Source organism: Pelobates fuscus, chromosome 8 (assembly GCF_036172605.1).
Source record: "Pelobates fuscus isolate aPelFus1 chromosome 8, aPelFus1.pri, whole genome shotgun sequence".
Classification (NCBI taxonomy): Eukaryota; Metazoa; Chordata; class Amphibia; order Anura; family Pelobatidae; genus Pelobates; species Pelobates fuscus.
In genome coordinates, this window is record NC_086324.1 from 161,556,469 (window position 1) to 162,133,184 (window position 576,716).

Below are 576,716 nucleotides of genomic sequence, written 5' to 3' on the forward strand. Positions count from 1 at the left end.
TAGCTTCCATTGCTTTAGCGTGTGTGTGAATCTTGTTGTAAGCATTTAGACTGTATTATGGTTTGTTATTGAACATGCAATGTACAGTGTGCATGTTAGTATGTGATGTGAACCTTCCTTATTTTTCTGTAATTTCAACAATAAATGTGTAGATTAAATTATCAGTGGCTAGTATCCATCTCTGTGGTTTAAGTTTTCATGTCTGGTAGTGTTAAAAAGCATCGATGTATGTTTCAGTTTTTTTAAAACTAAAATTGTATCTTTATTTTTGTAAGTAGTTTGACTTATACAAAGTGTATATAGAATTATTTGCTCCATAAATGGCTACTATGTCATTTATGAGTGCAAGGCCTATTTTCAAATGGTGTGCACTGTTTTCTTTTCTCTTGTTGCATTTAAGTATATCATATGCATAGTGTCTATTTTGTGTATTTTCACATACTTTAAGTATTGGACTACCTTTAGTGATACTTTTGCATATAACAGGACTGTTTGGAATCATTTTATCTCAACTGAATGCACTTTAAAAAAAAAAATAGCCTTTATTAAAGGGCCAGATGGTAAAATAATTTTGTGAACAATGTTTGGATTGAATAATCAGGATGCCACATAATTATTGAGAAAGCTAATGGATGATTTCCAAAGATGGGCAAAATTGATCATTGATACTAGTAAGATGGAATGGGAACTTTGATTTTACTCATTTGGGTCTAGATTCTCTTATTCCTTAAACCTTTATGCAGTAAGCATTTATGGGATAATAGTTTATCCTCCCTCAGCAGTTATACCAATCACATAGGCATACAGCGTGTACCATTATTTTACACTCAGCCCAGTTCACTATTTAATGAACTGGGCCATGTACAGTTACCAGTAAAGCCATGGACTCTGCTCTTTTGAACAAAATAAACATACACAGTCTCTAATAGAGAGTTCTGGCTGCCTAATTAACATGTCTGAGTAGTTGTCTTGCAGATGAATTAATTGTACAGCGAGAGAATTAGTGTTGGGCACTCTGATCACCCGATAATGAACACGCCAAGCTTCATAACCACTATAGCACATTGTTGAGTACATGGTGTGGCGAAAGCGACCTCGCCACTGGTTTTTGGAGGGGACTGATTGCCAGCCTCATTCCTTGGGACTATGGCCCCTGGGAGATTGGACACTATAAAAACCGTATTGGGACTTATGGACTTCTTTTGGATTGTGTATGACCCTTTAAGAACTGTATTTGGGCTTATGAGACTTATTGGAACAATTCCCCTTTAAAACGGTGTCCCCAGGGTCCCCAAACTTTTAATGTACTTTGTGCATGGCTTCCCCCCTACTTGGTTCAGTAAATGGAGCTTACTGAACCAAGTATTGCATAGGCAGACCACACAGAAGTGTGCCGTCAATTTACCTCCCAGGCTGGGAGGCTGCTGTAGGTAAATTACCGACCGCTGGGTGGCCGCCGTTCATACAAACGAACACGTAACGCCATCTTTATTCATTCGAACGCAGTCAGCGGTGTGTGCAACCAAATCTATGGAACTGTTTTCAGCTACCCAATTGCACGAACACCGCTGACCCTTACCTTCTCCTCCACTTAGTTTTCAGCCGCAGTGTCTAAGTCCCGCTCATTCGAATGGGACTTGGTTACTTTTCTGCATAGAATTGACCGACCGCACAGCTCAAATCTATGGAACTGTTTTGGGCAGGAAAATGTGCTTGCGGTCGGTCACAAAGGACTTCCGCCTAACTTTTTATCTACTGGAGGGATTTGTATGATTTTTGAGAGTGTTCATATTTGACGTATGCTGAGTAAGAATATGTGAATTTTATGAAGATTGGATGTAGAGTTTTAAAGTTACAGTACATGTGTAAAAAGTATATTTTTCCTGCTGTATACAACAGCTGTCCATGAGTGGTTTACTGGCTTTGCTCCTCTTGCTGAGTTTTGTTTCATTGCTGTTGTATACAGCAGACACATATTCCAAGGAATCCATGTATAAAGTGGAATTATGAGGCAAAAATTCGGTTCTTTGTTGAGATCATTTGCATACGCCTACCCAGAATCCCTTGCAGTAGTGAGAGCACTGTTAAAGTGAGGTTTCTGTGGGAAAAGCAAGTCTTGTGGCTTGACTGGTGTTTGTGTTTAGCAATGTATTAACTATCCACTTACTTCAGGTGGAAGGGGTTTTCACCCACACTTTTTTCCCCATCACAACTCTGGTTGGTGTAGTCGTGGTAGCAGACAACTGTTACACTCCAGCTAACCATTCTTAAATAGTTTGACTACTAACTGTGCTGTAGGCTGGGGCATGTCTGGCACCATAACAAGTACAGCAGGCCTCAGTGGTTATGGTGCTTGTGTGTTCTTTTAAAGGATCACTATAGGGTCAGGAACACAAACATGTATTTCTGACCCTATAGGGTTAAAACCACAATCTACCCCCCCTGGGCCCCTCATGCCTCCATAAATATAGCAAAATCTTACTGTATTAAAGCCTGAAGCTTTAACTCTGCATGCTGTTTGCCTAAAACAAACAAACAAACAAGCAGTCTGCTGACATCATCAGAAGTGGTAGCCTGATGCAATCACAATGCTTCCCTATAGGATTGGCTGAGACTGACAAAGAGGCAGATCAGGGGCAGAGCCAGCATGATTCAAACACAGCCCTGGCCAATCAGCATCTCCTCATAGAGGTACATTGAATCAATGAATCTCTATGAGGAAAGTTCAGTGTCTGAACTTAGACCGCCTTAAGGCGAACATGCCCTCACTTTAATTCAATTTAAAAGTTTAGCAGTCCTCAGCCCTTCCTTGCATGAACTGCGTTAACTGGGATCGGGTAAAAACAAAAATAAACATTGCTGGTATATCATTTTGTCACCTGTGGGCTGCGCCTAACAGGTTAAAGTACTGCTAACGGTTAGTGCCTTATACTGTAAATATTCTTGCTGCACAGCCTCTTTTTTTTTTTTTTCTCCCTCCCTTTTCCTTCCAGTTAAACAGTGTTCCCCCTTTCCCCCCTGCTTTCCCCCTCTAAATAAAATAAAATTGTTCCCTTGCATGTGTTCATCAGTCCCTTTGGATGGCGGTCCTTCAGCTGTTCACCTCAGGCTAATTCTGGCCCTCCAGCGGGCGTTCCGTGGCACCGTGGGCACTCAGAGTCCAGTCCGCCTGACCCCCCACCAAGAGTCCGTGCACCGTCTGTCTCCTGCACCTCCCCAGCATCACTCATGCTGCCATGAAGCACCGAGCCCATGCTGTTTGGACATGTCAGTCCCGTCTGTAGCAGGTCTTACAGCTGTGCCCCCTGCGTAGGGTAACATCAGTTGGAGCTGTGAGACATCCGAGGTGCGCTTGTTAGTTGTGGGGCATATATTGCCGCTAATGCCCCCATGGTGCCCGGTCCCAGACCGGTCCCCCAGATCTGCTCAGGCCGTCCCCGCAAGCATCGCGGCTCAGTGGGCACTCGGGGACAGCCTGTGGTCTTGCGGCCACCCCCCCCTAAAGTCCTCTGACCTAGTGTCTCCTGCACCTCCCCTGAGCCTCTGAAACCACGGTGAGTACCTTAGGTGCTCCGAATGCCTCACCCAGCGCCGGCCACATTCTCTGGATAGAGGACACGTTGCTCCTCAGCCACCGGTCCGCTGGAGGCAAGTAGCCCTCAGCCCTGCCGGGCTCACAGCAGTGGGGACAGTTCCCTCCGGGCCTCCTCCATACCCGGAAGTTGAGCTACCATATCGTCGGCCCGTAGACAGTCCGGGTTATCCGATCTCGGCCCAGGTCATCCAGGGCGTTCAAAATGCGGGTCCAGGTGCCCCACTGTGAAGGAATGTCCCTATGGTCTGGTTTACTGGCGGGTCACAGCTTGACGACCTTTGCCAGCTTTAGGGGATCAGCGTGGTCCCTGAGCGGAGATGTCCGCCTCGGCGTGTGCCGTCCCCATGTGGCTGGGATCACCCCCACCGGCTGGGGTGGGGAGCGGGGCCGTTCCCTGAGTCAGCGTGGGGATAGATGCCTCCGAAGTGCATCTCCCGTCTGAATGGGCCTCCAGCCACTGAGTCATTCTCCCCTCCGAGATCAGGCTTATGAGGGAAGGTAGGCCGAGTTTATCTGTGTCGGTGTTCCTGATGTTCTGTTGGCCCTTTACAGGTGTCTTTTTAAAGCGGGGGTGTTTCTCCTCCTCAGCATGCTCGAATATCCGACTTTAAGGTGATTTTTGTGGAGTTTTAAAGCCATTGTTTCGGGCTCGGAGCCATGCTTGTCTGCTTCCAGTTGGCTCGGCGGCCTGGCCCCGCCCCCGACACTAAATGTTTGGATGCATTTTAGGCAGCCATGACCCAAGAAGGATCTCTAACAGCCATCTGAGGAGTGGCCAGTGAAGTTATTACTAGGCTGTAATGTAAACACTGCATTTTCTCTGAAAGGACAGTGTTTACAGCAAAAAGCCTGAAGGTAATGATTCTACTCACCAGAACAAATTCAATAAGCTGTAGTTGTTCTGGTGACTATAGTACCCCTTTAACCCCTTAAGGACCAAACTTCTGGAATAAAAGGGAATCATGACATGTCATACATGTCATGTGTCCTTAAGGGGTTAAAGGAAAGCTGTTTTTTAAAATGTTTTATTATAAAAAAAAAAAAAATTATCACATGTTACTCTTTCTGTCTATATTATTTTGTAGTGGACTCATATAAATAAATGTATTTTCCTTCTCAGCTACCTCTGCTTGAGAGGGTGACCATCTTTAATAATTCTTTGTCAGTAACACCACCTAGGGAACCTGGGACCGAACAGGTTATTCAGAGCTAGTATACTTTTCTAAATCAAGACATCTCAAAAAAGTGCTTTGGGCTAGTTTTAGCTGTACTAAATGTGTATGGTCTTTGGGCATAGATTGAGCAAAAAGTGAAATTAAAATGTGTGCACTCATGGAGTAACGGTAAGTCAGGGATACACTTAAAATGGAATTTGTGTGCATACATTAAAAATAATACGATTCTTATACCTGTTATCTATTCCTAAAAGTAAAGTAAATTGGAGTGTTCTTTTAAAGGAAAACTGTGTTTTTTTGAAATTATTCTTTTTAAAAAAAATTATGAAATGTTTTTCTATCTCTAAGACTAAAAACAGGGGACAATAGTGCCTAGAGACTGACACTTTGGGGCTCCTAAGGGTTTCAATTTTTTTTTAGATATACCTCTTTACAGAACAGTAGTGTGATGCTCATAACCTACTACAGGGCTTGACACATTTGCTTGAAATCTAGGAGCCAGGGTTTTCAAAGTAAAATATGAAATTCTTAAAGGGACGCTATAGTCACCAGAACCACTACAGCTTAATGTATAGTATACAGCTTAATGTAGTTGTTGTTGTGTCTATAACCTGTCCCTGCACACTTTTCAATGTAAACCCTGCCTTTTTACAGAAAAGGCAGTATTTACATTGTTGCTTAGTAACACTTCTCGTGACAGTCACTCAGACAGCCTCTAGAGGGTGATCATATATCTCTGCCTGCCGGACTCCCAACCCATGTAAGCCCTGACAATATTCAGGCTCCCGGCATCCCTAGAGGGTGTGTGAGGGAGCAGTGCAGGGAGGTTACAGCTCCCTTGCGTGCCTGCCCTTTTGGCTCAATCTTCCAGGAGCCTTCCGACTGTGCGCACGCCCTCAGCTGGCTGGCCGACCGCCCGCACAGCAATGCTCTCCCTCAGCAGGCCAACAGACTGCATGCCCATGCTCTTCCTGAGCTGACCGGCCGACCGCACGTAAGCCCATGCTCTTAATGAGCTGGCCGGCCGCCTGCACTTATAGGCAGCCGACCACCTCAGGGGCTAAATGGGCCAGCACATCCCAGAACAAAAATCCTAGTAGCCATTGCAACCTGGCGCCTAGGATTTGTCGAGCCCTGACCTACTACAATGGTCTGCAGTGCTTATGGTGCATTATGCTTAGGGTGCAGTGTAAATTGCCATTTAAAGTGTATAATCAGTTCACTGTTTAAAAATATAACACATTTTGTATTTACACTTTTGTTACAAATGAAATATTTGTTACAGCAGGATTGTTCTTTCTACCAATTTTTGGTGACAGAAAATGTGTTGTGTTGTGCTCTGGCTGGTTGCCAGTGCATTTCTAATCGTTATATCTATTCCTAAAAGTAAAGTAAAATGGTCACATGTTAAAATGTGAATTGCTGGATAGAAGTCCTGCTACTGTACTTCAGTGAAGGCTGAATCGTGCGCATTGTGTTTTTAGTTTTTTATTTATAAATTGTTGCTTACATTTTTTTCTCTTCAGACTATAATGCATACAATCTTTTATTTCCATGGCTTCATAGTTATAATCAATACAAAAAATAGCTGGTCAGTGTCAAGAGACCTCTATACTTATTGGTTAAGGTTGTTACAGGAACAGATATCCTTGGGGTCACTATAAAAGTAAATGCAACTGACCTAAAATGGATTGAGAATTGGCAGCTTGGAGACAGACGGTAAGCAGAGCCAGTAAGCCATTAGATCAGTACCTTGGAGGCAATTAATTATCTTAATTAGAGCATCCAGTGACTATCTGGAGATTTCACAAAGTAATGGGAATTTGTTTTTGTGATATTCTTAGACAACAGTATGCTTTCACGCACATCTAAGAGATGTGCTACTGAACTGTAGCACTATAGCAATTTGGTACACTCACACCCTGGTAAAGCATGACCATAATTTCTTTTATTTTGAAGACATCTGAAATCTATAGTGATATATATATAAATGGTACAGTGCTTAAAGATGGAGAATATGCTTTTTGTGTCTATAGTGATTGCTCTGATTTAGCACAGAATTGATTCAGTGTGCCTTAAAGATGCAATCTGTCCATTACCATTACGGTTGTGGTTGTGGTAGTGGTGTTGGTAGGCTGCAGGTGCCCTTCTCTAGCTCTGCATTCAATTTTTTTTATATTTTAGGCTAAAACCAGAGTTCACTAGAGCCTGGTGACTTACACTTTGGTGCTCCTAGCGTTTTTTAGACATACCACTTAACAGAACAGTAGTGCGATGCTCATAACCTACTATCATAACCACAACAATGGTATGCAGTGCTTATGGTGCCTTATGTTTCTGGTGCAGTGTAAACTGCCTCTTTAAAGTGTATGGTCAGTGCACTGTTTAAGAATATAACACATTTTGTTTTTACATTTTTGTTACAAATAACATTTTTGTTACAGAAGGATTGTTCTTTCTGGCAATTTTCGTTGACGGAAATAACAAATGTTTTGTGCTATGGCTGGTTGTCAGTGTATTTCTAATTAAGTGTTCTTGCATAGCAAAACCACGTAATATTATCTCACATATATATTATTCTTATTATAGCCACATTTACCACCCTAACTCCTCCCACATTTTTTACACTACATAGACAGTAATATACTGAAACGTGCGGATTGTTCCAGATTGGTGTGCTATTACTTTGTGGAACGTTTCGCCGAATGGTTCACGAAATATCGTCGTTTCTGTGACGAAATTGGTCCCATAGGAATGAATGGCGAAATGTTCAAAACTAGAGTGGGAGCTGACAAAAGCTGAAAAATCAGGACATGATTTCTAAACTGCCACCACTCCCTCATTTTCAAGCCCACCTACACAAACCTTATAGCAAAACGTTCAGCTATCCCTGCTGCCACTAAACACGGCTAAGCCATAGTCCTGATAGTTTTCACAATATGACCATTTGTTTGCAACTCACGCCGTCCATTGACATACATTGAAACTCCACTCTAGCCAGCTCAAATTTGAAGGGCAATATCTAAACTGCGACTGTGCCTTCATTTTTTAATATTTCAGAGACATACTATGCATGTAGGTAAAATGTAGGTCTGGGTCTTGTGATTCTCACAATATAAAGCTCTTTGCTGTAGGATTTATAGTTTTTAAAATACGACCGTTTGAAGATGGCAACCGCCAGTGAAGTGAGCAATTTGTAGCAGTTTGTTTGTAACCACTCTTCTCTGCCCTATTTGAAATCTATTAGTTCCTGTTGGCAGTTGGTGGAATGTTCGAGGAATTTGAAAGATTTGTTGTTGTTGTAGAGTGAGTGAACCACACTCCAACCTTCCCACAGTTACTCCAGCCACTCCAACCACACAACAGTTACTCAAGCCACTCCACCCAGTTACTCCAGCCACTCCAGTTGTAGACTACTGGTGGAGGCAAGAACACTTCACACAATTTCCCCAGAAATTGTAGCTTTTCTAGTTATTATTATTATTATTATTATTATTATTATTATTATCTATTCCTAAAAGCAAAGTAAAATGGTCACATGTAAAAGTAGGAATTGCTGGATAGAAGTCCTGCTACTGTACATCAGTGAAGGCTGAATAGTTTTAAACTTTAAGAATGTGCGTTTTGGGTTTTTATAAATTACTGTTTACATTTCTTCTTTTTTTTGTAATTTAAGCAGAATATCTAGCATATTATCCTTTAACCTCATGGAGCAGCACCTCTTTTACATTGACCTATAAATGCTTTGAAATTATATGGATTCTGCTGCTTTTTAATACATTGTAGATTTAACCAGTCTATAGAATGGGGCACTTAACTACATATCAGCATTACAGTGAATGTAACCATACATTTTACATGATTTTCAAGTAACTGTACTGTTGTATTCAGTGAATTTTTACACAAGTACAGCATTTCTGACAACATCCCTAAATGGAAGTTCTATCCTTTCTCTTTGGTTTTCATGATTTAAAGATACTTAGGTAAACGATCTAACCAATTGTATTTTCTTTTTCTTTTGTGTATACCTTTGAAACCTAGTTGCAGCTTTCAATAACCTCTTTACATGGGCAAAAGGGTATAGATTTGACATATCTTAAAGAACACTCCAAGCACCATAACCAATATAATGCACATGAAAACACAATGACGATGGAGTAGATGAGGGAGAATGTCCGGTAAGTATATCTAAGTATATCTTTCCCTCGGTACAAGTAGACAAGTCACCTTAGGGAGTCTTTGCAAAAATGAGCAAGTTTCATTAACGTAGGTAACTAGATGAACCCCAAGCTATTGTAGAAATCCAACTTCCTTGATGCTTTGCCAGCCTTACGAAGTCTGCCTCTTTAGCCATACCTAGTGTAAGGTGCTATTGTGCTGGCACACAGTCTTTGCTGCAGTATCAATGCTGGTTTTTAATGGAATTTAATTAAGGATAATTTTATTTTACTTATTCTGAATCTCACGCTTGATTTACCACATTGCGGATGTCTTGTTGTGAATGCCAGGTTCTTGTTGGACAGCCTTAAAGTTAACCCCTGCTTAGCTAGAGCTGTCCTTTCTTTGTTTAATTCTAAAATGACCTTCACTTTCATGATTTTTTCAGTCCTTCACTGACGATATAGTGACAATATCCTCACATACAATAACTGTTTGGAATATCTCCTTTACTTTCTTCATTAAGCTTAAAGTTGCTCTTTTATGCTTTCTTTCTTTCAATTTTTCTTTTTTTTTTTTTATATCTCTTGTATCTTTGACTATACTCCCCTCTTTGACACTTGCCTTTATTTATATTTTTTATCTTTTCTTCCTTGGACTGGATCTTAATACCAGGGCGCCTCCATTTTGTTCCCCTCTGTCAATGATTTCTGCAGTTTGCCCTTCTGTGATTTTCATTTGATTGATGGATTGTGCGTAAATTATCTTTGCAACAAAAGAAATTGCCAAACATCACGCCCCACATGAGAAAAAGCATTCCCTACTTTATCTTATTTATAAATATAAAAACTAAGGGAAATTTAAAAACATAAAACCAAGGAGAAATAGAATATTCTCTAAAAAGCAAACCCTGCGAAATGATAGAGCCGTTTTAATATTGAAATTAAACAGCCAGGTCCATAAATATTGGGACATTGACACAATTCTAATCTTTATGAAATGAAACAAACAAGATGTGCTTTAACTGCAGACTTTCAGCTTTAATTTGAGGGTATTTACATCCAAATCAGGTGAACGGTGTAGGAATTACAACAGTTTGTATATGTGCCTCCCACTTTTTTTGTCAATGTCCGAACATTTATGGACCTGACTGTATATGCTGAAGAAGAGGGTTCATAGGAGAAGCATGTGGCTTCCAGGCTTCCAGGCTGCATGGACGTGCTGAAACAGAGCTCCTGAGCATAATGGCACGATTCGGGGCAAAAACCCCAATAAAACTGCACGCACAGCACCTGGAGGGTGACAGCATAGTCGGGGACACCCGGGCAAACCGATTGATACCAGTCATTAACCCGCTACTTACCGGGAACTGGCACCAGCACCAAGAGGCCTACCCGAGACCCTGTAGGGGAGAGGCAGCCGCTCTCCTCGCGGGTGACCCTGCAGATAGAACCTCCACGCTACTCACCTTCTACCCCCCCCTCCCCCCTCTGGACCGGCGGGGGTCATCCCGGTCCGCACTGTGTGTTCGGAGCCACCAGCTACACGAAGACGCGAAAAAAAGATAAAGCAGTGCTGGAGCCCACACGGCTCTCCAAAGATGGCGGCCGTCACTGCATCAGCTACAGCAAACGATGATCCTACAAGACACCACACAGCGCCTGAACGCAATATTCAGCCGCTTCTGGGCGCAACTCAGAGACCGTATGAGAGCAGCACAAATCACACAGAAACCTGCACGGACGGCAGATAAGAGAGGCAGCGGGCGGCGGGGACAGGGAAGTGTACCCTTGGGCACAGCGACAGGCGACCCACACACCCCCAAACCACAGAGCCCACCCGGGCTGAAGGCCAAAAGGGCGAAGACCCGGACGCATCGCCCACACGCAAGGAAGCTTTATTGCCGCAAGCGGCCAAAGCCCATCAGGCCCTCCATTGCCCCCGTCAGGGGAAGAAACTCAGGCTTCAGTAGTTGCAGAGTTTGTGGTGCCGAGATGCAGGCCTACATAACAGCCTGGGGCACTGCCCACCGCTGCTGCAGCCTTCAACACCACACCAACCAATGCTCGCTGCTTCACAAGAGACGGCATGGGCTGATAGAGACTCTCTACACAAAGCCTCCAGACAGGTCAGCGCCAGGCCCATCATCACTCAGTTTAAGCCTGTTAAACTAGGTGTCCAGGACTGACAACCATGGAGAGCAGAAAGCATAAACACTCACAACTCCGGGCCACAGTGCCTTACAAGCAAACAGTAATGCTTAATGACGAGCAAATGTTATATTTTCTTTTTTCTTTTATGTCTACTGTTCTGATGCAACATACACATACCTTAAGCGTAAACAAAGCATGTTAACCACATAATTTCTCACTATGTCTATGAGTATGTATAGCTAAGTACCTCTCTTTTAATCGTTAATTTAGAACCTTAACGACAGCGCTGCTTTTATGTTTTGCTCTATGTCTCTAAGCTACCCAAATCTTAAAGATAGCGTAACAAGCAACCATTTCATCACTGCATAGGCAGACAAGTGAGATGTAACACTATCAAGTCAATTATTAGAATACTCTTATATGTACATTCTCTGCACAAGCCATGTTTTCCTCCTTTGTCTCTCCTCTAACTATTTCTCCATGACATGTGCATTATGCTAACATATTGAAAACTAAACGTAAACCTAAACTACTGTAATATTATAAAAATGTGCCTATATAACTAATGCCATGACATGTAATACCAATGTTTACCTATTCTACTGGATGTCGCTGTTGTGGCGCATACCGGCTATTTGTTTGTTCTGTGCACACCCAAAATAAAGAATTAAAAAAAAAAAAAAACATTACAAAAGGTTAATGCCAGCGCTGTATGGCATTTGTGTTCTATTAATTGCAGTCATCAAAATGTGCCAAACTAGAAATTTATATTTTAGATGACACCGTTGCACGTTTCCATAAAAGCCAGTATTAGAATTGATCATGCAAAGGAAGGAGAGAGCAGGAAAGAGGAGAAGCAGAGGCTTCTGCGAGTTCTGCCCCTCTAAATTGTGGGAGAGGCATTTATATTCCTAACACTAATGGCTATTCAGACATGAGGAAGTAATTTGGTCGGGTAACTCACGTAGAGGATCTCAATGAGTGTCAAGTCTGAAACAATTGATTTTTATGGACTATATATTGTAGTCCTTAGCACTTACCTGTGAAAGTATGTAAACCGTTACATTTCAGACAGACTTTCACCTTTGTACTGCTGTATAGTAGGAATCGACCAATATAATTTTTCAAGGGCCAATGCCGATACTGTTTATCTGTCGCCTTTTGGGCCGATTGCTGATAACTGATGCTGATATTCTCTACATATAAAGTAAAAGTAACACAATTTCTACACGAATATGGCATTAACTGAAAATGCTCCTCGAAATCACACTCAGGCAACCAGTACATGCTGGTATCAGCAAGATTCCCAGCACGTACAGTGCTTTTGCTGATAGGAGTTGGATTGCTGTCAGCAGTAACACTGAAATCATTGTTTCAGCCAGCCCCGTACATTGCATTAGAGATTAGATTATATATGGTCTCATCTCCCAGCCTTCAGCTGAGCTCCGCATGCGGGGACTCACAGAAAGAGGTGACGTGAGGTCACAATGTGGCGCTTCATTGGCTCATGGCTAGAGTTTCCAGATACAGAAGACAGTGTGTGTGGTAACTGGGAGAGGAGAGTAATTTATGAGTAATATCAGTAAATTACATGGCCGATTCCAATTATTGGTAAAACGCACAATATCGGCTCTAATAATCGGCGGAACCAATAATTGGTCTATCCCTAATATATATAGGATGTGTTGACTTAACCCCTTAAGGACACATGACGTGTGTGACACGTCACGATTCCCTTTTATTCCAGAAGTTTGGTCCTTAAGGGGTTAAAGGACAACGTTTAACTTGAATGGTTAGTTTAGCGCTTTTGCTGCCAGGAGCCGATATCACTGAGTACAGCAGAGGTCTATAGAGGATCCTGAGAGACGGTGGTAACTCCACCCAGTGTCAAGAAGTGTGTTTCGGGGGAAATCTATAGAAACAAAGTAGTCCCTGCTTTGTCTCAGTATATCTTTTGACTGCGTTGGAAATTCAGTGAAATTCCAACACAGTCAATATGAGTAAATATTCTATCTCGTAAAGATTATACCTCATTTTGCAGGGGGGACCAGGAGCTTTAATTTGCACATGCATTTTTATTTTTGTGATGATTATATTTCTTCATGTATACTTGGTTCATAAATCTTAAGAAAACCTATGCCTAGGCTGCCATTTTTACATTTATTGAACTGTTGGACTATGGAGGAGTTGGGTTGAATTTGCACTCTACTGTATCCTTGTATACCAAAGATAAATGTGCGGAGTCACACTTTTTTTCCCGTTCAACTTGTGTCTATAATCCTATGCTATATAGCCTTAAACATGAATCGTTTGTCTTTTCCTGATCTCTCTGGTTACTATAGTAAATTTGGTATAGTTATTTCACAAAATAATAAAATATGTGTCTACTTTCTACGGTGTGCCCCCTAAAACGGCACTCTCGCATCATAACCACCACAATTCAGTATATTGGGTTATGGAACTATAAGTTTCTGGGTGCCAATCTTAAATTTATTTTGTGAAACTGTTTTGTAATGATTTGACAAAAAAAAAAAAATCTTCCCCTGGCACACCTATATCCTGCAGCCTTGCCAGCACCACTGGTAATGCATAGACCACACTTCCTCATTATAAAGTCTGAATCTGTACAACCTAAACAGCAGTGATGAAGTAAGAGTGCTATGTGTTGCTAAGGAGTGGTTTTCCTCTGGGGTGCGGGGAGATCATACATTTTTATTTCCACAGTGGTTTATAAAAAAATAAACAAACCCCCAAAAAAGGAGGATGGCACCCAGAGACTTATAGCACCATAACCACTATACACAGCTGTAAGTGGTTGTAGTGCGTAGGCTCCCTCTAATCACACTAACTATTTAGTGCACAAATGGGTTTAAAATATGTTTTCATAATCCATTGTTATTAAAAGCACAATCTACAATGTAACAAGAATTATTTTACAAATATATATATATATTATATATTATATTTCAAAGCCACCATATTTTCTTTTAAAAAACAAGGAGTCTCTTAACCTTTTTCTGTCTGAAGACTTGGACATTACTGCAGCACAATATGTTTCAGGTGATGATTGCGCTAAGCTTGCTTGCATAAATGTGACAACAAGGCCGCATTTGAGAAAACAAAAATAAGATGAAGAGATCAATATATAAGGCATTGTGAGCATTATTTTAGACTGACTTCTTATGTGTCATCTAAAATATTAGGTTGGGAACAAGATAGTGTTGGGGAGAGGTGGAGGAGTAAAGTGAAAGATTTGAAGGAGCAGCGAAGGGAAAAAAGGGGGGTGGGTGGGTGAAGGGATTTGAAAAGGGAAGGAGGGGCAAGGATGGAGAGAGACACACACAAGCAAAAAAGCAAAGATTGTCTATAAAAGAAGGGGGGACCTTGCACACGGTGACTGACAGAGAGGTGATCCGGACGATCCTCGCTCGTTAAGCGTTCCTGTGAGAATCAGACAGAGCGAGAGACAGAAGGCAGCGGCTGCTAGAATGAGACTGCGGGAATGATGCTGATGCTTCCATGGTATCCTTTGAGAGAGAATTACGAGATTGTAGGAGACACTAGAAGAGGGAGGGATAGCCAGTGAGGGTTCAGTGGGTAAATTATGGGAAGAGTCTAAAAAATATCTCCTGTAGACATAAGACTGATTCAGGTAGAGGTGATACAGACCCCTCCCCTCCTTTATCAGGTTATTATTACACCATAGGACTCTTCACTGACTGCATCTCATAGCCAGTTTACAGGTTCATTAGATGATATAAAGGGCATCATTAAATAGCTAAACATTACCATTGCTATGTTAACCCATTAACTGACAGTAGGGCCTGCAGTTTTAGCTAAAATGGTAAAAAGCATTTCTTTTTTTCAATTATAGGTTCAATATTCCCAATTCCTTTCTTACCTATGTCAGTTTTATTCTTGTAACTCCATGATGGGTAATCATTATGCCACCTAAACTCTGCATCTGCACCCTACTTTACCAGATTACTCACAGACTTGAGCATCTGCTAAACCTGCTTGCAGATATGTTGTTTTCTTTTTGGAAGCAGGCATAACTGATACATTTCAGAACTGTCTGAGAGTCTGCCTCACTTTACTGTAGCTTGCACACCCTGTCCCCCAACAGAACGCAATGTATACCTACGGAAGTGACCTCCACACAGGAGTGCAGACATTTCCTGGAGCGATACAATGCTTTGCGTCAACAGAGTGCTCATCTTGTGGTTAAAATTCACTGAGTGTCTCGGTGACCTCATAGCTATTAAAGATGTCGCTAATTTTCCTTAGTGAGAGGTGAGGATTGTGTCTTAGTGCCTCCATATGAGATCAATTTTGCTAATACAAGTTTATTTGGATGAGGTAAGAGATGTGTTTTCTAAGGTATGTATATTAGGAAGCATTGCTATGTATCCAGACTGAGTGGTAAGCTTTAATTTTGCCTGATTTCATTGTATCAGGAGAGATGCTAGATAATGGAGATATTTTCTGTCAATCTATGTCTGGAAAATATAAGGGGTGAAAGATGAGTCCCACCTGTCTGCATACTTCTCAGTATTATAGGTTTTAGAAGCTTCACTCCAGGATTTAAATATGTACATGTAAAAGGGTACTGTTTCTACCTGGACCACTGTCATTCCCATATTCACACTGGAGTTGCCTGGCAGCCTGCTAATCCTGTATAGTTTATGAAGGCATTCTCACACACTCAGAGCACTGCAAATATTCTTATACGACCAGATATAAGATGCTCATTTCAGCAGTTACAGAGAATTGGGACAAAGTGCTTGTATGTGAATACAACTCTCCCACAACCTGGGAAGTTTGGGTTTGAATGTGTCTGTGAATTAGAAGGAAGTGTGAGGGATGTGTCCCGGTGTCTGTGTATTAGGAGGAAGTGAGAGGGATGTGTCCTGGTGTCTGTGTATTAGGAGGAAGTGAGAGGGATGTGTCCCGGTGTCTGTGTATTAGGAGGTGAGAGGGATGTGTCCCGGTATCTGTGTGTTAGAAGGAGATGAGAGGGATGTGTCTCGGTTTCGGTGTATTAGGAGGAGGTGAGACGAATGTGTACTGGTGTCTGTGTATTAGTAGGAGGTGAGAGGGATGTGTCCCGGTGTTTGTGTGTTAGATGTATTAGGATGGGTGGAAAGGACTGTACTCAATGACTGTGTATAAGGATTAGTGGTAAGGGCTTTGTCTGTGTATTAGTAAGTATGTGGAGAACTGTGTCTCTATCCTTGTATTAGGATAAGTGGAAAGGGCTGTGTCTTACTATCTGTGTATTAGCAGAGGAGAAACATATGTTTGAAAAAGTAGTGATCAACCTCCATCTGTTCAAATGCAAATCGTGCAAAAAACAGGATGAGCCTTTCGTTTGATATTTTCTGCACTAGGCTGGCTCAGTGTACTGTAAGCAGCGTTTTCCTCACACATCACTCTTTACTGCCCTTTTTCTAGTTCATACACATTTTCCTGCTCACCTAAGTGCTAATAGACTTTGTGTGTATGTTATAATTTTGCATATAATATTTCTGTAAGTTTGCTACATGCAGTAAGACCACCTAAAATAAATGGTAATATTGTTACAGTAAATTTCCAAATAAAAAGCAAAGCAATATAGAAACATTGTTTAATTGTGTCCCTTGCATGAAGCTGTTAAACAAAAGTCAGTCCAAAATGGCTATCAAAGCCAGGGGTTCCCAATTATTTTTTCCTGTGGAACCCTTTGACGTAGGGTATCAACATCATGGATCGTGGACAAGGTGTATGTATCTGTGTGTCAAAGTGTGTGTATCTGTGTTTCTCTGTGTCACACACACACACACACACACACACACAGGCACATAGTAGCACACAGATACACACATTGGCACACAGATGCATACACCTTGTGTATCTGTGTGTGTCTGTGTGTGCATGTATCTGTGTGACAAGGTATATGTATCTATGTGTCAAAGTGTGTTTATCTGTGTTTGTATGTGCCGGTGTGTGTATCTGTGTTTGTATGTGCCGGTGTGTGTATCTGTGTTTGTATGTGCCAGTGTGTGTATCTGTGTGTGTGTGTATGTATCTGACACACAGAAACACACACACTGGCACATAGTGGCACCCAGATACACACGCGCGCGCACACACACCTTAACACACAGATACACACACTCAGATACACATACATACACACACACATCTTGACTCAAAAATACACACACACAGATACACACAGTGACATATGCACACACTGGCACACACACACACATAGGCACATACAAACGCACTGATATACACTGGCACACACACACCACACTGACACACACACACTGAGATACAGAGTGACACACAAACCTTGACACACTGAGACACACATACTCTTTGACAGACACACATACAAACACATATACACTCGCTGACAAGCACACACACACACATACAAACTCCTTAACAGACACACACACAATTTTTTTTTTTTTTTGAATTTCACTCCACCATCCTCCCTACCTTTGGGGGTGCTGGCATGGAGTCTCTATTTCCCTGGGGTCCAGTGGAGATGCTGGGCTGAGCAGCTCGAGTGCCGTACCCGGTGTCCAATGGGGCTGCTGAGCTGAGTGGCTGGCGTGCAGACCTTGGGGTCCAGTGTGGTTGCTTGCCTGAGCGGCTGGTGTGTGGGTGGCGAGGGAGCAGTGATCTTCCTGCTCAGCTCCCTTGCGCGCCTCTTAGTGATGTCGGAGTGACGTCATATTCCGACTCCGGAATTACTTCTGTGTGCGCTGCGATAATGGCCGCAGTGATAATTGAGGTGGGTGACGAGGGAGCACTCTCCCCTGCTCAGCTCCCTCCCGCCCACTTCAATTATCGAAGCGCCCATTTTGTTTCCCGAAATTCGCACGGAACCCTAATTGAGAAACGCTGATCTAAGCTATCTTGCCAAGCTACTGGGAGACATAAAACCTGTAGCCACATTGAGCACATTTTGCTTGTGAAATAAAGATTGTGTCGGAATTTTTCAAAGCATTATACAGATTTTTTTTTTCTTTAAATACCGAATTGGAGCGAATTGAAACCCTAATTATAAATTTTATGGGTAAACTAGTCAAACTGTGATTATAGTGAAGAAGATTTTTATTTTTTTTAATCAGCACTTTTTATATAACGTTTACCGTTTGGATTTCAGTTTACCACAATAATAATTTAAACATGTAAAGGTTTCCCCCATTCATTCATAACTATACTATAAGCACCAAAACAACTTAAGCTTAATGGTCATTTCTCTACCACTTAAGAGGTAATCACTTTGTTTATTCAGTCCTAACCACACCTCCTCGCATGTGACCTACACGGTCTCCTTACACACTTTCTGTAAAGAGATCTAATGTGAAACTCCTTTTTTGCACAGCCTATTTAATAAAGTGTTTATCTTGCTTTGTTAATAGGCTGCTAGAGTCTGCAGTATCCTTAAGCGTGTGATTAAAGTTCAATTAAACAAGAGATAAAAACTTCTAAAGTAAACACAGTGGTGTAGTAAAATATGATTGAAATGCAGATAATTGAGCAGTGAGACTGTGTGTCTGTCAATATCAGTGTGTATCTGTCAGTGAGTGTGTTTGTCTGAGTATGTGTGTGTCTGTCAGTGATTGTGTCTGTTTAGGTTATTGGTCCCCCTCGATCGCACGGGAAAGGTGTTTTTACTCACCTATTTTGCCACAACATGCTGGTCTTGCCGTGGATGGTCCTGCCTCCATGACTGAGCTCATCAACCTTGATAATCTCAGCCAAGCCAATGAACCAATCAGCATCTTCTCAGAGAGATGCAGTGAATCAATGCATCTTTATGGGGAACATTCAGTGCCTCCATGCAGAGTGCAGAGACGGTGAATATAGGTACTAGGGATCACTTCTAGTGGCCATTTGAGTGACTGTCAGTAGGTGTTATTAGACAGCACTTGTGTCTGGAATCGGTCAACTGTTTTGAACAAAAGTATGATCCAGGCACTCAGGATTCAATTCAACAGCTGATTTATTGAAAACAAGTGAGAAAGATCCCTTGTGGGATCAAAACGTTGCACTTGTTTCCAATAAATTTGCTGTTGAATTGAATCCTGAGTGCCTGGATCATACTTTTTGTTCAAAACAGTTGCAGTGGGGACACCCAACCCCAGGTCTGGCAGTGACTGGATCTCAACAAGAGTGCGGTATTCCTCCTCTTTTTCCGATATATTGGAATCGGTCAACTAACATTATCCTTTTTGAGTTCCTTTCTTGTAATTACTTTTTCTGTTTTCCATTGTGTTTCCCTCTTTGACTTCCGCTTCAGATTTGGATTATGTTTCCCACACTGTAATTCTAACAAATAAAAGGTTGCTGAAAACACCAGCTCTGGACCTTGTCCCCCCAGGGGATGCTGGGTGTGTTGGTTTCACACCTGCCTGAGCTCCGTGGGAAGAGGGTCAGGTCCTTCCCGCCACGTGACTCAGAAAGGCAGCAGCATGTCGTCTTTTGGAAAACTAACAGAGTATTTCAGTCTAAGAAAGTCGCGGGAAGATATCCGGCCAGGACGCAGCACTGGAAAAAGAAGTGGGAGTTATTGCTGCACAGTCACGCAGTCCAGGTATCTCCAATAATTGATGATTGGTTTAATTTTGAAAAGGAAGGGATAAAAAGAAATGATGTGTTTAATGCTTATTTTAGCAATGTTCCAGGTTTAATTAGGCCTTTTAACACTCTGAAAGTGGTATTTTTTTATGTTGGAACGAACTGTTCAGAATGTATTTTGGTCCAAGGCAGTGAGTCTGGAGATGGCTAGTGCCTTATCCTTCTGTGTGCATGGCTTGTTTCAAAGTTCTTCCCATCCCCAATTTGTCTGCACTTCCTCAGACAAACAGCTAAGCATGCAAAGTCATTTAATATTTTACTAGTGGCTACTAGTTACCACTGTCATTGTGCTTATGTTGGGGATTTGTTCTTTTTAGGTGAGTTAATGAAATGTATTTGTTTGTGTTATATCTACATAACATCTATCTTCCTGGTCTGTATTTCTTCCCTTGTTGACTTAAAAATCATGTTCACTTGCCAAATAAGTGAAGACTGGATTGTTTGCATTTTTGTTTTCTAACTGTTTATACTCCTGTTTTAGTGGCAAAATTCAGCCTCAATCCTGTGTTATCTACTGACTAGGACACTCCTTTAATAGAAGTCGAAACTATAAACCCTGAAGAGCAGAGATACCTGACTTTTATTTTGCTTGTTCAATATTAATGACTGGACTTGAGCTGACTGAACAGCTGTCAGGGTACCTGTGGTCTCTACCTCCAAAAGAGGTAGAGACTTAGCTGTTCCACCATTCAGACGGTCTGATGACTCCCTTCCCCGCAGTCTATCCGGTCATGCAAGGCCGGCCGCGAGGGAGTGACTGCCTTTTACACCATCTAGGCAGGAAGTCATCATCAGGACACTCCCCCGGATCGACCTGTCAGTCAATTGCTGCAGGACCAATCAGGACGTCTCGGAGGTGTGGTTACTGCTCTGAACAGGGTATTTAACAGAGCTTCCTTCATTAGCTCATTGCCCTGTCGTGGTTCTAGCTTGTTCTAGTCACTCAGTGCTTGTGTATTCTATTATCCCTTTTGGTTTTGACTCGGCTTGTTTACCTTACTCTGCTTATCTCTGTTACCCTTGATTCGGCTTGTCTCTCGCTTACCTGTCTTCTGTTACCCTCGACCTCGGCTTGTCTTTGACCATTCTATACGGTACTACTTACGTTAGTCCGGCCATTCTAAGGTCCGGTATACGTATCTGGCTACTGTTTGTACTCTGCGTGTTGGATCCCTGTCCCGATCCTGACATTACGACAGGGCCAATGGATCCTGCAAGTACAAACAGTCAGCTGGCTTCTCCTGATCCTAGGTTTGAAGCCATGGATCACAGAATGGATCAGATGGCGCTTGCGCTACAGGCTCTATTATCTCATGCCAATAACCCACCAGAGGAGATACGTAATACCCCTGTTTCTCCTGTCGGTTCAGGTCTAGAGGTAGCCACAGTGGGTGCTTCTTCTCACATTACCCCCCCAGTACGCTATGGTGGGGCTCCTGAGAAGTGTCGTGGTTTTTTAAACCAAATTAGTATCCACTTTGAATTACAACCCTGCTCTTATCCTACAGATAGGGCAAAGGTAGGATTTATTATCACCCTACTTATTGAGAAAGCTCTGAGATGGGCCAACCCACTATGGGAGAACGATAACCCATTAGTGTATAACTATAACGCATTTGTAGCTGCTTTTAGAAGAACATTTGATCCTCCAGGTAGAAAGGTTAATGCAGCCAGATTACTGTTGCGCCTGAGACAGGAGAACCGAACACTGGTGGATTATGCACTAGAGTTCAGGTCTCTGGCGTCAGAAGTCAAGTGGAATGAGCAGGCGTATACGGATGTATTTTTGAATGGCCTATCTGAAGTAATCCTTGATGAGGTTGCTACCAGAGAACTCCCTGAGAATTTAGAAGATTTAATTTCGTTCATCTCTCGTATAGATGAACGTTTAAGAGAGAGACAGAACACTCGAGAGAGGAACCGGAGACCTTCTTTTAGGTTAGCCCCCGCTTTTCCAAGTCCTGACTCCACGGTATCTTTGCTTCCTGAACCTATGCAGATAGGTTATACCCGCCTCTCTGAGGAGGAAAGACAGTACAGGAGAAGAGAGGGTTTGTGTATGTATTGTGGAGCCAAGGGTCATTTACTCTCGAACTGTCCTAACCGTCCGGGAAACGCTCGCACCTAAGTCTCTCTAGAGGACAAGCCTTGGGTGTTTCTATTTTGTCCTCTACTCCTAATTATAAAGATCACAGGCTTCTGCTACCAGTTTCCTTAACTTGGGAGAAGGAAGTAGTAAGGGCTATGGCATTGATAGATTCCGGTGCTGCTGAGAATTTTATCGACCAAGCCTTTGCTATTAAGAACAATTTCCCATCCCAGCTAAGGGAGACACCCTTGGCCGTTGAGGCCATAGATGGTAGACCACTACTAGACCCTGTTATCTTTCGTGAAACCATACCCATTAGTTTAAATGTTGGTATCCTACACGTGGAGAATTTATCTCTTTTGCTCATTTCATCCCCTTCCGTTCCCATAGTTCTGGGGTACCCATGGTTGAAGAAACATAACCCTATTATCGATTGGGAGTTAGGGGAGATACTCTCGTGGGGCCAGGGTTGCCAGGATAGGTGTTTATGCAAGGTTTCTCCATTAGCTAATGTTAACATACCTGAGACTCCTATTCAGTCCACAGAAAAACAGATACCAGACCTTTACCTAGACTTAAAGGCAGTATTTGACAAGAAGAATGCAGATTCTTTGCCGCCACACAGGCCATTTGATTGTAAAATTAAGCTCCTACCTGGGACTATGCCTCCGAGGGGCCATGTATATCCTTTGTCTGTTCAGGAGAACTTGGTTCTAGAGGAGTATATTCGGGAGAACTTAGAAAAGGGATTCATTAGGAGGTCTTCTTCCCCGGCCGGGGCTGGGTTCTTTTTCGTTAAGAAAAAGGATGGCTCGCTGAGACCTTGTATCGATTACCGAGGCTTGAATAAAATAACTGTCAGAAATGCCTATCCTATTCCACTTATTACCGAGTTATTTGATCGTCTTAAGGGCTCCAAAATCTTCACCAAGTTAGATCTCAGAGGGGCATATAATTTGGTGAGAGTCCAGCAGGGACACGAGTGGATGACGGCGTTCAATACTCGGTACGGTCACTATGAATACACAGTTATGCCGTTTGGACTTTGCAATGCTCCTGCAGTATTTCAGGATCTGATTAATGAGGTACTTAGGGAGTTTCAACATGATTGTGTCATTGTCTACCTAGACGACATACTGATACACTCTAGGGAGATTGAAACTCACCATAGACAGGTCAGAGCGGTATTACAGAAACTTCTGCAACATGGTCTATACTGTAAATTGGAAAAATGCAGCTTTGATCAGTCTCAGATAGATTTTCTTGGTTACGTGATTTCTGGGGAAGGTTTTAAGATGGACCCTGACAAACTCCAGTCTATTTTAGATTGGCCATTACCTAAGGGACTTAAGGCTATTCAGAGGTTTATTGGTTTCTCCAATTATTATAGGCGCTTCATTAAGGGTTACTCGTCTATTATTGCGCCCATTACCAATATGACCAAACAGGGGGCAGAAACTAAGACGTGGTCTCCTGAAGCTCTTGCTGCTTTCAAGAGGCTCAAAGAACTTTTTGCTTCTGCTCCAATATTAGTCCATCCTGATACGACTTTGCCGTTTCTGCTCGAGGTCGATGCCTCTGAGACAGGAGTAGGTGCGGTTCTGTCACAAAGATTAGCGGTAGATAAACCATTACACCCGTGTGGTTTTTTTTCCAGGAAACTTTCTGGGGCTGAGAGCAGATATGACATCGGAGACAGGGAACTGTTAGCAGTCATTAAAGCCTTAAAGGAGTGGAGACATTTGTTGGAGGGGACCCTACACCCTATTACGATTTTGACAGACCACAAAAACTTGTCATATATTGGGGAGGCTAAGCGCTTATCCTCTAGACAAGCTCGTTGGTCCTTATTCCTGACTCACTTCAATTATGTACTGACTTACAGACCTGGTTCTAAAAACTCTAAAGCCGATGCATTATCTCGCCAATATGAACCTTCTACTGTACCTGAACCAGTTCTTTCTTCTATAGTTCCGAAGTGCAATATCATTGCTAATACGAATCTCAGGATTCATTCTCCATTACTGGCCGAGATCATTAAGTTGCAACATCTCGCACCTAAACAGACCCCTGCGGGTCGTCATTTCGTTCCTCCTGCTTTTCAACTGGAACTTTTACAGTGTTTACATAATAGCAAGATGGCGGGACATCCTGGTATTCGCAAAACTTACGCCTTGATCTCTAAGGACTTCTGGTGGTCTACTTTACGGAGGGATGTTGAGGAGTTCATCGCTGCATGTGAAGTTTGTACTAAAACCAAACAACCACATACGCTTCCATGTGGACTCCTGCAACCCTTGGAGGTTCCAGAGAAACCATGGTCCTGTTTGGCCATGGACTTTATTGTCGATCTACCTATCTCTAAAAGACAGACTGTTATCCTCACCCTGGTTGACAGGTTTACTAGGATGGCACACTTCATTCCCCTGCCTAAACTTCCGTCTTCTCCCGAATTGGCAGAGATATTCGCCAAGGAGATTTTTCGCCTACATGGGATACCCTCTCAAATTGTATCGGACAGAGGCTCCCAATTTGTTTCCCACTTTTGGAGGTCCTTCTGCTCTCAACTTGGTATTAAATTAAACTTTTCTTCTGCCTATCATCCTCAGTCTAATGGAGCTGCTGAACGTACCAACCAGAAAATTGAACAATATTTACGATGCTTTGTTTCTGAACACCAGGATGATTGGGTCGGTTTGATTCCTTGGGCGGAGTTTGCACACAACAATCTCGTTTGCGATTCTACTCATTCAAGCCCCTTCTTCATGAATTATGGTTTTCATCCGTCTATTCTTCCTTCGGATTCTCCTTCCCAGGGGGTGCCGTCGGTTGATGTTCATGTTGCCAATTTGAGGAAGTTGTGGGATCAAACTCGACAAATCCTTGTGCACAACTCTATGTTGGTCAAGAAACACGCTGATAAACGTAGGAGGGCGGCTCCGGTCTTTGTTCCAGGTGATAGGGTATGGTTGAGCACGAGGAACATCCGTTTAAAAGTGCCCTCCATGAAGTTCGCTCCTCGGTATATTGGACCCTACAGGGTGCTGACCCGTATCAATCCGGTTGCGTATCGTTTAGCTCTTCCTAATACCTTACGCATTCCGAACTCGTTTCACGTTTCTTTGCTGAAACCACTCATATGTAACAGATTTTCCTCCACAATAGCCCCTCCTCGCTCCGTTCAGGTGGAGGGTCAGGAGGAGTATGAGGTCAACTCTATTATTGATTCTCGAATCTCCCGGGGGAGAGTACAATATCTGGTTGATTGGAAGGGATATGGTCCTGAGGAGAGGAGTTGGGTACCTCAGGAGGATGTTCATGCTCCCCGTCTCCGCAGGGCGTATCACTCTCGCTTCCCATCTCGTCCCGGTTCATTCCGCCCGGTGGGCGTATCTGAGAGGGGGGGTACTGTCAGGGTACCTGTGGTCTCTACCTCCAAAAGTCACGCAGTCCAGGTATCTCCAATAATTGATGATTGGTTTAATTTTGAAAAGGAAGGGATAAAAAGAAATGATGTGTTTAATGCTTATTTTAGCAATGTTCCAGGTTTAATTAGGCCTTTTAACACTCTGAAAGTGGTATTTTTTTATGTTGGAACGAACTGTTCAGAATGTATTTTGGTCCAAGGCAGTGAGTCTGGAGATGGCTAGTGCCTTATCCTTCTGTGTGCATGGCTTGTTTCAAAGTTCTTCCCATCCCCAATTTGTCTGCACTTCCTCAGACAAACAGCTAAGCATGCAAAGTCATTTAATATTTTACTAGTGGCTACTAGTTACCACTGTCATTGTGCTTATGTTGGGGATTTGTTCTTTTTAGGTGAGTTAATGAAATGTATTTGTTTGTGTTATATCTACATAACATCTATCTTCCTGGTCTGTATTTCTTCCCTTGTTGACTTAAAAATCATGTTCACTTGCCAAATAAGTGAAGACTGGATTGTTTGCATTTTTGTTTTCTAACTGTTTATACTCCTGTTTTAGTGGCAAAATTCAGCCTCAATCCTGTGTTATCTACTGACTAGGACACTCCTTTAATAGAAGTCGAAACTATAAACCCTGAAGAGCAGAGATACCTGACTTTTATTTTGCTTGTTCAATATTAATGACTGGACTTGAGCTGACTGAACAGCTGTCAGGGTACCTGTGGTCTCTACCTCCAAAAGAGGTAGAGACTTAGCTGTTCCACCATTCAGACGGTCTGATGACTCCCTTCCCCGCAGTCTATCCGGTCATGCAAGGCCGGCCGCGAGGGAGTGACTGCCTTTTACACCATCTAGGCAGGAAGTCATCATCAGGACACTCCCCCGGATCGACCTGTCAGTCAATTGCTGCAGGACCAATCAGGACGTCTCGGAGGTGTGGTTACTGCTCTGAACAGGGTATTTAACAGAGCTTCCTTCATTAGCTCATTGCCCTGTCGTGGTTCTAGCTTGTTCTAGTCACTCAGTGCTTGTGTATTCTATTATCCCTTTTGGTTTTGACTCGGCTTGTTTACCTTACTCTGCTTATCTCTGTTACCCTTGATTCGGCTTGTCTCTCGCTTACCTGTCTTCTGTTACCCTCGACCTCGGCTTGTCTTTGACCATTCTATACGGTACTACTTACGTTAGTCCGGCCATTCTAAGGTCCGGTATACGTATCTGGCTACTGTTTGTACTCTGCGTGTTGGATCCCTGTCCCGATCCTGACAACAGCTAACCAAGATACCTACCAGAACTTTGCCACTCAATATAGACCAGTGTAAAGGATTGTTATAAGTTGATTTTGTTTGCGGACTTATTGAACACTTATTGAAACATATGTACTATTTTTTGAAAACGAACAAAATCCATTGTGTTGAATAGAGAGACTATGCATTGTTTGCTTTATGTTGAATAGTGAGACTATGCATTGATTGAATTAGGCTTTGTAAAAATATGTGTTTAGATGTGTAGTAGCTCCATCTGGCCAACAAACCTTTTTCCTGATCCACTGTATAGGTCAGAACTGTGTTCGCCCTAATGCTGCAGATAAAGTTTCTAACCACAGTGTAGCAGATAAAGACTTGAAAAGTCTAGAGGGAAGTAACTGATGTAGGCACCGAATAAACAGAAAATCCCAATTGGGGATATAATGGCTTTGTCAGTCTTTAGAAACTTGTAGAATATTTTGTGACATGAACAACCACATTATAGAGGCATAGTAACATCATGATGACTGCTAGGGTGACATCCATTGAGACCCATGAAAGGTGTGATGCAAATTTTATGGAACTCTTAACTCTGCACCATTAGGTGCAAGGTAAATATGAGTTGCTACATTTAAAATAGCTAGAATGAAGCCCTAGGTTCACCAACCTGTTGAGTGATGTTGGCAGCTAGGAGTTGCTATTCATCCAGAGCTGCTGTATACCATGGACAGTTCTGAGCAAGAATAGGACCAAAGAAGCCAACATCGAGACTTCCGGAGTTCAGAGGACAATGTAGCAGGACACTGTGTTATTGTCTACTGGTAAGGGTACATCAACACATATAAAAAAATGTTTAGCTGCATCAAAGACACAACTTGGCCGTTGGGCAAAGATTTTTTAACCCCAGAAAAAGCAACTCATAGCCATTGGCACTTGTGTCTTCATCCATGAGGACAACTGTGGTTTCTGCCAGATGCTCTTCAAGTATTTCGGAAGAGAAACATAGAATGTCATGGCAGATGAGAAGCATTTGGCCCATCTAGTCTGCCCAATTTTCTAAATACTTTCATTAGTCCCTGGCCTTATCTTATAGCTAGGATAGCCTTATGCCTATCCCACACATGCTTAAACTTCCTTACTGTGTTAACCTCTACCATTTTAGCTGGAAGGCTATTCCATGCATCCACTACCCTCTCAGTAAAGTAATACTTCCTGATAGCAAGAGCAGGTAAACACGCCTAATTTACTGACAGGTTTGCAATGTTCCAGAATTATCACATGAACTTGGGAACTTCAGGTGACCACCATGAAAAAGTTAAATAAGGACAGGAGTATGGCAAGGAATTAAGAATGTCATGAATCAAATGCCTGTAATGATACAAAGTGACTGGTTTGACCAATATTTTTAAACTGAAAAGTTAGTTTAAAAGTAAATGTAAGGCTGGAGTCACAAGTGATCCCAATGAATGGGGCTTAAATAGTTTAGGTAAGGGTTGTTCCATTGACCTGAAGGGGCCGCTCCAATGGAGGGTTACATTTCAATGGAGCAATGATAGTAAGATCAGATTAGGAAAGAGAACTTTTCAGGAAGTAGGCAGTCGTGTTATATACAGAAAAACAACAATTAGTGGCACAATCCATGCATCCCAGGAAGCTGGGCTTGAAAAGCTGTAAAACTGCATAAACACGTGGCATTATAATTGGCAGGCCAAGGCATGTGTTGTTGCATTATAGGTAAAAGGTATCTGAGCACTCACTTGCGCCATGCATCATGAGAAAATGCTACCTCTTGAGCTGCTGAGGTAAATGTGTTTTACTCTTATCTCCTCTACACACCTCATCTCAGTAAACCCTGTGGAAGGAGTAATTATGAAAACAACCGATACCATCTAAAAGGTGACCTTTCCTGTGTTATTATGGACTGATGTTGGCTAGAGATTATGTAATATGCCGTTGTTTTCTTGCAATGTCGCATACTGTTATGATTGCTTTGTGCTTTTCTATCTCTTGCATGTTTATTCAGGTTAGGTTAAGAAGCAGTAGCTTGCCCTCTGGGGATCTAGTGACAGAATGCAGTCTAATACCTGTAAACTCAAAAGAGCAAGAGCTCTGATTGCTACTTTTCAGGCAGGAGGAACATAACGTAAATTAAATGTAATTAAAGTATAATTCAATTTCCAAATATAAAAATAAAGTACACTTATTTATTGCCTCACCTAAAGAATCTATGTTTGCGAATCAAACTTTAAATTTTCTCATTGCCGTGAATAGATGCATCAACAAATCTTCTCCACTAGGCGGCAATGTTCATTAAATGGAACAGAATGTATTCTATAGCTATGTAAAAATAAAATTTATTAATTATTCTGTTAAAAAGCATAATTAATGGAAAATACAACTTTAATAAATACGTGTTGTGTAGAATGTCTAATTAAATGGACATTAGAGTTGGCCCATTTTATTTTTTGCATCGTATACTTGATTAAAATGTATTCATACCAACTGCATAATTGTAGCAAAAATAGAAACCCTTTAGGATTGGGATATAGGAGCAGGAAGGATATGCTTACCAAAAATGTAAAACGACAACCAATTTATTTAAAAAATAAAAATCAACTTTGCGTAACCTAACATATAAACTGTACCAAACATAGGTGGGAGCCTGGACAATCTGTTTAAAGGAAAACTAAAAGCAGTATAGCCACTAAAGCGCCAAGTATATCCTAGCATTGCTCCAGTGTAAATAGTCAAACCATTTGCTAGTAGTTTGACAACTTCCTTGGGATCTGCCATGCGCCAGTCGCCTCCTCCATGAAAGCTGGACGCTCTCAGCTTTGAACAAAGGTAGATGGTGCAGGGCATAGCTCATTGGCTGAGGGTAAGGCTCTACATTTCTCAGGTCTGTCACAGTGGCATGGATTTGTCACCAAATTTCTGCTTTCTGCTTATCTCTCTCAGATCTGGAAAAAGACCTGTTGGAAAAAACACACACACAAGACCTGTTGGAAAAAACGCAATGTATTTCAATCAAGCCTTTTATTTTTCCTTCATAGCAAAGGGAATATATAGATTTTTAGTCTTGGGTGTTACATTTTATTCAGCCAGTCGCAGATCGGTATGGCAGGGCTCGACAAATCACAGGCGCCAGGTCGCCATGGCGACTAAAATTTTTGCCAGGGCGCATGGGATTTGTCAACTTTTTTTCTAAAACACCTGGCTGGGCAAATAATGGAGCCGGACGTCCACCCGCAGGAACATGTTGACGGCCGGCTAAGTGAGTGTTGTAGCCGGCCGCCCTAAGCTTCATTGAGACGGCCGGCTAAGGGAGCATTGTAACCGGCTGCCTGGAGCTAAATGGAGGCAGCCGGCTGAGTGAGCATTGCAACTGGCCGCCTGGAGTTTCATGGAGGCGACCACCTGAGTGAGCGTTGCAGCCAGCCTCCCTGGGCTTCATGGAGGCAGCCGGCTGGGGCAGCGTGCGAGGGAGCAGTGATCTTCCAGCGGCTCCTCTCTGCTCCCTCGCGCTGTTTAATTATGCCGAGAGCCGGAATATGACGTCATTCTGGCCCCCGGCATCACAGGGAGTAGAGAGGAGCTGCATGGTAGATTACTGCTCCCTCTGACACAGGAAGAGACAGCAGTCCCACTAGACCCCAGGGAACGTCCACTCTGCACTCCTAAAAGGTAGGGAAGCTGGGTGGATAAAAATAAATAAATGTAAATTTATGTTTGAGAAAGTGTGTGTGTGTGTATGTCAATGTGTGTGAGTGTGTGTGCCTATGCCTCTGTCAGTGTGTGTGTGTGCCTATGCCTCTGTCAGTGTGTGTGTGTATGCCCCTGTCAGCGTGCCTATGCCTGTCAGTGTGTGTATGCCTCTGTGTGTGTGTGTGTGTGTGTGTGCGCCCCTGTCAGTGTGTGTGTATGTCTGTCAGAGTGTGTCTGTTTAGGTACCTGCGATCACGATTGGTGTTTTTAGTCACCCTTTTTTATTTAGGTTGTGCATGGATTAACAGACATGATCACACCGCCACAACAGCTGGTGCCAACAATAGACAGTAATAAACAACAGTGTGGCTTGTTATGCAGTGCACATTTTTTTTTTTTTTTTTTTTTTAATAGTCCAATGTTAACCAGTAGGCTAGAGGTACAGGTCTAGGCTGAGTATGTCCTGCATTTTCACACAGGCACAATTTCAAGATATAAGCAAGTGTAATTACCGTAAGTGTAATTACTAAGGTCGTTTATTAAGCTATTCAGTCTATTTTAACTGCTATCAGTCGAGACCTGAGCTAACACATTAGATTTAGCTAACGAGATACACTTTTAATATACTTGACTAGTTAATGAAGAGTACATTAGTGGTAGTTTGAATGAGTGTTCTACGAGTGAGACCCCCTGGGATCCCCTACATGTGCAAACTAGTCACCCTTTTTTCCCCACGCTGTGCAGGTTTTGCCGTGGCTTGTCCCGCCTCCATTGCCGAGTTCATCAGTCTTTTTGATCTCAGCTAAGCCAATGCTACTGCGCATGTTCTGTATGGGTAACATTCAGCGCGTCCATGCAGAGCACTGACACAGGCCTCTAGTGGCCCTCTGAGTGACAGCCACTAGAGGTCTTAGTAGGCAGCAATGTAAGCACTCTGAAAATGCAGCGTTAACATTGAAAAGGCTACAGGGACAGGCTATAGGCACCAGAACCACTACATTAAGCTGTTGTGGTTCTGGTGACTATAGTGCCCCTTTACAAAACAAAAAAAGAAACTGGCTCCTAACTTTTTTAGCTGGCTCCTAGATTCGAAGCAAATTTGTCAAGCCCCGCGGTATGGTATTCAAACCAAGCAGTTCTGACATCACGTACAATTCTGTATGTTAGGAGTAGGTAGATAAGCGAGCCTGTGCAGCATAACTCAGCATGTGGTGTAATACATGCTCTGCAGGCAGGGAAGAGGCCCCATCTAAGCATTTTTAAATATTTCACTTTGACAGATAAAAAGTTTTTAATAAATATATATAATTTGATACATCAAATTCCCAGCTGATGCTGAGGAAGTGACCAGCACCTGGCAGACCCTGAGTAAACTGTCAAACGGTTAGCAAACTGGTTTTACTTACATTTTAGCAAGAGGAAAAATAATAATTTTGTTCAGATTCAGTCCCGGTGTTGAGACTTTTCCACTTCATGCTCCAAAACAAAATCCATACTTTCTGGATGCCAGAGCAGTTTATATTAAAGTATGTCTTATTCTCCTTCTCACTTTTTGTGGAGGGTAATGGAGAGTTGTAGAATTCTTCAATCTTTCAGGGTGGCTCCATATCTTTATCTGCCCTCCAAAGCCTTTCTTTGGGGAGTATCTTTATAATTCAATTCTGTTCCACCTGGTGTTGCCTTTAACAGTAAAGATAAAATATTGTATACCTGCTCACTTATACCATACCATCTCCTCCTTACTTTTCTCTAGCATACAGTGGATCAAGCAGCCCAGCGATGGGATTTAGGTCCCCTGATGGGACATACCAAAGCCTTTTATTTAAATTCATAGCAGGAAGCAATATGCACCAGCTTCAAATAATTGGTGTATAATGGGTATTGCACCTTAATATCAAGCTTAAAAGAACACTACAAACACCTAAAACACATACCGTAAGTGTTTAGGTCTGCAGCATTTACAAGCTGTTTTTGTATGCACACCAACAAAATAAATGCATAATGAAGTGCATGCATGTTTTCATTGGGGAGTATATCTACTAAATAGTGATTTATTGATTGTATTTGGGCAGTGGGTTATTTATTTAATATTATGCTGTTGACAACTTTTTTAGTAAATAGGTAACATGCTATTTACTACCACAGATGTTGTAATACATGGAGTTTAAATTAAAGAGTAATGCCCCTGCTTAATTTCCCCCCCCGGGTGCTGTATAATCTGCACGCATCTGAGTGGCACCCACTTCTGCGTGGCTTGAGCATTTCCAGCCTGTGGAGCCATTTGTACCCATAATAGGGCCATGGACTACATCAGAAGTAGACAAAAAGAAGCCCTCCACAGGTTATGTAGAAGTACAAAACCAAATCTAATAATGCTTTATCATCCTGAAGGCCGGCATCTTGAGAGTTAAAATATAACCATATTGGGGAGATATCTTCCATTTAGCCAACTCTGAGCCACATTAAAAATAAATACATTGTCCTGAAATTAAGGCTTCTGGTTTTCAACTTAACTTTCATGCCATAATTTAAGTGATTTATTATTTTAACATCTTTTGTTAGACCGTCACAGATAAATGCAGACCGAGGCATATATTTTGGCGAATTTTTAAACTGATTAGACAGCACGGGGTGAGATTCTATTTTAAATCGTCTGTAATATGTTTACTCCTTCAGAGCGCAGTGTATAGAAAGCTGTAAAACTGTCACCTGCTCACCATTAATGTGTCATGTCTTAATTTGCCAACTTACTGTGAAAGTAAACTTCAATCAGCTAGTCATTTCACAAGAGTCCACCAGATGCACTAAAATAATTCATTAAATGTTCAGCAGTGAAAGAACTACTTAGCAGTTTTTTTGCTAGGTATATGTATCCTGCAAACATTTTCACTTAACTGTATAGCAATATTGCTCTCCTCCCTGTTCACACCGAGCTTCTTTCTGCAATGGCATTGAAAGGGTGATGTCTCACTAGGATTTGCTGCTTTGGTTAGAAGATCGTGAACAAAAGCCTTCAGGTTGTGTAGGACATTTTGTGAAAATCAGGCATCAACAGATATTTAGAGGCTGCAAATGGAGATTACAGTTGCAACACTATTTTCTTTGTGGTTGAAAATATCTGACTATTTGTAGTTATGAGCTATGGCATATAGTAAATCGTGTTTGTGGTAAAAAAAATAAACCACTTTATTTTGTGGCACTCTCAAGGTACTGATGCTTAAATTGCACCCACAAATCAAGAACCCATGGGGTTAAAAGCAATAGCTTGCCCTGGGATGTTTTAATATTATCATGACCTATATCACCAAGAATGATACAAACCAGGATATGCTCTAAACATTCATTCTCTTTATATTCATGCTCACAAAATGTAGTTCAGATGATTGGATGAAAAGGAAAACAAAACAAAACACACAGTCAAGATTTACTTTAATTGTGAATTTGGCCATAACTCCAAGGATCCCTTTATCTACTTCTTTTCTTTTAGAATTCAACCTGATGTTCTTACTTATATTTCTCTTCTTTGCAGGTCACTGGATAGAAAGCTGCAGAGACCTGTTTTGGGGAAGTCCCTGACCCTTCCCAGCATTCCTCAGTCCCCAGTCCTGACCAGGGTACCACAGCTCCAGGAGAGCCTCCCTCGACTTCCTCAGACATGCTCCTCCTCTTCAGACAACGTAATATCTTGCAAACTGCCCCCTGCTGGTATGTTGCTCAGATCACAATTTGGTGGGTTAAGAATGAATTGGAATAACTAATGGATGACTGTATAATGTTTTCCTATATATTTTTTATGCTTATGTGGGGTGGCCAGGTGTATGTTAGATTATGTACATTCGTTTTTTTATTTTTTCTAAACAATGTACATATGCATTCATCAAACATTCACACACGGTTATTCACAAAAGTGTGAATTCAAGTTAATAACTTAATAATGTTTAGTTCATTATCTCAGCCACTGTATTCTAGTTATGCATATACATTTCTGTTTGTGATCATTACCTGTTATAATATCTTACGTAGATCATTTTCGTTTAATAATTAACATAATATTTTTCAAAATAGAAAAACATTTGAAAGAATTTCAAGTTTAAGGTCAAAATAGCAAACCAGAAACATTCTCCAAGTCAGATATGCTAAAGTGAATTCTCACTTTAGTAAATAACCCTGACAGGTTCTTTATTTTATTGTAATTGAAGATGTGTTGACATAGGAATAATTTAATACATTTTATTTATATATATCTGTAGTGGACTCATGTCAGCCAGGAGATCGACGACTAACTACAGGTGGATTGACCCAGAGGCCTATATCCTCTCCGGAAGAACCTCGCCTCACACATCAGCGCTCTTTCAACATGAGAAAAAGCATCTCTGTAGACAACCACCTCAGTACCTGTCACTACCCACTGCACCCGCCGGATCCTCAGGGTCAGAGAGTCAAGAGCAAGCTCAGGAGACAGTTTGTAAGTAGATAACTCATGGGTTGTGTATGTTGTGACTGAGCTGTATTAAAACAAAATCATTGCTTGCGAGCATACCTGGAAAATCTGGGTTCAATTTTATCTTACTGTGCTTTAGATAGATCATCAAAATTATTGGCTTTTTTGTGTTTTTTAACCCTTTAAGTCCGGAGGGCGTACTATTACGTCCTTTTAAAAGCGGCTCTAAACGCCGCCGGACGTAATAGTACGCCCTCCGGTTTTTAGTAACTTACCCGGTCGCTGGCGGTCCCACGCCGGCGATCGCGGTTCGGGGGACTCCCAGGGAGCCCCCCCGCGGCACATCTTCCTCCTCCGGTGCCTCCCGGCCATGTGAGAGTGAGGTCCTTGCGAGGACCTCACAATCACATGGCCGGTATAGCTGCCTGCTGCATTGCCAGCAGGGGGACCAACTGTAATGACAGTTGGTCCCCCTGCTGGCTGAAAATAAAATAATAAAATGTTAAAACAGTGTAAAAAAAAAAAATTATATACTTAGATCATATATATATATTATATATATATGATCTAAGTATATATATACACATATACATACACACACATACACCGTCTAGGTGTATTTTAATATTAATATATATATAATTATATATATATATTAATATCAAATTACACGTAGACTGATACTGATTAAATATATATATAATTATTGTTATATATATATTTATAAATAATATAAAAAAAATTAATATGTAAATACGTAAAACAATTAAATAAAAAAAATAATTAAAAATAAAATATTAAAAAATATATAGATGTGTTTTATTTCGTTCTAACTGTATTCTGATATTAATATATATATATTTATATCAAAATACACTTATAACGAAATAATATATATATCTATATACATAAATATATACGTATATATCACTATATATATACCTATATATAAATAAAAATATTAAAAAAATATATATATATATATACGTATATATATACGTATGTATATATATATACATATATTAATTCTACACATATATTTATGTAATAATTTTACATAATTAGGTATCCTAATTAATTACAATTAGCGGGACCTGCCTGACCACCCATGCCGAAAGTATAGGGAATTTAATTTGCTAGCACTATATTTAACCCTATAACTTTCCAAGACACCATAAAACCTGTACATGGGGGGTACTGTTTTACTCGGGAGACTTCGCTGAACACAAATATTAGTGTTTCAAAACAGTAAAATGTATTACAACCATGATATCGCCAGTAAAAGTGACGTTTTTTGCATTTTTCACGCACAAACAGCACTTACAGGGACGATATTATTGCTGCAATACTTTTTACTGTTTTGAAACACAAATATTTGTGTTCAGCGAAGTCTCCTGAGTACAACAGTACCCCTCATGTACAGGTTTTATGGTGGTTTCAAAAATTACAGCGTCAAATATAAGGCTTGTGTTTAATTTTTTTCACATTAAAATTCGCCAGATTGCTTACGTTGCCTTTATGACCCTATGGTAGCCCAAGAATGAAAATTACCCCTATGATGGCATACCATTTGCAATAGTAGACAACCAAAGGTATTGCAAATGGGGTATGTCCAGTCTTTTTTAGTAGCCACTTAGTCACAAACACTGGCCAAAATTGGCGTTTTTTGCATTTTTCACACACAAACAAATACAAACGCTAACTTTGGCCAGTGTTTGTGACCAAATGGCTACTAAAAAAGACTGGACATCGCTTATTTGCAATACCTTGGGTCGTCTACTATTGCAAATGGTATGCCATTATGGGTGTAAATTTATTTCCTGGGCTACTATACAGTCTCAAAGGCAACGTAACCAATCTGGCGAATTTCAATTTCAAATGTAACACGCTATATTTGACCCTGTAACTTCCCAAAACACCATAAAACCTGTACATAGGGGGTACTGTTTTACACGTGAGACTTTGCTGAATACAAATATGTGTATTTTATTGCAGTAAAAGCAAACAGTATTATGACATTGACAGTTAAAATGTCATGAAGAACGAAAAAAATCAAAAAAAATCTTATTTTCTCCCATTTTTTTCATATTAAATTATGTTTCATAGCTAAATATTTGATATTAAATGAAAGCCCTGTTTCCCCTGAATAAAATGATATATAATAAGGGGGGGTGCATTTAATATGAAAGAGGTGAATTACGGTTGGACAGACATATAGCGCAAATGCCAGGTTTTGTTTACGTTTTGTTTCGTTCACAACTTGTACATTTGGCTGCGGTGTTAAGGGGTTAAAAAGTAATTTCTCACAGAGTTATAATTTGCTACACACATGCCCTATCACTACTACTCTTTGTAGGCAACAACTAAAACATCTGTAGTTGGGATTCTGAAGGTTGGCTGGTCCCAACCCGAGTAGCTGCAATTGGAAATGCCTGCTCAGTGCTGTTGATGACCTCAGTGGGAAAGACTCAGAAAAGCTCTTACACAGTGATCTTATGCCTCCTTTTTTACAGAGCACTGTTATTTTATTAGGGTCAGTCCCAACGTTGAGGCTGTATAGTTAAATTTATGTAAAGAGAGTATCCTTCCTGCCACTCAATATTAATATTGTACAAATGCAAGTGTTAAATCATGTATAAAGGAATTGATGAGAAGGGTGTACCTGACAATCAAAACCATGGTTTGGATTGTCAACTTGACCCCGGACATCTGTTGGCACCATGGTGTGCAGGTGGCAGTGTTTTTCCAAGCATGTCTGATGTTATAATCACAGTTTGTAAGTTACAAAAAGGCCTGCAATGACTGTAGTTCATCACCAGAGAATCATGTCCGATCTACCAGTGGTGTATAGACACTTCTTATAGTGAATGAAAGTACTGTTCACAGGTCACATACTGCGGGACTGTGTTTAGTTTGACTCTTCCGGTCATAGGAATAGGATTGTTTTGTTCTTTTTTTACCACCATGGAAACAAAGTTACCATAGCAACAACTATTTTGAAAAAAAATAAAAAATCTGCTTGGCGTTCCAGGCCAATTTTCTGGCCATTGTGACATTTCTAATAGCACATTACTAATGCTGTTCTCTTGTATTCTCTTGTATTCGTTTATACTTCTGTGCTCACTCTCCCAACGTTTAGACATATTATTTTTTTATATGCTTCTTTTTTGTGGTTCAAAGAATTTAGAGAAAACAGACAAAATAGATGTAAGAATGAATTCCACTACCCGTTTACATCACGTAGACATGGTGAATGCATCTAGTTGAAATTCTGTGTCTTATGAAACTCCGTCACTGCCACATACATTTTATCAGTATCCTACATGAAACTCAGCAGATTTCTCCCATTGATGTATTATGCTGAGTTCAAATTCTTTAAGTACTGTAATACCCCCAGAGTGTGATGGAATTTTAACCTTGACAGTAACCATGAACCAACTTTCTATGGTTAACTTTTTATGTCATCAACTTATGCTCAGTATACTTAGACCAATTGGCAGTGTTGTATCCTAAGAGTGGCCCATCCAGTTACGTAGCCTTTTCCTTTAATAAAAGTTTAGCTAAATATGTACCTGGGAAATGCTGAGATCTATTCTCTGATTACCATCATGTTTATATATAGATAATCTAGCGATCAGGTGGTCAGTAGAGGTTTATGTATCCTGGTCATTTTTGAGACAAGGCACAGTACAAAAGAAAAAGTGTGTGTGCCGGTTGCTTGTGTAGCATTGGGTGACAAGTGAATTTTAAATCTGCTATTGTATGAACCATCCGGAGGCTCTTTAAAGTTTAATGTTGCTCCCTTGTGTGGCGTTTTCTACTTGTAACATAAGATGGATATTGATACTGTCCTATCATTTTGTTCTCGTGCCTCATTATCAGAGATGGGATGTAATGAGGGGCTCAAGTTTCTGTTTATGGAAAGCAAACCTGTAACATTACTTAGATGTTTCAAAACTCTGTCAAACTGAGCAGTGTTTTGGATTACATCAATGAACTCTCCTTCTGTGCGAATCCAAATATTCCCCATAGACCCAATTCATCACTGGTACCCGTACTTCATTCTTCACCGAAAACCAGGGCTTTATCGGTCTCCAAAATCTCTCGAGTAGTCTTGAGAATTATTGCACAGGACAGTTGAAAGCAGATTCCTCGAGCCTTTTCTAAAACTGGAGCTGTATGCTGTGTTACTCCCCCCCCACCCCCCACAATTGTGAGCTTTCCAGCTGACAGACCTTGAAGATTTTCTGGGTAGCTCAATACACTGATCTGTATCAAAACATTCTGATGGACACTTCTACTGATGCATCTTGGCAGAAGTCATGACAATTCTATAGATTTTATTTCACAAGAGGTAAAGGTTTTTAAAGGGAGTTTTTCAAAAACATGTACATGTGCAAAACACATGCTGGTTTAAATCAATAATGTTGTTTTTAAACCATTCAAATTAACAGACAATTTTAAAGACTGTGTTAGCTTGATGCAGAAACCGAAACATAGAAACCCTGATGTGTTTTCTTTCAAAGACTGAGAAGAGAAATGTTTAGAAAAGGGAACCTCTGTTTTGGGGTAAGAATGCTTACAGCTTGCTGAATTGTTTAAAACACCTTTTACCCCTATACTAAGTGCTTATAGTGAATATAGACTTATCTTGGAGGGATAAATAACTTCATGGAGTATCTGAGGTCACTTTGTATGTGCCTGTATATGTTTAAATTAAGTTTTTGATTTCTTCTTCCTTCTACATATTCCCTTCTATTTTGTTACCAGACATATTTAAGAAAATCAATATTGAATATGTTTTGAATATATATATATATATATATATATATTTTTTTTTTAAACAAATAAAATGCACATTATTAAAGGTAATAGCAAATGGAGACAAAGCAACAATCTTTATATAGATTTCTAAAAAGAGTAATTTCAAGTGCGCACATTATTACTTGCATAATATCTGTTGGTTTGCAATTATTCTAATATTTTAAGAGCATACTTTAAAGGCGAAATATCAAACAATACTATTCCCTAAACTTCCAGTTGTAGCAAATTAAAATTCTAATGGAAAATTAGGGTGAGATAGCCAAGTTGTGTCTATAGAGAATTTGGAGGATTTCTTTAAATCAGCTATGTTTACCTTCATTTTGCTGTTAGGATTTCAGTTCAAACTTAGTTAGTAATCCTGAATGTCTTTGTAAAGGATTTTCTGGCTTGCTTTTGGTTATTTAGATTTTCGATATTCCAGCAGAATGTAAATATCAGTCTATAGGGTTAATGTAAATGTAAACAGTAAACGTGTTAGGATTCCTGTGGCCGCATGCAGCACAACTCTCTATACTTGTGTCATTCTGGCAGTGTTTCTGCGGCAGTACGCTGCCATACCACATCTGTTTATTCAAGTGTATCTGTGCATCATAATTTTGACACAGACAACCACGGGTCATTCCAATAACTACTCACTCCTATGTTCTGGGTGTGGGGGAATGATGCAAAGCAGGCGTCAGTAACTATATAACCCCCTAATGCTCTAAAACACATTGCCATGTTGTGGTTTCCTTGTGATCCCAATAGTGTGTTTATATTCTCTAGGATTTTCTCTGGTTATTGACCCGGCTTGATCTTGGCTTCTTGTATTTGTGTATCTCTGTAATCCTTTGACCATCGGCTTGTTTTCTGACTAATCGTTTTGCCTTAGGATCAGTCATTCCAAGGACTGAAAATTGGCCACTATCCTTTATCTTGTCCTTTTTCATAGCCTTGGTTCAAGCTCTGTGTGATGGCTATATGCCAAGTGTAGACAATATTTGGCACTCCAGATACAGTGGAATACATTCCCCCTGATGTTTTGCCTGCATTATAAATGTAACAACTTTATGGGAGATGTAGTCCACAGCATGACTAGTGCTGAAGGTTGCCTACCCCTGGATATGCTTTACCTTGTTAAATGAAGTTAACCTGGTCACACTTCATTGTGGGTAAACTGTCAATTCTCACTTTGATAGCTAAATCTAGAATGCTTAAATTTATGATTTTTACATTATTTCATTCCATTTGAAATAGCGATAAGAGCTGTATCTATGGCACTGCAGTGGTATACTTCCAGATTGCTGTGTGAATAGAAAATGGTGGCAGATGCACAGTGTAACTTGCCAGCAGAAATGTTTGAGGCAAATAAGCAAATATTGTTAAGAAGTAGACAACATTTTTCCAGTGATGCGTAGCCATCTAAAAGAAGGTCTTAACATCATAGTAATACATTAAAATGTATTGCACAACAACCGTGGTGTCAACAGTTAGCTGTCACTGCTGTAGGGAAGTGTAATATTGCTTGGGGTCGGCATAAAGCAATCCTATGCATGTAAATAGGTCATGTCTGTCTAAACTATATAGAAAATAGTATGTGCAGAGTAGATGTATTCTCCTTATATTAAAAAATAAAATATCTGCACAGACACACCGTGAAACACGCACCAATATTGCGGACTGCTTTTTTTCTTTTTTTTGCTATCTTCCTCATGCAGTTCATATGCACTAAATGGAAAAATAACCTTAAAGGAAAAAGAAATAATCTACAACTAGAACTAGGTTTATTATTAATATTATTATTATTTATTTTATTGAGCTTAAACATTGCTTACAGCATCTTACAAAGGGAAAACTGAGTCTGCCATCTGCAAATGACAGTTTTGCTTTGAATGTGGAAAAAAAAGGCTTTATCAAATTGCAGTGCTAACCAAATTATAAGATCAAAAGGCATTTTGAGCTAAGATATTCTTGTGTGCTGTGTATCATGACATTTAAAAACAAAGCATTATGGGATGTGCACATTCCACGCTATGTGCCCTGCTTATTCACTTGTCAGCCTACTCATTCCTATAATCTCTAATGGACTATCCCTATCACCCACCTCTTTTACCTGGACTCTTTCTCTTCACCTACCTATGTTCGCAATTCTCTTCCTCCAGTGTCACCTGGTATCTACTATTCTCCCTAACTCTGCCTTTGTAGTTCCTTTCCAACACCTGTCATCTTCTTTTCCCTGCTATGACAACTAGTGGGTGATGGTGGAGGTCAGTTGAGGTATTTGGATATCCCCCTACAGACAGTAGAGCAACAAAATGGATCATTTACGTAAATTGGCTCATAGCCAGCGAGAGACTTATTCTATGAATTGATATACTTGTGTAATGTATAGTAGAATAGGAGATACTCCTTCTATCTGTGGATTAGAACAGGAGAGATCTTAATTTCTTAATTTCTGTATTAAAGTTAAAGACTGCTCATCTGTCTATACATTAAACCTAACACTACTAAAGCAACAGTACTTACCTGAAAATCGCTTCTTTCCCCACCGTCATTGCCTTGGGATGGCTGCAAATGACATCTCGGCTTGCAACTGCATTGTAGGAATTGTGAAATGTAGCATGTTAATTTAGAAGGTGGGGTGTTTGCATGCTTTTTATCCTGAATAAGTAATTGGTCATTGGCACACATGACACAAAAGCGTTTGTGCGTATAAACCATAACACTGGTGCAGGAGATGATCAATTTCTACTCATAAAATATCAGCCTCTGTACAGGAAAAAGCTACCACGAGAAAAAGTGAAATCATGCTTTTTTTTATTCTGTTCTTCTGTCTGGGCGCTGAAGCGAGAGCGGCTGGTTCTATCTGTATAACGAAGTGAGAGAGATGGGCTGTATATAATAGACAAGAGCATTTGTCTTTGCATGAAATTAGAAAACTTCTGTCAGGATATTAGAGCTGACAGACCTGTTCTACCTGTGCACTAGCTCAACAGATATAAGAGCGTTGTGCTGTGTCCTCAATATTAGAACATTCTGATTTCTGTTTGTGTAGAGAATTTGATATTTATGTAGCAGCGCACTAGCAGTCAACCTGTGCATAAACCATTTTTATATGTGTATTAGAGCATTTTAATATTGTTATATAGCATTCTGTGTGTAAAAAGGCTTTCTGTCTGTAACATTTTAGCTCTGCATCAGAGCATTCTGTATGAGATATTTCTGTCTGTGTACAGAGGCCACGTAGTAGAGTGTTCTGCCTGTGTAAAAGAGTGTTATGTGTACAGGAGGAGGTAACTTTCGTGAAGCCATTTATTTTTTACACAAACCAACAGCTGTTTCCCATGGCAACACACTGCAGTATTATAAAGACTTAGCACATTTTACCCGTCATTAAAATGACTGGTGAATACAGATTTTCAAATGCTTATTTTTTTGTGTCTAATAATTTGCAATTGATTATTGTTAGATTTCTTTGTAAACAATCTTCTTGAATGATTGTGAATTGTTTCACAAATACCTTAGTGAATTGTTTGTGGATGTGATTCCTTAAATGTAAGGCAACATATATGTAATATATATAATAGTGGTATGTTTGTGATTGGATACAGTATTATCTGGAATACAGAATGGGACAGAACCTAAAGGCTATAATTAGACCTTTTCATAGGTTTATCTATTTTTGTTTTGTTTTCAACACCTTTATTGATGTCTTCTATGTGAGATTTTGTGTGTATCGTGTTTGTCATTATAGTGCATTTATTGCATTAAGTGTACATGTTTTGCTGTATGTGCAGCATATGTACATGTGTTAGTGTGTATAATATTTGTGTGAAACTGTATTTATAGAACATTTGCGGCATTATATGAGTTATGATGTGTGTAATGTTTGTGTGATACAGAGTATAATTTATAGGTATTTGTTTTTTCATTCCACCACCTTTTTGCTGTATACATTGTGAGTGACAGTGTACATAATGTGCAAGTATGACTGTATGGTGTTTATGTGACACTATAGAGTTTATTTAGTAAACATCAAGCTGAAATGCTTTAAAATGTGAATCGCAAAAAAAAAAAAAGGTTTAAAAAGAATTAAAAATCTCTAACTCTATCTCTTTCTTTTGATCATGTCTATTTTATCATAAAGTTTACCATTTGATTTTTAACTTACTACATGTAACAGTCCTTAGCAGGTGCTCTTGGTGATCTGCGCTGCAACAATATAAATGGCTGCTACCCCATCCCCCGAACATTCCAAAAATGATGCGTGCATCGTTGAGTCATCAATGCGCATGCATGTTTTCATGGCACATGATCAGTTCTGACCAATCATCACCTTCCTTGGGTTATTTAAACTCAAAAGTGACTTATTCTGTACCCCTGACCTCGGCTTGTTCTTGACCATTCTATTTATACATTAAGTCCAGCCGCTCAAAGGCCTTGTAATACGTATTTTTATTAGTGTTTATGATATTGTCTTGTTTACTTAAATGCCAAAGGCATTAAGCACTGTGGCATATATGTATGTTGGCAATGAAGGAATAAAACTGCTTTTGATATAAAGATTAAATTCACATGAAGTTTATGAACCCCTGAAGTTGTTGGGCAGAGTGAGACGGGTAGCTGGGCAGAAATGGTGACAAGGCTGTTGCTGGGGAACAAGAGTTGGCTGTGGATTGGATGCAGGCCGCAAGCCAGAAATGTGCGTGAAGCCGGGTAAGAATAAATGTAGGCAGTGTGTGCGCAACTCCTGTCTGCTTTCCAGGGGAGGAGCAGCCTGCACAGGCCCCTGTCCTGCTACCCATTTTTCTTAAGTTATTTCTATATATTTATTGTTGTGGTGTTATAAAGTGCTGGAGCAAAAGTCATCTCTAGGGTCAAGTTCTGAAGAAGGATATAGTGGTAAATGATTTGATTAAAAATGTATGTAAATATGTTTATCGTTATGGTATTAAGCTTTAAAATAAACACTACAGCCTAGCCCATAGAAGTATAATAGATTGCGATTATTTATTCATGTAAATATTGCCTACCATACATATAAACACTGCGTGTTGGGCCGTACATTATCCTGACACTACAGAACTGAGTAAAGTCCATTTATATAACTGTGTGCATATGGGATATTGTATATTTAGATTGAATGCTCTTAATTAATTAATTAAACTGGCATCTTATCACTCTCATTGTTTAATCCAATTTCAAATATTGGCTTATTCACTGATCTCTGAATTTTAGCAAACTGAAATCCAAATGGCAAAATGTGTAGCCAGACTGCAGTTATAGCTGAGTTTCAGAATGTCTCCTAATCTTACATTTTCATTTAAATTGAACAATTAGGATTAGAGTTGATGTTTAGTGAATAACCCTGAATGTGTTTGCAACAGAGAGAATGTAAGACAGTGTATGTAAGGTTTGTGTGCAATTACAATTTACATTCAAAATAATTTCTCCGCAGTAAAAAAAATGATTGTGGCATGAGTGGCACTATAATTGCACTGTATTCATATGTGGTCTGTGTCATTTTAGCTCTATTTGTAGCGACACAAGCAAACTGTGATACAGTGGTGCAAACCTCACTCTGTCTAACCCTTGCAGACATTAGAAATGTTATAGACATTAGCTGACATTGCTCTTCACTTGAAGAGAACAAATGATGTTACAATCTTCTCCATCTTAAGGGCACCCCCCCCCCCCACCCCCCTAAACTCACATAGATAGCACCCAAAGTCTGGAATCATTAAAAACTCTGCCAGCATAAGCAGTTGGTGAATTCTTCATTACAGCATCAGTAAAACTATGTTTATGCTGATTGGGCATCACGACAGCAAAGGTTCTAGTGGATAAATGTACATACGGTCTACGGTAAAGAAATAATTTTTAATTTTAACCCCCATGCTGTGATACCTGGGTTAGAAACTGTACAGAAATTATTTTCATAAATTACAGATCTGATTTTAAGGTGGCATGGATTGTAAAAAAAAATATGTATTGCCATAGACTCTGTTAGTTTGAAATAAACACATCTAAAAAAGGGGCCATGAATGCTAGCTTCTTTATTTGTAAGTCATAATCCTGCTGTAACTTGCTTTGCTTTCATTGTTGTATCTCTGCAAAACACAAGACCTCCCCCTTTATCCAGCAGATTGAATGCCACTGGCGTGTTCATTGGGAGAGGTTAAATGCATCTAATAGTTTTTTTTTTTTTTATTCTTTATTTTGTGCCCTTCTCACAAGCTAGCATTGTCAGAAAACAAAGTGAGCAATCATTGCAGTACATACGTTTCGTTCGAGATACAATGCTATCTGTCGTGAGTGTGCATTGCTTTAGAGGAAGGGGCTTGTGGCTTGGTCTGTGTCAGGTACTTATAGTTGGTGTCTGGTCCGCGGTGGGCTGTCGTGTGGTATTCATGCGTTATGTGAAGCCCTTCGGCTAAAATAGTGATAGCTCTTTGTTGGGGTCACAGCTTGGTCCCTTTCTATGTAGGTCTTGTGTGTGGTTTGCGTCGGTTGTGATCCCTATGCCCTTGTCGTGGCTGCATATGTAGCCTGGTGTGGTCTGGGCGATATAGTTGATGTTGCATTTAAGTGCACCTCCAGGATTTCTTTGCGTCTAGGGATTATTATCTATTCTCGTCTTGGAGGAGAGGGGGGGAAGGAGGGGTATCCCTTAGTTTCAGTGGGGCTTAGTCTGTCGTGTATGAGGTCATAAGGTATGGTAATAGATATATGATCAAACATAATCGTCAGAGTAGAAAACATAGAAAACAAAAAGAGTCTCTTCCTCTTGGCGTGGAGACAAGTGCTGTTTCGAACCCTAGGCATGCACTTAGTGAAAGAGGCGTTGAATGTGTGGCCTAGAGTCTCGTAATACGAGGTGCTGCATGTTGACGTTGAGTTCCAGTGTAGTCCGAGGCAAGGTAAGAGCAGGTTAAAGTCTAGTGTGTGACTTGGAAAGCGGTCACCAACAGAGAAAAATAAAAGTGCATTCAACTTAGAACCGCAAGTGGTTTAGCGTCCTTCTTGGGAGGGTGTTAATGCAGAGGTCCATCGTTCAAGTGGTAGCAGCTGCAGACGTGTTATTACCCTCTTCGCTGGGTGCCACCGTGGTTTCGCCTTGGGCGGTTCAGAGTTTGTAGATGTCAGTATCCTCTCTGTTGGTAGTCCCAGTGGACGCAGCAGAGCGGTGGCTTCATGAAGGTCCGATATTGAGTGAACTGTATTGTTATGTGTGATTTGTAGTGCTTGCGGTGAGCGCCAGCGATACTGAATGTGGTTACTTCTCAGCAGTGTGGTAAAAGGTTGTAGAGACCTTCGCCATTGCATGGTATCGCCTGATAGGTCTGCATGAAAGGACAATGCCATATTTTCAAAACGGTAGTTGTCGGCCCCTTTGAGGACCGTGAAAACCGCCATCTTGTCTGCCGCGTTCTTGAACCGTACCACTAGATCTCGGGGGGCCTTCTCCGGCACTCTCCGGGGTTTGGACTGGGCAGCCAAGGGGGACATATTAATGAAAATCATCTGCTTTTATTTCAGGGCTTGACAAATCCCAGGCACCAGGTCGCCACTGCACCTAGGAATTTTGCCTGGGGGATTCTGGAGGCAGGCTGCATACTGGGTGGTCGTGGAGGCGGACGGCAAGTTGTGCGAATAGTAGGCGGGCGGTGAGGGAGCTGTGATGCTGAAGACTTACGTCTATTTTCTGTCCGTACTCCCACCTCTGATGCTCGCCTTCAAGACTTCTCGAGGGCTGCACCGTTCCTGTGGAACTCACTTCCCTCCTCCGTTAGATGCTCATCCAGTATCCACTCCTTCAAAAAAATCATTAAAAACCTCCTTCTTCATAAAAGCGTATCAATTAAACTATTAATAGCTCCCAACTGATTCCTCTCTTGCAACTGTCATTAGTCTAATACTATCCTTACCTTTTGTGTCACTTTACCCTATTCCCTCTAGCATGTAAGCTCATTGAGCAGGGCCCTCAACGCCTCTGTTCCTGTGTGTCCAACTTGTTTGGTTACAACTACATGTTTGTTCGTCCACCCACTGTAAAGCGCTGTGGAATTTGTTGGTGCTATATAAATTATAACATAATAATAATAATGTGTCTGTCATGGTATGCGTGTGTGTGTGTGTCTGTCATGGTGTGTGAGTCTATTTGTCATGGTATATATATGTGCCTGCTACACCAATCAGCATCTCCTCATAGAGATGCATTGAATCAATGCATCTCCATGGAGAGCGTTCAGCACCTCCATGCAGAGCGTGGAGACGCTGAATGTAGGTGCTGCACACTGTGCAGCACTGACACAGGGAGCACCAATAATGCCTGTCTGAGTGACGGTCACTAGAGGGGTCACTAGGAAGCAATGTAAACACGGCCTTTTCTCTGAAAAGGCCGTGTTTACATTGAAAAGTCTACATGGACAGGCTATAGACACCAGAACCACTACATTAAGCTGTAGTGGTCCTGGTGACTATAATGTCCCTTTAAGAATTGTATATTGTGTAGTTGAATATAAAGCTTTGTAAGTTTAAAAAAAATCTGTCTCCTAACTATTTTCGCTGGCTCCTAGATTCAAAACAAATTTGTCAAGCCCTGTTTTATTTAACTACTGCACAATGTAACTACAAGGCACTGAGTCCTTTGTACTGAAGACCATGAGTGAGTATAAAATGTTGGTTTGTGAATCTTCCATAGACATCTTGCACATGTACAGTAAAATGTTTGTCCTCATAAGGTGTTGCGAATGACTGGTGATGGAAAAAAAGGTGCATATCACAAGTGAAAAGCTGAATAAAGCTTCATTTTTAGTGATACATCCTTATGCACATATGACAGTGCAGTCCCTACCTTATTAATATATTTTGAACAATTTTCAGGAGTATTTCAAATGTAATTGAATTTCTAACAAAATCAAAAGATGTCATAGGACAGAGTAGGGACTACTTTCTTTGTCTCATGGCAAAATTTCAAGTTGGAGCTTCTACCATCACCTTTTGTCAATTCTGTCTCTAGCAAAGACTGTGGGAAAGAGACATGATCTTACGCATTGTACAAGTTGGTCTTTGGAGGATCCTGCTGTGTTACAGGATCTTTAGTAGTCCTTTCTGTTGTGTTTTCATAGGCACACATATTTGACATAATTGTGGAAGGAGTTGTTATTAAAGGTTCAATATTATACATTTTTTTTATATTTTATATGCTGTTACTAAGCATGTAACATTTCAAAATACTTGACACAGTGCTCACAGTCATTCTTCTCCATTTCCACTAGGTGGCAGTCTATTACTTCTTACTGCATACTACAACTTTATCATGTAATCATATTTATTTATGTATAAAATATTTTACCAGGAAGTATACATTGAGATTTCTCTCATTTTCAAATATGTCCTGGGACCATAAACAACGCATTGTTACCATAGGTTACAGCATACTATTAAAAATACAAATTAATATTAAAATACACAATATGATATTAAAAATACAAAGCAATATTTAAATACACTTAACACAAAACAGGTAACAAATATCAGGAACCATGATTACAGGTGAATTCTGTACTGAGATATCTTGACAGGGATCTCTTAAAAGACCACTATTGTGCCAGGAAAACATACTCGTTTTCCTGGCACTATAGTGCCCTGAGGGTGCCCCCACCCTCAGGGTCCCCCTCCCGCCGGGCTCTAGGGGGTAGAAGGGGTTAAACTTATACCTCTTTCTCCAGCACCGGGCGGGGAGCTCTCCTCCTCCTCGGCTGAATGCGCGGCATGATTTGCGCGCTCATTCAGCCAGTCTCATAGGAAAGCATTCTCAATGCTTTCCTATGGATGCTGGCGTCTTCTCACTGTGATTTTCACAGTGAGAAGCGCGGAAGCCCTCTAGCGGCTGTCAATGAGACAGTCACAAGAGGCTGGATTAACCCATTTATAAACATAGCAGTTTTCTCTGAAACTGCTATGTTTATAGAAAAAAGGGTTAAACCTAGCTGGACCAGGCACCCAGACCACTTCATTAAGCTGAAGTGGTCTGGGTACCTATAGTGGTCCTTTAAAGAATATTAATGTGGAGACAGATTTAATTGTGTCTGGGAGGTTGTTGCATCCTTGCGGTGCTCTGTAGGAAAATGAGGATGGAGCTACTTTCTTTTCGTAATGCGGTAGACTAAATAAAGTTCTGGTACGGTATCTGAGATTATAGGAAGTGGGAACAGCTGGGAAGAGCATTCAATTTAGATAGGGTGGGACCTTCACAGAAAAGCTATTAAACTCAAGGCTGAAAAGATGGAAGGTGCATCTGGATTCCAGCGACAGCCGGGTTAGCTTAATTTACATGTCACAATGGTGGGTCATGTAATTACATTGTAGCACAAAGCGGTAGAACGAATTATACAGTGTATTGCGTTTATGTAGGTGGGTTTGTGGCGCAGGGGCATACACTACATCCCCATATTCACTGACTGGCATTATGCTACCTAAGATATTGTAGTTCCCATTTGATCTGCAAGTTCTTGCATGGGATGATAATATATAGTATGTACATTCAATGATTCTTCTAAATGCCTCAAGCTCTCTCATAGCGTTTTTTGAGAGTTGATAAGCAAGTGCATGTACAATGTGTCATGCAGGGCAATCTTTGAAGAGTTTCATAAATAAAAAGCACGTTTAAATCAACTCATGCAAACACATATAAGATGAATATCACAAATTACACTTCTTGGGTAAATCTGCCGTGTTATTTACTCCTCTCAACAGAAAGCTTTGAGAGCTGATTGATTTTTTTTTTGCACAAAGCTCGTTTTGGAAGCAGTGAGTAGACCATGCATAGGAGAGAAATCCCACCCATATTCTAGTCTTTGCATACCTTTGGAATTTTCAGTAAAATGGAAATGTTTCTAAATGTTCATTTTATTTATTTGATCTTATTTTAATACTTTCAGGACTGTCCACTAATTGAAGGGAATTCAAAATGAATTTTAAATGTAAAGTCATAGTAGCCAAATTGAAAAAACAATATTTACATGCAGATTTCTTTTCCATATTGGCTTGAGTTTTACATTTTTTGTTAGAATTTTCTTTGAATTTCTGGCAATTCTCACTTTACGCTGCTTACTGGATAGCAATTCCTCTATTGAAGTCTATAAGAAAATTGCCATCCAGTAAGCCCTTACTCTGCTTAGAGAATCCTGCTCAAAGATTTTATACTGCTCTGAGGAAAACTGAATACAGGTATTTTCAGATATTCTCAAATAATCGGCTAAAAACGGATACATATGTGTGTGTGTGTGTGTGTGTGTGTGTGTGTGTGTGTGTGTGTGTATATATATATCTGTATATGTATATGTATATGTGTGTGTGTATGTGTGTGTGTGTGTGTGTGTGTATATATATATATATATATATGTGTGTGTGTGTGTGTGTGTGTGTATATATATATATTTCTTTTTGACGACTAGTGCAAAAGAGTTGGCCTGATTTATTCTTGAAATTGTTTACTATGATCAGTATTCCACCCTTCTTCTCAGCAAATGTATTAACCACAAAGCATATCCCTTGTTGTGACTTCTATGTTTCTCTTCCTCAAGGTTCTGGGGGGTGATTTCTTTCTTTTTTCATCCGCCTTGCATACCTGTTTAGGGCTCCCTGTACATTTTGATGTACGTCATTATGCAGATTTTGCACTTTTTTGGTGGAACTTCTTTGACATTTCTTTAAACATACATGAAAACCAGAGTAATCTGAATGTGCCTTTTCTGGTTAAATACGTTGTTGTTATTATTATTGTTGTTATTATTATGTATTCATGAAAATAAGTGAGAACTCTTCCTCAAACACTCATTGGCAGTGAATGCACAATGAACACAGGGAGTTTGTCTCTTAGACCTGTCTGTGCTCTGTTTTAGTTCCCATAACAGCTGCTGTTAATAACTCTGTATCCTTATAAATAGGAATCTCGCCAGTAAGTAGGGTGATCTGAAGCCCCATCCTTTTGCTTCCGGGGCAACACGAGCCCAAAATACTTTCTGCCAAGTTTTACTCTTACCGGAATATTATTTAAGTAGCCGCAGCATGGTTTCATCTCTTTGGAGTCATCCAAAGGTGAATATCCGTAACATCGTATGTTAGGCAACATTTACATTTTCTATAAGAATATCCATGCAATACTGAGCTTTTTAGGTAGTATCCCAAATGCCATGCTTTTTATAAGGAAATCTGACAGAATTAGCATTGAATTAAGCAATCCCCCTAGAGCCACATTTTCAGTTAAACAGAATACAAATTCTGAACTTTGACATTATTATTATTATTATTATTATTATTATAGCACCAACAAATTATTTATCTAGCACCAGCAAATTCTGCAGCGCTTTACAGTGGGTGGACGAACAAACATGTAGTTGTAACCAAACAAGTTGGACACACAGGAACAAAGGGGTTGAGGGCCCTGCTCAATGAGCTTACATGCTAGAGGGAGTGGGGTAAAGTGACACAAAAGGTAAGGATAGGATTAGACTAATGCCAGTTGCAAGAGAGCAATCCGTCGGGAGCTATTAACAGTTTAATTGATACGCTTTTATGAAGAAGTGGGGTTTTAATGATTTTTTGAAGGAGTGGAGACTGGGTGAGCATCTAACGGATGAGGGAAGTGAGTTCCACAGGAACGGTGCAGCCCTCGAAGTCTTGAAGGCGAGCATCAGAGGTGGGAGTAGGTACAGAAGATAGACGTAAGTCTTCAGCAGAGAGTAAAGGCATAGACGAGACATACTTGTGTATTAGGGAGAATAGATCGGTGGGAGCCCTATATCTTACAGGAAGCAAATGTAGGAACTGACAGAAGGGTGAGGCATGGGAGGTGCGGGCGGACAGGGAGATGAACCGCCTCATTCATTATGGACTGTAACGGCACAAGTTGGGAGCACGTAAGACCACTGAGAAGCGGATTAGTCAAGGCGAGAAAGGACAGTGGAATGGACCAACGCCGTAGTCGCATCTGGCGTTAAGTAGGGTCGGATGCGTGCAATGTTTTAGAGATGGAAGCGGCAGGATTTGTCGACAGACTGAACGAGGTGTGATGGAGAAGTCAAAGAGAACACCTAGGCAGCGAGTTGGCGTGGTGGAGCTGATGGTAGCACCATTGACTTGGAAGGAGACAGACACAGGCGTAGCAACACTTGAGAGCGGAAAGACCAGAATTTCAGTTTTGGTCAAGTTGAGTTTAAGGAAGTGGTCAGCCATCCAGCTAGAAATAGCAGAGAGGCAGTCAGAGACACTAGTCAAGAGGGACGGGGAGAGATCAGAAGAGGACAGATTAGTGTGTCATCCACATATAAATGATATTGGAAGCCAACGGAGGTAATGAGTTTACCAAGGGAGGCAGTATAGCTAGAGAACAGTAGGGGACCAATGACTGAACCTTGGGGTTCAACAGAGAGGAGTTTGGGAGAAGAAGCAGAGCCAGAGATAGAAAAACTGAAAGAGCACTGGGAGAGGTAGGAGGAGCACCAGGAGAGAGAAATATCTTGTAGACTGATATTGCGGAGGATGAGAAGAAGCTTTTGATGATTAACAGTGTCAAAAGCCGCAGAAAGGTCAAGGAGAATTAGGATTGAGTAGTGACCACGAGATTTTGCAGCGAGTAGATCATTGGATACTTTGATCAGTGCTGTTTCCACTTAGTGCTTAGCATGAAAACCAGACTGAAGCGGGTCTAGGAGAGTTGGACTCGAGGAAGTCTCAATCTCGCATACTCAACTCTTTCAAGGCTCTTGGATACGAAAGGCAGTAGCGAGATAGGACGGTAGTTGGACGGGGAGTTAGGGTCAAGGTTGGGCTTCTCTAGAATTGGGGTTACAGTTGCGTGTTTGAAGGGCGATGGAAATATTCCAGAGGAGAGAGAGAGATTGAGAATTTTAGTGAGAGGTTGAGAAAGAGAAGAAGACCGTACGGATGAGATGCAAAGGAATGGGATCTAGGGAGCAGGTGGTGGGGCACGAGGACTGGAGCAGAGCAGAAACCTCTTCCACCTTAGCGAGTGCGAATGAACATAGAAAAACAGAGGGAGTGAAGTTAGGGGAGGTTTTGCAAGGGGAAGAAGAAAGACGAGCGATCTCTTCCCTGATTGTAGAGATTTTGTCAGTGAAGTGAGTTGCAAAGTATGAGTCGGTCAAGTTAGTAGGTGGAGGAAGAACAATAGGGCATAGAAGAGAGTTAAATGTGTGAAATAGTCGTTTGGGTTCGCGGGAGAGTGTGGTTATGAGTGTATAGAAGTAATTTACTTTTGCAGAGGAAAGAGCCAAGCTGTATGAGCGCAGCATACATTTATAGTGGAGAAAGTTAGATGCTCAGTGAGACTTTCTCCAACAGCGTTCAGCTGTTCTGGAGCATTTTTGGAGGTATCAAGTCAGCTTGGTGTGCCAAGGTTGTTGTTGGGGGCACTTGCTGTGTTTAAATGTAGGAGGTGCCATGATGTCTAGTTGAGAGGAGAGGGTGGAATTGTAGAAGGAGGTGCAGAGCTAGGACAGGTTTGAGATAGGTAAGAATTTGGAGATTAGTGGAGAAATGCTCTAGGTCAAGACATTGGAGGTTTTTGTGAGATTGAGGCAGATTGGGCAGGGTAGATGATTTGGCAGGGTAGATGATAGCAATTCTTAAAGGAGTGGGTTTAAATAATTATTATGTTATTATTTATTTAGCGCCAACAAATTCTGCAGCACTTTACAGTGGGTGGAGGAACAAACATGTAGTTGTAACCAAACAAGTTGGACACACATGAACAGAGGCGTTGAGGGCCCTGCTCAATGAGCTTACATGCTAGAGGGAATAGGGTAAAGTGACACAAAAGGTAAGGATAGTATTAGACTAATGACAGTTGCAAGAGAGGAATCAGTTGGGAGCTATTAATAGTTTAATTGATACGCTTTTATGAAGAAGGAGGTTTTTAATGATTTTTTGAAGGAGTGGAGACTGGATGAGCATCTAACGGAGGAGGGAATTGAGTTCCACAGGAACGGTGCAGCCCTCGAGAAGTCTTGAAGGCGAGCATCAGAGGTGGGAGTACGGACAGAAAATAGACGTAAGTCTTCAGCATCACAGCTCCCTCACCGCCCGCCTACTATTCGCACAACTAGCCGTCCGCCTCCACGACCACCCAGTATGCAGCCTGCCTCCAGCATCCCCCAGGCAAAATTCCTAGGTGCGGTGGCGACCTGGTGCCTGGGATTTGTCAAGCCCTGAAATAAAAGCAGATGATTTTCATTAATATGGCTTGGCTGCCCAGTCCAAACCCCGGAGAGTGCCAGAGAAGGCCCCCCGAGATCTAGTGGTACGGTTCAAGAACGCGGCAGACAAGATGGCGGTTTTCACGGTCCTCAAAGGGGCTGACAACTACCGTTTTGAAAATATGGCATTGTCCTTTTATGCAGACCTATCAGGCGATACCATGCAAAGGCGAAGGTCTCTACAACCTTTTACCACACTGCTGAGAAGTAACCACATTCAGTATCGCTGGCGCTCACCGCAAGCACTACAAATCGCACATAACAATACAGTTCACTCAATATCGGACCTTCATGAAGCCACCGCTCTGCTGCGTCCAATGGGACTACCAACAGAGAGGATACTGACATCTACAAACTCTGAACCGCCCAAGGCGAAACCACGGTGGCACCCAGCGAAGATAGTTCCCTTCATTCCACCATAAGCAGGAAATAACACGTCTGCAGCTGCTACCACTTGAACGATGGACCTCTGCATTAACACCCTCCCAAGAAGGACGCTAAACCACTTGCGGTTCTAAGTTGAATGCACTTTTATTTTTCTCTGTTGGTGACCGCTTTCCAAGTCACACACTAGACTTTAACCTGCTCTTACCTTGCCTCGCACAGTTGCAGATTTCTGTTTACGATACTTTCTGCTTCTTATTAATGTATTGGTGAAGTATCTCGCTCAGATATATTTTGGAAGCTCTATGCCTCTGTTTAACAGGTAGAGAAATCCTCTGTGCCTGAAAGGGTGAACATTTCTTCCAAGTTACGATTATACAGTTTGTGACCCCCCTCCCCTCCAAGCTATGCCTCATGCTGTCATCATTTCACGATAGTAGCCTCTTTCTGTCCCTACATATCTTTCTATAAATACTCTGATTAAAGACCAGTTACTGTAAGATGAATAACCTCGTTCAACAAATAAAGGGCTAAGTAGGGTTTAGATTAAAAGATATTCGTGAGCTAGGATGGCTTTAGCTGCACCTGTTTTTATGGATGTACAAAGTGTTACAACTACATATAGTTTGGGGTCAGAGAGAGTACTAATTACACCTGCCACTAGATGGCACTTTTTTTGGACAAGAAGAAACACTCTAGTTTAGTTTGTACATCAGTCCTCTAACTTCCAAGCTGGATCTGTTTATAATTGAAACACTGTGGTGGTGCACGAACTTCAGCATATTCTCCTTTTGGCCAGAAAGACGTGTAGTCTGGTACTCACCATCTTGACCGTCAAGCTAGATGCTTAGTGGTTTCTTTCAGGTTCTTCTAAATGCTATCTTACCAGGGGTCAAGTCCTGGGGAATAAAGTGTGGGAACTCACTCGAGTTCCACCCCCACCCCACCACCAAAAAAAAACTAAAAAAAAAAAACTTGTATGCATATATAAACATGTACACACACACACACACACTCAGGTGCACACATACACTTACAGACACACACGTACACTCACAGACACAAAAAGACACACACACACACACACACACACACACACACACACAAATTCACAGATAGACACACATACTCTCACACACACATACACATACACTCACAGACACACACACACTCACAGACACACACACAGACACCAACACACACACATAGATACACTCACAGACACACACACTCACTCCCAGACACACACTCACAGACACACACTCACTCCCAGACACACACCTACAGACATACACACACACTCACACACACACTCCCAGACACATACACACACATACATTCACTCCCAGACACAGACTCCCAGACACACACTCCCAGACACATACACATACACACACCAACACACACTCACTCACAGACACACAACACACACACATATACACAAAAAATATTTGTATATATTTTTTTAAATTAAAAATGTCCACCCAGCCTCCCTACCTGGAGAGCTGGCGTGGACCTGTCCCTGGGGTTCAGTGCGGCAGGCGTCTGTCTCGCTGTGAGACACGGCGAGGGAGCTGTGTTCTCTCTGCTCCTACTCGCCGCGCGGGTTGTCTGCCGATGCCGGGAGCCGGAAATGACGTCATATTCCGGCTCCCGGCATCAGCAAACGACGCGCAGCGAGAAGGAGCAGAGAGAACACAGCTCCCTTGCCGCGTCTGACAGCGAGACAAGAGCCGGCCGGGGGGGGGGGGGGGGGGGGATCCATCAGGTGGCCATTAGGCCACCTCTTGGGCCCCCCATAACAGGGGGAACACGGGGGCATTTTGGGGCGGCATTTTTTGCCACCCCCTGAGTGCCTGCAGGACCACAAACAGGAACGGCGTTTCTGCTCTAAAAAAAGTGCAGGAACGCCGTTCCCACGCGTTCCTGCAGGACTCGAGCCCTGTATCTTACTATACAATGGACATTTCCTGGATTTCCCCCGTTTAACTAAATTTAAACATTGTGCACAGATAATGTCACACCTCCACTTTAACCAGCCACAACACAACACCCTACCTGAGAATAGTAAAAGTTATTGTTTACATAGGTGTCGTTGGTGTGGTTCATTTTGATGCCTCTAAATGCTAAGCTGCATAAATCATGCCCTGGAGCTGGTGGGCATTAAATGATACCCACACAGATAGAAATTAAGTAAGTGTGTTTGAAAACATCTAGTGTATAGTGACTTTATCACCCTTTAATCTTTTGTTGAAAGATGCACGTTCCAGAAGAGAGGCTTTAATCTCTTTGCGTTGCATTACATATTCCATTACAAAAACTTACAGACATCATAAGCCTGTTCTTGTATAATTTACATGCATAAAAGCTGTTTTTTTATTTGTTTACCTCTTTATTATATGCTTGATGTTACAGGTGAGTGGGCATATTTCAAGCCCAGTATATCTTTAGTCATGCTAAAGTAACAGAAATTAAGGAGGTTTCATTAAAGCAGTACTTCCAGCTTTCCCACTAAACTTCCCATGAGGCAATCTTAGCACTTAAATGGTTAAGTCACTGTCTGGAAGGCCTCTGAGAACTTGGTCAGGGGGTTAGTGACAAAGCCCCCACTCTTGCCAAGGCTGTCTACATCTGTTAATTCTTCTTGCTGCTCCCTAAAGCTACAGGTTTTAGGATGTATTTATATGAGGAGCAGCTGCTGGCGGTTTTATATTGCAAACATCTCTTGTCTCTTATTCATGGAGGTCTCTTTGATTCCCCTCTGTAGGAAGTGCTTATCAACACTGTTATCACAGCCATGAGCCCCCCCCCCCCCCCTCCACCCCTGTGTCTCCCCCTGCGGCCTATCGCTTCTTGTCCATATTGGTCCAACTTTGTCCATCACTGAGGTGCCTCATCCTTGTCTGTCAATTTTCCTGGACTTTCTCTTCCTGGCATCCTAACATTGGCCGTATTTACCATGAAGAGGCTGTTTATGAAAACACCTCTTTGAGCCAGAAGACACATTGCCATTGATGACTGAAAGGACACCTAAGCCACTTTAGCCCACCCAGTCTTTTTTTTTTTTTTTACCTGCTGTAAAGACTTGATAACTGATGATAACTGATCTTTGGCTTTCTGTTATAAACACGATAACCTTATGCCTTTTCCAAGTATTACTGAATCCTGTCACTGCATTAGTGCCTAATGTCTTCTTGGAAGCTAAAATGTGGCCCCTTTCATTGAACAAGGATTTTCTCTTTTTGCTTCCCGGTGAAGTTGGGAGTTTGATGAAATGCTGAAGTGTAGCTTTTCACACAATTTTAAGAACTCGTAATGCTCTCTGCTTCAGCACAGGTGTGAAATTTGTAATTACTTAGTTGGTGATTCCAACACCTGCATAAAAAAATAAATAAATATTTAACCAATAAAATTAACACTATAACTCCTTAAGGATGGAGGCAATTGTGTAAGTTCTGATTTAAACAAAATCTGGGGTCTGTTCAACCATAATTTTCCTCTTTCCTATTAAGTGCACCCAGACTTATTATTATTAATGTATTAGAAACATAGAATGTGACGACAGATAAGAACCATTCGGCCCATCTAGTCTGCCCAATTTTCTAAATACTTTCATTAGTCCCTGGCATTATCTTATAGTTAGGATAGCCTTATGCCTATCCCACGCATGCTTAAACTCCTTTACTGTGTTAACCTCTACCACTTCAGCTGGAAGGCTATTCCATGCATCCACTACCATCTCAGTAAAGTAATACTTCCGGATATTATTGTTAAACCTTTGCCCTTCTAATTAAAAACTATGTCCTCTTGTTGTGGTAGTTTTTCTTCTTTTAAATATAGTCTTCTCCTTTACTGTGTTGATTCCCTTTATGTATTTAAATGTTTCTATCATATCCCCCCTGTCTTGTCTTTCCTCCAAGCTATACATGTTAAGTTCCTTTAACCTTTCCTTGTAAATTTTATCCTGCAATCCATGAACCAGTTTAGTAGCCCTTCTCTGAACTCTCTCTAAAGTATCAATATTATGCTGGAGATACGGTCTCCAGTACTGCGTACAATACTCCAAGTGAGGTCTCAACAGTGTTCTTAAAAACTACCATGTTTTACATTGCAGGATTAAAATGATACAGCTACTAAACCCAGACCACTTCATTTACTTTTTTTGAAAGTTGTTTTGCTAGCCTAACTTTATCACTATTTGTAATTGGTTATTTTTGTTGTCTTTTATTTATACTTCCCTCTTTCTACTGCTTATACCCCTCCCTATACAACCAAGCATTGTGCTAGCATTTCCTGCTGCTCTATTACATTGTCTGCCTACCTTTAAGTCATCAGAAATAATCACCCCTAAATCCCTTTTCTCAGATGTTGAGGTTAGGACTCTATCAAATATTCTGTACTCTGCCCTTGGGTTTTTACGTCCAAGATGCATTATCTTGCACTTATCCACATTAAATGTCAGTTGCCACAACTCTGACCATTTTTCTAGTTTAGCTAAATCATTTGCCATTTGACTTATCCCTCCTGTAACATCAACCCAGTTACATATTTTTGTATCATCAGCAAAAAGACATACCTTACCATCAAGACCTTCTGCAATATCACTAATAAAAATATTAAAGAGAATTGGTCCAAGTACAGATGCCTGAGGTACTCCACTGGTGACAAGCCCATGCTTCGAATATACTCCATTGACTACAACCCTCTGTTGCCTGTCACTCAGCCACTGCCTTACCCATTCAACAATATTGGAACCCAAACTTAAAGATTGCAGTTTTTGATAAGCCTTCTATGTGCAACAGTGTCAAAAGCCTTACTGAAATCTAGGTAAGCAATGTCTACTGCACCACCCTGATCTATTATTTTAGTTACCCAATCAAAAAAATCAATACGACTAGTTTGGCATGATCTCCCTGAAGTAAACCCATGTTGTCTCTGATCTTGAAATCCATATGATTTTAGATGTTCAACAATCCTATCCTTTAGCATGGTTTCCATTACTTTCCCCACTACTGAAGTAAGGCTTACTGGCCTATATTTGTCCGACTCCTCCCTACTACCTTTCTTATGCATGGGCACCACATTCGCTAACTTCCAATGATCTGGGACTACTCCTGTTAACAATCTCTTAATGGTTTTGCTAGTACACCACTAAGCTCTTTTAATAACGTTGGGTGTATTCCATCCGGTCCCATTGACTTATTTGTTATTAACCCTCACTTTACCCAAGCACTAACCTTACACAATCCCTAACCCTACTATAAACCTAACCTTATCTCTAACCCTAAGGAAACCCTCTGTCAATATCAATAAATGTGGCCCCAGCTGGCATAGAGAAGCCTCAGGTATTGGTTGATACCTGGGTCTCCTGGAACAAGCACAGATTTAACCCTGCTTACATCGTATTGCAGTCAGTGTAGATTTAAATTACCATGTAAAGGGCTCTATATTGCACTAACTTTGAACACTGCATAGAAAGCGTATGCCAGTCTGGGGCCACTAAAAATAATCCCAGCTGACTGAGGGGAGCCCCAGATATAGATTTATACTTGAAACTCCCTGTCTCTGTGAGCAGGGTTAAATAATGTTAGGATGTGTCAGTACGTCCTAACTGCATTGAAGCACAGTATAGTTAAGACATAATGACATGTCCTAAGGTTGTGAAGTGGTTAAAGGGACACTATAGTCACCTGAGCAACTTTAGCTTAATGAAGCAGTTTTGGTGTATAGAACATGCCCCTGCAGCCCCACTCCTCAATCCTCTGCCTATTTAGGAGTTAAATCCCTTTGTTTATGAACCCTAGTCACACCTCCCTGCATGTGACTTGCACAGCCTTCCATAAACACTTCCTGTAAAGAGAGCCCTATTTAGGCTTTCTTTATTGCAAGTTCTGTTTAATTAAGATTTTCTTATCCCCTGTTATGTTAATAGCTTGCAAGACCCTGCAAGAGCCTCCTGTATGTGTTCAATTTAGAGATTGAGATACAATTATTTAAGGTAAATTACATCTTTTTGAAAGTGAAACCAGTTTTTTTTTTTCTTTTTCATGCAGGCTCTGTCAATCATAGCCAGGGGAGGTGTGGCTAGGGCTGCATAAACAGAAACAAAGTGATTTAACTCCTAAATGACAGTGAATTGAGCAGTGAAATTGCAGGGGAATGATCTATACACTAAAACTGCTTTATTTAGCTAAAGTAATTTAGGTGACTATAGTGTTCCTTTAAGGACAAGTGCATAAAAAATACTTGATTTTTGTTACTAGTTTATAAGTGTAGACACTGTCCAGCTGGAGACCAATAAACTGAGTCTGTGTTTACAGCAGTCACCAGCGTGCTTGAAATTGTTTTTCTCGTATTAAATCATTTTAAGTCATTGATAGTATGACAGTCCTGGCAAGACATCTGTGAATGAGGAATTTAAAAGGGCTTGGCAAGCTTTTTAGTCCTAAAATATATTTAAATCGTACAAGGTTAAAGTGAGAATTATTCCAGCATTTATTGCTGTTTGTCACAAAGAATTGAGGAAGACTGATGCAAGATAGTGGGGTCAAAGGAATCCCAGAGAGTGATAGTGGATTTTGTGGTATCTCATGCATGCCTACAGTTGCAGTTTCCCCTTTAGGTAAATTGTAGAGACACATCTTGCTTGAAAAATCCAAAGGTTTCTATAGCATTATGGTAGAGCTTACATTTTCAAGTTTTTAGATACTAACTAGGTCCATAAATGTGACTGCAGGGGTGTATTGTTGAGAAGGATCACTGTGCGTGAGTGCAGGAGTTTATTTGCATTGAGGTTGAGTGTGTGTGAATGCCGAGTATTTGCTGAAAATGTTTGTGGGGTCAGTGTATGGAAATGCAGTAGTATATTGTGTTGGTTAGTGTATGGCGATGCAGTAGTGTAATGTAATATGTGGGATTGCAGTAGTATATTGTGTTGGTCAGTTTATGAGAATGCAGTGTTTGTGTGGGTTAGTGTGTGGAAATGCTGTTTTTCTAATGTGTATGTTATTGTGTTGGTATGCAATTGTATAATGTATGGGTCAGTGGATGTGGATGCAGTTGTATAATGTGTGGGTCTGTGTGTCTGGATGCAGTAGTGTATTGTGTAGGAATGCAGTTGTATGTGTGGCTCAGTGTGTTCCCCCCGTTTTCTCCTCCCCATATATTTAGATCAACATCTCCTCATATCATGTGTAAAAACAAGCATATGGCTTGTTTTATGCTATTAATTAATGAATTAATCAAATACCGTATTTATCGGCGTATAACACGCACCGGCGTATAACACGCACCTCATTTTTAGAAAGAAATTCCAGGAAATTTCCCCCCTCATCCCATAGTGTTCCCCCCTCATCCCATAGTGTCCCCCCCTTTCCATAGTATTCCCCCCCTCCCCTCCCATAGTATTCCCCCCCTCCCCTCCCATAGTATTCTCCCCCCCTCCCCTCCCATAGTATTCTCCCCCCCCTCCCCTCCCATAGTATTCTCCCCCCCCTCCCCTCCCATAGTATTCTCCCCCTCCCCTCCCATAGTATTCTCCCCCTCCCATAGTATTCTCCCCCTCCCATAGTATTCCCCCCCTCCCCTCCCATAGTATTCTCCCCCCCCATAGTATTCTCCCCCCCTCCCCTCCCATAGTATTCTCCCCCCTCCCCTCCCATAGTATTCTCCCCCCTCCCCTCCCATAGTATTCTCCCCCTCCCCTCCCATAGTATTCTCCCCCTCCCATAGTATTCTCCCCCTCCCATAGTATTCCCCCCCCTCCCCTCCCATAGTATTCTCCCCCCCTCCCCTCCCATAGTATTCTCCCCCCTCCCCTCCCATAGTATTCTCCCCCCTCCCCTCCCATAGTATTCTCCCCCCTCCCCTCCCCTAGTATTCTCCCCCCCCCCCTCCCCTAGTATTCTCCCCCCTCCCCTCCCATAGTATTCTCCCCCTCCCCTCCCATAGTATTCTCCCCCTCCCCTCCCATAGTATTCTCCCCCACCCCTCCCATAGTGTACTTCCCCCCCTCCCCTCCCATAGTGTACTTCCCCCCTCCCCTCCCATAGTGTACTTCCCCCCCCTCCCCTCCCATAGTGTACTTCCCCCCCTCCCCTCCCCTCCCATAGTGTACTTTCCCTCCCATAATTACTTACCTGTCCTGAAGCGTGGGCCGGCTTCACAGCTTGCACCGCGGTACAGGAACTTTAATTTCATGTTCCGGTTTCCGGCGGGACTGAAAGGAAGTGTGCACACTATTGTGCACACTTCCTTTCAGTCCCGCCGGAAACCGGAACATGAAATTAAAGTTCCTGTACCGCGGTGCAAGCTGTGAAGCCGGCCCACGCTTCAGGACAGGTAAGTAATTATGGGATATCGGCGTATAACACGCACCCACGATTTTCCCCCTATTTTCAGGGGAAAAAAAGTGCGTGTTATACGCCGATAAATACGGTAATTATTACATGAATATGCTTCTGAATTCTAAGGCCTGCCATGTGACAAAAAACAAAACAAAACTTTTTTTAAAAAAAAATTTTTTATTCATACTCTACATTTAAACTCAAGTGTCCAGGGTGGTAGGATGTTAAATTTGAATTCACATTTATTATTTATATTTATGTTTGAAAGTTAGAGGTGGATCCTGATCTAAATTTAAGGAAATTAGAATTATGTTGACAGGAAATTTGTCCAGGGTTCCCAATATTTTTCGTATTTTCCCCCTGTATCATTTATTATAAAGAAACTCCGTTCCATTTTATATTGGTATGAAATTTGCTCGCTTACTTCTATCCAATTTAAATTTGTCGTTTTCCAAGTACGGGCTAATACTATTTTTGTTGCAAATAGAATAAGTGTAACTAAGTATTCTTGTGCCTTATTCAATGTGGAAAATCCATATTCCATAAAAAAACATTTTTGGGGTAAATTTGTTATTGTTAAATATTTTTTGTAAATTTTTTTTATTTTAGACTCCATATTTGCTATTTCAGTGCATTCCCACCACATGTGAGCTATGGTACCTTTTTCTTGGTAGCATCTCCAACATCTGCCTGAGTTAATTCTGGAAATTTTATTGAGACGTCCTGGAGTAAGATACCACCTATATATTAACTTGTAATGCAGTTCTATTGTAGAACTGCATTGGATCATATGTGTAACTCGAGAAATGCCTTTTAACCAGGCCTCAGTGGGAAAAACCATGTGTAATTCATACTCCCATATAGAAATTGGTATAGGTTTTATTTTTCCCCAATGTCCGGCAATTGGAACTTAAAATAGTTAATATTTTGGATAGGATTTTTTTTCTTAATAAGAGTATGACACATTATTGCCCACTTGTGATGCAGAAGAAAATTAATGTTCTAATAGTGTATTCATTATGCTTTTTTAACACTATATATTAAATCATATTTCCCTGTGACTGTAGAATATTGCTAATATAGGGCCTACATAATAAAAATTTTGGACACATGAGAATCCAATTTATTTGACCATACAGAAGAAATTACCCATTACCATAAAATGAAAATACCCAATTGACACATAACTGCTTGGATTTACAAAAATTGCAAGCAATTAGATGTGACACTTTGGGTTGTCACCAAGCTAGTGCCCTCATGATAATGTATTTCAACCTTACAAGACACATTTATTAATCTAATAATCAAAGATCACCAGTAGTCCAGAATTTATACACACATTTTTTGTATTAAAGGACCACTCTAGTGCCAGGAAAACATACTCGTTTTCCTGGCACTAGAGTACCCTGAGGGTGCCCCCACCCTCAGGGACCCGCTCCCGCCGGGCTCTGGAGAGAGGAAGGGGTTAAACTTACCTCTTTTTCCAGCGCCGGGCGGGGAGCTTTCCTCCTCCTCTCCATCTTGATCGCGACGTCATCGGCTGAATGCGCATGCGCGGCAGGAGCCGCGCTCGCATTCAGCCGGTCGCATAGGAAAGCATTTACAATGCTTTCCTATGGACGCTTGCGTGCTCTCACTGTGATTTTCACAGTGAGAAGCACGCAAGCGCCTCTAGCGGCTGTCAATGAGACAGCCACTAGAGGATTTGGAGGCTGGATTAACCCTCATTATAAACATAGCAGTTTCTCTGAAACTGCTATGTTTATAAAAAAAAGGGTTAATCCTAGAGGTACCTGGCACCCAGACCACTTCATTAAGCTGAAGTCGTCTGGGTGCCTAGAGTGGTCCTTTAAATTGGTCATTCTTGAGGACTTGTTTGAGTATCTTTTGTCCATAGCAGTGATAGCATATATTGGTACCTCACGTGTTTCTGAACTGTTTCCCATCATGCAAAGCTAGGTTTCAGTGCTTTTCAAGTGCATTTAAAATACATCTGTCATTAATAAGGATCCAGAATAATTGGACAAAGAGGATTAATCATTTTTAAGGCACAGTACAGGAATATCATGTTTGGATGGGAAACAGAATAATTCTGTATGACTGTCGCAAGTGCATACAATGTTTTAGAGGCAAAATAACTTTGAGGAGTAGCATATAATGGCCAGAAGATGAAGGGTAATTTTTAAAACCAATTATCTTATGCTCCAACCACAAATGAAGTTATTCATCAACCATTTGCAAGCTCTGTTTAATCCAGGATAAAATATATTGTGGACATGAGGAGGGTGCAAATGAAGCGATGCTTAATCTGTCATATCCCAAAGGTTTGGATGCCCTTAGTTAATCTCAAAATGTGCACATGTGGAGGTTTGTATTTATTTTTTTAATATACAGTTGTTAAACGTTTTCTAAGATTGAGAATCATTGTAGGAGTCAAAATTTCTGCCAAAATGGTAAATCTTTCTCATGATCTTGGGTGAATGCCTGCATGGTATATTCCTTTGAATACATTTTTTTTAAATTTTTTTAGCTTTTTTTTTTGTATATATTTATAAACCACGGACTAATGCCCCGATACAATTTTGCACTGTTTAAGTGTTGAGTTTTACAACCCAGGCCGTTAAATTATATTTTTGGATAAGTTTTTCAAGTCCTTTTATAATTTTTAAAGTATAAAAACTAAATGCCTTTTCCCCTTCCAAAATATCACACATATATATATATACCGTATATATATATATATAATCTAAAAATATTAAATAATTTGAAAAGCTTATCAGAAAATATTAAATCAAGGCCCTAGTTTGACCTCCCACTATAGATTGTTCTTCTTGTTGCTAACTAAATATACAATAGATGCACACCAAATTAAAGTATAAATAAATGACAACAAAAATAACCAATTACAAATAGTGATAAAGTTAGGCTAGCGGGGGGGGGGGCGGAGCTAGCGGCGCAACACAGCGGTCGCCATTTACAACGGCTCCGATAAATCAGCGCAACAAACAAGCAATATACCTGCACTTACAGCCCATCGACTAAAAATAACTGCATGTGCACACTCCGGACACCCGGCGGATCCCGTAGATGCCTTTTTTTCCAAACACCGGGCACGAAACGCCGCACCAAGGGACCTGGGGCCTACCGCACACGCGACCAACACCTAACCAGGGAGCTGACATCATGGCTCGGGGTGAGCTCACAATACGCAGAAGCTAACTTCTACACCCCAGAAGAAATGGGGCGGAGATCCCACAAACCAAACCTGAGCGCTCCCAAACCGCAACAGGACATAGGCAGCATGCTGCAATCCCCTCTGCCTGCACGGACCCAAGCCGCCGAGGTGGTCTCACCCGAGAACATGCTGGCTGGTCTTCAACGGAATTTACAGCACATGTAGCAGGCTGACCTGAAGGGGCTGGCGGTAGAGGTACAGACAGTATCGGCCCGAACCCAGGCCGCGGAACAAGAGGTGAGAGACATTCGCCAAGACCTCACCTCTCTTAAAGACACAGTCACCCAAATGCAAACCGCACAAGCAAACAGCATTAGACAAGTCGCCATACTAGACGACAGGGGCAGGAGAAAGAACAGCAAAATCAGGGGAGTATCAGAGGCGGTACTACTGGACAAATTGCCCCACTTTATAAGGCGCCTAGTGGCCGCACTCCTCCCCAACACAGGCGAAACACTCGTGTTTGACGGCGTATACCGCATTGCCAAACCACAGCAGGCACCAAAGGCAGCCCCACGCGACATCATCTTAAGATGCCAATCCCTAACGGATAAGATAGCCCTGATGACGGCCATTAAAGAGAAAACACTGAACGACTTTGAAACACACCGAATCACCTTCTTCCAGTACCTGAGTAGAGACACTCTCCTATGGCGCAAGAGCATGCAGCCCATCACGACCACCCTGCAAGCAGCGGACCTCATGTACAAATGGGCAACCCCCAGGACATTATGGGTGACTAAAGGCGACCAACACTACAAGATCTCCAACTTGGGAGAAGGTCCGGCCCTGCTGACCAGCCTGGGACTGTCCAACAACACCATGGCACCAGCCACCACGCTCCCGGGTCCCGCATCCTGAATCCTGCATTGGCCACATTGCTAGCCTATTGTTACTGTTATTTTGTTTTGTGTGTTTTATTCGCTGTTTGTTTCGCTGTTTTTTTTTGTTTTGTTTTTTTGATGACAAGCTAAGTCACTCACAACCTGTTATCACTGACCCCAACCTCACCGGTTAGAACTAACTACACAGCCCTGTGACGGTAAGGCGGTTGCCCAGCGCCCAAACCAGGGTCCCTCTCCTCCCCCCCCCCTCCACCTAAATGCCCGGGGTTATAGGGCACAGTCAACCTTGGAGCCCCCATGCAGAAACACCGGCCTAGCTGGGAAAAAACAAAAACAAAAGAGGTCATATGACTCCTGTACGCTGCCACGACAGGCCAAGCCCTGCGAAGACACAAACACCCGAGCTCCAACACTCACTGCACTCTCACATAGACGAGACGCAAATGCTTAGACCTTGCTCCGCTACCTAACCTGGCACATCTCGAACCACGCAAGTAACTAAGCAACCACTAAGGCCATACCCTGTGCCAGCGCCCCAACACTGCCTCAGAGTCACACTGGGACGACACTAGACATACATATCACACTCACCACTGGCACAGTCAGTTCCCCGCTAAAACTACATAGCCCTTGCTATTATAAAATGTGCACAGCTCAACTCGGCCCAACCTATGAGACAAACTAAATGTGACTGTACCTCATGAATATGCTGTTGTGGCACCCTTACCTATGTCTGTACTGCTGAAACTGCACCAAAAATAAAGAATAAAAAAAAAAAAAAAGTTAGGCTAGCAAAACAAGTTTCAAAAAAAGAAACAAGTAAATTAAGTGGTCTGGGTTTAGTATCTGTATCATTTTAATCCTGCAATGTAAAACATAGTAGTAGTTTTTAGAGAAACCGCAATGTTAGTATTGCAGGGTTAAGTCCACTTCTTAGTAAAACTCGGTAACCTGATGTGGAAACCTATTGGAAAACATTGAATACAATCCTTTCCGGTGGGGAAGCTTGATTGCACTTGCTAATAATGCACATTAGGTCCTCAGACTCCTGATGAGGTCCTGATGAGCTTTGGATTGGATCATTGTAAAGTTGGCCATGCCTTCTCAATCACGTTGTTCGAGGTGGAGAGGTGAGCAGTGCCTTAATACAATTAGTGACAGGAGCACGTTGGTGTCAGGAATACAGGTATGTAGTCTTAATGCGATAGCGTTCCTTTAAATTGATATATAAGCCATACTCTGCTGGTTGTTCTCATAATCTTTGCCTACTTTGTTTCTAATTAATCATCTGATAATGACTTCCAAGTCTATTTCATGATTTCCGTAGTTATTTCAAAAATTACATTAATGGTATGATCTACTTTTAAAAGTTTCTGCTCCAAATACATTCATTTCAAGTAATTGCAGTTGTGCATTTTACACATTAATCAGTTTCTTGGACACTTGCCCCAGATCCAAGTCCACATTAGGAATGCATACCTTTTTAAACTATATATATATATATATATTTTTTTTTTTTTCTGTCAGGGCAAGTGCACTTGGGAATGTAGGTTACTATGCTTGAGCCCACAGGAGGGACTGCATAGCAAACTTTCATTGAACATTTCTTATTGATCTGTTTTGCTGTGATTTTTGTAATAATGAATATGAGTTAACCCCTTAAGGACCCATGACGTGTGACATGCCATGATTCCCTTTTATTCCAGAAGTTTGGTCCTTAAGGGGTTAAAGGATATAACTTAGTAGTTATAGTTCGTAGTGTTTTTTTGTTTTTTTTTGTAACTTGGTGGTTAATTTTAAAAGGGCCCTTTAAACACCATAACCACCAATGTTCTCTGTAGTGCTTATGGTGCAAGCACCCCCATGTCTCTTTCTCCAGTGCGATGTCAGTACATTTGTGAGTAGCTTGACACAAACTGGGAAGTCACACCTCTGCATTAGCAAGAACAAATTCCTTGGCACGTGTTTCATGGAACATACAGTTCTTCTGGTAATAAGATGGTTAAATATATCTGAAGAAGAGCAGTAATCTAAAGATCGTTACAACTTCCACCCACCTGGGGGCAGTAGAGTCATATCTTATGTGACCAACATTGCTGTAGTGGGTACTTTTCTCCATTCTCACCAGCAAGGAGTTGTTCTCAGAGTTTCATGTTGCAATACAGATATGCAGGTTTTTTTTGTTCATTTGTTGAATTTTTTTTAACTATTATTTTCACATAATATAATAAAACATACAACATGGTATCTCCAGAACACTTCACAGAGTTCCTGAGATATTTTCTGTTTAGCTAAAATAGTAAATATATGATTCTACTCCTATATTGATTATATCTCATATTTGCGTAAGAAACAATTATTTTATAGAATAGGACATGTGAACATGTGGGTACACATTTCCTTCTCATTTAGAACGCCACTTCTGAAAAATATGTAAATTATTCTGCATACCACTTTGGTTGCTAAAGAGAATGTAACAGAGCCTGGCATCAAAGTTTCAAATATCTGACATAGACCTTGATGTAATCCCAAATGATTTAGTACTGTTAGGAAAACTTTCCAAATGTATCTACAGAAGTCACCATTAATAGGTTACTTCAACCTTTTGAGGGGTGTGGGCACAGTTTTCTATTTAAAATGCCCTGTTGGGCTCTATTAATTAGCCCCCCCTCCATAGAGAGAGACAGTTTATGGACAATTTTGCTCCCCTCAGAGTGTATGCATGCAATATGGTGAGGAAGATCGTGAGGGTGACTGGGGAAAAGGGCCTTAAAATTTTAAAATAAAAATAGAGTGGATAGGGAGGCGAGAGTGCTCAATTTGGTGAAGAAAGGAGGCAGGGGACATGCAATCTTCCCCTTTGGAGAAGCTTAATATGTTCATTGTTAACGTGCAATGTGTGCTGATCACACACCTATTTTATGCACAGAATTTACATTAGGCTGCCTGGAACATAGTGTGCTGGCGATGTAACTAGCCCCCAGCACAAAAGCGCAGCTTACTCTATATGTGCAGTGTTTGAAGCAAAATGCTGCACATACATTTCCTACCACCATGACCACTTCAAATCACTGAAGCAGTCATGAAGGGTGGAGTAACTCTTCAAAGTTTATCTGAATTTTTGTAGGTAGAATATTTAGACGCTTTTCTAACATGGAATCATCCTATGAATAAAGGCCATAATCTCTTGTAATTATATTCTCTTAAATAAATGCATTGTAGATGCATATTCTTCCCCTGCGATGTCCCCCTCATTCTATTCTTCACGAGCTATCAGTTTCATGCATAGCCTATCAATTGAGGAAGTTTGGTTCTAATTATTTGAAAGTACACGAGTTTCTACCTGGATTCAGTGTTTGTTTAATGGGAACGGGGAACATGTATAATAGACCACCAACTGTTACTTTTAGTGCAATCAAAGTCATTTTTTTAAACTTTATTCATTTGTGAGATAATGGAACATGGGGAAAGAGGTCACAAATCATAAAACACAAAGACTCTTCTTGTTTGACCAGATGCAATATTTGTAACTTTAATATACAAAGGGTCTTGGATTAGGAGTAAGCACAATGTAGTGGCACAAGAAAGCCGTAAACGGATGCAGCTTTATTGTTCTATGATGGAGGAACATTGAGGAAGAATGTGTCAAGAGGGACAAGGAAACCATGTTTAAAGCAAAGATCTTTAAAATACTTAATTTGGAGTGGGACTTCATGCTATAACTTTAACCCTTTAACTGCAGTATCCTTGTCATAGTTCTAGCACTCAAAACATTATCTTATTTACTTTGAAAAGTCCAGGAAGTGCTCAGACATCTGGGTATGTGATTAAAGGATGAGACTGTTGTGATGGTAGACAGAATAAGTTACAGATCATGAGGTAGGCACAAGACATCATAGGGAGGTGATTCAAATCTGGGCACACACATTTTAGTAGAAGGTGATGTCATTCTAATTTCCCAGGGTGGGGGGAAGGTAGATCTAATCACCATGACGATATCCCATAGTTTCCTCGTCACAACAGGGCATACCAAAGGCATAGTTTCACCCATTCCCGGGCAACAGATGTTTCACACGTGCTATGTAGCCAAGTCAACAAAGATTCCAGAAATAGAGTTGTGTGGCCGGGTGAGCTCATGGGGTGTGAGCCAGCTCATTGGACCCCCTCCCAAAAGACTCTTGTAAAACTCTACTGGCCACATAGATCAGATGGCCGCAGGGGTGACATCATCGTGTCTTTGGCCAGAGCAGGCTTTTCGCTCTTGCTGTGAATACCAGGGTACAGGGTGTTCATTTCTGAATTCTGACTTCAGCCTTTCACATTCTACCAGGGTGTATATGTTAATTATTGATGTTTTTGAGGATTGGATCTCCACAAGACATGAATGATTATAGGACACCTGTGCAAAAGTAAAAACCCCCTCACCCCCAAAAAGTTATTTTTTTATTTTTTTATTGTGTTTACTGCACCAGTTTACTGCATAAACAAGTCATGAAATGTAGTGATCACTGCACAGTATAGTGTTGACAAATGGGAAGTAACATTTTGTGGGTAACTGACATCTTCAAATAGCATGTATATTTGTTGGGTTGAATTCAGTATTTGTATTGTGTTAATGAAATCAACAAAAGTGGTATTTATTGAATGCTTGAAATACCTAAAATTATTCTTCCCATAAGCTGAATATACACCTGTGCGTGTTCCTCGAAGTTTGATTCAGTTGAACAGTTGCTTCTCTGTGAGCATGCCCATTTTTAGTTTGTACCTGTATGGATAAATGAGAATATTTAGAAAAATCTCTTATACCAGCTAGTGGATGTTATTTCAAACCTAAATTTACTGTCTCATATAAAGGTATGAAATTGAAAACATTGAAAAAGACCCGTCTGCTGTTTCAGCATATAAAAGTGGAGAAGGTCTCATCATAACCAACTGAAGACAGTCTCATCATAGAAAACTGTATAGTCTCATTGTAGAACATTGTAGACAATCTTATTGTAGAAAATTGTTGAAGCCCTCATCATATACATTTTAAAACATTCCATTGTTGAAAACTGATAAAACTGGAAAAATTCCTGTCTTCTCTCTCTTCGGTTTAAACTCAAGAACATCCCATTAATATTTAATTGTATAAAACCATTTTACTGTCTCGTCCTATAAGCAAAATAATACTTTGTTTTGTTAAAGGAGAACTGTTACTTCTCAAGATGTTTAATATTATGTATTTTACCAATATTTAACAAACATTTACTTGCAACATGTAAAAATTCCCTCTTTTTTACCCTGCTACTGGGGGCCTCCATCTTAGCTCCTGGACAATCGTTGTCATAAGCTCTGTCCTTCGCACCTGGCAGTCAGCCTAGAGAAAGCATATAGAGAAGAGGAGAAATGAAACAATATTTCTGTTTCTCCTCATTTGCATTGTATGCCATGGTTATGCCTTGCCTGAACTAGTTCATGGTCTCATTAAAAAGAGTAACATTAGTTATTTTTTAAAAAAAAATTTATTCAGTGGTGTAATTTTGAGAGAATTGACAGTTACCCATAATTAAAAAAAAAATAAAAAATTCTCAAAGTTTCTACTCTTTAAAGAGGACATTGCGGAAAGGGTTTTATAACTATGTTAGTTTCGCCCGTGACTGCCATGATCTAGTTTCCAACTTGCCATGATGAACTAGAATTGCTGTAGCGATCATCCTCAACTGGTCGATTCTTCTGTATTTTTCCATTATTATATACATAATTGCAGCCTACCTAGGGTTAGAAAAGGGTGGATGGAAGTATGAGAAGGGGAAGTATTTTTTCCTGTACACATCATGGCTTTGGGTAACTGCTTTAGGGGGGCTTAGTGTTCACTTGTACAGGATCCCAGGTCAAATTTACAGGCTACTCCTATTTTATTTCAATCCAATGATCCAGAGTATCCGCAGGGCGCAGAAGTGTTGGATATCTGACACATTTCAGGTGGCTGCAAGTAATCTTTGGTGATTAGATGTCTGCTGCCTCACAGCTGCTGGGTGCCTACTGCATTTAACTCTGTGTCCTAACTGAAGTCAATGGAAAATCCATCAGGCAGGGCTTTGGCCCACTATGTAAATTGTGTATTCACCACATCCACCCCAAGTTTTCATTTCTATATTTTCTTTTTTTAATATACATTTTTTTTTTTAAACTCCGTAGACAATTTTCTGAGTTCATTAAATAGATTTTACAGGCCCAGTAATATGTTATCACTCCTCGGAATAATATTGTGTGTCTGGAAAGCTGTATGAAGCATCTTGCTGACTGCTCATTAAACGATATATCTATGGAAAAACATACTATATTTTTGTTTATTTTATTCCATTTCTTTTCCTCTGGCAGTTCCTCCTGCAGCTCGTCCTCCCACTCAATCATTATTTTAAGTTTCCCTCTACGTGATGCGAGTAGTCTGTAAAAATAGGACAATCTTATGGCTCTCATGGCAGAAACTGGAGCACTGATTTTCTTAAATTGAGCATATTTATCTTCTAATATGACCTATAGATTTTGTCACATATAATCTTACATTAGCTTGCAGCTGATAAATTAATTCCTGCTGTTTTAGTAGCTAGCACGCTCCTTTAGTTTAGCTAGTTTAATTTAATATTTCTCTGCATCCTAATGGAAAACAGGCTAGTATGATTATTTTATTATTATATGATTTAGTTTTTTGATGTGCAATGATAAATTCACAGATACTGGGACATTGTCAGACGACAATACAATGGAATAGCTTCCAATGCAAGAAAAACATAATGATGAAGTGTCAAGTGATATACATGTCCAAGGAAAAGCACATTTTTAGATTGTTGTAAACTCGTCTATCGATAACGTGTAAACTAGGCCTATGCTACAGATGTGACATATTCAATCTAGATAATAAAGCAATGCTGCATTTGGCCTTGCTAGCAATTCACCGGGAAGACCTAACATCAGCTTTAACAATTACTGAATTTGCATTATCAGACTAATTGTAGAAAAACAAAATATAAGACAAACAAAAGATTACAATATCTAAAAATATTATGACAACTAAAAAGCTTCTGTCACATCCAGTATGTTGTAGATTCAATCTTAAAGGGGGACTCTCCAGTGCCAGGAAAACAATCAATTTTCCTGGCACTGCAGGTCCCCTCTCCCTCCCACCTCCCAATCCCTGGTTGCTGAAGGAGTGAAAACCCCTTCAGTGACTTACCAGAGGCAGCGACATGTCCCACGTTGCTGCTTCTTCCTCCGCTGCCGCTCCTCCTCTTCATTACGTTGGCCGGTGGGCGAGACTGATCCCGCCCGCCGGCCGGGGAGACCTAATGCGCATGCGAACATAACCCGCATCCAGCCCTCTCTTACACAAGATGCTACCAAGCAGCTTGTCCATGCTCTAGTAATTTCCTGCATGGATTATTGTAACCCTCTCCTGATTGGTCTTCCTAAAAGCCGTATTGCCTCTCTACAGTTTGTAATGAATGCTGCCACCAGACTGATTTTCCTCTCTAGTCAGACCTCTCACACCTCACCCCTCTGTCAGTCCTTACATTGGCTCCCTGTATCCTTTAGGAGTCAATTCAAGGTACTAATTCACACCTATAAATCACTGAATAATTCTAGCCCCACATATCTCATCACAGATCCATAGGTATGCCCCTTGTCGGTCTCTCCGCTCTGCCCGTGGCCTTCTCCTGTCCGCTGCTCGCACCCGTACGTCCAACTCGTGCTTGCAGGACTTCTTGCGGGCGGCTCCCTTCCTATGGAATAGCCTGCCTACTGCCATCAGACTCTCCCCTAGTCTTCAATCATTTAAGAAGTGCCTTAAAACTCATCTCTTTAGGAAAGCGTATGGCCTCCCAGACTAACCTCTACCTCACATACCTGTTTCTTGCTCTCTCCTAAAGGGCAGCACTCTACTCTATCCTCCAGCTCTGCTTCACTCCCACCTTATTTGATTGCTATTTCCTGTTCTAAAGTGTTTTATACCCCACCTCCTATATACTGTAAGCTGATTTGAGCAGGGCCCTCTTCAACCTATCGTTCCTGTAAGTTTTCTTGTAATTGTCCTATTTATAGTTAAATCCTCCCTCTAATAATATTGTCAAACAGAATCTGTTGGTGCTATATCTAGTTATTGGGTAGGTGAAGGTGGTTTGGTAGCAGCAGAAAATTTGACAGACATGGCTGAGACTAGTAATGCTGGCAAGTTTGCACCCTCATCCCCCACATTCCCAGCCCCAAGCATAGTCAGGAGCCAAAATGCCACGTCCAATTACCCCTCCATTCCATATGTGCAGGGCAAAGTCCTAGACAGTCCCTTATTCAGAGCCTGTCCATTTTGTGGTCTGCATTCAGGGGTATCTCCTCCTCTGACTGCTTGCTCAAGGACGTGTAGGACTGAGGTACTGTGAGTAGCTGGCTCAGTATCAGGTAAGGTGAGCTTTAGTGCCTTCTGCTCAAGATTCCTCCAAAAACAAGCACATAACACTTCGTATGCCTAAAGAAAGGTCTATTCCCACCTTGGGTCAGTGGCTGTAGTGAGGCATAAAGAGCTACCGTCTTGAGTAGCTCCGATTATTGCTGGTCTGCAGCTTGTTGTATGCCCAGAGTAGAAAGAACAGTAGATAACTTACAGGTGGTGAATGGTATAATTCTCATCGGTCCAAAGGGGGGAGAACACGGCGCTATGCTGTGTGATCTGATGGAGAGTGGGTAATTGACTGCGTCCCCCACTTTGAGTTAAAGAGCAGGCCTCAGTCGCACAGTCTGTGGGACACCCATAGCAATAACACAAATCTGCTGTCCAAATCAAATAAAAAGTGTCCCAAGAGCAATAAAGATAACACGACCTCAGTAGACCGTGATATGGGTATAGTTTTAGCATAATCCATGAATTTCATCAAGGAGCTCTTGTAGTATGTGTTCTGCTCAGTCGACAGTCAGGTTATTTTATTAAATTACCGCTACCGGCTTTTAGAAGAAAAAATTGATGATGAACAGATATTGTAATGTAGGTAGCTACATGTATGTAGGTCAGGATGAAAGACAAAGATAGTAAGGGGGTTGCAAAGTAATATCTTAAGGTAGAAAACAGGTGAGAGTGTTGGTAATTTTAGGTACCTGTATGATAAATCGGAAGAGGAGATAATGGCAGACAATTTAAAGCTGTGCATGAGTGGGAGATTCAGAGGATAAATGCAGCATGGGAGATGTCCTGGAGAATAGAATGTAAAGAATGAAAGAGAGTTGCAGGTCCTGGAAAGGTTGATATTATTAAAGAGCAGATACATAGATATTGTATTACTAGTATTTTGTAGCAAAGATCATGACTTTTATCATGACTTACTTTTACTTTTACTAGAACTGATAGAGAAACAGAGGTGCGTCTGATTGAATGAGATGCAGTTGAGGAACGGTGAGTGGGATGGGTACATACAGTGAAGAAGGTTAGGTAGTAGTAGGGCAGATCTGATAGGATTTAGATGCAGCAATACTGATGGGATATCAGTAGCAAGTGGATTAGCAATTTGGCTGTTTACTGTGTTAACAAGTGACCGATTGTGGGGATGTTTTTAAGTAAAAGTGGTAGGATTCAGCAAGTGATTTGATACTTATTTTTGCAGTGGGACATCAATTTCTGAATGAATTTATTTGAGTGGGGTGTAAGTCCACCTGCATCCCACACAGCCCCAGAGACTATGATTGTCCTCTTCCTTTTTGGTCTGCTCACATCCATTTTCCAAGCTAATGCCTATTTCCCTTTCTGTCTAACATAGAAAGAATCAGGCAATCAAAATGGCAAAACAAAAAAAAAAACAGCAGCGACTTTAATCCAAACTTCTAAAAGACATTTTGGCTAAATATTAACCTTTGTCAAAATATATTCCCTTTTATGTAACCTGTTCTCATCTTCAGCTCAGAACCAGTTGATTCAATTGTGCCTTTTTCCGTGTGGTTGCATGCAAATGCATACATGCCCCCATATCATCCATATATTAATAGTTGTATGACTAAATTTAGTATTAAGATAAAAAAACAGTAAGATAATTTTAGGGCCAAAAATATTTTTGGGAGTTAATGATTAAATGGATACTCTAAGCACCAAAGTTAATTCCCTTTTGCTTCTGCTATTGCATCTCTAGCCACACCTCCTTGGCTGTGATTTACACAGCCTGCATTAAAAAAAAGGTTTTATTTTCAATCAGTATAGTGTATTTACTTTAGACATTTTCATCTCCTGCTCTATTAACTGGAACACAGGAGGCTCCTGCAAGGTCTAGCAGGCTATTAACATAAAGAATATAATAAATTTCAAAAGAAACTGTGCAATAAAAGAAGTTTAAACAGTAGATCTCTCTTTACAGGAAATATGCATGAAGACTGTGTGAGTCACAAGCAGAGGAGGTGTGGCTAGGGCTGTATAAACAAAGTGATTTACTAAATGTCGGAATTGAGCAGTTAGACTACAGGGGCATGATCTTTACAGAAAAACTGCTTCATTAAGGGAATGTTGTTTTAGTGCTTATATTGTCACTTTCACTTGAATTAATAGCAACCATTAGTTGTTTTAAAAAAAAAATCAAAAAAATATGTAAATGCATAGGTTCTGCTGTCAAAATTAGACCTTACATTTTGGGTCACGCTTCTGAATTTCAGCTGTCTCTGTTTTATGTGTTCACTCCTTCAATCACCCATTCGAAAGCATGTTATGAATTCTAAATAGAATCATTCTTGTTTTTTTGGTTCAGTTTTCTTTGTTTCCTAATGTAATCTTTCTTTCTCAGTCCCAGGGAATTGTTGTTTTCCTGGGAGAAAAAAAATCTAACTGGTTAATTCCTTCTTTCTCAACTCCCTCCCACCCTTCTCTCTACTCTCACTGATCTCTCTTACCTTCCCTCCAAATTATTTTCCCACGACCCACTCTTTCACATTTACCCACTCCTCCTTACACATTCGGAAGAAATCACATGCGTGCTGACACTTTGCAGTTTCATCATACTTGCGTTACTTCTGCGTGACGCACATGAGAGAGTGTATGTATATCTAGGGCTGGTAGAATTTCGGATTGTCCCTGGAGAGCAATAGAAAGTACATTTTGCAGAGGGCTAAACCAGTGCCCCCCACCCCATCCTGTCTCTGCCATTGAGATGAGGCACTGTTTAAACATGATCTGTGTTTGTGCACTAGGCTGTTGTGTTGTTGGTAACATAGCAACAAGCGACCATCACACGTTTATATCAGCAGCTCATATTTAGTGCCCTCCTGCCCTATGCATGTGACCACGCTAAAACATTAATTGCTTGTAGAGCATGACTGCTATAAAACCATAAAATCATATATACTGTATTGTCCTGCGGCTTTGATTCAGTCGCATGTTTATACTTTTTTTTTTTCTTTTGCATTTTCATTGAGAAAAATAGGTTTAATTTGTAGAGTGCAAACATGAAAGGAAATGGAAACAATGAAATATACTGCATTGATTATTTAAAATCCAAAACAAAGCTATGACTTCTGTTGAATGGTAGTTTTAATTGACATTTAAATGACATTTGAACCTTTTTTTTCAAGTTCAGCTGTTTTGGTCTAGAATTTGTAGCTCTTTTCTCATCTCAGCGGTTTCGATTAGGTGAATAAACCCCTGTGAGTTACCATAAGATGGACTTTTAAAGTTGGGTGCTGATTTAGAATAAAATACTCTGTGACATAAATGGATTGTGGGGAGAGGGTAGGGACGGGACCTATTAACCATATAGTGCCAGGAAACAGCTTTGTTTTTCTGGCACTATAGCATCCCTTTAACTTCCTCTTATTATAATCGGCATTTATAGAGCGCCAGCTTATTCTGCAGCGCTTAATATTATTATAAAGGTAGAAATTTAACAATAAATGAGACAATTACAAAATGTTACAAGAAGAATGGGTTGACCTTTTCTTAAAACGAGATTACAATCTCCTGAACATTTTAAAACAGCCCTCTTGACCAGTGATGGGCAACCTTGCAATCTAAAAATGCTTAGAAACTATGTTTGCCATTGTGCAGACATAAATCTGGCTATGCATTATGGGAGTTGTCGCTTAGACTGTAAACTTTCGTAAGCAGGGCCCTTATTACCGTCTGTTCCAGCTTGTCCTGTTATGAATATTTGTTTACTTATTGTACTCTACTGCAAATATGTTGGTGCTGTTTCATTAAAAATGAGAATAGTAATGTAGATTCTTGACCTTCTGTATTACTTTAGTTTCTTCATAACTATGGGATGTTTTAGATCAATTTATACACTTTCAAGGGAAACATTTTAGATTATTATTATTATGATTGTTTTTACACATTTAAGGGTTATTTTTAGATTTGTAAACATCGTCAAAATGAATGCCAACAGACCTGTTATAGGTTTTCTTCTTATTCACATGTAGTGAGGTTAGCCTGACCACGCCATGCAAATAATCATCTGTAGTATCCTAAGTCAATGTATAGGGTTAACCAGTGAGGGTGGGATTGACAGTGGGGCTGGAGGGGTTTGAAACTGAGCCCCATTATGGAGGAAAACGTGCAGTGAATTCCTGCAGGGTGGAATCATGGGAGGGAATTAGAGAGCTGTGAAATTAGTCTGTGGTAGGATGTAGTCTCATTTTGTCTCTTTCTCCCATTATCCCCTCTAAATTTCACCCCTCCCTCCTCGATTATTCACCAGTTGTGTTTTTTTGTATTTTTTTTTTTTTTAATACGCATTCCAGTCTTAAAGAGACGATCCGGTTTCCTCAGTGATAAAGCAGAGTAATAGCACTAAAAGTCTAAGCAAAGTTAGCAATGAGGTGCCTTCCCACCATTTGCAAATATGTCTGCTTACACTGTTAGTGTGTGTGTATATATATATGTATGTATGTATGTATGTATGTATGTATGTATGTATGTATGTATGTATGTATGTATGTATGTATGTATGTATGTATGTATGTATGTATGTATGTATGTATGTATGTATGTATGTATGTATGTATGTATGTATGTATGTATGTATGTATGTATGTATGTATGTATGTATGTATGTATGTATGTATGTATGTATGTATGTATATATATATATATATATATATATATATATGTATATGTATATGTATGGGACTCTTTTCCGAATAAACTTAACTTGTATTAGTCGGTATGTTCAAGTATTTTAAAAAAAAAAAAAAAAAAAAAAAGTGTATATATATGTACCATATTTATATATGTGTGTGTGTATGTGTATATGTCAGTACAATCAGCTGACTATGACACTGTCTCTCCATTTAAATTACATATTTGCTGTCCATGGTACTCATATCAACTTTCCTTGGTCACACCTGAGGTGTGAGCACCTCCATGTTATTTCATCTGTTCTCCACTGAAAATTATCAACTTTTCAATAAATCCATTCCTTTATACTTAACGAATAGACTGTAGATAATAACTACATACTGTAGATACTTCCTATCAATCTCTTGGCAGCACTATCATAAAGTAATCAATTGTCTCCCTTACACGATAAGATCTATGTATTGAAAATAAAAATCACATCGTGCAGGCTGTGTTTATGATAATGTGGTAATTTTTTTTTTATCATGTTCCTGAGGCTTACTGGTATTCCCACCAAACTGCAGAAGGGGGAGTGGGTTATAAGTTTGCTTAGGCTGACAATTGGCATTTGGGGGGCTGTACATGTATAGATTCTCACTATTGTGAGGATGGACGAACATTGTGCACATATAATTGTTGCTAGTAAAATGTGATTATAAATACTATATGACTTATCAAAACCAGTCCGGCAAGTATGAACTGTACCTATTTTTGTAAATAATTCCCCTGTCCCGTAAGTATGTCCAGTCTTAAACAGTTAAGCTGTTTATTTCATGTACTGTAATACTTAGTCACGTTTGCTGTCACTTGAATTGCCATCTATTATTATCTCTACAGCCATACATTTAAGCTTATTGTATGAGAAAATATAGCTGTGTGTAGCTTCCTAGTTGATACTGAAATGCCAGCTGTCATGATCCTATGGCAGTGTTTAGATGGGTGCAACCTGCCTAAGGAGTCTATGAGTTTGTATTCAGTATAAGCTACTCATGAGATTAAAAAGGAAAACGAGGAGGGAAATATCAGGCACTATGCGATTTTTTTTTTTTTATTTATTTTTTTTTTTTTTCATTTAAAAGGTTTATTTTAAAAGTATTCCACTAAATATCATATTAAACATTGCTTTTTTTTTTTGTTTTTCAAACACTGATTGATAATAGATACCATGTTTAGCAGAAACATACTTAACACAACACAGGTGAGAGAGTGTTAAATGATTAGCACATCTGTGTAGAGTGAACAGTTGTAATTGAATAATAACACCATTAGAATTTTTTTTTTTCAACTTTGTACTGCTGACCTGTAGCCTCAGCTCTGTTTGACATAGTAGTTGTAGGACGGCGGTTACCAGAAGTGTGCTGGATTAGCAACATCCAGAATCAGTGCAATGGCCTTGAATAATACAAAGGGTCACAGTTCCACCTCTGGGTCCTCCATTACATTAACCAATAAGTACTCTGTAAATACAAACACTGATAACATATGGCTATCAAGGACTGACCTGGCAAGGTTCTAACCCCAATATAAGTTTGTAATAAGCTTTTAAACTTAGGGAAATGTAGTTGATTTTGATAAATTTTCCAACTCCGTTATTGTTACAGCTATTTCAACATTAAATTTGCAGTTTGGATTTTATTAAATAATATGTTATAAGTGTGTATGTAAAGGCATCTGACACATAACCAAAGGAAGTGGGGGGCATTCTCATGTGGAATGTAGGGGATTCAGTTTAATAATCCTGACATTTGTTAATTACGTATTAGCAGTATTCATATAAAATGTGTAATATAACCCAGGATTCAAAATGTCTACTAACCATAGGTGAGTAACACTATGCGATTTTTGAATTGTGTCATAACACAATACAATAAAGACAACATACATATTGTTATCAAGGATGTCACTGGGAGATCTACAAAACTGTTTCATGAATGAGCTACAGATAGGGTACGATAAGTAAATACAAAGGCTAGGAGAAAGCTCTGCTGTTGTTGTCCACCCAGCAATATAAAGATCAATCCTAAAATTTACAGCAGTAGTCCAATATCCACCCATACGGAGAGAAAATCTCCCCAATATCTTCAAGACATAAGGCAGAAAATAGTAACCTTTATTGCAAAATTCCAAAATAAACATAAAAACCATTAAGGCAAACTTGGAGAGCCCATCACCATGCATCACCAGCCAAACACAGAGGAGAGCTAGCTGCCTTATGTGTTTCATACCACAAGGGTACTTGCTCATAGAGTAAGTATCTTAGTGGTATAAACACATTATGTAGCTCTCCCCTTAGTGTGGTGGGGTGCTCTCCAAGTTTGCTGTGTCAGTTTTGTGTGGGTAATTTGAAATTTTGCAATAAACACTACTATTTTATGCCTTTCTTCTTGGAGATTATTGGGTGGGTTTTCCCACAGTACGAGTCGAAGTCCAACTACTGATGTAAATTGCTATTTAGAGAGTGAGAGTATTCTCAACCCAGATCAAGAGATCCCCATGAATAATGTTGAATAACTTTCTGCTTTATTTGTATTCAAGTTTTCCACTCATTCCTTAAAATTGTCCATCCAGCAGTATGATGGTCCATCCTGATATTGTCTATCCAGCAATATGATGGCCCATCCTGATATTGTCTATCCAGCAGTACGATGGCCCATCCTGATATTGTCCATCCAATAGTATGATGGTCCATACTGATATTGTCTATCCAGCAGTATGCTGGTCCATCCTAATATTGTCCGTCCAATAGTATGATGGTCCATCCTGATATTGTCTATCCAGCAGTATGATGGTCCATCCTGATGTTGTCCATCCAATAGTATGATAGTTCATCCTGATATTGTCTATCCAATAGTATGATGGTCCATCCTGATATTGTCTATCCAGTAGTATGATGGCCCATCCTGATATTGTCTATCTCGCAGTATGATGGCCCATCCTGATATTGTCCATCCAATAGTATGATGGTTCATCCTGATATTGTTCATTCAGCAATTTGATGGTTCATCCTGATCTTGTCCATTTAGCAGTATGGTGGCCCATCCTGATATTATCCATCCAGTAGTATGATGGCCCATCCTGATATTGCCCCTCAGCAGTAAGATTGCCGACCCTGCACTGTGAAGGTCCTGATATTGCACCCTCACCTTAAATACATTATAGATTATAGAATAATAACTATTACATTTAAAACTTGCAAGTGAAGCTTGAACTTATTCGTTTTACTCATAGGCGTTATACCTTGAGATGTTGAACAGGTGATGGTACAAAGAAAGTTGCTTAAAGTTTAAAGACATACAGGAATTAAGTTTGACTTAATGGTTGTTTAACTCTATATATTTTAACTGCAGTATCTAACCACTAGAACTATATGACAAATATTTATATATTTGGTTTTTTTTTTGATGTACCTTTTTCTCTCGCGCTCTCCTCCAGGATATCAAAGTGAGCATACCAGTGTATGGACATCTGAAGTGCCAAACCCACAATCCCCTAGTTGTATGTTATTGCTCTATAATCAGACAACAAGATGGCAGGTCATACAGGAGGCAGAAATATCTACCTGTACGATACCTTCAGTTATAGATGTTTTTTTTTCAACCCCAGAATTAAAATTTCTAAAAAAAGTAATAAAGAAATCAAATTTTGACAATGGAAATAGATAAAAGACAAGTGAAAAAAGTCTTAGGACATTTATTGTCTAGATTCAACACTAACATTGTCTTAACGCTAATATAAAAAAGGCCTGTTCAGTATGCTCCACATTTAGGTAAAGGTTCATAATATTACTTTACATTAGTTTTTAAATTCACTGTTTACTGACCAGATGCTCTTCTTGAATTCTTCACAGATGATGCATGATTAGATTTAATGGGAACTCATCTGCAGAGTGGAGCTTTGGGGAAACTCCATTCCTGTAGGAAAATACATTCTTGAGGTAAACAACTTGGGGCAACTGATAATGCAATCGAAGATGCTAAAGGAAAGTTTCTAGAGGATTTGATGACATGTCCATAGCAGTAATAACTGACATATAAGCTATCCTGACCATTTCAACCCCCAATATGGCACAAATCCAAGCTACATCCTCTAAAGAAAGCCATCGTGGCTCACAGTGGCACATTCCAATAAACTCACAGTGCGTCTGGCTGATGTCCTGTATCAGGAGCACAGCAGCTGTACCTAGTCACTGTCTGCAGCAACAGGTGGAATCAGGCATGGAATTCTGGGCAGGAAGTCCCATTAAACTACTAGAGAAAGGCACTGAGTGATTTACTTAATAAGTGCCCTTTAGATAAAAAAATAAATAATGTATTTTTTTTTTTTTTGCTGTATGAGTTAAGTAATATTTATTTTATTAGTGGGCAAATTAAATGTTTATACACAGGGCAGGACACATGGAGTGAATATTTAATCACAAAAATATACAGTGGAGCACTACATTTCATGTAAATGGACAATAAATAAAATAGTAAATAAACAGTGATTTCCTCCTAAAATATGTCACTTTCAAATTCATATACAGAGCTGCTTGTAGAGGAGGTTGTTATCTGGCATATATACAGAGCTGTATGGGGGTGGGACGGAGTGCAGATTTCAGGTGTATATAGAGAGCTGTGTGTATAAGGGCCATATTCCAGGTGTATATACAGACCTGTGTGTATAGGGGACAGATTCCAGGTGTATATACAGAGCTGTGTGTATAGGGGACAGATCCCAGGTGTATATACAGAGCTGTGTGTATAGGGGACAGATTCCAGGTGTATATACAGAGCTGTGTGTATAAGGGACATATTCCAGGTGTATTTATAGATCTGTGCGTGTAGGGGACAGATTCCAGGTGTATATACAGAGCTGTGTGTATAAGGGACAGATTCCAGGTGTATATACAGAGCTGTGTGTATAAGGGACATATTCCAGGTGTATATACAGAGCTGTGTGTATAGGGGACAGATTCCAGATGTATATACAGAGCTGTGTGTGTAGGGGACAGATTCCAGGTGTATATACAGAGCTGTGTGTATCAGGGACATATTCCAGGTGTATATACAGAGCTGTGTGTATAGGGGACAGATTCCAGGTGTATATACAGAGGTGTGTGTGTGTAGGGGACAGATACCAGGTGTATATAAAGAGCTGTGTGTATAAGCGACAGATTCCAGGTATATATACAGAGCTGTGTGTATAAGGGACAGATTCCAGGTGTATATACAGAGCTGTGTGTATAGGGGACAGATTCCAGGTGTATATACAGAGCATTGTGTATAAGGGACAGATTCCAGGTGTATTTACAGATCTGTGCGTGTAGGGGACAGATTTCAGGTGTATATACAGAGCTGTGTGTGTAGGGGACAGATTCCAGGTGTATATACAGAGCTGTGTGTGTAGGGGACAGATTCCAGGTGTATATACATAGCTGTGCGTATAAGGGACAGATTCAAGGTGTATATACAGAGCTGTGTGTGTAGGGGACAGATACCAGGTGTATATAAAGAGCTGTGTGTATAAGCGACAGATTCCAGGTGTATATACAGAGCTGTGTGTATAAGGGACAGATTCCAGGTGTATATACAGAGCTGTGTGTATATGGGACATATTCAAGGTGTATATACAGAGCTGTGTGTGTAGGGGACAGATACCAGGTGTATATAAAGAGCTGTGTGTATAAGGGACAGATTCCAGGTGTATATACAGAGCTGTGTGTATATGGGACATATTCCAGGTGTATTTACAGAGCTGTGTGTGTAGGGGACAGATTCCAGGTGTATATACAGAGCTGTGTGTGTAGGGGACAGATTCCAGGTGTATTTACAGAGCTGTGTGTGTAGGGGACAGATTCCAGGTGTATTTACAGAGCTGTGTGTGTAGGGGACAGATTCCAGGTGTATATACAAAGCTGTGTGTGGCATGATCATAATTTATGTATGTTTTTATGCCTGCCGGTGAAGCTTATTTTTGGGTGCATTTCAATCAGTTCTTGCCTTTCAGGTTTATTTCACAGTTGTTGGTAATCCTGAGTAATTCTCCCAAAGGATCTATTCTAGTTACGGAACAGATAATTTTATAGCTTGTGTGTGTGGCAGCTCAACACCCCACACAAATGAACATATTACCCTCCCTTAGTGCCCAGTAGTTTAACCATATAACGGCTTTGCTTGCAAATGGCATCATTGCAGGACTAGTTTACGATAAAACCTCCTAAAATATAGCAGATATATAAAAGTGCCTGGGTCTGGAGCTGAATACAAGTAACATATACAGAAACAAACAGTGGTAGGCCCATGTTTAATTTATAGGCAGTTTTCAGTTTCATAGTCCCACGTGATTATAAATTATGATTTTGTAGAATAATTTATTGAAAAACTGCAGGAATTGGAATTGCTGTTAATGGACTCATAACAGAACAGGGAAACATACTGCATTTATTGCATAGCATTACAACAATTAGAATGGCTTAAAATATAATTACACTTTCATTTTTAATGCATCCTTTTTATTTGTTCTTTGTAAAAATATAGGTTTCCATGTTCACTCTTAGCCATTTATTATATATAGGTTTAAAGTATGATTCTTGTAAATGTCCCCGATTAAAACCGCAATGAAAACTTGAGGCAAAATAATTGAATTTAAAAAATATAGTTGCATCTCATAGCTATGATGACCATTTTTCACTTTTTTGTGGGAAGGATGATGGAAAATGTATACTACATGACATGACAAATAAGTATCCCTAATTAAAGAGCATGCATGGACTCCATACTATAACAATGTAGATTTCCTGTGGCTCGTTAGATGAGCAGGGGCAATGGTAAGTCCCTCTTTCTTGATACAAACCGAGATGTAAGTCATCATAACCTGTTTTGAAGGAAGATCTACATGTTTAAGGGAAGCCAGTGTTGTAAACCTGCATTGCTGGTAGTGCTTGAGAACAGATATTGAGAAACAGCTGTTGCCTTCATCTGTTTCCACTGCTCATTTGTGGGAAAAATCCAGGATATCTCTTCTTAAAGGGGTACTCCAACCACAATTACCACTTCAGTGATTTGATGAATGGTCATGGTGTTAGGAGTCATTATAGTCATTACGTGCAGTGTTTCAGCGTGAAACACTGCACATGCTGAGTTATTGTTAATTGTGTGCCGGGGGCTAGTTGCAACTCAGTTCTTCGCTGCTAATGTCAATTCTGTGTATATTTTGTCTGTCGTCAGCACGTACTGCACTGCAAACAGACGTAGACATCTTCTTCCTTGCAGGCTCAGCGCCTGATGATCACCTGCAGCTATGCCTGGCGCTGGGCTCCAGGTGAGTAAAGTTTTTACTTTTACTTAGGTTTTACTGAAAAGAGAGCGGGGACCTTCTCCATAGTGCTCAATGGGGTATTATACACTGAAAATGGGTTGGAGCAACCCTTTAACATGATCCTCTCATATAAACATTTTTCATGTATTTCAGAAGATCACCTTAATTTTCCTTTTAAAACACTGTCACATATATTCGTCCTTTAAAAATAGAAGCAAGCATATTATGTTTGATCTCAAAAAGTTATGATAAACTTGGTTGCAATGATCACTTGCAGCTATTGTAGGGTATTTCAAAGCATCACTGAAAGCTGCTGATAAGAAAAGAAAACAAGGTGCAGAGTTCTCAGTGCCATTAGCCAATCTGTGGTTCGTAGAGGAGCTTGCTGCATTTCACTGTGCAAAAAATGCTAGAAATGCTCATTTGTTCTTTCATGTAATGTGTGCCCAATATGCCAAAGGAAATGCATATGTTGGCTAATTAGGTTGCATTCTATTTTCGTAAAAACTACTGAGCATATTTAAAAATGATCAAGTCAGTATACAGACATTTTAAAATGGCTCGGTCACAAAAAACATTAAACACATACAATTTCATAAAGATAAAATCTTTATGGAGTGCTCGTAAAGACTGTGCAGGAATTTCACTGAAATACCAGACCAGACCAAGTAGGGACTACTTTTACTGGAGCTTCCATCGTCCAGTTTTTTCACTTCCCACGGCTATCACTAGCTATGGGTGTGGGAATTAGACATTGTCTTGCTCATCTTGAGATATAATTATTTAAGCTCCAGTGGTCTCGCAGGATTCTCTAAGATATCAGTGTTGTACTCTTGCACATTTGTAAGTGTACAAAACTGATCTAGGCTCCTGTAGGATGCAGCGCCAGGAGCTGGTGGAGGGATAGCATCAGGTGAGTATAACTCACTAGAGCTGCCCCTGGGGCCACAGGACCCCAATCAGCGATGTTGCTATCGGGGAGTCTTTACAAAATATGCAAATGCCCGGAAGGCGACCAAACCGCTTTAAATACTACATGATTTTGAAAAGGAGATTTCCAGTGACCGTGCCACTTTAAACCTTTTTACAGTTTATAATATATACACGCAAATCCAGGTTTTCCAACTCTTCATTTATTTTATCTGTTTGCTGTCCTAGTTATGACATTTCCTGGTCTTTGTGAAGCACTTCCTCAGTGTTTTTTTAATTTTTATTATTATATTTTATTTGTGCATAACGATAATGACAAACATGCTCAAGGAGCCCCGATAGCAGTCCTCAAGCTCATTTTCAAGCTTAACAATTGGAGCATTCAGAAAGTCAGCACATTTTTTTTGTTTTATATAGTTGCATTTAACATGTTAAAGACAGATTAGAAGCAGATGAATAGCCTCAGACAAGTGAGCAGGGTATTTTGCATGTTCTCGTTGCCCTGGGTGGTGCGTTAGTGTCAAATGATAGAAACAAAGAAGTTAGCAATAAACTATAAGCAGGGGAGAACATATTGGGGGCATGATAAAAAGCATATTGGAGACCTTATACAAGCAAATTGGAGACATTTTAAATGCATATTGGAGACATTATAAGAAGGCATGTCCCTGGTTAATGACTGATGCAGAGGTGTTTTTAATTCAGCTGCTTCCCTGCAAGTCTAGTCCCTGCAGGGAGTAGTCGGCAGGTCGAGGTGTCGTACGCCGCGTGTCGCTGGGAGTCTTCTGACTTTGTGGATGATGCGGGGTGCGTATGCCCCTAGTGGCTCTCCGCTTGGGAAGGCGAGCGGTAGATCTCGTGGGTGTCGTCGCTGCAGTGCTGCCTTGGGTAGGTCCCTTCACAGGCTGTCGCTTGGGTCTCCCAGCTTCTGTGCGCCTGCTTGCCTCGGTGGCTTGGACGCGGTGTTGTAATTTGAGCCAGAACCGTTGAAGTATGGCGTCCAGCCTCCTCATTGAATCTGCCATGTGGTCGCGGGTGGTCGCCTGCTTTGGATCCCCGCCGTTGCCTGCGAGGGAGCTGCATCCGCCATCTTGCCACGGCTAGGTTCTTGCTCAGCGATCTTGCCTGAGTGGTTGATGCGAGGTCTGTCGTTCTGGTCAGCTTTAAGTCAGAATGTCGCTTGCCCGGGGTCCCCTGACCATCAGTGTGTTGGATGCTGTACGTGGAAGCCTCATAATCGGGCAAAATACCCCAAAATCAGGCAAGTTTCAGGAGTTCAGGCTTTCCACGTCTACTCGGCTAAGAGGTCAGGCTCCGCCTCCCCCCCCCCCCCCCCCCCACCATGAAGCAATTTTGTGTTGATTACATCACACAACCTTGTGTCCAGTTCACTGTTAATTACAGGTTTGTGGACACCCGCATGCAAAGTGCCACACACCTTTGCTGGTCTGTGGACATTTTTATTTGAGGAAGAACAATTTCAATCTCTGTGATTGTCCATAGACTAACTCTCAAGGCAAGGTGCAGTGGTCAAACAATGAAACCACAGCAGTTGTAGAACCTTAAGAATGGCAAAGATTAAAGGGAATTGGAGTTTTTCAACAATTGGGACACCCTTGACATTTCATATGGCTTTCCAACAATTCTTACAGCTTTGCCAGAAAGCAGCACCTACAGTTGTAAACAAAATGATTCAACCTCCACTGATGATCAGATTTATTGTCAAAATTTACAGACTTTCAGCTGTTTGCAATTAAGTCACTATAAGTTGCATTTTCAGTTGAATTTGAGGAAACCACTTGAAGCACTTGTTGTGTTGAGCTATGTCAAATGCTTTTGTCTGATTTGTTCATTGCAAACTCTGAAAGTCTGTACATTTTAACAATACACCTAATTTTCAATGGAGTTGAATAATTTTGAATACGACTGTATACACGTCACAGTCATACATGTCACAGTCAAAGGTCAGAGCCTAGTTTAAAAATGTCTAGTCCTGGGCGTTCTAGAACAGAGAGTCAAAAAAAAACCTGCACTCAAACATACTATTCTGCACCCACAAATTCATCACTATTGGGTGTACAGAATTTTTCTTCCTCTAATGTGCGTCCACTGACGGTGTCCTGTCTGTTTCTGTGTGTGCTGGCACTGGCTGCAGCATGCCCTGATGACTGGGTATTGTGTTACTCAGTTGCTGTGTTTGTGCACCAAGGAAAAATGAAACCACAGAGGTCTTATTCACATCTTCATGGTCTGAGTGTACATCCTCAGGACTGACTCAGTATCATTAACAGACCACTATGATATCAACTGGCCTGCACTGACCATGCATTCAGTTTGCATGCGTCAAGAGGTCACATCCCGAGAGCACTAAACTGAACTAATGGCAAAAACATGTTTCAATATCTTATAGAGCAGACGTTAAAGCCAGACTGCAAAAATTGTGCATTTATTTTATTATTATATGCTATAAATAATACAGGGGAACTAAAATACTCTTTTCATTCATTGCTACCCTATCAAACGAGATCTAGCAGTGTATTAGCTGATTCAGTCAACCTACTTGGTTTGTTATTAATATAATATATATACAAAGATGATTAAAGTGCACTTGTCAATGAAAACTGATATGGTGAAACTTTCAGGGTTATTTAGGGAAATGTTGCTCCCATTCACTGGGCTGTGTGACGCTTCATAAAAGGGTTAGCGTGCAGGGGCATGCATGCTAAGTGTTTTTAAAAATGTCTCTTAAAAGTTTTAGGAGTGACACGCATGCAGTTCTAGAGGAGAAAGCATATCTTTCAATTTACACATTTTGGTGCAGATTTTGTGTTACATTACTGAGGCTCAGCTTATTACCCACACCAAGGAATGTTTCCTAAGACAACCTTGTTAGAGCAGGTCTGTCATTTCTGAGTATTTTATGAAAATTTAACTTTCATGAAATACTCATACTGACTGTGTTGGAATATTTTTTGATTTTCTATGCAAAGCAGAGAAAAAGATAAAGCCTGAGGTTCCAACTTTCCGACGCCAACTTTTGTTCAATCCCAGCAGCTGTCACAAGTGACGGCTATGGAATTCAGGTTTAATTTTGCTTGTTGCGAGAAGTGAACATTGGTGGCTTCAGTGGTCCTGTGGGATTCTCCATAGACCTTAGTGTTGTACTCTCACGTATCCCCAAGAGCATCCCCAACAGCACTAACGTGGTCCCCAGCAATAAAGTACCAAGAGCTGAAGAGGGCACCCCAGGAATTAGTGGCAGCATCCAAGAGGGCACCATCAGGTAAATATACCTACCTTCCTCTGCACCCCATGGTCACCTTCGGGATCTTTGCAAACACGTGACAGATCCTTTTTAAAAAGTGGTGACGTGTGAGTGGTAGGGTGCAGGCATTGCCACTGTCACGGTTATTTACTAATAAGTGAATTGTTGGGAATTCAAAGTGAATATAACATTTCAGGTCAAACTAAACATTTTCTACATCAGCAATATTGGTTCAGCTATTTTGGCCTAAAATTTGAATCTGCATTGAATAACGAACTACTCATACTAATTGAAAAAAAAAAAAAAAGCATTTTAATATGCCCATTCAGCTAACTGCTTTCTCCCCTTTGTATGTATCTAACTATTCCATTAAAGGGACTCTATAGTCACCATATAAAAGCAAGAAAGACAGGTCCCCCAGCCTTCCTTCTTGCTTTTATATGAACTTTCATTCATTAAAAAAAAAAAATCGGTGTTTTTATATTAAAAACTTACCTCCGTTCCAGCGCCGAGCTCCCCGCTCGGCCGCGCCCCCTTTTTCGTCAAAATGACGAAATCGCGGGGCCCAATGGGACGGCTTCGCGCTGCACCAATCGCGTTCTTCATAGAGCGGCATTGAATGCCGCCCTATGAAGAACCTGAGCGCTTTACCGCGCATGTGCGCGGAATGCGCGTTCGCGAGCTGAGCTGTCTGACTGACAGCTCAGCTCGCTTTCTAAAATTATCAATAAGGGGGGGGGGACAGTAGGTCCCCCCTTATTGATAATTTTAGGGCCCCCACCCCTGTGCGGCGGGTGGGGGCCCTAAAATTATCAATGAGGGGGGGGACCTACTGTCCCCCCCGGCCCCCACTGCTGAGCGGCGGGTGGGGGCCCTACAATTATCAATAAGGGGGGGACCTACTGTCCCCCCCCGGCCCCCACCCCTGTGCGGCGGGTGGGGGCCCTAAAATTATCAATGAGGGGGGGGACTTACTGCCCCCCCCCGGCCCCCACCCCTGAGCGGCGAGGGGGGGACCTACTGTGTCCCCCCCGGCCCCCACCCCTGAGTGGCGGGTGGGGGCCCTACAATTATCAATAAGGGGGGGACCTACTGTCCCCCCCGGCCCCCACCCCTGTGCGGCGGGTGGGGGCCCTAAAATTATCAATGAGGGGGGGGACTTACTGCCCCCCCCCGGCCCCCACCCCTGAGCGGCGGGTGGGGGCCCTAAAATGATCAATGAGGGGGGGACCTACTGTCCCCCCCGGCCCCCACCCCTGAGCGGCGGGTGGGGGCCCCTACAATTATCAATAAGGGGGGGACCTACTGTCCCCCCTGGCCCCCACCCCTGTGCGGCGGGTGGGGGCCCTAAAATTATCAATGAGGGGGGGGGACTTACTGTCCCCCGCCCCGGCCCCCACCCCTGAGCGGCGGGTGGGGGCCCTAAAATTATCAATAAGGGGGGGGACCTACTGTCCCCCCCCCGGCCCCCACCCCTGTGCGGCGGGTGGGGGCCCTAAAATTATCAATAAGGGGGGGGACCTACTGTCCCCCCCCGGCCCCCACCCCTGTGCGGCGGGTGGGGGCCCTAAAATTATCAATGAGGGGGGGACCTACTGTCCCCCCCGGCCCCCACTGCTGAGCGGCGGGTGGGGGCCCTACAATTATCAATAAGGGGGGGACCTACTGTCCCCCCCGGCCCCCACCCCTGTGCGGCGGGTGGGGGCCCTAAAATTATCAATGAGGGGGGGGACTTACTGCCCCCCCGGCCCCCACCCCTGAGCGGCGGGTGGGGGCCCTAAAATGATCAATGAGGGGGGACCTACTGTCCCCCCCCGGCCCCCACCCCTGAGTGGCGGGTGGGGGCCCTACAATTATCAATAAGGGGGGGACCTACTGTCCCCCCCGGCCCACACCCCTGTGCGGCGGGTGGGGGCCCTAAAATTATCAATGAGGGGGGGGACTTACTGCCCCCCCCGGCCCCCACCCCTGAGCGGCGGGTGGGGGCCCTAAAATGATCAATGAGGGGGGGACCTACTGTCCCCCCCGGCCCCCACCCCTGAGCGGCGGGTGGGGGCCCTACAATTATCAATAAGGGGGGGACCTACTGTCCCCCCCGGCCCCCACCCCTGTGCGGCGGGTGGGGGCCCTAAAATTATCAATGAGGGGGGGGACTTACTGTCCCCCGCCCCGGCCCCCACCCCTGAGCGGCGGGTGGGGGCCCTAAAATTATCAATAAGGGGGGGGACCTACTGTCCCCCCCCGGCCCCCACCCCTGAGCGGCGGGTGGGGGCCCTAAAATTATCAATAAGGGGGGACCTACTGTCCCCCCCGGCCCCCACCCCTGAGCGGTGGGTGGGGGCCCTAAATACAAAGGGGGGGGACCCTAGTTAACCCTCCCCCCCCCCAAAAAAAAATATCTCCCTACCTACCCCCCTCACCCTAAAAATAATGAGGGGGGACCATTAACTAAAAACCTGTAAAAAAGAAAAAATGAGATAAAATCAACTTACCATTCGATGTTTTCTTTCTTCTAAAATCTTCTTTCTTCAGCCCCAAAAAAGGCCAAATAAAAATCCATAATAACCGACGCAATTAAAAAAAAAAAAAAAAACGAGCGCAAAAAAAAATAATCCATCTTCACCCATGGAGGGCTCCGCGCAGACTGAGCTCCGCAGGGCGGGGGAAGGCTTATAAAGCCTTGCCCCGCCCTGCAATTATGCTAAGAACACTCTGATTGGTGGGTTTAAGCCAATCAGAGTGCTCTTTGTCATTTTACAAGCGTGGGAAAGTTCTTTGGAATTTTCCCACGTTTGTAAAATGACACAGAGCACTGTGATTGGATGGATTTCAAGCCATCCAATCACAGTGCTCTGTGTCATTTTACAAGCGTGGGAAAGTTCTTTGGAATTTTCCCACGCTTGTAAAATGACAAAGAGCACTGTGATTGGATGGCTTGAAATCCATCCAATCACAGTGCTCTGTGTCATTTTACAAGCGTGGGAAAATTCCAAAGAACTTTCCCACGCTTGTAAAATGACACAGAGCACTGTGATTGGTTTAAACCCACCAATCAGAGTGTTCTTAGCCTAATTGCAGGGCGGGGCAAGGCTTTATAAGCCTTCCCCACCCTGCGGAGCTCAGTCTGCGCGGAGCCCTCCATGGGTGAAGACGGATTATTTTTTTTGCGCTCGTTTTTTTTTTTTTTTTTTTTTTTTAATTGCGTCGGTTATTATGGATTTTTATTTGGCCTTTTTTGGGCTGAAGAAAGAAGATTTTAGAAGAAAGAAAACATCGAATGGTAAGTTTTTTTTTTTTTTTTTTTTTTACAGGTTTTTAGTTAATGTTCCCCCCCTCATTATTTTTAGGGTGAGGGGGTAGGTAGGGAGATAATTTTTTTTTGGGGGGCCGGGGGGGGGGGGGGGGACAGTAGGTCCCCCCCCCTTATCGATAATTTTAGGGCCCCCACCCACCGCTCAGGGGTGGGGGCCGGGGGGGGGACAATAGGTCCCCCCCTTATTGATAATTTTAGGGCCCCCACCCGCCGCACAGGGGGGGGGACAGTAGGTCCCCCCCCCTTATCGATAATTTTAGGGCCCCCACCCACCGCTCAGGGGTGGGGGCCGGGGGGGGGACAATAGGTCCCCCCCCTTATTGATAATTTTAGGGCCCCCACCCGCCGCACAGGGGTGGGGGCCGGGGGGGGACAGTAGGTCCCCCCCTTATTGATAATTTTAGGGCCCCCACCCGCCGCACAGGGGTGGGGGCCGGGGGGGGGGACAGTAGGTCCCCCCCCTTATCGATAATTTTAGGGCCCCCACCCACCGCTCAGGGGTGGGGGCCGGGGGGGGACAATAGGTCCCCCCCTTATTGATAATTTTAGGGCCCCCACCCGCCGCACAGGGGTGGGGGCCGGGGGGGGGGGGACAGTAGGTCCTCCCCTTATCGATAATTTTAGGGCCCCCACCCACCGCTCAGGGGTGGGGGCCGGGGGGGGACAGTAGGTCCCCCCCTTATCGATAATTTTAGGGCCCCCACCCACCGCTCAGGGGTGGGGGCCGGGGGGGGGACAATAGGTCCCCCCCTTATTGATAATTTTAGGGCCCCCACCCGCCGCACAGGGGTGGGGGCCGGGGGGGGACAGTAGGTCCCCCCCTTATTGATAATTTTAGGGCCCCCACCCGCCGCACAGGGGTGGGGGCCGGGGGGGGGACAGTAGGTCCCCCCCTTATCGATAATTTTAGGGCCCCCACCCACCGCTCAGGGGTGGGGGCCGGGGGGGGACAATAGGTCCCCCCCTTATTGATAATTGTAGGGCCCCCACCCGCCGCACAGCGGTGGGGGCCGGGGGGGGGGAGGAGAGTAGGTCTCCCCCCCCCCCCCTTCAACCACTATTGTGGACCGTAAGCGTCCCTGTGGGTTCGGGCTTCAGCTGTCAGCTGAAGCTGTCAGCTGAAGCCACGCCCACAGCAGTGCTGACAGGCTATCAGCACACAAAGCGCGTTCACAGTGCTTTGTGTGCTGATAGCCCGTCTGATGCATTCACCCAGAATGCATCGGACGAGAGGCCTTTTTAGGGCCTCTGAACTCGGAAGTCCCTCTGGTGGCCGTCTGATTGACTGCAACAAGAGGTGTTCCAAGCTTCCAATGTAAACACTGCATTTTCTCAGAAAATACAGTGCTTACAAGAAAAAGGCTCCGGGTAGCTGTAGCACTCACCTGAACAACCTCATTAAGCTGAAGTTGTTCAGGTGACTATAGTGTCCCTTTAAAGTTGCCACATTGCCTTTGCATTAGGATTCTTTGTATATACAAATTGTTCCTTGTATGTATGCAAACATTGAGCTATACTTTCTAATAGAAAATGTACTATCAAAATGTACTTTGTACTTTCCACCTAGCAAACTTTCTCAGACGGCAATTGGTATATGACAGGTCCACTTTAAGGTAAAGGGGTCAAACATACATGCACCCCCTCAACAACGTATTGCCAGCAGAGTCAGATTCTGTGGGAGTTGAAGGGATTCTGAGAATAGAAGCCAGTGTGGGTGCTAGAAGGGTGACTCACTGCTGATGCAAACCATGGCATTAATTTAACCTCCCATCCTCCGTCAGGGGACAGTGCAGCACCGTTCCAGTCTCATTGTAGCATGAGTTGAAGGGGTAATTTGTACCACAGTAACAAAGAAATTAAAAAAAAAAAAAAAAAAAAAAAATCCAAATGATTGCAGCTGCAGTCTGTCGTCTGATGTCAGATATGCAGGTTTTTTTTTACTTCCGAAAGCTGTTTGTGTGTAATTGGCCCTGGCTAAAGCATTGCTTTGTTTTTTTTTTTTCCTTTCCTTTATTTGGTTACTGCACAGCCTTATTCCTTTGGTTTAAAAATTGTTCTTTTTAATAATATATTGGGGTGCCCATTCTGATACCTCTGTACAGTGGGTTTGTTGGTAATTGCCTTTTCTGCCTTTGCAAAGACATCTTTGTACTCTGTGCAATTGAATAACCCCAGAAATAAATCTAAAGTAAATCGTGAAGATCAATGCACGTTTCACCTGTTCTTCATAATTCTTGGTGGTTATTGCTCCATATTGCACATCATTTGTTAACCCCTGGCTGACCATTACCCTATCTTTTGCAATTAATTGGTGGTGGCACTTTCTGAGCTAAGATCAGTTATTAGTATATTACACAGCACTACACCGTGTCAACATACATTGCATTCTTGGCCACTGTTCCTCCTACAGTTATTTGTTTAGCAGTGTGTTTTTATATTGCCAGATATGACGAGGAAAGGGGGTGAGCCTACAAGCTTCCCCATAGGAAAGTATTGCATTGAATGCTTTCCTAAGGGCTCTTGCGATGGAACACGTTTCAGGAATAAACATGGCCATGAAAGCAGGACAGTATACTGGAAGGTGGCCTTCTCATCTGTGTAAAAAAAACAAAAAACAAGCATGCTTTTCATAGTACATTCAGGTTCATTCTCTAAAGTGATAGTTCAAAGTGAATTTCAAATTTAGGGCTAAAGTAGCTGAACTAGAAGCAGAGAATTTTTAAATCACTTTCAAGTATTACCGTATATACTCGAGTATAAGCCGACCCGAATATAAGCCGAGGCCCCTAATTTTACCCAAAAAAACTGGGAAAACTTATTGACTCGAGTATAAGACTAGGGTGAGAAATGCAGCAGCTACTGGTAAATCTCTAAATAAAATTAGATCCTAAAACAATTATATTAATTGAATATTTATTTACAGTGTGTGTGTATGAGTGCAGTGTGTGTGTATGAGTGCAGTTTGTGTGTGTGTATGAGTGCAGTGTGTGTGTGTGTGTGTGTGTGTGTATGAGTGCAGTGTGTGTATGAGTGCAGTGTGTGTGTGTGTGTGTGTGTGTGTGTATGAGTGCAGTGTGTGTGTGTGTGTATGAGTACAGTGTGTGTGTGAGTACAGTGTGTGTGTGTGATGCGGTGTGTATGAATGCAGTGTGTGTGTATGAGTGCAGTGTGTATGAATGCAGTGTTGAGTGTGTGATTCAGAGCCTTGGTGGGGGTGGGCAGTTTTATTATTTTTTTATTATTTTATTTTAATAGTTTTTTTGTTATATTAATTTGTTTAATTGTTCTTATTTTATTATTTATTTATTTTATTATTATTATTATTATTATTAATATTTTTATTTATTTTTTCGTCCCCCCCCTCCCTGCTTGATACATGGCAGGGAGGGGGGCTCTCACTCCCTAGTGGTCCAGTGGCATTGGCAGTTCAGTGGGGGGGAAGGGGGTTGTCAGAGAGCGCTTACCTCTCCTGCAGCTCCTGTCAGCTCCCTCCACCTCCGCGCCGGTCCGTGCAGCTCTTCTGTCAGCTCACAGTGTAAGTCTTGCGAGAGGCGCACTATGACCCCGCGGCTCTCGCGAGACTTACACTGGGAGCTGGCAGAGGTGCTGAACAGACCAGCGCGGAGGTGGAGGGAGCTGACAGGAGCTGCAGGAGAGGTAAGCGCTCGCTGCCAGCCCCCTGTCTGTATTATGGCAATGTAAATTGCCATAATACAGACACTGACTCGAGTATAAGCCGAGTTGGGTTTTTCAGCTTATACTCGGGTATATACTTTAGTGAATAACACTGAATGAGTAAACTAGTAACTTTTGCTGATGGCATGTCAAATTTAGATTTTTTTCTTTTTCTTTTTTTTTTGGCCTGACTATTAAAAAAAAATAAAAATTAAACTCTAATTTATACACATTATGTAAATTAAACTGTCAACAATTAGAGATCCTTGATTATTTTACATGGAAACACAGCGTATTCTGGATTTAACAGGCCAAAGCATTAGAATTCGCACTTACTCAAACTTGCAGAAAATATTCGGCAAAGTTCTGGTGCTTTATACCCAACCACCGGGAAAATAAACAGAAAACACAGGCAAAAGCAGCTTTCATGTCAAATACAGTGTGTCTTTGTTTATACGATTTCTGTAACCAATGGCTGCTTTTACACCTTGGCCGTTTACTGTCACAGATAATAAAAAATGTTTCAGCAGAAATGGAGCTAAATTGTCAGGGTGATACCAGGAAAGAGAAAAAGAATTAAAGAATTCTCTTTAAATTGTAGGTTGTCATTTTCAAGTATGCAGTTTTGCAGCCAAGTTATACAACTATAATCAACGTTTTGGACGCATAAAAAAAACGTAAACAATATTACTGCCTCTTGCGTTTTCTGTGAAAATCGATTTTACGAAGTCTTGCTCCCATGAATTATTCCATCACTATTTTATTGAGTGACATAGAGAGTTCAAGGGCTCTGGCGCGAAGACCAATTAAGACTAAATATATAAAGTGTTTCTTTTTATAGAGATATATTATATTTGAAAGTAGTGGGGGTGGGGTTCTTTTTGTGTTATTTGTTAATTGTAACCACAAATTTCTACTTTTGTTCTGTCAAAATTCAGTGTATGTGTTAAGACAGATGCTTGATATTTTCTGTGTGTAATTATTCAAAAATATATATATGATACAGTCAATGACTTGTTAAGAAAGTAAACAGAAAGTAGGAAAATTCAAAGAAAATGAAATTCATAAGTAATTGTGTTGTTTGGGGAAATCTAGCAAACATCTGAACTAAAAAAATATAATTACAAATAACAGTATCAAATGTGTTTTTAGGTAATCACCACTTCTTCTTTAGTCCTGGTACACTGTGAGCTTTCCTGTGCAAATTGCTGCAATTGGAGATTTTCATGATTAAAATTTGTATTATTATATTGAGGAAACCAGGCAAACTTGTATTTGTCTAATTTGTATTTAACGGATAAAAGAACAGTCCAAGCACTAGAACCACAACAGAGCACTGTAGTAGTTTTGGTGTACTCTGTCCCCCCATTCCCCCCACCCTAGTGTATGTTGTAAAACCATTTTAGAACAATTTGATGTCTGTGGTCTGCCATGCGCCACTATCCACCTCCACTACTTCCAAGAGCCAGAAGCTTCTAAGCAGGCACTTTGCTTAGCTCTCCTCACATAAGCCCTCTAGTGCTGAGCCAGCTCTTTGTCTGAGAGGATCAGGTGGTTGCTCTCAGGCAATGAGCTAAGCCCTGCATTGCCGGTGGAGGCGCGGAGTGGTGACCAGAGGACCACAGGTAAGAACTCTCTTGTGTTGTCCAACTTTAGCTTAATGAAGCTGTTTGTGTGTATAGGTCATTCGTCTGAAGTGTCACTGCTCGATTCTCTGCCTTATAGGAGTTAAATCACTTGTGTTTTTGTTTATGCTGCCCCAGCCACACCTCCCTTGGCTGTGACTGACACAGCCTGCATGCTAAAGTTGTTTTGGTGCCTATAGTGTCCCTTTAAGAACCACTAGTGGTCTTTAATATTTGTTAACACATATAAAGGGTAATTTAACAATGTAATGTGGAGATAATACTTCTTGTTTTTTTTTTACTTTACAACTACAATCTAGGAATGTCAAATATTTTTCTTTTAAATCCGAATTTTCCTTTTTTTTGCCATGGAAAAAAAGCAAATAACCTCAAGGTATCTTTGAAAAACAATACTTGGCTTCAAATAGCTATCACAAAAGATTGATCTTTTAACTCTCATGAACACCCTGGAGCTAGAAAATAGCTATCTGTCTGTGAGTAAAATTAGCAAACAGGTTCAACCTTTCCTGTCATGTTCAGGATAATAAAGAAATAAGAAACGCTGGCAACTTTTCCCTACTCAAGATGGCTGTGACAAAAGCATGCTTAATCTGAGATTGCAATGCTCTGCTGGCTCCTCTTGTAGCTGGGAAGGGCAGTGGGCTGTGGAATGGGGTAATGTGTTTGTGTGTAAAGGGGGGGAGGTGAAAGGAAGCAAATAATGTAAGCGTCTTTCCCCTATTGATTAGCATTTAGTCCTGTCCTTTCTCACTGTTGCAAGAGTAAGTCTTTAGTTTATTGCCAGGCAACCAGATTGTAAAGTACAACATTCAGTTCAAGGGAAAGCATGCACCCAGCACTTTGTGACTCTCACTGGTTGCTCCATAGGAGCTACTTGCAAGATCCTACATTTATCTGGGCTGCCTTTCTTGGCAGAGGAGATAGGGGTGAGAGGGTACCAAACAGCCAAGTACCCAAAGAGGCAGAAAAGGTGTTGTCTAAATTTTGGGTGCGGATCCGACGGAGGAATGAGAGCAGGCTAAAAAGAGGAAGAGGAGGAATACTACTGCAGTGTGCTAAATCTGATGCAGCATTTAAGGTTTGCACCTTTATATTAGTTCCACCTTCCCGTGAAAACTCATTACCAGTTGCCTGTATGTGAAATCCCTAGTGTGATTTATGATTTATCTTATACATACATCAGTTTATTTGATAAAGTTGTATTCTTTATACTTGCCTTATTGTTTTGCTACAAAACAGCACTTCTTAGAATATATGCTGGGCCTGATTGTTTTATCCTTCATCTTACATTGCTGCTTTTGTAACCAGTGATTTCTTGGCCTAGTTCAACACAGAGCAAAACATTTTATGTGTTGCCTCATTACAATTTTAACTGATACATGTGACCTAGTACCCCTAATATCTGTGCCCAATCCCATCCCAGACCATAGCAGCATATCCCTTAATTATCAACTCCCTTTACTTGTAGAACCTCATGCCATATGCTTTCAGTATAATTTCAGTATCTCGGACCCTGGACCGCATCACTATATTTTCCATAGCTACTACCATAACAGCTCCCCATCTTTTCATTGTGGGCCTCTCGCCAGCACTCTCTTCTTTCTGGCCAGTCTGTGATAAGTTGGTTGTAGCTGCTGCCACCCATGAGTTTTATGCAAGTACAGTATAGTTTAGCTCAGTCCATAAGGAGGCATGGATCCAGGAAATGGTAAGACAGGTATAGTGTGTGATAGCAGCATGGGGCAGAAGGTTGTCTGATTATTGAGGAACTTTGTACTGATGTTAATCTTTCATTATCTGTCAGGTTGTAGACTAGTTAATGTGCCCCATCATGACCTAATGCTAGACAAGGAAAAGAATCTGTCTCTTATATTTGTACATTCTTGTAGACTACATTGGCACAAATAAAAAAAAATAATAATTAAAAGAATAATTCATGTGGTGTTTTAGAAATACTTTTCCATCTAATTACACCTTCTGTGCATTCTGACACTAACTTTTTTTCAGCCATAGTAGCCTCTGCACTTAGATGTTATCAACAATCTACTATTATTAATGCCAATATGACCTGTTTTATCCCTGTATATCCTAATTTGCTAAAATGGTGTTCAGACCTGTTTTAAATACACACATTATATTTGATAACGTGAATTATTATTATCATCCTAGCAGTCAAGAGCATTTTCACTACTCTAGTCAAATTCTAATTTTTCTTTAAAGGACCACTATACGCACCCAGACCACTATAGGCACCCAGACCACTTCAGCTCAATTAAGTGGTCTGGGTGCCAGGTCCCTCTAGTTTTAACCCTGCAGCTGATAACATAGCTTCACTCAGGGTTAATCCAGCCTCTAGTGGCTGTCTCACTGACAGCCGCTAGAGGCGCTTCCGCGCTTCTCACTGTGAAAATCACAGTGAGAAGACGCTGGACGCCCATAGGAAAGCATTGAGTAATGCTTTCCTATGGGCGGTTTGAATGCGCGCGCGGTTCTTGCCACGCATGTGCATTCGGATCTGATGTCGGCAGGGGGTGGAGGGTTTTAACCCCTTCAGCCCAGCGGGAGGGGGGCCCTGAGGGTGGGAGGGGACCTAATGACCCTATAGTGCCAGGAAAACAAGTTTGTTTTCCTGGAACTATAGTGCTCCTTTAAGGCTGTCTGTTGCACGACTCTGTTAAAGGACCACTATAGTCACCCAGACCACTTCTGCTCAATGAAGTCGTCTGGGTGCCAGGTCCCCCAGGTTTGAGCCCTGCAGCTGTAAACATAGCAGTTTCGATGAGATGAAGTGGTCTGGGTGCTTATAGTGTGCCTTTAAATAAAAATAAATTTAAAAAAAGTGTTTTACTCACCTGTTTTCCAGCACGGAGATTCACTCTGTGAAGCTGCCCGCTCTACCTCTAGTGACATTATCCCGCAGGCGGTCTCCACTTTGTCTTCCTGTTCAATTCAGTGGTTCTCAAAGAGAGGCATTGTGGAAGAGAAATGCATGCATGGTGAGCGCTGCTACCATCCAACCAAATGCTTCTCATAGGGAAGCATTGAACACAGTGCTGCCCTATAATAGGAATTAGAGGAAGTTTGACAACCTCAGGCAATGCGCGAGGACTTCAAATGTCTGACTCGGTTACAGTAACGGAAGAACCCTCTAGTTGCTGCCACTATAGGTTATGTTAACCCTGCAATGTAAACACAGCGTATCTACAAAATAGCAATACTTTACATTGCAGGACTGAAAGGACAGGGCCACCACCAAGACTATTTCATTGAGATAAAGTGCTTTGGGTCCCTATAGTGGACTTTTAAAGCGGCACTGTCACCCACCCTGCACAATGAGTATTTCATAATGATAATATCTTCATGAAAAACTTATATTGGTTGTGTTGAAATTTTATTGAAATTCCAACACAATCAAAAAAATATATACTTTGTCTTAGGTGTTTTCCTACGCCTGACATTTCTAAACACTGGGAAAAGCTACCACCATCTTGAATTGTCAATCCCTCAGCCATCACCAGTGACAGCTGTAGGGAATTGGCTCTGTTTTTGGAGGATCCCACGGTCTTGCAGTACCCTCTATAGACCTCATTGCTGTACTCTCTCGGGCATGTGTGAAAGTACTGCAGTAACGTTTGCAGCAGAAGAGGGCCGGGCATTAAGAAGATGGGGGCGCTAGTAAGAGACAGGTTCAGGTAAGTTAAACTCACTTTTGCCCGGACTTCTTCTCAACCATTATTATAAGCTCTGTCCTTTGCAACTGGCAGTCAGCATAGAAAAAGCATACAGAGTGTAACTGATCGACGGGCACCCCGACTGGGTACCTCCGTTGAAGGATGCTCCTAACGCTTCCTGAGGACTCCAAGCACTGCAGCAGGCACCACAACCACTGAACCGAAGAAGCATACGAATGCTCTCAAGCATATGAATGCTGTAAACAGCTGAACAGGAAAAGCATACAATCCAATTCCCCCAAAAACGAGACGACATTTCGTTTTGAGGTCAAGCAGAACTGACTGTACTGGCACATACAGCCTCTTTTATTTACAATCCACAAACATAGTACTGCCCACAGGGTTTTGAAATACAACAATCAATCCGTACAATACACACAGACACTCCCACAAAAAAATCCCCCCCCACTGCCTGTGATATGATTACTGAACACAATGGGTAATATAATTATCACAGGCAGAGAAATACAGTTTTTTTTTTTTACAAAATATTAATAACTTCCAAAATATACATGCCATTCACATAAAACATACATTTTCAGAATCCGCATGCTTGAAATATACACATACTCAAAAGTCAGGGCAATCGGTTCAGGGGTTAAAAAGTTAAGGGAAAGTCCTATTTGATCGTTCTATTTCCCATGTTAAAGTCAGTTCAAACAGACGAATGACAACCATTCGAATTGTCGAACTGTCGAATGAACTGTAGAAAGGCGTTCGAACTGTCGAATGCATTGAAGTCTGGAGAAGGTAAAACTTCAGCTGAATTAAAGATGGCCACCGCCACGTGTTCGTTTGCGCTAACGGCGGCCCCCCAGCGGTTGGCAATTTACCTACAGCAGGCTCCCAGCCTGGGAGGTAAATTGCCTGCACACTTCCACTTCTGGGTGGTCCGCCTGTGTGGTACCTGGTTCAGTAAGCCCCGTTTACTGAACCAAGTGGGAGAAAGCCAGGAACACAGTATATTAACAGTCTGGGGGCACTGGGGACAAAGTCTTATAGGAGCATTGTCCCAAATAGGTCTGGGGACACTGGGGACACCGTCTTAAAGGGACATTGTTCCCAAAAGTCACAGTATGTCCCCAGATGGTTCTTAAAGGGCCAGCAGCAGCATAATAAAATACAATATGCCCGAATACCGTATTTAAAGGGCCAAATCTCCCAGGGGCCATAGTCAGCAGGCAGGAGGCGGGCAAACAGGCTTCTCCAATGCCCAGTGGTGAGGTTGGTTTCGCCACATTAAGTGGAGAAATTACGGTAAACAAAAGCACTGCGGAATCTGTTGGCGCTTTATAAATACCAGTAATAAAGAAATAAAAGGCTACTCCAAGTAAAAGTTGATTTTCAATGTTGCATTCAATGTTGTAAATTCCAGAGAAGTGACAGTTACCCTTTAACATAGTAAATATATTAATAGAAATCACAAACAAGTATCTTATCAGTATTTTCACTATCCAGATGAAGTTTCGAGTTAAAAGAGGAATTTATGTGTCTGGTCAGTGTGCTGTGTGTGGAAGAAGAACGGTGTTTTCTTCCCCCTTTGATTTGTTTGCCATATATATTTTCTCGTCACACACACACACACAACTTCCCATGACAGTTAAAGCGCCTCCGGCACCTTCATTTTATTTTTTTTCCGGCTAACAGCTATTTAGGTTTGCAGATTTTTTCAAAACCAAAAACAAATAAACAAGGCTGAAGTAGCATATAGGTCAAATGTTAAATATGACAATTAACTTTATAGCCAGAAGGTAACTGAAATGTTATATTACAGCATTTACAAAACAAATCAAATTCATCCCCTTCCCAGGCAGCCAGCCTTTTTGTATGTTCAAAGGCTGCAACTTTGTCTACATGATTGCTTGTGTCTAAGACCTTATACCAAACACTTAGTCATTTATACTGTGATTACTCTCTTTCCCTGGCCTGAGGTGTGAAAAGCCATTGATGATAAAGTGGCAACTAATGTTCAATTAGTTCGCCTTTTGTTTGGCCACAACCAGTAATCTGTTGAATTTCCTGTAGCTCCACAGGTGTATAATAAAGGCTGACAAATTTGGAATACTTTAAGGTCACTTTACCTAACCCCTTGAGATTTGTACTGACAACATTGCTGCAGGGTTACTCACTGTGACCCCTGACCTCACTGCTCGTAGGAGAGGGATGCTGTATAACACATTTTGAAATAAAGATCTTAAAACAACAATACTTTTGTTGTGCTGTTTGTGCTGTACTTCACCACATAAAATAATAGACTATATGTATTTTATTTTATTTATAAAACATTTTATGAAATATACCCCTTACTGGTCAGTAAAGGACCACTATGGTGCCAGGAAAACAAACTTGTTTTCGTGGCACTATAGTGTTAATAGGTCCCTTCCCCACCCGCATGGCCCCCTCCTGCCGGGCTCTAGGGGGAGGAAGGGGTTAAAGGCTTACCTAAAGGCTCTCCTCCCTCTTCCACCGAATGCGCATGCACGGCAAGAGCCGCGCGCGCATTCAGTCGCTGGTGTCTTCTCACTGTGAATGAGACAGCCGCTAGAGGCTGAATTAACCCTAATTAAACTGCTATGTTTACAGCAGGCATGGTTAACCCTAGATGGACCTGGCATCCAGACCACTTCATTAAGCTGAAGTGGTCTGGGTGCCTATAGTGGTCCTTTAATTAAACAGAATGCTTTGGCTCAGGCATTTGCGTGAGTACTGTAGTGTAAAAATTTCAAATTTATACAGACTCAGGTATAATTAGGATACTTAGCTTTCTGTTTGCTTATAATATATGTTATATATATTATGTTATTTACTAATTAATTCAAAATAAAATTAGTGTTATCACACTGATTAAAAAAATAAGGATGAAAAATATTTTGTGGGGAAAAAAAATATGCATCCACTCAAATAAGTCATTAAAGGACTAAAATAATATGTTATAACCCTTTTATTAAAAAACAAACAAAAAACAAGTAATAAAGTACTGAAATATCGCTTGTATGTTAACATTCATAGTTTCTACATATACCTAGAATTTGAACAAAAAGCAGAACTTAAAACGGGCAGTTACAGTTCTGCATTACCTACAACATATAGTTTTACTAATTTAAAAAAACAAAAACTAAAAGAGTGACTAATTACCTGTTTAGTAAATCAGTGCCATCCAAACACAAATTAAATGGATATTCTTATTCGAAAGTGCATCTTTCACATTTGCAGTTGTTAAGCAATGGGACAGGCTGAAAGTTTCTTCAGCTTTAAAACAGTTTGACAAAACCTCTAGACAGTATTCGCACTCTAATGGCTCCATAGCCACTAACATGTAGTGATTTCAGTGCCTCTACTGCCCCTTTCATTTTTGTGTGGGTAATTAGGGATATATTCACTGGGGTAACTCATTACTCTCAAAGTCCATCACATTACAGAGTGAATTTTGGTGTCATGATGAATATACTCATTTTTGTTAAATGAAAGCAATCTGTTTTTTGCTATAAGTGGAGCTAAAAGATACCGTGTCTGAGTATTTGTGTTTGAAGAAGAGCTGACCCCTTAAACATGTCTATATTACAACACTTTGACCCGCGGCCCTGTTATAATAAGGACAAGGTGGTTTTCTGAAGCTTTAATAATTAGGATCCGTTGGAATTGGAATTGTTTCTCTAAGTCGTAATGTGAAATGCAATCGCTGGAATCTCCTCCTTATCTCTACTAGAAACCAATTCTAAAGGATCTTTCTTTTCTTACAGAGTTTGGGGTCAGCGGACCGGAAAGAATTTCAAACACCGAGGTAAGCCATGCTTCCCAATGAAATATTGATGTAATTTGTATGTACGCTTGTGTTAGCGTATCGATCTAAGATCTTTTTCAATGCAACTTTTTTGGCCATGTTTTGTAAACATTAATAAAATAATATATCATAATAAAATAGTTGGATATACACTGATCAGCCATAGCATTAAAACCACCTGCCTAGTATCATTCTGCCAAAACAGCATCAAGGCATGGATTCCACCAGACCTCTGAACGTGTCCTGTGGTGTCTGGCACTAATACATTAGCAGCAGATCTTTCAAGTCCTTCAACTTACAAGGTGGAGCCTCCATGGATCAGATTTGTTGTTCCAGCACATCCTTACATATGCCCAATTGGATTGAAATCTGGGGCATCAACGTGAACTCTTTGTCATGTTACTAAAACCATTCTTGGAAAAATTCTTGCAGTTTGGCAGGGTGCATTATCCTGCTGAAGGAGGCCACTGCCATTGCCCTGAAGGAGTGTAGATTGTCCGCAACAATCTCTAGTTAGGTGACACTTGTCAAAGTAACATCCGCATGGATGCCAGGACCTAGGTTTCCCAGCAGAGGATTGCCCAGTGCATAACACTGCCTGCCTGCTTTCTTCCTATAGTGAAACCTGCTGCCATCTCTGTCCCAGGTAAACTATGCACACACACCTGGCTATCCATCTGATCTAAAAGAAAACATGATTCAGACATTTCTCCATGGTCCAGTTGTGCCACTCACGTTGTCATATGCAGCAACTACGATGCAAGGTGTATTTTAAAACCTTTTGTATTATAGCCAGCAATAGGTTTTTCAACTACCGGTATTTTAGCTATAGTAGCTATTTTGTGTGATTGGACCAGAGGGGCTAGCCTTTGCTCCCCACGTGCATCAGTGAACCTTGTGCGCCCATGACCCTGACACTGGTTCACCGGCTGTCCATCTTTGCACCACGTTTGATAGGCTCTAACCTCTGCATACTGGGAACACCCTGCAAGACTTGCATTTTTGGAGATGCTCTAACCCAATAGTATAGCCATCACTATCAAAGTGACTTGAAATTCAACAACTGACTGTACACTTGCTGCCTAATAAATCCCACTGCTTGACTGGTGCCTTTGTAACAATATAAGCAATGTTATTTACTTTATTACTTTACCTGTAAGTGCTTTTTATGGTGTGGCTGATCTGAGCACTTGTGTGTATATATGTATCTTTGAAGTTTCTTCATAATTTTTGGCTACACTATTTAAAGATAAAACTCTTCCTTTATCTGTAGTGTAATCAAACACATTTATAGCACAGAAAATACATAGAACTACAAATATAGCAAAAAATAGAAATGTGTACATACATAACCCCTGACGCTTTTTGTGTTATACAAGCGCTTATTTAAAGGAGATATATATATATATATATATATATATATATATATATATATATATATACACAAAAATAGGAAAAAATTCTTGCACTCCAACAAAACGAATAAATTGGTACCTGGTGCTCTGGCAGCAAAAGTTATACATCCAAGTAAATACCGGCACTCCAGGAATTTTTCAATAACACAAGTTTCTTTATTCAATTCAGAACGTCAACGTTTCAGCTCCTCATGGAGCTTTCATCAGTCCTGATGAAAGCTCCATGAGGAGCTGAAACATTGACGTTCTGAATTGAATAAAGAAACTTGTGTTATTGAAAAATTCCTGGAGTGCCGGTATTTACTTGGATATATATATATATATATATATATATATATATATATATATATATATATTGCTATATAATTATATAATTTCTTTTTTCTTTGGTGCATTTTTCTCTGTGCTGTAGATTTTATTACTCCCCAAGAAAGTATAGCGTTTTAGCTTTGAAATGTTGCCGTAATGGTACTGTTTTGAGAAGGGGCCTGGTAGGTGAGCACGGCTAACCTTTTTTCATTCTGATCCTGTATAAAGTGCAGTGTAGTACGTGTAAAGTTAGACTATCTTTTTATGCAGTGTCACTGTGTTTCATATAGGAAAGAACTGTAAAAGCAGGTGTACATGCACTTGAATACCTAGAATACCTAGAAAAAAATACCAGTAAAGGCAATACAAGTAATGTGACATGGCTTTCGAAATCGTATTTGTTCTAACAGCCAGACCACACTACCTTTAAAATCCTTCACATATTTCTGGCTATATTACCATCATTTCCTCTGTCTGTTGGATCAGGTGAATGCACAACTGTCTTCCGTTGCTCTATTCTATTCCTTCCTAGTAAAGAAAATTGTCTGTGACTACAGTATTTAGTTTGATAGGCTGTTCGTGGTAGCAAAATACTGAATTTGTCTATGCGTAAATGGATGCAATGATATCATGCAGCAATGTTTTATAAGAAATGCCTCTGAATACGAGTCAGGCTATATTCTTCTTGACCTTGTCTCTTGCTCTGAAAGTAAAGGAGACCTGAGCATTAACTTGTATCTTGTTGTGTTCTCCTCATTTATTCCTTCATGCTCATCGCTGACTCTTCACCACTACCCTTTTCCTTTCCTCTTTATCTCCTTTTTGTTCTTCCCTTCCTCCTTCTTTTCCTTCCTTCCGGTTTCCATCTTTCCTTCCACTCCTTTTCCGATGCTATTTTACTGTCATTTGCGTCTCTTCGCCTTCACAAATCTCGTCAAGGTCCACTGTCCTCCTCCTATACCTGTTGCATTCAGTCACTTAGCTCTTTTCTTTCTTTGCACATTCTGCCAGCTCCCCCTCCCCTTTTAAAACTCTTGACAGCTTCATATAGTTACAACTTTTTCAATGTCTAATGTTTTTTTACTCCGTGACACTAATATTCCCTTCTCTGTTCACCATTCCAAACCTCCAGAAACGTGGACTCTCTCAAGTTCTATAAAAAACAGAATATGGGTGAAGCGCTATATACGTGGGTAACAAAAGTGGATATCTAGTAATGGAGATCAAAAGTCCAGAAATGATACCTTAGTACCTATATTCACACTCTATTCTTTGGGGATTTTCTTTTGTGTATAAATTCTCAAGAATTCTTTTTAGAGTTTCCTAGAATTACAAACAGAAAATCCAAACATAGTGCAAACTGAAATACAGAAATAAATGAAAACAGGAGGTAGTAAAGTTCCCACTCACACTTTCTGGAGCTATGGAAATATAGCTCAATGTAAACGTTTTCAGAGTCCGTAAAGGCGACTCTTATCCCTTCTTTCAATCTCTTCCTCTCTTGATTTCTGGAATGTATAAGGGAAATACCTCTGGTGCAATAACGTAAGTATATATATAGTGAAGAGTAAGGTAAATAGGGTACTTACAAACCCAGAGCCTTGGCTCTGATCAAATCGCATATGTGGATTAAGGACCACACTCCTTCTTTGTAAATAGCAGGAAAGATGCCAGTAGTGTATTAAAAATATACATAAACTTTATTATTCTATATATAATAAATATAAAAATACAATAAAAATAAATATAAAATACACTATAAAGGCATAAAAAGTCCAGTGTTCCAAAAAGTATTTTTCTGCTCACAATGTTCCCACTTTTGTTACCCACGTATATAGCGCTTCACCCATATTCTGTTTTTTTCAACTATGTGCTAATAAGATAAGATTGGGTTGATATAGCAGCTGAATCGAAGTGGGAATTTTCACATATTGATTTACTATATATTTTGTATTTCACATATCAGCGCTGGTACCTTTACTTTTTACTACTTTTCTCTCAAGTTCTATATTTGCAACTGAAGCTTCATAGAGCTTCCCAATTCATTGTGATATGCTAAATGCCTCCCAGACTGTGTTTTCACAGTACCATTGTGAGACACCTAGGTTCACTCTGCTGTCGGTCAGTGTCCAGTTTACCCTCCTTGTTTGTTCTTGTGTTCTTTTCCAGCCGCCTCCAATATGAGCTGAGTAATTCTCGCTTGCGAGGCAGATCATCGTCTCCTAGCAGCAGGAAAAGCAATTCAAGGGTTTTTGCCATCAATAAAAGCAGTAAAAGAAGGGGGCGGGGGATTTGTGTATATTGGAATATTCATCATTACACCTATATTGCAAGGAATAATGTTTATACTCATGCAGCACGTACAGGGCAGTAGATATCTGACACTGTGTGGTATGCTGGAAATGGCACATTTTTTTTACCAGTCAAAAACAAATGGAGTTTGGTGCAAATGTACTGTATGTAGGGACTGATGTAAAAAGTACAGTTTGTGTAAACGTGCCAATTTACATTTTATTGTGTTTATTTATAAAATCTGTTGCTTGTAGCTACCTGAAACATCTTATGAATTATGTATTGTTCTCTTCAAAATGTTTATTTTTAAAGCACATTGGTGACAAATTATTTTACTTAGAACTAATTTGTGTAATTCCTCAATGCCAGAAGCACAATATTAAACTTTAGTCACTTTCCTGAAACTTTCCTGAGTTCAACTCTGAAATTTTCAGCAGGAATTACGAATCGGTGTAATAGTTTTTTAAGCTGTGGAGGAAAGATGTGCAGCAATTTAGCGCAAGATGTGTTGTCAATCCAACAGTTGCCAGGTTGGATTGACAACAGGTACTATATGATACTTGTATTGTGGAATTAAACATCATAGTATGTTTCCTACATAAGGGGTAAATGTTCTGAGGCTCTACTATATTGTATAATGTTTTTGGAATTTTTTTTTGGTTAGGGGGTGATTTTCCTTACAAACTTGTCTGAATTACTTTTATCCCTGTTGATAATGGAGTACCTGTCACAATAGTATCTAAATGAACATAGGAAGATATGGAGCAGGCCCCTTTTCAAGAATCCTGTTTTATTCCCGGCACTGCCCAAACTCTGTTTGGGGCTCAGCCAGGCCTCTGACAGGGAAGCATATTCATGTTTGAACCCACAGAAATGTTTGATGTCTACAGGCTGGGTTGGGACAAAATGTTAGCTGTTGTGCCAAATGCCCATAATTTCTAGTGCTGTGTTAAAGAGATTTCAACATCATTGATACTGTGATCTCACCTGCCCCTTTAAATTTGTTTGCCCTAGTGTCAACAGAAAATAGATTTAAGCGCATAAAACTTTTTTGACTTTGATTATGCTCTGCCTCCACTATCTCAATATTTCTATTGGCCAAAGAGAGAATATTCCCAGCTTACTGATGCCTGTGATGTCTAGCTATGAGCTTACTGCCATTTACGGATTTGCTGCCTGTGTATCTATATTCTCAGGTTCTGACGTATATCACTTAAAAATTATGTTTGTGTTTTTAACCAATGAATCTTATTCTTAGGATAAGAATTGACTGTGACAAGTCATAGTTTTAACCTGCTGTGACCTATTGTGTACACATCATGTGGTCTGCTGCTGTTATGATTAATACTGTCAACAGCTAACTGAATGTCATGTAAATTGTGAAAACATTACAATGGGCTGTATATCTTAAAAGAACAAGCTAGTTATTTCATTTACTTCAAATGGAATAAAATCAACTAAAAGATTCTGACTTAAATTTTCTTAAAGGTAGAAACTGAACATGTACAGTATTGCGGTGGATGCTCCCACAGAATTTGGATGCTCCCACAGAAATATAGGCCTCATAGAATCACCTATTGGTCTCAATGTGGGGTTAATTATGTCTATCAAATCCCTGCTGAGTTACCTCAGAAAGCCAGCTTTAACACTTCAGTGATTCATACTTTTTATTTGAGCTGCTTTATCTGAGATGTTAAGATGGAAGCCCTGGTAACTATTGTCTTTAGTGAGTAAGGGACTTCTTATTGTATCCGTGACATATTCCTGTGGATAATTTACTTCTTGCTGAGCACAATGTTTGTAAAATCTTAGTTTATCATTCTCTAAACTTTCAGGAACAGGTTGGCGGGTCTTCCAGAGATTAAACTATTTAGGGAATGCCAATGTTCTCCTGGTTGATTGAAAGTCTTGGGTGAATTAACAGAGTGGTGGTTAATTAAGTGATCTTCTGCTCATCATATTCTTGTCTCACAATACAACAAACCCTCATCCAATTCAGCAGCCATATCATGGGAATAACACATATAGCAACAGTGACATCCTGATCACATTAAACATCAAACGTTAAAAAAAGTTAAAATCATCTTGCGCTATACTGGTGATAGCAGAGCCCAGAGCTTGGTTGTTTAAGGTAGCAAGATCAATAGTGCATGAGAGAAGTTAATCTGTCAATTAAAGGGACACTAGTCACCAGAACAACTACAGGTTAATGGAGTTGTTCTGCCGAGTATAGTATTTATCTGCAGGCATTTTACTGTAAACACTGCAGAGAATAGGCAGTGCTTACCTTGCTGTCTATGGACACTTCTAGTGGCAGTCTCTCAGACGGTCACAAGAGGTGCTTCCCGGGTCAAGATTCAGCACTGACGTCCAGCGTCTCCACGCGGTGCATAATTTAATGCATCTTTATGTGGAGACGCTGATAGGCGAGCGCAAAGTGTTGCAGTGCATGCACGATAGTCTTCTAATGCTTTCCAATGGGAAAGCATTGAATTGGCTGAGATCGACAATTCTGTTGATTTTAGCAAAGAAGGTGGATTTGAGACAGAGCCACGTCCCGCTCAGTGCTGAAATAAAGGTGAATAAACTCACCTTTTACATTAGAGACGGGGGGCTGAGGGGCTAGATAATAATATTACAACTATAGTGACAAGAATACATGTTTGTATTTCTTTCACTATAGTGCTCCTTTAAATTACCGAGAAGGTGTTTAAAACCTCTAAAGCGAGTTAACATCTGATGCAGGATAAGTGAGTCACAGCCTGTGGAGGTGTGGCTAGGGCTGCATAAACAGAAACAAAAGTGATTTAGCTACTAAATAAATAAATGGCAGATAATTGTGCACTGAGACTGCCATGACATGATATATGCAATAAAACTGCTTCATTGACCTCTTAACGCTGTTATGGCATTCCATGCCATCCTAAATAAAGTTAGGGTTAAAGCCTGTAAGGCAGCATAGAACACCTTTCATATTTGCTGTGTGCAGGGATACCTGTGACTCTCCTTAATGTGCTTGGGCCAATTAGTAGCCCTAGATTTTTTTAATGAGATGCTTGCAGCTCTGGAAGTAAGCACTCCAAGTGGCTCTTTAAACAGGCATTTAGATAGTTAGATTACAGTGTGAAGGTTAAATCACTGCTCTAGATATCAATGGATGACTAGGACTCCTGTAAGTGAGGGTGGGACGTTTTTAGTGGCCCCAGGCTTACTGATGAGCTCTGTGCTGGTATGGAAGTCAGCGCGGCACAGATCCCTTTAACTCTTTCATAAAAAAGCACAGCTGAACGATTGCGCTCAGCCGCAGTTTTTATGGGGTGCAGACAGCTTTCGGGGTCTGAATAGACCTTGGCTGGATCTCCCAGCTTGTCCCTAGCTGATGTGGACCAGTGCTGGGCTTTGTCAGTTTCCCAGCCCCGATCTCTGTATATTTAGCTGGAAAACTGTCTCATTCAGAATTACTTAGTGTATTTCTGAAAACGGCCAGTAGATGGTGGCAACATACCAACATCTACTGTTAGAAATGCAGGAAAAACTATTTCTAATTTTAGAATTGATGTTAACTGTGGGTTACTTTAGGACTAGGGTTAGGGTTATGGTAGGGTTAGGGTTAGATATAAGGGTAAGGGTAGGAAGACACTTAGTGTTGTGGTAGGGTTAGGGTAGGGTTAGGATAAGGTAGGGTTGTGTTAGGTATACATATAAGATGTTAAATATTTTTACAAAAATTACATATAATATGTATGGTGCACTTGAAGAGAATATTTTATGTTACTGTGGAACAAACCTATAGCTCAAATTCAAGGTTTTGCTTTGGTTCAGACCATGAACAATTGCCTTCTTCCTTAAGGGGTTAAGGTAAAGTTGTGGATACTTGTAGTTGTGATGAACTGAAGATTTGGGAGTTCATGCAAGTAAAGTTTCTGTGGGTAATGGCCTCAAAACCCGGCGCATTTTTTGTTTAACGCACGTCCAGGTACCCAATTTTATTCCTGCTATGCTTAAAGAGCTCGTTTCTATGCTCCACAAAACCTTGATTACCTGGAGTACACCTAGGCCGTTATATGCTAACCAGTGAATACAGTTTTGCTCAGAATTAGCTTTTTACCCCCCAATTCCACTATTTCTGTAATTTGGTAATGGATTTGCTAGAAATGATTGAGTGAGCAAAACTTGTGATTGATTTAGTGTTGGTGGGTAAGAGTATTGATATTCAAACTCACCTATGCACAGGTGTGATGTTTTAAGCTCGTAATAACTTAACCTACCAGGTCTTTGTTAGAGATCTAAATGTAATTATCACTCCAGTCTGGGATGAACAGCTCTCCCCTTTGACCTGCAATTCAAGACCACTTTATTCAAGTTAAATGTTGGGCAGCACTTTCAGAAGAGTGGGTTACTTTGTTTCTTATTGTATGTTTTTTTCAATTTTTATGGGACTCTAATGGAAGCAGTACCCAAGGTTCATCAGTGATTTAAAAACTGGCTCCAACAACAATAAAAAAGGTGAGATGCTGAAAAATTCCAGGAAGAGGTTTTTTTTTTTTTTTTTTTTTTTTATTCTTATTGGTTACCGGTATATATTTTTAACCTCTTCAGGTCAAGAAAGCCTTTGATATCATGACAGTCTAGGCACAGGATCTGCCATGAAGAGGTTAATTTAGAAGATCATTAAAATCAGTATCTAGGGCTCATGAGTGTATTTAGAGGCTTTGTGATTGTAATAGTTGTAGAACAAGGTTGTTTTTGTTTTTTTTTAAACCTTAAACCTAAAAAAGAAATGTTCACAAATCATCCAAACATTTTGTGTTTTTTGTGAGAATAGATCACAAGTAGATCGAAGTGACCTGTCCGCATGCCTTCTGGTACTACTGAGAGACCAAAACCTGTTGGCAATAGCAGGATTTCTGTTCCACCCTGAGGTTCAGTATATTGCATGTTACATTCTGCATTAAATTTTGTTGCTTGTTAATTTAATAGGCAAACATTACTTATCTTGTGTCTTCAAGAACCGATCATATTCCAGCACTGGCTCTGACATCACAACCTTACAAATTCTACTTCATGCATATTATTAGCATATGGTATTAGTCACAAATGTCTGAATTGGCTCTACACAAACACCACGCAGGACAGTTTGTGGGTACAAAGCTTGTAACACACAAGGTCGAAGCTGAAGCGATTAGAATGCACAGCAGATGGGGGGAATTCTATTCTCACAGTTCTGTGAGTGCAAGGAGGTCCCAGAGTGTTCATATTGTGTTCAAGCAATGCCACTAAATGCCAGCCCTGTTTCTTTTCCTTGATCTGTGGTTTAACCACAGGAATGAAAAATGTATTCTGCCACAGTGACTCCCACAGACCTCCCTCGTCGTGCGTTCTATTGCTGTTGCTACCCTACAAAATTTGTCCCAACAACCACTCAGCTTGGTATGACCGCATCTAAATTTTTAACTCTTTGTATGTTAGAGGCTTAACAAATTCTGGCTTAATTTGCTCTGCTTGTCACAGAGAAATATATATATATATATATATACACAAACCAACTACAATTCTAGAGTATTATGCAGAGAATTGCAATTTTAAAGCTACTACAGCAAGTTATACCCGTTCAGTTATTTTGGCCTAAAACTTCCTTCTCGTGTGTGTGTACACACATCCACATCTCTCTCTCTCTCTCTCTCTCTCTCTCTCTCTCTCAACCTCTTCACTACCTAGGATAAAATGAAAAAGGTACGACAAATGCACTTTTTCCTTTTAGTGTCCTTGAACAGCTGTCTATAAATATTAATTGTATTCATGTCGTGATTTCACAAGCTTGTTAGGGCACCTATAGTTGTCAGACTTTTATATTGCTTTCTTTTTAATCTTGTAATATTTTTCTGAATTCTCAGTTTTTCAGTAAACCTAGATTTATTTCTAAATTATGATATGACCACAAACTTTCAAATGCATCTGTTTGTTTGTAATTTGCAATTTGCTTGTCAACACTCTCCAAATCACAGTATGACAATTTGATGAATAAATCCCTAAGCACCGAACTATTATCATTATTTTCATTGCATTCTTGTTTTGTGTGAGTACTTGTGAGAAACATAGGATCAAAATCTACAACAGAAAGCAGTGTAGCACTAATTCACACAAGCCTGTTTTAGCACTATTAAAAGTACATGGTGTTTTCTGTATGTTATCATATGTAAGATGCCTTGTAAACACAGTACTATATACAAACCCTTGCCTGTTTCACACATATCTCCCCCCTACACTTGTTTTTAATGCGCACCTATTCAGCTAATCCTCAACATACACAGGAGTCTATGACCATTCTATTACCCAGAATCCTTAGCACTTTATGTTGTGGAATTATTTGGTAAGGCAGTTTCTTGGAGCTGTCTGTAAATTGCTCATAAGTGCTCTTTATCGCTAATGTAAAAATGAGAATAGAGACCTCTATTCATATACCCAGCCAAGAAAAAGGGCACTTCTCCTGCAGTTATTTACAACCACCCCGTATAGAACACACTTTATCCCCTTTTGAAGGACATATGAGGTAGACTTGACCCCTAGGGCTGGATTTCTAACCTGAGCTGATGGAAAAATAATATGTTAATCACAGGGAAAATGGCCTTTTCAAATTTTATTTTTTGAAACGGTCCTTGGCGTGGATTGGTGATAAATGTCAGGACTCAGATGCTAGCCCTGGCACAGGAAGACTTTCTCCATAATTGTAAGCTTTTCTAATGCCAGCATTTTGACATAAGAAACTGTATATTTACCACATTGAAAAGCGCTGTTCTCCCTAGCGATGCCCATGTAATTCTATTTTAAGCAAACCTGGCACCGATTTCTTTCTTCTTCTTCTTTTTTTTTTTTTTTTTTTTTTTGGATATGGCTAGCACCTGAATTTCACAAGGCCCAAATCCTTCAATGGAGTTTCCCCACTACAAGTGGCTTTATGTTGAGACCAGTGGTAGCAACACTGTTGTACAGGAAGATTGCGAAACCGTATACATTCTATCACTCAAAACCCAGTTAATATTGTGTGAAGTTTGGATCAAGCATTGTTAAATAGATTATTGTCACGTTCCCTGGTTCGCCACGAGTTGGGAACCGTTCCGCCAGATCCTCCTGGCCGCCTATATGGCCGCAATATGGTTCCGACCAGGTGGTCGCGGCCATATATGGACCCGCCCCCAGGCTCGGGTGACCATGCGTGTGACGTCAGTTTTGCTGTTTTGCCTAGAGTTTGTATGCCGGTAGCCTGTTTGCCACAAGTCACTGCTAAGTAGACTTTGGATTTGTTATAATTTGGGCCGGTTGGAATAGTGCAATGGCCACACATGCTAGTTTCTGCTGGTATTCAGAGTAACGCCTATGGCGCCCCCCCAAAAAAAGAAAGATATTTGATGGGGAAAAATATGATTTATGGATGGAGACAGCCACTAAATGTTGGTTTTTATTTTCAGATTACATGAGAAGTGACCAATAGGGGGAAACATGAGGAGCATTAAAAATATTTATATATTAAATATTTACTAAATATAAATTATATAAATATAGTTTTTTTCCCCTTTCCCCTACTTTTCCTTTTTTTCCTCCATTGATTATTTTTTTCACTTGATCTGTGAGCCAAATGGTTCTGAAAAATATTGACATACTATCTACACCGATTGGCCCATTTTCTGGTCCTTTTTGGATTGTCAGAATATTTCCTTAAATATGTTTCCATGGATGATATTCAACCGAATGGTCTCATGAACGAGCTTTGGACACCCCAAACAAAATTTTTGTTTCAGGAAAAAATATTCTTATGAACTGAACTTTCCTGACACAAGCCTACTGTACAGTGAACAGAACCCACCATTTTAAGGACCTTGTAGAGAAAATTAGGGTGTAACACAAATGGTGAGTTAAAGAAAGACTAAATTAGAAAAAAAAATTGATCTCTGACTCACCTATTTTTCCAGCTTGACTATTTTGGCTTAAATTTTGCATTCCTCTTGTCAGTCCTCCACAATTTCCAGTTTAGTGAATAAAACCCTCAAGAGTGTGTGATAATATTGTAGAACAAATTTATTTGGCAGAGTCACTGAATACATGCTGCAGTGTGACATGAGCTGGAGGCATGAGAGGTGCTTCGTTCATCTCTGTCCCAGTCACTGGCAGTCCCCTTTCTCATTATTTGCTTTTTATTTTATTCCTGCAATGAGCCTAACATGTCATTTTGGAGTCTTGCTGCACTGGTTTCCATAGGAACAGTATAATTCTTTCTGTCGACTCGTTTTAATTGTGCTGACTGCGGTGTCATTAAACCTTTCCTTCGAACTAGCCAGATATTACCTGTCACGCTGCTGGCTGCGCAGTGGGGAAATGCAACATCGCTGGTAGACGAGCTGCGCATATTTCGGGGACAGCAGTTATTTAAGGTTGAAAGTATTGCTTTGTGGCAGGAACTTTGCCTCCGGTGCGTTTCACAGTATCCGGTGACTTATGTCAAGTTACCTTATCTCAGCGACACAATTAAGCCGTGCATGATAAAATATACTTTTTTTTTTTTTTTTTACCTGAATGGAAATCAGTTCTTCTGGCTGCTATGGGAATGAGGAAGTTCTGTTAATTTATGAGGAATTAATCACAGTTTAACATTTGAACGCTTTATTGGGAAGAGGGCTTTTGTGCCTGAGTCTTAAAGTGGACAGCATTTTGTAGATCATAACTGGAGAAAATGTAGATCCTCACCTGTCCTTAATACTGTCATGGGAGTACTTCCTTTTTGACCACCCATGTTTTAGGTCATTAAAGGAACACGTCAAAGTTAAAAATAAATATACTATATTTATATTGTTAGTAATGTAATCCAGATCCGCTATACTGTCTAAGAAAAGGCGCCGCATAGAGGCACTAAAATGACTACATTAAAATGTTGTTGGCTTGGTGTTTATAGAGTGTCTCTTAATAAACTGTGTATACAGTAGGTTGTGTTGATAGTGACTTTGACTTATCACAACTAGCAGATTGATGTTTCTTCATGTCTCATAGCCTTTTGTCTTCACTTTTAGTTGGAGGTCAGTTTGCTTAAAATAATTGTAGGATGCGTTTAAAAAAAGCAAATTTTAAAGTCTAATGTAAAAAAATAGTAGTTTATTCAATTAAGCTTGTTTAGACAATACATATTTAACCCCTTTGTGATGTCCTACAAAAGGAGGGCTTTAATGCCATTGTGAGTGGCCCTAACCAACTGGCCAACCCTCCGGCAGGGTGTAGAATATGCAGAATTAGAAAATATCAAAATTTCTTAATTTTGGCACACTTTTTTAGATTTTATTCATATAAAATTATGTTTCATATATTAGTATTTAATGTGGAATTTTTCTCCTGAACAAAATTATATAAAATAAATGGGAGTGCCCTTAATATGAAAGAGGTAAATTATGGTTGAACAAACACATAGCTAAAATTCTAGGTTTTCATTTGGTTCAGAACTTGGACAATTGTCTCCATCCTTAAGGGGGTTAAAGACTACTTTTACTACAACATAAAAAAAAAAGTGTTTGATTGTTCATGTGGGCTATTTCTTTAAATTCTTGTTGTCTTAGCAGTGGTTTGTTTAAACCGGGCCAAGGTGAAGTGGCATTTTGTAAATATCAAATGTCACTTTGCATTTGAAAAATAACGATATGAACCAATGGTATTTTTATTGTAGCCAGGCTGGCTGTTGTGTTGAGGTCGCCATGGAAACAATTGTAAAGCTATTAGAAGGCAAATAACATTGTGAAACGTGTCATCCTAAACGGCTTCTGTAAATTGTGTTGAATTGTCTGATTTGTTGGCTGTGCGAGAACTTACGAAAGAAAACACAGAAAGCTGTTTAGCTGGCAGATTAAAATGACTACTTAGGTGTAATGATTTTGTTGAAGGATTGTTTAAAATTCAGTATTGTTTCCTGTCCATTTATGGCAAAGCAACTATTCAGGGCATCAATAAAGATTAATTCTGGGGCAAAGTTCAAGAAATGGAGTAATCACCATGGAAACGGATAGAAGATTCCTTCTGATTGTTCCAATATTGCCACTCTTACTCTTTATACATCCCTAAGTTCATGTTGGAAAACAAAATGGCTGTAGACATTGAAAATATCCTATGGATTTCAGTGCTGAGTTAACTCTCACACTGGAAGTGTGTCCCATCATGCATGAACCCACTTATGTACACACAGACAAAGTAAAGCAGTTTTCCTTTGTCACTGAGTCTAACAGGTCCTCTACGGAGTATCACAAAGGAGCCCAGATAGCACTGTTATCCCACAAATCAACAAAATAATAATTTCTCTACTAAAACTGGAGGGAAAAAATGACTATAAAACAGATCTATTCCTGATTGGATTGTTTTGATTTATTTTGCTGCATTATGTAGATATGTCCAGGCCTGAAAAGCTGCTTTGCAGGTTTACCTGCCAACACAGCATTGATATGTTCCTGGCTGAAACCCCAATATTTGTGCTACACTTCCAGTCCTGCTTGCATACCTGTCATTGATCAGAGGTGTGAGTTGCCCTGCAGGGCTCATTTAAGAGTCTTTTAAGAATCTGCTTTCTTGGTGGTCCAGTTTTTATCTATACAGGGTACTACCAAATGTATAGATTTTTATTTTTTTTATATTTTTAATTTTAGTAGTGCCTAAAGATGTAACAAAGCGTATGTGGTACCCCAACGGCATTCCACATGCTTTTCAATGGCAGATATAACATTGGGGAACATGGCAATTCTTGCACAATTTTATATTAATATGAGAGGTCAGTTCTATTTCGAGTAGCTTATGTGTAGATTTAATAACTGAAACACGCAAAAGTTAGTTAAAGTCATGCCTATAGATTTATCAATCAATATTTCCCTGAGACATGTGTAAGATTGTAACTGCAATTTTAAGTAATGTGGGAATTAGCAGGGTTAACATTTCAGGCATGTGATGTAAACAAGACATACTGTGAAGCTCTTGCATGTATATTCATCACTATGGGTTAAAGGTACAATAAATGTTTCTACCTAGTGTGGAACAGGCTTAGGTACCGTTGTGCTGTGTGAAGCTACCTGGTAGTTTGAATAGAGGTTGCGATTGCAAACATTTATCGCATGTAAAGACAGGCTATAGGATTTCAGTAGCTCGTGGTAGACATACTAAGCTAGATGTTCAATATCTTTATATCCACGTAGGTTGTGTTTAAGCTTATGGTATACTAGGAGGAGTACTCCCTGAGTCTGGCGACATTGTTGTGGGTTTTTACGCCTCACTATGGTAAGGGTACACGTGTGTGGCGTTTGTATGTTGGGTTCAGGGGGATTAGTTACTACGATCCATGGACCGCTTGGCTATGGGTGTGTGGAGTGGTTGTATCTGCATTTAATGTGAGCAAAACAGTTGAAACTAATAAAACCAGTGAAACGTTTAAACATCTGGTTGTCTTGTCTCAGGTAGTCCCTGGAACGTTGTGAGTGTCCCTGGTTCTGCGTGGGACGAAGGGAGTCACCCCTTCTGGGTTCCATTGGTGGGTCGATTTGCTTGGTCCCGGGGTCTCGGTGGTATGGAGGGGGCAGCACTGCGGCAGTCCCAGAGTTGACAGCAAGGTTTCAGCTTCACGTAGGTCTCAGACGTTATGCTTGTTGCCTCCTTGTACGACTCGCAGTGTTCGGGCCTGGAGCCATCTGTATCATAGTCCATTTTTCTGTAGGAGTGTAGTAAAAGGCCTAAGGGACCGTCGCCAGGCTAGCGTGCCTCCAGTGAGGTCGGCAAAAAAGGACAGCTCCATTGATTCGAAGGGAAATGGGGAACAATCCCTGGTCGCTGCGATCACTGCTGCTTTGCCTGCTTGCTATTGGAAATGCAGGATGAGGTCCCGGGGCGCAGAGGTTGGTGCTTTTGCCGGTTTTGGGGCCCTGAAGAAGCCGTCCAGGTGGATGTTTCCAGCTGTCTTGAGTGTCAGCAGGGCCACTAGGAGTCGTCTCAGCAAGTGTGGCATCTCTGCCACTGGTATGTTTTCCCGGGATGCCCTGGATTTTTAGGTTGTTGGCCCGGAGTGCGTCCTCCAGGGCCGCAAAGCTGCGGTTGTGCGCCTCATTCTGTCGTTGGAGGTCCTTGACCTCCTGCGGCAGTGCTGTGAGTTGGGCCGTGCAGGCACTAGACGCCATCTCCAGGGCTCCCATTCGGCCCATCAGGCTGTGGATGTCGGCCCTTAGTGTTGCGACACCTGCTTGTATCGTCTTCTGCAGATCCGCGAGTAACGCTTTTAGGAATGCTGTTGTCATGGGTGAGTTGTCCATGATTTGTGCTCCCTGGGTCGGTCTCCGTGCCGGAGGCAGGGCGGCCTTGTCTTCTCCCGAGGAGAAGTCGTCTGAGATCTCTGAGTAGGTTTCGTGGTAGTCAGCCAGTTTGGGCCTGGTGGCTTTGCGGGTCTGCCGCAGAAGTTCGGCTATGTTGGGCCCTTTGCTCGGCTTATCTGGCTTCAGTTTTTTGGTTTTGTGCCCCATCTCGTCCTCCTGTCGGTTGCAGTGCCAGGTATGTTTCTAAATATCTGTTTTGTCGGTCCCACTTGGTAGTTTTGGGCCCATAAATGCAGGAGCTCATGTGCCATGCGACTGCTCTGTTTAGTTGCTAAACTCCGCCCCAGTCCAAATGTATATATTTTTAAATATACTTACCAGTACAATCATATGCCCAGTAACTGAAGAATTAAAACTACAAAGACTGTCACAATGTCGCCAATTAACAGCCCACACATTCTTGGATTTCACATCTCCTTGCAATGGCAACCTGGTAGGTATTCTTATGTTTTATTAGTAAGCATTCTGATCCAAGCACAAACTTTCTGCATCTGTTGCAGTGGCCTTCTTTGAGGAGTAAGATCTTCAGGTCCAAATAAATCAGTCCTTTTTGGCAGACTATCATTGCTAGCAAATGTATTATAGCTACATGTGCTACATTTTGATAGAAATGTTTGCACTGACTTTAAATTACACCATCAATACAACACAATCAACAGATGACGGATATATTCCGTCATGATTCCCTTTTATTCCAGAAGTTGTGTCCTTAAGGGGTTAAAGTCCTCTGTGCATGTGTGATTTCTAAACTGTATAAATGGGGTTTAAAGTGGACATTGTGGCAATTTCACAAAGTTTAAGGCTAAAATACCTAAATAACCTTTCGCTTATATATGCTGTATTTTCTGTTCCCCACAAAATCCAATTTAAAGAATTTACCACTTTGGAAATGAATATGTTTAATCTATCCATTTTTGTTTGTAAAATATTTTTCTCTCTTTTTTTGCAATTTGGAGTCACACCCATTCTTGAAACCCTGTATTAATCACCTCATGTTTTAGAATACTCATTAATTCCTGTAAATTAGGAATTTTTAAAAGCTTATGCAGGCAATATGGGTTGCTTACAGCAGGCAGAAATAGCTGTGTAGTTATGAGGTTGTCTACAAAAATGGTGTATATTCACTAAACATGGAATTGCAGTGAAATACATTTTGCAATAAATGGTTCACTTCACTACAGTAAAAGTCCACAGGCCCCCGGCTGCACTCCGATACGTGTTTCTTTGTGATTAACGGAGGTAAGCGGGGTGTCTGAGGATTTTTTTGTGATTTTATTTTTTAAAGTTTTATTGTACAGCCAAGTGGCTTTTTATATAAGTAATAAAGTTATCTTACACACATATTGATCTGGCTGGCTGCAGTTGGCTGCTGTGTTCCTGGTTGCAAGTGGGGGTGGTGCTATCCCTATATAGAAAATTGCCATTTAATCAGTCTTAAGACAATAAAAAAAGTTTGAAGAATTAAAGCCCTATAGAAGAATATAATAAACACAGAATAAAGTAGTCAGTCACAGTCATTAGCAACAATAGAAGGATTTGGCCTGTAACACATATATAATATATATACTCACACACCCACACACACAAATATATATACTTATATTTGCCAATATACACATTTCTATGCTTAGCTGTTTCTGTGTCCTGATTGTGAAACAGAGGCACAATATTGCTAATCCTTCAAATTCCATGGCTGTAATTCCTGCCATATCCTGGCCCCACCATATTTAATATGTCAACGTGTTGCTATTTATCTTCTCTAATGCAAGTACACATGATGGTGAAGAACAGCCCGTGTCCTGTGCTCTCTTCGCCCCGAGCTAAGATCGTTCTGTATAAAATTAGCCCTCCAAAAAAGAAGCCGAAATTAAAAGCATAAATATTTGTGAGTAAAGTCCGAGCTGTAGCCCTAGCATTCTCCCAGCCAAACATTAGAGGTGTCACATGTGATTACAGTAGGACAGAGAGAGGCCTTTTCAGCCACAGACACTACTCCTTTAATGCCAGAAGACGCGGCAGGCGGCTGGGGACCCACAGCGATCGAGCTCTCATCAATCAGCCCTCGCTCCGGCTCTGAAAGGGCCAGTTTGTTAAACAAACACACTTAGTGTAAAAAGTTTATTCCAGGTAATTAGGGCTTCACTGCAATGGAAACAAATTATTCTAGCTGCTTGTGCCAAGTCAAATAGGAGCAGGGGAGAGGCTGGGGAGAGGGGAGAGCCTCATACAGAGCAACTGAATTATTATCAGAAGCAAGAGAAAAGGTGACAGGAGCTCACTTCTATCTGTCTGTTTGCATATCTTCCCATCCTTCTATATATCGTTAGTCTTGAGGGTTTTTCTGTCTATTGATCCACCAATGAATCTATATTGACTGTTTATCTTATCAATCGCTCTATATATATCATCCATCCATCCATCCGTCTTGTCTGTCTATATCTTTCAAACTACCATTTCTCTGTCATACTATATCTATCTACCATGTCTGTCTATCATTTGTCAATTTATATATGCCTTCAATCACTCTTAACTATTCATACGTATTTCATTCTGTCTTTCAAAGCCTTCTATGTATATTTTCAATTGCTGTAGACAAGTCAATCAAAGAACATCCACGCAAACTATAGATATTTTTAAAGGTGCTTTAAACATGTATGTCATATTGAATTAATAATTGAAAGCTCTATTGTGTGCTAGCTCCTGTGTGTGTTGTAAGTAATCTTAGGTCATTTCAGCTGTATACCTTTAAAAAAATAAAAAAATAAAAATACTGAATGTGTCCCTGTTATGTATCTTTGTTGTCATTCTACGTCTTTCTATATACAAAAAGGTTATACATAGAAAAATGCATTTATAAGTGCATATTTTACACTCAAGTTTACACCTTCCATTTTAATAGAACTACACAGAATGACATGTATTCTAACTGCAAAATGATCATAATTTGTATATCATCACTCAGCTTTTATTGACATATACCTTAATTGGTAATGAATAAAGAAAAAAAAATTACATTGCTTTAACCCCTCCATAATAACCGTTAATGACGACAGTTTGATTGTAACTGTCCTGGCTTATTTATTCTACAGAGGTTAGTAGAGTTGAGCAGTTTTTCATTTCTCCAGGGAGAAATTACCCAGTTCATATGCCATGGCTTTTAATTGTTAATTGCTGTGTTTAGTTCAAAGCAGAATATATACTATTGTATCAAGGCCTTTTAGTTTGAATTGATCTGTCAAATATATTGATTTTGTGTCCACTTAGCAAACTCTCTGGACATTTAAAGCCATGTGTTGTATCATTACCATGATGGTTCACTTTCAAACATTCATTCAGCAGTTGGGAGTTGGACATTTCTTTTTCTATCCTGCCCACTACAGCCATGGTGTTATGAAGAACTGGAGCCAAGAAGGAATTGTTTTAGCCATTGGGTGCAAAAAGAAATATACCATGATCATATTCATTATACAGGTCAAATCACACCCTTTTATTCATGTTGTCACTTCCTTTGAATCATATATACTCACTTGAATAATTTCTTCAGTAATTGCTTTCTCACCGTCTTCATCATGTTTTTTTTTTCCTTTTCAGTCACTTTACTCTAGTGAAACTGGACTAATAAAGGTCTCCAGAGACTCAAGTGGCCAGATACATACTAGTCCTCTTGGACTTTTTTCCTTACTTTAATACTCTCAATAACCTACTTCTAGACCTGCTCTATTCTCCTGGTATCCATTATTCAGCTCTCTCTCCTGACTCATGTCATACCTATCCAGTTGCTCCTTCGCTGTCTCTAGGAAATTGTCTCAAGCGATTCATAATCTTTCCTTCAACATTCCATTGGTGACCTCTTTGTTTATCTTCTCCTGGCAATGTTATAGCATGATTCCTTTTCCAGTGCAGCCTTGATTCTTATGATTCCCAGTTACTGCTTTTGATTGTTCACCCTGTCTCATATCACATTACAAACTGCCTTTCCTCCTGGGTGAACCAACAAAACCTGAACGTAACTTCTTCAAAACTGAACAAGCTGTCTGCCCCTATTCTTTCTCCCCATTACTCACTCTCCTTTACTACTGATGACATAACAATATTTTATTTATTTATTTATAAAATATTTTACCAGGAAAGATACATTGAGATTTCTCTAGTTTTCAAGTATGTCCTGGGTCCACAAAACATTGCATTGATACAATAAGAGTGCAATAAAATACAAAAACAATATTAATACACAATATATACAAAATTTGACATAGAACAGGTAGGAAATATATAATCAACCATGACAGGTGCATTCTGTTTTGAGGTATGTAGAGAGGAATCTCTTAAAGGACTTAAGGCTTGGGGAAGATTTGAAAAGGTGCGGGAGGTTGTTCCATAATTGCGGTGCTCAGGTAGGGTGGGAGCTTCCCAGAAAAGCTCTTAAACACAAGGCTGAAAAGATGAAGGGTGCGTCTGGATTCCAGCGACAGACAGTTTAGTTCTTTTAGCATGTCACAATGGTGGGTCCTGTAATTACATTGTAGCACAAATCGGCAGAACACGTTATACAATGTATTAAGTTTATTAAGGTGGGTTTGCGGTGCAGGTGCATATACATCATCCCCATAATCAATGATCACCATCAGCATTTGCTGTACAATCTTTTCCTTTTCTGTAGGGCTTCGGCAGGATTTGTTTCTGTACAGGGCACCTAGTTTTGGATAAAGTTTAGATGCAAGTTTTTCTATGTGGAGGCCAAAAGATAGATTGGGGTCTGACAACATACCCAAGTATTTGAAAGAGTGGACTGTGGTCAGTGTGATATTTGATTTTGTTTAGATGGATAGGTGGGAATTGTGTAATTTAGGTACTGTTCCAAAGATCATTGTGACAGTTTTGTCAGTGTTTAGGAAGTTTGTTTTTTGCAATCCACTTTGTAAACTGGTCTTGGAGCACAGCCTCAAGCTGCGGTAGATTGAATTTGCTTGCGTAGAATACTGTATCGTCTGCATACATATGTACATTTGAGGATTTGCAGACATTAGGCAGATCATTTATAAATAAAGTGAATAGTAGGGGGCCAAGAATAGAACCTTGGTAAAAACCACACGTGACTAGGAGAGGGAGGGAGTCGCTGTCAGAGATGGATACATATTGTGAGCGATTTGGTACAAATTATCTAAACCAGGTTAGCGGACAATCACCAATACCTGATTTTTTTTATAGTTTGTGCAGTAGAATGTCATGGTCTACTGTGTCAAAGGCCTTTGCAAAAGTAAGGAAAATATCCCCAGTTAGGTCTCCTTGTTCCATGCCAGTTTGGATGCCATTGCAAACTTTTAAGAGGGCAGTTGTAGTGGAGTGATTCGGGCGAAAATCCGATTGATCAGGGGTCATATAGTTAGATTGTTGGTAATATTCACACAGTTGCATATGGACGCATTTTTCTAAGATTTTTGACAATACTGAAAGCAACGATATTGGGCGATAGTTAAAAAGTATTGTCACCACTTTTATGGATAGGCACTACTTTTGCAGTCTTTCAAAGTTTGGGTATGTATCCAGACACCCAAATTAGGGTTGTGACAAGTTTAGCAATTGCCGGCGCACTGAGCTTCAACAGCATTGCCGGGATTTGATCAGGTCTATACTGGTTTGTCATTTTTAGATTATTAAGGTGTTTCTGAATGACTAATAGGTACAGGTCTAACATTTTACTTGTCTGTATTGGGTCTTTGCAAATTTAGTGGGGCCTGATCCACATTTGTAGTTTCTGGATGTGTCATTTATTAACTTGGCAATCAGGGCAGTGGAGCATCTGACAAAATAATTGTTAAAGGCATTTGCTACATCTAAGGGAAGTTGCAGGGTTTGGTTATCCACTTTGAAAGTGGAGGATTGGGAGTGGATTGGGGGAGTTTGTAATTTATTTATGAATTTCCAAAAGTTTCTAGGGTTTGATATGTTATTGTTCAGATTTTCATAGAAATATTGAGCCTTGGCAAATTTTGTTTGTTTTGTGCATATATTTCGCCATTGTCTATATGCACAGTGATCGTTCATAGATTCATAGAGTCAGTACGCTTGAACTTTGACCACAATGAATCTCGAAACTGGTACATTTGGAGGAGGTCAGCTGTGATCCAATTCATATATCCCAATTAACCAAGCACAAAGGTTGTGTATCACAACTAAAAAACGATACATACTTGTCAGCTAGAGACCTAATACCATTACACTTTATGTTGTAATTTAGTAAAACTGGTATTACTGAATACAGATACTTTTGTTCTCTTCATATCTCTCTTGTAATCCTTATCCTCCAAATCCTTAAAGGAAATAACAATACTTTTATTTTAAAATGACTGGCTGATAACCATTTTTTTTTTAAATAAAGTATGAAATACCTCAACATTTGTCATTGTGTAATTTTCTCAGTGCAACATTGTGTTGTTAATGAATGAATGTACAGAAATGTACTTTATTAACTTGGAATTCTTTAGCGAATAGCCTGTGATGGTGGAGATTTGCCCTTGGTATCTCTGGAGAGGTTCTTTAACTGGTTGGTCTAGCGGCAGCTAAGGATGGCCTCACCGAGATCCACTCTGATGCTTGAAGGTGTGTTAAATTACTCTGGAGCTTCTCTTCACTGACTGTGATTCCTTTAATCTACGTACATTATGTAAGTATCTATTGTGCATCTTGGCACAGTGAATGGAGAGAGGTTTAGAGTGCCCGATGCTTCGTTCAGACATCAGATCATTTATTGCTGGAGGTACAATGCCAGCTATTTGTTGCTGTATATCCGTGACTGACGCTCCTTGTTTCCTTTCAGAAAAAAAAATAATGAATAATTGTTTTAGACACTTGTTTAGTTCCTTTCCCCTCTTTTTTGTATGCTGTTTCACTGGAGTGGACAGTTCTTGTTGGAGATCACTGCTGGAACTGGGCCCTAGATCTGAAATAGTACATATCGATATCTATTTAATACATTGTATTAGGAAGGCAACATTCAACAAAGTTTAGTGAGCTAATGGCGTGAGAAGGCGTTACCTGAAAGGTTGGGTCTTTTTCCAGGTAATTCTGTGTACTAATACCACTGAGTGCAGAGCCTTTTCCATTATATAACTTAGGGCAAATGTCTGAAAATCTCTTGGTGTGATAAACTGACAGGTCCTGAAGCGTATACGGTAGATAGGTTTGACGTTAGAAGAGATTTTCAAGTCTGCTTGATAAAATCTAGGCCTCAACCTGTTATATTGGAGCAGCAAATCAGATAATGACTTGAGGGGTTGCAGATACAAACGCTCATCCAATCTTATTGATGATATGAAGTCTCTAGAGAAGTGTTGTAAAATATTCCAATTACTGTGTCAGCTGTCTATATTTTACTTGCTGCACATCTTTTGTTTTAAAGTTCCCATTTGTATGGAAAATCACTTAAAAACATTGAATTCCTGAAAAAACAACATGACAATGAAAATGTATTTCTTGTAATTATGCATGTTTCAGTATCAACCATCCATTTAACCAATTTAATCTGTTTTTTTTTTTTTTTTAACGTGGCGTAGTCTGCCTTTTAAATCACTTTTTTTGTAATCACAATTTGAGTAAATAACTTTAGATACTGGTCTTCATTTATTGGGACCCAGACTTCCAGACCTGTGATCAGATCGGATATATTTTATACAGTTTGCTTTTTCCAATTTACTTTGTCTATATTCACTTTTTTTCTCTTTTTTTGGCCTGTGTAGATACACAATTTGAATCTCTAATGTTCTTCCTCCATGGCTGTCTAATCAGACATCTAGTAAAATACAAAGAGCTTCACTCTGCAGAGTTATATGAATGTGACTGGTAGCAGCAAACCATATGTATTTATTTACCTGGTACAAATAGGTTTTTAAGAAGGTTCAGTGTGTGATTGAATGCAAGAATGTGTAGATATGGAAAGTCTATGTAAGTGTGTGAAGGCAGAGGTGTTTGTGTAGTCTGTCCATTTGTGTGTAAATGGAGTGATGTGTTTACATAGGTTTCAGTTGTGTATAAATGCAGGGGTGTGTTTGGATTGTCAGTGAGTGTAAATATGTGTATGTCACTTCCCTTCCCGTGTCACATGCTCCACTGCCCCTACAACCCTTTTTAATATTCTTAATTGTCTCTCCTTTCCCTTTTTAACAGTATTCAGTTCCCTCCCCTTATCAACGACCAGATCTCTACCATTACCATTATAGTTTTTAAAAGACCATTAGGAGATTGTCTGAATGTTCAGTAAATCTAAATCTAATCAGTATCACTGCATCACCGTATACATACATCTAGTGCTTCTAGATCAGCACTCCTCCACAGTCCATAGATATTTATGTCACGTATTCTCAGAACCAATATCCCTTTCAAGTTAGATTAAGACATGTGATGCTTTAGTAGCTTGGCAACATTGTGTCATCTATGCTAACGTTTCCAAGGCAAGTTTTGGATTAGCTTGTTATATTCCAATTGGGACATCCATATCAGCTACCAGTGGTGGTCCTGGAGAACAGATGTATGCTTTGTAAAAAAACGGTTGAGCACATGGCTGATTGTAGCTTCAGTCCACCAACACTGTAACAGCATTTTTACAAAACTGTGTTAGAATTCTAACTACCTGATGCAAAATAATAACCCTGACAAAACATGCTATGACCAGTTATCTTCAAGAAAAATATACGCAGAAAATCACAATCAGCATGTAACCTTGACAGAAAACTTCCTGCACTAAGTATTCTGTATTTTAATGAATAGATCCTATTGACAGGTTACCCAACAGATTTGGGTTCTGGGTAATGATAGTGAGTTGGCAATTGATACCTTTTTTTTTCTTGTTTGATACATTACTGTCATTATAATATGCTGCTGAGGTCCTGGACTCTGTTTTGAATACATTTTGTTTCTTTAGGCTGTCTCCTAAGCTCCAGTGTCAGTCGGCAAACTGATTTATTTTATTTTATTTATATAAAGTTTGTTTAGCTTTGCACGGCCTTGCCTCTCTCTTTTTTGGCTCTTAAGTATATTTCTGCCACAAAAATGTAAGTCTGAGATATTAAGGCATTCCCCTCTAAGTAGACACTGGTAATTATATTTTATTTATTTTTGCATTTATTTTAGCCAGCTGTATACTGCATCACTAAATGGAGTTTTGCAAAGGACGAGAGAGGCTTTATATAGGTGGCTGTATTTACTCATTCCTTTTAGGGTGCCTGAGGTCAAGAGCTCTAGGTCTTGTTTCCAGGGAGGATATCGAGTATACCCCTCAGAGTTTTGTGGTGAAGTGAGCTGTGTGTTTGTGTTTTGTGGCAACTTGGTCTGCGTGTGTTTTGTGGTTAGGTTGCATGTACACATTTATGAGGGATGGGAAGGTGCAAATAGGATGGAATTCTCAATTGATTCCTAGGAGCTGATTTATTTAATACATCCCGCAGATCAGTCTAGATTTGCCAAAGTGTATAATATTTAAATATCTATCTAAAAAGCCTCTACAATCACATTGCGATCATTGAGTAACAATACAATCAGCTGGAGGGATTTGATATTTAGAAGAAATTAGATAAGTTGGAACATTTCTTCATTTCTTTCTATTTTTTCAGCTCAACTAATTTGGTATAGGTTGTGTGAATATACTTCTCAGAAATTCTCCCTCTTCATGTCACCAAGTTCCTTTCCTCAGCTTTTGACAAATGGAGAGATTAGGAGCTACAACATCCTTGTAAACTTGCACATGGGGTAAATCATCCCTCATAAATCTTCTCGCTTAGAGAGGGGCGGAGCTTGCCACCAACTGGGTCGGACGCCATCTCGGCCAGCTCCGAGCAAATAGCCCACATTATACCCCAAAATCTAGGGCATCCTGCCCCATCTAGCATCCCAACCAGACTGACCTGCCTCACGGAGCGATCCGGCACCCGCCGATGCCGTTTTTTCCGCCGCCCAAGCAGCCTAAGGGAAAACGCAGGACTGGGGCCTACCGCGCACCACAAGCCTACAGCCTGGACGATCTCCTGGCTATCCGAAACGCAGGAATCAGCCTGTGCGGGTCAGACACCTCGCCCCTGCGACAAACCCTGATGCCAGCAATGGGACGTCGGTCCCAAAAACCAAATACGGCGGCTGAGGGCAGAGACATCAGCTCCATGCTGCAAAGGCCGGCACAGGCCAAAACTCCCACGGACGCACAGCAGCCCTCACACCTGGAGGCCACAGGGACAAGCAACGAGGTAGGGGCCACACGGGACCCTCATAAAGGTCAGGCTTCACCCCCAGAGCCCTATGATGGCACTGCCCCCACCACCAAAGCAGATTTAAAAGCACTGCTGGCAGACATCCACAAGGTCTGGGCTGCAGACCTCCAGCAACTCAGATCAGACATACAGGCAGTCACAGGCCGAGTAACACAAATAGAAACTAACATCAGCAACATCAACTCTGAACTGACCACAATTAAAGACACAGTCACCCAACTACAGGTCCATCAATCAGCCCTGTCCCTCAGGATGACGGCATTCGAAGACAGACAACGCCGCAACCACATCAAGATAAGGGGCGTCCCTGCCAACATCAAAGCAGACGAGCTACCACACTACACCAGGCGACTGCTGGCGACCATTCTACCCCACCCAATGGCCAGGAAAATATCCATTGAAGGAGCACACAGAATACCAGGCTCGCCCACGGCAAAACCTGGCCAAATACGGGACGTCATACTCCGCTGCTCCACCTCGCAAGATAAAGCCCACATTATGCTGGCCCTAAAGGATAAAACACTGCTGTCCTTTGAAGGCGCCTCTCTAACCTTTTACCAGGACTTAACAAGAGCAACACTGCTATGGCGCAAATCACTAGCACCGGTCACCTCCCAACTCAGGTCCGCAGGGGTGGCATACAGATGGGGCCCCCCTGGAACTCTGCTAGCTACACACAATGGAACTGTTCGCACGCTATAATCTGGAGCAGACATACCCACCTTCCTTACATCATTAGGCATAGAAGGCCTCGAGACAAGGCACCCATCACATGGGACCCAACGACCACAACCACGTTCACACCAAGAGCCACCACATCCGGGGAATCTGAACCCTGGCAGGACTGAGCATAATTCACCCTGAAACGACTAGACAAGGTGGCTGAAAACCCGCGCAGAGCTCAACGCATCATAATCTGGTTTAGAATGTGTTTAAAGTTTAATATTTTCAGTTCATGTATATGTTTTTAAGGCGCACAACAGCTAGCTATGAACGTCCCAAAACTGGGCTAAATATATAAAGAACCGAGATGGCACCCACCCCCCACTAACACCCCTCTCAGATGAGGGGGATCTACTCCGAGGGGCCCAAGCACCCACACTCCCCCCACCCCTCCCTCTGACACAGCAGGGTCTATGCTAGCCGACAGGTACGGGAATTACTAACCCACCTGCCACACAATAAGATACCCTACTATCGCAATCCCTAACAGTTGGCTGCGTATGAGCCTGTTCAGCCAAATGTACGTAGCGCTCCACACATAGCAAATCTATACGCACAACTCCTCCAAACCCCTAAGGAATTGCGCTTGTGGAAGCTGTTGTGGCTATGCAAGCACTGCTGTAAATCCCATGCACAATAAAAAATAAAGAATTTAAAAAAATAAATAAAAATCTTCTCGCTTAGCTCGATCAGAGCTCTCTCTTGTTTCATATTTCTTTCAAACAATTCTTAGTATATAAGACAAAATAATGAGGGACCTCTTGTCGCTTATCACCTCTACTTTGTACGTGAATACTTCCTGTTTTATATCCCTAATGTCTTATCATAAAGCTCTGTGGAATAGTTTGAAGCTATATAAATGATGATAATAATATCTTTTCATTGCAAGAGTTTTTGGTGATATTGCTGCTTTATGGAATACTTTCTTCTTATGCTTCAGGAGATGTCCAGGGAGCAATCTCTTCAACATATTCTTTATATATGATTGGGTGCTTACAGCAGTGGTTTGAATCTCCCACGGTATCCACTGAGTTCAGTGGCCATTCCATTTTAGAATGTGTTCTTTGTAGCTCTGTGAATGTTCCTCTTTTCCTCTTCCCTGGCTCCTAAAATAATAATAGGAACGTGAAAACACTCAGGATAGTGTCCAATGATATCTGTACACATTTAGAAACCCTTAGTGTACAGTCACTAAATCATCAGGACTTTGAACCAGCTATGATGATTGCAAGGAGGTGTTGAATTTGTGTAGAGGTTCCAAGTATGGCTTTCCATCCACTTTAGGGTATTCCAGTTTCTTGCAGTTTTGCTGGTGATATCACCCCCTTTGCGTGTGATTACCCTTTTCCTGAACCAGAAGTGAAAGATCCCTGGTTGAACCATGTGTTTTGAGTTCTCTTTGAAGTGGGAATTGTCAAGACCCATTTTTATTCATGTTGCTGGTGATCTTTGGATAATGTGGCAATTTTAATCCATCTGGATCTCTTCTCTTCGTAGAAAACGGGGATCAGTGACGGAGCAGTGCTGTTTTAAAGCAAGTCTGTCTTTCAGTTTGGTGAAATAAGCCTTATATCTTTAAATATTCCACTGCCCACATGACATTATTAGATTGAGATGTAATACAACATGCCCCATGTGCCCTGCATTGATACAGGTTAACAACATTCTGTATGTGGTTGACATCAAAGATTAGTAAAACACACAATTACAAATTGTACATTTTACTTGAGCTCTTTTTGTGTGTTCACACAGGCAAACTGCACAAGCTCGTTTTCCAGTACTTCAGCTACACCATCATCTTCCTATTTTGTACTTGCAATTACCCCCACTTTACTAACTATTATGGGAACGTGAACTATATGATAGAATTGCTATATATGGCTCTTCCAGTCTACCAGAATACTGACTAACATGCAAAGCACAAGTAGACATTGTGTTATTTAAGTTTACCTCATTCTGTCTGTGAGTTGATGGCATGTGAGCCCATTGGAGCCTCTGTGTTAGAGACTGCTGACTCCACTGGTAACAAAGGCTCACTTTGATTTCTCTCTTTTTACTACTCAGCACCAAGTGTTTCCTAATCTAGAATATTCATCCTGACAAGTTCCAAAACGTGTTGTCTCCCGAAACCCTTACTGATGAGGCTGGAGGCTACGCTGAGATTGCACACCCACTTAGTAGAGCTATATACTGACTAGGGACCGAATACCCAGCTGAGATTTGCATTTGCATTGAAGCAATCTTTTTATTTTATTAATAAACTTAAGTATTTAGTTTGTGAAGCTTGGGTCATGGAGAGTCTCAGTAAAAATGAATGAGATGTAATAAATATGTGGTTTTCTGGGTTTTGTGTATTAGAAGCCTGTCATAGGTGTGCAAAGTGATGTATGTGTATTAGGAGAAGGTGAGAGGGATGTGTCCCGGTGTCTGTATATTCGGGGCAGGTGAAAGGGATGTGTCCCGGTGTCTGTGTATTAGGAGGTAAGAGGGATGTGTCCCGATGTCTGTGTATTGGGAGGAGGTGAGAGAGATGTTTCCTGGTGTCTCTGTATTAGGACGTAAGAGGGATGTGTCCTGATGTCTGTGTATTGGGAGGAGGTGAGTGAGATGTGTCCCGGTGTCTGTGTATTAGGAGGTAAAAGGGTTGTGTCCCGGTGTCTGTGTATTAGGAGGTAAGAGGGATGTGTCCCGGTGTCTGTGTATTAGGAGGAGGTGAGAGGGATGTGTCCTGGTGTCTGTGTATTAGGAGGAGGTGAGTGGGATGTGTCCCGGTGTCTGTGTATTAGGAGGAGGTGAGTGGGATGTGTCCCGGTGTCTCTGTATTAGGAGGTAAGAGGGATGTGTCCTGATGTCTGTGTATTGGGAGGAGGTGAGTGGGATGTGTCCCGGTGTCTGTGTATTAGGAGGTAAAAGGGTTGTGTCCCGGTGTCTGTGTATTAGGAGGTAACACAGTGTCTGTGTATTAGGAGGAGGTGAGAGGGATGTGTCCCGGTGTCTGTGTATTAGGAGGAGGTGAGAGGGATGTGTCCCGATGTCTGTGTATTAGGAGGTGAGAGGGATGTGTCACGATGTCTGTGTTTTAGGAGGAGGTGAGAGGGATGTGTCCCGGTGTCTGTGTATTAGGAGGAGGTGAAGAAGATATGTCCCGGTGTCTGTGTATTAGGAGGAGGTGAGAGGGATGTGTCCCGATGTCTGTGTATTAGGAGGAGGGGAGAGGGATGTGCACCAGTGTATGTGTATTAGGAGGAGGTGAGAAGGACGTGTCCTGATATCAGTGTATTAGGAGATTAGAGGGATATGTCCCGGTGTTTGTGTATTAGGAGGAGGATGTCTCTATTTCACTTAAAAACTATTTCACTTTATCCTTAATAAATTGCATGGAAATGACACACTGCCAAAATGATGCAATGCCATCCCCGCAATAGACAGCAATACACTTGTCACCTTTTCACGCTGTGCTCCCGCAAGGCAACGTATAATACGCCTTCTGGTAATCTGTATTGTTTTGATTCCAAATGTTCTTGGAAGAGGTGATCACTTAAATGCACATTGAGCTCTTTAAAGCCCTGTCCTAAACTGGATATTTCGGTTGATTGCAATTTTGCATTTGCATATTCATCGTATTATTTTGTATGTTTAATTTTTTTTTCTTCCAGTTGTCATACTATAAAAGTGTTCTTTCTTTCTGAAAATCACAAAACGGGCTGTAGCTATTGCTACACAGTATTAGCAGGAGCCTCTATCAGGAAAAACTCCATGTAAAATATTTAGACAGCACTTCATGTCTTGCCACCCCCCTTTCCCGGACCAATTTGCAGCCCAGCTCACCTCTCCCCCTGTCTGCCCTGAGCTCCTTTCAGGCTGTGTGGTCGGTATCAGGGGAAGGTTCACATTGCTCCATAAAAAAAAAAAAAATTCATGAAGCCTTCAGTTGCCAACCCTATGTAACCACATCTCGGCATGGCTTCCCCCGTCATCACTGTCTGGGCTCCTTCAAGTAATCAGCTTTCCCAGGGTTGAGAAAAGGCTTGCTTTCAACCCTGGCATGAGTTGAATTGTTCATATATATAAGGTTGTATTATGTTTGGGTGGCGTATTAAAAGGCTGCAATGTAGTGCTTGGAGAATCAGAATTCAGTAATGTGTACTTGTTAAATGTACAATTATTAGGTTATTTGATCCTTAGTTAATAGTGATCAAACATCACTCGCTTGCAACGCAAAAGGAAAATTATATAACAACTCCCTCCCACAAAACTCCCCCCCCAAAAAAACTAAACCCCCAAACATTTAATATGGTTTGAAAATGTGTTTGCTTTCTGTAAAATGTACAATAAATAAAGCTCAGCAGGATAGTCGACTCATGTTCAATTTAACCATTTGAAGGCAATTAACAAGTACCCCAATTTTTCGCTGCATTCTAATGGTATTTGAAGCTTACACCTGCAGGATAAATACCAACTCTGTGAATATGTGCAGAGAATGCGAGCCCAGCAGCAAAGCTTGCCTGTGGAATTTCGCTTAACTCTGTATGTTCCATTATCTTTCTAGGGACTCAACATTTCAGTCCCTGAGGACTTGAGAATTGAAATTAATTAAAGGGTTACACCAACCCATTTCTAGAAACATTTTCAAAAATCTTTTTTGTTTTCATGTAGTGGCCTATTGGGGACTTGTTAGTGTTTGATTGGACCAATCTCACCTCTCTGTGAAAATATACTTCATATGAGGGAGTAGGTAGATGAATGAGAGAGGGGATTACAAAAAAAAAAAAAAAAAAATATATATATATATATAATGGAAAAATATTAACAAATGTGGGGAAAGACTACAGCAGGGTGGGGACGTTAAAGCTTCCCCTTGCTGGCATATTTCCAGCACTGCTCGCAAGGGTAGAAGTTTATTACATCTGTCGCCAGCGTGCAGCACGTTCTGAGAACACACATTATTTTTTTCACAGAATTAACATTAGGTATCCAAGAATATAGTTCCAGAGGTTGTATCATGGAGGTTGCAGTAACTGTTTAAGTGACTGAGTCCCCTTTACCTGTAGGGAAACCAGGACTTTGAGGTGTTTGTGATAGTGCCACATGCTCTGTGCATACATAATGGCATTATTAATTCATTAAGTTTATAATTTATTGTTCACATTCTAGTTTTGTCAATTCAATTTTTTTTTTTTAACACTTTTCATTTGTTTCAGTCTAAAATCGTAATTTTCATTGTCATTTCCCAGGTTTAGTGAATAAAGAAATCCACTGTTTGTAAGTACCCGAGGTTTATATTTTATATTCCCATCTCAACCTCATTGCGAAGATGCCTTTACTGTGTGCCAGCAAATGCTGCAGGGCACAAATGAAGAAACCTCTCTCAACAGCTCGTCACGTTTGCCTGGGACATCAAAATCAACCAAGTGTTTTGCAAACAGTGCGCGATATTGTTCTACAATTTACGGCCTCGGGCCTAGAACTTTTAAACCTTGTGAGAGATACAATTAGAGCAGCAGCAGCAGCCACTGCTGCCTTGTAGTTGATCTGAGCATGTTACTGAGGAGTGCAGCAACACTCTCCTTGTAATTTCCTTATTGTCGTTGAACTCCTCCTGTACTCATCATATATAGTGCTTCAATGTTTTGAGTGTTCTTAGTGCCCCTTTCAGTGCTACATTGGTCCAAGAACCTGTATCTTCATTGTATTTAATAGAACATTTAGGAAAACTGCATCAAAGTATTTTTCAATGTTCTGGTAGAAAATTAGGTTCAGAATATTGTTGCACGCACAATCATTTTGGCTTTATATTTTTTATTTAAAACACATGTCAATCATATTTCTTTCCTGCTACCAGGAGAACCTCTAATTGTTTGCTAGCCAGGTATCTGTTTGCTGCAAATATTCATTTGGATTCCAGCTATTGACAATGCATGTGTTTTTTTTAGTGTGTGGTACAGGAGTGTGACCTGTAAAGATCCGAGCACTTTTTATGTTTTGCTCGAGTAACGTACTCAAATGCCGTCTGTATTTGAGGTAAGTTACTTCTAGGAGCATATTGTCATTTATAGCATAGTAAGTCTGTTTAATAGAGCGCTTCCTTTTGGTCCAGCAGGTTTAAGTCGCACATGAGGGTCACTCACTTAAAGGGGCCGCCGTCTACACACAATAACCACTACATGGTGATTTAGTGGCTATGGTGCAATTGGTTTGTGGGCACTTTCCTGAAACCAAAAACAGGGGGTCTCGAAGTACCCTGTTCACATATTGCAAATTCATATGTTTCATTTCTATTAGATTTATTGCTTTCATTCATTTCTGGACAGCATTGTTTGGCTGAGTAAGTCAGTAAGTCAGCTCGCTAGCACCATAACCACTGCAACAACATGCTATGATTATAATTCTTAGACTGTCTGTTTAAGTATAAATTGTTGTGAATTGAAAGTGCATTTCAGATTTTATGTCAAAATAGTCTAACAGAAAACATGATAATTTCTCCACCTTGGATATTATGGCATAAAATTTGAAATACATGTCTAATTCCATACACAAATGGAGATAACTGTGTGTGACTTGTATGTCTTGGAGAGGCAATCCCATGCACTAAAAGGTATCACTCTTTATCCCACAATGCAATGTGCCAATTTACAGTTCATAAACATTTGCATGCGGAATTAAATATGAACAATAAAATTTGTTTATTATGCTTAGCCAAATGTAAAGGTGAAACATTCAGTCCTTTGAATTGCTCCCATATTATTATTCTTCACTTTCTCCATAGTCACCAGCAATGTGAGAGGAGGCCTTTCTTTATGTGTTCACTCACACAAGCCTCCGCATTGCAGCCCTCAGTAATCATACGTTATAGAAAGCCCATCTATCCTAGGCATGTGCTTGATTTTCCAATGAGTACAACTAACTATAAAAATAAAAAAATCCTAGCAAACAAAAATGTGATTTTTTTCCCCCCCATAGTTATATTGAGAGGAAGCTGTTTCCTTGAATAAAATATGAGTGTTAATGATTAAATTCAACAATCTTTTCTGTTTCTCCAACACCTTTACTACACTAATTATTTTAGGTCATAATTGCCACAGACCTCCTCTTAACCATCTCCTATATTTTAAACCCTCCTATTCGTTATCTTTATATATCTCACTCTGTCTCATGTCCCCCATCCCAAGGGAAATCTCTGCCCTGCGTGCAATGTAATTTTACATTGCCCTGCACTCCTTATATTCTCTGGTCACTATAAATTCTTGCTTTCTGTCTCCCAATCGTTTTTCTCTGTTATTCTTCCGCTTATTCTCTCTGACTGCAAGACAGAAAATTTCAGTCATTTGATTATCTTCTCCCTCTTTCTATATTTTGTTTCTTTATTTCTCATATCCCAGTATTGTAATTTTCACACCAGATGTTGTGGACTGTGCTTCTTATGAATCTCAGCCAGCAAGCAGTTTTACAACTATTATCCTACATGTTTGTCCTACACCTTGTCTGCCCAGGTGTTCCTGAAGAGTCCATGTTGCCAAAGTGAAACTGCTCGAGGGATTATAGCAGCCTGTGCAAGGAAGAAAAGTAACAGGGTTATTCACGAAGTGAGAATTGTTGAGAATTCAAAGTTAATTTAACATTTTAGATGGAAATAGCGAACTGGAAGCATAACTGACTTTTTCAATTCTGCTGCTTTGACATTAAATTTTAAATTCACTTGATTTCCCGTCAATTATCACTTTAGTACATAACCCGGTAAGTCTTCCTGCATGGATCCCACATACAAGGAAGAGGCCAAGTGGCAGAACAAGACATTTATACTGTGTGGCTTTTGGAGCTGGGGAATATGCTAGATAGGGAAATGGGAAATAGACCAGACACAGACTTCCAGTGTATGTACTGAGCCTCTAATGCTGTATACATGGAGGGGAGCTGGAAGGCATATTTTCCTTTGACACAAATAGTCTTCTACCATGGTATCCAGCTTCAAAGAGACTGAAAACATATATTACATATCAAAACAATACAGTATGAATATCAGCTGGCCATCATACATTCTACCTGAAATCACCTAATATTATCTCATTTTGAAAGTTACACTGGCAAGGGCTTAGTAGTACTAGTGAGACCTCCTACTACTAATTACTGCAATCTGCAGCTGCACAATTACCCGTAGTCAGGGATTTTATCATGAACACCAACTATTTGGACATCAGTAGCTATCTAATGTTACTATACATCCACATTTCAATTATATGTGTAATTTACATTTTGATGTTTAGAATAAAGCTATGGATGTACTATTACATATTGTTTTGTTTGTGATATATATATATATATATATATATATATATATAGTGAAGGCTGTACTTCCTCTGTTGTTTTCGTTGAATTTGCTAATGGTGAGGGATCTTTGATTCTGCAGCTGCTGCCAAGGGGAACCTGTCTGCACATCTTCAGATGTTTGATCGATCTTTATCAATTAAAAATAGCATACCTGTGGTTTGAAGGAAACACTTGAAGCTCCATAACCACTACAGCCCATAGCAGTGGTTGTGGCGCCAAGAGTTCCATGGCACTTTCCCAGAGTAAGTAGCCAAACCGCTTTAGAATGGTTTGACTACTTGGCTATTTCCATCTAGGCAGCCACCAATTCCTTCCCTGCTTTCAGTACAGCTAAAGAGTACAGGGCTACACTCATTGGCTATGAGTGCTCAGCTGACACTCTCAATGAGTGTTGCTCTGCATGGCAGGGCCTAGCTTAGTGGAGCTAACTGCAGGTGAGGCAACAGGTACATGGCTGGACCCAGGTAAGTTGTCTAAGATGGCATCATTGCACTCTTGCTACCATAACTACTACACTGGGCTGTCGCAGTTATGATGCTTGAAGTGTTTTTTTAAAGACACATTGTTTTTCATTGTGGAGTCCATTGACTTAATCGCTATCATAATTATTATTAATAATGCAATTTTTAAAGAATCAATCTGTTCTGAAACTCTGTAAATATCTTACAGATAAAACAGTCTGAGCTTCTAAACATGGAAGGTATGGCATTAACTAAGAATTAAAAGTTCCTTGATTGGTTACAACTATAATTTATGTCAGTACTTATCATAACTATCTCATTCTTTTCTAATGGGTTAAAAATGTTTCTGTGTTTAGGACCGAAATGAGTGATAATACTCAAATAACAGCGTTTGTGTTTGACCACAATTAAAGGATCACTATACATGTATTCCTGAACCTACATTTAGGTTTAGTTTACCTGTTCAATCATGGGGTACCATAATAGATGTGTGACACCTATAGGATTTAGAGTCAGGTGAATGCATTATTTTTATTATTAGAGACTTCAGTGCATTTCACTTTTGGGAATATTGTTGCCAAGTACCTGGATTTTATAGGGTTAACCAAGGAGAAACACTAACTAATGCTTTTATATTTCATACTTTAAACTGAAAGGGATCCCTCAGGGTGCCTCTAGGGAACAGAGGAAAATCTGCATAGCTTTCTATATTTTGTTAGCAATTTGACAAGCACAGAAAGAAGCAGAATGTGGTTGAATGAAGGGGTGACCTCAATTCTTATAATAATCTTACGCCAATTACACCCATAGGCCTTGGGTCCAGTCACTAGCTCAGGAACGTTGTAAAATGTTGTTTGCTTGAAACGTGTGCTAAAAATTTTGAGAACTTTTGCTGTAACAATGTTTCCTTTTCCCATTCTTGGGGGGTTTATTGAGTAAACCCTGAATTTTCCCCTATCGGTGCATGTTATCTGCATGTATTATGCTACAAATAACACTGTATTTAATGGAGTTGCTGATAACCTTCTACTTCTAGACTTTCTGATAATGTTCTTATGATCTGTGCCTTACTGTCTAGGACCTTTAATGATATAAGCCGCATTGTAGCTCTACAGAAGTAGAGACCGGAGAGGGAAGGTGCATACTGCCTACCTCCTTTTTGCTGGCCTAACCAGCCCAGCTGAGCCACCCGACCACTATGGAATCCAGTGTTCCCCCTCCCTGACTACAGATATCCACCCACATCATGATCATGAAGATTGCAGCTAAGATGGCCAGTCGCACATTTTAAGAGCTCCTGCAACAACGGACCAAAAAAATGAAGCTACCGACTGACATAATAGCACAAGCGGCAAATGGTGACCGGGAGCAGACGCAGAACAGCATCATGCATACAGTGATACATATCCGGCACCGATGCGCCGTGGAAACACTTCAACCGACCATGCGGCCTAATTCCTGAGGCCCGGGGGAGACAGACGATCTCCCGGCACGGGACGCGCTTCTACGCAGCAGCCCATCGCAGCCCTGCAGCCTCTCCCCCCCCCCCCCTGCCCCAACCCTCTATGGACCCGTGGGGGACATTCTGGTCCTCGCTGGGGACGATTACCCCCACACTCACACCTGAACAAGCGGCAAAATCGGCAACCAAACACATCGGCAACGAAACTTGCAAGGCCCAGCCAAGATGGCGGCGCGGCCTAAGACCATGCACCCACGCATCGAACCACCCAATCACACAAGGGACTTTATAGACTTGCTATGCACTTATCTCTGGGCAAAGTTTAAAGCCCAGCGACAACCCTACCAATTGGCGATGAGAGAGGTGGCAGCGTGGATCCGCCAGACCACCCGGCGCACCCTGCAATGGACTCCCCCTCACAACTCCGGAGTGGCCTCCACACTGAATCGGAGCCGAAGCTCAAACAGGCGCTGAAACTTACGATCCCGCACCACAGAAGAAGACCCGATCTACTCCTCACTCAGCGGTCCCAGGAACCAATGATCGGCAAAGCTCAAACCTGCACACTGCTTCCCACAAAGCCCGCAGCGACGCTGATCGAGATGCAAAGAGGCTAACGAAACAGGCAAAGGGAACGAAACAGGCAAAGAGCCCATCCGCGGCCCACCGGGGAGGGGACCCAGAAGGGAATCTTACTCAACCGCACAAGCAAGGCTGCCAGAACGGGCATAGGGTGAAGCAACTCGGACTCATGCAGCTACATCATAAGCCTTTACCTAAATTGCATAATTCCTCCTCTGGTGGGGGACAACCCAGCGGTTTTATTGTTTTACTATTGCATCAATCATTATTTGTTAGTATTTTATTTAATTTCATCCTGCAGTGAACTCAAAAGTATAATGTCTCTCTCTGTCATGTCTCACTGTTGCTTTCTTATTAGACCAACATGTCACAGCACACAACACTGTCCCCAAACAGGATATCTCACTAGATTTTCTTTGCATAGCTATCAAGGTTGGTGAATTAATGTTGCATTAACTCATGGTTCACCACGGTGAGCGGGGTCCGGGCCAGTTGTCTTTCATCTTGCACATTTCCATTAACCCACTATTGACTGGCTCTGAGCTACAAGACGGCACTGCATTATTACTATCAATATTTGTGCTGTCCCTGCCTCATCTAAATGCCCAGTGGCAACTGACCATTTGTATTTACCAACATGTCACACACAACATGTCGTCTAGCTGACACACCCACACTGTTTATGCCTGCAGCCAACCTACATCAGGCTTTTTGCTTTTGTGCCACTTAACTCCCTTGACACACTCTCCTGTTCCACACATGGCACAGGGCAACTGACACATCCACCGTAGCACCGCTTGTACTACTACTCAGCCCTTGGGGAAACACCATACTCGCAGGCTTAAACTATGCTTTCTCTTTAAAAGCTCCTGATACTACTCGAAACGTCTATTTTGCTTTTCGTAGCTACCAGCCTGGATGAAACTAATGTCATAGACAGTCCTACCTAACCTGACTTCTCTTGTTAAAAAAAAAAAAAAAAAAAAAAATGTGCTGTTAATGATTGCCATGTTATTGATAATCTTGTTTTACTCCTTCGGCTTGTCTTTGCTGTCGTGGCAATATAAGCGTGTTTGTTATTCTAAGCACAATAAAAATAACGAATTTAAAAAAAAATAGCATTGTAGAGGGGATTTTCTTATATATGTTATGTGTCTTATAACTATTTAGGTTCAAACATTTGTACCCCATTGTACATGGTTTCTTTTAGCGATATGTATGTACACATTGTACATGGTTTCTTGGAATTATATTTATATTGATATGTACTCCATTGTACTGGGGTTATAGTGCCATTTACCAACTGTTCAAAAGTTCTGCAGAAATGCCTATGTTGTTAAGGACTAGAAGTACTAAGACAGTCCTTCCGATACTTGAGAATTCAGCTGACCTCTGACCCGACACGTTTAGGCCACAGTAGCTATAACTCCATTGGTGTTCCAAGCCCATTTCTTGGATGGGCAGGATACACACCATTAAAATAAATGTATCGCCTTCTATTGTATAGTTTTCTATTTACAAGCCCTTCCTGTTTTACTCTCAAAGAGAGACCTGTCAGGTCTGCAGACAGCAGTCACTGAGTTTGTGTGTGGGGGGGGAAGAGACACAGAATTTCAAAACCTGCCATTTGTGGCCCACAATCACTAGGGCATCAACTTTGATTTTAAATATAAATAAAAAGTAGGGATGCACCGAAATGTAAATTCTGGTCCGAAACCGAAAATTCAGGATGCCCTTGGCCGAAAACCTAAACCTACAATGTTTTTTCCCCAAATGATTTTTACAAAGTTTTTTTTTACCGATAATTTTATTAATATTAGATTTTTTATGAATTTAATTAATCTAATATGAAAAACTTCCCTTCTCTTTTAGTGGTCCCCCCCCCACTTAATGTTCCTCTCTCTCCCCCCTCTATTGTTCCTCTCCCCTCCCTTTTTTTTAGTGTCCCCCCGTCCCATAGTGTTCTTTTCTCCCCCCTCCCCTGTCCCATAGTGTTCTTTTCTCCTATCCCCTGTCACAGTGTTCTTGCCCTCCATCCCCTGTCCCATAGTGTTCTCCCCCCTCCCCTGTCCCATAGTGTTCTTCCCCCCTCCCCTGTCCCATAGTGTTCTTTTCTCCCCTCCCTGTCCCAGTGTTCTTTCCACTGTCCCATAGTGTTTTCTCCCTGTCCCATAGTGTTCTTTTCTCCTATCCCCTGTCAGTGTTCTTGCCCTCCATCCCCTGTCCCATAGTGTTCTCCCCCCTCCCCTGTCCCATAGTGTTCTTCCCCCCTCCCCTGTCCCATAGTGTTCTTTTCTACCCTCCCCTGTCCCAGTGTTCTTTCCCCCTCCCCTGTCCCATAGTGTTCTTTTCTCCCCTCCCTGTCCCCTGTCCAATAGTGTTCTCCCCCCGTCCCATAGTATTCTTCCCACTTCCCCTGTCCCATAGTGTTCTCCACTCCCCTGTCCCACAGTGTTCTCCCCCCTCCCCTGTCCGAAAGTGTTCTCCCCCACTGCCCTGTCCCATAGTGTTCACCCCCCCCCCCCTCCTGACCCAAGTGCAGTATTCTTGACTTTTCATGTAAAAAAATATAAAAATAAATACATACCATTTTTTCCCCCCAATATATATTTCGGCACATTTGACCCGATTTCGGACGAAACGGGATAGACCCATTTTTGGCCCAAAATTTCGGCAGCCGTCACCGGGATAAATCACTATCAAAATATAAAACTGTGTCTATGCTTTTGTATGCTTCTGTATAATGAAGGACCTTGTACTTTGAGTGTCATTCCTGAAACCATGTCCTGTTATTTTGGCTGTCCACAAATAAAGATTTTTTTTCAAAAGGAGAGAAATGCCCATGTTGTACAGTGGTTTTTATGAAGTTTACACCCAGGTTCTTATCCTATGCATTTCATTATACAAGTGTTCTTGTCTTATGTACCCCATTTTGAAAGGAATGTAATGACATAGATTCTTTGTAAAAGGATGCTGATATGTTCCCCACTATATAGAGGTGCATGCTATGGCATGCCTTTTGTCTTATATATTAGTGATGTCACCGTACATGCACCTCTTTCTTTCATGCTACACTGTGTCCAGTAGTGGTGATAATTTATCACAAATCTAAAGCCGGTGGAAACCGATTTCAGCTAAACTTTCCTTTTATAAATCTGCCAATACCATGCAGTAATTGGCAGAGCAAGGTATCCAACTGTGCCAGTCCTATTTTGCTATCTTTGTATTCGCTGCTTTTAGCTTTAGTTTGTGGCTTTGATTTGGATCCTTCGCTGCCTGCCTTCAACTAATGCTTTGCTATCTGTTTTTTTTTTTCCCTTATTGATCTGGGCCTGTCTTGACCTCAGCCTATGACAGAGAGTGCTCTTTAAGATGCAGCATCAGGACCCAGAGCTTTTCATTTACAATCTATTTAAAGATCTCTTCTCAGTGGTTCTGGTGTATGTCCTTCTCGGCAGTGTGCTTCACATTCACTGAGCTTTCTATGGAATTGAACATATTTTAGACTTTAGATTATGTTTTATTATTTTATGAAATGAAAATATGAATGAAAGACCGCCACACATATTTGCCTTTTTCAGTGCACCTTTACCAGACTCTTATAATTCATGAAGAGAAAAGCCTGGTAAATTTAGAAGTTTGTTTTCATTAGCTTTCGTAGGTAAGTAAAGTATTTTTCAAGCAAAAGTAAAAAAAACATGTTTTTTTTAATTTTCACCATATTTTATTTTATTTTTTTTAAAGCAAATTATATGACATGATACAAATAATGGTATGTAAAGAAAGCCCTTTTTGTCCTGAAAAAAATATATATAACTTGTATGGGATCAGTAAATGAGAGAGAGGAAAATTACAGCTAAACACAAACACCACAAAAGTGTTAAAAGAGCCCTGGTCCTTAACGTACAACATAGACGGTCCTGAAGGGGTTAAAGATACAGTGGTGATGCCATAGCTATTGCAGTATTTATACCCAGAAGACTCGATAACAGGGCATACCCTGGTACTGTATTGTAAGAAGATGATAAAAGGATCTGGCGATGTGACATTGCTTAGCCCATTAATGTGTGGGCTATGAGGAATTCTGTAGTCCACATTATGTCCTTACCTTCTATACAACAGCACAATAGATAGTAGAAGAGCTAGGGGTTACTTGCTGTGTGCCTACCTGTGTCGTTTATGCCCACTTTACTCATGATTTGGATGTGTGGAGACTATTTATCAAGCCTTTTCTGTTTAAGATTTTTTTCTACCGAGATTTGAGCAATTTGATCACAGTGGTAAACTTTTTTAATGGGTGGGATTGGATTGCTCACTTGTTGGTAATTTAATTGTTGAGTCTTTTTGTTTGACCAGAAAATGCATTGATTGACTCAGCTGGCTTCCACAAAGCCCTAGGTGCGTTCTAACCAGTGATCTATATTGTAGCTCAACAACTGATAGCAATACAATTTAGCTTCTTGCATGATTGCCACGCTGCTTTGTAACACTGCACGACTACCTTTAAGGTTTCAAAACTAATAGACTTTAAGTCCTTTTGAGATGTAGTTCCCCATTGTATTTTCTCTGTGTGGTGCTATTGTTCACCTTCCTCACTTTTTCTACTTAACCCTTTTCTCAGAAATGAGGCCACACAATAATCAAACTCACAAAGCACAAGTATCTGTGAGAACACAGTGTACAAGTATTGAATTTTCTAGGTAATGAATAAAAATAGACAAAATCCCAGTTTGAGTGGCAGTCCCCTGCCTGTCAGTGATTCACAGATCGGCACGGTATTCTAATTAGTGGCTGCAAACATATGTTATCATTCCATTGGTTATTACATTGCAAGTGTGACATGATTACATATGTGTGCACCCAAGCATGGGTCCATCATTAGTGTATACTCCTTGCATTCTACACAGTAACTCCATTATGTGCTGTAACATTGCTGTGTGTGCCTTGACCGTTTTTTTTTTTTTTTTTGTAAATCTGTTTATTGAAATAGTATAATCAACATAGGTGGCTCGCAGGCCAGACAAAAACGTAAAATTTCCAAAATAAGATAAAGCCAGCATAGAATATTTTAGTATCAGAGCAGTTTGAGTAAAACAATTAAAGTACAGTTAAACATCACAAAATCAGATAGACAGATTATGGACCTCGTTTGACAAATTCTGTGATTATTTCCCTTTATTTGTGGAAGCAGGGGGCAGGGACCAGTAGTAAGTGCCTTCATGTAGCATTTGTGTGTACATGAGTATTTACCCATGGCCCGATGCACTTCTGGCTAGACATGGGTCACAGATGACGCTAGCCTGTGGTGGACAGGGGATGGATATGTCACATAGGCAGTTATTACCTCAGATAGTCGAGGTTAGTTCAGGGTGTAATACAGTGTCAGGGCGGAGAGATCAGTGAGTCTCGAGTTTAGTGCCATCCAGGGTCGAGACCGCAAAGGCCGAAAGATAGCGTATGGGCAATGAGACCAGCAGGCCTTCCACATACGTGGGATCATTGGTGATAGGGTCCCAGGTGCAATCCGGGGCACCTCCGGGGGAGAGGTATAATCTGATCAGTGATGGTGAAGTACCTCCTGTTGGGTAAGGTATGTGAGAGACCTATCTCACTGAATCTCCATGACCCAGTACCCCCATCTAAAGTGGCCTAATGCTCAAAATAAAAGGTAGAAAACTAAGATGCGAGTGCTGATCCCTCCCGCACGATACCCGTCCCAGGCGGAGCCTAAAACATGTTCACCGGGCACCTCTGCCTCAATAGTGTAGAGTCACCGGATGGTTCGAAGGGTCCCTGATCCCTCCCGTCATGGGCGGTGTTCATTGGTGTGTGTGCACGTGTAGGAGTCCTGTCGGTCCATATGTCAGAATGCTAGGGAATTGAGTCATAGCGTAGTCAGATTCTGGAGTGTCCAGTACATTAAATGTCACTGAGGACGATGTCTGCCCCTAGAGTCTTCTGTCCAATGTCAAGTCCTAACTCGTAGGTATCTAGTCAATGGTTTCCTATTCTGTCCGTTGTCATGAAGCATTACCTATCTGCATAAGTATAGTCTGTCCAGTGTCTGTCTCAGGTCCCTTGAGACCCTGCGATCGGAAGGAGGAGAAGAAAGGAAAGGGAATTAGGAGGGGGGGAGCATTGGTGCCTGTGCCGTGCGACTCTGATTGTCTCCATCACGTCGATACTGAGCAATATAGTTAAACCAGGGCATCCACATGTCGGTGTGTCTGGCTCTCCGACCAGTGATGGTGGCGTGTGCCTCCTCCGCCCCCTGAATATCTTCGACCCGGTGAATCCATTCGTGTTTAGTCGGTACCGTAGTTGTTTTCCAATGTGCTGGAATGTTGGCCTTAGCGGCGTTGAGCAAGTGCCGCAGTAACGACTTTTTATACACTGGTATGGGCTGTGTAGAGGCGTGTAGCAGGGCCAGCTCCGCCGTCCATTCGGGTATGTCTCTCAGGATGAGCGTCACCTCGGCCCTGACCATGGTCCAATATGGGGTAATGAATTTGCATTCCCACCAGATGTGCAGTACAGTGCCGCGTTCCACCTGGCATCTCCAGCACACTGGTGGGATTGATGGGAAGATTCGGTGAAGTAGTGCCGGTGTCCGGTACCACAGGGATATCAGCTTGTAATTCATTTCTTGGTAATAAGAACTCATCGAGCTCTTATGTTGCCAGAGCAACGCGGATTCCCAATGTTGGGTGGTAAGTTCCTTCCCCAGTTGTCCTTCCCATTGCCTCTTAAACGCCAACGGTGCGGGGGTGCCTCCCACTAATAGGTTTTGATATAGTGTCGAGATTGCGTGGGCCAGATCTAGTCCTTGGTCGCAGATTCTTTCGAACCATGTGAGGTCCCTGTGCAACCGTACGTTGTGTGGTATGGAGGCAATGAAGTGTTTCAGTTGCATGTAACGGAACTGGGAGAGAAGGGTCCAGGGTCTGTCTCCAAGCAGCGATGGGAGATCCCGAAGTTTCCCATCAGCGAGGATTGTATGTATGGGTATATACGTACGTTCACTCTCGATGGGCCATGCTCTCGCTGGGAGTCCACCTCCTACCTCTACATTATATGTGATCGGTAGCATTGGGCTAGGCGTAGGGGAGATGTGTTCTAGTTTTCTCAGTGTTCGCCAACCAATCAAGGTCTGAGAGACCAGACCCTCAGTGCGAGTCGGGGTGATGAGTCTTCCGGGGTTCCCCCACACTTGAGCTTCCAGTGTCGGGCCTATGAGTCCCCTATCCAGTGTAACCCATTGTTTGGGTGCCGAAGTTACATGCCAGTCTAAAACACGTTGCATTACCGCAGCCTGATAATATTTTTTAAAGTCAGGGAGCGCTAGACCACCTTGTGCCCTGGGTCGGCACAGGATATCATGCCGAAGTCGAGGTCGGCTGCCTCGCCAGACATATTGAAGCACTCCCGATTTCAGGGTCGAGAAGAAAGACTCCGGGATGGCAACAGGTGTTGTTTGCAGGAGATAGAGGATCCTCGGTAGGACATTCATTTTAAGTACGGCAACTCTGCCGTGCCACGTAATATGCGGGTAGGACCAGTTGGAGAGGTCCATCAGGACTTTCCTGAGGAGGGGTGTGAAGTTGCAGTTATACATATCCTCCGGGTCTGTAGTCACCCAGACGCCTAGGTACTTCATTTTGTTGGAGCACCAGCGGAACTCAAATTGCGATTCCAGGGAACGGGCCTCCTCTGTGGGGAGTGAGATGTTTAGTGCTTCACATTTAGGGATGTTGAGTTTAAATCCAGATAGGCGTCCGAATCTGTCAAGTTCTGTGAGGAGGCAAGGTAACGTCGTTCGGGGGTTGCGGACAAAAAAGAGGAGGTCATCGGCGTAGGCTGCCACTTTATGGTGCACTCCTTCCCACTCATAGCCCTTGATGTCCGGGCTCTGCCTGATAGCCTGTAGGAGGGGTTCCAGGTATAGTGCGAACAACAGTGGGGAGAGCGGGCATCCCTGCCTGGTTCCATTACGGATCGCGAAGTCTGACGTCGTAGCCCCATTGATTCGCACAGTTGCTCGAGGGTCCAGATATAGTGCAGAGATCCAGGAGAGGAGCCTGTCATCGCACCCCTGCCATCTCAGCATCTCCATAAGGTATGACCAGTTGACCCGATCAAACGCCTTCTCCGCGTCCGTGGAGAGAAGCATCAAACGGGTCCCATGTCTCCTAGCATGACGCTGGATGGCGAATACTCTCATGGTGCTGTCTCTGGCTTCCCTACCCGGAATGAACCCTGTCTGGTCCTCGTGAATTAGCTCGGGTAGGAGGCATTTGAGACGGGTAGCCAGAACTTTTGTGAACAGTTTGGAATCCACATTAAGTAATGAGATTGGGCGGTAACTGCCGCAGTGTAACGGATCCTTCCCAGGCTTCAGGAGTACGGAGATGGTGGCAGCTACGGACTCCCTCCCCAAATGTCCCCCCTCCCCAACTGCGTTGAGGGCATCAGTGAGTCGTGGTAAAAGTATGTCGGAGAAGTTTTTATAGTACCCCACAGAGAAGCCGTCTGGTCCTGGTGCCTTACCGGTCTTAGAGGATTTCAAGGCCGCAGCTATTTCTGCAACATCAATTGGAGCTCCCAAGAGTGCCGCAGAGTCCTGCTCCAGTCTGCGAATGCCCATTTCAGACAGGTATTCCTGGATCATCGAGCGGTGCATCTCAGTCTCCGCTACCCCTTTAGGTGGATATAGATTATATAGTTTTTCATAAAACCGCCTGAATTCCTCCGCAATCTTTTCCGGGAAGGGAGATATCTCCCCGGAGGTCAAGCGGACTTGTCGAATTTGTCTAAGGGGCATGGGGCCTTTTAAGAGTCGTGCAAGGTACTTGCCACCTTTGTTGGCATGGGCGTAGTAGAAGCCCTTAGAGCGTTGTACAGACCTGAGGTGTCTCTTCAAGAGGAGGGCTTTAAGTTGTCGTCGATGTTCCATCAGCTCTCCATAGACCGCATTCAATTGGGATCTCTTATGACTGCGCTCCAATACCGAGATGTTGCGGTGTAGCTCAGTCAGCTCGGACAGGAAAGCCTTCCGTTTTTGCGAGGCAATACGTATGAAGGTCCCGCGGATCACGCTCTTGTGTGCCTCCCAGAGCGAGATCGGGGAGACATCCGTCGTGTCATTTTCCCTAAAATACTGCTCTAGTGCTTGGTGTAGTTGGTCCTTCGTATCCATATCCAGTAAGAGGGCCTCATTGAGTCTCCAAGTCCATCTTGTTGGTTTGTAGAGTGGGGAGGCCAATTCCATGGTAACAGATCCATGGTCCGACCAGGTGGCAGGGGTGATGTCAGTTCCAAGCAAGCAGGATAATCCCTCTTGGGTAAGGAAAAGATAATCGATACGTGAGTATCGGTTATGAAGCGCCGAGAAGTAGGTGTAATCCTTCACCGAGGGGTGCAATGTCCTCCAGCAGTCCACTAATCTGAGTGCCTCTAGCGATTGTCTAATGGACCTAATATGGCGCTGCGATATGCAACTGTGACCCGTGGAAGAATCCAACGTTGGGTCCAGTGGGGCGTTAAAATCGCCTCCCACTATTAGGATGCCATCGGAGAAGTCCTCCAGCTGTTGGAGAGCGTTGCGGAGGAAAGGAGCTTGCCTCTTATTAGGTACGTAAATGGAGGCTATGGTATAAATTTTGTCCGCGATGACCCCTTTAAGGAAGAGGTACCTCCCCATTGAGTCCTGTACACGGTCGAGTTCTTCAAATCCCAGGTTGGTCGCCAGTAGAATGGCTACACCGGTCTTGTGCGATGTGGGATGATTGCAAAAGTAGTTGGTAGCATAGTGTCGGTTGCGTAATCTGGGTTGTGACCCTTCCTTAAAATGTGTTTCTTGTAACAGGGCGATTGACACCCGCTTTCGTTGTAGTTCCCTCAGCAAGTGTGTCCTGCGTTCGGGGATGTTCAGTCCCCTACAGTTCTGCGTGACAACCTTCAGGGGTGCTGTGCGGTAGGCCATAGTGCCCAGCGTCGACGGGGATGTGGGTCAGTGAGAAGCAACCAGTCCACACGCCAGGCAATCCAATGCAGGAGGGAAGGGGGGGAGGGAAGAGGAGAGGAAAGAGGGAGAAAGGAGAGAAGGGGGTGGTATGAGGGACGAAGAGGAGGGAGAGAGAAGATCAGAGACAGGTAAAGTGATCGTAGGAGCAGGTTCGTTCAGGGGCCTGAGGTACAGGTACAGTCGTCTGTAAGGAAATTAAAAGGAGGTAAGTATCCCTATTGTCGATACCCTCACAGAATCTGGGATCTATCCCAAATCTATACCCCCCACCAAGGTGGAGGAGGGTAGTCTCGTGCAGCAACCGACGTCAATGGGTCTTCACCCCGGTACCAGCCCAGGAGATTAAAGTACCCGTTGCGCGGCCACACCACCTTTAGCACGAGTGTATTTATGTGGAAGCACGGTTCAGGCTCCGCTCAAAGGAGTACCCACGAGAGGATAGTCAGCACCCGCCTCAACCTATCCCCCGTATGGAGAGTTAGTGGGCAGTGTGAATGGCCAATTGGGCGAGCGATGAAGGAGCCCACGGACAATAATCGTTAACCAGGTTAGGCAATAAATACAAGAGTCCAGGCTAATCAGGAAGTTCCAAAGCTATCCCGTATCCCCAAGTACAGCCCCAGCATAGAGGCCCTCCTTCTGGTCCCCCCACCTATCCCATTGGTCCGCCCCTTGCGGGACTGCTAACGATCAGATTGTGGGCTGATAAACATTTTACATATGTCAGATCCCCGGGCTCTGAGGGGGGATGAGTCTATGGAAGGCAACACCAAAAAATAACCACGTGCTCATGTAGTGACCCACGTAACACTTAATACAGCAAAACAATTCTAACAAACCTTAAAACAGTGTTAACATTTTTAAGTACGCTTCCTCACCACGGTTCCCCTCCCCCAGCTCGTCCCGCGTCAGAGAGAGAGGGGGGGCAAGCGGGGGGGTGGGAATGCACACGCATGAGAATGGGCGCTCCCGGGTAGGGGCTAACGGGCAAATACACCCCAGGGCGAACAAATGGGTCCGATACACCTGTAAAACCATGTGCTTGTCCGGGCGGGGGGGGGGATTGGGGGCCGCCGCACGCACCCGGATAGGGAGCCGGGGGAGCGGGGGGGGGGGGGGGGGGAAGGGCAGGCGGAAAGGGGAAGGAGGGGGGGGGGAGGAGGGGGGTGGGGGGGGAAAGGAGCGAGGCAGGGGCCGCAAGCCGGTCCCCCACAAATGAGTTATGGGTATGTATGTCCCAGGAGTAGGGTGCGAGTGCGGAGCAGGCCATCTAGTTTGACACTTGTACATATTAAACCCTGCGGTAATATACAGTTAATTACAACAACAGTCGACCCTCTATGGAAAACGGCAAACAGTGCATAAAATACATCCCACAACCCCCCCACCCCAAATCCACACCCACCCCATAGACCGGGTAAGAGCCAGTGTCCCACAAGTCCGTAAGCCCGTGTTGGTCATAGAGGACTTTCAGGAGGCGCAGTCCGCATCACCCCCCCTCCCCCCCCAATCCCCCCACCCAAAGGTTCAACATGCATGTATGCAGGTAGCGGCACAAATCATGGGGCCAGAGATGCCATAGCATAAGGCAATGAATTACGGGGATCACAGCGGTAGAGGACCCAGTCCAGAACCCATATGTCCCATTAACCCCCCTCCCAAGATGTCAGGGAAAAGAGGGAGCCCCACTGTACCTCAAAATCTGTCGTGTGAAACTCACTCATCCAGAGATAACCAGGTCGGAAACCGTCGTCATCGTCCAGCAGCAGGGCTTCATCACTTAGAGTAGTGGGTGTTGTACTATGGGAGGTTCAGAGGAGCGTGATTATTCCTCCGGGGACGTTGGATCTCTATGTCTGTCAGTCCGGGGGGCATAGGAAGCTCCGGCCGATCGCTGTCTGGGTTGTCTGGGTTCTCTCTGTGGTCTCGGTGGCGGCCCCAGCGGACCCAAAATCCAGTTGGTGACTGGCTGAGGCGGAAGGCCCAATTCCTCCAGAAAACGCGGGACTTCCTCAGGCCATCTCAAAGTGAACCACCGGTTCTGATGTCGTGCCATCAGGGCGAAGGGGAAGCCCCATTTGTAAGTCACGTTGTGCTCCCGCAGTGTCGTTGTAATAGGTCGGAGTGCTCGCCTGGCCTCCAGGGTGATAGGAGACAGGTCGTTAAAGAGCGCAACTTGGGCTCCTCTGAAGGGCCAAAAAGCTCGTTCCCGGGCTTTAAGCATGATGGCGTTCTTCACCGGGAAAGAGCTCACACAGCAAATGAGGTCCCTCGGGCCGTCCTCTGCGTTCCTGGGGCGCAGCGCCCTGTGCGCTCTTTCAAAGAGGATTGGTGGTGGTGGGGTAACTTGCATAATGGAGTGGAAGAGCTCCCTGAGAGTGTCTGCAGCCTCCTCCGTCCCCTCCGCTTCTGGTACACCGCGCACGCGGATGTTACATCGCCTACCTCGGTTATCCACGTCTTCGAGGTGGCGGCGCATAGATAGAATCATCTCGCCTTGCCTAGCGAGCGCGGTGTCCGTGGATGATATACGGGCCGTCATAGCCACATCTGCTTCTTCCAGTGCGGTAATGCGGCCTGCCTGCGTCGTGAGTTCGGCGCGGAGCCCAGCCACCTCCGTCCGCAAGGCTTCCTGCAGATTAGTGGCCACCGCTTGTAGGTCGGTTTTAGTGACCATGGCAGCAGTTAGCTCCCGGAGGGTATTTTCGATCCTCTCCAGGGCAGCATGTGTTGGGCCTTGTGCAGGGGCCGACGCCATCTTGGGTGTTGCAGGGTCGCCGCTCGCCCCGGGCTGTGGCTGTAAGAAACCGTCCAGGGGGCCTTGCTGGGGGTTCCCTGGGGTCTGGGGATGCTCAGGGCGTTTAGTGCGCCCCATGAAAGCTGAGTTGCCGCTATAAATCGCTATATCGGGGGTGTAGGTGAGCGGAGCTCTTCTCTCACGCGGCCATCCTAGACGGAGCCGAAACCACGCCCCCCGCCTTGACCGTTTCTGATATTTTGTTTTCCTTCCTACTCTGCAATGCCATTTACTAAATAGTATCCCAAACATTAGATACTCTTTAATATGCCAATGTCATGGTGGCAATTTGTAAACAATATAATGCAATCTATGCGTTGTGGTCATCAACCTAGCACACATATGAATTTATTTATGTTAAAAGTTTAAATTTAAGAATTAGCTCTGTTTTTTCATTTTTGATTTACTTTTCTGCTACCCCATAAGGAAGCCAAGGCAATAACTTTGCTGCATCTATAAATATTCCAGAGCTCCATATGCCAGCGCCCCAAGATGTGGGAGGAGTTTTATAGAACATGACAGACAGGAATGCTGTTATGGAGGATGTATGAGTATAGCAGCCCTAGCTTATTGAGAATTGTCAGATCATTTTCTTTCAAGTCTTATGAATTCCACTATTATCATTAACCTAAGATCAATACAACTAAACCAATACAACATTAAACCTGCCACTCCCTTCAACTCCTAGTTAAATAGTTATATCTGAGCGGACCGGAAAAATAAGTCTAAACAATCATTGGATTTGGATATTTATATTAAAATATACGTCACCTTGAAGATCCTCAGTCCATAAGCTAACGGAGATCATTATTATTATTAGTATGTGTAAAGTAGAAACATTCTGCAGAGCTGCATCATAAATGCAAAAACAAACAAGTAGTTGGCTGCAACGAGATAATTTGGATGTATTTCATGTTGGCACCTTCTACTACGACAGGTGGGTGGTGGTGGGAGGAGAACCATAAAGGCCTATATTCAAGTGTTATGGTGTGTCTACCATGCCTAGCCTTTTGGATGTCTCCAATATGGGTTCAGATAGAGTGCAATAGTGCAAGGGCATAGGCACCATATATTTAAAGGGACACTCCAGATCCCTAAAGCGCTTTAGCTTGCTGAAAGAAGCAGCAATCGCCCAGAGCACCTTACAACGACTATTTATTGAGCTGCATTGGGAAGTCTGTGATTGGACAGCCACATAAACTCTGGACTGAAGAAGAAAGGGTGGGCTTGCAAATGCTACAGACAAGAGAACTGCAGCTTTTGCAAAATGTGTTTAAATATACCCCCAATAAAAAATACATTGTCAAATGCATGCATGTTTTCATATGGGCTATATCTACGAAACAGTTTCTTGTTTGTTTTGTATGTAAGCACTGAGGTGCCCCTTTGCATTTGTGGCGGCTAGGGTAGGATCTTTTAAACATACATTCATTTTCAAGAAAGCTTCATTATTCCACCTACCAGATGTAAATTATGCCATCAATGAGGAATAGCTCTTCCCAAAGCGAATAGATCTCAGAAAAAACAATGTTTGGGAGATCAGCAAACTGCAGTTCAACTGATGTAGATGGAGATGAAAGGAGTGGGAATATCCAAGGACTCCCAAGTAGTAGGTAAAACAGGACAAAGCATGCAAGTTCAAGGTGACTTACCAATAGAAAGACAGTTCTGCCACTGCTGAATTGGACACATGGACATATAGAAAAGAGACTGTGTAGTGAGAATTGTGCCTCTGTATAATCTCAAAATTAAAGTTCCAGAGCTTTGGTAGAAATAAGACTGTTGATTGCACCATAGAAGTCTGAATGATGTCTTGCTTCTGTTCAAGCTGAAGGAGACTACAGATTACGTCCTGAAGTAGCATTTAAAGTCAATAACCATTTTATGGTCAGTGATGTCCATGTCACATCCCTCATTCTGTTTACTTTGCAAACTATATCCATGCCATGCCTTAATACATAGATTGTAACACAAGGATTCACATACATTTCACTTACTGTTTCTTGCTAAATGTCTGACATATAATATGACTATGATTAATACATTTTCCCTGCAGCTGCCTGAGCTTGAAACATGCAAAATGTCCCAGGGTTCCGCAAAAACGGACAGACACCTAATTAGCGAACTGACACGAAGTCACTGAAAGCTAATTATAAACACAATTAAAAGCAATATTTTGTACAATTGAATTAGGCGGGAGAATGGCCTTGAGTGGCACATATACAATGTTTTACCTATATATTCGTGAAATACTCAACTTCTTAAAGCGGCACTGTCATGGCCGCATCCATTTTATTTATTTTTTTTTAAATCTAATTTCCCCCTTAGTCACCACCAAATGCCCCTAGGCCCCCCATAATACCCTTTAAAAATATTTTTGTGCCCGGACCTAGGTCCTGGGTGCCGCCATCTTTGTGTGGGTAGATGAAGGCCCTGTGGGACACGTCATCTGCCCACACTAGAGAGTGCTGGGAAATTCCCGCGCATGCCCAGTTAAACACTGGGGCATTCGCTATTGTCCAAAATTCGGACGGGAATTTCGTCTATTCATTCAGTTTTTTTTTTTTTACAAGGAGGGAGCTATGGATTTGCAGCTCCCTCATTGTAATATGTAAAAATAGAAGCATCAGGGAGCGTCTGCTCCCTGCCTCTTCCTAAGTAAGCCCCCCATTTCCTCCCTCACTCTTTGGGGGTCAATATGACTCTCATATTAGACCCGAATGCCCCTACTAGCTCTGCTTCTAAGGCGGGTGGGGGGGGGAAATAGGTTTAGGTGTCGTCGTCGTCGTCCCATTGTCTCTAGGTCCCCATCCGTGCTAGTTAATAGATGCATTGGGGGTGCTTATAATTTTTTTTAACAGTGACAACTGTTTAGTAGACATGCCCCTACTTGCAGCATAGTGAGTAGGGGCAGATTATTTACTAATACTAAGTAATCTTTACCTAGTATTAGTAAAGTTGGCTAAAAGACCAAATATACTGTGGAAATTAGTGAGCTATCTACTAAGATACGATGCAGCCGCGGATCAGATCAGAATTTCATTTATTCGAATGAAATTTTGAAACGACCTAAAAGTACCGAATGTTGTCCTAACATGAATAAACAATTTGTTCTCATTCTGTTAGGACAAAATTTGTTAGTTTCTGTCTAAATGACAGGACATTCGGGAATACTGAAAGCAGGCATCGCAAGATCACGAAGCAATGGGTGAGTATTGTGGGAACATTTCTCTGACCCACAGAGACTCTGTAGGTCAGAGCTGGTAGGTCAGAGTTGGTCAGGCGTAGGAAATGTACATAAGACAAAGTAGTCCCTACATTGTCTTATGTTTTAAAGAAAACTAGTTTAGATAGGAAGAAAAGAAGAACAGATCCCGAGATAGGGAGAGAAGATGAAGCAATTGGGGAAAGGTAAGTTCGGCATGACAGTGCCGCTTTAAAGTAATTTTAAACTTTTACAGTCAGTAATATTCAAACTAACACTGCCTCTATTGCACTGCAGTATTTGTTTGACTTTGACAAAGTGATTCATTTTGTATTATGTTTGTTTTATCCTGTTGATTAAACATAACCTTCCATTGATTGGTGGAGACTCTTCAGAGTCTGACTGAAGCTTCAGTCAGCTAATCTGAGCTGTGCAGTTTCACATTTTTGGAAAGTTCACTACCTATATAATGTAAAATAGATGACCATTTTACCACATTGTTCACTAAGATTAGCCTCACCTGTTGGAATTTAGTGATCTCACTACAATGGGATCCGTGTGAATCGTTTGCAGACCGTAGCTTTTCAAATGTAGTGAATTAAGCAGCTGACGTTTAGCAGCAAATGCTCGCTAGAAAGTAACTGACTAACAGACTACTGAGGCATACTTTTATGGATGAACAGCAAACTGAACATGTGTGTCCCCCACAGGCCTCCTGTGCATCTGTGACATACCGTCTATAGATTCAGACTTGGTTATATAGAAAACATGCCTCTTTTACTTAGCTTTGTTTTAATTACCGTATGTGTAGCACACTAATATTTAAAGCTGCCACGCAGAATAGAATTTAACTATTGTGTTTTATCGCTTTTGAAATATAAAAAAAAAGAACTAAAAATAAAATTAAAAGATACCTGCGTTTGAAATTGCTGCATATTCTAAGATTTATGACTAGCATATGTGCAGCCAACCAGGATGTGTAAGTGGTAATTTTATTCCAGATACCTACGCACAGCAGAGGTTTCTGAAGTTCAAATTTATACATTAAAATAACAGCTAAATTATGTAGCACCTAATCCAGTGCTGTGCTTCTTGAGCAGTGCAGTCAGTAACCAACAAGACGATATACAAAACACATGGTGAAAAGATAATGAACAGACACTGGTGCTACAATCACCTTACAAGACGTTGTGGGACACATGAGGTCACATGAGGTCGGAGGCAAATTACTATCGGTGATGCCCACTCCCAGTACTATCACGCTCATTAAGATAGCTTGTCCTACAGTACATCTAGGGCCCAGGTCTACTTCAGCCACTGAGTGGCAGTGATTCCAGTTTGCATGTTATCATGTGCAATTTGATAGTAAGTTATGGAAATACTATAACCATCTACTTCACTGTTAATGTTTAACTATCTTAGCAGGTTCTCGGTTACTTCATCTAAAATGAAAAGAAAAACTAGTGAGGGTACATTTATATATTACCTATTTGTTTTATTTTTTGGTTTTGTTTATATTCATTGTGTTTTCCTTACAAACTTTTTTGTAAATGCACAGGCACACAGGCATATACCATGACAGACACACACACACATACCATGATAGACACACACGATGACAGACAGACCCATACACTGACTGACACACACACACACACACACACACACACACACACACACACACACACACACACACACACACACACACACACACACACATGACAGCAGGGCTGCACTGGGATAAAAATTCGGCCTGGGCATTTTATGGCAGAGCAGCCCAATAGGAAGGGGCATGTGTCATAATTGACACACAATCACCTCAAAGTGGGCTGTCAGGTCAATTCCCCTCTAGGACAGCCCATTTGCAGAGCCCTGCTGAAGAACTCACATGGGCAAAAATGTCCTGTGTTTAACACAGTGCAAGCTATTCCAATGATACGCTTTATCTGTGTTTGCTGGTGACGTGTCTCTGGTTTCCCCATAAGTGGGACACAAACCAGAGAGCACAAGAGGGACAGGGTTAAAAGAGGGTATACTGTCAGGGCCAGCGCCACCTGTAAGGCGACCTAGGCAGCCGCCTAGGGCGCAACTTAGCAGGGGGCGCCGGATCCCTGCACCCGGTCATCACCGGTGCGTCTCCTCATGCTGCGCCGCCTGAGCGCTTTAACAAGCCCCAGGCGGCTCAGCACTGCTGTGTGGGGGCAGCCGGATTTGAGTGACCGGCAGGAGGGAAGCGCAGAGCACTCCCTCCTGCCGGTCTCTCAAGGTAGCGTGGCCGGGCGGCGCGGAATGCGGGACAGGTACCTCTGTTTCGTGTACCCGGCCGCCGGCGGACTGACAGGAAGTGCTCACTTCCTTTCAGTCCGCCGGCGGACGGGTACAGGAAACAGAGGTTCTTGTCCCGCGTTCCGCGCCTCCCGGCCACGCTACATTGGCAGGAGGGTAAGGACCACTGGGGGAGGAGGGAGGGGGGACACTTAGGACCACTGGGGGGGGAGGAGGAGGGGTGGGGAACTAAGCTTAGGACCACAAGGGGGGTGGAGGGGACTAAGGACTACAAGGGGGGGGAGGGGGAGGGGACACTAAGGATCACTGGGGGAGGAGGGGGGGACTAAGGATCACTGGGGGAGGAGGGGGGGACTAAGGATCACTGGGGGAGGAGGGGGGGACTAAGGATCACTGGGGGAGGAGGGGGGGACTAAGGATCACTGGGGGAGGAGGGGGGGACTAAGGATCACTGGGGGAGGAGGGGGGACTAAGGATCACTGGGGGAGGAGGGGGGACTAAGGATCACTGGGGGAGGAGGGTGGGACTAAGGACCACTGGGGGGGAGGAGGGAGGGGGACACTAAGGACCACTGGGGGAGGAGGAAGGGGGACACTAAGGACCACTGGGGGAGGAGGAGGGGGGGGACTAAGGACCACTGGGGGAGGAGGAGGGGGGGGACAAAGGACCACTGGGGGAGGAGGGACACTAAGGACCACTGGGGGAGGAGGAGGGGGGGGGACAAAGGACCACTGGGGGAGGAGGGACACTAAGGACCACTGGGGGAGGAGGGGTGGGGGAAAGGACCACTGGGGGAGGAGGGGGGGAACTAAGGACCACTGGGGGAGGAGGAGGGGGGACTAAGGACCACTGGGGGAGGAGGAGGGGGGACTAAGGACCACTGGGGGAAAAGGGGGGGGGGACTAAGGACCACTGGGGGAGGAGGGGGGGACTAAGGACCACAAGGGGGGTGGAGGGGACTAAGGACCACTGGGGTAGGAGGGGGATGGGACAGTAAGGATCTCTGAGGGATGAGTGGGGACGACTAAGGACCACTGGGGGAGAAGGGGGGACGACTAAGGACCACTGGGGAAGAGGGGGGGGACTAAGGACCACTAATGGGGGGAGGGGTCTAAGGACCACTGGGGGAGGAGGGGACACTAAGGATCACTGGCGAGGAGGGGGGGACACAAAGGGACACTGGGGAAGAGGGGGGGGAGTAAGGACCACTGAGGGAGGAGGGGGGAAGGTCCACTAGGGGTTTGCCAGAGGGAGGACCACTAAGGGGGGGGAGAGGGGAATTACCACCAAAGGGGGGAGGGAGGACCACTAAGAGGGGGAGGGGGAGTGAGAACCACTAAGAGGGGGAGTGGGGAGTGATAAGACCACCAAGGGGGGACTGCAGAGGGACAGGGGGCCAAGGGAGAACACTGAGGGACAGGAGGGGAGGGGAAATCACTAATTGACAGGAGGGGAGAGCACTATGACATTTTTTTTTTAAAAAAAATAAAGAGCTGCTCCCCTCTCAGTCCCTATCCTACCCCACAAACCCTCTCTTTTACACTACACACATACACAATTCATCCTCACACACACACACAGAAACATACAATGCATCCTTACACACAGACACACCTGAAACACACAATGCATCCCTTACGCTCACACAAACACTCATTCTCTTACACACAGAAACAAAATAAATTTCTTACACACTCAATGCACCCCTTACAGACACACACTGCATTCAATTACATACACAGAAACACACCTTGCATCCCTTACACACACACACACCCAGAAACATACAATGCATTCCTTACACGCAAACACACACTGCATCCACTATACACACACTACATCCCTTACACAAATTGGTATCCCTATACACTACATTCTATAAGAACACACGCATTACATCCTCTACAATAACACATAAAACATCCCCTACACACACACATACACTCCACTACCTGTGAGAGAACTCATGGGTGGGCCATGTAGGTGGATTTATGTGTGGGCATTGTAGGCATACTCACGGTCAAGCCCTGGGGGCCCAGACCTTGAGCTGTGTAAGGGGCCCCCAAAAATGGCGCTGCTTCCTGTTCTACACTAGACCTGTGGAGCCAGACTGAGCCCATCATCAGCCTATTGGGGGGTTCTTGTTTGTTCCTATTTGCCAAGTCACAGTAGAATCATCCTTATAGATCCTTTTGTGTGGACTGTTAGTGAACATGCTTAATAACAGTTACAAATTATGATAGAATAAAAGTGTATGGAAATTTGGAACTGGAACTCATGTACTGGTGTACTTGTTGACACTGGGTCTTACTTCTAAGCAGTTATGCTTGCTGTTCTAGTGTGAATGTACGTAATCCTTCTTAGTATCTTTGAGTATCTTCAGGGAAACCAGTTGATACCAATGGTCTATCGTGATCCTCCAATCAGAAGCAGGTTTATTTTATATATACGATGCCCCTCTACCCCTCCAGACAGTGCCCCGAATTTCTAAATTATAACAGCCACAGCAAGACAGCGCTCCATAGTCAATCCGTCAAAGGGACCTCATACCCCCCAAATCAATCCAACGCTTGACAGACAATGCCCTCAAACCCAGAAAATCTAATCATCCACAGTTAGACAGTGCCCTCTTATCCCCAAACAAACCAACCCCAGTCACTGCCTATTCACTCTTTCTCTAAACCCCCTCTGTAACAACTGGAGCAACACGGAGGAGCAGAAGCTGGATGTATTTCGTAAAATGCAAAAACACAACATGTACACACTGAGCAACTGACCAGAGCTTTATAAAGGCCCCACTGAGCTGCCCTTCAATTTGGTCACCTATTTGACCTAATGTTAAGGCTGACACTATATGCATTCAGAAACTCAAGATGTTATGTGAAAGAGCCAGGCATGTAAAAATGTTCTATGGAACAGTTTCACACAGTCAATTTGTGCCTGGCCTTAGCAGATAATCTGTGTATTCAAAACATGAAGTACTGAAGATGGCTGCCCCATCCATAAATGGTAAGCCAGGAAAATTTTAACAAATTTTATTATTAGCTTATATTCATTCAAAACAATGGAATAATCAAACAAGGCTTTATTGCGTATAATAATCTTTCATTTTTAGTTATTAAAAAATGATGTCCGTTTCCTTTTAAGAAGTTTGCCAATAAGAAGTATGATTACTCAGTAGCCAGTGCCACTAACTATAAAATATATTGCAATGAAAACACTGTTTCAGTTTTCATAATATAATTAACTGTACACCATGATTAGGAGATACATTGGATGTGATACAAAGAATTACTCATTACTCAAGAACAAAATTAACCAAAAACGTCATTATTCAATATATAAACAGACTATATTTTTTATTTTTAATTAATTAATTAATTCTTACTTGATATTTTGCACAGAAATCTATTGAACTACAGAATGCATGCAATCTCATTTAGAATTATGAAGTTGGTGTAATCATACTAAACCATATAGACTCTGATGAGTATACATGTATTTAAGCTTGCTGGGATGCTCTCGACAATTTATGTCTGCTTGGTAGCTTTTCCAGGGGTTTGAAAGGGTTATGAATCCAAGTTAAAAGAATGGTTCTACTGACAATAATAGTAGAGACAACAGGAACATAGGAGCCATTGTCCTACTACAAGTTGGCAGAGAAACACAAAAATTGGGTGTAATAAGTTGGCAAAAGACCTTGGAGTTGTCTTGTAGTTGTACAGCCAGAACCCACATGTTTGGGCATGGACATTGGACATTTGTGTTCATGTGAGTGTGGGTCTGCAGAAACCTGTACACAGGAAGACCTACCAGTAATAATCCATTAATCTGATCTTGGGTGGGACCGATGGCTAAAGTGATGCAGACTCACAGTGCTTGTTTTGTATTTATTAACAGCTTTGTGTTTGGGAATATACTCAGAGTTTGACTAAGCTGCAAATCACGCATGTGTGCAGCTCTGGCTTGGAAAGTTGAACAATACAAATATTAGTACAGTCAGAAGAGGCAGTGTAGCATTCACTTCTGACGTACGAGAAAAAAGGGTCAGGCTTACAGCCGTATTTTATTTAAATTGCTGAAGTTACTGTGCAACTGTGTGTAAGGAGAACCTTCTTGTACTGTAACCTATACACTTGGCAAAAGCAGTGCTGTCACAACCATGCAATGTCTGATTATTTCATAAAGATAAAAGTCTTTATTGAATACTCATATTGGCTGCATTACAAGACACATATGCAATATGGCCAAGCCTGAATTTGACAAAACATGACAAAAGGAGGGCCTTCCACAATCATGTTTTTTTTTTTCAATTTATATAGCCCTCACTGGTGAAAGTTGTGGGAAACATGCATGCATCTTCTTGCACATGACACATTTTGGTCTCTGGAGAGTTTTGTGGGTTCTTCCATAGATCTTTGTGCTTTGCTCTTGGTTGTTCATGAGAGTTTCTTGGAGGACAAAGTGTCAGTAGTTGAAAAATGAAGGTAGTGGTGCTTGCAAGTGCTACAGGTAAGTGTAACAACATTTGGCTTCTTCCCTTGGCTGCTACACGCCTTCAAAGGTCTGCAAAATATGTAAATGCCACCCCCCCCAAATAAAAGCATTTGAGTGGGTATATCACAAGTCCCTCTAAATCCTTTTCTTCGTCACACATGCAAAGTTTACTGTGTGAATAAAGTACTGCACCATGTACTATCAAACCTCTGGGTAATGCAAAGAAATAATGGTCTTTTATATAACCTTTTGTGTTGTCTTCGACTTATTGTTGTCTTCAGTACTTATTCCCCTAAATAATAATTCATTTTCAGCAACAACATTAAAACCACCTGCCTAATATCGTATTGGTTCCCCTCATGCTGTCAAAACAGCTCTGATGCGTCAAGGCATGGACTCCGCAAGACCTCTGGACGTGTCCTGTGGTATCTGGCACCAAGACATTAGCAGTAGATCCTTTAAGTCCTGCAAGTTGCCAGTTAGGGCCTCCTTGGATTGCTTCTGTACATCCCACAGATGCTCAATTGGATTGAGATCTGGGGAATTTTGGAGGCCATGTCAACACTCTTTGTTCCTCAAACCATTCCTGTACCATTTTTGCAGTGTGCATTATCCTGCTAAAAGAATACCAGGACCCAAGGTTTCCCATCGGAACATTGCCCGGAGCATAACACTGCCTCCGCCAGCCTGCCTTCTTCCCATGGTGCATTCTGCTGCCATCTCTTCCCCAGGTAACATGCACCTGGCCAACCATCTGCTCTAAAAGAAAACATCATTAATCAGACCAGGCAACCTTACTCCATTGCTTCATGGTCCAGTTCTGCTGCTCACGTCCCTGTTGAAGGCACTATAGGCGGTGGACAGGGGTCATCATGGGAACTGATATGCGGCAAACACTGTGTGTTCTGACACCGCTTTATCATGGCCAGCATTAAAGGGATCCTATAGTGCCAGGAAAACAAACCTGTGTTCCTGGCACTATAGGTTTAATAGTCCCCCCCCCCTCCTCGCTGGCTCATGCTCCGCCCAAGCTCCTCCCCAGCCGTCATCCACTTGTGGGTTAGACCCAATGCGCATGCCCGGCAATGGCCCTGCGCGCATTAGACCCCCCCCATTGTTTTCCTATGGGGAAAATCTGACGCTGGAGGTCCGTGAGGACGTCCAGTGTCAGATAACGGACCAAAAGTCAGATTGGATTGCGGAAACTCCCCCAGTGGCTGTCTGACAGCACTAAGTGCAATAGGGACACTGCACCCAACCTACTTCAATTAGCTGAAGTTTTTCCAGCAAATTGAGCTACAGTAACTCTTCTGTGACCAGATGGGCTAGACTTCGCTCCCTACCTGCATCATTGAGCCTTGGGTGCCCATGACTCTCACACTGATTCACTAAACCCTTTTTTTTTTAAAAAAAATGTATTCTTTATTTAGAGTTTATCAATAATAAGAAAAGACAAAAGGGGAAAAAAACATATAGTTGCAAAAACCCCATTCACCACTTTTGGTAGATAATGAACCACTGCATCCCAGGAATATCCCACAAGACTTGATGTTTTGGAGAAGCTCTGACCCAACCTTTTAGATCTTTTCGTTTGCCCATTTTTCCTGCTTCCAACATATCAAAATTTAAGAACTGACTGTTCACTTGCTGTCTAATACAGTTGCAAGAAAAAGTATGTGAACCCTTTGGAATGATATGGATTTCTGCACAAATTGGTCATAAAATGTGATCTGATCATCATCTAAGTCACACCAATAGACAATCACAGTCTGCTTAAACTAATAACACACAAAGAATGAAATGTTGCCATGTTTTTATTGAACACACCATGTAAACATTCACAGTGCAAGTGGAAAAAGTATGTTAACCCTTGGATTTAATAACTGGTCGAACCTCCTTTGGCAGCAATAACTTCAACCAAACGTTTCCTGTAGATCAGACGTGCACAATGGTCAGGAGTAATTATTGACCATTCCTCTCTAAAGAACTGTTTCAGTTCAGCAATATTCTTGGGATGTCTGGTGTGAATCGCTTTTTTGAGGTCATGCCACAGCATCTCAATCGGGTTGAGGTCAGGACTCTGACTGGCAGGGCTGCCATCAGAAATTTTAGGGCCCCTGACACAGCTCAAGATCTGGGCCCCCGGGGCCAGCCCCGAGTCCGCCCACAAGGATGAAGTGTGTGTGTGTGTGTGTATAGTGGATGCGGTATGTGTGTCATGGATGCAGTGTGTATAGTGGATGTAGAATGTGTATAGTGGATGCGGTATGTGTGTCATGGATACAGTGTGTATAGTGGATGCAGTATGTGTGTCATGGATGCAGTGTATATAGTGGATGCAGATTGTACGTTTTGTGTAATGTATGTAATGTTTGTATGCATGCATTAGATGCAGAGTGTGTGTGTAGTGAATGCAGGTGTGTGTATAGTGAATGCAGAGTGTGTGTTTTTGTAGTGGATGTAGGGTGTTTGTAGTGAATGTAGTGTGTTTGTAGTGAGTGAAACGTGTGTATAGTGAATGTAGTGTGTGTGTGTGTGTGTGTAGTGCAAAGTGTGTTTAGTGAATGTAGTGTGTGTGTAGTGCAGAGTGTGTGTTTAGTGAATGTAGTGCGTGTGTAGTGCAGAGTGTGTTTAGTGAATGTAGTGTTTGTAGTGAGAGCAGAGTGTATAGTGAATGTAGTGCAGAGTGTTTAGTGAATGTAGTGTGTGTGTAGTGCAAAATGTGTATAGTGAATGTAGTGTGTGTGTGTATAGAGCAAAATGTGTATAGTGAATGTAGTGTGTGTCTGTAGCGCAAAGTGTGTTTAGTGAATGTAGTGTGTGTAGTGCAGAGTGTGTTTAGTAAATGTAGTGTTTGTAGTGAGTGCAGAGTGTTTTAGTGAATGTAGTGTATGTGTAGTGCAGAGTGTGTTTAGTGAATGTAGTGCAGAGTGTGTTAGTGAATGTAGTGTGTGTAGTGCAGAGTGTGTTTAGTGAATGTAGTGTGTGTGTAGTGCAGAGTGTGTTAGTGAATGTAGTGTGTGTGTAGTGCAGAGTGTGTTAGTGAATGTAGTGTGTGTAGTGCAGAGTGTATTAGTGAATGTAGTGTGTGTGTAGTGCAGAGTGTGTTAGTGAATGTAGTGTGTGTAGTGCAGAGTGTATTAGTGAATGTAGTGTGTGTGTAGTGCAGAGTGTGTTGAGTGAATGTAGTGTGTGTGTGTGTAATGCAAAATGTGCTTGTAAGGATTCAGTGTGTGTGTAAAATAGGGGGGGAAGGGGAGTATTATTTTATTTATTTATTTGTGTATATTTAAATTTTATTCCCCCCTCCCTTACCGTGCCATTGAAGAGGGGGCCCAGCAGCACACATTGTCTTCCTTTCCAGCTCCTCTCTGACTAAATCTCACGACACAGGCCTGCGTGCTGTGCGGAGCGTTGCCATAGTAACCCGTGGCAACGCTCTGGCAGCCGCAGAGTGCAGGAAAGTTAGACAGAGAGCATCTGGAAAGGAGGACAGAGTTTGCTGCTGGGCCCCCTCTTCGTCGTACAGGTAGCAGGGGGCCCTCTGTGCACATATATATATATATATATATATGTATGTGCTTCTCTATGACAAGCGTTCAGCGTCGACATGCAGAGCATGGAGATGTTGAATGTCAGTGCTGCACATTTTGCAACACTGACACAGTAAGCGCCTAGGTGTTCCTAGGCAGCAATGTAAACACTGCATTTTCTCTGAAAAGGCAGTCTTTGCAGCAAAAACCCTGCAGTGGTAGACTATACTCACCAGAACAACTACATTAAGCTGTATAATATAAATTAAGCTGTAGTTGTTCTGGTAACTATAGTGTCCCTTTATGTTTGTGCGTGCAAAGGGGTAGGGACTGCAGAGGGTGCCGAAAGGAAGGGGCTGTAAAGGGTGTGAGTGGAAGGGGCTGCAGAGGGTACAGGGGGGGAATAGAGGCTGTAGTGGGTGCAATGGGTAATAGGAGCTGCAGTGGGAGCAGTTGGGTAGCCCACTAGCCACTACCAAAAGCGAAACCCTACCATTGCGCACAGTGCAGGGGGCAGGAGCTGCAGGGGGGTAGGGGATGCAGTGGGAGCAGGGGGTAGGGGATGCAGTGGGAGCAGGGGGGAAGGGGATGCAGTGGGAGCATGGGGGTAGGGGTGATAGGGGATGCAGTGGGAGCAGGGGGGTAGGGGGTGCAGTGGGAGCAGGGGGTAGGGGATGCAGTAGGAGCAAGGGGGGGGTAGGGGATGCAGTGGGAGCAAGGGGGGTAGGGGATGCAGTGGGAGCAAGGGGGGGTAGGGGATGCAGTGGGAGCAGGGGGGTAGGGGATGCAGTGGGAGCGGGGGGGTAGGGGATGCAGTGGGAGCAGGGGGGTAGGGGATGCAGTGAGAGCAGGGGGGTTGGGGATGCAGGGGGGTAGGGGGCATAGGGGATGCAGTGGGAGCAGGGGGTAGGGGATGCAGTGGGAGCAGGGGGGGTAGGGGATGCAGTGGGAGCAAGGGGGTAGGGGATGCAGTGGGAGCAGGGGGTAGGGGATGCAGTGGGAGCAGGGGGGTAGGGGATGCAGTGAGAGCAGGGGGGTTGGAGATGCAGGGGGGATGCAGTGGGAGCAGGGGGGTAGGGGGTGCAGTGGGAACAGGGGGGGTAGGGGATGCAGTGGGAGCAAGGGGGGTAGGGGATGCAGTGGGAGCAAGGGGGGGTAGGGGATGCAGTGGGAGCAAGTGGGGTAGGGGATGCAGTGGGAGCAAGGGGGGGTAGGAGATGCAGTGGGAGCAGGGGGGTAGGGGGGATAGGGGATGCAGTGGGAGCAGGGGGGTAGGGGATGCAGTGGGAGCAGGGGGGTAGGGGATGCAGTGGGAGCAGGGGTTAGGGGATGCAGTGGGAGCAAGGGGGGGTAGGGGATGCAGTGGGAGCAAGGGGATGCAGTGGGAGCAAGGGGGGGTAGGGGATGCAGTGGTAGCAAGGGGATGCAGTGGGAGCAAGGGGGGTAGGGGATGCAGTGGGAGCAAGGGGGGGTAGGAGATGCAGTGGGAGCAGGGGGGTAGGGGGGATAGGGGATGCAGTGGGAGCAGGGGGGGTAGGGGATACAGTGGGAGCAAGGGGGGGGGTAGGGGATGCAGTGGGAGCAAGGGGATGCAGTGGGAGCAAGGGGATGCAGTGGGAGCAAGGGGGGGTAGGGGATGCAGTGGGAGCAAGGGGGGGTAGGGGATGCAGTGGGAGCAAGGGGGGTAGGGGCTCCCAAAACCCTCCCAAACCTTACCTCTCTGGTGGTCCTCTTCTGAAGGAACCTCACAATGCTGACACGCTGCCTGTAAGTCTGCTCAGGGCAGCTCCGCACAGCTCACTCTGCACTGTGACTGGTGATGTCACTTCCTGCAGAACCAGCCGCAGGGAGCTGCCCTGAGCAGTTACAGGCAGCTCAGTGAGGCTGTGTTTGGAGACAGGCACACTGAGGGGCAGCCTAGTGGGGTCTTTGGAAGGCCCCTATAGCTGTCCCTCAGTGTGCCCTGCACGGAGGAGATGATTAGTAGCAGCAGGGGCCCACGGACGGCTATGCGGGCCCCTTGCTGAGTGCAGGCTGGCTGGGGAGATTGTTTAACTCCCCAGCTCAGCCATTACTTACTGAAGCAGTATGTGGGGCTCAGGGCCCCCCAGGACCACCGGGCCCATGACAACTGTTATGGTTGTCATGCCCTGATGGCGGCCCTGCTGACTGGACCACTTCAAAAGGCGTATTTTCTTCTGTTTAAGCCATTCTGTTGTTGATTTACTTCTATGCTTTGGGTCATTGTCCTGTTGCAACACCCATCTTCTGTTGAGCTTCAGCTGGTAGACAGATGGCCTTAAGTTCTCCTGCAAAATGTCTCGATAAACTTGGGAATTCATTTTTCCTTCGATGATAGCAATCCGTCCAGGCCCTGACACAGCAAAGCAGCCTCAAAGCATGATGCCCCCACCACATGATGTTGGTGTGCTGTGCCTCTTTTTTGCCACACATAGTGTTGTGTGTTTCTTCCAAACAACTCAACTTTGGTTTCATCTGTCCACAGAATATTTTGTCAGTACTGCTGTGGAACATCCAGGTGCTCTTGTGCAAACTGTAAACGTGCAGCAATATTTTGTTTGGACAGCAGTGGCTTCCTCTGTGGTATCCTCCCATGAAATCCATTCTTGTTTAGTGTTTTACGTATTGTAGATTCGCTAACAGGGATGTTAGCATTTGCCAGTGACTTTTGCAAGTCTTTAGCTGACACTCTAGGATTCTTCTTCACCTCCTTGATAGTCTGCGCTGTGCTCTTGCAGTCATCTTTACAGGACGGCCACTCCTAGTAGCAGCAGTGCTGAACTTTCTCCATTTATAGACAATTTGTCTTACCGTGGACTGATGAACAGCAAGGCTTTTGGAGATACTTTTATAACCCTTTCCAGCTTTATGCAAGTCAACAATTCTTAATCTAGGTCTTCTGAGAGCTCTATTGAGCGAGGCATCATTCACATCAGGCAATGCTTCTTGTGAAAAGCAAACCCAGAACTGGTGTGTGTTTTTTATAGGGCAGGGCAGCTGTAAGCAACACCTCCAATCTCATCTCATTGATTGGACTCCAGTTGGCTGACATCTCACTCCAATTAGCTCTTGGAGATGTCATTAGTCTAGGGGTTCACATACTTCTTCCACCTGCACCTGCACTGTGAATGTTTACATGGTGTGTTCAATAAAAACATGACAACATTTCATTCTTTGTGTGTTATTAGTTTAAGCAGACTGTGATTGTCTATTGTTGTGACTTAGATGATGATCAAATCACATTTTATAACCAATTTGTGCAGAAATCCATATCATTCCAAAGGGTTCACATACTTTTTCTTGCAACTGTATATCCCACACCTTGACAGCTGCCATTGTAACAATATAATCAATGTTACTCACTTCACCTGTCAGTATTTAATGTTGTGGCTGATCAGTGTATGGTGCACAGACCAGACCATTCTTAATACTTAACAAAAAATACTTCAGTACTGTTTAAGTGAGTCCCTTTAATGAGATTTTTGATCTTAGTGTATGTGTCTTTACTTTATAATAGAGTGCAAGTTGCCTAGCTACTAACTCTAGCCCTTTATGTTGTCAGCCACAAAATGACACATCTCCTGAGTCACAGTCTATTAGTAACATCTAATCAATTTGTGTATTTATATATATATATATATATACACTCACACTTATATGTACGTCCATATTTTATTGTATATCTGTCACCTATCATAAAATGCTTAAAGGGATACTATAGTGCTAGGATTACAAAGTTGGAGGGGGCTAAAGAGCATATGTGGTGCACGCCACAAGCGCATTAGACCCTCCTTATAGGCAAGCATTGCTGTCATGCTTTCCTATGTGGTTTTGCTTGACGCTGGGTGTTCTCATGCAGAGCGTGAGGACATTTAGCGTCAAGTGGCCAAAAGCCTCCTAACCACCAGGAAGTGCCTCTGATTGACAGCCACTATAAGCAGTGTTAACCGTGCAATATAATCAAAAATTACAATTGCATGGGTAAGGGGACAGGGACATTGCACCCAGACCACTTCAATTAGCTGAGGTGGTCTGGGTGCCCATAGTGTCCCTTTAACCTGCTAATTCAATCGAAGTGTGTCTAAAATTCCATTGCCCACCTGATCAAGTGATTTATGTTTGAGAGATCGCTAATTTTAAAATAATACTGACTGCAGTGACCCATTGTATCTTGTATTGAATTGTTGCCCATTTGTTATTTAAACTTATTTAAATTAGGAATCAACCGATTATCGGTTTTACCAATATTATCAGCCGATATTCGTTATTTTCGGCAATATCGGTATCGGCCAATAGAGATACCGATATTGCCGATAATACATACCAGGACCGCCGGGCCCATAATGAGAAGCCCTGCGGTCCTGGAGGGACCCGCAGCAAGCTGTTACTTCCCTTCCCAATCAGCTCCTTCAGCTCCTTGTGTAAATCTCGCAAGTCCCGCGGCTGTCAGAGTAGTGCCATGAGTTACCATGGCAACGCTCTGCGCGGCACAAGGGCCACGAGATTTACACAGGGAGCTTAAGGAGCTGCTGGGAAGGTAAGTAACAGCTTGCTGAACCCCCACTGCTCAGTTCATGCCACTGGACCACCAGGGAATGCTATATAAAATTATTTTAATTTAATTTTTAATATTTATATATTATATTATATTAATATTTATATATTATATTATATTAATATTGATATATTATATTATATTATATTATATTACCTGCTTGTTAACTGGCCAGGGAGGGGGGACTAAAAAAAAATAATAATATATACATATTAAAAATAAAATTAAAATCATTTTACACAAATTACATCCCTTCAGAAACACACACACACACTGCATTATACACACACACACACACACACTAGACAAACACATACACACTGCAGTATACACACACAGTACACAAACGCCCACACACACTGCATTACACACACACACACTACATTATACACACACACTACACAAAGACACACATACTGCATTATACACACACACTACATAAACACACACACACTGCATTATATACACACACTACACAAACACACACACACACTGCATAATATACACACACTACACAAACACACACACTTTGCATTCATTATATACACAACTATACAAACACACACACACTACTTTCTTATACACAAACACACACACTTGGCATTCACTATACACACTACACAAACACTCACTGCATTCACTATACACACTACACAAACACACCCTGCATTAATTATATACACACTACACAAACACACACAACTCCCCTGTCTACATGTGGCATTTATATTTTGTGCATTTACCTTAAGAAATAGTTTATTTTTTCAAAATGGTAAATGTACAGAATATCGGCAAGTTATCGGCTATCGGCCAAAAGTTCACAGATTATCGGTATCGGCTCTAAAATATCAATATCGGTCAATCCCTAATTTAAATGGTTACTACAACCATCATGGTCACGTCTGCTTTTAGAATGTGCAGCATTTCTGCTTCAAAAACTGTGTATACAGAAATATTTGCACTAGGTGCATGCCTGGCCCATGTAACTTAGGCAGCCTGGAACTCTGTCAATTCTGTGCAAAGATTAGGTCTGTCGTCACTGTGCACAGTTGGGAAGCTTCAGCGTCCTCTCCCTCCATCCTTTCCGTACTAGAGCCCTCCCTCACTCTCTACATTTATTTTCTTAATTTTTCTTATTAATCCCCTCTCTCGTTCACCAGCCATTGCCTCCCGTACCTGGCTCAGAGCGTGCGCATGTGCTCTTAGCCGGGCAGAGGGGTTCAGTCAAATACCTCTGTATGAGAAGCATCTAATTGGACCACAGAGAGCGGAGGAGTGATGATGGACAGGGCTTCCTTCATTGGATTGCAGTTAAGTTGTTACTAGAGATGCACCGAAATTTTCGGCCGAAAATGGGCCTATCCCGTTTTGGCCGAAAATGGGTCAAATTTGCAGACATTTTTTTACATTTTTTTTTCTTGCATTAACAATTCAGATGATTATATATCACAATGAAAGATAGTAATGATAACATGAAAAGTCAAGAATACTGCACTTGGGACGGGGGGGAGGAAGGGGGAAAGGGGGGAGAACACTATGGGACGGGGGGGAAGAACACTATGGGGCAGGGGATGGGGAGAAAAGAACACTATGGGACAGGGGAGGGGAGAAAAGAACACTATGGGACAGGGGAGGTGGGGGGAACACTGGGACTGGGGAGGAGGGGGGAAAGAAAACTAAAAAAGAGGGAGGGAGAGGAACATTAAGCGGGGGGGGGGGGGGACCACTAAAAGAGAAGGGAGAAGGGAAGTTTTTCATATTAGATTAATTCAATTCATTAAAAAGTCTAATATTAAAACAATTATAGGAAAATAACTTTTTTTTAAATCATTTTTTTAAATCAAGGGCATCCTGAATTTTCGGTTTCGGCCCAGAATTTTCATTTCAGTGCATCTCTAGTTGTTACTTAATTTACAGGTGTGAATTAGTTACAAATTAGTAAAAACATGGATATAATAACCCTTTAAACACTTGATTAGTCTCCTTATCTATGAATCAATAAATTAAATCATGTTACTACTGCTCACTACAAGTACAGTTATTTCATTATACCTCTCAAGCTTACAAACTAATCCCCTCAGCCACGCTCCAACACATGATATCTCTGCTGTACCCTTATCCTTACCACACCAGCAACCCCAAGTGGCAATCACTTCTTATTAACGAATGCGTCTGGATCATTAACCCCCACTTCCCTTTGGATTGTAAGTTCTAACAAACTGAGCTTTTCTGTTAACTGCTTAAATGTGTCACAAAGGTGTTTGAACTCTTCAAAACCTTTACTAATAAATGGTGATACCAGGAATGTCTTGCTGTAAGTACTCCTTACTTCCTATATACGTATACTCTGTATTGATTACGTTACTTATTTTTCATTTGTATTTTATGTATACTATGTATCCTGCTTTAATTTTTACTGGGGTTTTGGTAACATAGTTCTGATTATGATAAAATGAAATTCAAGTATTTCAACATCTTGATTTTTCTTTTCTGCTTTTGTTTTCCTTATGATCACAGTTGATTGTGTTTGGAGGATAATAATGATAGTACATCCTTACTTTTAGTTATTGCTAGAAAAGTCCATATTTGGATTCCAGTTTCTAAGGGTAAACAAAAATCACAGTCTTTATGTCGGCACAAGTGCAGTTTCTTCTTGAGGTGAATGTGCGAGGTGAATGTGCTTACACGCACGCTCTATATCAAAAGCAATTTTCCTCAACTAATAGCAGAATGGTGTATCTCCTTTATTCAGATCTGAAAAGAAAGAAGAAATCTTATTTGAATACTCATTTAATTGCTTGCCTGCAAGGGAGAAGAATATTAAAATGAAACGGAGGGATCTGTTTACTCAGAAACTGTACAAAATACATAATTCTTGTTAATTAAATAATTTCATTTATTTGAGATGTACAGATATAAAAATGAGCATATTCATATGTAACACATGAGTCATATACGTGTACCCTGTTGTGTCCTTTCACTTTATTACAGAAATCTGGTGCTCAGAATGCATGGAAATCAGGGTTGACACATGGACAATATATTATATATGTGTTTATATGTACCTATATTCTATAGATAAACGTGCTATAGAGTACAGGAAGTTGTATGCGGCTGTGATTGTGGGAAAAAGTTCTGAAAGTTGAGTTTTCACAGTTGAAACCATATAATATTTTTGGTGCTTGCGCTACTCTTTATAGAACTTTGTCGCAGAATTTTTATTTTTCACGCTATTCCCTTGTTTTATTGTGTATGTCATATAAAATGAAAACAAAGTTACTGAAAATAATTGAACAAAATCAATTGACAGAAGGTGCAAGGTGAATTTAACTTGCCCTTACAGGTAACATGGACATCACAGGTTTATGGGAGCAAATGCAGCTCATGAGAAATGTGTTTTTCATATGCCCCCTCTCTCAAACTCTACGTGGTACTTTGTAACAGTATACTCTGTTTTTTATACTCCATCATGTGACCACTTTATAAAGATTCCACTTGACTCTCATTTGTCAGGATAGCTTCCTTAAGATTTAATCTGACCTTTAATTGCTATCTCACATGTTGCTTTAGATATTTGTCCAAAACAGAATGTATCATTGTCTACAACACTCCAACTATTTCTTTGTAAGGTTCACATTTTATCTAGTAACCTTTTTTGACTGTAACTCTTAGTACCATGCACAACAAACACTATATAGACAACCCATCTAAGCCAAAGTTACAGTGTTGCAAATCCACAATCATTGTCTGTACAATTGCTCGTACTGCGGAATTCAGTGACTATCAAAGTGGAACCATCCAGGGATGCTACCTTTCCAGGAAGTTTACTTGTCGAGAGTACTAAACACATTTTAGAAGAACTGGAATTCTGACTGCAAACAAGCAATCAGTACACCTCATTAGTTGTCGTGTCATGAAAGTAATGTGGCTGGTTAAGTGGAGTAGGAATGGGACTGGAAAGCAAACATGCATCACTCTGGAGGAAATAGCAAAGATTTCACTAAACAGTAGGAAACAAGCATTAAGTAGAACAAAATAAGCGTAAATTAAAAAATTGAGATGAGTACATCTTCATCTGACCATTTGTATTACTATTCCTCTATAAAGGCCACTATCACTCACATGCTTTTGTTCAAGGAGCCGGTTTGGATACCTGTGTGTCCGTACATTGCATCTTGATACTGAATGAGCTTAGAAAGTACTGGGGTGTGCACTGTAAATCCTGTCCTGATAAATCAAGTCACTAAGATTTTCTAATAGTGTGGCTGTTGATGCTTAAGCTTTTATGGTTGAACTCTAAACCTTATTCTATGTAGTATGTAAGATTTGTGTTCTTGGGATGTTCCAAGCCTTGTTTGAACTTTCTGAATCATACTAGCCTTTCTGGACCCATTCTATTAACATTGAAAGCATTCTTATCTTCTTCGTTCATGCTATTTGGGTACCATTAACAATAGCTTGTTGTTATGTAAAAGAAAAAAAAAAACATTATCCAATGAAACTGGGGGGGAAAGGAGTGAGAGATTTTCTAGTGTTGGAATCTTAGTCACATGGGGCTTTTATAGTCCCCCCTCCCTTCTCCCAGCTAATCTTGTTTCTATAGAAACAAGATTGGTTAAAAAAAAAAAAAAAAGACAGAAGGAGAGAGGAGTAGAAAACAGTGAGAACGAGAGAAAGAGAAATAAAGAGGTGAGCAGCATTAGACAGAAGACGCTGTTATGTTGTAGATTTGAGGGATATTGAAGACAGAGTTGACATGCAGATGGACAGCAGAACAGGTTGGTTCTTGCACACGAGGGAGCCTCACTTTGTGCCGTTAACGTGAAAGCCAGGCATAGTGCGGAGCTCAGACTAATGCCAGGTAAGTGTGCACTGCTGCTTGCTGAGAAGGGAAAAATGCCGGGCAATTATTTCAAGTGTCACATTTGCATGCAATTCAGAGACAGGGGTTTTGAAGAGCTGGACTACATATATGCAGCCAGATAGAATTAAAGATTACTGTAGTGGACTATTAACTCTTTGGGTAGCAGAGGGTGGTCTAGGTAAGACCTTTCCCTCCTGGTACTTACAAGGTTAAAAGCTAATAACACAAGCACTGGGTGAATAAGTAGTTGATACAGCAGTAATAAAGATAGGTAGAAATATAATGCTCCCAAGATTAACACCCAACAGGTGCTTTTTCTCCCAATCGTGTCCCCTTAATTTTCTTCCCCGAAATTGGAGCACATAATACTCTGGTCAAGAGCCTCCTCTCTCCTTCTCCATATGTTCTTCTCATTTACGGCAGACTCCAGTCTGTCATTGCATTTGATTATTTATTTATTTTCACCATTTGGTTCTGCTACAGAAGATGTTCACAGGATGGAGTTACACAGCGGCTTATGTTATGCTGCAATAACTCTTCTAGAGCTTTTGGATGGTAACCCCTATTACCTTTCTTGGCCCGTCCACTTAACGACGAGAACATACATTTATGCACAGCCAGCAGGCATGGTAATCATACTTCAGGAGATTTTGTGGTGCTCATTTTTAATTGATTGCTTAGAGCAGTGGTTCCCAATCCAGTCCTTAAGTACCCCCTACCAGTCCAGGATTTAGGGATTACCATGTTGTGTCCAAAGTGTTTTTTTTCTTTCTAATACACCTTAGACACAACTAGGTAATCCCTAAATCCTGGACTGTTTGTGGGTACTTGAGGACTGGGTTGTGAACTGCTGGCTTATCTTTAACTTTCGTTTAACACTTCATAATTATCGAGCATATTATTTACTGCACTGAATTCTATAATTTTCCAAATGTATATTTCTTACTACATATTAACCTCCTGTTCCCCATATTAGTGTTCCACCTACATCACTATTTCATTTTTCCTCCACCTGCTGTTTTATCTCTAGCAGACCCTTTCCCCTCTCCTGTGAGATTTTTTTTGCTCCATTCTTTATAACATTGATGACCCTAATGTCTCTGCACACACCATGACCAATTTTCATTGTTATGCTTGTTTTATGGTACTGTAGAAGCACCAATACAATTTGATAATGAGGCTTTGTGCATGGCACAGTTATTATTATTATTATTATTATTATTATTATTATTATTGCCATTTATATAGCGCCAACAGATTCCGTAGCGCTTTACAATATTATGAGAGGGGGATGTAACTATAAATAGGACAATTACAAGAAAACTTACAGGAACGATAGGTTGAAGAGGACCCTGATCAAACGAGCTTACAGTCTATAGGATTATACAGTAATTTGCTTAGATCCAAGTTCTTGTATCTAGTTGGTTTCTTTTTGTGACCTGTGAGTCTGACATGTTTTCAGTGGGAGCCTTGGTCTCGATGCCAGTCTACACGGTACTGAGCACCACTGCAAACACTAGCAGTGTTAATCAAACAAGGCTACACCTAACACAGACATAACCCCACCCAATGCCACACATATAAAGACAGCACGAAAGCCAAGCACTACTGTAGGCGGTTATTGACTTTTAGTATTAGATATAATATGTACATATCAGAAGAGAATCATTTTGCACCCACATATCTCAAATTGAGACAAATATATTATTAGATTATCTAACAAGAAAGTATACACTTTGGTATGACTAGTAATGTATGCCTGGGGTTATAGTATGTTACTGTTCTTATTAGCAAATTTCACCCTGCTGGGCATCATACTTATGATCATGATGTTTGAACAGGTAGTAGAGAAATTGCACCTGCAGCACCGACCACTAAGCCATTCATGGTAACATCCTGTTTTGCTAAAGCACTGTATCAAAGAACCCCAATCTACATGATGTGGGGAACAGGTAAAGGTGAGAATAATTTTGTGAACCTGTGCCTTGCGGGTGCCTTTATCTCCTCCAGCAGGAGCTCTTTAGCAGCGCCAGGAACCGACATCTCTGCTGAACTCTCACTGGTGACGGCTGGGGTGATTAACACTTTTAAACGGCGGCAGCTCTGCCCAATATCTGGAAGTGTCAGGGGTCCCTACTTTGTCTCATTTTATCTCTTAACTGGGTTGGAATTTCAGTCAAAAATTTTTTTTTTAATGGGAGGGGAAATGGGGTGGCATTGCAGCTTTAAATTCTTTATTCTTGAAGTGTATAGAAAATAAGATTATTATTGCATAGATAACTTGACCAATTGATGATCGGTAGAGATATACAAAACATTTTGAGAATGCTGCACATTTTAAAGTGTTTATCACAAGCAATACACTAGAGATATATACTAGGCATATATCTGTATGAGAGGTAATTTATTACAATCAGGTGGCCTGTATTATTACTGTAAGTGTCAACTAGATGATTGTGTCTACTTAAGAAGAAAAAATACAAGATAATAAACAACCGTGAACCACTAGGACCAGCTTCATCTGAAGTAAAAACTGGCTATAGCAAGGGAAGCCTTAGTTCAGGGCCTTTGACGTAGACTGATAAATATGTAATGGAGGGATAGTCACCCATTCTTAAGTTGGGCAATATTTGTATGTACTTGCTGTGTAATTTTAAAATATCAGCATGGTGCAGCCAGGAACCTCTCTCTCTCTCGCTTCTGTCTTGTATATGGGCAAATAGCTACATTTTTCAGGCCTCAGTGCCAGACACCTTACCGTTGGTACAATTGTACTTGGACCTAGAGGTTTGTTTAGCAGAGTGTCTTCTTTTGTGTCCAGTGGCCCTCCGCCTGTGAGGGCAGTGTGTTGGGTATAAATTCTGAAGGACTCTCAGCCCGGGTGAGTAGAATAGATTGGAGGCAAAGTATTTTAGTCCGCAGAAGAGGAACTGAGCACAAACCGCAGCCAATGCAGATTCTAGACGGGAGCTTTGTCGTTTCTCCTGCTCTGGGTTAAGTAGCAGATCGCTGTATTCCTGGCACTACCGCTCCCCCTGCCTCTCCCCTCCCTTGCAAATAAAGGGTTAAAAAGCCATTATTTACTTACCTGATCCCAGCGCCGATGTCCCGCGGCACTGGGTCCAAGCTCTTATGTCCTGAGACGAGCGGGCTCTAATGTGCATGCGTGGGAAATGCAGCGCGTGCATTAGACATCCCCATAGAAAAGCATTGAAATAATGCTTTCCTATGGGGAAAAACCTGACACTGAATTTCCTCATGCAGAGCGTGAGGATGTCAAGCGCCAGATACCGGACCAGAGGTCTGTTTCATACCAGAAAGCCCTCAGGTGACTGTCTGGCAGACGGCCACTAGAAGCTGACTTAGTGTTGCAATATAAACATTGCAGAACTAAGGGCAATAGGGACACTGTACCCAGGCCACTTCAATGAGCTGAAGTTATCTGGGTGCCCACAGTGTCCCTTTAATAATAAAGTTATGCTGAGGAGCTCCTTCAGCCTGCATGCTGCTTGCTCAGCGGTTAGGCTCCGCCTCCTAATACTAAATAACAGATGATGATGAAGGCATAATTATCATTAGGCACATGTGGTCCCCTGCAAAAAAAAAATGCACCTAGACTAGTACTCGTATTCTTAATGTTCATTATGCGTCTATCTTCCAGCCATGTACTTCCTAGCTCTAAAAATAGGGGTGCAATTTGAGTCAAAAAGATCAATTCAAGCTAGTGTTCCTGACTCTAAACCAGACCCTGTATTTGGCTATAAGACGATGAAAGTATAATCAATCTCTTTACTCTGCATGAGACAGAGAAAGAAAATGCTACCACTTTTTCAACAGAGAAAGAGAGAAACAAATTTGTAAACAAATCCTTAAAACATTGACATGACCACAAACAAAAATAAATTGTAAAGAAATAAAAACTCTTAAAACTTGTATTAAAACTAAACATATTGTACAAGTCATAATAATTAATCACAATATGTTCCCTTGAATAACCACACTATGAAAAATTAGGCAGGCAGAGTATAATGGGAGCAAAGATAAAAGAATGAGACAGCGCTGGTTAACTTATAGGCAGCAACCCTTTAAAAGGGGATCCCTCAGACCCTTTAAAACAAGACAAATATAAACAATAAAAAAGGCTGCGCCACAATCAATAATATAGGATAAAAGTATGTAAAAAGTCCAATTTAAAAAGAAAGTCCAACTCTTATATCCTTACGAATGGTCTTTGATGCAATGGTGAGGTCTTCTAATACTGTAGTGTCTCCACTTTATATAGAAGATAAATGTGGGCGTAAAAGAAATAGTGGTATAAAACTCACATTTGCCAGAGCTTATATCCAGCTCTAGAATGAAGCGCATACAGCGGTTTAATCCCCGCAGATGGCGGCCTTATAAATAATAAGAAGAGGGGAGCAAACACCAAAATAAAATAATAACATAGCTCCAATTAAAATGTAAATATATGAAAAAAGATCATAATGAGAGAAATGAGTATGAAATACATAAAATAATATTTGTTATAAAAAGAAACAAATAAAAAAACAAAAAAAAAAAAGAGAGAGAGACAGTACAAAAGGGAAGAAGGGGAAACCTTAATAACAGATGGATACTTTAGGGCAGTGTTTCCCAACCCAGTCCTCAAGGCACACCTACCGGTCCAGGATTTAAGGATTACCCAGTTTTGTCTAAGGTGTTTTTAGAATAAAAAGAAAAAACACCTTAGACAACTGAGTAATCCTTAAATCCTGGACTGGTAGGTGTGCCTTGAGGACTGGGTTGGGAAACACTGCTTTAGGATATATATAAGAAAAACATATAAATGTCACTCACTAAAAGACTTATGTAAAAAATTAAAAAATTACATGTCTTACAAATAACAATAAAAACATGGTTATTTAAAGGTACAGGCATCATTTTTCATTATAATAAAAAATTATTATGAAAAATTATGTAAATCAAAATCTGCATTAATACCATGGGGTGGGGTATAAGGGTCTGAAGTTTATACACCCATTCCATCTCTGTTTTTCCAAGCAGCTTTTATATATATCCTCCACGCCAGGAGGTAGAGCATTTTTCTATACCAGTACATTTTAATAGGCGTGGGTCTTTATTGTGCCTAATAAAATGTTTGGATACTGTATGATTTAAGTATCCATTTTTGATATTTCTGCAATGTTCGCTCAGTCTTATCTTTAAGCACCTTGTGGTCATCCCCACATATTGGAGGCCACATGGGCACTCAAGCAGAAAAATAAAATTTTTCGTATTGCAACATATAAAATCATAAATATTATAAATTTTTTTGGTCCTTTTGGACATGAATTGTGTGACTTTAGATTGAATAGAAGGATCTGTAGTGTTACACACAATACATTGTTTGCATTTGTAAAAACCTTTCGTCTGAGGAAAGAAAGAGACATTTTTTGGTAGGAGATTTCTTAGTAAAATTTGTAGTTGGAATAGATTTAAAATTGGGTGCTCCTCTAAAAACAATATTTGGATGGGTAGGTATAATTGGATTGAGTATCTCATGTGAAATATCAAAAATGGATACTTAAATCATACAGTAGCCAAACATTTTATTATGACCCACGCCTATTAAAATGTACTGGTATAGAAAAATGCTCTACCTCCTGGCGTGGAGGAGATATAAAAAAGCTGCTTGGAAAAACAGAGATGGAATGGGTGTATAAACTTCAGACCCTTATACCCCATGGTATTAATGCAGATTTTGATTTACATAATTTTTCATAATAATTTTTTATAATAATGAAAAATGATGCATGTACCTTTAAATAACCATGTTTTTATTGTTATTTGTAGACATGTAATTTTTAAAAATGTTTTACATAAGTCTTTTAGTGAGTGGCATTTATATGTTTTTCTTATATATATCCTTAAGTATCCATCTGTTATTAAGGTTTCCCCTTCTTCCCTTTTGTACTGTGCCTCTCTTTTTTTTTTGCTTCTTTTTATAACAAATATTATTTTATGTATTTCATACTCATTTCTCTCATTATGATCTTTTTTCATATATTTATATTTTAATTGGAGCTATGTTATTATTTTATTTTGGAGTTTGCTCCCCTCTTCTTATTATTTATACGGACGCCATCTGCGGCCAATAAAACTACATTTCCCATGCGGCATTGCGGCTAAACTTCTGAAACGCGGAAGTGCCGAAAGTCAGGTGACCATTTTTTTAATTGTCTAAATTTACTTTTTCCCACCCTCGTTTTAGATTTAAATACATCATAACCATGCTATAGTATTACAAACTATCTAATTATTGATTTATTCCTCTTGTTATTTACACGGCCACCATCTGCGGCCAACAAAACTACATTTCCCATGCTACATTGCGGCTAAACTTCAGAAACGCGGAAGTGCCGAAAGTCACGTGGCTATTTTTAAATCGTCTAAATGTACACCTTCCCACCCTCGTTTTAGATTTAAACACATCAGAATTATGTTATAGTATTACAAACTATCTATTTATTGAACTATTTATGTACTTTAATCTGACAAATATGTTTTTTTATTCTGATTGGATGGACCAATTGTGGCGCCAATATTTCAATTAGTTATGTTCCTTTATAACACCTATGAGCCAGGCATTACATGTTATTCCATTTGATAAAGTCTTTTTTGACTAAACGCGTTATGGAAATTTAAATATTGTGTTTTTCTTATATATATTAAAGTATTTTGGTCATTTGTTTGTGCCAATTACCTTTTTTATAGACACATAACCTTTTTTACCCTGGCTTTTTATTATTATTTTATTTATCTTTTATCTAAATTGGTTTTATAAAAACCCTGGAAGTTTCCTGTACTTAAAGAAATCCTAGGTGGGGATTAATCCACCCAAGCTGTCATCACAGAGCAGTCGGTCTGCTCTTTATTTGTAAGTACATTCTTTAATTATTTTAATAATATTGCTATACAGTGAGCACTATCGGCTGTCTCTTTTATCCCGAGAACTGGACACCAGTGACGGAGAGGGACCCATTATATATCCCATAAGCGGGGATTAAACCGCTGTATGCGCTTCATTCTAGAGCTGGATATAAGCTCTGGTAAATGTGAGTTTTATACCACTATTTCTTTTACGTCCACATTTGAATTTTACATACTGCACCATTGGTTGTCCCTCTCTCTTTTTTATCTTCTATATAAAGTGGAACAACTACAGTATTAGAAGACCTCACCATTGCATCAAAGACCATTCGTAAGGATATAAGAGTTGGACTTTCTTTTTAAATTTGACTTTTTACATACTTTTATCCTATATTATTGATTGTGGCGCAGCCTTTTTTATTGTTAAGAGTATAATGGGAGTTGAAGCTTTTTAACGGCTAAAGAAAGACTGCTTACTCCTGGAACTAATAGTATGGAACAGAAGGAATAACACATTCTGCAGAATTCCATCAGAAACAGAATGTTCATGAAGGGGGAGGTGTAGTTCAGTAATCGGTGACTTTGCCACCCCACATTTGTAAACAATTACCACTACTGGTTTTCTTCAATATTTTGAGTGTTTTACTTGGGAGACTGGATAGCGACTCAGGTAGATGCCCTTTGGTAGATCCCTGCTCTGTTCTAAAGCTAGGCTACATTGCACACTCACCATTTACATGCCTGTTATTTTCATGTATTGGGACAATAATACATTTAGATTCATAAGGAAAAACAACAAAACACATTCACCTCAGCACAGTACAAGCAAATGTAATAACATGCTTGCACTGTGTTTCCTTGCAACTGGTCTCTGGTGTCTTTATAAATGGGATACCAGGAGACAAAAGGAAAGCATATCATGCATGTGTTTGGAGCCTGCTTGTAGCATTGCATGTGTGTAGAGTGAGCTGATTGTGGTGTGGTATTGTGTCGGTTTTAGTCATGTTATGTTTGTGGTGTAATGTGATGCATATGTGGCTAGGGGCTGTAGAGAGTGTGTGTATAGGGGATGTAGTAAGTGTGTGCATACAAGCTATGTAGTGTGTGTTGGTGTGTCTCTGTGTGTATAGGTGACGTAGTGTTTGTTGGGGTTGTAGAGAGTGTGTATTTAGGGAATGTAGTATGTGTTTGCTTACAAGGAATCTAGCGTGTGTATAGGGGACCCAGAGTGTGTATGTTAGGAATAGGGATCAACCGATTATCGGTTTTACCGATATAATCAGCCGATATTCGGTATTTTCGGCAATATCGGTATCGGCCAATAGAGATACCGATATTGGCGATAATACCTCCTAGGACCGCCAGGCTCATTACAAGCCCGGCAGTCCTGGGGGAGGGGGCAGCAAGCGTTTACTCACCTCCAAGCAGCTCCTCCAGCTCCCCAGTGTAAATCTCGCGAGACCCGCGGCCGTCAGAGCGTTGCCACGGGTTACCATGGCAATGTTCCGCGCGGCACGCTGGTCGCAAGACTTGCACTGGGGAGCTGGAGGACCGCCGGGCCCCCCAGCTCAGCCAATGCCACTGGACCACCAGGGACTGCTATATCCCCCCTCCCTGGCCAAGTAACAAGCAGGGAGTCGGTACAACAAAATATAATAATAATAATTAAATATAAAAAAATAATAATAATTAAATATTAAAAAATAATATTTAATATAAAAATGTTTTTTTAATAAAAAATGCCCCCTCGCACACACACTCCACACTCCATTATATACACATACACTACACAAACACACTGTGTATATAATGCAGTGTGTGTATATAATTCAGTGTGTTTGTATAGTGTGTGTATATATAATGCACACTATACAAACACACTGCATTATAAACACACACTATACAAACACACTGAATTATAAACACACTGCATTATATACACACACTATACAAACACACTGAATTGTATACACACACTATATTATATACACACTACACAAACACACTGTATTATATAAACACTGCATTATATACACAGTGTGTTTGTGTAGTGTGTTTATATAATTCAGTGTGTGTTTGTGTAGTGTGTTTATATAATGCACACTACACAAACACACTGCATTATATACACCCACTATACAAACACACACACTCTGCATTATATAAACACACTACATTCACTATACACACACTACACAAATACACACACACTCTGCATTCCTTTTATACACACACACTACACAAACACACACACTTTGCATTTAGTATATACAGCATTCACTTTACACACACACTGCATTCACTTTACGCACACTACCCACACACTACACAAACACTCTGCTTTCATTATATACACACTACACTAATACACGCTGCATCCACTACACACACTAGACAAATACACACTGCATCCACTACACACACTAGGCAAATACACACTGCATACACTACACACACTAGACAAATGCACACTGCATACACTACACAAACACACACTGCATCCACAACACACACACTACACAAACACGCACTGCATCCACAACACACACACTGCATCCACAACACACACACTACACAAACACACACAGCTCCCGTGTCTAAACACACTGCATCCACTACACGTGGCATGTATATTTTGTGCATTAACCTTTAGAAATAGTTTTTATTTTCCAAAATGGTAAATGTACAGAATATCGGCAAATTATATCGGCTATCGGCCTAAAAGTTTACAGAATATAGGTATTGGTATCGGCTCTAAAAAATCAATATCGGTCGATCCCTAGTTAGGAATGTAGTGTGTGTGTAGGTGGTGCAGTGTGTGTGGTGTATGTTTGTGTATAGAAGTCTAGTGTGTGTTTGAAGGACCCAGAATGTGTATAGGAGATCTAGTGAGTGTGTGTATATAGCGGATTCAGAGTGTATATAGGGATCTAGTGTGTTTATGTGTGTAGATGATCCAGAGTTGGGTATAAATAAATAAATATAATAATATAAAATAAATAAATGTGGAAGTATTTGTGTGTGTGTGTGTGTGTGTGTGTGTTTGGGAGTTATGTGGGTGTATGTGAGGGGTGCAGTGTGTGAGTGGTCCTTCCTCCCCCCCTTACCTTTAGCCTGGTAGGGGGGGGGACCGTCACTCTCACACCATCCCTGGTAATGTTAGTGGTGAGTGAACTCTCATGAGATCGTGGGGTGTTGCCATGGCAATGCTCCGGATACCGTGAGAGGAACCTGGCAGAGCTGCAAGGTAGAGTTCCACCGGGTCCTCCTCTCCCTCCACAGCCGCATGTCTGTGCAAGTGTGCTCGTCATGGAAAACAGCGGGGCCGGCACTTGGATAGTGCCAGCCCTACATGGACCGGCTGGGGAGATCCTGTGACCTCCCCTGCTGGCCTCGGCCCATGGACATTGCGGCCCAGCGGGCATTTGCCTGGTGTGCCCGATGGCCAGTCCGGGCCTGATTGGGAGTATATTTGCTATGGAACTTTGTTATACACTCAGACTCACCAACAATATGGAGCTCCTAGAAAAGAGGGACAGATGGATGTGGGCCGAAAATAGGGACTGTCCTTAAATAACTAAATAGGGACACTTGGTAAGGGATGATGTTAATCTAGAACATGCAGCATCTAGCATAATCACTTGGACCGTGGTGCTGCCTGAGAGTCATCAAATGTTAAATATGGCAAAAGTTGTATTCACTGTCACTGTGCTGTCTGTTGTTTCCTCTTCCTCAGCCTACCCTCTAATTTGCAAACCTCATTACATCTCTCATGCCCGCAGTCAGACGGTAACAAGGATCCTTCCCGAGAAGAGGCACGTTATCTAGTAATTGTTCTACTGGAGCATGGATATAAAGTATGCCATTTAGTTGCACTGCATTAAGACTCGCTAAGGGTATTTTATTTAACAGAAGTCTCACCGCTACAACCTTCTGTGTGCATTATCTTCCTAATGAAAGAGCAGATATCTGTAATATTTCAGGTTACAATGTAAAGGAAGTCTGACTCACAGTGTCGGCTCATTGTGGAGTTCATAACAGTAACAGTATGTGAGTGTGTAGACACTGCTTTACTGCATGGATTATTGCTAACATGAACCTAGCCCAATTATGTTTCACACACACCACTTTTTTACATTTTTTTTTCTCATTTTCAGACCTTTCTCTCCCCTCCAGAACTTTATTTTTAGTTTTCCTTTCATTCTGTGCAATTCCCTGTCTTTTGTTTCCTTTCCCCACTTTCTGGTCTTTCCTCCCCCCTGCTCTCCCCAAATTTATCTTACTTTTCCAACATCTCTTCACCATTTCATAAATTAGTGTTATAGAAAGATGTATTTTTAGTTATCTGTTTTTATCATATTTTTCAGTTCATGCTCCATTTCTATACCCTTTTTTAATATTTACAATCTATTCATTTTGGATTGTCTGTGCCTCTCCTAGTTTATTTCTTCTTTCACCCACCCCATTTTTAATTTGTGCTCACTATTTCATATCCCTTCGTTACAGCAACATATCTTCCATTTTGTGGGGTTTCCGTATTAACTGATTGTTCGTTGCTGCTTGGTAATTTATTTTCAGTATCATATTAAACCTAGTACAGTCTTTCTCAGTTTCTGTGATATTGAGACAGGTCATGACATGAAGTTATTAGGTAGACTTCTAGATATGACCTGCAGAAACCACTTGTTAAAATTAGATTTTGGCTTTTACTTCTACTATTTCTATTCTCAGCCACTGAGCATGGTCATGCATCAACTGTGTTTTGCTGTACTGAGACAGCCATGCTGAAACGATTTGATATCTTACACTGGGAGGCACCAGGACACTGCTGGTACAATAACCAGTACAGGTGGCTGTAGTGGATTTGGTACTTAAGTGTTCTTTTTATCTCAGGGGGAATACTTGGTAATCCTGTACCCAGGAACAACGTGTCATGTCCTAGGGTTAATTTGACACTGATTCATGGTTTAATTCATGGCATTGCATCCAGATTTCAGGTAGTTAGGAAGTCCTTCATCCTTGCACCAGAGAATAACCTTAAACGCACCTTGAAATTGTGAAAGAACAGTCTGACATAGAAAGAAAGTGAAGGTGTGCATATATAGTAACAAAACCGTTCACCTTGGGAGCCTCCAGTACTAGAACAAAATAGGACAGTTTGACGCACAAACTGATTATTATAGGTATTATATATATATATATATATAATCCCACATCGGTCTCTATACTGCCTGTCTCGCCTCCTTGGCTGAGATCAATATTGATGGTTCCAGACAATGCATTGCCTCCCCATAGGGAAGCTTTGGTAGGCTAGTGCGCATGTGTGGCAAATCATAGTGTTACACCAATTAGTATCTCCATCTAGAGATGCATTGAATCAATGCATATCGATGAGGAGCTTTCAGCATGACCATACAGAGCGTGGAGACGCTGAACATATGTTCTGCAAGGATTGCAGGACCTAACCCTGGAAGTCCCAGCATGTAAAGGTATCTTTTTAGGAAGTAGCCTTCTGTTCTTTCCTCTTATCACATTAAATACATAGAAGCGAGAGGGAGAACCACAAACATAGTGTACCAGTTTCAAAAATTAAACACCTTTTATTTCATATGCACTCACAAGATGGATCTCTTAGTCTTGCATATCATGTTGCCTTTTGGACTCAGGATATTGTATGGGGAATCCTCTGGAACCAGAACAAAATAATTGCAGCCAGAATCCAGTATAAATAAACAAGATTCACGTGCAATTAATAAAAATAAACAAAAGTAAAAGTCACTATGTGGTCATTCCAGCCCACTGTTAACCCTACAAGGACATGCTATATGGTTCTGCTGACTATATTGTCCCTTTAATTCCAGGTTATGCTTTAAATTGAACTTAAAGACTAATTATAAGGGTTTAGATAAATTTGTAGAATATTGGCTGCAGCAACTAAGTATTACTTGTCATCTATTTTTACACAAGTATGTACACATAGGCATATCTATTTATATATGTGTCTGCCCATGTATATAGTCATCATATATCAATATATGTTCCAGTTTTACAGCTAGTGACTCTCACTGGGTAATTAGGCTACGTAACTGTGGTTTGACTCTGCTTGCTGTGTATTATGGGTCTTCTTCACAACGCGCTCTTCTGCCAATGCTGAAAGATACATCGCAGCCCACTGAAGTCGAATGTGCGGAGTATCTTCTTTTCATGGCTTATTTTGACAACCAGCTGACATCAAAAATCCTAGATAATCATTCAGGCTGACAACTTGAAATAAGATCTGAAATTCATACTGAACTTTAGTGATAAAGAACACTTATGAGTGCATTCTAGAGTCTCAAGCAGGTCCAAAACTATACCCTGCCACAAAATCATCACACTGATCCCTTTGCAACAGGGGATTCTGGGTAAAAACACACAACATATCTGCTTTGTTAAGCATGTTTTAACATTCCTTGGATGGCAGGTACCAAATCTGTATGAAAGAAAAGATGCACAGCTCAGAGATCTTGTAACAGTTACTGTGTTGCATGATCAAAATAGTCTCCTTGTTAAACCAAATACCCCAAAAAACATGTGTGCTCTGCTGTTCATTACCCAGAATCCTTGGCTGTGGTGGCTGTTGTTTGACTTTGACATGTATCTACTAAATTACAGATGGAACTAGAGATTCTAAGCCAAAATATCTGAGCTTGAAAATTGCAAATTAGTGTTCAAGTTCAACTATTATGGCCCAATTAGTTTTTCCATTCTCCGCAATTTCTATTTTTGCAAATAAACCCCTTTTTGTTTAGTGAATTTGTGACCAAGAAATTAATATATCTTACTGTTCTCTGCCCATATTCATTATTTTGTATTTTCATGTAGAAACTGCTATTTGCTTTTAATTGTATTATTTGACATGTAACCACAAATAGTCATCATCTGTCACTCTGTTGTGTGTCACGATGCTGAGATGGCTAGGTTATAGGTACCAGCTCTTCAGATTTTTCCCCGGTGCTTTGCAGAGTGCATGCTTTGACAGACTTGCTGGTAGGATGTCACAGTTGGAGATAGTTATCCTCTAACTGTAGCAGTCCTGACTGTCCAGGTTTGTTTCTCCACCTCTGAGGCATCATTTTTGGTAAGTATGCAGAATATTGACTTAGCCATTCACATATCTAGGAAGGCCAAAATGAGTTAACTGCTGTGTTGCTGTATTTCTAAGGCAGAGGGTACTTGCTTGGCATATGTTTTGTCGATATTGTTATGTACAAATGGTATAAGTTCCCTCTGTGGTAGTACGCGTGAGCTAAAACTTGTTCCTGAGTGGGTATTTTTCTCACATTCTGTTTTTGCTTCTTAGCATTCCAGTCATACAGATATTAAATAAACCCTTTATTGAAGCATTCATTGTTTTTCAGACAATCATTCTATCTATTCGGTACCTCACATAGCATCTTAACAAACCCTTCGTAACTGTACATAAAAAGTAAAATGTGATTGAGAAGATATAATTCTCCAAAATTTCTTCAGGCTAGAAGTTATTTTCAGACCAAACTCTGTTAATTTAGAGTCTCAAACTTTACCCATAATGCAAGTGTTTTAGTACAGCATCTGAAAGCCAATAGTTGCTAGTCTATTAATGGGTGTTTTACTTGTATCTAACTGCCAGGATGATGCTTGTTACATATGCCTCTATAGACACTGCATATCTGCCATGATTCATCTTTCTACTGCAGTACAGTCTGTGCAAATGCACTATAAATAGCTCTCATAGAATGCAGTACGGTACCATTCTTCTGTAGGTCTGTTATATAAATCATGCCACAATCATTCCAGGTGCTGTTTTGTAGTAGGATATGAAGATTGGCCTCTGTCCGTTATCGTGAGATCAGATTGTAAAAACGTGATATTTACTTCTCTAGATGAACTCATTATATTAATCTTCTCTTTCCTCAGGTCCCTTGGTGGTCTTTCAAAGTTCACTCATCGTTTGTCCTTGAAAGAAAGGTCAGAGAAAAGAAACGATGCTCCGTTGGCACCTTTGGAGCAGCCTGTGTTCCGACAAAGATCACTGAGCATTGAATGGTGAGAGATTAGGAATTGGAGCGGTTTCGTGTGTCTTCCGTACTGTGGTTCTATCATATAAGTTTGTGTCTGTTCAAAACGGTCAAAAACCTCATTTTGTATGCTGGGAGGGAGACACTGTTTTACAAATGTGTGTCTTTCATATTGTTATTCTAGTCATTTACCTTAACCATCTAGCAGCACACCACATCAGTCCTTGGAGACATGGCTGATCATATTTACATAAACGGTCAATACTTTGTGTAAATAACCATTAACCATTTCTAGTATTGCTCTAATCTGTGTTTAACAATATGTTACTTTGTCCCCTCTCTTTGATTTCTGTGATGCACATATTGAATACTAACTGTCTGGCCTCAGGCTCCTATGGTAAACTCTGAATAAACCATGCCAGCCAGAAAAACAAAGGGTGCACCTAGGTTCAGAAGTAACCCTATTATGGGGGCTCTTAACACCGTGCCTTCACTATGTAACATTGCAATAATGCATTGATGCCTGTGGCATGGTTGCCTTCTGAGAGAGATCTTGACAATTACAACAAACGTGATGTGGCTATGGAGTTTATATTGTGTTGAAGAAATGTCTAAGTAGCTGATGATTGTATACAATAGAGCCCACAGCAGCTGGAGTAGCCAAGGTTAGCCATCACTGCACAGAACCTCTCTAATCATTCTTGTGTAGTATGTTAAAAGGCGGTACAATCAGTGTCAATATAAAGTCATAAAATAATTATAGTGCAAAATATATCACTGGCAACTTTCTCTCCACCCCGAAATCCCCCACCTATCCATTACTGGTAAGAAACTCTGCTGATCATTTTGGGGAAGTTCTAACCCACAGGTTAAGAGGATTAAGATACGAATTTCCAATCTATGCGTTGAAATAAGTATTAAAATGTTCTATGGAAGAGATTACATTGGGTAAGTATCCTAAAAATATGTTTGCCGGTAGAAATGTTACATACTTTGACTGCTGCCTTTTAATAAGTGATTAATTTCATAGTGGGAAATTTGAAAGTTATTTTGTCATTAAGACAAACACACACTGGGAGACAATAGTTATGTTGTAATTAGGACCTCACCCTGATTCTTTTTCTATAACCTGCATCATTGTCAATTCTGCCAAATTCTTCACCCACTCGTTATTTTCCCCCTGGGGTATTGATTCTGGGACGAGGATTAATCCCTACAAATAGAAACATAGAATGTGACGGTACATAAGAACCATTCGGCCCATCTCTCTGCCCAATTTTCTAAATACTTTCGTTAGTCCCTGGCCTTATCTTATAGCTAGGATAGCCTTATGCCTATCCCACGCATGCTTAAACTCCTTTACTGTGTTAACCTCTACCACTTCAGCTGGAAGGCTATTCCATGCATCCACTACCTTTCCTGCCACTGACTTTTCTTTTACTTGGGGAGCCAGATGAAGGAGAAATACAGAATTAAATTGGCTACAACGGCCTCTCCGTATTATATGTCAAACATACTTTGACTTGGTTGGACTGTCAGTAATAATGTGTTTTACAATACAATTTCTATTTTGTACCCTTATCTTTACTTTTTTTTACTGCACTTTTATGGAATGACTAACATTTATGGTAGAGTGTGCTTCCTTTAGAACTGATGCAGCAGTGAGTGGTGCCCTTTGGCCAGCAGCAGCAGAATGCATTCCTTCAGTCAGGAGCATTAGAAAGTGCCCTGTTTTGGCCAGGAGCCGTACTCATTGCTTCCTTTTGACCAGCAGTGGCAGAGCATTACTCACTTTGGCCAGCACCAGCAGGGAGTGCTTCCTTTCAACCTGCAACTGTAGGTAGTGCCTTCATTCAACCTTAGTGGTAAAGAGTTCCTCCATTTGATCAGCAGAGATAGCGAGTAACTCCTAATGGCCAGAACTAATATTGGTGCACAGATCATGCCCCAGCAGTGTCACTGCTCGGCTCTTTACCATTTAGGACTCAATTCACTTTGTTTGTGCAGCACTGGCTCACACAGCCTCCCTACAGGTCTTATTTACTGCACAGGGGGGTTAACTTAGAATTATCTGCTCTGCTTGTTGCCTGCTAAAGCCAGCAGTAATCTCCTGTGTGTGAGTGCCCTGAAATAGTCAAGCTAGCTTGTCTTCTCACAGCCTTGGGAGGTGTGGCTAACCTTGCATAAACAGAAACAAAAGTGATTTATCTCCTAATTGGCAGATAATTGAGCAGTGAGACTGCAGGGGCATGATCTATACACCAACTAAAGTTGTTTGGTGTCCCTTTAAATGACATAAACCTATCTTCTGTCATTTAAAATCCAGCATTATTGCAATAGAATAAGTTTTAGTCTTTCTTTCAAGTTTTGGTTTTTTGCTTTTAGATTTTGAGTAGTACACATACAGTATATATATATATATATAAAATATATAATACACTTGATGTTTAGCATGAATTAATCTGTTTGAATCTGTTTAATGATTTCCATAATATTTGATGGCACAGAGTGTGAATGTCATGTATGTTGTATTCACCAGTGCCAGTACAAAATGCCAAAACCACTAGGCTCTGTATTCAGTAAATTGGGAACTGACAACGGAATACCAAATATCAGGACAAAATAACCTGAAAAATGTCTGCCATTTTCCAGTTCAACTATGCCTAAAATTTGAAACGTCTCTTTTGTTTGCCTACACTTTCCAGTTTAGTGAATAAATATATTAGTAAATGTCTTGAAACACCACAAAAAATACATTTTGTGAGATCCTGCAGTTCATTTTGAATCGTATAAATCATGGTTTCCTTATAGGAAAAGCTTTTTACACATAGCATAAACAGCCTCAGCAAACCTCCTTTCATTGCCACGCATTAACAATGTCCATATATTCTTTATGTAAAATCACTACCTCACTGGCATATAGTTACTCCAGACACCAGAGATTAATGAGGACCAGAAATATAAATTATGACAAATGGGATAAGCAGACTCAGGAAACCCACTAAATTTCTTCATCAAATGCAAACCCACAAAAAGCCATATTTTTTTTCTTAACATAATTTATAGTCCTACTTGCACAATATAAACATAATCGAGATTAATATGGAGCTACAAAAGCACCCAGTCATTTTAATTTTATTTATTTATAGAAATGTATTTTTATTGTTATTATACTGCTTTTGGAGCTACTTCAAATGATTAATTTCAGATTATTAATTTGGTAGAAAAAAATACAGTTACAGAACAGAAAATAAATAAAAATGGCCTTTTCTGTATTAGCAAGATATGTTTAATAAGACACGCCTCTTGTTGAGTAGATATTATTTCCCAGGATGCATCTGACCCATACTCCCTGCTCATTTACTATGATATTTACCTATGCCTAGTCCATAAAACAGGGAATCATATGTTTAAATAAAAATATCACATTCTTGGCAGCCAGCCCAGAAAGGTAATTTTCATGTCTGGGTTGCGTGTCTTGCAACTCCCTGCTTTTCGAAGTCCTAGAAGCCATGAGAAATACTCCATTAATGATTATGTCCCATGTGACACACCATTTGTAGTTTACATTTTGAAGTGTCCACATTGCTAAATCTGTGTTGGGGAAACCATCCCAAAAAAATGTAAATGATAAACTAAAAGATTTAAGATTTAAATGTAGACAATTATATCTTTATATATATATATTTTTTTTTTAACATTTGTTTCTCTTTTCTTCTTTTGTAGTTCATTCATTGGCACTGGTTCTTTATCCATTATTTCACAAGACCCTGGCACTGTAACAGTGTATCAAAATGGAAACTGATTGCAATGTAGCAATATACAGTCTCACATAGTTTATAATATTTGAAATCCATTTTAGAACAGTTTGACAGTTTACCTGTATCCTCTGCAGGTGGGTCTCACCTGGCTTTCCTGCAGGAGAAGATGGTTGCCTTCACTGAGCTAAGCATATCTCATTGCCTGAAAGCGCTGAGCTGATGCTCTCGGCCAATGAGAGCAGCCCTGGTTGCAGGAGAAGCAGAGTGTGAGACTGCAGGTACCCTGCTGAACCCAGGTTAGCAGGTTTGAGTTTTTATTTTACTGCAGAGAGTTTCCAGCTTTCCTGGATGAGGTAAATAGCTCTTGGCAAACTTAGGTCAGTTGTCAGATCTTTTGCAAATGGTTTGATTACTTACCTTGCAAAAGTGTCAGTGCACTCCTGGAACCACAACTACAACAGCACACTGTAGTGGTTATGGTTTAGGAGGGTTTCTTCAAGTTACATTATTCACTTATATTGTTTACTTTAAGTACCTATCAACTTTTGTCGTATGCCCTTTCATTGCATTTCATACTTTTCGTTTTAATTTACTCAAAGTTTAAGGACCTACACTTATGTTTCTAATTGTTTTTTGGAAAGTTGTCTATTTTAAACCTTGTTGGATTATCTGCTCCTCTATAAATGAATTAGTGTATTAATTAATATATCTAAACTGTAACAGCTTCAAAATAATAAGTCTATTGATTCCCCATTTTATGAGTTTGTCTATTTAAATGTAATTGTTTGCTGAAGTGGTCATGGTGGTTCGAATAACTTTTTAATTAAAATATCCTTTTGAAAAATATTGTATACTGATTGGCTGTGGATCTTCTTCCTCCATTCTGATTGGAGGTTGTCGTACCTTTATGATTGTTATTCTCGCCTACTGATTGTTGGTCTTGTCCCTACTGTGGAATATATTAACACTTTATAAATAACAGTAAAGAATAAAAAAGGATGAAAAAGATAACATATTCAGTCATGTTATGTGTGTTATAAAGGTCCTCAACCCCTCTGTTCCTGGGCGTCCATTTGTCTGGTTACAATTATTTGTCTGTTAGTCCACCCATTGTACAGCGCTACGGAATTTTGCTGGCGCTATTTAAATAATAATAATAGTAGAGATTTTTTTTGTGGTAGTGCCCCTTTAAAACAGTTACTTCAACATATTGGCAAACGTTATTCTCTATAAAGGTAGAATTTACTTTTTCAGGCAATATGACTGCTTTAAGCATTGTGTTGCTCACCTTAGAGGGAACACTGGGCAGATTACTGGTTCATTGAACATAGCTGTGCAAATTTGAATTGCAGAGGAGTAATGGATAATATGAGAGCAGATTTCGTAGCTTTTTTATATATATTGTTGAGGAGGGTGTGTCAGGCAAATAGCATTCTTTACTAGCCAATGCCTGCTGCATTCCCTGCGATGCCTTTCTCCATTCTCCTCCTGTGATCTCTCACTAATGACCCTGGAGCCTCTTTGCTTCCTAAAGTAATGCCGTCTGGGAGTCATCATACTAACTGCTCAGGTTTTTGGATGGGGACCATGTTCCTGTGGACTGCGGCGTGTGTGTGAAAGTACTTCGTGGTGGGCACGCAGGCCAGAATGCAAACACAGAAGCTTGGCTTCGAACATAGGGAGGGTAGGATGGAGTTAGGACAGTAGACGGATAAACATTAGGGCTTTTCCCACCCATTCTGGGAAACCTCTTGTGGAGCTGCGGTGGGAGAAATGAAAGGGGTCTGTCAAGTTAGTGGTTACTGCTCCTGGTGCCTTGTTAATGCCTTTTAGAGGTTCTGTCTCAAAAATTAGGAGCCATTTATTTTGTTTTTATAGTACATTATACTATTAAATTGATCAGGCTTCCCCTCTATGGCACTGACACCACACAGTAATACATTCCATTGAGATATTCTGTTCCAGCGTAGACCTATGCAGTCAGATATTTGTGCTGAATGGCAGAGAAAATAGGTTTCAAATCACAATTCCTGACTTCCAGTAGAATAGTTTTATGTGGACATGGTCAGGTTTAACAGAGTGGAAAAAAAAAGGTTTTATTTGGTAATATGAATTAAACAATATGAACAGTTCCTGCAATTTACATCTTTTGTTTTTTTCCAATCTATGAGTGTTACAACGTAGATCATTTCACAGGAACCCTGTACTGTGCAAGGGGACGATGAGACAGATATCACCTGATCTCCTGCCCCTCCACTGGATCATTTAAGATGAATTCTACATGCTGCCACTGAACATTGTCATGGATTGACTATGTTAAAGTTATATGGGTCCTGCAAAACAATACTGTGGATCTGGAAGAGAGGCACGTATAATGGGCATTGCATTTATTACAGCCTCTTTCATGCTGTATGTACCTTGCTCGTGCAACTTGAGGTAAGGAAAGCATGGTGTAGTCTGGACAATTTTGGAGTTAAACTGTTTGTGAACGGTTTAACCCCTTAAAGTAAGATGGTGCACAGAAAATCCTGGCACCGTAATAACATATTTGGGATGATGTTATTATGGTGCCCAGAAATGAGACATGCCAAGAGTATTTCTTTAATATTTAGGTGTTTATTTTTTTCAAAACTGAATAAAAGTCCCTACATAGGAACATTACATGTGTAGACTAGAGCCAGCAGGCAGATCCCCCCTCTCCCCCCCCCTAAATGTGTTTCATGCCCCAAAAGGTGCTTACAAAAAACTAATACTGATTTTCTGACTATTCAGTGTGACATTCAAGTTTCAATAATATTTATTTAAGAAGTTTACTAATGCATCAGTACCCTTTAATTCTCTGTTTAGTGAATAGACTCCTTAGTATTCATACCACACATATCTGTGTATGGAATCAGTCTATTATCTGGGTTTCTGTCTGGTTAAAAATCACAGGTTTTAATAAAAATAAAACACTCATGGTTTTGGTTAGAGTAGCCCTTCCTACCCAGTTCTTTTCCATCACCGAGGCCAAGTTCTCCCTGTTCCAGCACTGAGGCCAAATTCTTCTCTGCTGATATCACTCTCCCTTGCCATCACAGGAGGTAAGGTGGGATGAGAGGATATCACAGGCGGCAAGGAGGGGGTCTGTGCCACAGAATTGATGCAAACTCTTGTTTACATCTGGCTAATGACATCCAATGATGCTACCAGAGGTGGAGTAACACCTCCGGTACCAGAGTGGCCAAACTTTGTATGAGGAGTGTTTCATAGTAAAAAGCTGCACATACAGACTCCAGGTACCACGACTACCTCAAATCACTGAAGTGGAAAGGCTGATTGGAGTTACCCTTTAATAAAGCGAACGTGAAAAGGTTGTTTGGGTGGACTTAAGAGGTAAATAGCAACCAGGGCCCTGTGAGCAGATTGAGTCAGATTAGACATGTTTCCCGCAGCAAATAGAGCATCTTCATGCTTGCATCCAGTATTGTCAGGTAGTCTGTAGTATTCATATGCTGCAGGAGGTAAATCATTATTTCATTCAAGAAGGGCATTCAGCTATTCCTTTCTTGGTTGATTATTTGATTCCTTTCCACAGTATATGAATTCTACATGTTGTAGGGTAGCATTTTCAGTCTACTGCCCATCAGCATGGAGATGAGTTAACTTCCAGGAAAACAGAATTTGGAGACCATGCCAAAGGTATATGAGACTTCACGAACTCTGGAAACAGATAGTGACATGGCTTTATTTCACCAGTTTCCCCATGCGTGGGTATATATGGAAAATAATCTGCTAGGCATGTTGGCCTTTTCTTGAGTCATCTTTCATAAACATTCCATGGTTGTCTGATTGTTCTGCAAGACACCATACTTTAACAGCGCTCCTGGTGCATAGAATTATAATTAGACAAAATACTCTCCTCACTCTCAGCCATCCCATCTGCAGTTCTGCACTGAGAGATAAAACTGCCCTACATACCTGTGTTAGCAAGACCTCATTGTAATCAGAACTTATTTGCTGAGGGTATGACCACAAACCCATTATATATGACTGAAAGTGCTCCCAGTACCTCTTGTTTCGATTAGTTTATTAATTGTACAATGTTGTTTTTACTGCTTTATAATTAAATGTTAATTAATGGATTTCAAACTGAATCTTATAATTGAAGGCTTATATGTTCAAGAGAGCCTCTTAGTAAAATAGCATGTACATGAGTATCACTGCTGGTAGAGGGACTTACAAAGGGTTTGCTGAAGTTGGGCGGTGTGCTTTCTGTGAAGCATAGCATTCTTGTTAAAATGTCAATTCTCTGCTCACGGGTAGCTAATGTACCAAACCAGAAATCACTTAATCCATTACTGCACAGTAGTAGGGGAATACATTTGTATTCATATCTTAATTTGGCATCGCAGGATAGGCACTGCTGCTATTCAGGCCAAATAAATGCATTTTTTCTTTCTTAAGAAAAACTATACAGTTGCAAGAAAAAGTATGTGAACCCTTTGGAATGATATGGATTTCTGCACACATTGGTCATAAAATGTGATCTGATCATCATCTAAGTCACAACAATAGACAATCACAGTCTGCTTAAACTAATAACACACAAAGAATGAAATGTTGCCAAGTTTTTATTGAACACACTATGTAAACATTCACAGTGCAGGTGGAAAAAGTATGTGAACCCTTGGATTTAATAACTGGTTGAACCTCCTTTGGCAGCAATAACTTCAACCAAACGTTTCCTGTAGTTGCAGATCAGACGTGCACAACGGTCAGGAGTAATTATTGACCATTCCTCTCTAAAGAACTGTTTCATTTCAGCAATATTCTTGGGATGTCTGGTGTGAATCGCTTTCTTGAGGTCATGCCACAGCCAGGGGCGTTTTAGCCGCAAGGCAAACAAGGCATTTGCCTTGGGCGGCATTTTCCAGGGGGCGGCAAAAAACGCCGCCCCCAAATGCCCAGGGCAAGTGCCTTGTTAGCCTTGCGGCTAACTGGGCTGCCGGTCGGGCTGATGGGCTGGTCGGGCGGCTGGCGAGGGAGCTCTTCCTCTGAGCTCTCTGCTCAGCTCCCTCGCGCGCCGCAGAGTGAGGCTGGGAGCCGGAATATGACGTCATCTTCCGGCTCCCAGCCTCACTCTGCAGCGCGCGAGGGAGCTGAGCAGAGAGCTCAGAGGAAGAGCTCCCTCGCCAGCCGCCCGCCCAGCAACCAGCCCAGCAGCCCGACCGGCAGCCCCACTAGACCCCAGGGAGATAGAGAAACCCCCCCCAGCATTCCCAAAGGTAAGGAGGCTGGGGGGTAGGTTAAATTAATTATATATATATATATATATATATATATATATATATATATAAAATATATATATATATTATATATATATTATATATATAATATAATATATAATATATACTATAATAATATAATATATATATAAAACAAATATATATAATAAATATTATATAATATATTATTATATTATATAATATATTATTATATTATTATATTATACATAATATAATAATATATAATATAATATAATAATATATATAATATAATATAATAATATATAATATATATATAATATATATAATTATTATATTATATATATTATATATTATTATATTATATATATTATATTATAATTTTATATTATATATTATAATATATTATATATTATTATAATATATTATTATATTATAATATATTATTATATTATAATATATTATTATAATATATTATATTATATATTATATTACATTATATTATATATTATTATATTATGTATTATTATATTATATATATTGTATTATATATTATTATATTATTATTATATTATTATATTATTATTATATTATATATTTTATTATATTATTATATTATAATATATTATATATCAGAGAGTGTGTGTGTCTGACAGTGAGTGTGTGTGTCTGACAGTGAGTGTGTGTGTCTGTTAGTGAGGTGTGTGTCTGTTAGTGAGTGTGTGTGTCTGTTAGTGAGGTGTGTGTCTGTTAGTGAGTGTGTGTGTGTCTGCTAGTGAGTGTGTGTGTGTCTGCTAGTGAGTGTGTGTGTCTGACTGTGTGTGTGTCTGTTAGCTAGTGTATGCGTATCTGTCAGTGAATTTGTGTGTGTGTGTGTATTTAGAAGGCGGGACGGGGGGGGAAGGGTTGGGTGGGGGTGTCGCGGGGGGGGGGGGGGGGGGGGGGGGAGAGGGGCGCCTGAGTTTTGTCCTGCCTAGGGCAGCACAAAACCAGGATACACCACTGGCCACAGCATCTCAATCGGGTTGAGGTCAGGACTCTGACTGGGCCACTTCAGAAGGTGTATTTTCTTCTGTTTAAGCCATTCTGTTGTTGATTTACTTCTATGCTTTGGGTCATTGTCCTGTTGCAACACCCATCTTCTGTTGAGCTTCAGCTGGTAGACAGATGGCCTTAAGTTCTCATGCAAAATGTCTTGAAAAACTTGGGAATTCATTTTTCCTTCGATGATAGCAATCCGTCCAGGCCCTGACGCAGCAAAGCAGCCCCAAACCATGATGCCCCCACCACCATACTTCACAGTTGGGATGAGGTTTTTTGAACTTTTTATTTTTGTTGTGCGTAGAAGGTTACAACATTGCTTGCATGGCCACAGCAGCTCTGACAAGCTCATTATTCGTAAAGTTGTGAACATATCAGTGGCATACGATTAACTGGCACATTTTTTTGTTTTAGTAGATGAGACTCATAACACTTAGTTATTGCTAGGCGTTGCATAATATCAGGTATTGAGTATATGGTTACATGCAAATTATTTGCTTAGATTAGTTAGGTACACACTTAGTTATGAACTTTACAACATCACCCCTTACGCCCCCTAGCTACACATGGATGCAGTAGGTAAGGCCTGAGAGATATTACATTAACCCCTTGTTACTTATAGCTGTACATGGATGCAGTCGGTAAGGCCTGAGAGATATTACATTAACCCCTTGTTACTTATAGCTGTACATGGATGCATTTGACACATTAAGACAGGTATTATTTCGCCATATCTACACTAATGAGAGTAAAGACTATTTAGGTTGCGCTCTAAAGGTCCCTTTGTGTCTGGACAGTCCCACTTTCCGTGGAGTTAGCTTGTTCCCATGGTTGTCTGGTGGGCTGTTCATGTTGTGGCGTTTGTGGGTTGGTTAGCTGGTTCTGCATGGGGGCTGTGCACCATCCGGTTCTCTGGGCCTGGGTCTCAGAGTGTCCATAAGGAGATGTGGTGTAGTGTGGGGACTGATGTGCTCTGCAGGGTGTTCAGGGTCTTGCAGTCGGCCTCTGAAAGTGCTGTCTCATCGAGGGGTAGGCAGCATGCTAGGATGCAGGGGTGTCTACAGGCGTACGATTATGGCCTGGACCTGTGCTTATTATGGGTTGCCGTTGTTGGTGAGCAGCTTAGGAGGGCACCGATCAGGGCTCCTTACCGCTGGGCCTCCGCCATCTGGGTGTCTGTGGCTGGAGTGCAGGTTTTGCCGGTTGTGCCTGTCATGCCCCCTGTTCCTCCGGTTTGTAGTGTGTGCGGCGGCCATTTTGTTGCTCCCCATGCGGTCTCATGTTGGGCTTCCTGCCGATCGGCTGTAGCGGTCGGGCCTCGAGGGTGTGTAGACCGGGATCACCCCCCCGGTCCATGGGGGGGGGGGGTACGGGACCGGTGTCCCCGTGGGTCTGACTACGAGTGCTGGGCGGTGTGCTGCAGGGCGGCGGCCGTCCGCCCCGCTCGCCACCGGGGTAGGCCAAAAAGGAGTCATGTCGGCTTTCTCTACCAGGGGACTGAAGCCTATCAGGCCAGCCTCACCCTGGTTCCAGGATACTCCGCCCGGTGGGGGCCGCCGTTGCCGGTCAGTTTGGGGTCGAAAATCTTTAGGTTTGTGTACTTTGCCATTGTAAGTTGCAGGAGCTGGTCTTGCGTGCGACCGGCCAGCCCGGCGGTCCGGCCCCGCCCCCGGGATGAGGTTTTGATGTTGGTGTGCTGTGCCTCTTTTTCGCCACACATAGTGTTGTGTGTTTCTTCCAAACAACTCAACTTTGGTTTCATCTGTCCACAGAATATTTTGCCAGTACTGCTGTGGAACATCCAGGTGCTCTTGTGCAAACTGTAAACGTGCAGCAATGTTTTGTTTGGACAGCAGTGGCTTCCTCTGTGAAATCCTCCCATGAAATCCATTCTTGTTTAGTGTTTTACGTATTGTAGATTCGCTATCAGGGATGTTAGCATTTGCCAGTGACTTTTGCAAGTCTTTAGCTGACACTCTAGGATTCTTCTTCACCTCCTTGATAGTCTGCGCTGTGCTCTTGCAGTCATCTTTACAGGACGGCCACTCCTAGGGAGAGTAGCAGCAGTAATGAACTTTCTCCATTTATAGACAATTTGTCTTACCGTGGACTGATGAACAGCAAGGCTTTTGGAGATACTTTTATAACCCTTTCCAGCTTTATGCAAGTCAACAATTCTTAATCGTAGGTCTTCTGAGAGCTCTTTTTTGCGAGTCATCATTCACATCAGGCAATGCTTCTTGTGAAAAGTGAATCCAGAACTGGTGTGTGTTTTTTTTATAGGGCAGGGCAGCTGTAACCAACACCTCCAATCTCATCTCATTGATTGGACTCCAGTTGGCTGACATCTCACTCCAATTAGCTCTTGGAGATGTCATTAGTCGATGGGTTTACATACTTTTTCCACCTGCACTGTGAATGTTTACATGGTGTGTTCAATAAAAACATGGCAACATTTCATTCTTTGTGTGTTAGTTTAAGCAGACTGTGATTGTCTATTGTTGTGACTTAGCTGATGATCAGATCACATTTTATGACCAATTTGTGCAGAAATCCATATCAATCCAAAGGGTTCACATACTTTTTCTTGCAACTGTATATATTTGCATAAAAGATATGGAAGGGCTGCGCCAAATAAGGGTAGATAGTCCAGTAAAGTATTGCTAGGGTGCCAATAGATGGTCTAGGGTACTTGATAGAGTTCCTCTGTGGATGCGTCTAGTGTAGACCGTTCCGTATATGTAAATACAAGAGAGGTAGAGGCGACTAATGGTATAGTATGAAAGTTCAGGGTGTGATAGGTAACAAAATGTAGAGAACTCACATTCAAGAGAGCTATGGCCAGCTTTGGTGTGGATTGCGTACAGCGGTATAATCCCCGCTTATGGGATATGGAGGGAGGGGGTCTCCGTCAACACCGTCTGGTAGTCCAGAGCTCGGAAAAGAAAGACAGAAAGCGACAATAGTGCTCTCAATTTTGATGTGGTTCAGTGTGCAGATAAGAAGAGGTAAAAAACTCACATTTGAGGGAGCTGTGGCCAGCTCTGGTGTGGATAGCGTACAGCGGTATAATCCCCGCTTATAGGATTTGTAGCGGCGATACGTCCGTCAGCACCGTCTGGTGATCCAAGGCTCCAATATAGAAAAATAAAAAGCAGCAATAGTGCTCTCAATTGTGATAGGTTAAGAGAGTAGTAGAGGAAATAAAATAATACTCACAAAGATAGAGCAGAGGTACTGCTCTATGGAAAGGCGCTGGTGGTATGATCCCCACCTAGGATTTCTTGGAGTACTGGAACTTTAAAATTGCCAGTGGAAGTAAAAGTAACCAGGAAAGGTTAAAATGCCAGGAATAGGTAAAAAAAAAGTTTAAAGTGCAATAAAAAGAGGATTGGTACAATAAAGTAGCCAAAAAACTTTTATTGATCTAAAATACACAATAAAATACAGAATTAATAACCATAAATGCGTTTCACCATAAGTGGCTTCTTCAGAATGGGATAAAAGTAGTAACCTGGCAGGGGTTGTTTAAATAGGGCTATGTTAATTAGAAAATTGCGCAATTTGCAGTGTTAGGTTTGGCAGACTAAAACTAAATTTCAATTTAGTTTTAGTCATAGTCTTTTGATTAAAATGCTGTTTTAGTCATCAGAACTGTTACTGTTACTTTTAGTCTAGTTTTAGTCGACTAAAATTAAAAAATTTGTTAGACGATAAAGTTAACACTGCTCTCTTTACGTCCTTTTCCCTCCATACCCTTCCTTTTGCTCATTTATAATTCCCAGTTCTCACTCAGTCCATCTTGGTTTTCAATCTTTACCCACCAATATACATTTGTATGTCTCCATACTGGTCTATTTCCACTAAGTGGCAGCTGTGGCTCTCGTGGCTTAGATCCGATGTCACTGACTTTAGTTAAATATGTCAAATTTGATTGTTAAATAGTCCTCTCAATAATATTTGGTCCTTCATCAGGCTGGGCTTTTAAAGGAACACTATAGGGTCAGGAATAGAAACATGTATTTCTTACCCTATAGTGTTAAAAAACAATATTTAGGTTGCAGGCCCATCCTTGCCCCCTTAAACAGGAGAAAAACTCATCTTTATTCGAGTGCCTCGCAGGTGCCATCAGAATTGATGATCTCAGCCTAGGGTCCAAACCCCATGCTGGCCAATCAGCATCTTCTCATAGAGAAGATGAGTGACTGCAACTGGAGGTGTCCCTAAGGAGCTATGGAAATACTGCCTTTTCTATGAAAAGATAGTGTTTACATGAAAATTCCTGTAGGGCCGACTATACTCACCAGAACAATTACATTAAGCTGTAGTTGTTCTGGTGACTATAGTGTCCCTTAATTTCATCCATGAGATTTTTTGCAGTGTAAGGAAATGGTGAATGCCTGTTTAATACCTGCCTGTAGACCTCACATTTAAACAACAATAAACCCTTTATGCACACAATGTTTGGGAAAGAAAACATTGTTAGTTTTTCACTCAAACTCGACAAGTCATCACAGGCTTTCTGAATATACGTATATAGAACCTGGCATGATACGTGGATATCTGGTAAGGTGTACTGTGAGAACAATGCAGAATTGGAAATGCACAGGCTGCTGCGTGACCAGTTTAAGGTACTGTGATTGAACAATGTGTTCTATGGCTGTGCATCCGATATCCTGTCCTTACTGTCACCTAGTGGGTTTCAGGGCAATCCTACATATGCACAGATGACGCTGCACCCCAGGTTAGACCATCTGCCTAATGTTTGCCTGAATCTTGCTTTCAGTCAACCAGCAGTCACAGTTGCCCTACTAGAGCTCCCATCAATCTCAGGCAGCTGGATGTAATCCTGGTAGAAAGGATGCTGGTGATCCAATATCCACTTCGATGTTTACCAGATATGCACTGATATCTATTTTCATAGTTATGGAGGATCCCGGATCCTGTGCAGCTGGATTTTACAAATGAAACCGTAGTGAATGCACTGTGGTTTCTCGATTTCCCACCATGGAACACTCCTTCAGCTTGTCTGCACCTTATTAGATGTAGATCCCATACTGTCATTCATCAGATTAAATAGCCATTGAGGGACACTTTAATATTAAAGGAAATGGCTCTTGCTGTGACCAGGGGGTGAAGTTTTTGTGGGAACCATTATATGATGTGTATGTGACATCTTGACCTACTGATGATTATGTAACTGAAAATTTAATTTTTAATAAGTATGTTATTTACACAACTTGATTTTTAAAAGTGTTTTAAAAACTGATTGACTGTTAGCTTTGTTGTACACTCACGCACACCAAAAATGCACTAATCATAAAAAAATACAGATTACCTATGCCTATATGCCTAAATATTCAAACCTAACTGCAGCACTAGTACAAATTTGACTTGTATGCCTGAGATAGTTAAGGCAGGCTTGCTTTGCATCTAATAGCAGGGTATGCCAGTATAGCCGACAACCATAACCTAATGTATATTCTTCAAATGTACATCCCACTGAGCACCGTTTGCTATCACTCTTGTGGAAGGTTTACTGCATGCCTATATGCCACTTAATACCTGACCACTCTCGCATAGGTTAATCTAACATGTCATTAAGCAAGCAAGCATACAATTAAGCTATCAGTAAGTTGAGCCTGTTCATCTCTCAACCTGTCACATACTCTCAATATTAACAAAAAATATGCACTGATTTTCTATGCCATACGACTGTTAAAATATGTCAGTGTGTCTGCTTGCACCAGCTGCTGTGGCGGTGCCAGCTTGTTCGTTCTATTGTGTTGTCCTTGGGCCCAGTGGTCTAAATATTCTGATGTTTATCTATAGTTATATACCTAAACATGTCTTTTTCTGTCACTCTACACATAGAACTATGACCCTGAAACATCTCTACTTAATTATAAAAATGGCAGCAACTCTGACATTTTATGATACTTCGTACTGTTGTTTCTGTCATTTGAGAAATGTCTATGTAACCATGCTTTGTTACTCAATGCACTACAAAAATAAAGAATAAAAAATAAATAAAAATATACAGATTAATTTGGGCCAAAATGAAGACTTTGCTTAATGTCATATCATCAAGAGATAAATAAGATGAGGAGAGTGTACAGACATATCCAGTGATGATATTATGAGAGGGTCTTTAACAAAAGTTGGAACTGTCTCATTCTGATTAACATGCAGTATGCAGTATTGCACAGTAACTTATTTAAAGCCACGGTGCTGCCCCCACACTGATTGTCAGTGTTAAGGTAAAATTACATTTTAAAACTACAGTTGGGTCCAGAAATGTTTGCAGTGCAGTCTCCCAGCTTTAATTTGATGCTATTCACATCCAAATGGGAGGATTTAGGAAATATAGCTCTTTAATACGTAGCCCCCTCTTTTTAAAGGGACCAAAAGCAATTTGTTAATTGACTCAAAAGCTGTGGGCAGGTGTGGGTTATTCCTTCGTTATTTCTTCATCAATCAGGCAAGTAAAAGGTCTGGGGTTGGTTGCAGGTGTGGCATTCACATTTGGAAGTTGTTGCTGTGAACCCACAACATGTAGTCAAAGGAGCTCTCAATGCAACTGAAACAGGCCATCCTTAGGCTGCAAAAAGATCCATCAAAGAGATTGCAGGAATATTAAGAGTGGTCAAAGAGTTTAGTACATTCTGAGAAAAAAAGAATGCATTGGTGAGCTCTGCAAAACAGGAAAACAGGACCCTTTCCTTGGTAAAGAAAAACTCATTTACAGCGTCCAGCCAAGAGGCAGGCATATCATTATCCAAGTCTACCATAAAGAGAGAAAATACAGAGGGTTCACCACCAGGTAGAAACCAATTATAAGCCTCAAGAATAGAAAACCCACAATAAATTTGCCTGAAAACATTAAAAATAAAAAGCCAGCCCAGTTCTGGAACAGCATTCTTTAGGCAGATGAAACTATGATCAACCTGTACCAGAATGATGGGAATAAAAAAAAAATATAGAGAAGGCTTACACATCATCTGTAAAACACAGTAGAGGCAGTGTGATGGCATATAGATATACATTGCTTCCAGGCAAAGAAGTAGAATATCCTGTAATGAGTCAGTCACGTGATCATCAACCCGATTGAGCATGCTCTTCACTTGCCGAAGACAAAAATTAAGGCAGAAAGACCCACGAACAAACAACAACTGAAGACAGCTGCAGTAAAAACCTGGCAAACATCCTAAAGGGGGAAACTCAGCATTTGGTGATATCCATGCATTCCAAGCAGTCATTGCCTGCATAGGATTCTCGACAAAGTATTATAAATCAACATTTTATTTCTGATTGTGTTGATTTGTCCTATTACATTTGAGATCCTGAAATAAGGGGACTGTGTATGAAAATGGTTGAAATTCCTAAACGTTTCATACTAAATTTTGTTCAACCCCTTAAATTAAAGCTAAAAGACTGCACTTCAATTGCATATCGGTTGTTTCATTTCAAATCCATTGTGGTGCTGTACAGAGCCAACATTATGAATAGTGTCCAAATATTTCTGGACCTAACTGTATGTTTCTGTCGCCTGTACTGGTCCAAACACAGATTAATTTTTGACTTCATAACAATGTATGTAATATGTTAAACCTGCAAACACGTTTTAGATGACAGGACGTCTTCAGCATAGAAAGTTCTCTCAAACATATCATTCTCCCATTCTAGATCCAAACAATTTGGAAAACTGTATTTTTGAACGGTTAGAGATCTAGCATATACGTGGTTAATGATTATTAGAATCCTATGGACTATGATTATCATCATGCTCAGCCAGTCGTTCGGTGGGTGGACTGTTAGTATTCTCCACTTACCAGCAATAGAATCCATAACCATTTAGGAGATATTACACCACATGGTTCTTTAAATCAACCTGTTACCTGTTCATGTATTAAACAGAAATATTGACTGTGACGGTCACACAGTTTGTTTCATAGCAGCAGGGGGCGCTAGAGGCTTGTGCTGAATTAATTGGAGGTATAAAGAGAGGTATTGAAAGTCAGGTTTATCAGTCTGGAAGCTTTATCGATAATTTCTATGATTGTACAAAACAAAAAGCTCCATCAATTATGTTTGGTTCATTCAAGCTTCAAAATGTAATTTTAAAAAATTTAGCTGTGTTACTCTTAACCATTTGATGGCCATGTAAATAGTAAGGTTAAAGCCTGGAGTGTTTCTCGGGATGATAAAACTCCTTCTTTGCTTTAACTATAGTTATTATTTAATTTAGAGCAATGAGGATTCAGCATGAAAAGGTGCAAGAGGTGCTTTAGGGCACAAAACAATTATGTTACAGTGATCATACACGGAAACTTAGTGAAACCCTCCGTATATTAACCATTTTTAGGCAATCACAAATATTCTGCATTCCCAGATGATATAATAAAATATATGTTAAACTGGTCTTCATGGAAGCATGATGTCAGATAAATAGAATGGCGTATTCACAATAAATTCTAATTGGCTAAACAACGAATTGCAAAAGTCATGACTAAAGCTTGGCTGGAGATTTTTTTTCTCTGCCCCAGCTAGTATTCCTACATTTTGCAATTCAATATGTTTTCCTTGTTTCCTGATTCACAGTTCTTTGTCTAAGTTGGGTCTCTATTACATCGTCAGCATGGAGGGTACCCTGAGTGGTCATATTGATGGAGACAAATGACATTTCTGGAATAGAAAGTGCATCCATGTGTGCTTTTTCAGGGAATAAGCAAGGACGCCAAGGGTTTCATTCTCAAAACGTGGGGATGCATTTTAACAGAGGATAGGCAACACTTGACTTTTCAGCTGTCTAGAAACTTAAATTCCTTTCATTCCCTGTGCCTTGCAGATTGTAGTTCTTTAACAGCAGCAAAACAGAAAATTGTTTTGTGAATGTTCCAAGTCAGAGAGCATGGCGACTAAAGCACTAATCTAATTCATATCCTGAATATTGCAAAAGCCTGTAAGAGTGCAACCGGAGTGGGTAGTTCCTTAACTCAGTTTATAATTTTGAATTGATCTGTAGAGATGCTATCTAGCTTATTTTCGGGAGATGCTCGTAATATAAGCCCTACCTCAAAAACAATCCCCAGTCGCTAGTTCGCTAATCTGTGTTCGGGGAATTTTCCCCTAACATATATTTGTGGGATTCCATGTGCTAGCAAACTGGTCTATGTTCAGGGGAACGTAGATCTGCTTTGTAGCACATGCTTGCTACTGTTTTGCCCCGAATAAGACATCCTCTGAAAATAAGCCTTAGTGTGTTTATTTGTGGTGCTATTCAGAATACATGATCTAAGGAGTACTGATCTGCATAACCTCCTCTCATTATTTATGCTTGTTATTACTCATTTACCGACCTACTCGTAATATCATATCACTTCTTCTGGTTGGTATGATCAAATGGAAGAGAGAGAGAGGAAACTGGGGCAGAATTCTAAAAAGTGTATCAATAACCGTGTAAACCAATAGAATCAGCAGGAATATTCTACTGGTTTCCTTGGCAACTGAACTATTTTTCGAGGTCTGTCCCCAATTTTCTACTAGCAACACTTTTATAAATCCCCTTGTAGGTTCTATTTTACTTTACGTTAAACCTAGGCAATATAAACTATTATTGACTGTAAGCAGTATGTGCACAGTGCACTATTATAATATGAATTTGCCTATTCTAAAATAACATTCAAGGAGGCACAGCTTGCAATAGGCAGAATTTTGAATTCTTGTGAATCTGATGTTGTTTCTCCTGTATAACCATACACATGTGTTTATGCAAAATTACGATTAGGATGGCTAATAAGAAAATAACATTCTTATGCAATATAAAATATTCGGTGTTCCACTACAGCTGCACTTAGAAGACAGACTTTCCCTATGTCCACAGCATTTCCTGCAGTCTGTTAATAGTCTCCAATGAAAAGAGTTAGAGGGGAACTGTCACCTCTCTGGAATTTACACCAATAAAACACTGAAATCACCTATAACCTGTGTTAACATTTTTTTAATGAGATACTCTAGTTTATTTTACATTTATATTAATAATCTGAACTGGATAATGGTGTATTAATGAATGTAGATTGTATTTATAACCTGAGCTGGATAATGGCGTATTAATATAATGTAGATTGTATTTATAATCTGAACTGGATAATGGCGTATTAATATAATGTAGATTGTATTTATAATCTAAGCTGGATAATGGCGTATTAATATAATGTAGATTGTATTTATAATCTAAGCTGGATAATGGCGTATTAATATAATGTAGATTGTATTGATAATCTAAGCTGGATAATGGCGTATTAAAGGACCACTATAGTGCCAGGAAAACATACTCGTTTTCCTGGCACTGTAGTGCCCTGAGGGTGCCCCCACCCTCAGGGACCCCCTCCCGCCGGGCTCTGGGATGAGGAAAGGGTTAAAACGTACCTTTATTCCAGCGCCGGGCGGGGAGTTCTCCTCCTCCTCTCCGCCTCCGATCCTCCCTTTTGGCTGAATACGCATGCGCAGCAAGAGCTGCGCGCGCATTCAGCCAGTCTCATAGGAAAGCATTTACAATGCTTTCCTATGGACGCTTGCGTGCTCTCACTGTGATCTTCACAGTGAGAATCACGCAAGCGCCTCTAGCGGCTGTCAGTGAGACAGCCACTAGAGGATTTGGAGGCTGGATTAACCCTATTATAAACATAGCAGTTTCTCTGAAACTGCTATGTTTATAATAAAAAGGGTTAATCCTAGAGGGACCTGGCACCCAGACCACTTCATTAAGCTGAAGTGGTCTGGGTGCCTATAATGATTGTATTAAGAATCTGAACTGGATAATGGCATATTAATATAATGTAGATTAATTTAATATGATGTAGATTATATTATTAAAAGGAAAGAGGGCGGTGGTTGCGCACACAGTAAATGATATCCTTGGTCTTAAGCGTAGACCCCTAGGTTCTGTAAGTATAAAAAACCAACATAGGGCAGTACATCTTAGACACAATAAGAGTATAAAAAACTTGGAAAACTCACAATATTTAGAGCCTTTCTGAGTTGGCTCTAAACTTTTAAAGCAGTGTGATCAGTCTGGTGCAGGTAATGCAGTATGGGTCCCTTGGGAAAAACGCCAAACCACCTTCTTTGTATAGAAGAAATCAGGAACCAGGATCACCAGGTGAGTAGAAGGTAAATACTTTAATATTAAAACATAAAAGTATATGTAAAACACAACGCGTTTCGACCTAGTCCAAATAGGTCTTCCTCAGGTGCATAACAAAAACGGACTGACAACTTTCTTATATACCATACATATATACCAGCATGTATGGTATATAAGAAAGTTGTCAGTCCGTTTTTGTTATGCACTAGGTCGAAACGCGTTGTGTTTTACATATACTTTTATGTTTTAATATTAAAGTATTTACCTTCTACTCACCTGGTGATCCTGGTTCCTGATTTCTTCTATACAAAGAAGGTGGTTTGGCGTTTTTCCCAAGGGACCCATACTGCATTACCTGCACCAGACTGATCACACTGCTTTAAAAGTTTAGAGCCAACTCAGAAAGGCTCTAAATATTGTGAGTTTTCCAAGTTTTTTATACTCTTATTGTGTCTAAGATGTACTGCCCTATGTTGGTTTTTTATACTTACAGAACCTAGGGGTCTACGCTTAAGACCAAGGATATCATTTACTGTGTGCGCAACCACCGCCCTCTTTCCTTTTATCTTTGTATGTAAGTGTTATACAGTGACTATACACTTTGGTGGTTTTTATGTGTGCTGCACTGGTCTTTTATATATGATATTTTTTATATTACAACTAATTGTTAGCGCCATCCTTTATCTCTGTTTTTTACTTAGATTATATTATTAATTTGAACTGGATTAGCAAATTACGAGCTTGTAGTGATGCCTGGAGCCGGGTTATGACATCACTCCGGCCCCATGCTTACTAAACAGTGCGCAAGAGGTAGCTGAGTAGGGAGATGACAGCAGCCCCACTAGATTCCAGGGAAAGCCTATCCACTCCAGCTCTCCAGAAGTAAGGAGCCTGGGTGGATTTAAATAAAGTAATTACTTGTGAGTGTGTGTGTGTGTCTGTATGTATGTGTGTCTGTGAGTGTGTGTCTGTATGTCTGAGTGTGTGTGTGTGTGCCTGTATGTCTGTGAGTGTTTTACTCATAGACAAGCATTGGAAGACTATTGCGCATGCACGTCAAAATGCCACTGCGCAAATTTTACTTCTCATAGAGGTGCATTGAATCAATGCATTTCTATGGAGCTCATTAATGTAGGTGCTGCACATTGTTAAGGATTGACCCAGGAAACATCTGTAGAAGCTGTCTGAGTGACTGTCGCTAGAGGTGTTACCAGGCAGCAATGTAAACACTGCCTTTTGTCTGAAAAGTCAGTGTTTACATTGAAAATCGTTCAGGGACAGGATATAGACTTTAGAACAACTGAATTAAGCTGTAGTGGTTCTGGTGACTATAGTGTCCCTTTAAGAATTGTATTTTTGGCGTTGATTTCTCTGGCTCTTAACTTTTTCTAGCTGGCTCCTAGATTCCAAGCAAATTTGTCAAGCCCTGAGCTACAGTGTATCTTTACAGAGCTTAGTGTGCTCCATTAGTACATCATACATTACATGTGATAGTACAATGATTCTGAGCCAGTAGCTGCCCTCTGTGGTTTGACCATTCATTACCCTGTGAAGGCTACCAAGACATCATGGGGTTTGTTTCTACAATAGCTGGGGTTTGCTATCCCTACCCCTTTCCAAATGCATGGGTCGTAGTCAGTTCTTTCATTTTCTGTATTAAGTACATAATTTCTTGATAATTTACCATTTTAATATTCCCTTTGTTATTGCATTATTCAGTGTATCCACCACTTTTATTAATACAGTAGGTTTTATTAACATACTACTTCTCTCTACAGTTTGTGATATATACAGTATATGTTCTATAGCCTTTACGTCTGAGAGTCTTCATTGAGAAGTTAATTAGTATGTTAGTATTTTCCCCTTACTAAACAGACTATAACAAGGTGTTTTAGGGGTGAGCTATTCAAGCACATTTTAGTCTGCAGTTCAGTTGGCTTTATTTATTTTTTTATTACAATGCTAATGGCCAAACAGCAATAGCACATTACCGTATCTTTCTTTAACTCACAATTTCCCAAATCTGCAAAAGGGAAAAAATGAAGTGCAGATTGTGACATTCCAAAGATAAAGAACACTGTGCATTGCCCCATTATAACTGGCATTAACTAACTGCCTTCCCCATGAAAAGGGTTCACATCACCCAATCCTTCCTCCATTCTGTGGGATGAAGGGAGTTTTCAAGCTAAATTATGGAATTGAAAGTCTTAAGTCATCTATGCTTATACACACCTTATGTACCACTGTTCCACCTTCCCTTAAATATAATAACGAGGGTCTGAGTATCTGTGTTCATACAAACCTCCCTTCTATATCACTGTGTAAAAATAAAAGATTTTCAAAAAAATTATGCCTTTCAAGTAGTGGGTTTAAATGTTTTTGTTGTTTCCCCATCATTCATAACAACTGGTAATTCAGTGCTTAGTCATTAACTGTTTGGCGTTTTTTTTAGATCTGCAACTGGAGCACCTAATACTCTCAGTAAGGGGTTAAGGAGTGAGGATTACACTACGCTGTCAGTAAAAAAAAATATTTTTGTGATCAGTTTCTCCTTTAAATACCTCAGCAGCCCTGCAGACAGCTAGGACACAGAGACAAATTAGAGTCCTTTACTATTTCATATGGGGTCAGCTATGTTACACTGAAGGGAATGGGTAGAGGGGGGGTCTGTCTGTGACAGAGTCAGCCCTTGCTTTCCCTTGCATCCCCCTTATTGGAAGCTTCAGTCTATGTCCCCAACCGCCTTGACTCCTTTAATGCTAATCTACTGGCTCCGCTAGTTTGAGTCACCATGGAAATGTCTACAACAGGCTACTTTATCACATCGAAACTCCTTGCCAGCAAACTAATACTGTCTCCCCTTACCAGCTTGTTTATAATCTTCCATAATCACAGGAAAATTTTATATGTATATATATCTGTATGTATTTATTAATTTTCCAATAAATGTGCAACATGCCTCGTGAATGTTCCAGGTAATTGAGATTGAAGTTTAATGAGGACGCTGATATTAAAAGAGCTATTGTGGACACACGCAGAGATGGGAACGTGGAAGCCTTCCTAGCGTGACTTATTAAAGGTTCTCAGTATAGACTGCGTGGAATCTCTCGAGATTCTTGCAGAAAGATTAATAAATGCTTTGACAGGTCGGTAAGGTTTCGTTTCAGAGAACTCGCGCGCCATGGTTTTTACAAAGTTATTTTTGTGAAGTGAGGTTGGCTGCTTCGTTTAGAATCTGGACAGTATTAAAAAGATTTTGCGTCTGCTATATAAACCTGGACGCCTTATCGCTTGGTGGTGGACTCTGTAGGGTTGCCATGGCAACTGCAGGCTCAAGGCAATTAACTTTCCACCCATTTATGCAAAAAATACATTGGCATATAAAGAGCTACTGCTGTCCATGATAAACAGACCTTCAAAGTGGAAATAAGACGCCTGATTTTTGTAGTGTCTGCAGTATATTCAGGCTGCTTTTTTTTTTATCAATACATTTATTGACCACTAGAATGGTGTAACAGTTTTATGAGACATTCCCGATGGTGTATCAAAGTAAGGTAAAACTAACATAGTAATGAGCAGACTGGGGATTGACGGGGACAGTGTTTAGCTATTCTAGGCATCACAACATACTTCTTAAAGGAACAGTGTGGATCATTATACAGAATACAAATGTGTATTCCTAATGCTATAGTGTGTGGCAACATGCTGCACCTATCAGGTGGCCTCTATGAGACCACCTGATTTAAGTAGCCGAGTTTCACTTGGTTATTTCTGTGTAAGTGCCTCTAGTGACTGTCAGTATGATTGGCAGCCACTAGAGGCATTTAAACCCTGCAATGTAAACATTTGCGTTCCTGCATTACAGCAATGTTTTACATTGCAGGGTTAAGACAAGAGGGACATGGCACCTAGACCACTTCATTGAGGTGAAGTGGTCTGGGTACCTACAAAGTTCCTTTTTAGATAAAATCTCTGAACCCGATCTGTTATTTTAGCAGATGATTTCCAGTAATGAAACTATTATAAAGCATTCCAAATACTTATTCTTTCTTACAGATACTTATAGCCAGATGGCCTCTTCCTGATTCATTTTCTGTATTCTGTGATTATAAAACCGTTTTTTAATGTTGAGGATTTGCTTTTTTTTTTTTTTTTTTTTTTAATGGTGTTGTTGAGTTCTACTTTGATTTATGTTTGTTTAAAAAAAATAAAAATAATAATAATAATAATATATATATATATATATATATATATATATATATATCCAAAATAATTGTACTATATTTTACCTCAACCACCCCTACCCACAACAACAGAAATATTTAACCATATAACTTGCAGGGGTTCTGTGAAACATATAAATACTAACATATTTCCTAGTTTGTTTCTTCTCTTCACAAAAAGAAAAACTATGGGATTAATTTGTGTTGGATCATGGAGTTCAAAGACATATTCCATGAGCAATAATTGATATGTTATTATTTTTTTTTTTTAAATAACATAAACACTATACTTGATGTATAGAGATTGCTTTATGCTCAATTTATTACTTCTAGGTCATGATATAGAGTGTATGCAAACTGGCTTAGGCAGTAATATAGTAGAACTCCATCCTAAAGTGGCCCCATGCTGTTCATCAGAACTATATAAGGCACCCTATAATTCTTTTTTACATTGACCAAGCTAATTGTGGAAGACGTGCACTGTCTGCAGAACAGGTGGTAAATAATCTGCCTAATTGCTGTATATTTTAGTTCTCCATAATTCAGATTGACTTTCTATGCATACACTGCTCAACCACCCCTTCAAAAAAAATCTCTCCCTCTCAGATGTTGGCTTTTCTCTATAGCCCTGTTAGAAGTCTCTCCCTTACACCCCCCCCCCCCCCCTCCCAATTCCCCCCCACTCATGGCCACTACAAGTTCACGCTAAATATGGCTACTTTCATACAGTGAAATTCGAATCTCGGCACCAGTCTGACTGGAATCGGTACAGGGCCCAGGGTTACCAAGGCCACACATTCCCCTAACTTAGCTCAATATAAAAATCTTGCTGCTCTCTGACCCTTCATGTACATCATTTTCCATCTCTCAAAAATTATTTTCTGTTGCCTTTGGTTATAAGTACAATGCTGTTCTCTGCAGAGCTGAGCTATCTTGATCATTACGTCAGTGTGAGAGACACATAGAAACACACAGGTAGGAGGAGAAATAACATTCTGCGTCATTTTCAGACTATAGGTGCTGTTATTTATATTGCATTTTGAGATATTTATTTCCTTGCATGTTATGAATGATATTAGATAGCTTGGGATATTACCAGGGAAAGAGAAGGAGCAGCAGTGAAAGTGGACAATTGCCAAGTGGATCGTAAGGGTTAGGCTGGAATAGTCAAACTAGAAACATTTTCCAACTTCAATATTTCTCCAGCTCGGCTATCACTGCCTATTTGTAGCCCATTGTCAGTGTTCTCACCTTTGACACACATTTTCTCTCTCTCTATATAAATATAGCTTTAACCCTTTAAGCATGTCAGGGCATGGCCAGGAGACAACTATCCCGACTGTTCGCACCAGTATTTAATTATATGTTTGAATGTACCCTTTTATTGTCTCTCAGGCATGAAAACATGTTCCTAATATTGCATATCAGGCTACTTAAAGTATGCATTAACTATTCCAGCTTTGCTTAGCTCTCCCCTACAGTAATCAAAAGGTTAAGGGTTTTGTCTAAAGGGTAAATATAATCATACTCTCTCTTTTTTTAGTAATAGATTCCCCTTAAAGTATTTGTTACTCCAAGCATATCTGGCATAGTGAGAATCTGAGACAGTGTTTGACACATTGGCCTACATTTATCAAAGTCTAGGCATGAGGAGCTGTCAGCATTCTTGTTTGTTCTTATGTATACTTTATTTGAGCCATTTATCAAGGAACCACATAGGTCAGCCATGGCCTGGGGCGCCATACAGCGCAGGAATTGTACATCAAGTGGCATTTATCGGGGACATGAGCATTACAGAATGCTCTCATTTCTTATAACTTACCTTTTGGTGACACAGGTTTTGTGCTGTAATGTAAATAGCGTCGTGTTATCTGTCTAATGTATTAAATGACCAGTTGTGATCCAGTACTCATTTGTGTAACCATCAAATTTGCATATATTTATATACTTGGAAAAATATAACAAGTGTTAATGAGAAGAATAAATTATGGAATTAATTTCAATTATGGTAAGTGAGAGAGTGTAAAAAACAAAAATATAAATATTTAGGACATTTCAAGCGACATAATCGCACATGTTCCCTCTATAGGTTACTATCAAAGGAGCTCCCCACCCCCTTTTTCTTTTGTTGTTCAGTAGTGCTGCAGCGATTTCAAAGATCACTTTTTGTGATGTTCCCCATTTGTACAGCTGTAATCAAAATCATTCAACCCCCATTGAAAATCAGGTTTATTATTAAAATTTACAGACTTTCAGCAGTTTGCAATGAACAAATTAAACAGAAATAATTGAAATAGCTCAACACAACGAATGCTTCAAGCGGTTTTCCCAAATTCAACTGAAAATGATTCAACATCTCCATGACAAGCATCTTTAGTACTTAGTAGAGCACTATTTTGCTGTTATGACCTCCTGCAAACGAGGTGCATAGCCAGACATCAGCCTCTGGTAGCATTCCTGAGGAATCTTAGCCCATTGCTTATGAGCAATAGTCTCCAGTTCAGTAATATTCTTGGTTTGCATGCTGCAACCGCCTTCTTCAAATCCCACCAGAGATTTTATTTGGGGTTCAAGTCAGGTGACTGTCATGGCCTCTGTCGAATTTTCCAGTACTTCTGCAACCAAGCCTGGGTGGAATTTGAAGTATGCTTGGGATCATTTTTTGTTGTAAGGTCCAATGACGCCCATATTCCTCACAGACGGTATGACGTTTTCTCCTAGGAATTCCTGATACCTCAACGAATCCATCTTGTCTTTGTCACGCTGCAGGTTTCCAGTGCCTGAGGGTGAAAAGAAGAGCATTACTGAGCCACCACCATGCTTAACTGTAGGCAGAGTGTTCCTTTTAGCATATGCTTAATTATTCTTCCTCCAGACATAGTGCTTATCCATTGGGCTGAAAAGTTCCAGTTTTGTTTCATCGCTGCACAGAACAGAATCCAAAAACGTCTGTGGCTTATTTATATGATTTTGAGCATATTGGAGTCGGCTTTTGTTGTGCTTTTGGGTTAGTAGTGCTATACGTCTTGAAGTTCTGGCATGGAAACCTGCTTTTACCAAGCGCCTTACTGTGTTCACTGAAACCTCAGTGCCTGTTGCCACCAATTCTTGCTGCAGGTCTTTTGCAGTCACTTGAGGGTTTTTCACAACCTGCCTTCTCATAAATCTGGTTGCAGCCATTGATAGCTTTCTTTTTTCTGCCCCATCTAAGTTGTGTAACCACTGTTCCTTCAACATTGAACTATGCTTTTAAAGGTGTATCTAGTAACATTAAATGCCTTTGCTATTTTTTTGTATCCTGTTACTTGTTTGTGAAGGGCAATGATCTCTTCTCTCAACTTTGCTAACCATTCTTTTCACTTATTTCTAACATGCAGTCAAATGCGACACTCAACAAACCCCTAGCCAGTTAAGGTATTTCAATTGTTCCAGCACACATGGTGCAACTAATCTAGACATTGGTTAGTTGCATGAGGAGTGCTTGAGACAACACCTGTTTTGCATATTTATGCCGTTGTGAGGGATTCTATTCAAGGGGTTGAATAATTTTGAGACTGGTCATTGTGTTGAGCTTTTGTTTGATTTGTTCATTGCAAACAGCTGAACGTCTGTAAATAAACCAGAATTTCAATGGGGCTGTTGAATAATTTTGATCACAACTGTATATGTCTAATGTAACTTGTCTAAAGTAATGTAACATTTAATAAACCTATGTTCCTTAACTGTACATTTGAAATCAGTCTTACCGTTGATATTCCATTTTGTTGGCATGCTGAAAACCCCCCCAGTAAAAATAGGAGATAACAACATGTTTTCTTCTACCTTTTCTTTGCTCACTGCCTCTCTTACACAAGTTCAATTTTGTCAGAAAGTAGTTGGTTTCGATAAAGCTGCACAGTCACTTGTGCTCATGTCTCACATAGATTTCTTATTATGAGACCAAGATTCAGTTTCAAACTGATTGAATGGGATTCTGGTTTGGTTTGAAAGCCATCTGTACATGTGGCTAGTAAATCTAACGTGGTATCATGCTAGTGTTATATATATATATATATATATATATATATAATATGTCATTTTAGCATATACTATAATAATTAGCAAGGAGAAGGATTTATATTCTTTTTTTTAACTTACACAATCAGGTCTTCATCACCAAAGATGACGCAACAGATGAGGGACCTCCAGCTGGGACCGACCAAGAAGCCGCCAGGCCCATCTTCACCAAATGCTGCCAAAAGACTCTACAGAAACTTATCTGGAAAGTTCCGTGTCAACTATACATCTTTTGATGAAGGCAGCTTAGCGGCACGGAATGAAAAGGAGCGGCTGCGGAAATCATGTCTTGTAGGTCATTTGTGTCTTTTCCGTTGAAGAAATCGTTTTTCACCACATCAAGTTTACACTATGACTATATTCTTGGCTCTAGCCTGTGTACTTTACTCCCAGTGTGAATATTCCAGAAATGCTTTTGAGAATTAAAAATTCCAGAGGTATCATAATAAAAGCCACGTATCTTGTTTAATGAAACGTTGCTTGACACTAGCCTGGTCATTCCTCTTTTATATTAGATTCCAATATGAATAAATCGATACACCCTGGTCAGGATTACTCCCACCCCCGGCCTCATTTATGATCTCTTGACTTTGCACAGGTGTCTTTTTTTTCTATGCATATTGCCATACTTCTCTAATACACCAACTACACTGGAAGAAATAAGCAACAAAATATCCATAAAACATGCTCACTGCTTCTAACAATGTCACATTACTTAGCTTTGCACCCTGTGGTATATCTAAAGGTTCCCTTCTGTGCACACACCTCACATTGTGTTTGGGTGATAAGTCCTGCTTGAGATGAAATGGTGCCTGTATTTCCAGTTTCAGGGGAATGCTGCTCTCTTTGAGGCAGTGGAGATGCAAAATCTTGATCGAGTGCAGGAATTACTTAAGCAATACAGTGTGGAAGAGCTGGATCTCAACACCCCGAACAGCGAGGGACTCTTACCCCTTGACATCGCTATTATGACAAACAATGCCCCTATTGCAAAGACACTGCTGCATTCCGGTGCAAAAGAGAGCCCACACTGTAAGTAAAACAGGATCCGAAATGAAGATGTATTCAGTTAATCTCTTGTTTTCACCTTCACAACTGTTTCATATTTTTTTTTTCCACTGGAAACCCTAGTATCTAATTTTTTATTATTGTTACCACTTATATGTCATCTACTACAAGTTCACACTTGCATTTTATTACACGTCTATTAGTGGATCCTACAAAAATAAACCTAAATAAAAAAATATGAGGGGATGATCTGTATCATGTCATTATATAACACCATGTCTGCCTTGTGTTATTAATCTCCCCTACTGGGGACAGTGGATTGCAGTTTACCACTGACGATAATTCTTCACATCTGATCCACCTTCTCTTCTCAGCATTGTGGATTGGCACAGAATCATTCAGCCAGTTCTTTGAAAATAAGTGAGCATGTGCCTACATTATCACCACACCTCATTTTAATACACCATGGGATAAATTCAAACCCAGCATAAATTTCTGATCCTTAATATTTTCTGACTTTTGGCTTTTTCCAGCCAGATCACTATTCAAAAATCCAAAATCTTTTTCTGCCAGTAATACTGCTAGAGCTAGAATTAATGACCTAAATGCAAGCTTAACTTCAGTCGAGTCATCATCATCACTGGTTTGATAAAGTGTTAGAAATGTGCGTTCTGGTGCAGAATGCGACAAGTTTCTAATAGATCCATTAATAGGTTGATAAATCTTTAGAATTTCGGTCTTAATGCGGCACTGTCATGCTGAACTTACCTTTCTTTAATCGATTCATCTTCTCTCCCTCTGTCAGGATCTGTTCTTAATTTCTTCCTGTCTGCTCTAGTTTTCTTTAAAACATAAGACAAAGTAGGGACTGTTTGTCTTATGGAGGTTTCCTACGCCTGACCATCTCTGACCAGCGGAGGAGCAAAGTGTGCTTCATTTCCGGTGGTCAATTATGGAGAAACGTTCCCACAATTCTTAGCTTTCCTACCCTGTTCCCGCAATGCATCCTGCCAGTATTGCCGAACGTCTTGCCACTTAGACAGGACGCCGTCTTCTCCATTTGTGTTAGGGCGCAATTCCGGACTTTATCCGGATCGGAATTTCATTCTAATGAATGAAACTGGGATCCTATTCCTGCCGCGGCTGCATCTTAGTTAGTAGATAACTCCCTAATTCCCACGGTATTAGGGAGTTATCTACCAAAAGGCTGAAAGACCTAAATTGGTCTTTCAGCCACATTTACTAATACTAAGTAAAGATTACTTAGTATTAGTAAATGCTGCCCCTACTCGCTATACTGTCTACACTCGCTATACTGCGAGTAGGGGCATGTCTAGTAAACAAAACAAAAAATCCTAGTACCCACCCCTGCGTGGCGGGTGGGGACCCTAAATAACAATAAGGGGGGGACCTATTGTTCTCCCCCCATCTCCCCACCCCTGAGTGGTGGGTTGGGGCCATAAATAACAATAAGGGGGGGAGACCTACCAATCAGAGTGCTTTGTGTAATTTTACACAGCATAGGAAAGTTCACTTTGCCACGCTGTGTAAAATGACTCATAACACTCTGATTGGATGGCTTGAAATCCATCCAGAGTGCTCTGTGTCATTTTACACAGCGTGGGAAAATTCCAAAGTCCCCCCCTCCCATTATCCTTTAGGGCCCCCACCTGCCGCTCAGGGGTGGGGACCGGGGGGAGGACAATAGGTCCACACACCCTTATTGTTATTTAGGGCCCTCACCCGCCGCTCAGGGGTGGGAGGACAGTAGGTCCACCCCCCCTTATTGTTATTTAGGGCCCCACCCGCCGCTCAGGTGTTTAAGGTATTTCATAGTGCTATATAGTGTGGGAAGATGACGTGTCCCACAGGGACTTCATCTACCCACACAAAGATGGCGGTGCCGTGAATATAGGTGGGGGAAGAAAATAAAGATAAAAAAATAGGTAATGTGGGAAGCTTAGGGGCATTTGGGGGAGACTGGGGGGTCAGTTATGTGTAGTGGAGTCGGGAGGGGGGTTAAAAAAAAAAAAACGGGATTCGGCCATGACAGTGCCGCTTTAAAACTGGGAAACCATTGTTTGAATCCCAGACCACCTCACCAGTAAGTGTCCCTTGGCTAGACACCTAGCGATATATATCCACCTAACTCTAATACTGAAAGATTATATGCTGTGGAACATGTTTGCGCTATATGAGTAAATATATATAATTAGCAAACAATAGATTGTAATGTACCAGTATGTATCCATTGTGCACTTTAACATCCATTTATTGAGTATTTGATCTACATTGCACGATTACACACACTGTTGTTTCTCTTCATAGTCATGAGCTTGGAAAGCCGCTCACTTCACCTGTCTACACTGGTCCGAGAGGCTGAGCAAAGAGTGAATGACCTCACAGCCCAAGTTGTAAATGAAGCACCAAACGCAGACTGCACTGAAAAAGAAAAACAGCTCAAATCCTGGGAATGGCGCTATCGGCTTTACAAGCGTATGAAAGCTGGGTTTGAGCATGCACGTAAGTAGCTTAGCATTTCCCAAACACACCATACAGCAAGTATATCATCTTTTGTATAATAAAGGAGGACTTCGTAAACAGTGGGTATTCACATTCAAAGGGTGATTGGCCATGCAATGGATTTATTTAATTGTATTCATGTTTCAAAGTTACATCTGGGTAGTCACCCAAAGTGAATCTTAAAGTTACAGTGAGAAAAAAGAGAATAAAAACAATGTATGTATATGTGTGGCGAAATGCACACTAAAGTAAAATATAGCCAAAGCTATAAAAGAACAATGTGCTGGCTTCTTCCATGTTGTGATAAAACCCATTACTGTGCTGTCATTGGATCTGGTGGTGTAGAGCATCATCAAAAAAGGGCAGTTTAAAGAGACCTGTTTTAATGTGATTATAATTTCATGTACACGTTATGTTAGCCATAGAGCTGGCATATACAGAGGTTTTTAAAATACAATGTATTTACCAGTGCACTTCCAATATTTAATAAAATACATACAATGGTGGATCACACTTCTTATGGCTTCCTAAAATAAAAACATAAAAACATATAGTGTAATACAGTAAATATATTATAAAAAAGGAAGATGTCTATATCCAAATAGGTAGTCTTCAGAAAAAATAATCTTATTACAACATTAAAGATATGGAAGGTGTATTCAAATATTGATCTGTTACTTTGGTAAGCAGGTGTTGTTACCAAAGTAACAGATCAATATTTGAATACACCTTCCATATCTTTAATGTTGTAATAAGATTCTTTTTTCTGAAGACTACCTATTTGGATATGTTTCAGTATGAGAAATATCTGTTTATATCCCTGTTTTTTTCATTTCCACATATGCACGAGTGTGGAACGCACATGCGTTCCACTGCACGTTCCAGTGACGTCACAAAAGTGCCAAATGGGAAACCGGAAGTGACGTCATCGACGCATGGAACGCAACATGCGTTCCAAATGCTGATACCGGAACCCTAAAGTAAGCCGCAAATAGCGACATAAAAGACCACCAAACACCCCATAAGTTACTACAGACTGAGGAAGCACTAGGGGCGAAACGCGTATCAGGACCTTTGAGGACATTTGTGCCTGCTTTATTCAAGACCACTAAGGACATTTATGCCTGCTTCATCTGCACTTTATATTTTAGTGCTTTTTATGGACTTGGATAGCCATCTGGCTATTGGACTTTGCTTCTTTTAACTTTTTGTTTTGTTAAGAGCAGTCCTGTATTTTTTACCAGCATTTTACATCTAATAAATTCAGTTTCAAGAAAGAATTTATTTTTCCGTTGTTCCTGTTACCTTCAGAACGACTAAAGAAAAGACAGGGACGTCCTACTAAGTGTCCCACTGCAACACTCATGGGAGCCATATGATTTTATTTGGCTCCCGGCTTGTGAGTACATGATCTTAACCATCTTCCTTTTTTATAATATATTTACTCTATTACACTATATGTTTTTATGTTTTTATTTTAGGAAGCCATAAGAAGTGTGATCCACTATTGTATGTATTTTATTTGCTATTGTTAGAGTGGTTTGAGGGGTCCCACTCAGGTGGTTACAACAGTTCTGTTGTTGCACTGTATCACTTTTTCTTACTGTATTAGTACTATTTGTCACTTCCAATATTTACTTCTTTCCTGTTTGATTAAAAACTACAGCTGTAACATGTGTTACCACATTAGGCATTGTGAGATGCCTACTGTAGCCACATACATCGCTAGTTTGTTATTCATCGTATACTACGTAGGGTGGTCGTTACCTGTCATTTTCTTTTTGGTGCAGGGGTTCCAGATGCCCCAACGAACGTCTGCCTGGCTGTCACCAGTAGCACTACTTTACAGGTCTCTTTCCAGGAGCCACTGAGTGTAAATTCAGCTGTGGTCACAAAGTACAAAGGTTGGTAATGTTGAGCCATAGATGACAGAAATAACTTTTTTTTTTTTTTTTTTTTAAACTGTCACTAAAGTATGATTTATCAGGAATTAAATGTGAATTATTTCCAGTTTTAGGACAAAATAGCTGAATGTAAAACAATCTCCAATTTAGCTATATTTTAGTTTCAGCTATTTTGTGAAATAATAACAGTGTGAGTGGACTATTAATACTGAACATGTTATATATGCACAGACAGGCATTGTTTATCAGACCTCAACCTGCATTTCCGCAGGCACTCGTAGCAGCGTAGCCCTGTTTTAAACCAAAGAAAGTGCTGGGATAAAAAAAAAGGAAAATTGATCAGAAACCAGCCATTGATTCTACAGTTTCGACCTTTTGGGTCTCGTCAGCATCGTGTTGTTCCTGGTTTAGGGGCTGAAGCTGTATGTGGCCAGACAGACCAAATGTTTCGGTTCTGACTGAGATTATTGCTCCCAGTGCTGATCTGTGCTTCCTTCCCCATTCATTATGGGGAATTATTTCATAGATGATGTCATCCTTCATGCAGTTGCAGATTCTAAATATTGATATGGTCACTGAAATAATGAGCAGATCATTTAATAATTATATTCTTGTAGATATGAAAGCAACAATATATTTAGTAGGAAATTAATATAGCAATGCACTGAAAGATTTTATATTCATTGTTCTTCTTTATCAATGTGTAAATTGGTCTGAAGGGATAATATACAAATATTCTAGGAACAGTATATACACACACATTTTAATCTCACAATAATAAGTGATGTCTAATAGTGCCCAGGAGAGAGATCATCAAGAGAGATGCACCATTTGTTTTTAAACCAATGCGTATTTCTAAAGTTATAAATAAGGAAAAGTAGACGCTCTAATGTGGGCATGGAAACCTAAATCACAGTCACATGATGAGCAACTCATGGAAGTCATTATTCGGACATAACAAGTAAGGCTTTATATAAAAGGGCATACCGGATATAGCAGGTTTCCTAAGTCACGTAGACTACATATTCCAAAATTCTTTGCCAGCTCATTGGTTGGTGAGAATTATGGGAGGTGTAGTTAAAGAGCACAATAAGAGTCAAAGTTTGACATCTCTTATATCTATTGAACGATGACAAAAACAAGTATCAGTATAAACAAAGAGAATGTTACCTGCGCTCTGGCCTAAATCCTCATGTACATTTAAACAAAATGGAGGCTCTTTAGTTTTTATTCCAATAGTCATTTGAATATATAAGCTCACCAGCCACGTCAAGGCAAGCCTCAATAGGTGAGTTCCTACACTAGCCATTAGATATGCTGATATCAGCCAAGAATCTCCAATAAGACAGGAAGGGGTATTTTATAAACCCTTTCACATTTAACCCTTTATAGGGCTTCTACACATACAATAAACTTTGCTGGTATCAAAACAAAGTATAAACATCTCTAATGAGACAGGAAGGGGTATTTTTTAAGATTCTTGGCTGATGTCAGCATATCTAATGGCTAATGTAGGAACTCACCTATTGAGGCTTGCCTTGACGTGGCAGGCGAGCTTATATATTCAAATGACCATTGGAATAAAAACTAAATAGCCTCCATTTTGTTTAAATGTACATGGGGAATTAGGCCAGAGCGCAGGTAACGTTCTCTTTGTTTTTACCATGTATTTTAAGCTGTTGGATACTAAGCTACTGCTGCTGTAAGCGCTGTGCTTTATCTTTGTGTAAGTATCAGTATAACCCTGAAAAAATTGAACCCTGAGAAGCACAGGGTTATTCTGATAAAACTGCCAATAACTTTCTTTTTTCAGCACAGTATGTGATGCGCACATTTGGTATTCCTATGTGTTAAGGACTGCATACATTCAAAAAACTTTTAAATATTTAAAATAAAGTTGTCTAGTGCCTTAGTTAGCAGAATAAATGTGCCAATATTATAAGATTTGGTATGGTGCAGTATTTATAAAGGGCTCTGCCGTTACTGTGTGTAATAGCTGATGATATTGGTTTTCTAATTTGTACAGTGGAATGGAGTCTCTCCTCATCTTTCTCTCCGAATGTGGGAGAAGTGGTTATTGAAAAGCTGAGAAATCTGCACTTCAACATCAGAGGACTTATTTCAGTAAGTAACTAATGATCTCTCATGGTGACAGAAATAATTCATTAGAAAATCATGACGTACCCGTATGCTTACTTGAACTGTATCATTCCAAATTCCAACCCTTTAATCTGACACTGATTGAAATGGGTGACTCGTAAAGTAAAATACCAAGTTTGTATCTTTGAAACTTCAGTTGTTAAATAGGAAATTGTGGAGAAATGACAAGGGATTTGCAAACTTTAGACAACATGTTCAACAAAATAGTTACATTGAACTTTCCAACTTCATTTTCATGTTCCACTGTCAATCCTCCACAAATACCAGCTTAGTGAAGAAACCCCAACGGACAGACATAAAACCATCAAAATAATAATAAGTTCCCTTTTCTATGGAGTCATGCCACCATTAGAAATGTATTAGACACTTTCACAGCCCTTTAAATAAGGGAATCTTTAATTTAACCCTCTCAGGAGTGGCGCTGAGAGCAGTTCTTGGTAACATCAATGCTGGGCTTCCCTGCTGGGCTTCCCTAACCACTGTTAGATAACTGTCTGTTGACTTCCCCCTAAACAATAAGATTTTTTTCACACATGAAGCAATACCTTTCTTAAGAAAGTAACAGAGTGTTTAAGCCCACTCATGACTATGGGAAGCTTCAATAACATGGGCCCTCGGGATGCAGCATTGTCAAACTCTAAATTACATTAATTATAGCAGCATTAGTGAGCTTGTTACTGACAGAGACATCCTGTCTGATCTCACAGCTTCATGGAGACAAGACAGTGGTGGAGCAGATGGGCTCTAGACAATGCAGCAGGTGAATGTTCAATAAGGCAACTTTCTGTGCCTGGGAAAATATTTACTAGACTGTGACATCCCTTATCAACCCACAGCTCTCCTTAACCCTCTGCTCATATAATATTATTACGCTTAGTCTTCCTTTTGGGAGGGTGGGATATAGTCACATAGGATGGTTCACACAGTGTTCTTTGTGCATGCAAGATGTTTTCTGGCTCGATCAGAAAAAACGTTTGAGAGGAAAAGCTCTCCTATCAGCATCTGTCTTGATTTATTCTCTGGCCCTTTACTCCCACTGCTTTATTGGCATTCCCCCACCATCCCGGCACTCATAATAAATCACAACTTGGCCTTCTGCCACCTACACAGATCAAACCCTCTCACCATCTCCATAGCTAATTGGAGAACAGGAGCAGTGACTCCACTCAGTCACCATTTCCAAATGCAGGGCTCAACCCCTATAGCTAACAAGGTCACAGGCTGGTCGAGGATGCAGAGTAGAGCTGTTTTATCTCCCTGAGAACTGCAGGTCCAGCACAGTGTGACAACTGTCTCTGTATCCCAACAGTATCCCAACCCACACACACAGAGCCAAACTGCAGGTCCAGCACAGTATGACAACAGTATTTGTTTCCCAACCCACACACACACAGCCAAACTGCAGGTCCACCACAGTATGACAACAGTCTCTGTATCCCAACACACACACACAGAGCCAAAGCACAGTATGACGACAGTCTATGTATCTTCTGGTCCAATACAGTATGGCCCTTCCATTCACACTCACAGAGTTGAACTGCAGCTCCAGCACAGCATGATAACTGCCCCTGCATCATGATTGCATGTTAATTAATGTAAATAAAAGAAAAATGTGCAGAATCTATCATATTAGACTAGTAGACTAATAAATAAAATATATAGAACACTGGAAGGCAGATGTGAAACAAACATTGGAGAGTAGTGGCCTCAAAATCGTCTATCTGCATTAGTCAACAAGAGCAGATATATATAAATGGTACAACACACCAGTGAAACCTTGTAACATTGGGAAAACCATTTTGGATGTTTGCTGGAGAGGTTATGGGTAGACTGGCACATATATTCATATGTGGTGTGAAAGTCCAAGTACAAAGATATAGGGCGAGGGACAGAGATTTGTTGACATCAGTTTTTAATAGACCTATTGTCCCTTCTTTGGGCTAAAAACTTGGAGGGGCTTACGTCACACGAACTAAGGTTGTTTAATAAAGGTAATCTTGCAGCTGGACGGGGCATTGGCTCAAGTTTATATTGGGGTTCACATTCCTGAGAACGATAAAATAAAAATAAAGGATAACTACTTAATAGACAAGCTCACAGCTCAGGTCTGCAATACTACTACAACATTTTATAAGGTTTGGCAACCTTGGGAATCCTATATATGTATTCATAGAACCTGTGTGCATTGTTTTCACAGACAATTTTAAAAAAATGCAGCATCTATCAGTAACTGTATAAAGGGCACAACAATCCAATTTGTGCTACTTAAATAAAAATATGCAGGTGCCCTGTCCCAAATCCCCGTAACTGCATGTTTTTAGTATCACTCCAGTGGCCATTAAAGTGTAGGCTCATTGCATGGCTAGGGAGCTGTTTAGTGGACATTTAACCAATAGCTTTCTATGAGAAAGCCTGTACAGCATATGTGCATGGCAGTACCTTTACCCTTGAATAAAATGGAGCTCTTTGGCAGCACTGTATTTCGGGTCTTGCTGCAAAGCACTGGTGTTGTGGTTATAATGTATGCTCTGCGCTGTACACTTCCTTTTACTTAGAAATGTAGACCTGCTTTCATTTGAAACAGAGGCCTATCCAACAAACATCTGAGCAAATGAATGCATAATTATTTTATTTCCCTACAGTTATCAGTCTAAGTATACATAAAGTGCGGCAATGCTGCCCAGACTACACCCTTTCCCTCTGATGTAATTTGTGGAAATATTGCTTCTTTATTTAGCCAGTGCACGTTTGTGTGCGGCATGAACATTCACTGCCTCTTCACATCCATTATGTTAGCCTCTTGAACCTGCAGGAGGTGTACAGGGACTGCACACATACCAACATTTCTTCCTAACTTATAGCACTGCATGAAAACACCAAGAAGCAAACCCTCACTAAAACTCCATAGAATTACATTACAATCTAGCAATTGGCTGAAGGATTCTGTCATTTCCAGGTAATAGAGGAGGTGAATCAGTCATCCATCTAGCAATCACTCCAACAAGTTCATACAGTTGCAAGAAAAAGTATGTGAACCCTTTTGAATTATATGGATTTCTGCACAAATTGGTCATAAAATGTGATCTGATCATCATCTAAGTCACAACAATAGACAATCAGTCTGCTTAAACTAATAACACACAATGAATGAAATGTTGCCATGTTTTTATTGAACACACCATGTAAACATTCACAGTGCAGGTGGAAAAAGTATGTGAACCCTTGGATTTAATAACTGGTTGAACCTCCTTTGGCAGCAATAACTTCAACCAAACGTTTCCTGTAGTTGCAGATCAGACGTGCACAACGGTCAGGAGTAATTCTTGACCATTCCTCTTTACAGAATTGTTTCAGTTCAGCAATATTCTTGGGATGTCTGGTGTGAATCGCTTTCTTGAGGTCATGCCACAGCATCTCAATCGGGTTGAGGTCAGGACTCTGACTGGGCCACTTCAAAAGGCGTATTTTCTTCCGTTTAGGCCATTCTGTTGTTGATTTACTTCTATGCTTTGGGTCATTGTCCTGTTGCAACACCCATCTTCTGTTGAGCTTCAGCTGGTAGACAGATGGCCTTAAGTTCTCCTGCAAAATGTCTTGATAAACTTGGAAATTCATTTTTCCTTCGATGATAGCAATCTGTCCAGGCCCTGACGCAGCAAAGCAGCCCCAAACCATGATGCCCCCACCACCATACTTCACAGTTGGGATGAGGTGTGCTGTGCCTATTTTTCGCCACACATAGTGTTGTGTGTTTCTTCCAAACAACTCAACTTTGGTATCATCTGTCCACAGAATATTTTGCCAGTACTGCTGTTTCCAGGTGCTCTTGTGCAAACTGTAAACGTGCAGCATTGTTTTGTTTGGACAGCAGTGGCTTCCTCTGTGGTATCCTCCCATGAAATCCATTCTTGTTTAGTGTTTTACGTATTGTAGATTCGCTAACAGGGATGTTAGCATTTGCCAGTGACTTTTGTAAATCTTTAGCTGACACTCTAGGATTCTTCTTCACCTCATTGAGCAGTCTGCGCTGTGCTCTTGCAGTCATCTTTACAGGATGGCCACTCCTAGGGAGAGTAGCAGCAGTGCTGAACTTTCTCCATTTATAAGCAATTTGTCTTACCATGGACTGATGAACAGCAAGGCTTTTGGAGATACTTTTATAACCCTTTCCAGCTTTATGCAAGTCAACAATTCTTAATCGTAGGTCTTCTGAGAGCTCTTTTGTGTGAGGTATCATTCACATCAGGCAATGCTTCTTGTGAAAAGCAAAACCAGAACTGGTGTGTGTTTTTTTTATAGGGCAGGGCAGCTGTAACCAACACCTCACATCTCACTCCAATTAGCTCTTGGAGATGTCATTAGTCTAGGGGTTCACATACTTTTTCCACCTGCACTGTGAATGTTTACATGGTGTGTTCAATAAAAACATGGCAACATTTCATTCTTTGTGTGTGATTAGTTTAAGCAGACTGTGATTGTCTATTGTTGTGACTTAGATGATGATCAAATCACATTTTATGACCAATTTGTGCAGAAATCCATATAATTCCAAAGGGTTCACATACTTTTTCTTGCAACTGTATCTTTATTAATATTCCATTTCTATTTTATTATTATTATTATTATTATTATTATTATTAAGCTAGGTTTGTGCACTTGAGCAAGCCACCAGTTGGACATTTTCTTATGTTATCAGGAGTCCAAAAATCTATGTAGTAGCAGATGGGTGTCTTCACCATTGGAAATATGCTACAATAATTTATAGTTTGATGACATCCCTGCAGACTAAGGGAATGCTGTATTGTTAATTAATCTTGAGCCACTGATTGCTCTGTTTAAATGTTCAAGTCCTGTTGGCATTTTGATTTATAATGATTTATGTTTATTGTCCAAATAATGCTTAGATTCTGTGCCAACTTTTATCATCAGATGAATAACCATTCAAAAGCATACAATCCCACCTAATTTCTTGATGAATGCCAGAAGCTGCAAGCATGATAATTACAGGAAGTGATGTTATAATGCATGGATTTGTAGCCCCATTTTTCTTAGTGATATCACTTCCTGATCGTTTTTTCTATATTTTAATGTCAGGGTGATTTTTTTTTACTGTTATACATGTGCCAATTTAAAAGTAGCGTAATTGTAAGAGCGAGATGGCTGCCAGATTCTTAAACAATAATGTGTAGCTGACCTTTTTTATTATTTCTTCATAGGGCACTATGTATTATGTACAAGTATCTGCTTACAATATGAAAGGTTGGGGACCCCCACAGACTTCACTTCCCGCTTTTGCTATTCCTTCAAGTAAGTAGTCCTAAATATATCGGTGTTATAATTGGAGTGCAGTTGTGTATCAGCATGTGGGCTACTGTGATGGTCAACCTAAGGTCTCCTTTAAAAGTCCATGCCATCAGTGGAGAATCATTCCTATGAATTGGCAGTGGATCAAATCAGCACTTTAGCGAAGCCCGGTCCCTCTAGGAAATGGTGCATCCTTACCATAGTGGGTTTTGCTACCTTGTACTCGGGAGGTGGTAACCTTGTCCAACAGCTAGACTGAAACAGTAGCTGACGCTCTATTAAAAGTATTTATGCTTGTATTTTTCCCTAGTGAGACAATGTCAGATTAGGTCACCATATTTACACATTCGACATACTTGATCATCGAAACACACAAAATGATGCCTTGTGCTCAAACTCCCACTACTCCTGGGTGGCAGAACTGACTATAGTACTCATTAGGCTCAATACATAGAATTAAAAAACTTTCCCTGCGCACTATCCCAATTCCCTATTAAAGAACTGGAGCTTTTTAGTATCACTCCCAAAGCCATTAAAGTGTAAGCTGACATGACACCTTAAGACAAACATCTTAGGTGAGTCCTACACTAACAATGAGATGTTGCCTTTTGCTTCTTTGAGCTAAAAGGCAACATCTCTAACGAGACACTTAACAACCCTAAATAGTGTAGGAGGCAGCACTGTAACATGGTTGTGTAATAATAAATTGTTGTGCAAATAAATTGTCCCTGTAGACTGGCGAGAATACGATGGAAGAGCTCCAAGAAGGAGAGGTCAGGCAGAAGCTCTGGATCTTCTACTTGGCCAAGTGAAGACTGGACATCAGCAATGCGTATGCCACGGTGAGTTGGTCTTTACATAGAGAAATATTCACCATCCCTATAATTAGTTACATAGGAACACAGGTGGTTAGGATGTTTCATAGTAATGAGACCTCATCAGCCAGGATGGCAGTAACATTCTGTGCAGCAATATTTGTGCTAATATATTTGTATATCTTTGTTTAACCTTTCTTTCAATTTGGCTCATTTTATATATGACTTCTGCCTGCTCCCTCACCCACTTTGTGATTCTATGTGTCTTTTCTGTGTGTGTTTTTTTTTTTTTTTACCCCATCTTTCTACCCTTTGTGGGGTTTTTTCATCTTGTGGTTTGTGTATAAGTTTTCACTTGATCTGTTATCCTTCCCTTTCCCTCATTATAACTCAACCTGAATTCAGTTGACCCGTTCAGCTCTCATGCTGGTGACAACACGTGTGGATGCTGGACATTTCAGAGATGCCCTCCTTCACACCACGATTGTAAACAGTAGTCATAAGTATCTGTGGCCTTTCTATCCACTTGAATGAGCCTGGCCAATTTTATTAATCAAGTGTTTTCACCTATAGAATTGCAGCTCACTGAATGTGTTTTTATATATCTCACTATATTCTGTAGATACAGATGACCTTGGATTTTCTAAAGTTTGCAAATATTTATTATAGATATCAGATATATATTATAGATATCAGATATAGATATTTATTATAGAGATCACACAATTCAAAGTTGTATTATTGGGTTTTAAAAATAAAACCTAGTTCATAGTAGTTCCTCTAATCCAATTAGATAACACATTTTCCATATTTGGCTGAAAACCAACTTGACTGTGTCTGCATGGTTTATATGAGGTGTAAATAATCTTCTGTAGTCCTGTTTGTGTTAACAATCAAGTGTACCTTATCAGTTGGCATTGACACAAAATGAAAGCACACACACGTCTGTATTTTCAAGTTTTTGGTTTAACTTTTTTTTAGCGATGGGCCTGCTAGCCCAGTGTATACAGAGGGGTCATTTTATAATGTAAATTCTCATTATTTTGCAGAACCATTCAAAAATCAATCACAGAGTAGAAAACACTCAGTCTCCAAGAGCCTGAAACACCTCTTCCATCCCAGCAGCAAGTTCCTGAAAGGCCTAAAAAGGTACATTGAATTTAATGGTAGAATTTCTGCCATGACAATTGCATTTCACTAGGTGACAGCAAAACAGGAATGGGTTAGAGCAGAGGTGGACAAAAGGTAGACCCCAAGCTGTTGAAGAACAACAACTCCCAGTTTTTAGGCTGCAAAGCATTGTGGGAGGTTTAGTTCAACAACAACTAGTTGTTTTATTTAGATGTCAGTTTTAGACAGAGATTGAGTAGGGCACACACTTGCAAGAGAGTAATCCCACAATCATGCTTCAGTAAGGGAGGGCAAATTTACAAAGTCCACTGGTAAGTTTCATTAAAAAAAAAAAAACAGGCACACTTGGTAGTTTCCTCAAATAGGAAGGCTTGACAAAGGCACAAGTAAGAGCCGAAATGTTGCTCCTGCTGTACACTGTTCCTAAATAAAAGCCTGCCCATCTGAGGAAACTACCAGGTGTGCTTAGGTTTTAGTGAAACATGGATGTCTGCTTAATGAGCCTGAGGTAAAACTGCAGGTCAGTAGATATTGAGGTAACTCACACTATTCACAGTCTTTTTTAAAACAAGTTGTGGGCCAATGTGCTCTACCAAGTCAATTATGTGGCTGTGAATACATCGTGGTAGTGTTTTTTTTGTAATTTTTTATATGACTTGCATTGTGGGAACCAGGACTGAAACAATTATCAAGCAAATTTTCTAACAGGACAGCGGCCACCATGGAAACTAGTTGAATGTTACTGGTGATTGCATGTACACCTGTGCTGAAATATATAAATAAATAATTTTACCTACCTTTTCTCTAGTGCCAAATCTCTCTTGAGCTCCTCCTTGCATGAACTCAATCCTGGGGACTGTAGCGCTAGCATAGAATGATTCTTTATGGCAAGTCGTGAGGGCACTGCACATGCGTCCGTGATGTCACAGTATGCCTGGGCATGACAGCCGGGAGCTAACAGTCCAGACTCTCCTATTCAGAGGGCTTGGAGGCATGCAAGCCTTCTAATTAGTAAAACAAAACATTTTGGGGTTAAATGTATGGTGAACTACTGCAGCACTAAAACAACCTCAATAAGAGGTTGTACTAGTGAGTACATAGTTCCTTTAAGAACACTGACCTAGAATTCATTTTTACACATGGTATAAATTAAAAATGGTGACAATTAGAGCAGCAACTTATACTAAATAAGCCTTGTTCCAGTGACACACTACTTCGTCTGGCCTGTAGACAGAAAAAAAAAGTTTCTCTGAAAACACTGTCTAAGATCGTGCAAGGCACCTGTATACTTATCATATCATATTGTACCTTTATTTATTCAGGGGTCTTTACCTTGCATCAATATTTTATAAGGATGACAATATTCTGGTCACTCACGAAGATCAGATTCCAGTGGTGGAAATAGATGACTCCTACTCCTGTCTGCTCATGCAGGACTTCTTGTGGTTTACCAAGGTATACCTAACAACTCGTTTCAACACATGCACCTACTAACTACAGGGTCAAAGTCACGGTATGTCATACAATCTCATCTAGCTGGCCTTCTGTATTTTTATATTGATCTCAACCGACCTACAAAAACATTGCTCAATCAATTTAATGGACTTTTGGAATCACATCTATCAACATTTAAAAAATATTTTTAAGGGTGTGGCTAGCACTTTAGTAAACAGGTGGTGCGATGTGAGGTATAAACGAAGGACACAAAGATTTGTGTCAGATGAACATTCAGTGAGAATTTCTATGCATTCAAACATCCACAAGTTAGATAGAAATGATAAAATTATAGCTTTTAGCTTTCTATCTCATCACAAGGTAAAGTAAATCTAATAACCAGTGTGCTCAGAAACTCCATATCATGCCACAATACATGATTCCTTGTGTAGTGTTTGCATTTACTTTATATCCATGCTATAGTTCTCAATCCTCACCAGCTCTCTATTTTCAATATGAGACATCTAATGCAAAAAATGCAATGTATTGAGGGACATTAAACAAGGTGAAAGTAATTATTCTGCAGGTAATTAGCATTGCCACCATCTGGAGGATAATTGGACAAGCCTAGCACACAATCAGACAGGTATTAGGGTAGCTATCCTCTATTTTGCTGCTAGATAGTCAAGATTAATGTGCAAGAATGCATATAGGCACAATACAAAAAAAAGTTACAAAAACAAGTTTACAGATAACTGTTGAAAGAATGAATTTTGGTCATATGAGACCATTTTGGAATTGCTTTGGAGAAACTTGTTCCATTCTAGTTGTGAAGCACAGTACTTGGAGTGTCATGGTTTGGTGATGTATTGTTGGTCCCATATAGAATTTTGTTCAGTGGCAAAAACATCCAGATCCAGCGGCTGCAAATGTTACAGTGCTGTTTTCTGTTCTTTGCTGAATTGATTCAAAACTTAAAAACGCCAAGTATACTGCAGTTAACTTTTATGCAAAAAGAATTTTGGTAGATGTGCTCCCGTTACAGTTACACGGTAGACATGCTTCCATTAAGGCTACATGGTAGACATGTCCCTGTTACAGTTACACGGCAGACATGCTCCCATTAAGGTTACACGGTAGGCATGCTGCTCCTGTTACACTTACACGGTAGACGTGCTTTAGTTACAGTTACACGGTATACATGCTCCCATTATAGTTACATGGTAGACATGCTCCTATTAAGGTTACACGATAGACGTGCTTTCAATACAGTTACACGTTAGACATGCTCCTATTAAGGTTACACGGTAGACGTGCGTTCGTTACAGTTACACGGTAGACATGCTCCTATTAAGGTTACACGGTAGACGTGCGTTCGTTACAGTTACACGGTAGACATGCTTTCGATACAGTTACTCGGTAGACATGCTCCCATTAAGGTTATATGGTAGACGTGCGTTCGTTACAGTTACACACCAGATGTGCTTTCGATACAGTTACACGGTAGACATGCTTTCACTACAATGACACGGTAGACGTGCTTTTGTTACAGTTCCACGGTAGACATGCTCCCATTAAGGTTACACGGTAGACTTGCTATTGTTATAGTTACACGGTAGACGTGTGTTCGTTACTGTTACACAGTAGATGTGCTTTCGATACAGTTACATGATAGACATGCTTTTGTTACAGTTACACTGTAGAGGTGCTTTCGATACAGTGACACGGTAGACATGCTCCTATTAAGGTTACACGATAAACGTGCTTTTCTTACAGTTACACGGTAGACATGCCTTAGTTACAGTTACACGCTACACATGCTTTCGATACAGTTGCACAGTTGACATGCTCCAATTACGGTTACACCGTAGACGTGCGATCGTTACAGTTACACGGTAGACGTGCTCCCATTAAGGTTACACGGTAGATATGCTTTAGTTACAGTTACACAGTAGATGTGCTTTTAATACAATTACACGGTAGATGTGCTTTCGATACAGTTACATGGTAGACTTGCGTTCGTTACTGTTACACTGTAGATGTGCTTTCGATACAGTTACATGGTAGACTTGCGTTCGTTACTGTCACACGGTAGATGTGCTTTCGATACAGTTACACGGTAGACTTGCGTTCGTTACTGTTACACGGTAGATGTGCTTTCGATACAGTTACACGGTAGACTTGCGTTCGTTACTGTTACACTGTAGATGTGCTTTCGATACAGTTACATGGTAGACTTGCGTTCGTTACTGTTACACAGTAGATGTGCTTTCGATACAGTTACACGGTAGACGTGCTGTCATTACAGTTCCACGGTAAACACAGTACAGTTACACGGTAGACGTGCTTTTGTTACAGTTACACAGTAGACGTGCTTTTGTTAGTTACTGTTTTATAGTAGATATGTTCCCATTATATTATAGTTATAAAGTAGATGTACTTTGTGAGATAAGTGCAATGCAAATACAATATTTATACAACAGAGAAATACACTTAGCAGAAAGTTTTCCATACATTTTGTTTGATAAATTCCAGTTGTCACCAATCACCTTTTATATCTTTGATTGGATGCCTACCTTCTTTCTGAAACCCAATCTCTCTAAAACTGAGCTCCTGGTCTTTCCTCCTCCTTATGCTGATCCTCCTCTTTCACTCTCCTTTCAAGTTAGTGGTACACACAACAGCCCATCCTTACAAGCTCACTGTCTTGGTGTTATATTTTATTCTGGCCTCACCTTTGAGCCTCACATCCAGTATGTCAATTTCACCTTAATCCTGTCGATTTCTCCTTAAAAACATTGCCCGCATCGGCCACTTTCTTACGCAAGATGCTAGTAAGGAGCTTGTCCATGCGCTGGTAATCTCTCGCATAGATTATTGTAACCCTTTCCTAATTGGACTTCACAGAAGTCCCGCTACAATCTAATGAATGCTGCCGCCAAACTGATTTTCCTCTCCAGTTGCTCCTCTCACACCTCACCCCTTACATTGGCTTCCTGTATCCTATAGGAGTAAAATCAAAGTACTAATCCATACCTATAAAGCACTGAACAGTTCTAGCCCCTCCCATATCTCTTCACTGATCCATAGGTATGCTCCTTTTCGGTCTCTCTGCTCTGCCCATGACCTTCTCCTGTCTGCTGCTCGCACCTGTACGGCCAACTCCATCTCTGCCTCAATCCCACCTTATTTGATTGCTATCTTCTGTCCTATTGTGTTTTATACCCCACCTCATGTAGACTGTAAGCTTGTTTGAGCAGGGTCCTCTTCAACCTATTGTTCCTGTAATCTTTTGTAATTGTCTTATCTATTGTTAAATCTCCCCCTCCTATAATATTGTAAAGCGCTGCAGAATGTGTTGGCGCTATATAAATGCCAATAATAAATATTAGTAATTATATTGTCCTAAAAACCAAACAGCTAATTATATATTATAAAACTTAAAACAATTACTCCCAAAACAGAATCTTTCATATTACAGTAATTCAAATTGTGACCAGTTTGATAAGTGTTGCTCCTGCTACTATTCACATGATGCTTGTCACGGCTCGCGGCTGCATGTGGTCGCACCCGAATGGTGCGCCCCCGCTGACAGGTTAGTGAACTTACCTGTTTAGCAGCGATCTGGGAGCCGTTTCACTGGGGCGTCCGTCCCCTCCACAAGCGGCAAACAAAATGGTGTGACAACGTGTTTGCGCCCATTTGTAGCTCCGCCTCCCAGGTCACGCAAACTTGCGTGGGACGTCACCACGTCGCCGCATACGCACGTTCTGGGGTCAGAGGCGAAGCTATGACCAATCAAGCACAAGGAGGGGTATTTAAACCTCTGAAGTTCCCTAGCCCATTGCCCTGTTGTGGTTTCAGTTCCTGGTTCGCGAGAGTGCCTTTTCCTTGTTCTTGTTATTTGGTCTTCCCAGTATTTTGACTTTGGCTATTCCTGACTACTCTTATCTCTGGTTTCCCTGACTTGGCTTTCCTTATCGATCTCGTGTATTTCTGGCTTCCTTGACCTCGGCTTTCCCTTGACCATTCTCTGTCTTTCAACGTATTAACCCGGCTATTCTAAGGACCGGTTTACGTTCTGTCTATCTTCTATAGTCTATGTAGATGTTACATAGTTGTGCGTGTTGGACCACACTGGTAGTCGTGACAATGCTATATATATATATATATATATATAAAATGCGCAGCTCAGTATGCGTTTAAAAAGGCAATGATTGTCCAACCAAATAAGGTACCAGTACAAGCAAGGCAAAGATGTGGTCAGAATAGCAGAAGTTTGGTCCATGCAGCACAGGTTCTTATATGGGTATTTTACAGAAAGGTCAGGAAACAAAGGTTAGAAATAACACTAGTGTGTCACTGAGGATAGCACAGTACTGTGCAAGGAGGGCTGGCCTACTGACACACATAAATAGGGAGAAAAGCCATGCCTGCCATTTCACCGACACCCTGTCTCTTCCTTCAAGTACCACACCTCTCTCTCCCTTTACGTACACCAGTATTTGTCACGTGCGCACCCATGGGGTTAGACAGAGAGGAGGATTGGTGGTCACTTACCACATTCCAAGAAAAGCTGATTCTGGAAAGTTTGCGAGCTGCGGCATCTTTACAGATGCCATGGGATCGCTCCTCGCGCTCAGAAGAGAGTCATACAGGAAGCTGTAGAGGAAGCCCCGCCGACCTCTGTCTGGGACTCAGGTGCAAGCCAGCACAACACCTCATGGAACAGAAAGAGAAACGCGCAGAAAGATTGCCAGGTAAGTAGCAGGGGCCTGACAATTCCAGTCTGAACAACATAGAAAAAAAATAGTATCCAATGGCTGGTAGACGTGAACGGATGGAAAATTTGGTTTGTCCAAATAAAATCAACCGATTCTGATTAACCAAATTGTGTTAATGCTGTGGTTCAGTTCGCCCAAATTTTGTTTTTCATTTATTTGTCCCAAACAAAATCCGTGCTAATCAATTTCAATTAACCTGTCACTCATTGCTGGCTAGAGAAGGTTACACATGGGAGCCTTAATCCCCCCCCACCTGTGGGATTGGAAGGTATTATGTTAAGTAACCCCATGCCATCCCATCACCCAATTTCAGGGTTAGAGGTTTAAACTTTTCAGGGCTATCCATGCAATATGCATAGAACACAGTTAACTCAATGGAATATGAAGGCAGCCCAGAATATAATGCAAAATCTTATTCTACACAAGTACAGTTTGTGCTGACAGTACAAATTGTATTTATTTTCATGTGTATAATATGATTCTGCATCATTTTCTGCATTGCATTTACTTTCCATTGAGTTAACTGCGGTGTCAAGGTGCATATTGAAGGGAATAGCCCTTCAAAATGTAACCCCTCACCAACAGCATTGGGTGAAGGGATGGGGGCCCTGCATTTGGTCCCCACATGTTAACCAATCACTGACATCCCCATCAAGCAATTAGTTTTGTTATAAAAGCAATTCATTCATTTATGATTGTTCCGAAAGTGCAAGTTTCCCAAAATTCGTGCAAATTACCGTTTGTCTAAAAAATGAATGTACAAGTCTAATGATTGGAGTGTCAGATGCTGTTATAGACTACTAATTTAATTAGGCACATAATTTTCCCTAGTGTCTAACTTTTTGCATAATAAACAGTTAATATTGTAAAGTCCCATTAAGTTTAGCAAGAATAACTTTGAGATGGAAAAGATTTTTAAATAGAAGCAGTAACAGCCTGATTCTGATACAGAATTGTGTCATTCTAAAACAATGTAAACATTCCATAACCACTTTTATACCTTTAAGGAGCCAGTAAGGCAAACTATTGAAAGCATATGAATCTCAGTTCTTTCTGTTTGCTTCTCTCTAGTTGTCGTGCATGTGGGATGACATTCTGTGGCTCAGGCAATGTGTCACTGTATCACAGTCCTCCTGCTCCTGCATACTGCAGACCCGCTTCAAGATGCTGCTAGCTGTGTCCCAAATGCAGGTATGAAATATGAACCCTTGCTATCAGGATGGGTGGCATAAGCTGCCATCACTAGAGGAGGGGAGCGGCGCCCATAAGATCCCAGTTAATAAGTCAAGCCGTTCAAAAGCTGTTTTGAATACTTGCAATGGTGGGGGCACTTCTGGAACCATATCCACTTCGTCAACCTATAGTTGTTATGGTGATTGAAGTATCCCTTTAATAATTATAGATAGCTGTTGAATAATTAATGTATTTTAGTGTTTTAATTATGCCCCATGATTTATTTACTAAACTAATAATTAGGTATACATTCTGGGTGAATTATTTTTCTGATGCCGCTTTTTTGTCCCAAATTTTGCATTGCCCTTGTATGTTCTGCCCAGTTCCCAGTTTAATAAATAAACCCTTGAGCCTGTAGTCAAACCAGGTATCCCTGCATCATACATGCCTCATATCTTTTCATTACTGCTTTATCACTACATATGCTCTCTCCAAGGAGGCTTGGCTTTCTATTGTATATTGGTGTCACTGATCTTAACAGAAACTTAACAAGATGGATCTACTGAACAATTATTATTTTTCTCCTATCTTTCACCCTTTATCCTTGTGTAAGGGTCTACTAGGACTGCAAGAGCTGGGGCAGGTTTTCTTTGAGCCTATTAAGGACAAGCAGGGAAACATCCTGATTGTGACTCTGAAGGAGGTGAAACTGAGCCAGACTTTGGAGAACGTACGTTGGATGCCGGTGTTCAAACTGCAGACTCACAGGAAGTCTGTCTCATCACCGGACGAGCCCAACGCTCTGGACGTCCTGCTGATGACACTGCATGTGAGTTGACCTTCTCGGCTTACAGTAGTTAGAAGAAGGAAGTGGACGGAGCGGTGTGTTATTTTCCAGGAATGTGTAACCTGTCCCTCTACTGTGATGTGACTTGTCACTGCAAATCACAGTGAAATCTGACACACAGCTTTAATGGCTACATCTGAATAATATATTACAACTGTTTCATATACATTAATAGGTTTAGAGTTGTGTGTTGTAGGCTTAATTTTTTTTTTCTTTTTCTTTTTTTTATTCCCACGGGCACTGAACAAATTTCTAACACAGGAAAAATAATAAAAATGCACTTATTTTGGAAAAGAAATCAGTTTGTTACCCTTAGCACACCTAGGTCTGGTGAATTGGATAGTAATTAAAAGGAGGAGGGAGTCTGATTGTGCAAAGAATAGTAGAACCTGGGAATATGAGCCTTTAAATGTCAGAGGGCACGGCCCTCCTCCCGAGTCTCAGTCCCAACCCTGGGTTTCAAATACTTACATTAGATCAACTTTCATATCAGTGTTAAATGTATATGGGTCACTGCCATTAAGACTCAAACTAAGGAGAGCTCACTTCCTAGAGTTAGTATAGGTTACTTGCTGCTCATACAGTTTATGGACTTCAAATCCCATTATCCTGGTCAACAAAGTCCCTGGTGCTAAACACAAATAGTACCAGTAGTAAGTATAAAATAACAAGCAGCGATAGCACAATCATTTAGAGCATGATTATACTGTTAACTTCCACATATATAATGCCGCCCTATTACATTTACATACAGGGGTGTACAGGAAATAGATACATTAAACCAGTTATATGTAAGTACATTTTTTCAAGATGACACAAGATCACTGCATTATACAATACAACTGAAGTAGAAAGGATTGTGGGTACTCCAGGTGGATGTTCAAATATCAGATAACACAGACAGGCTGCTTGGAGTATGTGCGTTAAACGGGAAAGATTTCAAAGAAAGCAGTGTGATTAAGCTAGATTCATCAATGAGATGTAACTGTGGTTGCAATGCTGCTGATGATGTTACTATGATCTATGGTGCTGATCAATGCATCAGTTCATCTTTAATTCAAGGGACAAAATAGTTTGGAAATACTCAGAGGTTTTTAGCCTTATATAACTGCTTCTCCCTAAATTTGAAGTAATACGTTTTACTTGTTACCTATTCATTGAGTTCTGTATTGTCAAATTATTACTTAGCATTCCTTCCCTCTGCCATCATTTGCACATTGTTGATGCAATGCAGCTCAATGAAAAGTCTTTGCAAGGCAGGTGTTCTGGGCAGCTGTTTCTTGAACTTAGCTCCACTTAGCTAAACAACTAGGAAGTAACAGGACTGACTGGGGGTATAACATAGTTACCATAAAACATGACAATTTATATAAAAATCTGCAAGTTTTGTAAAATGAAAAAAAAAAAAAAAGACACACTACTCACACACAAAACACTTCAGGGAGCTATAATTCTTTAGTGGTAGTTCAGAGTATCCCTTTAATTGACATGCATTGTTTTGTGTTATACATTAATTGAAAAGAAAACAATAGTATTATTGTACATTGAAGCTAGTATATTGTGTGTTTTTATCTATAATAAATTTAATACAACTGACCCTTACAACTTATTATGCTCTTTTACTTAGGAGAAATTAGCATATCACAGAAGAAGCAGCCAGCCTCTTCCTCCTGGCCTTTACTTAGGGTACCTGAAGCTTAGCAGTGCAGTGGATCAGATTCGAGTACTGGTACCAGAAAGATTACCCAACATTCTTTGCCATGTGAAGATTCGGGCCAATTCAAACATATCAAGGTGGGGTTTTGCAATAATTGTTGAGAACTTATATTACCAAACATTGGCTTCTCGGTGCTCATAATGGTAGTATGGATTTTTTTTAATGAGCTTGGAATTCCGGAGAATAAAAAAGGGGTTTACAGATCTTATGTTAAAAAATAAACACTATACGTTATATGAAGCATTGCTCAGGACAGCTAGTGAAAGTTCCTGCTGAGAAACTACTGGCTCTCAGGAGATGGTAGTGGAGATGGGCAGTGACAGGTAGGTACCGGGGAACAGTGTGCTCTGGTGGTTAAGATACTTGGAGTATGCCTTTAATTTTCCATCTTTGGAGGCTGCACCAGTAGGGGCCTCTCTTGCAGAAGTTTGGTATGAAGAGAGCAGTCTATAGGTATATAGAGCTTGCACTCTGCTCTGCATGGAGAAATTCGAATGGAGCTGGAAAGGGTTATAAAATGGAAGCTCTGTACACTTCACCTTAAGCTTTATGTCTGTCTTAATAAGTGGATTTCAAACTACATTGGATTGGGACTACTGCTAGGAGCATTGCTTTAAATAGTGCATGGGAGGACAGGAAATTGTCAGTGTAAAGGGATCACTTTCTGGCTGCACAAACAGGCTGGACTCTAGGCTTAGCACGGATGAGGGACAGAACCAGGCTGCTGCCTGCAGACATCTGCTGTTACATAAATTGTAATGATAAAGAACCTCACAACCCAAGAAAAACTCAGCTCTTAATAGATGTGTCCACTGACTCTTTAATGCAGTCATATTCAATGTGGTATATAGGGATATTTTTTATTTAGAAAAAGTTCACCACCTAAAATTAGCACACAACAATAACGTTTTATAACTATGAATGGTATATAATCATTTTAGTTTTGGAAAGATATGAGATTTTTTTTCTTTTAACACTCACAAGTGTTCAAACAAAAAAAATCTACCTGTGCTAGATCACCCTGTCCCTGGATTATTAAAGCTCTTTTCCATTCTCCGATTCATTCAGTATACCGTGTTGGCCTAAAATGTTATTCTTGTTTTGTGCAAATACCGAACAAAACCACGAACTACCAGACCACCTGTATGCTGCGTGTGCTGCTTGTTCACCTCCATCACCCCTGTCAACATCTCATTAATACTAGTAACCACAGCGTTCTAATCAGTCGGCTGGGTTGTCACCGTTCGTGTGTACGAACATGTGGTGGCAGCCATATTGAGCCGCGAACGCAGGCAGCGGTGTTTGGTAGTCGAGTGCATGGAACTAAAATCGGACACTCGGCCTCCCGAACACCGCTGAACTTCCATCTCCACCTATGTTCGGTTATATTCATCTGAAAGGAACACTGTTCGGTGGGAGCTTATTCCAGAATGAGGGGCACAGTCAGTATACGGACTAATATCTACGTTCGGCAGTTTGTGTGATTTTGTACCCCCGAAAGGACTATTCTGGGAAGGAGCCTCATCTGCAGTCAGTTAGAATTTTGCCCCGGTGGTGTTTTGGCTGCGTTTTTGCAATGTGAGTGCTTTTTGGATATGTTGGGTGCTCAAATCCAGGCTATCCGGGGATATAGGAATTGAGGGGGTACCTGATTGTATTGTGTATATTTTGGCGTGTAACAATTGTACATGTTCTGTACCTGAGAGATAATTTAATTTAGATGTTTACTTTCAAATAGTTCTGTCTCAGGTACAGAAAAAAACATGGGGGAGATTACCCTGTAATGTTGAGTTGGAAACCTTTTGCAGGGGCTGTTGCATAAAAGGCCGTGTGTGGCTTCCAAAAAAACAATTCACCCCCAGCATTCAGTCTCGACTGTCTGTGAGGGAAAGCTATACCTGCTATATCACTACTATACCTGATTTGGATTATCGCTATTGGGAAAGTCTGCTTGGGATTTCTACAGCATAACTCACTACTATGGGGAAAAGGACATCTCTGGCGGTGAAACCCGTGTTTCTACCTGGGTGGCCGCCACACTAACCTAAAAACATAGTTTCCTAGTTGGCAGGGTAGCAAGTTTACTCAACAGACTTGTTCAAGTAAGAGAAGTGTAAAGTTGAATTGCTGCGTTTGGAAGCTTTTTTTTTTTTTTTTATCAGTTGTTAACAACTTGGTTATAGTTAGTTAAGTGAATGATATTGCGTAAATCCAACAACATGGCCATATCTCCGTCTATGTCACAGGGCTGTATAGACATTCTACTCATGTATATCTACATGTATTTCTACTCTCATTGATTGTGAGATGGGAGCTGAGCTGTTCTCTGTTCACTCAGGCAGGGTCAGCTAGCCAGTGAGATGCTTCAAATCCCTGGTCTTTGTATATTTCTGGGTAGTCACCTGTCTTGCACATTGTGGAGCTGAAACCCAACTGCAGGCAGACAGCACACCCTTGTGAATCACCTGAAGTTGGTGACAGGTTTCGGGGATGTCTGTGGTAGCATAGGGGCTTTAATAAGCTCTGTGATGACAACTCCTCTGCTATGACAACTCCTCTTCAGAGTTTCTTTTTATTGTAGTGTAAGGTAGTGTACCGGCTCAGAGAGGTACAGAATGAAGACCTTATTAATAGGAATAGCTTTACATTCACTGTACATTTTTAACCATGCTGTTGCAGAGAAATACTTGAAGCAATAAGCATTTCTAGGTGTTAACTGTGAATCCATGTTTCAGCATAGCAAACTATGTATCTTGTGTTATGTGTGGACAAGCATTGTTATGGGCAGTAGGCCCTGGAAATGGAGGGAGGCCCTTTAAACCACACAGCGCTATGTGCTCGGTTTTCCACCGCTGAGCCAAAGTCATTCGCTGAGGCACGTACTCTACCAATGTGCTGTATTTAGGTCTCTAACTAACTTTTACCTTCCCCCATCTACCACTGCTGAGGGCGTACACACGTTGCACATTTGAAATTAACTCATGTTTCAAGATTTTAATCCCACCATCATCAGTTGCCTGGATGGGCAGAATTGAAATCTCTGCCTGTAGTATCACCTGTCGCTGCTTTTCCCCATGGTCACTAATCCATGTGCACAGGGTTAAGCCATGAGAACTGAGGCTGCAAATTTTTTCTGATCTGTCTCTATCTGGGGATTTAACCCAGTCAATCCCCGAAGCCCCTTAACAGCTCCAGAGGCGCCATTCTTTCTGCAATGTCTGAGCACATTTTTTCGGTATAGGTTTTTGAACAGCAGGAGCAGCAGACACACTTAGCATCTTATCAGACACTAGTAACTAAAGGTTGTTTTTTAATAAAAGTTCTCCTTAATTCATTGTCTTGTAGAAACATGAAATCGAAGACACACAAAGTTTTACTCTGTGAAAATGTGCCATCATAAAATTATAAACTAGCTGAACCTGTTTGTTAAATAAAGATATTTAAAAAATATAAAATGACAATGTGATGTATTAGACCAGTATACTTAATATAAATTGTAAATGGACCAGTTTGCCCAGCATGGGATATTTTAAAAGAGGTAACACATTTGTTTAATTACATTATACAATTTTTTGTTTATGATGGGACAGAATTACAAAACATGATCCTACACTGTAGCATTGGTTTAAATAGTACATGTTTTCTACAACAATGATGAGATCTCATGTAACTCAAAATAAATAATAAATGCGATCCTGTAATAAGTTAAAGTGTAAATAAATGCAAAAAGATGTAGTTGTACTAAATATGATTAGCTACCATGGACATTGGCTGCAATTAATTCACTGCTGTATGTGTGCACAGTAGGCCCAATAATGATTAGGAAACACATAAAAGAAAACTCAAGAGGCTATAAATAGTCTGCTAATCATCAAACATTTAAAATGACAGTCTAGTCATGAAATTTTGTAATGAGACTTATTAAAGAAGCCTGTTTAATTAATGCGCCAGTCCCATTCCCGCTATGACCCCAAACTAAACTGTAAGAGATGTTGCTGTTTTCCATGAGATTGGTATCTTAAGCAGTGATAAGCAGATTATTGTTTTGTTTTGTAATAAAACAAGGTAAACTAAAACGGTTTGTAGCCAGCCATAGAAAACAATGGTTTTATTAAATGGAAGCAGTAGGGTTATTCATTATATTCAGAGGGTTAATAATTATTCAGAGGGTTAATAATTATCATTGTGGGGTATATATTTTGCTTTACAATGCATTAATTGTTTTGATGTGAAATAGAGGAGATATGCTTCAGTAAAACTACTACATTACAGAGAAATGTGAAGAGTCGGCTCTAAATTCAATTTAATATCCATTGGTAACTTAAGTAAAAATGTCACAAAGCATGTTATCAAATCAGAAGTTATTAAATGGCATAGTACAACTTCAGCCCCAGTTGGTGATCTCCTATTTTGTCAAATATGCATGTTACAACCTGTCAACCAAGCACTAAGTTTCATTTGGGGAAGTCTACCAACTAGCACTGTGTCCTGTCCTATAAACATTCTGGTTACCTTGTTTATTTCACAGGGAAGAATGGGAGTGGATTCAGACTTTGGACAACATAGAGGAGTCAGTTACCAATGAGCAGGACTCCGAAAGCTCCCAAACCCTGCTGCTACAAGAGATTAAGACTGCTGTGAAAGAGCTAACGGGCCAAGTCAATATCCCGCTTCATGAGGTATCCAATACTTTACCGTAGTAGGAGCCTTGCTTTACTCTGAATGCATTGCATCTCATAGGTCACCAATGATCAGGGGTTTGCCCCTTCAGATACTGGACAAAGTACAAACTAGGGAATCGCCTTGACACCATAGCAGAGCATTTTTTTTATTCGTGCATGATTTGGGCAAGTGTATTAGACAGTTTGCACAGAATTGTAAATAAGAAATTAGGTTCCTTTATTAAAGAGGAGGATTATGTAGAAAAAAAAACAGAACTGTTTCATATCTGTAACCTTTCACAGGATTTGGTATCTCTAACCTTCCTCCCCGATTTCGTATCTGTAATCTTCCCTCATGATTTCGTATGTGTAACCTTCCCCTTTGATTTTGTATCTCTAGCCTTCCTCCCCGATTTCGTATGTCTAAACTTCCCCCTTAATTTTATGTCTAAACTTCTGCTTATATTGTATCTATAGCCTTCCTCCACGATTTAGTATGTGTAAACTTACCCCTTGATTTTGTATGTCTAAACTTCTGCTAACTTTGTATCTCTAACCTTCCCCCAAGCTAATATCTCTAACCGTCCCTTGATTTTGTATCTTTTCTCCATCTCCAGGTTTGTAAATAAATCTCTCTGAGAATTATCTACATTACCCTTGCAGCTGTGGCTGGTAGAAATCAGGACTTAAAGGACCACTATAGGCACCCAGACCACTTCAGCTTAATTAAGTGGTCTGGGTGCCAGGTCCAGCTAGGTTTAACCCTTTTTGCAGTAAACATAGCAGTTTTAGAGAAACTGCTATGTTTACCTATGTGTTAATCCAGCCTCTAGTGACTGTCTAATTGACAGCCGCTAAAGGCGCTTCTCACTGTGATTTTCACAGTGAGAAGACGCCAGCGTCCATAGGAAAGCATTGATAATGCTTTCCTATGAGACTGGCTGAATGCACGCGCGGCTCTTGCTGCGCATTCAGCCGATGACGGAAGAAGAGGGAGGAGAGTCCCAGCGCCGAGGGAGCCCGGCGCTGGAAAAAAGGTAAGGGATTAACCCCTTCCTCCCCCTTCAGCACCGCGGGAGTGGGACCCTGAGGGTGGGGGCACCCTCAGGGTACTTTAGTTCCAGGAAAACAAGTATATTTTCCTGGCACTATAGTGGTCCTTTAATGTAAAAACCAGTGGGCTAATAGATATATTAACTAAATTGATTGTAATCTCTCCTAGAGCCTGTTTCAACCAAATTTAAAAGAAACATGTAAAGTTTATATGTTCACATATACATTTATATTGATAATACTAGTACAGACTTTCTCTGTTGGCAATGACCTATTAAAATTAGGGTGCTTATTAAGGCAATAAGAGATTTGTGGCTTTAATTACGGTATATTTACCAACAGAAAGCAGAACACTTGACCCTCATTCATCATTATTAAACAGAATATTGATCTCTTCACTGTCAAACTGTTATAACGATTCAGAAAGGTTACCTGTCACAGAAGTCACCATTACAGTGGGGTCAGACGGGGGGATGGATTTAGTAAAGCTAGTAACCTTTTCTTATTCTCAACATGTAGGCGAAGGATTTCCGCTTGTACAGTCAGGAGGTCCTCGAGTTTGGAGGTCAGGTCTCCTTTCTACTGTTGCTTCCTCCATCTGATGACGTGTGCACAGCTCCGGGCCAGAATAATCCCTACACGCCATACTCTGGCTTCCTCACACTGCCCCTACAAATTTTCGAGCTTGGTAAGACCACCGAATCTGCGATTTCCAATATCCATATATGAGCATCAGTTATAGAAAAACAATAAGCAGCAGAACAATGCAGAGATGTACGTGTGAAAACTGATGTGCATTATATGTGAATATTTTTATTGTTCTCACTTCATACTAAGTGGTTCTTACTGTACAGGAACCATCGATATATAAAAGGTAGGTAGTTTAGGGATTCTGCTAGTGTACCTAGAATAAACAGTGGCAAGACAGCATCTCCCTAAAACAGAGTCCAGTTTTATCATGATATACTATGCACCAGCCAAACAGCCAGCAAATATATTTGAAAATAAATTAAGTCATCCGTTTTTATTATAAACAACAAATACATGACAGTCTTTTTTGAATTCCCCTGAAATTCCAGAACAATCTAAAAGCGATAAGTAAGACAAAATAAAAATGCGGTGTTCAATGTTTATCTAGGGACATCTGCAAACCGTAGTAATGATTCACTTCCTGCTACCATGCCTGCTGCAGCATTTTGGACATGTGCAAAAAAAAGTCATAGTGTGATCTCCCATAGAGCTCTGTTTCAGGCTGTGATACATTTATTGTCAGGGTGACGGTCCGGTGCCCGGAACCCAGAACAGTGTCCAGGCGGCGGCACATGGACCGGGACCCATAATGCCTGATGTTAAGTGGGAGTCTTCAGCGTGGAGGTGCATTAGCAGGGTCTGGTGCAGGGTAACCGCACGCCCCCTGGTGTTGAGCACCAGCGTTTGTGCAGCCACATACCAAGACCCTGATTCAGCTTATGCGGATACCAGGAACTAGGAGCTTGGAATTTAAGCAGACCTCCCAGGAGCTTAATAGGGAGGCTCTGCAGCAAGATTGTATCCAGTACTAGAAACAAGGCAAGACTAGAGATAGGCACCAAACATGAAAACAAGACAGAACTAGTAGAACCCAGAACCAGAGAAGGATAGTAAGCTAAACCCAGAACATATACACAAGACATGAGGAAAACATGAACATAACATGGGCATGACTGGACAGGACTATACATGGACTGGGTATACAAACTAAAACAAGACAAGATAACATAGGCAAAACAAGAGGAGAAATAACTAAGTACCACATATGAAAATCATGGGGATTTAGTCACACTATATGATCATACATTGCATAAGCCTGCCAACAACGCCAATGTACCCCATATCTGTCAGGTCATACACTGCCTAATGTATACTAAAACAACCAAAATACATTTATAGCACTTACCTGCAAGAAAGGGCAGAAGCCTTGAGGAGCTGCCTGCAGGAACACTGAAACAGAGTGAATGATGGAAAACAAACGGGTGTGGCAACATAAAAAAAACATTTAAATGAAACCTGGAGACTGGGAATCCCAGGGATGGATTACAGGAATGAACCCAGCATAAAGAAAACCAGACATAGAATAGAAAACCAAAAACCAAGAAAAACTAAACAAGAATTGTAACAAGAGTACTAGATACCAGAAGCCATTGCCAGACATCTTCACAGAACAGAGCAGGACGTGACATTTATGAGACTACAGAGGTAAAATTGCTACTGGCATGGTGGAACTGAGGGAGGAAGAGTTCTACAGTACAATGCACATATCACCTTGGGGAGGCACCCCGCAGTTGACCTGTCCATTTAGTGTTTATTTAGCAGGCCACTGCTGGCACTGGAGTCTGTGTTGGAATAATTTGCTGTGTCTTTTTTTCTCTGTGTGATTATCCTGTATATTGTATGCGGAGTGGGAGGACATGCAGACTATGCCCCAGGGGGTGCTGGAGGAATATTTTAGTTCATTAGGAAGAATCAAAATAAGCCATGTTTATTTATTTTCTAAGTAAGTATTGTTTTATATATATAAAAAAAAAAAGGATAAAAAAAAGTAAATGTAATTATTAATAGCAAGGTCTGTGGTATTTGGCATGCCTAAAATGTCATGGGTTAACTTTCTTCTAATGGCAAACACATGTATTCCAGTTTATTTTGTGCACAGTATGCCACATTGTGTTTTATAATTGAATTAGTAATAAAATATTATTTTGTTTCTCTTCCAGTTAATTTTTTTACTTATGATCGTGAATTCATCAGTCAGTATTGTCATGTCTCCTCTTTACTGGAGTTGGAGTCTCTACTTTCACAGCAGAGTCTAAGGGAGGCCTTCTCTGACTCTGAACTTACCACAGCCAAGCAGCGGCACCAGCAGATCCAGGACTATATACAGGTAAGTGCTTCCACGTCAGCAGCCGTCTACTCCACGCAGGGTGAGTGAGGTGTAATGGAAAAATTTGAACTTCTTACATGAAAGCTTGCCTTGTGTTTGGAATTCATCTAGGACAGTGTTGTGCCCATAAACACTTTTACTTAAATGTACATTTTATTAAAGAAAAGGAAGAAACATCAAGAACTGTCATAGCTGGAACTGGCATAGTTGTCCATTCCTGAGTAAGACATGAAATTATTGAGGTATAATAGGTTTAGTACACGCCTTACTGTGCTCACTGAACCCTCAGTACCTGGTACCACCAAGTCTTGCTTCAGGTCTTTGGCAGTCACTCAGGGGTTTTTCACAATCTGCCTTCTCAGAAATCTGGTTGAAGCCATTGATCATTTTTTCTGCCGCGTTCACGTAGTGTAACCACTGTTCCTTAAACTTTGAACTTGCAAACTATGCTTTCAACGGTGTCTCTAGGAATATTCAGTGCCTTCGCTATCTTTTTGTATATTGTTCCTTGTTTGTGAATGGCGATGATCTCTTAATTTTGTTAACCATTCTTTTGACTTAATCATGTTTCTAACACACAATCAAACGTGACACTCAACAAGCCGCTAACAAGTTCATATATTTCAAGTGTTCCTGCTCAAAGACACCTGGTGCAACTAATGAAGCCCTTGGTTAGTTGCATGAGGTGTGCTTGAGACAGCACTTGTTTTGCATATTTGTGCTATTGTGAGGGATTTTATTCGTGGTGTTGAATAATTTTGAGACTGGAGAAGTCATTATAAGTTGCATTTGAAGCTGAATTTATGAAACATACTTGAACCATGTGTTGTCTTGAGCTATTTCAATTGCTTTTGTTTAAATTGTTCATTGCAAACAGCTGAAAGTCTGTACATTTTGACAATAAACCTGATTTTCAATGGGGGTAGGATAATTTTGCATTACAACTGTAGTATGTTATCAGAAAAAGTACATACATTTTAAGCACCGTTGTTAGTACATTGAATTCATGTAAATAAAAAAAACTAATCAAGCATTGGAAACTAGTTTGGTATTAATCCTTAGAAACCAGCCTGCTAGTCAGTAATGTGAATACTGAGACATGACAGACTCTGGTGCAGCAGCATTGCCATTAATAACCGGTCCATGAATCATGTCTATGCTGGCGGAGCCATAAAGAGAATGCCTACTGTGTATCGATTTGGTTATATTAACTAATTGGTTGCAGTTTATTCTACATGAGAATCATGAGACTTTTCTAAACAAGAGGACCAAATAAAGTATTCTCATCTCTTCTGGATCATAGCAAATGCTGAACACAGTGTACTGTAATGTCTGCTTCGCCCACTAGCTTGTGGTAACTCTTATTTCATTTGGTCTGGAAAGACCCACTTAAAGTATAGAGAAAGATGAAACAAGGAGGATTGTAAACCATGACATGTTATTGACAAGGCTGCATCTACTTTAATAACATGGACTGGCTGCACGGCAAACAGTCTGCTTTAATATGTGGACTTCATCTTAAAGAGCAAGCCACAAGGAATAACACATTGTGTATACATAGGAGGCATAGCCATATTCAGTTATACTAATGCAATGAAGAAAAGTGTGTTTTTTTTGTAGCTTCTTTACTGAGCTAAAGACAACTTCCAGAGAATCTTGAGATACTTGATTTACACTCACCGCACCATTTCTTCCTAGTCTGGTTGGCTAATGGTATCAGTGAACTCTAGTTAACTTAGTCCCATTAGTATTATTTGATAAACAGAGCATTGTCACAAGACATCATTCTGCCCCTTTATACTACTCCGGTGCCAGCATCATTCTCCCTGATTTATAACAAGCTGACATAACCAATTTAGTTTTTTTTATTAAATGTTACACATATACAAAATCAATATTGATTGGTAAAAGTTAGATTATTGAAATGTTACATAGTACATTGTGGGATCAGAATCCCTTGAAATGAAAGTTCCCTTTCAACTTGTCTCATGGAGACTGGCTGACCTTTTATATTCTAAGGTTTCAGTACAACCAACATCAATGTGGCAGGATAAAATTACTGCATGTTTATCACTGGAAAGAGTGAATATGTACCTTTACTCCACTGAGCTTGCTTGTTTCTCTATATACACCCACAAATTAAAGATGGCGGCACCATAAGACTAGATATCTCTGATCAGAAAATCATTAACTTGCCAGTCTTTAAGTCTCAGCAGGAGACTAATCTTTTAACAGTACTATTCTTCAACATCCAATAAAGGACTCATTTGCTTCAAGTTGCATCTCACAACATACCTAGAAACAAAGCGATGACATCATGGACATGCAGAGTTACTTCTTGTAAACCGGGTTATTCACGTTGCTCTCTTAGTGTGTGAACATGTTTATGACTTGGTTTTTTGTTGTTGGCCAAAATCAATCGAATTTTGCCTGCACCTCCAAGCCACCCTGATCTGGCCATGCTAGGAATGAACTGAGTGGAGCAATCCCCTATGAGTAACACAATTTGTTGGCAGCAATAAATTGTTTGCTAGCACTCCAGTGGTATTCGGGAGGAGATTTAATAAGTGGTTTGATAACTGTGTAAGTGTATGTCTGCACCAGCCAACAGGATACAGGCTGGGAGACCTTGTTTACCACGAATACAAGCTTAAAGCTGCCAGAGGCCGCAGAGGAAGTAAGAGAGGTATGTTGTGTAATAAGGCCTGTGTTCTGCTCCTGCCCCAAGTGCCATATATTTATCATGGCAGGGTGTTCTTTGGCAAACGCCCCTATTGGTTGCAAAGCAATTTAAGGAGTCGTCTGGTCTGACCAGGCCGTGCTTCTGTGGAATTCACCCTTTAATTGAGATGTATATTTCTTTCTTTCTTATTATTATTACTTTTTTTCATACGGCCTCATGAATTACACAAATGCATTTTTTCCCCTTAAGGCTTGGAAGCAGTAAGATTTAGAAATTGTTTTGTTTTACAAAATGTTCTAAATCTGCTATTATGAAAAGAGGAAGAAAACCATTTTTTTCATGCATTCTCTTTCCCTGAAAATCTACAGATTTGAGACATCAGGAAGTTTTAACTAAAATTCATATTTTGAAATCCTCAGAAGATCAATTACTGAAACAGGGAATTAAAGTAATATTTAAAAGTTCTAATTTAAATGAATGAAATGACAGTGGAAACTTGTGTTTGTATAGTCTACATTTCAGTATTCTAAGATAGAACACTGTGTGCAGCCAATAGAGGAACATGGGACACAGTGTTGCCAGTTCGCCCAATATCACCTTGTCTCCAATACGTCTGCAGGTTCTGCAAAGTTGCATGAACTCCACTAAAGTATCAAGGATGGTTCTGTTTTACTATTGAGAATGTAGTATGTAGATTGTTAAAAAGTTTAACATTCAATATTCATCAGCGTCATACAATGGATTTAGTGCATTCATTCTTTCCGTATATAAGGCTTTCTTCTGTCTCCTAATGTCGGAGGTTGTATCTCATTATTTGGCCTAATTGCTCAATATAATTATATTTAATGGTTTAGCTATAAAAACTTTTGGAGAATTGTAATGATTTGCTAGGTCTTGCAGAACATGCCCTGGATGAAGAATGTGGTTAACAAGCTGCCATACTTGTTCTAAATGAACCTATGATAAACTCAAAGGCTAACAATGGCCAAAAACAAGGTTTAAGTTTACGTGGGCCGAAAAAAAAACAAATGTAAATTTTCACCCCATCTACTAAACACCAGCCCCCCCTCGTCTACTATATCCCAGTCCCCCGTCTACTAAAACTGACAGACAGATACACACTGACAGCCAGCCATACACCTATACATACAGACAGCCATACACCTATACACACAGACAGCCATACACATATACAGCCAGCTATACACACACAGACAGCCATACATAAACACACACAGACAGCCATGCACACACAGCCATACACCTATACACACAGCGAGCCATACACATACACAGCCATACACCTATACACAGAGACAGCCATACACCTATACACACAGACAGCCATACACAGACAGCCATACACACACACAGACAGCCGTACACCTGTGCACACAGCCCATACACATACACACAGACAGTCATACACTTATACACACACAGTCATATACATACACAGCGATACACCTATACACATACACACACAGCGATACACATATACAGCCATACACCTATACACACAGTCAGCCATACACATACACAGCCATACACCTATACATACAGACAGCGATACACATGCACAGCCATACACCTATACATACAGGCTGCGATACACAAGCACAGCCATTGACACATTCAGCCATACATATACACAGCTATACACCTATACACACAGTCAGCCATACACATACACAGCCATACACATATACATACAGACAGCGATACACATTCACAGCCATACACCTATACACACAGTCAGCTATACATACAGACAGCGATACACATGCACAGCCATACACACAGTCAGCCATACATATACACAGCTATACACCTATACACACAGTCAGCCATACACATATACATACAGACAGCGATACACATGCACAGCCATACACCTATACACACAGACAGCGATACACATGCACAGCCATACACCTATACACACAGACAGCGAGATACATGCACAGCCATACACCTATACACACAGACAGCCAAACACCTATACACACAGACAGCGATACACCTATACACACAGACAGCGATACACCTATACACACAGACAGCCATACATACAGACAGTCATATACACACACACACACAGACTGGGTTGGTTTCTTACTGGGCTGGGGGCGGACAGGCAGTGAAGGAGCGCTGAGTGTAAGCTCTCCCTGCTCAGCTCCCTTGCACGCTGCAGTGATGCCGGGAGCCGGAGTGACGTCATATTCCAACTTCCGGCATCACTGCAGGGAGCTGAGCAGGGAGAGCTTACACTCAGCGTTCCCTCACTGCGGCCCACAAGCCGCATAAATATAAGTTGCAGGCCGTGAGTTTGACATGGATGATTTAGAAGGTATTATGCTTAGCAATATCTTCTGAAGTGTTTTGGACTAATGAGATGATTAACAAGATCTCTGAAAGTGAGGTGGGAAAGATTACAGTCAGAAGATTTACTAGAGATATAATTAGTCACATTGGTTAGAAGATCTCTAAAAGTCCTCTGGAAGGAAAGTATATTAAAGAAAATTAGATACACCGCACCAGAGAAGATAGTGTGACGGTACATACGTGAATCAAGTAAGTTTATTCCAGGATTTTTTTTACCTCAAAAAAGAAATTAGAACAAAGAAAAGTAATAGTGCATTATGTTTCAACAATATTTAAATTCCAGTGAATTTTATAACGAAAGGTTCACTCACATTCTAAGAGCAAACTCATAGCTCTGCTGAATTTGCGCATGGACAGTATAGTTCCCGTCTTAGGACATATGTAGATTCAGAGGGTGGTATTTCTCTCAAAGTAGGAAAAAGTCAGTACAATATGTGAACATAGAAATATGAGAAAGCTCCAATAGTGTGGTAAGTACACACAAATGGAAAAAAAAAGGATAAAGATATTGTACACGTTTCTTCAAAAGTGTGATCCGGTCCAGCAATGTCCGAGTGTATATATGTAAGTAATGGTTCATAATTATGCCCTGGTGTGGTAATTAGATTGTTTTCTGTGTATCACAGTAAAGTGCACATGTTGCACAGGAAGTGACGACATGCGGTTCACTGTGAAACACAGAAAATAATCTACTTACCACACCAGAAAATAGCTCTGAACTATTACATACCTATATATACTCTGACAATGCTGGACCAGATCACACTTTTGAAGAAGCCCTGAGAGGGGAATCGCGTTAAGTGGGGTCCCAAATACACTTTTATTTGTTTTATTTTGTATTTAATTCAGTGTTTTTATTACGTACATAGCAAAGTAGTTTCCTTTTTTTTTTTTATTAATTATATACTTACCCATCATTTATCTGCTTCTATGTACTTCCTGGTTTTTGATATATCCCAAAAGGTGGGGATTGTACCACCCAAGTCTTCATTACTAGAGCAAGTTTTGCTCTAGAAATTGTAAGTACAGTACCTTTATATTTATTTAATTTGTGTGTACTTACTACAATTTTTGAGTTTTTCTTATTTCTGTGTTCATGTATTGTGCTGACTTTATCCAAATTTGAGAGAAATACCACCATCTGGACCTACATACGTCCAAAGACAGCGACTATACCGTCCATATGCAAATTCAGCAGAGCTCTGAGTTAGCTGTGTATATATATTGTTGAAACATAATGCACTATTAGTTTTTTTTTGTTCGGTTTTCTTTTTTTAGGATCACAAAAATCCTGGATTGATCTTATTTGATTCATGTATGTACTGTCACACTAATTGCATGTTTAGGTTATCTTTTCTGGTGTAGTGTATCTTATTTTCCTTAATTTGCTTTGTTACACAAGGTTCGGGAATCATTGATTGATCCACTGCAGCTGGCACTTTTATATCGTGAGCGCATACGATAGCATACCTTTTTATAACTTTGAATGAAAGTATGGCTGGTAAGATTTCATAGAGAGAATTGAAGATAGACCTTTTTTCCTTTACCGCATAATAAGTAACGGAAAATCATCACTCATAAAATGAATAATAGAAAATAGTCTATTATGTTGTTTTTATTATGTATTATTTACATAGCGCCATCAAATTCCGAAGCGCTTTACAACGGGTGGACGAACAGACATGTAGTTGTAACTAGACAAGTTGGACACACAGGAACAGAGGGGTTGAGGGCCCTGCTCAATGAGCTTACATGCTAGAGGGAGTGGGGTAAAGTGACACAAAAAGGTAAGGATAGTATTAGACTAGTGACAGTTGCAAAAGAGGAATCAGTCGGGAGACTAGGTGAGCATCTAATGGAGGAGGGAAGCGAGTTCCACAGGAACGTGCAGCCCTCGAGAAGTCTCGGAGGCGAGCATCAGAGGTCGGAGTACAGACAGAAGATAGACGTAAGTCTTCAGCAGATCGTAAGGGCCTAGACGGGACATACTTTTTTAATAGGGAGGATAGATAGGTGGGAGCAGCATTATGTAGAGATTTGAAAGCAAGAACCAGAATTTTAAATTGAGCCCTATATCTTACAGGAAGCCAATGTAGGGACTGACAGAAGGGTGAAGCGTGGGAGGTGCGGGTGGACAGGAAGATGAGCCTCACCGCCGCATTTATTATGGACTATAACGGCGCAAGTTTGGAGCATGTAAGACCACTAGAAGCGGATTACAATAGTCAAGGCGAGAAAGGACATTGGAATGGACCAGCACCTTAGTCGCATTTGGCGTTAAGTAGGGTCAGATGCGCGCAATGTTTTTGAGATGGAAACAACAGGATTTGGCGATAGACTGAACATGGGGCTTAAAGGAGAGGTCGGAGTGAAAGAGAACACCTAGGCAGCGAGCCTGCGTGGTGGAGCTGATGGTAGCACCGTTGATTTGGAGGGAGACAGAAACAGGAGTAACAACACTTGAGGGAGGAAAGACCAGAATTTCCGTTTTGGTCAAGTTTAGTTTAAGGAAGTGGGCAGCCATCCAGTTTAGAAATAGCAGAGAGGCAGTCAGAGACACTAGTCAAGAGGGACGGGGAGAGATCAGGAGAGGACAGGTAGATTTGCGTGTCATCTGCATAGAAATGATATTGGAAGCCAAAGGAGCTAATGAGTTTACCAAGGGAGGCAGTATAGATAGAGAACAGTAGGGGACCAAGGACTGAACCTTGGGGGACACCAACAGAGAGGAGTTGGGGAGAAGAAGCAGAGCCAGAGAAAGAAACACTGAAAGAGCGCTGGGAGAGGTGGGAGGAGCACCAGGAGAGAGAAATATCTTGTAGACCGATATTGCGGAGGATGAGAAGAAGCTGTTGATGATCTACAGTGTCAAAAGCCGCAGACAGGTCAAGGAGAATAAGAATAGAGTAGTGACCACGAGATTTTGCAGCGAGTAGATCACTGGATGCTTTGGTCAGTGCCGTTTCCACAGAGTGCTTAGTGCAGAAACCAGACTGAAGCATGTCTAGCAGAGAGTTGGACTTGAGAAAGTCTGTCAATCTTGCATACACAATTCTTTCAAGGTTCTTGGATGCAAAAGGCAGTAGCGAGATAGGACGATAGTTGGATGGGGAGTTGGGCTTCTTTAGAATTGGGGTTACAGTTGCATGTTTGAAGGGCGATGGAAATATACCAGAGGAGAGAGAGATTGAGAATTTTAGTGAGAGGTGGAGAAAGAGAAGAAGACAGAGTATGAATGAGATGTGAGGGAATTGGGTCTAAGGAGCAGGTGGTGGGGCAGGAGGACCGGAGCAGAGCATAAACCTCTTCCAATGTCGCAGGTGCGAATGAACATAGAACAGCAGAGGGAGTGAAGTTAGGGGAAGTATTGTAAGGAGAAGAAGAAATATGAGAAATCTCTTCCCTGATTGTAGAGATCTTGTCAGTGAAGTGAGTTGCAAAGTCTGAGGCGGTCAAGTTAGTAGGTGGAGGAAGAACAATAGGGAGTAGAAGAGAGTTAAATGTGTGAAATAGTCTTTTGGGTTCGCGGTAGAGTGTAATTATGAGGGCATTGAAGTAATTTACTTTTGCAGAGGAAAGAGCCAAGCTGTATGAGCTCAGCATAAATTTATAGTGGAGAAAGTCAGACGCACAGTGAGACTTTCTCCAACAGCGTTCAGCAGTTCTGGAGCATTTTTGAAGATATCGAGTCAGCTTGGTGTGCCAAGGTTGCCTGCTGCGTTTAAATGTAGATGGTGCCATGATGTCTAGTTGAGAGGAGAGGGTGGAATTGTAGAAGGAGGTTGCAGAACTAAGACAGGTGAGGTTTGAGATAGGTAAAAGAAGAGTTTGGAGATTAGTGGAGAAATGCTCTAGGTCAAGACATTGGAGGTTTCTGTGAGATTGATGTTCAGACGGTGGTGTCAATTGGGTCTTAGGTATGCCAATGTCAAAAGTCAGCAGATGGTGGTCAGATAGAAGAAAATGAATAATGGAGAGATTAGAGGCAGTACAGAGGTTGGTGAAGGCAAGATCAAGAGTGTTTCCCGCTGTATGGGTTGCTAAATTGGACCATTGCGTAAGGCCAAAGGAGGAGGTTACAGAGAGCAGACGAGAGGCATCAGTGCAATTGGGGTTGTTGATTGGGATATTGAAATCCCCAAGTATAAGGGAAGGAGTGCTAGATGAGAGGAAGTGGGGAAGCCAGGGAGAAAAGTGCTCAATGAATAGTCTAGGATAAACGGGAGGGCGGTAGATGATTTCTTCTTAAAGGAGTGGGTTTAAATAGGCGGACAGTGTGAACTTCAAAAGAAGAAAATAATAGGGCAGGGGGAGTTATGATTGGTTGAAAGGTATATTGAAGGGAGAGAAGAATGCCTACGCCACCTCCTTTACAGTTGAGTCTGGGAGTGTGAGAGAATTGTATCCCCAAAACATAAAGAGGCAGGAGTAGTGCTATCAGAGGGGGACAGCCAGGTCTCTGTAAGTGCAAGCAGTGTGAGTGAGTTTGAGATGAAAAAGCCGTGTATGGTTGTTGATTTTAAATTACTGCAGATGGAGCGGGCATTCCAGAGTGCACACTGAATGTTGGTAAGTCAGTTATTCAATACATTTCACCCAGTATTCCAAACAGAACTTAATTTTCCTTCAAACAACAGGGGTGTTGTCTGTTTATTGCCCCTTTGGAAAGGGTTTTGTTCATATGTAATGTTCTTGGTCTTTTACTTTTGGTAAAATGATAACATTGTTTTCCCTGAACATGTGCAGCAAATGGAAGAGATCTGGAGAGAGATGCGATGGCTGATGGATGCCCTTCAACACGCCAGATACAAACAACCTTCGTGTGCTGTACCCCTCACTTGGTTCCTTGACAAACCTGGAGAAGTGTACCTCAAAGAGAAGCCTTCATCTACTTCATCACATTTGGACTATATTCCATCTCCTAATGCCTCCCCTGAAACCAGCCGTAAACTCAATGTTGGTGAGTATAGCAGTCTTAATCCAACTTTAATCTATCTATCTGGTAATCCCAACCAATACTGCTTATTCAAAAGATGTTGCCCTGCTAGTGAAACATATTTGGTCAATGTAACACACCATTGCGTAATTTTAACGTAACATACCCAAAGCTGCCTTTAGAGAATTCATTAAGACATGTGTGTATGTGTCTGTCAAGGTGTGTGTGTCTGTGCGTGTTTTTAAAAATAGTGTTTTTACTCACCTTTTTTCCCCCCCACGTCGTGCTGGTCTTCCCTCGACTGGCCCTGCCTCTATGGCTGAGATCACCAAGCTTGATGATCTCAGCCAATCCGCACTGACACAGGAAGCACCTCTAGTGACAGTCTGAGTGTCTGTCACTAGAAGTGTCACTAAGAAGCAATGTAAACACTGCCTTTTCTCTGAAAAGTCAGTGTTTACATTGAAAAGCCTGCAGGGACAGGCTATAGACACCAGAACCACTACATTAAGCTGTGCCTGTGTGCACCTGCTAGTGAGTGAAGTTGCTTGCATGTGTGTGTGTGCCTGCTAGTGAGTGAGCTTGTATTTTTATGTCAATGAGCTTATGTATATCAGTGAGATTGTTTGTCTATGAGGCTGTGTATCAATGAGCTTGTGTGTGTCAGTGAGATTGTCTGTGTCTGCATGTGACCAATATTTTATATCAGAAAAAGCAATATAATATAATATATATATATATATATATCACTCAATCATCTGGGGTGGCAAGACATAGCCTTACATACTGCATGCAACAATATATGGCGCAATGACTTATGGGGCTGGCATAGATTTGTTTTACAGGGCTTTGTATCCCCTGTCCGGCCCTGGACATCAAGTAATTTAACAAGGATACTACAGAAAGATGCACTTGGCATAAACATACTGTGCAGATTTAAGCCTATATTACAATCCGTCATCTGAAACCGATCAGTGTTGACTGGCTTTTAAAATCGGGCCTAAACAGAAGCTCAACAATATTGCAAGGGTAACCACAATTAAAACAACGGCTCCTTTGAAGAGTTTTCATGACATCACAGATTGAATATTACCTGGAACAACGTGCTTTGATAATGCCAATAGGTGTTAAATGCTATCTCTGTGTGGTTCTTTAAGGTTCTGCTAAATGGACATTTAAGTATTGTGCACATGTGTAATTGTCATACTGTCAGTTTTGCGTGATAAGTGTGTTATTACTTTAGTTACAGTGCTTATCTGGTGCAGTTTATTAACAAAGAACTTTGTTGCCCAAAATTACATCATCACGTCAGGGGAGATGGTTTGGTGTTCATCCTGCTCTTTTGCAAGCACTTGTCAAGTATTTTAAAGTGTTGGAATCGCTATGTTTTCAAAGGTCCATTTAAAGTTTTAATATCTATGTGGCAGGATTGTGATCAGCAAAATGTGGGTGTTTAACTGTTTACAGTATAGTGCTCATTTTCACTGATCCACTAATGGTGACAGTAGTTTTTCTTAATGACTCATCAGTATCCATTAATGTGTCAATAAATGTCAATATGTGATTGTAATTTCCCCATTACTTACAATAGAACAGAACTATAGTGGTTTTCGAATATTATTAACAATATGAATTATCTGTCCAATAGCTTTTGTTCACTAATTTGATAGAAAAACACACATAAAAGCAAATTTTCCCCTATAGTACTAATTTGTTTTGTTAACTTTTCTAACTTTAGATCTCCTTTCTGCTCATTACTCTGATAATGAACTAATAGATGTGAAGTTCCCAAACCAGTCTTCCCCTCTTCTAGATTTACATGGTGTATCAGATGAAGAGGGTTCCTCTGAAGTCTTCCTGGCTACTGATAGCGACTATGATTCCAGTAGAGCCCAGAGCCCCAAAGAATTGGACCTGGTCTATCCCTCGGGACAGGAGTGTGGTAGGAGAACCATCCGCAGCTTCAGAGATGGAACGCCTGATGTTCTGCAGACTCATGAGTCTAAAGTGTTGCCTCAGGAAGATGAACGCTTGCCACAACTTTATGATAGTGACTTTGTGCTTCCAAGCCGCCAGATTGAGCTGTTGCGCATTACGGAAAAGCGGCAAGCTTACTGCATTCGTACTAGTAGCCTGGATTTTCCTAAACAGCCTTACAAGGCCTCTCGAAAATCCTGCCCAGGCTCAGTTGATAGCTCTCCAACAGAAACAAACTCAGGTCATCGCAGTGCTCGAGGCCTGAGGACAAGCACTTCTTTTAGCCCAGACCATGATCTACCATGTGAACGTTCAGGGCGGATTTATCGCACACACTCTGTTGAGTGGTCACATGACTTCCAAGAGCCTTTGGAACCGAGATTTGTAACAGGTCAAGGAAAAAGGAATAGCTCTGTAACTCTACGGATATTTCCAAAATACGAGACTGGTCTCTCTAAAGAGATGAGTGTAAAGGTACTGTACGTCTGTGTGTACATGACAGAAATATTCAGTAATGTATTGATGTAGTAGATTCAGAGTACTTTTAAGTTTTGCTGCCTTTCTGTTAGCCAACATTATGGAGATCAAAAAAGTGATTTATATAAACAAAATGTGTTGTTTTTTTTTAACCTCTGAACAAATCCTGTGTTGGTTCCACAGTATACAGCATACAATGAATGTGCATTGCAGTAAATTATCAAACCATAAAGACATTGCCAACAATAAAACAAATTTTTTCAAATTTATCTTGGAGCTAGCACATCTTGGTTGTTAATTGGTTTGTTTTTTGTTTTTTTACAATTTGTAGTTTGTTAAAATATTTGCAACATAAAAGTTTAAGGCAAATAATACAAGAGAAAAGTAACACAATATTAGTAAATATATAACATTAAGTAATGTCACTGGAATTGCCTGGTATATAATAGGTAACATTTAGTAATGTCAATTGGAGTGGCTGGTATATAACAGGTAACATTTAGTAATGTCACTGCTCTTCCTTGTATATAAGTAACATTAGTAATGGCACTGGGAGTGTCCATTATATAATAGGTAACATTTAGTAATGGCACTGGGAGTGCCCATTATATAATAGGTAACATTTAGTAATGTCAATGGGAGTGCCTTGTATATAATAGATTTAGTAATACCACACATGGTCACTGGAAGTGTCTGGTACACTTGGGGTCAGGGTGTGTGACACATGAAGAAGCTGAGGGGGGTGAATGAGACACATGGAGGGACTTGGGGGAATGGGGCACATGGAGGGGTTGGGGGAATGGGACTTATGGAGAGGTTGGGGTGGCATGAGACAAACAGAGGGTCTGGGCAAAAAAAATACAGAGGGGGAGGAAGATGGATGGGAGGAGACACACAAAGGAGCTTGGGGGTATAAAAACAGGCTGAAAATGGGGAACAGTTTGACATACAGAAGACATGAGGAGAACAAGAGAAACATGGATGGGCTAGGGAAGGGGGAATGAGACAGACAGGTGGGCTGTAGGGAAAGAGACAGACAGAGGTGCTGAGGAAGGGGAGAAAGAGAAAGGACTGAGGTGAAGAGACACATGAAAGAGGCTTAGGGGGGGAAAAGACACAAAAAGGTACTGGGGGGAAAAAAGAGATACAGAGGAGCTGGAGAAGGGGTTAAAAGAAGGAGCTTGAGAAGGGGTAAAAGACACACCAAATGGCTGGGATTAAGGGAGTTTGATAGAGACACATAAAAGGGTGTGAGACACACAAAGGGGGGGGGGGGAGAAATGTGGGTAATACAATCAAAAGAGGGGATAAGAAACATAAAAGGGGGCAAGGAATTCAAGAGAGATTAAGAGAAACAGGTGAAGACATTTTTTTTAGTACAGTGGAGAACATGAATAAAATCTGTACATAAGGTCTCTGCAACACTAGATTGGTCAGTCATTTTTTTTATTTTAATTCTTTATTTTATTTTCATTATAACAGACAGTTCCCTATGCCCCACCAGCATCAGTGAATGTTGATTACAGTGCAAAACAAGGCATATATGAGTAGCTGCACATTTTAAATAATACTTAGACAAACTTGGTTGTGGTCAGGAACAACAGGTTATATGAGAAGCGCAGAGATGCTAAGGTCCTGTGGGGTCAATCGTCTTTTGACGCTAATGGATAGAATAAACATTGTAAGGTGTTGTCATGTAGGAATGGATCAAGGTAAAATTAGGAAATTATAGACTTTATATCTTTACCAACATGTGATTCAAAGCTCTCTTGGATGAGGACAGACTACAAATACAAATATGGCCAGCTTTACAACACTAATCACAACCAAAGTGTGCATAGCCTGTGTATATTGTAATAGGTTTTTCTTACACTGTATTTCTGTTTTTGCTTCTAGTTACATATAACAAGCAAAACACCTGCCCAGGAAGTGGTTAAACTGGTGGTCCTCCAAATGAACGAGATCTCCAGGAGCATGCTTGGTACCACAGAGGCATACTGCTATGATGAAGACCAATTGGAGCACTTTGCACTGGTTTTTACTTCCGATAACAATAAGGAACAGTGGCTGGCCGATGAGTTTCTGCCTTTTTCACTCCACACAGCATGGAACAAGGGTCACTTCTCTGTCCGAATCAGAGAGACCTCTCCTCTGCTTTTCCAGTATGGTCCAGCAACAACGGTATGAGCATTTGTGCCTAGGGCATGGGAATAAAGACACAATCTTCCAAGGGATGTCTAGTTCAACAACAATGCTTCCTTCCTTCAAATAAAGCATTCCCCTTGTACAGAAATTTTAGCTACGATTAAAATATGACTTAGAATATTGTTGTTATTTTTTTTTTTTTGTCAACCAAAGACTTAATGTTCCTGACTACAAAAAGAGATTATATTGGTACATGAGGAAGCAAGTCTCTGTTACCACAACTTGTTCAGGAGAAAGGAATTTGCAAGAGAGTATTTTTAGAAGAACAACATAAAAATATACCACTCACAGAAAAGAAGCAATACATATTTCTCCTCCCCCCTCCACCCTTTTCAGTGCAACATTTGGGTCTTTATTGATGTACAAACCACAGAGACTTAATGGGATATTGAATTCCCGACCCTCCCGTATGTATTCGGAGAGAAAGAAAAAAAAAAATGTTACAATAATAACCACAAGAAACATTTATTTAAAGAAAAATAATGAAATATTGTTTTATTGTGCTTATTTCACAGAATACATAAAAATATTTTATTGCACAATATTTTTTTTTAAGAAAAAAAAAATAAGTGCCAGAAACATTGTAACTGTAAATGTTGCAGACTCTCCTTATCTATGCTCCCATTTTAAACAAAATGGCTCTCACAAAGCACACATGAACTTATTATTTTTTACATTTTGTTAATAGTTTCCCCAGATTGACATGCAGTCAGTGCCATGGCTGAATTTTCTATGTTTTAGTGGTTGTGATTCGGCCTGCCTATGTTGAACCGCATGATGTTTCCGAGTATGCCTCTTGTTAGTTAATGGGTATATTGAAATCTTTTGTGGTCCACAGTACAGATTGGTTGTTCTTCTGTGAGACTTTATATGTGCTCACTTCTCAAACTGTACCATAACAAGATCTAACACGAGCACACTAGCTCTTTCAATTATTTGTATATTCATGTTGGGGAAAAAAGTGTTATACTTATGCATTTATTGAGTTAATATTTGTCTCTACCTCGTATGCCCGTACCTTTTATTTTTCCTCCTCATCTGTTTCCTTTTTGGTTTTCATGAGCCAGACAAAAAAAGAATCATATCAAAATTTGCTGTTTTTATTTTCTGTAGTAATAAAGACACTACACAGTGATGAAAAAATATAAAGCACCGGTGCTATGATTGTAAAAATATTAAATACTTTTTTATTACAAGAGTTGTTGATATTATAAGCTATGCTTTGCTCTGCATTAACCCAAATGTGCAGACATTTCACTTAAAATCAGACTTCAAATTTGCAGTTACACTAACATTTTGGAACATTGAAAGGCAATAGTCACTTTTCTTTATAACCATAAAAAAATAGTTTATGAAAATAGGAGCAACAGAATTTGACGCAAATTATAGTATATCTGCAAAAAAACAAATCACAATTAAAAATTCTAATTAGTCATGATGACAATATTTTTAAATTGTGTTTTAACAGTAGGAGTACATTTACATTTGTCTTGTTTAAAGTGATTGTTAAAAAACACAAATTAGTAGCTTACTTATATTTTCAAAGTGTAGGCATGGCTGTAAGTACCAAATTTATAGCTCAGACACATAATCCTTAGGTGTGGACCCCAAAAAGAGACAGATTTGTATTGGTTGTCTCACAATCCTGAGAAACCATAGATAGTCAGGATCTCACAAACACATAATTATCTAAATAAAATCTTGCACATATTTTGTCAGGACAGGCCAGGCACCCACAGAAACGTGCTTACCATTCGTACCCACAAAAGAGAGTGCAGCATCAATAAAACACAAAGTAATTGGAATTGAGTGTGTGTATGTCAGATACTTTAAAAATGGGATAAAACATCAAATTGATCTGTACATTTTAATAGGTAACTTAAAGCGGCACTGTCCTGGTCACATCTTTTTTTTTTTTAACCCCCCTACCGACTCTAATACATCTAATAGCCCCCCTGGTCACCCCCATATGCCTCTAAGCCCCCCATATTACCTATACTTAATGTTTATTTTCTGCCCGGACCTAGGTGCCGCCATCTTTGTGTGGGTAGATTATGTCCTTGTGGGACACGTCATCTGCCCACACTAGATAGCGCTGTGAAATTCCCGCGCATGCCCAGTTAAACACTTGGACAATTGAACAGGAATTTCGTCTATTCATTCATTCGTCAGAAAGACGAATGAATGAATAGAAATTTCAAGCGAATGAACGAAGACCGAATGTCCATGTTCGTTTATTACAAGTCAGAGTGCTCTGAGTAATTTTACACAGCGTGGGAAAGTTCTTTGGAACTTTCCCACGCGGTGTAAAATGACTAAGAACAATCTGATTGGTTGGATTCCAAGCCAACCAATCAGAGTGTTGTTATGACCCTCGCTGGGTGAACATGGATGGCCCCCCCCCCATTCGTCTCTCTGTTTTATCTTTGGGCCCCCACCTGCCGCTCATGTGTGGGGGCCGGAGGGAGGACAATCAATAGGTATACTATGTCCTAAACATAATAGGTAAAAAAAAAACAGTGTCAGATTATTAGGTTCCATATAAAACAATGGAAGTGTATGTTTATCCAGTAACGTCTGTGACTGTGGAGCATTTGGTGTTTAAAGTTGAGCCTTCACAAAGGTCCATTTTTGCTTTTAATTTTTTGGGCTCTTTTGATAAAGCACAGAAACAAAGCTTGAGTCCTGGCTCCACACACTATTTTTGTCCTTAGGTCTAAATCCTAAATGAGATCATAATGTACACACTTACAAGCTCTATTTTTCCACCAGATGAGTATTCTTAGCAACAGGCAACTAATACAACTTACATTATAGACAAACATAGACAGAAGAGTTAATATAATAGTCATATGTATTACTACTTCAAAGATAGATTTTAATTAACAGCCTTTCAGTTGATCCTGGCAACTGCACCAGCCTTGTTTGCTGATAAAATAGGCTACAGTAATTACCGTTGGGGGTGTGGAAATAATCTCAAAAATAAAATGCTCTGTCTCGCAAAATCCTTATGTTTCAACTGAAATATTGTATCGGATATAAAAAGTAACACAGGAAAACAATTGATATTAGAAAAATATAGAACGCAAAAAAATCTGACACATTTGGTTAAAATCGAAGGGATACTCTGGGTTGGAGATGATCACCCTCGGAATTCCCTTTGCTTCAAATTTGCAGCTTCACCATGACCAGAAAGTGGGGGGAATTTCCTGTGTCAATTTTGTTTTCAATGGGAGGGTTGTGCATATTCCATGACTATAGAAGTCCTTTTAGAAGAAATCATTTGAGTGTGAACAGGGAGCAGACATGAATCATTGGAGGAGCACTTGGTCCTGATAGAGTGTATGATTGCATGTATATTGCACACAGTTCTAGAGTGATATGTAGGATATTAAATCCTTTTCTGTTGGGAAAAAAAAAAGTTAAAGTCACATAAAAAGCAAAAGCCACAAGGAAATAGGTGTAGTACAAAGGAAATATATGTGATAAGAGTGAAATAAATCATTTGTGGTGGTAAGCAGTGATGTAGGTCTTTCTGGGGTAGATTGAATATTCAGAACAGATAGAAATAAAGAAATAAAGCAGGGATTGAGTGCTGGATAAACAGCCAGCAGGTTAGGGGAAAATATGTTATTTGTTTGGTTGCTTTAAATGCTAACATATCCTGGGTGAGTGGCAGTCTATAAAACCTATTATCGTCTGAGCAGCAAATTAAACTGAATTAAAAATCACATTTCACAATTTAGCTATTAGACAGCTGATTTGTGAGAAAAAAAAAAAAAAACATTCTCCCGTTTAGACAGTTAGGCCTAATTTTTTTTATTTCCAGTTCACTACAATTTGGTGTTCAGTGAATAATGTTTTTCTCTACTTTTCAGCTTCTGGGAACTGACACAAATGTCCCAAAACTGTACAGCCCATTTTACGGTTACTGCCTTTATCCCGTGTTTAGAGGGATGTCACCAAATGACACATACAGCAGGGCACATGGCTCTTCCTGTGGTGCCCACTGCTGACACAAGCAGTGTGTATTTAGGTAAATGTGGTAGATCTAGCTATCGTATGGAATAGCATGACAGATCATTTAGGAGCCTGGATGAGCGCCAAGCACCAATAAAAAGATCCTATGAATTCTGTTGTAACTTACATACAAAAAAAAGTTTTAAAACCAGCACCATATATGTAACATGAACAATATTGTTCCTTAGGTATGGGCAAAATTACAAAAAGTATTGGGCCTATGAATACATGGATGAGACGTGCATCACAGGTAGAGATCCGAAGGTTACTGATTAGAGAATGTTATGCCAGAGTAGCTAAGTTTAGAAATGTCAGGACGGTGGAGAATGTTTTCTTATTTGGATATTATGGCGTAAAATTGAACTCAAAGGCTGCAAATCATCAGCTGGATGTCTATTCTCAGCAAGTTGTTGCTAAAACGCTCATTTGGTAGAAATATCCTGGGATATGCCAGAGTAGCTAGTCATGTTGCTCTTTATAGAGATTTTTCTTGTTGTCCCAAAAACAGATGAATAATTAAAAAGGCCTGGATAGTGGGAGTGATGGCGGAAGATGTAGGAAAGTACCTCCCGTACACTTAAATGAAAACTAATAAAGGTTTCCCTTTTCCTCTACAGTGCTTTATAATAGCTAAATATACTGCAGCTACAGGACGACCCCTCATTCAAAGATATCACATGGAAGAGATGCTTCCAATTCAAGTACTTGAACTACAGAAGTTTTTGGGAGTTGCTGGGCAGTCATCAACTTGTAGAGTAGAAGTGCGTATCTATATAATGCATTAAAATGGAATCCTTTTATTAAAGCAATCAGGAAAATAAAATAGCCCGGCCATGTGTTCATGATGAAAAGCACACAGAGCACTGGGGATTTGATAGTCAGCGCAGTATGCAACTGTTCTATACAGATAACCTGCCGTATTAACACTGAGCCCTCAGCCTCAATAATAGAAGTAATTTGACTCTAGAAACCGAAAGATGTGTAACACTTGTACACACACACAAGTGAGCTGAAACCAGGGCATTAGCCAGGCAGTCTGTCCCATAACTACAATCTAGTTGTTGAAATGAAATGCTAGCACCTACTAAATTTATCCTGAAGTGTGCAGGAAGCAAATCTAATTTTAGGTCAGTGTATCTTTTAAGAAAACATTCCTCATGATGATATGACAGTGTCTGATCAGTATGGCCTAGGAGCTCATACGCTTAAACAGCGCCTAAACACTGGGGGAAGATCTGTCCTGCAGCCCTGAATCTTTCTTTGAGCTATTATTGTTAGTAATTGGTTTATATGTATTCAGTTTGTCTTGTGATAAACAATTTTATATAAGGTTAGCATCTGAACACAAAACTATAACATGATTGCAATCAGAAGAAAAAGCACTGCTGTTCATCTGGAGTATAAATTAATAAAGTAAACCAGATTGGAATTAGACCTCTCAAACCCCTTTGTGAGGTGTTATTTGTTCAGTGTGTGCAAATATTTACAGTACAAGCTGTCTAACATATGAAAAGGCATATTACTAGGATTAAAGAGAGAGAGGAGAGAAAAGGACCCTTGATTCTAGGGGAGGTAGAGAAAAACAAAAAGGGAACATGCATTAAACAATGCTTCACCCATAGGAAAGGAGGCAGATTAAGGGCAGAGCCAGCACAACCCAAACACAGCCCTGGCCCATCAGCATCTCCTCATAGAGATATACTGATTAAATACATATCTATCAGGAAAGTTCAGTGTCTGCATGCAGAGGGCGGAGACACTGAATGTCAGTCACACTGTGTAGCACTGCCCCAGGAAGCACCTCTAGCAGCCATATGAGGAGTGGTCAGTGGAGGTGTCCCTAGGCTGTAATGTAAACACTGCATTTTCTCTGAAAAGATCGTGTTTACTGCAAAAAGCCTGAAAGGAATGATTCTACTCACCAGACCAAATACAATAAACGGTAGGTGTTCTGGTGACTTGTAGATTCTTTTGACAGAGGGTAGTGGATGCATGGAATAGCCTTCCAGCTGAAGTGGTAGAGGTTAACACAGTAAAGGAGTTTAAGCATGCGTGGGATAGGCATAAGGCTATCCTAACTATAAGATAAGGCCAGGGACTAATGAAAGTATTTAGAAAACTGGGCAGACTAGATGGGCCGAATGGTTCTTATCTGCCGTCACATTCTATGTTTCTATGTGTCCCTGTGTATAACCACCTATATAGGAATCTACAAACCTTTGCTTTTCTAGATCAATAGACATTGCTACAAATGTGCTATAGTGTGTTGGTTTTAATATCTTATTATTTAAAATAAAAAATAACAACATGTGAGTGATATTACCGAGGAAATAGAACATTGAGAACAGTTACAAAGCAATCCCTAAGTGCAGCCAACTGAGTAGCAAGTTGAACTGTAATAATTTGATGTCCTAAGTCAGGGACTCTCCAGTCACACCTCATGGTGAATCGATCACTGTTTTTTATTGCCTATAGTGACCAATCCTTTCTTTGTGTTTATTTCAATTGTACATAGCTTGTTAACTTATTGTTTTGCATGACTACAACTGGCTGCCTATGTGTTGGTAACTGCTGAGTACTGGGACACAGGGTATCCACGAGAAACCAAACACGCTATTTGCAAATCTTAGCAAACAAATGATTATCACTCCATGGTCCTATCCAAGAACAATGGAGTATCCATCCTGATCCAAAAATTGGAATCATTTAAATTACTCAAAAACACTCTGACATCAAGGAAAACTATCTTATTCTATCCTGCATAATTAACAATGCTTGATACACCTTAGTTAATGTTTATACCCCATATACACAACAAACAGCCTTCCTTAGAAAACTATTCCACAAAGTATATGAAGACAAATAAGATAGAATATTTTTTAGTGGGGACTTTAGCTAGCCAATCCAGCTCAAGATACCTCTGCTAAACATACTTCTCACTATTTTGCAAGCTAATTGACAATATAATTTACAAAAAAGTAATGATGGCCCAGGCACTCAAGTTCCATCCAGTAGGTAGATTTATTGAAGCAGAATCAAAACGTTTTGGCCCACAACAGGGCCTTTGTCAAGCCTGGACCATCATTACTTTTTTGCAAATCACATTGTGAGGGTTGGCCAACCTTACTCCTGGTTGCACCCTGGGATGCAGGAGAGTGCGGTATCCATATTGGTAATTATATTAATTCACAATATAAACATTTACAAACATTATTTCACAAGCACAGGGTAGTGGATGCTCGCAGGAGCGAAAACCCATCATTTAGGGACTACACAACTATTCCTCCAGACACCTTAGTTACTCTAGCTAGACTATTTCATAGTAGTCTCACTGCTCAATTATCTGCCATTTAGGAGTTAAATCATTTTTATTTCTGTGTATGCAGCCCTAGCCACACACCCTCTGTCTGTGACTCACGCAGCCTGCAAGAAAACAAAATGGTTTCATTTTCAATCAGATGTTAATTTACTTTAAAAGATTTTTTCTATTGCTCTGTAAATTGAACTTTTATAACATACAGAGGATCATAAAAGGTCTAGTAAGCTATTAACAGAGCAGGAGATAAGAAATTCTACATTAAATATAATTAGCCATAAAGGAAGTGTAAACATTACATGACTCTTTACAGGAAGTGTTTATGAAAGCTGTGTAAGTCACATGCAGGTGTGGTGTGTCACATGAGGTGTGGCTAGGGCTGCATAAACAAAGTGATATAACTACCCAATGGCAGAGAATTGAGCAGTGAGACTGCAGGAGCATGGTCTGCACACCAAACCTGCTTAATTAAACTAAAGTTGTTTTGGTGACTATAGTTTCCTATTAATAAATCATAATTTTGTGCGAAAACCCAGATAGACACAACTATTTTCTTATTATCGAATAGATGACAACACTTTTCAAGAAGCTTCTAACTTTTGAAACATCACGAGTCTTGAATTAACAGTTTTCAATCCCCTTTCCTATATAAATATTAGGATAGTGGAATACATTAGCTCTGCCAATTCTATGTCACAGTGCCAGAGTAAATTGAGTCATAGAAAAGGAGCCAATCTCACTACATACATTTGGTTATACAGCATGTGGATTAGATGCTTAAAAGATTTATATTGTGATATCCAGTAAAAATAAATAAATCCCTAATTCAAATATTAAATATATGTTATGTTCTCATCCCTCTATTTCATTTTTATTTAAGATGTGTGCCTGGAGGCGTATCCAATGGTTAGTGCACTTTTTATGAACGATTGTGACTTACAGATAACTACGTACGACAGCACTGTTACCGTCAGAGGACTTTGCATAATTTGCAAAGACCCTCGACTGTTACCTCGCCGTTGGTGATCCAGTGGCTGCAGTTAAGGGGGCAGGGGAAAGTGAGATTAACTTACCTGAAGCTGTCCCTTGGCTCCAGGAGTCGATGGCATGTGCAAGAGTTCAGCATTGAGATGGAGACTGCTGATTCCTCCATAGACACAACTAATACCTCTGCAGCCTTCACTGGTGACAGCTGGGAGAATGACACTTTTAGACAGTGGTACTCTGCCCAGTGTTTAGAAGTGTAAGGCTTAGGAAATATATTGAGACAAAGCAAGACCGCCTTATTTAAACAGACCTACACATTGTAGTGTAAAGATTGTAGAGTTTTATCACAGTGAAACTCTATTACATTTATGCCCATCAAAAAATTAGAGCGCATAGGAAAGGGTTATAAAAGAAATGGACATTAAATAGAGATGTGATGTAATTCCAGTAAAATACAAGTTTAGCAGGCTAAGATTGCCACAAGGCATATGTATGTATATGTGTTTGTAGTATCAGTTAGTTAATTACACGTAGCTAAGATACTGTTATCACTGTACTGACCAGGTGCAGGAATGTAAGAACTGGAATTACGCGTCCCTCTCCTTTGTATCAGATGAGCCACGTGGTTAGACCGGATGGATGAGTTTAGACTCTATTTATTAAATAGGTTAAGGGTATGTGTGGGTGTAGTTAATTGTGGGAGGAGCTACAGTGCTATATAAGGAATGTACTCTATGTATTCAGTACTCAGACTTTGTTGTATTTTGGTGACGCTAGTCCCTCTGAGTCCCGATCGGTGATCCAATAAAGAATCTCTTCCTTCCTGAAGAAACCTGTGTCCATCTCTCTGTGCTTGGCTTCCGTCAGTTTCTCCGGTATCATTTGGTGCATTGGCCGGGAAGCTCATCGTTCAACGGTAGCTGAGAGGCAGAGGCGTGAGACGGTCTATCTTTGCCCACGTTCTCTACGGCTGCACCCCTGAACTTCTGCGTGGACCTCCCTTCGTCTCGGCGCCACTGGTCTGTTGTCCAGGAGATCATCGGCCTCTACGTGAGAAGTGCTGGGGTGTCCCCGTCGATGAGTGTGAACTCAGGTTCAGGAACGAGGAGGTAAGACAACTGCTGTTTTAGACGGCAGGACCCACTAGGGGTATACCGATTGTGCGGTAGGCCCAAAGGGGTTTTGAATCTGTGTATCTGCCCCCTCTGTCGGAGGGAAGGAGCGAAGGCGCACCGCTCGATCGAACGCTCTTTAGTCAGACCGTTTGATTTGGTTAGTCAGGCGGGGTCCTGGTGTAAATAGCCCTAGCCGGACACCGGTGTCTTGTCTAGACTAGCGTTCTAGGGTGTATATTACGTTCGCTAGGTCGGAGGGACCGGGAGACTAAGCGGCGCCTGTGTAAATTCGGTTCGCTAGTTCTCATCCTATCTGGGCTAAGTGGGAAGGCGTGTAAATTTGGAACCCACTAGACTTTTGATAGTGCGACTAAGAGGCGCCTGTGTAAATTCGGTTCTCTAGCTCGCTATATATGTGGTGATTGGGCAGTGTGGCTAACCAAAACGGGTGTATATAGTTTTAGGTAGTCCATTCAAGGTACTGGCCAATAGTTTAGTTGGGAATTGTAAATGTGTTAACGATTGTTTTAGTAAAGTGTATATCTTGTTAGATAGCGCGAGCTCAGCCGTCTAGCGAGAGTGTTAATAGTGTGTTGCTGTATTATAGTGCACGGTACCATAACCCTGTATATTTACTGACATTATATAATAAGTACTAATCATTGTCGTCCATTGCATGTTTAACACCATAACCACTAATAATTGTATTGTGACCTTAACTTGTGCTTTGACCTATGCTAACCGTACTGTAACCGCTATTTGTAAAAGACGATGTTACTGGGGTGTGTTATAGACGGGTAATTCGTATATAGAGAATTATAGCGTGGGTGACTGTATAGTTACGCCAAAGGGCATAATATTGATTATATAGTGACTGGTGTAACAGCTGTGTGTGTACGGGAATTCCCTGAGTGTTTATTGTTATTGTGTACGTTTCACTTGGTAACCGTACCACGTGGTGCTGTTGCCAGAGGAAACGGGTGTGACTGTTGAATAGTACGCGTGTATAGTATTCGTTGTCGACGACGTTCCATTGTTAAGTATGGGTGCGTCGCAGTCAACGATTCCGGATCCCTTAGGATGTATGGTTAAGAATTTTAAAAAGGGATTCAAAGTTTGTGATTTTGGGGTAAAGATGTCTCCTGTACGTTTGGTCACTTTGTGTACTAGGGAGTGGCCTACTTTGGTTGCGGCATGGTCGCCACGTGGCAGTTTGGATCCAACTCTGGTACAGCGCTTACACGTGGCTGTATCGGGTAGGCCTGAACTTTACGGCCAGTTTCCTTATATTGACTGTTGGAGACAGGCCGTAAATGACTCGCCAAAATGGCTCCAGACATGCCACGAGGAGCAGTGTCGCCTCATGGTAGCTAGGACTTGCTCGTCCACTAGGACTGGTGTTAGGCCCATTTTGGACACGCCCCCTGAGTCCGAGATCCCTTTGCCGCCCCCTTACTTTCCGTTAAGAAGAAGTGACGCAAACGCAGGAAGTCCTGCACCCCTCCCCTCATTACCCTCATCCACTTCCGCTTCCTCCTCCAGTACAGGATCCACCCCCCCTCGTACTAAATCTCCCCTTCCGGAACCAGAATCCACCCCCATTAGAAACGAATATCCTGATTTGGCGCCACTTCAGACTTCCGGTCAAGCTTCATCTAGCTCGGCTCGAAGTGTTTTATTTATGACCTTTTCCCAAAACCGACCTCCCACATCCCCATACCCTATCTCTCCCCGACCGGAACCCATGACTGACGCCTCTCTACGTAGCCCCATCCAAACCCGACAGTTGACTGGTGCCCAACAATTAAAGCACTATCAGATGCCTCTTCGTCTGAATCCCGGGTCAGCTTATATCGATGCCGCAGGTCAAATGGCACACGCTGACCCAGTCTTCGTATATGTCCCATTTACCACAACCGATCTTTTAAACTGGAAGACCCATAATTCCTCGTATACTGAGAAACCACAAGCTATGACTGATCTGTTCACCTCAATAGTACAGACGCATAATCCGACATGGGCTGATTGCCAGCAGTTACTAATGACTTTATTTAACAATGAGGAAAGGACAAGAATAAATCAAGCAGCCATTAAAGCATTAGAGGATAGAGCCCGTGCTTTGAACCAAGCCAATCCAGCAGCATGGGCCGCGACACACTATCCCAACACCGATCCCGATTGGAACGTAAATGGTGCTGATATGGTTCAACTCAGAGCCTATAGAGACGCTATAATTGCTGGCATGAAAGCCGGAGGAAAGAAAGCCATTAACATGTCGAAGACAGTTGAGGTGATCCAGAAAAGCGATGAAGCGCCCAGTGTCTTTTATGACCGATTATTGGAGGCATACCGCTTGTATACCCCCTTTAATCCGGAAGACGCAGACAATTCCCGAATGGTTAACTCCGCCTTTGTCAGCCAAGCATACGGAGATATTAAGCGCAAGCTACAAAAGTTAGAAGGGTTTGCAGGTATGTCCATCACCCAACTAATGGAGGTAGCAAATAAGGTCTATATGAACAGGGATACAGAAAGTAAGAAAGAGGAAGAGCGCAAGATGCGTAAAAAGGCTGATATGCTAGCGGTAGCGATCGCAGGCGTAGATAAACGGGGCCCAGATAGAGGCAATAATAGATGGAGTAGGGAGCCTTTGAGTAGGGATCAATGCGCGTATTGCAAGGAAGAAGGGCATTGGAGGAACGAATGTCCGCAAAGAGAGCAGTACGAGAGAGACCAACCCAGGGCAGGCTACGGAAACTTTAGAGGTAGAGCGAGAGGTAGAGGAGGCCCCGGAGGGAGTAATGGTTATAGAGGGAGTAATGGGAACAGAGGAAGTGTTAGGGAAGACAGGTATATTCCAGCAGCGCAAAGGTCCCGCGATAGAGAAGGTAGGGACTTTGTAGGATTGGCTGACACTGTCATGGAGGACTATTGATACCGACCGGGCTCCATCCCCCTTGGTCGAGCGGAGCCTATGGTCGATGTATCAATAGGGGGGAAAAGGAGTGCGTTCATGATCGACACTGGTGCTGAACATTCAGTGGTGACTAATCTAGTTGCTCCTCCATCTGGAAGGACTATTACTGTGATAGGAGCAACTGGAAGAAGTGCTGAAAAACCGGTTCTTAAAAGTCGACTCTGTACATTGGGAGGCCACGTAGTAAAACACCAATTCCTTTATATGCCTGAATGTCCAGTCCAATTGCTGGGACGTGATATGCTATCAAAATTACAAGCGCAGATTACGTTCCTACCAAATGGAACAACATCCTTAAAGTTTAATGGACCTTCAGGTATTATGACTTTATCCGTACCAAAGGAAGAAGAGTGGCGACTTTATACAGTGTTGACTAGCCAAAACCCTAGGAGTGATGAGACATTGTTTAACATACCAGGAGTTTGGGCAGAGAACAACCCACCAGGACTGGCCCGCAATATTCCACCAATAAAAATTGAACTGAAACATGGGGTTTATCCAGTGAGCCTAAGACAATATCACATTCCGCAGAAGGCTAAGAAGAACATCCAATCCTATCTGGATAAGTTCATACGGTATGGTATCCTAAAATTCTGTACTTCCCCCTGGAACACCCCATTGCTGCCTGTTCAAAAGCCCGGTACAGATGAGTATCGACCTGTACAGGACTTAAGAGCAGTCAATGATGCGGTTGTTAGCATACATCCAGTTGTACCCAATCCATATAACCTGCTTGCTTTAATTCCGGGCGGGGCTACTTACTTCACAGTCTTAGATCTCAAAGATGCCTTCTTTTGCCTCCGAATTGCCGCAGAAAGCCAATGTATTTTCGCTTTCCAATGGGAGAACGCTGTAACGGGCTCAAAACGCCAAATGACTTGGACAAGACTGCCCCAAGGGTTTAAAAATTCACCTACCCTATTTGGTTCAGCTCTAAGTCAAGATCTACTGGATTTCGAGTCTATCCCAGGAGAATGTGTATTGTTACAATATGTAGATGACTTGTTGATAGCAGCAGTTACAAAAGAAAAATGTCAGCAAGCAACGCACGATCTACTACATATTCTCTGGAAGGCAGGATACAAGGTGTCCAGGAAGAAGGCTCAGTTGTGTTTGCCAACTGTCAAGTATCTGGGATTCCATATCTCTGAAGGTCAAAGGATTATGGGGCCAGAGAGAAAAGAAGCTGTCTGCCAAATACCAATACCCAAGAATAGAAGACAAGTGCGAGAATTCTTGGGGGCAGCAGGCTTCTGTAGGATATGGATTCCCAGCTATGCGATACTGGCAAAACCTCTGTACGCAGCCATCAAAGGTACAGAGCACGACCCCTTCTTATGGACCCAAGAACAGCAAACGGCATTTGAAGATGTGAAGAAGGCTTTGATGAGTGCCCCAGCATTAGGTCTACCTGATCACACACGACCATTCTACTTATATGTACACGAGCAAAGAAGAATGGCTGTGGGAGTATTGACACAGTACTTGGGATCATGGCAAAGACCTGTTGCCTACATGTCTAAGCAACTGGATGCAGTGGCCAGCGGACTTCCACCTTGTCTAAGAGCCGTAGCTGCAGCCGCCCTGCTAGTAGCTGAAGCCGATAAACTCACTCTGGGTCAAGAACTTTATGTACGAGTCCCACATGCAGTACAGACGTTGTTGGATTACAAAGGAAATCATTGGTTTAGTAACAGCCGTATGACCAAGTATCAAGCAATGTTGTGTGAAAACCCAAGAGTGCATTTAGAGACTGTAAACACCTTAAATCCAGCTACCCTTTTGCCGCAACCTACTGAAAGTCAACATGATTGTTTGGAAGTAATGGATGAAGTATTTTCAAGTAGACCAGATCTTCGTGATTTTCCCATCCAGAACCCCGATGTTCAATATTACACCGACGGCAGTAGTTATGTGAAAGAAGGGATCCGCTATGCAGGATATGCAGTGACAACAATAGACAAGGTGATAGAAGCTCGGCCACTGGCGAAAGGAACATCAGCACAAAAGGCAGAATTAATAGCACTAACACGAGCGTTACAATTGGCTGAAGGTTTAAGAGTAAATATCTATACGGACTCTAAGTATGCGTTTTTAACCACTCATGCCCACGGAGCTTTGTATAAAGAAAGAGGACTACTGAATTCAGAAGGCAAAGAAATCAAGTACGCAGCTGAAATCCTACAACTATTGGAAGCAGTGTGGGAGCCGAAAGAAGTCGGTATCATACATTGTCGAGCGCATCTGAGAGGAGATGGTGATGTAACCAAGGGAAATCGGATGGCAGATAGTGCAGCTAAGCGTGCTGCTGAATCAGGAAGACAGGAGTATGTGGGGCATATAGCTGCTCTTATACCAACTCCACTGTCCCAATGGACTCCAGTTTATACAGCTCAAGAAGAGGAGTGGTTAAAGACTGAACCGGGAAAGTATTTGGAGAACAAGTGGTATCAGCTAGAAGATGGAAGAATAGTCATACCAGCATCACTAGCGGTAGAAATTGTCCAAAATTATCACAACGGGACACATTCTGGGAGAGACAGTACTGAAGAATCTCTCAGGAAACATTTCTACATACCAAGATTGTCCAACTTGACTCAGGCCATTGTACGCAGATGTGTAACGTGTGCTAAGAATAATGCAAGACAAGGACCAGTAAAGCCACCAGGAGTCCAGTTTATGGGGGGACTCCCCATGTCCGATCTACAAATAGACTTTACAGTAATGCCTAAATCGGGTGGACATCGTTACCTGTTGGTAATTGTGTGCACCTATTCAGGCTGGGTAGAAGCATGTCCTACTCGTACAGAGAAAGCAGGAGAAGTTGTAAGATTCCTGCTACGAGAAATAATACCCCGATATGGACTACCCTGTTCTATAGGATCGGACAATGGTCCAGCTTTTGTTCATCAGTGCCTACAACAACTGACTCATATGCTTGGTATAAAGTGGAGGCTTCATACTGCATATAGACCCCAGAGTTCTGGTAAGGTAGAGAGAATGAATAGAACTATAAAGAACCAGTTGGCTAAAATGTGTCAGGAAACCCAACTTAAGTGGAACGTTCTCTTACCCATAGCTTTATTGCGAATCCGCAGTACCCCTACCAGAAGGATGGGCCTCTCTCCTTTTGAAATCATGTATGGGCGACCACCTCCCGTACTTGGTAACTTAAGGGGGGACTTGAGTCAGTTGGGAGAAGGAATTACCCGGCAGCAGGTTGTAGAGTTGGGTAAGACTATGGAGGAGGTACAGAAATGGGTACAAGATAGATTACCTGTGAATATTTATCCCCCTGTTCATAGTTATCATCCAGGAGACCAAGTGTGGATTAAAGAGTGGAATAATGTACCGTTAGGGCCCAAGTGGAGAGGTCCTTATGTTGTTCTTTTGTCTACCCCTACAGCGATAAAAGTAGCCGAAGTAACTCCGTGGATACATCACTCCAGGGTTAAACCAGCAGCAGTCGATTCTTGGCAAATTACAGCAGATCCAGAGAATCCCTGCAAGATCCGGTTGAAACGCACTACTCAGTCGGAGTAACGAGGAATTATTGTGGATTACAAATTTTATTGTTACAGGTGTGAGTGAGAAGGCCATAATAAAGCCTGTCCGCTTACCAACACATAGTGTATAAGCCAGGAAAGTCTCGAAGGGACACCTGTGAAGACGAGCAGAACTCCATTCCCTGCAGCCCTCACATCCTGGAAGCTGAGGTTCCATCGCACGGACGAAGACTGAGGATGACGGCGAAAGATGTGCTTTTGATTGTGTTTATTTATATGTGTTTTTATATTCAGGAAGGTAGAGGTACCGACACTCCTAGCTGTGAGGTATGCATTAAGACTACGAGAACAGGTAACCATATTTCCCAAACCCTAATTTGGCATTCACAATACGAATGTAAAGGAGAGGTATCAAGATGTAGATACCTAAATATAGACTATAGTGTGTGCTATTTAGGAGTAGGAGAACCTAAGTGCTTCAGTCCAGAGTATCAACCTCGTACAATTTGGTTGACTCTCAGGAATGGAGATCCTCAGGGGACCCTAATTAAAAACCTGTTCATTGACCTAGCTGAAAGTATTGCCGGTAGTCTTAATGTTACCAACTGCTATGTGTGTGGAGGTACTAACATGGGAGACCAATGGCCTTGGGAAGCAAAGGAGGTAATGTCCGGTTCTGAGGCAGTTGACCAACTAATATCTACACAAGCCGATTATCATTTGAGTGTTAGAGGTAAATCTGAGTGGAGATTAAAGACCTCCATCATAGGTTATGTTTGCATAGCAAGGAAAGGAATAATGTATAATACTTCTGTAGGAGAATTAACTTGTCTAGGGCAAAAAGCTTATGATGATGATACTAAAAATACAACTTGGTGGTCGGCTTCAAATGTCTCAGAACCATCTAACCCGTTTGCTAGATATGCCAGTTTAAAGGATGTGTGGTTTGATTTATCCATCACATCTACCTGGAGAGCCCCAGCAAATTTGTACTGGATCTGTGGTAAGAAAGCCTATTCGGAGTTGCCACAGGACTGGGAAGGGGCATGTGTGTTGGGTATGCTCAAACCATCCTTCTTCTTGTTACCGATTGAAACAGGTGAGACTTTAGGTGTTAAAGTGTATGATGTGAATCATAGGAAGAAAAGGGGACCCTTAGAGATAGGCACCTGGGAAGATAATGAATGGCCTCCCCAGCGTATCATAGATTATTATGGGCCAGCCACGTGGGCAGAAGATGGTACCTTTGGTTATAGAACCCCAATTTATATGCTCAACCGTATTATAAGATTACAGGCGGTGGTTGAGATTATTACTAATGAGACCTCACAAGCACTCAATCTTCTAGCGAAGCATAATACCAGGATGAGGACAGCAGTGTACCAAAATAGATTAGCCTTGGATTACCTTTTGGCAGTAGAGGGAGGTGTATGTGGGAAGTTTAACCTGAGCAATTGCTGTCTTCAAATAGATGACGAAGGGCAAGCAATAGCTGAGCTTACTAGCCATATGGTTAAACTAGTGCATGTGCCTACTCAGGTATGGAAAGGGTACAATCCAAGTAGTTGGTTTGGTAGCTGGTATGAGTGGTTTGGAGGGCTTAAGGCAGTGGTAGGTGGAGTCCTACTGATTTTACTGTTGTGTCTACTCCTACCGTGTCTTATACCCTTAGTAGTTAGGTCTGTGCAAAGCCTGATAGGAAGTATAGCAGAGAGGAAGGCTGCTGCACAGATAATGGCGATATATAAGTATAAGGCTCTAGATCAAGGAGAACCAATGCAGGAAGATGAGTGTTAAAAGATTCACATCATAAGATAAGTCTGGTCTGGTTCATGGTAACCTGAGGTATATGCAAACCAAGGTTAAGTGATGCCTCAAGTAATTGTGAAATATCAGAGGCATCAAAGGGGGGAATGTGATGTAATTCCAGTAAAATACAAGTTTAGCAGGCTAAGATTGCCACAAGGCATATGTATGTATATGTGTTTGTAGTATCAGTTAGTTAATTACACGTAGCTAAGATACTGTTATCACTGTACTGACCAGGTGCAGGAATGTAAGAACTGGAATTACGCGTCCCTCTCCTTTGTATCAGATGAGCCACGTGGTTAGACCGGATGGATGAGTTTAGACTCTATTTATTAAATAGGTTAAGGGTATGTGTGGGTGTAGTTAATTGTGGGAGGAGCTACAGTGCTATATAAGGAATGTACTCTATGTATTCAGTACTCAGACTTTGTTGTATTTTGGTGACGCTAGTCCCTCTGAGTCCCGATCGGTGATCCAATAAAGAATCTCTTCCTTCCTGAAGAAACCTGTGTCCATCTCTCTGTGCTTGGCTTCCGTCAGTTTCTCCGGTATCAGAGACTACCCTCCAAAATAGGGATAGTGTGTGCCAGAAGACTCAGGACATAATCCTTAGGCTCCATTATCAGGGTGATCTGCCTGGGGGCTTGGATAGTGTCCATTGACCTCAAGAAGTCATGTTTTCACATCTCATCCACTCTGGAGCATTTAGTAATACCTCAAATGTTGTTTAAACAACTGGCCACTCCAATTCCAGGGTCAGACTGAAGGGTATTTTTTTTACATTAACTGGACAATAGTCTGAAGCTGGGTAAGCATTAGACCACTCTGAATTCAACAAAGACCTGGAAATGTCCGTTCTAGAGAAGCACGGTTGATTGATAAGAATAACAAAAAAGAAAACAAGTGAAAATGGCGCTAAAAATAATATATACAGTTCAATATAAATCTAAAGCAGCACTATATACTGTGAAGAAGCTCCACTCACATAAGATACAAAAAAACAACAAATAAAGTGCGCTGTGCCTTTAAGACCGAAAGCAATTGACAAATACCGCATACAAGTAGATAATAGTCACATAAACAACAAAAATAAAGTGCACTGTGCATTTAAATCAATAGCTAAAAAAATATGAATATCACATACATGTGTAATAGCATAAGTGACTAGTGCTAATACAAAAAACAAAAGTGTTACGGTGCACTAGTGATGAAACCCCAGTGCAAAATAGGGACAGAATATCAATACCTCACTTTTGAGAAAATCTTGAAATTGCTTCTGCCAGAAGTGCAATTCTCAAAAGAAAGAACAAAACAAAGCTTATAGGGCAATATGCATAAACAAGAGATATTGTGAATATAGATCATAAACACTCACAAGAGTAGAGCAATTAAGTCTGCTCTAAACTGTATTGGCATCTTAGATAATGTATATAGAGGCTTGAGGCTGCGATGAGAATAAAGATCCTTTATTAGACACTCCAATAGTTAAAAGCAGTTGTCATTCTTGTAAATCCTCTTTACATGTCTCCTCCTCACAAGTGTAGTTAAGTCCCAAATGCTTGCGCTGAATAGCTCCAGGCTTTAGGGGCTGTATGCACTTTCACTTGTTACGGGAGACGGGGCTTACGGCTGTTGAAGGTAATGACGTTAGAGCGTGATGATGCGTTTCGCCGACGTGCAAGGCTTCATCAGATCCGCCCACTTGTCCATCACAGTCTCAATATAAGGCATAAAAAGGGGGTGTGGCTGCAACTTTTTTTTTTTAATCTTATGGTTGATTGATAAACCTCAAGAAAAGTCACTGTTACCCTTTGTTTGCATGGGTGCGTTGTTCAGTCTGGAAATGGGCACTGTGCAGTAATTGAGACCATAGAGCCCCTGATAAGATGGGACAATTTCTCATCACTGGGATAGTCCCAAAGTAGACATCATGGCACATACAGGTGGGTATAGACACTGCTCTTCCCCATTTCCTCATACTTAAGTAGAAGAAACAGATGTCTTGTCCTGTATGTGGCAATTCCTGTACCTGTTGCAGCAAGGCCAGACCTCCTGATTCCAGGTCCTGTGTCCCATCAATCTCCACAATCAGAGGTGTCCACAATGTAGACCCCCATATGTTCTAAAACTACAGATTCTATGATGCGAGCCTGCCACATAATTCTCTGTCTACCAGTAGGCAAACTGTCATTGGTTGTCAGTAAAGCAAGTGTCAGTTATGTCTACAAGCCAGACCCAGCTGCAAAGTCCAGCCAAGAGGTTCAAGTTAGGGCACAGTTGTTGGAGCTGCCACGAACAGCTGCAATGAGAGTCTCCATATTATAGATGGTGCCCACCTCAGCTCCCCATCGCCAACATTTGCTAGGAATCTCAGCATTTGTTTGGTGTCTAGGAGGCAGTATATTACTGCACGTCAGCAGCATCGTGTAAAGTACAAGACCCCTCTGGAGATGAGCTCCGGGGATGTACAGATCGCTTCTTTCTGCATCATATCCCTGTGCAGTAGAAATTTACCCTTAATTGAGGCATAGTAGTTCTTCAGTTGGAAGTAGTAAATGCGATCCAGACCAGTCGGGACCCCAATCCGAAAATATTTTGGTCAGAGGCCGAAGCTGTCCAGCATAGCTCCACTGCTGAACATACATCCAATTAGTAACCTGAAAACCCCATAGGTCAGGGGGTACAAGTTCTCCTACCAAGTCTTGATTGTAGATTATTGGCATCAGTAAGTTGGGGTTAGTGGTCAATCGTGATGATAAACACAAAGAGCAGTAGACTCTCAAGGTGGCACCAATCAGGGTGTTCTACCAAATGTGGTCCCACCATACCAAAGCAGTGATGGGAACTTTCCTCCAGCCTGCTTCAGTTCCAGGTTCACCCACTGCTTCATAGAGGACCACACAGGTCTGTCCGCCTAAGCAAGTGTGTGACCTGGTAATAGGTGGCCATGGATGGATGTTGATTCGGCTGAACTAGGAAATGTATTGATCCGACCATCGCAGCAAATCTCCCTGCACTGTTTTATTTTTTCTTTCAATTCTTTATTTTTGAATGACAGTCTATCATATACAGTATTTCAAGTAACAGTCGATTCCAAGTACACCTGAAAAGGGTACATCTATCAGCGTAAAAGAAAATATATCTGTCATCCCTGTCTGAGCATCCACTCTGTCAAAACTTGTCACAGGTGTTTGAATAAACAAATAAACAATAGATGTGATACCTCATATATGCTGTTGGTGGGTTATCTTGCATTTGCACTATATTGCCGAATGTGGGTCGGTACAGAGCGTATATTTCCCCTCATACCTTCATGTATTCTCTTATATAATATGTTGTATTGGAGGTGTCGCCCAGTGATATCTCGTACACCTTCCAACTTTGGAGATGTGAAAGAGGTGAGGAAAGAAGAAAAAGCTAAAAATAGGAAGAGAAGAAAGGAAGAACCCTGGGGTAGGAAGCGCCGGTGCTAGTTGTTTTCTGTGTCTGCGTCTATTCAGTCTGTGCCTGCACTGCTTTAAGCATGGGAAGAAAGTTATCCTGATACAAAAGGTTCACGTCTATGGGCAGCCATATTCCGAAATATTAAAGCATGTTCTCCCATCAAGTGAATGGGAACTGTGCCTTTAGGTGTGCCATCGTTCTCAAAGGGAGTGTGATATTAGCACTTCCAACTTATCCATGTTTAGATTAAGATTTGTGATCAGGCCATACTCCTAAAAAATACTCAGGAGGTTGGGTAGGGTAACCACTGGTCTCTCCAGGAAGAACAGCATGTCATCAACGTATGCTGCCACTTGATGCTCTTGACTCGTAATACCCCCTCCCACCTCCAGAAAGGGCTCTAGAGAGAGGGCAAACAGGAAAGGGGACACCCGTATCCTGTGCCATTCAGAATAGGAAACGAAAGGGATAGCGCAACGTTAACTTGTATGCATGTCAAGGGAGTCGTGTATAAAGAGAACGTCCAAGCCGAATCCCATGTGTTGCAATTTTGTGACAAAGTACCCCCAATTTACCCGATTAAACACCTTTGCTGTGTCAGTAGAGAGGAGGAGGATCTCTGATCCGGTCATTCGAGTGGCATGTATGATGTTAAGGGATCTGATGGTGTTGTCCCTTGCCTCTGCCAGGTACAAATCTCACCTAATCTGTGTGGATAAGGTCCGGCAAGACCCTAACAGGCGCAGAGCCGTAGCTTTTGCAAAAAGCTTACAATCCGCGTTCAAAAGTGAAATGGAGCAGTAGCTTGCGCACAGGTCTTTACCATCCTTTGGGATGACCATGACCACTGCAGTAAGGGAGTCTTTAGAAAATTGACCACTGTTTGGATGGAATTGAGACTGGTCAGGAAATTAGGCAGCAACAGATCCTGGAACGTCCGCAAATAACTCACCGAGAGACTGCCCAGGGCCCTATTGGATTTAAAAAGCTTATGAGTCCCCCCTAGCTCCTCCAGTGACATAGGAAACTCAAGATCATCCGCCATCTCTAGGCTCAGCACCCAGGTAACTTTCCTACCTACTCTTACCAAAGGCACAGATACAACTGTCACCATGCTTCTGGTTTCAGTAATGTTGTTAAATGATTTCTTATTATGAATACACAGAGCCCCCAATGGATAGCTGGCAGGCTAATTAAAGGATCACTATGGTGTCAGGAATACAAACTTGTTTTCCTGACACTATATCATCCTTAGCACCCCCCACCCTCAGGGTCCCCCTCCCTTGGCGCTTATGTTTTTTTTTTTCACATTCTTTATTTTTGAAGCGCAATGTCACATACAGTGTACATTTATGACATTTAACAGGTTACATGAATTGATGCAGTGACAGCGGTAAAGAGGGGTGTTTTTTTTTTTTTTTGCTTGGTTAAACATAAGAAATAAGCAGGTTTATCAGTGAAACCAACATGCCATCTAGATTGGATAAACTGTGTGCCTAAAATGAAACAGATTATGCATGTTTTGAATAGACTAGTTGCAGGTAGCATCTATTAACCACAGCTTATTAGGAACTATAAGTAGATATCAATTAGTAGGTTATGAGAAGGTAGTTTACGTCTTCCAGCTTATATTGTTACAGGCATGGGTGTGAATGGAGAACGGCAGGTGAAAGGAAGCTACAGCTTATCCCTGCTTCTTTCTCCTGACTGCATCCGGGGAGCAGCACAGAGTGTAGCCTACCTTCCAGCCTACAGGAAGGTAAAGTAGAAGGAGCAGAAAGGTTCTGCAAGGGGCAGGAAGAGTGGAAGGGGCAGCAAGAAGCAAGCAGGAAAGGTAAGCAAGGAGAAGGAAGGGGCAGAAAGGGTCAGCAAGGAGCAGGAAGGGTCAGCAAGGAGTAGAAAGGGGCAGCAAGGAGCAGGAAGGGGCAGCAAGGAGCATGAGGGGTCTGCAAGGAGCAGGAGGGGATCAGAAAGAGAAAGGAGCAGAAGGGAGCAAAATAAGCAGAAAGGTAAAGGAGCCAAGGAGGAGAGAAGACCGTGTCAGAAGAAAAAGAAGACTGTGTCAAATAAAGGAGAAGAAAATGAGATTGGAGAAGGAAGGACAAGTGAAGTGATCCCTCCACTTCATTCTGGACACCACATCATAAGACTTTGGTACCTGGGCGTGGCAGGAAACTTTGGACATTCTCATCTCCCCAGGTAAAAAAACAGATCAGTGTTAATGTGTTCACTTTGATTTACTGAGTGTCAGGAAACCCAGAGGGCTGCTAGGTAGGGGTGCCGCTGATTGGCTACAACGGTCAGCTGGCACTCTAAGCCAATCAGTAGCTCCCCATTCATAAAAACGTTAAAAAAAAAAGTATGAATCGGGAACTAGCGATTGGCTTAGAGCGTCAGCTGACCACTCTCGCCAATCAGCAGCACCCATGCCTGACGTCAATCTGCACTTCCTGACACTCCGTTTCAGAAGCCGAATACCACTGAGCGATCTGGAGATCTGGAGCTGGAGGAAGCCTTTTAGGGTTAAACCATTTGAGAGCGGTTTAACCCATTAAAGGAAAGAAAGCACCCAGGTGCCCCCTGGCATCATAGCATTTTCATTTAGATGAAGTTGCTATGGTGACCAGAATGTTCTTTTAATTTGCTTAAAGGAACACTATAGTGTCAGGAATACAAACATGTATTCCTGACACCATAGTTGTGAAAACGCTATTCACCCTGGCTTTATGTGATAATGACTTCATGACACTGCATGGGGCCAAGCATGGATGTCATTACAATTTGGCCCCTCCTCCCCTGCCCCCCGGAAAAATTCCTGCGGACGCCCATGGTAACAGATGGGCATTATACGCTGCTACAATTAGCTGGGTGCATGCTTTAGATATTAGAGACAAAACGTCACCCTTTAGACCCCTATAGCTACACATGTATAAGATTAGTGTGGTTGATGCATTATGAAAGATTAGATTTACGGCATTGCCATGTATATAATAGGTCGATTGATATTAGTGGGGCCTTTATCAGAGAGTCCCCATGTGTTTCTGTCTAGCCTATGCCCTCTATGGGCTTAGCTTGTCCCCGCTGCAGTCCGGCTGTCTGCGTGTGTTGCGACTCCTGTGGGGTTAGCTGGTATGTGCTGCACGGCATTCCGGGCGTGGTGTGCGGCATCCAGCATGGTAGACCTGGACCCCGGTGCGTCTGGAGAGTAGAGTGGCATGAGTTGAGGACTGATGGTCCTCGCCGTTCGGCGTGCGCTGGCCTGCTGTGCCTCTCTCTCTGCCGCCTGCTTCGGGCTTGTCTCTGAGACGGAGTCGAGGTCTTGTGGTGAGTCTCAGAAGGTGGGTGACTCATTATGCTGCTAGAGTGCGTGCGTGTAGTTGGTTGCTGTAGGTGTCGGGTCTGTTGGTGTGTGTGATCCGCGCTGGTTGCAGCAGGTACAGGGGGGGTGGGAGGGGTGGCTTTCAGGCACTCTGATCTTGGTGCTGTTGCACACGGCCTCTGCCATCTTAGGTGTACCGCCTGGGTTGCGGGTCGGGATGGCAATGTTGCTAAACTTTAGCTGTGGTGCCGTGTTTGGGGCCCCAGGGTGTGGACCGGGATCACCCCCACTGGTCCAAGGGGGGGGGGGGAGAGGGGAGAAACAGGGCTGGTTCCTCGTGGGTCTGAGCCCCTGGCTGAGCACTCTTATACAGGATAGCGGGGCAGCGGCCGTCCACTCCACTCACCGCCGGAGTAGGCCTCAACTGTTGTAGTGAAGATTTCTCCTCCAAGGACTAATACTCGTAGAGCCAGCCTCACCCTGGCTTCAGTGCTCTCTGCACACCGAGGGCTGCTGTTGCTGGTCAGTAAAAGGATCAAAAATCAGATTTTTGTGGCTTAAAGGTTTAGATATTACAGGAGCTGCTCTATCTTGCGACCGTACAGCTTGTCAGTCCGGCCACGCCCCCCCCCCCCCCCCCCCCCCGGCGCTGAAGGGGTTTTACCTTCAGCCACTTACCTTTATCCAGCGCCAGACTCCCTCAGCGCTGGTGACCTCTCCTCCCCCGCCGACGTCCCGAGTGGAGCGGAATGCGCATGCTTTCCTATGGACGTTCTGCACGCTGGATGCGAATTTCGCATCCAGCTTTGCAGAAGCGCCTCTCGCGGCTGTCAGGAAGACAGCCACTAGAGGCTGGATGAACCCTATGTTTACATCTGAAGGGTTAAAACCTGGGGGACCTGGCACCCTGACCATTCACTGAGCTGAAGTGGTCAGGGTAACTATTATGTCCCTTTAATATAATATTTGTTTAACACTGAATTATCTTCGATAGGACTGTACATGCTGAACTGAAGTTTGCAATATATTTATATACAAATGGTTGGGATGTATGCACTGTGGTACAAAAAAATGTCTAGCAGCATCGATAAGGTAGTCAAGGAATTTAAAAAACAAAGTATCAGAATATATCAAATTAACACAATTTGCAGCATTTACTTGAAACAACATATGGCAATATTCCGTGTTTACTCCCCGTTCAACTATGGCGTGTGGACTTCTCAGTACAACTAGCTACTGTGATTATAACATTACCAAAGGATGGATCAGACCAGAAATAACCTAAATCAAAGGAAATCTATAAATTACAAACCAACTAATACAAATAGGAAGGAACCGCGTAAGATCTACCTCCCCCTACAGATGAAGGAAGGGGTGAGAGTCACAACATTCATATGGTAAATATATTGGCAGGACCAAATCTACTAAGCAGTGCAAACAGAAAAGGTAAGAAATTCACAATAGAGAAGATTATCTCCAATGGGAAAAAAACAAACAAACAATTCTTCTCATTTAAGCCTTTAGGGGAAAGAGTATTCAAATTAAAAAATCAAAAAAGCTTCCCTGCGAAGTAAGTCCTTGTCCCGGTCACCAATTCTCCTTAGAGGTGGAACATGATCAATCCCCATAAATTAAAAGGAAGGTACGTGTGTCTTTTCTCAAAATATGGGCATTTGTGACCTGTGGTTACAAAAACTCCCTCTGAACTCATTCTTAGTAGTACCCACATACACAATTCCATATGGGCATTGTGTCCTATACATCACATATTCTGTAGTGCAAGTGATACGATGTCGTAGTTTATATTCTTTGACAAAATGTGAGTGATGGGGAGTCATGAGAGTTCAGGTGGTACAACCCAGACATCTTTAACATCCAGTGTTAATATCAGCATTAGATGTGCTATAGAATTGATCTGTATGGACAATAATGTCCCATAGGTTCTGTCCCCATTTGTACATATCAAAGGCGTCTAGAAAAGCTCTCAGATCAAGATTATTTGTCTTTTGTAATTGTGTATACAAATTGATGGCTAAATAGTTTATCCTGGCTACTAACATCTACAAATATTTGCCAGTTCACAACAACTTAAACATTTGATTAGGTTATTTTTTTCATATTTCATGCAGCCTGCTTCTAACATCACAGCCATATTGTTATACATAATAACACAAATCATTCCTTGCACAATAAGAAAAGGAAAATGTGAAAATGTTTTTAACTTTGGATTTGTGTAAAGTATTCTACAGCAAATTGAACATTGTTTAAAGCTAATAGTCTCCTCCAGTCACCTTACTTGATATAGAGAGTGCATGTACATCTGTGAATAATTTTCCTTCCAATTCTGTAAAAGTTATTATAAGCAACAAAGAATCCATGGAGAAATAAATGTCACTTTTACTATTTAATCTCTTATGAGGTTGGAATACCTGCAAAAGAGCTTGGCAGACAATTAAAGGGTCTTCTTGGCAGCTGACGGCAGTTATATGGCATGGACGAGGTGTTATGGAGTGTTGATGTGGGACAAACAGAAAATAAAATTGTTACTGAATAAAATGTGTAGACTAGACTAATGTTAAAAAAAAAAAAAAAAAGTTTGTTATGCGTAACACAATAATGCTTCCAAGCACCCAAATTACTGGATCCTAAAACAGTTACATTAAGTAATTAAAAGTGGACAAATCATTAAATTGCTGTGTGGCCTTGTCCTCAGTAGACAATATAAGACAGGGCATACAATTTCAAGTCCTACTAATAGTTGAAACTAGCAAAGCCATAAAAATTACTTACCACTGCAAGTTAGGAGGGTATGTGGCCCACTCACCATGGGTGAATTTTTACTCACTACGGCTAAATTTTAACTCATTGTGAGTGGAATTTGTTTAGCCCTGATATAGATAATGAAGATCATTTAATAAGGAATATTGTGAGAATTTGTTGAAAGAAAGTTTGACATTGTTGGTTCTTGGCTTAAAATAGAATATGCATATAAACATTTATAGCATATTCTCAAAGATGGGGATTCTCAAATGAATCACCAATGGCAATTGTTGATCCAGGACAGGATTGGAAGGTATGAGATCGAGTCTGAGAGGGGATTGTTGAAAGTGACATGATTTGCGTCACTGGCAACGCCCATAATGGGCAGGCCCACCCAAAAAGGAAACTATGCTCCTCAAGAGCAGTTCCCTGGTGTCTATGGATACGGGGCACCAGGGAAATAAACCGGAAAAGTATCGCCAATATCAGAACTGAGCAATCTTGGCACTCTAGATTGTTGGTGATTCTTAAAAGAAAGCCTTGACTTTGAAGCATAAACAAAGACTAGTAAAGTGGGTGTATTCTGCCAAATTGAAAGAAAAAGAAAAATAGCAAATAGTCAGCCATTTTTCCAGCTTGGCTATTTTAGCCCAAAGTGTACAAACAAATTTACATTTAGAACATAAAAGTTGCCCAAAACACAGCTAATTTGTCAGCATCAGTACACAAGAAATTAACACAATACACTTTATTCCACCAACACTAGATGCCTTTCACGGAAACCATTTGTGTTTCTGCACCTTAATTCTTTTTTAGCTCAAGGCTGTCAGACTTAGAAGGTGAGAAGAGTGTGCCGACACTGAATAGATAAAAGGTCAATAGCCTTTGTGTACTTATAAGTATTAGAACATTTGGTGCCTTCTGATTGTTAAAAGGCTGGAATTTCGTTTGAAGGATCTCAGAAAGCGGTGCATGTTTATTCATAGCCTTGTTGCACTTTCCAGTTTTCTTGGGCTGAGCATTCCCTGGATGTTTCTCATAGCACAATGACTACCTGACTCATCATTTCCCTACCAGGTTTGCTTCAACAACAAAATTAGGCTTATTCACTAAACCAGGAAGTAAATGACTACTTTTAGGATAGCTGCAGTGGAGAAAGTTTCCAGTTTGGGTATTTTAACGGAAAACTTGTGATCCCTGGGTCACTTTTTTCATTAAACTTTTTGTTGCATTCATAGCAAAGCTTTCTTAAGTGATTTTCTTGATTTGTTTAAAGCCTCTCACAATCTATTGTCATAGTTAAACTGCTATTAAATTAGCAAAATTAAAATATAAGAAAACTCAATATAGAGTCCAGCTCAACATTCAATTACTGTAACAATCAGCTCAGTATTGTATAATTAAAGGGTTAGCCCTCTGCAGTGGTTATGATTCCATGAATACCCTGGTATGGCTCCTCGGTAAAGGGGCAAACTGTTTAGCAACAGTTTTCTTACCTAGGTTCCCGTCGAGCTCTAACGCTCAATTGAGCAATGGCGATTCAGTCAATGAATGGAACACTGTGCATGAAACTTTGCAGAGAATTGACATGATGCCCCAATGAACGCCCCCTTGAATATCTGGCAACAAATGGATTGAACTCTGTACGTGCACCATTTCATAGAGAAAAACGCTGAATTTACAGACTCCAGGTACAAGGAAGGCACTGAAGTGGTCTTTTTAACTGCTTTTACTGAAATAATGGAACATGCTAATAAGGTTTGTTTATTCTATAAACTGTGAATTGTGGTGATTAGCAAAATGCAGAAAAATCAATATAGCAAAAAAACAAAAAAACTGAATGCAGGAATAAGAGTTAAACTGGAAAGTTTGTTCATTTCTCTTATTCTGTCTATATCTGGCAAATCAGATGTCAAGTTACCACAGCACTCAGTTTAGTGAATATATTGTATCATGAATTTGCTACCCTAGTCACTGAACACACAATGTACTTATTCACTAAACATCAAACTGTGGTAAATGTAAAACCAAATTATGATTTAGGGTGCCACTTTCTAGTAATATCAATGTATAAAACCATAAAAGGTACATTTGACTTGTTGCCAGTTTTCAAGCATGTCCTGGGGTCTAGATGTAATTATGTTATTTTTGGTACTGCATTTTTAAACGAAATAGGAAAAGGAAAAATCAAAAAAGTTATTTCATAACTTTCATGTTTTGAAATACAATGGAAATATATGAATCATTAAGTAGGAACACATTTTAGTTACAGATTACTGCTAAATTATGTGCAAAGTAATGAAAAAACATTGCACATAAAACCTAAAAAGACTGTACGATAAATGAAACTATGTCTGCCGCATAGCATCACAGCGCACGACTACAGTTTTTACTCAAAACAGACATATTAGTTAAATGCAGATGTCACCCAAAATGTTCAATCCCTTACATTTTTTAGCTTTGTTCTTTGAGATCACATAAAAAACTATTACATAACTGTACCATAATAAATGTGATTTACAACAAATTTGCAGACAGGCTGCATATTCTAGCATCACAGTATAAAGGATCTAGTTCTGTGCCTCCTATAGCCTGTTTTCATGGTGGTTAAACGGTCATGCAACGTCTAATTATGGAATCAATCCTCCTGTCACTACCTTAAAATCTGCGCATATAACTTATCAGGACACTCTAGGATTGAGGACACTAGATGGAGGAGGTTGTCAAATGCTCTAAACACAAATTATAAGAGAAAGAAAGGATAGGACAATTTATTATCGGCTGTCACAGATTTGTAGCATTCGTGTCCATATTTCAGCCATTCGATGACATTCAGTCCAGTTGAAATCTGAACCAAATTACTTAACACTCATTAAAAATATTTATTACTTTCCTACATACCAATAGTTTTTGGAAGATCAAAATCTCTAGCTATAAATGGCCACATCCCACAAATATAAATAAATGAAAAAGTTGTTTCTCCTTCCTGCTCTCACCAAGGATGTTTGCCCACTAGATTGGATTTATTTATGTTTTGTTAAAGGGACATAATAGTTACCAAAACAACTTTATAGCTTAATGAAGCAGTTTTAGTGAATAGATCATACCTCTGAAGTTTCACTGTTCAACTCTCTGCCAATTAGGAGTTAAATCACTTTTATGTTTATGCAGTCCTAGCCAAACCTCCCCTGGCTGTGACTGACACAGCCTGCATGAAAACAAAATGGTTACACTTCAATCAGATGTAACTTTTTTTTTTTTTAATTGTAACTTAAACTCTGCAAATAAAACTTTAATTACATACATGAGGCTCCTGCAGGGTCTACCAAGCAATTAACATAGCAGGAGATAAGACATTTGAAATGAAACAAAATTTGAAATAAATAAGTGTAAACATTAGATGACTGTTTAAACCGTTAAGGGGACGCTCCAGGCACCCAGACCACTTCTGCCCATTGAAGTGGTCTGGGTGCCAACTCCCACTACCCTTAACCCTGCAACTGTAATTATTGCAGTTTTCACTGCAATACTTACCTTGCAGGGTTAACTCCTCCTCTAGTGGCTCTCTACTAGATCCTGCTTCATAGCACAGGTTTTCTGTGCTAGAGCGTCGCTGGACGTCCTCACGCTGTGTGAAGACCTCCAGCATCGCTCAATTCCCCATGTGAAAGCATTGAAAGCATTTCCAATACTTTCCTATGGAGAGCTCTAATGTGCATGCGCGGCATTGCAGCGCATGCGCATTAGGTCTCCTCAGCTGGTGGGCGGGATCAGTCTCCCCCGTCGGCTGATGTAATAAAGGGGAGGAGCGGCGGCAACTCTAAACCACCGCTCCAGGGATGGGAGGTGGGAGGGAGATGGGACCTGCAGTGCCAGAAAACTGATTGTTTTCCTGGCATTGGAGAGTCCCTTTAAGGACGGGAACGTGCTATGCCGTCTTAAGGACCTGGCTCTAAACGGCAGCGGGCGGCATAGCACGTCCTATGTACTTACCCGGTCGCCGGCAATCGCGGTATGAGGACTTACCTGGGAGCCCAGGGAGTTCCCCTCCTTCCTTTTCGTCCCCCCCTCCCTGGGTCATGTGATCGCATAGCCGTCCATGTCAATGCCAGCAGGGGGAGTGCCTGTAATGACAAGTACTCCACCTGCTGTCTGGAAAAAAAAAAAAAGTTTAAAGGGACACTATAGTCACCTGAACAACTTTAGCTTTTAGAAGCAATTTTGGTGTATAGAACATGCCCCTGCAGCCTCACTGCTCAATCCTCTGCCATTTAGGAGTTAAATGCCTTTGTTTATGAATCCTAGTCACACCTCCCTGCATGTGACTTGCACAGCCTTCCATAAACACTTCCTGTAAAGAGAGCCCTATTTAGGCTTTCTTTATTGCAAGTTCTGTTTAATTAAGATTGTCTTATCCCCTGCTATGTTAATAGCGTGCTAGAACCTGCAAAAGCCTCCTGTATGTGATTAAAGTTCAATTTAGAGATTGAGATACAATTATTTAAGGTAAATTACATCTGTTTGAAAGTGAAACCAGTTTTTTTTTCATGCAGGCTCTGTCAATCATAGCCAGGGGAGGTGTGGCTAGGACTGCATAAACAGAAACAAAGTGATTTAACTCCTAAATGACAGTGAATTGAGCAGTGAAATTGCAAGGGAATGATCTATACACTAACACTGCTTTATTTAGCTAAAGAAATTTAGGTGACTATAGTGTTCCTTTAAAACAGTGTAAAATTAAATAATATATAGTTAGATCATATATATATATTTATCATCCTGGTCATACTGATGAAAGTCTGTGATACAGACTGAAACGTTGATTTTTATTTTGAGCTAATAAAAGCTAAGTTTTATTCATTCAACTTGGAAGTCCCTGGAGTGCTATCTAGTACTTTTGGCTGTATCTGTTTGCTGATAAGCACCGGGCAAGTACATCAAGGAAGGTGGAGTGCATTACTATTTTTGTTTTATATATATATATATATATATATATATATACACACATACACATACAACTAAGTCATTACAGCTGGAGAGGGAATGCTCTGATCCTATTGAGCACTTTCTAAAGCGACTGGATGAGCACATCACCCAATTTTGGGCTTCACTAGCGGTTCGCCTAACCCCAATGCCGCACAACCTTTCGACAAACGAATTGAAGAATGGGGGCAGAGAGAAGACAGGGCCTACCTCAGGCTTTCCTTTGGCTGCAGCACAAGTGCCTTCTGATGTCAGCCCTCCTAGACAGAGAACAGAGCAAGTCCCCTCGACGTCAACCACACAGACAGAAGACCAGCCGCCATGTCCATGTCTACTACACCCCAGCAGGGGAGAACTGGAGCCCCATGAGCCTCAGAGTCAGTGACTCGAAGAAGCCGGCCAGTAAACCAGCATGGGGATGGATGAGTGCCTTGCATCGTTCCCGTCCTACTGCAAGTCACATCATTCCTAACAAACACAGCATGCTTATTCCTGCACTGGGTATCAGCTAATCTGTTGCATGGGTTGGTGACTGCCCTCCAGTTGCTCCCCTCAGAAGTTGCCCTCATGACTTGCCAGCTCCACCGGGACCTTTTCTACTAAGCTGTGTACCATATACATTAGGTTTTTCTTGTCTTGCCTTTTTTTTCTTGTTTCTCCTTTTCTTTCATGACTTGACAGAATATTAAGGCTAGCAGTGGTATGTGCCATTACCGAGAAGCATTCCAGTGGCATTCCCTGTTGAAATTATCTAACGAGTGCAACATTTCCCCTATCTCTAGACACGTTTGTTAGGCACGTTAACAATCAACCTGCTATGCAGGACTCGAGACAAACGCAATTTAATGTAACCTACAATATAGCGAATCACTGGATAGTATGAAAATGTTGCATTGGATCTCTAGTATATTACCTATGCTTGTATATGGTATGTTAATCTTTATAAGTTCCTGATGTTAACCAAAATGTCTATCCTACCTTTCGTAGCTAGCAGCCTGATTGAAACTAATGGTATAGACATTTATGCCTAGCCTGATTCCTTTTAAACATTTGTGCTGTCAATGATTGCCATGAAACTGTTTATTCTTTGTTATTCCATCGGCGATATAAGCATGTTTGTAACTCTAAGCACTACAAAAATAAAGAATATAAAAAAAAATACACATACATAGTCTAATTGTATTTTAATATTAATATATATATATATATATATATATATATTAATATCAAAGTACACGTACAATGATATTGATATTTTGTTCTACGTGTATTTTGATATATATATATATATATATATATATATATATTAATTTTAGAATACAGTTAAAACTAAATTACACACATATTTTTATTTATTTTTTAATTTTTTTTAATGTATTTACATATATTTATTTGATATATATTTATATATATCAAACAAATATATATGTAAATACGTTAAAAAATTAAATAAATAAAAATATGTGTGTCATTTCGTTTTAACTGTATTCTAAAATTTATATATGTATATATATATATATATAAAAAATTTTTAGAATACAGTTAAAACGAAATTACACATTTTTATTTATTTTTTTAACGTGTTTTCATATATATTTATTTGATATATATAAATATATATCAAATAAATATATGTAAATACGTTAAAAAATAAAATAAAAAAACTAAATAAAAATATGTGTCATTCCGTTTTAACTGTATTCTAAAATTAATATATTTATATATATATATATATATATAGCTATCAAAATACACGTAGAACGAAATATATATCTATATACATAAGTATATACATATATCACTCTAATACACCTATATATAAATAAAAATCATTTAAAAAAATTATATACATATATATACACATATATATATATATATATATATATATATATATATATTTTTTTTTTTTTTTCAGGTCCCAGCACTCAATGTTCCCGGTCTTTTCCTTGCTCCGGTGCAAGTAATCTCCAACCAATGTATAGCGTCCAAGTAGAGAGCACTCTGGAGTCTTAATATTATATCAAAATAAATACTGCTTTATTGTGCAGAATACAAAAATGTCGACGTTTCAGTCACAGTAGACTTTTCTCAAGACTTGAGAAGTCTACTGTGACTGAAACGTAGAAATTTTTGTATTCTGCACAATAAAGCAGTATTTATTTTGATATAATATTAAGACTCCAGAGTGCGCTCTACTTGGACGCTATATATATATATATATATATATATATATATATATATATATATATATATATACACACACACACACACACACACACACGACATGATAATTCTACGTATATATTTATGTAATAATTTTACATAATTAGGTAATATGTCAACAAAAGAGATACAAGATGTATTATACATTGCACTTGCTTTAACCGTGTATGTCCTTTCTTTTATGTACCCCTCCACCCCCAAATCAAACAACAAAATCTCTTAAATAAAGAATTAAAAATAAATAAATAAATGAGGCATTGTTGGACAAAAGGAAGCCTTCTGTACAAGAAATACGAAGACAAAATAACATTATTTGAAGTTGATAGGTTGGTTTTTAAAACTCCAAATTAACATAAGGGGTAGCTGATACATGAATTAGCCATTCAGTGCAAATTCTAACAGCAGATATAGTAAATATTTGCAAGAACAATTGGAATATGCAGATAGCATTTCCTAAAAGAACAATATGAAACACTGGTCTGGTATTGTACTGGACAAAGTCAAAGATCAACCAATTGTTTTTTATCGGCTGTCACAATCTATGTTTAAATATTCATTGGCACATTTAGTTTTTGAATCTTGTAATCCTGCCAGAGTTGAATGATTTCATGAGTTAACACGTAATCAAGCAATTAACACTATTTTGGAGCAGTGTGGCAAGTTTCATCCTGAAATCCTTGTGTGTCTGCCTCCCTCAACTAATGGAGTTCAGTGTTTCTGATACCCTTAAATTTTAGCGAAATTAAATTGGCCACCATTTCAAACTTCTACATTTTGAAGAAATACAGCAACTGAGGGAATTAAAAATTGCTACACTTACGACAGAAGGTAAGGTGTATTTTTATTAGTTGCTGTGACATAACAGTAACCTACACAGCCAATAGCATGTCCCCAGTCCACGACTGCTAAGAGGACAGCTCAGGTTAGTTATGTCGAACTTATCTTTATTATCTTCCAACTTGACTTGTGAAACAATGATATTTCCAGGTGAATGGTTTCATTATTGTTACTAACTGTCCCTTTAAGAAGGTGTGAGACAAACTAGTATGATTTCATGAGCTATTCATAGATCTTCTTACTACAAAGTGATTGTTTTGTTTGAACAGTAGAGACGCTGATGGGGAGAGAGACAGTTCTGGGAAAGATCTATTGTGGTATAAGCTCTAAAAGCAGAATGGAATGTGTCATAGGATATGAGGAATGAAGAGTGATAGGATTTGTGTTTAGTAATCCAAATTAATTCCTTAAACAATCAACTGTATATCTTTGTATATTTCTTACCAACATCCTGTTTCAAACAAAAAAGCTGTATGGAAGCCTGACGGGAGACCCACAAAGTCAAACCCCATATAGTCATGATGTAAAAATAAAATTATATCTATATAAAAAATAAAATGGCGCAAATAAATATTCTAAAGAAGAGAACACCATTTAGCAAATATGCAACTGTGCTAGATTAAAAGGTGAGTGGTTTCACAGTGCTATCACTCTGAGTATGCAGCAACAGTTTGTACTTGATCTTGACAGCAGATGACACACTCAAAAATAGAGAAACAAAACATAACATATAATACTGTAGTATATTTGAAGAGAAACTATAGTGCACCCATGGTGCAGAAGGGGTTTTAAAAACCCTTCTGTCACTTGCCAGATTTCACTGCGATGTCCGTCATTGCTGGTTCAGGCTCTGCCTCCGCTACTCTCTAATTACCGTGCTTGCATTAGGACTTCCACCATAAGAAAGCATTACACAATCCTTTCCTATAGGATTTCGGGTGACACTGGTTGTCCTCATGCTTAGCGTGAGGACGTCTAGCGTCAGTCCAAAAGTCCTTCTAGTGGCTGTCTTGTAATCAGCTACTAGAGGTGGAGTTAATCCTAGCAGGTAATTATTGAAGTTTTTTAAAAACTGCTAAAATTACCACAGCAGGGTTAAGGGACCTGGGACACTGCACCCAGTACACTTCAATGAGCTGAAGTGATCTGGTTGCCTATAGAGTCCCTTTAATACAACATGATATATAAAAAATATCGCCGTGGTGCGGCATAGCACGTCCCCGCTGTCCTATTCACTTAGCCGGTCGCCCGCGATCGCCGGCGTGGGATCGCGGTGGGGGGACTCACATTGATTCCCCCTGCTCCCCTTCCGAGGACCTCATGATCAAATGGATGGCATAGCAGTCCAAAGCAGTGCCAGCAGAAGGAGGACCTGGAATGACAGGTACTCCCCTTGCTGCCTGAAGAAAAACAAAAAAACCCAATTTAAAACAGTATAAAATACAATTATATATATGATCTAAGTATATATATATATATATATATATATATATATATATACACACACACACACACACACACACACATACACATAAGTACACATACACTAAGTGTATTTCAATATTAATATATAATTTGATATATATTAATATCAAAATACATGTAGAATGATATTATATATATATATATATATATATATATATATATATATATATATATATATATATATATACAAAAAAACAATATGTGCTGGCACTCAATTATGTGTTAGGTGCCGGTATTCGAGGTATAACCCCACAATAGACCTCCTAATCTATATCATAAACAAAATATGAATACCGCACTCAACCAATGGCAATAAATCTGATAGTTAAACCTGTGTTCAATTTCATAGTATTTATTGTGATGTTTTTAGAATAATTCATAAAGATAGTGGTATTTCATCTAAGTAACACAAAATTCATCCTATATACAACAGCTATATACATATATCTAGACACAGAATCCTCCTTTGTTCGATGAACAGTTCAAAGTCTGTATGTCTGTACACGTTAAATGGTGATCTTAAGCGCAAAGAAAATAGAAAAACAAATGAGGAAAAAATCATGTGGAAAAATGAAAAAGTAAAATAATGGAAAAATAAGAAAAAAATAGGAAAAATTGGAAAAATGAAAAAATAGAAACAATGCAAAGTACTACAGTCCTGATTAATTGCAGTCCAGTATATAGTGCACTATATCTACCCCACTATCTGTGGGTTGATCTCACCAATGTCGTCTATTTCTTTATGCTGTATCATGTAGGAAGATCCTGTAGTCTGTGAAAGATGGTGTGATTGGAGGGGATGAAAACAGTTCCTGATGATTGTAGAGATGATCACCACACTGTATCAGCAGGTAGCTGGTCGATCCTTGTGTAGTAAGAGAAGTCAATCTTCAGGTTCTCCTATAATTGGGCTGCGCGCTCGGGACATGTGTGTCCCTTCGAAGGCCCCAGTATACTCCGTGCTGCCAAAAGAAAAACGTCAGGGTTTAAATATCCTAAATGTTGGCGGCTAAACTCTGCCGCGTCTAATCCGTGATCCTATTTCCGCATTCCGACGTCAGCGTGCGTCATTGCGTCATGCGTGTTTCACCAAACTTTATTGTTTGCAGACATTCTGGTTACACATCGCTAGAGCTATTGAACTAGCGAGAAAGAACTTATTGTAGTAACACTAATACACATGCAAATGAGAACCTGTGGTAGGAACATGAATGCAAATACAAATTAATTAACGGATAATACAAACTACCTACCTATAGGCCAAGATCCTACACATAACCTGAAACACACATTAGATGGACTTAACCAATGGGCCCTCTCTAAAAATATTATTTCACATGGAGAATACAAATACATGAATGTGAAATACCCAAGAATCCCAGTATTCTATACCTTGCCCAAGATTCACAAAAATCCTCTCTTCCCACCAGGCAGACCGATCGTCAGTGGTACTGGGTCCATATTTCAACATCCAGCAGAGATACTAGATAAATTTCTCATCAAATATGTCCCATCACAGAAATCGTACCTCAAGGACACAACCACGTTCCTTAAGCTCTTAGCAGATATACAGATTCCATCAGGTGACTTCTGGTTAGTGACCATGGATGTCCAATCTTTATATACATCCATTGATCATGATAGAGGGATTGAGGCAGTAGACTGGACACTAGACAAAGACCCGCGATTGACCCAGCAAGGGGAGACAAGACAATATATCAGGGAACTACTGACCTTTATCCTAACAGAGAATTACTTTCTATTTGGCGACAGGTACTACAAGCAGATTAAAGGGACTGCCATGGGCTCGAATGTCGCTCCAACATATGCTAATATTTACATGAATCGTATGGAGGAAACATGTATTTATCCGCATCCTTTATTCTCAAAATGTCTAGTCTGGAAAAGATACATAGATGACGTATTCATATGTTGGAGCGGCACTAGGGCCCAACTACAAGAGTTTTTTGACTCATTAAACACGCTTGATGCTAACATTAAATTCACCATGTACTGTGATACTACGACTGTTCCCTTCTTAGATGTCCAGGTTCAGAGGGCACAAAATTGCCTCCATAGTGACCTGTATATAAAACCAACTGACCGCAATAATCTACTGACCTACTCCAGCTTCCATCCTACTCACTTAAAAAATGGGTTACCATATAGCCAACTGCTAAGGGTAAAAAGGATAGTCTCACAGGAGGATAAGGTGATCACAGGCTTAGACTTTATGGCCAAAAAATTCATAGAGAGAGGCTATCCCGCACATGTAGTTGACAACCAACGACAGAAGGTTGATACCCTTTCCCGACAAGATACTCTCTCGGGAACTGGGACAACAGAGAAAGTAGAAAGGCTCACACTTGTGACACCCTATACCCCACTCAATAGGGACATAAGACAGGTTATATTAAAGCACTGGCAACTGTTTCAGGGAGATACCCAACTACCCCCGATATTTCAACAATCCCCGCTCTTTGCATATCAGAGGGCCTCTAATCTGAGGGACATGGTAGTGAAGTCCGATATTGGTAGCTCAAAGAAACAAACTAGGTTTTTCTCAGAACCCAAGAAAGGCACCTTTCCATGTCTTAATTGCTCACACTGTAACAGTGTGATCAAGGGGGAATATTTTGTTCATCCCAGATCAGGTAAAAAAATGTATGTTAAAGATTATTACACATGCAACTCAGATTTTGTCGTGTATGCTCTAAAGTGTCCCTGTGGGCTCCTATATGTGGGGGAGACCATCAGGCCAGTGAAAGAGCGGATAGGGGAGCACAAAAGGAGCATTAGGGCAGCATTACTGCACAATAAAGTGGAAGCTCCGGTACCCAGGCATTTTAAAATACATGGCCATAATGTGAACCAACTGAGGTTTCAAATCTTAGACAGAATCCCACCTCTACGCAGGGGGGGAGATAGACAGAAGCTCTTACTCCAGAGAGAAACAAAATGGATAAGTACCTCGGAGACTCTGTCACCACTAGGACTTAATGAGGACTATGATCTCAAACACTTTTTATAATATATATTTTTCTGTATCCTCACTATTGTCTGCTCTATGATTTTGTGCTCCTTACAGAGGCTCCCCATGACCAACTTTGGTCCGTGGTTCTTTCCTGCCACCACTTTGACCCCTCTGGGTCCGCTACCTGTCGATATTTCAGGGTCCCTCACAGACAGACACAGACACAATGGGGCCATGTGAGACAGGTGAGTTGCACCTCCAAAAATTTCACTTGTTCCTCATGATAAAGTTTTTTCTTCCCTTTTTTGTAATATTTATTTTTATTAATACGTTGTTTCCCCCCCCCCCCTTTTTTTGTAGAATATAATTAAAGATAATATATGTTCTCTCCTTTTTATACAGCTGGTTACCCAACTAGCTTTCTTACATCAAGACTTCTCTTTTTCCTCTTGATCTTCTGTTACAGGTGAGCATTATGATAACTGTACAGTACACTACTCTGAGACTTAGGTTTATGCAAGACTGTTTCCTATATATCAATTGATGCAGTACCTGTGTACTAATGTTTGATTGCATACTAATCCACCATTAACATTTAATTTACATGCTTTTCTTATCTTCATTTGTATTTGCATTCATGTTCCTACCACAGGTTCTCATTTGCATGTGTATTAGTGTTACTACAATAAGTTCTTTCTCGCTAGTTCAATAGCTCTAGCGATGTGTAACCAGAATGTCCAATAAAGTTTGGTGAAACACGCATGATGCAATGACGCACGCTGACGTCGGAATGCGGAAATAGGATCACGGATTAGACGCGGCAGAGTTTAGCCGCCAACATTTAGGATATTTAAACCCTGACGTTTTTCTTTTGGCAGCACGGAGTATACTGGGGCCTTCGAAGGGACACACATGTCCCGAGCGCGCAGCCCAATTATAGGAGAACCTGAAGATTGACTTCTCTTACTACACAAGGATCGACCAGCTACCTGCTGATACAGTGTGGTGATCATCTCTACAATCATCAGGAACTGTTTTCATCCCCTCCAATCACACCATCTTTCACAGACTACAGGATCTTCCTACATGATACAGCATAAAGAAATAGACGACATTGGTGAGATCAACCCACAGATAGTGGGGTAGATATAGTGCACTATATACTGGACTGCAATTAATCAGGACTGTAGTACTTTGCATTGTTTCTATTTTTTCATTTTTTTCATTTTACCAATTTTTCCTATTTTTTTCTTATTTTTCCATTATTTTACTTTTTCATTTTTCCACATGATTTTTTCCTCATTTGTTTTTCTATTTTCTTTGCGCTTAAGATCACCATTTAACGTGTACAGACATACAGACTTTGAACTGTTCATCGAACAAAGGAGGATTCTGTGTCTAGATATATGTATATAGCTGTTGTATATAGGATGAATTTTGTGTTACTTAGATGAAATACCACTATCTTTATGAATTATTCTAAAAACATCACAATAAATACTATGAAATTGAACACAGGTTTAACTATCAGATTTATTGCCATTGGTTGAGTGCGGTATTCATATTTTGTTTATTATATATATATATATATATATATATATATATATATATTTAATATCATTCTACATGTATTTTGATATTAATATATATCAAATTATATATTAATATTAAAATACACTTAGTGTATGTGTACTTATGTGTACACATTACTTATAAAATAAATATGTAAATACATTAATAAAGTTAAAGATTTTTTAAAGATAAAAGATAAAAGATTAAAAAATAAATTATATATATATATATATGTGTAATTTAGTTATAACTATTTTAAAATGTATATATATATATATATATATATATATATATTATATATATTGATATCAAAATACACATAGAAGAAATAATATATATATATCACTCTATATATTTACCTACCGTATTTAACGCACACCCCTAATTTTCGATTAAAAATCGGTATAAAATTTTGTACCGATTTTTAATCGAAAATTAGGGGTGCTCGTTATACTCGAATAAATATTAGCCCAGCAGAAGAGGGAGGGAGTGGGTGCTCCGATAATACCTCCCAGGACCGCCGGGCGGTCCTGGGGGGGCGGGCAGCAAGCGTTTACTCACCTCCCAGCAGCTCCTCCAGCTCCCCAGTGTAAATCTCGCGAGACCCGCGGCCGTCAGAGCTGGCGCACCACTAATTTTCGATTAAAAATCGGTACAAAATTTTGTGCGTTATACTCCAATAAATACGGTATATATATATATTTATATATATATAAAAATATTTGTAAAAAATTATATTACATATATATACACACCATGTTCCAAATTATTATGCAAATGATATTTCTCATTTACCTAAATAATTGATGTAAATAACAGTCAGCATAATTGTTATGTTTTCAACTATTAAGAGCAGGGGTCAAGTCCTGGGGAAAAAAGTGTGGGAACTCACCCAAGATTCCGCCTCCCTCCCCCCCTTAAAAAAAAATTACACTCCTATGCTTATAGTGCAGTGCAGGGTGTGTATAATGAATGTAGTGTGTTTGTAGTGAATGCAGAGTATGGATAATGAATGTAGTGTGTTTGTAGTGAGTGCAGTGTGTATAATGAATGTAGTGTGTTTGTAGTGAGTGCAGTGTGTATAATAAATTTAGTGTGTTTGTAGTGAGAGCAGAGTGTGTATAATGAAGTGTTTGTAGTAAGTGCAGTGTGTATAATAAATGTAGTGTGTTTGTAGTGAGTGCAGAATGTGTATAATGAATGCAGTGTGTATAATGAATGCAGTGTATGTAGTGTGTGTAGTGAATACAGAGTGTGTAGTGAGTGCAGTGTGTACAGTGAATTTAGTGTGTTTGTAATGAGTGCAGAGTGTGTATAATGAATGTAGTGTGTTTATAGTAAGTGCGGATTGTGTATAATGAATGCAGTGTGTGTGTGTGTGCTGGATTATGTGTGTGTGTGCTGGATGATTGTGTGTGTGTGCTGGATGATGTGTGTGTGCTGGATGATGTGTGTGTGCTGGATGATGTGTGTGTGTGCTGGATTATGTGTGTGTGTGCTGGATTATGTGTGTGTGTGTGCTGGATTATGTGTGTGTGTGTGCTGGATTATGTGTGTGCTGGATTATGTGTGTGTGTGCTGGATTATGTGTGTGTGTGTGCGCTGGATGATGTGTGTGTGCTGGATTATGTGTGTGTGTGCTGGATTATGTGTGTGTACTGGATTATGTGTGTGTACTGGATTATGTGTGTGTACTGGATTATGTGTGTGTGCGTACTGGATTATGTGTGTGTGTACTGGATTATGTGTGTGTGCTGGATGATGTGTGTGTGTACTGGATGGTGTGTGTGTGCTGGATGATGTGTGTGTGTGTGTGCTGGATGATGTGTGTGTGTGTGCTGGATGATGTGTGTGTGTGTGTGTACTGGATTGTGTGTCTGTGTGCTGGATTATGTGTGTGTGTGCTGGATTATGTGTGTGTGTGCTGGATTATGTGTGTGTGTGTACTGGATTATGTGTGTGTGTGTGTACTGGATTACGTGTGTGTGTACTGGATTACGTGTGTGTGTGTGTGCTGGATTATGTGTGTGTGTGTACTGGATTGTGTGTGTGTGTGTGTGTGTGTACTGGATTATGTGTGTGTGTGTGTGTGTACTGGATTATGTGTGTGTGTGTACTGGATTATGTGTGTGTGTGTACTGGATTATGTGTGTGTGTGTGTGTACTGGATTATGTGTGTGTGTGTGTGCTGGATTATGTGTGTGTGTGTGTGTGTGTGTGCTGGATGATGGGGGGATGCATTTGCTTTTTAACTTTTATGTGTTTATGTTTTTTTTTACTTTACTCCCCCCTCCCTGCTTCTTACCTTGTCAGGGAGGGGGGAGATCGCCTGGTGGTCCGGTGGAGGGTAGCAGCCGCTGCACGCAGGGGCCATCACACGCGGCGTTCTTCTCCAGCTCTCTCAGCTTCAACTCTCGCGAGACTCCCCTGTGCGGAGCATTGCCATGGTAACCCGTGGCAACGCTCTTACAGCTGCGGGTCTCGCGAGAGTTGAAGCTGAGAGAGCTGGAGAAGAACGCCGCGTGTGATGGCCCCTGTGTGCAGTTAGCAGGGCAGGTCCTGCAGGACTGGGAACGGTGTTCCTGCTTTGGAAAAAGTGCAGGAACGCCGTTCCCATGCGTTCCTGCAGGACTCGAGCCCTGATTAAGAGTACAATTAAATTTTATTAACAAACCTCCTAATGATAGCAGTATTTTTTTTAAACATAAAAAACGTACGATGCACTGTTCCAAATTATTACGCACAGTAAGTTTTAAAACACTTTATAGGTTGTAAAGAACTGAAAATTGTCATTTGTTGTGTTTGCAGCATATTTACTGAAATCAAATGCTATTTCAATCAAACTTATAACAACATTTTAACTTTTTACACATTTTAACAGGTCACGTTACATTTTAACATAGGACCCCTTATTTGATAGCAGCTTTACAAGTCTTGCATCCATTGAACTTGTGAGTTTTTGGACAGTTTCTGCTTGAATTTGTTTGCAAGTTGTCAGAATAGCCTCCCAGAGCTGCTGTTTGGATGTAAGCTGCCTCCCACCCTCATAGATCTTTTGCTTGAGGATGCTCCAAAGGTTCTCAATAGGATTGAGGTCAGGGGAGGATGGAGGCCACACCATGACTTTCTCTCCTTTTATCCCCATAGCAGCCATTGATGCAGAGGTATTCTTTGCAGCATGATATGGTGCATTGTCATGCATGAAGATGATTTTATTACAGAAAGCATAGTTCTTCGTTCTGTACCAAGGAAGAAAGTGGTCAGTCAGAAACGCCTCATACTTTGCAGAGGTCATCTTTACACCTTTGGTGACCCTAAAGGGGCCGACCAGCTCTCTTCCCATGATTCTGGCCCAAAACATGACTCCACCACCGCCTTGCTCACGTCGCAGCCTTGTTGGAACAGGGTGGCCGTCCACCAACCATCCACTACTCCATCCATCTGGACCATCCAGGTACTCATCAGTGAACAGGACTGTTTTGAAGATTAGTCTTCATGTATTTTTCTGCCCAATGCAGCCATTTCTGCTTGTGAGCATTGGTTAGTGGTGGCCGAATAGAAGGTTTATGCACAGTTGCAAGACTCTGGAGGACTCTACACCTTGATGTCCGTGGGACTCCAGAGGCACCAGCACCCTCAAATATCTGTTTGCTGCTATGTAATGGTATTTTATCAGCTGCTCTCTTGATCCGATACATGGATCTGGCAGAAATCCTCCTCAATGTGCCTTTATCTACACAAACCAGTCTGTGCTCTGAATCAGCCACATATCTCTTAATAGTGCAATGATCACGCTTAACTTTTCGTGAAATATCTAATGTTTTCATACCTCGTCCAAGGCATTGAACTATTTCACTCTTTTCGGCAGCAGAGAGATCCTTTTTCTTCCCCATATTGCATGGAAATGGTGCTCTGCTTAATAATGTGGAACACCCTCCTTTAGTAGTTTTCCTTAACCCCTTAAGGACACATGACATGTGTGACATGTCATGATTCCCTATTATTCCAGAAGTTTGGTCCTTAAGGGGTTAAAGGGAAACTCTAGTGCCAGTTAAACAATCCATTTTCCTGGCACTGCAGGTTCCCTCTCCCTCCCACCCCTTCAGTCACTTACCTGAGGTAGCGACGATGTCCCTCGTCGCTGTCTCCTCCTCCGCGCCGCTCCTCCTACTGACTCCATCGGCTGGTGGGCGAGACTGATCCCGCCCACCGGCCGAGGAGACCTCATGCGCATGCACGGCAATGCTGCGCATGCGCATTAGCACTCCCCATAGGAAAGATTTCCAATGCTTTCCTATGGGGAAATGAGCGATGCTGAAGGTCCTCACACAGCGTGAGGATGTCCAGCGACGCTCTAGCACAGATAATCTGTGCTAAAATCCAGGAAGTTACCTCTAGTGGCTGTCTAGTAGACAGCCACTAGAGGTGGAGTTAACCCTGCAAGGTAATTATTAGTTTATAGAAAACTGCAATAATTACACTTGCATGGTTAGGAGTAGTGGGAGTTGGCACCCAGACCACTCCAATGGGCAGAAGTGGTCTGGGTGCCCAGAGTGTCCCTTTAAATTGGGCTAATCTCACAATCTAATTATCACAGGTGTCCGAGATTGTTTTCAGTGATCAAAAGAGCCCTGAGACACAATGCCATCCATGAGTTAAACTGAAAAACTAAAATTTAAATGACACTTAAATAGAATTTGCATAATAATTTGGAACAGGGTGTATATATATACACACACACACACACACACACACACATATATATATATATATATGCAGGTAGTAAATAGAGCACTCCAGAGGACTTGTTAAGATTATTTATTCGGTGTAGAAAGAATCGACGTTTCGACCCTCAGGTCTTTATCAAGACCTGAGGGTCGAAACGTCGATTCTTTCTACACCGAATAAATAATCTTAACAAGTCCTCTGGAGTGCTCTATTTACTACCTGCATACATATCTACGCTCTGCAGCACCGAGGCTTTTTTCTTTGGAATCCACTTAAAGGTAGAGTGCCAGACTTTGAACATTTTATCTATCTATCTATCTATATATATATATACACACAAAAAATAGAAAATTCCATGCACTCTTGCTTGAAGTTAGTAAATTGTATTAATGATACTTGCCGGGTGCCATTTCCCATAGGGATGTAGATAGAACAAAAACAGTAGTAAATGGGCTGCACTCACGGTCTTGTGTAGAAAAAGTATAAATTTATTCCATAAGTTGTAGAAAAATCAACGTTTCGGTCCACACAAGGACCTTCCTCAGGATCAAATGACATACATACAATAACCAAATATCGGCATTATATAGCAATGAAATTAAAATATAATTGACTTACCCCAGGTGCATAGAGTTCAGACCGGCGTTCTCCTTTCGTCATTGCGCATGCGCGAAAAACACGCGACCTTCCGGCGACCCGGAACTTCTACGCGATGACGTCACTGGACGTCATTACCATGGTTACGCAGTATGCGTTACCTAGGAGACCATTTTACAAACAGGAAATCACCTTTTGGTTAAACTCCGTGCACCATAGGACCAGACAAAATAAACAGACAATTTAATTATTTAAAATAAACCTGTATGACCTGTAATTTAAGGATACTAGATTCAATCAATACTGTACTGAAAATAAAATATATAACTGTTGTCCTGCCTTAAATTGATAATGGAAGAGAGTCCTCCTCGTGACTGCTTTATACAAATATTCAATTACGTAAATAGGAATTGAGATTGATAAGTTGTAGTTACAATTAACAGTATCTCAATAGGTGTTCTTTAACATAAATGAAGGCAATTATCCTCACTGTATATTCTGCTAGTCGGCCATATAACTATATGATCTGCTACTATATAAGGAATACTAAATAATGCATAACTTTGTTCTATCAACACCTGCACAAACACTTATAGTTTAAGGTAGGTTAACTTTTACAGAAGTTTGCACTATATTCCCTAATTAATACAGGGATCTTTATTCTTTTTAACAAAAGTCTCAACACAGTCTACAATTATATAGATTTTACTCACTAAAAGTACTTACACTAGTTTGTCAACATATTCACTATTGGTTGTTTATATTAATTTTTCACACTAATTCTTCCATATACAAATTTAAGTACATTTTACAGTAGAAACTCAATGGTTGGCACATAAGGCAGTTGTCAGGGGTCATTTTATCAAATTAGGTTCCTTAGCAAAGAAACGTTACATTTCAAAAGAATCTACACTCCTTCACACTCTTCAAACGCTGGAAGAGTCCAACAAACGGTCCCCGACTAAAACACTATCCCGACAAATTACTAAAATACAGAACGAACTCCATATTTTTCATGCACAAAAATATACCAGCCAAGCACGCAAATCCCAACAGACCTATTACATCTCAGGGAACAAAGCGGGCAAGCTTTTGGCAGCCCAGCTAAAGGTGAAATACTTACAAACTAAAATTCCGTACATCTACTCCAAGGATAATGTTAAAATATTTAACCCGACTAACATTGTGGAAGAACTGGCCCACTTCTACGAGAACCTTTATAATCTCCACAATAGCGCGTCCATGGCTACCCCAAAACCTTCAGACATCACACGTTACCTAGCTCAAATCTCGCTCCCTCAAGTATCGGCACACCAGAATAGCCTTTTAGATGCTCCCTTTACGGAATCAGAAGTGGCCGCCGCCATCAAGTCCTTGCCTAAGCACAAAGCACCTGGGCCTGATGGTATCACGAATTACTATTATATAAAAATGGCTCCATGTATAACCCCACACCTTACTATACTGTTCAATAAAATTAGGAAGTCTGGCCGATTTCCCAAAGAAATGTTAGAAGCCTACATTATAACATTGCCCAAACCAAATAAACCACCAACATTTTGCGGAAACCTTAGGCCGATTTCGTTGCTTAACGCTGATGTTAAGTTATACGCCAAGTTACTTGCTAACAGGCTTCGTCCCTTGTTGACCGAGCTGGTTTCGGAAGAACAAGCTGGTTTTGTTCCCGGCAAACAAGTTGGGGACAACACCAGATATTGCATGGACTTAATTGACTGGGCCAATTTGAACAACAAATCCGGCGCCCTGTTGGCATTAGACGCAGAGAAGGCTTTTGATCGCCTAAATTGGGATTATATGTCCAACACTCTATCGGCCTTTGGTTTCTCCAAAGACTTTATCACTAGCATCTTAGCCCTGTATTCCGCTCCCTCTGCTAAAGTGTTTTGCTCTGGTTTTACCTCTAGGAGTTTTAATATTTCTAATGGCACGAGGCAAGGGTGCCCACTGTCACCCTTGATCTTCATTTTGTGCTTGGAACCGTTGGTTAGAACAATAAAGCTTGATGCAGCATTACCTGGCTTACACACTCCGTCTGGAGAAAAAAAGATGGCACTCTTTGCTGACGATGTGTAATGAGCATTTTTAAATGTATTTTTTTTACTTTTTTAAAGCTTTTTAAAACAATTTTTAAACTATTTTTTTTGCATATTTTTAAACTTTCCTAAACTTTCTTTAAAAACTTTTTTTTAACTGATTTAACATTTTTATAAACTTTTTTTTACAGTTAACCCCTAACAAGAAGTAAGCAGCACTAACCGTAAATTCCCCAATTTCCCATAACTCCCACCCACCCCAGCTAGCAAAATATATCATTTTAAAATATTTTATTTAATTAATTAAATAAATAAATTGAATTCCTGTGGGTAAAAAAAAAAAAAAAAAAAAAAAAAAAAAAGTTAACCCTAAGGGGTTTAAAAAAAAAAAAAAAAAAAAATCAGATCACAGTATTATAATACTGTGATCTGTATTTTGATCACTGAAGATAGTGATCAACTGGCAGGGAAAGGGGTAATTTTTATTAGGACTGGGTAAATTTGGGTGGGATTTTTTTAAACTTTTTTAAAAAACATTAATAATTTTTTTTTACTTTTAAAAAATGTTTTTAAACCTTAATCCCTAACTAGCATAACACCAAATTTCCCCAATTCCCCACTTCCACCCACCCCAGCTAGCTAACTATATCATTTTAATATATTTAAATTAATAAAAAAATAAAAAGGGGTTACAAATAAATAAATAAATAAATAAGATCACAGTAAAATGTATACCCTGCCAATTGATCACTGTAGTCCGTGATCAATTGGCAGGGAAGGGGTTAATTTATTAAAGCGGGGGAAATGGGGACTGGGATTTTACTATAACTTAATTTTTTAACAGGGAGAAGATCACTGCTGATCCATCTCCCTGCACTTTACATAGACCGCAGAAGAGCAGGGAGGCGGATTGTGAGTCCCTGCAGCACATGTGCTCGCTCTGACAGCCTGTCAGAACGATCACTCCCGGTCTGCCTCTAATGCAAAGGCAGACTGGAGGAGTGTTAACCCCGCGATCACGGCGATCTGGGGTTAACTTTACCGCATGACGGACCTGGTCCGTCATTCAGCATAACGGTTTACCCGCCATGACGGACCAGGTCCGTCATTCGTCACAAAGGGGTTAAGGGGTTAAACATGTAGCACATGAATATGTGCACAGATCACCTTTGTTTTGAAGGCCCTCCGAGTCTTCGGATTCTATCCACTAGCCTTGTTTCTAGTTCTAGTAACCTAAAACAAACCACAACCCTGTGGTGTAGTACTATTGTTCATCCGTATATTTCTATTTCATCAGGAGCATGAAGTCTTTAGGCTTTACTGATGTATGTTACTCTGTGTAGTTCTTTATCTACTTTTTATTTGGTATGCTTTGTGTATGACATCAGTTCCAAACAGTGCTAAGTGTATGGAGGTTTACTGTATAAGATTTGTTCCACGGGGGGGGGGGGGGGGGGGGAGGGGAGGGGGCGCGGGGCCGGACCGCCATGCTGAGCGGACACACAGAGGAGTAGCTCCTGAAAAGCTGCTCCGTTTTAGCCCCTAAAAACCGGCAAACTCTTACCCGACAACCGACAGCTGTGCCCCAGTGCAAACAAACAACCCCGGTCCCGAGGAGAGGCTTGCCGCGAGGTATTAGTCCCTCGTGGGGTGATCCCCGTCGCACAGCTGGGTGGTGAGCTGGGTGGATGGCCGCTGCCCAGCTATCCTGCCCACCAGCGGTACGGCAGAACCAAGAGGCTAGGCAGGTCCGGCCCTGTTCCCCCCCCCCCCCCCTCTGGGCCGGCGGGGGTGATCCCGGCCCCCACCCTGTGACCCATAGAAGCGCCTTGGGACCGGCGGGAACCCGCTCTCAAGATGGCGGAGACCGCATGTCATGCAACTTCGGTCCTCGTCTGATACCACACAAACAGAAAGCAAACTCTGCCTGAGCAGGACCGGGCAAGAAAGGAAGAGCAGCACCACTATCCTCAACACCAGAGGGTTCTGCCCAAAGATGAGACGAGGCAGCAAGGCCTTGGACTACCCTACCATGGTGCTCAGCCTCCCACAGGGGAATGCAACCAAATTAGGACTCTCCCCTCATCTAAGACAGACACCAGCCGGGACTGCAAATGCCCCAAGAAGCAACCATTGCCTCCCCACTCGGACGCCCAACGGGACTAAAACTATAGCCAGAATCATCAAACCTCTCGTCCCACTGTCACAGGCAGCACTACGCACAGACGGGCCACCCTGCACGCCGAAACGGATCTTTGCCCAGCTGACATGGGGTGGACATTTCAAATGAGCGAAGTAAAATCTTACTGTTGAAACTGCTTATATGTTATGCTTTATATGCTCAAGCTACTCATATCTTAGTGCTAGCATGATGTGCAATCATTTACCCACCGACTAGGCAGAAAAGTGAAATGTATTACCGTTCGTTGATCAGCCTAGTGAGAGCTAACTAATATAATCTTGAACGTGGATTGTATGCTCAAACCTTGTTCTCCAGCTTTGTCTCTCCTCTACTTACCTTTTCAACAAGCACAACATTCAACAATTTGCATACTGTTAGCGTTGATTGCATGTATTAGTACGCTTACCTACTATTTAAAAATGTGCAGCTTAAACCTGTCATGAGAATGCTTACGTTGATATGCCTGGAACTGCTGTCGTGGCACAACAGGCTTGCTTGTAACCAATAATGCACAACAAAAATAAAGAATTAAAAAAAAAAAAAAAAAAGATTTGTTCCACAATGCAGAGAAACATCCCTTTACCCATCCCCAAAGATCCCTTGTTCAGTGCCATTGGTTGGAAGAGAGCAACAAATAGAGAAGATACACTTAACAGAAAATTTAGATGGACAGATTAGATAGATAGATAGAAATACCTGTAGTTGCTGGACAATGTAACATTTATATATTTTAAAATCTCCTTATGGCAAATACATAGAGTAAACTCTATTTTTAACTAACATTATTATATTTTTTTTAGATAATTGAACATATTCAGCATTATTTTATTAGAAATTTGTGAACATATACAAATGCTATCAGCTCAAATTTACCAATTAAGACATGCCACATCTTCTGTTAAATAGAATTATCAATATAAATAAATGATACTTTACGGATATTTTTTTTCTTGCTTTTTAATTAAAGGGCTACTATAGGCACTAAAAAACCTTTACCTTGATGAAGCGGTTTTGCTGAATAGATCATGCCCCTGCAGTCTCAGTGTCCACTTCTCTGCCATTTAGGATTTAAATCACTTTGTTTACACAGCCCTAGTCACACCTCCCTGCATGCAAAGCCTTCCCAAGCACTTACTGTAAAGATACTGTAAATACAGCATATTACCACAAGACAAACAGAATGAACACACTGCCCTACACCCACAATTAACCTTCTATCCTTATCAAACTAAAACTGATCATATCAGAGTTTTTGAAAAAAATATGGAGAAAATCTGACAAAAAAAGAAAACACCTAAAAATCTGATGGAAGATGATCAAATTATAATAAGAGGAGCAGACAAGGGAGGAGGTCTGGTAATATTAAATTCAATATATTATAAAACAGAAAATGTAAGACTACTTCTAATTTGTCAATGTATATTGACAATTTTTTTTACAAAGTATACTTACAAACTTACGATCCCATTTAAGGGACACAACACATATTATAAAGTTATGCCAATTTATTTATGGATAAATGGGAAGATGAATTAATCTGGTCTAATAACCCATATGGCGCAAATCTGGTCCTATGGCATCGCTATATAGATGACTGTATTTTTATTTGGAAAGGAGACATTTTAACATTGGAAACTTTTGAAAAATACTTTTAATCAATCCACAGAAAAATTAGAATTTTTAGATTTGGAAATCTATGTAAAAAATTATAAGATAGAAATTAAAACAGTTGCATGCAACAGCTTCACTCCACACAACAGCTTCCATAAGTAAACTTGGCTAAACAACATACCGTTTAGCCAATTCCGAAGAATAAAACTTAATTGTTCAGAACCAGAAGTCTGCACCAAACAAATAAAAGAAATTAAACTTCAATTCCAAGCAAAAGGCTACTCGGAAGACATTCTAAGTGAAGCTATAACGAAAACCACAAAAATATCAAGACAACAAATTCTTGCAACCAAACAGAAATTTGGCACATTAGACTCAGTTCCAGCATTCATAACGAGATTCAACAATCAAACAAAATAAAGAATATTTTACAAAAAAATATCCTCAAAGGAGACCCCCAACTAGACCGGATATTAGGCCATAAACCAAAAATCATCCATTCTTAAGCTCCCAATTTAAGCACATTACTAGCACCTACAACAAAACAAGAAGAAAAAAAAGGAAACTAATACTACATATCTAAAGAACAATAAAGGCTTTTGGAAATGTAAGAAATGTAAATCCTGCACTAATAATCCTGATCAACCATCACATATTAAATAATTCACCCACCCTCACACAAAATAAATATTTAAAATAAAAACACATTTAAATTGCAACACCACAAGTCTCATTTACTTATTAACGTGTCCTTGAAATAAATTATATTTGGACGAACAAAAAGAGCCCTGAAAACTAGAATAGGAGAACATATTAGAAATATTAAAAAAGGTCTCCACTCACATAACCTCTCAAAACACTTTGACATAACACATGCAAGAAACCCCATGGGACTCAATTTTATGGCAATACAAAAAAAATCAATATCCCATAGAGAGGAGGAGATTTAGAAAAAGAACTTGATAAGGCAGAAGCCAAATGGATATTCCAATTAGAGACTTTAGAACCTAAAGGATTTAATGTGTATTTCGAGTTGTGTGCTTTTTTATAAATCATTTTTTATAATTCATTTCATAAATTATTTGTAGTCTACAGGTATATTTAGTCATTTTTATATTTTTTCATTTGATATAGTTTTCTAAATTTTAACATTTTTACATTTTATATTATTCTGTGTGTCTAAAATGCAACAAATTCTAGAAACTTTTCATCATTGACAATAATCTACATTATTATTTATTTTAAATGTATTTATTCCTACTAATTAAGAACATCAAGAACTAAAACGACAAGTTCCTTATTAGGTATTCCTACTATGTATTCCTACTATGTATTTTTTTTTTATTACATTTAATATTTGTATTACCTTTAGTATCATTTTTAAATTGCTATCCATGTAAATAGTCTCCAATAATACAGTATATACAGTATTGTGAATGTTTTATGAGCTACACCTCAGTCATTACTCGATATATGTGACATCTGCAACACAGTCTATAAACAACAACATTGAATGCATAAAGCATACAAGCACTTTCCTCTTCCAGTCCCTTTATCATGAATTGAGACTTCTCTAGTTATCGGATTTACCATCCAGGTTCTTTACCAATATCAATTTTTTTTACTAATAAAGTCAGATTGCACTTACAACAACACTTCCTTCGCAACCGGTGAAGCTTCAGGACTGTCATCGGAAAATTCCCTTGAGGACCGGTGATGGTTCTGAACCGTCACAACGGTAAGATGTACTTATCCGATCGCTGTCATTCCCCGGGCGGCGATCGGCGGTGCTCCCGCTGTGGGGAGACTGCCTGCAGCCCAGACAACCACCCCGAGGCAGATTAGGACTCCGAGGGCCATGTGATCACTCAACAAAGCGGTTAAATGGTCACAATAGGTGTCCAAGTGTCTGCCTGCAGGAGGACTGCCTGGGCTGACAGGCAGTCTCCCTGAATGTGTAAAATAAAAAAAAATAAAAAAAAGTTAATGTCAATTTAAAAATGTAATTATATGTGTCATATATCTATCATATATATATATATATATATATATATATATAATGTCATACTAAGTGTATTTTTATATTAATATACACATATATTAATATAAAAATATACTTATTAAATTACACACGTATATATATATATATAAAATATATATAATAACTATATATATATATTATAAAATACAAATAAGTCAATTAAAATAAATGAAAAAAACTTAAAAATAATAAAACTTAAAAAAATGATATAGCTATATGAAATGTTATTCTAACTGTATTTTAATATATATATATATATATATATCAAAATACACTTAGAATGAAATTGTATATATCCATGTATATATAAATATATAAAAATTATAAGAAATATACATATGTCCATATACAAAATTACATAAATAATTATATAAATATACACGTAGACTTTAAATATATAAATACGCATATATATTAAAATTATACGTGCATATTTATGTAATATTTTTACATAATTATGTAATTTTATTGATTGCAATTTGAGGGACCTGCCTGATAACCCAGGCCGAAAGTCCAGAGAATTTAATTTGCAAGCACTGTATTTAACTTTGGAACTTTCTATGACATCCTAAAACCTGTACATGGGGTGTACTGTTTTACTCGGGAGACTTCGCTGAACACAAACTTTAGTGATTCAAAACAGTAAAACATATCACAGTGATGATATTGTCAGTGAAAGTGACTTTTTTTGCATTTCTCACACACAAACAGCACTTTTACTGATGATATATTTGTTGTGATACGTTTTACTGTTTTGAAACCCTAATATTTGTGTTCAGCAAAGTTTCCCGGTATAACAGCACCCCCATGTACAGGTTTTATAGCGTTTTTGAAAGTTAAAGGGTCAAATATTTTTACATTGAAAATTGCCAGGTTTGTTACGTTGCCTTTGAGAGCATATGGTAGCCCAGGAATGAGAATTACCCCCATGATGGCAAACCATTTGCAAAAGAAGACAATCCAAGGTATTGCAAATGGGGTATGGGGTATCCACTTAGTCACAAACACTGGCCAAAATTAGCATTCAATTTAGTTTTTCACTTTTTTCCCCACACACAAACAAATATGAACGCTAACTTTGGCCAGTGTTTGTGACCAAGTGGCTACTAAAAAAGACTGGACATACCCCATATTGAATACCCTGGGTTGTCGACTTTAATAAAATATGTACATGTGGGGTGTGATTCAGTGATTTATGGCAGATAACAGTGTTACAATGTCAAAATTGATACATTTTAAAAATATATATTTTGAAACAGCAATTTCCTATTTGTACTTATAGCCCTATAACTTGCAAAAAAAGCAAAAAAGCACGTAAACAAAATTTGGAATCTATTTAGCAGTTTTTTCCATTAGCTTTCGTAGGTAAGTAAAATATTTTTCAAGCAAAAGTCAAAAACATGTTTTCTTTTTCAATTTTTCACCATATTTTATTATTGTTTTTAAAGTAAATTATATAAGATGATACAAATAATGGTATGTAAAAAAAGCCCTTTTGTCCTGAAAAAACCCAATATAGAACTTGTATGGGAACAGTAAATGAGAGATGAAAATTACAGCTAAACACAAACACCACAAAAGTGTTAAAAGAGCCCTGGTCCTTAACGTACAACATCGCAAAAAAAGGCCGATCCTGAATGGGGTTAAAGTAAATTGTATTAACTACCGTTTTGTATTTACCACAATAACATTGATGTTCATATAATTGAATCAGCCACAAGAATGTTTGTTAATGTATTGCTATCTATCAAGCCAGGTCTGTATTTGAAAGGGGTTAATATAAGCCGAAATGTTTCAGCTATTTAAACCCGAGAATGTTACTCGCATGATAGCCTCTGATGAAGTGAGTTAAGACTCACAAAACGCGTAAGGACAGCAATACTTTTCGGCACTTACCGCAAAACATTACCAAGCTGAATTTGGATGGAGAAGGGGAGAACAGTGACACGCACGCATCACCATTCAGTTCTTTCATCTACCGGCCGGACTGCAGGACCCTGCAAACTGCCCCCATCAACAAACTTTCTTTCATTAACGCTTGGTATAAGCTTGCAAATTGTGAGTGCAAATTTTAAACCTATTACCTTATTAAAGTCTTTTATACAGTATACACTATATATATATATATATACACACACACACAAGTGTAGTGGCACTCACCCTTTCAATGAATAAGTAAAAAACTGCCTTGGTGCAATCCCACGCTGGGTACGGAAAGCAAGAAGGAAAGAGATGACCTTGATCTTGAGGAAGACCTGAAGAGGTCGAAACGTCGATCAGATGTATGTTACCTGTTATTAAATAATATCGAGTTTTTTCTACAAAGACCTGAGAGTGCATCTCTTTCCTTCTTGCTTTATATATATATATATATACAGTGGGACCTCGGTTTACGAATCTAATGCGTTCTCTGGGACATTTCTTATTGAGAAAAATTTGTAAACCGAAACGCAGTTTCCCATAGGAATGCATTGAAAACCAATTAATCTGTTCAGGAGGTCAGAAAAAAGTAAAAATGAGCTGGCATGGAAACCAACCCACAATGCAGAACACACAATAAAAGGCATGCAAATGACAAAGCTCAGCTCCCTACCTTTCCACGGTTTGAGAAATGCACCAAAAAGTACCAAAACAACTGCAAACAATTTCCAGAATGGCTCCAAAACTTGATGCAAAAGCCGCTCCAACACCTCCACACGCGACGCCACATGCTACCCACAAGCTTCAGCATGCAGGGGGCAGTGCTATAAACCTCCCAGGTGCAATGCATCCTGGGGAAAATGGCTTTGTATTGTGAAAAAAAATTGTAAACCAAGGCATTATTTTCAATGGATTTTTATTTGTAAACAGAAAATTATGTTAACCAAGTCGTTTGTAAACCGAGGTCCCACTGTGTATATGTATATATATATATATATATATATATATATATATATATATATATATCTCACATATGAGATATTGTTTTAACTCTTAAAGGTATATACTATAACCTTCTCCTGGATATCAGATTATATCTTATACCATATTTTTATACTTACTGTAAAGAGACTGTAAAAATGTTTACACTTCCTTCATTGCACATTCTGTTTAATTTAGAATGGTACAATTCCTGCTCTGTTAATAGTCTTCTAGAACCTGCTTGGACCTCTTGTGTGTGATTAAAGTTCAATTTACAGAGCAGGTGATAAGAAAACAAAATCCCAAACAAGTTAACATCTGATTAAAAATAAAACCATTTCTTTCTATGCAGGCAAAGTGAGTCAAAGCCAAGGGTGGTGTGGCTAGGACAGCATGGACAGAAACGAAAGTGATTTAACTCCTACATAGCAGAGAAACTGCAGGGACATGATCTATCCACCCAAACTGCTTCATTAACAAAAGTTGTTTTGATTCCTATAGTGTCCCTTTAATTTCTATTACTAACAATTTAGTGCCTTCTAGGTCCACAATCAAGAAATTTACCCCTAATGAACGGCAGTACAACATTTGATGAGACTGATCGAATTAAAACCAGGCTGCATTATTTGAGCATTGCAGAATTCAAAATGCTCCTGTAAACTGGAGTAGGTGGCTCGATTTTTGCTATTCGCAGACTTCTTAGTCATAAGTAACTGTAATATCTCCTTTGAGACTTTGGTTTCTCATTTTTCACCAATAATCCATCAAGCTTAGCTTATCTGGATATGTCTTGGTGGTCCAGCATAGTAAAAATGCAAATCACTATGACAATCATGTTATGGTAGGAACGATGCCATTTTATTTTCCTTTTGCAATCACTCCAGTCAAGGTTCTAACACACAAGAATGCATCATCCACCCCCACCCTCCCTGGCGTATTCTCACTCTGTGTCTAACTGGCCCAACCTTCATTTTTTACTCAAGTTGTCACCAAATTGAGCGACATCATTCCTATGGTCCGTGTCATCCCTTTGGCCTCCATCTGTGGGCATCTTTGATCTCTTTTTCAACATTAATGAGACAATAATTAATAACACCTGCGAGAGGAATTAAAAAACGTCCCCACCCTAATAGTGCCCCTCTCCCCGCTTTTTTCTTCTCCAGCTCCAAAGCTTAAATGTGTCATCTGCTTCAAACAAAAAATGAAAAAATATTAAATAAAGTAAAATGAGAAAGACAACATTGTTACAAAACAAGTCTTTTTATGGTAACTTTCATTTTTGTGGTCTTCTGCCCTGCAACGATTTATAGACTCTGATCCTTGTCAGATGGCTTAAAGAGTTGTATAGCCCTGTCATAAAAAAAGATATATTTTAAAACCTAATTGCAATAAATAGGGGGAAAAATACAAACAGACTCCAAAGTAAAATGGCTTGTGGCAGCATATATTAGTATTCTTTTAACATTACTCATAACCTCTAATGGCCCAGCACACATTGACTTTATTACGCAGTTATTTTACTTTATTAAATCAATAGGAATAAATTATCCTATTTAAAAAATAAAATTAGACGTTTTAGAGATTTTTTTGAAGTTTCCAGAGAATGTTAAAAAACCAAGGAGACATCACCTGTTCCGTTTATTTTACTGTATTATATATACACATTGCCTAATCTAGTCCACACATTACTATGCACATGTGTGCTTAGTACATCAAACAGAATACTGGCACCTACATGCTAATCCATGATACAAATGTGTTTATAGTGATAGACTTGTAATATTTGACCTTCCAGAAAACATTTCATAACAAACAATGCTATAGGAAAACTAAAGCTGCAAAAAATATTTCCCTAGCAACACAAAATGTGTAAGAAATCTCCTGACTTTTATAATATTTTAAATCCAGAATGCTGTTTTGGATTTAAATGAATTTTGCCGGACAGGAAAGTGTGCTAAAATACTAGCAGGGACACATTAACCCCTTAACGACGAGTGACGGACGAGGTCCGTCACTCAGGGGAATGCGTTAATGACGAGTGACGGACCTCGTCCGTCACCCGGTAAAATTAACCCCAGATCGCCGCAATCGCGGCGATCGTGGGGTTAATGGTGCTCCGGTCTGCCTCTGCATTAGAGGCAGACCGGGAGCACCGGATCCGGCTGCCCCAGTACATGTGCTCGCTCTGACAGCATGTCAGAGCAGGCACATGTGCTCTGTATACTCACCTCCGCCTCCCTGCACTTCCGGGTTCAGTGTGAAGTGCAGGGAGACGGATCAGTGTTGATCCTGCCCCCTGGTGACAAAAAATAAAGTTTATTTAAAATCCCACCCCCCTTTACCCATTTTAATAAAAAATTAACCCCTTCCCTGCCAATTGATCACTGACTACAGTGATCAATTGGCAGGGATTACATTTTACTATGATCTGATTTTTTTTGTTTAACACCTGAGGGTTAATTTTTTTTTTTATAACCCTCAGGGGTTAAATTTATTTTATTAATTAATTTAAATATTTTACAATTATAAATTTAGCTAGCGGGGGAGGGTGGAAGTTAGTGGGGAATTGGGGGATTTAGTATTAGGCTAACTAGGGGTTAACGTTAAAAAAAGTTTAAAAATAAGCTTTAAAAAGTTAAAAAATTAAGTTAAAAAATGTTTGAATAACGTTTAAGTAAAAAATTTAAAAAAATAAACCCTTTACCCAGTCCAAATAAAAATTAATCCCTTCCCTGCCAGTCGATCACTGCCTACAGTGATCAAAATACAGATCACAGTATTATACTGTGATCTAATTTTTTCTAACCCCTGACGATTATCTTTTATTTATTTTTTTAACCCTCAGGGGTTAAATTTATTTAATTAACTAATTTAAATATTGTATAATTAAATATTTTGCTAGCTGGGGTGGGTGGGAGTTATGGGAAAATTGGGAATTTACTGTTAGTGCTGCTTACTGCTAGTTAGGGGTTAACGTAAAAAAAAAGCTTAGAAAAATGTTAAATCTGGAAAAAAAAGTTTTACGAAAGTTTAGGAAACTTTAGAAAAATTAATAAGCAAAACAAAAGTTTAAAAAATAGTTTTAAAAAGTAAAAAAAGTTTTAAAAAGTAAAAAAATACATTTAATAACGCTCATTACCACTACACCTGGTACAAGCTAGCGGAAAAATGATCCCACGCTAAGGTTCAAAATATGCCTTTTGAAATACCCTGGGATGTCTTCTTTAAGAAATGGTATGGCTTTATGGGGTATTTGGTTTATATAGCCTGGTAAAATACTCTAAAATGGGACATGGGCACAGCGTAAAAATGTAAAGTTTGAAAAAAAATGGAATGGCTGTGTCCCAAATATGCCCCTCCGATGTCCACATATACCTGGCAAAGGTACATACGGGGGTATTTTTGTACTCAGCAGACATAGCTGAGCAACATATGAAGTATTATACAGTGGTAGTACACATAAGGTTTGCAAAATATACTGTGCAAACTCACTTTGTGTGTCAAAAAGGCAGAAAAAAATGCTTATTACCACTACACCTGGTACACGTTAGCGGAAAAATGATCCCACGCTAAGGTTCAAAATATGCCTTTTGAAATACCCTGGGGTGTCTACTTTAAGAAATGGTAGGCCTTTGTGGGGTAGTTTGAATTTAAAACCTGCGAAGATGCTTGGAAATTGCACATAGGCCCGGCGTCAAAATTCAAAGTTCGGTAAAAACCGATATGGCTTGGTCTCCTATATGGCACTGTAGCTTCACAAAATAGTGCCATAGACATACATTGGGGGGTGTCCTTTTACTCAGAAGACTTAGCTGAGCATAATTTGGGGGGGTTTGAACTTAGTGGCACACATGAAATATACAAAATGCCCAGCAAAATGCAATCCGTATGTAAAAAATGCACAAAATTATTTTTTACCACATAATTTGGCATGTAATGGTAAAAAAATGGGGGCATGTTAAGGCACAATATGCACCTTATGAGATACCCTGGAGTGTCTACTTTTACAAATGGTAGGCCTTTGTGGGGTGTTTTTGAACAGTCAAACTGTTATAATACCCCAAATGGAAGCATAGGCTCATTAAATCCGTCTCTCAAAATTCTACTGTGAATACTGAAAAGGACAGGTCTCCTGTATGGCACTGTAGCTTCACGAAATAGTGCCATAGACATACAATGGGGGTGTCCTTTTACTCAGAAGACTTAGCTGAGCATAATTTGGGGGGTTTGAACTTAGTGGCACATATGAAATATACAAAATGCCCAGCAAAAATGCAATTCGTATGTAAAAAATGCACAAAATTATTTTTTACCACATACTTTGGCATGTAATGGTAAAAAAATGGGGGCATGTTAAGGCACAATATGCACCTTATGAGATACCCTGGAGTGTCTACTTTTACAAATGGTAGGCCTTTGTGGGTTTTTTTTGAACAGTCAAACTGTTATAATACCCCAAATGGAAGCATAGGCTCATTAAATCCGTCTCTCAAAATTCTACTGTGAATACTGAAAAGGACAGGTCTCCTATATGGCACTGTAGCTTCACGAAATAGTGCCAAAGACATACAATGGGGGTACCGTTGTACTCAGCAGAAGTAACTGAACACATAATAAAACTTTGTACAGTAATAGCACACACCAACTTTACAAAATACACATGAGAAGTTCTTTGTTATAAGTTTGTGTGCGAAAACCCCCCAAAAACACAATTTTACTCCAATATTTAGCAGAGGTTGGCGGTAAAATGGCTACGTAGAAAGTGTCAAAACAACCTTAGGTAAATAGCCTGTGGTGTCTACTTTATATAAATATATACTTTTGTGTGGCAATTTTGTTTTCATTTATGGCTATTAAGCTTACAAGACAAACATACCAAATTCTAAAATCGCTCCACATTAAAAGTTTATTTTACTCCTTGTGCTTTGTGACCTGTAACTACCAAAAAAAACTGAAAATCCCAGGCACATTATATATTCTGTAAATCAGAACTACTAAATTAATTTATTTTTAATTACTTTCCTTAACCTGCACTAATTGTGCACACATTATTATTGCAAAAACTGTAAAAAAACACAAACTTTTTCATTTTTCTGTATTTTTTTTTTATAATAAATAAGCATGTATATATATATATATATGTTACATCAAATTAAAGCCCTTTCTGTCTTTAAAAAACGGTATATAATATGCGTTGGTGCAATAAATTAGTCAAATGCAAATTGCAGTTGAACGCAAACAGCAAAAAAAGCAAAAAATGCCGTTGTCATAAAGTGAAAGACAAGCTTCCGAAGCTCTGTCCTTAAGGGGTTAAAGGAATCTTCTTTCTCCAGATTATACATACATACATACATACATACATATACATATATGCACACGCGCCTCCCAACAAAGTTGTGGTGGGGGAAAAAGTGTGGATGAAAACCCCTTCCACCTGAAGTAAATGGATAGTTAATATATTGCTAAACACAAATACACACACCCATGGGCGTCCGAACAAAGGGGAGGCATATTTGTTTGTATTCCTGACACTACAGTATTCATTTAAGCAAATGAAAGGAACATTCTGGTCACCATAACAACTTTATCTAAATGGAAATGCTATGATGGCAGGAGGACCCTGGGCACTCTCTTTCCTTTAAGAGGTTAAACCGCTCTCAAATGGTTTAACCCCAAAGGCTTCCTCCACCTAGAAGTCGCTCAGTGGTATTCAGCTTCTGAAACGGAGTGTCAGAAAGTGCAGATTGACGTCAGGCTCTAAGCCAATCGCTAGTTCCCGATTCATAAAAATGTTTTACTTTTTTATGAATGGGGAGCTATTGATTGTCTGAGAGTGCCAGCTGACCGCTCTAGCCAATCAGCGGCACCCCTACCCAGTGGCACTCTGTGCTTCCTGACACTCAGTAAATAAAAGTGAACACATTAACACTGATATATTGTTTTACCTGGGGAGATGAGAAGTTCCAAAGTTTTCCTGCCAGGCACAGGTACCAAAGCCTAATGATATGGTGTCCAAAATAAAGTTGAGGGTTCACTTCACTTGTCCTTCCTGCTCCAATCTCATTTTCTTCTCCTTCATTTGACACAGTCTTCTTTTTCTTCTGACGCTGTCTTCTCTCCTCCTTGGCTTCTTCACCTTTCTGCTACTTTCTGCTTCTTTTGCGCCCTTCTGCTACTTTCAGCTTCTTTTGTGCCCTTCTGCTCCTTTCTCTTTCTGATCCCTTTCTGCTCCTTCTCCTACTTTGTGCTCCTTGCTGCCCCTTTCTGCTTCTTGATGTCCCTTCATGCTTACTTCTGTTCCTTCTCCGTTCTGCTCCTTCTCTTACTTTAACTTCCTGCTCCTTGCTGGCCCTTCCTGTAGGCTGTCTCCCCCATCCCTCACTTACCTAATCTGTAGGTGGACCCCCCTCATCTCTAACTTTCCTGATCCGAAGGTGGACCCCCCTCATCTCTAAATTACCTGATCCGAAGGTGGACCCCCCTCATCTCTAACTTTCCTGATCCGAAGGTGGACCCCCCTCATCTCTCACTTTCCTGATCCGAAGGTGGACCCCCCTCATCTCTCACTTTCCTGATCCGAAGGTGGACCCCCCTCATCTCTCACTTTCCTGATCCGAAGGTGGACCCCCCTCATCTCTCACTTACCTGATCTGTAGGCATCCCCCCCTCATCTCTCACTTACCTGATCTGTAGGCTGCCCCCCATCTTTCACTTACCTGATCTGTAGGCTGCCCCCCATCTCTCACTTACCTGATGAGAGAGAGAGAGAATATAGAGAACGGCTACAAGTACCTGGGAGTACCACAAACGCATGGCAACCATGAGGAAGAGGCAAGGAGGATAGCAACATCCAAGTACCTCCAAAGAGTGAGACAGGTCCTGAAGTCCCAGCTCAATGGCAAGAACAAGATCCAAGCGATCAACACATATGCCCTACCGGTCATCAGGTACCCAACTGGAATAATAACATGGCCAAGAGAAGAACTAGTTATAATGGATGTAAAGACCAGGAAACTTCTCACTATGAATAGAGGATTCCACCCAAAATCCAGCACCCAGAGACTGTACACCTGCAAGAAGGAAGGAGGTCGGGGCCTGATGAGTGTCAAGGCCACAGTCCTGGATGAAACACAGAGCATCCACAAGTAAATCACTAAGATGGCTCCCAAAGATGAACTGCTAAGGGAATGCCTGAGACTTCCACAAATCGAGGATGCTGAAAAAGAGGAGGTCCGTTGGCAAGACAAACCTCTCCATGGCATGTACCACAGGCAAATAGTGGATGTGGCTCACATGACAAAATCCTACCTGTGGTTGGAAAAGGCAGGACTGAAAGACAGCACTGAGGAACTAATCCTAGCAGCACAGGAGCAGGGACTCAGCACCAGATCAATAGAAGCTGGAGTCTACCGCACCAGGCAAGACCCAAGGTGCAGACTGTGCAAAGACACCTCTGAGACAGTCCAGCACCTAGTAGCTGGATGCAAGATGTTAGAAGGAACAGCATACACAGAGAGACACAACCACGTTGCTGGGAATGTGTACCGCAACATCTGCACAGAATATGGATTGGACCTGCCTAAGTCCAGATGGGAGATACCACCAAGGGTAGTTGGGAATGACAGGGCTAAGATCCTGTGGGAGCTTTAAGATCCATAAAGACAAGCAAGTGCTGGCCAACCAACCAGACATCGTGGTGGTAGACAAAGAACAAAATGCTGCAGTCGTGGTGGATGTGGCAATACCCAGTGACTAGAACATCAGGAAGAAGTATCATGAGAAGATGGACAAATACCAAGGACTGAAAGAAGAACTAGAAAGGATGTGGAAAGTGAAAGAAGTAGTAGTCCCAGTTGTGATAGCAGCACTCTGGGCTGTGACTCCCAAGTTGGGGGAGTGGCTTCAACAGATTCCAGGTGGGACATCTGAGATTGATGTCCAGAAGAGTGCAGTTCTAGGAACAGCTAAGATACTGCGTAGAACCCGCAAACTCCCAGGTCTCTGGTAGAAGACCCGAGAATAAGGAATAAACATACCACCCAGGAGGGGAGAAAAAAATCAATTTTATATATATATATATATATATATATATATATATATATATATATATATATATATATATATATATATACACACACACATTAGAAACCATTAGCTGTGATTAGCTCATGAGTCTTCTGTTAGATCATGCATATATGCATATATTTATATTAATTTAGCTAGGTACATTGGTTAAGGGATACTCCCGTTATACTTCATAGACCGAATAGTCGTTAATTTGTTATGTAGCTAAGTATATATAATGTATTCCTATGGTTATCTAAATATATACTCTGAAGCCTTTTCTGCAATGTATCTATAGATAGATCTGCTACTATTTGGCACTTGGAACTCCAATTCAGAAATGTAGCCATCTTATGTTATTGTTTAAATCATTTGGTTTAAATTTTGATTAACAAATTAGCCTAAATACCTAAGTAGAAACTTTATATATTTTGATATGCTACGGTGGCTTTGATATCTCCTATCCTTGTATTTTAATATGTTTGCGAGAGCAGATTATTAAACACTTGGCCGTAACCACACTCACTTACTGGCCTTTCCAATAGGCACTTAAGGGGTTAACCTCTATCTTATAGTTAGGCATTGCTTTCACGTTTGCACAGCCTCTCTTTCATATAACCTACTCTCCAATCAGATCACATGTATGGTATATTTAAATCACTCCTTTTCCCGCTTTTCATTGTCTTGAAAAAAGTCCTACGAGGACTGAAACGTCGACTTATATGTCTTTGAAGTATGGCACAATAAATTGTTTATATTTTTACGAAGACCTTTCGAGTGCACTCTTTCCATTTGTATATATTGAAGGCTGAGGCAGCACCGAGGCAAGTACAAGACCGGTACATTGAGTGCGGGATATTTGCAGTTTGTATTGATTACGGAGAGCTCGTTAAGCCAGGGCTCAGTCCACGCACCAGACCCAGGAGAGTCACATCATCTACAAGGATTTGATTTATGGAGGAGTTCCTGACTAGAGCCGGAGCGTATGCAGATCACGCAGAGGTGCTGCAATACACAGAAGCAGAAGCCGCGGCGATATTGTGGCCGCAAACGGATTCGGACCTACCAGTATCTACTGAACCTCGGGACGTTATTAGAAATTTGCTTAAACTTAAACAAAGACAAATTGATCTTGAACTACACGCCACTTATCTATCCGACTATTACCGCATGAAAAAAATCCCCAGAGGTTTTCGGATTAAAAACGTTCCAACTATTGGAAGAAATAACCCTGAAGTGTGTCGGAAGTGGATCGGTATACTAAACAAGTGTTCCCTTGACCTGATGCTGGTGGTTATCGAGGAGGTAGGTTGTGAACTAAAAATCACTAAATTTAAAATCTCAGATTATGAAGTATTGCACACTACTACTATAACAGCACCCAACTGTGATACATTGATTCAGAAACTAACAGAAGACCTGAAACAATATAAAAACGACTTGGTCAGGTTCAAAAGAGAAAAACTCACTAAAGTACAAGCAGATTACTCAGAACATAGAGTATACAGGTGGCTATCGGGAGACAACACCAGACCCACTTATAGAACCTATAAGCCTAGAATTAGAAAACCCATTGCATCTACTGTCGACTTTACCTCCGGAGAGTCGGCATCTGACTCTGATTATAAGGATTCACAAAGAGAGGGAGCTTATTCTAATACCACAGCATCATACAATACGTCTTTTTTAGAACCAGGACTTGGCCTGGTGAGAGAAACAACAAGTGGGGATCGCCAAGGCATAGAGCACCCTCCAAATACCAAAATTATACCAGGAGGGGACAGAAAGGGAAAAGGCACTGGACACAGGGGACGACCGCCAAGGAGACGCTAATTAATCCTATTATTAATCTATCTACTAGAATCCTCACCACAACAGAAATTATGCTTCTAAACAAAGGACTTTCATTTGTTCCGACTGCTAATATCAACAAATTCCAATGGGAAATTGAGCAATTTCAATTTAACAGAAAACTTCGTTTAGCAGATTTCTTTAAAAACTCTAATCAACAACATCAAACGGAGGAGAACATTGAAAAAATTAAAATGAGAAGCACCTTTGACCCCTCCACCTCAAACCCTACATTAAAAACATTCTCACAAATGTTAAAATTTGATACAATGAAGGTTACAACTACGCGGAACCAACGCCGCTCGAATTTATCCAAAGCTGAAAGAGAAGCCTTAAACAGCCTGGCTAAAGATATGTCTATTACCATACGTCCAGCGGACAAGTGGGGTGCTATAGTCGTCCAACAATATGACGACTATAAAGAGGAAATCCTCAAACAACTAAGGGATACTAGAGTCTATGAATACACTCAAATAGACCCCACTCATGAATTCAGCAAAGTTGTCCAGCAGACATTGCAAAGGGGTCTAGAAGCAGGTTTCCTCACTACTACCGAATATGAGTACCTATTTGAAACCCACCCTCGGTGTCCGATCATATATACAGTGCCAAAGGTTCACAAAAACCTGGAGCGCCCACCAGGACGACCGATAGTATCGGCAATCGGGGGACTGTTAGAACCCATAGGAAAATGGTTAGACACAAAATTTAAAAAACCGGTAATGTCACTACCCACCTATGTCAAAGACTCGGCGCAAGTCATAGCAGCCTTAAACTCAATAGAACTCCCCCCACAAGGAGTCTTCCTAGCAGCCATTGATGTAAGCAGCTTATACACCATAATTCCCCACGAGGAGGGAATCCAGGCGATGCGCCAAGTATTAATACAGTACCAAGAACGTATAGAGCCCCCGATTGAATATATACTTGAATTACTGGAATTATGTCTTACACTTAATTACTTTCGATTTGAGAAAGCATTCTACATACAAATATCCGGGACATCGATGGGTGCCCCTATGGCACCCATGTATGCCAATGCATACATGCATGCATACGAACAAGTACACATTCTCCAAAAATATGGTCAACATATCCTGAAATACCTGAGATACATCGATGATGTGTTCATCATATGGACGGGCGAGGAACAAAGTCTACATGACATGATACGGTCACTGAATCAACTGGACTTACCAGTAAGACTTACCCATCAAATTAACAACAAACAAATCGATTTTCTGGATCTTCGTATCTTTATAGAAAACAATAAGTTGGGGTATACTTTATTTGCAAAGGAAACTGACCGCAATACGTTATTACATGCCAGTAGCCACCATCCACCCAACCTCATAAAATCTTTACCGGTATCCCAATTCATGAGAATACTGAGGAACAACTCTGACTCCATAAAAGCTGCAAATCAGGTGCAAGAAATGTTTGAAAAATTCTCACAACGCGGATATCCAAGACATATGCTGGAGTGTGCATATTCAAAAGCACTTAAAAACTACACTGATGGCCCTAAAACCAAGAACAACCAAAGTAGAATGATCTTCCCTCAAACGTTCCATTCACTATCGGGCGAGTTGTCCCAAAAAATAAGACACAACTGGGAGGTTCTTAAAAAAGATAAGACACTACCGATGACATTCCAGAATACCCCTATGATTAGTTATAGGAGGAACAGGAACCTGAGAGATTATCTGGTTCATACAGATACATCAACGCACCAGTCTGCTCAAAACCCAGGCTGTTATCGTTGTTTAAAGTGCACGGCTTGCAACAGTATGACTCCGGGCAAAGTGTTCTACCACCCTCGCTCAGGTAAAGAATATAGGATACGGCAAAGGATCACGTGTACCACCACACACGTAGTTTACCGCATCACCTGCCCATGTGGACTCATGTATATCGGCAAAACATCCAATGACCTCAGGGAGCTCATGAGGGGACACAGATCTACCATCAGGACAGCGTTATCCAGCGGCATAGCAACCACTCCCATAGCCAAACACTTCCTGGAAACAGGGCATACACTGCCCACATTGAAATTTATGGGCATTGAACATGTTCCGGCCCCGAATAGGGGGGGTGACAGAGACGTTCTACTTCTTCAAAGAGAAGCCTTCTGGATCTTCACACTAGGGACTTTATCCCCGGGGGGACTCAATGAGATCAACCCACTCAACTGCTTCATTCCGAAAAGATAAAGATGCCACATATTTTACGTATACAGCAGTAACTAGTATATATTTGTATAAAATGTCACAGAGAAACCATTAGCTGTGATTAGCTCATGAGTCTTCTGTTAGATCATGCATATATGCATATATTTATATTAATTTAGCTAGGTACATTGGTTAAGGGATACTCCCGTTATACTTCATAGACCGAATAGTCGTTAATTTGTTATGTAGCTAAGTATATATAATGTATTCCTATGGTTATCTAAATATATACTCTGAAGCCTTTTCTGCAATGTATCTATAGATAGATCTGCTACTATTTGGCACTTGGAACTCCAATTCAGAAATGTAGCCATCTTATGTTATTGTTTAAATCATTTGGTTTAAATTTTGATTAACAAATTAGCCTAAATACCTAAGTAGAAACTTTATATATTTTGATATGCTACGGTGGCTTTGATATCTCCTATCCTTGTATTTTAATATGTTTGCGAGAGCAGATTATTAAACACTTGGCCGTAACCACACTCACTTACTGGCCTTTCCAATAGGCACTTAAGGGGTTAACCTCTATCTTATAGTTAGGCATTGCTTTCACGTTTGCACAGCCTCTCTTTCATATAACCTACTCTCCAATCAGATCACATGTATGGTATATTTAAATCACTCCTTTTCCCGCTTTTCATTGTCTTGAAAAAAGTCCTACGAGGACTGAAACGTCGACTTATATGTCTTTGAAGTATGGCACAATAAATTGTTTATATTTTTACGAAGACCTTTCGAGTGCACTCTTTCCATTTGTATATATTGAAGGCTGAGGCAGCACCGAGGCAAGTACAAGACCGGTACATTGAGTGCGGGATATTTGCAGTTTATATACACACACACACACACACAAACAAACCTCTTTTACAGGCAGGATTTTGTCACATATCTTACGGTTACCGCAGCCTTCTAGGATAAGTCCAGGACACATCCAGCTCAGTTTTCTGATTTATTTGGTGCAAAATATACAGGTGCTTCAAAATAAAATAAGAGAGAGAGAGAGTCCCCACCAGGCAAGCAAACACCTTCAAGGCACTCCTGGGCGGCTCGAGGCCTACCGCCGACAGCCACCACGCGGCCCTAACAAAATGGCCAAAAGCGATGTAACTACCTTACAGACGGCTGGGGGTGAATCGCAGGCAGACCTCACACACCACGCAGCTGTATCCATGCACATCCCTCGATAGCAAAGGTGGTAAAGAGAAGAAGACGGCGGTCCACAAACCTGCCGCCCATTCAAGCGACAAGCCCAATATGTGCCCTACTTGAGAACATCTTACCTCAGCCTCCTGCCACCAGGTCCGCAGACCCTCACTGGGCGGTCCACTCATAAACGCACTACGATACTGCTACCCACACCCGGATAATAAGGTCTGTGCAGCGTGGGGTCGGAGTGGTCGTGTTGCTCGGCCGTGGGGTGGGTGCGGGTGTTGTACTCGTGCTCGCTCCGCGGCCGGGTGGTGTGGCCGCGCCGGCCCTATGCCCTGTAACGGGCCGTTGGGACCCGGCGGACCCTGGATGATCTGCAGGGTTTATCCCCACGTCCAAGAAGAGCATGCCCAGCAACAGCATCTATGGCACAAGACCTGTCGGCAGCTCCAACTCCTCACAAAGGAATACATGAAGGGCACAAGCCGCGGAACTCACCGCAGACACCCCCTCCAACAGACACTCTGGCGGCACTCACCGCTACACGGACATTTAAGTCAGTAAGGTCACACTCAAAGTGGCAATACATAACGGCCGTCAACATCCTGACTTTTGCAAACGATGACCCAACATGCCGAAATCTGCCTGGTGGTACTCTACTCTACTATACTTTACTTTCATTTAATCTACTCTACTTTACCTTGTTTGACAGACCTCCCTAGACAAGCTATTTGTTTTCCAAAAATGTTTGTGCACATGTCTGTTATGCATATAAGCTCTTAAACGTTAAATGTTAAGCATGGATAGCGTGCATAAGTGCACAATGACTAGTGTGTGTTTCCATGTATAATGTCTAGAATGTGTAGGAAGCGTAAACGCACACTGCTTAGTAAGCATTGGAGGTCACCTTGACAAAGATTAACTCGATGTACTCATGTTTTCTTATTACTTACTCTCACTTTAAATACAAAAAGTGCACGTGACACTGTATACCCCACTGTTACTAATGTTATTGGTATAAGCGAGTGGAATGCCTTTGGGGTACCACGAGCATGTCTGTTAAACCTATATGCACGAAAAAATAAAGAATACAAAAAAAAAAACAATGTGATAAGTCTAATCTATCATATGCCATCTAATTTGCCTGGCTCTAGTCATTCTCTTGTGAACATGGGTCAAGATCTGCACATATCCACCTTTCTGCTTTTGTAAAAGGAAGTTTGTCCTCCCTAGCCCATACCTCCAAGATAGAACATGTCAACCTAAGTAACATGACATAGCTGGATCCACTTTTCTTTGACATTCCATGACATGCAAATGTTTTATTTCTACTCATAGCTTTTTCTATTTCTATACAAAACTCCATGTCGAAAGGAACAATACACCTAAAATAAATGTAACTTTTCATCTACATGTCTGCTTGAAAGTTAACAAGTACAATGCTAAAATCTTGTCAGGATTACTGTCCTGAGTTTAATGTTATGGTCCTATGATGACTGAGCTGGACTATTAACTTGTCAAAATGTACAATGTCAGATTAAAAAACAACCATCAAAAGATCTACCTTTTGGACAGCCCTGTTCTAATGCATTGATAATGTGTGAGAGTTTGTTTGTATGCAACTGTGCAAGTTTATACAGTGATGCCACAAGAAATGTATTTCCTGTGTGTCAAATAATTTAGGCATACCAGCATAGTCAATGTTTTCTAGAAAAGTTAATTTAGAAAGTAACAGATTATTGAAGAATTTTGCTTTAGGTAACATATGAAAAATCTACAGCTATATGCATGGTTTATATATATATAGATAGATCAAATGTAGGAAAAGCACTCCAAGGACTTCTTTCAATGTAGAAAATAAATAAATTTTATTCGGCAACTGCCATGAAAAATATATATATATATATTGTGATCCTTGTCTGTAGATAGCACGGTCCTCTAGGGCAAAAACATGCACAGTCCTTTTATTTTCTTATAATCCCGGCAACTTTATTTGTAAATTTACACATCAGGCAGCAGCAAACAAAACATAAATGCAATGATGTAACACAAATCCCTATAACAAAAAGCCTAGCTCGTCTGAGCACTAACTCACATCAGATTCCCTATCTATCAGGGGTTAAACTATAACAAAATGTATTGGTTTCACCAACCTAGTGTCTTTGTCTGCTCTCAGCACTCCTAGTGCTCCAAGCCAGCCTTGACTGCTTCCTTCCGCACTCCTAGTGCTCCAAGCCAGCACTCCCAGTGCCTCAAGCCAGCACTCCCAGTGCCTGGTCTCCTTGACTCTCTTACTGGAGAGAACACCCTCTCTCCTACCTGCTTCCTGAGAGGAAGCCAGCAATCCCCCCCCCCCCCCTTTTACCTGCCTAGCAGGGATGGGTTTATTCCCACTGCTTATCAGCAGCCGAGCAGTGGGTTGGAGACAGTCCAAAAAACCCTGGCCTGGATCTATGTCTCCCATGAAAACCACTAAACTGTGGAGTGGAGCATTGGCCCACCCTTCTCTCCAAATGCTCCACCCCAGGGGCCCATAACTAAACAAAGCTTTGTGTTGTGCAAAACACAAACTACATATACTCCCCCTGGGGTTAAATGGCTTCTCTGCCTTCACTTTATCACATATCCTCCTCCCCAGCTCAGACCCATCGGGTCGAGCGGCCTTAGAACACCAACCGTGAACATTCATGTCACCTAGGGCTTTACCAGCCCTGACTTGCTCCTCAGTTACAGGCCGTGGCCTATTGCAGATGGCTGCTACCTTGCTCCCTTGTAGTTTAAGGAACCCCCACCCAAGTGGATAACAAAAATAGTTAGCTACCTCAAATCCCAGATAACGCTTAGCAGTGTTAGCGGTCAAACCGGCAGCCCTTACATTACTCACAACTAACTGGACCTTCATCAGGTGTGCTACCCAGTCCACCATGTGAATCACCACATCACCAAGGTGGGCAGCTGCATACTCTCTGTGGTGCCAAAGTATCCTTTTCACCACATGCAGAAATAGGGCCGGTGCACCACGCAACCTGAATGGCCATACTTTATGTTGTAATAATCCCTCGGTAGTAGAAAGCGCTGTCCTTCCCTTTGCTTTCTCTGTCAGGGGAATCTGCCAATACCCTATGACTAGGTCCAAGGTACTCACTTACTTATTCGCTCTTGCGTTTGAGCTACATGTACTATAGGGCATTTAACATTTACAATCTCTGTAACAAACTCTATCTCTGCCTTGGGGTATGTGTGGGTGTCACCATGTGTGCACACAATATCAATCATTTGTCCTGTATCACATTTCTCTGGCTGGAGCAGAACACTTTTCATCAAAGTAACTTCATTCCCTGAATCAAATAGTGCTTGTACACAACTCCCTTCCACCATCACCACTTTTAACTGTGCTATACCACCACCAGTCACCATACACATCTTTAAGCAAGTCAATACAATCCTATGCAGAGCCCTTATTACTATGTCACATTGTATTGTCTCTTCACTCTCAGGACAGTCATGTGTAATATGTCCTTGCATGAGGTAGTTGAAGCAGTTTTTCCTCAGTCTGGTCTCGTAGCCAAAATGGGACTTTTAGGTACGTTCTACCATCATCGGTATATTGTCCCAGACTTTGTCCTTTCTTTACAGTTTCCCAGCTTATCAGGTTGCTAGTGGATCTAGGCTGAGGATCAATACTGTGTGGCTCCTTAGCAGCCAAGTTCCTCTCAATCATCAGCTGCTTCCACATCCACAGCAGCTGCTGGTTTGACACACTCTCAATGTCCAAGTTACTTTCAAAAGCAAACTTTACAAAGACTTGGCGTGTAACTAGCCTTTTTTTATAAGTTATACGCCCAATACCTTCATAAGCTGAATTTTCCAGGTGCTCAACCTCTTCTGTCACCAGCTCATCCTCCACTGGAACAAGTCCCTCCGTGAAGGGCTCCACAATACCCTCCATCAGTTCTGTGAATTCCTGGGAGCCTTCCTTGCGCTCTACTGTTAATGCTACAGGTCTCATCTCTATATCCTCAGAGGGTTGGCCATGGAGGCTGTCTAGAGCAACTTCCTCCTGCATGAATGCAGCCTTTGATCTCAGCTACATGCCATCATGCTCGGCCTGGCCTGGTATGGAGTGATGTTCCTCTGCCGGAGGCCCAGACTCCCAGCTTAGCTCCTCTTTCCTTTGCCTGGTTTCCTCCCCAGGGTTATCCTCGGCCTTGAGTGGCCACCTCTCGATGTCAGCAAAGCTTTCCTCTGGGCTGTCTGGCGGTCTCCCTGCTCCCTCGGGGGTGTGCAGAGACGCAGTCATGGCCTCTCGCTGGGTCATGACAGCCCCGGTATCAAACAGCCATTCAGGCATTCTGAGCTCCGCCTTTAATTCCATGGCTGTGTTCCCAGAATCTGGCAGCTGTTCCAGGTATTCAGTGCGCCCAGGCCTTGTAGCAGTAGCAGGTGTCTCCGAAATATTTAATTCTGCTACGCCAATGTCATCTACATTGTCACTTTCGACTTGGTTGGGCTTAGGTGCAGACATACCCATCTTGTCACCACAGCTTGGTTCTGTAACAGTCGCTCTCTCTTGACTTAGATCAGAAGCGGCTACTTTGCCTTTCTTATTTTGACTTCGTTTTGCCACTACTTCTCTGCCTTGCTTTTCTCCATTTTGCTCAGCTCCTCTGCTGTTGTTTTCTCTGACTCCCCAAGTCAGTCTGCGTTTCCTGCCTTTGACTTGTTCACTTGGGTGAACATTAGCAGCTTCTGCTTCATGTTCCTTTCCCTGGCTGTATCCACTAGCTTCACTTACACCTTCTGGGTGGTTTTTGCTTACCACCAACTCTTTTCCAAAAACTTCTTTATCTGTTGTGATGCCACTCAGAGCAAGTTTGAGTCTTTCACGTGAAGCTGTAATGTCTTGATTTTCAAGCAAACACTTGTCAACTTCCTTAATCAGTTTGTCTTGTTCTCCCTTCTGATTCTTCTGCTCTCTCTTACTTTGGCGCATGTCATCAGTGTCACCATCACTGCCTCTTGACAATTCCACTTTTTCCTTTAGCTTTGCTGGGCTCTTTACTAACTTTATTTCTTTTTCGTCCCTGGAGGATCCAGCTGGCTTTTCACCCACTTCCACGTCATCACTACTTTCAGGCTCAATTTTATCCTTCTTGCCTTCCTGTTCTCTCTCTTCTGTGTGTTTCTCAACATCACGCTTTGCTGCCTCCATGCTTTTCAGCTTGCAAAATACTTCTTCTACTGCCTCTGTCATCTTATGCAGGATGTCAGTAGCTTGGTTACGGGGTCCCTTGTCCCCACACTCCCTGCAGGGGGCAATCTTCAAAAACTCAGTAAGGGCAGCTCTATTCTCCTGCTGCGCGTCCCTCAGGTTCTTAACCTGTGCAGCCAGTAAACGGTTGGTGTCTTGTTGTTTAGCGGTTGCCTGTACCACAGCCCTCAGCAGGTCCTCCATTACAGCACCAAGCAGGTAACAGTCTTAAAGGTACAGTGCTACTTGTTTGATTAACAGGTCTGCCAAAACAAAAGTCCTCAAGCAGACAACCGGATGACTGGCACACCCACAGACCCTCAATGTGCTACTGTGCCCGCATTCTCCACCATATTGTGATCCTTGTCTGTAGATAGCACGGTCCTCTAGGGCAAAAACATGCACAGTCCTTTTATTTTCTTATAATCCCAGCAACTTTATTTGTAAATTTACACATCAGGCAGCAGCAAACAAAACATAAATGCAATGATGTAACACAAATCCCTATAACAAAAAGCCTAGCTCGTCTGAGCACTAACTCACATCAGATTCCCTATCTATCAGGGGTTAAACTATAACAAAATGTATTGGTTTCACCAACCTAGTGTCTTTGTCTGCTCTCAGCACTCCTAGTGCTCCAAGCCAGCCTTGACTGCTTCCTTCTGCACTCCTAGTGCCCCAAGCCAGCACTCCCAGTGCCTGGTCTCCTTGACTCTCTTACTGGAGAGAACACCCTCTCTCCTACCTGCTTCCTGAGAGGAAGCCAGCAATCCCCCTTTTACCTGCCTAGCAGGGATGGGTTTATTCCCACTGCTACAGCTGATTATCAGCAGCTGAGCAGTGGGTTGGAGACAGTCCAAAAAACCCTGGCCTGGATCTATGTCTCCCATGAAAACCACTAAACTGTGGAGTGGAGCATTGGCCCACCCTTCTCTCCAAATGCTCCACCCCAGGGGCCCATAACTAAACAAAGCTTTGTGTTGTGCAAAACACAAACTACATATACTCCCCCTGGGGTTAAATGGCTTCTCTGCCTTCACTTTATCACAATATATATAATTCTTATATAATGCAGTGCAAAAGATACGTTTACAAGCTTAGAGACACAGTTACAAGAATGGAAAATAGTAATGGCAGTAAAGTTGTTCCGACCAAGTCATATAGAGATGTTGCACTATATATATATATATATATATATATATATATATATATATATATATATATATAAAACAAAGAGGTGCTTCTCTGATAGCATGAATGCATGAGATCAGATACTTGTAAAAACAAGGATATGCCATAGAGAGAAAACAAAATGCACAAACACAATACAAATGAGCCAACCAATAGGTTAAGTTGTGCTTGTGCCCTCCTAGGAGGCTATGCAGCAGGGCCGGACTGGGACAAAAATTCAGCCCGGGCAATTAAAGGCAGAGCAGCTGAGGGGGCGTGGCCTGGACGCTGGACAAGATGGCGGGATAAGGGAAAGTGCCTCTGGTGCAATAACGTAAGTTTTATATTTCACATCCAACTGAGGAAGCCATCAAGGCGAAACGCGTTCTGGGAACATTGTGAGCTAAAAATACTTTTGGAACACTGGACTTTTTATGCCTATATAGTGTATTTTATTGTATTGATATATATTTTTATATTTATATTTATATTCTTATTGCACATAGCATAATAAAGTTTATATATATTTTTAATACACTATTGGCATTTTTCCTGCTACTTGTAAAGAAGGAGTGTGGTCCTTAATCCACATATGTGATTTGATCAGAGCCGATGTGGAAGGCTCTGGGTTTGTAAGTACCTTATTTTCCTTACTCTTTATTGAATATAAAACTTACGTTATTGCACCAGAGGCACTTTCCCTTATACATTCCAGAATACAAGAGAGGAAGACATTAAAAGAAGGGATAAGAGTCGCCTCTACGGACTCTGAAAACGCTTATATTGAGCTATACCCCTATAGCTCCCGAAAGTGTGAGTGGGAATTTTGTAACTTCCTATTTTACTTATTTCTGTGTTACAGTCTGCACTATGTTTGGGTTTTTTTGTTTATACCTCTAGGAAACCATTAAAGAATTATTGTGAATTTACATACTAAGGAAAACCTTAAAGAATTATTGTGCATTTATATACTAAGGTATTGTTTTTTGACTTATAATCTCCATCACCAGATATCTACTTTGGTCACCCACTCATATAGCGCTTCACCCATATTCTGATTTTACGGCAATGGTATAAGACACCGCACCTCCTACACCAAATAGACCCAGAACACTCCGACCTATGCTGGAGATGTGAAAGGGAGGAAGGGACCATAAAACACATCGGGTGGGACTGTGTGAAGATCAAAACATATTGGGCGGGGATACACACGATCCTAAAGAAGTTCTCGGACGCACCTCCCTTCCTGGAACCGGCAGCAATGCTCCTGCACCAAACAACAATACCCCACTCTAAGTACAAAAAATCCATAACCATTAGAATACTCAATGTAGCTAAACAAGTACTCCCCCAATTCTGGAAACAAAGCGTAACACCCCCACTAATAACCTGGTTTAACCAAAGGGAAGACCTCAGGAAAATAGAGGAACTGACAATGACGGCCAACTCGACCCTTACGACCTACATGGACATATGGACGTATTGGATCCTTGAGACAGCAAAATAAGGATTCCAACAGAGACTCAGAACTGACGGGCACCATGACACGGACAGATAAAACCCAGAAATCACACTACAGACGACGGGAGACGACAGACAGCAGACACACCCAAACCCCCTTCCCTCCCCGACTCACCTCCCCCTCCCCTCCCCAACGACCTAAGCTGCACATCTACCCCAACCCCCTTGACCGCACCAACCCCTATAGGGGATCTATGGGTTCCGAACGGAGGCTCAGACAGGTACCATGGACCCCCAGCTAATAGGACGCACAACCCTGGTAACAAACGAGTCAACCAAACCTCTGCACCATCACTTAATTCTGTCCCCTAGTGGGACGGGTGCTTAAGGGGAAAGGTCTGCAATATAAGGGGGAAGAAAGGGGTAGAAGATGCTAAATTTTACTTTTTTCTAATGACTGTAACTCACGGACTACACTTCACTTACCTCAGAGACATACATACTACTTTCTACCCATACACATCGAAGGACATCGGTATTGGAGGTCATTCTCAACTATACCACACTCAAACGCTTGTATTGTCAGAAACGCATTAGAACCGATACAAGGGACCTGCGAGTCCGGCAACAGTGTGGGCCTGCGAGCCCGAACAGATGTTAATTCCTTACCTTTAAATGAAATCCATTAAGGAGACCTGCGAGTCTCAAAGCTTTCTATGACTGAACGATGAAAATAATAAAAATAATATTCACAAAAAAAAAAAGGCAGAGCAGCCCACTATTAGGGGCGGGCCAGAAAGGGGGCATGTCATGTCACCACCATTGACACGCACACCCCCTTCCCCCCCACCAAATGAGTATGTTAATGTGACGCTCCTCCAGAGCATCCAGTGTTACTGGCTAAAATAAATGCCATGAGTTTTTTTGGGTGGGGGGGAGGGGGGGGGGGGTTGAGTTGGTGTTGTGTTTGCTGGTGATTTGTCTCTGGTGTTCTCAATAGTGGGATACCAGAGATCAAAACAGGAACCAGACTGTTAAAGAGTGTTGTGCATGTGTGGGGATGTTCCTTGTGTTGTTGTATATGTTTGGACGTTGCATGTGTGTAGAGCAATTGTGTGTGTGAAGGTCTGTTTGTGGCGTACTGCATGTGGCTAGGGGTGTGTGTGTCTCTGGGTTGTAAAGTATGTGTGTTTGTATTTATATAGGGCCTGTGGAGTGTGTGCATGTAAGGAGCTGTACTGTGTGTTTGTGAGTGTATCTAGGGGCTCTAGAGCTGTAGGGCACATGTGTATAGGGGGGATAATGTGTGCATAGGTGGTGTAGTGTGTACAGGGGGTGCAGAATATGTATTTATAGGGGATATAAATTAGTGTGGGTGCATGCAAGGGGTGTAATGTGTGTGTTTATAGGGGTATAACGTATGAGAGTGCAGGGAGTGTAATGTAGGTTTATGGGGTATAGAGTGTGTTTAGTGTGTGTATGTGAGTGCCAGGGGAATAGTGTGTATATAAGGGGTATAGAGTGTGTGTAGTGTGTTTGTGTGTAAGTGCAGGAGGTGCAGTGTGGATATAGGGGTATAGAGTGTGTATTGTGTGTTAATGCAGGGGCTGTAGTGTGTATGTAGGGGTATAGAGTGTATGCAGTGTGTTTGTGTGTTAGTGCAGGGGGTGCTGTGTGTGTAGTGTGTTAGTGCAGGGGAGCAGTATGTTTGTGTGTTAGTGGTACAGTGAGTGTTAGAGCAGGGTTGCAGTGTGTGTAGTGTGTTTGTATGTGTGTAATGTGTTTGTGTGTGTATATGGCCTTAACCCCTTCAGGACCGCTGACGGTTCAGGACCGTCAGCGGTAAAACGTGCGTTTGGACCGCTGACGGTCCTGAACCGTCATAACGGTTTTGGGCTACTTACCTGATCGCCGTCGGTCCCACGGCGGCGATCAGCTCTCCTCCCGGTCCAGGGGGACTGCCTGTCTGCCCGGGCAGTCCCCCCTCGGCAGATCAGGACCCCACGGCCATGTGATCACTCGATCACATGACCGCAATAGGGGTCTTTGTATCTGCCTGCAGGGGGACTGTCCCTGCAAGTGTAAAATCCAAAATAAAGTGTAAAAAAAAACAATCAGTGTAAAAAAAATTATAATATGTGTATATATATATGATATATATACATGTATTATATCTATATATATAATATATGTATATGTATCATATATATAATGTCACACTAAGTGTATTTTTATATTTATATATACGTATATTAATATAAAAATACACTTATATTTAAATTACACACGAATATATACAATATATATAATAACTATATATATGGTATATATATATTATTATAAAATACAAATAATATGTTAATAAAAATAAATAACAAAAAATAAAAATAATTTTTAATAATTAAAAAAAAATTATATATATATATTCAATTTTATTCTAACAGTATTTTGATATTGATATATATATATTTATATCAAAATACACTTAGAATGTAATGATATATATATCTATGTATAAATAAATAAATAAAAATAATACGAAATATACATATGTCCACATACAAAATTACATTAATAATTTCATAAATATACACGTAGACGTCAAATATATAAATATGTATATATATTAAAATTCTACGTGCATATTTATGTAATATTTTTACCTAATTAAGTAATTTTAATGATTGCAATTTGAGGGACCTGCCTGCCAACCCAGGCCAAAAGTCCAGATAATTTAATTTGCTAGCACTGTGCTTAACCCTGTAACTTTCTATGACACCCTAAATCCTGTACATGGGGGTACTGTTTTACTCGGGAGACTTCGCTGAACACAAATATTAGTGTTTCAAAACAGTAAAACATATCACAGCGATGATATTGTCAGTGAAAGTGAAGTTTTTTGCATTTTTCACACACAAACAGCTCTTTCACTGAGGATATTATTGCTGTGATATATTTTACTGTTCTGATACACTAATATTTGTGTTCAGCGAAGTCTCCTGAGTATAACAGTACCCCACATGTAGAGGTTTTATAGTGTTTGTGAAAGTTACAGGGTCAAATATAAGGCTTGATTTTTTTTATTGAAATTTGTCAGATTGGTTAGGTTGCCTTTGACAGCGTATGGTAGCCAAGGAATGAGAATTAGCCCCATGATGGCATACCATTTACAAAAGAAGACAACCCAAGGTATTGCAAATGGGGTATGTTCAGCCTTTTTTAGTAGCCACTTAGTCACAAACACCGGCCAAAGTTAGCGGTTTTTGCATTTTTAACACACAAACAAATATAAATGCTAACTTTGGCCAGTGTTTGTGACTAGGTGGCTACTAAAAAAGACTGGACATACCCCATTTTAAATACCCTGGGTTGTCTACTTTAAAAAATATGTACATGTTAGGTGTGTTTCGGGGATTTATGACAGATAACGGTGTAACAATGTCACTATTGATACATTTAAAATATATATATATTGAAACAGCAATTTCCTACTTGTATTTATAGGCCTATAACTTGCAAAAAAAAGCAATAAAGCATGTAAACACTGGGTGTTTTTAAACTCGGGACAAAATTTTGAATCTATTTAGCAGTTTTTTTCATTAGCTTTTGTAGATAAGTAAAAGATTTTTCAAGTAAAAGTCCAAAAACATGTTTTTTTTTTTTATTTTTCACCATATTTCATTATTTTTTTTAAATACAATATATGACATAATATAAATACTGGTATGTAAAGAAAGCCCTTCTTGTCTTGAAAAAAACAATATATAACTTGTATGGGAACCGTAAATGAGAGAGCGGAAAATTACAGCTAAACACAAACACCACAAAAGTGTTAAAACTGCTCTGGTCCTTAACGTACAAACATCGCAAAAACAGGCCGGTCCTGAAGGGGTTAAATTATTATTAAAAAGTTAAAAAATAATAATAATAATTCCATTTACTCCCCCTTTTAACTTTGCAGGGGGGGGGGAGCATTTACATACCTGGTGGTCCAGTGAGGGGGGCTACGCCACACACACATCCCTGGCGGCCCAGCCGGCAGGTAATTTCAGTCTGTACCCCGCAGGGTACAGACAAGGTCTCTCTCCATCTCGCGAGCGCCGTTTTTTCAGAGCGTTGCCGCGGGTTATCATGGCAACGCTCTGATAATCTCGGAGCTCGCGAGAAGAAGAGAAAGGAAGCTGTTCGCCGTGCGCAGAGGGTGACCGGCTCACTGTCCGATCTCCCCTCCGGCCCATGATGGGATAGAACTCCATCTTGGGGCCGGTGCTGCTGCGCATGGGCCGGCAGGGGAGATCTCTTGATCTTTCCTGCCGGCCTCGGCCCATGGCCATCGCGGCCCACGGGGCATTTGCTCGGTTTGCCCGATGGCCAGTCCGGGCCTGCTATGCAGTGATTATGTATCAGGAGGTATAAAAAAAATAAAGAAAATAACAATACATTTGCTAGAAGAACTATGAAAACACGAAAGAAATGTCAAAACCAAGAGACAAAAGGCAAACAAATGGGTGCTCATCTACAGCTGGAGATGATATTAGGGATCCTCAACTCAACCTATGCCCTCTAAAGGCTGCTCATAGTCCCACAGAGATCTTAATATCAGGCCACTTCTCTGTCTGAGTTTAGGCAGATGGAAGGTGAGTCCTTGTGGTACTGATGATTGCTTCTCCAGCTTTCCCGGTAACAGGAAATGTCCCAGGTGTGGTCCAATAGCCAATGCTTAAGTGTTGGCTGGTTTCAGCCCTTTTCTTCCGGCGGTAGGTTGGGCTCTGGCGCCGTAATTTGGCCTTCTTTAAAGCCACAGCCTGCCTCTTCCCGATGGCGCTGAGCGGCTTTCGCCGGGGAGATCCACTTGTCCGCTTTTGTTGGGCTTGATACCCCAGTCGCTTATGAAGGTTTCCCCAGAAGTTTTAGAAGATGCGTTTTAAGTTAGTGAGGATAGGATCTCTATCGGGATCTGGTGACCACCACTGGAGAGGTACACAGGCACTTGTGACTTGCAGGGTTAGCAGAGGGGCCTCTGACGCACACACCAGGATCACCCCCACTGGTCCAGGGAGGGGAGAAGGGGGGGTGGGCTTTTAAGAGGATTCACTGTGGGCCGGACGGCCGGCACTTCAGAAGAGCGTCCGTCTCTCCTGTTTGGCATGGACACTAGGAATTTACAGATTTTACTATTAAGATGACGTAAAGTCATGATTTTATTAATGACACGGAGGCTAGTATTATGCTGCACTCTTTCTTTATTTACCTCGGAAGCAAAGAAAAGTAACATTAAATCAGTATAAAAGAAACCAGTAAATAACATGAGAGGTATATCTTCCTAGCAACAGGAACTGCCAATCAGCATCCTCTTTATAGCATAATAGACAGTGTCCAGTATACTACTTCCTATTTCTTGCGATGCCGAACAAGGACAACAAATCCAAATAAAAAGTGGGCTCCGATAATAGGGTATGCAAGCCTTAAACCAGATCTCGAAGTCCAGCTGGAAGAGAAAGGAGAATATGGTAATATCCAAGTATAAAACTGGACCTATGCATAAAGTTGCATTACATGGAATATCAGATATACATACATAATATGAAATTTAGTTTAGTCAAACCTTAAGCTCTTGACAATCATTAAGAAGGATAAAACCCAGTAATCAAAAAAGACTTAACCAGAGAAGACCAAACCTCCAGGGATGGGAGGGAGGGATAATACTCGCCTCCGTGTCATTAATAAAATCATGACTTTATGTCATGTTAATAGTAAAATCTGTAAATTTTATTAAGACACGGAGGCTCCTATTATGCTAATTCAAAGCTGTGAAATTATGTCTCCTGTGACGTGTTGAATAGGTCTAAAGTAGAAATCATGGAATGTAGACTCCGAAGACCAGCCGCTCTCATAATATCCTCGAAGTGACAACCAATCGAGGAAGCCTTAGAAGCCATTGCCCCACAAACCGAATGAGGCACAGACACATAGGTATCAATACCTGCTAGAGACATAATGTATTTGACTCACCAGGCTAGAGTAGACAGCAAAAGACGCAACTTTTGGAAGGAGATGAAAAGTTCCTTTTTCAAAGGATTCCGTAACGTAGTGGAACGATGTTCACACACCCATTAGTATGCAACAGGGCAGAGGAGAGATCCATCAGGAAAAACTGGGTAAAATTGATTTTAGAGGAGGTTTTTGTTCTCCGTGAAATATCAAAGAGGACACCTTCTGGAGTAAAGGAAAGAGCAACCACCTCAAGCTCGTACGTCAGAAAGACAATAGGGACGTCCCACAAGACAGACTATCGTGGTATCCTCAGAGAAGTCAACATATGACAGGATGTCAACCGACAGGCGTCCAATCGAAATTTTGATGGCCAGCAGAAATGGATGTTCGGTAAGGTCCACAGTGCGATAGGCTTTACCTTCATCATGGAAGTCAGAAAAATGAAGGACAGACATAAAAGGAGCCAATATGGGATTTAAATTTAATTTCATGCACCAACTATGCTATCTGCTCCAAGCAGATTTATAAGCCTGTCTCGTGTTGGGTGCAACCTTGATAAGTTGGGGAGTTGATTGCAAAAATCCCTCGACCGACCAAGGTTCCCTGAAATAGAATACACCATGAGATGCAAGAGACCTTGGAGAACAAGGGGAGGAGGCACACATTCTGGATCCTGAAGGCACTCGAGAGATGGTTGGGACGGCGATAGAGGGGCCATGATCACCAGGTGCGGGACAGGCAATGTAGATGAAAAGGCAATGGGGAATCAGTGCAAAGGGCAGAAAATCGTAATTCCTTGGAGAAAACATCCATAGCCAGTGCTATCGGATCTGGTCTCCAACTGAAAAAAAGGGGAAGCTGAGCATTCAAACGAGAAGCGAAAAGATCTATTTCCAATAGACCCCACAGGTTCCAGATGTCTTGGAAGACCATGGAATCCAAGTGCCAGTTGGCGTGAATACCAGTCCGCCGTAGTGTTGGAGAGACCTTGAATATATCCTGCCATTATTGAAATGCCGTGTATCAGGCAAAATTGACAGAAATCACAAGGCATGTAGGTCAGAATTTTGTGCCTCCAAGTGATTGATGTAACGGACTGCTGACACGTTGTCCATCTTCAGAAGGATAGCGCATTGGGCTTGAGTTGGGGAGAAACTGCGGACTGCAAAGGAACGGGCCAGATGTTACAAACAATTGATGTGGAGTGTTGATTCCAGATTTGAATATCTGCCCTTGGTGGAAATATTTCCACATTGAGCACCCCAACCGTGCAAACTTGCGTCGGATTTGATTATCAAATCTGGAGCTGTACAAAATATGGTGCGCTGATTCCAAGCTTCCATGTGAAGAAGCCACCATTGGAGTTCATCCTCCGCTTCTGAGTCCAGAGTTACCATATCTGTGTATGATGCGTTGCCCTTGAGATTAAGTTTGTCATCGTTGTAGGGCTTGATAGCCAAGAAAACCTAGAAAAATGGCCTGTATAGATGCCGCTAGAAGGCCTAACATTCTCAACAGTTGTTTGAGAGAGAGTTGAGAGGTTGCTAGTATTCGTCTATCTCCTTCTTGACATTGGCTAATTTTGCCACCGGAGGGTGTAGAGTTCGAAGGGTAGAATCTACAATAATCCAATATAACTCAGAAATTTGATTTCTTTCGTGGGAACGATAATGGATTTCTCCCAATTGATCAGGAAGCCTAGGTTCTCCAACAGAGTCAAGGTCCATGCAAGGTATGTCTGGATTAATTGAATAGACTGAGCCAGAATGAAAATTCTGTCTAAATATATTATAAGACGTACTCCCCGACTCTGTAGCAGGACGACCATAGGTTTCGTGAGCATGGTGAAGCACCATGGAGCCGAAGACAGTCCGAACGGGAGGCACCTGAACCTCCATTTACTGCCCTACCATGTAAATTGCAGGAAGTTCTCGATCTTGATGTTGTACTGCGATAGGCACTGTGAGATATGCATCCTGCAGATCCAATTTGGCCATCCAATCTGCTGGTTGGAGAAGATCCCTTAAGCAATGCCCTCCGTCCATTTTGGAAGTGCTGATATGCTCATAACTATTGAGATGTCTCAAATTTATCTCTGGACGGATACCGTTGCCTTTTTTGGGATACAAGGAAAGGAGACAAGACAAAAAATAATTTCCCTAGATGGGGAACATTGAACAGGTAGAGAAAGGAAATCTATGCAATACCCTTTCAAAGTGTGAAGAACCTAAGCATCTGATGAAATGAGGGACCATACATGGGAAAAATGTGTGAGCCTGCCCCCCACTATCAGTAAGGAAGAATGGAATTTGTGAAGACTTCTTAGGAGCACCTCTTAGGCCACTAACAACCCAGGGTCGACCACTTTGCGGGAAGGAGGTTGGTATAGTGCATTGTTCAAAGAAATTGGCTCGGCAAGTATAAGAGCCTTGGTTCTGTCTAAAACAACTTCTGTTTGTTTAGCAAGACAAAGGAGCCCAATTCTTTTACAAAGTTGTCCCCAAAGAGAAAGCCTTTTGCCTGTGTTATCTGGCTCGTTCAGAGCTATAGGTAAACGTTTGGGCTCAAACTTGAGTAAGATCAATTTGTGGTGTTCTGTGACAACCGCATTGTTGGCGTTGCCAACTTAAATCACTCTCTGGATCTAACCACTTAAAGGGAAACTCCGGTGCCAGGAAAACGATCCGTTTTCCTGGCACTGGAGGGTCCCTCTCCCTCCCACCCCCCAATCCCCGGTTACTGAAGGGGTGAAAACCCCTTCAGTCACTTACCTGAGGCAGCGGCGATGTCCCTCGCCGCTGTCTCCTCCTCCGCGACGCTCCTCCTGTCCATTGCGTCAGCCGGTGGGCGAGACTGATCCCGCCCACCGGCCGAGGAGACCTAATGCGCATGCGCGGCAAAGCCGCGCATGCGCATTACGTCTCCCCATAGGAAAGCATTGAAAAATAATTTCAATGCTTTCCCATGGGGTTTTGAGCGGCGCTGGAGGTCCTCACACAGCGTGAGGACGTCCAGCGACGCTCTAGCACAGGTTTCATGTGCTATGGACCAGGAAGTGACCTCTAGTGGCTGCCTAGTAGACAGCCACTAGAGGTGGAGTTAACCCTGCAAGGTAATTATTGCAGTTTATGAAAAACTGCAATAATTACACTTGCAGGGTTAAGAGTAGTGGGAGTTGGCACCCAGACCACTCCGATGAGCAGAAGTGGTCTGGGTGCCTGGAGTGTCCCTTTAAGATGGCGCAATCTAATTCTAGATCATCCTCTACTGCTTCAAAGATCTTGGCTGCTTGACAGCACAGTAGCACCGTTCAGGGGATAAAGATCCTCAAAGATGTCCCTGAGTCCCAACTGGTGGTAATCTTGGGGCCAGGGAGGTCAGAGGGGAAAGAAATTATCAAAGGATATACAACAAAGCATATAACTGAAGCAAATTAAGTAAATAAATCAAATTAAGTTAAAATAAAGTAACTAAATATATTTATAAATATGAAAATTTTATAATTAAAATGTAAAAACTATAATAACTATATTAACCGCAGTAATGATATGAATAAAGAAGATCCCACAGTTAAGAACCATGGGACCCAGTGTCACTTAACTGCGGTAGCAGCAAAGAAAGGAAGTAGTATACTGGACACTGCCTATTATGCTATAAAGAGGATGCCGATTGGCTGTTCCTGTTGCTAGGAAGATATATCTCTCATGTTATTTACTGGTTTCTTTTATACTGATTTAATGTTATTTTTCTTTGCTGCTGAGGTAAATAAAGAAAGAATCATAATAGGAGCCTCCGTGTCTTAATAAAATCACTATTTCCCAGGCGGATTGTAGCGGCTAGAACGTCCAGTAAATGCCCCTGTGCAGGTCCTGCCTGTCAGATCAAAGGTAGGACTCTCTAATATGCGGTAGATGAGAGCTTGAAAACGCAAGAATCACAGCTATCAAAGAACACAGCCAGCCGCCATGAAGGTCAGGCCCCGCCCCCCCCCCCCCCCCCCATGTGCACTTTTTAACTCACCTTTTCTAGTACTTGAATTTACGGCGTGAGTAGAGCTTCACTGAAAGTCCTGTATTGCATAGTATTAGACAAAATTAGCACCAGTAAACCATAACCTAACTGTACATCTATGATATATTCATTAATGTACAAGAAAATGTATATCTTGAAGTTTTACTCATAAGACTGATTCTGAGACTGTCTGGGTGCCAACGATGTACATGCTCTTTTTAATAAAACGCATAAGACAGTGTGCATATGTAATTAGATGCTTTCATTATTTGCAGAGTTTGGTCTGTCAATGTAGAAGGCTCAAAAAGAGTGGTTTATGACATCTACCCAATATTAAAAACAGGAAAGCACTGTTTTACACAACCCAAAAGATGGGCAAAATAGTATTTGCCCAATTCAACCTTTTAATTCACTCTTGTGAAGCCTATTCACATATCTAAGTAGATTGAATATACAGAGGCAAAAGAGAAGCTATAGGGCACATGTTTAGTTTTACATAATAGCATATTGTTTAAAGTATATCGCTACTGAACATTACCATGTAACAGTTCCATCAAGCTGTACCTGGTTATCAGTACATCACTAGTTAATATTATGAAGCGTTTACTGAACTACTGTGATCTGCATGTGTGTAAACTGAGATAATAGGGAATATGTTAACATCCAAAGACTGCACACAACTGAATGATCTAAGCTCCCTAATGGAAAATAAGGGTAAATCTTAAAACTTCCCCCCTTCCCTTACTTAAAAAAAAAAAAAAAAAAAGTTCCAATCTTGACCACACCCCTTTTGAGAACTTCAAAGCTGGGGAATCAGCCTTTGTGTGTGTGTGTTTGTGTGTGCGTGTGTTTCATTCCTATGCCTTCCCAAATATATATGACATCATCTAGACTAGAGACATACGCAGCCCAGGCATTGTCCTGCAGCAGTGTGAGCTTATGTCCGTTTCCTAGGATCTGGGCTTGTTGCATGTAGGCATGCTTTCATGTCTTTGCTCTGCCCAGTTGGATATGTAGTCTCCTTCTCAAGCACCAAGCAGGGGAGATGTCACCGCCACAGAGCAGAAGGGACACGACAATGACAGGGAGAGACAGAAAGGATGGAGACAATTTAACAACCAGAACTGTGTGTAGACGTGCCAAGCTTGGCAACACATCGACAATATCAGCATATCTCTTAGAAGCACTTTTGTGAGTGTCTGTAGTGTGTATGACAGCCCTCTGAATTTAATGAGTTAAAACTATTTTAAACGTTGGGTGGATTCTAAAGAGTATATAGTATACTGTGGCAAAAGGCAGACTCTGTATAATAAGTGAGCAGTGTTTCTTTCCAGACAGCCGAATCTACAGTTTATGAAAAAATATAGCGAGGGAGAGGGTATGTATCACAAGTGTAGTCACAAATAGGGGGGGGGGGGGGTTGATAGGGGTGTTATGGTTTTGTCTTTCAAGGCAGAAAAATGCAATATAAGAATATGGGAGTGGAAGGAAAAATTGGAAAAGGGGTTAAAGGCAAAGTGAAATATAGGAAAATCGATAGATGAAAAAGATGTAAAAAGGCTGATTGACGATTTGATGCAGGGAGACAAAAAATAAAAAGGAAGACCGGGGAAGGGATGCATATGAAAAAGGTTATAAAAGTCCTGTTTTTGTGTGCTCAGGGAAATGTGACAAAGCATGAGAAAATATGTGGAAACAAAGAGAATGACAGGTGATATAGGTTAAATTGGTTTAGTAAACTGCCATGTATTTAGTTCAATGTTTCTTTCTTACCTAAATCATGTACATGGCATTAGCTTGGCAAACCATTCCTCAACTGAAAAATTAATAACTAATATCAAAATATCCACTATCAAAGGAGTGTACCCTACAATGGGAAAAGCAGTGCAGGTAAGTAAACATCTGATTTGTGACTAGGACCTGGTCAATATGATGTGCCTGTTAGTACCAGTGTGGACCTATTGAAATTACCTGGAAATTCCATTCTGGTTCCCGATTCAGGGGTTAAAAATCATTTTGTTTGTTCTGAAAAGGTTTCTATAGCAGCATTAACTACACCAATGGTGAATTACATATTCTGGCCTTGTTCAAAAATGTTCTTGTAATGTGTGCTGGTATGAGAACTAGTAAGAAAACACATGTTGTAGGTATATTGGTCGGCTATGGCAGAATGGTCAGTACCAGTGATGTAATGATGGATTTGAGGTTTCAGTCGATGTGTATTGTGATCGAAAGCAAGGAATTGTGCTGAAGGGAATCTATATACCTCCCCAGATTTTGCAAGATTCCTACTTTGTTTAATTAGCCCCAGGGAAATGTGTTATGTTATAATGAATGTTGCAGTTTAAATATGTGTATATTTGGGCCCTGGGGTGGAGCACTTGGAGAGTAGGGTGGGCCAGTGCTCCACTCCACATTTTGGAAGTTGCTTGGAACCTACAGGTGAGAAGTCCAGTTCCAGAGTTTCAATCCTAATTTAACTCACCTGAAAAGGATTGTCAATTACAGGTGCTATTACGTACTCCCCTGCCAAAGGAGGAGAGAGACTGTGTTTGATTTCTGTGAGTGGAAACAGAGAGCTGAAAACCCTGAAACAGTAAGGTTGTGTATGTTTATGCTTGGAAATGGACAAGCCACCCAACCCGTTAGCTAATTATTTTGTTTAGTTAGTGCTCAGAAGAGCAAGGATTTTGTTTTATATATTTTGTTACAACCTTTTATACCTTACTGTGCATTTATTTTGGAACCACAATAAAAAGAGCAAGTCCTTTTACCTCATCCAGCGTGTGAAGTGTCTCTAAAGCCGGAAAAGACTGTGTGTGAAACCCCAATCCCAGGACAAGGTACCAAGGGAAAGGAGTACTTTTGTCACAGTATATACACTGTATTTGTGGTTTGATACTTTAATGTACAGTACAAATAAGAGTTTTCTGAGACATTACACCTATTTATTTTACCAAATGTATGAAAATTAAGGGTGAACAGATTTACATGTTTTATCTCATGCAGCCTTCACATATAATATGTGATAAAATGCAAAGCACCTTATGTTATTATGAGAAATAATTCACACTGACAAATGAAGTAAAGCAATGACCCACTTCTGGCAGCCAAGAATAAGGAGTGGGTGCAATCTCAGTGCTCAAGGTATAAAGAACTTGATTCAAAGAATACGGAACACAAACATGTTTACATTTTATGTCAACTTCGCACATGAAAAGAAATGTACCTAAATCAGGGGTTGTGGGGAACTGCCAATGAGTAATTTGTTACATGTGAGTTTACAGAGCAAGAGGTTATATTTCAACTGTCAAAAGTAAAGACAAATAAGTCAATGGGACCTGATGGAATACACCCAAAGTTATTAAAAGAGCTTAGTGGTGTACTAGCAAAACCATTAACAGATTTATTTAACCAATCATTGCTAACAGGAGTAGTCCGAGAAGATTGGAAGTTAGTGAATGTTGTGCCCATTCACAAGAAAGGTCGCAGGGAGGAGTCAGGCAATAATAGGTCAGTAAGCCTTACTTCAGTAGTGGGGAAAGTAATGGAAACCATGTTCAAGGATAGGATTGTTGAATATCTAACATCACATGGATTTCAAGATCAGAGACAACATGGGTTTACTTCAGGGAGACCATGCCAAACTAATCTTATTGATTTTTTTGATTGGGTAACTAAAGTAATAGATCAGGGAGGTGCAATTGACATTGCTTACCAAGATTTCAGAAAGGCTTTTGACACTGTTGCACATAGAAGGCTTATCAATAAACTGCAATCTTTTTTGGATTCCAATATTGTTTAATGGGTAAGGCAGTGGCTAAGTGACAGGCAACAGAGGGTTGTAGTCAATGGAATATATTCGAAGCATGGGCTTGTCACCAGTGGGGTACCTCAGGGATCTGTACTTGGACCCATTCTCTGTATTATTTGTATTAGTGATAATGCAGAAGGTCTTGATGGTAAGGTATGTCTTTTTGCTGATGATACTAAGATATGTAACAGGGTTGATGTTCCAGGAGGGATAAGCCAAATGGCAAATGATTTAAGAAAACTAGAAAAATGGTCAGAGTTGTGGCAACTGACATTTAATGTGGATAAGTGCAAGATAATGCATCTTGGACGTAAAAGGGCAGAGTACAGAATATTTGATAGAGTCCTAACCTCAACATCTGAGGAAAGGGATTTAGGGGTGATTATTTCTGATGACTTAAAGGTAGGCTGATAATGTAATAGAGCAGCAGGAAATGCTAGCAGAATGCTTGGTTGTATAGGGAGAGAGAGGTATTAGCAGTAGAAAGAGGGAAGTGCTCATGCCATTGTACAGAACACTGGTGAGACCTCACTTGGAGTATTGCATGCAGTACTGGAGACCGTATCTCCAGAAGGATATTGATACCTTAGAGAGAGAGTTCAGAGTAGGGCTACTAAACTGGTTCATGGACTGCAGGATAAAACTTACAAGGAAAGGTTAAAGGAACTTAACATGTATATCTTGGAGGACAGACGAGACAAGGGGGATATGATAGAAACATTTAAATACATAAAGGGAATCAACACAGTAAAGGAGGAGACTATATTTAAAAGATGAAACACTACCACAACAAGAGGACATAGTCTTAAATTAGAGGGGCAAAGGTTTAAATATAATATCCGGAAGCATTACTTTACTGAGAGGGTAGTGGATGCATGGAATAGGCTTCCAGCTGAAGTGGTAGAGGTTAACACAGTAAAGGAGTTTAAGCATGCGTGGGATATGCATAAGGCTATCCTAACTATAAGATAAGGCCAGGGACTAATGAAAGTATTTGTAAAAAAAAATTGGGCAGACTAGGTGGGCCGAATGGTTCTTGTAACGGATCGACAGGCACCCCGACTGGGTACCTCAGTTGAAGCATGCTCCTAGCGCTTCCTGAGGACTCCAAGCACTGCAGCAGACACCACAACCACCGAACCAGAGAAGCATATGAATGCTCTCAAGCATATGAATGCTGTAAACAGCTGAACAGGAAAAGCATACAATCAGCTTACACTCCTGGCAATCAGCATACAATCCAATTCCCCCAATAACGAGACGACACTTCATTTTGAGGTCAAGCAGAACTGACTGTACTGGCACATATAGCCTCTTTTATTCACAATCCACAAACATAGTACTGCCCACAGGGTTTTGAAATACAACCAATCAATCTGTACAATACACACAGACACTCCCACACAAAATCCTCCCCTCTGCCTGTGATATGATTACTGAACACAATGGGTAATATCATTATCACAGGCAGAGAAATACTGTTTTTACAAAATATTAATAACTTCCAAAATATACATGCCACAAACATAAAAATCACATATTCGAACTCAGCACGGTTTAATTATAAACATAGTCAAAATGCAGCCAATTCCATCGCATTGAATGAACTGCCGAACTGCGGCCACCCAGCGTTCGGCAATTTACCTACAGCAGGCTTCCATCCTGGGAGGTAAATTGCCTGCACACTTCCAGTTCTGGGTGGTCCACCTGTGCAGTAAATGGCTCGGTAAGCCCCAATTACCGAACCATAAGGGGAAAAGCCATTTAAAAGTTATTTCCAAAGTCTGAGGACACCGTCTTAAAGGAGCAGTGTCCCAAACAAGTCTGGGGACACTGGGAACACAGTCTTAAAGGGGCCTTGTCCCAAATAGGTCTGGGGACACAGATTTAAAGGGGTATTGTCCCAAATTTTCTCCATGCCCAAAAATGGTGCTTAAAGGGCTATCAGCACCATACAAATCCAATATGCCCAAATATTGTACTTAAAGGGCCATATCTTCCCGGGACCATAATCACTGGGTAGGAGGCGGGCCAGCAGCCCCCTCCAAGAATACATGGCAAACTTTGTTAAAGGGGCGAGTTTGCTACAGTTCTCATCTGCCGTCACATTCTATGTTTCAATGTTTTTATGAGATTGCAAATTTTAAGCCACAATAAATAAGCTGTAAAAATAGATGAATTTGAGAACTGAAATTACCTATGCCACTTCTTTACAAATCATGGTTTAGTAAATAAACACAAGTAGTGTTATCATAGTGTATCCACCAATAGCACTCAATCCATTACCAGAGTGTGAAATCATAGCCCACACTAGGGATTCTCAGAAATCGATTTCCAAACAACCAGATGAGCAGAAGCTGTGGGTCCAACATATGAACCTTTTTTTCTATTTGTTGTCTGTTACAGGTCAACTGCAACAAGCTCCTTAACACACTATTTGAGCTGGATCAATTTGTGCCTGTTTTATGTTGTCTTTAAGACGTCAACAAGCGTTTAACTTAGAACATGCTCTGTGTGAAGCTGTAGAACCTCAGAAAAAATGTCAAGCCCTTTAAAGAACAAATGATAGGGAAATATTTTTTGTGAAACTTTTGCATACTGCAGAAGTTTCCCTTTCGGGGGGCTGAGGCCCATCTACATACAATGTTATAGTAGTGATGGGCTCATTTTCGTTTTATCTAGAATCTGAGCTTTTATTAATAAAACAAAGCCCTCACAATAATACAAGAAGTATGTTGTTTGAAGTGGTGCTTCTACATACTGTTCTCTGTAACATTCAATTAGATTGCTTAACACAGATGACTGTTCCTAAGCCTTTACCCCCTTTGAGGGTTATAGGTTCATGTTGTGCATCCCATTCAGAACGAGTCTCACTCTATAAAACCAGGACTTGATTTATATGCCCTCAGGCAGAGGATCTTTTGTGCTCGACATTCACCCCAATTCAAGGATTAACAAATGTTTCCAGAGTTCATAAACCAGACAGACATATTGCAGAGCCAGAGAAGAGGTACAGCCATAAAATTATACATGAAATGCAAAAAATGTTTTTAAAAAATCAGATGATAGGAGGGACTTTTAGGGCCCATTGACTACAAAGTATAGCCAAGTAAACAGTTATAAGGGATCTGTGCAAGCACTGCAGCATGACATTTTAGCTCTCCTGAATGCATTATTTAGTTAGCAACGTTGCCTCTCTCCAATGTCTGTGAACTATATTTCCCACGGTACTCAGCCATCCAAAAATTAGCTCTGAATTAAAGCATTTCATTAGTTGTCTTACCGTTATCGTCCTGTGTGGTCAAAATAGCTAATTAAACCGTTATGTATTTGTAATGATGTATTGTCTGAAAGGAAAACCGTATGTATTTAACTTTATGACTTATAGCTAGCACTGACAGCCCATATGTTTATAAACTACAGTACATGTGTTGCATGATATTACTACACACACATTTATGAGTACAGTCAATGAGATGCTTTCATTGCCCAATCCATGGCTTCTCAAAAGTAGCCTCACGAGTAAGGCTAATACTACAAACTAGCATTGACCCAGCAGTTTCATTGGTGGTCCAACAACTGCAGACGTGGAGCACCCTCCTCGCATCCTGATTGGTCAGACAATAAGATAAAAGGATAAGCAGATCTTTAACATGGTACAACCAGCTTTCCAAGTGAAATCTCAGTCTGCTGTAACCAGGCCTCCACCCATCACTTTCCCCATTTCTAATTATGTCTCTAGAATATTACTAACCCTAGTACTTAGGATACATTATGCTACCAATTTTATAATGGTCGTGTGAAGAGTTTTCCTGAACATCAGTGCTATAAGTATTTTTCATAGGAATGTCTACCAGAATATATGCAGCAGGTTTGGCACGGGTGTGAGCTACTTGATGCCTGCAACCTGGGCTAAAGCCGCTATAAGGGATAGGAGATGTAGTCCAGTAATATTTTTTATGTTGCCATAACATTTACAGACAATACTTCAAAGTGACCTATTCACACCCAACAACCACACTAATGAACTGCAACCTTAAAGGGACACTATATTCACCAGAACAACTACAGCTTATTGTATTTTTTTCTGGTGAGTATAGTCAGTCCCTGCAGGCTTTTGCAGTAAACACAGTCTTTTCACAGAAAAAGGCAGTGTTTACATTAAAGCTTAGGGACACCTCCACTGGCCACTCTTCAGATTGCCACTGGAGGTGCTTTATGGGGTAGTGCTGCACCATGTGCAGAACTGCCATTCAGTGTCTCCACACTCTGCATTGAGACACTGAACTTTTTTCATAGAGATGCATTGGTTCAATGCATTTATATGAGCAGATGGTGATTGGCCAGGGCGCTGTTTGGGTTCGCCTCTGATCTGTCTCATTGAGTTTGATGTCATCAGAATTGAGAATCTTAGCTATGCTAATGCTTTCCTGTGGGAAACCATTATGATTGGCTGAGAATATCACTTCTGGTGATGTCAGGCAAGGTGGCAGATCAGAGGCAGAGCCAGCAAGGTAAGATATTTAAGGGTGTAAGGGGAGAGGGAGGGGGGAAAGGTAGTCTTTTTTACAAAATAGGATCAGGAATACATGTTTGTGTTCCTGGTCTTATAGTGTTCCTTTAAAATTCAACCTGCACAGCCATCATCGGATTATCAGTTGTGTTCATGTATAAACTAACAGGCAGGGGAGGACTGTCAATAGTGGCGTGGGAGCAACCAACCAATGGGCCACTAGCACACAAGAGTTGTGGGTCACACTCTCACAGCTCCAGTTTGGGATGTTGGCAGAGTGTTACAGGAGTGAGGAAGCAGGCAGGAATTACGCAGGTCCTTTGCTATTGGGTTTGTGAATGAGCCGGTGGCCCAAAATCTCGATTTTCTTCAGTCTGTCATCTGTCAAACACATATTTAATGTGCACCTCATGAGCAGGACTAATCACACAGAGATGCATGAGTTTGCAAGAAAAGGTCATTTGTATATCCTTGCTCTCCTAACAGGGCTTGCACTTTCATCAATGTAAAAGGTAGCTTGCTTATTTACTGTAAGAACCATGACTAGAATGATACATTATGCACAATAATAGTTCACCCCTGACAAGGTGCCTCATCTGACACTGATGATGTCAGAATAAATTCAGATGGTTATGACAGCATTGTAACAAAATTACCTTAAGAGAAACTTTCTCCTCACCTAACCATTAACCAAATCTATAAAGACAGATGCTTTGAACACTGATCTCATACTACCAAAGCTGTTTCAAATATCAGACTACATAAAACCTGCTTTGGCAAACACCACCCAATTCTCATGGGGCCCAAATAAATACAATAGGGTCTTGAAAGTTAATCTCTGTGTCTTGTTGCATATATAAAAAAATAGTCAGGTCTCTTTGATTTCCTTATGTATTAAGTTAACAGGGCCTCTAGGACAGACCAAGTATTTATATATTGCTGAGAACGTACAACATACAAAATCCCCTGCAGTTATTCCTGCAATAAACACCTCAGGCTGTATCTCTCCCTGGTTCAGTTTACAGCCGGCTTGTAATCCTTGCTGTGAATTTAGATATACTTGCAGCACTTTAACCTCTGTGCTGCCAGGAAGCCTAGCAATGCAAAATTATGTAAACGTATTAATCAACAAGCCCTGTTGTCAATGTCATAAACATTACAAAACCATGTATGCACCTCCTATGAGGAAAAACAAGCTATGACCTGCATAGCTATTTTTTTTTTTTTTTAACCACTGCATGCTACACGTGTTCTTAATTTTTCTTTATGGATCTTTATGGATTTTCTGACAATCAGATCTTTGTTGCTGTCGACTGCTCTCATGTAACTGCTTAATGTAAAAACAAGTTAGGAAACTTATTTTTAAAGCCAAATCCCAAACAATGCACTGAATAGGTTGTGGCTGGGGATATGAAAATCATGACATGTATAACCATTCTTCGTTCTCTATATTTTGAGCAAAGTATATACTATGGGGTATATACAATAAAGCAAGAATAGCCAAGAGTTAAAATTGGATTTAGAAATTTAGGGCTGAATGGAAAAAAAACCCTCTAATTTCCACAGTTTGGTATAAAGTTGCAATGCCCTTGTCTTCAATATTTTTGGTTTATTGAATCACTGTTAATCAAAAAAAAGTTGTAACCTCTAAAAAAACAATTTCTATAATGTTTCCTTTTCTACCCTCAGTAAAATAAAAAATGTTGTGGTAAGCGCTCATCTAACATAATCTTTAACAGAAAGTAAAACATTTCTATCCTGCTTTAATGAGATCTAACATAATCGGAACAGGCTACTTATGGATAGAATTTTCCGTTGCACACATTTCCACCCTGTTCTAAGTTCAAAAGTCATGCTTACAACCTCAGGCATGAGAAAAGATGAGATCCCATAGACAATTGGATAATACAGCTAAAAGTGGCAACTCTTGTGTCAATTCGAGGCACTGATTATGTTCTTTAATCAGCAATGGAAACAGTACAGGGGTGGAATTTTCACTCTTTGACATTTCTAGAAATGTATTTTATGGGTGTTGTACCCTTTACATGCTGTATTTGTATGCATATCTACACACAGTTATGTCATACTACTTCACCCCCTTGCTAGACCACAAAAAGCACATCATTCGTCTTACAGGCTAGTGCTGCATCTCTAGAGAGGTTCTCTGAGACACAGAAAATATGTTTGCAAAACAGGGAGGAGGGAGGGTGGAAATTCTGATGCTTATCTGTGGAAAGTACTTTGGTGCTGAAGTTACCAGTAGGACTCCCCCTCTTAGCGAGGAAACCCTGCAGAGATCAAAGCCAGTCTCTCTCTGAACTCAGCAGAGACACTCACAGCCCATCTGTCAATAGCTGCAGATCGGGGAACTCACACAGTTTCATTTGCTACTTTCCTCTCCCTCTTCGCAGCTTCTAATATGACCAGGGAGAAGTCCACTACTTCTGCAAGTAGAAGTTGTGGACTTCCCAACCAGGAAGAGTTTTAGGAACAAGTAATGATAATGATAATAGGTGAGTTTGGCCTGTAACCTGGATATAACTTTATCACAAAAACCCTACAAAGCCACAAAAAGCCTTAAAAAATGCATAAAACATCAGATGCATGGTGGTAAATATTTTGTTTATGTATCTGAAATGTGAAAATGTGTTAAAGGGACACTATGGTCACCCAGACCACTTCAGCTCAATGAAGTGGTCTGGGTGCCAGGTCCCTCAGGTTTTAACCCTTCAGATGCAAACTATGTTTACATTTGGGGTTAAGCCAGCCTCTAGTGACTATCTTCCGGACAGCCACTAGAGTAGCATCTGCGACGCTTTAGGCATATTACACCTCCACCGCGCAGAGCGTCCGTAGGAAAGCATTGAGAAATCCTTTCCTATTGACAGCTTGAATGCGTGTGCGGGACTTGCTGCGCATGCGCATTCGGCTCAGCTGGCGTCGGCAGAGGGAGCGGACGTCGGCGGGAAAGGTCACCAGCGCCGAGGGAGCCCGGCGCTGGAATAAGGTAAGTAACTGAAGGGGGGAAAGACGAGGGGTGGTGGGGCACGGATCAGTTTCGCACCGGGGCCCCATGGATTGTGTGTACGCCACTGACTGCAGATGCATATGATTCACGCACAACCCTAGCATAAGTTATGACAGGGCTCAAAATGCATACTTTATAAATTATAAATTCACCCCTGGTCATTTTTGATGGTATGACTGTCTTAGTGTTATCTGTCGATAAGATTCTGAAATTAGGCCCATTATCATTGTTAACACCAGGCCAAATAAGCTCTTAGGCTCTTGTTCTCGTGAGTAGAGTCATTACCTTCAGGCTTTTTGCTGTAAACGAAAAGGCAGTGTTTAAATTACAGCCTAGGGATAACTTCACTGGCCACTACTCAGATAGCTGTTAGAGATCCTTCCTGGGTCATGGCTGCCTAAAATGCATATACACATTGTGTCTCCACCCTCTGCATGCAGACACTGAACTTTCCTCATAGAGATTCATTGATTCAATTCATCTCTATGAAGAGATGCTGATTGGCCAGGGCTGTGTTTGAATTGCGCTGGCTCTGCCCCTGATCTGCCTCTTTGTCAGTCTCAGCCAATCCTATGGGGAAGCATTGTGACTAGATCAGACTACTACTTCTGCTGACTACTTCTGCTGATGTCAGCAGGCAGTGGGCAGGTCTAAAGGAAAAAGGCACAAAGCCTGATCCAGCGCTGAGGGACATCGGCGCTGGATTCAGGTAAGTCACTGAAGGGGTTTTAACCCCTTCAGAAACATGGGGTGGGGGTGGGAGGGAGAGGGGTACTGCAGAATTCTGCAGTGCCAGGAAAACTGGTTTGTTTTCCTGGCACTGGAGAGTCCCTTTAAGAGAAGAGTGCATCACCTTTCACAAACAATGAAAAAGAAAATATAGCGAAGGCAATACATGTTCCTAGAGACAACGTTGGTTAGAGCCCCTACCTCACAGTAATCTCTCGGGGAATGAGTGGCGTGCCCTCCGTGGGCTGCAGGATAACGAGGACATCATCATCAAACCGGCAGATAAAGGGGGGAACATTGTTGTTTTGAATAGAGCACACTATATCCAGCTAGCAATCAACATACTCAAGGACGATACAACTTATCGCACATTAAGTTCTGATCCCTCCATTAAATTTCTGTCAGACCTTAAGGGTATTTTGGACTCAGCGTTTGATGATGGCATCTTGGGTAGGAATGAACATACATACATCTATATTAAAAATCCGGTTGTTTCTACGTTCTATTGCTTACCCAAGGTGCACAAAAGGTCTATTCAATTAACAGCCAGACCGATTGTGTCAGGGTCAAATAATTTGACAAGTAGGGCCAGTCTATACATAGACAAAATACTTAGACCATTTGTTGAAAGGCTACCCTCATACTTGAGAGACACAAAGGACACATTAAAGTGTCTATCCTCTCTCAATATACCAAGAGGTGCACTTCTGTGTAGCCTTGATGTAGAGGCTCTGTACTCGTCAATTCCCCATACTTTGGGTCTGGCACATACCAAATGTTATCTTGAAACACGAGGTCTGAGACATGAATGTCATACGCGATTCGTAATTGAATTGCTGAGATTCGTGTTAACCCACAATTTCTTCCTTTTTGATGGCCAGTTCTACCACCAGGTGCAGGGTACAGCTATGGGTACGTCTTGTGCCCCCGTCATATGCTAACCTGCACCTGGGGTGGTGGGAAGAGAATGTGGTGTTTTCAGACATCAGATATCTTTCTGTGGAAAAGATATATCGATGATGTCCTCGTTGTCTGGACGGGCACGGGGGACTCCTTCATGTCCTTTGTAGAGAAACTGAACTCCAATGATCTGAATTTAAGACTCACGATGGAGATTGGTGGTTCTACACTGAATTTCCTAGATTGTACTTTCAATATCTCTAAAGATTCAGGGATTGAGACTACTCTTTTTAGGAAGCCCACCTCGACAAATACTATGCTGAGGTGGGAGAGTTACCACCCCACCACCCTTAAAAAAGGGATTCCAGTTGGCCAGTACCTACGCCTGAGGAGAAATTGCTCAACCATGGAAGAATTCATCGACCAAGCAAAACTCCTCAGAACTAGGTTTAAGGAGAGGGGATACCCCAATCGCTGCCTCAAGAATGCATATCAGAGAGCATTATTGAGTGATAGAGGGGACCTTCTAAAAGACAAGGAGGCACCAACAAAACAAGAACCTATTCGCTGTATAGCCACGTTTGACTCTGGATGGGATCAGACCAAACGGATACTAGGCAGGTTCTAGCCTCTGATTTCTCAAGATCCCCAACTTAAGGGAGTTGTGACTCCATTTGTTTCCCTCACTGCACGAAGAGGTAGAAATTTAAAATAAGTTTTGGTTCCCAGTCATCTGTCCACCAAATGTGCCATTACAAATTGGCTTTCCATGCAGGGCACCTACCAATGTGGCAGGTGCGTGGCCTGTCAATACATGATGAAAGATTCAAAAGTCCTTCCAGACTTGATTGACAAATCAGTGTGTCATGTTAAACAATTTTTCAATTGCAACACGAAGGGTATTATATATTTGCTGACATGTGTATGTGGTCTTAGATATGTGGGGAAAACTATCTGCCCCTTTAAGAGGCGAGTTATGGAACACATACATTCAGTCAGAAATTTCAGAGATACCCCGGTTTCTAGACACATTAGAAATGATCATCATGGTGACACGGAAGGGATCAAGTTTGCAGGGGTTGAAAAGGTGCAATTGGGTCGCAGAGGAGGAGATTTGGATCGTACCCTCCTCAAAAGAGAATGCTTTTGGATCTATAATTTCAATACATTGGCCCCCAATGGATTAAATGAGGGGTTTACGTTTACTCCCTTCATCGACAAATGAGTTACACAGAGAGTAATATTTAACATCATAGGTAATGCATTATTACTTAATTTGTATATATATTAATTCTTGTAAATACTTTCGTTATTCTTTGATTAATATGGATTTCAATGCCTCTATTCCCCCCATTATATGTGAAATTCAAGCGCTGTCACCTTAATAAAAATAATAATGTAAATTAAATTGAATAATAACCAATATTTATGTACTGTCCAAACTATGAGCGACTGGTAACTAATGGATTTTGAGCAGAATAGTTATGCTAGCCTTTAATGTGCTAGTAATAACATGTTTCTTTCATGTTCTGTCCTCATAATTAATAAGGACATAGCTCCTGCACATAGTTCATTTCATTTCATTTTATTTGATATACTACATAAATAACGAACACTTTATTGACTTTAAATATTATTTTTCTTTAAACCCTGTAACATCACCCGTTGAGCATTTAGGTGATGGCACACTAGGGGTCCATTTGCATGCTTTGTCAATCATTCAGTGACTCACACAAGGGGGCGGTACCTGTTTGAACCCTGGTTTCGGCGCGAACAGGTTTGACACTCCCACACATTTTTGCCGGCTCGGTACACTTATAAAAGAGCCGGGCAGGGGATAGACCGCTGCTTTACCTCTGACGAAGGCGCATTTAGAGGCGCTGAAACGCGCGTTAGGTAGTTCAGTCAGGAGTTGCCACAAGTGATAAGATTTAGAAAGCGTTCACTAGTCTTAGCAATTTGGGGGTACAAGAGGAGGGAAATGAGTTTTGTCCGTTTATGATATGAGTCTTTCCCCATTTGGGTAGTCTCCTTTATCTATGCAACAATGGCTTTTTTTTTGGTTCCACTATCCAGTTTGATTATCCATATTATAGGGACTACTGCTACAAGTGCAATTTAGTTTCTTTTGCACTAGATATTTTGTAACTGCTAGGATTGTGCATACTAGGATTCCCCCTTCTTCTATAGGAGATTTCCAAGTGACTCAGAGGATTTCCTTTTTTCTTTCTCTTTTCTCCTCTATACAACCTTCCCTATCTAGTTACTAGCTTTCATGTTTGACCTTTATCTATAGGTGGTTTTGGAGGACAACATATGATTAATTTCTACTGTCCACATCCACAGTGATTGTGGTGGCACTCCCTGTTTTCATTTTTTATTATCTTTATTTTTTGTGTTTGCATTATTTTATCTTATTATTATTAAAGGTTAAGTTTTAGCATTACATTAAGGATGGGGTTTCCTCCCTTGGTTGACCTAGTGTAGGGATGAGGAGTCTCCTCTTCTCTCTTTAGGTCTTCCTTTCTTGTCTTTTTCTTTAAATGTATGTAAGGGTTACCCCCTTTTAGGATCCCCCTGACACACTTACAGGCTGGTTGTCTTTGGCCACTGGCTTTTTTCCTTTCTTTATTCAGGAGACAACGTTGGAAGCATAATTCGCAAGTTAAAAGTACAGTGGTTATGGGGCAGAAAAATTAAGATATCAATCGCTACAGCCAGATTTAAAAACCCGCGAGTGACTGCAAAAGACTTGAAGCAAGATCTGGTGGCAACAGGCACTGAGGTTTCAGTGAGCACAGTAAGGCTACTAAATGCAGAAGGATTTCATGGTAGAACTCCAAGATGTACACCACTACTGACCCAAAAGCAAAAAAAAAAAAAAAATAAGTCGGCTACAATATGCTCAAAATCATAAAAAGTCACAGAGGTTTTGCGATTCTGTTCATTGGAGCGATGAACAAAACTGGATCTTTTCAGGCCAGTGGATCAGTGGTATGTCTGGAGGAAGAAGACTGAAGCATACGCTGAAAAGAACACTCTTCCTACAGTTAAAGGGACACTATAGTCACAAGAACAACTACAGCTTAATGTAGTTGTTTTGGTGAGTGTATCATGTCCCTGCAGACGTTTTGCTGTATTCACTGCCTTTTCAGAGAAACCTCCAGTGGTCACTCCTCGGACAGCCACTGGAGTTGCTTCCTGGGGTTCAGCATCTCCACGCTCTGCATGGAAACATTGAACGCTACCGATAGAGATGGGTGACATTTAGCCTTCACCCTGCCCAGCCTCCTTGAGTGTCATCATTAGAATTGACAATCTCAGTTTATCTAATGCTTTCCTATGGGAAAGCATTGTGATTGCCTGAGATCATCAATTCAGATGATGTCAGCCAAGGAGGCAGACCAGTTACAGGGCAAAGCTGGCAGATGCGCGCAGTGCTGCAAATAAGGTAGTTTTCTAATTATTTAAGGGGGGCAGGGACCCTACTTGTGTTTTTAACACTGTAGGGTCAGGAATACCGTTTGTGTTCCTGACCCTATAGTGTTCATATATGCATGGTGGTGACTCAGTGAAAATGTGGGGCTGCATTGCATCCTCTGGCACTGGAAACCTGAAGCATGTGGAAGACAAGATGGATTCATTAAAGTATCAGGAATTCCTAAAAGAAAAAGTCATGTCATCTGTGAGGAAGCTGAAGTTTGGGGGCCATTGGACCTTCCAACAAGACAGTGATCCCAAGCATACCTCAAATTCCACCAAGGCTTGGTTGCAGAAGAAGTCCTTAAAATTCTACAGTGGGGGCGTGGCCTGACTCCGCATGGAAGCAGACGCATAATCTGTGAGCTCTGCCATTCCGTGGAATTACACAGCGTGTAACACAGCAATACACCGCCAGCAACTTGCCCTACTTGCTGGGGAACACGAGCAACACGAAGAGGACGATATGGCTACCAAATCCGCAAAAAAACTAAAACAGAAAACGCTGCACTCGCACCTCGTACCTGACCGCGGCAGTTTCCAAGATGGCGCCGACGGACGGAGCCCCATGGCTTCCGATAACGAACCGAGCGAGAGCCCAGACCTCCTAGATCCCCCTTCTGCTCAACCGGCCACGGATGCATCAGTAAGCAACATGCTGAAATCACTGCAATCCACTCTCCGGTCAGATTTCTCCAAAATGGCGGCGGATGTCAGGGCAGACATTCAGGCCCTAGGGGATAGGACGGCACACTTGGAGGAGGCAACAGAAGGGCTGAGGGAAGCCCACAACGAGCTTGCTGAAGCCCACACTGCACTGCAACAAAAGGTACAATTCCTTGAGGGGAAGATAGCAGATAATGAAGATCGAGACAGGAGGCATAATATTAGATTGCGGGGAGTGCCTGAAGAAATAGGCCCACAAAACCTGGCTAAATTTGTACAAGATATGTTTCAGGCACTCATACCAGACATAGAGGCCTCTGACCTCCGCCTAGACCGTACACACAGGTTGCCAAAACCAAAGCATCTCCCACCATCAACACCAAGAAATGTAATCACAAGAGTCCACTACTTTGCAGTTAAGGACCGTCTAATGCAAGCCTCCAGAAAACACCCGATACTGCATAAACCATTTACCGACATAAAACTGTTCATCGATCTGTCGGCGGCGACTATGTACATGAGACGGGCATTTGCGCCCATCACCCTAGCTTTGCGGACTGCTAATATATCATATAAGTGGGGATTCCCCACAAAATTATTGCTTAAGAGGAATGGTGTTGACAAGATGATCTCCACACCTCGAGACGGCGCAAGACTTCTCAAGGAATGGAACATTCCCATACAGCCCACAAGCAGCACGAGATCACCGGCCGTGTCACCGCCCAGAAAGCAGGCAAAGGACTACAGCTCGGTCCCGTGGCATGCCAGAGGTGCACAACAGTCACATCCACAGCCAGACGACGCATCGAGACGAAACGCCGATGACCAGAGCTGATCGACCGCAGATATGTATACTCTACCAGAGACTAAACACGGAACCCCCCGCCCCCCCTGTGCACCCTCGAATCTGTCCTCACTTACATGGTGTCGCACAGCCGAGAGTCCACACGTGGCGGCTGACTATATGATTGCTGATACTACTAGTTATATATTGTTGCATTTTGTATTTTCCTTTCACTATATTTCTTTATATACACTGTTGCAGAGGATTACAAGTGAAATACAGCCACTACAAGGGCAGCATAAACACCCCTTTAGGCAGAATCGCGCCTAGGGACCTAGAGGTATTAACGTAACTGCCCTTGAGAGTACATCCACCTGGCCCTGCACCAACAGCGCCCACGATACCCCACTAGGCTTACCACTAAGCCATCTCACTACCCGTCCGCAGACTTCTGCCTTAGGCCACTTGGCTAACGGGTTTGTATATAGATCAGATTCTATTTGATTATAGAAGTACCCGTACCTTACCCCCTTCCTTCGACCCCCCCCCCACCAACATATTGCCACATCTTCGATTGGCATCGATACCTGGCTACGATAGACGAAGAGACAAGGCCGCACTTCCTGAAAACAGTTGAGCCGCCTTGAAGCCATGTCACTCAAAGTACTCTCCCTTAATGTAAAAGGGTTAAATACACCCAACAAGAGGAGGCTGGCCCTACTGGAGGCCAAAAACCAAAAAGCGCACATCGCTTTCTTTCAAGAAACCCATTTTATTTATTTATTTTTTTTTTTTTCAATTCTTTATTTTTGCTGTGCGGTTAATCACAAATGAGCCCTTGGTGCCACAACAGCAGTCCAGGGCAAAACATTAATATACAGTTTCAGTGTGGCTTACAGTAATTCTGCACAATTTTTAGTTTAAAAGGATAAGTGAAACATTGTTATGTCAAGCAAGGTATATGCAATATAGTAACGGTCATATTGGGTGACTAATGGGTCGGGTATGCTGTAGATATTATGTGGCAGTTGTGGAGAATTATGCCACCCGCGAACTCTGTTTGTAAGGGTGATGTCGGGACAACTAAGCTCAATTCTCAGAGCCACAGATGTGGGTGTGCATTAAAGATATGGTACCTTCCAGGTACCAGTCTGCTAAGTGTCTCCTGCTAGAGTTTGCTGGTCTTGCTTGGGCTGTCATAGGGGCCCAGAGGTTGGCGCCCGGTTAAGGGGCTGCTTTTGTCATTCGTTAGTGCGAGTCAGTCGGGTATAGGGGGGTTGGTGTGCGGTCAGAGGGTCGCTTTACTAGGGTGTGTTTATGTTCCTGTGTTCAGGGTGAGGCCTAACGTGTGTAAGTGCTCAAAAACTTGTAAAACATAAAACATAACTCATAATAGCCTAGGGTAGCTTAGAGCTGCTTCGAGAGGTGAGCACTCCGCAGTAGAGGCAAGAGTTCAGTGGTTCAAGTGGTGACCGTTGCGGCTCCGGCCGGAGGGGTCTTCCGTGGAACGAATGCCTTCACTTTCGCTGGGTCCCAGCGTTGAGGTGCATGGTTGGGCCTTAGGGATGCGTCTGGTGGCAGTGAGTCCATAGTAAGTCCCATTGTGTGCAGTAGAGCCTGAGCCTCAGTGAGGTCGTGGACTGTGTGCTGGGTTTCTCCGTGCATTATTAATAGTGTTCGAGACAGCCGCCACTTGTACTGGATGCTCTTCTGCCTGAGGATGGAGGTAACTGGTCTGAGGGATCTTCGCCACGCCAGTGTCCCTCCCGAGAGGTCTGGATAGAAGGCGAGGTGCGTTCCTTCAAAATTATAAGAGTCCCGGTCTTTGAGGGCCATCAGCATAGCCGCCTTGCCCCTGCCGTTGCGGAAGCGGACTATCAAATCCCTCGGAGCTGCTGCCGGAGCTTTCAGTGCTTTTGGTATGCGGAAACAGTCCTCCATAGTCATGGCTTTGGCCTGTCGTGGGGATAGTATTGCTACCATAAGGCACCTCACCATATGTGGTAGCTCCTCTGTAGGTATAGCCTCTGGGATGCCTCTGATTTTTAAATTGTTTTTGCGCCGCATATCTTCCAATATCGCCAGTCTGTTATCGAACGCTGTGTTCTGTTTCAGAAGCCCCCGTATCGTTTGCTGCATGGAGGCAATTTGTTGTGTATGCTCCTCTGCGGATGCTTCTACGGCTCTGATCCGGCCTGTCAGGCCCTGGAGGTCTGCACGGAGGTTTGCCACGTCCGCCAGGATATTGTGTTGTAATTCCGTCAGCAGGTTTTTCAGCACCGCTGTCGTTACCGGCTCCTTGTCTGGGCTGACCGGTTTAACTGCCGGTGCCGATCTAGTCGGCATTTCGTCCTCGTCGTCCTCAAGGGATAGTTCTGCAGACAGGTCTGAGTAGGCCTCATGAATGTCGGCCATTTTGGGCCCGCCGGCCTGTTGAGCCTGCCTTAGGAGCACGCCAATGTCGTGGCTTAATCGGGGTCTGTCGGGCTTTATCTTCTTAGTTTTTCGGCCCATATTGTAGTGTGGGTCTACCGCCTGCCTCTCCTGTGGTCTCGGTTCGGCTATACTGCGGGTAAAGTTTGAAGATATCTCGCTGTGTCTCGGAGCTCTGAGACCGTGCGTCCATTCAGTTCAATCGCTTAGCCACGCCTGTCCAAGAAACCCATTTTAAATGGGGATCCCGCCCAAGGTTTAATTCTCCCTGGTTCCCTGTAGACCACCACTCCTGTTATGCCACGAAAAAGAGAGGAGTGTCCATATTGATTAGCAAACAGGTAGCCTTTGAAATGGTCCGGAAAATCAGCGACAGGAAAGGTAGATACCTCATCATACAATGCCACCTAAACAATAACCCCTTCACCCTCATGAACATATGTGGGCCTAATGACAACCAAGAGGAGTTTATGTGCAGGGTATTTGCAATGTTGAATTTGTATAGTTTTGGGGAGGTAATTCTTGGAGGCGACACCAACTTTCTATTAGACAGCACTAGGGATTCATCTGCCTCACACACGGTGGCAACCACCACCTCCAAGAGGCGGTTCACACAGTCACGTAACATCAGGGACATCTTAGCGACACACGATTTTGTAGACCCCTGGAGAATCATGCACCCTGCTGAAGTTGATTATACCTGCCACACAGCAGTGCACAACAGCTACTCCAGGATAGACAGGTTTTTGGTTAGGACCATATCACTACCAAACATACTAGCCACAGGAATTGGGGACATCTCGTGGTCAGACCATGCCCCTATCACAATGACACTCAAAGATAAGTTCCCTAATACCGGCCGAACATCCTGGAGACTAGACAATAAAATACTAACACAACCCAACGTTATCAAACAAGTCACTTTAGACCTACAGAACTATTTTGAGGACAATGACCGACAGGGCATCAACCCCGAATATGTCTGGTTAGCTCATAAAGCGGTTATTAGGGGCAGCTTTATCAAACACGCCGGCCACATTAGAAAAACTCAACAGGCACGATACTTGACTCTCATTAACAAGATCAAAACTATCACACATGAAAACAAACACTCGCCCACTACAGCCCTACAGAAAAAATTACTAGCTCTCCAATCTCAATTACGAGATGTGGAACTAGCTAAAACCACCTACCTCCTACAGAATTCTAAACACAATTTTTTTGCAGCAGGGAATAGGGCAGGTGCTCAATTAGCAGCACAACTGAAACAAAAAACGGTCGCCTCCAGGATTGCCTACCTCCAAGAAGGCAGCAACCACAAGATTATTGACCCCAAGGGGATAGTAAATGCCTTCGCAGAATACTATGGTAAACTGTATAACCTCCAGCATGATGGCACAACTAAGGTCCCGACGCAGACGGACATAGACAAATTCCTGGCAGACATAGACCTACCCTCTCTGACCCCAACTGCAATCCAGTCCTTGCAACAGCCTATATCGTTAGACGAGATCACATCAGTGGTTAAAGCGTTGCCTACGGGCAAATCGCCAGGGCCTGATGGTCTCACCAATACCTACTATAAGCTGTTTGAAACTGTCCTCTCACCTCACTTACTAAAACTGTATAGACAAAGTAACGATCGAGGGGCACTACCAGCAGAGATCCTCCTGGCCCACATCTCAACACTCCCCAAACCTGGGAAACCACCTACACAGTGCAAAAATTTCAGACCGATTTCGTTATTGAATGGTGACGCCAAAATTTATGCCAAGATACTTAGTAATAGAATAGCTCCCTTTCTTAAACAACTAGTACACTATGATCAATCGGGGTTTGTCCGTGGCCGGCAAGGCTCGGATAACACCAGACGCATTCTTAATATATTAGCACGGGTAGACAGGGACAGCACCGAAGGCCTCCTCCTTGCGCTGGACGCGGAGAAGGCCTTCGACCGCCTCAATTGGACATATATGTCCAAGGTCCTGGAGGCCTATGGATTCCCACCAGAGATGATAGCCGGGATAAGTGCACTTTATAGCGCACCGGCGGCCAGGGTCTCAAATGGGGGCTTCATCTCTGATGAATTCCATATCACTAATGGGACACGTCAGGGCTGCCCGTTGTCCCCCCTTCTATATATCTTATCGCTAGAACCCCTGGCACAAAAAATACGGACGCACCAGGGCATTAAGGGCAGGAACACAAATTGGCGCTATTCGCTGACGACGTTTTAGTAACACTGGAGGAGCCAGAAAGGTCCCTGCCACACCTCATACAAACCCTTAGAGACTTTGGCCTAGTCTCCCATTATAAATTGAACCAAGACAAGACCCAAGCTCTAGCAGTTAACTTGTCCTCGAGCCGCACACTAACTCTAAAACAGAAACATCAATTTGACTGGCGGTCATCCTCCCTCACGTATTTGGGAGTTAAAATTGCAACCTCTGTTCACAAAATTGCGCAACTAAATTTTTCGCCCCTCCCAAATATGTGCAGGAAAGAGATACTAAAGTGGAAACACACACGGCTCTCCTGGCTAGGACGCATTAACGCCTTCAAAATGACCATACTGCCCAAAATTTTGTACGTCTTCCGCATGCTCTCACTAAAGATTGCACAACCCCTCCTTAAGGCTCTTCAGACAACATGCAATGCCTTTATTTGGGATAATAAAATACCTAGGATTCCTACCAAACTCCTGTACACACAAGTCAGCCAAGGGGGTGTAAGGTTGCCAAATATTGCCCAATATTACAAAGCGTCAGCGCTGACAGCTGGAATCCTGTTGCACTCTCCTAAGGGAGAACTGAGCTGGGTAGATATGGAGAACAAACAGGCTCGGGGAGGGAACATAATAGACACCTTGTGGACACCTAAACATTTCAGAGCCTCTGGGATGGCCCTATTCCCCACCACCACTTTCACGCTCAGCACCTGGGACTCGTTCCAGTCCGGGCTAGGATGTAAAACCTTATATCACGCCAAGGCGCCTCTGTCAGCCCTTGGAGCTGCGACGCCAAACCTACCCATAGCTAAGTGGGTTAAAGCGGGTATCACCAACATACAGCAACTATTAAAAGGCAGAGAGGTGATGCAATTCACAGACATACAGGCCAAATGGCGATTGCCACCAGAGGAACTATTCACATTCCTCCGACTCAAAGGCACCATACTGACCCATGTACACAAACATGACAATCAGCAGGAGATGATTCTCCCAGCTGAGGGGATCATTGACCGTTGCTGGGCCGCACCGGGAAAACCCAAGACCATTTCCTTATGCTACAAGATGTGGGAGAGTGTGGTCCCTCAACAAAACCCCCTATGTAAACAGAAATGGGAGGAAGACTGCACACTCCGACTGTCTAACGAAGACTGGATACAAGCTCTCAATAATCTCTCAAAACTCACTAGATGCTACACCCACATTGAGGCACATAGAAAACTGTTGTATAGGTGGTATATGACGCCCCTACGGCTACACAAGATTTACTCCACTATGATGCCAACATGCTGGAGGTGCTCCAAAGAGCCGGGCTCGTTTTTCCACATTTGGTGGACATGCCCAGTGATTCAGCCCCTCTGGACCGAGGTCGGGAGGTTGCTGGAGTCGCTGGGCATCGAGAATTTTCCCCAGAACCCAAAAACATATCTTCTAATCCTATTCCCCACTGACCTCCCTAAAGACCACAGACAAATATGTGCTCTCATCATACTAGCTGCTAGGAATCTCCTAGCGCTGAATTGGAAATCACAGGCATGTCCGCCTAAATCCCAACTGTGGGACGAGATCCAACAGTACCACATATATGAAAGCATGACGACACTCCACAGTGCCGAAACACACCGATTCACTTCTATGTGGCAACCCTGGCGAACACTACACGCTAAAGCACTCACCACTTAAAATCCTTATAGGGTGCCCCAACGCTCCTTACGTGACTTATTGACAGATCAGACCCTATCTATCGACAGGGACACTACCCCTACCTAACCTACTGGCGTGAACCGGACTATTAGAAGGCTCCAAACAATGCATGACCTGCCCTACTGCCTTCAAGGTTTATACTCTTGAATTCAGGGTCTTATAGAAGCGACCTTCCCCACCCTTACTCACCCTCGTTTGTCCTGGTCACCCCTGTTCACCATAACACCACTTTCTGGTTTAACAATTATGTTGTTCTAAGCTATTATACGATTTTACCACTTATGTAATAAAAGGAGGATATGCTGTACTACCAATTACATGTACTAAGCGGTTATATTGCATTACGCTTAATGTATAACATACTACTGTACAGTATTACAACTTATTGTATAACAAACTATTGTATCATATGACATACAATGATTATAACCCCCCTAACCCCTCCCGTCTCTTCTGTACCCCATATACTTGAAAAATAATAAAAAGTTCTATTAAAAAAAAAAAAATTCTACAGTGGCCTTCACAGTCACCTGACTTGATCCCCATAGAAAATCTCTGGTGAGATATGAAGAAGGCAGTTGCAGCATGCAAATCAAAAAAATAATACTGAACTGAAGGCCATTACTCATGAGAAATGGGCTAAGATTCTGTCATGGCTCTCGGCTCTTCTGTCAGCATGGCTGCACATAAACTAGACAGCCACGCCGACAGAAAGGTTTCAAACTTACCTTCGTTGCGGTGGGCAGCTGCCCGGTCTCCCTCCGTTGCGGTTCCCAGTGGATGCGACGTTAGGAACGCCGGCCGTTGCGGTTCAGGATTTTATAATGAACTTACCTTCTCCCACATTAAAGATGGTGCCAACGTGCGTGTAACGTCACGTCATAGACATGCACGCACGTTTTGGGGTCAGAGGTCGAAGACAGCCAATTACGGTTTAAAGAGGGTTATTTAAACCTAAATTGCCTTTTTGCCAGTGCCCTGTCGCGATTTCCACTAGGTGGTTATCCGAGAGTGTGCTCCTGATCGTTTTTTTCTGGCATTTGACTTTGCTTTTGTTTTGACTTCCCTGATTTCTGATAGCCTTGACTTCTGGCTTTCCTCATCGTTGCGTCTCATTCTGTGTCCCTGACCTCGGCGAGTATTTTGACTATTCTCGGGTACGTTAAGTCTGGCCATTCTAAGATCCGGTTAGACGTTATCCTTAGTCTTTAGGTGTGATACAATTCTGTGTGCTGGATCAATTATAATCCTGACAGATTCCTCAGAAACGCTGTCAAAAGCTGGTGGCTGGCTATTCATCTTGTTTGCAGCAGATCATAACAGCAAAAGGATCCACTGCTAAGTACTAAAGATGCTTGCCATGAAAGGGTTGAATAATTTTGAGAATGGATAAGTCAAAATAAGTTGCATTTTCAGTTTAATTTGTGAAAAACACTTGAAACATTTGTTGTGTTGAGCTATTTCAATTGCTTTTGTTTGATTTGTTTATTGCAAACAGCTGGAAGTCTGTAATTTTTCACAATAAACCTGATTTTCAATGGGGGTTGAATCATTTTGATTACAACTGTATGTACAAGATCTTATTCAATCTGTCGCCACATATGTAATTTCTGCATAGATTTAACATCAGGAAGCCTAGAACCAAGTTCCGAGCTGTCTAAATCATGTGTCTCAGGGGAGGAACAAGCAGCTTGTTTTATGACCACTTGTAAAAGCATAAGTTGTCATGCCGGTGAGAGTTGGATCATTTTGATAAAAACTGTAGCACTGGGAGCATGCCTGTAATGTGATGCTAAGTACTTCCTCAATCCCTCCATCATTAAGAGCTTTTTTTTTTTGGAATTATAAAATACTGTTTCCCTCTCTCTACCAGTGACAGCCCTCCAGGGCCGCCATCAGGGGGTGACAACCATAACAGTTGTCACGGGCCCGCTGAGCCCGATGAGCCCCCTCCTTCAGGGGCCCGGTCAGCGCTGTGGCCGTTGTTTAGCGCGACCGGGCCCCTTTAAAAAAAAAAAAAAAAAGCAGCCGCAAGTGCTGCTGGGAGGAAGTAGTCACTTCCTCCCAGCTCACTCCGCGCGGGAGGAGCGCGCGCGCCCAGCCGTGAAGAGGGAGAGCCAGGCAGTGAAGAGGGAGCAGCGCCGACTCCTATCATCCCCAGCCACCCTCCTGCAAAGAAAAGGTAAGAGACAGGAGGGTGGCTGGAAAATGAGCTGTGTGTGTGTATGTATGTGTGTCTGTGTCTGTCTGTAAGTGTGTGTCTGTATGCATGTCTGTCTGTCTGTATGTGTATGTCTGTATGCATGTATGTCTATGTATGTATGTCTGTCTGGATGCATGCATGGCTGTCTGTATGTCTATGTCTGTCTGTCTGTATGCGTGTATGTCTGTCTGTATGCATGCATGTATGTATGTCTATGTATGTATGTCTGTATGCATGTATGTCTATGTATGTATGTCTGTATGCATGTATGTCTATGTATGTATGTATGTCTGTCTGTGTATGTCTATGTATGTCTGTGTGTATGTCTATGTATGTATGTCAAAGAAACAGCAACCTCAAAACCTCACCCTACTGATGTGAATATTTCTACTTTAAACATCATATCATAATGTTCCTGGACATATTAAAAACCTAACTTGTTTGTTGCCACTCATATTATGTATGTATGTCTGTGTGTCTGTATGCATGTATGTGTATGTCTGTCTGTCTGTATGCATGTCTGTCTGTGTATGTCTGTATGCATGTATGTATATGTATGTATGTCTGTCTGGATGCATGCATGGCTGTCTGTATGTTTATGTCTGTCTTTCTGGATGCGTGTATGTCTGTCTGTATGCATGTATGTCTGTGTGTATGTATGTCTGTGTATGTATGTCTGTCTGTGTATGTATGTCTGTATGTCTATATGCATGTATGTCTATGTATGTATGTATGTCTGTCTGTATGTGTATGGCTGTATGCATGTATGTCTGTGTGTATGTATGCATGTGTGTGTATGTATGTATGTCTGTCTGTCTGTATGCATGTATGTCTGTATGTATGCATGTATGTCTGTATGTATGCATGTATGTCTGTGTATGTAAGTCTGTCTGGATGCATGCATGTCTGTCTGTATGTCTATGTCTGTCTGTCTGTATGCATGTATGTCTGTGTGTCTGGATGCATGTATGTGTATGTATGTCTGTCTGCATGCATGTATGTATGTCTGTCCGTATGTCTATGTATGTATGTCTGTATGCATGTATGTCTATGTATGTATGTCTGTATGCATGCATGTCTGTGTGTATGTCTGTATGTATGTCTGTGTGTATGTCTATGTATGTATGTCTGTCTGTATGTATGTCTGTATGTATGTCTGTGTGTATGTCTATGTCTGTCTGACTGCATGCATGTATGTCTATGTATGTTTGTGTATGTCTGTATGCATACATGTATGTCTGTATGCATGTATGTCTGTATGTCATTATATATGTATATATGTATGTCTGTATGTCAGTATGAATGTATGTCTGCATATCATTATGAACGTAGGTCTGTGTGTATCTGTGTATGGATGTCTGTATGCATGTATGTCTGTCAGTATGTCTGTATATCTGCATGTATGTCAGTCTGTATGTATGTATGTATGTCTCTATGCCATTATGAATGTATGTCTGTGTATGTCTGTATGCCATTATGAATGTATGTGTGTATGGATGTCAGTGTCTGTATGTATGAATGTGTATGTATGTATGTATGTCGGTGTTTGTATGTATGTATGTGTCTTTATGTCCTCTTGCATGTGTGTCTGTATGTATGTTAGTATTGATGTGGGATTATTAAAAATCTTTATTGTACTTGTATTGAATTATTGTACTAACTCCATTTTAACTTTATACTGTGACAATCCTCCATTTTGTCCTCCTAACCTGACTTCTTCAATCCTCCATTTTGTCCTCATAACCTAACTTGTTCATTTTAAAACTACCTTACATGACAGAATTTCCCAGCACATCTAATACAATAGACAAAGACTGTATTTTCTATAAAGACATGATTAACACAGGAACTGCTGACTTTTCCTTAACTTGCAACATAGTATAATTTGAAGGCCATGAGAACACAGTAGTAATGAAATGTTCTATTCATAAGAGACCTTGCACCTGGCCACGAGGCCTGAGATCACCGACCGTGTAAAATGACGCTCAAGACCCCCTTGTCCCCACCCGTGTCCAGAACAATCCCACCTCTTGGTGGGTGGACACGGGACTAACCACTTAGTTTTTGAGCCAATTAATAATATTGATAGGAGGACACTAATCCTGAAACTTAACAATTAATCCAATTAATGATGTTTATTTGCTGATATTCTAATAATCAATGATGACGTAAAATGCCTCTTAAAAGGGCCTGCGCGCCCGCTTTTTAATCACTTGCCAATAAATTTTCTCGAAGTTATTTTAACCTGAACTCCGTGTGTCAGACTTAATTACTTCAGCGTATATACGCAATTCAATTTTACTAATTCGGACAGGAACAGATAGACATTTAAACATTTTGGTTTACTGCTAAAAAGTACCATAACAACTTGGCGCCCAACGTGGGGCATCGGGCTATGTCCGGCCGGTGAGCCGTCCTAAGGAAGACAAGGGTGGACGGAGGAATCCAGGGGGAAGGAAAGGAGATTGATCACCTCCAGGTACACGGTAGAGACTTCTGCAGAGCCACCGGTATGTTCCGGCCCCTTTGATTGACCCGTCCACGTGTCTGTGACTGCTTCCCGGGAGGACATCAAAGACAGGTAATATCTTGCCCGGTGCCTCGTTACTCACTTGTTTACCTGCATTTTAGTCTATCTGTTGCCTGGGTGTGTTTGAATTGTTTGCCTGTTTCCCCATTTTGAGATAAAGGGGGGTGGACCTGCGGGGGATTTGCCTGGGGTTCTCTGTCTTGCTTGTTTTCCCCTTTTTGGGATAAAGGGGGGTGGACCTGAGGGGATTTGCCTGGGTCTTCAGTTTGTTAGTCTATCTGTTTGTATTTTACCCCTTTTGGGATAAAGGGGGGGACCTGTGGGGATTTGCCAGGGTCTTCTGTTGCCTGTTTTACAGCCTAGCTAGCTTTTTGGTAACCCACAGCTTCGGCTGAGGGGAGTCCGGTTTTGGTAACCCACAGCTTCGGCTGAGAGGAGTCCGGTTTTGGTAACCCACAGCTTCGGCTGAGGGGAGTCCGGTTTTGGTAACCCACAGCTTCGGCTGAGGGGAGTCTGGTTTTGGTAACCCACAGCTTCGGCTGGGGGGAGTCCGGTTTTGGTAACCCACAGCTTCGGCTGGGGGGAGTCCGGTTTTCTTTGGTAACCACAACCCTGAGCGCTGGGGCTGGTGGGATTCCGGTTTTCTGTTTTTATTTGTGAGGGGGGCCTAGTCTTGTGGCAGGGGACTCTGTTTCCTGGGGGAATTCAAGTGGGCATTGCTTGTTTTCCGCATCACGTGGTAGTGAGACTTATAAGTGGGTTTTATAGGGGCACTACGGGAGTGAGGATAGAGGTGGCCACGTTCTTGTGGGCTACTGTGCAGAGGGAGGCTGACGGAACTCGGACCGGTGTCAGTTGTTTTCCGTGGCCGCTGGTAGTGAGACTTATGAAAGTTGTTCTCCGAGCGGAGACACTACGGGGTTGAGGGAGGTGACTTTGGAGTAAGCACACGAGTAAAGGAAAGGAATTACTGTTGATTTCATTTGAACTGTGATGCATGCACTGTATTTCAACTGTATTGTTGTCTTGTTTGTTTAATGAGGAGTCTCATGAACTCCTGTGTCTGTCTCTAAGGATTTTCCTTGCCTTTCATCTTTTCTACACTTCCTATATTGTTATACTATCCACTCCCATTCCTCTTAAAAGAGAAGTGATTGGTCACACACTTCTCACCTCGCTCCAATCCGTGTCTACCACACCGGGTAGGCGGATTCAGTGACTAGTCTACGTTTTGGGAAGACGCACCTGAGAAAGTCCCACGGTTCTCGGGTGGCAGTCGAGCATTGTAGACGTTCCTGTTCAATTTTCCTTCTCTCTCTCTCTATATCTAGGACGCTGGTATAGGGGTAAAGGGACTATGGGACAGGATTTAGATAAGCCCAGCAAGGGCTGGTTAGCATGTGATTTAGTAGAGAACAGAGAGGGTGAGGAGATGGTTAAAGGTGTTGAGAAGATTGCAAAAGTATGTAAAATTGCTGTACCGACATGTGGAAGATTGCAACCAGAAAGTTGGCGCAAGTTACTGGCAGAAATGAAAGGCAAGCTTACAGATAATGATTTATTAAAGACTGCTGAAGCATGGTACAGAGTAGCGAAGGCTATTCAGTTAGAAGGTTGGGTTGAGGAAGAGATAAATCACAAAGGTGTGAAATTGTTTGTGTATCATAAGAATTGTGTTGCTGGGGTTTACCCTCAGCCAGCGCCCCAAAATGGCGCCCAGGGGATGTCTATCCCCAAGGTTCAGTCAGCAGTAGGTGATAGCCAGCTGACCATGTTCCCCACTCCCAATCCTCCCGAATCCCATCCCATCACCTCCCCTGTCTGCCCGGTCCTGAATTCTGACGGATCTTTCTTTACCCCTTCCCCTTCTCTAACAGTCCCATCATCCTCATCCATCCCCACGCTACCTTCCATCCCTAATCCTAACATTTCATCTGCCATTTCCTCCCTGCAATCCCTCTCCGTAGCTAATCCCCTCCCATCAGCATCCGCCCAACTAACTACCACTCCCTCCCTTGCTCCGACTCCTCCTTCTGCACCCATCCCTACCAATCCCGTCCTGTCTCCTCCCATAACCGGCTCCACCCCAGTCCAATACCCTACCTCCTTAAATGTACCTACCCACCCTACTCTTCTGCCCTCCCCTGCCTAGCCCTACCCCTTCCCATATCCCATGGCCCTGCCCTACCCCGGTTACCCTCCCTTTCCCCAAGCCACTCCCCAGGTTCCGGTCATGCCCAGTCCGGCTCAGTCTGCCCCGGAAGTGCCCATATCAAACATGGCCGCCACTTCTTCCCTTAATCCTAATGCAACTCCTTTTCCCGCCTCCAATATGGCGGCACCCAGCTCAGCCCTGATGCCGGTAATCCCCGGTGACTACCTGTCCCCAGGTTATGACTCGCTAGCCACCCCTGCATCCGGGGCTCCTTCCCATCCCCCGATCCTTTCACCTCACGCGGGCCCTGCACCACGTAAGAGAGCCAATATCATAGAATTCGATGACGAAGAGGAGGACAGGGTATCCCATGTCTCATCGGAAGTCGCTGCGGGAGCCCCAACTCATCGTTCTATCGATGATCCCTTCGGCCACAAGGGTCGGGGAGAACGGGCCCCTCCTAAGTATGTTGCTTTTAACCCCACTCAAGCTAGTGCTTTAATGAAATCACTCCCTGACCCAGAAAAGCAACCTATGCCCTTTTACCGAGGGGTAGTTCAAATTCAAAAGACTTATTCCGCCGCATGGCGTGATTTACTGAGTATTTGTGCCATTAAAGCAGGAGATGCATACTGGCCGAGCATGGCCCGACACCTCAGTACAGATCTACTCAGCAGTGACGTTGATTACCCCTCCGGAGTAACTTTTTGCAACCAATTAAGAGAATGGGCTAAGGATAAACTTGCAGATCAGGCTGCTGGCCTTACTAATGTTATACAAGATAAAGGAGAATCAGTGGAAAGGTTTCATGCAAGATTGTACCAAATGTTCACAGATTTGGGGTTTGATCTTACTGACAAGATTCATTCACAAATGCTGTCCGGTGCTTTTGTCCAAGGTGTTAAAGACTCAATACGCAAGGGAATTATTGCTGCCCGCCCTGAATATAAGGTTGTTCCCCTGGATACTTTACTCCTAGTTGCTAGGGGCCTAGAGTCTGCCCAGACCCCCAGAAGGCGGTGTTTGTTTTAATTGCAAAGCCAAAGGGCATTTTAAAAGTGATTGCCCGGAACCCAGGAGAGAGCCAAGAAAGCCATCCAGGCCTGCCCCGGCCCCTAAGGCCGAGAAGGAGGTTCCAATAATTGAGGAACCAGATGATTAGGAAATTGGCAAGCCTGTGTCATTAACCCCTGTTATGGCAGTGTCTACAGGGGATAAGGGGGGGCCACTTGCTACAGTGACTTTAGCCATTGAGGGCCAACCAACCACATTTCTTGTTGACACAGGTGCAGCCCGTAGTGTTCTGAGAGAACAAGACCTGCCAGACCCATCTTTCCTGTCCAATATTGATGTCTCTTGTGTTGGAGTGGATGGCCAGCCAAGACACAGCCCTTTAACAACTCCACTACGAGTTGGCTCTAGCCTGCTTGCTCGTTTTGTGGTATCCTCCACTTGCCCAATTAACCTGTTAGGTGCTGATGTTCTCTCACGCCTGCAAGCATCCATCACCTTCACCCCAGATGGGCAAATAGAAATGACTACACCTCTATCTGAATCAGACACCTCAGCCTTGTGCTCCTTGCCTCTGATGCTGCATTTGGAAAAACCCCGTGAGAAAGCAGCAGAATTAAGGTCCAATTTCCCAGAGGTATTAAAAACACAGGTGCCCGCCAAGCTATGGTCCTCAGGCCCAGAGGACATAGGTCACCTAAATGTTCCCCCTGTGGTGGTAAAGCTTATTCCAGGAGCTAAGTTACCAAGAAAGCCACAATATCCATTGAAACCAGCACAGGCTGCTGCCATTTCTATCCACATCAAGGCACTCTTGGAGAAGGGTGCCCTGGTAAAATGTAAATCTGAATGCAACACCCCATTATTCCCTGTGAAAAAGAAAACTCCAAAAGGTGAGCCAGAGAAGTACAGGATGGTTCAGGATCTCCGTGCTGTCAATGAAGCTACCGTCCTGGACACCCCTCTTGTACCAAATCCCCATACTCTGCTCTCTGGAGTCCCACCATCTGCAAAATTTTTCACAGTCATAGACCTGGCCAATGCCTTTTTCAGTGTCCCACTGGACCCATCTTGTCAATACCGGTTTGCCTTCACCCATGAAATGCAACAGTATACCTGGACTGTCATGCCCCAAGGGGCACAGAATTCTCCAAGTCAATTTGCAAAGGCCATGGCCACCATCCTTGACCCATGGCAAGCCGAGCACCCAGAAGTTGTTCTGCTCCAGTATGTGGATGATTTGTTGCTTTGTGGAGATGATATACCCACTACTGAAAATTGCTCAATTAGTCTCCTTTGCTATTTGGCAGAACAAGGATGCAAAGCCTCGCTCATCAAGCTCCAATTCTGCCAACCTTCAGTAATTTTCCTTGGACATTGCCTATCTCAAGGCACCAGACATCTTACTCGGGACCGGGTAAGAGCTGTACTGGACATTCCACCTCCAAGGACTTCAAAGTCTCTTCATGCCTTCCTAGGCCTCATTTCCTACTGCAGAGCATGGATCCCAGAAGCCTCTCTGCTTATGCAACCTCTCTATGATGCACTTAAGTCTGACCCATTCTGTTTGACTAATGAAGCTCTGGACAATTTCAATGCTCTCAAACGTGCCATTGCTTCTGCTCCTGCCTTGGGCCTACCTGACTACTCCAAACCTTTCAAATTATTTGTCTCTGAAAGACAAGGCCATGCAACAGGAGTTCTCACCCAAACTAACGACTTAAGAGGCCGCCAGAGGCCTATTGGATATTTCTCATGTCAACTGGACATTGTGGCCAGAGGGACTCCTTCCTGTCTCAGGGCTGTTTTTGCTGCAAGAGAGCTCATAGAAAGAACCTCAGACCTGGTCCTTGGCCACCCTCTGGTTGTTTTGGCCCCTCATGACATTTCTGCCATCATCAACCAAGTCCAGCTCAAGCACGTGTCTCCAGCCAGACACCTACGCCTACAGTGTCATCTTCTTCTACCTGACAACATTTCCATCCAAAGATGTCAAGTTCTTAACCCATCCACTCTTCTTCCACTCCCTGAGGGGGGTATCTATTATGGATTTATCACGGATGAAACCTACATTTACCTGCTCTGTGGATGTATCAAGAAAGTCATGCATCCACATTTGACATTTTATGAAGATGAAAAGCCTCTCTGTGAAGGCCCAGATTACGCCTTCTGTACCATGTGGTACAAACCAAACATTACTCCCGAACCTTGCTATGAAGATGAGCTTTACCACTGGACTGATGTGAAGCTCACTGCTCAAGATTTCTATTGTGACTCTGAAGGCAATAGCATGGTCTTGGTCCAACTACCTCAACAACTTAACTACCTCTACCGCCATTGGGATACTGCTATCCCACATATTCCTGTTACCAAATTGAAGACAAGGTCATGGAATGATCTTGGGCCCATGGCGAAGCTATGGGCCACCATGGATGAAGAACAGCTACAGGAAAATGGTATTGCCAAATACCCAACAACTGACCTTCTGGAAGCATGGCCACGCCACTTCCTAGAAAAAGAATTTCAAGATCTGGTCATAGTGAATGATTATGACCCTGAAACACCTCATGACTGTTTTGAACAGATGAAAATGGAGACAGTGCACCTACCAACTGTGCATGAGAATCCATTACCAGATCCAGATTTTACCCTGTTTGTGGACGGTTCAAGATATGCTGATGAAGAAGGAAGATATCATACAGGATATGCCGTAACCACAACAGATGAAGTTATCAAATCATCATCCTTACCGCCAGCAATGTCTGCGCAAGAAGCTGAATTACAGGCTCTGACTTCAGCATGCAAAATTTCCGAAGGAAAACGTGCCAACATCTATACAGATTCAAGATATGCTCTGGGCGTGGCACATGACTTCGGCCTAATTTGGAAGACAAGAGGATTTCTTACCACCGCCGGTACACCAGTCAAGCATAGTACTGCAATCAAGGAGCTAATGGATGCCCTCCTACTCCCTAAAGAAGTGGCCGTTTTGAAGGTAAAGGCCCATGGGAAATTGGATACAGATGAAGCAAAGGGCAACCATTTGGCTGATCAGGCTGCTAAGCTAGCAGCCAGGGATCTGCAGGAAGTGGATGAAGAAGCGTCCGGACAAGAAGAAGAAGAAGTCCCTATTTTTGCTCTGCAAACTCTTCCTACTGATTTGCGAATTTTGCGAGAACAGCAAGCTGCAGTCACTCCTGAAGAAATCCAGAAATGGAAAAAGAAAGGAGCTGTCCAAAAGGACGGAGTATATTACAACAACTTCAAATTTTGTCTTCCCAGAAATTTATATCCAGCAGTTGTCCAATGGGCACATGGGCCTGCACACCTGTCAAAAGAATTGATGGCCGCCCTCATACAGAAGTACTATGAAGCACCTGGAATTACAACATTGATCAATAGCTTCTGCAAGGCCTGTGTCATTTGTGCAAAATGCAATCCAGGAAGACCAATCAAGGTGCCTGCAAAACACCTGGCAAAACCCATGTACCCCTTCCAGCAAATTCAAATTGACCACATCCAAATGCCCAAGAGTGGGCCCCATGAATATGCACTAGTCATAGTGGACATGTTCTCAGGATGGCCAGAGGCCTACCCAGTGGCCAATATCACTGCAAAAACAACCACAAGACGCCTACTTACAGAGATAGTATGTAGGTTCGGACTCCCAGAAGTCATTGAAAGTGATCAAGGCCCAGCTTTTACAGCAACAGTGACTAAAGAAATTTGGACTGCTCTGGGGGTGACTCTAGCCTTCCACACCCCTTACCACCCACAAAGTAGTGGTAAAGTAGAGCGCATGAATGGCACCTTAAAAGCCAGAATGTTAAAAATGTCACAAGAAACAAAAATGCCCTGGCCAGAAAGCCTGTCAATAGCTTTATTTAGTGTTAGGCACACACCTAGAGGGAAGCATTCACTGTCCCCATATGAGATTCTATTTGGGACAGCACCCAGACTAGGTTGTTATTATCCGCAGCAGTTACAGCTCCAATCAGATGTGTTAGTAGACTATGTAACTGAACTTGCAAATGCCTTAGACAAAATACATGCCCAAGTTTTCTCTTCAATTCCAGATCCCGATTTGGATACAGGTACCCACAACCTGCTTCCCGGAGATTGGGTTCTGGTCAAGAAGTTTGTGCGGAAAAATACCCTGGAACCAAGATTTGACGGTCCATTCCAAGTTCTCCTGATTACCGCAACCTCCGTCAAACTGGCCGGTAGGCCAAATTGGATCCACGCTTCCCACTGCAAGAAATCTCCTGCCCCAGAGGAAGCAGATACCGCACAAGCATGTACCTCTGGTACACCTTCTCCTTAATTAGCCTCATAAAGGCCCAGCAAGTAGCCATTACCAAAGATGTTAGTGGGTACACCTTCTGGTATAATTCATCGTGCACCCATGTGACTACTTATACCTTTGATTATTGTGATATTGTAGAATGCCCATTTCCCACGTCACAAATCCAGAGTATCTATAGAGATATCCCTCATTCAAAAGACCCATATGTTTGTGTAGTTGACAAGCAATGGGGGCACAATTGTAACCATTGGGGGGCGGCGGGATGGAATGCCGGGCCTGCCTGGGGTTACAAACCAAAAAGTGCCTTATCTAAAGTAGATGATCATGGTAGATCCCTTCTCCAGAGAATGACTTTGAGAAAGCCTGGGGGGGGTACACCAATGAAATTAATCCTTAACATTGAGCATCCAAGTCCAACAGATGCAGACCAGTATGTGATGGGAATGTATTGGAAAAAGGGTTCCTACCGTAAATTAGGGCATTTCTACCTCAAAGATATGTGTAACTCCTCTGAGTGGCAAGGGGCCACCCATATGGTCCCTAACCCATTAAAACCTCATATCCAGACCTTTCAAGACATGATGGCCATTGCTAACCCCACCTTTGAAGATACCATGGCCGCTGAAACAGGTTTTAATGATGTAAATTTATGGTTAGAATGGATGAAATATAATGCTAATAAGCATAATAAGACCGCATGCTATGTATGTGGCGGTGCCCGGCCTCACCTGGGTACTGTGCCTTTAATCCTGCCAGTAGATGTAGAGGAATGTGTTTTAAGCCTTTTTGCCTATCACTATAATTTTAACAGATCCATATGTATTGCATGGACAAAGGAGTATCCTCTCCTAACCAAGGATGTCAAACCCTCAGATGGTATTACCGTGTATAGAGGTAATTACACTTGTTATGCTAATTATGATGGAATTGGTAAATTCTTGGGTAACTTCTCTAAGGGGTATTGTGCTACCTACAGAAATGTCTCTATGAACTTGTTGCAGTTTCACACCAGGTCATTAGGGGATATTTACTGGTTGTGTGGGGATTTACAGCTAAGATCCAGAATGGACAAAGAGTGGTGGGGGGAGTGTACTCTGGCTAAAGCCATTATGCCTATACATATCATCTCTGACACACACCTCGTCACCCATGAGTCCAGACACACTAAGGTTAAGCGTGACGCCCCAGTGAAAGGAAGTTTTGATCCTCATGTGTATATTGATGCCATTGGAGTGCCTAGGGGGGTGCCCAATGAGTTTAAAGCAAGAGATGAAGTTGCTGCAGGATTTGAATCACTTTTTGCCATAGTTACCACAAACAAGAATTTAAATTGGATAAATTACATTTATTATAATCAACAGCGTTTTGTTAATTATACCAGAGACGCCCTCCAGGGGTTGGCCGAACAGTTGCAGGCCACATCCCAAATGGCTTTCCAGAATAGAATGGCCCTAGATATGATCTTAGCCGAAAAAGGAGGGGTTTGTAAAATTTTGCCCGACACCATGACATGTTGTACCTATATCCCAGAAAACACAGGCCCTAATGGTAAAGTTACATTAGCCATAGAGAAATTAAATGACCTGTCTGAAGAGTTAAAAAGGAATTCTGGGATAAAAGATCCCTGGGAAAGATGGTTTGGTTGGATGACAGGATGGCAAAAGGCTTTAATGCATATTGGTATGGCTATACTAATTTTTCTTTTTATTTTTGCTCTTCTCTTTTGTTGTATCCTCCCATGTCTGAGAAAATCCCTCATGAAGACTGTTGACCAAGCGGCACCCACTTTCACCCATCTCGAAGTTGATGACCAAGATTTCCAAGACATCAACTCACCCTGTCTGCCGCTGCAAACAATCCCTTTTGTTGATAAAGTGCAGGAATTCTAGGAAGGGACTAGCTTAGGGACAGCATCTGTCAGTGAATGGTAAAGGCCCCGTGTGGAGAAGTGGTGGGTTAGCTGCCATGGGACACCCATGGGTGTGAAGTGTTCGAGAGCCATACTGACGGATGAGTTAGCCTATCAGGGTCAGATCTAGGGACAGTCTTGCACTTTGCATTAACACCTAGCTAGCGGCCACGGGGTTTCTGTGCCTTTGGGTTAACACGTCTTCCTGGTACTAACTTAATAAAGTTTTATCTCTTAGAATCTAACATTTCATAGGGGGGACTGATGTGGGATTATTAAAAATCTTTATTGTACTTGTATTGAATTATTGTACTAACTCCATTTTAACTTTATACTGTGACAATCCTCCATTTTGTCCTCCTAACCTGACTTCTTCAATCCTCCATTTTGTCCTCATAACCTAACTTGTTCATTTTAAAACTACCTTACATGACAGAATTTCCCAGCACATCTAATACAATAGACAAAGACTGTATTTTCTATAAAGACATGATTAACACAGGAATTGCTGACTTTTCCTTAACTTGCAACATAGTATAATTTGAAGGCCATGAGAACACAGTAGTAATGAAATGTTCTATTCATAAGAGACCTTGCACCTGGCCACGAGGCCTGAGATCACCGACCGTGTAAAATGACGCTCAAGACCCCCTTGTCCCCACCCGTGTCCAGAACAATCCCACCTCTTGGTGGGTGGGCACGGGACTAACCACTTAGTTTTTGAGCCAATTAATAATATTGATAGGAGGACACTAATCCCGACACTTAACAATTAATCCAATTAATGATGTTTATTTGCTGATATTCTAATAATCAATGATGACGTAAAATGCCTCTTAAAAGGGCCTGCGCGCCCGCTTTTTAATCACTTGCCAATAAATTTTCTCGAAGTTATTTTAACCTGAACTCCGTGTGTCAGACTTAATTACTTCAGCGTATATACGCAATTCAATTTTACTAATTCGGACAGGAACAGATAGACATTTAAACATTTTGGTTTACTGCTAAAAAGTACCATAACAGTATATGTCTGTCTGTCACTATGTATGCCTGTGTGTATGTCTCAGTATGTGTGTGTCAGTATTTATGCCTGTATGCGTGTATGTCTGTTTCAGTATGTGTGTCTGTTAGTATGAATCTGTGTCCTTTCGTATCAGTGTGTGCGTTTGTGTGTGGACCCAGTGGGCAGAATTTGGAGGCGGGCCCCAGACCCTGAGCTGAGTTAGGGGCCCCAAAATTTCTGGTGGCGGCCCTGCAGCCCTCTCCCGATATAATAATTCCTCCCTCTCACCAACATTGACAGCCCTCTCCCCTTGTCCGCCAGTCCCGGGTCCACCCATTTGCAAGCCAACACTCCCTCCTTCCCCTCCATTCTAAGCTTAATATAGAAAAGCATTGAATTATTATTATTACTGGTATTTATATAGCGCCAGCATATTCCGTAGTGCTTTACAATATTACCAGAGGGGGAGATTTAACAATAAATTAGACAATAACAAAAACTTACAGGTACAATAGGCTGAATAGGGCCCTGAATTGAATGCTTTCTATTTCCATTTCTGGTGCTTGCAGTGCACGTGCCGAGGGCCAGCGCTTCCTATAGGCCAATTAGGCAATCGCCTAGGACGCTGCTTAAATGGGGGCGCCGTACCTTCTATTATTTCTAGTGTGCCGCCCGCCATGTTCCCGGGCACTAGAGAGCACTTACATTGCTGCTCACTAGCGCCCGGTAAAACACCGGCCTGGCGGCATACACATCAGCTCGCTCAAGCAAGACACACGCCCAGACATGCATTGTGGCAGATGGCAGCAGCGGGAGGGCACTTTAATTGCTCGCTCCTGCCCCTTCTCCTGTACGTGGGGATAAGTGGGCGGAAGCATGTCAGAAAATATGCAGAAAAGGGAAGTACATGGGCCACCAGGTGGAGGCAAGATGGACATATACACAGCATTAAAGGTAAGATTTGTGTCAGAGAATGTGTTAGTCTGCTTCAGTCAATATGTTTGTGTATGTCAGTCTGTATGGGTAAGTGTGCGTCTGTGTGTGTCTGTATGGGTCATTGTGTGTCTTTATGGGTCAGTGTGTGTCTGTATGGGTCATTGCGTGTCTGTATATGTCATTGTGTGTCTGTATGGGTCAATAGGTGTCTGCATGGGTCAGTGTGTGTCTGTATGGGTCATTGCGTGTCTGTATAGGTCATTGCGTGTCTGTATGGGTCATTGCGTGTCTGTATGGGTCATTGCGTGTCTGTATGGGACAATAGGTGTCTGTATGGGTCAATAGGTGTCTGTATGGGTCATTGTGTGTCTGCATGGATCAGTGTGTGACTGCATAGGTCAGTTCATGTCTGTATGGGCCAGTTTGTGTCTATATGTGTGTCTCTGCATGGATCAGTGTGTGTAATGGTCAGTGTGCGTCAGTCTGCATGGGTCAGTGCGTGTTTGTTAGTCTGCATAAGTGGGTGGAGCGAATGGGGTGGCATAAACGCTTGCACTGGCCCTGCATGTGCCGTAGTTCGATCAATGCTTCTCTATGAGAAACAATTGAGTGGACCTCAACAAGGAAGAAGGTGTGGTTAAGTTCCAAAATAAAAAGAGTATAAGTGATGGGAGACCTTGGTCTGGCACTGTACTTCAGGTACGTTTTATAAAATATTTGAAGATTTAAAAAAAAAAGGGGGGGGGGCATCTTACAGAAAGCCATGTACACACACGTAGGCCATATTATAGGTAAAGTATGAGTGCATACCCAACACAAAAACAAAGTGACAGGCTTGTTAATGGACTGGCCTGATGGTTGAATGTGACTGAACCTACATCATGTACTACATTCCACCAGCCATCTGCCTAGGATGCATCCAATCTGGAAACAAATAACACAATCATTAAACTCGGATATAAAATAGTTCTATTAATGTTTGTAGAAATAAAATATATATTTGTAGCACAAGATCTGACTGCATTTCTGCCATTATATAAAAATATTATATAGATCCCATTTTCCCTTCCCCCAGAACACACACTCACAATTTTTCTAGCCAAAATTTCATATCATTCTATAAAGTGGGGAGGTTTAGATCTGTTGCTGACCACTTCCTTCTGGAATGAGTGAGCAGTGTGTGAGAAGTCTACAGGAAGGCAAATTCCATCCCAAAGTCCATGAATCAGATGGATTAGTAAGAATTAATATCGGTTTCAATCTATAATAAGAAACATCTATCTATCTTTTACATAGGTGGGGAGCAATCACTGCACATAATAAATAGCACGCAAACACAGAGTAATACCAAGGTGGAAGCTCCTTTGAGGTTGCAGCCTGCATGACATGGGTATATAGCAGCAGCAGTCTGATCAATCTGTGTCATTTCATGTTTGGGAAAGAAATCCAGGATGCATTTCAAGTTCATGGTGCTGAGAGTGTATCTGAATTGGGGCTGTCTTTTCAGTACAGTTAGTTCTTAGTATGTGAGGTTTCCAATAACAGGAGACTGGGAGAAATATAACAATTTCCAACCTGAAAATCAGGTGAAATTAACAATTCTCAATGACTAGGCAATTCCTGAGACTGGATAACATCCAGTCTGTGCCTTTACTGATTAAAATGCAGTGTGTACCTAGACTGATTAACGCGCAGTGTGTGCCTATACGGATTAACGTGCAGTGTGTGCCTAGACTGATTAACGTGCAGTGTGTGCCTATACGGATTAACGTGCAGTGTGTGCCTATACTGATTAACATGAGTGTGTGCCTATACTGATTAACATGCACTGTGTCTATACTGATTAACATGCAGTGTGTTATACTGATTAACATGTAGTGTGTGCCTTTATTGATTAACGTGCAATGTGTGTCATACCAATTAACGTGCAGTGTGCCTATACTGATTAATGTGCAGTGTGCCTATATTGATTAATGTGCAGTGTGCCTATATTGATTAATGTGCAGTGTGTCTATACTGATTAACGTGCAGTGTGTGCCTATACTGAATAAACATTCAGTGCGTGCCTATACTGATTAATGTGCAGTTTGTCACACCGATTAACATGTAATGTGTGCCTCTACTAATGAATATGCAATATGCGCCTATACAGATTAACGTGCAGTGTGTGCCGATTCTAATTAACATGCCGTGTGTCATACAAATTAAAATACAGTGTGTGCCTATACCGATTAAAGTGCAGTGTGTGCCCATACTGATTAACGTGCAGTGTGTGCCTATACTGAAAAACATGCAGTGTGTGCCTATACTGATTAATGTGCAGTGTGTGTCTATACTGATTAAGGTGCAATGTTTGCCTATACGGATTAACATGCACTGTGGGCCTATACTGATTAACGTGCAGTGTGTGCCTATACTGATTAATGTGCTGTTTTAGATGGATAAAGTTTGCCCTGTACACATTTTACATAAATTATTGTACCTATATAGTAGAAAAGAAGGCAGTTTTAGTTGAAAAAAAATGAATAAAAATGAAACCTCATTATTTTATTGTACTTAATGTACTATACATATATTATTAATGTACAATTTATTCTATTGAATTTTTTTTTCTAAACATTAACAATTTGTTTTTGTTTATCTTTACTTAGAAATTGAGCAAGCTGGCAATACAAACAGTAAGGTGAAACAAATAGTACTAACTGCTCACTATAGTTAACAGACACCATTTTAATGGCCATTCTGTCTTTTTGTAGAATACTCCCGGACCTTTATTTTCTGCTGCTACCACATTTCCTTTGACTACCAAGCTATGCCAACATGGAGGGTAAAATATTCCTCCCTCCCCACGCAGCACACAAGGAATCATTTTACACAGGCTTAGCAAAAGAGATAGATTTTTTTCATCCTTATAGATGAACTCTGAAAAAATATTGCAGAAGAATGTGGCTCCAAAAAAAAAAAAAAAAACAACACAAAGCATGTGGCGGTGGATAAAAAAAAAAAAAACTTATATTAACCTCTCCTCCGCCAGAGGAGACTGCTTTAATTTACAAATGAATGTCTTGCAGATGCTGTTGAGAAGAATTAACTTGTGTAACTTTGGCTGTCAAACCGTGTCTAGTCATAGGATATTCAGTTAAATGAAAGTGAATGCTTTGACTTAAACCATTAAATAATAATCATTTCAGGCCCAGTGGTGTTTTTTTTTTTTTCCTTTTCTTTTTGTATCTTGGAAATTCCTGATCTGGATTCTTTTGTGGTTAATGAATGCAAACAGACGATCAGTCATTTGCCTAATGCGCTGCAATCACACTCCTTGCATCCCATTCAAATTGGTAGATTGTAAGAGTTACGTCTGGTGTTAAAGGGGTCTCTAAGTACTAAACCACAAAGTATTAGAACTCTGCATGGATAAAAGGAGAATTATTTATCTCCCTCCCTTTTTCCATGCTGCTATGACTCCCTCCAAACCATTCTGTCTTCACTATACACAGAAAGGGTGGAAGCCAGCTTGTACAGCATAGACTTGGCTCTAGGAGGGAAGGATCAGTTTTATCTCAATTTTGGTAGGCTTGTGGCATTAGAAGTCCTCATTTTACATTGAAGAAGACTAATATATATTGAATACTGCTCCAGTACATTTGGCAGATACAATGGGAAAGTTGAAGAATACTTAGCATACTATAGGTACAGCGACTGTGCAAGAAATACAAATAAAATGGGGTTTATTAACTATACATGCATTTAAAAACAATATACAACACAAATTGTAGACCAAACTAGATTAAAGAATTGCCAAGAGAAGGAATTAATATTGTTTTTTAGGTTTTTTAATGCTTTTACTACATTTTAAATTTCCAGAATTCATTTTTTAGTGCCCAATAGGATATTGCAGACTAAACAATTGCTTGGTCTGTATCTGCTGTTAAAGTCCATGTGTTCTCTATAACTGCCATGTCCATTCCAGAACTAGAGGGAAGCTGTCTATGATCGATCGACACAGAACCATCTCACCCTTATTATTGTGCTCTGCTTTATTACAAATAGAGGGGGTTTAGATAATTCTGTAGGTTTCAGGCACTTTGCTCAAGTCCTTATGTGCTGAAATGTGCATGTTACTGTGGATTTCAGTTTCTCTTCCTAAAATCCAATATGAAAATAAGATACAGGTAAGTAAATAACCCTGCAGCAGCAGAGATCAGTTTTTAAAATACTTTTTATTCCCCCATAAAAAGTGGACCTGGCAACATTTCAACAACAAAGTTTTTTTGTCAGGTGCAAAGTAACAATGCTCACCAGAGAGAGCACACATAACTACTTGATCTAGATTTCGTCAACCTGTGACACATTTTGGAAGATGGACCAAACAGGACATCCCGATACCGATTTAATTTCCAACGTTAATGGGTTTTGGTAAAATTTGATCCTGGGATTTATGGCAGGCATTACCTAGTACTAGTTGTTCTATGTTGAAAAGGATGTTGTCACACAATCTACTAGATGACTATATGCATACATATTGCACTGCAACCTGCCCGTTACCGGGGTGGCCACTGGCAACTAACTGCCCCGTGTCCATTATTAATATGCCAGTATCTGAAGATGTAACTGAAATTGCACAACCAGCAGGATATGAGCTTTTTTTTTTTTTTTTTTATTAATGGCTATAATGTGAAATTCACTTTGAATTCTGTACAATTCTCATTTTACTGAATAACCATGCAGTGTTTTCCATACTCTGGTGCCTGGATGCCTCCAAGTGTGAGTCTAGGCCAGGGATAGGCAACCTTCGGCACTCCAGATGTTGTGGACTATATCCCCCATAATGCTCTTACACCCATAATTTTGGCAAAGCATCATGGGAGGTGTAGTCCAAAACATCTGGAGTGCTGAAGGTTGCCTATGCCTGGTCTAGGCACTGCATGATACTCAAGGAACAGGTTTTCCCATGAACTTAGGTGTATTGAAATTCATGGTTAAAAATTAAAAATAGACCTTTGATACAGCAGAAAATATCCTACTAATGCCAGAAGATAATAGGGTTAGGATATGTTGAGGTGTATTGTTGGTCTTTTCATTATGCAGAAGAAGCAAGAAAGGCATAACAAAACAAAAACAAAAAAAAGAACACAAACAAACAAGAAACCCTTCACTGTGAGTATAGCTGAGTTGGATAATTTTTCCAAACTAGCACTTTCTCCCTAAATTTTATAACTATTTTTTCACTACAATTCAGAGTTTATTGAATAACCCCTATTAGTGCAAATAATTAAATATTGGTCAACTTTCTTTCAGTTCTTCATTTAGAGAAGGCATTTATAAATGACAAGTGTATTCGGAACACAACATTTTAAATTCTATTCATGGTCCCTGGGATTGCATTATGTTTTTGTGAACTATGAGTGTATGGATTTGCATTGTTATTATTGGATTTATTTCTATAATGTAATTGTATATGATGTCATTTGATGTCAGAGAGCTCATCTAACGGGACTGTTGCCAAGTTTTTGGAAAACGAACAAATAAAAAAACATGTAAAACATGTATAGTTGGCTGATTTGAGTACCTCATTTGCTAATTCTGCAGAAGACCGCTTAGTAATTTTGGGCCCATGTCCCCTGGTCTGCAATATGACAGGAATGGAGGCCCAATCATGGGCGTTCACAGCTGCCTCCTCTGGAAATTTAAGCCCTCCTCTCTGCATCTGCCAGTCAGGCTCCTCATGCAGCTGTTGTACTCCTTCATCGGTTAAACCTCTGACCCTTCAGTGACCCATCATTAATATGGAAGGGATAAATGTTGGTTCCTCTAGTCTTTTAAACCCACAAGGCAATGACGAATGCTCATGTAGTTTAAAAGGAGGTTAGTATTTCCAGGCAGAGATGTTCACATCCAAATTTACCAAATGCAAAATAACACAACTCTCCATACAGCACCAGAGAAGGATTATTAACATTTCTAGTAGCCATCTTAATCCCTATATTGTTGCTTTCTGGGTGATACTAAAACTAATAATATAACAAAAAGCTTGTCTGCACTGTTCATTACATATTTTTAATTAGGTTAAAATAAAGCATTTAAGGGAAAAAAAAAATTAAAAATCACCATCTTATAGCAGCCCTGTCAATTAACAGAATCATTACTAAAAATCCATGTAGACAAAATTTGAATTTCATTGAGATGCAACAAAATCAAAAAACTTCATAAGGCAAAATAGGGATATAAGTGTTTTATGGACAAGATGATTTTTGGAAAGATGTTGCATGGGCATCCACAGTCCCTTCAGCTTTAGCTATTTCTTGAATGACTAATCAGAAGAGGCAAAATTGCATGCAATAGATGCGCAGGATTTCTTTTTGAGCAATTGAGAGATTATATGGAAGATCTTCAGACAGGGCCGGACTGGGAAAAAAATTAGGCCCGGGCATTTTTCAATCAGAGCGGCCCCTAAGAAGGGGGCGGGGCCAGAGAGGGTGTGTTTTGTCATCACTAATGACAAGCACGCCCCCTCTCAAAGTGAGCATGTTAGTTCAATGCGCAGAGCCCGCTGAAGAGCTCTGGCATTAGAAAAAGGCCCTGAATTTGTTCTGCGCAGCGCAAGCAAATTTAATTTAAAACAAGCTTGCGCTGTGTTTGCTTTTAAATTGTCTCTGGTTTCTCCACAAGTGGGATACCAGAGGACAAAAGGGCCAGGAAAGTGCATGGTGCATATGTTTGGAGCCTGCTTGTGGGATTGCGTGTGAGTAGAGTGTGGTGTGGTATTGTGTAAATAGGTCAATTTCATTTGTGTTTGTGGTGTAATATGTGTGGCTAGGGGGCATAGTGTTATAGGGGATGTAGCGAGTGTGTGCATACGGGCTGTAGTGTGTGTGTATAGGTGACGTAGTGTGTGTAGGGGTTGTAGAGAGGGTGTGTTTAGAGAATGTTGTATGTGTTTGCTGACAAGGAATGTAGTGTGTGTATAGGAGATTGTGTGTGTGTGTGTGTGTGTGTGTGTGTAGAGGATTAAGAGTGCATATAGGGTAAGGGATCTAGCGTTTATCTGGAGCGTAATGTATGTAGTGGTGCAGTGTGAGGGGTGCTGTAGTGTGTGTGTGTATATTTATATTTGGACGTATTGTATGTGTGAGGGGCGCAGTGTGTGTGTGTGTGTGTGTATGTATGTAAGAGGGGAGCTGTGTGTGAGGGTGTTTTTTTCTGCCGTCACATTCTAGGTTTCTAATTTTCTTTGTTAACTCACTGAGGGTTATTTTATATATTATATAAATATATATATATATATATATATATATATATATATATATATATATATATATTATATATATATATATAAAAATATATATATATATATATATATATATATGTGTGTGTGCTGTATATGTGTGGGAGTGTGCTGTGTGTGTGAGCGAGGATGCTGTCTGTCTGAGGGTGCTGTGTGTGAGTGAGGATGCTGTGTGTGTCTGAAGGTGCTGTTTGCTGTGTGTCTGAGGGTGCTGTGTGCGCTGTGTATGTGGGTGCACTGTGTCTGGGGGTGTGTTGTGTGTGTCTGGGAGTGCTGTGTGTTTCTGAGTGCTGTGTGTGTCTGGGGGTGCGCTGTGTGTGTCTGGGAGTGCTGTGTGTGTCTGGGGGTGCTGTGTGTGTCTGGGGGTGCTGTGTGTGTCTGGGGGTGTGCTGTGTGTGTCTGGGAGTGCTGTGTGTTTCTGGGTGCTGTGTGTTTCCGGGTGCTGTGTGTGTCTGGGAGTGCTGTGTGTTTCTGGGTGCTGTGTGTTTCTGGGTGCTGTGTGTTTCTGGGTGCTGTGTGTGTCTGGGAGTGCTGTGTGTGTGTCTGGGAGTGCTGTGTGTGTGTATGGGGGTGCTGTGTGTGTGTCTGGGGGGGCTGTTAGTGTGAGTGTATTTTGTATTAAAAACTTTTTTTTATTAATAATAAAAAAAAAGTTATATTCCCCCCCTCCCCCTCCCTTCTTACCTTTAGGGGGTGGGAAGCCGGGTTTCCATGGGGGGTGCCTGATCCCTGGTGGTCCTAGTGGAGGTGGGGCAGATTGCTTAATATCCCCCCTCCCTTCTTACATCAGGCCTGGGAGGGGGATCCTTACTGCAGCTTCTTTCCCTGGTGGTCCTAGTGGTGAGAGTGCCGCGGCAACGCTCAGACCTCGCGAGAGGACCCGGCGGAGCTGCTGGCTAGAGCTACGCCGGTGTTCTCTCCTGCCTCCCTCCTTCCCTCTCCTGCTGGCGGCCGCATCTCAGTGTCTCTGGGCCGGTGAGGGAGATCTTTGATCTCCCCACCGGCCCATGGAGACACATAGCAGGGCTGGCGCTCGGGCAGCGCTGGCCCTGCAGGGGCTGGCAGGGGAGATCCTGTGATCTCCCCACCGGCCCATGGAGACACACAGCAGGGCCGGCGCTCGGGTAGCGCTGGCCCTGCAGGGGCTGGCAGGGGAGATCCTGTGATCTCCCCTGCCGGCCTCGGCCCCACGGCCATCGCGGCCCGGTATGCCCGATGGCCAGTCCGGGCCTGTCTTCAGATCTAGAGCCTGTCACATCTGGCAGATTAAGTTGCTAGGAACTGAAGACAAGGGCCAAGAAGATGATTAAGAGAGAGATTCAGGCTTCCCTTCCTCTTCTACCACCAGGTACCACCATGTAAACAGACAATGCCACCTTTAGGTGTAAAACGTGAAACGTAAAAGCATGCGCAACAATATTTGAAAAATCTGTGAAAATCAGCTATGTTGAGTGAAAATATAAATATTTGTTATAGCTATATGGCCATACTGTATTAAGCCCACCATTTTAATCAATTTTGGGTTACTTTGATGAGGCGTAGATTTACTGTCCATAGGTAATTTTAAAGTCGATATGTCATAAGAGTGATCCATGGCTCTAAGAATGATTGTTTCATTTCACGTAATTAACTTCTAGGCAGATAACTTATCATTATTTATGCCAATATTAGCATTATTTCTATTGGTAATAAAATAAGCAAATAATTCGGACTGTCTTCAAACAAAACTTTTGGACTTGGAATTTCTGCAATCAAGCATTTGGGTTTATTTTGCATCAAACATATTCACTTGCTTTTCATTACTTAAAATGTTTATCAAAAGAAAAATCCAAACATCAAAAGTCAAACAATACCAGTGAATCAAAAAATATCTTTGTAGCATTGCTCCTACTCTTAATAACTTTAAATACTCTAGTGTTTTGCTATAAATTATTCTATTATCTTTCGTATGATGTATTTAATGGATTGTTTATCACTTGTTTTTTCCTTCTGGAGACTCGCATTTTTATACATTTTGTGTTGTGTTCTGTCAGATTGGAAAGGACAGTGGACATCTGGTTCAGTTTAACTTTAAGAGGATAAATTAAAACAAGAAGGAACATTTTTTAAATAAATGAGATGAGATTGTTGGGATTTATGCTGTCGGCATATGACTCTCTCAATCAGTCACTGGAGATCTGCAGACAAAGTCATCTTCTTTCCTTCCACTGCATAGTCGAAAATCTGGTACAACCTAAAGGTCACAGAAAACCTTCTAGGAAGAAATCATGAGAACAGCAGCACTACTGTGTTAAGAAGGTATTCGACTGAAGATAGATTATTATCTTTCAGACTAAGCAACCAAAGCTTTTGAATTCCAAAAGGCATGACTCAATAATTGACACATATCATTGCTGTGTACAAATCAAAATACAAAAACATGTGGCAAGGTAGAGCCACAGGGAAAGATGGCTGCATAAATTTGAGATCCTCCACACCTCGTGAACATCCCAACACGCTCCAACCCTAAATATAGGAAAGAACGTTAGCGCATCAGCAACCCTCAGTTTCTGCAGCCGCTGTTCCAGACTCCCTCCTTTCTCCTCCTCTCGGCAATACATGTCACTTGACACCCCGGCTTTTCCCGCCATCATCTTCAGCTTCTTCCACTCCTAAATCAGTGTGCTTCAACTGTGGGATGGACACCTCCCAAGACGTAGAGGACTGGTAACAGCTCCTCAAAGCCCTCTTAACAAAAGAGGACCTAAGACAGCGTTGATGGGCATCCAAACGGACACCCAGGCAGGCCATAATAGCAGAGGATTATGACAGCCTCAAGACTACAGAATCTGCAATAACTGACACAGTTGACTGTCAGACCTCACAGATGGGGTCAATGGCCTTACACCTGAAGACATAAATAACAATGGCCACGGCAAAAACCTGCGTGTCCAGGGCCTTCCAGAACAAGATGAATCGCAGATGCTCCTTCGAGCTACACTCACCACAATTTTTAATAATTTGCTCAAGAGGAAACACAGATTGATTTTGTCCAGGTCCATAGGAACCTACCTCTGAGATATAATTTGCTGTTTGTGAAACTTTATGCTAAAAGAAACCAACCTCAGAGCATCTTGTGATAAAAGGGACATCATCTATTAGCAGCAAGCAATCCAAATTTTCCTGAACCTTTCACCAGCAACTCTGTGGTACCAGAACTTCCAAAGCCAGTGACACACCTACTGCTCACTCACATAGGTTATAGTCTTAAAGGGACACTATAGTCACCTGAACAACTTTAGCTTAATTAAGCAGTTTTGGTGTATAGAACATGCCCCTGCAGCCTCACTGCTCAATTCTCTGCCATTTAGGAGTTAAATCCCTTTGTTTACAAACCCTAGTCACACCTCCTTGCATGTGACTTGCACAGCCTTCCATAAACACTTCCTGTAAAGAGAGCCCTATTTAGGCTTTCTTTATTGCAAGTTCTGTTTAATTAAGATGTTCTTATACCCTGCTATGTTAATAGCTTGCTAGACCCTGCAAGAGCCTCCTGTATTTGATTAAAGTTCAATTTAGAGATTGAGATACAATTATTTAAGGTAAATTACATCTGTTTGAAAGTGAAACCAGTTTTTTTTCAATGCAGGCTCTGACAATCATAACCAGGGGAGGTGTGGCTAGGGCTGCATAAACAGAAACAAAATAATTTAACTCCTAAATGACAGTGAATTGAGCAGTGAAATTGCAAGGGAATGATCTATACACTAAAACTGCTTTATTTAGCTAAAGTAATTTAGGTGACTACAGTGTTCCTTTAAACTGAGATAGCCATCCATGTGGCTTAGTCACATATCCTACCAAGCCTGGGTATGGATTTGTAGGAGGGGGTGGCCTTGGGTGCCAGATGGCCTGGTGATGGGAATGCCTACTCTGTGCACGTTTCCTCTTGGGGCTTACAAAGCTGATTGTAAATACGTATGTTTAAATTAGCATTTTATTTTTCTTGGTCTCTTTTGTTGCCTAGTCTGGTTCAGAAACCCAGGAGATGCAAACATCAGCACTAAGTGATAATTCACTGGTGCCCAAATTACTAGCAAAAATCCACAGTGCAAATATGCCAACCCCTAGCCTAGCCCCTTTCAGACTGCCCAACTAATTGTTATCTCAATTTATGCCAAAAGCCTTAATGCAGGGCTCGACAAATCCCAGGTCGCCATGGTGACTAAATATTTTGTCCATGTCGCAAAGCCGATGGAACACCGGCAACCAGTCCTTTCCCCTGTGTGACCTCAGCGCCGGGAGCAGGTTATTACAGTTCCTTTCACTTCCTCCCGGTGCAAAAAGAGAGCTGCCGAGAGGAGGAGAAAGGAGGGAGTCTGGAACAGCGGCTGCCTACTCCAATCAGCCGCAGCCAGCCCCACTAACCTGTCACTTGCTGCTGCCTAATCCCACTAGACACCAGGGAAGCCACCCTCCTGAGATCAAAAAGTAGGAAACAGGAGGGTGACTAAAAAAATATGTTTTAAAAAAAATGTCAGTGTGTGTGACACTGTCAGCATGTGTCTGACTGTCTGTCAGTGTGTGTGTGTGTGTGACTATCTCTCAGTGTGTGTGTCTCTGTCTGTGTGTGTCAGTCCAAGTGTCTGTCAATGAGTGTGTATGTTTAGGTCACAGCCCCTCCGATCGCTTTTATTCATCTTTTTACCAGTGCCGTGACAGTCTCGCCAGAGCTGGCCCACCTCCATTACTGAGATCATCAATTGCCAGTCAGCAATTCCTCATAGAGATGCAATAAATTAATTAAAATCATCTCTACGAGGAACGTGCAGTGCCTCCATGCAGAGTGTGGAGACACTGAATGTAGGTGCTGCACATTGTGCAGCACTAAGATAGGCGACACTATATTGGCTCTAGAGGTGTTAATAGGCAGCAATATAAACACTGCCTTTTCTCTGAAAAGGCGTTTTTTACATTGAAAAGTCTGCAGGGACAGGCTATAGACACCAGAACCACGGCATTAAGCGCTAGTTGTTCTGGTGACTATAGTGTTCTTTTAAGAATTTTATTTTTGTTGTTCGGGGAAAACAAACTGGCTCCTAAATTGAAAGCAAATTTGTCAAGCCCTGCCTTAAAGGGACACTCCAGGCACCCAGACCACTTCTGCTCATTGGAGTGGTCTGGGTGCCAACTCCCACTACCCTTAACCCTGCAAGTGTAATGATTGCAGTTTTTTTTTTAAACTGCAATAATTACCTTGCAGGGTTAAGTCCTCCCCTAGTGGCTGTCTATTAGACAGCCACTAGAGGACACTTCCTGCTCTATAGCACAGGTTTTCTGTGCTAGAGCGTCACTGGACGTCCTCACGCTGTGTGAGGACCTCCAGCGTCGCTCTATTCCCCATAGGAAAGCATTGAAATTCATTTTCAATGCTTTCCTATGGGGTGCGCTAATGCGCATGCGCGGCATTTCCGCGCATGCGCATTAGGTCTCCTCGGCCGGCGGGCGAGATCAGTCTCGCCCACCGGCCGAAGTAAGCAGAAGGAGGGGGAGGGCGGGGGAGGAGGAAGCAGCGACGTGGGACCTGTCGCTGCCTCTGGTAAGTCACTGAAGGGGTTTTCACCCCTTCAGCAACTGGGGATTGGGGAGTGGGAGGGAGAGGGACCCTCCAGTGCCAGGAAAACGGATCGTTTTCCTGGCACTGGAGTTTCCCTTTAATGTCCCTGAAAAAGGCTCACATGCCTTAAGACAATTCTGGAAATTGAGGGCAAACATAGTATATATACAAGAAACACACTTTAAAGAAGAACACTACCCAAGGATAACTAAGCATATGTACCCAAAATGCAAGCTTTGTAATAACCAGGCATGTCCAAGGGAACTGCCATATTGCTACATCAATTGATCACATTCCAGGAGTACTTAACATTGACGGACTGGGTGAGTCACAATGCAGTTATAATCAAAATTATTCAGCCCCCATTGAAAATCAGGTTTATTGCAGAAATTTACAGATTTTCAGCTGGAATAAATAGATCAAACAAATGCAATTAAAATAGATCAACACAGCAAATGCTTCAAGTGGATTCCCAAAACTCAACTGAATGCAACTTATAATGACTTTTCCAGTCTCAAACGTTTTCAACCTTTTGCTTTTAAGATCTGCTGCAAATGAGATGCATAGCTATACACTAGCTTCTGGAAGAGTTCCTGAGGAATCTTAGCCCATTGCTTATGAGCAACGGCCTCCAGTTCAGTAATATTCTTGGGTTCGCGTGCTGCAACCGTCTTCCTCATGTCCCTCATTTTTTATTGGGATCAAGTAAAGTGACTGTGAAGACCACTGTACAATTTAAAGAAGTGCTGCAACCAAGCCTTGGTGGAATTTAAGGTATGCTTGGGATCACTATATTGTCGGAAGGTACAATGACTCCCAAAATTCAGCTTCCTCACAGACGACATGATGTTTTCTCCTAGGAATTCCTGATAGTTCAATGAATCCATCTTGCCTTACACATGCTTTGGGTTTCCAGTGCCAGAGGATGCAAAGCAGCCCCAGAAAATCACCAGGCCACCACCATGTGTAACCGTAGACAGAGTGTTCTTCTCAGTGTATGCTTCATTCTTCTTCCTGCAGTCATACCGCTGATCCATTGGGCCAAAAAGTCCCGGTTTTGTTTCATTGCTCCACAGAACAGAATCCCGAAACCTCTGTGGCTTAATTTATATAATTTTGAACATATTGGAAATTTTCTTGTGCTTTTGGGTCAATAGTGGTGTACATCTAGTTCTGTCATGTAAACTTTGTGCGTTTAGTACTCACCTTAGTGTTCTCACTGAAACCTCAGTGTCTGTTGCCACTAAGTCTGGCTTCAAGTCATTTGCGGTCACTCAATGTTTTTTTTCACAACCTGCCTTCTCAGAAATCTGGTTTCAGCCATTAATATCCCTTTTTCTGCCCTGTCCTGGTAGTGTGACCACTGTTCCTTCAATTTTGAACTTGCAAACTATGCTTCCGAAGGTGTATCTAGGAACATTCAGTGCCTTTGCCATCTTTTTGTATCCTGTTCCTTGTTTGAGAAGGGCACTGATCTCTTAACTTTATGGACCATTCTTTTAACTTAGCCATATTTCTAACATGCAATCAAACATGACACTCAACAAAACCCTAGCCAGTACAGGTATTTCAAGTTTCCAGCTCAAACACACCTGGTGCAACTAATGAAGCCCTTGGTTAGTTGCATAAGGTGTGCTTGAGACAACACATGTTTTGTATATTTGTCCTATTGTGTGGGGTTCTTTTTAATGGTGTTGAATAATTTTGGGGATGGAGACGTTATTATAAGTTGCATATTCATTTGAATTTGTGGAAATCACTTTTAGCATTTATTGTGTTGAGCTATTTCAATTGCTTTCGTTTGATTTGTTCACTGCAAACAGCTGAAACTCTGTACATTTTGACAATAAACCTGATTTTCAATAGGGGTTGAAGAATTTTGATTACAACTGTATATTTGTTAGAGGCTCACTGAGGAATAGAATGTATACACTGGCAAACATATATCGTCCCAAAAACTTGTTTTCCTGGCACTATAGCTTCTCCCTACAATGCTTTCCTATGGGGTTTTGGTTGACGAGATTTTCACCAGTTATACCAAGCAAACTTCTAGTGTCTATTAGACAGGTTTCATGCCAATCTAAGGGAGTATGCAGTATCCCAATTGTGTTGGTTTGGTGGAGGTGCTGAAAATACACCTCTTGCCATGCATATTATTATTATTATTGGTATTTATATAGCACCATCTAATTCTGCAGAGCTTTACAATATTATTAAAGGGTGGGAAATTTACAATAAATTAGACAATTACACAGTGACACAGGAACAATAGGTAGATGAGGACCCTCCTCAAACGAGCTTACAGTCTAGAGGAGGTGGGGTACAAATACACAACAGGGCACGACTGCGAGAAGTCCTGCAAGCGCGAGTTAGCAGTAAGGGTGCGAGCAGCGGACAGGAGAAGGTCACCAGCAGAGCAGAGAGACCGAGAAGCAGGGCCGGATTAACATAGGGGCTGATGGAGCTGCAACTCCAGGCCCAGGCCCATTGATTTAAAAATAAAAATAAAAAAAAATTTACACTACTCTTAGGGTTGCCAGGTATTTCTCATGTATTTCTTAGGGTGGCCAGGTATTTTTCAAAAGTATTTCTCAGGTTTTTGAGGCTGCCTAGCCGGTGCCGGTATTGCAGTAATACCGGCAATACAAATGTCTGTCTCAGTATAAACAGAGATTATTCTGCAATACCAGCGCCGGCCAGTAGGGGTCGCTGTTTGTGTGGAGAGAGGCAGTGATAAGAAGTTACGGCATCTCCCTCCCTGCCTCTCTCTACTCACTGATCCGTGGGGGAACAGCTCTGCACAGAGAGTCCAGACAGCAGCTCCGAGACATGGGGATGCTGAGACATTGGGACACTGGGGAACATGGGGACCATGAGACACTAGGGACACAGTGGCCCCATGTCTCCCAGTGGCCCCTAGTCTGTGGCCCCATGTCTCCCAGCCACTGTCCCTAGTGTCTCAGTGGCCCCATGTCTCCCAGTATTCCCATGTGTCCCCATGTCTCTAAGTATCCCCTAGTGTCCTAGTGACATCGGGACACTGGGAGACATGGGGACACAGACTCTAAGGGACACTGGGAGACACGGGGATACAAACACTAGGGGACACTGGGCGACATGGGGACACAGACACTAGGGGACACAGAGACATGGAGACACTGGAGGACACAGGGAGACATGGGGACATTGGGCAACTTTAAGACCTAGGGCACTCACAGTGTCCCTATGTCTCCCAGCCAGTGTCCCTAGTATCTCAGTATCCCCATGTGTCCCTGGTGTCTCTCAGTGTCTGTAGTGTGCCAGTGTCCCTAGTGTCTCAGTGTTTCCTAGTCTCCCAAAGTCCCCTAGTCTCCCAGTGTCCCCATGTCTCCTAGTGTCTCAGTGTCCCCTAGTCTCCCAATGTCTCCCAGTGTCCCCATGTCTCCTAGTGTCTCAGTGTCCCCTAGTATAAAAGAAAAATTCTCAGGCACTCACTGTGATAGATTTAGGCAGGTTTATTGGACACTGCAACGTTTCAAACTGTACCCAGGTCTTTATCAAGTCTCCAATGTCCCCTATGTATCACTGAGAGACATGGAGTCTCTCAGTGATACATATCAGAGTGTCTCAGTGCTCCATGTCTCTCACTGCCCCATGTCTCTCAGTGCCAGTAGTGTCTCCGTGCCCATAGTGTCTCTCTGCCCGTAGTGTCTCTGTGACCGTAGTGTCTTAGTGTCCCCTAGTATAAAATAAAAAAAATCTCAGGCACTCACTGTGATAGCTTTAAGCAGGTTTATTGGACACCGCAACATTTTGACCTGTACCCAGGTCTTTATCAAGTCTCCAGTGTCCCCTATATATCACAGTGTCTCAGTGCCCCATGTCTCCCAGTGTCCCCTCGTGTCTGTCACCCAGTGTCCCCATGTCTCCCAGTGTCCCCAAGAGTCTCAGTGTCCCCAGGTCTCCCAGTGTTCCCTAGTATCTGTGTCCTCATGTCTCCCAGTGTCCTAATGTCTCTCAATGTCCCCTAGTGTCCTAGTGACATGGGGACACTGGGAGGCATGGGGACACAGACACTAAGGGCTGGGAGACATGGGGACACAGACATGCCCCCTTTTTGTGTATGTTCGCCCTTTCGGCCGTTCTGGTTATGTGATTTGTGTCAGTGGCCCAACCTTTACCACATCCATAGACTTCCTGCTTTACTGGACACTGCTGTTAGGGGGTATGGGTTTACTTGAAAGATGAAAGCGTGAGATTAGAAAAGGGAAGTAGTGTTTTCTCATACTTGCATCCTAGGAGTTTCCCTCCAGCACCATCTCCATCAGATACATGACGCTTAGGAGGTAGGACTGTTTTAGTGATTTTGGTCAATAAGATTTTGTAATTAGGCCCATTATAATTATCAGCACCAGGCCCACTGAGCTCTTAATCCGGCCCTGCCGAGAAGGGGAATATCTATGAATCAGGGAAGAAATGTAACATGGGGTAGAGTTGGTTAGAGCTTTATAGGTAAGGGTTAACATTTTGACTTGACACCTATAGGATACAGGAAGCCAGTGTAAGGATTGACAGAGGGGCGAGGTATAGGAGGAGCGACGGGTGAGAAAGATCAGCCTGGCGGCAGCATTCATTACCAATTGTAGCAGGGCAGTTAGGATTTTGTGGAGACCAACTAGAAGAGAATTACAGCAATCCATGCGAGAGATTAACAGAACATGAACAAGCTTCTTGGCAGCAAGGGGAGGATGTGATGTTTTTAAGGTGGAATCGACAGGTTTTAGCAACATACTGGATAGGAAAGGTGAGGCCAGGATCAAAGATAAAAACAAGACAATGAGCTTACAAGGATGGACTAATGCAAGTACCATCAACATGCAGGGAAAGCAAAGGAGGAGGATCAGCATTATGAGGGGGGAAAGCAGCTCGGTTTTAGAGAGATTGAGTTTCAGAAACCGGTAGGATATCCAATCAGAGTTTGAAGAAAGGCAAGCAGTGATACGTTGCAGGACTGCGGGGGAGAGATCAGGGGAGGAGAGATATATCTGTGTGTCGTCGGCATACAGATGGTAGCGGAATCCAAAGGAGTTAATGAGTTTTCCAAGAGAGGCAGTATAAAGAGAGAACAGAAGGAGACCAAGAACAGGTACTTGGGGGACTAAAATCAAGACCGGGCGAGAGAAAGAAGTGTCATTGCAAAAGGAGACACTGAACGACCGTTGGGAGCGGTAGGAGGGAACCATGAGAGGACAGTGTCACAGAGACCGAGGGATTGAAGAGTTTTGAGAAGGAGGACATGATAAATAGTGTCAAAGGCAGCATAGAGGTCAAGCAGAATTAGTATGGACTAGTGGCCTTTGGATTTAGCTGTGATTAGGTCATTTGTAACTTTAAAAAGAGCGGTCTCGGGGGCGGGGCCGGACCGCCGAGCTGGACGGTCGCAAGCACCTTCAGCTCCTGCACCTTTCGGTGATTTCAGCTTTAAAACATGGCTTATCCTGAGATAAAAGACCGACAGCACCGACCCTCCGTGTGCTGGGACCACTGGACCCAGGGAGAGGCTGACTCTCCGAGTTCCAGTCCCCTGGGGGAGAAACTACCACCCCAGATGGGGCCTTCTTCGGCGGTGAGCGGGGCGGACGGCCGCTGCCCCGCTATCCTGCCTGACAGTGCCCGGCCGGAGGACCGGACCGGCGAGGTCCTGGCCCCGTTCCCCCCCCTCTGGACCGGCGGGGGTGATCCCGGTCCCCATCCTGTGACCCCGCAGGCAGCAAAGCAACCCGGGCCCAGCAGCAACATCTGCAGACTGATCCGCGGCCTGGGCACCTTACCCAAAATGGCGGACGCCACGTGCATCGCAACTAGCAGGGGAACATGCAAAGCCCAGACGCCCACGACTTATGGCAAAACAACCAGGTACCAACAAACAGACACCCCACAGCTGCCACCGGCTTCCAACTGCCAGAAAATCCCAGCAGTGCATCTCTCCAGGCCGCAACATGAGACCGACATCGACATGAGACCGACCTACACCTCGACGGGGGGCCCAGCTGAATCCCCTCCTGTGCCTGCACTTATTAGCCTCATACTTCTGCAGCCATCCTGTATCATCGGTGATAGCTGGAATCGCTGCGACAGGGAGGACCGGCTGGCCGTGCAGCGGCGAATTCTGAAGTCTGGAGTGGGCTGAGTGCCTATCAGAGAGTGCCTGAGGCTACCCCACAACCACACGCTGACTATTGAACTCTGTTATACGGTATATGCCTTATGTGTAAACAGTTACTCCTGGCAGTGATTATGCCAGTCACTATAGCCTGATCATCACATAATCTCGGTTAACAACCTACTGACAATTATTGTTAGGACACTGCTCTCCACCTGCAACCCCTATATAATATGAGCAATTCTCATTAAGACATGTTGCTGCATTGAGGGCTCAAAATCTAGTCTGTAAGCCACGTGCAGTCAGGGGGCTCTGTTTTGCTTTGTTTACCTTGCTTTGTTTGTACAGCTCCAGATATGGATAAGCATGAGATCAGCAACAACGTTATACAAAACGTGGTGTGGAACTAACTACACTCACTAGTAGTACATTATGCCTGCAAGCAACATGTTGTACCGTAGTGTTTAACTATACATGTATACACCTTCATTAGACATAGCAAGCATGAATATAGAGTGACAAAGCGTACTGTCTAAACTTTCCTATACATAAAATAAAATGAGGTTGATAAGCATAGGAGACTTTGATAATCTGTTATGATGACCCCATCCTGTACACCTCTTGAAAGTCTCCCTATCTTTTTTCTGTACCCCTATAATCACATGCCTCAATAAAAATTAAAAATAAAAAAAAAAAAAAAAAAAAAGAGCGGTCTCAGTAGAGTGGAGGGGGCGAAAGCCAGATTAAAGATGATGATGGAGGAGGGATGGAGGAGGGAGTTGAATTTATCAAAAGTGATAAAGCCTCTGGAGAGGCGAAACGCGTCAAGTGGGACCCCCTTATTTTTGGACATTTGTACCTATACTTTTATATGTGATATTTTATAATAAATAGTCTATTTTATACATTTAGACATCTATTTTTTATTATTTTATATTATTACTCTTTTATGTCCTGTTAACTACCTGGTGCCATCATATCCTTAGGTGGGGATAGTACCACCCATGCTGTGATAACTAGAGCAGGTCTTGCTCTACAAATTGTAAGTACATTACTTTATCCTACTACCCTGATTTTATAGTACTTACTACACTATCAGAGCGTCTTTTTCTCTTTTATCCCCATTGTGCATTTGGAGGACCAGTACCATCTTTACCATCTTGCATCCTTAGACGGGGATTATACCGTCCACCCTGAAAAAAGTAGAGCTCTTATATAGCTCTACCGTATGTGAGTGTTTTTCTTACAGTTACCTAGCACAAATATTTGCACTGTTATATACTGTATTGCACTATTATTTTTTCTGTTTTATTATTCCGAGGTATTTTACCAACTTTTCCTCGCAGAGGTGTATGTACGTATAATATTTGGGCGCAGTATACGCCATATTTTATATTATATGAGGAGATAGCTAGAGAGGGACAGGAGAATATTACCTTATTACCCTATTTCAGACGCTACGGGTATTCTTTCTTTAAATCAGTCCGGATGTTAGAGGCCAAACATATCCGGCGAAGACAAATGCTATAGATTGGCTACACCACCCTTGCCCTGCAAAGTTTCAAGTTTTACTATCAAGCCACACATCTATTACAGGTGAAGGAGTAGTCCAAACAGGGGGTAATGAAACAGTGGAAAGGATGTGGAGGCTGAGCTGGCAGTCAGGCCGTTGTTGGTGATGGCCTGGCTAGATATCTCATAAGGGACCCGTTGGCGGATCTATATTGATCAAAGCCACATTGCAGGTGTGGCATAAGGTTGCAGCTAGATAGGATTTGTCTACCTTTCCCTCCCAGCAGCTACCACTCCTACATATTAAAGATTTCCTACCTGGCCTAGAAGCCTCTGCCTTTACAAACGTACTAGGGAAAAGAGCTTCTACCATAAACTAGGTGCCAGAGGCAGAGGGACTATTGCCACTCACTAAACATAGAACATTTTAGATATAGCCAACTAGCAAGATACTTTGCAAAATTAGGCAGACGTGCAGCCCTAACCAGACACCTGGCAATGTTTGCGGCATTGTTGACCCTACACCTTTTAGCCACTGTGTATCCCAATTTAAACAAGCCCCTCTGCAGCAGATTTAAACAAGACTCAACAACCAGGTTGGCAGGTGGGAGGGTACCCTGGGCATTACACTCTCTTCCAATGACACAAAGGCTGTGACTTAACTCTATACAGCACAGTTGCTAGTTATTTCCAGGAGTCACCCTACACACTTCTAACTCTTGAAGTCTACCAACTGCTGAATGCCATTGACCCCATATTAGAAAGTTTGTGTTCACACTGCAATGGGGCTGAGGGCTCAGTACTACATATTTGGTGGGAACGTCCCCTGATCAGTCCACCCTTCAAAACACCATCACTCCTCCTTCAGATCAGATGAATGTGGGCAAGGGGCTTAGCCCATTACACTGGAAGCAAGTAACTCCCCCATTACTGGAAAAGTGGTCCAAATGTATGGAGGAACAGCAAAATATGGAGGACCTTATTTGCAGTTCTTTAGCACAAAGCCAAACAGACCTAGACATTTGACATACTGGCTGCTCTGCACAAGAGAACTGGGATTTCCAGCACTTCTAAAAAGATTATGGGTAGAGGGGATTGGATTGAATATCTATAACTCTATGCCGCAGAGGAGTAAATTATCCAAACGTGAGGGAGTTCTAACGGATTTCATACAGGAATGGGAATCATCAATCACGCACAAGATTATACAAAAACACTTGCTTAAAGCTGGTACTGACATGAGTTTTTCCTCCTGAATTGGCTGGACCAGGGCGTGGCACTTTCTCAAGTGCAGCTTTTAACGGGGCGGGGTTGAAGCAGGCAGGCGGCAGCCATGAGAAAGAGCTGATCTTGCAGTTCCGCACTCTTCCCTCATGCTCCCTCTGTGAAGTTAGGAACCGGAATATGATGTTATTCTGACTGCGGCATACTAAACAGCGCGCCGAAGGAGTGAGGAACTGGAAAAGTAAAGCACACTGGACCCCAGGGAGAGTACCTACACCAGCTCAAAATATAGGATTAATTTTTTATTTTTTTTAATTCTTTATTTTATGCGAGTGATCGCTTAATGGTAACATGGCATATGAAACATTTCAAAATATGACAGTTAAACATGGTACAATTTCGATTCGTTAGGTCTCATTTCTGTAGTCCACTCTTTTTTAAGTATTAGTAATTGGGATTCTCTATTGTGGGCAGGGTGTGCATGGCAAGCTATGATTATAGAGGCGACTGGCCTTAGATCTCGTAGTGCCTCTTAGGTCTGGTCGTGATATGGCTGTGAAAAATCAGCTTCGCTGAGGCCGTCAGTGTGGTATATGTTTTAGCCTGATAGCCTTCCTTTGTTGTGGGTTTGTGCTCGGTATACAGACGCTAGGGTGGAAGGTCTGGTGTGCTTAGCTTAAAATGGTAAAAACAGCAGGCCATCGCTCGTTGTGTAGGGGGGGGGGAGTGTGTCGTATTACAGGGCTAGACCGTCAACTTACGGAGCCAGTGTAGAACTTGGGGGGGGGGGGGGATAAGGGGATAAATTCTGCAGTATAGGTGATAGGTAGACTAACGGTCCACCAACATTGTGAACAGTCAACATGGGTGTCTGAAAGTCCTCTCTCAGGTGGGTGAAGAATCCCTCTCGCGTCTCCCCTTTCCTGGAACAAAGGGGGTGATTTCAGCTACTGTCCATGTTGGTCGCTCTGCTTGCGGTGCTTTCTCCGCTGGAATGCCCAGGCGTTGGAGGAAAGAGGGTGCTTCTGTGAGGCATGACAGTGCGTGCATCTTGCCTGCTTTATCCGCTATAATGCGGCGTGGGCCCCATCTGTAGGGGATAGAATGTTCCTGAAGTGCCTGGGTGACTTGCTTGAGGGACCTCCTCCAGGTAAGTGTGTGCCTTGAGAAATCTCGGAAGAAAGTTAGTTGTGCCCCCTCAAACCATACTGTGGTGGAGCCTCTTACCGCCCCCATGATCGCTCCGCGGTCGGAGTCTCGGGTGAGCTTCAGCAGGATGTCTCTGGGTGCTTCTGGAGCAGCGTTGTTGGCCTTATTGAGGCGGAAACAGGAGTCCACCACCACCTGCTTTGCCTGTTTGGGCATGAGCAGCGAGGTGAACAGCCTCCGGCAGTAGTGGGGGAGTTCCGCCCCTGCAATCGACTCCGGGGCCCCCCGGATTCTTATGTTGCGGGCTCTGGCTCTGTCCTCCATGGAGGCTATTTGCGCTTGTTGGTCTGCGCATTGTTTTTGGAGCGCGGCTATAGCTGCGTCAGTGGCTGATTGCGCCAGTTTAGTGCCCTCCATTCCCTCCTCCAGTGCTTGTACCTTATCAGTCAGCTTTGTGACGGCTTCTCTGATCGGGGCCATGTCAGCATTAAACATTGCTTTGATTTCCGCCATTAGTGCTCTGATGTCTGCTTTGGTCGATGGTGCAGACTCTGCTAGCATGGTAGCCAGGGCCGGGCTGGGCCGGGGGGCAGGGAGGCAATTGCCCCCCAGGCCGCCCGAAATTCTTTTAGGACCGGCCGCGGTGGGCCGGCCCTTTAAATGCTGCAGCCGCCTGAGCAGAGCGCTCAGACGGCTGCAGCAGCTTCTCCCCTCCCTCCCATCCCCTGTAGCGTGGCCGAGCTGCTTTCCGAGCTGCTTTTTTTCGAGGAGTTTCTGTTTCCTGTAACCGGCCGGACTGACAGGAAGTGCACACTGAGCGTGCACCTTCCCATCACTCCGGCCGGGACCACGGACCGGAAAGCAGCTCGGCCACGCTACAGGGGAGGGGGTAAGAAGAGGGGAGGGAGGGGGTGAATAAGAAGAGGGGAGAGGGTGGGGTGAATAAGAAGAGGGGAGAGGGTGGGGGGAATAAGAAGAGGGGAGAGGGTGGGGGGAATAAGAAGAGGGGAGAGGGTGGGGGAATAAGAAGAGGGGAGAGGGTGGGGTGAATAAGAAGAGGGGAGAGGGTGGGGGGAATAAGAAGAGGGGAGAGGGTGGGGGGAATAAGAAGAGGGGAGAGGGTGGGGTGAATAAGAAGAGGGGAGAGGGTGGGGGGAATAAGAAGAGGGGAGAGGGTGGGGGGAATAAGAAGAGGGGAGAGGGTGGGGGGAGTAAGAAGAGGGGAGAGGGTGGGGGGAATAAGAAGAGGGGAGAGGGTGGGGGAATAAGAAGAGGGGAGAGGGTGGGGTGAATAAGAAGAGGGGAGAGGGTGGGGGGAATAAGAAGAGGGGAGAGGGTGGGGGGAATAAGAAGAGGGGAGAGGGTGGGGGGAATAAGAAGAGGGGAGAGGGTGGGGGGAATAAGAAGAGGGGAGAGGGTGGGGGGAATAAGAAGAGGGGAGAGGGTGGGGGGAATAAGAAGAGGGGAGGGGGGGTAATAAGAAGAGGGGAGGGGGGGTAATAAGAGGGGAGGGGGGTAATAAGAGGGAAGGGGGGGGTAAGAAGAGGGGAGGGGGGGTAAGAAGAGGGGAGGGGGGGTAAGAAGAGGGGAGGGGGGGTAAGAAGAGGGGAGAGGGGGGAATAAGAAGAGGGGAGGGGGGGAATAAGAAGAGGGGAGAGGGGGGAATAAGAAGAGGGGGGAGTAAGAAGAGGGGAGGGGAGGGGGGAGAGTAAGAAGAGGGGAGGGGAGGGGGAAGAGTAAGAAGAGGGGGGGAGTAAGAGGGGAGGGGGGAGTAAGAGGGGAGGGGGGAGTGAGGGGAGAGGGGGGGAATAAGAAGAGGGGAGGAATAAGAAGAGGGGGGAATAAGAAGAGGGGAGGGGGGAATAAGAAGAGGGGGGAGTAAGAAGAGGGGAGGGGGGAGAGTAAGAAGAGGGGAGGGGAGGGGAGGGGGAAGAGTAAGAAGAGGGGGGGGAGTAAGAGGGGAGGGGGGAGTAAGAGGGGAGGGGGGAGTAAGAGGAGGGGAGGGGGAGAGTAAGAGGAGGGGAGGGGGAAGTAAGGAGAGGGAAGTAAGGAGAGGGAGAGGGAAGTAAGGAGAGGGAGGGGGGAGTAAGAAGAGGGGAGCGGGGGAGTAAGAGGGGAGGGGGTAAGAAGAGAGGGAGGGGGGAGTAAGAGGGGAGGGGGTAGTAAGAGGGGAGGGGGTAAGAAGAGAGGGAGGGGGGAGTAAGAAGAAGAGAGGGAGGGGGGTAAGAAGAGAGGAAGGGGGAGTAGGGAGAGGAGGAGGGGGGAGTAAGGAGAGGGGGCAGTAAGAAGGAGGGGAGATAAGAAAAAGGGGGGAAGAAGAGGGGGAGGGGGAATAAGAAGAGGGGGAGGGGGGAGTAAGAAGGAGGGGAGATACGAAAAAGAAGGGGGGGGAGTAAGAAGAGGGGGAGTAAGAAGGAGGGGAGATAAGAAAAAGAGGGGGTAAGAAGAAGGGGAAGTAAGAAGAAGAGGGGGAGGGGGAGTAAGAAGAAGAGAGGGGGAGTAAGAAGAGAGGGAGGGGGGAGTAGGGAGAGGGGGAGGGGGGAGTAAGAAGGAGGGGAGATACGAAAAAGAAGGGGGGGGAGTAAGAAGAGGGGGAGTAAGAAGGAGGGGAGATAAGAAAAAGAGGGGGTAAGAAGAAGGGGAAGTAAGAAGAAGAGGGGGAGGGGGAGTAAGAAGAAGAGAGGGGGAGTAAGAAGAGAGGGAGGGGGGAGTAGGGAGAGGGGGAGGGGGGAGTAAGAAGGAGGGGAGATAAGAAAAAGGGGGGAAGAAGAGGGGGAGAGGGGGAATAAGAAGAGGGGGAGGGGGGAGTAAGAAGGAGGGGAGATAAGAAAAAGAAGGGGGGAGTAAGAAGGAGGGGAGATAAGAAAAAGAGGGGGGTAAGAAGAAGGGGAAGTAAGAAGAAGAGGGGGAAGGGGAGTAAGAAGAGGGGGGAGTAAGAAGGAGGGGAGATAAGAAGAAGAAGAAGAGGGGGGTAAGAAGAAGGGGGAGTAAGAAGAAGAAGGGGGTAAGAAGAAGGGGGGGTGTAAGAAGAAGAAGAAGGGGGAGTAAGAAGAAGTAGGAGGGTTAAGAAGCTCGAAGGGACAGCTCTAAAGGACAGGGGGCAAGACAGGGAGCTCTTTCACACTATGCGCACACACACACACACACACACACACACAATGCATCCCTATACATACACAGAAACACACAATGCATCCCTATACATACACAGAAACACAACATGCTTCCCTTACACACAGAGAAACACACAATGCATCCATTACACACACACACACAATGCAACCCCCACACAAAGACAATGCATCCTTTGCACACATACACAGAAACAGACAATGCAAACACACACACTGCTTTTCTTACATACACACAGAAACACAATGCATCTCTTACACTCAATGCACACACATACAGACACACACCTTGCATCCCTTATGCATACAAACACAGATTCACACAATGCATCCCTTACACACAACCAGAAACACATAATACATCCCTTATACACAAATACACACTGCTTCCACTACACACAAACACACTGCATCACCTGCACAAACTGGTATCCCTATAAACTACATACCATACGCACACATATTAGATCCTCTACAATAACTCATAACACATCCCCTACACACTCCACTCCCTGTGAGCGAACTCATGGGTGGGTGGAACATATAAGTGGACTTATGAGTGGGCCTTATGGGCATACTCACCGTCAGGCCCTGGGGCCCAGACCTTGAGCTGTGTAAGAGGCCCCCAAAAAATGGAGCTGCTTCTAATTCTCCCAGAACATTGAATTTTGTGACCACAGTTGCAAACAGCCTCCAGAGATCCTGTTCTACACCAGACCAGTGAAGCCAAACTGCAGCTCATTATCATCCTCATCTAATTGTAAGTAGGCAATCTAGTATATTATTAGTGACACTAATCTATAATTTACCTCACATTAAAGGGACACTATAGCTTAATGAAGTGGTTGTGGTGTCTAAAGTTGGTCCCTGCAGGCTTTTTAATGTAAACACACACTGTGTGCAGCACTGGCGTTAGTTCATATGGCAGATCATATGGGTGGGGCATTGTGATGTCACATGGGGGGGCGGCAAATTTATATTTTGTCTAGGGCGTCAAAAATCCTTGCACCGGCTCTGATCCTGGGCAGGTGCACCAGTCTACTGGTGACCCACAGGAGGGGAGTTCACTGATTGCACTGCACTCTCCTCCTGCCCAGACCCGTCTTGACCGCAGTGCAAGTGCTCTCTGCCCCTAATTTACAGTGGCTCACACTCACAACAAGCAGTGCCTGGAGCCCTTTGCAGAGACGGAAACAAAGAGGTTCTGCGGCAGCTGGCCGTCCTGCAAGCATTACATTAAACAGCTGTTACCCATGCAGCCACAGGTAGCCTTGTGCTGGGAGACTGTGATTACTCTTCACTTCCTCCCAGCCTACAGAGCAGCGCATGGGGGAGAGAGAGGAGGAGGCATGATTTAATCTTACAATTAATCCTCTAAGCAAACCTTTATAAATTTGGGGGGATCAGCTCTGTTTCCACAGTTTATTGGTGTCTGATGTCTGTATTAATATTGAGGGATGTCTAAGTAGTAACGTCAGTGTGTGTCAGCAGGGCCAGCCGTTGGGGTGGGCAAGCTGTGCGGTCACACAGGGTGCCATGACAACAGAGGCACCCGGCGGCCAACACAGCTTACAAGTTGGGTACACCAGCATATTTAATTTAAACGATTCGCTGGTGGTCCACTGGTGCGCACCAGCAGTAGGTGCAGTCAGATTATATCCTCTCCCTCGTGGTTCCGGCGCTCAGTTAGTGAGTCAGAGCACAGGCTCAGAGATTCTCAGCCTGTGCTCTGACAACATTGAAAGTCAGAGCCGTGAACGAGCGGGTATGGCAAAGAGCTACTGATTAGCATAACATCAATATCCGTTATAAAACCAGAAAAGGGTGGGCATGGATGGTGAACTGATTTGGTGGCGCAATGGGCCACTTGACTGGTTTTGCCCCCCAGGCCTAAGGCTGCCAGCCCTCCCCTGATGGTAGCTGTTTGTGGACCTGAGCGTGGTCGGGAGGAAGGTAGAACATCTGCAGCAGCACTGTCATCATCAGACGACGTTGGTGTGTAGGCCTCAGCCGGCGCCATCTTGGCAGTGTCAGTCCTCGAGGGTGTGCGGAGGAAATCACCAATATCGCGGTTGCCCGAGCCCGGGTCCGCTCGCTGTTTTTTAGCTTTCTTCCCCATGGCTTCAGCAGTTGATCCGGTGCCTTTTGGGGTGGTAGTGTATGGTATGGGACCGCAAATTTCGCCGTTTTACGAGCGCGATGCACGGAGCGATTGCAGTGTGCGTCCGGCTCGTACAGGCGCTGGCTCCGCCCTCCAAAATATAGGATTAATTTATGTGAGTGTGCAAGAATGTGTGAGTAGGTCTTTCAGTGAGTGTGTCTGCCTGTCAGTGAGTGTGTGTGTCAGTGTGTGTGTGTGTATGTGTGTGTGTCTCTTGTTGTCAGTGTGTGTGTCTGTCAGTGAGTGTGCTTCAAATCAGTGAGATTGTGTATGTTATTGAGTGTGTGTCTGTCATTGCAAGGACAATTAATTGCAAATGGATGAGAATCACTGAAATACATGCACACTTATTGAGCAACATCTGAAGAAGTATGCATTAAGCATAACATAAATAAGAAAGAAATTGTAAAAAATGTAGATATATTTTATATTTTTAACATAGATTTGATTATTTTTATGCTTTAAGGATTATCATTTAAATTATTGCTTGAATTTTTAAATTTTTCCTACATCATTTTTATTTGTAAAAAATATACATGTGATAGTTATGTGCAAACTAAAGTGGAAAAAAGAGCTAGACATATTAACCTTCAAAAATTGTTAAGTGTGAGGTTTTATTTCTTTACAAGATCCTTTCCAGTTTATTAAAGTGACATTGTGTTTGAGGAAACAAGCAAACATGTACATAATGGTCTAATTCTACAAAAAAAGACCTATGAGTCTGTCAGTCAGTGTATTTGTCAGTGAGTGTGTTTCAAATCAGTGAGATTGTGTGTCTGTCAGAGTGTGTGTCCGTTAATAATTATGCTTCAAATCAGTGAGATTGTGTGTCTGTAATTAAGGATCTGTGTCAGTGAGTGTGTGTGTGTCTGTCAGTAAGTGTGTGTGTCTGTCTGTCTGTCAGTGAGTGTGTTTCAAACCAGTGAGAGTGTGTCTCTCCAACTGGATCCATCTTGTGTGAGCCTTCTGGCTAAAAAGTCCCAGAAGACTCTCTATTTTACGGTCCACTGAGAAAGTCGTTAATTCTGTGCTGAAGATCAAATTATTTACTAGCTAAAGTCAGTAAATAAGAGGTATTTTTCACAATGTATTTAATGCTCAATAGGGTAGTTTGCCAGTAGAGAGCCTTTCAGAGGAGATGGAGCTTTGTATGTTGTATGTCTGTCCTGAGAGCACATTCCAACTGTATAGGTTGTTTTGGTACTTGCAAAAAAACAACCACCCGCTCTTTATTGATTTCAAAGATGTCACTAGCTAAGAGATTTCTTCTATAATAATTCCTGCGCTTGTATTTCGAATGATTGGCATTATTAAGTAGATGAAGCTTTCTGCAATAATTTGAAGGGCTTCAATGGAAAGATGCATTTAAAATCTATGAGAGAGAATGACATAGCGGTCATAAGATATAGGTTATAAAAGTAATTGAAAAACAGAGGCAGGAACCAAACACTGATGATTGCAAACAGAGACACAACATTAAAAATATTGAGGGCTCTGGCTCTAATATTAAGAAAATGTAATACCAGATTTAAAGGCAACAACTACACAAGGGATGTGCATAGTGGGATAACTCATACAGGGAGTGCAGAATTATTAGGCAAGTTGTATTTTTGAGGATTAATTTTATTATTGAACAACAACCATGTTCTCCATGAACCCAAAAAACTCATTAATATCAAAGCTGAATATTTTTGGAAGTAGTTTTTAGTTTGTTTTTAGTTAGAGCTATTTTAGGGGGATATCTGTGTGTGCAGGTGACTATTACTGTGCATAATTATTAGGCAACTTAACAAAAAACAAATATATACCCATTTCAATTATTTATTTTTACCAGTGAAACCAATATAACATCTCAACATTCACAAATATACATTTCTTACATTCAAAAACATAACAAAAACAAATCAGTGACCAATATAGCCACCTTTCTTTGCAAGGACACTCAAAAGCCTCCATCCATGGATTCTGTCAGTGTTTTGATCTGTTCACCATCAACATTGCGTGCAGCAGCAACCACAGCCTCCCAGACACTGTTCAGAGAGGTGTACTGTTTTCCCTCCTTGTAAATCTCACATTTGATGATGGACCACAGGTTCTCAATGGGGTTCAGATCAGGTGAACAAGGAGGCCATGTCATTAGATTTTCTTCTTTTATACCCTTTCTTGCCAGCCACGCTGTGGAGTACTTGGACGCGTGTGATGGAGCATTGTCCTGCATGAAAATCATGTTTTTCTTGAAGGATGCAGACTTCTTCCTGTACCACTGCTTGAAGAAGGTGTCTTCCAGAAACTGGGAGTTGAGCTTGACTCCATCCTCAACCCGAAAAGGCCCCACAAGCTCATCTTTGATGATACCAGCCCAAACCAGTACTCCACCTCCACCTTGCTGGCGTCTGAGTCGGACTGGAGCTCTCTGCCCTTTACCAATCCATCCATCTGGCCCATCAAGACTCACTCTCATTTCATCAGTCCATAAAACCTTAGAAAAATCAGTCTTGAGATATTTCTTGGCCCAGTCTTGACGTTTCAGCTTGTGTGTCTTGTTCAGTGGTGGTCGTCTTTCAGCCTTTCTTACCTTGGCCATGTCTCTGAGTATTGCACACCTTGTGCTTTCGGGCACTCCAGTGATGTTGCAGCTCTGAAATATGGCCAAACTGGTGGCAAGTGGCATCTTGGCAGCTGCACGCTTGACTTTTCTCAGTTCATGGGCAGTTATTTTGCGCCTTGGTTTCTCCACACGCTTCTTGCGACCCTGTTGACTATTTTGAATGAAACGCTTGATTGTTCGATGATCACGCTTCAGAAGCTTTGCAATTTTAAGAGTGCTGCATCCCTCTGCAAGATATCTCACTATTTTTGACTTTTCTGAGCCTGTCAAGTCCTTCTTTTGACCCATTTTGCCAAAGGAAAGGAAGTTGCCTAATAATTATGCACACCTGATATAGGGTGTTGATGTCATTAGACCACACCCCTTCTCATTACAGAGATGCACATCACCTAATATGCTTAATTGGTAGTAGGCTTTCGAGCCTATACAGCTTGGAGTAAGACAACATGCATAAAGAGGATGATGTGGTCAAAATACTAATTTGCCTAATAATTCTTCACACAGTGTAGTTGCTGTGTTCCTTATACAGGAAAGGCAGAAGAAGGAGCTAAAAGAGATGCCAGTAAAAAGATTTTGAACCTTGAAATAAAATTAAGTGTGTTTTCTAGATTGCATTAAAACATGTCAGTTCTTTATTGCATTAAATCAAGGGCCCAAACAATACCCACATCATCAACCGTAGACATCGCTCCACAGAACAGAAAAAAAGCCACAAAAAAGGCAAATAAACAAAGGAAACTCACTCTCCTTCATGTAACAGTGGAGGTTCCTCACCAAATCATATTTCCAGTCATACTAATGAAATTAAGCTGTAGGAACTAAGGCAACCTAACACTTGACATGATGCTTTAAGTTTAATATATTTTAGAGAATTTTCTGGGTATAGGTGATCTGTAGTAGTTATGGCGCCTGAAGTAACCCATGCCAACCTACAGTTATAAGTGAAATGGTTTTTAAATGGTGAGACATTTAATAGTGTCAATCAAGTGTCTGGTATACAGCCCTTCTTCACAGAGAAGTCCCCATTTGGCTACATGTTAAGGGTCGGACTGTGACTATGCAGGTGACCGAAGTAATCATTAAACTGTTTGAAAATGGTTTGACTATCAACTCTGAAATGTCACCAGGAGACTAACAAATACAACAATCTTATGTTTCTTAGAGTGTCCCTTTAAACAGCAAAACCACCAGCCATGTAATGTGTTAGATTGATATATTACACAATTAATTACTTAAGTTGCAAATGTCATGCTATAATCTTTAACCATATATTTGAACAAAGTTACGTTTTTCATCCTGATGTGTGCCACATTATAAAACATATCCTAGTTATTGGATCGCATCATCAATAGTTTTTAAACTCTGCAAATGTTAAAAGATATTTCTCTGATGCTTTGATTGAAATCTGTAAATCTTTAAAGGGGAAATAGAAGCAGTGTTACTGAGTAGGACATAAGTTCAACCCTTTTCCTTAATTCCTTCTCTTCTTGTTGATAAAAGGATAAAAATCTCTATTGAAGCTCCTTCCAAATTTGCTTTCAAAAGAGGGGAAAAAAAAAAATATGGCAGACTGATTTCTCCCTAGATCAACAATGCATCATATCTGCCAACTCTCAACTGAGTTTCAAGGTCAGTTCCTGGTTTTGGCTGACTGTATTGGTATCCTGCTGACTTTACACCCATCACAGGTTTTCTCCAGAAGCATTGTGCTATGGGATTAGTTCACGATACCGGGAAGAAGTATAACAATACATAAGCATTTAACCAGGAACGGTATATTTAGCTTTGCCACTTTCCACGATCTTCGTACCCAGATCATTGGTACTCATTTTATTGACTTCAGAAAGTTGAAGTCTGAGTTGACCTTGGCTGAATTGAACCTGTGCATCTGAGGGAAATCAGATGTCTTCCTTAAAGGAACACTCCAAGCACCATAAGCACAACAGTGCACTTTCATTGTGCTTGTCAATGTGTTCTATCTAATGAAATCATTTAACTTGTTAGGTAAGAAGCTCCTTTGGCTAACATGTGATTAATGTATAGTCAGTGTTGGGATCATTACAGTAATTGTCATGTGTGTATATATATTGTGAGGAGTAGTTGATGTAAAAAATGAATGGCATTAGTGGAGTCACCAAGACACAAAGAAAGACATGTATACAAATTAAAAACAGTCTGAGGGTGGATTGGAGTAAACTGTTCTGAAAAAAACAAGCAAATAATAGGAAATAAAAATGAGTGTGGAGATTATGCCCTAAACAACAACTTGCGGTGAGCTGGTAAAATTTGGTAGCCGAGATGGTGAAACAAAATATACAATGAGCTATTTTGGTCTAAATTTTGTAAACTTATTTACCAACTCCAAACAATATAATATTTACCAACTCCCTGCAACTCAATGTTTACCACTCCTTATAAGAGGAGCCAGAAATGTTCCTTTAAATTAGAATGTTGTGAAAGTTTCAGGGTTAAATCTTAGTATGCTCAATATTTAATAATACTGTCTCAATGGACAAAAGTTAAATTATATCTGCACTTCAAACTATTTTTTTTTTATTATTTGAACTGGCATTAAAAAGGATTAGGAAACAAGATGGGCCGCCCGCCCAGTCGCCCCTTCAAAATAAAAATAAAATGTTAAAAAATGTTTAAAAAAAAAACTATTGTTCTTTATAAAGTGTGTCTACCACTTTGATGATGTTCGTTGGATATTTTTCAAGACCATGTATTATAACATCTTTAAGGAAAAAAGGAATGGCATAACGTAATGCAGATTTTTGTCACTGTTCCATGGCTTCTGCTTCTAATTTCCACAGTAAGAAGAGGCTCCGAAGCAGTCTGGTGGAGAACAGCTCAACATTTCTGTGGGCCTCCCAAGAGAATACAGTGGAATTTGGTTCCTAGAGGTTTAACTCCTTGAATATTCAGAGATGATATGGGTTGGTGACAAAGCTAATTAAATTTGGATTACTGAGCAAGACCAGGTAAACCGGCCAAGTTAATAATACATGCAGGTCTAAGTTTACTTCCTGGTTGTCACAAGGAGCAAAAACAACATGCATTCTCGAAATACCTCCCAAAAAAATCAAAACAAAATACCCCCAAAAACTAATCATCAGTATTAAGAATGTGGTCAACAGGAAGATGTTTCAAAAACAGTTCTCCATGCAAACAAACAATCAACTATTTTGAATACGCTGCCTCTCCAAAACATTCTTGGAAGTGGTTCTGGTAAAATATTAAAGGGTTGCTCTGCATCATAACCACTACAGCCCAATGTACTGGTTATGATGCCAGGAGTACCCATGCTCCCTTTCCTGGTAATAGCACAACCCATTTTGCAATGGTATGTCCTCTTACCTGGGCTCTCAAGCGTCTTTCTGTGCAAAGCATTGACCTCCAGCTTCTGCAGAGGTGCAGAAGCCAGAAATTGATCCCACCAGTCATTCATTGGCTGAGAACATTAGCTTACTGCTCTGCTTAGGAATATTCACAGAATTTACATTAGCGAGTCCAGAACTCTAGCTCCGAGCTAGCTAATGACGCCCCTATGAAACTGCTGGAAGTTGTTACACCTCCGGCAGCATAGGGGTTAAACTCCATACGTGCAAAGCAAAACGGACTGCAGGCACGATAACCACTTCATATCACTGACGTGGTCATGGTGCATGTTGTAATGCTTTGGAGCACAATTGTGAATAACAAAATTTTAAAATAAATGTTTTGGTGAAACACATTCTTTATTGTTATTCATGCTTTCTTGTAAACATTTTATTACATTTTACTTATTTTGCAGTCCATTGTTTTCTCCAGTTTGGGCAATCCAAGTATCAGTCTCACACTGGACTAATGACCATATGACAGGACACTTCAAACGTATGTATTCTCTCAGGGCTTGTTAAGTGCTTCCCATTACTACATGGAAGCCATGTGCTTCCAATGTAATCAATTAACTAATTACAGTGGTTTCTTTGGGATCCTGGCTAAGATGAGTTAATTGATTTCATTCTAGAAATAGAGTGCTGGGAGCACTTTCAAGCCTGCATGAAAGAATGCAAGAATCATAAATGTCCTATAGAGCGATCTGGCAACCCTATACTGAAATATCTCCTGGCCATAGAGGAATGAGCCATAGCTGAGGAACCCATCTCAAGATATATAAGGAGATACACAGACAGACAATATCTCCCATTGTTTACAATAGATACAATAGAAAGAATCAGAATTCTAAAAGTGCCCTTTTCCAGCAATTACAAGACAGTTCCTCAAAGCACAGCATTAACAGCCCAGGTTTAATGGAATCAGAAAATTCTGTTATTGGAACTCTTGACTGTTGCTTTGAGAACAACCAAAACTACTGTGTTTTTTTTACATTCAGAAAATATTTACCAATCATGTTATTGCTTCGGTATTCATTGGAAAAAATGTGCTTCAATGTATATTTAACTGTTTTGAATATGAGAACAATAACTGTACTTGCCAGAGGTACTCAGTGCAGTGTGATCTGTTGGGATAAATAAATAAAACAGACATACAATATCTGATGGCATCAAGGTATTTTCCAACTCAAATGTTTTGGACTGCATTTACTTTCTGTAAATTATGGGCATATTTCTCAGTCTCCTGTTCTTTAGTGTTTTAGTGTTTAAAACTGTTGCTTGTAATATAGTATTTTAACTAGTTCCACAACAACCAAAAACTAGCTTGTACCTCCTAGTCTACATAAAGGTGTCTGACATAATCTCCCGAATGCAGCTCTAATGGAATTTTACACATGCGTTATTTAAAAAAAAAGGGAACTATAAAAGTTGTAATGGATTAAGTTTATTTCAAAGGATGAATGAGTAAAAATCTAATAGTATATGATAGTCTCAAACTTTAAACAGTGGAGAGATTGCTAACTCAAGCATGCTATTTTGCTCACAGTCTTCTTTTGGCAGAATGTGTGACTTCTCCAAACTGATCTTTTATGCCAAATCACATTATTCTATTATTATTAATTATCATTATTGTATTAAATTAGCTTTTAGTGGACATTCTTAATTCACTCTGTGATTTCATAATCTCCTTCATATATCACACACTTCATGTATTATTAAACCCTGCATCTAGAACCTTGAAGTATACCAAAGATACGGAAATGGCTTTTTATAAAGAGCAGAAGCTGTGGTATGTGAATCACAGGTTCCATTCCTGTCCAACAAATCATTACATCCTTCTGCGATCAATAAAACTAGATAAAATGAGTACCATTTTAGAGTAATAACATCAAGACACTAGATGAAAACTCAAAAAAACTAAGGAGTAGATTGCAGTCTATGTTAATGCCTGGCAATCAGCTGCTAACAATGTGAAAGCAATCACAGTCAGACTGCTGCAAGAAATGATCAGATTGGTGAAAATGAGCCTTGTACTCTGCATTAAATACTCAGGTCTACCCGACCTCAGTCTTTATGAAGAAGATTTATTAGTAATGTGATGATGCATTCTATGTACTGCGTAATTCATGCAGAATCAGTTTTTTCTGATATTGGACAGAGTTATTGATGACATGAAATCTTCCAAACCTTTCAGGACATAGTTATTTAAGTTAGTACTGCTTTAAGAAACTATATTGCTTTAATCTTAGTTGGAAATTCTGCTCATGCTATGTATAACATAATGTGTTGATTGCCAGGGATATTTGAAATTCAGGTCTACAGTTTACTCTGTTCTTGCATAAATACCAGCATTCAGCAGAAACTAATGACGAGCTAATTAAAGACAAGAGTGTAAAGATTAGCCCCTAAAGAGTTTCTATTAGGTTTGGCAAAAAGTTAAGAAGCAAAGTTGCTATGTTTCTTTGTTTTCCAGATAACACACATGTAACCCTGCAAAATAATTTGTAAGCAAAGTATAGCCTACACCAGCCTCAGGCTGAGGCCTACATGCTCCACTGACCTCTTCCAACTCTGCTGCCTCCGCTTATACACCACCCTGGTTTTCCAATTAATTAACTATTGTCTGGTATGCAATTGGGAACTAAGTAAGCATGAAAAATGTGGACAATAAAGAAATAGCACGGACACAACTAAGCCTCTTGTTTGACAAGCCTAATTCTGAAACCAGTCCCCTTTATCCCTCGTCTTCAGCAATACATAACCCTCCACCTGCCCCCTCCTCTTTCAAAAATTCTCCTACCTCCTTATCAAGTAGTTGAGCTTCTAGTGGACGGTTTCTCTTTCTTCCGGTATTCTCTTCCAAACCTCCAGCACCATCTGTAATTTGGAGACTTAATCTCAAAGACAAAAGGTGAACTCTATTGCCACTTTAAATGACCCAGTACGGGATCGGATAGGATTGAGAATCTCACAGGGTGGGCAGGAAATTTGTCTGCAAGGAAAATATAAAACCGACTATGTTTAATCCCAATAGGAAAGAAAAGAAAGTAATTTCTTAAAATACAGAGCAACAATAATTGTTATTTGCATTGTGCAATTTCATATTATTATTCCCATCAAAGTGAAACAGATCACAGGTTCATTCTAAAACAATTTGTTTTTATTTCTTACTCGAACTTATATTCTATAATAGTTATCTTTTTCCTACCTTGATACATGTTTATAGACTATAGCTGAGGGCCATAGAGAGACTTTCTCTTCAGCAATTTTGTGTGCCTCCCCTGTTTGTAACACATTGCTTCTGTAACAACTGGAATTGTGATGTGTTTAATCATTGGAAGGAAGAAAAGACTATAGTGGCATATGACATATCTAAAATCCTGATTTACTGCTTCATTAATTTCTCAACATCCCATTACGTTCACCTAAACTTCTAGAATACCAGAGGTTCTTGTCACTGGTTATTTCAGTCTTATCATTGCTCCCAAACAGTAGCAGAACATGGTTATTTTTTTAAATAGTAAGTGCACCATTTAGAAAATCACTCAACACACTATCAGTGATGTTATAAGGTTAAAGAGGCACTGTAAGCACCATAACTACTACACTGATCTGACAGTCTAACCCAATGAATTTCATCCAAAAATGGCCCGAATTGATATCACCAATGTGGAAAGGGGGCAATAGTCATAGGGGCTATGGTGTTTAGAGTTTAATTTGGATGCAGTTCTGTTTGTACCATAGCACAAGTACCAAGAAAGCTTCCATTTTTCTAAAAAATTTATTGATCCAAGCCAAGTTGGAGACTCAAAAATAGATGGAGCTGTCTTTACATTTAGTGAAAATGTTTCACTTTGGGGGTTGCGCTAGCGGAGATGTTGGCATTGCTAAACACCACTTCCCCTGTCTGGTGATTATTGCATTACAACGGAGGAGTGACAATTAACAGCAGGCTCAAGGACAGCGGTGGCCAAATCTTGCCCTCAACTGTAGTAGAATGACAGCTCACACTATGCTTTGCTATCCTTGACATCCCTGCTCTAGGTTACTAAAGCAACACTCTGCAATCTCTTGGTAACTAGACTGTCACTCTTTAACATTCCCTTACAGCATGACGGCCAGCACACATGCAAAATGTTGTTAAAGTAAAAAGGTGGAGAGTTACAATACATGTTAAAAAATAACACAATAGAAGTTTAACAAAATACAATATAATGCCAATTCTTAAAACTAAAATTCATAAAAAAATTCATTACATACCAATAATAAGACCAGTGTGCCCCACAGTGTGTGTGGCTGTTTCAGTATAAAATAGCTTCGCCCCCCCCCCCCCTTCCCGTGCAAAAAAAAAAAAAAGGAAAATGTTTTTTACTTAACTTGAATCCAGATCTGGGCAAAGCTCACAGAGCTGACTTACAAGCCCCTACCTGGCATCGCCCAGAAAGGGTGAGCTCAATACAAGCAACTTTGTTGAGAAGGAGGGGTGAAGTGGGAAGAAAATAATAAAGGCAATTTTATGCACAGAATTGACATTAGGTAGCCTGGGTTGCCTACCTCATTTGTGCTAGGGGGTGTAACTAGCACTTACATACGTAGACATGCTGCAGCACAAAGTAAGTTTCTCCTTTGGTCAAAGAAGGCTAAGCATAGGAAAAATACATAAGACCAAGTAGGGAATTTGTCTTATGTTTTAAAGAAAACTAGATCAGATAGGAAGAAAAGAAGAACAGATTTTGAGAGAGGAAGAGAAGAGGAAACAATAGGACAAAGGTAAGTTCGGCATGACAGTTCCACTTTAATCTATGTGGGAGGAGAAGAGAGCATTTAGCAGCTGTACATTTAAAAGGCCAGAATTGTTAGAAACATGTTGCAATCCTAGAAGGAGATCATTATTACCATGTGAGCACGTTGGATCAGGTTATCAATCTATCTATATGGCTTCATACCAGTAATTTTGTATTTGTTTAAAATGTCAAATTTACATTCATCATTTCACCACATTCTGTAGCTCAGTTTTCACAAGATCTTTCCTGTGAACCCCCTGACAACAGGAAAGTTATCCCTACAATACTGTCTCTGAAAGAGGACAGGGACAGTGTGGTTGCCAGGTCCCAGTTATCAAAGTCACTCGTTCTTTCCTGGACCCAGAACATGACACAGAACATAGCTGGGTCAGATATCCAACAAATTAAGATAATTAAAAATACAGTCTTTTTTTCTGAAAAAGATTTGCTTTGTTATCTCTTGTACAACGGTCTCCTGGTTCAGCCTGACTTTCAAAGCCAAGATTTTAGCCAATATCAACAATCACAAAATATCAAGTGATTTCTGCTGTTAAATTGATTATTGTGGGTCTTTCTTAATTTTATTTTTGAGTGTGTGTGTGGGGGGGGGGGGGGGGGGGGGGGAGTGAGCTTTTCAACAGAGCTGAATTGTAAAACAGCTGGCATTTCTCTATCATCTGTATTTATTTACGTCAAGAAGAAATGAATGGGACCCTGATAGGGTTAACAGAATTACTCATTGTTCAAGCAGTCCTTTATTTTTTTGTATCTCTCCTCAAGGAACAAATCAGTATTTTTGTAACCCTGTTGCCTGGGAATTTTAACAGGGTGGTAACACCCATTCACTATGATCTAGCAGGTGCCAGCAATGCATGAAGGCAGTATGGTGGTAGCTCAGTTCTCCCTCTCCGCCTGCTGAGCTCCAGCCTGTCTTGGAGAACCGCTTGTGAAAGAAATTGAGCAGGCTGCGCAACTGGTAGAGCGAGACGAGTTAGCCTCTCACTGAGTAGGAGAACAGCTGCTTTTAATTGATCTGAAAATCCTATCAAATAAAGCTCACTGGTTTAGACTTTAAGAGAGAGAAGCATGTGATAAGAGCAAAGGGGAAGCAAATGTTACCGAGGGTGAATGAATGGAAAAGGCTCAAGAATGGAAGATGCTGAGTAAGAAATGGAATAGCTCATGGAGTTAGAAAATACTTGCAATTTCTTTTTTAAGATGAAACAAAGTAGTAATAATTCAAAGATGAATTATCGTTGATATTCGTACAACCAAAAGTAAATTCAAGTTAGCAATGCATTGTGTTTGTTTGTATGTATGCATGTATATATATATAATTTTTTTTTCTCATATGCAAGGCATGAAATGTACAACTTGGCACATGATGTGAATCGTTGTGACCTACATCATGGTGTGCAGATTGGCTCATGAGGGCACATGCACATGTACAGCATTAGGAATGCATGCAGAACATAAGAGAAGAAGATGTCAGTGCATCATGGTTGTAGAATCATGAATAGTAGGTGACCAGAGGCTATCTGCTGTACATCTCTCCACAGTAAGTGTTTCGATCGAAAAATAAATTGTCCGAATGTTTATGGGGAATGTGTATAAAGAGGTAAAATATAGTTTACTTTAAAGAGTGAGTTGTTGTGAGCAGACAACTAACTTGCTAGATGTATGCTAAAGTAAAGTAGTTGGTGTGATTTACAGTGGTGGTGGTAAGGTTTAGAAATATGAGAGACAAATAGAACTGCCAATAACAGTCAATCTACAAAAACAGAGCAAAAACAGATCATGAAACACCAGAGATAGGAAAATCAAAGAGCAATGTGTATATACATTGAGAGGTGAAGAATAAAAGGCAGTGAGTAGATACATTGAGAGGAAGAGAATAAGAGGCAGTGAGTAGATACATTGAGAGGAAGAGAATAAAAGGCAGTAGGTAGATACATTGAGAGGAAGAGAATAAGAGGCAGTGAGTAGATACATTGAGAGGAAGAGAATAATAGGCATTGAGTAGATACATTGGAAGGAGGAGAATGAGAGGCAATGAGTAGATACACTGAGATGAGGAGAATGAGAGACAGTTAGTTGATACATTGAGAGGAGGAGAATGAGAGTGTCACGTATTCATCTGCTTATAAAAATGTGGTTAATGACATTTACTGTCCACACAGGAAAGTTGTGCCGAGCAGCAACCTAATCCACAGAAGGGTTAATGCTGAGCAGCAATTATGCAAATGTGACCGGGTAACTGACTTTGGGGTCAAAGGCCGGTTCCAGCCTAGATCAGATCTAGAGGAGGGGTATTTAAGCCCAGCTCTCATCCTGCACAGTGCCCTGTCGTGGTTTCCCTTGTGGTTGTCCGAGAGCGCGTTCCTGTTTATAGTTTTCTACCTGGTTTTTGACTTTGGCTTTCTTTATTGACTTCTCTATATTCTGGTATCCTGACGCCTGGCTTTCCTCATCGCTGCGTCCCTTTCTGTGTTCCATGACCTCGGCTAGTATGTTGACTATTCTCTGTACGTTAAATCCGTCCATTTTAAGGACCGGTAATACGTTACTTATTTGTCATCCGTGCTATACAGTTTTACGTGCTGAATCATACAGTAATCCTGACAGAGAGGCAGTGAGTAGATACATTGAGAGGAAGAGAATAAAAGGCAGTGAGTAGATACATTGAGAGGAGTAGAATGAGAGACAGTGAGTAGATACATTGAGAGGAAGAGAAAAAGAGGCAGTGAGTAGATACACTGAGATGAGGAGAATGAGAGACAGTGTGTAGATACATTGAGAGGAAGAGAATAAGAGGCAGTGTGTAGATACATTGAGAGGAGGCGAATGAGAGACAGGGAGTAGATACACTGAGATGAGGAGAATGAGAGACAGTGTGTAGATACATTGAGAGGAGGAGAATGAGGGAGTGTGTAGATACAGTGAGAGGAGGAGAATGAGAGACAGTGAGTAAATACATTGAGAGGAGGAGAATGAGAAAAAGTGTGTAAATACGTTGAGAGGAGGAGTATGAGAGACAGTGAGTAGATATGTTGAGAGGAGGAAAATGAGAGACAGTATGTAGATACACTGAGAGGAGGAGAATGAGAGACAGTGTGTAGATACACTGAGAGGAGGAGAATGAGAGGCAGTGTGTAGATACATTGAGAGGAGGAGAATGAGAGGCAGTGAGTAGATACATTGAGAGGAGGAGAATGAGAGACAGTGTGTAGATACGTTGAGAGGAGGAGAATGAGAGGCAGTGTGTAGATACGTTGAGAGGAGGAGAATGAGAGACAGTGTGTAGATACTTTGAGAGGAGGAGAATGAGAGACAGTATGTAGATACTTTGAGAGGAGGAGAATGAGAGGCAGTGAGTAGATACACTGAGAGGAGGAGAATGAGAGACAGTGTGTAGATACGTTGAGAGGAGGAGAATGAGAGACAGTGTGTAGATACGTTGAGAGGAGGAGAATGAGAGACAGTGTGTAGATACGTTGAGAGGAGGAGAATGAGAGACAGTGTGTAGATACGTTGAGAGGAGGAGAATGAGAGACAGTGTGTAGATACTTTGAGAGGAGGAGAATGAGAGGCAGTGAGTAGATACATTGAGAGGAGGAGAATGAGAGGCAGTGAGTAGATACATTGAGAGGAGGAGAATGAGAGACAGTGTGTAGATATATTGAGAGGAGGAGAATGAGAGACAGTGAGTAGATACATTGAGAGAAGGGGAATGAGAGGCAGTGAGTAAACACATTGAGAGGAGGAGAATGAGAGGCAGTGAGTAGATACATTGAGAGGAGGAGAATGAGAGACAGTGTGTAGATACATTGAGAGGAAGAGAATAAGAGGCAGTGTGTAGATACATTGAGAGGAGGCGAATGAGAGACAGGGAGTAGATACACTGAGATGAGGAGAATGAGAGACAGTGTGTAGATACATTGAGTGGAGGAGAATGAGAGAGTGTGTAGATACACTGAGAGGAGGAGAATGAGAGACAGTGAGTAAATACATTGAGAGGAGGAGAATGAGAGAAAGTGTGTAAATACGTTGAGAGGAGGAGCATGAGAGACAGTGAGTAGATATGTTGAGAGGAGGAAAATGAGAGACAGTATGTAGATACACTGAGAGGAGGAGAATGAGAGACAGTGTGTAGATACACTGAGAGGAGGAGAATGAGAGGCAGTGTGTAGATACATTGAGAGGAGGAGAATGAGAGACAGTGTGTAGATACGTTGAGAGGAGGAGAATGAGAGGCAGTGTGTAGATACGTTGAGAGGAGGAGAATGAGAGACAGTGTGTAGATACTTTGAGAGGAGGAGAATGAGAGACAGTGTGTAGATACTTTGAGAGGAGGAGAATTAGAGGCAATGAGTAGATACATTGAGAGGAGGAGAATGAGAGGCAGTGAGTAGATACACTGAGAGGAGGAGAATGAGAGACAGTGTGTAGATACGTTGAGAGGAGGAGAATGAGAGACAGTGTGTAGATACGTTGAGAGGAGGAGAATGAGAGACAGTGTGTAGATACGTTAAGAGGAGGAGAATGAGAGACAGTGTGTAGATACGTTGAGAGGAGGAGAATGAGAGACAGTGTGTAGATACATTGAGAGGAGGAGAATGAGAGGCAGTGAGTAGATACACTGAGAGGAGGAGAATGAGAGACAGTGTGTAGATACACTGAGAGGAGGAGAATGAGAGGCAGTGTGTAGATACATTGAGAGGAGGAGAATGAGAGACAGTGTGTAGATACGTTGAGAGGAGGAGAATGAGAGGCAGTGTGTAGATACGTTGAGAGGAGGAGAATGAGAGACAGTGTGTAGATACTTTGAGAGGAGGAGAATGAGAGACAGTGTGTAGATACTTTGAGAGGAGGAGAATTAGAGGCAATGAGTAGATACATTGAGAGGAGGAGAATGAGAGGCAGTGAGTAGATACACTGAGAGGAGGAGAATGAGAGACAGTGTGTAGATACGTTGAGAGGAGGAGAATGAGAGACAGTGTGTAGATACGTTGAGAGGAGGAGAATGAGAGACAGTGTGTAGATACGTTGAGAGGAGGAGAATGAGAGACAGTGTGTAGATACATTGAGAGGAGGAGAATGAGAGGCAGTGAGTAGATACATTGAGAGGAGGAGAATGAGAGACAGTGTGTAGATATATTGAGAGGAGGAGAATGAGAGACAGTGAGTAGATACATTGAGAGAAGGGGAATGAGAGGCAGTGAGTAAACACATTGAGAGGAGGAGAATGAGAGGCAGTGAGCAGATACATTGAGAGGTGGAGACTGAGAGGCAATGAGTAGATACATTGAGAGGAGGAGAATGAGAGGCAGTGAGCAGATACATTGAGAGGTGGAGACTGAGAGGCAGTGAGTAGATACATTGAGAGGTGGAGACGGAGAGGCAGTGAGTACATACATTGAGAGGTGGAGACGGAGAGGCAGTGAGTACATACATTGAGAGGTGGAGACGGAGAGGCAGTGAGTAGATACATTGAGAGGTGGAGACTGAGAGGCAGTGAGTAGATACATTGAGAGGTGGAGACGGAGAGGCAGTGAGTACATACATTGAGAGGTGGAGACGGAGAGGCAGTGAGTAGATACATTGAGAGGTGGAGACTGAGAGGCAGTGAGTAGATACATTGAGAGGTGGAGACAGAGAGGCATGAGTACATACATTGAGAGGTGGAGACTGAGAGGCAGTGAGTAGATACATTGAGAGGTGGAGACGGAGAGGCAGTGAGTACATACATTGAGAGGTGGAGACGGAGAGGCAGTGAGTACATACATTGAGAGGTGGAGAATGAGGCGCAGAGAGTAGATTCATTGATATTAGGAGAATTAAAGCGGCACTGTCATGCCGAATTCCGTTTTTTTTTTAACCCCCCTCCCGCCTCAACTACATCCAATCGACCCCCTAGTCATCCCCAAATGCCCCTATGCCCCCCACATTACCTATTTTTTATTCTTTATTTTCTGCCCCGATCTATATTCAGGGCGCCGCCATCTTTGTGTGGGTAGGTGAAGTCCCTGTGGGACACGTCATCTGCCCACACTAGACAGACTGTGAGATTCCCGCACATGCCCAGTGAAACATCTGGACATGCGAACGGGAATTTCACCTATTCATTCATTCATCAGACAGACGAATGAATGAATAGAAAAAATCAGACGAACAAACTAACACTGTGTATCAGTGTTCGTTTGTTTGTTCGGTTTATTACAAGGAGGGAGCTACCGGCGTGCAGCTCCCTCCTTGTAATATGTAAAGACAGAAGCGGCAGGGAGCTGAGCTCCCCACCACTTCATAAGCCCCCCAGGTCCCCCCTCACTCTATGGGGCTCAATATGACCCCCATAATAGCACAAGGGAGATTAAAATCTCCCCAATGCCCCTACTCGCTATATCGCGAGTAGGGGCATGTCCACTAAACAGTGAGCAGCCTGTGGCTGCTCACTGTAAAAAAAAAAAGGGTAATAAGGGGGGACGGGGGACCTACTGTCCTCCCCCGCCGGCCCCCACCCCTGGACGGCGGGTGGGGGCCATAATGGGAATGAGGGGGGACCTACTGTCCTCCCCTCAGGCCCCCACCCCTGGGCGGCGGGTGGGGGCCATAATAGTAATAAGGGGGGGGGGACCTACTGTCCTCCCCTCAGGCCCCCACCCCTGGGCGGCGGGTGGGGGCCATAATAGTAATAAGGGGGGGGGGGGACCTACTGTCCTCCACCCCCCGGCCCCCACCCCTGGGCGGCGGGTGGGGGCCATAATAGTAATAAGGGGGGGGGGGGACGGGACCTACTGTCCTCCCCCCCCCGGCCCCCACCCCTGGGCGGCGGGTGGGGGCCATAACAGTAACAAGGGGGGGGGACCTACTGTCCTCCCCCCCGGCCCCCACCCCTGGGCGGCGGGTGGGGGCCATAACAGTAACAAGGGGGGGGGGACCTACTGTCCTCCCCCCCGGCCCCCACCCCTGGGCGGCGGGTGGGGGCCATAATAGTAATAAGGGGGGGGGGATCTACTGTCCTCCCCCCCCCCGGCCCCCACCCCTGGGCGGCGGGTGGGGGCCATAACAGTAACAAGGGGGGGGGACCTACTGTCCTCCCCCCCGGCCCCCACCCCTGGGCGGCGGGTGGGGGCCATAATAGTAATAAGGGGGGGGGGATCTACTGTCCTCCCCCCCCCCCGGCCCCCACCCCTGGGCGGCGGGTGGGGGCCATAACGATAATGGGGGGGGGACCTACTGTCCTCCCCCCGCCCCCACCCCTGGGCGGCGGGTGGGGGCACTAAGTAAATCCCCCCCCCCATCAAGGTGACTAGGGGTGCCCAAGCCCCTAGTCACCCACCCCCCACCCAAATAAAAAATGCCCCTACCTACCCCCCTCACCCTAAAAAATAGTGAGGGGGGAATAAAATTGCTAACCTGTAAAGTAAAATTAAACTTACCATTCGACGTCTTCTTTTTTCTAAAATCTTCATTTTTCAGCCCCAAAAAAGGCCAAATAAAAAACCATCATAGCCGTCGAACTAAAAATAAAATAAAAAACCCGAGCGCAAAAAAAAAAACCCGACGAAAAAGAAAAAACCCGAGCGCACAAAAAAAATAATCCATCTTCACCCATGGAGGGCTCCGCGCAGACTGAGCTCCGCAGGGCTGGGCAAGGCTTATAAAGCCTTGCCCCGCCCTGCAATTAGCCTAAGAACACTCTGATTGGTGGGTTTAAGCCAATCAGAGTGCTCTTTGTCATTTTACAAGCGTGGGAAAGTTCTTTTGAACTTTCCCACGCTTGTAAAATGACACAGAGCACTGTGATTGGATGGCTTGAAATCCATCCAATCACAGTGCTCTGTGTCATTTTACAAGCGTGGGAAAATTCCAAAGAACTTTCCCACGCTTGTAAAATGACACAGAGCCCTGTGATTGGATGGATTTCAAGCCATCCAATCACAGTGCTCTGTGTCATTTTACAAGCGTGGGAAAGTTCCAAAGAATTTTCCCACGCTTGTAAAATGACACAGAGCACTGTGATTGGATGGATTTCAAGCCATCCAATCACAGTGCTCTGTGTCATTTTACAAGCGTGGGAAAGTTCCAAAGAATTTTCCCACGCTTGTAAAATGACACAGAGCACTGTGATTGGATGGATTTCAAGCCATCCAATCACAGTGCTCTGTGTCATTTTACAAGCGTGGGAAAATTCCAAAGAACTTTCCCACGCTTGTAAAATGACAAAGAGCACTCTGATTGGCTTAAACCCACCAATCAGAGTGTTCTTAGGCTAATTGCAGGGCGGGGCAAGGCTTTATAAGCCTTGCCCCGCCCTGCGGAGCTCAGTCTGCGCGGAGCCCTCCATGGGTGAAGATGGATTATTTTTTTGTGCGCTCGGGTTTTTTCTTTTTCGTCGGGTTTTTTTTTTTGCGCTCGGGTTTTTTATTTTATTTTTAGTTCGACGGCTATGATGGTTTTTTATTTGGCCTTTTTTGGGGCTGAAAAATGAAGATTTTAGAAAAAAGAAGACGTCGAATGGTAAGTTTAATTTTACTTTACAGGTTAGCAATTTTATTCCCCCCTCACTATTTTTTAGGGTGAGGGGGGTAGGTAGGGGCATTTTTTATTTGGGTGGGGGGTGGGTGACTAGGGGCTTGGGCACCCCTAGTCACCTTGATGGGGGGGGGGGGGGATTTACTTAGTGCCCCCACCCGCCGCCCAGGGGTGGGGGCCGGGGGGGGGGCAGTAGGTTCCCCCCCCCCTTATTACTATGATGGCCCCCACCCGCCGCCTAGGGGTGGGGGCCGGGGGGGGGAGGACAGTAGGTCCCCCCCCCCTATTACTATTATGGCCCCCACCCGCCGGCCAGGGGTGGGGGCCGGGGGGGAGGACAGTAGGTCCCCCCCCCCCACTACTATTATGGCCCCCACCCGCCGCCCAGGGGTGGGGGCCTGGGGGGGAGGACAGTAGGTCCCCCCCCCCCCATTACTATTATGGCCCCCACCCGCCGGCCAGGGGTGGGGGCCGGGGGGAGGACAGTAGGTCCCCCCCCTACTACTATTATGGCCCCCACCCGCCGCCCAGGGGTGGGGGCCGGGGGGGGGGAGGACAGTAGGTCCCCCCCCCCCTTATTACAATTATGGCCCCCACCCGCCGGCCAGGGGTGGGGGCCGGGGGGGAGGACAGTAGGTCCCCCCCCCCCTACTACTATTATGGCCCCCACCCGCCGCCCAGGGGTGGGGGCCGGGGGGGAGGACAGTAGGTCCCCCCCCCTACTACTATTATGGCCCCCACCCGCCGCCCAGGGGTGGGGGCCGGGGGGGGGAGGACAGTAGGTCCCCCCCCCTCTTATTACCATTATGGCCCCCACCCGCCGGCCAGGGGTGGGGGCCGGGGGGGGAGGACAGTAGGTCCCCCCCCTCATTATCTTTATGGCCCCCACCCACCGCTCAGGGGTGGGGGTGGGGGCCGGGGGGGGGGGGGGACAATAGGTCTCCCTCCCTTATTTTACTTAACGGCCCCCACCCGTCATTTAGGGGTGGGGGGCAATATTTTTTTTTTTTTTTTCTACAGTGAGCAGCCACAGGCTGCTCACTGCTTACTAGACATGCCCCTACTCGCGGTATAGCGAGTAGGGGCATATTATTTACTAATACTAAGTAATCTTTACTTAGTATTAGTACATTTGGCTTCAAGACCAATTCAGGTCTTTCAGCCTTTCAGTAGATAGCTCCCTGATACCGTGGGAATTAGGGAGTTATCTACTAAGCGGCTGCAAGATGCAGCCATAGCAATGAATAGGATCGGAGTTTCATTCATTTGAATGAAATTCCGATCCGAACAAAGTACCGAATTGCATCCTAACACCAATGGAGAAACAGTGCTCATTCTGTTAGGATGCAATTCGGCAGTTTTGCCGGCGTTCTGTCTAAGTGACAGGACGTTCGGCAATACTGACAGGAAGCATTGTGGGAACAGGGAGGAAAGCTAGGGATCATGGGAAAATTGCTCTGACCAGCGGAAATGAAGCACACTTTGCTCCTCCGCTGGTCAGAGCTGGTCAAGCGGAGGAATCCTCCATAAGACAGAGTCCCTACTTTGTCTTGTGATTTTAAAGAAAACTAAAGAAGACAGGAAGAAAAGAATAACAGATCCCGAGAGAGGGGGAGAAGAGGAAGAGATTGAGGAAAGGTAAGTTCGGCATGACAGTGCCGCTTTAAGAGCAATGAGTAAAAAAAGGAGAATGAGAGACAGAATGATAAATGTTAGGACAATAGATACCTGACATGAGATAATGAAATGAAAGAAGAACAATAGCATTCCACCTGCAGCACCACCACAGTCAACACAATGTCTATATAAGTATAATGTTGAAGAGCTGTATGCTCTGCTGTTGCCTAATCATGAGTTTGGATTGATAATGAGCATAACATTTAAATTCCGAAGTTAGTTCCAATGTAACAGTTTAAGTATTGCTACTAAACATCATTACGAGGTACATCATCTGACGTCAAGTTCAGTTGTAACTCAAACTGAGTGCAACAGTTGGGCGGCCTTTCATTGTCGGCTGCATTACCAGCTATGTCATGTCTTCTAGGAGTGACGGGTGCATGGGGGAATGTGGCCATAATGCCGACAGCATCAGCAGCCAGCTGTGTGTCCAATTCCTGGCTAAGGTTTAAAGTTTAGGTCATGCAAGAGAAATGCAAGGGGTTAAGGAGGAGGCAGATTTTGTGTTTTTACAAACACACTGATGCAGGCTCCACTTCCCAGGCGCCAAATGAGACCAGGAGCAGCTCTCCAGAGGATGCCACTGAATAAATATTAGCAGTGAATTTGATTAAACAACTCTACTGTCTGACCATAAAATTATTCCTGCTTTAAATAATTATCATCTACATTCCATATGTTACGTCATAAAACAAAGCTATTTAAGAAATTACAAATATAACAGATATACCATGACGTTCTTGATTTAGCGGCTCCTCACAAAGAAAAGTACAAGACAGCTTCTAAAACTATGAGGCACAAAATGAGATAGATACTGTAGTATGTTTGCATTAAAATACATTTACTGAGCATTCAACAAAATGGAAAATCATTTTAAAAAAAACAAGGAGTTGGTGGCCAGCCATCATTTTTAAAAGCAACTGCAGCCTGACAGTCACTACTGCCAAATTAAAAATGTCTCCTCACACCGATTTGGCTTGGAGGCTGGACGCCACCACGAAATACATGGGAATGCAGTGAGAAGGAATTGTCACTATTGTGACATAGCATAACTTTTATTGCAGATCATCTTTTAGTCTTCTGGAGCCTCACTTCACTGTGAGCATCTCTCTTATCTGGTTTTGCATTATTACACTGCACTTTAAGTGGAGCCAACAACAGCAAGGCATAGGGCATAGAGTGAGTAAATAAAATAACTACACAAGGTTCCCCCGTGGGGTGCAGATATACAGAAGCTAAATAGCCCTGCTCTAGAACATGTGCATACACAATTCCTTTACTAGTTCATGCCCATGCACTGACTATTTTTGTTAGTGAAAAGGCTATAGACAGAAGACTGGACAAGTGCAATTCTCAGTAAAACTTCTAAACACTGAAAAGTAAACCAATTAAATAATAATTAGCATATTCTGTATGCTTTTAAAAAGGACATTTACATATAAAAATTCTCTCTCCACTTGACCCAGTGGATCCTCTTCATGGTTTGCACAACATTTGCAGACAAAAAAAATTATGTTTATTCTTGAAGTGACCCTCTTTCTTCTGGCTGTCTAATGCAGGGTTCTGAATAGTAAACATCTGACGTCAGCACGCACGATATGCAGGTCTCCTTTGTCCAAGTCCTCTCTTAAGCCCATGATCCTCCTACGTCCCTACCCCGCCAGTAAGGGAAATGATGTCAGCAAAGGAGGATTGGGTGCAGGGAGAACTTGTACTTGGCGCTGAAGGGGAAGTAAGATTTAGTTTTTGTTTTGTTTTTTAAGTTGGGCATGACCATTATAGGAAGGGTTACTCTAACCAATAATGGTCCCTTAAGGACGGCAGACGTTCAATGCCGTCCTTTTTAGGGCGGTCGGCATAGAACGTCCCCGCCGTCCTTTGGACTTACTGGGTCCCCGCCGTTCCCCCAACGGCAGTCGCGATCCTGGGTTCTGCCTGGAAGCTCAGGCAGACCTCCTCTGTTCGATCCGCCTGTCCGACTATATACCAGTTTTAATTTGTTCTAACTGTATTTTGATATTAATATACATATATATTAAATTTAGAATGACATTATACATATATATATATATATGTATCTATATAAAAATACAATTTCTAAAAAAGGCCATTTACATATCAAAATTATCTCTCCACTGTACCCAGTGGATCCTCTTCGTGGTTTGCACAAAATTTGCAGACAAAAATTGTATGTTTATTCTTGAAGTGACCCTCTTTCTTCTAACTGTCTAATGCAGGGTTCTGAATAGTAAACATCGGACGTCAGCACGCACGATATGCAGGTCTCCTTTGTGCCGTCCAAGTCCTCTCTTAAGCCCATGCTCCTCCTACGTCCCTACCCTGCCAGTAAGGGAAGTGATGTCAGCAAAGGAGGATTGGGCTGCAGGGAGAACTTGTACTTGGCGCTGAAGAGGAAGTAAGATTTAGTTTTTGTTATGTTTTTTAAGTTGGGCATGACCATTATAGGAAGGGTTACTCTAACCAAAAACAGTGTTTTATTAACCCCTTAAGGACGGCGGGTGTTCTATGCCGTCCTTTTTAGGGCGGTCGGCATAGAACGTCCCTGCCGTCCTTTAGACTTACCGGGTTATATTTATATAATATTTTTACATAATCAAATCATTTTATAATTACAATTTCAGGGACCTGCCTGACAACCCAGGCTGAAAGTCCAGAGAATTTGGCTTGCAAGCCCTATATTTAACTCTGTAAGTTTCTATGACACCATAAAACCTGTACATAAGGTGGTACTGTTTTACTCGGGAGGCTTCGCTGAACACAAATATTAGCATTTAAAAACAGTAAAACATATCACAACGATGATATTGTCAGTAAAAATTCAGTTTTTGGCGTTTTTCACACACAAACGGTAGTTCCACTGACGATATAACTGTTGTGATACATTTTACTATTTTGAAACACTAATATTTGTGTTCGGCGAAGTCTTCCGAGCATAAAAGTACCCCCCATGTACAGGTTTTATGGTGTTTTCAAACGTTACTGAGTCAAATATAAGGCTTGCGTTTCCTTTTTTTCACATTGAAATTTGCCTGATTGGTTATGTTGCTTTTGAGACCGTATGGTAGCCCAGGAATGAGAATTACCCCCATGATGACATACCATTTGCAAAAGTAGACAACACAAGGTATTGCAAATGGGGTATGTCCAGTCTTTTTAAGTAGCCACTTATTTCAATTTAGTGTTTTGCATTTTTCACACACAAACAAATATGAACGCTAAATTTGGCCTGTGTTTGTAACAAAGTGGCTACTAGAAAAGACTGGACATACCCCATTTGTAATACCTTGGGTAGTCTACTTTTGCAAATGGTATGCCATCATGGGGGTGATTTTCATTCCGGGGCTACCATTTAGTCTCAAAGGCAACATAACCAATCTGGCGAATTTCAATGTGTATAAACTGAAAAATGTAACATGCTACATTTGACCCTGTAACTTCCAAAAACACCATAAAACCTGTACATAGGGGGTACTGTTTTACACGTGAGACATTTATGAATACAAATATGCGTATTTTAATACAGTAAAAGCAAACAGTATCATGACATTCACAGTTAAAATGTCATGTAGAACTAAAAACATAACAAAATGTCTTATTTTCTCCCATTTTCTTATATTATTCATATTAAATTATGTTTCAAAGCTAAAAATTTGATGTTAAATTAAAGCCTTGCTTCCCTTGAATAAAATTATATATAATAAGTGTGGGTGCACATCATATAAAATACCGTATATACTCGAGTATAAGTCGAGTTTTTCAGCTCATTTTTTGTGCTGAAAAACCCCCACTCGACTTATACTCGAGTCAATATCTGTATTATGGCAACTTACATTGAATGCAGCTCCTGTCAGCTCCCTTCTCTCACCTCCGGTCCGGTCAGCTCCCTATCAGCTCCCACTGCAAGTTTCGCGAGAGCCGCGGGGTCAGAGCGTTGCCACTTACAGTGGGACTTGACAGGGGAGCTGACCGGACCGGAGGTGAGAGAAGGGAGCTGACAGAAGCTGCAGGAAAGGTAAGTAACAGCTCTCTGCCAGCCCCCCTCCTACACAGCCATCCACTGGACCACCAGGGAATGAGAGCCCCCCTCCCTGGCCAGCTAACAAGCAGGGAGGGGGGACGAATAAAAATAAATAAAAATGTAAATAACAATGAAATAAAATATTAATAATATAAAAAAAATAATAAAATTAAAAAAATAATAATATAACAATTTTTTTTTTAAATTAAAATAATAATAATAATTAAAAAAATGCCCGCCCCCCACCAAGGCTCTGCATCACATACACAAACACACTCTGCATCACACACACTGCATTCATAAACACACACTGCATTCATTATATACACACACTAAATAAATATTCAATTAATATAATTTTTGGGGGATATAATTTTATTTAGAAATTTACCAGTAGCTGCTGCATTTCCCACCCTAGTCTTATACTCGAGTCAATAAGTTTTCCCAGTTTTTTGGGGTAAAATTAGGGGTTTCGACTTACATTCGGGTCGACTTATACTCGAGTATATACGGCAGGTGAATTGCGGTTAAACAGACATATAGTCAAATTCCAGGTTTTGTTTACGTTTTGTTTTGATCACAACGTGTACATTTGGCTCAGTCCTTAAGGGCTTAAAACACTGTTTTTGTTTGGCAGAACCCTTTAACACTAAACAATTTATATTATCCACATAAAACAAATATGTTATCTCTAAGTCAATAACAATTTAAAACCTAAACTATTAGATCCTGTACAAAATGGGTAAGCTTTTAACGAACCTCTGATGGCATGAAAGGTTCCTTACTTCAATGCCAATGCTTAGTTACATTCTGGGCATGTGTGAAAATGTTGGCATATTATTCTGTGTAAGATTTATTTGTTTTTAAATGAAGGGGAAAAAAGAAAACCTAAATATTTATGACATGTTTTAGCTAGTTTTTTTCCATACACGTGCCTATCCACCGGGTCCGTTATCCATGAAACTCACATGCATTTACCCTCATATTCTTTTATTCAAGGCATTGATGTCATGAAGTGATTCAAAAAAAGTGCAAAATGGTATTCATACTGTGAGATTTCATTTTCACAAACACAAAATTCAAACAACATCTTGTTTAATCTGTATTTCATTGATCAGGAGACAAGCGCTGTTCATCTAAAGCTTATTTTACTGATAATGATTTTTAAGTCTGTCTCTCCGGCAAATGTGTGTGTCTTCTAGCAAAGCATGCAAGCAACATTTAGCTAGTCAGTAGTATGCAGCCTGGCTGAATTTTAAAATCCAGAAGTCAGCTGATCTCCCTTCTCTAATGTTAGTGCTGAAAGAGCCATCGGGAAAATCACTTCTGCTATCTGAGCTAAGATATCACTACTCCATTCCCTGCCAAATCATTCTACGAAGAATACCAAAGGAAGAAACTTAGTGATGTGTCATATGGACCAAATTCAGGCTATATGTGAATCCACTGCATATAATTAAGCATAATATAGACAAAGAGTAGGAATAATATTTTGTAGCGGGAAAAAATATTAGATTTTTTTATTATATTCAACAAACCTAGAATTATATGCAATTGACTACGTAATTGTATATTTTAGGGCAGATTTGCAGCTTTGTAAAAATAGTTGAGTTTGAGAATTTTTCAAACGCAACATTTACTGGCCTCAAATTGCTACTGAAAGGTCACAAGACAATGAACAAAAATTAAGCTGTTAAAGTGAATGTTTCTCTCCCTGTCCTTGCAGAGCAAAATGCATGGTTTTACAGAAAATCAGATGATTTGGGATTTCTTCCATACACCTCCCAAGATCCTCAAACTATGTAGCCAGAACTTGTTCAACCTGTAATGTGGAAATGCAGCAGCATCCGGGAGTGGCAAGGGTTGTAAAACACCTTGGACTGGTGTGGATACATGCCACGTAGATTGATATGTTTGCACTGGCCAGTCCCACAATAGACGCACATGTGCCAAGCGCTATTGTGGATTTGTGTTCATAGGTTCAATGCCCTCAGTGCAGTTTGCATAGCACAAGCTTGACTTATGTTGCTCTCATCCTGTGTCATACTATATAGTACGCTTTGGTTAAAAAACAAAACAAAAAAACACAACCAAAAAAAAACAGCCAACCTGGTTTTAAAGATTTCAACTAAAAACCATAGTCTTTATACGGAAAATAATTCCTTGCTTGCTTCTTTTTGTATTCTTTCATTATTTCCCATTGGATGCCCCATTTGAATTTTTTTGTGCAGACCTGTAAATAAACAGGTCACAAGAGGAAAGTTTATCTTGGTCCTGTATATATTTTCAAAATGTTATTATGCAATGCTTATTATTGTTCCCAAAATGCATGATTTGGTACTTGTTTATGTGAAACCCATGCCATTGCCTGTGCAATTCCCTAATTATGTAAATTCCCAGTGCAAACAAAGTGAGTATCTGATTATATCACTGCATTGTTTTTTTATCATCTTACCCACCCCTCTGACTGGGGCATCACTGAGTAAAGTCCCAACATTAACCTATTGAGGACCATAGAAATTATACAAGCACCCTTTAAAAGCAAAACAAATAAATGAAATGTGATACAAGGTGCTAGATGTAAATAAGACTTTGCTTAAACCTCAAAAATAGACATTGTAAAACTTTTCTCTTTTTCACACAAAAAAGAGAGTGTGAATTTGGAGCTTGGAGAGAAGAAAACATGTTTTCAAACTCTTCAAGTTACTCATAACTCTACTTAAACATTGTACAGATAAGTATTGATATTCGCTATAAACAAGACTGCTAAGAATAACAATCATGTCTGTAGGTCTGCCACTGAATTTAGACTGGACTTATTTAAAATGTTATCTTCTCGGAATAATGTAGTGTTGGCGTAAAAGGCACAATATTTTAAAACCATTTTTCAGAATGTATTCTTAAATTTCCATCTAGCCCGAGCACTGTGAAATCTTCCCAAAGACATTAGAACAAAAATTCCATTATATATGAACATGCATAAATGGGGTGCTGCTGGGGGCCAATTTATACAATAGACAATATCCAGCGCACTCACCTATCCACTAAACAGCAACTTCAATGTTGACTGATTTTGGTTTTTTTTTGGTTTGGTTTTTTAAACACCTAATCTCGGCAAAAATAATGGAGGATTAGTTACATTATATGATCATACATTGCGTAAGCCTGCCACAACGTCAATGTTCCCCATCTTTGGTGGGTACAACTCTATGGGCCTGATGTCTGCTCTTATGAGATTAACCTACTTACTTGGGGAAAAAAATCCATCTGGGTCTCTCTGCAGTACAAGGCTAAATAGGGCCCTGGAATGAGGCACCTGTGACAGGGAGTAGTGCAAAACCAAGATGTTGGCTATACTCATATATATATATATATATATATATATTTTTTTTTTATTTGTGTTAAGGGCTCATGATAGTACAGAAGAAACAAACACTGATAAGTGTAGGATGGTATTAAAAGAGCAAGTCGGTTGTGGTGTGCCGGAACCGACGATGAGGTAGGCCTGTAAATAAAGAGGGCCCACCAAGAAGAAATGTAATAGAAAAAGAGTTAATATAGAGGAGTGGGTGGGAGGGTGATGCAGCGCTGACCTCGAACGGTATGGAGCCAGGTAAGGGGTGTCCCTTAAGTAGGGAAGAGATGTGTCATACGACCCTCCCACAATTACAGGCCAAAAGGCTTTAATACTTGAGTTAAGGGCTCATGATAGTACAGAAGAAACAAACACTGATAAGTGTAGAATGGTATTAATAGAGCAAGTCGGTTGTGGTGTGCCGGAACCGACGATGAGGTAGGCCTGTAAATAAAGAGGGCAAAAGTAGAAAATCAAATTTATTACATACCAGCAATATACATTCTTTTAACCAGAAATGCCTTGAAAGGCATTTCTTACTTCTTGTACCGGGTTAGGTATGTATCTAGAGTAAGCAGATGATTTCCAGTGCCCTAGTGACTTGATAACATGTACTGGAATGTTTACACTGGATGCTGTGGCGGCCGCTCCTATGCAGAAGGAGTGGCCCGAACAGTTAGCTGATTTGAGGCCCAGCTGTGTAAGTAAAGACCTGACATGTGTCATAAAGGTGGTGGTAGTGAGTACCGAACCTTGTAGACGGAAAAGTGGTTGAGATGGTGGTGCGTTGATATGCTGGGTATATTTGATATGCTGGGTATATGAGTCCAGTAGTTTGACGGGGCACCACCTGTTGTGAGTAGGATAGTATTTAAGGAGTGAGGCAGAGTTAAGATATAATAGTCCATGTGTTTTGTTAAGTGTGAATGAAGTAGGATGTGAGTGGACTGTGTTGTGTTGATGGCGGTAAATTCTCTTGGTCTCAAAAAACCATAACAAGCTACATATATAGCGGTTTTAATGACGAGATTTGTGTTGTTGGCAAACAGTTTTAAATCTAGTAAGCTAGATAAGTCTTTAAAAATATGGAAGTCTATAGGTAGCCTCTGGGCCGTACGTGGGGGTTCGGATCTCTGAATACCCGTAAGGATGTTCTTAATTTGGTAGGAGGACATGAAACTTGAGTTGTTTGGTTGTAAAGTTAGCATGTGATGTTGGACGCCTGTTAGATATAGTTTGATTGTGTTGTATGATAGTTTGAGGTGGCAAAAAGAAGCAAAGCCCAACAAGGATGTCATGATGAAAGGTTGTAAGATGTTGTGTTCTGACAGGAATCTTTTAAATAAAATGAAGGCCCAGTCGTAAGTTTTCCGGGTATTGGTAGACAGTGCTAATTGGGACAATGTCCTGCTATGTTGCATGATAGCATCTAGTCCATTACTAGATGGTGGAATAGTGGAGTGGTCGTGGCTGTGAGTGCGGCTGACGGGAGTATTTGCCGAAAAGCCTGGAAATTAAAACGAGACAAGTTGTCAGCAGCCGTGTTACATACACCTGGAACATGAACACAAAACAAGAATAAATTATGACATGCAGCCAGCCAAGTGAGTTTTCTCAGGAATCTCATAATAGTCAGTGATTTAGATCGGCCTTTGTTTGTAATGTGACAGGTTGCTTAGTTGTCTGAGTAGCAACGTACTGATGAACCTGCCCATAAATGCCCCCATGCCACGGCAGCCCCCACGATGGGATATATCTCAAACAGAGCTGAGGTAGTGGAAAAACCCTCCAAGTCCTGAACCTCTGAAGGCCAGCTGCCCCAAAGCCATTCGTTCCCGAAAATTGCTGCAAAACCTGTACTACTTTTACCATTCCAGGTGGTTAAAAAGTTTCTCCACATAAGTAGGTCTGCCGTGGCTTGGGTATCCAAGGGTAACCTGTGTGCGTCATGTCTAAAAAGTGGGAACATGTAAAGGAGTCGTGAGATGAAAGCTCGGCCTTGAGGTATGATGCGCATGGCAAAATTCAGTGACCCAAGCAGAGACTGTAATTCTTTGCGGTTGCAAGTACCGAGTTGTATGTAGAGATTTTTGTTGGCAAGAATGTTTGCTACCTTGGTGCGTGGCAGGCTAGCTTGCATGGTGGCCGAGTCTAGCATGATACCCAGGAATGTGATGAAGGTATCTGGTCCTTCAGTCTTGGTGGGGGAGACTGGGACGCCCACCTGTTTGAAAAGGCTGATGGTTTCTTTGAGGCTACTGGGAGGGGAAATATTCTCCTCGACCAGTAAGAAATCATCCAGATAATGTATAACTGTAGGGCATCTGGCTATATTTAATAACAACCAGCATAGGGTTTCGGCGAATACGTTGAAAATGGCCGGACTACTTTTGGAAGCAAAAGTTAAGAGTGAGAAAAAATAGTAGTTCCCGGCCCACTTAACACCATGCAGGTGCCACAGTGTAGGGTGGATAGGCAATAACTTGAAGGCATTTGTTATATCAGTCTTGCTGAGCCATGCTCCGACCCCTGCCTGCATGATAGCCGTAATGGCGTGATCTATGGTGGAATATTGCAGTGAAAATTCCTCAGAGGGTATGAGGGAGTTCAGACTAGGAGTGGCAGAGGTGTGAGGTGCAGATAGATCGATGATAAGTCTCTGTTTGTGGGAAGATTTCCCCGTGACAATACCGATGGGTTTTGTCCGCCATGTGGTGAAAGGAGGGGACTGGAAGGGCCCCAATAGGAAGCACTCTGCCACTTCTGTGGCTATGATTGTGTCCACCGCTGTAGGGTTTTGTTGTGCGGAGTGTAAATTAGGACATTCCAGGATTCCGGAAGGCATGTGTATGAGACCTGTGTGGAATCCTTCTGATAGACCTGAGATAATGAATTCTACCAAATGTCTAGATGGATGATGTGACAGTAATGCCGTAAGTACAGAAATGTTTATCGAAGTTAAGTATTGTTTAGGGTACATTTTATTTGGACACATAGTTTTAGCATGTGCCCTGAAACATTTTGAACATATATGCAATAACCGACATCCACTGTAATTACATGCTCCAATTATTACATATCTGGGACTTGCCCAGAAACTTGATAGGCCGTCCCAGTTTGTCTTTGGGTGTTTTTTCTGCAGAACCAGCGGAACTAGTGCCCTGCGAGGAGGTAGGTTCGTTCACAGTGGTTGGACAGAAATTAGCCGTATGAGTCATGGAGGAGCAGTATGCACAAGCCGGCGTTCTTAGACCATGCAAAGTGCCTGCAGAAAATGACCGTATCAATCTTGCTCCAGTTGGACCTTGTTCCGTACTGGGAGAAAGCGCCAGACACTTTGGCAGAAAAGGATCTATGGTAATCATAGAAAGCTGACCCACCATATTTGTTGCCCAGGTCCACCAGCTTGTGCATATACAAGTCAAACTCCTCATGTCTGTGGGGATATACAGCACAGATAACATCATGATAAATGCCAAATGCCAACACAAATTCAGGGATAGTCAGTTTCCTATTTAATCGGGAATCCCTAGATTTGACCACCACAGAAATATCGTCATAAGCGTATGTCTTATGTTCCACGACATCCTGGGAGGCAATCAGCAATGAAGCCAAGTTGATATCTTTCTTTACCTTCCAAGATATCTTTTTTGAGGTGCTCAGGTATCATATGGGCAGGGTAAACCTCTTGATCATCCGAGGTGATGGCTGGAGAAACTGATTGCAACTCGACCAGTACTGGAGGGGTTGCAGCGGCCGATCCAGCCATGGTAAGGGCTGTAGTAACCGATTCAAATTTCTCCAGCCTAGAATTGACCTTGCTCATGGATGCCATGAGGGATGAGAGCATGACATGTATATCTCTTGGTTAGACTGGCTAGTCCCTTCCCCAGCGTCCATGTTATCGGTTGAGGTGTGCAGTAACTTGTAGAGTTCCGTTTTCCTTGCTGTTGCAGGAAATGTGATTTGACGTCTCCTGAGTTCGTTGGTTATGCGAGGGATTGTCCATGACCTGAAAGATGCTGGACTAGCCACCTCTCCTCCCTGTGATGGGGTGTTTGCTCTAGCCGGAGTGCCCGGTAGGGAGAAATCCTCTACCCCTTCTTGAGACATACTAAATGACAAAATATTTGGTTAGTGTATGAAAACCCAGGGGTGATACTGGCAGGCTAACTAGGCCTTAAAGGCGAAGAATGAATCTAGTTTTGACAGATGAGGCCCTGCTAGTTGCCAAGTGGCTATGAGAGGCTCTATGAGTTGGCGCGAGGGGTTATTGAGGCCACCCGTCGTAGTGGCAGGAATCGTAGGCCTCCCGGTCATATTAAAAGAAAACAGGGGGAGGGAGTGACAGGTGAGGCCCTCTCTATAATATGCGAGGCGGCTTACTCACGTGTGCCCCGATGGCGTTTGCCTCCGAAACGTTGAGGTGGGGTTTTGGCCTCAGCGGAACACTAAACGATAGGCAGAGATGCTTAGAAGGGAGGTACCTATTTGGGCCTATACCCCTAAGTTGCCAGTACTCTCTGGCCTAGGAGAATGAAACGTATGTGAACTACAACGTGAGCAGGCTTATGTACCTGGTAGTATGTATAAAGTTTTGAGATTCGACAGGTATGAAAACCTGGATAAACCTAAAAGGGTAGAAAACAAAATGTGATAGAGTGAGAATGGATCATGTGAGACCTGTGTAATCTGTATGGGCTGGGATTAGGGCTTCTACCAGTATGTGTGGGAGGTGTAAAAGTCTATGAGTATGATAGTGACATGACTGCCCATGCTTGGTGACAAGCGTTACGCTGAGTCCGATACCTAGCAGCAGGGGATTTGGCCGTGTAATGTGTATATATGGAAGGTGATCAGATGATATGCATGTCACTAAACTGATCTGGGAAATGCAAGGGACTTTTAATGTGAAATGACAATATGCAGAAAATTTTGCTGTAACGTGACGTATGAATGGTTGAACCAAAACGTGTGATTCAAACCCGAAAGTCTTGTGAGACATATATGACCATGTTCTTGAATACTCGTGTTACGTCGTCTGAGTATGTCAAGAAAAGACCTGAGTTTGTAAATGCCATGTAAAAACGTGATGTACATGGTTGTAAGTAAAAGCATGATTACCAACCTTAGAAATAAGCCATAATCGTAGGCTAACTATTACATGAAATCTATAATTTATTAAATTAAAATCACTATGATCTAAACCAATACATGGGAGACAATTTTAACCAGATAGGAACTTAGTATCATATGCATAAGTATGGCAAGTATATCTGATTTATACGAATTCATGACAGTACTTAAAATAGGTAAAACCGAATTTGCTTAAATATACAACAGAAACAGAGTTTGCCCTATGACAGATGTGAATTGAATGTGTGCATAACTGAGCAAACTGCCGAACGCATACTTAGAATGAATAGAAAGAAAACCAGTGAAATCGTCAAAATTTGACCGACCTAGATGAGAGGTATGTAACAGGCGAAACGGAAGGCAGCATGAATGAGAGCTTCGGTACAATGAAGCGACAATGAAATGAGACGAAATGGTGTTTAGAAACATACCGAAAGGATTATGGCACGGACAAGTGATACCGAAATGAGAAATTAACGTATGCAATTGGGGCCTGGCCGGAAAGCCAGAAAGCCGTAGTGAGGACCTGTTTGAGAACGGAACGCTGTGGGACTAAACCGGGTGTCGGACTTACGATTTTGAAGTCCCTGGGACGTTATCTACGATGAAGACCGGAGCCACGAGGAGCTGGACGGGCGGAAAACCTTGAAGAGGATTCCTGGACACAGCTACACGTGGAGAAATCGTGGGTTTCTGAAAAACCAAAATGGCGCCATACAAGAACCGGAAGTGGATCCTCATGCAGCGCTGACCTCGAACGGTATGGAGCCAGGTAAGGGGTGTCATATGCCCCTCCCACAATTACAGGCCAAAAGGCCTTAATACATATGTGTGTGTGTATATATATATATATATATATATATAAAACCAGGGGCTGCACTCACCTGAAAATGCATAAATAAGTGCTGCTGTGGGCCAATTTATACAATTTAAAAAACTAATACAATCTGTCAACATTGAAGTTGCTGTTTAGTGGATAGGTGAGTACGCTGGATCTTGTGCCTCCAGCAGCACCCCATTTATGCATGTTCAGGTGAGTGCAGCCCTATGGTTTCATATATATATATATCGTTTTGAAAAGTAGACACTCAAGGGTATTTCAAATGGTGGTATTTTAACACTTTCCATGCACTAATTCTACCATCAGTCTTTGTCAAACATTTGGGTAGTCATTTTTTTGTTTTATTTTGCTCTCACATTGTACTTTAGGTATGGATTCTCAGTTCCTGTTATGTGTTACTGACAAAGAACACCCCAATATGTGTTCAGCAACATCTTCCGAGTACAACCGTGCCCCCAATGTAAAGGTTTTATGGGTTTGCACATTGAAATTTGCCAGATTGGTTTGCTGGGCCTATGTTGCCTTTAAGACCGTATAGCAGCCCAGGAATAAAAATTAACCCCATCATGGCATACCATTTGTAAAAGTAGTCAACCCACGGTTTTCAAAATGGGGTATGTCCAGTCTTTTATAGTAGCCACTTAACCACAAACTCTTGCGAAAGTTAGCGTTCATATTAGTTTTTTGCATTTTTTTACACAAAAACTGCACTTTTACTGGTGATTTCTCGTAATGATAAGTTTTACTGTTTAAACATTCATATTTGTGTTCAGCAAAGTCTCCTGAGTATAACAATACCTCCATGTACAGGTTTTATGGTGTTTTGGAAAGTTACAGGGTCAATATAGGGTTTGCCCAATACAGTTTGCCAGATTGGTTTGCTGGGTCTGTGTTGCCTTTTGGGACCATATGGTAGCCCAGGAATGTGAAATAACCCAATCATGGCATACCATGGCAAAACATTTGGTTTGGTTTCTTTCTTCTGAAACTCGGCACTTTGGTTTGTTTCTTCCAAAATTCGGGACTTCAGCAATTCGGGCCTTTGGGAATTCCATAACCCTAACCCTACTCCTACCTGTACCCCTAACCCTACCCATAATTCTACCCCATAACTCTAACTCTACCAATAACGCTACCCATAACCCTTACCCTAACGCTAACCCTACCCCTAACTCATAACCCTACTCTTAACCCCAACCCTAACCTTACCCCTACCTCTATCCTTAATCCTAACCCTACCTCTACCCCTAACTCTACCTCTATCCTTAACCCTACCTCTACCCCTAGCCCTACTAGGGGTAGGGTTAGGGAAAGGGTTCGTGTAAGGGGTAGAGGTAAGGTTTGGGTTAAGGATAGAGGTAATAAGATTTTATTATAAAATATTATACATATATAGGAAAAGTGTGTGTGTGTATTAGACATGTGCAATTAGTTTCGTTCCGAATTTAAATTAGGATGAATTTCGGCAATTCGGACATTCAGATGTTTCTGAATGTCCGAATTTCCAACGTGCCAAACCGAACCGTATTGCCGAAGTGCTTCGGATTTCTGAAAAGTGGCAAAACAGGAGAGGGAGTTAAAATTAAGGGAATGATGACAGGAAACTAAAACAAACCCTTACCCCAACCTTCCTCTAACCTTACCACTAACCCTACCCCTAACCCTAACTCTAATCCTTAACCCTAACCCTACCTCTACCCCTAACTCTACCTCTATCCTTAATCCTACCTCTACCCCTAACCCTACTAGGGGTAGGGTTAGGGTAAGGGTTCGTGTAAGGGGTAGAGGTAGGGTTTGGGTTAAGGATAGAGGTAGGGTTAGGGGTAGGGTTAGTGGTAAGGTTAGAGGAAGGATGGGGTAAGGGTTTGTTTTAGATTCCTGTCATCATTCTCTTAATTTTAACTCCCTCTCCTGTTTTGCCACTTTTCAGAAATCCGAAGCACTTCGGCAATACGGTTCGGTTTCGCACTTTGGAAATTCGGACATTCAGAAACATCTGAATGTCCGAATTGCCGAAATTCATCCTAATTTAAATTCGGACCGAAACGAATTGCACATGTCTAATACACACACTTTTCCTATATATGTATAATATAATATAATAAAATCTTATTATAACATATTATACATATATAATACATATATATGATCTCATTATAAGTGTATTTTGAGATATGTGTACACTTATAATGAAATCATATATATGCATTATATATGTATAAAATATTATAAAATGCTTTAATTATTTTATAATATATTATACATATATAATATATGTATAATATACTTATTTTTTTTTACTTTTTAGCAACCTGGGCGACAGTCTGACAGTTTAGACAGTCCCCCTGCTTGCAGCTCCTAGACTCCTGTTGCGGTGATGTGATCATGGTGATCACATGTCCCTGGAGGGTCAGGGTGGCCGCAGCTGCAGGGTTACTGCTGGGGTCTCCGGCAGTCCCCCCGAGCGTGACCGCCGGAGATTACCGCGGATCTCCGGTCCAGGTATGTCCAGGGTTCCTATTTGCCAAGGTCGTACTAGGTACGTCTACGGTCGTTAAGGGAATATACATAGATATTTAAATAATTTCGTTTTAAGTGTATTTTGAAATGAATATATATAGATTAATATCAAAATGCAGTTAGAATAAAATTACGTATATATAATTTTTTTAATTATTTTTACAGTTTTTGTTTATTTTAAATTATTAATTTTTTATAATCTATATATAAAATATATATAGTTATATATATATTATATATATGTGTAATTTTACTCTAAGTGTATTTTTATATTAATATATGTATACATTAATAAAAAAAAATACACTTAGTATGACGTTATATATAAGATACACCCTGTTCCAAATTATTATGTAAATTCTATTTAAGTGTCACAAAGATTAAATATTTTGTTTTTCAGTTTAACTCATGAATGGCATTGTGTCTCAGGGCTCTTTTGATCACTGAAAACAATCTCGGACACCTGTGATAATTAGTTTGCCAGGTGAGATCAATTTAAAGAAAAACTAGTAAGGAGGGTGTTCCACATTATTAAGCAGAGCACCATTTTCATGCAATATGGGTAAGACAAAGGATCTCTCTGCTGCCGAAAAGAGTGAAATAGTTCAATGCCTTGGACGAGGTATGAAAACATTAGATATTTCACAAAAACGTAAGCGTGATCATTGCACTATTAAGAGATTTGTGGCTGATTCAGAGCACAGACGGGTTCGTGCAGATAAAGGCACATTTAGGAAGATTTCTGCCACATCCATGCTTCGGATCAAGAGAGCAGCTGATAAAATACCATTACATAGCAGCAAACAGATATTTGAAGCTGCTGGTGCCTCTGGAGTCCCACGGACATCAAGGTGTAGAGTCCTCCAGAGTCTTGCAACTGTGCATAAACCTTCTTTTCGGCCACCACTAACCAATGCTCACAAGCAGAAACGGCTGCATTGGGCAGAAAAATACATGAAGACTCATTTTCAAACAGTCCAGTTCACTGTTGAGTGCCATGCAACCCTGGATGGTCCAGATGGCTGGAGTAGTGGATGGTTGGTGGACGGCCACCCTGTTCCAACAAGGCTGCGACGTAAGCAGGGCGATGGTGGGGTCATGTTTTGGGCCGTAGTCATGGGAAGAGAGCTGATCGACCCCTTTAGGGTCCCCGAAGGTGTAAAGATGACCTCTGCAAAGTATGTGGAGTTTCTGACTGACCACTTTCTTACCTGGTACAGAAGGAAGAACTATGCCTCCGTAATAAAATCATCTTCATGCATGACAATGCACCATCTTATGCTGCAAAGAATACCTCTGCATCAATAAGTCATGGTGTGGCCTCCATCCTCCCCTGACCTCAATCCTATTGAGAACCTTTAGGGCATCCTCAAGAAAAAGATCTATGAGGGTGGGAGGCAGTTTACATCCAAAAAGCAGCTCTGGGAGGCTTTTCTGACATCTTGCAAACAAATTCAAGCAGAAACTGTCCAAAAACTGACAAGTTCAATGGATGCAAGACTTGTGAAGCTGCTATCAAATAAAGGGTCCTATGTTAAAATGTAACGAGACCTGTTAAAATGTTTAAAAAGTTAAAATGTTGTTATAAGTTTGATTGAAATTGCTTTTGATTTCAGTAAATATGCTGCAAACACAACAAATAATTTTTTTTTAGTTTTTTACAACCTATAAAGTGTTTTGAAACTTACTGTGCGTAAAAATTTGGAACAGTGCATTGTAAGTTTTTTATGTTTAAATACTTTTGCTATATTTATGGAGGCATGAGGGGCCCAGGGGGGCTTTATGGTGGTTGTAACACTATAGGGTCAGGAATATATGTTTGTGTTCCTGACCCTATAGTGATCCTTATTTTTTTTTATTTTGTGTTGTTTTTGTCACCACAGCCAAGGCATACCATGCAAATTAATGAAACACCCATGTTGCCATTCATATTTATAGCATGGTAGGGATGCCAAGTTTATTGGTGTTAACATAGACGTTTTCAGAATTGTACATGAGTACACCCTGAACATGAGGTGATAGCATCAACCTGAACATAGATGTGCTGCAAAGTTAAGTGCATTTAATACATACCTCCAATCAGGCCCGGACTGGGAAAATAATTAAGCGCAGGCATTTTTGAATCACAGTGGCCCAGACAAAGGGGGCGTGGCCAGAGAGGTGGTGTTTTGTCATCACCAATGATAAACATGCCCCCTCTCAAAGTGAGCATGTTGGTTTAATGCTCTTCCAGAGCAGCCCATGCGCAGAGCTCTGCTGAAGAGCTCTAGCATGAGAAAAGGGCCCTGTATTTGTTCTGTCTTTGGTGTCTCCATAAGCGGGATACCAGAGGACAAAATGGAAAGAAACGTGTATTGTGCATGTCTGGAGGCTGCTTGTGGGATTGCATGTGTGAGGAGTGAGCTGATCGTGGTGTGGTGTTTTGTGTAAATATGTTGGTTTCAATTGTGATGTGTTTGTGGTGTAATATGTGTGGCTAAGGACTGAAGAGTGTGAGAGAGTGTGTGTATAGGGGGTGTAACGAGTGTGTGCATAGGGACTGTAGTATATGTGTGTGTCTGTGTGCATAGGGGATCCAGAGTGTGTATGTCAGAAATGTAGTGTGTGTCGATAGGGGATCTTGTGTGTGTGTGTAGAGGATCCAGAGTGTGCGTCGGGATCCAGAGTGTTTACAAGGAATGTAGTGTTTGTAAGTGGTGTAGTGTGTTTAAGGCATTGTGTGTGTGGAGTGCACTGTGTGTGTGTGAGAGAGGTGCAGTGTATGTGTGTGAGGGGTGCACTGTGTGTCTATAGGGAATCTTTTGTATGTGTAGAGAATCCAGAGTGTGTATAGGGGAACAAGTATGTGTGTGTAGGATATCTAGCGTGTTTACAAGGAATGTAGTGTAAGTGGTGTAGCGTGTATAAGGCATAATGTGTGTGTGTGAGGGGTGCAGTGTGAGTGTATGTGCTTATGTGTGGTGCAGTGTTTGTGCACCAGTGTGTGTGAAGGATGCACAGTGTTTTTGTGTGGTGCAGTGTGTTTGTGTGTGATGCAGTGTGTGTGTGCGATGGGTGCAGTGTGTTGTGTGTGTGTGTGTGTGTGTGTGTGAGAGAGAGAGAGAGAGAGAGAGAGAGGTGTGAAGGGTGCACTCTCTGTGTGGTGCAGAATGTTTGTGATGGGTGCACTGTGTGTGTCTGTGTGTGTGGTGTAGCATGTGTGAAGGGTGTAGTGTGTGTGGTGCAGCATATGTGAAGGGTGCTCTGTGTGTGTCTGTGGTGTAGTGTGTGTGTGTGTGTGTGTGTGTGTGTGGTGCAGATATAGGTAAATATATATTTATTTATTTTAATAAATAAACCATATACTAAATTTCCTTTTTTTGTTATATTCACCCCTCCCTTCTTACCTATGCCCAAGGAGGGGGAAGATTGCAGCCCTGGTGGTCTGGTGGAGAAGCCCTGGAGGTCCGGTAGTGAGATTACCCGCTGCAACATCTGGAGCGTTGCCACGGTAACCACGCTCCGACCTCGCGAGTGGAGCTGCTAGATAGAGCCCTATTTCCTCCCTCCTACCTCACGGCTGCCCAGTAAAGTGCCTGTGGGATGGTGAGAGAGATCTTTCATCTCCCAATCGGCCGATGAAGACACATCACAGGGCAAGCTCTAAGATAGCGCTGGCCCTGCAGGGGCTGGCAGAGGAGATCCTGTAATCTCCCGTGCCGGCCTTGGCCCAATGCCATCGCGGCCCACCAGGCATTTGTCCAGTTTGCCCGATGGTCAGTCCGGGCCTGCCTCCAATGCACATCTCATCATATTAAAGTGACACTCTATGCTCTATAACAACTTAATCTCATTGAATTGGTTATGGTGCCAGGACTCTCTTGGTGCTGGCCCTCTATTCAGTGTTAACCATTTTTAACAGTTTAATAAATAATGAGGGTTCATGGGCAACATGGCCACTGAAGACAAGGCTAAGGCAGAAAAGGTAAGGCTTAGAAATACCAATTCATACAGTAATGTTTGGCTGTGACGCAGGGATCGACCGATATTGATTTTTTTAGAGCCGATACCGATAATCTGTGATCTTTCAGGGCGATAGCCGATAACTTGCCGATATTCTGTACATTTACCATTTTGAAAAAGTACAACTATTTCTAAAGGTAAATGCACAAAATATACATGCCACATGTAGTGGATGCAGTGTGTTTAGATAGGGGAGCTGTGTGTGTTTGTGTAGTGGATGCACTGTCAGGGGAGGACTGAGAACCCTCAGGACCCCCGGGCAAAATAAATCAAGGGCCCCCTTACAGGCCCCACCCATACTCCGCAGCAAGCGCCACCCATGTCCCGCCTCCATGCACCGCCTCCAGCCACACCCTACACAATCTTTAGACACAAGGAACAAAAGTGCAATAATCCCTTCGAGGCCCCAGTAGAGACTACAATTGAGGGCTAATGGGCCATGGAGGGGGGTCTTTCTAGCAGAGGCTATCTCAGTGTCCTTTAGAGAGTGTGTTAGAAAGAATCCCCTCCAGGCCCCATTAGAGACTACAATGGAGTCTAATAGGCTTGGAAGGGGGTCTTTCTAACAGAGGCCATCTCAGTGTCCCTGCTGGAAACAGTCGCCTCCAGGCCCCAGTAGAGACTACAATTGAGGGCTAATGGGCCATGGAGGGGGGGGAGCATTCTAGCAGAGGCTATCTCAGTGTCCTTTAGAGAGTGTGTTAGAAAGAATTTCCTCCAGGTCCCATTAGAGACTACAATGGAGTCTAATGGGGCCTGGAGGGGGGTCTCTCCAACACTCTGGTTCCTATTCACAATATAGCAACACAACATAGCTCACTGATACCTAGGCCAAGTTAGCTCCTCTTACCTATATTACTGTTGCTGGCTGGCAGTCTGTGGGCTTGCTGGAAGGCTGTGGGCTTACTGGCTGCGGCTGGCAGGCTGTGGGCTTGCTGGCTACTGCCGGCAGGCTGTGGGCTTGCTGGCTGCGGCTGGCAGGCTGTGGGCTTGCTGGCTGCGGCTGGCAGGCTGTTGGCTTGCTGGCTGTGGCTTGCTGGCTGCGGTTGGCAGGCTGTGGGCTTGCTGGCTGTAAGCCTAACTGGTGGCCTGTGGGCTGGCTGGCTGGCTGGCTGGCCGGCCTGTGGGCTGGCTGGCTTGCTGGCTACTGGGGCACTTGTAGATTATTTAAAGAAATAATCCATGCACAATAACCACTACTGCTCTGTGTAGTCGTTATGGTGCCAGGAGGGCCGGACCCCCCTTTCAGAGTAAGTAGGCAAATCGTTTAAGATCAGTTTGACAACTTACCTGGGGTCTGCTGGGATATGAGGCTGTAGTAGGGTATAGGAGCAGTGGTGAAATGTGTAAGGGGTGCCGTGTGTGTAAAAGGTTCAGTGTGTGTGAGGGGGTGTAGTGTGTGAATGTGTAGGGTGTGTGGGGCAATGTGTGTATGAGGGGGCTGTGTATGTGTGTGGCAATGTTAGTATGGGGGGCTGTGTGTGTATGGGTGGGCAGTGTATGTGTGTGTGAGGCAATGTGTGTAAATGTGTATGGTGTGTGTGGGTGTATGGGGGGCAGTGTGTGAATGTGTATGGTGTGGGGGGGCAGTGTGTTTATGGGGCTAGAGTTCACTCTCCCCACTGCGACCACCAGGAATCCCTGGTGGTCACAGTGTTGAGAGTGAACTCTAGCCTGTAGCTCCAGGGCTAGTTTACTCTCGCAAGAGCCGTAACGTTGCCGTGGTAACCGCGGCAACGATCTGTGCTCGCGCAAGGACCCAGAGGAGCTGCAGGCTGAGCTCCCGGGTCCTCTCTTCCTCCCTCCCCTGCCGGCTGCCCGCACGGTGCCTGCGGACAGGGGAGGGAGCAATTGCCCTCCTCTTACTCCCCCCCCTCCCCCTCTTCTTACCCCCTCCCTTTCTCTTCTTACCCCCCTCCCTCTCTCTTCTTACCCCCTCCCTTTCTCTTCTTATCCCCCCTCCCTCTTTCTTCTTACCCCTCCTCCCTCTCTGTTCATTCCCCCTCTCTCTGTTCATTCCCCCTCTCTCTGTTCATTCCCCCCTCTCTCTGTTCATTCCCCCCCTCTCTGTTCATTCCCCCCCTCTCTGTTCGTTCATTCCCCCCCCTCCCTCTGTTCATTCCCCCCCTCCCTCTGTTCATTCCCCCCCCTCTGTTCATTCTGATCCCCAACCCCCCCTCCCTCTGTTCATTCTGATCCCCCCCCCTCCCTCTGTTCATTCCCCCCCTCCCTCTGTTCATTCTGATCCCCAACCCCCCCTCCCTCTGTTCATTCCCCCCTCTCTCTTTGTTCATCCCCCCCCTGTACTACCCCCCTCCCCCCCTCTCTGTTCATTCCCTCCCCCCCCCCCCCCCCCCTGTTCATTCCCCCCTCTCTCTTTGTTCATCCCCCCGTTCTTACCCACCCCCTCCCCTGTAGCGTGGCCGAGCTGCTGTGCGGTCCGCGGTGCCCGGCCGGAGTGATAGGAAGGTGCACACTGAGTGTGCACCTTCCTGTCAGTCCGGCCGGGTACAGGAAACAGAAACTTCTGTTCCGCGCGGAACAGAAGTTTCTGTTTCCTGTACCCGACCGGACTGACAGGAAGGTGCACACTGAGCACCTTCCTATCACTCCGGCCGGGCACCGCGGACCACGCAGAAGCTACAGGGGAGGGGAGGTGAGAAGCTGCAGCCGCCTGAGGCTCTTAAGAGAGCGCTCAGGCGGCTGCAGCATTTAAAGGGGCGGCCGGGCCCCCTGATGGCGGGCCCCCCTCCCGGCCGGGCCCTCGGACCATGTCCGAAGTGCCCGACCGGTCAGTCCGCCCCTGTGCACTGTGTATATAATGAATGCAGGGTTTGTTTGTGTAGTGTGTATAGTGAATGCAGAGTGTGTGTGTTTGTGTAGTGTGTATAGTGAATGCAGTGTGTGGTGTGTGAGTAGTGTGTGTAGTGAATGTAGTGTGCGTAAAGTGAATGCAGTGTGTGTAGTGTGCATATAATGAATGCAAAGTGTGCGTGTATAATATGCTGAGAGTGTGTGTGTTTGTGTAGTGTGTGTATATTGTGCAGAGTGAGTGTGTGTGTGTGTTTGTATAGTGTGTGAATATAATGAATGCAGAGTATGTGTGTTTGTATAGTGTGTGTATATAATGAAGGCAGAGTGTGTGCGTTTGTATAGTGTGTGTATATAATGAATGCAGAGTGTGTGTGTTTGTATAGTGTGTGTCTATAATGAATGCAGAGTGTGTGTGTAGTGTGTGTATATAACGCAGAATGTGTGTGTAGTGTCTGTATATAATGCAGTGTGTATTTGTGTAGTGTGTGTATATAATGAATGCAGAGTGTGTGTGTTTGTATAGTGTGTGTCTATAATGAATGCAGAGTGTGTGTGTAGTGTGTGTATATAACGCAGAATGTGTGTGTAGTGTGTGTATATAATGCAGAGTGTGTATTTGTGTAGTGTGTGTATATAATGAATGCAGAGTGTGTGTGTGTGTTTTTGTATAGTGTGTGTATATAATGAATGTAGTGTGTGTGTGTGTTTGTATAATGACATCAGTGTGTATGTTTGTATAGTGTGTGTATATAATGAATGCAGTGTGTGTGTAGTGTGTGTATATAACACAGAGTGTGTGTGTAGTGTGTGTATATAATGCAGAGTGTGTGTTTGTGTAGTGTGTGTGTGTTTGTATAGTGTGTGTGTATATAATGAATGCAGAGTGTGTGTAGTGTGTGTATATAATGCAGAGTGTGTGTGTAGTGTGTGTATATAATGCAGAGTGTGTGTTTGTGTAGTGTGTGTATATAATAAATGCAGAGTGTGTGTGTGTGTGTGTTTGTATAGTGTGTGTATATAATGAATGTAGTGTGTGTGTGTGTGTGTGTTTGTATAATGACATCAGTGTGTACGTTTGTATAGTGTGTGTATATAATGAATGCAGTGTGTGTTTGTGTAGTGTGTGTTTCTGAAGGGATGTGATTTGTGTAAAATGGGGGGCTGGGGGGTAGTAGGGGGCATTTTTTATTGTAATTTTATTTGTAATATTTGTTTTATTTTTATTTTTTTTGTCCCCCCTCCCTGCTTGTTACCTGGCCAGGGAGGGGGGCTATGTCAATCCCTGGAGGTCCAGTGGGATGTACTGAGCAGTGGGGGGGGCCCGCAGCAAGCTGTTACTTTCCTCCCAGCAGCTCCTCCAGCTCCCCAGTGCAAATCTCGCTCAGTGACCTTCATTCAATGTTAAACCATTGAAAACTTTTAACAGCATTTAATGGGGCCAGAAATCAAGGAAATTGCACATTTTTTACAGTTCTAATTTAGAAATTACACTTCACCACTTATTTATCCATTATTTTTGTCCATTCAAGATATATAGAAATGGGATCTGGTTTTCTACTACTTTCCTCTCCACCCTTTTCTAATCTCACTTCGATTATGTGTATTTCTCAATTTTTATACACATTAGTGATACTACACCTGCACAAGTGGTTCTTTTTATAAGAATCTATATGGTATATGTTATACACTAATCTATACATCCCTCTCATGAGTAATCAACTGGCTTCAATTGAAAAATTACCCTGTTTTGCCTAACCAAAACCACAATGTTTTACATGTATCCGTATCTTTCTATTTCTGTTATGTTGAAAATATCAACAAACTGTTTTGGGAAATCTGCTCTGGGGTATGGCATGCAATGAACTGAGAATGGTTGAGGTCATTTGATTTCTGGTGAATACACCACAAATTCCCCAATAAGTATAGCAAAAAAATCTAAACCAGTTTTCCCTCTGTATCTCCACCACCAAATTTATTTAATAGTTAAATGGCTTGTTACCTCTGGACTCCAATCACATATGGTATTGGTTGGCATAACAGAGACGCTACAATAACCTACAGTAACCTTCAATGCCACATTTGTGAGTACACAAGGTGGAACAGGAAAATGTACAATTCAATAAAACAAGACAGCTACATATGGCAGTGAATGGTAAACGTAGGGACTACAGGTACTGCAAGTTGCCTTTCAAAAGGTGCTGTATACGGTTCACCAAGACTCATGGAAAATACTGGGTTTTATTTACTAAACCAGGAATTGACCAATATTGCCAAAAAGATTGCAAATTGTGGTTCAAATCAGGAAAAGCAAACTTCATTACTTTTTTCTTTCTTTTATCTTGCCTGAAATGTGCAATTGCTAAATAAATTCTTCATTCATGGATTAGTGAGTAACACTATCGCCTATATAAGCTGTAGTACTAGAGTGGACATCGTTAATCTTATGATAGGTATTGGATCAGCGCTGAGTGATCTAATAGGACTGTGAACAAATCGAAAGCTGCAACCTATGGGTATGAGGTTCCCTCTAATAACCTCAAAGGAAAAATGGCAAAAACACAATAATAGGTCGCGCTAAATACAAATGGATGTGAAATAACAATGTAAAATAAATAAATAAAAATATAAAATATAACAAGATCAGAAAGACAAAATGAATAGGAATAAAATTGTTAATATTAATATCACTTGCATACACTCTTACAGTAAGGAACGGAACAGTTATAATGAATAGTCCCAATACTTAATAGTCTGATTGTATATTCCAATAAATAAGTGGAAGGCTTGGTATGTAGGAATTTCCAATGAAGAGAATGAATCTTCTAATTCATGGGGTGTCTTGACTCCGTGGTATACATGGAAAGACAAAACAAAGAAACTCCAATAGTGCAAACTGAGGACCAATAAGAGCAGGATGAATATAGGGGAGGTATATTACTCACCTATTATTGAGCATAAACTAGCTCAAGTATAATAAGCATTCAGTGGCGTCTGCCCCCCACTGGCGGGATAAGGTGAAGGTAATTCCTCGGTATAAAAAAAGGGGAAGAAAAACAACCAAATATAGTGCTCACTGTAGATATGATAAAAATGAGTATGAACAGTAGAAATGCAGGTACTCACATTTGGATGAGCAGGATATACTGCTCAATCTATTCGTTTGGGTGGTATAGTCCCCACCTAGGATTCTTTAGCAGGTATCAGCTTCACAGTAGTATATGACCAGGTAAAATAAATAAATAAATAAATAAAGGATATATGGCAAAATAATTCTAGGTAACACTAATATTCCTTTAATAAGATAATAAATATATAAAAACAGCCAACAGTTGGCTGTTTTTATATATTTATTATCTTATTAAAGGAATATTAGTGTTACCTAGAATTATTTTGCCATATATCCTTTATTTATTTATTTATTTATTTTACCTGGTCATATACTACTGTGAAGCTGATACCTGCTAAAGAATCCTAGGTGGGGACTATACCACCCAAACGAATAGATTGAGCAGTATATCCTGCTCATCCAAATGTGAGTACCTGCATTTCTACTGTTCATACTCATTTTTATCATATCTACAGTGAGCACTATATTTGGTTGTTTTTCTTCCCCTTTTTTTATACCGAGGAATTACCTTCACCTTATCCCGCCAGTGGGGGGCAGACGCCACTGAATGCTTATTATACTTGAGCTAGTTTATGCTCAATAATAGGTGAGTAATATACCTCCCCTATATTCATCCTGCTCTTATTGGTCCTCAGTTTGCACTATTGGAGTTTCTTTGTTTTGTCTTTCCATGTATACCACGGAGTCAAGACACCCCATGAATTAGAAGATTCATTCTCTTCATTGGAAATTCCTACATACCAAGCCTTCCACTTATTTATTGGAATATACAATCAGACTATTAAGTATTGGGACTATTCATTATAACTGTTCCGTTCCTTACTGTAAGAGTGTATGCAAGTGATATTAATATTAACAATTTTATTCCTATTCATTTTGTCTTTCTGATCTTGTTATATTTTATATTTTTATTTATTTATTTTACATTGTTATTTCACATCCATTTGTATTTAGCGCGACCTATTATTGTGTTTTTATCGTTAATCTTATGTTTATTTTAGTAGTTCATGTTTTATCATCACTCTTCTAAGCTGCCTGTGATTGATAGCAATTAGCGTTGCCCATATTAAAAGCTTTTTACCTTTTTTACGAAGTGCTCAAAGCAGAAAAAACTAAAATCACCATGGCAAGTATATGCACACAGTGATCAAGCGTTCACTCTTATCATTTAGGTATATAGTGGGTTAACGCTGTTCCTTACAGACACCTATGACAAATGGTGATGTACACACTCGTATACACAATGATACACAGATGTGAACATTAAAGCTTACATAGAAACAGACAGACACACAAATGCTTATACACAGTTGTATAACATTGGCGCCTGTGGATTTCTGCTATTAATGGCGCTGTTTCCATAGGAACACATTCCATATTCTTGTGTTTAGAAGTAGTAAGTAGACTGGAGCCTTGGTCAGGACATCTCCACTGTGAGATGGCGTGTTATAACAGGAGAAAGCATTAGCAGCCTCCACTGGTGACAAGCCAGAAGTGCAGCTAGAAAGTGACAGTTGTTGCAAGCTAAAATTGACCTGGTAACTATACTTTTTTTTTTTTTTTTAAATCATCTGCACTTTCTATTGGCATCATTATATAACCAGTAAAGTTTTGCAAGTTTGTTTTCAGTCTAAAAACATTGATTATTAAATAGAAGCATATTGTCTTTAATCTACAGGAATAGTTGTATAAAAATATCCAGCATAAAACTATAACACCCCCTTTTGTTATCTTTAATCAAAGAGCTAAAACACCTCTTCCTTGTAGACCACTTGTCGTTAGGAAGTGTATGTATTGTGTGGGAGCTTCAAGCTATCAAATGAAAAACTAAATGGCCTGTTGCAAGTCAATAGGTGACCTTTCAAACAAGAAACACACTTTTTTTCAATACAACAGTGCATAGGCACCTTTGCATTTAATGGAGTGACTTTTTTCATGGAACTGTTCCTGTACGCTCTCTGTGCATGTCTGCTGTTACTAAATTAGCGGCATCAGTAGGCTCTCATTAGCTGGTTACACTTTGTAGAATAATTAAAAAGGGCCTGTCACTTTCTAGCCTTTTTAATATTACTTTTACTCATCCCCTATATTTAACAAATACGTATTAATGAGGTATAAAAAATAACATAAAATGTAGAAATCAATATCTCTTTATCCTGTTATCCGGTTTATCCATTCAAGCTCCCTGTCATTGTAAGCTATGACCGTCACACATTTTTATCAGAATAAAAAACGATAGAGGAGAAATAAACAATGAATAATATTTATCAAAGTGGTCTAATTCTAAAATGTGGTGCAAAAATTTAAAATAGAAAGGAGTCACCAATGGAATGTTGCTGCTGGTTCCACTGGTTTCCATGGTGATTGCCTCACTTTTTAGAACAGAGCACTTTCATAGGTTATCTCCAGTGTTTCTGGTTCTTCTTTCCATTTGCAATGTTTGTCATGTCTTAAATGGATTATGACATCAACTGCTAAATCTTAAAGCAGCTCTCTCACCCTCCTCTTCCCAAAATGAGTATTTCATAATGATAAAATAACATGATGGCTGTGTTGCAAGTTCACTGGAAGTCCAACTTAGCCAAAAGATATAACAGGGAAAAAGGTCTCTCTACTACAAGATTCTCCATAGACCTTAGTACTGTACTCACACACATGCACAAGAGTAAAGTGCTGATGCAGGCTCCTTGCACCAGAATCTGTAGAGGGTGCAGCAGATCAAGATCAGGATCCGCCCGTGAGGGAGAGGTTCAAGTAAGTAAACTCACCTTCCCAGTCACTGGACACCAAGCCAGTTAAGGAACTGTACAAATTGTTTAAAACCCCAGAAGGTGACACAGCCATTCTAAATACAAATCTAAGAAGTCAGAGCCCCTCATGAAAAATGTTAACACAAGTTAAAGTTGAGTTTCAATGTTTCATTTAGGAGTGTGAACTACTGGGAGGTGAATGTTTCCCAGTAACATCATATCAGTAGGGTTGGCTCCTAGTTATGTGCAGAGCTTAGAATGACCAAGACATAGAAATTTAGAGGAGAAGGGTGGGCATGTTCCTTGACCCACTGCAGCACTCTAACTATTCTAAGTTAAGCTGTTCCATAATAATAGGGTGCAGAAATGAACACCACCATCAGTATCTTTCTATCTCCTAACATACAGCATTTCCATTTCTTCCTCCAAAAATACTAATAAGTAGAATGTCATGACATTTATGGGAATCATTGTGTAACTGTTAGCTTTCTACATTAGAAAGGTAAAAACTTATACATCACTCCCAGAAACCCCCTGCTGTGCTATAAAAAAGAATATGAGCGCAACTTGATTGGCTGCATCCTTTGCTGGTTTATGAAAGCTCAAGATTCAGCACAGAATGGGCATTTGTTCAATTAAAGGACCACTATAGGCACCCAGACCACTACAGCTCAATAAAGTGGTCTGGGGGCCAGGTCCATCTAGGGTTAACCCTGCAGCTGTAAACATAGCAGTATCAGAGAAACTGCTATGTTTACATTAGGGTTAATCCAGCCTCTAGTGGCTGTCTCACTGACAGCCGCTAGAGGCGCTTCCCACTGTGATTTTCACAGTGAAAAAAGGATGCTGTCCCTAGGAAAGCATTGAGAAATGCTTTCCTATGGACTGATTAAATACGCGCGCAGCTCTTGCCACGCATGCGCATTCGACGGATGAGGGAGCCCGGCACTGGAGAAAGGTAAGTGTTTAACCCCTTAACCCCTCTTGAGCCCGGCGGGAGGGGGGGGCTATTAACACTATAGTGCCAGGAAAACTAGTTTGTTTTCCTGGCACTATAGTGGTCCTTTAATTTATTTATATTTAAATTTTTAATGCACCGTCATTACAATACTTAAAAATCAGTGAGTTAAATTGAACCTGGTGTTCCTTTAAAAAAATAAAAATAAATTGATTGTTAGCCCTCAATGGCAGAAGTCATTTCCTTTTTAAAAGAATACAAATATGTATTTCTGACACTATAGTGCTGGAATCGATGTTTAGGTAACCACCCTCTAGCCATTTAGATTAAAGGTTTAAAACTTATCTTTCCTCCCACATTGTGCCGGTCCAATGCTTTCCTATGCTATTGCACATATGTGCCAAAACGCATCATTGTGCCAGTCCTCATGATGAGCATTCAGCATCTCCATGCAAAGCGTGGAGACACAGAACGCCAGTGCTGTGCACTGTGCAGCACTGGACTGGAAGCACCTTTAGTGGTCCCTGCTAGTGCTAGTTTCTTATAAAGCTGTGAGTGTATATAACATTAGATTTTTTTAGCTTTAAGTTGCTGCTGACTACCACTAGAAGTGTTACTAGGCAGCAATGTAAACACTGCCTTTTACATTGCTAAGACTGCATGGACATCCTATAGACCCCAGAATAACTACATTAAGCTGTAGTTGTTCTTGTCACTATAGTGTCCCTTTAAATAATAGATTACAATCAGTACGGTATTTAAACACAAATAGTTAAAATACAGGTATTCAGTTTTTTTATTAAAACCTCAAGCATGCCTATTACTTTGTATCTGCAGTTTCTGCCATGGACTTTTGATGCCTAGCTGTTCTTATACTCACTATTGGGTGAGGTGAAATATTTTTGTTTTTCTAAAACTTTCCTTGACCTGATGAAGGTGCTGACACAAACTCTGAGGGAAATGAGGTAAAATATACTCACATGGTAATACAAGGTCTACTTCCAACTTGGCTGGATCGGCAAGAGTCTGTGGCTTAAGGCAGGCCGCTAAATAAGCCCATAGGTGATTTACTGTATACAGGCCAACAGAGGAGAATAATAACCTTTGCCCTGTCGGTCACTGTAGCAACCAGATTCATTGCAGTATGGCTTTTAGTGTACGGATACAGCTGCAATAATCTCTATAAAACTACACTAAACTGCTTCTAATTATATGCCAAAAAGGGCTTACCTGAAGAGACTTGGAAGTTAAAACTTACAACAAACACATTGTTTTGCTTGCTTAGAAACTTATTGACTTAGAGGGCAGAGAAAGCAGTCAAGTCATATAGCCTCACTATTTTTAAAGGAACTCTCCAGGCTCCATAACAACTTCAGCAGAATTATGTTTTATGGTGCCAGGAGGCTGTTTTGCAAATCAGACAGAATTGTAAGACTTTAAATGATTACAGTATATTTTTACGGATTCACTATATATCAAGCATTTGGATGTGGAGTTTATTATTATTATTATTATTATCACTGTTTATATAGCGCTAACAGATTCTGTAGAGCTTTACAATATTATGAGAGCGGGGATTTAACTATAAATAAGACAATTACAAGAAAACTTACAGGAACGATAGGTTGAAAAGGACCCTGCTCAAACGAGCTTACATTCTATAGGAGGTGGGGTGTAAAACACAATAGGACAGGAAATAGCAATCAAACAAGGTGGGAGTGAAGCAGAGCTGGAGGAGAGAGTAGAGTGCATCCCTTTAGGAGAGAGCAAGAGACAGGTATGTAAGGTAGAGGTTACTGTGGGAGGCCATGAGCTTTCCTAAAGAGATGGGTTTTAAGGCACTTCTTAAAAGATGTAAGACTAGGGGGAGAGTCTGATGGTGGTAGGCAGGCTATTCCATAGGAAGGGAGCCGCCCGCGAGAAGTCCTGCAAGCGCGAGTTGGCCATACGGGTGCGGACAAAGGACAGGAGGTGGTCACGGGCAGAGCGGAGAGACCGAGAAGGGACATACCTATGGATCTGTGAGGAGATATAAGAGGGGCTACAGTTGTTCAGTGCTTTATAGGTGTGAATTATTACCTTGAGTTGACTCCTATAGGATACAGGAAGCCAATGTAAGGACTGACAGAGGGGTGAGATGTGAGAGAACCGACTAGAGAGGAAAATCAGTCTGGCGGCAGCATTCATTACAGACTGTAGCGGTGCAATATGGCTTTTGGGAAGACCAATCAGGAGAGAGTTACAATAATCCATGCGGGAAATTACTAGAGCATGGACAAGCTCCTTGGTAGCATCTTGCATAAGAAAGGGACGCATGCAGGCTATGTTTTTAAGATGGAACCTACAGGATTTGGCAACATACTGGATGTGAGGCTCAAAGGTGAGGCTAGAATCAAGTATAACGCGAAGACAGTGTGCTTGCAAGCATGGACTCATGTGGATACCACTAACTTGAAGGGACAGCGAAAGAGGAGGATCAGTATTAGGAGGAGGGAAGACAAGGAGCTCAGTTTTAGAGAGATTGAGTTTCAGAAAGGGGGAGGACATCCAGTCAGAGATGGAAGAAAGGCAAGCAGTGACACATTGCAGGACGGCAGGAGAGAGGTCCTGGGAGGAGAGATATATCTGGGTGTCATCAGCGTAGAGGTGGTAGTGGAATCCAAAAGAGGTAATAAGTTTGCCAATAGAGGCAGTATAAAGAGAAAATAGTCCTGACTCCAGCCAAGTCAGGACGAGGAAAAATAAGAGGAAAACCACGAGAGGACAGAGTCACAGAGACCAAGTCATTAAAGAGTTTGAAGAAGGACAGCATGATCAACGGTGTCAAAGGCAGCAGAGAGGTCAAGAAGAATTAGTATGGAGTAGTGGCCTTTGGATTTAGCCGCAATTAGGTCGTTAGTAACTTTGATAAGCGCAGTCTCAGTAGAGTGGAAAGGGCGGAAGCCAGATTGAAGAGGGTCAAGGAGAGAGTTGGAATTGAGGAAGTGAGACACATGGGTAAAGACAAGTCTTTCAAGAAGCTTTGAGGAAAAAGGGAGCAGGGATATAGGACGATAGTTAGAGGGGGAGGACAGGTCAAGAGATTTTTTTTCAGGATAGGTACTACAGTGGCATGTTTAAGGTCAGCAGGGACAATACCAGAAGAGAGAGAGCAGTTGAAGATGTGCGTTAAGGAAGGCACAAGACAAGTGGAGAGAGATCTGATAAGGTTAGATGGGACAGGATGACAAGTGGTAGGGCGAGAGGAAAGGAGAAGCGCAGCCATCTCTTGTTCAGTAGCCAGGGAGAAAATCTGAAGGGTAGGAAAGGCATGATTTACGTGTGATTGAGAAAGAGAACGTCAAGGAGGGGAGAATTCTTTCTAGCTGTTCAATTTTGTTGGTAAAGTAACATGCAAAGCTATCGGCAGTAAGGTTAGTTTGGGGGGTGGCCACAGCAGGGCGAAGAAGGGAATTAAAGGAGTCAAAGAGACGCCTGGGATTGCGGGAGCATGAACTAATGAGAGAGGAAAAGTATGACTGTTTGGCGAGGGCAAGGGTTGCGTTGTATGAACACAGTATGAATCTATAATGGAGAAAGTCTGACTGGGTGCGAGACTTCCTCCAGAAGCGATCAACACAACGGGAGCATCTTTGCAGATAGCGTGTTGATTTAGTATGCCACGGTTAGGGGGTGTGTCCTCCTTGAGGTGCTTGTTTGGAGCGGGGCTGCAGCGTTCAAGGCAGAGGTGAGGGTAGTGTTATATGCGGAGATGGCCATTGAGGGACAGGAGAGGGAGGGGATGGATAGCAGTTGTGCATCAACATCAGCTGACAGCTGCTGGAAGTCAATAGAATTAAGGTTCCTCCTGAGTTGAGGGGGGTTAGGCTGAGGTTGTTGGGTGAGGGGGTACTAGAGAGCAAACAATAAGAGGTGGTGATCAGAGAGAGCAAATGGAGTGTTGCAGATATTAGATAGTGTACATGCATAAGAGAAGATGAGGTTGAGGGTATTGCCAGCTACATGGGTGGGAGAATTAGCCCACTGCGAGGAAGTAATTGAAAGTAGTTTGGAGGCTGCTGAAGTCAAAAGGTGGGTTAATGGGAATATTGAAGTCACTGAGAAATAGGGATGGAATATTAGAAGAGGAAATAGGGTAGCCAGCCAGCAAAGTGGTCAAGGAAGAGGAGAGGGGAACCAGGTGGACGGGTATTTATTAGTAGTTATTAAAAGAACCACTCCACACCCCAAAAGCATATTGCTGAAGTGCCCTATGGGTGAGGAGTGCCCTAGTATAACCCACTTTTAAAAAAATGCAGATTACTACTTTTGTTAACTCACCTGAGCTAAGGGGCACGCTTTCCTTGAGACCAGCTCTTTCAGACCTACGACCAGTCTGGCTCACGCATCTTACAGTGTGCACAAATGCACAAACCAGCGTGCACGTGGGCACCAATTCAGAGGCTTCTCAGTGAGAAGCCTCTGATTGATTATTTCCCTATGAAGAAACTGAATGTCTCTGGGGAAGGGGGTTGGCTTGCTCAAGGGACACTCTAGGCACCCAAACCATGTCAGCCCATTGAAGTGGTCTGGGTGCCAACTCCCATCACTCCAACTCTAAAACATTTTTATAAACTGCAATAATTACCTTGCAGTGTTAAGTCCTACCAGACAGCCACTAGAGGGACTTCCTGCTTCTTAGACAACTTTTGGTCGACGCTAGACGTCCTCACGCTATGCATGAGGACTTCCAGCATCGCCGAAATCCCCATAGGAAAGCATTAAATAATGCTTTCCTAAGAGGAGGAATAATGCGCTCGTGCAGCCATTGCCGCGGACGTCAGCGGGTGAGGAGCGTGTGCGGAGCCTGACCCAGCGCTGAGGGACATTGCCGCTGGATTCAGGTAAGTGACTGAAGGGGTCTTAACTCCTTCAACGACGTGGGATAGGAGGGGGGCACTCCAGGATTCTACAGTGCCAGGAAAACGGGTTTGTTTTCCTGGCACTAGAGAATCCCTTAAGGCTGCAGTTCATAAGATCTGCAGTGTTTGCAAGCTCTTTTAAAATATACTTCCAATAAATACATGCATTAACAATGTATTTATGTATTCATTGGGGTATATCTACTTGGGCATTGGAATGTTGCTTTAAAGCAGGGGTAGGCAGTCTTTGGCACTCCAGATCTTGCATTCCCCATAATGCTGCCAAAGCATCAAGGGAAGTGTAGTCCAAAACATCTGAAGGTTCCGAAGGTTCCGAAGGTTGCCCCTATGCCTGCTTTAAAGCATAGATTACTCCTTCAGGGGTAATTTCTATAGCTTGTAATTGACTAAATATCTGTCCAAAAGTGTCAAAACATGTCTTGCTGTCATGTATCCATTATAGATCTACCACCAGATGTAGATCACTACATCCAGGAGCTGGCTTGAAGAATTGTATATGACTGTTTGCTCTCTAAGCAAACCCAGCAGGGAATTAACACCTCAGGGGGTGCAGAAATAGGTTGCCAGTATATAGAATTTAGCATCAGAGACCACCTCTGAACCCCAACAAGGTCCCTTTCCTGCCTATTTAGCTTGGACACCACAAATTATGGACAACATCAGCTCACACATGTACTGAATTGAAGACTTACTCGACCATACAGTCTTACTCCAGATTTACTCCAGCAGATAGATATTAGCTACATTTTGGATGTGCAAATGGGTACCCATGAAAATATAGTAGTTGGTTAACTGGGTAGCACTTCTTGAAACTTTTCACATGCAAATCAGTTCCCAGATTAAAAAATAATAAAAATCATGCATAGGTCACAGAGGAAACCCAGTTCGATTTACATGGAGGCAAATAGTCTCTACTGATAATATATCTAGTCTGACTCAAGGGTTCTAAGTATTGTGTACCTGTACAAAAACTGACCCTGTTAAACTTTTTCTATGTTTGAGTGTCAAAAAGGGAAAACAGAGCAGTAACTCGAGGAGCAGGCTTAACAACAAATATCCCATACAGAGTGAATTCACATCTATTCTTCCAATGGCAAAACTTAGATAAGTGTGAAAATATAATATTAAGAATGAGATGAAAAGTTGCGTCTGTTCAGCACCCTTCCCCCTCATTTCTGTACCTACAGCTGAGACACAGGAGGGCAAGTTAGTGACATGGGCTGGAGAGATCCGTGTTGTACGTCAAGTAAAGCGAGTGACAGCCAATAAAAAGCTGCTTGAAACACAGAGCATTCTCCGGGGGCATTAAAAAAGCCACGTGAATCACTCAGAGCATCATAAACTCACAACTACTTCTATATATATTTTCAGTTTTACACGCTCTGCAAACTGTAACGTGCTGTGTCAATCCATTCCATAGATGAGAAGAGGTCGATTAAGTTGTAAGTAAGCCTGTGTATTTCATAATGACCTGAATTGAGGCTTGTAACAGTCTTTCCTTTCTCCAAAAAGAAAACAGCCTCTGTCCTGCCTTTCGTTCACCTTCCAGGGTCTCACTGCTTCTCCAAAAGCAGTGGCCGAAAAAACAACAGCCCACCATCTGAAATTAGATGGTCCACTAATGACCCACTTACGGTCGCCAAATGCCAGCACATTTAACCACAGTCAGTAAAAGCAAAAACTATTATATTTTTTTTTGGTTTCTTTTTTCAGATATACGGTATCTGTTTGTTTATCCTCCAGTGTAAAAATAAGTACTGGATTAATGTTAAAACAGATGGGCAGACAGGAAGTCTGTGTGAATAGGAATGATAGTATTAAAAAATACAGGGATTCCCGTAAGAGCAGATATATGTTCTTCCGTATGATGGGGTACTGGTTTTGCTCCGTTTGAAAACATGAATGAACGTAAAATGTACTATCTCAAATCTTTCAACGCTTATAAAATCACCCATCAGGAGTAAAAAGAAATTAAAAACTAGGATTTGGTCATAGCACATGGCCATATTGTGTCCAGTCCACCACTAGATTAAATAAATCCAATATAGGGAAGTACTAACCTGATTTTAATATGGGAGATAATGACTGGCTTCTCAGGACTCTTGTTATGGGGCACCGATGTGTGAAGGATGACAAACATACCACACTGACACGCTTAACGGATGCCATTAGTGGATGGAGTATATTCAACTACTATATGCTGAATATACAATCAATTGATGATCACAAGGATTGACTGATTATTGGAAACAACCTATATTTTGGAAATATATCACACATTTTCCATCTTCTAAGACAGTTTTCCGCATCATTATGGATTGAGACAGATTTTTTGCATTATACTTTTTTGCAAGATGTTTTTGATGCTCACATGTTTTTACTATAGAGCAGCTGTACAATGTTTTGTTAATTCATCAGCCTCATCTGTGATTTTTAACACAGTAATAGGCAACCTCCAGCGATCCTGGAGACCATGACTCCTAAAATGTTAATTCAGACAGCTGGTAGGGTGAGAATGCTATGAGCAGCTGGCTGGCTGGGCATCCCAGGAGCACGCAGGCTGGCTGAGCATTCCAGGAGCACACAGGAGGAGTAACCTGTGAGAATGCTGGCTGGATCAGTATCCAGGGAAAAGCACCCAACATGCTACAAATTACAGACTATTGGCTGGCTGAGCACTATGGGTTTTAGTCCACTCCAGTTTGAGCCCCAGGAGCAGAGATATATGAAAGGACCAGATATTTGCTGCCTCTGGCGAAATCCAAAATTTGCATCTTCATATCCTTATACTAAATCAAAGATTTGCTCACGAGAGTGGTTTTCCAAGGTATTTAAAATAAAATAACTGTGTGCACATACCCAAAGACAGTAGCTTTTGTCTTAAGGGCATGTGTTAATAAGGCATTGGGTCATGCCTACAGTTCAGTGATTGCACTTGTTTAAAATCATATGGATGTCCTTCTATAGAGTGCCTCACAGACTGGAGCAGCATTACTGCCATGCAGTAGATAGTCAAAGAAAGGTCTGGGAACACATAGAAAATCCAAAGCAGAGTTTATTTGGAAAATGGGGGTGCAACGTTTCGGCTCAGCAATAGAGCCTTTAGTCTCTACTGCAAAGTTGAAACGTTGCAGCTCCACTTTCCAAAGAAACACTCTGCTTTGGATTATCTATGTGTTCCCAGATCTTTCTGTAGGTAAAGGCCAAAAACACTGAAAGAGACATGTCACTTTCAATTCGAATGAAGATTTTTGTTTTAGAATTTTAATCAAATGACGAGTTAAACTGTCACATATAGTAAGAATTCCAAATGTCACATAGTTCAACATCCACAGATGAGGTATCATAGGAAAATGTTCCGCTGACAAGCAAGTGTATTGCATCTCAAGAAAATGGTGTAGATGTCCACAGATGTGTAAATAAGGAACTGCTGCCAATGAAAAGGAAATGGTATTTCCTGAATTGTATCTTTTCAGTCTTCCTTCAGTTGACAAATCAACAGATAAATGTTGTACATTTATGTACTTTAAACCCATAAAATATTTATCCAGAATGGGCTAGTACCCCTTGACAACCTTATTTATTTTGTCCTTAAATCTGGATCATGACAAGCATTTATTTAGAGTACACTTTTAAGAATTCTAAAACAAATACTGAGTTAGGTGCCTGCAGTCAAAGATTTTAACGGCCATGGGTCCCAAACTCATGGGATTTGTATGCTGTGATCTAATCAAATAAATATTTAAGTTTAAGTTAAAAAAAATCCACAAAAGAAAATGAGTATACTAATTCACTAACACCATTAATATACAAAGTGCAGGTCTATAGCTGAGCCTGATCTTGGAACACATAAAAATACCGCCCCAGCCATACATTACAGGTGTCCAGCCATACAAGGTGTACACTGTAAAAAGTAATTGCCACAATTTTACACTGGAACACTGTAAGTCCTGCCAATTTTCTGAAACTGTGTAACTGATGTAAACGCTGTAAAAATGTGCCTGCCAGAACAATAAATACATTTCTTTGTGCTGTTGCACAGATGAAAAATAAGAACAAGGAAAAAATGGTTTGTTTTTTTTAACAAAATTATTTATAGACGATGAAATTAGCCAACAAATAAGAAATATCGAGAGGCCACCTATGCAGCCTGTTTTTATGACTTGCTGTGAAAAGAGAAATCTTATTTGATCTCTGATTCTTTTTTTATTTTCTTGTTTTTAAAGTCTACAGTGTCTATACTAAGAATATTTTCATGAATGTAGTGCATTTTCCTATAGTACCTCACTGTAGCAATTTCAGTAGCGCGCACATACAAACTTTCATAAGCACATACACTCGATTTGGTTTACTACACCCGTATAAATTGGTGTGTATACAAATGTCTGTCTGTAAGCCATACTCCCTTAAGCCCTGTTTTTAATTACTGAGATGATGATCGCTCTAGTATTTGATCATTAAGGTTTTCTGAACTTCTGCAGTTATGGTGCAAGTATTTTTAACATGATTACAATCTAAAAATTGCAGACCTCTTTTCTCCAGGCAATGCCACTAAAGTCAGAAAATGTTATCAACTTAAAACTGAGCTTAACTTGTGTTGTCAACACGAGATCTTGAGTGCAACATTTATCATTAATTTGTCTATAATCACTGCAATGTGACCAACCTGTCAGGTAGCAAGAACCCACACAGCTTTTGGCACAATGTGGGTAGAACATAGTGAATGGTGAATAAGACCAAACATGGCTGAGTTTATCTGTAACATACTTCTAACAAGATCTTGGTAGCTATAAGTTCCACTTTATATTAGATGAACCATGCTTTTTGGAGGAACACTTTCTAATGAATGCTTCTAACCAACATTAAACCAGCCTAAGACACTATGGAGTGCCATGTTTGTCAACTTGTGGAGATCTGAATGGAGTTTGCGTTGACTTTACTAGGTGTATTCTTTCATCAATAATAATCAGGAGAAAATTATATAGTTTTCCTATATAAAAATAAATGTATTCTTTGTGCAGGTCCACTGGATGGACAAGAAGCAAGAAGAACTTATTGGGAAAACTTTCTGAATTTTTCCCAACGTTGGTTTCATTTCACCACAATGCAATGGGAGAAGTTTGATATTGTTCATTGCCATGTATCATCTGTACTAATGTGTGGGATACTTGAACTTTTTTAGTTTACAGGTCAAATGATGATCGTCTTCTGTGGCTGATCTTTTGCTGTACCCAGTCATCTTCTCATGGAGTCTATGGTAGTTGTAAGGTCAGTGACAGCTGGAAATGTACCTACAGTCAAACCATGCTTTAGTGCATAGATTTGTGATAATACCATGGCAGCTGATTAAGCTGAGACTTTCAGCCTATAGCAATCAAGATGCTGTAGAGAAACTCCTATAATGCTCAGGACAGCCTGTTGGATGGCTTCGAAGTCTGAGAGAGAGAGGAGGTAACACAACCTGTGAAGAAAATACCTTAGTACATCTCTCCGATTATTGCATGAACAGGAATAAAAGGAAGTCTATACAAGAAACATTTCTTAATCCAAATCCTTCACAGAACAAGCATCAACCTAATTTTTGCACCTGTTTTTTTCTGTGTTATTGTATATCTATGTATCTCAGACAGCTGGGTAAGTAACACATTGCTTATATATAGCTGCTAAGATAGTTGCTGCTACTGACACACTATCTCTAATACATGTTCAAACCTCAGGGTTGCAGGTTTAATTCTCAACTGTAACAATTATTTTACTGGGTTAGGTGATGACGTCTGTACTCCAGGATACCATGAAAACAAGCTAAATACTTTGATTTGTGTCATGATTATACAGATACATAAAAGAGTAATCAAGCAGTGTATTCAAGTGTGTATTTTAGAATAATGTCGTTCTAAAGTTTAATCTTTTACTGTGGTCTAAGATATTAACATTTTATACATTCCTTGCTATTGCCTTTTATAAACACATATTGTATAGATTTAGGATAAAAGAAAAATGTACTAATAAGCCAATATAGGGTTTATGAGCCAAAACTGGAGGTGGATAGGGTTTAGGACCCAGTAGCCACACTGTAAATTGGTTAGGGTTTAAGAAAAGGAGAGGGGGTTGGTCAGGGTTGTTGTGGAGAGGCTGTCAGTCACTGAGTGTGTGTGAGAGTGTGTGTGAGTGTGGGCTTTGGGGGGGAGTGACTGCAGTGGGCAGTGTCAGTTAACAATTCACACCATCAGGGGGAGATATTTAACTTGGATTGGTGGGGAAGAGCAAAGCACATTAGGGAGTCAGTAGCTGTAGAGAGGAGACACACACTCTCCCAGCTCTGCAGAGAGAGGAGGACGTGAAGCAGGTATAGAAGGAACAACTCCTTTTGAAAGACACCTGTCTCCAGGACTCACATCCAAAGCAAAAAGGATATAGGATATACATGCACAGTGGGCACATAAAGTGTTCACTTGCTCTCAGGCAACTCCTGACCTGCAACCTGCAGCTCACGAGCTCCCATATGGTCTAAGCACAAGGACACAGAGAAAAGACCCTTGGGGCTATCCACAGAGAAAGCCAGAATGGTGCGTATCATGCTGAACTCTGAAGGACATATGGATACAAGAATCACCAGTTTGGCAATGTGATACTACAGTCTTTTCTTCAGCACCTCCATACCAATTTGTACAAGGGGGGCTTAATCCTTCCTCCTCCCTACCAGCAACATCTCATTTGCACCCAAAGAGCATTCTTTCCCAGAAAAAAAGAGAGAGAAAAAAACAGAAAAGAACAAGGAGCCTTGCTCTGAAAGAGCTCCTTTGCACACACATACACCCCCATGTGCACGGTGCCTAACTATTCTGTCTGCTTTTTTATCTGCACTTAAAAAAAGAAAGAAAGAAAAAAAGACTCGGTAGACTGTCTGCAAAGGCTGAGGTCAGAGGAATTGAGACAAAACCTTAATTTTCATACAGAGAAAGAACAATATAAGAAGCCTTCCTACATAACATATTGATTTACAATAAAAAAGAGGGCAAATAGGGAGACTATAATTGCAGAGAATGAAGCCTAATCGTACTGCAGTTCAGGCTCTCAGTTGGGATTTTGGAACTGGCTAAATTAAAAGGGCACACTTTAAAGTGTTCACCCTTATATTTCTTTAAAGGATTTCAAACATTTTAACAACTACTCACAAATAGTGTATCATTAAACTGGCAGACTGTATATTTTTGGATGCGCTAACACTGTATTTCTGTCACTCTCTGTCTGCTGGTTTTTCAAGGGAAAAGGATTAATTTTGATTATTTTTATTCCTTGGCTGCAGTCTCATGCCCAAGTGTATCAGAAAGTCTAGACAAGTTGTCCCGGATGTCACCATGGGGATGGAGACTAGTCCTCTGTGAATTTTTATGTCCTGAGAGCCAACTACGACATAAGAAGCAAATAGGGGAGAAGAAAAATTGGAGAAAGGGGTAAATATCTTTGCCTGCCTTGTGTGGCTCTCCCTGCTCGAGGACACAGCTACCTCTCTGTGAGAAACGTCCCGGCTCCACAGGGCTAGAGATCACATACAGTCTATCCATCTGTGTGTGTGTGTCACACACACCACTGATCTATTTAAAGCATCTTCTCTGGACTTTGTGTCTATTTCTGAGCTCTGCAAAACAGACCAGCAAGTGAATATAAGCATTTTGTTTTGAGAAAAAGGCATTTACCAGAACTCATGTGTTCCTCTGGCTCCTGTGTGTTCTGAAATTCTCTCTGTGGATTATTACAGTCCATTGCTCTTTTCTGATTACCTGAATTTCTTTAAATATTGGTTGAGAGGGTGGGAGGGGGTGGGAGAATCCTGTTCTACATTGAAGGGGGGTTTACATCATGAAGAGGATAAATTTGCCACAGGCAGTTCTGCTTTGCTCCTGTTTGCTTTTGGTCCAACATAATGGGTCCTGCCAGCCTTATCTCAGACTTAGGCCCTCTCCAAGTGAAAACCTACCTGTGAAGGAAATTATTGAGCACCCTGACCCAGAGCAGGACCCAAAGGAGCATGACATGGATGAAAAAACATTAAGGAAAAAGCTTGGTAGCAACTTTGACCCCAACTTCATGGCAGTTGTTTTGCCCAGCTTTGTTAACACATCCAACCAAGACTTGCTGACAAAGTCTAAAAGCCTTGGCTCACTTCCCATGGACCTGAAAAAGATGGACCTCAGTGAAGCACCTTATGGTGGCAGGATCAGAATGGGGAAGAAAGCCCGCAGGAAGTTCTTGCAGTGGTTGTGGGCTTATACCTATTGCCCTGTATTATACACATGGAAGGACCTAGGGGTTAGGTTTTGGCCAAGGTTCATCAAGGAAGGACACTGCTTCTCTGAAAAGTCATGTTCCTTCCCAGAGGGTATGTTCTGCAAGCCTGTCAAGTCTGTTACTAAGACTTTCTTGAGGTGGTATTGTCAAGGATGGTCAAGGCAAAGGTTCTGCACATGGATCCCTGTGCAGTACCCCATAATATCAGAGTGTAAGTGTTCATGCTAGCTGCTGTCAAATGGAAAGACTTGAGATGTATTGGGCAGCGGTTAACCCCTACTAAACTAAATGACAAACTGGAGTTCTGTTGCCACTGGCAATAAGTGGATGAACAGATCCAACAGTGGACATATCTTTATCAGTTAATTGGTTAACAGCAGCAGACTGGAAGAGAAGGATAGAACTTCGAGCCCTTCCAGTGCTTTGCAGTGATGTTACATATTCAATTGTATGGTAAATCTTTTGGATAGCAAATGGTTAGACATATCAAAGAGAAAAGAATCACTGCCATAAGTAAAAAAAATATTTTCTCTTTGCTTAACAGCCAAGTTATGGAATATAGGCGATGTCCCTGTTTAAGTGTTATCCCACCATTCTTGCACTGTTGACAACTATAATTATTGATTTTATTATGTATATTATTTTTAAAGATTGATGAAGCATCCAGTGTGAAGCACCTTCAATCAGATGTTTTATTTTTATATGTAATATAGCTTTTTAACATACTTAAAAAAAATAAATCACAGAACAGGAAAATAAATTTAAAAACCAAGTCACCAGCTTTTTGTAAATAAATAGATTTAAAAAAAAAAAATATATATATATATATATATATATATATATACATATATATATATATATTATATTAATAATAACAATGTTGTAATTTGTTTTCTTTAATGTTGCTAGTTGTATTTTCTTTTTAAGGGGGAGGGAGGGCATATTTGTATTATATGATACATATGGACCACATCTTTTCAGTCTATCCCAATATTCAGACACATGTGGGGCGGGAGAAAGCATGTTTCCTTTAATTTAACCCTACAACACCAGGGAAGTTTTTTTTGTGTGTAATTCTGCGAGTCTTACTCTGTCCACTTCCCACTATACCATGATGTGATCAGATTCTGATTCTCTAAAAAGAGACCTTTAACTGATAAGATCTGTCTAGTTTTTTTCCCCTGTTATTTGAATTATAACTATTATTATTATTATTATTATTATTAATAAATATTAATAACGAGCTAAAATGTATAAATGTTCTAAAGATGTTTTATATAAGAGTAAGACTGTTTCTTGTATTATATATAGGATGTTAGAAGAAAGAGCAGGATTATCTTTGTAAACACTTATTTATTTTTATTGTGTATAGTTTAAAAAACAAAACAAGCAAAACGCTATAAATAAGGACAGAAATTAACTGACACACTTGAATTTTCAGTTTTCACATGTAAGTGTAAAATATAATTTAAAGGCGAACAGCACTCAGACACAACCATTTTAACAATAAACTAAATATAAATACTTGGTGGTTCAGAGAGACTTTTGAAAACAATTATTTCCGTTTTGTAAATCTTATATTATTACAGATGTTAAATGTGTAAAGAGGTGCAGAAGTTGCTGTTGGGCTAATTATCTATGTGACTGGGTAACTAGACAGGGACTGACAGCAATCACTCTGCAGTGAATATTCTTCTCATCAATCAGACATGTTTTCTAAGCGCTATTACCATTTTCCAAGGGGGTATTTGAATAAACTGCTCTACAAAATGACCCACGTAGACAATAGTGAAATCCATTCAAGACATCCTTTAGATACAACTGGACCTACAATACTATAAAACCCTGGGGGACTTAGATCAAAGCTTCTTGCAAAAAAAAAAAAAAAAATCCTTCATCATGGTTGAAACAACAAAAGAATCAATGGAAAGCAATAATTTTATCTGAGAAAGTGATTCATTCTAATAAACCAGCCAAAAGATGTTAACTCACTGGGTGCCACTGGGTTGCACACTGCATAGTGTTTAGTTTACAGGGACACTTAAAACAGTATTTCACTTAAACAGTATTTGCAACTGTTTGTTTTTTTTCGATGATAAAATATTAGCTAGGCGTCATGGGAAATGTAATTCGCGGCAGCTACAGTGCCTGGCTTTATATGTTGCCCTAGCAGAACTGGAGGACATTTAAAAAATAAATAAATGCATAAATAAATACAAAAAGTGTGATTACTTTTCTGACATCACTGGACGGCACCCGTTGCAAATTAAGTACACTAATTATTCATTAGGATGAGTAAGAAAGAGGTGGAGCAATCTATTTAAACCCCTTTTTCACCTGATTAAAGCATATGGTTTACAATTCAGCTAGCTGAGACAAGCCAAATGTATCTTGGTGCCTTAGATGAACTGGGATTTTGTTACTTTCCCTCAACTACATTAACTCATTCTAAACCAATTCAATGTATATGTAGAGTTAGTTTTCATTTGCATTGCAAAAATAGTAAGAAATGTATTTGCAAACCCTGCCTTAGTGCTCACCTGGTAGAAATGCCCCAGTCTGTCCCTCTCTGACTTATGTTTAGTGACTGTGATGACTTAAACCACTTCTGCACTGTAGAGGATCCTACCAGCCTTACTGTTACAACAAAGTCAGGAGCATCTCCAATCGCATTTTTTCCCCCACAAATGGGTCAATGAAACTTGAGCATGAGGCGTGCCAGACTACATATTGTAATTGTATTGACATTTTGAGGCACTTTAGTTGTCAGTAGACAACACCTGGAGATATTGAAGTAGGTAGTAACAGTGAGGGTCACTCACGTGTGACTCCCTATGAACATACATATAAATATAGCAAACTTGAGGTTCTAACACTGGGTCTGGAAACTTCATAAAACAGATGAGAAAAATAAATTTTCAGAGTCTCCTCTATTAGTTGGCTACGGTGTTCCAGATAAGAATACTGGCATGCGAGCCTGCACTCTTCTACAATTCTATGTATAGATTATAAAGAAAGTTGGCGGGAGGTACGCAGCTTCAAATCTGAAAGTGACACACAAGCACGATAGTGGCATCATATAAATAATATATTCACAGTAAGAGCATGATACATTACACCTTAGCATATGCTATTACAGATGGAGGGCAGCACATGGTGGGCTGTTATTAATGACTAGCACAGAAAACAGCCCTGTCCTTATTACAACCAATATGCAGCTATCTCGGTGCTGTTGGAAATTGGAGAAATTATAGTTTAGCAATCAGGTTTGTCTCCTAAGATTCCTTTTCAAATTGAGTAATTGGTAATAGATAGTAATATAATGGTAAAACATAAATTACAGAAAATGTGGCTTCACACATGCAACTTCATAAACAGCAATGTAATTTAGATTATCAGATTATTTTATTGTGGATTAAGGCATAGTATGTGCTTGGATGCAAAAGGCAATATGATGAATTGATGTAATACATATCCCAAAATGAGTCTCAGCTCCATCATTTTTGTTAATAATCAACTGTTAGTTATTGTAATACCAACAGACAGTACATGTTTGTGGCTAAAAGATAGCGACATGTCTTCTTGGTCCATGCAGGGACTCCATTCACATTCATCTACATTGATACTGACCACATTACATTTAACATTTTACAACTACATGAAGGAAAGGGGCTCACTCTCCAATTCATTGCCGCAGCAACTCTACCAGGGCACTATTAACATTTATATTATTATTATATTGATATAGTTGCTATGGCAACAACGCATGTGTTGCCATACATACTCTACCGGAACATACAGTCATGGGAAAAAGAAAGTACCCCATCTTTGAATTCTATCAATTTACATATCAGGACATACCAATCATCTGTTCCTTAGCAGGTCTTAAAATTAGGTATATACAACCTCAGATGATCAACAACACTTGACATATTACACTGTATCGTGAATTATTTAACAAAAATAAAGCCAAATGGAGAAGCCATGGGTGACAAACTAAGTACACCCTTCCTCATAGGAATTAAGAGGCTTAAATAGCAGATAATGGCTGCTAATCAAATGCTCTTGATTAAGTGATCATCAGCAATTGTGACCACCTCTATAAAAGCCAAGGTTTTAGCAGTTTGCTGGTCTGGAGCATTCAGATGTGTGTTAACACAATGCCAGGGAGAAAAGACATCAGCAATGATCTCAGAGAAGTAATAGTTGCTGCCCATCTAACTTGTAAGAGTTATAATGCCATTTCCAAACAATTTAAAGTCCATCATTGAGAAAGATTATTCAAAAGTGGAAAACAGTTGCCAATCTTCCCAGGAGTGAACATCCCAGAAAATTCACCCCAAGGTCAGACTGTGCACTGCTCAGAGAAATTGCAAAAAAAAATTAAAAAAATTTACATCTCAGGCTCTACAGCCATCATTTTAAATGTTAAAGGGACACTTTAGTCACCTGAACAACTACAGCTTATTGTACTTGTTCAGGTGAGATCTATAGCTCCCTGCAGGCAATCTCATGTAAACATTGTATTTTCAGACGGCCACCAGAGGGACTTCCTATCATGTATGGTCCTAAAAAGGCCATGTACACGTATTAAAATACGTCTGACGTGTGCAGGAGAGAGAAGGTGTGTGCGCACCTTCTCTCTCCTGCCTGTCAGCAGAGGAGTGGGGGCGGGCAAAGACCGCGAGCTGAGCTGTTAGTCAGCATAGCTCGCGGCCGCACACACCGCGCGCATTTGCGGTAGTGTGCTCAGGACTTCATAAGGCAGCATTCATGAAGTATGTGCGCATGTGTGGCGGGGCCGCGCATGTGTGGCGGGGCCGCGTATGCGCACAAGGGAGCAATGACACTTCCAAATGGAAGCGTCTGATTGCTCCCTGCTCGCGCCCACCTATTTCGTCATTTTGTGGAAATAGGGGGCGCGGCTTCACGAGGCTCCCGGCGCTCGAACCAGGTGAGTAAAACGGGCTGCCTGGAGAGTCCCTTTAAGGACTGAACAAGAATGGTTTGTTTGGAAGGGTTACCAGGAGAAAGCCTCTGTTCTCTAAAAAGAATATGGCAGCACAGCTTAGGTGTGCAAAGTTGCATCTGAACAAACCAGAAGACTTCTGGAACAATGTCCTTTGGAAAAACAAATCCAAAGTGGAGATGTTTGGCCATAATGCACAGCACCACTTTGGCAAAAACCAAACACAGCATATCAACACAAACCTCTACGAACAGTCAAGCACGGTGGTGGGGATGATGATTTGGGCTTGTTTGCAGTCACAAGACCTGGGAACATTGCAGTCATTGAGTCAACCATGAACTTCACTGTATACCAAAGTATTGTAGAGAGGCCATTTGTCTGACAGCTAAAGCTTGAATGAAGTTGGGTCATGCAACAGGACAATGATCTCAAGCATAATAGCAAATCTACAACAGAATGGCTGAAAAAGAAAAGAAACAAGGTGTTGCAATGGCCCAGTCAAATTCCAGACCTCAACCCGTCTGAAATGCTGTGGCAGGACCGTAAGAAAGCAGTGCATAAACAAATGCCAGCAAACCTCAATCAACTGAAGCAACATTGTAAAGAAGAGTGGGGCAAAATTCCTCCACAATTATTTAGGAGAATGCTAAAGTCATACAGAAAACAATTACCGTATATACTCGAGTATAAGCCGAGTTTTTCAGCACATTTTTTGTGCTGAAAAACCCCAACTCGGCTTATATTCGAGTCACTGTCTGTATTATGTCAATTTGCATTGCCATAATACAGATAGGGAGCTGTGGTAAGCGTTTACTTACCTCTCCTGCAGCTCCTGTCAGCTCCCTCCTCCTCCGCGCCGGTCCGTTCAGCACCTCGGTCAGCTCCCAGTGTAAGTCTCGCGAGAGCCGCGGGGTCATAGTGCGGTTCTCGCGAGACGTACAGTGTGAGCTGACAGAAGAGCTGCACGGACCGGAGCGGAGGAGAAGGGAGCTGACAGGAGCTGCAGGAGAGGTAAGTGCTCCCTGCCAGCCCCCCTCTTCCCCCCACTGAACTACCAATGCCACTGGACCACCAGGAAAGGAGAGCCCCCCTCCCTGGCCAGCTACGAAGCAGTGAGGGGGGATGAAAATAAAATAAAAATAATAATAAAATAAAATAATAATTAAATATAAGAAAAAAAAATAAAAAAAAATATTAAACTAATTGAAAATAATAATAATAAAATCGCCCACCCCCCACCAAGGCTCTGCAACACACACACGCACTGCACTCATACACACCCACTGCATTCATACACACACCCACTGCATTCATACACACACACACTGCATTCATACACACACACACACACACACTGCATTCATACACACACACTGCATTCACACACACACAGCATTCATACACACACACTGCATTCATACACACACACAGCATTCATACACACACACACTGCATTCATACACACACACACACAGCATTCATACACACACTGCACTCATACACACACGCTGCACTCACACACACACGCACTGCACTCATACACACACACACACTGCACTCATACACACACACACACTGCACTCATACAAAAACACACACTGCACTCATACACACACACTGCACTCATACACACACACTGCACTCATACACACACACTGCATTCATACACACACACTGCATTCATACACACACACACTACATTCATACACACACACACTGCATTCATACACACACACACTGCATTCATTATATACACACACTGTAAATAAATATTCAATTAATATAATTTTTATAGGATCTAATTTTATTTAGAAATTTACCAGTAGCTGCTGCATTTCCCACCCTAGTCTTATACTCGAGTCAATAAGTTTTCCCAGTTTTTTGGGGTAAAATTAGGGGCCTCGGATTATATTCGGGTTGGCTTATACTCGAGTATATACGGTACATCACGTTATTGCTGCTAAAGGTGGTTCTATAAACTATTGAATCATAAGGTGTACTGAATTTTTCACCCATGACTTCTCCAATTTAGCTTTATTTCTGCAAAATAAATCATGACATGGTGTAATATGTCATGTGTTGTTCTTGTTCATCTGAGGTTGTATTTACCTAATGTCCTACTAAGGAACAGATGATAGGTATGCCCTGATATGTAATACCATAGAATTCAAAAAGGTTGTACTTTCTTGTTCCCATGACTAGCACATGGGAAACATTTCCCTTCATTGTACTGAAATAAACAATAAATGTTTCCCATAACTAGCACATGTAAAGTTTCCCTTTATTGTACTGAAATATACAATAAATGTATTTTTGATATAAGATGTTTTCAGTGTTTGCAGCCAAAGCAACCACCTAGAGCCCAGGGGTTATACAGGGGCCCATAAGCTAAGAATTTGCTTGACCCGAATCACCATTCTTATGTTCAGAATGAGGGGGGGATCCAAACTGGTAATCTGCCAAGAACCCTCTGAGATCTTAAATCTTATTTAGCAGGTCTGGTGTGCAGGGTAGCAGTAAGCCTGTTCACAGACTGCCAGGCAAAACATAAACAAATTTCATTTGATTATTGAAAAGCATTGACCAGTTTGCCTGAGTCACTAGAATAGTTAGTGTTTGGCTATTCAGTTGAAATAAGCCAAAAAGAAGAATTGATATGTTGGACAGAGGTACCAGTAAAACACCAGCATGAAAAAAAACAAAGAAAATAGAGCTGGTCCTCCAATCGTTATGGTTTATGGCAGGGCTTGACAAATTTGCTTGGAATCTAGGAGCCGGATAAAAAAGTTAGGGGCCAGGTTGTTTTTTAAACTAACAACGTTTTATGTTCAACAACAAAAATACAACTTTTAAAGGGACTCTGCATGGAGGCGATGAACGTTCCCCATAGAGATGCATTGATCTCTATGAGGAGATGTTGATTGGTGCAGCGTTTTGAAGCGCATGCACAATAGTTAAATAATACTTTTCTATGGGAAAGCATTGGAATGGCTGAGATCATCAAGCTTCATTATCTCAGCCATAGAAGCAAGGCTAGGCACAGGGACACTGGCATGGCGTGGGAAAAAAGTAAAACACTATTCCCATGAAATCAGAGGGGACCTGGTCACTCAAAGGATCACTATAAGGTCAGGAACACAAACATGTGTTCCTGACCCTATAGTGTTAAAACCACCATCTAGCCCCCCTGGGCCCCTCATGCCTCCATAAATATAGCAAAATCGTACTGTATTCAAGCCTGAAGCTGTAGATCTGCATTCTGCTGCCTCAGAAAAACAAGCAGTCTGCTGACATCATCAGAAGTGGTAGTCTGATCCAATCACAATGCTTCCCCAAAGGATTGACTGATACTGACAAAGAGGCAGATCAGGGGCAGAGCCAGCATGATTCAAACACAACCCTGGCCAATCAGCATCTCCTCATATAAATTAATTGAATCAATGAATCTCTATGAGGAAAGTTCAGTGTCTGCATGCAGAGGGAGGAGACACTAAATGTTTGGATGCATTTTAGGCTGCCATAACCCAGGAAAGATCTCTAAGAGCTATCTGAGGAGTGGCCAGTGAAGTTATAACTAGGCTGTAATGTAAACACTGCATTTTCTCTGAAAAGACAGTGTTTACAGCAAAAAGTCTGAATTTAATGATTCTACGCACCCAGAACAAATTCAATAAGCTGTAGTTGTTCTGGTGACTATAGTGTCCCTTTAAACATACTCACTCTGACAGACACACACAACACTGACAGACACACACCGGCTGTCTGCTCACAAATACACAGACACACACACAGAGACAGACACGCTCACAAATTATTATATATTTTAATTCAATGTAAATCCACCCAGCCTCCCTACCTTTGGGAGAGCTGGAGTGGATCTGCTTTCCCTGTGGTCCAGTGGGCGGCTGGCTGAGGAGACTGGAGGCATCCGGCGAGGGTCCTTTGATCTTCCTGCTCTGCTTCCTCAAGGTGTGCTTAGTGATGCCGGGGCCAGACTAATGTCATATACCGGCCCCAATATCAATAAGGGATGCGCAAGGGAGCAGACGAGGAAGAGCACAGCTCCCTCGTCGCCCAGCTACAATACATGGAGCAGGCTGGCCACCTCAGAGGGCACGGGCTCACAAATCCCACGACCAGGAAAAAATTCCATGGCAATGTGGCGTCTGCGATTTGTCGAGCCCTGGTTTATGGTTTATTTGCCCAAATCAGTAAGTAATCATCAGGTATTTCTATGGTTCATGTAATAGTACTTAGTTAAGGAAAGCAACTTCCTTACTTTCTATGTCCTCCTATCCTTAAAAGTTTACTCCAAGCACCATGACCACTTCAATGATGTGAAAAGCAGCACACATAGAGATTAACCCATCTGCTTGTAATGATTTAACACCCTGTCCAGCAGCATAATCAGGGTGTCATCAGCTATCCTGGAGCAAGAGTTCCGGGTTGGCTAATGTCAATTCCATGCAACTTTCGTTGCACAAAATGTCAGTCATGGACTGAGAGCAGTCAGCTGAAACTCTCAGCCAAAGAATGGTGACCACAGTGGCTTCTGCAGAACCTGTAAACACGTCACTGGAGCCTGACGGGGGACCCAAGTAAGGGGGCAAACTGTACCTAAATGATTTGACCCATTATTAGGGAACCGGACTAGGGTAATCCTGGCATAATAACCACTACATTGGGCTGTAAAGGCTATGATGCTTGGAGTAACCCTTTATGTCTTCTTGCTTGGTCCATCATGCAGGTGCTGTGAAAGGCAGGGGAAAGCAGAAGGAAGAAAGAGCTGAGAGGACCCTTCTTGCTCAATTATGTAATTGAAAAGAGGAACTAAAACATTTTTGTCATATTGATTTAATCAATAAAGCACTAGATTCATTATAGAAAGTTCTCTTGCACTGAATGCAAAAAGGGGTACACTTTATATCTTGGCAATCAAAGTGTTTAAACAAAGAATGTCATGTATCTATGCAGGTATTTCAGTCTTTGAAGATACTGTTGATTCAACAGCACTGTCTCATTTAACAAAATCATAAAGATCATATCATTTTTTTTTTTTTAATTCCACTGCAATCAAAAGAACCAGGGACTATTCTGTATTATGTATGTACCATATTGTGCAAAGGAAAGAGCTTCAACCACCACATCTTGCTTTTTCACACAAATTGTCAGAAAGCTATTGGAGCTCCAACATAACTTAATTAGAACCTGCGCACTGTATGCAATGTATGGTGGGGCCACCAGATTTTTAAAAAATATGGAAAATATCTATTATTAATAGAATAAAAGAAGACGAAAGACGGCTAGAAACATTTGGCGTGAGGGAAAGAAGCAATGAATGGACTTTTGCTTTTTGCTCACAAAATGCACTCATCTTTGTGTGTATGGTCTTAATCACGTCACACTTGGGATACAAGGGTTTGACAGATGGCGTGTGCTGTAGTTGAGGTGTGACATCATATCCCTACAAAAGCCATCAGTATGACCTGTGCAGCATGAGGATGCATGTCTAGAAGACAGACTGTATTGTGTGACTCCACTGCCACAAGTGTTGACATGCATATGTGACAAGTGTCTAAAGCACTGTCTCATCTCACACAGCAATCACTTAAAAACACCTCCACACATTATCATAATCTGGTAGCCCAGCAGGCCCCAGATACTACAGTCTCCCAGAAAATATCCCAATGGGTCTGTTCAATCCTGTAGAATATTAAGGTCACAGCCACCAGTTCATGACCAAACCCGCACAGAACTGGATTCTGCACAATTCCTGCCTGCTGCTTCACTCCTAAAATACAAAGCTAACAAACACCCCAACACACTACTTGCTGCTTTAAATCAGCAGACGAATAGTGTTTGTTAGGCTGCAGTCCACATGCAAAGTAAGCTAGTGCCCCAGCAGGTACATACAAATATGTCCTTGTAATAGCCAATGCAAGAATCATAGGTAGTGTTTGGAAAGCCCCTTTAAGTTATGTTACAGCATGTATCGAAGTCTTGCTGAATACACAAAGTATATTCAAATATGTGGTCAAATGAATAGCACCAGTCTGTACATTGTACAGTAACTTTATGAAGCCGAGGAAGGCAGTTTACCAGCCCTCTTACTGTTAGGAAATTACACCCGAAACAACTTTTTGTCAACAAAAAAACACAGCACATTGCACATGAAAGGATGAACAGCGATAGGAGTCTAGGGTTGCAACCCTTTAAAAGGACACTCCAGTCCCCTTAAAGGACCACTATCTTAGGTCCCCCTCCCATCCCTTATTGCCCCCTCCCGCTGGGCTGAGAGGGTTAAAATCCCTTCAGCCACTTACCTTTCTCCAGCATCCGGCTCCCTCTGCGCTGGGGAACTCTCCTCCTCCTGCCGACGTCAGTGCTGAATGCGCAGGCGCTGCAAGAGCCGCGCGTGCATTCAAATCACCCATAGGAAAGCATTACTCAATGCTTTCCTATGGACGTCAGCATCTTCAGTGAGAATCGCGGAAGCGGCCTCTAGTGGCTGTCAGTAAGACAGCCACTAGAGGCTGGATTAACCCACAGTGTAAACATAGCAGTTTCTCTAAAACTGCTATGTTTTCAGCTGCAGGGTTAAAACTAGAGGGACCTGGCACCCAGACCACTTTATTGAGCTGAAGTGGTCTGGGTGCCTATAGTGGTCTTTTAAGTACTTTAACTTGCTGAAGTGCTTCAAAGGTTAACTGCATGTTCCTTCTGGCTTATTTTATAAATCCTCTTAATAACACCTCCTGGTTGTCAATCAGACTGTTGAAAGGGTTTCCTGCTTCACTCCTACTGAACAGTAATTAAAAGTTGAGTTGAGTGCCTCTCCTAGTGAGGACCTGCAGATTGCCACGGGTGTTCTGTATGTCCCAATATAAGAAGCATCTGATTGGACACTAAATATCACTAAATGACTATTTTTAACCCCTTAAGGACTGGACTGTTTTTGCGATGTTGTACATTTGCGAACAGGCCTCTTTTTACACTTTTGTGGTGTTTGTGTTTAGCTGTAATTTTCCGCTCTCTCATTTACTTTTCCTATACAAATTATATGTTGTTTTTTTCAGGACAAAAAATGCTTTCTTTACATACCATTATTTATATAATCTCATGTAATTTAATTTAAAAAAAATAAAAAAATATGATAAAAAAATGAAAAAAATACATGTTTTTTTTACTTTTACTTGAAAAATCTTTTACTCATCTACAAAAGCGAATAACAAAATCTGCTAAATAGATTCGAAATTTTGTCCTGAGTTTTAAAATATCCAGTGTTTACATGTTTTTTTGCAAGTTATAGGGCTATAGGTACAAGTAGGATATTGTGGTTTCAAAACATAAATTTTTTCAAATTTATCAATAGTGACATTGTAACACTATTATCTGTCAAAATTCTCTGAATAACACCCCACATGTACATATTTTTTTTAAAGTAGACAACCCAGGGTATTCAATATGGGGTATGTCCAGTCTTTTTTAGTAGCCACCTAGTCGCAAACACTGGCCAAAGTTAGCGTTCATATTTGTTTGTGTGTGAAAAAGTTAAAAAATAAATTGAACGCTAATTTTGGCCAGTGTTTGTGACTAAGTGGCTACTAAAAAAGACTGGACATACCCCATTTGCAATACCTTGGGTTGTCTTCTTTTGCAAATGGTATGCCATCACGGGCGTAATTCTCATTCCTGGGCTACCATACGCTCTCAAAGGCAACGTAACCAACCTGGCCATTTTCAATGTAAAAATATTTGACCCATATATTTGACCCTGTAACTTTAAAAAACGCTATAAAATCTGTACATGGGGGTACTGGTAAACTCGGGAGACTTTGCTGAACACAAATATTAGTGTTTCAAAACAGGAAACCGTATCACAACAATTATATCATCAGTAAAAGTGCTGTTTGTGTGTGAAAAATTTGAAAAAAGTCACTTTCACTGACAATATAATCGTTGTGATAGGTTTTACTGTTTGGAATCACTAATATTTGTGTTCAGCAGAGTCTCCCGAGTAAAACGGTACCCCCCATGTACAGGTTTTAGGGTGTCATAGAAAGTTACAGGGTAAAATACAGTGCTAGCAAATTAAATTCTCTGCAATTTCGGCCTGGGTTGGCAGGCAGGTCCCTCAAATTGCAATTAATAAAATTATTTAATTATGTAAAAATATTACATAAATACGCACGTAGAATTTAAATATATATGCACGTTTATATATTTGAAGTCTACGTGTATATTTATATAATTATTTATGTAATTTTGTATATAAACAAATGTATATTTCGTATTATTTTTATTTATTTATATATACATAGATATACCGTATATACTCGAGTATAAGCCGACCCGAATATAAGCCGAGGCCCCTAATTTTACCCCAAAAAACTGGGAAAACTTATTGACTCGAGTATAAGACTAGGGTGGGAAATGCAGCAGCTACTGGTAAATTTCTAAATAAAATTAGATCCTAAAAAAAATATATTGAATATTTATTTACAGTGTGTGTATAATGAATGCAGTGTGTGTATAATGAATGCAGTGTGTGTATAATGAATGCAGTGTGTGTATAATGAATGCAGCGTGTGTGTATGAGTGCAGCGTGTGTGTGAGTGCAGCGTGTGTGTGTGTGAGTGCAGCGTGTGTGTGTGAGTGCAGCGTGTGTGAGTGCAGCGTGTGTGAGTGCAGCATGTGTGAGTGCAGTGTGTGTGTGTGCAGCGTGTGTGTGTGAGTGCGTGTGTGTGAGTGCGTGTGTGTGAGTGCAGCGTGTGTGTGAGTGCAGCGTGTGTGTGTGTGAGTGCAGCGTGTGTGTGTGTGAGTGCGTTTGTGAGTGCAGCGTGTGTGTGTGTGTGAGTGCAGCGTGTGTGTGTGTGTGTGAGTGCAGTGTGTGTGTGTGAGTGCAGCGTGTGTGTGTGTGAGTGCAGCGTGTGTGTGTGTGAGTGCAGCGTGTGTGTGTGTGAGTGCAGCGTGTGTGTGTGAGTGCAGCGTGTGTGTGAGTGCAGCGTGTGTGTGAGTGCAGCGTGTGTGTGTGAGTGCAGCGTGTGTGTGTGAGTGCAGCGTGTGTGTGTGTGAGTGCAGCGTGTATATGAGTGCAGCGTGTGTGTGTATATGAGTGCAGCGTGTGTGTGTATGAGTGCAGCGTGTGAGTGTGTGTATGAGTGCAGCGTGTGTGCAGTGTGTGTATATGAGTGCTGCGTGTGTGCAGTGTGTGCAGTGTGTGTATATCAGTGCTGCGTGTGTGCAGTGTGTGTATATGAGTGCTGCGTGTGTATAGTGTGTGTATATGAGTGCTGCGTGTGTGCAGTGTGTGTATATGAGTGCTGCGTGTGTGCAGTGTGTGTGTGTGTGTGTTGCAGTGGTGGGGGGGTGGGCAATTTTATTATTTTATTTATTATTATTTTTTGTTATTTTAATATATTTTTTTCTTATTTTTTATTTAATTATTATTTTTATTTTCGTCCCCCCTCCCTGCTTGATACATGGCAGGGAGGGGGGCTCCTTCCCTGTGGTCCAGCATTGGCAGTTCAGTGGGGGGGAGAGTGGCTGGCAGAGATCTTACTTACCCGTCCTGCAGCTCCTGTCAGCCCTCTCCTCCTCCGCGCCGTCCGTTCAGCTCTTCTGTCAGCTCACACTGTAAGTCTCGCGAGAGCCGCGGCTCTCGTGAGACTTACACTGGGAGCTGACCGAGGTGCTGAACAGACGGCGCAGAGGAGGAGAGAGCTGACAGGAGCTGCAGGACGGGTAAGTAAGATCTCTGCCAGCCCCCTCTCCCTCAGTCTGTATTATGGCAATGCAAATTGCCATAATACAGACTATTGACTCGAGTATAAGCCGAGTTCCGTTTTTTCAGCACAAAAAATGTGCTGAAAAACTCGGCTTATACTCGAGTATATACGGTATATACAATTTCATTCTAAGTGTATTTTGATATAAATGTATATATTTTAATATCAAAATATAGTTAGAATAAAAGTTCATATAGATATATAATTTTTTTTTTTTAATTTTATTATTATTTTTAAAAAATATATTTAATTTAATTTACTTATTATTTGTATTTTATAATAATATATATATACAATATATATAGTTATTATATATATATTATATTTATACGTGTGTAATTTAATTATAAGTGTATTTTTATATTAATATATGTACATATTAATATGAAAATACACATAGTATGATATTATATATATGATATATAGACATGTATTATATAGATATAATATATGTCTATTTATCATATATATACACACATATATATAATTTTTTTTTATTATTATTATTAACATTAACTTTATTTTTTCTTTGATTTTACACTAGCAGGGAGACTGCCTGTCAGCACAGACAGTCCCCCTGCAGGCAGACACATGGACACCTATTGTGACCATGTGATCGCTCTGTTAAACGATCACATGGCCCCAGGGGTCCTAATTCGCCATGGGGAGACTGTATGGGCTGCAGGCAGTCTCCCCACAACAGGAGCACCGCCGATCGCCGCCGGGGGAACGACGGCGATCGGGTAAGTACATCTTAAAGGACCACTCTAGGCACCCAGACCACTTCAGCTTAATGAAGTGGTCTGGGTGCCAGGTCCAGCTAGGGTTAACCCATTTTTTTATAAACATAGCAGTTTCATAGAAACTGCTATGTTTATTAATGGGTTAAGCCTTCCCCCAAATCCTCTAGTGGCTGTCTTATTGACAGCCGCTAGAGGCGCTTGCGTGATTCTCACTGTGAAAATCACATTGAGAGCACGCAAGCGTCCATAGGAAAGCATTGTAAATGCTTTCCTATGCGACCGGCTGAATGCGCGCTCAGCTCTTGCCGCGTGTGCGCATTCAGCCGACGGGGCGGAACGGAGGAGGTTCGGAGGCAGAGAGCTCCCCGCCCAGCGCTGGAAAAAGGTAAGTTTTACCCCTTTTCCCCTTTCCAGAGCCCGGCGGGAGGGGGTCCCTGAGGGTGGGGGCACCCTCAGGGCACTATAGTGTCAGGAAAACGAGTATGTTTTCCTGGCACTAGTGTGGTCCTTTAAAGTTAGGACGGTTCAGGACCGTCATCGGTCGGCAACGCAAAAATGCCGATGACGGTCCTGAACCGTCCTCAGTCCTTAATGGGTTAATAGAGAGTTTGTTTACCTTTACCATAATAAAATTAACAGGGATCTTTAGGGACTCGGTAGACCTATTATTGACAGAAATGGTGAAATAGGCTTTCTGGAAGTAAGGGATTTAATGACACAGGAAATAAGGAAAATTAACAGGTGCCAAAAAAGAAAAAAAAAAAAAACATTGCTAAAATTACATTTGAATTAATTTAAATTTGTAAATCACACTTCATAAAACACAATGCATGGGAAAGGTTACAAGACAAACAAAACACAGTAAGACAGCAAATGGGGTTTACGGCGCACTGAAGGTGACATTTACTAGATAGTGTGTGTGATTCTCGGTAACATGGCTGGTGCTTCCTATTAGTACCTACCTCCCCGCTGTCTCAGGTGGCTCCGGCATTCTATCCAATTATGTATCATCATCAAAATGTTGTATTCCACCCAGGCAAGCTTTGTAATCCCACCTCTCTTGTGACATGCAGCCAGTGCCTGTCCTTTGCATAGTTATCTTGTGCGTCCAATTTATAAGATTGGGGGGTCGTGTCCGGCAGCCGAAGAAGATGGCAGCTTAAACGCGGTGCTCCTCGTGGCATCCGTATAAACTGCATCAACTAGCGTACCTGAGTCATACACACACCGCATCGGAGGCACAGCAACAGCAAGAAGGGATATACTCCCAAACCTGCTAACCAAGTCAGATTTTGAAGCCCTCTCCGACCGCCTAGGCCGCATGGTCGGCGAGGAAGTAGCCCAACTGCGGGCTGACATGTCAAACGTGGAGTCCCGCATGGAGGTGGCAGAAACCGAAACCAGGGCCATAAGAACAGACTTAGAACAGACAAACACTGCAGTCATGAGTCATGATGCCGACCTGGCATATTTAACCACATGGGTCGACGACCTGGATAACCGGGGCCGCAGACTGAATCTGCAGATCCGCGGAGTACGAGAGGGGGGCCCCTCAGAAAACATACCAGACATGCTCAGGCAAATATTCCACCAAATACTGGGTGGCCAGCAAGCACCCAAAATAGGCCTAGTCCGAGCCCACAGGGCGCTTAGACCCATACCGTCGCCTGACTACCAGCCGAGGGACATAATCTGCTGCCTGGATAATTACCACCTTAAAGAGGAAATACTGCGCACAGCCTGCCGCATGGGGACCATGACAGGCCAGAACGTTTCTATCTATCAAGACCTGTCACGATGCCCCTTCAAGCTAGAAGAACACTACGACCAGTAACATAATCTCTACAACAGGCAGGCATAACATATCACTGGGGATACCCGTTCTCGCTCTCAGCCAGACACGGGCAGGACCAACTGGTAGTGAGAAAACCAGATGACGTCCCAGAATTCCTGCGCAAGTTAGGCCTCCCGCCACAACAAGTACCAGACTGGCTGGCAAGATCGTTTCTTCAACAACAGCCGGGACCACAGCAACCGCGCAGTCCCAATGCCGGCCTGAAACAAGACACCATGATGGGAATCAAGGCCAAGCGAGGAGAGAGCAGTAACCAAGAACACGCAGCACAGCCGGGACATGGGGCGGGGGACACAGACACCACAAAGAAGTCCTAACTAAATTTGTGGTGGGGGATGGGAAAACAAGGGACACAGGGGCCGCATACCAGCCATGGGATACCACAAGGAAACATGCCCCAAGAAGATCAGCCACGGAATTAACATGTAACGCCAACGGATCCAAACTTGAAGGGGACTGGACGATTTGGGGGTGGGGGTGGGGTGAAACACAACCACTGGCACAGTAGGACACATACAAACTTACGGGCAGATATGCCCGTGTTCCCACAAAGAAGTGGCCCAAGGCACCATCCAGGAGGATTATTATGGCACTGTGGTATTAATATGCCGGCTAATATAACATTTAAAAAAGGGGGGGGGCGGGGAGGGGAGAGACACGACGCAAACGGAAAGCTGAAGTGGAGAAAGACAGGACACCTGGGTGCTAGGGAAGGGAAACACGTAGAGAGGGAGACAGGCGGGGTGACGAGGGGCAGAAATACACCATCGAGCAGAGGGAAAAAAAGAGAGGGGAAAGGATGGGCACACAGCGAAGGCGAGGAGACAGGACGGGCGGGAGGGGGTTGGGGGGAGAGGGAAAAGGAAAGAGGGAGGGGGAGGAGGAGGAAAGGGGGGGGGAAGGACCGTATACATACAATCTGCTGTTAGTCACAAAAAAGGGGGGGGTAGGGGGGGGCTATGGTACACACAGATCCTAAAGGACGAGACACGAATACTACAGCAAGGACGGGCACCCAGGGGCAACATTACAGTGACCAGAGGAAAGGGGAAGCACCCACCCTCAAATACAATGATGTATGCATAAATGAAAATGTGATGCAATGTGATGCAAAATAAGCAATTGACTCCCAAACAAAACCAGACGCACCAAGACATCAGCCATCCATAGAGAGGCAAACGGGACCGCGCAATAAACTCAGGGCCCCAGACAGGGTGAAAGACACAATAGAGCACAAAACACCACAGAAAGGCAGGAAACACAGTCCTGGTACAAGCCTCAGAAGCACCAGGACCCCCCTCCCCCACATTAGGCAAATATAGGAGGCAGGACACAAAACAGGTGACAACACCACCCTCCCGAAATACGCCCCCCCCCACACCCCCCCGCCCAGGCGGGACACACCCCTCCTAATAAGCACACTCAAAACAGAGGTCCCCAGCCATATGAGACAACTAATCCCGGCTCACCCACACAGACCAGGAGAGAAAAGACACACAAAGTGCAACCCACCCCAAGATAAGACATGCCCGAGGCACCGCAAAACCTAGGAGTGAAGACACCGCAGGAAAGCAGTAGTTATAGTACTCACAAAGCCACAATGTACAATCACAAACCCACAACCAACGCAAAACAAGAGAAGGAGCAGACGCCCCAGATACACGGCCACCTAGGAGACAAAGGACAATCACCACATACAAGACAACCTACCACATAAGGTATACACGCAGACGCGCGATAGTCATAGCTACCACGGACGGGTAGCCCGACATCCCCACAGGTAGAGGACACAAAAATCCCTGCAAGGCAGGGGACACACAACTCCTGGAACAGACCCAAGCCCTCCAATAAGCAGGACTAAACTGTCACATTGCCAGGACAGCTGTCCATTAACCTACAACTCCACAGAGCATATACAGACAATACAAACCCACGTAGAACCCACCCGGAACGAGACCAAACACGCGACTACAACACAACACACATCCGAACACATCACAACCCGGCCTGCCACAAACCTCCCCCCTCCACCTGTCTGCCCCCTGGGACCGCCTGGACGATGCAGGCTCTGGAGCCTGGCAAATTCGACCGGGAGGACCTAAACATCATCTCCTACAACGTGCATGGCCTTAAACGTAAGGGAGAAGCGCACAAGACTCCGGAGAGATCTGAAACACTACAAGGCATCGATAGCATTTCTTCAGGAAACGCACTTCCAAGAGGGCAGAGCACCGGCGTTGAAAGATCGTAACTTCCAAACGGGGTACTTTAGCAACAACCCAGATAGACGCACTCTGGGAGTAGGCATCCTCTTCTCTCGCAGAACCCCTTACACGGAACAAGCCACCCTTAAATGCAAACACGGCAGATATATATTCACTAAGGGCACCATTTTGGACCAAACCTACACATTCGCCAACATTTACGCCCCGAACACAAAACAATACCATTTCCTTCGGTGCACACTAGGCACTATGATGACGTTTGCAGAAGGCACCCTAATAATAGGGGGGGACCTGAACCTGGCACTTCACCCAGATCAGGACTCCACATCTTTACAAGGAGCCACGCCACACAACAGACATGCAAACACGCTCCGCCTCTTACACCAATACCAATTGACAGACTGCTGGAGAGCGCTACATCCAACAGTCCGAAACTACACCTTCTATTCACCGACACACTTAACATACACGAGATTGGACTACTTCTTCATGACACACCACAATCTAGCCCTGCTCAACGCAGCGGACATCCTGACGATGACCTGGTCGGACCATTGCCTGATCCGAATGCGCCTGAAATCACCGCTATTCAAACTCCGGCAGATGTCATGGAGACTGAATGAATAGATCCTCACAGACGTGAAAGTGACAGACAAGATCAGAGACACCATGAGACACTACATTCAAGACAATGAGACAGAAGACGTGACACCACTGACATGCTGGGAGGCACACAAAACGGTAGTGAGAGGCCAGATCATCGCACTATGCACAACCCGCAAGAGGGAGGCGACGCAGGAGACACTCAAACTCAGTAGAGACATCGCCAACCTAGAGGCCAGACACAAACGTACCCTAGACGCAACGACATACAAAGAGCTAACGACCAAAAGTACCCAGCTCACAACACACCTGAACTGAGCAATTCAATGTTTGTATCAACATTACAGACACATGATACATGAGCATGGAGATAAATACGGGAGACTGTTGGCGAACCTTCTGAAACAACATATGGCCCAATTGTATATCCCGAAAATCAAAGATGCCCAGCAACACCCAAGACACCTCCAGGACCAGATCGCAACGGCATTCCCTACCTGCCATACAGGAGGAATTCGAGGAATATGCACGAATCTCCAACCTCCAAATTAACTTTTCTAAATCGGAGATACTAAACCTAACCATTAAACACATCACAAAACTAACACTTCAGCGACAACATCCATACCGCTGGTGTGACCACCAAATGCGATATCTGGGGGTTTGGCTCACCCCCGACCCGTCGGACCTGTACACACAAAACTACCTCCCTATACTCAAAAAGCAACAGAGGAACTGCACATATGGAACACGTACTACATCTAATGGCTGGGAAAAATTAATGCTGTCAAGATGACATTGCTGCCTAAATTACTCTTTGTGTTCCAAACAGTGCCAATCCTAGCCCCACAGACATTCTTCAAGACACTGAAGGCAGAGATCCGCACCTTCATATGGAGGGGAAGATCCCCACACGTAGTACATACCCAACTAATACTACCCAAACCCTGAGGAGGACTGGCGCTCCACGCAGCACACCTCAGAATCATCAGTTGGACGGTAGCCAGAGGCACAAAACCATGGACCCAATTGGAATCAGATATCACCAACTGCGACCTCCAGACCCTGCCATGGATCTCCAAGGCAGCGTACAGACAGAAACGAGTTAACAATCCCTTTGTGGCAACAACCATGGTGAACTGGCACCGGCAGGGCACAAATCAATACTTGACGACAGATCCAGGCCCGCTGCTGCCACTGAGGGGCAACCCAAACTTCCCCCGGGAGACCTAGGCCAAATACAGGGCCTAGTAGGACGCACCACTATGCCTCGTATAACAGACAGACATTCTCACAAACCCATTCGGCATCCGCCCTTTAACAGAGCTCTTCCCGGAAAGACCTCTCACCTTCTCACATACACTGGCCAGAGCACAACTCACCCAATACGTCAGATCCATCCCACAGAGACCATCCCTACAGAGGGAAATTACACAATTCAGACGCCTGTGCACGCAAGATAACGAAACACCCCGAGCCATCTCACAGACGTACACAATGCTGGTTACTGGTAGATATCTGCTAGCACCTCCCTGCATACGAAATTGGAAAGAGGATCTAGACGAGACCATGACAGAAGCAGACTGGGACAAAAGCATAACACTGATACAAAAAACACCAAGCTCAGCCTCACCTGCAAAAAAACTCATATAAAATACTCACCAGATGGTACCTGACACCGCAGGCACTCCACGCCAGGAACCCCGACATCTCAGACACATGCTGGCGATGCGGAGAGGAGACGGCACGTTCATACATATCTGGTGGACATGTCCACTAATCCGACCCTTCTGGGACACAATAGGAAACATAATACACAACGTAACGGACGAGAGGCTCCCAAGTTCTCCAGCGGCCTTCCTCCTCCACCACACCAACACGACCGCAAAGACGTACACATATTAGTTATCCCACGATTACTAAACGCAGCCAAAGCGACCATACCCATCTACTGGAAACAGGCCAATCCCCCACTCCCCCGATAACAAGATGGGTGGAAGAGGTAGAAGACACAAGGAAATTCGAAAACATGAAGGCAAATACCCCGAAACACAGAGAACGGTACACCAAACGCTGGTTCTACTGGATACGATTAACCACATTGAATGCCTTTCAACATTGCCTAGCTATGCAGTTACAAGACGAGAGAGGAGACACGTCAGAGAGATCAGGGGGTGGGACGGGAGGCGGCAGGACGGGTCGGGACAGAGACAGGGGACGGCAACACCAGACACTCCCCCTGATGACCCTCCCCCCCCCTCCCCACACACCCTACGGCACCAACACCCACACGCATTCACTAACACACTGTAAAAAGATGACTACTGACGCAGTACAGGACCGAGTGGCCCCAAACCAAGAAACAGAACACAAGGCAATCACAAAGACAACACGTTAAATGTGTCAGGATGACACAATAAGAAAGATACACTCACACACAACACCACAAGAAACAGGGCCCAAAACGCCCCAAAGCCAGGCACGCCATGAAGACCGAGACCACCGTAACCAGAACGAGGAAGAAAGGTACACATAGGAGAGAAGGAACCAAACAGCACACCACACCGCAGTGGCACATACACCCAACGGGGACCGGTAACACCAGACCAAGGCACAAACAGATAACACAACAGACAACACACACCGAGAACACACCTGAACAAGACACAATAATAACAGACGGGACAAACAACAAGGGAACCGCATTAAAAACGCCAGTAGATGAGTCACATCACGACATCACCGGAGAGAGGGAAAACGTAGACAAGCCTGAACCAGTATGCAGCGATACCAAATACCATGTACACACAAGACATAGCGGTAACCCAAACCACGCACATGTGCTCGTTGATGCAACATACAGGGTAGACATACACAATACATAGACAACCAAAGCAGACTGGAAGACAAGCACACCCTAGACACACATAGCTACAGAAAGCACAGGACAAGTACCCACTCAGGCTGCCTAAAGATAAAAACAGGAAAGATAAGCAAGTTCCATCACAGATAGAGGCCCCACAGCAGAGGCACAGCCAGAAGGCCAACAAATCGAATGCCACTAGTAAAGAAGCAAGACATGAGAAACACACAGTCACATGCAAACTAGGTCTAGTTACACCACAAAGTATCAGCAAAAAGACACAAGACCTACTGGCGCGAAGGCAAATATGCATAAGGCAGGAGCCAACAGGGTCACGTAAGTCGGCTCAACTGCATCCACCATGCAATACAGGTCATACCGAGGTACAAAAGCAAACAAATAAACAAGGAAAACTATGCTATAACACATATGCAATGATAACAATGCCTCTGCGCAGGCGACACAATGCAAACCTGATTATATACGAAAGCATGCGCCCCTGCGTGGGCGAATACCTGTTTTATCACAAACAAAATTGCTAACTGCATATATGTTGTGAAACCAATAAAAATATTCAAAACAATTTATACGATCGTGGCCACAAGTTACCTAAATTGTGCCCAGAAATTAGGTAAGCCATGGGCCCATGTTAAAGGACCACTATAGTCACCCAGACCCCTTCAGCTCAATGAAGTGGTCTGGGTGCCAGGTCCCACAGGTTTTAGCCCTGCAGCTGTAAACATAGCAGTTTCAGAGAAACTGCTATGTTTACATTGCAGGGTTAATCCAGCCTGTAATGCTTTCCTATGGGTGGTTTGAATGCGCGCGCGGCTCTGGCCGCGCATTCGCCTCCACTCGGGAGCTGACGTCGGAGGGGGAGGAGAGGTCACCAGCGCCGAGGGAGCCCGGCGCTGGTTTAAGGTAAGCCGCTGAAGGGGTTTTAACCCCTTCAGCCTAGCGGGTGGGGGGCCCTGAGGGTGGGGGTTCCTAAGGACTATATAGTGCCAGGAAAACAAGTTTGTTTCCTGGCACTATAGTGGTCCTTTAACTATCTCGTGTGCACAATCTAATAAATTGTTCACATGAGATAGTGCTTACAATTCAAAATAACTTTGCCATATCACCATAGGGGTTAAATGCTGACGCATTCTAAAGCCAAATGCAGGTATTTTGTCCTAAAACTAGCAAAAACAGATGTGAGAAAGGCTGAACTTGATGCATGCATGTCTCTTTCCAGCCAATGTAACTAACACTTCCCTTGTCAATTCTCCTCAATTTACAGTTTGGGTGATTAACTTTAATTTTATTACATGACAGGAGGCTTCCTATTTTGCATGACTTTCTTTACACATGCCTCCAGCAGCACAAGTCAATCATTAAACTTTTAACCAATCATAACAAACTACATATTCATATGTAAAGCACTGATCGTCACATGACTTCCTCTTTATTTGCTGCTTCCAGCCAAGGCACAGGTCAGAGTATTTTCCTCTCAACTGTTTCTTTAACTTATCCTGTCTGGTGTCTTTAACCTGTCCCTAATTTCCATCTATGGATTTCCAGGCCATGATCAATGCCGCGGTGTCGGCTTCGTTGGAAAAGGCTTTGGCCAAAATGATGAAACAGACACCGCCGGAGATGGCGGACACCACGCCTCCGTTGAGAAAAGAGGATAAGGACCCTACAGAACCCAGGGCGGAGGCGGGGGCGTCCAAACGCCAATGGAAGGGATCCAACAAGACTCTTCCAAGATGTTAGGGAAAGATACTGCGGAAGCGGAACCGCCAGTCAAGGCGCCTGGACCGCTCCCCTCCACAACCCCCCTCATCAGGGGATGAGGAACCATTATCTCCACCTTCACTGGAAATCATGGACGAATGGAGGGCAGAGGACTCTCAAGAGGACTGGCAAGACATACCTCAGGAGGTCGGAGAATTCAGCCAAGGCCCCGAACGGGCAGGCCGCTCAGGCAGCAAAAGCACACGTATATCGAATGCGGACGTATTAGAGGACAGGGTGTTCCTGGACGGGACGGGCAACCCCATGTTCAATCCACGCTAGATATGACACCCCAGATCATCAGAATGGAACCTGCCGGACCATCTGACTCAATTTATACATTTTTGGCTGAGGAAGCCGATGGACAAGGAGGTCCGGGCCAAGCTCAAAGCAGAGTGCCCACGTCCCGTGCTTCCTGACAAGATCGCCATCACCCCAGAGTTTGACACCACAGTGGGGGTGTTTATGTCTCGCTCGGGCAGAGACACGCGGAAAGGTGTTGAGAAGGGCATGAAATCGGTTCAGGACAAAATGTTGGACATGATAGGCCCAATGGAGAAGATCCTATACTTCACAGATTTGGCACTTACTCAGGGGACGACCCTCAAGGCACACGACATTAGAGAATTGGCACAGCGGGCGATCTGCCTTTTAGGTAACTCTAACGCTGCCATGTGTGCAGAACGACGTAAATCGGCCCTACTGAAAATAGACTCCAAACTGTTGGACCTGGGAAAGAAAGAGCTAGGTCCCCGGGCGTACGGGCTGCTCTTTGGAGAACCATTCTGGCGGAACTGAAAAAACACGTTGGCCTATTCACTACACTGAATAAGGCCCAATCTTCCATTAGACAAGTCTTTCGGACCCCACAAACAACTCAGAGTGTTTTTGGCAGGGCTGGTCGGCAGAGGGGTCGGGCCACCAGTCGCTTCTGGCCATCCGGCCCCAGTCGTCCATATGCTACACAACAGTTCTTTCCATCTGCAAGAGCCACCTTCACAAGGGGATCCTTCCGTACCAGGGGCAATCGGAGCAGAGGACGGGGACGATTCAACTCAGGTGAACATAAACTGTCTTCCGTTATGTCATTCAAGTATAACTGCTGGCATCCTTTCCCTTTTTCCACAGGAATGGGAACGCATCTCCACAGATGCATGGATCCTACAGACTGTGCGAGGGCACGTGATAGAGTTTACCCATACGCCAGTTCAGACAAGGCGACCATCGCCTATCCGGGCGTCAGAGAGCCAGATACGCCTCATAGACACGGAGATACGAACCCTGTTTGCAAAAGGAGCGGTGGAATTCGCCACAGACGACGAGGGTTACTTCAGCAACATGTTCGTCGTCAGGAAAAAAATGGGAGACTACCGTCCAGTCATCAATTTACGAGAACTCAATGGATTTGTGGCTTATCGCCATTTCAAAATGGAAGGTATTCACCTTCTGAGGGACTTACTGAACGAACACGATTGGTTCACACGTCTAGACTTAAAAGACGCATACCTGTCGGTCCCCATGGCAAGAGAGAGCCGACCCTTCCTCCGTTTAACCTGGAAGGGCCGCTCCTGCCAATTCACATGTCTACCATTCGGACTCAGCTCGGCTCCATGGTGTTTTATGAAACTCCTCAAACCAGTCATGGCCCATCTGAGAGAAAGGGGAATACGCTGTCTCGTGTATCTGGACGATTTGTTGATCTTCTGCGACTCCAAATCCAGAATTCGATCTCAGACGAGATTTACCATTCACTTTATGGAATCATTGGGGTTTGTAGTGAACAGAGAAAAATCAGCGTTGACTCCATCTTGAGTAGTTCAGTTCCTCGGGTTCGAGATAGACTCCAACTTTGGCGTACTACACCTCCCCGCATCCAAGATAGCGGCCATTCGGAAGGAAATTCTACGGATATTCAGGAGAGACACCATACCTCTCTGATTATTAGCGAGGCTAGTAGGCCTACTCTCCTCATCAATACAGGTGATTTTCCCAGGCCCGCTCCACTACCGGGCCATGCAGAGATTGAAAGCTCAATACCTGCAAGCCGGACACACATACGATCACTGGATTCCTGTCTCCGCAGAAGCTCGGACGGAACTTCAATGGTGGCTACTTCACATGGAAGCCTGGAACGGCAAAGCCATTTTCGGGACGAACCCGGACTTTGTATTGGAGTCGGACGCGAGCCTTTGGGGCTGGGGAGCTCACTGCACCCATGCGTCCACGGGAGGTCCATGGTCTCAAGAGGAACAGGGTCTCCACATCAACTACAGTACAAGAAGGGGTGTTAGGTTAGCGCTAATAATATACTGAACAGGCAGCGACCTTATAGAGGGTAACCCTCTAACCCTCTATATAAGAAATGGACAGTAAAAACAAAGAAAGGTTGCCCCAAATATGAAATAGATAAAAGTGAATAAATAGCAAATGCAATATAAAATAAAAGAGTAATAAAAATAAGACTAAAAAAATAAATTTAAAAAAATAATGGGTAAGTTCCAATGGGTATCAGGGGATCGGATGAATATAGTCACTAATTCCGCTGTGGGGGTGATTTCTTTTGTTGTAGTAGTTCACACCGTCTCGTGATATGGAAAACACAAGAAGAGAGGACCAATCGTGCGGAGTGTATATAATTAATGTGACAATATTAAGACATATATATTACACTCACATTTGGATGAGCTATAGCCAGCTCAGGGTTTGTAGGCATATAGCGGTATAATCCCCGCTTACAGGATATGTTGGTGCTTGTCCTCCAGGGGTTTTGTCCAACTCTCAGAAGAAGAATGAGATAAAAACAGCAGATAGTGATCTCTGATAATATATATAAGGTAGTGAATAAAATGAGATAAAATATACTCACAAGTAAAGTGCAGGTCTCACTGCACTTTAGAAATAGCGTTAGTGGTATAATCCCCACTTCAGGATACGTAGTTTAAAATGCCAGGAAAAAGTTGAAATAGTAAAAATTATAATAGTGTGCAAAAATGATAGTGGTACAAATATCTAACCAAAAATCATTTATTTTATAAATAACACAATATATAAATAACCATAACGCGTTTCACCGCTGGGGCTTTATCAAAATGGTACCATACCGCTATATGCCTACAAACCCTGAGTTGGCTATAGCTCATCCAAATGTGAGTGTAATATATATGTCTTAATATTGTCACATTAATTATATACACTCCGCACGATTGGTCCTCTCTTCTTGTGTTTTCCATATCACGAGACGGTGTGAACTACTACAACAAAAGAAATCACCCCCACAGCGGAATTAGTGACTATATTCATCCGATCCCCTGATAACCATTGGAACATACCCATTATTTTTTTTTTATTCTTATTTTTATTACTCTTTTATTTTATATTGCATTTGCTATTTATTCACTTTTATCTATTTCATATTTGGCGCAACCTTTCTTTGTTTTTACTCTCCACATCAACTGCCTGGAACTGATTGCAGGATCATTTGCGATTCGCAGTCTAGCCAAGGACATGGCAAACTGCTGCATCCTACTGCGCATGGACAACATTTCCGCGGTCCAATACATAAATCGCCTGGGGGGAGCACGATAAAGAAGCTTGACAGAGACGACGAAGGACATCTACCAATTCTGTATTCCCCGCAACATTATGATCAAGGCGGAATATTTACCGGGAATCAACAACCTCATGGTGGATTGGTTTTCTCGACACTGGAGAGATGGCAGCGACTGGCGACTGGACACGTCAGTATTTTCAGTAATGAAGGACCTCAGGGGCCCATTGGTTGTGGACCTGTTTGCATCTCGGACGAACACACAGTTACCAAGATATTACAGCTGGCTTCCAGACCCTCAATGCGAGGCGGTAGATGCCTTTCTACAACAGTGGCCCCGAGGGGAGCGTACGCATTCCCACCATTTTCGATGAAAGCGAGAGTAATCAATCGCATCAGAACGACCGAGATCTCGATGATTCTCGTCACACCGTTATGGAAAAGTCAGGCGTGGTTTCCGGAATTATTGGCTCTAACACAAGACCATCCCTTACTTCTTCCATCATTCCCCTTCCTACTGACAGACCCGAAAGGGGAACCACATCCACTAGTGATACAGGAGAATCTGTAGCTGGTAATCTGGAGTCTTTCAGGGGAACCTGGTCCGTCGAGGCACTATCGCAACCAGCTAAAGACCTTTTATGGGATTCATGGGCACCGGGTACCCGACGGAGTTACCTATCAGCATGGAATTCATGGAACCGCTCGTGTGTGGGAAGGAATTGTGATCCCTTTACAGCACCTAACACCATGGTGGTAAATTTTTTGTCCCACCTCTTCACGGAGGGAAAATCCTATCGTTCCATCAATGTGGCACGCTCCGCGATTTCAGCGGCACACGTGCCAATGCAAGGCTCTCCGGTCGGTCAGGACCCTTTGGTATCTCGCCTGCTGCGAGGCATCAAATTGTCCAGACCACCGGAACCTAAGTATAATCATATGTGGGATGTAGAGGTGGTCCTCAGTTTCCTTAGGAATTGGCCAGACAACTCAGACTTATCTCTACGTCAGTTGTCGGCCAAACTCACTTTGCTTCTATGTTTCTATGTATCTTTTCGAAGAGTTTCGGACGTGCGAGCGTTCAACGTGGACGGTTTCTCAATCTCACCAGAAGGGGTTACCTTCACGGTGTCTCATAGAACTAAAACAAATTCAACATCTATATCTTACCCTTTCTTCCCTACAATTCCCCGTTTATGTGTAGTTTCCGCACTTACTCGATATGTAGAGGTTACTGCAAACCTTCAAGCTTTTAGTAGAGGGCAACTGCTGGTGTCGTACACCAAACCCTACAAACCGGTTACCACTACTACTCTGGCTCGATGGGTTCGTTGGATCCCATCCTTAGCAGGAGTGGAGACGTGTTTCGGGGCTCACTCGGTTCGGGGCGCGGCCGCTTCATGAGCGTTCTCGGCGGGAGCTTCCCTCGCGGATATCCTACGTTCCACAGACTGGACACGGGAAGATACTTTCCGGTTATTTTATTTTCGTCAGACCACGCATGCATCTTTCTCGTTATTACCTCAGCTTTAAAAATACTAAATAGGAAGCCTCCTGTCATGTAATAAAATTGTAGATAATGCTAACGTAGTGTACCTATAATCTTAATTTTAATAATGACAGGAGGCGAGTATTTTCCCTCCCTTCCCTCCCGTTTCTATGGGTTATCAAATGTCACCGTTTCTCTTGCTCAGTTATAACTTGAATAGTTTATCTAGAGGATATGAATAGGAGGTTTGAGGTAATAGACGAGTACTTATTGATATTATGGTTTAATGCTAGTATATGAAGATAGGCTATTATTATTTGTATAGAATATGGATAGATATAGTAGCACTGATATCATGTAGACATAAGTCTATTTCCATCCTCTTACACTCGTTTCTATTTCTTGCAGTGTGATTGCCGTTATTGGCTCCGGATGGGACACACACCGGATATTGGATCTTACGGATCAGGTTTCATTTCCGATATTCGTTATCAGTTTGAAGTTGGATTAAATTGAAGTTGGGACTCCCATGGAGCTTGTTTGAACTGTTATCTTATTACGAACTTTGGTTTTATTCCTTGGCATTATATGGATTAATCTCTCACCAAAGAAAGAGGAAGTCATGTGACGATCAGGGCTTTATATATGGATATGTGGTTTGTTATGATTGGTTAAAAGTGTAATGGTTGACTTGTGCTGCTGGAGGCATGAGTAAAGAAAGTCATGCAAAATACTCGCCTCCTGTCATTATTAAAATTAAGATTATAGGTACACTACATTAGCATAATCTACAATTAGACTGGATTAAAAACTGCTGCAGAGTCAAACACAACTGGGCAGAAATTGGACTAGGGCTGTGAAATCTTTATTGTTCATCTATTACAATAGATAAATGTGAATCAGGAGATATGAAAAATAGAAAAAGAGATTGGAAGCAAGGGAATGCACTCATATAGGGGTTAACCCTTTGGAGACTACAATAGTAGCATAAAAAGGAGAAAGAGAGGGTGAGTGCCCCTTAAGTATAAAATATAGCTTTTAATAATATGGTTAAAAAATAGTATGCTGGCTATTAGTGTAAGAAAGAAAAATAACTATAGTCACTAGATTGACACTATATATGAAGAATAATAATAAAGGTACACAATCCAAAGGGAACGCTACCTCACACTAGTATAGACTACAATCTAGGTGAAAATGAGGTCTAAATAAGGAGGTCCTGTTCAAAAGTTTTCAGGATCCTTCTCCTAGTTAGATGCAAAAAGCATAAGGTTTTTACAATAAAGTTGTTGGATGATAAAGCTGTACGAATATATAAGGTGAGTAGAGTCCCAAAGGAACAAAAGAGCTACATACAGTGATGATTAAATCAATATGCCATGCTTAAATAACACAGAGATATCTACATCTAATACATATGTTGCAGTAAAATGCCAAAAAGAAACAATTGGTTACACCTAATAATGTACAATATTCATTGCCCCTGTGTATAAATATAAGCATGGAATGAGTATGTAGCTAGACCAGATACTGATATGTCTGCACAATCAAATATCCACACTTCCAGTGCTTATTGGGTCAAAAAGAAGCACTGGAGTATGTTTAAAGTAGTACGCTCATAGGGGATTAACGTTAATATAATGAAATGTCATTATTAACCAATCAAAGGGTATATATTAAAACTAATATATACCCTTTGATTGGTTAATAATGACAATGCTCCGAATGAATTACTAATACTATGTATTTTCGTTTATTTTTATCTTATGATGATTGCTCAATCTTCGTGGGGGCGAAATGGAACGCACGTGCGTTCCAGCGGGATGCATTGCGTCCGCACAGCCGACTACTTCCGCACAGCTGACATGAACGTGGATGCTTCCGGGTTGGTGGAACGCACGTGCGTTCCACGGAGACGCTCCGGAACTCCATATATGGAAAACCATCACGGACTGCAATAAAGTAGATCAGAGACAGCTGATGGGGGGAAAATTGATCGAAAAAAACGGCGGGAGAAACTATAAATGGAGGATAAAGCACCCAGAAGGCTTGAAGCACTTCATCACTCCTGAGGAAGTCTGTTAATACAGACGCAACGCGTAGAGTTATTTGCTGGAACTTTTTATCTGATTTGATTTTATATATTTTTTGTTTGCTTGCCTGAGATCTCTACAAGGATTTCGTTCTTTACATTGTCTGGACGACAGATTTGTATTTGATGGGCCTTTTTACATCTTTTATGCTGTAAGTGCAACCATTAAAGCCAATTTATACTTTTTCAAACAGTGCTATACTATGCTATCTTTCATTTCTTGCATGTAATGTCCATTACTCCAACAACGAGGGATCCATGAGAATCTACATATTTTGATGGGCTTGAAAACAACCTTAATCTTGTGAGTGTGACACATAAATAAGGGGCATTTCATTATATTAACGTTAATCCCCTATGAGCGTACTTTCTTTTGTATTTTTTAGGTATAGGTATATCTTGCTTTGTTTCTGTGTATATTGAGGATTAAGAGGAATCCTTTTGTTATACCTGACCAAACTAAGGGAAGTAATTATCCTTTTATATATCTTTCACATACTGCACTTGGGTGGTCTAAATTTGTATTTTCTATATATGTTATATATACTATATACTAAAGTAGTGCAAGAAAAAATGTGACTGCACTAATTAAAAATGAACTCCTACTGTAGAACCGGGGAGTAATGCCTGATTAAATAAGGTATATGGTCCAAATAAACCCCCACTATTATAGCCGGAGTTGGGCTCGAGATACCAAAGTTAGTGCAAAAATAAGTTTTGGTCTTAAGCACCAACCAATACTGTTATTATCTAAGGATCACCCGAGAGCCCCTAGCCCCTGACGCGCGCGTTTCGCCCACAGCTCATCAGAGGGGAACCGATGTGCGGGAAAAAAATTATATTTAAAGGTAGGTAAGTAGTTCTTATTGGTTGGTTTAAAATGAGTCATTCGATTTTTAACCAATCCGAATGTGGCTGGGGTATGACGTAACTCAGTGTAACGAGTACACCCGAGCCCCGATATTGAAATCATTTAACCCCTTGAGGGTTTTGTATCAGAATAATACAGTTGAAATTACAGAGAAAAATCTTCCTTATGGTTTTATAACAGCCCTATTTGTGTGCATAGTTCTGGGGGCTGTGTTAACTAAAAGTCGTCTCGAATTTGATTTTATTCTTGTTGTAATAGGTGGATATAGAGAGTCCTGAATGTAATATCTCGTATTCAGAGTGTGTTACCAAACCATTTGTTGGATTTGATGGGTAATACTGGTCAGCAAATGGTTCTTAAGACATGGTACTAAGTAGACAGATTTCAAGTAGCCGTTTTTAAAAAAAAAAACAAAAAAAACGAGACTCTCACAACAGGTGGTTACTTAGATGAAGGCAAAGAAATTTATGTTTTTAGCAAAGATCTTCTTGACCATCGAAATGAACCTGTAAAGTTCGTACAACTGTACAGTTCATACCAGTAAGAGATGTACCGGCTATGTGTGTCACGGATAGAGCTCATGTCGGCTAATCAAGTGTTCATAATGCCTGTCGGAGTTTATCAATCAATTTGAGCTTAATAAGTTGTGTAGAGACATTTATTACTTATTGATGGTCACAGATAGTTAATAACGCTAAATATCATTTAGTTGATCAGAGAGAGCTGAGCACTTAAATACAGAAGCAAATATTTTGACTGTAATAGGACAATCTACTATAATATGCCAAAATTACTGAGCGCCCCAATTTAATTATTATAAGGGTGCAAATATCATTATTTTATTGTTATTATCATTATTTTATTGTTTTATTGTTATATTATTGTTATTATTTTTACAATTATTATTAGTAGTAGTAGTATTAGTATTATTATTACATTATTATTACACTGATTACATTAATTTAGTTTTATCGTTTTATCTCTTTAATTGCTTTATTAAGTTACTACATATAAACTGCGCTTATATCTCCTGTAATTTTGCTTTGGTAGTGGGTTCCCTATATTTCTTAGTGGGGCACCGGGAAGAGAACATATTATTCTCAATCCTTCTAACGTTTTACTTGCGTATGTGTAGCGGTCTTCTGCTCCTCGGTTCGAGCAGTAGTGCCGTTCGTCAAGTCTACCGTTCAGCAGTTTGCTATTATTCACTAGTTTTTCACTCTGTCTGTGGCTCGCGTTTGCGCATATTTATCGTCCGCTGGGTTTTTTAGATGAACTGTGCATTCATTCACACAGTTCGTCTATTTGCCGTTCGTGAATTTTATCAACATTCATATTGTTTTTCATACGAACGGGCTCTTCGCGGAATTTTGCCGTTCGACAAAATTTTGCTGGCTTTTTTCTCCTATAACCTTGCCGCCTACGGTTTCCCCTTGTTGGGGTTTAGTATTCTGGCTAAGGGACGTCTCTCTCTCTCTCTGTGATTTTTATCTAACTGTAAGTGATTTGTTTTTTACATTTACAGTATTTTATCCCTATTCTGGGTTACTAAACCCTATAACTAGGTATACTCTACTATATTGCAGGTTACAATAATTTCTCTCACTATGCAGTCTGACAAGGACCAAACGTTGGTTTCTGGGTCACAAGTGACCCCTCAGATTTCCCAGAGTAACCCGGTGGAAGGGACTATGTCCCCTGATTTATCCGCTACTGCGGACATACAGGCGCTACTCGATGCCTCGGAATCCCGATTCATATCGCAGGCTATGGTCTATGCAATGGGCGCTGTGTCGACGTCTCTGTCGCAAAGTATTACCCAGGCCATCTTACAAGCCCAAAAATTTGCGCAGCAGACTGGCACGTCAACTGCATCTAGTGTAACACCGATCCCCTCAGTCCCCCAAAACTACTTTGAGTAACAGTCTCACTTCTGTCTCAGATGGCGCGCAACCAACACCGCGCAAAAGAGCCACTAGCCGGGCAAAATCGGCTAGATTGTGGGAGCAGGCGAGAGCCCAGCTAGACTCATCTGAGTCAGAACTCGATATTGAGGAGGAAATCGATGAGTCCGATAAGGACGCTATGGAGGGTCAGTCCGAATCAGACTCCGACGGTGCATTGGGAGAGGATTCCGCCTCCTCCTTCGGCACCTTCCCCGTGACGTTGTCAGGGGCCCAGGTAAGTCTGTCGGGGTCTGGTGACGACTCTAGGATTTTAGATCTTTGGGAGGTACCCCTTTTCGACGAGCTCAGACACCCGTGCTCAGTGGAATGGTGTTGTTACAAATGGCTATTTGTAACTGGCCCTTTAAATGAAAAATTGCCCTGCTTCCCTGGATTGTGGAGAAGCCTATTTGCCAGCCTCCTGCCTCATGACTATGGCCCCTGGAAGATTGTGCCCCTGAAAATGTATTAACTTTTATTGGGTGTGTATGGCCCTTTAAGAACCGTCTGGGGACATATTGTGACTTTGCTGAACAATGCCCCTTTAAGACTATGTCCCCAGACCGGTAAAATAACTTGTTCCTGGCTTTCCCCCACTTGGTTCAGTAAATAGGGCTTATTGAACCAAGTACCACACAGGCAGACCACCCAGAAGTTAAAGTGTGCAGGCAATTTACCTCCCAGGCTGTGAGGTTACTGCCGGTCAATTGCACGTGGCGGCGGCCATCTTGGTTTCCTCGAATGCGGTCAGCGGTGTATGCTAAAGATTCTGTGGAACTAAAATCGGCTACACATTCTGCCGAACACCGCTGACCCTTACCTTCTCCCATACGGAACTTGCAGCTCCAGAGACTAAGTCCCGTTCGAAATGGGACTAAGTCGTTTTTTCGCATGAAATTGACCGACCGCACAGCCCAAATCTATGGAACTGTTTTGGGCAGGAAATTGTGCTTGCGGTCGGTCATAAAGGACTTCCAGCTAACTTTTGATCCACTGGAGGGATTTGGCTGATTTTTGGAAGGGTTTATGTTTGATGTATGCTGAGTCTGAATATGCAACTTTTATTGAAATTGAATGTATGGTTTTAAAGTTACAGTGTGTGTGTAAAAACTGTATTTTTATTGTATGTAATAATTGGTTTAACTGTTTATCTGAGGGGAGGGAATGTGTGGGCTGCACCAGATGTGTGATTGGTGATTTTATGCCTCCCCCTGGGAGTGTCCTATTTGCATGTAACCTCAATAAAAGCCAGGCTGGGTGTTCCAGACCTCAGACCTCTTCTGACCCTCTAACTTGCAGCCTCGACTCATGTTTGTAGGGGACAGCTATAATCACTACAGGGATTGCTATGCTTGTCATACTCCCTTAGCTACTGAGCTCTTGTAAGAGCTCTGGTTCCTGATCCTGCTTCGCTCGACAGAAGGAAGAGGTTCGCCTATTGGAACCTGGAGCCTGGTCGTAGGTCCAGGGCGCAGAGCAGACGGCGAGATACCAGCCCAGCAGCGGTGGTTCGTGGGGTCTGCAGTGCTTATGGTGGCTGCGGTGCTGATGGTCCTTTGGTGAGCGCTAGGAGCATCCTTTTCTACGGTCCAACTTCCAGCCAGCCTGGAGGCAACCGTAACAGGTGTGCCTCTGAACATGTGGCGAAATACATCGCCACCAGAATGCGTAAGCCCGTAGACAAGGCTACCAGAAACAAACTGAGGGCAGAATGGCCCTGTGCCGCGGTTCCAGATGACTAGTGCAAAACGTCCATTGTGGACCACAAAATTGCCCAATTCCTTGGGAAAACCGAGTGGAAACCTAGGAAGGGCCTCGATTTCGCCCTGACTAATTGCCAGGACAAGGTTTTGGAAATATCCGAGGCGGTCGAAGACGACCGGGACCTGGACAGGGATGTCATCCGTGGATGGATCCAAAGGATCATTTGCCTAGTGGGGAATGTAAACTTGGTGCTGGCTACAGAACGCCGCAAATCTATTTTGCTCAAAATCGAGCCAAAGCTAGTCAATACCTTCATGGCCCTAGATAAGGCGCAGAATAAAATGATATTCCACCAAAAGGTTTTTGCTGGGGCCAGAAGAGGTAGGAGCTGTCTGTCCAGCCGTATTCAGAGAGGTTCATACAGACAGAACCGAGATTCCTATACTGGAAGAGCTGGATTTCAAGAACAGATGGCCACACCAGGGTCGCTAGGGGCATCCGAGGAGCTCCTTCTGGACGACGATCTTTTGGTAAGTGTCTACTCTTCCCCTTCATCCGTTCAGGTTGTGGGGGGCTGACTCAGACATTTTTCCCATGTGTGGTCGCATCTGACATCAGATGCTTGGGTCCTGCAAGCTGTAACAGGGTACTGCATAGATTTTGTGTCACGTCCGACCCAACTCTCCCTACCAAGAGAGATTGTTTTTTTCCCAACACGATGCTACCCTCGTGTCCAAGGAAATCCACGATCTGATGCGCAAACAAGACATAACAGAGATCCCATTCAATACACCGGGGTACGTCAGCAACCTCTTCCTGGTACCCAAGAAAGGCAGAGGAACGAGGCCAGTCATAAATTTGAAACAACTGAACGCCTGCGTGTCCTATCACCATTTCAAAGTGGAAGGCATACATTGCCTGCGTGACCTTCTACAACCCAAAAACTGGATGGCCAAGCTAGACATACAGAACGCGTACCTCATGATACCTATATCGGACAGATACCAGGATTCTCTCCAAATCACGTGGAAAGGAAGGAAATGGAGGTTCACATGCCTCCCGTTCAGACTATCATCAGCCCCAAGGTGTTTCACAAAAGTTATGAAACCCGTGATTGCTCTGCTTCGAAGTCTAGGTGTTCGGCTTATCATCTATCTAGACGATATCCTCCTTTTAGCCCTGTCTACCGACCTTCTCCACACACATTTAACATGGACTCTGACGCTATCGCAAAACCTAGGTTTCCTTATAAATTGGGAAAATCTATCATAACACCGGCTCAGAACGAATTCCTAGGAGTATTGATCGACTCCACTTTGCAAACGCTACACCTCCCAGCGTCCAAATTGTTGAACATCAAAAAATAAATCAGGGGCACGTTGGCCGTTCCCCAATTCTCTCTCAAACACCTGGCACAAGTAATTGGACTCCTGGCGGATTCCATCCAGGCCATATTCCCAGGCTCGCTCCAGTACCGGGCTCTACAACGACTTCAAGCCTCTCATCTCAGAGGCGGAACATCATACGGGGATATGGTCACGCAAGACAAAGAAGCGAACTTCGCTGGTGGCTCCTCCACATGGAAGCATGGAATAGACGCGCTTTCTTCGGAACAACCCCAGATCTGATCAAAGAATCAGATGCGAGCATAAACGGCTGGTGTGCGCGCTGTGGAGATATCTCCACGGGAGGCAGATGGTCGGACCACGAAACGACACTGCATATCAATTGCTTAGCGCTTTTAGCCGGGTCCGTTGCAGTACGCAGCCTATCCCGACTCATTCTCAATGCACAATTCTATTGAAGATGGACAACATGTCCGCAGTCAGATACATCAACCATTTGGGAGGCACGAAATCCAAAGTGCTGGGAAACATGTCACGCGACTTCTGGCAATTCTGCCTTATGCACAATATCTCCGTGACAGCGGAATATATCCCCGGACTTTCCAACACCCCTGCGGACTGGTACTCCAGACACCTCAGGGACTTCAGTGACTGGCGTCTGGACCCTTTGACATTCAAGAGCATCACAGATACCTGGAGACATCTGGGAGTAGACCTCTTTGCCTCCCAGTTGAACGCTCAACTCCCTCGATTCTACAGTTGGAGACCAGATCCTTTGGCTCTCGCAACGAATGTCTTCCTTCAAGATTGGGCCACAGAGACGAATTACGCATTCCCTCCGTTTGCACTGATTCCCAGTTGCCTTCTACATCTACGGTGCCAAAAAGGCTCGTTGGTAATTGTGACTACCCTATGGCCGTCTCAACCATGGTTCCCTCATCTACTGGAACGTTCAATAGACTTCCCCTGCCTTCTCACATCGTACGATGCTCTTCTTCAGGACCCGGATGGACAACCTCACCCCTTAATTCTCCAAGGCATTCTCCGGCTTATGGCGTGGCTGATTTCAGGGGACCTTGGTCAATCGAAAGCGTTCCGCAATCAACTCTCAGACTTCTCAAGAATGCATGGGCACCTGGCACGAGACAGGTTTATAAATCTGCTTGGAATGCATGGAATGGTTGGTGCTTGGAAAGAAATCTGGACCCCTTATCGGCTCCTTTGACAGCCATCCTACCATTTGGCGCTTTCTGCTGGACATCAAGGCATCGATGGGACCCCCATTAGACGTCACCCCTTTGTCTGTCGCTTACTACGTGGAGTACGATTTTCTCGTTCACCGCTCCCTCGTTACTCTACACTCTGGGATTTGTCCCTTGTCTTTCGCTTTCTAATGTCATGGCCGGACAACTCTTCATTATCACTCAAACAACTGTCAGCAAAATTAGTCATGCTTTTCTGCCTTATCTCATGCAAAAGAGTCTTGGACGTATGAGCTTTGGATACAGATGCTCGATCCTTTAAACTAGAAGGCGTTCTCGGGGGGCGTGTCCAACTGCCGAGGAGAGAGGACGCATGGAGTGAGTGCTCCCAGCCCAATTGACCCGATAGCCTGGTACACCACAGCAAATCCCACCCAAAATACCCACGAAATACCCACTGCATAGCAGACCTCATTATGGCACCCGCTAAACAAACCAAACTCACGGATCAACTCCGTTTACCCAAACGGGACCGTGGAGACCGCATGCGGCCCATCCAAGATGGCGGCGACGGCCTGCAACTCTCACAAACCTCAGATGCTGTTTCTGACTCCGAACAAGAGGCCACTCGGTACACAGACGCTCCGGTGACGGAGAAAAGGCTGTATTCGATGCTCCAGGAGTTCAGAGTCTCGCTACAGGCAGACCTCAAACAAGTGACCAATGAAATAAAACGAGACATATCTGATCTCTAAGAACGTCCAAACAGCCTGGAGGCCCGTACGGAGGAAATATGCACTGGACACAATGAGCTAGTGGACACTGTACAAAATCTCACGGAAGAACATCAACAACTGAAGAGAAAAGCGGACATGGAGGACCGTGCAAAGAGAAATAATGTACGTTTTAGGGGAATACCAGAAACGGTAGCAACTGACGCCCTATATGACTATTTGGTAAATGTATGTAAAACTCTATTGCCAGACATAAAGGACGGAGAATGGCTCATGGATAGGGCCCACCGCCTGCCGAAACCACAGAGGTTGTCACGCGACACCCCAAGAGACGCAGGGGCAAGATTCCACTATTACAAAACCAAGGAGGCACTGCTAAATGCGGCACTGAAAATCACCACAATGCCTGAACCCTATGCGAATGTCCAGCTCTTTGCGGATCTCTCAGCCCTAACGATGGCACGACGCAGAGAATTTATTACAGTAACAAAGACATTGAGAAACAACCGAATACAGTACAGGTGGGGATATCCCACGAAGCTCCTCATCTGGCGGAATGGAAAAAATCACACGGCCAACGAACCAGAAGTGGGTATGCGCCTGCATAAAGAATGGGGACTATTCCCGTACCAGGATTCAAGAGACGGAACAGCCACTCCACCGAAGCGCCTGCACGAAGAATGGCAGATGGCGGGCTGATCCTGCGCATCTAAAAGGAACTGGTTCACGCGTGTCTCTGACAAGAGACCAGTGAAAGGGTCGTAAATGCAGTCATCATATCATATCCTTTACTGTTCAAACCACGTTATGGTATGGAGCGATATATGTTTATGAAAATGTTATGTAACGTAAAGAGTTATAATCAGGTTCCAAAACTAAATGTTAGCAATTAGATGGTATCGAACTACGTTAGTAACGTCTGAGTTAATCAAGTAACGTACCAGGGGTACAGGTTATTGTCTCAGCTTAGCCACATGTACAAAGTGAATATGAGCTCAAAGCATAACACGAGGGAAGCTATGGGACACCTCTTCCCGTCAGGAGACAAAACGCTAATAGGTGTGACAAAGAAGGATTAGCCGAACCCGATAGTGTGAAGGGAAAAATAAACAAAATCGATAGCCTCTTCTATAACTGAGGTGAAACTGAAATTGGTCATATACCATAATACTCAGGTCGATCCGGTAGCACTGATCGGCAACCCTTAAGGAGGTGAACGCAACCCAGCAATATGCCAGAGCTTGCATCCCGTCCACGAAGAGCGCCAGTTATGTCCGGGGCGCTATGTATATACTTTAGTTTATACTTCATGTTGAAACTGTTTGAATTGTTTTATGTATTTTCCTTTTCCCCTGAGTTCATGGCTCTCATCAGTATCCTAGGAAGGTCAGCGAACAAACTTAGCGAGAACTTAGCGACAATGAATGATACCCTTAAGGTTTTCTCTATGAATGTTAACAGCCTCAATAATCCCCACAAACGTAGGTTAATGATAAGCAAAGTCACCAAAGCGAAAGCAACCATTGTCTGTCTACAAGAAACTCACTTTTGTGACAATAATACCCCCAAATTCAACTATAAACGGTACTCCCAAACCCATCACGCACAAGCCCACACCAAAACGAGGGGGGTCTCGATATACTTTCATGATGACTGGGTTTTTACACTGTCCAAAGAGCACGCGAGCGAGGATGGAAGACTATTGATAGTAATAGGAACATTGAACGGTATCCAAATGACAGTAGTTTCGCTATATGCACCAAACAACACACAAAAATCATTCCTCAAAAAGGCTTTCAGGAAAATAGACCAAATGAAAATGGGCCACACCATACTCTGCAGGGATTTTAATTGCACACACGATCCGTACCTAGACATCAGCAGGTCCCAACACAGAACACCGAAAAAGGCGTCTCTCACGCTGGGAGCCCACTTGGCCAACCTTAACCATATTTATAACTATTACGATGTCTGGCGAAGCATGCACCCTAGCGCAAGGGATTATACATATTATTCTCAAGTCCACCGAACTTACTCTAGAATAGACCTATGCCTTACTGATAGCAGAACGCTTCCACATGTAAAACAAGCAAAAATAAGCCCCATCACCTGGTCGGACCATGCTCCGGTAATAATCGTTCTGAAGACACCCCACCCGGCCAGAGGTAGAGGCGCCTGGCGCCTCAACGAAGCCACACTAGATAACCCAAAAACCCTAGCAACAATAGCGAAGCGGCTCACACAATACTTCACAGACCACGCTCAGTGCACAACTCCAATCACTACTCAATGGACTACACAAAGCAGTAATGAGAGGAAACTTCATACAATTAGGTTCCTCAGTAAAGAAAGCTCGCAAACGTGTTCAATATAACCTTGAACAAGAAATCTCCGTCATGGAGAATCTACACAAACAAAACCAAACTACAGCACGTCACGACAAACTGGGGAGACTCAAGGCAGAACTGCATTCAATTCAATTACAGGACACTGAGAAAAATATGAGATATCTCAAACAAAACTATTACATAGAGGGAAACAAGGCAGGTAAATTGTTAGCTAAAAAACGTAAACAACGACACCTTCAAACAAAAATCCCATACATATTATCTAAAAATGGGGACAAACTGTACAACCCCCAAGACATAGTGAACACACTAGCTGACTACTACGAATCACTATATCAACTACACAGAGACACACCAACCCACTAACGGGGAAATAGCACAGTTCCTAGACCTAGTGGAACTCCCTCGTATGACGGACGACAAGGGAAAGCACCTTCAGAGACCATTTACAGAAGACGAGCTTAAGAAGACGATACAATCCCTACCAACACACAAAGCCCCTGGCCCAGACGGCCTATCCAACTACAACTATATTAAACTTGCCGATAAACTCACCCCACACCTCACACAGCTATTCACCTCAATCAATCAGGGTATCTCCCCAAAGAAATGCTGGATGCATTCATAGTACCGCTCCCTAAACCCAATAAATCCCCAACAGTTTGCGCAAACCTCCGACCTATTTCCCTCCTAAACGCGGACCTAAAGCTATATGCTAAGTTAATTGCAGGACGTATTAAGCCGCTACTACTTGATCTAATCTTGAAGGAACAGGCAAGATTTGTACCCGGGAGACAGGTGGGGGATAACACAAGGCATTTTATTAACCTCATAGATTGGGCAAACCGCTCCTCACAGGAGGGTCTCATAATGTCGCTTGACGCGGAAAAAGCGTTCGATCATTTACACTGGGGATACATGGAACAGACCCTATCCAGGATGGGATTCCCACCCTCGTTCCTAATTAGCATTAAAGCTCTCTATCGGGACCCGTCAGCCAAAGTATTTAGCACAGGCTTTCTATCCAAACCCTTCACCATCCAAAACGGGACGAGACAGGGATGCCCACTGTCACCACTCATTTTCATACTATGTTTAGAGCCTCTCCTGCGCCTCATCAAACAAAACCCACAGATAACAGGACTAGATACACCTGAGGGACCAAAAAAAATAGCCCTCTTCGCAGACGACATACTTCTGTTTTTAACTGACCCAAAAGCCTCTATCCCACATTTGGTAGGCCTACTGGGACAATACGGGAAGGTGTCCTACTATAAAAACAAGTCTGCCAAGACCCAAGCATTACCCATTAATCTACCACAAGATACAATCACACACCTAGAGAGTAAATTCAACTTTGATTGGCGCAAAAAGTCATTACAGTACCTAGGTATACAACTGACCAAAACCATACAAGCGACTCCCCAAGAGAACCACATACCATTACTGAAGAAAGTCGAAACTAACCTGGGAAGATGGGCCGCCATGGAGATCTCATGGCTGGGTCGCATTAACTCCCTAAAAATGATGACACTCCCGCTGATTTTATATCTCTTTCGCACACTACCCATACCATTACCAACCAAATTAGTGAACAGATTCCAATCCACAATTAATGCACACGTCTGGAAGAAAAAGCCTCCCAGAATTGCACGCCACAAACTCGGGCTCCCATACACGAAAGGTGGTCTAGGACTGCCTGACATAAAAGCATATTACAGAGCATCCATACTAGCGCAGGGTATAAGACTCCTCAAAGCTCCACAGGCATAACAAAGCCCTGTCTGGTTATCACTAGAAAACGCATGTTTACGTCCATACGACATAACTCACTCCCTATGGGTTAGCACGAACCACAAGAAAGCAGGCGCGAGGCCGCTACATTGCACTGATTTTTTCCTCTCCTCCTGGGTAGCCTGGAGCCCAAGTATATTATCCACTAAGGAACTACTTAAGGCGGCCCCGGTAGAATCTCTAGCGACTCTCTCACAGGACTTAGCGATCAAAACATGGACAGAGAAGGGGGCACTCAAGGTGCGGGACCTGTTAGAGGGGGATGATATGAGAACCTTCCTGGCTCTCCAATTACAATATTCCCTGACACCAAGAGACCTATTCTTACATCTCAGAGTCAAAAACATATTGACGAACCGGCTAATACTAATTTGCGACAAGCCCCAATTGGATGTGATGCCCCTCCCACTAATGCTCTCTCCGAAACCGTCAAAGCACCTCTCGCTCTGCTACAATGCTATCCTGGGGGGTCAAACTCATGCAAAACTATCATACATGTCTCAGTGAGAGAAGGAATTGGGCATGAAGTTCCCCATAGAACAATGGCACGAAGCCATGGCAATGACAAAAAGGCCTCCAGAAGCCTTTCGCTGTGGGAGGCATATTGCAAGATAGCTATGAGATGGTATTTAGTACCGCACAGACTAGCCCGCATGTACCCAGGGACTTCCGAGATCTGCTGGAGGTGCAACAGAGGGGTAGGAACAATACTACACATATTCTGGGAATGCCCAGACTTACAAAACTATTGGGAACAAGTACAAGCAATAATCCTAACCAAAACACAAGTGAGACTAGCACGTAGGCCAGAACACTACCTCTTGCACATGTTGCACGCTTTAGTGGGACACCCCCACAAAAAAAGTGATCATAAACATGCTGACACCATCCAAAGTCAATGTAGCGCTGCATTGGAAAAGTAAAACAACTCCCTCTGTGGTAGTCGTTAAACAAAAACTAGACGTAATCAGCTCATAAGAACACATAGCCTATAGGCTCCAGGGATGTGAAGAAAAATTTGCAAAGGACTGGAGATGCTGGATATCTGTATAAGATGGGATAAAAACCACTAGAGCAGAGCTGTTGAGAGGTCAAGAAGACCAAGGTAGTCAAACTAAATGATGTATGATAACTGAAACACTGTCAAATACTGTGTTGCATGAACTCAACCCCCTCCCTCCCCCCTTTTTTTTTCTTTCTGGACCCCCTCAAATAGCCTACCAAGATGATATTATATGTATGCCAAACAATAAGTATGCTAAATCCACATGTTAACCTATGTCATGTTATTTGCCGCTCACCAATATAGGCATGATGTGAATGTCCTAAAACCAACGTATTTATTTATGTACCACTGTGATGACATTTCAATAAACATTAAAGATGGGGGGGGGGGGGGAAGCGGCGTTCTCTTCGATGTCTCTAGAAGGACCAAACCGTCTTCTAAGTCCGTACTGTACCCGGCCTTTCCACAGAAACCTCTATTGTGTCCAGTGGCACGCTTACGGGAATACGAGATCTGTACAGCTCCGCTCCAGAACCCCATAAGACCTCAATTATTTATCTCTGTCCGCAAACTACATCTTCAAATTTCATCCCCCTCTCTGGCCAGATGGGTCAAATGGATTATGACATTGGAAGGCATCGATACTTCCGTGTTCTCTCCACACTCTGTTCGTGGAGCCATGGCCTCAAAAGCCTCCGCGGTAGGATGTCGACTGGAGGATATTTTACGTGCTGCCGATTGGTCTTCAGAATTCAATTTCTGGAACTTCTACTTCAAACCAATCGAACACTTTGCTGGAACAGATATATCACAGCTTTAAACCAGCATAATAGGAGCCTCCGTGTCTTAATAAATTACCAGATTTTACTATTTACATGATGTAAAGTCATGATTTTATTAACAACACGGATGCGAGTATTATCCCTCCCACCCTTCCTTTTACCTGGGTAAGTTAGTTACGGTAAGTCCTTAAGTTCGGATCTGCTCACTAGTAAGATGATTTGGTTGATTATGCATGCTGCTATTCACATCGTACAGATTGAATAAATATTTATTACAATAGATATTGCCTAGTCACGTATAACGCGTTACGTATGCATACAACCAGTTTTATACTTGGATATTAGCATATTCTATTCTCTCTTACAGCTTAACTGATGACATCGTTCCTTATTTGAAACTTTTTCGTTTGGATAGCGATACAGGTTCGGGATCGCAAGAAAGAGGAAATTGTCAAGGGAATACCGCCTATTACGCTGGCGAGTGGAACCTGATTAGCTGATTGGTTGCCAGGGAAGATCTATGTTATTGACTGTTTCCTGTGTTCATACCATTGTTAAAGCTTTTCTTTGCTGCTGAGGGAAATAAAGAAAGAGTGCAGCATAATACTCGCCTCTGTGTTGTTAATAAAATCATGACTTTACCTCATGTAAATAGTAAAATCTGATAATCAGACTAAAAAGGCCAAGCTGAAACATTAGCTGCATTAGAGAATCTTTCCACAACACTAAAATGCAAAAAAGCATCTAGACTACCAGGTAGTGTGCTGTGAGCATTTGATCCCTCTTCACAATTAAAAGATTGTCACAGGCTAGTTTGGACAGCACAAGCGTACAGAACGCCCCAAAATGTCAGAAGACATGGAAAGTGGAGTAACTGTCACTAACATTTTAGGATATGTTTAAAGGTTGTAGTTATTATTATTAGTAGTGGTATTATTCATATAGCACCAACATAATCCGCATTGCTTTACAATTAAATAAAGGGGATATTTAGAGATGAAGGCCTTGCTCAAACATAATATCTATTAGGATTTGAGGTAGGCAGAAATAAATTGTTAAATGACTAGCTCAAGGAAACTTACCGGTGATGTTACCACCACTGTAACCAGCCGATATATGTTGAAGTGGTTATGGTACTTTGAGTGTACCTTTAAAGCAGTGGTTCCCAAACCTGTCCTCAGGGTCCAGCAACAGTCCAGGATTTACACATTTCACTTATATATTGCAATTGACATACTGTTAAAACTTGGCCTGTTGCTGGGTAATGAAGATTGTTTTGGGAACCACTGTGTTAAATGGATGAAGAGCAATGTATATAATAACAAACAGATAACTTGACCTGTCTCAAGACCTGACACACAAGCATATGAGTCCCCTAATGTTACTTGCCCCACACCCTAAAGCACCATTTCATTTTCAGAAACTTCAAAGAACATGTTTTCCATTCCTTATATTTCTAACCTGACTTTACCCTTTGCTATTTTCCTTCTAAGACTCTCTTTTTTTATCAGAATCTTCTCTTACCTTACAGGCCTAGTCCATTTGAGCCTCTTAACTAGATGATAAACATCATGCCACCATTCACCATTTGCTATTCTTAAAGGTGGTATCTAAGCATTATAACCATGTTGCAGGTTATAATGCCATCCCTTAGTTTTAAATCACAGTTTTCAAGATAATATGCACAATCAATGCAATTGAAAAATGTCAGAAAATAATATTTTTTGATGTGGAAGTAGAACATCAACATTAGTAATGTCGAATGACTGTCACTCTGTTTGACGAAAAAAACAACAGGAAGAAGCGTGCAGGGTACTAGCACCATAACCACTACAATAGGCTGTAGAGGTTATGGCTTTAAAACAGCCTATTTAATTTCCTAGCAAGTGATACGTCTTCATTAGGTTCGTAAGTTTTTTTGTTGTTTTTTTATGGGTATTCTTTTTATGAAATATGAGCTAACTTTGGTTTCATTTCTTAAAGATAAAGTTGTTAAAGTTGGGGGGGGGGGAATAAAATAGTGTAAAAGTTCTGAAAAGGTTTTGCATGCCACTACCAAATGCTCTCTTCCAACTGTTAAGGGATTAATGTTATCCTTCTAAATACACAATTCAAGTTTTGTTAATTACAAAATGGAAGTAGAAAGAAGAGGAGAAAATGAAATGTAAAAAGTTGTTAAATAGGTGAGTGCTATTCAATAGGTCTTGCTCAATGAAAATTCTGCTGGCAGCTCAGAGAGGGAAATGCCAGTAAAGGGCTTTTTTGGGGAGGGGAATATATTATTCATTGTATTATGTCTATGTACTCCCCCTGTGTGTATGTATATTGAAGGAGAGGTTTCTTCTTTTAAAAAATACAATTACATTTAGAAGGGAGCTTCTCAGTCCCCTGATATTTGAGGTGTGGAAAACCAGGTCCTCTCTCGGCTGGCATCCTGTCTTGATTTTTTTCTTTTCATTATATATATATATATATATATATATATAATGAAAAGAAAAAAATCATATATATATATATATATATATATATATATATATATATATAATGAAAAGAAAAAAATCAAGACAGGATGCCAGCCGAGAGAGGACCTGGTTTTCCACACCTCAAATATCAGGGGACTGAGAAGCTCCCTTCTAAACCGTAGGCGCCACTAAGCCGACTGATGAAGCTGTTAGATGGAAGGGAATTAGTCTCTTAAAGGGACAGTTACTCTGGAATATTTATTTATTTATTACTTTAGTAGATTTTGTCACTGTGTTTTACAATAATGTATCTGTGTTCTCTTCTCTTACTTTTTAAATTGGCTAATTTCTATTAAAAAAAAAACTATATTTTAGACATCATAAAATGTAACTCTAGGTTAAATTTGATTTGGTTGACAGAAAGCAAATGTAGCTGACATTCATAAATTCCCACCTTCTCTATTCCAAATTAAACCACCATAACAAGAGTTCATTAAAAAAACAAAACAAAAAGACCACAGGTACTCAATAGTACATAATAAACTATCTGCTATTTGCAATCCCACAACCTGAGTGAGCAGCATGCAATCACTTTTCCTTGAAGACCTTGAGTCAATGTATTTGACATCACTCTGTAATATTTAGGGTACAGGTTCACCCAGCAAATATTATTTACAGGATATTTATAGGAAAAATAATCTCATTGTATGAATTTCCAGTGATTTAGAGATTTCTATGACATGCTCCTTTATTCAGTTTTACAGATTTCCACAGGGCTTGACAAATAGCAGGAAGGAGTCATGGCTCCTAAATGATTTTAATCAAGCATTTTACACAGACTTCATTTATCATGCTTTAAAAATAATGTGCTGGCTCCTGAACACATTTCTCATATGCGCTAAAGAAGTTTATAAACTGAACTACTGGTTTAAAGGGACACTATAGGCACCCAGACCACTTAATCTCATTTAGTTCCGTGAAAATATGGTGGACACCCTCACGCTGTGCATGAGGATGTCCAGCAGTTGCAAAACCTTATAGGAAAGCACTGAGTTGATGCTTTTCTATGGGGAAGGCCTGCCGCGCATGCGCACTAGGTACCCAGATTGCGCTGACTTTGGAGGCGGAGGGGACCAATCCAACCAGGTAGATATTTAAAATGTTTGTTAACCCATTGGTTAGAGGCAGAAGTACAGGGACACTATAGTTTAGGAATACAGTCTTGTATTCCTAACACTATAGTGTTCCTTTAAAAGGACACTATAGTCACCAGAACAACTACAGCTTATTGAATTTGTTCTGGTTAGCAGAATCATTACCTTCAGGCCTTTTGCTGTAAACACTGTCTTTTCAGAGAAAATGCAGTTTTTACATTACAGCCTAGTGATAACTTCACTGGCCACTCCTTAGATACCTGTTAGAGATCCTTCCTGGGTCATGGCTGCCGAAAATGCATCCACACATTCAGAGTCTCTAACCTCTGCATGCAGACAATGAACTTTCCTCATAGAGGAATTCATCTCTATGAGGAGATGCTGATTGGCCAGGGCTGTGTTTGAATTGTGCTGACTCTGCCCCTGATCTGCCTCTCTGTCAGTCTCAGCCAATCCTATGGGGAAGCATTGTGACTGGATCAGGCTACCACTTCTGATGATGTCAGCAGGTCTAACGGAAACAGGGACAAAATAAGCAGCTGCAGACTTGAATACAAGTAAGATTTACTATATTTAGGGAGGCAAGGGTGGCTAGATGGTGTTTTAACCCTATAGGGTCAGGAATACATGTTCGTGTTCCTGACCCTATAGTGCTCCTTTAAGCTACTATACTTCACAAACCTTCACCCCACAGGCACATCTTGATGGGCAAATCATAGCTTAAATTTACTCATGATGGTTTAATGTAGTTGTTCTGGTGTCTACAACCTGCCCCTGCAGGCTCTTTAATGTACACACTGCCTTTTCAGAGAAAGGTTCATTGGTGCCTAGGAACACCTCTAGTGGCAGTTACTCAGATGGCCATTAGAGGTGCTTTCTGAGTCAGTGCTGCGTAGCCTTTTGCAGTGCATGCGCAATAGCTCCCCCCCTCCCTCCCGCAACGGTTTCCTTTGGGAATTGGATTGGATTGGCTAAGATCATCAAATTTACTTATCTCAGCCAAGAAGGCAGTGTGGGGGCAGGGCTAGAAATAAGATATGTTCTTTACCCTAGAGCAGCGTTTCCCAATTGGTGTTGTGTGGAACCCTAGGGTTCCGCCCACAAATTTGAAAACAAAATGGCCGGTGGGGCTGCTGAGCGGCCGGCGTGCAGCCAGCGAGGGAGCAGTGATCTCCCTGCTCAGCTCACTCGCGCGCCCAGCAGTGATGCCGGAGCCGGAATTTGACGTCACTCCGGCTCCGGCATCACTAAGAGGCACGCGAGGGAGCTGAGCAAGGAGATCACTGCTCCCTTGCCGCCCGCACGCCAGCCAGTCGCTCAGCAGCCCCACTGGACCCCAGGGACTGCTTTCCAGCCACCCAGCAGCCCCACTGGACCACAGGGACTTCATGCCAACAGCCCCACTGGACCCCAGGGACTCCATGCCAGCACTCCTAAAGGTAGGGGGGCTGGGTGGAGTAAAATGTAAAAAAAAAAAAAAGTACAGTCAGGTCCATAAATATTGGGACATCGACACAATTCTAATCTTTTTGGCTCTATACACCAACACAATGGGTTTGAAATGAAACAAACAAGATGTGCTTTAAAGGGAAACTCCAGTGCCAGGAAAACAATCCGTCCCTCTCCCTCCCAAACCAAAGGGTCCCTCTCCCTCCCACCCACCAATCCCCAGTTACTGAAGGGGTGAAAACCCCTTCAGTCACTTACCTGAGGCAGCGGCGATGTCCCTCGTCGCTGCCTCCTCCTCCGCGCCGCTCCTCCCTGTGATTCCGTCGGCCGGTGGGCGAGACTGATCCCGCCCACCTGCCGAGGAGACCTAATGCGCATGCGCGGCAATTCCGTGCATGCGCATTAGCGCTCCCCATAGGAAAGCATTGAAAACGAATTTCAATGCTTTCCTATGGGTATTTGAGCGACGCTGGAGGTCCTCACACAGCATGAGGACGTCCAGCGACGCTCTAGCAAGGAAAATCCTTGCTACAAACCAGGAAGTGACCTCTAGTGGCTGTCTAGTAAACAGCCACTAGAGGTGGAGTTAACCCTGCAAGGTCATTATTGCAGTTTATAAAAAACTGCAATAATTACACTTGCAGGGTTAGGAGTAGTGGGAGTTGGCACCCAGACCACTCCAATGAGCAGAAGTGGTCTGGGTGCCTGGAGGGTCCCTTTAACTGCAGACTTTCAGCTTTAATTTGAGGGTATTTACATCCAAATCAGGTGAACGGTGTAGGAATTACAACAGTTTGTATATGTGTAACCCACTTTTTAAGGGACCAAAAGTAATGGGACAGATTAACAGTCATAAATCAAACTTTCACTTTTTAATACATGGTTGCAAATCCTTTGCAGTCAATTACAGCATGAAGTCTGGAACGCATAGACATCACCAGACGCTGGGTTTCATCCCTGGTGATGCTCTGCCAGGCCTCTTGCTTGTTCTTGGGGCATTTTCCCTTCAGTTTTGTCTTCATCAAGTGAAATGCATGCTCAATCGGATTCAGGTCAGGTGATTGACTTGGCCATTGCATAACATTCCACTTCTTTCCCTTAAAAAAACTCTTTGGTTGCTTTTGCAGTATGCTTCGGGTCATTGTCCATCTGCACTGTGAAGCGCCGTCCAATGAGTTCTAAAGCATTTGCTTGAATATGAGCAGATAATATTGCCCGAAACACTTCAGAATTTATCCTGCTGCTTTTGTCAGCAGTCACATCATCAATAAATACAAGAGAACCAGTTCCATCGGCAGCCATACATGCCCACGCCATGACACTACCACCACCATGCTTCACTGATGAGGTGGTATGCTTTGGAACATGAACAGTTCCTTTCCTTCTCCATACTCTTCTCTTCCCATCACTCTGGTACAAGTTGATCTTGGTCTCATCTGTCCATAGGATGTTGTTCCAGAACTGTGAAGGCTTTTTTAGATGTTGTTTGGCAAACTCCAATCTGGCCTTCCTGTTTTTGAGGCTCACCAATGGTTTACATCTTGTGGTGAACCCTCTGTATTAACTCTGGTGAAGTCTTCTCTTGATTGTTGACTTTGACAAACATACACCTACCTCCTGGAAAGTGTTCTTGATCTGGCCAACTGCTGTAAAGGGTGTTTTCTTCACCACGGAAAGAATTCTTCGGTCATCCACCACAGTTGTTTTCCATGGTCTTCCGGGTCTTTTGGTGTTGCTGAGCTCACCGGTGCGTTCTTTCTTTTTAAGGATGTTCCTAACAGTTGATTTGGACACACTTAATATTTTTGCTCTCTCTCTGATGGGTTTGTTTTATTTTTTCAGCCTAATGATGGCTTGCTTCACTGACAGTGACAGCTCTTTGGATCTCATACTGAGAGTTGACAGCAACAGATTCCAAATGCAAATAGCACACTTTAAATGAACTCTGGACCTTTTATCTGCTTCTTGTAAATGGGATAATGAGGAAATAACACACACCTGGCCATGGAACAGCTGAGCAGCCAATTGTCCCATTACCTTTGGTCCCTTGTAAAGTGGGAGGCACATATACAAACTGTTGTAATTCCAACACCGTTCACATGATTTGGATGTAAATACCCTCAAATTAAAGCTGAAAGTCTGCAGTTAAAACACATCTTGTTTGTTTCATTTCAAACCCATTGTGTTGGTGTATAGAGCCAAAAATATTAGAATTGTGTCGATGTCCCAATATTTATGGACCTGACTGTATATAATACTTTCTCAGGACCCCCAATTTAGTACATAAGAATAAAATTAAATTAAAAATATAAGACAGTGAAGTTATTCAACAGTAAGGAGAAATTCACCCAAAAATTGGGGACTATACTAAATCTCACTTATCCTAATAGTGCAGTCAACAATTTGACCATAAGTCACAAATAAAGTGACATATTAATTATTAAATAAAGTGCATGGAAAGAAATAAAGTGCATAGTGTGTATTATGCTGGAATAAAGTGCATAAGTTAATATAAAGTGCATATCGTTAATCAATATTAGAGTGCATAAATGCAGAAAAAGTGCATGACAAAATTCATAAGTGCTCAGACCGTGCTTACCACAAATATCAGTTTAAGAAATACTAATAAATTTATTTTATACAAGTTAATCTTACATCACCAATTGATCTATTTACAAAGAATTCATACACACTGGCACATACAAACACAGATACACACACCTTGATACACAGACACATACAAACACAGATACACAGACATTGAAACATAGATGCACACACCTTCACACACAGATAGATACATACATACATACACACACAATGTCCTGACGAAAGCTTGAGGGGATCAAGCTGAAACGTTGACACCTTTGATGTTTTAGTGAGAAAAATAAAAGTTACATTTTATCAAGTCCCTGGAGTGCTATCTTTGAATTGTTCGTTACATACACACACAGATACACATTGTGTGTCAAGGTGTGTGTATCTGTCAGTGTGTGTATCTGTGTGCCACTATCTGCCAGTGTGCATCTGTGTGTTAGATTCATACACACTGACACAGACCTTGATACACAGACACATACAAACACAGATACACACTGTTTGTTTATCTGTGTGTCAGATATACAACTGCCACATACAAGCACAGATATAAACACCTTGAAACACACCGGCACAATTAAAAAATCTCCGCCCTAAAGAAAGAGGGTCAATGGGGGCCTAAAATTGGGTTTTTGTGTTTGTTTTGTATTCCTGACACTATAGTTTTTTTTGTTTTTTTTTTAAACATCTGAGAAGAAGAAGCTTTAGTAATCTTCTAAAGACCATGTTTCGTACTCTTAGTTCTGCACAATAGAGCAGACATAGTACAGGTTCTAGCAGCATCCTCTGCCAGAAGTAGAAAAAGGAAGATGTAAGTATCAAGAAGGGACAGCACAAGATATGCATAAAGTCTCATGTGCCTGGGAGGGTTGTATGGTTGAGATTCTGAAGTTGACCTTTGGTTTGCCAGTGGTGTTTGCATGTTCAGTTGACTGATACTCTACTCAGGGCAACCTGGTTTTCTTATTGTGGTGTTTAGAAAATACATTTTTAGATGCAACGTCACAGACAGTTTCCAAAAATCTATTTTAAAGGGACCTATAGTCAACAAACACCTTTTGTGTTTAGATTATGCCCATGCAATTTATCTGCACAATGCTATGCCATTTAGGAGTTAAATCATGTTGTTTATACAGCCCGTGTCACAACTCCCACCACGTAATGTGCACAGCCTTTCTAAACACTTCTTGTTAATACTTCCTTTATTGCGCATGCTGTTTAATTTAGAATTTCTTACCTCCTGCACTATTAATAGCTTGCTAAACCTTCCTGAAGCCTCCTCTGTGAGATAAAGAATTTTTTTTACAGGGCAGAAGATAAAAATAAGTTAACATCTGATTGGAAATGAAAACACTTTTTTTTCATGCAGACTGTGGGTCACATCCAGGAGATGTGTGGATAGCGCTGAATGGATAGAAAAAGAAGCAATTTAATTACTAAATGGCAGAATTAAGCAGTGAGACTGAAGAAACATGATCTATGCACAAAAACTGCTTAATTAGGCCAACGTTGTTTTGGTAACTAGTGTGTCCCTTTAAGATTCTTTTCAGGACCAGCTTAAAGCAATACCATAGTCCTAGCACCCTAGCTCCCTCGCACCCCTTCCCCCCTGTACTCACCCGATTCCAGCGCCAATGTCCATCGACGCTCGATCAGCACTCTGCACCCTCCGAATTTGCCCAACCGGGGTGTTGGAAGCACATTAGGCCCGCCCCATAGGAAAGCATTGCTGCAATGCTGTCCTAGGGGAATTTGACTTACGCTGCCTCTCCTCATGCACAGCGTGAGGACATCCAGTGTCAGTTATTCAACCAAAAGTCGTAATGACAGCCATTAGAGGCAGTTTAACCCTGCAGGGTAATTATTGCAGTTTCTCAAGAAATTGCAATAATTCATATTACAGGGTTAAGGGCACAGGGCCACTGCACCCATACAACTTTAATGAGCTGAAGTGGTATGGGTGCCTATAATGTCTCTTTAACTAGATAACTGTGTACAACATTGGGAAGCTTCTAGGACTGCACAACATGTACTTCACTTTGGATACTTGACCTGGTCACAATTGTTATAGTTCTGCAACACCAGAGCAACTACAGTTTGGAACATCTTGTCTACACTATGTAAAGTGAGGGCAAATTGATTGATATGCCTACCTCTCAGTGACCTCAGTCGATATAAAAAAGTTATTGGGTGGGTCATTTTGAAGAATTTCTTTTTTTAAACAGTACAAAATGAGAAATGGATTAAATTAGCATTAATTAACATAGAGACTGTTAATATACCAAATGTACCAAACACAAATTATTCATTGTCACACACATGCATGATGCCTAGCATCCTCGCCAATTCTATCTTAAAGGGTAACTCAAACTATTTCTGCTTTTAGAAGTGGTCATGATGGGACTTCCGGTCCTACGAAGCAGTCGCATGGTGCAGTAGCTCCGAGCCAGAACCGGCCTAACAGCGACTAAAACCAGCAACTAACAGACCAAACTTTACCCCAGACGCATGTCTCAGCACAGAGGACTTTGCTACACCCTCATGGCTCCCCCAAAAGCCCAGCGCACCTCGGATGTCTTCCGTCAGGGGAGACGAGACAAGCTACGGCCTGAACAAGATGGCGGCGTTTCCCGCTCACCACTGCAAATGTCGGAAGCGGTTTCCAACACGGAGACACTGCAGACCACTCCAGAGGACATCTCCTTGTCGGAGAGAAAGTTGGCAGCCATGCTGCTGGAGCTTCACACCTCTATGAAGGCAGACTTCAAATCAGCTGTGGATGATACCCGCAAGGATGTACAAGAGATTGGTGCATGGGTGGGAGCATTGGAGAAGAAAGCAGATGAGCTCTTCCTCGCTAACAACGAAATTGTGGAGAGATTCCAAAAAATGGAACACGAGCACAAACGCCTCATTGAAAAATTGGCGGACCTGGAGGACCATTCGCGCCGCAATAACACCGGCTTGCATGGAGTTCCAGAGTTCGTCACTAATGAGGAGATGCCAGAATACCTCCAGCACCTCTTACACGCAATACAGCAATAAGTTGGAAAAAGCTGACCTGCGTCTAGATAGAGCGCATCAGGTACCCAAACCCCAAAACATAGCAAAGGATATCCCCAGAGACATAGTTACCATGCTCCACTACTACAGCTCCAGAGAAGCCATACTAATGGCACAGAGGAAGGCAATGGCGATGTCACCCGACTACGCTGGGGTGTCCTTGTATGCTGATCTATCGGCCACGACAATGTCCAGGAGGAAGGACTTTATCAATATCACCAAGTGCCTCCGTAATAAATTACCCTACCGCTGGGGCTTACCCACAAAAATCCTGATTTGGCGCAATGGATCTCTAACAAAAATGGACGACCCGGAACAGGGCATAGATATGCTACGGGCTTGGGGCCTCTTCCCAGAGAAGACGGTGACTACTACCCCTATTACCTCGAGGAGAATGTCCTCGGAGTGGGCAAGAGTCCAGAAGCTGAAATAATCCGGCTGCCCATCTCCGTTCCTACAACACGGACTGCTTCACATGAGAGGCGCGGCCTGCTTTCCTGATTACTTGAACATTTCTCCAAATCCATTAAGTACTAATGCTGATCAACTCCTACGTAATTGGCTAGCTGAGGTATCTGGGGATTCCCCAGGTGATTGAAATCACATTGCCACTCCAACCCTACTCTAGAGATATAACATAAAAGACGGAAAATAAAAACCCATAAATAAATACATAAATAATGCTCTATTCTAGCTGAGATGGCCCTCTCTTTCAATGGACCACTCTCCAAACTCCCATGCCCCACTACTCATACCCTAAGCTCCACCTTCGCTGGGATAACTCAGGGTACGCCCGATAAGCCCATGCCAGCACACTTGCCTCTCTCTCTCTGATGCTGCCCTGACCCAGTGGTGGCGGAACCCTCATCCCAATGTAGGGCCATGTAGCTCTACAATCCCGCTGACACCTCAATAGGTGTTTCTATTCTGTTTGTTCACATAGGCCTTCACCATCATCTCCATCTTGCCATGGGTGATGCCCATCTGAGCAGTGAGGGGTATGCACTCGATGGCCGGTCTCTACATAATGCTTTTATGCTGTTTGGATTGTATAAACCTCTGTATAGTAAGTCCATTGAATTGTTATGTTTTTTGTTATGTTACCTACCCTGTTCTGTACATGAGACACTCTCGGCATTACGATGTGGGCATCAGGGAATTGTCCCCTACAGTTGCCATGGACAGGGAGTCAGGTAAGGATTTGGCACCTGGGATCGCCCTTAACAGATGACTCTCTCCCACCGCTTTAATTTATTGACCCTGAACGCCTACGGCCTCAATACCCTGCAGAAACGCAGGCTTGCCTTCTGCCAAATGCATGCATTGCATGCGTCAGTTGGTTGCATCCAGAAGACCCACTTCTCCGTTTTAAACACCCCTAGATTTTCTTCATCCAGGTACCCATTAACTTAACACGTGTTAGCGCCCAATATAAAACTAAGGGTGTTAGCATATTGTTCCACACAGACTGGCCCTTTCACTGTGAGAGGGAGTACAAAAGTCTTGATGGCAACTCCTAATACTGGTGGGATTGCTTAATGATACCCCAGAAAAGCACTGAACAAACTTGACAAGATGAAGCAGGGTAAAACGGTTGTTTGCGGAGATTTTAATTGTGTATTAGACCCCGACCTTAACACATCCAGAAACCCAGGATCCCACCTACGATCCCTCCACTTTGGCGCTATACTATCTGCCCTACTGCACTCCTATGGCCTACATGACACATGGCGATCACTGCACCTGGCTACTAGAGACTACACTTTCTATTCAAAAGTCAACAACCAATACTCCCGCATAGACATGTGCCTGGTTGATATGAAAACTTTAGACACACTAGACAAAGTTACTATTGCCCCTATTACTTGGTCAGACATCGATCCCCTACTGACAATTTTCACACCACTTCACCCAACCAGAGGACAAGGACTGTGGCGAATCAATGAGTCACTCATAGACCACAAGGAACAAACAGCTGAGGTGAGGAGCACAATTGCAAATTTCTTTGTGGATAACCACTATACTGACACGAACCTTCCCACAACATGGCTTGCCCATAAGGCACTGGTGCGGGGCATCTTAATCAAACACAGCACATGGTTGCGACTTAAGATCTCAGAAAAAAGCAGGAGTCTCATTACAGAATTAAAAAAGGTAGAGGACTGGCATAAAACCTTGACACAACCTTACACACACTCAAAACTGAACTGAAAGCTCACCAACTACAACTGGTAGAGAGCTATCCATAAATTAAAAACCGACTATTATAGACACGGCGGGGAAACTCCTGGCCTCCCAATTAAAAGTGAATGCCTCTAAAAGAGAATACCCTACCTACTGGACAGGACTGGTGCAAAACTGATTAATCCTAAAATGATGGTGGATGGGTTTGCGGCATTCTATGAATAGCTGTATAACCTCTCCTCTGACCCCTCCCAACACCAACCGAGACACTCCGACATACTTACCGTTTTTGAAGGAATAGAGCTTCCTCAACTCTCTAGTAACCAGGCCACGGAACTGGACAGACCAATCACTATAGATGAAGTTTCCAAGGCATTAAAAGCCACCCCACGACACAAAGCCCCAGGCCCTGACGGATTCTCCATCCACTACTATAGGGTGTTTGATGACCAACTGCTTCCGCATCTGACAGCCCTGTTTAACCATATCCTGGAGACAGGCCATATACCACAGGACATGTTCAAAGCCACTATAGTTACAATCCAAAAACCAGGCAAGTCATCGACCTCCTGTGCAAACTTACGGCCAATCTCGCTGCTGAACGCAGACACAAAGCTGTTCGCAAAGGTACTAGCTAATAGAATACTTCACCTGCTTTCTGAGCTTATCTCTCCCGAACAGGCAGGGTTTGTCCTGGGCCGTCAGGTGGAAGATAACACCAGAAGGGCACTGGACATACTTGAACTCATGACTACTGACAGAATACAAGGCCTGGTGCTCGCCCTAGACGCGGAGAAGGCCTTTGACTGGCTCCACGATTCAATTTCCCGAAAATATTTGTGGCAGGTCTTCTCTCCCTGTACTCATCTCCACAAGCCTCAGTCATGAGCTCTGGCTTCTTTTCCAGAATATTTGCCCTTACCAACGGAACCCGTTATGGATGCCCTCTCTCACTCCTAATTTTCATATTGGCACTGGAACCCCTGATCCACAAAATAAAGCGGGACCACTCCATCTCCGAAGTGCCATCACCTACAGGCCCCCAAAAAATAGCCCTCTTTGCTGACGATGTAATATTATTCCTCACCAACCCGAAAGACTCCTCCCCATGCCTCTTTTTTTTTTTTTTTTATTCTTTATTTTTGTTGTGCGGGTAGGTAAAAAGTTTCAACAAACGCCACAACAGCGTGTATAAACATATAAAAGGAGTATGACCGTGGCATGCCTGATCGCACATTTTTTTTCTTTATTCTATGCGTAAGCAGGGTTACAGTTATTGCCTGCATGTCATTCAGCATTTAGCATTAGTAGTTTATCTTAACAAAGCATTAACACAGTTTACTTCGCATGAAAAGTATCATCACATGGTAGGAGCTAGTTATGGCAGACTAGCCAACGATTCTGAGTGACATCCTATCTTATGCGCTATATCCTGAGTTCAACGAGTATCATCTCATTAACATTAAGACATATTTATGCTTGTGCGTTATCGTTAGCTGTGTGGTTCTTCGTTGATAAGCATGAGATTAAACTGGCTAAACTAGTGGACATATGGCTCAGAAAAAGTAATGTGTATAACGAATGGGCTGGTGATTAGTATGCACAGTCTGCCCTCTTGACAGTAATAGGTTGTTTAGAACTAATAAAATGAGACGTACATCTTGCTGTCTTAATGTAGCTAATGTTTGCTGTTCAATATGACTTTAAAGAATTATGCTTATGCTTGGTGTGTCAATGAGCGGGCACATATTCTTATTAATAAAGCTGGCCACATGTCCTGACTGTCTTGTTACAAGAGGTTAATGTACTTGCTAAGTAAATGCAGCGAGTGTGGCAAACAGTTGGTAGTAAGGCAGGACGTGTGTGTCTTGTCGATCAGCCGATTCCCTACAGAATCACGGAGTCTTTCATGGCGGTCTGCACCATGCTTTCAGCGGTCCGGTAATGCGGGGGAGATTGTCTCTTGGCTTGATATCAGTTGCGCCCATAAGGTAAGTTCTGCGCTGCTGTGTCTTGCGACATGGGCCACTGCGGGCACTTCCATGATGCAGCTTGAAGTGGAGCCTCCGGACTCTGAGGAATAGTGCCTGCTGTTGCTGAGGCCTCCGTTTCAGTAGCGGTCCCCTCTCCTGCGCTGAACACTCTGCTGCGTCAGGAACCTGCACCGGTTGCTGAGGTAAGGCAGGAGCTAGCAGTGCCAATGTTATACTTTTGCATCCTGCTGCCAAGTGCACGCTGATGAAGTTTCTCCCACCATCGCAGGAATATTTCGTCAAGGGATCTGTGGCAGTAACCTGATGGCGCCTGTGGCTTGGAGGCGAGCTTTGAATATAAGGTGAGTAATTGGCCGCCATCTTAGGTGCGCCACGAGGGCCAGCTTCTTAATACAGTATTCAAGATTTAAGTGTTGTCGATCTTCTTAGAGACAGTTCATATCGCTTAAGGAAGCCATCCAGCCAGTGGTGTGATGCTTTGAAATCTTCTGTGGATATGTCGAATTGTGGTGCCATTTCAAGGGCAAATGCTTGAATATCAGCCCTGCGCACAACCAAAGCCTTTGCTCTCTTGTCAGCAATCCATTCACAGATGACATCTTCCAGCTCAAGATATAATGGCTGGCGACCTGATCCACACTTGCGCTTCTTAGCATTTCCCTCGTCCACCTTTTGACTGAGGTTACTATACTCTGCTCGCCATTTTCGGACCATTCGGAGATCTAACTTCATCTCTTTGCAGAAAGTGGTCAGATTCTTGCCGTGGGAGTCCTCCACGATTCCTTTCTTGTACTCGACAGAATAGCTTTCTCTTTGCACTCATCTTGTCTGGGGATCAAAATACCGTACTGTCTAATTAATCCACCCCCTCTAATTAATCCACCCCCTCATTAATTAATCCACCCCCTCTAATTAATCCACCCCCTCATTAATTAATCCACCCCCTCTAATTAATCCACCCCCCTTAATTAATCCACCACCCTCTTTAATAAATCCACCCCCCTCTTTAATTAATCCACCCCCTCTAATTAATCCACCCCCTCTAATTAATCCACACACCCCCTCTAATTAATCCACACACCCCCCTCTAATTAATCCACCCCCCTCTAATTAATCCACCCCCCCCCACTAATTACGGTAATCCACCCCCCTTTAATTAATCCACACCCCCCTCTAATTAATCCACCCCCTCTAAATAATCCACCCCCTCTTTAATAAATCCACCCCCTCTAATTAATCCACCCCCTTTAATTAATCCACACCCCCTATAATTAATCCACACACCCCCTCTAATTAATCCACACCCCCCCTCTAATTAATCCACACACCCCTCTAATTAATCCACCCCCTCTTTAATTAATCCACCCCCCCTCTTTAATAAATCCACCCCCTCTAATTAATCCACCCCCTCTAATTAATCCACACCCTTTAATTAATCCACACCCCCCTCTAATTAATCCACACACACCCTCTAATTAATCCACACACCCCCTCTAATTAATCCACACACCCCCTCTAATTAATCCACACCCCCTCTCTAATTAATCCACACCCCCTCTCTAATTAATCCACACCCCCCTCTAATTAATCCACACCCCCTCTAATTAATCCACCCCCTCTAATTAATCCACACCCCCTCTAATTAATCCACCCCCTCTAATTAATCCACCCCCCTTTAATTAATCCACCCCCTCTAATTAATCCACACACCCCTCTAATTAATCCACCCCCTCTAATTAATCCACCCCTTCTAATTATTTCACCCCCTCTAATTAATCCACCACCCCTCTAATTAATCCACCACCCCTTTAATTAATCCACCCCCCCTTTAATTAATCCACCCCCCTTTAATTAATTCACCCTCCCTTTAATTAATTCACCCTCCCTTTAATTAATTCACCCCCCTTTAATTAATTCACCCCCCTTTAATTAATTCACCCTCCCTTTAATTAATTCACCCTCCCTTTAATTAATTCACCCCCTTTAATTAATTGACCCCCTTTAATTAATTCACCCTCCCTTTAATTAATTCACCCCCCCTTTAATTAATTCACCCCCTTTAATTAATTCACCCCCCTTTAATTAATTCACCCCCCCTTTAATTAATTCACCCCCCCCCCTTTAATTAATTAAGTCCCAGACATAAAATGCTGGTATCCACTCACCGTTCAAAGAGTCCGACCACTGGGTGCCTCCGCTGGATCCTTCCGCTGAAGATCCGTGAAGGCAGACTGACGGCGCTGCGCACGTCATCATCACGCTGCGCACGTCGTCATCACGCTGCGTGATGCCGTGGCCCCCAACGCTCCTCCCCCTCCTCCTCATAGAAGAAGGAAGTCCCGCCGGGCCGCAAAGGTAAAATGCCTAGGTCTTATTTTCGGGGTAGGGCTTATATTGCAGCCCACCCCGAAAATTCAGCTAGGGCTTATTTTCGGGGTAGGTCTAATTTTCGGGGAAACACGGTAAGATCAAGTCCTTTTTCAACTGCAATACCGCTGGCTTGGTCTACCTCCTTACATGCAGTTGTAACTTACAGTATGTGGGTAAAACTTTCAGACCGTTTAAGGAGCGTATCAAGGAGCATGTTAGATCTCCTAAACTGCTGGTTGACACTCCCATAGGTCGCCATTTGAAAGAATTCCACGCAAGTAATCCTCAAGGACTTCGATTCTGTGGACTAGAATTGGTCCGCAAGGATAAGCGCAGGGGCAACTATGATCGATTCTTGAGACAACGGGAAAGTCTCTGGATTTACCAACTCAAGACTTGGCACCCAAAAGGTCTCAACAAAGGTTTCTCCTTCGCTCCCTTTATTTAAGATATTTTGGAGTATAAAACTTCAGAATATCTTAAAATAAAACACTATAAAAATCCTTTGGATATGTCTCTTTTCCCTATAATCTGTTTACTATTATGGCTGTTTACTAGCTTATTCTTCTATTTCATAGAAGCTGGTTTCCTTGGTCTACACCATCTATTATATATGGATTTCTCCCTGTAATACTATTTGTCAAACACACATTCTCTATTCAAATAAACTCTTTATGAATTACTTTCTCTCTATATAATTTGGAGTTTATCTCAGTCTCTATTGTTACTTTTTACTGGGGCATATCTGTACTCTCTTATGCCCCCTTTTCTTCTCTCTTTTATCATCCCATTCGTTTCTTGTTTAATGTTTTAATCTGAGGTCCATTTGAATGTCACCCTCCAATTCATGGAGCTGGTCAACAGGCACTTTTTGGGTTAATTTACCCCCTATTTAGGCATAAGCAGAAGCTTTTCATCTTAGATCTATATAAGATATGATATATCTACGGTATATCTCCTTTTTCTGCTTTTGCCCCTAGGTATAAACTTCCCCAAAGTATAAGGTTCACGCCTTATCCGTAAGATTTATATGCAACACCGATATATATATTGTCATTTATGCGATTAACTATCATAATGTTGATATCGCTCTATATCTGGTCTCGTATGTTTTATAGTGTGTACTGGTTTAAAGTTTATTCATAGCGAACTACCGCATACATTATACCAGTATACCCTCATACAATGAGGTGCTGTGCCAGATTGTTGCCACTCTGCGGGTCCTGTGAGGGTTAAAATCCGTCTGGATGTCCGACGGTCTCCCCGCCCCTCTATCTCACAAAGCTACATGATTGGATGACGATCATGACGTCACCTTTATGGGCGGTACCTCACATACATTTAAAAAGAGGCGCCTTTCATTCCGCTACTGCTCTTGACAAAGGCGACTTGCTTCGCCGAAACGCGCGTCGAGTTCATCTATTGAAAGCGGATGATTTTTAAATCGAATTGATACCTTGTTGGGGTGGTTTTGACTTATTGATACTTTTACTATTTTTTGCGATATTAGATGCTAGCTCTACTACTCAGAAAGATGTTAGGGACTCCTTCCCCCAAATCTAGTGTAGTTGTCTAGGCATCGTGCTAGATACAAATATAGCAGTTTCATTTCAGAATTTAAATTTCCTTTCATGTTATGCCGCACATCTAATATGTTCTATACTCTGGATGCCACTACTGGCATTTATAGGAATTTAATTTTCCCTGCAACCTAAAGTTTGGTGCTGTGCTATTTGCTTTGCTACATTTATTGTATCATTTTGTACAAGTAACCTGTTATTGACATATTTCTACCATACATACTGATAGTTACTTTGTCTATATATATATTAGTCAATACCTTATCCCACTAGGTTCTAAGTTTTAACAATTGTTTGTACGTTTATTCTGGGTTTCTCCCCCTAAGAGGGATAATTAAAGAGTTTTTTGTTTTTGGCTACCTGCAATTTTCTTACAGTTTGAATTGCAGAACAGCCTTTTAATCATAAGGATATAAGGTCTTTTTGGGAGACAGACTGTTTTCACTCTGCCACCCATTAGTCCTAATTTTTCTTTGTACTTGTAGGGGTTAAGCCCCATTGTATCCTCTAACCATCACAACCCTGGTGGATGGACTTGTTCCAGTCTTTCTCAGCGTTGTTCTTTTCTTAAATTTAAACATATGTGTGTGTGTGTGTGTGTGTGTGTGTCTGTGTGTCTGTGTCAGTGTGTGTATCTTCCAATGTGTGTGAATCTGTGTGTATGTGCCATTTTGTGTATCTGTGTGCCAAAATGTGTGTATGTGTCACTGTGTGTGTATATATGTGTGTCAGTGTGTGTATGTGCCAGTGTGTGTGTATCTGTGTGTCAAGGTGTGCGTATCTGTCAGTATGTGTAATTGTGTCGGTGTGTGTATCTGTGTGTCACTATGTGCCAGTGTGAGTGCATCTGTGTGTCAGATACACACTGACACATAGATGCAGACACTGGCACATAGTGACACACAGATACCCACATCGACACACAAATACACATACTGACAGATACACACACCTTGACACACAGACACACACACAGATACAAACTGTGTATCTGTGTGCTACTATGTGCCAGTGTGTGTATCTGTGTGTCACACACACTGACACACATATACACACACTGGCACAAAGAAACACAGATATACACCTTCCTTGACACACACTGGCACATACAAACACAGATATACACACATACACACACAGATACACAATGTGTGCCACTATGTGCCAGTGTGTGTATCTGTATGTCAGATACATATTCACACACACAGATACACAAATTGGCATATACAAACACAGATACACACACCTTGACACACAGACACGCACCAGCACATAAAAAATAGGTTTATGCAATGGCGCAAATTTGTTTTTGTTTTTTTGACGGGGCAGGGGGTGGGGTCCACGATGTTGATACACTCTCCTAAACCAATATAATCCTTTGTCTCTTCCCCCATCTTTCCTAAATCTGTCAATCAGAATGTTGTCTGATTTTTTGCCAAAGTGATAATTGGACAAAAGTACTACAAGTAGCGCAATTACAAAAAGACAACAAACTAATATTCTTGCGATTTCAGAAATTTTATGGCAACTGTACCACACTTTGAAAACTGTGACCCAAAAATGCACCATAGTCTGACGCAGCTAAATTGGCAAAGTAAGCAATTACCTGAGCATCATGGGAGCTATAGTGAGGAGCATCATGAGAACCTGTGGTTATCTTCTCATGTTCTCATCATATCATGGGAAGTTCAACAGTTAAAGTGCTATAACATTAAATTGCAATACTCAAAGTGCAGCCAGCAATCTGTGAAACCCATCCGTACGCAAAGGGTGTTTATCAGCTAAGACAAGGCAAAGTTAAAATAAAGAAATAAATATTCACAGCCTCCACTAGAATTTTTAACTGGCTAGCGCTGTAAACAAATTACTATTCATAAGCTGGTCTAGCTGAAGTGAGCCTATGAATGCACTTAGTTCCTGATCTGGATATTTACTGCAGCCTGAACGCCAGAGGGAATTGATAAAATGTCTCAGTATAAAAGATCTGCTTTCTTCTCTAATAACACTGAGGGATTGGTAACGGAATGGTATATAATGCTACCTTAGACCAGGCTGTTTACTCCCCCAAGTAACACCAGAAATTTAACTCTTTCTCTAGGGGTGGCCTGGCAACACTTTCAGCTGGGAGACAAATATTTACTCACTGGCAAAAATAACAACATATCTTTAAGTTTTAAGTAGAATAATTGTGGTATTAAAGTATCTTTTATTCAAATTATTTTATTTAAAGTGAACACTGAATACAATATAATATCCTGTTTTGGATCCCCAATCTGAACAGTGATACTGTTAAAGGCATCCACCATATTATGGTTTCCAAGTATTTGCATAACAATTACCCTATACAAAACATTCGGTTTTAATGGTCTGTCTTTGAGCAGACCAACGTTCTCCACTTACAGTACTCCAATGGTACCAGCTACTGTCACACTGGAGACCTCTCAAAACACTATGAGGTCTTTGCATTAGGAATACAAGCTTCAGCTGCCAGAGGTCATCCGAACTATTGCAAGAAGCTCAGCAGTTTTTGCAGGAATTGATAAATATTTTCTAAAATTAGGTGACACACTTGCTTAAAGGGTTCATCTTAATTTTTTTTATAATCAAATGAAGAAGTTCTAATGTCGGGCCTTAGCAGTAACATTTTTAAAAGCTACAGATAGGCTTGGAATAATATTGATACAGTCAGAAGAAAAACTAACGAATAGCCTGGAATCAAGGAAATTAAGAAACTACAATGGTAGCCCAGTGTTGGGGATTTGCAATTTCTCATAAGTAGAGCTCTCATGGTGCGTGCTAGGTCACCGAATTCCCACAAGTGTGGTGTGTATTATGTATGTATAAGAAAAACAAATAGGTTGGAAGTTGAAAACGTACTAACCCATTCATTTATATGTACACACAAAAAAAAATGCCTTCCTCTACATTTTCAGTTTGAAAAAGGAAAATAGGTGATAGGATCACTCTAAGCACCATAACAACTATAAGAATGCTGAATCATTGCAAAGGTAATGGTGAATAGAGTACATCCCGGCTAAGTACATCCCATTTGTACTCACGGCATGCACATGACAAACTTGAAAGGCTCAGCAGATTGCTTCCGTCATCTTGGTTCACAAGACTGTGAATTGGGCTGTATATAAACTAAGAGCAGCTGCTGTGTGGCACAAGGTAATGTATTATTTTTCTTATATAGTGCTATGTATTATTATTATTTGTTAGTTTATTGATGACGTGCTAAAAAAATTAAAATACTTGAAAAATAAATGTTAAAATATACTCACATTTGCTTTTCTATAGCACCACTGAAATTACTTAAAGGAGCGTTATAGGGTCAGGAACACAAACATGTATTTCTGACCCTATAGGGTTAAAACCACCATCTAGCCACCCTGGTCCCCTCATGCCTCCCTAAATATAGTAAAATCTGACTGGTATTCAACTCTGCAGCTGCATGCTTTGTGCCTGTTTCCTTTAGACCTGCCCACTGCCTGCTGACATCAGCAGAAGTGGTAATCTGATCCAATCACAATGCTTCCCTATAGGATTGGCTGAAACTGACAAAGAGGCAGATCAGGGGCAGAGCCAGCACAATTCAAACACAGCCCTGGCCAATCAGCATCTCCTCATAGAAATAAACTGTATCAATTAATCTCTACAAGGAAAGTTCAGTGTCTGCATGCAGAGGGAGGAGACACTGAATGTTTGGATGCATTTTAGGCAGCCATGACCCAGGGAGGATCTCTAACAGCTGAGGAGTGGCCAGTGAAGTTATCACTAGGCTGTAATGTAAACACTGCATTTTCTCTGAAAATACAGTGTTTACAGCAAAAAGCCTGAAGGGTATGATTCAACTCACCAAAACAAATTCAATAAGCTGTAGTTGTTCTGGTGACTATAGTGTCCCTTTAATTAACAGTGCGTTATTGGCACAAGGATTTCAGGGCATTGCAGTTCAATTGTCAGCTTTCTGCTGAACTACAAAAACCTACATCATAATAGAGCAAAGAGGGAAATACTTTAGATTTTAAGGATCATATTAGATTGGCTTATGGAAAACATTATTTTTAACAAACTAAAAATTATGAATAAAAACAACTAACTGCAATCTAAACTGCACATGTGGATGTCTGTAGTATCCCTTCACTGAGCCTACAATTTACACAAGGTTTATCAAAGTAAACTTATTAAACAAATATATATCACATGGTGTTTATGGATGTGTCACATTCACAGCTACCTCAACCTGAAATCAAAACAAATCAACTCCAGAAAATTTAAATTGGTCGGCAAAACTACCTGTGGGGTAGAATCAGAAGCCCTTGGCATGACAGCTGACTATCATTAATCAAATATATTCCTCTACTCAGGGATACAGAAATTGTCATTTCAAGTCACTTTTGCCTAGGTCTACCTCTTTATTATTATCAGCATTTATACAGCACCAACACCCATAGTATGAAGGAGGAGAGATTCTACTCAACTTAATACCAACTTACTTGGTCGTTTGATGAGTCTAAAGCAGATTCTAAACCTCAAGATGTAATTAATACATTTTGATATTTACAGACAGGAGACAAAAAATCTAATAAAGAACTGATTACAAAATACGTATGAAGTCTAACAAGCAACATTTATCTCTCTCGATTAAATACAAAGTCCTACTTAGCCTGTTACTTGTCATTCCAGGATCCTCTTAGAATATGATACACTCAGCAGGAACAGTGCAAAGAGCATCAGTCCCTTTCTCCCACAGGAGAAAGGAGTACACTAAAAGAAAATAAGATGAAGGGCTCAAGTCAAATGACATAAAAAATAAATAAATAATAATAATAATGCCCACCTTGGAGAGCAAAAGTTCACATGAAGCAATAAAATGATAAGGCAATAAAGATGACATTTTTAGTTTATAGGTAATTGATGGTTTTGACATCTCTACTTAAAGGTCTTATTGTTTTACTAGAGATAGAACCTAAAAAGATATAGTGTGGTACTGCGCTACTAGAAACTGCACAGTTCAAAAGAAATGCACCTAGTCATATGTTATTTTCACATAGAAAAAGTAATCAATAAGAGATCATTTACTGCTCATTTTGTATCACTTTAGTAAATGCTATATCTTTTGCTTCACACATGCAAAACAATGTGAAAACATAGTTACTATCATTTATATGTAATATTGCTGTATTTATTCCTCATAAAATGTATTATCTTTATATAACAAGCATTTTCTTCCAAATGTATAAATAGAGGCTGTGCTCCAAGACCAGTTTACAGAGGAAGAAAAGTGGATCGCAAAAAACAAACTGTTCCTGAACACTGACAAAACTCACAATGATCTTTGGAACAGTACCTAAATTACACAAATTACACAATTCCCACCTATCCATCAAAACAATTTCAAATGGCACACTGACCGCAGTCCACTCTTTCAAATACTTGGGTATGATGTTAGACCCCAATCTATCTTTTGGCCTGCACATACAAAAGCTTGCATCTAAATTTTATCCAAAACTAGGTGCCCTGTACAGAAACAAATCCTGCCTAAGCCCTTCAGTAAAGGAAAAGATTGTACAGCAAATGCTGATGCCAATCATTGATTATGGAGATGTAGTATATGCATCTGCATCGCAATCCCACATTAATAAACTCAACACATTGTATAACTCGTTCTGCCGATTTGTGCTACAATGTAATTACAGGACCCAACATTGTGACATGCTAAAAGAACTAAACTGGCTGTCGCTGGAATCCAGACGCACCCTTCATCTTTCCAGCCTTGTGTTTAAGAGCTTTTCTGGGAAACTCCCACCCTACCTGAACACAATGCTTTCCCCGGCTGTTCCCACTTCCTACAACCTCCGATCCAGTACCAACACTTTACTTAGTCTACCTCAATACAAAAAGAAAGCAGCCCGATCCTCCTTCTCCTACAGAGCACCGCATTTGTGGAACGACCTCCCGCACAAATTAAAATCTTCCCTAAGCTTAAAGTCCTTTAAGAGATCCCTCTCTACATACCTCAAAACAGAATGCACCTGTCATGGTTGATTATATATTTCCTACCTGTTCTATGTTAAATTTTGTATATATTGTATATTAATATTGTTTTTGTATTTTATTGTACACTAACTGTAACAATGCAATGATTTGTGGACCCAGGACATACTTGAAAACGAGAGAAATCTCAATGTATCTTTCCTGGTAAAATATTTTATAAATAATAAAATGTATTATCTTTATATAACAAGCATTTTCTTCCAAATGTATAAAAAGGGCAGAAATCCTTAGTAAAAAGGTAGAAGAAGCCTAGTCCTCACTTGACTGTTTGAGAGGCTTTGGTGTAACAGAAAAGCAGACCTAGAAATATTGAAAAAAAAGAATAGGAAGGCTAAAAGACACAGGGAGGGAGTACTGCAGACACTATGGTTGTCTTAGAAACCCAGGGAGGCTAAAAGAGGCATGTGGACTGTGCCATATCCAAGACAGTTGTCTGGCAATTAAGGGGTGGGGATCTTGTTCCCACACCGTAAAGCCTCGGAAATGGTGATTTAGACAGCAATAGTTCATTCTTAGATTTAAAAAGAGCGATACTTTTAAAGAAGTAAATAGAGCTCAGCCCTACAGAAACATAATAGACAGAAATATGTTAGACAGATTTCTATAGAAAGCTAGCTATTTAGGCATTAAATATGGATAAAGGTTGGGCTGATTTCACTGCAGTGAGAGACACTTCTAGTGTCCATAGTAGAGAATAATAAGAAATCCTTATCTGTCATAAGCAAGCATAATATACAATATATATTACAGAATACATAATATTGCAGAAGTATACAGTGAACCCATTATAGGTAAATTAGTTAACAACTAGGATATTAGGACAAGTATTGCAACAAAAGCAATTAATAGGAGAAAACTGATAATTAAGTAGTTCAGGAAGGGATAACATTTTTAAGGAACAAACCATGACCATAACCATTACAGTCCACGGTAATGATTACGGTGCCAAGAATGACCTGATGCTACTCCATGCGGTGGTGGAACTACCAGGGATGCAACTGTCGTTATTTCGAGTATGGCCTATGGAGAGGGGGGTATTTTGTACAATAACACCAATATAACAATAACCTAAAAAGGCTATTTAAATTAGAGTATTGTTAATAAATGTTTTTTTTTTATTACTTGCATTCTTTAACACATTTTTGTGCATATAAAATTTAACTCCAACACAAATACAATGTCACAATACAATAAGGAATCAATATTAGATTAACTGGCATAAGATTTCCTTTGAATCGAAGGACTTAATGGTGTGCATAGAAAAGATCATAACACTCATCTCAGCAAACAATGACATTTGACACAGGAGAAAATCAAAATGAATTACAGAAATGCGTGTACAGAAGAAAAAAGAATACATAAACATTCATTTGTAACGAAAAATAACTAAAATACATTACTCACGTTTATCTCATAAATGGTCGCAGTAAATGGTCTCAGCGTTTGAAATTGAGTAATCAGTATAGTTGACTTAATATAAATCTACTTGATTAGTTAATATTCTAAAGGTGATATAAGCCTACTGAGGCAATCTACCATTAATCAAAGATTATCTCAACTATTATTCCTAGGTACCATGCTCCTATGTCAAGTCCAGATGAGTCAGGACAGTATTACAGTATTGAGCACTTTAAGCGCACTCTCAAGGTTCCAGGGTGCAGTGAATGAGCCAGAGTGCTGCTGGATTATCATGACTACCGTATATACTCGAGTATAAGTCGAGTTTTTCAGCACAGTTTTTTGTATACTCGAGTCAATGTCTGTATTATGGCAACTTACATTGCCATAATACAGACAAGGACCGCCGGGCTTGTAATGAGCCCGGCGGTCCTGTTGGGGGCTGGCAGGAAGCTGTAACTTACCTTTCCTGCAACTCCTGTCAGCTCCCTTCTCCTCCACTGTAAATCTCGCAAGGTCAGAGCGTTGCCACGGGTTACCGTGGCAACGCTCCACACGGCACTCAGACCGCGAGATTTACAGTGGATCTGACAGGGGAGCTGACCTTTCCAGAGGAGAGAGAAGGGAGCTGACAGGAGCTGCAGGAAAGGTAAGTTACAGCTTCCTGCCAGCCCCTCCTACACAGCTCATCCACTGGACCACCAGGGAGTGAGAGCACCCCTCCCCGGCCAGCTAACAAGCAGGGAGGGGGGACAAAAAAAATTAAATAATAAAAAAAGAAAAAATATTAAAATAAAAAAAATGTAAAATATTAAAAAATTTTAAAAAATTATAAAAAAATAATAATAAAATAAAAAAATTAAAATATTGAAATAAAAATTTAATATTAAAATTAAAAAATTAAAGGGTCGGGGCCTGACAGCCAAGATGGCCGGACGTGTCCTCTGAGGGCTCCTGCACCAGAGGGCACACAACCATCCAAACTACCTAATCTACCAAAGCCCACTACACAAGCTATCTGGATATCGATCCGGGACCCCACGCGGAGCAGAATGGTACTGAACCGCCACGGGAAAGCCCGAACCCTGAGCGGGGACTAGAGCATGGAGGAGGCGGCCCATCCCCCGGCTCAGGGCCCGCTCACAAGCGAGAGAAAAGCGATGCCCTGCTACCCCCCCCCCCCTTCGGACCGGCGGGGGTTATCCCGGTCCAATCTGGGGACGACAACCCCTTAAAAAACGGCAAACCCAAGCGACGACCAAACGGGACCTACGAGGCCCAAACAAGATGGCGGCGACAAAGCAGCCTGGGAAGAAGCGCACACTACACAATCCCCCAGGAAATATTACAGAGTTCTGCAGCAGACTCATGGCTTACCTCTGCACGCAGTTTCACACCCGGGGACAGGCCTTTAGGCGGGCGAGGAGTGAGGCAGCAGCTTGGATCCGCCCGACGACCAGACGACGCACGAGCTGGTTCCCTCCTCGGGCCTCCAGAGGGGCGTCGGGGGGGGAAACGCCGGCACCTCATGAAGCAGGAACCGGAGTCAAGTCCCTTGGACACTGGCACTCGCTCCCACCTAAGCCAGGGAGAGAGCCGCAAACAAAGCCAGCCAGAAGACCACCGGGTGGCGCCGGAATCCTTGAGCCAGCGGCAGACCTTCCCACGTAACCGGACACACGCCGTCTGCAACAGAGGACACCGAACAGCAGAAGGATCCGGTACTACAGAGCAAAACGGGCGAAGAGCTCTACCACGACCTGCCGGGGGGAGACCCTCACGAGGACAGGGACTAACCGCACACACGCTGGAATGGCGATTCCCAGCCCTGGGAGTGGGCTGAAGAGACACTTGCCGACCAGCACAAGCCCAAACACCAAGAGACTTACTTACTTGTCAATGCATGTGCTACTGTCGGTAATGTTATCAGGGAGAGCCCCAGCGGTGTACCCCCAAGCAGATTCCAGCCATATGTTTTATGTCTTATGTTTTTCAGCCTGATTACCCTTCAGTTGTCGTGTATAGTTTGTTTTTTCCTTTTTTTCTAATTCTCTACTTTTATGCTCCACGGTTATGGGACTGTCAACCATGATGAACCCAACTCCCGGTGGCTTAACGTCTGGTTCACTTTTGACCTAACAAACTGTTTTGTTTTTTGTTTTATTCTCTTCTTTTTTCTGATGTTTCGATAGTTTTAACGATGTTACTTAGTGCCATAGGCATGACTCAGCGTAATTACACACTCTTTAACACCTTACAGCCTAGGTTTAGAGAGCATGACACACCTATGCGTTACACAGAGCACAGCGATAGCAATATAATGCACTATAGTAGTATTATGAACAAGCATAGGCAGGATGGACCATCCAGGGTCCTAAACCCGGGTACAACTACAAGTTAGCTCACTAGACCCGACCCACTTATTGCAGCCATTGAAGACAGGGATTCACCTGACCACATGACTAACCTGAGTCTACTAATGCCGCAATGCAGTATTTACCGTACTTCACTGTGTGACCAGATACGCCTAGCATCTAGCGAGTTTCATCTTACATAATCTATGTCAGGACAGTTCAACCAGACGCACAACGACTTTAGAGAGATGACTTATCACGCAACCAAGCACTGACTTAATTATTCATTAGGTTGAAGCCTACCAGTCTGCTTAACGTATAATCATGCAACATGTTATATATTTCTGTTATTACACTTAAAAAAAAAAATGTGCACAGTTACTAATGCCATACCATTTTATTTACCTAAACGCCTGGCGAGAACTATTGATGCACGGCCAGAAAAATGTTCTCTGTATAATCTATGCACACAAAAATAAAGAATTAAAAAAAAAATAAAATTCAAAAATTCAAAATAATACAAATTCCCTCCCCCACCCAGTTCACACACACTACACACAAACTACACACACACACACACACACTCTGCATTATATACACACACTCATACAAACATACACTGCATTATATACACACACACTCATACAAACACACACTCTGCATTATATACACACACACACACACACTCTGCATTATATACACACACAGAGTGTGAGTATATAATGCAGAGTGTGTGTTTGTATGAGTGTGTGTGTATATAATGCAGAGTGTTTGTTTGTATGAGTGTGTGTGTGTATAATGCAGAGTGTGTGTTTGTATGAGTGTGTGTGTATATAATGCAGTGTGTGTGTTTGTATGAATGTGTGTGTATATAATTATAAAAATCACAGAATTTCATAGCCCCAAGTTTTACCCTCGACTTATCCACGAGGTGGGATGCTTTTTTGCTAAATGTTGTGCATATCGTTGTATACTTTTTTGTGCTCTAGTATGGCGTTGATTTATGTCTGCAAGGTTGGGGTCTGGACGGAGGGGAGCCGGGGAGGCAATAGGGGTCTCGCTGTTAGAGGGGGGACTGTCATCGATGGTTTTAAGGGTTAGACCCTGCGGGGGTCCCGGTAGCTGGGGTGCACTCTCTTGTCCTCACATGGGTGGGGGAGGGGGGTGTCTGGGCCGGAGCCGTAAGTATGTAGTATGGTGTGGAGTGGCATTCCCCTTCCTGCCCCTGGACTCTCCTATCCCCGGCACGGGAACATAGCCTGACCTTGGGTGGCGCCCCTCCACACCAGCGGTCATCCGCCCGAGATTACTCTTGCACGTTACCTAAATACTCACTTGCTTATTTCTTTTGTAGCAATCTCTAAACACCGGGATAATTATTTCTTTAGTGCCTGATATTAGGCTTGCTTTGTTATTATGTACGAGTTATACTTTGCAAAAAAAAAAAAAAAGTTTGATTACGTTCAGCACCTTATTAGATATGTATCCTCTGGTTGCGTATAATGGATCATAAGATGTTAGATACCCTGATTCGTATACTCCTTTTTTTTGTTTGCCTTTCCTACCATTAAGGGTTACGCAGGGTCTATTGTGTTTTTACTCTACTTAACTTCAGTTGGCACTCAAGTAGTGCCTTTATTGGCTGGTCCATGTCCCTAGCATCCCAGAGCTTTTTCTTTGTTCTGGGGGTGATGGGACATCTACCCCGAATACGCCTGGCTTTAGGTAAGACCAGGCAACTTTTGTACAAAATGTTATGTTGTTCTCTTTTCTTCTTCTTTCTGCTTTTTCTTCTCCCTCTCCCCTCTGCCCTTGCACATCATCTGCCTCTTCTGGGGGGGGTATTGGGGAGCGCCCTCAGTAATTTGGCTACAGACGGTCGTGTCGGTAGGCTACACAATAGCGATATCCTACAAGATGAGACATGCCTGTAAAACTAATGTCCCTTAATGTTAAGGGCCTAAATGCTCCCAAAAAGCGACGTCTCATGTTTCGGGAACTGAAGCGCATGAATCCGGATATAGCCTTCCTGCAGGAGACGCACCTACCAAAATTAGCTAAGTTTGCCCTTAAAGACCATATATTTCGGACCTCGTTTGAGGCCAGAGCACTCAATAAGAGGAACGGGGTAGCTATTCTTATTCACCATAGATGCCCGATCAGGGTTAGCAAGGTCAGAACGGATCCGGGAGGCCGCTATGTTTTAGTATCAGGGTCCTTACACTCTCACGCTATACATGTCCTTAATCTTTACGCTCCTAACGGACCGTCCAGGGAATTCTGGACAGAAATAACCCATTTAGTCAACTCGCTGCCACACGGTATGATTATCGTAGGGGGGGATTTTAACGCGCCGCCATCCCCAGCGATGGACAGGGGGCCCTGTAGGGGAGCTCCGAGATCGCACAAACGGGGAGGGCAAGATAAATTGTTACACACTTTTATACACACACGGATTTGCTGGATATATGGAGGGCTCAACACCCGGACGATACTGACTTTACGTTTTACTCGCCACCGCATGACACGTATTCAAGGATAGACCTATTTCTTGTGAACTCCCTAACTGTTCCCAGGGTATCGGAGTCCAGGGTGGGGTCCATAACCTGGTCGGACCACGCGGATGTCTCCCTTACCCTAGACAGGCTGAGCGCGGCGTCCCCTTGGTCGTGGAGGTTGAATACGTCTCTACTCCAAGACCCAGCTATAGTAGAGACCATTCGTTCGGAACTCAGGGACTATTTTGAAAGGGAAGCGGAGTCAGGTATCACGAAAGCAACAGTGTGGGCAGCCCATAAGACTGTCATTAGGGGTGTAATGATCAGGGAAGCGACGCTGAAGAAGCGACGTAAATCTCAATTATTGTCCGCATTATTGGAAGCATTAAGAACGGCGGAAAACAGACATAAATCGGACCCTACACCTGCCAATTTGACATCACTGCAGGACATACGGAACTCGATTAGAGAAACGCTCCTGGATGATGCCGCAAGGGCTATGATATGGACCAAACGTACCTTCTAAGAAAAGGCGAACAAGATGGATACCTTGTTAGCTAGGTCCATTCGACCGCGACAAAGGAGCACACATATTACGAAAATCAAGAATGCGGCGGGAATCTACCAGACAAACCCCACAGACATAGCCACGGTGTTCTCAGATTATTACGCAAAACTTTACAACCACTCTTCAAAAGATGCCATAGACGCAGGCCAGGAACTGGAAGGGATTCGGAAATTCCTATCACGATTACAACTCCCTAAACTGGAGGCAGCGGTTTCGAATGCCCTGGGAAGCCCTATCACAGGAGAGGAGATAGACGCGTCAATTTCCGCCTTGAAAAGCAACAAAGCACCTGGACCTGACGGCTTTTCCGGGAGCTACTATAAAACCTTCCGGGAAGAACTTTTACCTCACATGGAACCCTGGTTTAACGAGTTGATGGATAGGGGGACGCCTGATAGGGATATGTCCTTGGCGAACATCATTCTATTGCCCAAACCTGGAAGGGATGACTCGGTCCCGGAGAACTTTCGCCCTATTTCTTTGATCAACCATGACTCTAAAATTCTAGCAAAAGTGCTTGCAGGCAGATTGAACCCACTCCTTACAGGTATGATTCACCCGGATCAGGTAGGCTTTGTGCCTGGGAGACAACTATTCGAGAACACGAGACGCAATATAGACCTTATAGGGAGGCAGGTTACAAGGGGCACCCCGACACTGATGTTGTCACTAGATGCCGAAAAGGCATTCGATAGAGTGAAATGGCCTTATTTATTTGATGTGTTACGACACTTTGGCGTGCCGGCCCCGTTTACTACAACTGTTCAAGCTATGTATTCCAACGTTAGGGCACAGATTCAAATTTCGGGAGCGCGAGTCGAGCCGTTCCATCTCAGTAATGGTACGAGGCAAGGCTGCCCTCTTTCACCATTGCTATTCGTACTTTCGCTGGAACCCCTCATGCAAGCCATTCGAGAAGCACCTGATGTTAAGGGCATCTCGGTAGGAGATGCAAAATATGTTGTCTCGGGTTTTGCAGATGACGTCTTGTTGACGTTAACGGACCCGGAGGCCTCCATGGAGGCACTGACTAGGATTCTGACGGCATACGGTGAGGTGGCGGGATATAACGTTAACCTGCATAAATCAAGCGCGATCCCCTTAGGTATGACGGACGAAGACGCAGCGTATATAGGGAGGACCTATTGCCTGAGGATAGAGAAGGATCAGATTAAGTACCTGGGCATTTGGTTGACAGCGGACCCCTCTCAGCTCCATCGGCAAAACTATGTCACATTGATTAGACAGTTGATGACTGACATGGATAAATGGATAGACAAGCCGATCTCGTGGATCGGAAGATTGCATTCAGTGAAAATGAATGTGCTGCCTAGGATACTCTTCTTGTTCCAGGCTCTTCCGATCCACTTGAGTAAATCCGCTTTAGGTCCGCTTCAACAGGCTATAGGAAGGTTTATCTGGCAGAATAAGAGGCAAAGGATTTCCCGTAACGTCCTGTATAGTGCAAAGGATAGGGGAGGCCTTGGTCTCCCAAACCTGTATTTTTATTATGTGGCGGCTCAATTGACTCAGATCGCACTGTGGCACTCCCCCCAGGGGAGAGGAGGTGGGTGGATCTGGAATCCACTATGATGGGCCCAGATATGCCACAATTCCTTATGTGGATTCCTTATGTGGATTATGTAAGGAACATAAACCAATAGTTCGAGTGGAATGCACAGCAATTAATACCTCCCTCAAGGTTTGGGACGCTGCAGCACTTAAATATAGCCTGGCTTCTGTACCGTCACCCATGACCCCATTTTTACGAAATAAAGTGTTCCTACCGGGCATGTGCCCCCGAGATTTCAAGGGTATAGAAAATTCGGGATTGCACCGACTGTGCGACCTTTTTGAAAACGGCACTTTCATCACATTTGACACACTGCAGAGCAGGGCTCCTTTGCGTCCCTTTGATTACTTCTGGTACTTACAGCTCAGAGATTTTGCCCGGTGTCCCAGGATCAAGGCGGCCGCAACGACGCAATTAACGTTCTTCGAAAAAATGTCAAAGAGAGAATAATTCCCTAATGGCCTGATCTCGTGCTTGTATTCCCACTTGAGCACACGCACACTAGAATGGGGCGACATCACATACACAAATAGGTGGGAGGCAGGAATAGAATGGCAAGAGATATGGGAGGCCGCGGCAAAATCTTCAGTGTGCGTCTCGCTGCAGGAACAATCCTATAAAACATTATTCAGGTGGTACACCACCCCGGTGACGCTACACCGGATGGGTAAAAACCCAACGGACCTCTGCTGGAGAGGTTGCGGCCAAAAAGGCACGTATATCCACATGTGGTGGGAGTGCCCGGAGGCACAGGGTTATTGGAAACGAGTAGCTTCCTTGCAGAGGGAAATTTTAGGTAGGGAGGTGAGGCTAGACCCATGGGTGTTTCTACTATCCAGATCCATGGATGGTTGGACGAAAATAGAACAGGCCCTTATCCAAAAGATAAATTTGTCGGCCAGGAGAGCGCTGGCGCAGGTATGGCTACAGGGGGAGGCCCCTACAATAGCGAAGGTGATACAAAAGATAAAGGACACTTTTCTGATGGATAAATTGACAGCTAAGGTGAGGGGGTCCATGGAGAAATTTGAAAAAATGTGGCGCCCCTGGATAGATAGCACTGTAAGCGATTAAGAAGGTCGGGACTGTTTGAGGCAACCAGACGTCACTAGGGGACCTCTGAGCTAGGCGGTGCTCAGGGCGGCCTCGATGCGACCTAAGGGGTGAAGAACTACTCACCCCTGTATGAGATAGTGGTGCGCGGGCATCGTGCCCCCCATGAGGCTTCTTTACGGGGCTTCACTCCTCGGCTACCCCCCCTCCCCCTCTATTTATGCAATGGAACTGTTTTTTGTGGGACGCTAATGTTATTGCAAAGGCAGTACGCTGATGTGCCAAACTCTGTCGAGCTGCTTTTTTCCTCAATTTTGCGATGGAGGTGCGGCCGTATTTATTCATCGGTTATCTGATTACTGTTTTTATATACTACTAAAAAATACCAGGCGGAACATCCAAGCTCCTATAGAGTTTTTGACATACGTGGTGAGCGGGAGATAGGCATGCTTATAGTGGTACCTGACAGGGAGACCTGGAAGTCCACGCGTGTTCACTCCTCTTGCTGTTATTACATGTAATGGTCTCGGTATACTCGCTTGCTGTTTAAGTTTTCTGTATTACTGTACATGTATTGCTTGTGATGTCTTGCACTGGAATAAATAAAATTTATATTTATAAAATATATATCTACAGTGGATCATTATAACCCAAAAATGTTTATTTTTTTGCAAATGGAATGACTTTATGGAGTAATTCTCTGTTTTTGACCATAATAGAAACATAGAAACATAGAATGTGACGGCAGATAAGAACTATTCGGCCCATCTAGTCTGCCCAGTTTTCTAAATACTTTCATTAGTCCCTGGCCTTATCTTATAGTTAGGATAGCCTTATGCCTATCCCACGCATGCTTAAACTCCTTTACTGTGTTAACCTCTACCACTTCAGCTGGAAGGCTATTCCATGCATCCACTACCCTCTCAGTAAAGTAATACTTCCTGATATTATTTTTAAACCTTTGTCCCTCTAATTTAAGACTATGTCCTCTTGTTGTGGTAGTTT

The 576,716-nt window shown here is 41.8% G+C and overlaps 2 protein-coding genes across 5 annotated transcripts; both read left to right on the top strand.

The window, feature by feature from the left end:
* Nucleotides 1-14,466: 14,466 nt before the first annotated feature.
* Nucleotides 14,467-275,969, top strand: LOC134571899 (ankyrin repeat and fibronectin type-III domain-containing protein 1-like). Of its 4 annotated transcripts, none has more exons than XM_063430579.1 (24): nt 14,467-14,603; nt 19,387-19,680; nt 33,716-33,891; nt 34,437-34,651; nt 108,237-108,277; nt 197,106-197,234; nt 226,769-226,970; nt 227,504-227,711; nt 230,016-230,210; nt 232,001-232,114; nt 234,141-234,238; nt 239,491-239,581; nt 240,313-240,420; nt 241,443-241,542; nt 242,847-242,979; nt 248,814-248,933; nt 249,529-249,744; nt 251,390-251,556; nt 256,008-256,158; nt 257,713-257,881; nt 259,944-260,110; nt 269,925-270,138; nt 271,853-272,565; nt 274,465-275,969. In XM_063430579.1, exons 2-24 carry the CDS (start codon nt 19,559-19,561, stop codon nt 274,753-274,755), a joined length of 4,140 nt encoding a protein of 1,379 aa, XP_063286649.1. In that variant the 5' UTR covers nt 14,467-14,603; nt 19,387-19,558; the 3' UTR covers nt 274,756-275,969. The 4 variants fall into 4 exon arrangements, with proteins under 4 accessions (XP_063286649.1, XP_063286650.1, XP_063286652.1 ...); XM_063430580.1 differs by having other exon boundaries at nt 271,928-272,565; XM_063430582.1 differs by lacking the exons at nt 14,467-14,603; nt 19,387-19,680; nt 33,716-33,891; nt 34,437-34,651 and adding an exon at nt 101,704-101,843.
* A 217,695-nt stretch (nt 275,970-493,664) lies between these two features.
* Nucleotides 493,665-496,442, top strand: LOC134570964 (noggin-2-like). Its single transcript, XM_063428988.1, has one exon. It carries the CDS (start codon nt 495,239-495,241, stop codon nt 495,893-495,895), a length of 657 nt encoding a protein of 218 aa, XP_063285058.1. The 5' UTR covers nt 493,665-495,238; the 3' UTR covers nt 495,896-496,442.
* Nucleotides 496,443-576,716: the final 80,274 nt, after the last annotated feature.

Excerpts from the sequence above, each read along its gene's own strand:
- LOC134570964 (XM_063428988.1), top strand. The coding sequence starts at position 495,239 with ATGAAGAGGATAAATTTGCCACAGGCAGTTCTGCTTTGCTCCTGTTTG.
- LOC134571899 (XM_063430579.1), top strand. The coding sequence starts at position 19,559 with ATGTCGTCTTTTGGAAAACTAACAGAGTATTTCAGTCTAAGAAAGTCG. Across the intron at positions 108,278-197,105 it reads AAAGAATTTCAAACACCGAG|GTCCCTTGGTGGTCTTTCAA; the intron begins GTAAGCCATGCT and ends CTCTTTCCTCAG. Across the intron at positions 256,159-257,712 it reads TCAATATCCCGCTTCATGAG|GCGAAGGATTTCCGCTTGTA; the intron begins GTATCCAATACT and ends CTCAACATGTAG.